This window comes from Chelonia mydas, chromosome 8 (assembly GCF_015237465.2).
Source record: "Chelonia mydas isolate rCheMyd1 chromosome 8, rCheMyd1.pri.v2, whole genome shotgun sequence".
Lineage (NCBI taxonomy): Eukaryota > Metazoa > Chordata > Testudines > Cheloniidae > Chelonia > Chelonia mydas.
The window spans coordinates 16,033,805-16,486,614 of record NC_057854.1 but is presented as its reverse complement, the minus strand read 5'-3'; the positions used below and the strand labels follow the sequence as shown (position 1 = coordinate 16,486,614).

General features: G+C 44.1%; 2 protein-coding genes and 2 long non-coding RNA genes across 12 annotated transcripts; 1 reads left to right on the top strand and 3 right to left on the bottom strand.

The window, feature by feature from the left end:
- Window positions 1-12,927: 12,927 nt before the first annotated feature.
- ARHGAP26 (Rho GTPase activating protein 26) lies at window positions 12,928-329,312 on the bottom strand. Of its 5 annotated transcripts, none has more exons than XR_006292680.1 (25): window positions 327,409-327,685; window positions 326,814-327,150; window positions 241,107-241,202; window positions 239,996-240,057; window positions 238,500-238,571; window positions 235,814-235,915; window positions 231,678-231,788; window positions 228,842-228,946; window positions 226,439-226,568; window positions 224,585-224,685; window positions 221,058-221,152; window positions 206,413-206,491; window positions 170,268-170,304; window positions 160,300-160,365; window positions 158,890-158,964; window positions 148,817-148,904; window positions 145,960-146,018; window positions 139,749-139,854; window positions 107,092-107,251; window positions 92,350-92,491; window positions 83,273-83,426; window positions 44,554-44,664; window positions 38,230-38,321; window positions 25,006-28,298; window positions 12,928-24,769 (listed from the first exon to the last, which is right to left on the bottom strand). XR_006292680.1 is itself a non-coding variant. In XM_043552848.1 (24 exons), the coding sequence occupies exons 1-23, from the start codon at window positions 326,965-326,967 to the stop codon at window positions 28,210-28,212; spliced, it is 2,286 nt and encodes a 761-aa protein (XP_043408783.1). In that variant the 5' UTR covers window positions 326,968-329,312; the 3' UTR covers window positions 26,881-27,197; window positions 28,173-28,209. The 5 variants fall into 5 exon arrangements, 1 of the variants encoding a protein (XP_043408783.1); XR_006292679.1 differs by having other exon boundaries at window positions 326,814-326,995; XR_006292682.1 differs by lacking the exons at window positions 326,814-327,150; window positions 327,409-327,685 and adding an exon at window positions 326,376-326,782.
- LOC119566902 lies at window positions 312,066-313,967 on the bottom strand. Its single transcript, XR_005226386.2, has 2 exons — window positions 313,588-313,967; window positions 312,066-313,104 (listed from the first exon to the last, which is right to left on the bottom strand). It is a non-coding gene; the product is annotated as an uncharacterized LOC119566902 (long non-coding RNA).
- Window positions 329,313-361,873: 32,561 nt separating the features above from the next.
- On the top strand, window positions 361,874-425,926 carry FGF1 (fibroblast growth factor 1). 5 transcript variants are annotated; one of them, XM_043552851.1, is made up of 6 exons: window positions 361,874-362,296; window positions 366,034-366,247; window positions 385,218-385,297; window positions 409,377-409,578; window positions 421,993-422,096; window positions 424,654-425,926. In XM_043552851.1, the coding sequence occupies exons 4-6, from the start codon at window positions 409,410-409,412 to the stop codon at window positions 424,846-424,848; spliced, it is 468 nt and encodes a 155-aa protein (XP_043408786.1). In that variant the 5' UTR covers window positions 361,874-362,296; window positions 366,034-366,247; window positions 385,218-385,297; window positions 409,377-409,409; the 3' UTR covers window positions 424,849-425,926. The 5 variants fall into 5 exon arrangements, with proteins under 5 accessions (XP_043408786.1, XP_043408785.1, XP_007063672.1 ...); XM_043552850.1 differs by lacking the exon at window positions 385,218-385,297 and adding an exon at window positions 398,670-398,768 and having other exon boundaries at window positions 361,899-362,296; XM_007063610.4 differs by lacking the exon at window positions 385,218-385,297 and having other exon boundaries at window positions 361,902-362,296.
- LOC122466823 lies at window positions 422,203-436,418 on the bottom strand. The gene is made up of 5 exons (XR_006292683.1): window positions 436,372-436,418; window positions 435,563-435,697; window positions 425,016-425,108; window positions 424,628-424,679; window positions 422,203-422,506 (listed from the first exon to the last, which is right to left on the bottom strand). It is a non-coding gene; the product is annotated as an uncharacterized LOC122466823 (long non-coding RNA).
- Between the last annotated feature and the right edge of the window lie 16,392 nt (window positions 436,419-452,810).

Sequence of the window (452,810 nt, the reverse complement as noted above, 5' to 3'; positions counted from 1 at the left end):
TTTCAGGTTTGGTGGTATTGCTTGCAAAAATGCAGTCCAGTTTCTCATAATGTGGGCAGATAGCAGGAGCATTGTCAGAGGTACTGTTATGCTCCTTTGTCATAGAATCATAGAAGATTAGGGTTGGAAGACATCTCAGGAGGTCATCTAGTCCAACACCCTGCTCAAAGCAGGACCAACGCCAACTAAATCATCCCAACCAGGGCTTTGTCAAGCCAGGCATTAAAAACCTCTAGGGATGGAGATTCCACCACCTCCGTAGGTAACTCATTCCAGTGCTTTACCACTCTCCTAGTGAAATAGCTTTTCCTAATATCCAACCTAGACCTCCCCCACTGCAACTTGAGACCATTGCTTCTTGTTCTGTTAACTGCTCCATCCTCTTTGGAAATCCCCTTCAGGTAGTTGAAAGCAGCTATCAAATCCCCCCTCACTCTTCTATTCTGCAGACTAAATAAGCCCAGTTCCCTCAGCCTCGCCTCGTAATACTCCAGATGTGGCCTCACCAGTGCTGAATAGAGGGAGATAATCACTTCCCTCGATCTGCAGGCAATGCTCATACTAATGCAGCCCAATATGCCATTAGCCTTCTTAGCAACAACACTGTTGACTCATATCCAGTTTCTCGTCCACTGTAGTCCGCAGGTCCTTTTCTGCAGAACTACCGCTTAGCCAGTCGGTCCCCAGTCTGTAGCGGTGCATGGGCTTCTTCCATCCTAAGTGCACTTTTCCTTGTTGCACCTCATCAGATTTCTTTTGGCCCAATCCTCCAATTTGTCTAGGTCACTCTGGCCTCTATCCCTACCCTCCAGCATATCTACCTCTCCCCCCAGCTTAGAGTCATCCACGAACTTGCTGAGGGTGCAATCCATTCCATCATCCAGATCATTAATGAAGACGTTGAACAAAACTAGCCCCAGGACTGACCCCTGGGGCACTCCACTTGATACCGGCTGCCAACTAGACATCGAGCTGTTGATCACAACCCGTTGAGCTGGACGATCTAGCCAGCTTTCTATCCACCTTATAGTCCATTCAACCAATCCATACTTTTTGTCTTCGGGGATGTTGGCAGGAGCTCCTTGGCATTAGTTCTGGGGGTGCCCCCCTCACCTTCATTTGCTCTGACAGTGTCATGTAGGTGTCTGCATTCTGGAGTTGCTTATCCAGATGAGACTAGACATGCACGTCTCCAAAGAAGGCAATCAAATCCAGGACTTCTGCAGGGGCCCATGCAGGAGGCACAGGGAAGACATGGCTCCTATAATAGATACGTAAACTCACTATCGCCTTGCCAAACTCCAATTTGAGTAATGTTTTTCTACTTTCCTAGAATTCCCCCTTGTTGTTTCCTGTCCCAGGTATGTGTAGTGTTACTGAGCAATGTTAAAGAACCACCACATTCCAGAGGTGCCTCAAGCAAATGTAATAAAGAGCTTCATGCAGCATCTTGGGTCCTTTTCTATGAAAGCTCCTACATGTGGCATACAGATCTTTAGACAAATCTTTCAGGTGCTTGGAGGATCTGAAAGTGCAGCCATATTCTAGACTGTATATTTTTCATGCAAGGTAACATTCTAAGACATATATTAATATGCATTGCTTACTTCCACTTAGGCATGACTATTGCTAGCTAAGGTAGCATTCAGTTTGGTGCATATGAAGGTTATTTTTAAAAAAATTACTAATCATTTCCCCTGACACAGGATTTAAAAAAATCCTTCCTATACAGTAACTGTCTTAAAGTAATTAAAAGTTAAATCTTTAACTTGATGGCAGGGGAGAATAAACTTAATTGACCTAAATTACTGTCATGTATGGTTGTATTTGTAAAAACACGCTATGGATTAGCATGCATAGATATTCCTATACAATGCATTATAGGTTTGGCATCGCTCCAGACCATAATTAAAGATGATTACTAAGCTTTCAACTTGAACCTATATGTTTGATTCCACTCTTCTGGCTTTCCCCTCCCCCACCATTCTGATTATAGGCTTCTGTTGATTCAAGAATAAACTAGGTGGAAAAATTTGAGGGGAAACTGCTGATGCAGCATTTAATACAGCCACTAATTGCATTGCTAATGCGATAGGACAGCCGTTATACTTTCTGCTTGATGTGGTACCGGCTGAAAAAGCAGCGTATTGTGTCCAATTCAGTGAAGTGGGCACCATTACTGAGATGGCTATAAGTGGAGCTGTGACAGAAATAGTATCTAACCAAGTGTGTGCAGGTTCCTTTCCCAACCTCCTGCAAAACAAACTCCATACACTGCGTACAGTTAAAAACTCAGGTCTTTCTGGGGGGCGATTACTTGTATTAGATAAAACTCATCTCAACTCTTCTCCCCAGGCATGCTAAATTCCAAGGGTTCCTACCTCAGCGATGCTCTGCCCACACCCTAGATCCTCTCTTGGTCTAGAAAGCCACTCCTATCTCCTTTGTCTGGGTGGGGTAACAAGCTACCTGCTGTACTTAACCCTTTCCCAGCAGGATAGACACCTGCTGACAAGGTGGGAGGTTTCAGGCAAACACCGCCAGCCTCTTATATTAACTTTGACTTAGTTTGAATGTTCAGAAAACAAATGAACAGATGGCTTTACAGTAAAACTCTTCTGAGGGCACAAGCTGGAATGTACACACCTGCGCTCTGTCACAATGTTTCCTCCTGAACAAATTCATACTACAGGACTTGGACACCATATGGGTCAAATGGTTCTGGCCACATTGATCGTTCTGAATGGTTGTGGTGGGAATGGTCACTTGTCAGCAATACATTGTGTTTGTAGAATCTCTGTTCACCCAATGGCCATTAGAGAAAGTCCCCTCTGGCAGAAAGGAAGATGGTTACATTTGTAGAGTACATCACCACAGCATGATTCAATAGACAGGTAACAGAATAGCTGCAGGCTACACTTGGTCCATTAAAACTGTAAAAATCCACAGAAAACAAGATTGATGCTAATTTTAATAATTTGGCAAAGCAAATGCCATTTTAATCATTTTAAAGCACTGGGAAGCTGAGATCCTGGTGGGAGCGCTTTGTTTTAAAACCTTATGGTTCAGTGTGACTGACCATTATTAAATCTCAATGGCTATTGACAAGCTAGATGTTTAGAGAAAGAGACCATTTCAGCTGTGACCAAGGAGTTAAGGCCTCAGGATCTTAGGTGAGGTCCTGCAGACCTACAAGATCTCTCACTAATTTTTTTCCAGACTAAGTCATTGATAGTTGAGCAATATCACTTTATCTGACATCACCAGGGGGATCAGCCAGCCCGCCCCAGGCCTCTCAGACCAATATACCATAACTGTAGCCCTCTAGGAAATCAGCTGTATCAGAACAGCCATCTTATTTTAAAGGTCACTTGCAAAGGGATATTTAAATTGGACTTGTGTGGGTTTTGTTTCTTTTAAGTTGTTGCAAGAAAGCCTGAGAAAGTTTTTTCTTGTGGTGGCTTTAAACTATCAGCAAGGTCAAGTTTTGGTCTTTCTGGGTTTTACGGCAGCATCTTTGGAAGGGGTCTCCATAAATGTATATCACGAGTTCCCGCATTTAAATGAAGGGATGTCTTTGTTAGAGATTCAACACCCCTTTCAAAAACATTGTAAAGTTATTTGCTGTGATGTTGTAGACATGTTTGTCCCAGGATATTAGTGACACAAGGTGCATGAATTTATTGGACCCACTTCTGGTGGCGGAAGAAATGAGCTTCCAAGCTACACAGAGCTCTTCTTTAGGTCTCTGTCATGGCGTTCTGGGGGGTGCACTCCAGACCAGTCAGGGACTGTATCACCACTTCCCCTGCAACCCTGGGTGCCTTACAAAGCTTTGCTGCTGTATCTCCCAGCCTGGGATGCTCCCAGTCAGCCTACAAGTATGCAGGTTGCTTCCTCAGTGTCTGTGTGCTAGACAGCCCTGGTTGAGCAGCTTTGACCCCAGCAGCCTATCTACAGCCCCACTCTGGCTTCCACCAGCCTTGGTTACAACCAGCAAGATGACCCCAATCTACTACCAGTCCCAAAATGGTAAACATAAACATCCTGTTCATTAAGTGTTGTTAAAGACAAAGAAAGTTCATTACCTTAACTTGTGTGTCTCTCTTTCACCTTCCATCACTTGAGAGGCCAAGGGATGGGCATAGCTGGAGTAGTGAACAACAGCACCCCATCCTTCTCTCTGCTCTTATAAGTGATGAATAGGGTTTGTAAAGGTGCCTAAGAAAGCAGCCCAACTCCCACTGAATCTCACTGCACTTCCCCAGAAGCCTGGAAGGCAGGCAGGCTCTTCCTGTTCCTGCTAGCCCTCATCCCCTGCCACCACTGCTGCCTATGGAAGGAACCAAGGGGCAGTCCTGAAATGTGCTGTCCTAGGCAGCTGCCCACCCTGCTATGCCTAGAGCAGCTGCTGGCGGCCCATAGCCAACATTTGGGCCCCTGTGACCTGCTCAAAACCCCTGCTTAGCTGCTGCCTAGCCACAAAGCTTCCCCCAGGAGGTGTGTGCAAAACTCCCAAAGTCCTGCAGCTACCACACAGCTAACAGCCCTTGCTCATACCTCATTTTGCTGGGCGGTGAGCCAGGCTTTGCAGCCGGCCTGCCCACACTAACTAGTGTGGCTACTGGGATGTACTCTTATCCTTGTCTTTTGTTCAAGGTCTGATCCAATCGCTGGGCTCTGAGAACACCTACTGGCCTGGGCCCTGCTGGTGCATGGGGGTGGGTAGGGAGACACCTTGTTTGAGATTGCAACTGGGGCTTAATGTTGTAACACCTCAGTCTCTGTGTGGTGCTAGCCCTGGGTGCCTAACTCCCCTAGGAAGGGTTGAAACTATCTCATGCACTGTGTTAGCAAGCTGTAACTCCATTTCCCTCCCCTGCCCCCCTCCTCCCCACACACCAGCCTCTGCCCTGCTTTAAAAGAGGCCGTAACCCATGGCCTTGCAGGGGAATGTTACCATTCTATTACAGCAGAGCTGAGCGAGAACACAATAGAAGAAGCTTTCCAGACCCTGGAGCAATGCAATGAAAATCAATGTGTTTTGTTACAGGCTGAGGTTCTGACTAATAAACAGTCCAATTCTAAAGAGCAGTGTGTGTTTACACAACAGTGGTGGGTGACCAGGGTCCCTGAGCCCCAAACTGCATGAAATGGTCTGTCTACTTAATGCTTTGTGGTCTTACCAATGTGATCTGGAGTAAGACACTACTGGCACACAGTTAAAAAGGATTTAGGTTTTGGGGTGGCGGGGGGGTTCTGTCGTCGTCTCAGACAGAGAAAACAAATTACTTGCTTTTAATAAGGAAAATTGTCTGTCCTGCTGTTGGAGGCCCTGAGCCTTAGGCGAGCTAAATGGGCATACGGTACTGTGCCATTCATATGCTTCTAATTAATTAACTTAATAGTGACATATTACATTAATTCAAAGATTATGGTAAACAGGCTGTTCAATTATTAAATCCTGTCATGCTGTGATTGGTTCAGTGCAAGGTAGCCAAGATGAGCAGGGGCCAGTGTGTGGGAGGTTATTAAATAGTTCATTGATAAAGCATTCCAGGCGCCAATGTGAAATAAATAAAAAAGGTGAATAAATGCAAGGCTATTTCTTGAGGCAGGGTAGTGACGCAAGAACAATGTAAGCGAACGTGATAAGGAATCTGGGAATCATGTTCTGTATAAAGCAAAGGAGGTGAAGGAGAAAATTCACTGCGCGGGGGGGGGGGGGGGGGGGGGCACTTAATAACACACACACGCGCGCGCGCGCACACACACACACACGAAATGCAATCACCCCCTCTACCTGCCACAGGTCTTTAAAGTTGTTCTACGGGATGGGCAGCGGCATCTGATGCTCAGTGGGTACAGTCTTTAGATAAAAGAAGCAGGCACCCACACCCACATCATTTTTCTCTAGCACTATTTCCATTTGTCACAGGACAGAAAGGGACTTAACTGGTGGGAAAGGGCCCCTCCCAATACACTATATATGGCCAGCATTTCCAACAGCAACTTTCTTTTCAGGTGCCTCATTTTGGGGTGGGCTGGGGCAATTTTAGCAGGGCCCCCCCCCCGCCCCCAGGGTGCGTGCTCAACACGTTTTGAAAAATCAGCTCTAGCCCCTTTAAAGTGTGTAACCTGAGCAAGACAAATAATTGAGGCCTGTTACCATTGCTTTCCAATTCGTTCTTTCGTATCGCAGTTGGCTAGCGTCATATATGGGCTAATACTATATTAAAAAAAAACAAACACGGTCAATTGTTACAGCACCTCACAGACAGGTGGCTTGCAGCCTTAGTCTGTAATACATTTTGGTGCTCTGTGCGCAGGTGCTTACATGCATGCAAGGGAGTTGGGTCGGGGTCACTCTTCAGGCTGGGACAGAGAGGTAGTCTTTTGGTGGTGTTTGTTATGACAGTCTTAACAATGGGGAGGGGGGAACAGGGATGCGGCATGGTCAGAGAGGAGTTGGGGGCAAAGCAGGGCTGGGCACTGCCACGTGACCAGCCCCCCCCCCCCCCCAACAAAAGTTCGTGGGCTGGGGGGGGGGCGGGGAGTGCGCCTCACAGTTTGGGGGAACTACTGCCCTAGGCTGTGGTAAGAGCTGCCCAGGCAGCTGTGGGGAGCCAGGGACCCACCATTTGCCTTGGGCGGGTGGGACGGGGTGGGGGGGGCGGGCGGCTGGGGTACCTGAGAGCAGCCCCAGCCTTTGTCCCTGCCACCACAAAGGCCACAGCAAGCCGGTTTAAACTAGCACAAAAAGCAGCAAAAGTCCCGAAGTAAAATACTCCCCCACCAAAAGCCCAAAACCCTCCTAAAAGCTAAAGCAACAGCAGACTTAAATGGCCTGGGCCCAGAGCAGCACTCTCGTCCCGCCTTCCCCCGCCCTTGTCTTCTAACATTACACCCAGGCCTGGGTAATGCGTCTATATGTATAAAAGTGGCTTGGGGCGGGCGTTAACGCTTTTGTGTGACGTGGGAGCGTTCCCATCACTCTCGGCCGTTATTTTATTATTTTCTCAATAAAGCTTTAAAATTTAGCCACCTGATGTGTTTTGTCATCGCCCCGCAAACAATCCTGCGGCGTCAGCCTAATCACCTGATGCAGCAGCAAATTAATAACAAAAAATCTGTCACCGGTGGAGGGTCCAGGGTTTCTCATAGTGGCCTGGGCTTCCTGGGTAGCTCTTACTAGGCCTAGCTTCTAACCAAGGGGGCAGAGCCTTTGTGGGGGAGGGGACAGGGGAACTGGAAGGGTGTGCCCCCCCCCCCCCACAATCATGCGGTGGAGGGTGCCCAAATGGTCTCTGTGCCCAAGGCTCCAATACATCTGAATCTGCCACGGCCAGTAGAGGTGCCAACTTTCTAAGCCCTGAAACCTGGACATCCCTTCCCCACCCCTGCCTCCGAGGCCCCGCCTCTTCTGCTGAGACGACCCCCCCCCCGCCCCCAGGTCACTCGGTTCCCCCATCCCCCGGAACTCACCGGCCACCTGCAGAGCTGGGTTGAGAGGCGCTGACACAGCGTCTGCTCAGTCGGGGCATGGCAAGGGTCAGGCCCCGAAGTGAGGGGGGTGGGGATGGGCCCCAGAGCAAGGGGCTTGGGGGGGTAGGGTGGCGAAAGCAGTGCACAGCAGAGAGAGAGAGAGAGAGAGTGTGTGTGTGTGTCAAGAGGCTGGGATGGGAAAATCGGGGCATAGCAGCGGGGGGGAGGGTCAGTCCCTGAAGCTGGCCTGCTGCTGCCAGGTTCCCTTTTCAACCGGCCGTTCTGGTCAGTAACCAGACACCCAGCAACACTATCTGGGATTGAGTCCTGCAGGGCCAAGGCATACCACCCCTGGCAGCACCAGCTCCTCCTTGTGTGAGGGGGGGAACTCTCCTGAGGAGGCCGCTGCCCCCTGGGAGGCTCAGGAGGGACAGTGATTGCTATTGCTAGCAGAGAGAGAGAGACACACAGCATCAGGGACTGGCGGTGCCAGGGGTGCAGGAGGGCACCCTAGCTATGAGGTCATTATCCCCAGATATTGTGGAGGCAGGGACTGGGGAAGGCATTACTCCAGATAGTGGGTGTCCCTAAGTTATGTGGGAACATTGGGGGCATCACCCCGGATGCGTGGGCAGGGACTGGTGGAGTGGGGGGCATCAACCTCAAGGGCCATGGTGGGGGAATCACACACACACCCCCGATGGGGCAGAGACTGGTAGGTGGGGCATCAGCTAAGAAGCGGGGGCAGGGATTGTTCGGGGCTATCACCCCTGAGATGAGGGGGCAGCAAGATTCTCCCCCAACAACAGGGGGATGGAGGAGGCTCTCCCAGCACTGCACCACCCCCCCATTCTGTACCACCTGCCCCCTGCCCTTCCCAGGGCAGGGGGTGGCCTGTCATGGGAGTTCCCGATGGAGAAGTGGTGGAGGGGTTCCCTACTGGGGTGCAGGCTCTGGGGGGTTCCCTATTGTGGCACACTGGGTGCCCGGTGGTCTGTCACTCCCATCCCAGGGTGGGGGGGCAGGATCTGGGGGGTTCCCTCTGGGGGCATGGGGTGGGGGTCAGCTCTCAGCATGCAGGGTGAGCTGTCAGTCCCTTCGTGGGGCAGTGGGGAGGTGTGGGATGTGTGTGCAGGGGTGGGGTCTGTCAGTCTCTTCCCGGGGTGAGGGTGTGAGCAGCTCCCTCCAGCAGTGCGGGGAGGTCTGTTGGTCTCTCACTGGGGCAGGACAGGGCTCCCACTAGAGTGTGGGGGGAACCCTGGTCGAGGTCTGTCAGTCCTTCCCCAGTGTGGGGGGGGGCAGGAGCCAGGGAGGCTCCCTTTGGGGTTCAGGGGTATCCGTGGAGATGCAGGAGTCCATCAATCACTAAAGCTGCAACTTAGACCTATGCCTATCAGGAGTAATTATGAACCCCCCCTTCCCCCTCCAACTATAGAAGTGAAACTATGCTGATGTTTTGAATCCAGGTCTCCCTGACATCTCAGTGCTCAATCCACTGGACTACTGAATATAAGGGTTTGTGCAGGGCCCATGCTGCTAGGCTATGCTGAGGCGTTCTCTCAGAAGTCCTGTCAGCTCAGGGTCCAAAGGTGAGATAGGCAGCGGAACACCTACTTTGAGATTCCTGTCAGGGCTCAGCTGTGTCACCAGCAGAAATTTGGGAACCAAGGAGACTTTACCTATGGGACCATAGGCATCTAGTAGGTTAAGGGGCAACTGCATGAGGATTCTGCAAATCTAAAATTTGGATTTGGATACCTACAGTGCAAGTTATGGAGCTAGCCCTTAACTTCTCCATGCTGCCACTTTCTTGCTGTGAGATATAGAGCAAGTCTTTCTGGCTCAGTTTCTCCATTTGTAAACTGGGCATTGTAGCCACCTTTGTAAAGCACTGTGGATGCAGTATCATTAGCCTTGTTTACTGAAGACAAGTGACACTGATTGCTCTGTAACAATTGTCCTGTCCAGTGCTCCAAATAAAAATACCATTAGGTTATCAACCTAGTATAGGTCATACCATGCTGGTGGGTAAAGAAGTAGCAACTATATGTTATAGCTTTGTGTTCAGAAAGGGGTTGCCCTCACTCTAGCAAAAGCATTAAGAAGCTCTTGCCAAATGCTCAACTTGACTTAGACATCTTTGGGCCCCATCTTGTCCTCTTTACTCAGCCAAAACTCCTCTTTAAACTGACCATAAGTATTGCCTGGGTAAAAAGAGGCCAAGGGAGCCCTTTAAAAAGTAGGATAGAAGGAAGCTCAAATCCACAACCCTTGTGGATCTCCAGGAATTGCCCAGTTACAGCAGCAAGACCCAGCTTTCAAGAGGCAGCAACATAACTGAGCCTTGGCTTCCCACTAGCTGACAGCAGTGATCTGATGCTATGTCCCACTTGCATTAGAATAAGGGTTGGTTGAACTATAGTTTTTGTACGTCCTTCACTGAATTACAAAACTAATAAGCTACAAGCCATGTGTGATGCCCACAATGGAACAGCTTAACCTGTCTCCATAAGCGGGGAGAATTCAGGCACAGCACAGCAATAGCCTTACTGGGGAAGGCACTCTCAAGTGACTGCTACATTATTAAGAGTTTTCTCTGCTTCAACACTGACCATTTTGTCCCTAAAATACCATCACTTTGAATAAATTATGAAAACAAGGAAAACATGATATTCATGTAGTGGCTTGAACTATGTTTCAGAACAGACAGCGATTTTCCAGCTTACATACCCTCTTCGTTATTAGGTCACTGCACTGAGGAACACAATTGCACTAAATGGTGGATTGCTAAAGCTTCAGATTAATGGGGGTTCTTTTTGCTGAAAGCCCCTTTGGTCTATAACAGCAGTTCTCAACCAGGGGCCCGGGGCCTTCTGGTGGGTCTGCGAGCAGGTTTCAGGGGGTCCTCCAAAATAAACCAGAGAGCAGGGCCAGTGTTTGACTCTCACTGAAGCCCAAGCCCTGCCATGCAGGGCTGAAGCCAAAGACCAATCAACTTAGTTTTATGGGGCCCCGAGCAATTGCCCTGCTTGCTACCCACAAACACCAGCCCTGGCTTTTCATCTACTGGATATGCAGAAAAACGGCTCTTGTGGCACAAGTGGGCTGTGGAACTTTACAGCATGTTGGGGGGTGTGAGACTCAGAAAGGAAAACGTTGAGAACCCCCGGTCAATAACACAAGAGGAGGGTGTTGCCAAAGTATTCAGAACTCGCCACCCAAGTATTTTATCTCACAAATATTTTTCCATCAAGAGAAGAGTAATTATTTGGTAATATTTTTTCTCTTTATTAATCCAGCTCTACAGATGGTCCAGTACTATTTGTCAAATTAATCATCAGGGCTACTTTTAATATTCACTAATTCTTCTCAGTTTTCCTCTAGCAACAGTTAGCAGGAAAGAGACCAGGAGAGTGGAGAGACTTGGCTTTCAGGCTTCAAGAAAGCTATTCTACTAAAAAAAAAAAAGCGACAGTGCCAAAATTATGACATCGCTTGGGACCAACAACATTCCATTGCTCTGAATTAAAAAAAAAAACAAAACAAAACTACAAACATCTGTAAATACTTTAAGGTGCAAGGTTAAAATCACATTCAGATCTCATCAGTCACATGTGACCCAGCACAAGTGATGGCTAAGATCCCACTAATCCACTTGTAAAACTCAGACATTACTGTTAAACCAATTGTTACTGTAGGTCTTGTTTTATAGACCTCAGCAGTACCAATGCACTTTTGCTGAGCTTATTTATGGAACTTGAAATTTATCTATACACCCATAGCTAAGCAGGAGTGAATGTTGCCTCGTGTTTACAAGAGGGAACTGGAATGTTACCACCCCCAAGCATTTTAAAAGTGGAAGAAAAAAAGAGGAGATGCCCAAGGAAACGTTTAAGGTAGCCAAAGGGGTAACGCGATCATATTAAGTAAAGAAAAACGGAGTCTGGTATCTAGAAAATTCTTGCTAACAGGGAGATCATTTAAATTATGGAACTATTCCAGTGGAAGGAAGGCCCAGTTCTTTAGAACTAGACTAGATATACCCTCTGGGAATAGAACAGAGGAAATAACATTTAATAGCTAGACACCGATTAGATTTCCTCATATGTCTTTTCCCCAACACTCCTGAGAATAATTCACATTCTGTCAATGATGGATCAGTCACAACAGACTGGTACTCTGTCACCATCATCTCAGAAGGGAAGGGACAGGGTGTGTACACATACACACACACACTTATTGGGTAATCCAAAACAAAACTAAATCTTTTCCATTCTCTGCCATCCATAATTCTACTTGATATATGAATAAACTTTATAAACACGCAGCTTGTAAATATTATATGAAATGTGCACACAGACTGATCTGGCTCTCACGATGCATATGGAGCTTCATAGCCCTACATAGAACGTGTCCCTTTAGTCTGAGTTAGCTCCAAGAGGTTCCAATGTCAAGGAGGTGGCCATACAAGGAAAAATAGCAATTAAAAATAAATACTGAGACATGGGCCAGTGTTGCAAACTCTCTCAAATTCATTTAAGTGTCATATTTGTTGTTTTTCCTAAAACTCCAGTTCCTGACTTACGTTAATCAAATGAAAAGTGGGTTTCTAGCTGTCATGATTGTAGAGGAAAGCTTGAAAATGTGAACTCGAAATGCTCAGAACACAGAAAGAAAGAAAAACCACCTCAACATTTTTATCTTTTACAATTTCATGATTTCTAAGCCTCTCATGACATTTTTAGAGGCCTGGCATGATTTTTGGGTGCTCGAGGTTGGCCATACGTCATATACCCAGCCGAGTAGGTTACATCTGGATTTGCACTCATGGTCAACTAAGGTAAATGATAACAGCTTCGCAGATGTTTTTTGCACATAGTTTAGCTAGGATGGCAATGGTCTATTCTCCATTTTTGCGTCCTGGTTTGTTTCTTTTGCAGCAGTTTGCAATGTGTTCCATGACGAAGTGCTTCTTCAGAGTGTCATGGTAGGGTGCCAGTGGTCTAAATGAAAGGGAAGAGATCTCCATGAAACCAGGGCTCCTCTCAATGCCTGTGTTGTTGGGTAGGCCCTTCCTACTGTTTTATTTGGGCCTTATGCCATAATCTTTACACAGACAAAACTCCTACTGATTTTACCAGTGCTATGGCTGAGGGATCAGGTCTCTTCTAAAATCGTGTTTGCACATAATGATGGGTTTGAAAATCACAAAATTCCCAATCTGATTATAGCTGTTGTGAGTAAAGTGTGTGCACAGAAACAGAGAACCAATTTTCATGTGCTTAAACTTGTTCATTTTGCCATGGCTGGATAAACCTCCTGCTGGTGCTGACTGCAGGACTGGGGTTTCAACTAACCGAAGCAAACAGAAGCCACATTTGTGGGTTTTTTTTGGTTTGTTTTTTTGTTTTAAAAAGACACAATCAAGAAGCGGCACACTGATTCCTGGGCCCAAAAATATTTATTATACATTTTGAAAAAAACAAAATTAATAAGCTCTAAAAAAGGCACATGTAAAATGATATTTACAAAATTTAACAGACTAGCAAATACAAGACAAACATATGAAGCACACTATTCTTCCCTTCCATGCCTATATATAGCGGATGTATATTTACTGTGTTGTGCAGTCAACTGCATGACCTAGCTCTACAAAAATGCTAGATTCCGCCAACAGAGTTATTTACTAGTTCAAGAAGTGCCCTTCGTTTTGAATTACTGTCAGAAGACCAGTATCGACAGCACTAGAATGAAAGCGTGAATGGATGGGTTACCGGAGGTAAAGTAAAAAGAGATAAATGCTTTTCATTATAAATCAAGCTTGGGCCCCCATCCTTGTACCACGTTTTTGTGGCTGCACTGGCCCAGTAAATATAAACTTCAAGTATGTTTCAAATACTCCAGTACAAGGCTTGTAGCTCTTGGGTAAATTAGCTGGAAGGAAGGATTACACAGCCTTCTGGTGCTATATTTGCTGGTGCTATATCATAACACTGGCTCACATCCACGACACATCCTGCATCAGGTATGCTGGATATGTGAACAAAATTAGACTAAGGGATTGCATGCTTGCCCAAGAACTATTCTTATTCTGGATAGAAATATCAACACACACATTAGAAAACGATGATCGTCCATGCTGTGAAACACAGATCCATAGCCACGCTAATTGATGTTGTTCGTGACACAGATTTGAGAAGCCTTTTTTATTTTGCCAGTTAGCTTCAATTTTTAAAATATGACAGGAAGCTCAAACGCTGTGTTGTCTGATCCCATCTGGAACTTATCTTCATTTACATAAGACTATACCAGATTTAAATTAAATCCCAACTTTCAAAAAATATATAGAGATATGTGTAAAGCTAAACTCATCCTTTGGTTAATACAAATCTTTATTTCAAATTGTATTTTAATATTTCTCATGAGCCTGCACAGGACACAGCCAGCCAAGAGTATAAATGAAGATTTATGAAGTTCACGTGTGGAGAGGGACATGAAGAGGGGAAGAACTGCAAGCCCTGGGTGCCACTTAAATGCCCTCCTCACCCAGCCTTTGGAGGAAACATCATTACAATCTTTAAGCACAAGTGGGAACCCAGAGGAACTCCAGATGATGACATACATAGTCACAACTTCTATTAGCCCCGCCTCCTGATTTAACAGTAGTACCCACTGGTTTAAAAAAACAAACAAACTCAAACCATCAAATGTGATACCACAGCAAGAAGTGATTACTATTGGACAATATCAAACACTAACAGAGAAGGATTATTTTATAACATTAATACACTTCTGTCCCACAAACTTTTTCTGGAGCTTGTGGTGTTTTCACTCAACCTGTCCAGCTTCTACCAAGAAGGTCCAACCCAAGCGAAACATCTGATCTCTAGGAATACAAACTAACTGGCTTGCAGTCATCAACTGCATGTTTTTTCCCTGTGTGTCCCCTTCATGAATTTTTGAATCTGACAAGATATACAGGTATTATATAACAACAGTATGAGCATAGTTTTTGGTGGTACAACAGAATGATTTCCCCCCCCGCCCACCACCCCGTTTTGAGTCTTTGGCCTGCTGTCAATGTGCAGAATGCCAGTAGAATTTAATCATAAAAGAAAACTAGCATTAAAATAGGGCAGAGCAAGTGGGAAAAGAAAGTCTGTGCATTTAAAACTCATGTGGCATAGAGCCCGTGACAAAGAAATGGACATTTTTGGCTTTGATCTAATATATTTTCCAGTTTAGTTTCTACGGGTATGTCTACACTGCAATAAAAAACTTGCGGCTGGCCTGCGTCAGCTAATTTGGGCTTGCGGGGCTCTGGCTAAAGGGCTTAACTGCAGAGCAGGCATTCAGGCTTGGGCTGTGGCCTGGGCTCTAGGACTCTGCGAGGTGGGAGCGTCTCAGAGCTAGGGCTGCAGCACGAGCATTTACACTGCAATTAAACAGCCGCTTACCCCAAATCCCCTGAGCCCAAGTCAGCTGGCATGGGCCAGCGAGGGGTGTCTAACTGCAGTGTAGACATACCCCAAATCATAGAACCTAGTTTATTGTGTCTTTTTTCTTGGCACCCCTCTCGGATGGTTGTTGGAGAGAGCTCATCAGGATATCTGATCATCTTTGCAATTTGCAAATATTTAGTTTTGAACAACAGAGTCTAGGGCAACATTCTCAGCTAATGTGATAGAAAGGAGGAGGGACTGTGATGAACAAAGTTACCAGCAAGAAGCAATTTCAGTGCAAAGGCCTGGACAGTAGGGTTGTGTCCAAGCTACATGGTATTATTTCTTTGTAATATCGTAATGCCTAGGTGCCCCAGTCACGGCCCAGGATCCCAGCTCATGTTAAGAACTTCCTAAAGTCTAGGGCGTATAGACTCACAATTTTGGATCAGGCCCATCTCTAACAGAGAGCAAACCTTTGCTAAAATAAAGTTGTTTCCGCTTTGTGTGAAGCAAGCAAACATAGGTCATGCGCAAATGCCTACATACTACAAAGAGAAACATACTGAGATTCATGTACCCAACACTGGCTAATTCTGGGAAGAAATGGTCACCCACAAAGTATCACTGATGAGACCAAACTAGTAACAGAGAATGCAACCGAATTCTGATCCTCTGAAATGCTTGTGAGGCTTGAGGTAAATGGACATAACTGAGGTGGCTAGAACCTGGTACTTCACTGGGGACTTGATCCTGCCATAGGCTGAGCACTCTAGCCTGATCCAGCAAAGCCGATAAGCACATGCTTAACTTTAAGCACATGAGCAGATCCATTGAAATTGTGTATTTGATTTGCAATAAGCTTAAACCCCTGGCATCCCCTTCACATTGATGATAAATGAAAATATATCACTGCACTGGCTTTTACTCTTTGAAACAGGTTGGATCCAGCCCACACACCAGCTGATTCCACTTATCTGCATTCTACCCTGAATCTCTTATCTTTCCTCTGGATCTAAGAGACAATTTAATTGGAGGGGATGTGGAGATCAGTGTGGCTGCTCCGATCGGAAACGCCAATCACAGGAAAGCTATTTTATGGAAAACCAGTGGACCTTAAGCAGAGAACAAATGTCCATCCTTTGCCTTTTCCTAGGAAGGGAAATATAATTAGAGCTCAGCAGCAGAGTCACAGGATGGGATTTTTTTCCCTATAGTGCGTCAGTGAGTTTTAGAGCACAGGGGCTATTTTCAAGCCACTTTTGTCTGTGGTTTAGAAGCGAGCATAAGCTTCATTAGTTGAAGGGAGGATTTATAATAGGTAATCACTAGGTCCTATTTTCTGAGCAATCAAACAGTTGTGCTAAATTACAAGCTGCTTGCTCCCTCTTGGCTTTCAAATAATCAGTTCATAGCCCATGGAGTAAAATAAAAAGGATGATTTTTTTTTAAAGGGGGGTTTCTATTCCTTAAATGATGAAATAAGATTCTAATTGGCACAAACCTACAAGCTATAATTGCTCTGAGTTTTTTGGTTCAGTACAGTAATTCAAGTGCCATGCACTTTCTAATCATAACTTGGCCCTTTAGGAATGGGTTTTCTTTTTGCATCTGAGAATGTGACTTTCCCCACTTTTGCAGCAAGCAGTTGGTTTAAATCGATACTCCATTGAACTGGGTGAGATTCAGCTCTACCGTGAGGGGAAATTGCCCAGAAATTTTTTTTAAAAAAGAGTGAGATTTCCTATCAGGACAGTGGTTCTGGACTGCATTACTGCACCCTGTACACACAGCGTCTCGACATCTTCAAACAGCAGAAAAAAACAGTGATCATTAATTATCCTCCTGTTGCCACCTGGTGCACTGAGGTTCTTCCAACTGTGCCTCATTTTCCTTATTTCTCCTTTATTTTCAGTTATCAAGCAGCATTTAAAGAGAGGCAGGCTAGCCGCTCAGACATGGGAACGGTTAATTTATTATCCTTGGAGCCCCACTCCCTCTGGCTGGTTGAATCTCTCTAAATCCTTGCCCTGCTCTGCAGAGAATCTGAGTGACTCCACAGCAGAGGATACATCATCTCCAGACTATTCCTATGTACTGTATAGTTCTTGGCGGTGCTGAGCTCTCCTTCTCTTCGAAAGAAATGAAAAAACAAAAGCCCACTCCATTTGCCGTAGGTCAAAAATCAATGAAACTAAACCGGACACATCTGCAATCCAAACCCAATGTGCTGACCAGGCTTTGCAAGTTGTTATTCTACAGTGACAAGTGAACCACAACTCTACTCCTGCCTGAAGGGACCCTCTTCCCACACTGCAGTGTGAACCCCTTGGCACAGTGATTTACAGAGAGATCACATTCCAACAAAGTGACTCCACGGCACCGTCCAATTAACACAGCGATAATACATGGATTACGCAAATCCGCATAATCTGAGCCTCCACGCTTGTCTAGGGGAAAAAAACAGATGGCTCGGGCATTGCTGTTCTCATCGTTTAACGCTGCACCCTTCAGGACCTGATCAATAAAGGATTTGAGGGATTCAGCTGGTCTGGAAAGGTCACAGCCTTAGGTTGCTTGGTGGTGGTTGGGGGATGGGGTTTATTTTGTTTTTGTCTGAGTAATTAACAGTGCAAATCAAATCAGACTGCCGTGCTGGCACAAGTGCAGCAGGGGTTGCATTACTCTGATTTTATAAAGTCCCTCCCAGTAAGACCCATATTCCCTTTATCAGACTTGTGTAAATATGACTAGGAACAGGTACGATAACAACAGTCCTAGTAGTGACTGTGGGTCCTAATAGGCGACTGAAATAACACAACTCATGCTTCCAAGGCCATCTGTGTGAAGAACATTAACAGCACCAGCTGTCCAACTATTTCTAACACTGGTCTCCCCTCCTCCTACCCCCATTGTGACTTTTCCCTTCAGAAATGGTAAGATTTCAGTTCAGATGTCCTACAATTTATAATTCCTGTCCCAAGGAGATTAAAGATTCAGGTGTTTGGCTATGTGTTTCTCTCTCTATGTGTGAACACATTACTCTGTGTGTGATGTGCCGTGTGTGCACAACTGTACTCCTCCACTACAAATATTTACATAATTTACTGCATTTTTAAAACATTTGGCAAGTGATTTTGAAGAAAAAAAGGGGGGGGGGGAGAGAATCTTCATAAAGTTGGACAAACCAAATACGTACCATGTCGAGAGCATGTTGCCAAACACTGTGACTCATTAGAAATGACCTGACAAATTCCCATGCAGGCGTCCTGAGATGGGACAATAAATTATTCAGCCCCAGTACTGTACATGCAGCATTCTCCATACAGCATCACCTAGCATGTCATATAGAAGTGGAGTGGTAAAGGGCTCAAGTTTGCAAAGTTGGGTGCATCTCCCCAGGTGGTCTGATTTTTCAGAGATTGAGCCCCCACAACTTCCACTTAAGTCAATGCAGTTGAAAATCAGGCCATTTATTTTCAAACCCAAATATAAGTTTAGGTGACTAATGTTAGACACTCAGGTTTGGAAAAGTTGGCCATTAGCTGCAAACAGCTATTAAAAACCTCCAAAGAATAAAACATCAGCATCTTATACCTTGATTCTCTCTGGAACAGGTAGCAAAAATGGTTCAGCCCTGTCTACGCTAGCAGGCGAAACACATTTAACTCATTATGAGCAAACCATATTTGCCACTTGTTGTCAACAGGTCAGGTGCAGACAACACACAAAGCTGTAATTGTGTTAGCAGTGGTTGACTAAAAAGCAATGAAGTTGTAGGTCACTTGGTAACTTGCTCCCTCTTCCTGGTCTTAATTACATTTTTGGCCATGTTAAGAAACCATTTTACAAAAGACTTTGTAACCTGGTGCCCTGATTGTGAAGTTTAAAAAGTTCAGTTAACACCCTCTTATTTTGCATTTTCACATTCTCTTTTTCATTTCCACTTCCATCTCATGCCAGGAGCAGAAGTGGAAATATTAGACTGCGGCAAAGTCAACGTCTATGTCATGTCCTGACGGGACGCAGTGAGTACTAGAAGTCTCATGACAATGTCTCTTCTTGTGAGATTCCACCTCCACAACATTCACATAATGTTTGGGAGCTTATTTGAACTGAATTATTTGATATTTATCCTTCTCTAACTATCCAGCTGCAGTTTGCACTGCAGCGTTGATAGCATCTCTCCCCTAGCTGGTTCCCAAGCAGAGAAAACATCAACAGTTAGCATTAGTGTCACAGTGTTGTACTTGTGTGCTGAGAAGAGGTTGTGAAATGAGAATGCATGAGCATCACAATGCTGAGCAAACTTCTTGTCTGTGGAAAAAAGATCAAGCAGCTAGTTGCTCTTGGGTAAAGAACACTTCCTTGTCCTAAGCAGAAACACAGGTTAGTCTCCATATGTCTGTCTTCTAGTTGCATTCACTGCCTTTCAGCTGTGCACAATGAATTAAAGTTGTCCCGGTCAGAGAATTCTTCTGTACTGTACATTTTATAATCAAAGTGCAATTCCAGCTGAGAATGATTTACTGTGCATGATCACACGAAAGGCCTTGGAATTGGGAGTCTTGTATTACTTCAATCACCAACCACAATTACATCCACATCCTGTGATAAGGAACAGAAACCGGGATTGATTCCTTGATTCCTGGGGCTTAATTCTTCCTGATCTAGGATTGATACAGGGTAGCACATACCATCTACTGGGAGAAATGAGTGGTTAGCAGTAACACCTCTTGACTAAGGAGTGGAAAGGAAATCCCATCAAGTTTTCCCTGAACACAGAGAAATGGGTCTTGAGGGATTTAAACACATGGAGATGGAAGGCTCTTGAAGACTGAAAAGCATAAAAAATCCCCATCAGGGGAAAGATAGGGTGGGGCTACAGGGTCACTTTTCTCAGAGAACTTTGGTACAGGGCAGTTGAGCCTTTATGCCTCCCCATCATGGCTTCATTTCTGCAGTTAGTCAGATTGTCAACAGCCTTTCAAACTGGAGGTTGTACTGGGCTACTTGGGGTTTACAGAGCCCTGTACCTCTGATTGGCTGTCCATGACTCTCAGACTCCAGGGTCTGCTTTGGAGGGGCTCAGAGTCTGCTTTGGAGTCAATAGCGCCAAATAAAAGTTGGGAGCAAGTGACATCCATCACAAACCCTCTGCATTTTCCCATGGCAAGAGGAGCACAATCAGTTTCCAGATTTCCAAGCAAAGGAATTTTAACAGCTGCCGTATGGCACTGGTATCCTAATGGGAACTTTTCCTAGAGATCTTCACATGAACAGAGAATCAGTCACTGTCCTACAATATAATAAGAGGCAAAGCTTGAGTGGAGTTGCTGAATCGCTGCAACACAGGGATGAGCTGGGGAAGAGAGGATAGTAGATAGATGGTAAAGTACGGTAATACCTTAGAGCACAATAAAGTATTGGAAATGTAAACTGGACTTCTTTAGACACTCCAATTAGCTGCATTTTATTTCTTTTAACCTTCTGTGTCATTCTTTTTATTTCTCAGCATTTTCTTCTTGCTTGAGTAAAACAATTATAAAGTCTTCATTTTTAATTGATCCCTTGTGGCAAAGTCCTATAGATTTTAATAGAGAATTAATGGAGAATGATAACCTTTAAGCCGACCAACAGAAGTCTATTGAAGGGATCTCGTTCTCTATTAAACAGTATAGGTTGTAAAAGTAATTTCTATGAAACCCTTTTGGTTTCATCCTTACTAAATTCTACAAGACTTTTAGTGTGGGAGGTGAAGTTCTGGGAAGAAAACTGCCAGAGCGTAAGCCCGGACCGACCCTGATCACATAAAAACTAAGGTTTTTAGAAGTGACAATCTAACACAGTGACTGTAAAGCAGGCACTGTGTCTGATACAAGTACAGTAGCTACTACTTAAGCCTGCTCTTGGCTTGAGATAGAGCTTTGAATGCTGTCACCTGTAATCTCCCTATTAAACATGAGGTTGCCATCGGCTGCACTGCAGAACGCAATGGGACAGTTTTGGCTTGCAGGCAACCTGTGACCTAGAAAGAAAGGACAAAAAAAGATCGTAGAAAAGGAAATCTTACCATACCTATGCTACTAGGTTTGTGTGGGTGGGGAGCATGCTGAGAAAACAGTAAATTAAGGATCACTGCAGAAGCACACTGGAGTACGTGTTTGATATGATTGGCTATCACACAACAACTGCAATGTTTGTGGTCAGCTTAACACAGAGATGTTCACGCCCTGATGTGACTGTCACCACTAATGTCTTCTGAATTTAAAATCTGACCATCCCAGAGTGGTGACAGGTGACAGCGTGGTGGGTACTGATTAGTGTAACTGTGCAGCACACAACAGAGCTGGCTACCTTTGAAAAGACAGCATCTTTTACATAATAGCTTCTTTTCTGGCAAAAATGAAAAAGGTTGTTTCAAGTGCAAGCTTCTAGTCCATCCTCTCCCCATGAAAGGAGCTTAGCAGCCTCCAAGCAGAACAGATATTTAATTCAAAATCATATTGCCACTTTACATGGCTTGTCACCCAAACCTACCAAAGAATGGAACATAATGAGCTTGCTAACGGGGATTACTCTAGAGCCACACACTGAGTGAATCTTTCAGAACTTCTGTACCAGGTTGTAAAGGTTAAAATAAAAGTTACACCCCAAGAACATACAGTTTTACAATTACTGCATCCTACAATACTAAAAAACTGAATCTGATGTTTAAATCAGCAATTTTTATGGGATATTTTCCATGAAGGTGCCATTTATAAGGACTTTATTAATATTTATTACTTTATACAGCACTTACTATAGGCTTGAAAATAATCTTCATTCATGTATTTAACATGCACCCACATTGATTTTAACACTCTCCATATCTCATTAAATGCTTTTAAACAGCTTTGCATAAGATCTGTTAAACACTGATAACTACAACATTATGGGGCATTCTTCTTAAGGTATTAAAGAATGTAGCTGTATATTGTAAATAGTTGGAATAAATATTAATAAAGTGTTTCAAAATGGCATTTTTATACTGAGCATTTTAGTTTCTCTTGATATCTCCCTCCCCCCTTTAATGGCTCAGCTACAGTAAGCTAGTGAAGGAAAACTGCTGTGATTAGTTATAATGGCTTACAAGGCTATTTAGGCCTTAAAACTCAGGCAAAGCTCCCACTGAGGAGGGAATATTATGTCTGACTAAAAAGAGTTGAATAGGAATCTCTGATACCTAAATATTTAGGCACAGATTCTGAAACCCTTACTCAGATTGAGTAGTGCCTTCCTCCAAAAATAGGACCAATAACTTTAATTGAGCTTTACACAGCTTGAGGCCTTACCGAATCTGGGCCTTACAGGAGTTAGGGATTAACTCTCTTACAGCCTGATCCAAAGCCCATTGAAATCAATGAAAAGACACCAACTGACTTTTATAGATCCAAAGACCAGGCCTCTAGCCTTACCTGTTTAGTTTAAACCAAGGTGATTTGAAGGTCTTCATTCCCAGGACTCTATTAAATACTTTATTTGTGCTATATTAGATGCTAAAGGTGAAATCCTGGCTGCAACTGACTTCAAAGGGGGCAAGATTTCACCCTAACACTTGTTACTGATGTTTTGTTTCAACAGATATTATGGCAATATGTATTTTTTGCCAAAATGCTAACACAAGTTTAAAATTAATAAATAAAGGATAGAATACATATAGCAGCAACTTTGAAAGTCGCTGCTTTCTGATTCTTTTGAATAACAGCTTTAACGTCTTTGTCATAGTAGTGCGGGTTAAATATCATTCCCCCCTCCCCTTTTTTAATTTAAAATTTTGAAATTTGACAAAAACAATCCAGCTTTATAGTTGCCCCAAAAGGGGGAGAAATTCACAACATTTTCAGAAAAAAAAATTCTGATTTTTTTAACCTTTAAATTTAACAAAGGCAACTTCCAACTTGATGCTTTAATTAACCTTAAGACATTTTGTAAAAACTTCAGCAATGTACTTTTGTTTGCAATGAAGGACAGGGTAACATTATTAGGAGCCTGGGACTTGGGCTCCTAAGTGCCCAAGTTACTTTTGAAAATAAGGCGTAGCCTACACTAAAGAGGTTTGCAGATAAAGCTACACAGATGAAACACTCCTAGTACACATGCAGCTTATATCAGTGTTTTTATTGATACAGCTTATACCAGTCCTGCAAGTGAAATAAGCTATACCGGCAAAAGCACTTTTATACTGGTATAACTGCGTCTGCATTGAGGCGTTTGCTGGCATAGCTATGTTGCAAAATTTACACCCCTAACAGACATCAATATGCAGGGAAAAGACTTTGGTGTGGACCTGGCTTTCTCACTGAAAGGCACTAGGTGCCCAAGTAAAAAGAGAACTGAGGCTATGTCTACACTTGCAGAGTTTTTTCGCTGACAGTTTTGTCAGTGATAGAAAAGCGCTAAAAGCAAAGTGCCGGTTTGTGTTCACATTGTTTTCCACAGGCGTCAGAGCGTGTTTCTATATGCAGCACTTGCATTGCAGATGAGAAAAGCGCACTGTGGTAGCTATCCCACTATGCACTGCTCCGGGACTCAAAGCAAATCGTGTGTGTGTGTGTGTGTGTGTGTGTGTGTGTGTGTTCCCGCTCTACATTGTGGCAATTAGACAGGTAAAAGCAATCGAGAGTCTTCACTGGCACATCAGCGCAAAAGCATTAGCACAAAAAGACTCTCGTTGGGGTGGTTTTATTTTTGCGCTGAAACTCAGCAGTTTCAGCGCAAAATCTGGATTTCCAGTGAAGACACTAGCGTGGTTTTTGCACAAAAACCTGACTTTTTGCACTAAAACTCACAAGCGTAGAATAGCCTTAGGCTACTACGTCACTTAAATGGTTTTGAAAATGTTACGTATAACAAATTATGCTTTATATTGCGGTGCAGTTTTCCTTTAAAAGCTAAAACAAAAAAAGGTTCCAGATATGAACCTCATTCTTGAACTGGTTCTGTGTGGGCAAACCCCTTCACCTGTACAGAGCCCCACTGATTCCAAGGGGCGTCAGATGGATGCAGGGACAGATATGATTGTAGGACTGGGGTCATGATATGGAAACCACAGATACACGCAAACAATCATATCAGGCCAACAAGTTAGGCTTCCTCTCCTTTCCATTGGGACCTCTGCAAACATATCAACATAGGCAATGCACCTATGAAATTAACATGACAATCCTGATTGATATTATAGGCATTCTGTAGGGGGTGAAGAAGATTTCATCTAAATAGCACAGATATCAATGATCACTTTGATACTACCCGTATCAAGCAGTAAAAAGCCAATGGGTCTGTTTGGTAGCTGTTGAATCCATTTGAGCAAGGAGGAGTATATTTTTTAAAATGATTGCCAAAGGTTCCAACTGCATGACTCCCATTCACTTAAATGAGGCTTCTGGGCAGGGTCATTAAAAAGAACTGATTACAAGAGCTACGCACACAGAACCAGCTTACTTTTTAAAGTAACTCATCATGGAAACAAATTACTTTCAGACAGGTTGTCTTGAGAAGCAAATGGGTTCCTTTTTGTGTTTTAAAGCTTTCAAATTTTTTCAGTTGAATTTAATGTTGGTGAAATATGCCAGCCTAGCTAATGCTGTTGGGCAGAGACCAAAGAAGCAGAAGCCCCATCTCTTCAGGTGAGGGAGGGGCCACAGAACCCAGACATCATCTGCGTAGAGGGGACAAAATTGAACAAACATGCCTGACAGTCATGGAGGATGAAACACTCTGTCTACCCACAGAACAGGTTCAGCATAGATAACAGTAGTGTACGTTATACCATCCTGCTTGCAGTGGGGAGTGTCCTTCACCTCTGACAGGTTTCAGAGTAACAGCCGTGTTAGTCTGTATTCGTAAAAAGAAAAGGAGTACTTGTGGCACCTTAGAGACTAACCAGTTTATTTGAGCATGAGCTTTCGTGAGCTACAGCTCACTTCATCGGATGCATAGCATATGCATCCGATGAAGTGAGCTGTAGCTCACGAAAGCTCATGCTCAAATAAACTGGTTAGTCTCTAAGGTGCCACAAGTACTCCTTTTCCTTCACCTCTGAGTTGAGCAATTAGTTCACTCTCCCTTGCCCATTCAAAATCTTTGGTTTTAATTTGTGGATGTCAACACAAAGGCCAATGAGGACGCATCGTAGTGGTGAATATTGCAACACAGACACCTGTCCACTGGGATATGGATGAAGACCAACCAAACAATTTCATACAGGATACCAAACAGAAATCAGCTGGTAATTTTTTTTAGCTGCTAACATGCAAGGATGGATTTAAATCAGCAACATATTGGTGAAAAAAACTCTCCTCTATCCCATTATGAATCCCCTCCCCACCCCCAGGCCATTTATCCTCTTAATTTGATTACTTTTCAAACCAGAAAATACTATAGGATGGGGTTAGTTATAGTCAGTTACTTTTCCTGACAATCTAACCAGTCCTGTCCAAAGAGGGTATGATCTTATCTATCAATTTATTCACAAGCAGTCACACTGTGTAGCTCACAAGTATGACACTAAAGTAACCCAGAATTGTATCAACGGCTTCTAAAAGTCAATCAGTGAATAGTAAGAGAGAGCTTTAGCTAAGTAACCCTTGCACCTGGCTTCTTTTTTTTTTTTTTTTTAATTTGGATATACTGGAAATCTGTCCCTTCCTCCTCTGTACAGGCCTGTCAATCACTTGTTTTTCATCCTTAACATTCCATTATCTTCCTTCAACAATTTCTAGCCTTTTAATGATTTTTTTGATGAAGGAAAGGCAAGCAAACTGCCACGAAGCTAAGATATACTTTCTCCCATCTCTGTCACATATAGATGTAAGCAAAGAAAGCCCTTAGTTTTGTTCCACTTTGCGGTTCTTCCGCCCCCGCTCCCCCCCAGCTCTCCTGCTGGTAATAGCTCACCTTTCCTGGTCACTCTTGTTACAGTCGGTATGGTAACACCCATTGTTTCATGTTCTCTGTGTATATAAAATCTCCCCACTATATTTTCCACTGAATGCATCCGATGAAGTGAGCTGTAGCTCATGAAAGCTTATGATCTAATAAATTTGTTAGTCTCTAAGGTATCACAAGTACTCCTTTTCTTTTTATGGATACAGACTAACACGGCTGCTACTCTGAAACCCACAAAGGTGTGTGTGCGTGCGCATTATCTCTCTCTCCCACACACATACGTGCCTACCTTTTATGTATAGTATATATTAGATTGTCTCCTTCCAACACCAAAGTCTAGGAAGTTTAATTAATGTAAATGAAATTAAAAAGTGAGCAAAAACTCAATCCAGCTGGCTGGCAGAGTCGGTGACAAAATGAAGGAAAAGGTCAACATGTTTAAAGGTTAGGTTGTGTGCTTGTGTGCTTTTCCCTGTAAATTGGTTTCAAATATCCATGGAACATGAAGCTCATAACAGCTCCGCTACAAATATCAAACAGAACTTTCCCTCATAATATTTCAAATTATCCTATTTACATATGATTTTTTCCAACAATAAAAAGTGAAACATACAGCAATTCAAGCACTCATGTTCTTAAAAAAAAATAATTAAAAAAGAAAATAAATCCCCCATCTCTGCGTGATAACGTGATGGGTAGACAAATAATTCTGCCTGCCAAGACGCCAGCTTTTCTCATGATTTTCTATTATAAAATGTTGTAGCACTTGACAAAATATCAGGAAAGTTTGACTTTTCTTTTTTTTTTTTAATATAATCTGAGCTGTGCTAAGGACTATGCAAAAAAAACTTTCTTGAGAACAATACAAGACTGGAGTGACTCTATCCCAAACCAGGTACTCAAGAGAGGAGGCTTCAAGACTTTCTAAGGGAAGAGCGGAGGGGTGAAATAAAAACCATTGGAAGGACTAACTGTTTGTTTTCCTTAGAATTTCAATTGGCTACATGAACAATAAATGCTTATATAGCTACAGAAGATTTACTTTGTATAATCAGTACTGCACGGACTTTGCATCACCAGACTATATGCTAGGCTGCAAGCAAAGACGCCATCTATAAAAGCAACTGCAGTGAATGGCAAATTTAACCAAAATTAACGGAAGAGTGGCCCGGTCATTCAATAAGCATGGATTCCTCGCTCTACAATGTGCACTGGTAAGTGATGATACGAATCAGCAAGTCACACAAAACAAGTGGTATTTATCATGAGCTGCATCTTGCCTTCCAGGAAGGAAATGCCGGCTGCACAGATCACAGACGTTTACCCAGCATAAATCTAAATCTAAAAAAAAAAAGTTATGAAAGGTTTGGTCCAAAATATTCTCTCCTCCATTGTGCTGATGCTCATCAGAGCGCTGAAAATTCACAGCTGATCCTGCACTCACCCCACAGAGATCATTCAACTTCTTTTGTTTTTGCTTTCACCATCAGAAAACAATGGCATTTTAAAAAATATAAAATACTAAGTAAGTAGGGCTATCACCAGCACCAGGGTATGGGAATAATCGGTGTGTTGCGTTTGTCGAGACTGGACTGAATCCTGTCAAGGATGGCTCAGAGCTGTGCAAACTGCTGCTGCAGAAATGGTTAGTGGTTTGATGTATGTAAACAGTACCTTAACCTCTCCCCTTCTCACAGCTATATGAGAGAGACACTGCTTTGCTGTTAGCCAATAAGAGATCAATTATGGCTGATTCAACAAAGAGGGGAGAATTTGTGAGCAAGAAATGGCAACAGCCTCCTCGCTCCCATGTAATCTCCTCCCTACAATGTGAAATGGTGGCTTAAGGTCCAAACTACGTACCCTGGATTTGTGTAAAATGGTACTCAGATAAGCAGTTCCACTAAAGTCTAGGTTGATGTTAGTGGGGCTACTCATTCAAATCAAGGGTTTGCAGAATAGGGCCCTGAAAGGGGTATTAACATTCCTTTTTAAGCTCCTGCACTTCGCCGTTTCTCCTTTCATTGATACAATGGCTCAACGAAAGGAACAAAGTTGAGTACGTGGGAGCAGTGGCTGTAGGAATCACACACCTTTACTAGAAGTTGGAAGAGTTGAATGACCTCCTCGGAGCCTCTGACCGCCCCTTCTGCAGTATATTTGCACACACCACAATAGATCACCGAAGGAGACATATACATTATCATTCATATAAACATTAATTTCAATAGGAATCGGAAAGTCCTTCACCCTGCATTTCACGGTGGCAAAGAGCAAATGATCTACAACACTCTAATCAGCAGTTGTCATGGATACCATGTAAAGCTCAGCAGTGTTGCTTCTGTGCCCAAAGTTATAGGAACTCCACGTAGTTTTCAGGGATTAGTCCTGTCTTCCCATTCAGGGTTCCTTCCAACCAGCCAGGCTCCTGAGATGGATGAACTGAGGAGAAACAGAAGGATATTAATATCAGCCTAACAAGGGACATTTTCTAGTGGAAAGGAAAGAAGAACATTTTCACCCACAACCAATTGCATTCATTTATGGCAAGTTTTGAATTTTCCTATACAGCAGCAAAGAGAAAGTAGTCTCCCTTCTCCTTGTTGTGGTTTGAAGCTCTCTGGGATAATGGTGACAATGAGCTATTCTCCTGCACTTGCATTAGAGATCAGTGCTGGAATCACTACACCTCTCCGCCACACAGGAGAAATGCAAATTTCTGCTGTAACTGTCAGGAACCTGGGGCCACCAACTTCAGATGCATTATCCCAGGGATTCACTTGTATCCTATTTTCAAAGTCTCTTATTCATTTTCCTCTGTCTCCAGAGCCTGGGGTGTAAAGCATCTGCTTAGCGGCCTGCCTTCTCCCCCTGCAGCTGATTGATCTAAAAACCCCACTCCATTTCCCCTGCTTTTCAGATCCTGGGGCTGCTTCTCCTTTTCCCATCCCTACATATTCCCAAATTCAAACTGCCGAGCACTAGAACCTCAGGTCTGAAATGCCTTCTTTCCCCAGTTTTTCCCGTTTAGATCCTTAGGTTTATAATTTCTCCCATTTCCCCTCTCACTGGATCCAGCTGTCTAAAATGGCTTCTCCTCTCCCTTCCCTCCCTGCAGACCTCACGGTATACACACCTGCTTTCCCCCTCTCTCTTTGGGCCCCAATGTCTAAAACCATTTCCCCTACTTTGTCCCTCTAGATCCTGTGGTCTAAAACTTCCACCTCTTCTCTCTCCCGTCCTATGCTGTGGTCTTAAAAACTCCTTCTTCCTCTTCTGTCCACTCAGATCCTGGGGTCTAGAACTCTTCCTGTGTCCACCCTTCCTAGCCTTGCCTTGGCTTGCTTTTTGTTGTGCATGTGTTTTTTTAACATGGCATGAAGAAATTATATCTCTGTTTGGGGAAACCATTGTGATGACGAGAGGATTAAATAAGCCTGGTCACAGGCCCTGGCCAACAGAAAGAAGGAAGGAAGAATTATGAAGGAGCTATTGCTGTCTGTGTACTGATAATATAAAAGCCACTTGAAGCAGAGAACTGGGCCTTGCTGTCTTTTTTTAAAGATTGTTTTAATTACATGAACTAATTTTCTAAAGAAGCTGAGAAATTAAAGCTCTTTCACACTCTGCTGTGTGCATTAACATGACTTCCTGGGCTTGGTTTAGAAAAGCACTCCCTCCTCCAAGTTCTGCACTGAATACAGACTCAGGGACAAAGAGCCAAGCACCCTGGTAAAGAACAAGTTTCCCAGTAATGATCAGGGGGTGTGGGTTTTTGGGGGGGTAGATGGCGGGGGAGAATATGTTTCGATATGACAATGGACTCAAAATACCCCCAACTCTTGAGCTAGGACTTATTTGAAGTTCAAATAATGTGGTTAGCCACATTGTCATATGATTCTGCACTTCCGGATCTGGGCCTCACTAGCCTCCATAAGAAAAAATACTAGCATTTTCTAGCAAGGAATCAAAACCCAGCAGTATCACTTCTGTAAAACGAGAGATTCTGAGCAGTTCCTGTAGGATGCTAGAATATTTTATCTTCATAGTCACATTACACTAGGATGTGGAACAAATTATTGAGAAAGTGCTTATTTTATCAACAAGGGTTAACCTGATGCAACCACAAAAGTATTCCATGCTCTGACATGGTAAATTATCAGATGGCGACAGCCAATCAACATTTCAGATTTATCTGAATTTCCTGGCTTTGATCTTTCCAGTAACTTGGTTTCTGGGGAGAATTCCAAAGAGAAAATGGGCCACCACAAAAGGAAGAAAAACTCCTGCCTACTCCCTCCTACCCAAACTCTGTTCCAAACCTTCCCCCTCAGTTCTGTTCTAGTTGCAGATAATCTTAATAATCTCTCCCTGAACGACATAAAGCTATCCTGCCTGCTTGAAATCTCAGTTCACTTAAACCCTTCCTAAATCTTCAAACAAAGCCCAGACACCTCTCCAATTACCCAAAGCCCTTCCAGTTGCCTATAAAGACTGCTCTTTGCCCACCAGTGCCCCCTGTGGTCTACGCTCAGCACTACTTTGAGGGACACCTTGTAGGGAGACATACTTACTGGGATGCAGGAGGAGGAGGGAAAAAAACCAGGTAGCTCAGCATCATTGTTTAACTGGGGTTTGAATGGGTCACTGAATCCTTCTCCTACAGTGTCTACTTGTCTTTAGGGCACGTAATGCTGTCACTTTAAGAGATGCCTGGACCCCTTGCAATTTTGTGTTAAAAGTAGGGCTGGCTAGCAATTAAAAAAATTAATCGCGTGCTTAATTGCACTGTTAAATAATAATAGAATATAACTTATTTAAATATTTTGGATGTTTTGTATATTTTCAAATATATTGATTTCAATTACAACACAGAATACAAAGTGTACAGTGCTCACTTTATATTTATTTTTGATTACAAGTATTTGCACTGTAAAAGACCCCAAAAGAAATAGTATTTTTCAATTCACCTAATACAAGTACTATCATGCATCTCTGTATCATGAAAGTTGAACTTACAAATGTAGAATTATGTACAAAAAAACTGCATTAAAAATAAAACAATGTAAAATTTTAGAGCCTGCAAGTCCACTCAGTCCTACCGCAGCCAATCGCTCAAACAAGTGTGTTTACATTTGCAGAAGATAACGCTGCCTGCTTCTTGTTTACAATGTCACCTGAAAGTGAGAACAGGCATTCTCATGGCACTGTTGTAGCCGGTGCCGCAAGATATTTACATGCCAGATGTGCTAAAGATTGATATGTCCCTTCATGCTTCAACCACCATTCCAGAGCATATTCATCTATGCTGATGGCAGGTTCTGCTCGATAACGATCCAAAGCAGAGTGGACTGACGCATGTTCGTTTTCATTATCTGAGTCAGATGCCTTGCAATATCGGCTTCAAAGGTGCCATGCAAATGCTTGTTCTCACTTTCTGGTGACATTGTAAATAAGAAGAGGGCAGCATTATCTCCTGTAAATGTAAATACACTTGTTTGTCCTAGCGATTGGCTGAACAAGGAGTAGGACTGAGAGGACTTGTAGGCTCTGAAGTTTTACTTAACTGCACTCAAAAACAAAACAATGTAACAAAAAAAATCTACATTTGTAAGTTGCACTTTCATGACAGAGATTTCACTACAGTACTTGTATGAGGTGAACTGAAAAATACTATTTCTTTTGTTTATCATTTTTACAGTGAAAATATTTGTAATAATAAATAACGTGCACTTTGATTTCAATTACAACACAGAATAAAATATATATGAAAATGTAGAAAAGCATCCAAAATATGTAATAAATTTCCATTGGTATTCTATTGTTTAACAGCGCGATTTAAAACTGCGATTAATCGCAATTCATTTTTTTAATCGCAATTCATTTTTTGAGTGAATCGCATGAGTTAACTGCGATTAGTCAACAGCCCGAGATAAAAGACAGTGTTTCGATAAAAATTCGACTGTCAGCTTCTCTGGATAGGAGCATTTTACAGCCTCCACAGCACTGCAGCAATGCCACCGCAGCGGCAGTGACTACATAGTTCCTGAAACTGGAATGATAGTTTTCTGTCAGATGGGAAAGAGTGATGTGGGTTTGAATATACTCCATACTCTTTCCTCTGCCTTTCCCACACTGCTTTGGAAAATGATTTGAAGTTACACCAGAGTTCAAGCAGAATCAGAATGGAAATTTTTTTGGAATCAGAAGAAACTCACTTTCCCATTGAAACAGTAAGCATTTTGCTTAAATATTAAACATCACAGTTCTTCTGATTATTAAACCAGCAGAACAATGAAGCCATGGACACAGAAGATCTGTGGTTCCATCCAGACATTTATTTTTCTAAACAAAATCACTGTTGCCTCTAACAGTATAAAAAAAGCCAAAAGATGGAAGTCATGCAACTCATTTAGGGACTTCAGTTAGGCAAGCCAATATGTGGCATGAGAATGTGCCTTTTGTATATAGCGTGCTTGTTCCTTGTTTATTATTAGACTCACATTAGCTGTCTATGGAAACTGATACCTATTGGAGATGGGAGTGACTCAAAAACTGTAAGTTCAAAACACACATCAAACTTTGGGAGAGTTCAGAGATGGATCAGGGCTTTGTAGCTTGGTTCCAGCTCTAGGGCATACATCTATATCTGTATGTAAATGTGTACATGCCACAAAGAACATTAAGAAGACCAAATGTCAGAGATAGTAAGCTGGCTTTAAGGGCCACTTTTAGTCTTATTCACACTAAAACTTTACCTGTGCTGTGTCCCATGTTGAAGCTCTCCCCCATTCATGTGCATTTATTTTCCCCTCATCTGGCTTCCCGTCTTTTTGTTTTTTTATATTGTCAGACGCTACAGCGAGCAGCTTGGGAAAAGAAATGTACTTGACCAGAGTCCCAGAAGGGCATAGCTTCACCATGGGATTCGTTGTAGGCTAATTTTTAGATGGAATAAAATTGACCATGCCCATTAAAGCTGATTAGATACCAGTTTACTATCTGTGGCACTAGGTCTTCTGTATTGATCGTGTGTCACAAATGGCATCCCTTTTCAGCAATGTGTCTATCTCCAGCAAGCACCTAGGAAACACTCATCCCTCCTTAGAAACTTTTGAAATTGTGACTGAGGGAGCATATATTGTATGTGAATAAGGGCTTCTCACTACCTGTGTTTGCAAATGGTTACACTGAGCAGAATCGGTCCAGCTGCTGTGTATGCGGTTTTTCCCCACAGCGAGGGTTTGCACAATCTTCAAATTCTAGGTCTCAGTAAATGGGCTCAAGATAATACTTTTATTGAAAGTCACATGGGTTCCAGGTACTACTCTTCTCTTCCTTTAAAAATGACTAACATTCCTGAAAGAGGCATTAATTTCTTTCCCAATGCTGTCTGATAAAGCATGACACATACAGTAGATGCTAGAGAGCATCTTAACAGCGTTTTCTCCCCACTACTGTATAAAATGAGAATACAAATAGAACACAACTTTTCCACATTCGCAGCATACAAATCACAGCATCTGGCAGCAGCAATTCAGATGGTTTTTAGGTTAATTTAAAGGGACATACGCTAAAAATATGGCCAACATTTTTAAACGTGTGCTTAAAATTAATCACCTACGGGTCAATTTACATAAGTGCTGAGTACCCACAACTCCTGTTGTAGACCACATGGTCTGTGGATGTTCAGCAGCCCTGGAAAACAGGCCCTAAGTCTCTTTAGAAAGAGACTTTAGAACTTAGAAAATCTAACTTTAGAAAATCAAGTTTGAATGTTACGTTTAATAAAACTATTGACCACATTTCCTAAACTGTGTTACTAATACTTGATAGATAATGGTTCTTAACCTCTCTTTCATAACACGACTCCCCCGCCTCTCCCTCCAGGACTTTCCTTCTGTCTAGCTGGGAAACCTCACATTTAGCACTATGATAAATGCACAGGGCTGCAAACCCCCTGATTCCTATTTGCAAGCCTCAGGGTGGGAACCCATGCTTTAGATTATTAAAATGTAAGAATTATTAAAATTCTTTCCATGCACATCTTGAAACATTTACCATAGACAGGAAGGACGGTCCAGTGGTTAGGGCCCTAGTCTAACACCCCAGAAACCCGGGTTCAATTCAGTGCTCCACCAGATATCCTGCGTGACCTTGGGGATAACTGAGGCACAGAAAGGCTAATATGAGTTCCTTACCTCACAGCTGCATTGTGAGGATAAATACAATAAAGATTCTAAGTGTTCTGAGAAATGCAGGGAAGCTTGCACTGCAACTGCTGCAAAAGACAAGTTAAATCCAAAGAAAAAACTGTCTACCTTCAAAAGATTATTTGAAAACATTGCTATTAATATTAGGTTTCCCAAAAACCTCATTATCACAAGAACTAAAACTGGGCCATCATCAACCAGATAGTGTCTATTTAATTTCCTTCCCAGTGACAATGTGTTTTATCTGTCAGAGTTATTAGGAAAACACTAAGTGATTAGGGAATTCTGTGTGTGATTTTTCTTGAATGATCCATCAATTTTTATCTAGCAAGCGCCGGATATTTAAATCAACCTTGTACCTGTTAAATTGCTGCCCTTTGTCAAAAGCTCAAAGAGGGGACTCTGCTAATTAACAAGAAGGGGACAAAAAGAGAACGTGGCAGCTGCTTCCAAAGTGACAACACACAAATATAAAGTCCAAGCCAGTCTGGGAAGTGGCAGAAAATCCTTTCCATATAAGGCAACTATATCCAAGAAAATATTGAAGAATTCCATTGAGCATAATATTTTTGTCCCTTTTTCTTGATGGATGAAACACACAATCTATGTTTCTTAGGAACAACTCCCAGAAACAAACTGATTTCAGTCTAGCTACCCCAAGTCTCATCAATGTGTAGAAGAAAAAGGACATGCATAATACAATTCAGAATAAGACACTCATTTCCCCCTTTTCATCTGATGCACGGACCATTATAGCAGTATCACAGTGCAGCTCTGGTACAATATGCAAAAGCTAATCTGTCTCTGTCACATTCACCTAGAAAGCTGCTCAGGAATCACTAGCTTTTGCTGCTTCTGCATCTGGGCCTTGATTACCTTGAACTTCCTTACAAAGGAGGTTTATTTAGGAGACCCAAGATGTGGAAAGGGGAACAAAAACGGCATCAGACATGGGACAATGCACTCATGCACAGACAAAGTATGACTAGGGTGACCATATTTCCCTATGTTGAACACGGGGCACCTGGTAAAACTGCTCATATTCAAGCGAGTTCAATGGCAGTCAGTCAGAACTATGCAGTACAAATGTTCACATTAACATCAGCTTGACTGAGCCCCTGTTAAAAAAAAATACTGCGTAGTTGGATTCTTTTTATTTACCTTCTTATCTTTAAGGCTTTAGGGTTCATACAGGGAGGGATGGCACACACACCCCTAGACCTCCCCACACATGGGGAGAGGTGACACACACACACTCCCATATATCTCTCTCACACAGGTGGGGTGACCGACCGACCTGACCCTCTCTGCCGGGCACTCTCTGCCCTCCATGCCTGGCTGGGCCCCTGGAACAGACCCGTGTCTTCTGGTACCTGGTGCCCCACTTTCCCAAGGCAACACTGGGGGGGCATGCAGCATCACATGCCCCGTCTCCCCAAACTTCTGCCAGGGTTCACACCAGAATGTGGCCAGCAGCAGGCTTTCAGCACTGTGTGGGAGGGAAGGGGTGGGAGCTGCTTCCAGGTGCAGGGGAGTGGGGTGGGAAGGGATGACCTGGCCTGTGTCTTTGCAGAGTTCATCTCTTCTTCTCCCCATCCCTCCGTGTCTGGAAGCAGCTTGTCCCTTCCTGCCCACACAGTGTCAAAAGGCAGCTAATACCTCCAGGCTGCTGCTGGCCACCGACATAACCCAGATGCCTCCTGTCCCCTGGCTACAGCGCTGGCAGGAAGGGGTTAAGCCCTAAGAATGCATTGTGCACCAGGGCCCAAGGAACCTGACTGCAGGGTAGGGTTGCCAACCCTCCCGGATTGGCCTGAGCCCCCTCCTACACCCAAACTGCCTCCTAGAGCCTGCACCACGAACCCCTTCCCGCACTACTGCCCCAGGTCAGAACCCTCTCCCGCACCCTAACTCCCTCCCAGAGCCTGCACCCCAACCCCCTGCCCCAGCCCTGAGCCCCCTCCCGCACTTCAAACCCATTGGCCCCAGCCTGGAGACCCCTCCTGCACTCCAAGCCCCTCATCCCCAGCCCCATCCCAGAGCCTGCACCCTCTCCCACACCCCAAACCCCTGCCCCAGCCCGGTGAAAGTGACTGAGGGTGGGAGAGAGTGAGCAATGGAGCGGGGGGGGGGGGGGGGGGAGGGATAGAGTGAGCGGGGGAAGGGCAGGGGCATGGCCTCAGGGAGGGGGTGGGGCAGCAGGCGGGTCAAGGGTTATTGGGTTTGTGTGATTAAAAAGTGGGCAACCCTACTGTAGGGGCTTCAGCAAACCCACCCAGCCAGAGAGGTGGCTCAGCAGGGAAGGGTGCCTAGGGGACGGAGCAGCCCCACGCTCCCTGGGGGTAGGGCCCATGGCGTGGGAGGGAGGTGAAGAGGTGCTAAGCCGCTGCCTTGGGGGCTGCTGTAGAGTCTGCAGATTCGCGGTGTGAACAGGCTGGAAATTGCTTTCCCCCCACCACTGCAGAGCTTAGCTGAGGGGCAGAGAGGCTTCCCCGTGCCAGCGCTGTGGGGGGCTTTGGCACATGCAGGGCTCGGCTCCTCGTGGCCAGAGCCCGGGCCAGAGTGTCTTGGGCTTTCCCAGGGAGCTGTCCCAGCCAGAGGCAGTGGGGGAAGGAACGAGCTGCTGGCCAGGCTGTTGGTGAGCTGAGTGCTCCAACCAGGGGCTGGTTCTCCGCACAGTGCTGGGAGTGGGACATGCTCTGCCGAGGGCGGCATAGCTGGTGGGGGGGCGGGGGGGGGAGAATGGGATATGGAGGAGCAGCAGGGCTGGGGGGGCAAAGGGGCGAAGCAGGGAGAGGACAGCCAGAGGGGAGCACATAAAGGGCCGATGGGTGGGCAGCAGAGGCGACACATAACTGGCCGCCGTCTGACGCCTGCCGGCACTCACCAGCCACTGCAGCTCATAGCCCACAGCCAGCCCTGGCTGGAAATGGGATGGGGGGGCGGAGCCCTGCTGGCCGAGAGCTGGTACGCAGCAGGGGCTGTGCTGACAGACCAGCCGGGGGACCGGCTGGCCCTGCGCACTGCATCTTTGCCCCTCTACCAGCCTCGCACACCCACCCACATTGTCGGCCACTGGACCCCCCCCCCCCCCCCCCCCCCCCCCCCCCCCCCCCCCCCCCCCCCCCCCCCCCCCCCCCCACTGCTGGTGGGAGGGCGGCTAGCAAGCAGGGATCCGGCTAGCAAGCAGGGATCCGGCCAGCAGCAGGACCTGCCAGTACTGATGTGGGGGGAGACAGAAAATACGGGACAACTTGTCCGTTTTTAAGAAGAAGTTGGGACACCTGCAGGAGGGCTTAAATATGGGACTGTCCCTTTAAAAAAGGGATGTCTGGTCACCCTAAGTAGAACATACTGAAATATGCTTAACTCCATTCCTCGGTGTATTGGCAAGTATTTTTTACCTGCATATACACAGGAAATAATATATCTATCAGCAGCTAGCAAGAACACATTGCATTAGAAGAGGAAAGCAACTCAAAAACAGTATTGGTTTTCAGATTGAGAGAGAACCCATTGCTTGGTTTTCGCCCATGTATCGTTGCAATGGGGTGAATGGTGCTCCCATGCTAAACATTACATTAAGTTTTTACTTATTAAAGATCAGAGGACACATTCCATGTTCCTAAACATAGCCGTGGGGATCGCTGCAACCCCTCCACTTAATTCTCACCTATACATGTATACAAGGTGATGATGCCAGCCTGTTCTCCACTGAAAGCATGATCACATCCTGTAATTTCCCTCCATTTTCAATGCATGTATTGACTATCTGGTACTAACCAAAGGCAATGGTGGTAGTTTGTTATAATGAAACCTGTATAATGGAAGATTATAAACTTCCAGCATTGTCCTTCTCGATGCTTCTCCTCTCCACTTGTACTTCCCCAACAATTCTCCTTCCCTCAAAAGGCTCAGGCCTGATGAGTGCTGAGCACTTCCTCTGAGGTGTGGAGCACCCTTAACTCCCACCCATACAAAATCAGCAGCAGTGGGTTTTCAGCACCTCTGAAAATCAAACCTCTTCCTCTCCTTAACATCATCTCTGTAAAACCTTTCTTCTTCTTTGTAGCGTTCAACGGTCTCTCTCTCCTGCTTCTCCCTCTGTGAAGCATTTTGTATTACGTTACACTGTCCACGCTTGGGAGTTGAAGACTCACCATTATCAAATACGATGCCTGCTGTGAAGGAGAGCTCCGAGTCATGTTCTGCTTTGCAAGCATACAAGGCTCTGGCTTTCCGGAATGGTGAGCTGTGAAAACAAAGAAAGAGAATGTATTCGACATAAACAAAGAAAATCTCTATTAAAAATATAACACAATTTCTGTCCCCACTCTCTTGGGGAAATTTTTGAGGAAGATGCCAAATAGCAGGGCTCAGGGTGAAAAGGTTACCCAGGGTCAGGGAAGAAAAAATTCAAAATATTTCCAATGAAGTCAAGCTCTCTCAGAGATATCACTTCCTCCAGAGTCCCATTTCACCATATTGGAAATTTCAGTGAGAGCAAAACTGAAGCATTGACGAACAGGGCATGTACAGAATTGCCCAACACACTGAGCAGCACTAAATCAGAGGTTACTGGAAGAGTTTCCTGTCCATTAAAGGGGAGAATTAAATAAGGCCAGAGTAAATTGGAAATATTTTGTGAGTCACTGAAAAGAAATGTCTAACTAAAAACCTAGTTCCTACTTGGGGCAGACAGGCAGGCAGCATTAGTAGTTACTTACTGACACTGTAAATCAGTCAGGGCAGTTTGTTTTTAACATTTACCCAAAAAATATTTTATAGTTCATTTCTAGCTGTATCTACAGTGTTCTACTTCCTGGAAACAACTCTGCACCCACAGATGAGCACTTCAGAAACAGAAAAATAAGTAGCTTTTATTAATAATTTGTTGCTCTTTTTCAGAACCCACCACCTGCGGGTCTCAAAACCCTTTACAAACATTAAACTTCAAAAACTTTCTCTGTATTACCTCCACTTTGCAGTGGGGTAAACTGTAATGTAATGTAAAGTCCATTTATTCATGTCTGAATACTGGTGACCTCATAACAGAATTTTCAGAAGCATTCTTAAATCATGGCTAACTTTGCACACTCAGCAGATGACCTTCCCATTACCTGCCGCACACCGTCTATTGATCTCCTCACTGGTCATTCCCTACTATGATGACCCACCACCATTCCATCCATAATAGCTTTCTCAAGGTTATTTTCATCTCTATGCCTGACGTGACCTAAGTACGTAAGTTAATTTCCAGACAACAGGTCTGCTTTTCTCCAACATTTAATCTTCTTTGCCATCCAGGAAGTACGTAAAAATCTTCACCAGGATGGCATCTCAGAGGCTTTAAATTTTCCTCTTATCAGCAGCACTTGTTTCTCAGAAGTCACATCCATAAGTTGCTATGGAAACAAATAAGCTTTTCACCAGTTGAATCTCCAGGGGAAACTGAGGCAGAAAGCATTTGCATTCAAAAGCCAACCAGCAATTCCCTAGTAAAGCAGGGAACAGAATGCAGGAGTGTCTGGCTCTTGCTTCAATCAGCAGACCACAACATAAACTGAGTTATCTCAGATTTCTAGTTAGGTGGGGAAGAGTTAGCCCACCCTTCCACTTCTGTCCTAAGGTCAAACAAGACTGATCAGTAGGAAACAGGACAAACTAGGATTTATTGTTGTATTTTAAGCAGACTAGAGTATATTTTATGTAGCGTATTTTGCAGTTTTGGAAATAAGGAAACTGGGAGATCCCTCCCATTTCAGTGAGACAATCATACAGGAAGCTGCATGCTGACATTGCCTCAGATGGAAAACCCACCAGAAAAATGGAAGCCTCCTTCCTGAATTGGGAGCCCTGGAAGGGAGAAAGCTTGTAACGTTGGTTTGGCTATATGCGTCAGCCTTGGAAATGGAATGTTTGTGACCTGTCCAGTTCCTTACTGGGACTCTCAGTCCAAGATATTTGGGCTGTGCCTCATACAGATACCAGAGGCAGCACAGACTTGCCAAGGAGACGTCAAGATTTTGGCTCTCAAGCCAATCAACTGCTTCCAAAGCAGTATGAAAACTCTGAACTGATATCAGTAGATTCAAACAACAATGCCTTATTGAACTGAGTTCAGTGCTCTTTTTATGAGCATTACTTTAAATGCCTACATCGCTTTGGCATTTAGACTTGAACTTCTTGTTATCCCCTGCCCCCCCCCGCCCCGCCTCCAATCCCCAGGGGATTTATTTACATTGCCTGAACAGATCAGGATGTATTCCTACCTCAGTTGATCATGGAAGCCACGAAGACCCAACCTGACTGCTCTTCTCTTTGGGAAGTTGATGCTCTGTGGCTTCCCTGACCTTGACAATGTTCTCGATACATATAGTGTAACCTGAAAGCCAGGGCTCTGTGGTCAGGATTTGGGGAGTCTGGACTGCGGAGGGAGTGTCCTTCATTTTTTTGGGCTTCCTCTTGCCACTGAAAGACTGAACCACTCCAAACAGAATTGTCACTTGCCTTTTCATTATGTTTCATCACATGTTGAAAATAGTTCCAGCTCCCTCAAAGGGAAAACTGAGGCAGGGTGCATAGTGCCATGGTGGGCCACAAGAGGGTGCTGTGTAAGCCAATCTGATACAGTCTTCAAGGTCACTTCCTGCAAGATTCCTAATTATGAGGCCCTGACATTTGTATCATCTAATAAATATGAGTCATTGTACTACTCCTGGCTATTATCACGATCAATGCCTTTATGAACACTCTGGGAACCCAGAACAGACTTAAGGGTAACTTTTCCTGTAGATAGTGGCAATTTCCATAGGTGAACTTGATTTGGACAATTAATTGACCTTTAAATATTCATGGTAAATAGGCCCAATGGCCTGTGATGGGATGTTAGATGGGGTAGGATCTGAGTTACTACAGAGAATTCTTCCCTGGGTATCTGGCTGGTGAATCTTGCCCATATGCTCAGGGTTCAGCTGATCGCCATATTTGGGATTGGGAAGTAATTTTCCTCCAGGTGGGCCTGACCCACCACTTTGTTTGTATCTGAAGTGTGGAGGGCGAGCGGTAGGGCATGGCCAAACCCTGGAGGCTCACGCACAAGTCTGAATAGTCTCCACTGTTTTGTCTTACTTTTACCAGCAGAGCAGTGGTTTGTAGCAAGGGGAAGAAAGTGTGTTAACCTGACATAAGTGATTGGAAAGCAAGATAAGTGGATAGTACGAAATCCTGAAAAATGCATAGGCAACCATGTAAACATAATCTCTCTCCATCAGTACCATTAGGACAGGACTTCTGATCTGTCATGCAAGGACTAATTGTAATCTGTAATCTAAACGTGGAATATTTGGAAGTTCAAATGCAGCTAATCTAATTCCTCACAGGGCAAACAGACTTTCTTTGAAACAACAAATCTTTTACATGAGCATTTTTTAAAAAATTAGGTCACTTTCCTTTCCAGGAGCTCGTTCATCAAAAAAAAGCCTTTTCTGTTAGTACCATTTTCATTCAATATAAATAGGAAACCAAAACAAGCTTACTAACATCCCAAAGAACCCCTTGCTCCTTCACCAAACAACAATAACAACAAATAAAGAACTGTAAGAAGTAGGGTTTATTTCTCTCATGAGGGTTCATAATCATCTCTCCCACCACAACATTCTGAGGTTTGCTTTGGGATTTTGAGTTTTTTCAAAAGCAAACCTTGGTTGAACCGGTCTGTTTTTTCCAGCTTCTGACTTGAAACAATCAGATGGCCCAAATTTGCTCAAATTGGTCATGGATTCACCCGGACGTTTTGCAAGCCTCTTCAGTAAACCTGGTGTGGCAAGGCACCTTCTTGGTCTCACCAGCCTCCGTTGCTTTTAGCCTTGGTAAGACGGGCTTGGGTAAAACAAACAGTCCCCCTTGGCTGCACAGGGACAGTCCGTTCCTTCTCTCCACCAGTCTTTTGGGCTTGTTTTTCTCCCTTATGGGAGGGAATGCAGCCTCCCCTCCTGGTGAGGCTTGCTGTCTCGCTGCCCCTAACCTACTGACAGCATGACTCCTTCTCTCTCTCTCCCTCTTCTCCCAACAGGGGAGGGTTTAAAAAGGTCTCAGGCAGCAGTTAGTTGGAATCAGCTGATCCTAATTGACCTCAGGTAACTCCCTCTCAGCAGATCCTAATTGATTCTCTGGCAATCCCTTCTCAGCTGAACCTGATTGACCTGTAGTTATCCCTCCTCAGTTGATAGGGGGGAGGAGGGCCTTTTAACCTTCTGGGACTGTTTTCTACCCCACCCTGGCAGCTGTCTGTCCTGAGTTTATCACACTGGTCAAATTCATAACAAAACCTCAGACCGGGAAAGTTTCATGTGGCTTTGTGATTTCATGGACACGCTTTGGCACAGCTCCAAAGATGACATGTTTCCAAGTTTTCCCATCCAGTCCAATTGGCTGTCAAGGGTGGGGAGTGGCACGGTTAGACAAACACAAACTAAAGGGGTTACATCTCTACCATTCAGGAGCCAAGTAGGACTCACTCAGCATGCAAAGCTTTATGGAGATCACAGAATTAAAACAAAGGAATTTTCTAGGCAACTGCCCTGAATTATTTAAGCTGTTGCTATTCTTGTAAATAAACTCCACTGCTTGGTCCCCTTTAGGCCTCCAACCACTTTTTTTTGTCCTCACAGCAACCTCAGTGCAAGATGCTACTATCAGGACTGTGCCATTTCTATTGCTGCTGTGCCCGTCAAGGAGATAAAAAAAGCTTAGATCCTTCTGATCACTCATTTTTAATTTCTGCCTCCAAGCATGGCATAGGGCCAGGAAAGCACTCAATGGAGGTTTCCCAATGTGCCCTTGTACAATTTATAGAACGAGGGAGTCGTCCTCTCAGAAGAGTTAGACAGGAGTTAAATGTGGCATTTGTAAGTTGTGGGCAAGGTAGTTTTCAATTTTGTCATATAAGGAGCAGGACCCAGGTTCTGCCTCTCTTCCTGCTGCTCTGCAACATTTATGCACTAATGAATACTAATTAAAGGACGGGAAAAAAGCAAAGATAATTCCACTTAGGCTGGTCTTAAAGGAATTAATATGTTTTTTATTGCATTTTTTATGATCCACTTGAAGAGAAGGGGCCTGTTCAGAGGGCAGCTTTCTGGAGGTCAGACTGAAAATCATCAGAGGATGGTTATTGCCACCTCTGGGTTATATACTGCAGCAGTGCAGTTGCCAGAGATGGGCTGGGGCGCTGCCTACTAATGAGTGTTAGATATTAAGGCATCAATGCTACCCTACAGTCCAGCACAGCAAAGCAGCTGGGAAGCCTGGTTAACCAAATCACCTTGAATAAACTAGTACAGGGAGAGTAGGCAGGGAAAAGGGGGTGTGGAACAGGTGACAGATCTGTAAAACAAACTGACTGCTTCTAGCTCCCATACCAATCATAAGGGGGACAAATATATCAATGATGTTGTATCCAATTTCATTTCTTTTACAAGGTGAATAGTCTTTGCATTCCCCCACATCCCATAATATGATACATATTCAGTACAAAGGTTTATGTTGAAGAGAGGCACATTCCTGCCATACAGTGCATGTTTCTTCAATGCAAGATAAACTAATCACAGCAGCCAGTTAGAATACTCCAAGTTCTCAGGGCTACAGGAGATAGCACGGCGCAAAACAAGAATACGCTAGGAAAATGAGTATTTTCGCAGTTGAGACCATGCAGTAGTTTCCAGGACTTAGATGCACCATGATGCTGGGCACTTTAGGAATAACCTAGGTAGAGCATTATATAATACCATATTCTTCCACCTCAAAGGGTAAGATTTTTAAACCTTCCTTTAGGGGGTGTCCCCAACTTCCAGGAGCAATTTATTTCATGTGACGTCTAACTACCTGAGATGCAGACACAATAAGACAGTATGTCTATATTACATAGTTCCATTCAGTAAAATTGCAGGTGTGAAAAGGGAGATTGGGCTGGGGAAAAAAAAAATCAAGGCCCATAGTATTTAACAATTCTTAGTTAAGCCGTGCAACACTCTTGTGAGGTTAGTACATTTCTTACCTGTTGTAGAAATGGTAAAATGAGGTTCAGGTAAGTTAAGGGACTTGGCAAAAGTCACACAGCAAGACAACTGTAGCAGTGGGAATAAGACTTAGGGGTCATGATTCCTAGTTGCCTGCTCTGATCACTGAGAAATTCTCCCCATGGTCTGCACCACTGTTGGGATGAGAGGAACACCTGATAGATAATTAACTGTTGTTAGGTCATCTCAAACCATTCCTCTTGGATCATGGGATGTTTGGACGTTTCCTCTCTTGCTGCATGAAGGCAGCTGAAGACCAATGAAAGCTGGTAACTAAAATAACAAGCTAGACACCAAAGCTGGACTGCACTGGGGGAACTTGAACAAGACACACAGAAAAAAATAAAAATAAAAATATAATTGCAGAAGCAGCAACAGAAAACCAGAACAAACTCTGCAACAGACCTGATGGGGGATGAGTCGCTGGACGTAGAGGAGGTGGGCATAGGACTTGATGGCGCAGAGAACATGGGCCAGGACGGTGAAAGGGGTGATGTTGGGCTTGGATTCTGAGGGCTGCAAGACAGAATCAGATAACTTATCAACACACAACCATCACAAACAAACAAAACAGAGAAAGACATTTCAACGACATCCAATGAGAGTAGGTGCCTGGGGAATATTCACAGCATGAAACAAAGCTACAAAATGGAACACTGAGACCTTGGGAAACAGTTTCAAGGCCAGATCTGCATTTCTTTAGACAAAAAGGGTTGGACCTTGCAATTAATCCCTGCTCTATTATTCTTTTGCTGGCAAGCTTGCTGCTTTGTTGTACAGAACGACTACATTCTAGGTTACAGAGGTCATCTCACTGCACACAGCGGCTTTCTTTCCCCAGCTACTTACCTGCTTTGTTTTATCTCCCCCATTGTTGAGAGATTGTTGATCATATTTCTGGACATTAATGATGTCTGTAACCAGCCTTTCATTCCTCTTTTTAATTTTGGTGGTTGAGGTGTGCAAGTATGAAAGGCTATTCTCTGGGCTGCAATCCACAGTGCCCGAAAACAATTTCCTGTTTATATTTTTAACTAAATGGGCCTTACGCCCTGGAAGCCTAGAAGAGTTCATTATCTGAAGGATGGCAGGGAAGTTCTTTCACTCTAGTAGCTGTCTGAAGAAAATTAATAAGGAAAAACCTCCAATAAATATGCCCCAAATCATGTAGCTTAGGTACCTACTATGAAAAAAGAAAGACCCTTCACTCCAACATGAACATGCCCACAACAGAACACATATTCCACATGCTCTCTGTGACTAACTCAGCTTGCTGACATGGACTCTTTCTCTGTTCTGAGAATGAATGAAAACCAAGTTTTAAGTATAACTTATTTTCTGAAATCAGCAAAAGGCTATTGAGGAAAGCATCAATGCCCTATCTAATGGGATTTCTGCCAGTGTAGGTAGAGGACCTATTACTCATAGTTGGCAGCTAAACACAACTGGTCTATAGCTGTCAAACTTATAAATGATCAGCAAGCCTCCGTTGGGACTCCAGCATGAACCAAGCTATCACGATGCAACTGGTTTCTGGGTGATGTAAATGGTTGATATGCATATAACAGAGTCTGCTCATTATTTTTGCAGTGCTTGCTTTGATTCTTTTCCTCTTCTACTGTAACTTTTCCATTGCTTTTTTAATTGGCTTGCTTTAAACTTCACTTTTTTCCCTCCTCTGTATAAGAGAAATCAACTCAGTTAGCTCTGGAATTTATTAGATACTTTATTAGATACAGTACTTTTCCTTGAAGTATTAGTGTTGTAACACAGAATAAAGTGGAAAAAATTAGTGCACTTTCCACAGTATGCATCCGATGAAGTGAGCTGTAGCTCACGAAAGCTCATGCTCAAATAAATTGGTTAGTCTCTAAGGTGCCACAAGTACTCCTTTTCTTTTTGCGAATACAGACTAACACGGCTGTTTCTCTGAAACCTGTCAGAATAAAGTGGAACCACCTTACAGCAAATTCTGAGATAGTGAAACTTCTCTTATAGAGAAGTGGAGTAAAATTCCCTTAACTGTGCCTTTCAGGGGATCTAAGTATAAATGTAACAACCGCACTAAAAGAATGTGCACCATCTGAAGTCTCAATAATCTTTTAGCCTTCCAGTGTGTTTGGTGTCTGAACCATATTGTCTGTCTAATTTAGATTGTAATCCATGTTTGGTACAACACTGAGAACGCTACTGGCCCTCAACAAGCAGTACACAAAAATGCCAAGGTGGGTTACTTTGTAAAGATTGGTTTTATGCTTCAGCCCCCTGTGAGGAATCAAGTTCCTTGTTCCATTGGTCCTTGATACGCAGTGCAGGCTGCAAGCTAGAGAGGGTGCAGCCACTGACCTATAGGCAGCCACCAGTACTGTAGACAAAGTACTTAAAGGGAAGTGGAGTAGAGGATTCAATGCTAAAATAACATGGCTGATGAGTCTTAAGAGATTAAATTTGTGTTTGAGGGAGAAAATGGCAAAATGGATCTGTCTCTTATGTTAAGAGACTCCCAGAGGTTGTTGCTAAGCCTGTTTCCCCCTACTTTGGATTGCTATACCAAGGTCCACTGGATGAAGTTGGTAAGTTGTTCTGTTCTTTTGCGAATGGCCCAAAGGAGCTGAAAATCAATCCCTTCTGAGCGGTTAAGAAAGAGGGGGCTGGACAACAGAGAAGAGTATGGCCAGGTCCTTCTCAAATGCCAGGCCATGTGTATACTGCATTCTAGGAAACAGCATGGGCACATGAAACATGTCTTCTGGCTCCTTCTAACCAAGGTTTCCTTACATTATTACATGAAGTGTGTTAGGGGCAACATCTGTGGTTTTTAAACATCACAATCAAAAGTTTTTTTTAAAAGAACAAAGACAAGGAAAAATCTTCTGAAAATAATAATCTTATGCTAGACTCCAGCTCATGGTTTCTGTTTCTTATCATAGGATTTGGACTGGCCCAAACTCTGGAATATTTTGTTAGAGTGAGAGAGAAAAGTCAATAGGATAGACAAGATGTTTATTCAGTTTCAGGTTATGTTTCAAATGCCAACCTCTTATCACAAACAAATCAGCAACTTCAGTGATAGGTTAAAGGATACTGTTGAGTAATTTTTGGTGCCTTTTCTTTCCTTTGTTTGAATTAATCTTTTAGTAGCTTGAAAATAAAATGTAACTCCCTGCAGATCATGCTCTTCCCCCTCCTGTGCAGCCTTCATTCCTTCCCCGAGTTCATGGACAAGCCAATATCCACTGTCAATGTTCTGAGGTTCTTACGGTTTGTTTCTCACACTTTTAACTCTGCCCCTCAGCATTCCACCCTCTGCTCTGCCTCCAACCACTTCACCTGGCTGCCTTGCTACCAGACATTCTGCAGCTTCAGAACAAGTTACAGGAAATCTTATATTCTATGAAAGGCCTTTTATTTACCAGTGAGTCTTTAGTAGTTACAATACCCAGTGAAGAGAGTTCATTGCAGGACCTGGGATATTTAGGAATATATAATTAAAAGCATTTCCCTCTATATGGTGTATTGGGCCTATACACTTTTTTTGAGATTAAACTCATTTTGAAACAATGTAATTCTCATTAATCTTAAAGACAGCTGCGTCACCACTATGTATTTCCACATTAGCCATTTAGTCCACTGCACTAATGACAATATAAAATATAATCAATAAGGTTCTCAGAAAAGAAAATTATTTCTATTTGGTTATTTTATTTTAAAAAACTTACAGTAAGGAGCACATCTCTCAAACTAACCTTTGTCTAGGAAGCTGTTACAGTAAGCCGTTTGGGCCAGGGACTGGCTTTACTGTGGGTCTTGGATAGCATAGAAAACACTGTTGGTGCCTATCAAACCGATCAATGAAAATAATAATTAATGAAGATATGCATTATATAAAATGGAAAAATGATCCCATTTCAATTGAATTACACAACTCTCTTCAAGTGGAGTTGCATCAGGGTTGATTTGGTCCAAGCTGACCAAGCTATTCTCTGCTCAGTCTTATAAGTAATTTTGTAAGAATCTTTACAGGAAACCTCTTCATGAAGTAGAGATTGTGTTTTTAGGATTGTAGACTGTGCCATATTATGTTCATGCCTACCAGCTCTGTGATCAACACACAAGTTAATGGCCTCCTCCCTATCAATATGCTTTTATTTATTTTTTCCTTTTAAAACCTACTCTAACATACTGCTTGAATATTGTCCAACTGTTCCAGTTATGCAGCCACAGAGCCTATGCTTTCCCTATGTCTCTTTGGCAAGCAAGGGTAGTTGAATAAACAAACACTATTCTGGGATCTCTTTGTATCTTGGAAAGCAGTTATTTTTGTATGGACTGATTTCCTTTCTTTCTCTTTCACAGGAATCTCAGAGGAGGCAGTGGGGCTTTTGAAAATACCAATTGCTGTCTGAATTCAACTGTACATTTTAACTGTATGTGCAAAAGTGACATTCCATCTGAAGTTATTTATTTATTTACCCTTGTGTAGCTTGCAGGCAGCACTTCTGGTTTTGTGCATAGTGGGAAATAAAACAGAAAAAAGAATTGCTAGGAACCCAAAATATCAAAACCCGGAAACAAAAATCTGACTCCAGTGGCTGAAATTAGAATCTCTAAATCGGGATATTAACTTTTCACAAATAGCTGCAGGAGAAGGAATTCCGTGAGTTGGCAGCCCAAAATATTCCACTGCTTTAGAGCTTTCTTTCATGTTCATTCCATGCCTTCTACTTGAGCAAACGTTGAAGAATGCGAATAGCAACAGTGACGTGCAACTGTGGAAATCCATGGAATAATAACAGTATATGCACTGGCAATGGTATTTTCGAAGGAGCATGAAGGATTTTGGCACCCACTGACTTTCAGTGAGCACTCTGTATCAAACTCCGATAAGCCCCTTTGAAAATTCCACACTGCAACCAAAAAGGTATGATTAGAAATGAATAAAATTGTAGCAGAAGGATTTTCATCCCAAATGTCCCTTCTTTATTCCCATGTCTGCTGTACATCTTATTATCTTCCCATCCTTGTGTTTAATTGCAGCCTTAACTTGTAAAAAGCCCTAGTTTTATTTCCAGATTTTGATCTCATTTCCAGTTGCTGCATCTAAAGTCTCTAACCGCTGCCCCCATCCATATCCTGTCTCTCTCTTCCTCCCCATACCCTGCCAGTCTACCTACTAGTCTCTCTGACATTTACGTGACACAGCTCAAACCTTGCAGCCATTTACGGGTCTAAATAATTATCCCCAGCATGGTTTCAAGACAAATTTCACCGCTTTATTCATTTGGCTCACAGGATAACATCAGTTCTTCTGAAAGAAGCTTTTCAAATGATTTTCTAGGGAACTCAGGATTCAAATAATTGTTTCCAGCATAAAAATAGCTTACATGTGAACGGGAACGGCCTATCAATAAATGGAAATCGCCCATCAATGAATCAGCTCTATAATATACTGAGTATCCCCATGCTGTGTTCTCTATCAATACTGGACTGTATATAAAAAAATCAATGTTATCACTATTCCATTCCTACAAAACAAAGCTGCTAAGCTTCAGGCTCTCTCAATGCAACAGCCAGAGGGTAGCTGTTGCACAATTTAGCTAATGCAAGGGTATTCAAACTTTGTCAACTGAGGGCCATGTTAGCAAATTTCTGAAGGACAAAGCTACTCTGCATAAATAAAATGAACCTCAGACCAGCTGCCCTAAAATATAATACAGAGATCTAGCCTATAGAGACTATGACTCCAGCATGCAATACTGCATCTTGATCAAGGTACACTCCACATCCATTAGGGTGGAAGCTTGCTTGCATTGCAATGCCATCATCTACTCAGGCTGCAGCTCCATGTTAAAAATGGCACTGCAAACTCCCTCAGGTTGTCACTGCTCAGTGGGCTGCACTTTGGTTATCCCGATCTACTGGTTTTCATTCATATGTATCAGTCATTTATGCAGGATACAAGAGTTTCTCAGTTAAAACAAAAAAATGCCTTTTAAAAAATTTACTTCATATGATACCTTAAAATGTAACAGAGGTAAAGCTAAATCCATCTCAAGGGGTTTCTACCACAAGTGTTATCTAGCAGCACAGTTATTCAACAGAAAAAGAAAGCACCCCTACGTGTCAAGAGTAGAGAAACCAGTAGCCCAAGGATTCTGTTATCATCTGCCAAACAAGTCCTACCGAAACGGCTTCTTCAACAGTAGCCCTTATTACATCTATATCTATACCCCCGTAAGTGTAGTCCATCTTCCCCTCCCTTTTATAACACAGCTAGCTCAGCCCTGTGTCGTCTTCACAGTCTTCAAGATGCTTTTCACGTTGGTTTGCCCTCTTATTTTTTCTGCTTGGCATATTTTCTCACATTCCCATATGATACAAGTTGAAAATGTTTCTCCGCTTTGCTAATCAGGCTTTAGCAATGCTGAGGAGTTTCATCAGCACTAAATGCATAGCAGTACAATGTGTATTTGAACGATAGAGAGACTAGGCCGAATCCTACTCCCAAATGCATAGCTGTACATACGGGAGTCATCCTCTGACGTAAACAAAAGAAAGAACATTTGATTTTTTTATTGGTCCATTCTATAGAAAATCACGTCTCATAATATTTACAGGTCATCTTGGAAGTCTGGAATGAATGTGCTACCATCACTAGCCTGCTAGCGCTTCCCAGTGTAGATGAGCGAAAACGCTGAGAGGCAGGATGGAAAAGTGATTCATTAGAGGGTGTATTTTCAAATGAATAAGCACTGTGGAATGGTCCAGGTGGGAGGAAGTGTTCTCTTGTCTCACAATTACATCTAGTAGCAGTGGTGACACAAGTTATCTATTATCTACACCACTGAACAACACTGTTCACCAACAAAACTCTGCTGTTACAGGATGGTATTAAGACTAAATGAGACCCAGACTCATCAAACCTTCAGCCCTCTCCTCATACCTGTGCAACATGCATACACATGCACTCAAAAGAGGTGCAGAGGGATACTCTTACTCCTGAAATCAGACCTCTCCTTATGGGCTCTGACCTCTCCCCACCCCCACCAGGTGGACTGATTATTCTGTCAGTTAAACTAGAGTAGAACTGGAGCGTGCTACGCTTAAGTCAATGGAGATATTCAGATGTAAGAGAGGAGAAACAGACCCCTGATTTCAGGGCTAACAGTTGTGTCTGGTTCCTTCACACCACCCAGCCTAGATCCTAAATATCCTGACTTATTCTACACATTTTCTTTGAAGCTGTATTTTCTTCTGTAGGAATAACTAGTGTCTCTGCTCTATGTCTGCCCAAAAGGCTTTCAGTGAGATTAAAAATCAAGCTAGTAGATTTTGTGTTGAACTAAATGCTTTCAAACCCCATTAAAGGTGTTAATTATTAATGGAATGGTTGTATATGCCAGTGGAAAACCACATTGCATTTTAAGGGGGAAGGGTTCGTAAATCAGGGGCAGCATCTTATTAGCATCTTCTTTCATTAGCGGTTTCTTCTAATGCACAAGGTAACTCTCCAAGGTTTAAGAAGCATTAATTATCAAAAGGTTTGCTCACGGCTAGGGAAAACTGGTATATCCCTCTGGGTACCTCTCCTTTTGGATGGGACATTTGCTCTGACACTCAATGCACTATCGTTTTATTTCATTCAGAAACAACTAGTTTTCCGGAGTAACTTTAAAAGTTAAATCGATCAGCAGCTAGGAGTCCTTGCAAAATCTCCATTATTACCCCATCGGTTGTGAAGGAAACTAAAATCCTCCTTGAATCTAAAGCTCTCATCTCATCATGATGGTCGTCTTCATGTGACCAAACTTTTCAGAGAAACACACTGTTCTGCACATACCCTCTACCCCGATATAACGCTGTCCTCGGGAGCCAAAAAATCTTGCTGCATTATAGGTGAAACCGCATTATATCGAACTTGCTTTGACCCACCAGAGTGTGCAGCCCCGCACCTCCGGAGTGTTGCTTTACCGCGTTATATCCAAATTCGTGTTATATTGGGTCACGTTATATCGGGGTAGAGGTGTACTAGGCTGGATACTCTGGTCCACTGAAGCCACTTTGCAACACAGAAGTGGTGGAAAATGGTCTTAACGTAGTGGGAGATGGCCAGTGGAGAATTCCTCCTTTGTAGAGAGACTCTCTGCTGGGGTAAAACTGGTAGAAGCAGTAAAACTGTCTCCAGTGCTCGCCATCCTCACCCTCAGGATAGTGACCAGGAGGGGAGAGCTCCATGAGATCCTCTACCTGTGTGTGGTCTCTCGAGGATGTCATGCCAGTAGTGTAAGACAGAACTGTTCCTTTGCAGCCCACACTTGCACTGGGGTCTCACGGCTCAGGATGAGGGAGCCACAAACAGCTCTCATTTGCCCTTTTATCGATTTATTTCATCCAACAAAGCTCAGAGGAGTGGAGAATCAGCCCAAAAGGTCTAAATTTTCAGAGGACCGGCCTCCCTTTTCTTGGCACAAATGAACAATGGGGGCAAAAATATACCTGTAAAGAAGGGAATCACAGCCTTGGAAGGAAGAATTCAAGTTTCATCAACAACTTGAAAACCAAAAGCTTTCTAGCCGCACACCAGAATGTGTCTGTTATTTTGGCTTTGGATCGAAAGTATTCCTTGGTAGTGGTGGAGGGGTTTCATTTTGGCGGGGGGGAGGAAAGAGGGACATTTATCCAACCAGTGATAATCAATTATCAGAATACCCCATTTCACTGAAGGGGAAAATCAGACAAAGATATTAAGGGTACACAGCAAGCTGTTGTCAGGTCTTGGACTAGAACTCAGAGATTCTAGCTCCAAGTCTTAGTCCATTAACAATCGGATCCACAGACCACTGAAATTAATTGGAGCCTTTCCATCAACTTCAATGGTCTTTGAATCAAGCCCTAAACCATCTAGCCTCTCTTATCATGTTATAATACTTCAAGAATGCTCTATGGGTAGAATTCATATTCCTGCAGGGGGCCCATGTAAGGTCTCAGGCTCACTCAAGACCTATGTTAAGAGCTTACGCCCCTAATATAGCCTATATATCACTCAACTGGGGTGAATTTCATCCTAATTTCTTTGTCCTGTGTATCAAGATTAAAATGTAATATTTTCACTTCCCTTTCGCCTGCAATTAGTTAACCACAATTCAGACTTTTTTTTAAAAAACCATGACTTTACATTTTTGACACTACTGGACACTGTATTTATCTTTTCACTTCTAATTGCAAACCATACGGTCCTCTTTAGAGTCTCACAGTCAATGCACAGTCATGTTGGGTTAGATCTATGATATTGCACAATAATTGTAGACGATGTGAAATAGGGCACAGTCCTATGAAAACAGACCTGAAAAATGCTTCAAATCACGTCAAATACAAAATTAAGGCCATAGATACATACACATATTTTTCCAGTTGCAAAACACACTAAATACAAGCTAGGGTGCTAGAGATTTAATCTCTGAAGTCTATGTACTCAGTATGAGCAATGTGACAACAGAATGTTATTTGGCTTGGTTATTTCATGAAGTGGGATATCAGAGGGCAAATTAATATAGGCTGGAGCATTCCCAATGCCTTTGTGCATTTCATTTAAGGAGTTTAAGCTCAGTCTTGACATTTGTCATTTTCTGAATCTATGTCTGTTTCTAAATTCTCATGAACTGTTCTGCACAAATCCTTAGCAACCAGTGCTTATTGGGGGAAAGGTGGGGAGAGAGAGGATCCATATTGATACTGAAAGGCTGATGCTACCGGAGAGCATACTGAACAAATTCATGGTTATTGAACCTTTAAAAGTGTTATGAATTGTTCTACTAAAAGCCTGTCAAATCACAACATGTAAAGTGGATGGAAAACAAAATTATACTGAAAATATTTTTTAAAAAGTGGGGGAGAGGCAGAAATCGCAGCTAAGAGAGCAAAGTACTTTACTTTTTTTGTTTGCTTTAATGTTTTTCCATTTCCATATGCAGTCAGCCATCTCCCTTCAGAACACTCATTTCTTATATAAGAAAACACACACACACACCCAGCTCCTTTTCATCCATCTTTAAACTAAAAGACGGGGGGGTACGGACGCTTGAGTAATGAGAAGACTGTACTTAAAAAAAAAAAAAAAAAAAAAAAGTGATCCTCCTACGGGCCTAGTCTGCAAAATTCTCAGGAACATGGTGAGACTCCCAGCAAGCATGTAGTCCACATCAGAAATAGCTGGCATTCTCATCACGCACAACTACTGCCACCAACAACATGTGGGTGCAGCTTCAGAGCCGTTAGCTGGGTAAGGAACTCGGAATACGAGAGCAGGTGACAGGGAAGGGAGCAAAGCCTTAAAAAGAAAAACCAAGCAATTGGCAGCGGGTCTTATGCTACCGATAATTTCATAGTTTAGCACGCCCTTGTCAACTGTGTCTGCACAGCAGCTTGTTCACAACCATAATGCAGCTGAACTGAAAGCATACAAGAGCAAATTAATTGGTGGTCAGGATCCATTACAATGACAAAAAGAACCAATGAGATTATATTACCTCCATTTTATGTTAAAGTGATGGTGTTACAGCACCAGCTAATTTATGACGTTAATTAAGCACAAGGATCTTCTTTCAGAGTAAGACAGGATGTCTTTGTGACTGAACAGTTCTATTTTTCCTCCTGCCCCTTTAGGGGAAATTGTCAGTGTTTTACTGAGAAATCAGATCCAGCTGAACAACAAGGCCGCCTGGCAAAGGACAATGGGAGGAGGAGGAGGAGGAAGGTTTTTAGAGGGCTGAATAGAAAAAGCGACAAAACTCTTCTTGAAGGTGGTCTCAATATGAATCCAGCGCATGCTCCCTATCATCTGTCAGCTCTTTAGCTCGTTCATGACTGGCAGTTGCCAATGGTGAGCAAATATGAAGGTTTTACATGTTACAGCATTTTCTGTGCCTATGTGGTACAGATGGAAACTGACACCTCCTTCAGAAAACAGGCACACACTACTCAAGAAAGGACTTAAACCAGGAGAAGTCCAGGCTAGACATTAGTTTTGAACAGCAAAGGAGGAACCAATGAACACGTGCACACAGAGCTATTCCATTTCTTAACACTTTGTTGGTGATGACGATGCATGGGAAACAGATTTGTTTAATTTACTAGCCTTTTGCTTCTAGGGATTCCCATTCAAACTCTGACTAAGGCCACTGTAGGAAGACACTGCTTATGAGAAGCTCAGATCCTGAATAAGCAGAAGTGCTGCAGGTGAAGACTGAGATGCATTCATATAGCTGGGCTGGGGGTGAAGGTTTTATGGTTGACAGGTGGCATAAAGATAAGCACAGGATGGGATCTGAGGTTCCTGCACAATCCAAGCCAGAAGGAGAGAGAGGAAAGGAAAAGGAAAATAAAACAGAAAACGTAGTCCAGCAGAGAAAGTAAGGTTAAGATCCATGCACATATTAATTCAAATAAACATTCATATGGATGACAAAAGCATACGTTGTTCCATAAATTTCCCTAGGGAAAGCTTTGTTATAGAATCCCTGCTTCCTAGTCCTACATCAATTTCCCCAAAATGCCCTTAACGTGTTTTCAATATGATTTTATTTAAAAGTAAACTTTCCATTAGCCAGAGTTTTGACAATATGTGCCTCAGTCAGTCTCTCTGAAGCAGGCACTGGTATGCAGTCATCTCCACCCTAATTACATGAATTAAGAAAGGAAGGGATGTGAGGTCTATACATTTTCTTCCTTAGGCTTTCACGGAAGCTGCCTTTTTAAGTGTATAGTCAAATTTAAGGCACTCCTTTTAATCATCACTAGAGCCAAGTTCTATGGTGTGTAATTTAGTTTGCATGGAGCACCCTGAAATGTTTCTAGAGTAGACCTTATAAATAGTATGGTGCTGTGTTGAGTAGATAGTACTGAAATGTCCAGAGAGAGGCGAAAATGTGAAAAGGCCTAGGCAGCAGAAGTAGACTTGGAAGTAATTGCAAAAATACTGAACACTGTCAGCATTATCCGTGCATCAGATTGGCTCCGGGCTCGCAGGCCTAACTAATATGGGCAGCAGTGTTTGAAGGGAGGCGTTCGTGGTCAACGCTCCGTTTATTCCCACTGTGAAAGGAAAAGGCGCTTCTGTTCATATTAACAAAAAGGGACTCAGCCTGACATGTCAGCCTTGGTATCACTAGGTAGATGTTCTGAGAATCTTCTGGCATATGACTTGTCGTTCACATGGAATTAGCTGCCGAACCACTCTCTCTCTCTCTCTGCCTGGCAAGAGGAGGGACGTTTCTTATTAGAACGCCTGATTTAGTGTTGAAATTTAATCTGGGGGGGGGGGGGGATTTTAAATCAAGTGTGAATTTTAAAAATGAAAGAAGGCTAAAGCTTTAATATGTTTTTGTGCCAAAATCAAGGGGATGGGAAAAGTCCACACAGCAGAAAAACAGATATACCACCCATGTGCCAGACTTTTCATTCTGTGGACCCAAAGGTCCAAACAAGCGGGTGCAAACTGCTGCACACACCGTCGCATGAAGCTGGCATCCTCTCCAGATACTGGGTACTTCTTTTTGACCTAACAGCCTTAAATATCTCTCTCCTGAAATGAAGGTTTGTAATTTCCCTTTGCCCTCCCAAAACAAGACCCTTGGTTTTGTGGCCTAAAAGTATCTCTCTTTTTCACATGTCTTAAAATACCGTACAGTAGCATAAAAAAGCAAGTGAAACACACCCAGGATTATTTAAACACGGCATAGGATAGGATTATGTAAAATACATATTGAAAAAAAACTTGTTGCCACCACTGTCTGAGCCTCAAAACTACATGTCTACAAAACCTACTAAGTGTGCTGCTTCTGTTTTTCAGGAAATGGATTTAAAGGTGTCTGCCAGCCCCTTGGATCATTAGCGTTTATGGGATTTGCTACCTGTGGGCACAACCTGGGATTCCTGAGTTAAAGTGGGTTTTTTAAAAAATAAACAGAAACACACACAGACACACACATTTATAATAAATAGCCTTTTCTGGAAAAAGAAAAAAAAGAATACTTCTAATATGTGTGTCATTTAGAATTATCTAAACAAGAGACTGGGCACATCTGGCTTTTCTTCTTAAGTAAGAAAACTCAGGCATTTCTGGGTCTGTTTGTAAGATATGCAGCATCATTCTTCCCTCTGAATCCAAAGCCAAGACCTGTCTTTCTTTACCTCTGCTCTAAATCATGAAATGCAGCTAAATCAGAAAGTTTTACACTGAAATCGATGGGTCTGTAACAATAGAATTAGACACATACTAAAGAAGCAGCCCCTATGTACTTATTTACTTATAAGGTCTAGAGGCTCAGTGTACGGGGTTTATTCTTCGTCTTTCTGTCTGGGAAACCCACATACAGCATCGCAAGACGTAATCAAATGAGGCCTTCCCTTGTCTGCTGTTCTAGGTAATCCTGAATTGACATGGTTTATAGGCAATGGATCTGAAACATACACATGATGGGTTCTCTACAGCCAATACATTATCTTGTTCTGACTATGAAAACTGACATTTCCTTTCCACTGTGGTTCATCCACTCCTACAGTTAGAATCAAGTGCCTCCCTTTATCAAAAGCAAAACTCCCCACTCCCACGTACAAATCAAAAAGAGAAGACATTCATTTTAAAATCACTAGTAATGTTTTGACATTTGCTGGCAATTCAAATAGTAAGAAGGAACAATGCATGTTCATAACTTAACACAGAATCATAGAATATCAGGGTTGGAAGGGACCTCAGGAGGTCATCTACTCCAACCCCCTGCTCAAAGCAGGACCAATCCCCCACTAAATCATCCCAGTCAGGGTTTTGTCAAGCCTGACCTTAAAAACCTCTAAGGAAGGAGATTCCACCACCTCCCTAGGTATCCACATAGCTAGAATGGATGCATCGAGTTGTAGACTTTTCCTTCCACAAATGCATGGCATCAGGAGATACCTGTACCCTCAGCTACAGAATACCCAGGTTCAATTCCTGCTCTGATAGAGACTTCCAGTGTGACCCTCAGGAAGTCACTTAGGGCGGGAGATACTCTCCCGCCGACATGGCGCGTTTGTTGGTGAAATTTATGTCGGTTCTTTACTGATTTTATATCCTTTCACACCCCTGACTGATAAAGGTTTTGCCAGAAAAAGTGCTAGTGTAGACAAAATCTAAGAGTGGCCGTCGCTAAGCAGGATGGCTTCTTGGCAAATGAGGAGTTTGAACCTTGGGAAGCCGGGCATGCCCTTCCAAGGAAGGCAAGCCTCCCTGGAGGGAAGGAGAGGAGCAAAACTAATCCTCTCATTAAGTCTAAATCTAACTAGCTATAATCTAACCAAGCCACCACTTGCTATAGAAGAATTACTACATCAATGTAATATTCTCTCCATGATAAAAAAGTCAGTCAAGTACACACAAAACTTTAAAAAAATAAATCAGGGATATCTTCCAACAGTGGGTTTGAAAATGATTCCCGCTGCTTGCTATTTCTTGAACACATAAAAGGTGATCAAACGATAGATACATCAAATGATACATCATTTTGCTCTTTGCTTGGGACTAGGTAATAGTTTGTGAATCTGGACTGTATCAGGGTCTTGTCTTTTTGAACAGAGAAACAGATTATGCTTTCCTCGGCCTCATGATCTGTAATAAGAGATATTATTGTCTCCTTTCAAATGAAAATTTAAGCTGAATATCAAGAAAAATCTGCTAAAATAGGTTTCCCAAGGATAGCGGTACTTGATATATATGAAACTTGACTAGACAAAGTTCTGGAGAATATACTGCAAAGAAACATCCCTGAATTGGCAGCGGCCAAGTCCCCATTTTAAAATATACATGCAGACAGCCATTATTATTCAGACTAATCCATGACTCCTCCACTAAATATTTTTTACAGCTAAACAAATTAGTTATCCTTTATAAGAGCTTCTTTCATTTCTTTTTAACTGCAAAGCCTTGTAGTTTGTATGCAATATTTTTTAAAAAAAATCCACATGATCTTACTATATAAAAGCTGTGTTCTCCTTAAAGAGGGTCCCCATTGTTTTGACCTGATACACAGATTTATTTATTTTTTTCATTTTAAAAACCTCATTTCTCCTCAGGGTTAAATCAGTCCAACCCATCCATCTAAAATGGGATAAAGGAGAATTCAGCACAAAGTCACCTTTGCACTTAGTTATGTTGCTTGGTAAATAGGGAAGGGATTCTTTAAAAATTGCTCTATTTTCTGTGGGTTTGTTTTAGCAATTCTTTCAAGATATGCTGCTGGGAAATGCAGGGAAATAAATAGGGACACAAAGACAATTAGTTGGCCTCATTTTGGCTCAGTCTAAAATGTTAACCCCTCTACAGATCCAGCTGGCAGTGCCCTATCTCCTTCAGAGACATCCTTCATCAAATGGGAGAAGTTGATAATTGACCCAAAATGTTCTTCCATCTGATTTGCCTGTGGCCAGTTAAAGTCCAGTAATGGCTTATCATGCCCCTCCTCCCCCCACCTGCTTATTCAACAATCTGCTCCAAGAGTGTATTTCAGTTCAGAGACATATCTGCTCACTTTAGTGACTAGGGACAAATTCTGACTTCCAACATGAGTATACAAAAGTTTTATGCACATACTGGAGAGTAGAATTTGGTTCTAAAATTATTTGTTTTTTGATAGCACTTTTAAAATCCTGTTAACCCTGTACAGCAGAGGTGGGGAACCTATGGCTCACGGGCCAGATCCAGCCTGCTGTTTCATTTAATCTGGCCTGCAGCAAGTCTCCATGCCAGACGCCAGAAGCCCCGAGCCTTGGTGCCGCTCTGCAGGGCTGGAGCTGCGAGCATAGGCTCGCCCCACTGCGGGGTGAAGCTGGGGTTGCCAGGCCGTTAAAAGTCTGGTCAGCTCTGCGCAGCTCCTAGAAGTGACTGGCATATCCCTGTGGCCCCTAGGAGCAGGGGCGATCAGGGAAGCTTCACGTGCTGCCCCCGCCCCCAATGCTGGCTACGCAGCTCTCGTTGGCCGGACACGGCGGCCACTTCTGGGAGCAGTGCAAAGCCAGGGCAGGCAGGGAGCCTGCCTTAGCCCCGCCAACTGGGAGCTGCCTGAGGTAAGCGCCGCACCCCAAACCTTCTTCCGCACCCGAATCCCCTTCCCCTAGCCCGCTCCTGCACTCAAAACCCCTTTGCTCCAGCCTGGAGCCCCCTCCTGCACCCCAAATGCCTCATTCCCAGCTTCACCCCAGAGCCCGTACCCCCAGCCAGAGCCCTCACCCCCTCCTGCACAACCTACCATCCCAGCCCAGAGCTGCCTCCTGCATCCCTCATTTCTGGCCCCACGCCGGAGCCTAGGGGAAGCCCTGAGCCTCCGTACACACACCCCTGCCAGGCTGGAGCCGCGAGCGCCTGATAGAAAAACGGTTCCCCACCCCTGCTGTACAGCCATCATAATTATATGAGAACAATCTGGAACTTATTTCTTCTCTTGCACTAACAGAAGGTTAATTGAATTCTAGCTGTATTACTGGTGATGATGCATGAGCTAGAAAGTACACAGCTTGATTCTGAGATCCCATGTTAAATCTGTGACACTAGCACATAGAAAATCCATTTACTTTTCTAAACCAAGCAATTTTGATCTGTAGGTCAGAAATATAAATATGGAATCTTATGTTGCTATTTTTAGAGTCATTATTTGGGGTACAGCAACAATTTAAGCAGCTGATCAGGTCAGTCTGATGCATGCATCCCAAATATAAATATACTTTGGGATGAACATAAAGATCATTGGTGGGAGCTAAACAGAGGATGACTCAGGTGGGGGAGGGTGAGAGGGAGAAGCTGAATCAGGTCTAGATATTGTTCTTAACTATTTATACTGTGGTAGCTCCCAGGATCCCCATGAAAACTGGGGCCACACGCTACCGGGTTTTGTACAAACATATAAAGAAGCAAGTTCTGTCCTGGACATTTTATAATCTGTGGTAAAATAAAATGGTCAGCCGCCTACCTAGATATGGCCCAAGTAGACTATTGTGCTCAAAGTCAAGAGCAAATCTCTCACATCCATAAGAGTTCCTGCTCTGAGTTGGCAACGTACAGCACTTGCTCTATAACTCTTCAGCAGCTGTATATTGTGAAAGAACCAGAACCTATACTGGGCAATTCACAGAACTGTAGTTCAGATCTAAGGATTCGCAGGCGTTATGACCCTGCTTGAATATCACAGCCCCAGTAGTCAGTTGGGTTCTATATCTTCTTATTTATAACACTCACTGGATGACTTGGCTTTCCCACTTCCGGCACAATGCAGAAGTGGTCAGTTGTGAAGGGTTTCTCTTTTTGAGAAGTCAGAAACATGGTATTACCTTGTAACTACAATAGTTAAATATTAACCTCAGTCACTCATATTTTGAAGGTCTGAAGGAACATAATGAAAAATGCAACACTAATGAGAACCCCTCGCCCCCCCGACAACATTTGTATTCTTCATAGTTCTGAAGTGAGGTTATTCATCTAAAATTACTGATGGAAGTAATAACTTTAACTGCAACGGTATACTTTCCTGGAGTGAAATTAAATACCAATAAGCAGCCTCATTTCAGACTCTCCTGCAGAATTATGCATGCAAAGGAAGTATTTGCTTTTCCAGTGTAAGTAAAGTATAGTAGGGATTGAAGTCCACTGATTAGGGCAAGGGGTTTAGAGTAAGGATTACTGGATTCTCTTCCAAGCTTTGCAGCAGACTAACTGGGCAAACCACCGAAGCCTCCCTGCCTCAGTTTGCCTAACTGTAGAACGGATATAATACCTCAAGGATCTTGTGACACTTAACTAATGCTTCCAAATCTTTGAGACCCTGGGATAAAAAGTGCTGCACAACCGCAAAGTATTATTATAATATTAGACAGATAATGCAGATGTGCTTCTGCATGAAGGGGATTGATACTGTGTGGACACCAACAGGCTCTGCTTTGATGGGGCTGCAGAGGTTTTCAAACCACATTAAAATCAGCCCCTAGCAGTGGCTGAAAGAAATATACTAGCACAATGATGTGATACATTGTCACAATGAAACAAGGGCAACAAACTCTTAAAGGTGACTCTACCACTATGTGGATAGTCCCAGATGATAAAGTTCATGACAGGCTGTTTTCTGGGCTAAAGGGCAGAGAGAGACAGGTGACTTGTTCTACCATTTTACAGAATTGCTAGAATACAACTAGATTTACATTTTATTCCCACAGTATATTTTTGTGGAAGACTGTATGTCCTGGTTTGTAAGGTGAAAACATCAACAGGACATCAACTTTTATCTTCCCATATTGACAGTGCTATCATCCTTCATGCATTGTGCTACTATCTTTCAGACCTCAGACCACAAATGGAAGAGGGTGCTTTTCCACTAACAGCAGAAAGAAGTTTTGACTGTATTTCGGTCACTTTCTTATGTGACTTTACAATATCGTTTGTGCTATCCATTCTATTTCTGAACTATATGCTGCACCAGCTGTTGAGTAAAGCTGAAATCCAGATCACAGGTAAAATTTTTAAATGAGGGTATGTCTACACGGCAAAGATAAACCTGCAGTGCCGAGTCTCAGAGCCCAGGTCAATTGACTTGGGCTTCCAGTGCTCAGGATGCAGAGCTAGTAGATTCCTAGTTCACTTCCTGGTTTTGATTTATCCTTTCGTTTAAATTAAACTGAATCAACTTGGGATCATGTGATCCAAAGTTATTCCATGACCAGCTCTTCTAGGATATCCCAGTGTAAGTAAAGTATAGTAGGGATTGAAGTTTGTGGGGATAGATAGCTCAGTGGTTTAAGCATTGGCCTGCTAAACCCAGGGTTGTGAGTTCAATCCTTGAGGGGGCCATTTAGGGAACTGGGGCAAAAATTGGGGTATGGTCCTGCTTTGAGCAAGGGGTTGGACTAGATGACCTCCTGAGGTCCCTTCCAACCCTGAGATTCTATGATCCCCACTACATACAAAAACCAAGTCTAAAAAACGGCATTATTCCTTGTTGGTTCACCGGCAATTTGATGAAGAAAACTGAGCCCTACCAGCATTAGTAACATTTATTCTCCAATCTCTATCCAGTAAGTTAAAGTCTCCCATTATGACACAATTTCCAACAGCATTTCTTTCTCTAAGCAACTACTATCCATATCGAAGTCCAACCCTGGGGAACTATAGCAGACCCTTAACACGATCCTAATTGAATCTCTTTTTACAATCTTTCCCCAAAGCAATTTTGACCCACATTCTATTTTCTATTTGTCCATATCACTTTTACTATCACTTTTTTGTTTTATTTTACTGTTTACTGCTTTATTGATGTACAATGCTAACCCCACCACTTTTACTTTTATTCCTCTCTCTCCAAGCATACCCTCCAACACCTGTATTCCAATCATGCCTGCTATCCCACAATGTTTCTCTATTTCCTATAATATCTGGTTTGACCTCCTGCACCACTAGTTCCAGTTCCTCTATTTATTGCCCAGACGCCTTGCATTATGTACAAACATTTCAGGTTTTTATTATTTTTTTGGGGGGGTGGAGGGGCTCACCTAGTTTTCTAGCACCAATATTAATGGTTTTGCAGGCCAAATTCTGCTATAATTTACACCCCTCTAACCTCATTTCCTGCAGTAGGATGCCATCTCTAACAGAAGGCAGAATGTGGCCCCTCAATAATTCTGTTGATGTGGAACACAGAAAAGAGTTCATGTCTTGCCTGATAATGCTGGCTCTAACAATTATTGCTACAGAAGAGCAGACTCTGAACAAGCACAGGGTGTAGATCTGTTGAATAGGGTGCGGTCGTTTTTACATAGTCACTTTTCAGAATGGAAAAAGTGACTTGCATTCTGGAAGGAACTTTGCTTAACTAGCAGTATTCAAAAATCTATTTGGATTTCCTGTAGGGGCTTTTGTTTTGCTTTTCTTATACTTATGTGCATTACATTTGCAAATTGTTACTTTAAAAAAAAAAAGTTTCTTCCAAAAAATATCTTCTCAACCTGCTTGGTAGATTTGTGACGGTGCAGTCACTTGTTTGTCATTAGGCTGTAATGTCACAACACAGGACGGTACACGACTTCACAACAGGATAACTTCATTGGAGAAACAGGGTTGCAATGGAAAAAGACAGTCTTCAAAAAATACATCTCTTGCAACAGCAGAAATTGAGTCTACAGGACAGTCACCTCCAGGCATAATTCCTCCTTTCAACTTAATATGCATGACAACTCCAAACAGGAATATGCTTCCAGGTTTGGCTTCCCTCCACTGATAGCCAGAAAATATTCTGCTAACCCCACAGAAGAAACAAGGATGAAGAACAGGAGGACAAAGTATGTCTTAATCTCCCAGAATACACTATGATGCTGGTTATGGGAAAACAAAAGTAACAATATTTTAAAATCCAGTTCCCCTTCCTCTTCAATCCTCTTAAATTGCTAATGGTTTCTATTTCCCAGCCACTATGTCCCAGCCAGAAGAAACAATCAGTTGACAGAGCCTATTCTGAGAATATTGTAGTGATGGCATCTTTAATTGTGGAGAAGGGCAGAGCAGAAAAGCCTGTGTGATTTGCTAATGGGGATGCTTTTGTGGAGAATTATTCTGGCCATGTCAACCAACAGAACATGAGGGTATCCCCTTCTTCAGATTAATGCAATTAAACTCTCATGACTATTATTTAACCCTTGATCTGCTGCTCTTTTCTACCTATTTCCACAGAGGAGAAAAAATGACCATATTTGGTCATTACAACAAATTATGACACATTATGACAAAGAACAATTTTCACATTTTCCCCCATGTGTCAGAATCCCAAGGGCAGAGAAGGAGGTGAATCTGGGGGGGAGGAGTGGTCACATCACCCTCACATTATGGGGTGAGACGGGGAATCCTACAGAAGGCTGTAGCCAACTTGCTTCTTATGGGACTCTGAGCTACTAAATATCTTACAGGAAATCTAAGAGGGGTCTGAATTATAGTGGGTGCCACAAATAGCAAGAGTGACTGCTCAGTGGATAACTAACGTCATGCATGATGCCACGGCAGGAACTGCGCATGTATCCAAGACAGCACTGAGAAGAAGTAAACAGAGCACATAGCTCAGATGACAACCTCCTTTGTACCTTTACTAGGGCTGCAACTGTCGTGGTACAAAGCTGTGGCCTTACACTATGGCAATGTGAAGGTCTTGTTAGGACTTCTCCCTACAACAGGGACAATGTGGGGAACTGTTTTAATGCCTTAGCCAGCATTATCAGCCAGGATTGGAGGCAGCCCAATCTGTTTTAGTCTACATTTATTTTAGGGCAGAACAGAGAAGATAAAGCTTTAGCATAATGAAAGGCCAACCTGGAATGGCTTCCGCATGTACTCACTCATCTCCACTTATTCTTCAATTCATTGTAAAGCTCAGTTAGTTAATGTGATTTTTTCACTCACATCCAATGGCTGGGATTTCCCCAACACCACTGTCAGCGAGAGACTGGCAAGAAAGGGTTATTAAAACAACCTCTCTATACTAAAACGGCAAGTCGTGCTCATTTTATTGGATTGTTTTTTTCCTGGAAGGGTGAGGATGTTAACAGGAGGGAGGGAGTGCAGTCGTTTTATGTGTGCACTCTGACTGTGAGGTTGCTAGGACAACTTCTAATTATTATTGAATTACCTGGGCAAAGTAACATAGATCCATTAAGTACAGGAGTTAAGGCTGCCTCTGGGTTTTCTTAGCCTACACTCTGCCTTAAATAATAAATAGCACTTTTTAGGGGGCCTGAACAGCTCAGGGGCTTGGCTATCAGATGCGAAGCCTGTCTCCTTCTGTGCCACTGGCATAGATCCAGCTTACACTGATTGACCAGAGTAATTAGCGTATGCTGGCTGTTCAAAGTCTTGCACAGTGTAAGCTGAATGGATCTTGGTCCGGTTCATAGTGGACGGGTGGGCACATCACAAAAAAAATACCCTTCAGCTGTCTCCCTTGTCATTACTGATGGAGAAATACTAAGCTACGATCTAAGGCCCAGAATTGGTCGCTTCAGTTTGAAGGTCATGAACATAGACAGGGTGCACAAGACTAGCGCAGAGGGAACTTCGACCCTTAGGGCTGCCAGTAAAAATTTTTTTCAAAAAATCAGTATTATGTGGGTTCTTTGTAAAGTGAAAATAAAAGGCGAATAAAAGGCATGTTCTTATTTAAGTTTGTGGGAGCGATGGTGCATATTTCATGCTTCAGTTACGGTGATTTTTCTTCTAGCATTCGGAGGTACTTCTTTAGCTCAGTAAGAGGTTTTAAGTGGCAGTGAGTGCTGGGGCTAGTTTGAGCAGAGTGGCCAACTATAGAAGCAGGCGGTAAACATTTGAGTGATGTGCAAAGGTGCTAAACCATAATTATATTTTACTTACACATACACACACACGTACGTGTTAAAAGAATATTAAGATTGCAAAGTCAGACACTCAAAAGTTAGGAAATATCTGAATTCAGGTTGCCTGTGCACCCTTAATTCAATTTGCATATGGATTATGATACAGTCTTTAATCACATGATTACATACTGTTTTTTCCAACAGCACCCAGGGCTCACTCAGTCCACAGACTGGACGGTGCTCACTTCCTGTTATAGTAATACAATAGCAGTTATTCACTATTTTGTTTTTTCCTCATTGTTCCATGTGTGACTCCACCCACGTGCCTTATTTACTGCACAATATTCAAACCCTGTTCTGAAGATAACCATTAATTTCCTCATGGACTTTTCCATGACACTCATCACTACAGGATCTGAGTGTTTCCCAAATATTAATTTATTTATTTCCACAACACCCCTGCAAGATGGGGGTGGGGGAGCATGATATCTCCATTTTGCAGATGGGTAAACTGAAGTACAGATAAATTAAGGTCAAAAATTGCCACTAATTTGGGGTACTTTGCATCATGTAGGACTTTATATGTTCAAAGCACAGCTCCAATTGATTTCAGTTACAGCTATGAGTGCTCAGCATTTCTGCAATTCAGACACCAGGGTTTCAGGTCAGGCTGCCAGAAAATGAGGAATACACAATTCACCATCACCTATGAAAAGTCTGGTTTAAGCAACTTGCCCAGCATCACATCGAAATTTTGTGGCAGAAGGAGGGACAGAATCCAATTCTCCATGGCAGAATTCAACTGCCTTAACCATGAGACCATCCTTCCTCTTCCCATAATCCCTGCCTCATTCATCCCTGCACAACTTCCAACTTTGCAACAGACGAAGCAGGGATACTACAGACAATAGTTTCCTTCGCTATACAAGCCTGATTCGTTCCAGAGCAGGTGCATCCTGGGCACTGAATGCAGTAGGGATCCTGGGGAAAAACATAATACATGATCATGCCATTACAGACTGTATCATAATTCATATGCACAAGTGGGCTGAATTAAGGTTGCATAGGCCTGTGGTTCTCAACCAGGGGTACACAGAGCTCTTCCAGGGGTACATCAACTTATCTAGATATTTGCCTAGTTTTACAACAGGCTACATAAAAAGCACTAGCAAGTCAGTACAAACTAAAATTTCATACAGACAATGACTTGCTCATACTGCTTTATATACTATACACTGAAATGTAAGTACAATATCTATATTCCAATTGATTTCTTTTCTACTTATATGGTAAAAATGAGAACGTAAGCAATTGTTCAGTCATACTGTGCTGTGACACTTTTGTATTTTTAGGTCTGATTTTGTAAGCAGGTAGTTTTTAAGTGAGGTGAAACTTGGGGGTACACAAGACAAATCAGATTCCTGAAAGGATTACAGTAGTCTGGAAAGGTTCAGAACCGCTGGCACAGGCAACCATAAATTTTGGCATTTCCTAACTTTTGGGTGCTTGGTTTTGCAAGCTTTATAATATTATTTTAATGTAGCTTTTCGTGTGCAGTTTCCTAAGGTTTTTAAAAAGCAGAAATTCCATTATATAGCATCATCCTGACACCCCAATGGTTCATCAGCAGGCTTGGAAACTTAGATCCACCTGAAAGACCTCTGCCACATGTGATACCAAAGTAATCACAATAGTAGGTTGTCATCATCTATGTGGACCTTCATTAGAGGGGGATGAGACATTTTGCCAGTGAAGTTCACAGATATTTGTGGACAGCAGAGGAATGGTGAGACTCAGGAATCTTGTGTTCCATTATAGGCTCTGGAGAAGAATGTGAACTAGTGAGCACAGGCTCTTCTACCCCCAGACATGACCCCTTCTGCTATATCCTCTCCAATCTGTCCCAGCCCTGACTGTTCCCTAGCCTGGCTCCTTGTCCCAGTCTCCTTACCTAGCTAGTCCCAGTGTCCACTCTTCAGGCTTCTCTCTCATCCAAGTCCCACTCTCCTTGCACAGTAAGTCCTAGTCTTGCCCTCTTTACTCCCAGTCTCCACCTCAGACTCTGTGCCTAGCCATTCCCAGTTCCATCCCTAAATCACCCAGCTCATTGTTCCCAGTCTCCTTGCCCAGCCAGTTCTTACCTTACCTCCTGGATCCTCATCTAATTTCAATCACTCCCCCCATGCTTACTGGATCCCAGTCTCCCCATCCCAATTCCTAGACCCCATAGCAGGCTCTGTTCCCCAATACCTCCCCTGCTTCCCTGCAGGTCGAGTTCTTGTCCCCCCTGCATGTGAATCAGGAGCTTTCTCCCTCATAGCAAGGGGGTCATTGAGAGCACAGAAGAGAGAGTCTCTCTGCTCTTAGTTCAGGGACCCAGTATGGCCCACAGCAGCCCAGAACTGCAATGGCAGGGAAGATACTGCTCAGCCCCAGGCTCGAGCATATCCAGAGCAGACAGAATATTCAGGTCATGTAGTTGCTAAAATCTAAGAAGTCCCTAAATTGAGCATGTGAGAATCATGATTTTTCAGAGGCTTACAACTGGGCCAACTTTGGGCAGATTTTTTACAGGAATAACAGAATAATTGTCTACAACTAGACTGGACAAAACTCTAGACAATGTGCTGTAGGGAGCAATCCTAACTAACTGGATGACCTACTGGTAATAGGTCTTTTCCAGCTCTTACATCTAGAGATGATGAAAATTCTAACCTTGATTTTCTGAATGGACAACACTGGGTCAGGTTCACAGCACCTTTGAAGTGGTCAGAAAAGCATCTGACAAAGTGCAGACCGCTGAGCTCTGTGTCCACAATTACAGCACAGCACAGTTTAAATCTACGTGTCCCTAAGTGACATCTGTCTGTTGCGACAGTTCGTGTTGCTGAACATAGCAATCCTTCCATTGCCTGACACGGTACAAATGCTACTATCTGTTCACAAGCATCTTATGGCTAAAACTAGCTGTGACGAGCAGCTGTTATAACTTTTGGGGGCTGTCCCAAAACAGCAGGGGAGATATATGCTGGGTTATCCCACAGATTAACAAAAAATATATTTTAAATGGCTGGAAGGGCTTTGGAGACCACGTGTTCTGATTCTTCCAACTGAGCTTCGTGTGTGCCAACAGCATAGCAGGAGAGCAAGGGAAAGTATGTGCCCATTGCTGATATGCTCTGAGGAGAAACACCAGGGAAGTCCAACTGTTTAGAGTGGAGTCCTTCTCCAATGCCTACTACCAATTTCAGTGTGGAATTACCTGAATAATATCACCCCTCAAAAAAGGATAGCCCACAAGAAGCTGGTCTAAAGTTAGCATGAAGATGACACTGTACCTTCACCCCTCAGAAAGCTGCAGTTCAGTGGTGCTGCTGTCAGGGAATTCACAATGGTGGTGCTCATCTTAGAATGTAAAGGTTGGATTAACATGGACTCAGTAAGGACACTGAAACCTCTGCAGCTTCCACATCTGTGGAAATGCACCCTGAGAACGGCTCCAAAATCCAAGGTGTGCCATACTTTTACCATTCCTAGTTTGGGATCAGGACAGAAATTCAGAAAAGAGTTGTCCTGGTTAGATGGAAGGGGAGGGATGGAGGGGAGAGGACAGGATCTGGCAAAAACTAAAGACAGATCCACAGCACCGTACTGTCACTATGTAAGGCCAAACATGGAGGACTACAGGAAAGCAGAGAGAGTGCTCTCATTGTTCTGGCTAGGGAAATCACCCAGCAAATATCTTCAGGGTTCAGAACCGGAAATATGAGTGGCAAGTTATACAGCCTTGAAGGGGAGCTAGTTACAATTCCCCAGAAGCATTGGAGAGCAGAAAAAGATGGGACTAGTGATACCAATGGAAAGGATGCCACCTTTTCCCTGCCTCTACAATCCACTGCACCCGTACACACAGAGATAGGAGCTAGGCCTTCAAAATCCACAGCTGGGATCCTGCCTCTCTATCAAGAGGTCTGCTCCACCCTATCAGAGATGGTCAATACTTTCGTGAGAGCCCTCTCATGAAGACAGCCACAAAATTTAAGATGCCGGCATGGGATGCCCTGCTGAATGTCATCTTGCCATAAACGAAGAGCATCTTGTACCTTGAAAGAGCATCAGCAGATGTGCCTAGCAAGCCTGTATAAGTCCGTCAAAGACAGCGAGGATCAGAACTCTATGATAAGTAATTTTATTTAGAACCTTCCAAATTACCAGGATGGGTCTCAGAAATTTTGTTAGCTGCCATCTTTCTCTACTGAGGTAGTGGAGGTTTCTCTCAATGGGAACAGGAAAGCACTACTGCAAAGACACAGCTAAGGATTTTTAAAAAACATTTATTTTTTGTGCTTTAGCTCTCTCTGGTCATGGCACAAAATGGCAGTTGGCATCAGAGTTACCCCCCCTGCATGTGCTTTGAGTGAGGCAGGAATTAAACTGGAGAAGCAGAGGGAATGGGGTTGGGGGCTCAGAGAGTGGGAAAATCCTGGCTGCTGATTGCTCATCATGTGGCTTGTCTGAGCAAGCAAGTGGAAGAAACCCAGCATCTGTGCTGGCATAGACTGAGCTGCACGACTTGAGGGATCAGAACTTTCCCTGGTATTGAACAGGCTGAGAAGATAGAACTGTGTGCTATTTATCCAAAACTCTGGAATTTCACATGCCAACCCTTTCATAGGGAAAATGTGGAAGCTCAGTGGGCACTATTTGCACTTCAAAATTCTTAAGAATCCAAAGCTGGGGATTTTGGCAAGGAAAACTCTAACACAAAATACGCAGTTTCTAGCTGAGCCAGTTCTCCAGATAAAAAGTATACAAGTCCTCAAGAAAACAATCCTGCTTAGAAAGAACTTAAAAATGGGAGAGGAGAAACTGAAGCCCCAGCCAGTCTGTCACATCCAGTATTTCTTAGTCATAGTTTATTTTAGACACTGTGGTATTAATTGTTCAGCTCTGCAGATGCACTCATATAGACTAGATCTTGACCCACTTTTACTGTAAAGCCCATGGGAAGATGCCCACTGATAAAGGTTAGGTAGAGAGACAGCGGGGATTGCTGATAATTACCCATTCATACAAAAATGCTATTACATGGCCCAGCTAGAGGAACTGTAACTGCATGATCTCACTACTGTTTTCCCTCATATTTCCTCCCCACTTCATTCCTATTGTTTCCATTACGTACTTGTGACTTGTCTTCAATTAGATTTTAAATGACTTCAGGGCAGGCACCAAGTCCTCATATACATTTGTACAGCACCTTACATAATAGGACTCTGTGCTCAGCCAGGGCTTTTGAGCACTACAATAAATATAGACTAATACCTTTCATAGACTGAACAGATTGAGAGGGTGAGAATAAGAGAACTTGGGAACAAGAAAAAGAAATAAAGAATCCAGAGAGTTCTGTTTCAGCCTTTCCTATGAAGTAGCTGGAAAACAGGCTGCACTGAGTTTACCTATGTTGCATACCTTCATCATAACAATTCATTTGTGTAGAATTTTTGTTTTTAAAACGTATGCATTACAGAAATATTGTACCGAGTGTTTAAAACAAAAAATGATTTCATGTATGCAAACAAATATTTCTGGTTTTAACATTCAAGCAGAGCTCGCAAGCAATTTAGTTTGGTAACTTCCATTTTTCAGTTGTAGTGTGTCTGTAGTAGGTACTTTTTTGTGTTTTTAAAAGGTCACTTTAACAAGGTACGGGTGAAGAAAACCTCAACGTTTAGAAAAATCCCTCTCTCCTTGGGGCTTCTGTAGCATCAGGCATTTGGCTTTAGTTTGTCTGCACCCCCTGCTGAGAATCTTCTGGCATAAGACAGAAACCTGCTGACTCACGATGCACAGCTACTGCTTGGAGTACTTTTTTCATAAAAAACACCCCAACCCTACTAAATAAATGCATTCACGTAATAAAAATTGGATTCTCCTCGCTTCCTGATTGGCAAGTTTGTATAGTAAGAGAAAGGAAAAACGGAAAACTAGTTACAACAGTGATAAATATGAAACGCACTTCATAAGAGTGGTTGCAACTGTAATCTTCTAATGTCACCTCCAATCCCTTAGCACAGCAGTTCCCAAACTTGTTCCGCCGCTTGTGCAGGGAAAGCCCCTGGCAGGCCGGGCCGGTTTGTTTACCTGCCGCGTCCGCAGGTTCGCAGCTCCCTCTGGCCGCGGTTCGCTGCTCCAGGCCAATGGGAGCTGCTGGAAGTGGCGTGGGCCGAGGGACGTACTGGCCGCCACTTCCAGCAGCTCCCATTGGCCTGGAGCAGCGAACCGTGGCCAGTGGGAGCTGTGATCGGCCGAACCTGGGAACGCGACAGGTAAACAAACCGGCCCGGCCCGCCAGGGGCTTTCCCGGCACAAACAGGGGAACAAGTTTGGGAACCACTTCCTTAGCACAATGCAGAAATCTGGGGTAAGCAGTGTGTGTATGCTAGAAGTATGGGAAAATACAGGGCATCAGAGCTATCCCTGGGCTTCAAATCACTGTGGAGCTGGACTGAAATATAGCTTTTAGAGTTGAGCCAGAAACACTTTTGTAAATAAAAGTCACAAAAAGGCTAAGATCCCAAATTATTTACAGAATATTTGGAGAGAGTTTTTTTTAAATTACAAATACATTTTAAAGCAACCCTTAAAGTATCAATCTCCCTTTTACCTACCATAACAAAATAAAAGATAATCAAGTAAATTCTGAAATCATTAATCTATTATTTTTTACTTTGGCAAAACTCCCATTGAATTCCACAGAAGTTTCATCATAACAAGAACCTCAGTATATTTGGCTCAGTAAGAACTTCTTGTTCATACAGCTGTTTTCATCATAGGATCTCAAAGTGCTTTACAGACATTAACTTACTATGCCTCAGATCAGTCCTATGTGGCAAGATGTCCTTTTACCCAAGACAGAAAGGTAGCTGACACTTTTGGAATGGGATGCAGCTGTTCAGACACCATCCTTTAATGGTGCACAGTAGGTTAGGGAAGGGAATGGAAAAACACCATATCCAATTGAAAACTGCAGGGGCAATTAGTGAGGTAGAATGTAATTATCCAAGTCAGAATTGGGGAGGCACATCAGGGTTAACACAACAGCTTTCATGAAAAATGTGGCATGAAATCTTAGATTACCACAAGTGAGGACGACTGTGGTTTTATGCCTTATTTGAGTACTTTACCTTGCAAGGCCTGTGTTCAAGGTTTCATATTTCCCCCTGCAAGAGTTAATGACATGACAGTTCAAAAGCAGGGCAGGGAGAGATGATGAATGGATGTGCCTTAGTTCTTGCAGGTGGGTTGGGAGAGTCTGAATTCAAGTCTTTGCAAGTATAGAAAAGAGGAATTTATTTTTAAGATTTTTTGTCAGAAACCCCAATTATCTGCATTTTTCTAAGTCTGCAAATGTATTCAGTTACTGATTTTGAGACAGCTGGGCCTGCTGCACAGCAGAAAGCTATACGCCAAAAGGGAGAATGGATGGAATTTTTCCAGAATCTGGCTCCCCTTCAAACTTGTGGAGCCACCACTCCACGATCAAAGCCATTGATGGACACTGTGGAACAGTCTTAGGGGGCATAGCCCATACGTGCACCCCAAGAACAGCAATGGGCCAATAAATGTCACTCATCCGTGCAGATTATTCTTGTGTTTCCAAGAGTGATTTGCCTGGAGGTTGAGGAATGGATAAGATAGGGACACACATTAACACTACTTTTGCAGAAAGTAAAAACTTTGCATTAGGGCTATTCCTATAATGGCCAGAATTTGGCTGTTGGAGTATTTCTGCTGGCTGCAGTGTACTTCCAAATTTAGCAGCTGTTACACTGGCCAAGCTGTGTGATGTTTATGTGGCAGTGTTGCAAAGGAAAGCCAGTAACTGAGAGTTCATACAACACTCACCAGTGTCACCAGGCAACATAACGTGCAGGGCTTTTAACCAGCGAACATTTGATTTAAAGTTTTTAGAAGCCTAACTGCAGGTCATTCCCAGATCAAACCTGCCAGCACATTTAACACAAGATGCAAAAGGGCAGGCAGAAAATTGAGAGAAAGGGCTTGAATTATATATAGAAAAGGAAAATGGCAACAATGGAGAAATCAAAGCTCCTATCATAGAATCTCAGGGTTGGAAGGGACTCCAGGAGGTCATCCAGTCCAACCCCCTGCTCAAAGCAGGACCAATTGCCAATTTTTGCCCCAGATCCCTGGATGGCCCCCTCAACTCACAACCCTGGGTTTAGCAGGCCAATACTCAAACCACTGAGCTATCCCTCCCCCCAATGTTGGTTTATATCATATGAAGAATATAAAACCAACAAGCTGTTTAATAACCATCAGGTTTATTAGTTCTTTAGCTTCCGTTCTAGTAATGATAGACTGCAGCCCAAACAAACATGAGACACTGGCCCAAGTAAGAGGTAATCTGTCTGAACTGGAACAGGCATGCAGAGCTGTTGCTGCTTGTAATGGGTAGAGGCTGTCTTATTGTGCTCGTTAGCTAGTGATTGTGAGGGACAGGGGATTAAATAGCTTGTCACCCCTCTAAACTGTCGTAGTTGAAAGCACAACCCCTGAATGGGATAAAGGGAAGAGGGATGGCAAATATAGTCTCTTTCAACCAGAAGATTAGCGCATAGGGTCTAGAACAATGCTGGAGCTCAAAGAGGAGAGAACTGTGTGGGTCTCCAGGGCTCCTGAGAGGATGCCAAGAATTAAAAGGCTAATTTCTCTGTAGGACAACAGAAATAAAGTTCAGGGCCACCCCACATAGCATGGTACAAGTGCCAGCATCTTACTGATAAAAGAACAGAAGAAGGAACCTTCAGACTTCCCTGATATTTCTCCATGAAACCTTAATAGCTTTCATCAAACTAAAGCTAAATTAGACTTTAGTAGCAGCCAAAATAGCAACAAAAATAGATACAAGTTTGATTTTAAATCAGGCCTTGTTTGTACTTCAAACTCAAACCGTTGTTTTAAGGCTGCAAATTGGCCACTGAAATGTAAAGGGCTGCTTGGTTTTGGCAGGTAATTAAAACCTTTGGTGAAGACCGCAGGTATGTCAACAAAAAATGACTTAAAACCTGTTTGTTAAAAGGGGAGAATAGAAGAGAGAGCTGTTGTATTTATAGGGTGCATTTTGTCATTTTGTGTTTGTGGGGAGAAGGCACTGGGTGTCAGAGAGGATACTATTTTTTGAGCAGGGGAATGATTTGGTCTGCTGGTTCTAAGGTACTGTGTGTTCACACCTATTTCTTAGCTGCAGTTATAGCCAATCCCAGCATAAGCAGAGGGCTGGCAGCCCCAGAGGAAGTACAGACTTCACTTTTTCCTTCTTTCAAACTTTTTGCTGTTTGTAAATCACTTAGGATCGACAACTTTACCTGTACCTGTTTTGCCCTCTTTTGTTCTGATCCTCATCTGTGTTCCTCGTCTGGCACAAAATAAACAACACTGGATTGGCTTGTTTCATTTGCTTCCTTCAGTAACATCAACACAATTCAAGGACAAATTCATTCGAAGTATAAGAAGCCCAGACATTTGAAAGTATGGAAATGCACAGCTAAGGCACTAAAACAATCAATTCTAACCCACCAGCTCTAGAAACAGGGACTGGTTGGTCAACTTGTATTCCTTCTACTGGATAGTGCCACATCAACAGAACAAAAACAGCGAAGGACCGTTCATTAATGATGGCTATTGTCTCTCTCTTTAATTTCCTAATAATTGACTGGTGGCTTTGCATTTTAAATGAGATATTTAGGCACCAGAAAATCAAAGTAGGCCAATTTTTAGCCCTAAACTACTTGAGTATCTCTCTTTAAAACCTATACATTGAATCAAATGGTCAAATTATTAACCTTAGCCACTACCAGGACTACCCCTTTGTGAGCAAGATTAACTTTTTCCAAGTGAGGTGACTATATAATCCTAGATCCTTATGACTGCACCTGTTGTGCAAGGAGTTTCTTGCTCCCAAGTAATTCCTGTGGGGTTTTTGTGTGTGCGTGTGTTTGTTTTAAAGAAGAGAGAGAGAGAGAGTCACTTCCTTCCTCCCCACGCTTGGAATGTTAAGACTCCTTGACTGCACATTTTGTGATTCAATTGACGTCATGGTTACATGTCACCATCCTGACTGAGATATCTGATGAACTGTTGGCCAAGGGGCAGGGTAGCTTTAATCATCTCTGAAGGACATCTGAAATATGGTAGCCCTGACACAGGGATAACAGGGAATGGAAAAAGAGGAATGGGAGCAGGGAGGAAGAAATAATCAGTGAGTTAGAACTGAAAGATGGGGCTCACAAGCCCTAAACAGAATTTAGCTGGATTCTTGAAGGCATGTAGAGTGGAAGGCTCACTGAAGTCTTCACTGTGACGTACACAGCACTTCTGGATTAGGTAAATTCTAAGGAATGTGGTGACTCTTGCACTACTAAAGCGAATACTGTGGATTGACCTCAGTTTCTGTAACTGTTCAAGGATTTACCGCAAAATCCGAATTATTCAGCATGTTAAAAAAGCAAAACACTGTTTTATAGCAAAATTACTTGTATATACCGCACACAGTAATAAGCGCAAACGATGCAATACTGGTGTTGTTCTGAATGTCTGACATTGGACAGTCATTCTGTTCCCAATAAAGTGCAACTCGTAAACAATGTCGTTCTGGACCTAGAAGGATGAATTTTGATACTACTCGCTCAATTTCTTCCCCACTGGCAACCAACAGCACACCTCCTTGTTCTCATAATTCTCATCATTAACAATCAACACTGGATTTCTGACTTGCACCAACAGAATGCTAACTGCAAAGGGGAAAACACTCCAGACCTGCCAAAAATAGCACACAAATTAGAGGGTTTCTTCTCTTTATAAGCTGTCAAGTTTATCTCACAATAGTTGAATGGGTTTCTTAGTGGCTCTTCTATCAGGAGAGGTAGCATTGCCCAGTGGCTGGGATGCCAGTCTAGTAAGCAGGAGTCCAGGGGTTTCATTCCCAACAGGAACTGTTCCTTACCATGTGTGAACCATGTGCACAGCGCAACCGGGCTCTGATCTCAGTTGGAGTCTCTAGACGCTACAGTAGTAAAAATAATAAAAACAAGAGAAGCACCATCTTTTCCTTAAAGCAGCCTAAACATGTTTTCCACCATACACACACTTCAGTGAGAAAAGCAAGGTATGCAAGCAGCTTGGATGGCAGTCTTGTTGGAACACTGTGTTATAAAAGGACACACTCAAAATAAACATTACTTCATTGAACAGCAAGCATGTCCCAAACAGACTAAAATAACAGTAATGATCAAGCTTGCTTTATACAGCACCAACATCATGTATGCAGAAAAAAAATGGAGATGTTTAAAAATCCATGTTCCTTCTGTACACTAAGCAAGCAAATGAGCCTTTCTGTACATGGTGTTCCTCCAACACATCCAAAAGAGTGAGCTGCTCCCGACAACCAAAAGCAAAGATTAAACAACATTAGCCAGCACTGGCTGGTAAAAAATATCAGCATACAGTAGAGAATGGGTTGGTAATTCAATTACTAGAATGCTGTCAACAGAAATTAGCAACATGATTTTTACATGGGATGGCAAATGAGGTTCAAAGCAAATGTTTAAAGACAAACTAATACACTTCAACAAACAGTAAGAACAGGAATACAGCCAAGAACTGGGAGAACAGAACTGGTTTGTGCAGAGCAGACTGAACCACGTAAGCTATGTTCACAAAAAACCCAAGGCACATACTGTGAAGTAAGCATTAGCATCAACCATCATCATCAAATAAACAGTCTACTGAGAACTGTTGCACCAACCAGACAGACACAGCTGACTGAGTTGCACTAGGTATCATGTAGTGGAGTTTCCAGATCTCACTCAATCCTGAAAGTCCATGAATCTCTGGGGTGGCCCCATTGGCAGTGGCAGGTAGGGTTAGGGCATGCACCTCTTCATGCATCAAGGGACAGTTTGGGAGCACGACATGCCAGGGTGTTTCTTTCTATCCCAGTGACATGGCCAAAGAGCATGCAATACCACTTTTGAATATAATGAACAATTGAAGGAAGGCCAGATCTCTGGGAGATTATGTTGTTTTGCACAAAGTCAAACCACATTATACTCAGGTTTTGGTGCTGACAGCATAAATGGAATGCCTCTAGCTGCTCCAAGCCTGCCTGTAAGAGGGCCCAGCTATCTTATCCATATAGCAATATAAGTAGTATCCAGATCTGATAGATCCCAAACTTTGTGTTAGTGCAAAGACGTTTCTGCATCCATAAGAGAGACTTGGACTTCATGCAGGAGGCAGTGAGACCTATTAGCCAAAGTTTGCTGTGACTGTGTGAACTCTGCTTGCAGCTTCATCAACACTCTCCACACTCTTTGTGTGAAATGTCACAGTACTTGACAACCAGACCCCACCCCAGCACTGGAGTTCTGGTGGCCCAGCTCTGGGGTGACAGACCTTGGCCTTCTGCCATGAGGTGTTCAACCCCATAGTGCGCGTAGCACCTTGGATATCTTGAAGGGCGGGGCTGAAATTATCTGACTTCTCCACAAGCAAGCGTGTAGTCTTGGCATAATCTTGGTTGGTGAACACTTCTTGACCAACCTTAAGTGTGACATTTGGAGGGCACGTCCTAATATCTAATCGATAGCTCGACAGAATATTACTGAGGCGAGAATGAATCACTGCTACACACCTAATATGTAGAAACACATCAAAAGCCATGTACTGATGCACACTCTTGCACTGGTACCGGTGTGAAGATTGTGCACCAGATGTAGCAGAACATCTGGAATGCCAACTCCTTTCAGTGAGAGACAAAGGACTGAATCAAAAGACACTCCGATGTTGATATATGCCACATGAAATGGGTAGTTAAATTCTTGGTGCTGCTGAAGCTGAAGGGTAAGGACAGGGTCTGTCGTCCACCACCCAACAGTAAAACCTGACAGCTGTGACAATTATGTCTTAAGGAGCGGCTGCATCCTTCCAACCAGAGCGTGAGAAAAAAACTTTCCAGGGACAGATAACAGTGGGGTTGGCTAGTAGCTGCCACACTCAGTGTGAGATCCTTTGCCCCTGTACAGGGACACTGTGATGCCATCTTTCCATTCTGCTAGTACTTTGCCCGATGCCCACACTTCTAAGAACAGCTGATGCAGGCTGATGCTCAAGCATGGGTGGAATACTATCAGGTCCAGCAGCACATCAATTCCATAATTTTTGGATGGGATTTTGTACTTCCTCAATTGATGAGGATCAGTGTTTGTCCCTGCATCTGCAGCTATGCAGTTTGCTAGGTCACATAGCTCTGGACAGTAGTTGGCAAGTGTGTGGTTCAGCACATCTTCATAATGTGTTTTCCATCTGTCCAGGACATCATTCGTTGATGAACAGGGAGAGCCATCTGGTTTCATGATGGGGATGTTAAAGATCAGTTCATGGCTGCCAGCTAGGTGTATGATGGCTCAGTAGGCAGGCAGCAGATTGTTGCGTTTTAGGCTGTCTTCGGCTTTGTCGGCCAGGGAGTTGGTGTAGATCTCAGGGTCATGTTTTGCCATGACCCGGAAAATGCCTTTCAGCTGTTTACATTCTTGGACATCTCCCTACTTGTGTGCTTCTGCATTTTTCACAAATATATCAAAGTCCTATTCAGAAAGCCAAGGTTTCTTGTGTGATGGTCTGAAGCGGATTGTTTCAGCGGCAGCATGTGATATAGCATTATGTATGCCACTCCAGGAGATCTCCATGTGATCCTCAACAGCCTGTGTGTACATCACAGTGTCAACAGGATCCTCATATAGATGCTGGATATTGTACTTTTGGTGGGCATCTGGCTTACAAGGTGTTGGAGATGTTGGAAGATGCAGTGAGAATTGAGTGACATCTAGTCTATGGTCTCAGTTTGCTGGTGTGTCTGCACTGCCAAATGAAACCCATTGAGATTTCATTATGGAGCGATTTCTGTTGAGGATATGGTCAATTTCTTTCATACCACATCCATTATTTGAAATCCAAGTCCAGCGACGATTGTTACGGAATCTAAACCAGGACCCCATAACAGACAAAAGCTCAGTGACACACCATGTCAAAAGCCAGGTGGCGGTGTCATTTGGTGAACCTGAACCAAAAGGACCTATCATGGTTTCATACCCAGTTCAATTGCAGCCAGTCACAGGACTAAAATTTCCAAGCAGTAGCAGTGTGTTATGGTAGAGTTGATTGGATTTTTGCTGCTGGTTGGTGGTAGAATGCATCCTTTTCTGCAGGTCTTCCATAGATGTGTAGGCCACAAGGACAGACAGATATTCATGATGATGTAGGAGCCCAGCATAGTAAAAGCATGGAGAAATGGGTTTCCAGGTGGTTAAAGTCTGTGCTGGAAGTTGTCTAATAATGAGTGTCACACCTTGAGTTTGGTGTGGACCACTGGAGAGGAGGATGGTGCTCCTTTCACAGTAACTTGATCACTCTGTGGCAGACATGCCTCGGTGACGCTGATGATTATGATCCTATAACGAGTGAGTTCTTTGACAAGAGCTGCCCTGCACCCAGTTCTGTTCAGTGTTGACATTTGCCATATGGTGACATGGAATGTGCCTCTGAGGGCTGTTTTGGACTTCAGGAAGTTGGGGTCATCAAGGCTGCACTTTGCCTAAGCGGGATTTGGGTCATACCTGTCCTATGCATGCAGAACACATCCCTCCTCCTGGAGCCAGTAATAGCTTAGGCTTTCACCCTGGTGCTGTTGTCGCGGTCTGTCATGGCCAGTTGCCCCTTCATTAGACTATAGCTCCTTGGGAGATGTAGAGGGGTTTTATTTTTGGGAGTACCATCCCCCTTCCAAGGAACTCTTCCATCAGATGCCATTGGTTCCTGAGGTTCCAAAAAAGTATTCAGAAATCATCATTCAGCAGGTAGAAACCAAAGAATCTCTTGGAAGAAAAATCCCTGGGAAACAAAATTCCCCACTCACCAGCACTTACAACCCAAGCTGGGGTTTTGTGTATAGTCTTTTGTGTATAGTCTATAAGTCTCACAGATAAAGTATTGGAGAAAAACTTTTCTTAGTGAAAGTAACCAATCACTAGCGTACACCCCTTAACCCCTGCAGATCACATATTGTGTAGGGTAGAAAAGACTTCAAGAACAGACAATCAGTTATACTAGGAATGCTTCAAGCTCCTGTAGACCAAATTGTTTACAAAGTCCTACCCAAGGTGTAAACACCAGGTATTCAAAACCCTATTTCATTAGTCCGATCCCTCATTCATGATATCTATGTTCTAATGAAAACAAGAATCAACAGAGTGAGGTAAAGCCTATTGACAGAAACCAGAAATTGGAGTTTCAAAAACATGTTCATGATAATGTGTGTGCACTTCATTTACACAGGGAATTACACAAATTGCAGTATGGACATATTTTTTGCCGATCCCAAATTCTACAAATGTGGGCCTAAATCTTTACACAGTATAACAACACAAATATAGAGACATTCCCACCCAGTTCAGAAAAACTACTCTCAGTACAGACAACAGCCTTGTTTTTCAAACCTCTACAGGTAATAGCTCTGCACTGCTGACATACTCATTCACTTCCCCAATTTACCGAATCCTAGGTTGTTAATCACAAGAGCAGATACAGCGGCTAAAGTAGGAAGCTTCATCTGGACTAGATGACCTGTCGAGGTCCCTTCCAGTCCTACTTTTCTGTGATTCTATGATTCCCTGCCAAGGGACCATAAAGCTTTTAGAGCAGAGTGGAAATTTGCACCCTTTGAAGTGTACAGCGAGAAAGGCATGGATGCGGTGAGGGAAGAGGGACTCTTCCTTAGACATTAGAAGGTCACAGCATGATGCCAATGCCATTCTTGTCACAGCAGCCTAGCTAGTGCGGCGTTCTTCTTAGTCATTCCAAAGAGATGTCTGTTGACATGATTTATTAAGTGCCATCTAGAAGCACATTGAGAAACACAGAAAAACTGGGAGAGACACTAAACTTCGCTTAGGCTTGTAAGAGTTCCACAGTGTCTGGTGGGGATCTGTTCAAACCTTCAGATCTGTGGGATGGGGAGGGTCTGTAAGAAAATATCGACAGACACAGCAAAGCCTCAAAAGGAAGGAAATTCCCCTCAGCAGCACATGCCACAGCTCAGCTGTGACTGATTCAGGAGACTTCACAATAACTCAGCCATCCCCTTGGAGTCATCATTAAAGCTGCTATTTTTTTGCCTTAAACTTTCCTGATAAGGGGAGTAATATCAGAAGCAAGGGCACACATTTGGTTGGAGACCAACTGTACTGACAGCAGTCTTAGATTTTAATGAAGTAGGAAGAAAACAATTCCATTAGTGCCATGCTCCACTGTTTTATTTACTTTTTTCTATGCTTCCCACAGCTTAACACCAGATGCTTCACAACAGTGCAAGCAATAATGTAAGGATCTATTTAAAAATGATCAAAATACCCTAGACATTCAAAATAATTAGAGCACAAAGTAGCCAACAAGTATAAAAAACAGTAACTAATTCTAAAATTAAAGAATTAAAGTGCAATGCATAGTTAAAAATGCAATGCACATAACTATGCTCCCTTTAAAAAAATAGAATGTTAAATTATATTCAGCAGATGGCTTTGACTCAGACTAAGACAGTGCCCTGATTGAAGATATGTAGGTTGGCTGGACAGAGACCCTATGACATACTAATTATCACTGTACTTACAGCGAGTTTGGCCGACGAGGTTTAATTACTTCTAGGTCAGGGTCACTCGAGTTCAGGTTGGGTTGGAGAGTGCTGTTGGAGTGGAGGAAGCTGTTGACATTTGAAGAGATGACCGATTCCAGGCTCGAGTTGATGATACTGTTCCTTGTCTCCTCTAAAAAACAACAACAAATATATATTAATATCATTAAGTAAAACCTATTAAGTTGCTAGAAAGCAAAGAACAGACTTTTGCAAGGTAGAACAGTTTCTATTAATAGCTTATGTCTTTATGTTGATCCCAGGGAAGTACACGGAGTATATAGAAGTTTCTTCACCTATACTATTCTTTAAAGCTGAAACAATATAAAACATGAGTTCCTCTTATTCTGATGATGCAAATACTTTTTAATTAAGGACATTTTTGGTAAGTAAAACATTCACCGGTTATCTCAGGCCACTAATATCATCTTACACTCAAAAATCCCAAAGCCCTATGCACACTTTAAATAAACATTCAAAATTATACACAGGGATCAATTTTCCCATGCCTGAAATTCAGCCACCACTAGGGTGGAACACTGCAAAGCAACAGTATAGAATAGAAAGTAAAGAACAGATTACCTAACTGAAATTATTTAGGGAAAATGCTACTACCTAAAATGGTACTAGATTAACAATTAGAGCTATTTCCCAAGTAGCTCCATAGTCAATAATGAGATGTTCACATAAACAAAGAAAATGTTAAGACATTTTTTGTCCATTTTCCGTCCGGCTGTATTAACATCTTTTCTTGGAATTAGTGCTATGGTTCAGCACCTCCATTTTATGTCTCATCTGAAAGAGCATCTCTAGCACTACACTATACTTTTCACCTCACCATCCTACACCAGAGAGGCACTGATTCTGTCCTGACTCAGGGGGAATAGTGCCACTGAATCACTAGCATCCCTTTTTGAAGCACCTAAATGTTTCTAAGGGCATATCTACCCTGCAATGAAAAACCCATGGTTGGGCCCATGCCAGCTGATTCAGGTTCATGCTAAGGGGTTGTTTAATTGCAGTAAAGACATTCAGGCTCGGGCTAATGACCGGCTCTAGGACCCTGCGAGGTGGAAGGGTCCCAGAGCTCGGGCTGCTTCTGCTGTCATGAAAGACAATGTAATCATGAAGAGAGGTGGTGTCCCTCGGATGGACTAAAAATCATAGAGAACACCTCTTTCACAGTTAATTTTCCAAAGCAGTGATTTTCCATTTGCATTGTACTAAAGGCTATCAACAAAGCTAATGAGAATTTATATGAATCACTTATTCCCAGTCTCTTCCAATCAGACATCTCTGCTGGATTCTCGGGAAAATCTTGTAATGTGCATCTATATTTTTGTACACAGAGGAACAAGGAACAGAACAGAAATCCAACATAAACAATATGAGTGGAACACCTCTGTAATATTAAAAGTTAATCTTGGATACACAACAGGAATAAATCCTGTGCAGTACTGTGAAATAACTTAGAAACAATGTTGTCACAACCATAATAGAGCATGGCATTGAGTAACCTCTTCATCACCACTTCAAAAGGATGAAGACTATATTAACAGAGGGTTCATGGACAAGGGCAAAAAGAAAACCGGGGTTACACATGCTAGAACTATGACTCAAGACTGTCAACAGCTTCTCTCAATCTGTCAGCTCAGAGACACACACACTTGGTTCATCTATGCTCCAGGTAATATTTTTACACTTTGTAACACTGGATTGGAACCTTTGTCATTGTGTCCAACCAGATGGGTTTATTTCCTGTTATTTTGTAATTCTGGTCTCCTATGCAAATAAATGTATATTTTATTTAACATAAATGGAATTGGATGGGGTGACATGTTTGAGTTAATTACATTAGGACCACCAGAGACACAAAAACCTGAGTTGGGGCTATTGTAATAATCAGAACACCCTTTCAAAGCACAGGATTGCCAAAGGTGTTCTAGAGTAGGCCAGCCTGGGTATGGGGAAAGCCAGATGTGTAGCCTTGCAACCAAACTGGGCTCACAAGAGATGGACCCAGATCAAGGTCTACATTTCTCCAAGGTTTATATTTGTTTGAATCCAGCGTTCCTCTCTCTCTGGATGTGTGCAAGTACTTTTAGAAAATTCAGATTAATTTGTGTTTAACAATATTTTGCAAGTGAATTTAATACTCATGAAAGAGACCTAGAAGCCCATGCTGGGCAAACTGTGTGGTTGGGCATCTCCTACACAGCCCTGAGAACACACTTCAATTCTGACCTGTAACCAAGACTGCACACGATGCTGAGCTCTGATTTTGTGATGTGGACCGTGGCAAGTTACTTAACCTCTCCATGTCCATGTTTACCCATCCGGAAAATGGGGATAGTACTTTGGTAAAGCACTGTGTGCACATACAGCACCTTTCACCAGAATATCTCAAGTATAATCATTGCCATGTTTTCACTTCTGCATTTCTTTTGGTCTCCAATTGTTGAATCATATTGCCTTTGTTTTTCAGTAGCAATTTTACCCTGCAGGCTTCAGTGGAGCTACTCTGGATTTACACTGGCATAACAGAGGAGAATGCGGTCCATATGACATTAATGCAAGACCCCTTAAGGATCTGACACTTAACAGATAGCAGGCCGGCAATGGTGCAGCTGCACTGGTGGGCGTAATGCCAACATCACTGCTAGCAGTAGGGGGTGCTCACGATAGGCAGATTTCAGAGTGATAAAATCCACCCTGTCTACACTAGCAGCAGCTGCACCATCGCTTGCTGTTGCTGGCTATAATACAAATACTATTTTTTCTAGCATAGATGGATGCTCTGTAGGAATTAAAAGATGAATGAAATATTATGCAGACAGTGTAGAGAAGAAGGGGGCGGTGTGATAAATTAGAGGGAGAAGTAGCACCAGGGCGGAGTGCACCAATCCTTAAGGGCTTTTTGTGGCTGTTCCTAAAATGTCTCTACTATGTTCTAATATTCTTCATCAGATCCATACAGTGCAGTCACTGTATATTCCCAGTGTCTGGACAAGTCTGGGTTTGGGATGAAAGTTAGTGAACTTAAACTGCATCTGGATAGGAATATGGTGATGGCGAAGAAGCAACGGGAGACGGAGGTGGTGACAGATGTCCTTTCATTTGAGTGGGTAAGCCTGTGAACTGTAACTTGGGTTCACAAGCTCAGGCTGATATTAAGAACATAAAAACAGCCATACTGGGTCAGACCAAAGGTCCATCTGCCCAGTATCCTGTCTTCTGACAGTGGCTAATGCCAGGTGCCCCAGAGGGAATGAACAGAACAGGTAATCATCAAGTGATCCATCCGCTGTCACCCATTCCCGGCTTTTGGCAAACAGAGGATATTAAATCATCAGCTACTACTTTATGTCTAGTAAGCAGCACTGCACAAGAATGTTTTTCTCCATCTTTACTAGACAAGGTGACTGACATTTCCTTTCAGATGTGGATGTCACTACAGTTAGCCATGCCTGGATTAGCTCCACACTGGAATACATTTTACTCTGCATGGGACTACCCTTGAAAACTACCAGCAAGCTTCAGCTAGAGCAAAATACCAGCCTGCTTAATGAATGGTGAAGCATATTACACATGCACTTCATAGATTGCATTGGCTTCATGTCAAGGTTTGATTTTGATCAATAAAAGCCCTCCATGGGTTGGGTCCTGCCTACCATAGACTCTCTCTCTCTTTCCAGCCTGGCATTATGATCACCTGGAATGTTCCAGGTAACAATTCCTAAACTTGTATGTCTGGGCAGGGAGTGCTCACCAGAGGATCTTCAATTCCTGAATTCTCTCCTTACCTCCTCCCCACCCCCTTGGTCTAACCATCTGTTGACTTGCAGAGCACACTGCACAACACATATTGTTTCCTCAAGCGTCCCTTGAATGGGCAGAATCTTAATCTTTTGTGAGGTGGAAAGTTTTTCAGTTTACTGGTGACATGGTCAATTTGGATTTATTTCTGTATGTGTTTAAATTTTTAACGTTCATGCTTCTGATAGGTGCACTATACACGCTGACAGCAAACATTATAGAGGGCTGAGGAATCCTTGCCCGGAGGACAAACAGCACTTTGTCATGTTTTCTTTTTGTCATGTTTCAAAGATTATTGGGTAGGTTTAAAACAGTGTCTGGTTTCATTCTTGTAAATACAGCATCATAAAACTAGTACAGTTATTAGAAAACTAGCCCTATCCATGTGAGGGTTGCATGTTATGCCTCTCAGAAAAGCAACTTCTGGAATACAGCCACTTTTTACAATGTTGCTGTATTATTAGTTATTATTATTATTGGCTTATATTAATGTAGAGCCTAGAGGCCTCAGCTGAGATTCGGACTCCTGTGCTCATCACAGCGCAAACACACAGGAAAAACAGTCCCTACGTCGAAGTGTCCACAGCCTAAAAAAACAGGACAGAGAAAGGCTGAAAAGGTTAACAAAGGCACAGAGAGGTTCATAGATGCCAAGGCCAGAAGACACCATTAGATCATCTCACCTGACCTCCTGGATATCACAGACCAATTAAAGCAAAGTGATGTGACTTGCCCAAGTTCACAGAACCGGTTATGACAGAACTGGGAATAGAACCCACATTTCCTGACTCCTAAACCAGTGACCTTTCCACTAAACCACACTGTCTTCCCAGGCTGCTGTAACTAACCAATTTAACACAAATCGGCAAGGACAAATGCCACAGGGATCCTGACACCCAACTGTTTTTTGCAGAAGCCACTGGCAACGCGGTTAGAGCATAGGACCATTGGCTACCATTGTGAGAAACCTCCGGTACATCTATCCACCTGTCATCCCCCCTGTTCTTTGCACTTCTGGAAACTAGGAGCCATTTTCTGTTCTTACCTACACTAAATTGAGACTAAATCTATTGTCATTTATGCAATTACGTAAGTGTCCTTATCTGTATTGTAAGAAAGAAGTGTCTGGGGTTGGAGAAGTAGACTGGTCAGTAGTTATAGGCAACTTAAAGCATCACTTTGGTATAGCTCAGAGAGATCTCAGCATAGCAGGAAGGAAATGAGGACGGATGAGACAAGAGAGTGCACAGTGACGAGTACGGTGGGAGCTTATACCGTCGCTTCATTTTCAGCGCCATTGGTTCCCAGTAAGGGTATGTCTAAATGTTGAACAGAGAGTGTGATTCCAGCTCGAGTAGACGCACTTGTGCTAGCTCTCATTGAGTGAGTGCACCAAAAAAAACAGAAGATAGCTGCAGCAGCAGGAGTGGCTAACTGCCCTGAGCACTTAGCTAACCTCTCCAAGGGACATGCTCTCAGGGTGATTAGCCCCCTGCCCCTTGTGCTGCCACGACTGCACTATTTTTAGCATGCCAGCTTGATGACAGCTCACATGAATATGTCTCCTCGAACGGGGAATCACACCCCCAGCTCAAAAGCATAGACACCCTACGAGAGGTAACGTAATGATCTGATGCAAGAGGTTTCTGAAATTCAGTCAGGCTTGCTGGGGAGAGAGGGGAAATTCTTTGTAATGAAAGGGGTCATCCACAGAAGAGAAGACAGAAGTGAGAAATTGGTGTGACTGTTCCATTCTGGTGGCATTAAGAGAGCATTGAACTGGGGATACATTAAGAAGAAAATTAGTCATATTTAAAGATTTAAAAACAGGTTGGCCAAAGTCACACCAGATTGTAGTATTATTTTATCTAGAGTATTTTTATTTTTTTAAAATGTAATCTCCCCCCAGCGCAGATCTGGAAAGGCCTGTATTTCATTAGATTCTGTACCTGGACCTAACTGAACTGATACCGATGGCAGGCAGTGAGGAGTCTAGATTTCTGAGTTAGTAGATCATCATCTCCACCATGCAGCGTGTTATTTTCAAGCACTTTCTGCCCGAGGCTAACCTGTGAAAATAAGGCCCTTGAACCTATCAAAACTGTGTCAACTGCCTGGATAATTTTAAAGGGGACTACCAGTATGTATTAAATTGAAATAATTCCCAGGCAAGGGAACTGAGGATGTTTCACCTGAGGAAGTTGCGAGAGAAGTTGTTTTTGGTGTTTTTTAATTCTTTCCCCCTTTTTAAAAGGCCAAAACTCTATTTTGAACACTTAAACAGTGTAAGTTAAGGTTTCTTCATTGTGATAGTTTAGGTGGCCAGATATCTCCAAAAATGAAACAATAAATAGCGTAGAACAAATTCATTTCTGTTATACAGAAAGCAGAAAAGTCACTTTATAAAGTGCCTGTCTGATTCAGCGGGCACTTGGAGAGCCACACCTGGAAAAGTTCTAGTTCTGGATTGCTGGATAATAAACTGTACAGTAGCTTAGTCATGGCATGCCCAGAGGTTATGATAACATGCCCTTGTGTTGAGCAGACTTTCCTTCTGTCTGCAGCACTCCTTGAACAGCCCATAACAGACAGCTAAGATTTTGTTCAGCTCCCCCAGATAATAAAGCTTCCATTAATAAATCAAATACACAAGTTTCCTTTTCAAGATCCTACATAAAATATCCTCCTGGCAATGGAAAAAAACCGAAATGCAGCCCACACGTAAGGGAGGTTTGAATCTTGTGTTTTCTGCAATCGTCTCCCTCATGTAAAAAAAAAAAAACAAAAAAACCCACTTCAGATTAAACTCTTCGGCCAGTCTCATTTCACGCTTTTTCTGTCCAATTGCAAATAATGCATCACCAAGTCTGATTTCACACTGCTTTAGCTAGAATCCCTTGCAATCTATGATAAAAAAGCATTGCAAACAAGGATTCAGTTGAGTCTTTCCTAAATGTCCAGCTTCTTCTGGTCATGCTTCTAGTAACTTTCTGCTTTTGAGGAATCAGTGCAAAGACTGTTGGATGAGAACTCGGCTGCAGGGTACTATGATACAGGTTATCCACAAACAGCATTCAAATGGTGATAGAAGTGCCTTATTATATCAAAGTAAAAGAACAAGATGCTAGAACATTCTCTATAAATGGCAGGAAATGGTAAGGAATGAAATGTGATAATAAAACAGGTTTCTCTTATTTTAAATCCACGTACTCTACATCTGGTTCAAATGCAGCCAAGGTCAGTAGCAAGCAAAGGTTCATAGATTTTAAAACCAGAAGATACCATTATACTAATCTAATCTGCATAACACAGGCCAAAGAGCTTCATCCTGTCACTCCTGAATTAAGCATAAGAGCTTGTGGCTGAATTAGAGCATATATTTTAGACAGACATCTGATTTTGATTTTAAATGTTTTGTGTGACAGAAAATTCACTTAGGGTGACCAGAGAGCAAGGTGAAAAATCGGGACGGGGGGAGGGGGGTAATAGGAGCCTATATAAGAAAAAGACCCAAAAATGGGGACTGTCCCTATAAAATTGGGACATCTGGTCACCCTAAATTCACTACATCCTTTAAGTTTTTCCATAGGTTAAACTGAGCTCAATGTCAAAAATGTGCATCTCATTTCCATTTTTAAGTTGCTTAGCTCTTCAATTTCCAGCCATTACCTCTTATTATGCCTTTATCTCTAGATTAAAGAGCCCTCTCCAATTAAAGATCTTACTTGTAGACCATGATCACCTTATCTCATCTTCTTTTTGATGAGCTAAATAGATTGAGTTCCTTAAGTATCTCAATATAATGCAGTATTCAAATCATTCTTGATGCTCTTCTCTGAACCATCTCCACTTTTTTCATCTGTTTTCAAGTGTGGACACTAAAAATGACAGGCTGTTCAGTGCTCTCAGCCCATTTTCCAACAGACAGTTGACCACATTAAAAAAAATCCACAGATGTTACCAGCATTAGCTGTGCTGATGCAAGTGTGAATTGAGTTGCCACGGTCTGATTGAGCCATGGAGGCAGAACCACCACACAGAGGGGAGGTAGAACCACCATACAGAGGTGATCCTTCCTAGTCTAAACTCTGACATTTTAGGTGAGCTGAACCTGTTCTGTGAACAGAGGACTAACATTTTTAACAGACACTTAAAAAAATGTGTGTGGCGGGGGGAGGTGTTCCTCAACCAACCCATCTTCACTTTGTTCATTGGGTCTTTAGAACCAGGGATGCTAATGCAATGCAACATGGCTGCTAACGCATTAGAAACCAGCAACATGCAGCTTCATTCCCAATAAAACAAACATTCTCCAAGCAGCTCTGTTCCTTTAAGGATTAAGGGCCAGATCCTTGGCCACTACTAAGGCAAAGCAGCCAGAAAGGTACCCAAATGTGGCATTTGAGGACTCTCTTGGCACAGGGGGAAACTCATGTAGTGTAAAGCCAACATAATTATGCTACTCTTTCTCTTCCACCTTGAGTACATGGGGGCGTGTCAGGTAAGGAGATTGGTGTACCTGGAACATCTTGGGTTCTGCTGCCCAGGGATCACAGAACTGTCCCTATGGGATCACTGGTGCCAGTGGAACAGCCCTTAGGACATTTGGCTTGTGGACAGGGACTTTCAGATCCTTAGACGAAAGAGTCAAATACTAAATAGTAGTGATAGTAATGGATTGATGGTCGAGGAGATTTTTAAACTGAAGTGGGATTCCTAGGAGGGATGTAAAACCTGATGGCTGAAATTTCTGTTTCTTTTCAAGGGAAAACGTCTATTGATGTCCAAAAGCATCTCTCTGAAGGCTGAACTGGGTGGTTGTCCTTGCTGCAGATGTTCTGCTCCGAGTTAACTAATATATCCCAAGCAGCCAATAGAAAATAGTATGGAGGGTCATGGAAGACATGAGTGTAAAACTAAATGAGATGGGGAAGGGATATCAATTTTCTACACTACTATTTTTATGCAGCCTAATGTCAAGTCCTTGGGGTAAGAGCTCGGGGGTTAGACAAGCTTTAGCTCTCTCTATTAATATGATGTTTTAGAAGCCTGGGGTCCCCTCATACTATAGGCTATGTATCACTCCTATTGAAGTTAATGAGCGAGCATCGTATCCTGTGGTGTGAGAACTGAGCCCCATCAGTCGTGATCAGAAACCTTCTGAGTAGATAACAGCATTGTAACACAACATTGTACAGCACTGTAACACAACTCACTGCATCTAGGATTGACATACTTACGGTTTTCATTGGCCTGTGCTGTGTGGAAGAGTGTTAATGGTCTCTCGCTGCAGGAAGGAGGCTTGGAATCAGTACTCTTCTTACGAGATAGTAACAGCAGCTGCGAGTTTGGTGGTAGTGTCTCTGGTACAGTGTTAAATATCTATAAATAAAAGGATGGGGGTTTGATGGGCTTGTTTTTCTTTTGTTTTTTTTAAAAGAAAGGTCAAGTGTTGCTATGAAACAGGGGATGGAGGGGAACTCAGTTATCAGCACAGAATCACAATAATGAAAGAAACAGCCTTTAACAGTGTCATGTTAAATTCCATCCCCACCCCAATTCCACCCCCTTTCCTCTACTCCTCACCAAAGCTTTTTTTTGCTAATTAGCAAAACACGAGTAATTCTCGTAGCCTCATGCCCTTCCCGCTTAGAAGGCCGGTTTACTCTTAGCAGCTAGCTGTGAAAGTTGACATATAGATATCTATTTAATTTTACTTTCTGTATATTTAAATCCGCATGCTCTGCAGCTGTTCCCCATAGCCTGGCAGTTCACAGGGTCTAGTGAAGCCAACCAGCTTGTGAATTTCTTTGTAACTCCCATGCACAGCTGTCTGAAAACTAAGTTATCACATTTTTCCTAAAGGGAATGGAATTTTTGAACGGGATGAGCTGAAACAGCAGCATTTTTGGAGCTATTGGTTTCTGCATGGGGGATCCCTCAAGGCTACTCTTTCAAGGGCTCCCCTAGCAAGAATGCATTAAACACACACTTCAGTGCCATTTTCTGCTCTAGCTCTTTGGGCCCCAACTCTTCAAAGGCTGCTCAACACTAGGACTGTAGAAAATGCTATTTCAAAAACACCTCACTCCCCACTCCTCCAGGAATGCAAGACACTCAGCCAGGACACAACTGTAATAGTGCTTTCAGATTTAGCCAAACCCCTGTACAAAAGCTAAAACATTCTGGCTGCCAACTAGTATGAATAGCTGCCAAAAACTCATTGCTTTATTGTTTTGTGACACAAAAACCCTCCATGCTAATTTTTAAAAATAAATGCAAAAAACACAGAATCCTTAATCAGCTATTTTAACGTCGCATCTCTCCTGAAGGTATCAAAAAGCAGGGTCAGTGGTAAATGTTAGTGCTTAGAGTCCTTTAAAAAGTGGCATTTGAATTACTCTAATTAGCTGGGAAGCCAGGAGTAAGTAGGCCTTGCTGAAGATCTGTCTTGGTCAATGTAAGTCTTGACCAATACTAATACTCTGGCTACACAAGTGCCAGGGTGATTGTTGCACTTTATGTCCATGAAAATTCAGGTGGCCTGATAATTCAACTCGACCTGCTGAAGTGTTGTACACTTCACTCTGAGGATGGCACATATCTGGCTCTTTAAAAACGCTGATCTCCATTTTCTACTCCAACTTTATCCAGGGGAAACCAACCAACAGCAGCTGACCTGCATGGATAATCAAGTCCTCTACATCACACAACTGACAGCACATCAACCAAATGCCCTGTCTCTAAATACTGCTCAAGCAGAGCTTGTATATACTAGGCCAGCGTTTCTCAAACAGGGGTCTGCGAGGGTACTCCGGGGGTCCGCGGGACTCGCTGACTCCTCCTCCCTCCCTTTCTCCCTCCCTCCCAGTGTCTCCTGCACACCAGGGAACAGCTGTTCAGTGGGGTGCAGGAGGCACTGGGAGGGAGTGGGAGGAGCGGGGAGAGAGCATGCTCAAGGGAGGAGTGGAAAGAGGCGTGGAAGAGGAAAGGAAGAGGCGAGAAGAGTTGTGGCCTTGGGGAAAGGGGTGGAGTGGGAGTGGGACCTGGGGCTGAGTGGGGGGTCCGTGAAAAAATTTAAATTAAAATGGGGTTGCTAAAGTTTGGGAACTGCTGTACTAGGCCAGTGTTTTTCAAACCGTGGGTCGTGGCACGTAAGGCGCTGAGTTGCCTTGCTCCGGTCAGCACCGCCGACCAGGACGTTAAAAGTCCCGTTGGTGGTGCTGCCCAGCTAAGGCAGGCTAGTGCCTACCTTTTCTGACGCCGCGCTGTGCCCCGGAAGCGGCCAGCAGCAGGTTCAGCTTCTAGGCAGGGGGGCCACGGGGCTCTGGGCGCTGCCCCTACCCCAAGCACCGGCTCCACACTCCCATTGGCCAGTCGTCGGTCAATGGGAACTGGGGGGGGAGGGCGCGATGGCTCCAGGCGAGAGTTGCACGCCTCCGCCTAGGACTCAGACCTGCTGCTGGCTGCTTCTGGGCCGCAGCCTGGGCCACAGTGCACCCCGGCTGCGCCACTGACTGGGAGCCGCTGGAGTCCCTGTCCCAATCCCCTGGCCCAGCCCTGAGCCCCCCTGAACCTGGAACCCCTTCCTGCACCCCAAACCCCTCATCCCCAGCCCTACCCCAGAGCCCGCACCCCCAGCCCAGAGCCCTGACCCCCTCCCACACCCCAACCCCCTGCCCTAGCCCTGAGCCCTCCCCCAAACCTAAAGCCTGTCCTGCCCCTCAAGCTCCTCATCCCCAGCCCCAGCCCAGAGCCGTGACCCCCTCCCGCACCCTAACCTGCTGCCCCAGCCCAGAGCCCCCTCCCACACCCCAAACCCCTCATCCCCAGCTCCGTTGGGTTGCGGGCATCAACAATTTTCTTCAACTGGGTCCCCAGAAAAAAAGGTTTGAAAACCACTGTACTTGGATACATACTGTGTAAAGGAACAGGAAGTGGCGATTACTCACATTGCAAAAATTCTTTTCAAAGTCAGGGCCAGTGATGAAGACCCTGATGAACAAAAAGCTCCCTGTGAGCGTAAGTAAGTTGCTGGACAGGCTGCAAGACAGAACGTGTATTCCTATCTGAATGCTCCTTTTCAAGAGCTACATACCTAACTCACACATTCATTCACACCGTTTTGCTTTGTGTATCAGCTGAAGAAGTGCCAAGCCGTAATTGCTCTCACAAGTAGCTTGGTCCATTTCACGTGCTACTCTTTCTCCCTAGGAGCGACCAACTACCAATGGTTGTCCTGGGTATCTGACACACATCCCTTTCTGCTTGTCACTAACTCATCTGGTACAGAACCCAAGTACTGGGGGTGGACCACCTAAGATTCAGACATATATGCTTTTCAGTCTAGGTTTCCTAAAGCCTCCCATTCAACAAGAAAAAATTACAACAACACTGGTATAACTTATCATAGCAAAAAGAAAGACTGACACTTCAAGTAGGATCCACCAAAGCTCCCACTTTATAGTATTCTAGGTCACCTGACCCAGGAGACAAGAGATGTGTTACAAGATGCTAGTCCCCAACTCTGCTCCATTAGGGATTTTTATCTCCTGAAATGGTGGGGCTAATGACTAGCCTTGCCCTACAGTAATTCCTTAATCAGAATAAATGTTTAACTTCCTTTCTTTTGCTCTTGCATTTAGATCTCCCATCGATACAACACTCTGCATGGGAGTTGTACTAAAAAAAAACCCAAACAGATAAAAAAGAAAAAAAACTACATTTACTAATTGTATTGTGTATCTACTAATTGTATTGTGTGTTATTGTTTCTCACAGAGAGTTGAAAATTAACTTCCGATAAAAACAAAACAAAACAAAACAGAAAAAACAGTCACATGCTTTAAAGCAAATATGTATGTAACTTCTGATCAAATAAGGCTTAACCGAGACAGTGTGGTTTTAATTTTGCTGGAACCCATTATAAACCAATTTAATTAAACCTATAAGTGTAGCATCCCATCCATGATAATCTTCCATAATTTTGCCTTGCAGTTAAAAATTTTAATTGATCCTAATGTTTGCACAATGGGTGATATCAGATAATCACTGAGTCTTGTGCTCATAAATTCAGTGATGCAATTTTGCAGAACTGGAGATCACTTTGCAGAAAAGAGGCTACAAGTTTTCAGATGCTATCAAAATATATATTGTTTCCTTTCCATCTAATTTTCAGGTGCTATATCAAAATATATATTGTTTCCTTTCCATCTAATCCACCCTTTGCAGATTGCTAAATACTTATTTACAGAGTGAAGGGTATCTGGTTTTGCAGCCTACACTCCATTCACTGAGGTGACTCCAGTCGTACAAGATTCAGAAAATACCCTCCCCAGTAATCTTTCTGCTATTTTATAAGCTTCTTTTATTAAACCAAACCTTTTTATTAACAGCGTTCTCCCCCCACTCCCCGTATTTTCCCTGGTGTACCAACTCCAAAAATTAAAAGTGTTCCTGGCCCTGCAAAAGCTCATATTTTAGCGGATTAAAACAGTCATTTTATAGACAATTTGCAGCCCTGGGTAACAGCAGGATAATAGCATGGTGAGCTGCTCTTAATGATCACAGCTGGATCATGGGGTTCTGTATGCTTTATTTACTCAGCACAGCAGAAGCAAGACAACCTTTATGTGGTGCTTCTGTTAAATGCTGGGTTTTTTTGAGCTCTGTGTTTTGTGCAAATCCAAACATACCAGTGTCGTCAACTGGCCACTGGACGACATTTTACCAACTTCCCAGTGAACATAGCAATGATTATACTTCCTCAGACTGCCCTTTCCAGGACCCAAAAAGAACAGTTGGGCCAGTCCTCCGAATATACCAACTTAACGTAGAAGGGATGTCCAGGGAAAAAGCAGATTACCTCTGGAGGACCCTCAAAGACCATCACGTTGACATTGTGGCCCTCCAAGAAACACACATGAAAGAAAAAGATAAAGCTGCCAGATATAACATCTATGGTAATACTGAAATCACTGCTGTCAACTATTCAAAACATGGGCTAGCAGTGTACATGCGAAATGGATTAGAGGATGTGGAAGTTTTGGAAGAATCATCGACCAGTGGGTGAGAGATCAACATGGTTAGAATTAGGGACATCATTATAGTAAAAATATACAAGCCACCAGCATCATGTGGCCTGATCCCATCTTATCTTCCCTTCCTCATCCGGCCATCTACATAGGTGACTTTAACAGCCATCACGAAGACTAGGGATACTGCTTAAATGACACAGCCGGGGAACAGATCACAGAATGGGCCTCTCTTGAAGACCTCCACCTGCTCTATGATCTGAAGCAATCTGGATCTTTTTGGTCTGTGAGGTGGACAATAAGAAAAGGAGTACTTGTGGCACCTTAGAGACTAACGAATTTATCTGAGCATAAGCTTTCATGAGCTATAGCTCACCTCACCGGATGGACAATGGATCACAACCCTGACCTGTGTTTTGTGACCCATAATTGGGCATGTGTCCCACTGGCCACAACAAGAACCATCTTGAGCCACTTCCCTCATAGCCAACATTGCCCAATCATCCTCCAGAATGGCCTGGACGTGCCTCTTATGCAGTCTGTGCCAAAGCCAAGTTGGAATTTCTGCACAGTTGATTAACCTACACTTCAGAAATAGAATCTCAGATCCCACGGCTCAAACCTGATACCTAGAAACTTCAGTTGTTTTACAAACATCCTAAAATTGACCACTAAGAAGTACCTCCTGTGTGGTCACCACAAGGCTTTCATCCCCTGCTGGACAAAAGAATCCGAGTCTCTCCTGAGGGAATAGGAAAAGAGCGGCAACCCAGATAAAGCCACTGCGCTGCTTGAGTCCTTGAATTCGGCGTGCCTGGAGAGGTGGAAAGAGACCACTGAAAGTCTTGATTTCACCCATTCGAGCCGTAAGGCATGGGCTCTTTTGTGGCAACTTGGAGGATCCCAGCCAGTAACACAATGCTCAGCAAAGGTGACAGCAATGCTGTTACTTCTCATCTTCTTTCTAACAGCAAGATGCCGACAGACAAGATTACATGTGAGGAGATCCAGTGGGAACTCCGCAGAAATCTTCAACAATGCCCGGAGGAATCCCCACTCTCTTCCCCATATTCTGTCAAGGAGATCAAATGTTGCACTGTTGGAAACCAAAAGCCAGAAAGCTGTAGGGGTTGATGTAATTCCTTCAGAGTTTCTCAAGAATCTGGGGAGATGGGAATGGCTGGCGGAGCTTTTTACTGCCGTACACAGAACCGGAGAAGTGCCAACAAGCTGGCGACAGGCAACAGTGATTGCTCTACTGAAGCCTGGGAAACTCCCAGAGGATGCAGCCAGCTACCTCTGAAGACCTCTATTCTGAAGATTGGAGAAGACAAGGAGGAGAGCTTTGCTAAGGCTGCTCTTTCAAATTCTAAGAGTATTGGGCCTGTTGAGATAAAATGGATGACAGAGGGGGAACCATCTGGCACAGTAGCATGGATATTCAAATCCACTATCTATGTCCCCTTTGAGCATCATGTAGCACTGAAGGTAGAAGTAGTTGCTTACAATGGACAAGAGAGAAATCAATAAATAGCTAAATTAAGAAAGTGCTGATGTCTGTTTCCAGTCTCCTCTTCAGGCCAAGAAGAAACAAAGGACTAGAAGGTAAATAAATACTTTACTTCAGATTTGACTTTGACATTTTTGAAATTGCTACAGACCTCTTTAACAAAAAATGTGGAGACACCCCTGCTGCTGGACTCAAAGAGGGGGACTCCATTTCCCAAAGCTGAGATTAATCCTTACGTAAAAATTTTTAAATGTAGCACTCACTCAAAACCCATTCTCCACGGAGTAAAACTGTGTTTTATTACTCACACATAAAGGCTCCAATTAACATAGAGAGAGGCAGCTGAACAGCTATGGGACTAGCTGCCAGGATTTGCAAATTATAATCATAGCTCTGCTGCTCTGTCTCTTTGGGTATATCTACCCTGCAATTGGGAGGTTTGATTGCAGCAGCATGTGTAGACATACCCAAGCTAGCTTTAATCTAGTATGAACAACTGTGAAGCTAGAGCAGCAGGCAGAATGTTACAGATCAAACATCTTTGATCCAGCTCAGAGAGGGAATGCAGTGACGGGGCCAATGGCCATTGAGAGAGCTCCCACTGCAAGGGATGATGGTCTGGTGAGCACCCCCACAGCAAGACTCTGTCATCTTTTTAAAGCTGTGCACTGCATAATACTCAGTGACTGAGTGTTACTTTTTTTTTTTTTTTAATATATACACCATTTTATTTCCGGATCTAGCTTTGATATAAGAGGTTATGAACATCCATCATCTGCATCATCTGCAACATCTACAACTTCTGTCATCTACTGGTACCACCAGCTGTGCTGCAACTAAACATATGTCAGACAGTAAATTACCTATATTAAAAAAAAAAAATAAAAGAAGACTTCAACATCCAGTAAAAACATGGCTGAGTTCATAATCAGGACCAACAAATGCCAGCAAGCCTCCACAGATTACAAGATTGCTCGGTTCATCATTTATGCAACAAATTCTCCTTTTCATCTTGTTCAGAACAAATAGTTCATTAACATAGTTCAATCGTTACAACCAGGCTACACTCCAAGCAGCAGAGCAAACACTGCTGGAAGGTTGCTGGATACAGTGTGAAAGAGACTGAACAGTCTGCAACAAACATTGGTGTGAAATTTGTTAATCCGAGTCTTGATGGGTGGACCAATGTACACAATGATCCAGGAACGTGTGTTTGTGTGACAACAGAAAATGGGGTTGTCTATCTGACAAAAACAACTGATCCATCAGGAACTGCCCATATCATAGAATACTTAAAAGAAGGAGCAGTAAAAGCTACAACAAACTGTGAACAAAAATTCAAGCATGTAGCTTTGTCACAGTTCTACATATGTAGCAAAGATGAGAAGATAAAAGAAGATAATGAAGAGAACCTGAAACATCACATGTGTGTGCAGTGCTCATCTGAGGCATCTTTCAGACAAAGATTTAAGTACAACTCCAGAAATAAAGGAAAATGTTGCTGAAATTGAAAAATACTTCTGTTAACAACCACTTTGCTTCAGCTTCACCAAAGAGATAAGGAGATCCAAACTAATTGCTCCCCTGATGCAAGATGGAATTCAGAGACTGATTGTTTTGAGCTATTTATTAAGAAATGGCCTATTCTGATAACAATTTGTGAAGAAAATTGTGATAAACAAGATGGAATTATCACAGCCAAAGTAGTCAACATTGGATTAAAGAGAAATATAGAAGATATAAGTTCCAGTATATTCAGCATTTCCATAGCCTTGGACAAATGGCAGAAAGATTGCTGCTGTATTGTTGATGCTGCTGAAATTTGGAAAGATCTTCAAGAGACATTGAAGAAAAATATCCAACAATGAAGTTAAACTGCAGGCAGAAAGAAGCTTCACCTCATTTTCATGTTTACACACTCAACCCAAAGCGGTAACGTAGATGCCTAACTGCCCAAGAAGATGCTGCTGCTATGACACAGGCATCTAATAATCACTCATCAATCATGCCAAGCATAACAAATGTCAGGGCTGGAGGTGAACCATTCAAATAGTGCGTGTTTGCTGATGATGTTTTAAAGAAAGTGAAACCACTCAACTGGTGCAAATCACTAGCTATGCACCTGAAACCAGAGTTTGTTGAAGTGCTAAACCAGCTTTTTCATAGCTGCAGGCACAGAAATAATATTTTCTTCATTTGGACTAATTCAGTCAAAATTGAGAAATCAGTCTGGAGCTGAAAAAAGCAGGAAAACTTGTCTCTCTCTTCCAGACTATGAATAAAAATGAGAGGGGGAGGGAGGATGAGATCTACTAGCTTTAGAAGTTTGAAGGACAGCCTACGTAACTTAGGAGACTGTCTCATTTTCAAGAAACTTAGCTGAATAGGAACTTAAGCTCTAGTCACTTTTTACTTAGGTATATTTTAATTTTTTTCCCAGGCTGATCTGAAAGAATCAGTTTAATTCACTACCTATAGTTAAATCCTCATTTTAATAGTCATTTAGTTGTAAATGTGCAGCTTATTTTAATATAATAAGTTTATGTATCCAAAACATTTAAGGTTGTCTGGTTTAATAAAAATAAATATAATATCCTGTTCTGTGGACTTTATTAAATCCCAGTTGCCATCCTCACGCAGTTTGACACAAATCATGAGCAAAAAGTTAATCATCTAGTAAATAAGCAATATAGCATTTACCATTTCCTAACATATAATGTACAATTAATAAGAACCTGAAAATATTAAGCTATATCCTGTCTTAAATAAATGTAAATATTACAGTGTACCCACCTAGATAGCAAAAAAAGATGTGCCAAATCTATGTAGTGTAGTTGCAGTCACGTCAGTATCAGGATATTGCAGAGACAAGGTGGGTGAGGTAATATCTTTTATTGGACCTGATATCTCTCTCACCAACAGAATTTGATCCAATAAAAGAAATTACCTTGCCCACTATGTCACTATAAAGACTCTAGGTCAGTGGTTCTCAACCTATTTACTATTGTGGGCTGCATATTCAGCTCTCTGTGTGTTATGTCGGCTGTATCCAAACAATATATATATGACCTGGATGGCCCTGAGGATGTTACATGGGCTATAGCTATGTGTTGATTGGGCTAGAAGCGGCCAGCAGGCCACAGGCTGAGAACCACTGCCATTGTAAATCAACATGTTTTAATGGTTATATCAATCAATGAGAATGCACCTTTCTTTAGAAAAGAACAAAAGTACAAATGGAAAAGTGGAAAAATTGATTATTTAAATCAGTGGTGCCCAACCCGATTACACAGGAGGGCCACATAAATCTAAGCACAACCTTGTGTGGGCCAAACAGATGCTACGTATTTTAATAAGATTTAAAGTCACCTGTATTGATTTATATTGTAAGGTCAGCTTGTTTTGTATGTATTGGGGTAGGTTGTTTCTGTGTACACTGTTGTCTATTTACACACTTGTGTAAACTAAAATGATGTAAACATGAAGACAAAATGCAAATGGATTGCCCGTTAGTATACTGTGCTGAAGCAGGCCGCGGGCCTTATGAAATGCTCTGGCGGGCTGTGTACGGCCCACAGTCTGTAAGTTGGGCACCCCTGATTTAAACTGAGGCTTTTCATTTGGTGATTTAAATCACTCCACATGTGAGTCCCCAGTGTAAATCAATGTAAAGCAACTGCAGTAAACATGCAATGCACTTGTATAGTGCTAGTCACCTAAGTAACTCCCTTGGGAAGGCTTTTATCAGCTCTCATCAATTAATATTAAGAAATATACTATAAGGTGACAACTTTAAAGAAGCAAACAACATGCCAAGGATACTAGGCTTTAAAAAGGTTTCAGAGTTGTAGCTGTGTTAGTCTGTATCAGCAAAAACAACGAGCAGTACTTGTGGCACCTTAGAGACTAACAAATTTATTTGGGCATAAGCTTTCGTGGGCTAAGACCCACTTCATCAGATGCATCTGGGTCTTAGCCCACGAAAGCTTATGCCCAATTAGGTTTTAAAAAGCTTTCCCCCAGTACTACTGTCTTCTTCCCCTAAAAGATAATTCGCAGTGAATCCATGCTAAATGGTGATACTGACCTGTAGTCATTTAGTATGCAACTTTCTTACATTAGTGGCACAAATGCAATTCATTTTTCAAAGTGTCAGTTCGAGGCTTAACACTTCGAAATCCTCCCACACAAGCATTTCCATTGACAGCTTTAGAGATCAGTTGTCATTAATTACATTGGGAAAGATCAATAGTACTAATGAAATGCAAACCTGCCAGATAACCCCCCCTCCCCACCCCGAAAAACCACCACCACCACTGCACATTATGATTCTAAAGCCTACAAATGGAGATAGTTTGACAGCTGAAAGATGTGCTGCGTGAGACGTCAAATTGTTACTGAACATTTAGGGCCCGGTGGAGTTATCCAGCCTATTAAACCTGCGTTTAAAAAGCAGAGAAAATAAATCATCAGCCTACAGGGCTCGGCTTCATGATCTGCCAACACTTCATGCAAAGAGACAGTTAGGACTATTCTTAGATATTGCCTTCCCTTTCCTCTTTCTCACCCACTTGAGGAACTGACCCCTTCAAATAGCTTTCAATGTGGTTACCAGTTACCATCATATCCTAACCATGTGCAGGAGAGGGAGTGGAGGAGGTGACACAGCAATAGTAAGAAAATGCCTTCTCAGTCCTCCTTCCCCTGCAAAAGAGTCAAAGGGCAGCAGCAAGAGGAAGCAAGGCTGAGCATTTCAGTGGTTGAAATTGTCAGAACGGAGCGAGACGCGGGTTTCCACTCAAGAAAGGCAATGGCTGGGGAGCTGGACGCCTCAGAACCTGGTGCCTTTGCTGGACCACTGAGGGGAAATGCAAGAATTCTGACTGAGATAATGAGGGATTTTTCTTTTTGTTGGGGGCAAGGCAAAAGAATGGACAGGAAAGTCCATTAGCAGTTAGATACTATGGTGAGGGGCACTCCACAAATACAGAGGATAGTTTGCAAATGGTGTCCTCTCGCTGTGAATTGGACCAGGCTGACCTATGAGCAACACCATCCTTTTTGCCAAATGACAGACGGCAAGCATCAGCAGCATTAGTTGCTGCTGGATGGACATAACTGACTCGCTTCTCAGACAGGCATGCTGTTGCCACAAATTGTCTTTAAATAGGTGATGGGAATCTGCTAATTTCACCATCCCTGAATACTAGGAGGCAAAAGGAAGCCTAACAGGCAACCAGAGATTAGAATTCCAGTCTAGAAGGATGCGAATCGGACATCTGAAAACTGTTGTTGATTCCTTAAAGAGTGCCAGCCGATGGAGCATTCAGCTCGCATAGTGAGAGACTTCGTTCAGACAGAATCAGTCAATTTCCTGAAGGGATTCAGGGGAGGGTTTAATTCTAGGTAATGCTGAACCTTGCACTGTGTGCCAGTGGCGGATGCTACTGAGCGATAGAGAGGCCTGTAGGGTTATTTACCTGCTATTCACACTGCTCGCTCCTCAGGTCAGGCAATTTCATAATTAAGCCATCTTTTCTATTCTGTTCCAAGTAAAAAGGAAAGGAAAATAAAATAGCTCCCCTGGGCTGAATAAATGCAAAGGTGCCACATGACAGCAATTTCTGTGAGAATAATCGGAGTTGCACTGTTTTCCCCGTTCCCTTCTCACCACATTGTTTCCACATTTAATGGAACATCATTAACAATCGCCCTGGCTTTCTGCATCTGTTTAGAGCAGGGGTGGGCAAACTTTTTGGCCCGAGGGCCACACCTGGGTGGGGAAATTGCTTGCAGGGCTGGGGCAGGGGGTTGAGGTGCGGGTGTGGTGTGCAGGAAGGGGCTCAGGGAAAGGGGCTGGGGTGTATGAGGGGGCCAATGGGAGCTCTGGGGGAGGTACCCATAGGCAAGAGCAGTGTGCGGAGCTCTCTGCTGCCCCACCCCCACGGGCCGCAGGGACGTGGCATGGCCACTTCCAGGAGCAGTGTTGAGCCCGCGGCAGCGGGAATCCCGTGGGTCAGATCCAAAGCCCTGAGGAGCTGAATCCAGCCCACGGGCTGTAGTTTGCCCACCCCTGGTAGTTTGCCCACCCCTGGTTTAAAGAGATAGGTGAAGGTCCTCTCTCTTAGTAATATGTTGTGAATGGCTGATGCGTCAGATGCGTGCGTTCACTTGTGCTAGAGCTTTGGAGTAAGAATAAACTGTGACGTCTTTCTAAAAAGAGTCTCGTCATTCTAAATTAGCATGGGTCTGTAGCAGCATCTATCTAGAAACATCCATGGTGATACAGCAATCTGTTTCATTTAAACTAAACAAGTTGAATACTCATTGGTAAATCTAAGTTCTGAGCTTCCTATTGATGGTGGCCCTCTCGCTAAGCAGTACAGACACTTGTTTGAAAGACACTGATTTTGTGCCCAAAACACTGAATTGGGAGCTAGGAACTTCTTCAATGAGAGTTGAAGGTACGGAGCATCTCATGTGATGGGACACCAATATCATGCACTTTGGCTTATTAGAATGTAGGAATCAAGAGTGGTAGCCATGTTAGTCTGTATCAACGAAAACAACAAGGAGTCCTTGTGGCACCTTAGAGACTAACAAATTTATTTGGGCATAAGCTTTCGTGGGCTAAAACCCACTTCATCAGATGCATGGAGTGAAAAATACAGTAAGCACTATAAATATTACAGCACATGAAAAGATGGGAGTTGACTTACCAAGTGGTGGTGGACGGGGGGGGTGGGGGGTGTCAGTGCTAACGAGGCCAATGCAATCAAGGTGGACGTGGCCTATTCTCAACAGTTGCCAAGAAGGTGTGAGTATCAGCAGAGGGAAAATTACTTTTTGTAGTGACCCAGCCACTCCCGTCTTTATTCAGTAGGAACTTTCTTTTTCAGACAATCAACTGATAGTTAATGGAATGGTGATATTCTGACCAGCCCACTAGTTTAGCCGTTTATTCTGAAGAAGGGCCACTTCCAGTGATTTCCTTTAATTACCCATATAATCCTACTAAGAGCTCTATCAAGCAATCTGGCCAAGGTCAAAGCATGCTAAAATGGCATACGCCACAGACAAAAGGTTGAGGAAGAGCACAGGAAAGTCTGGTCTCTTTTCTTCATTCCAGTAGTCCAGCAAACTAAGCAGCACTTCCCAAACCAAAACCAACCAAACAAAAAACCCAGAGAGAGAACCACTTGTTAAATGCATTTGAAAATTTACTTGTTTTAGAACTGCTGTTGGCAGTTTTAAGCCTCCTTTATGTGACAGCCATCTCACAATCTTTTGATGTATTTATCCACACAAATCCCTATGAAGTAGGGAAGAGCTATTATTCCCATTTTACAGATAGGGAACTGAGAGCCGCAGAGAGGCAAAGTGAATTGCCTGTGGTCACACAGGAAGTATGGGCAGAGCCGGGAATTGAACACAGGGGCTCCCAACTCCCAGACTAATGTCCTAATCACTGGACCTATTGAAACTAGCAAAATTCTTTGCCCAAATTAAAAGATAACACATGGGGACTTTTAAAAAGGGACTATGAAATGGGCTCAAGCCAAGATAACCAGAAAAATAAGTTACTAGAATTGTTGATTATGTGATTTCAGCCCAACTAAAGCTCAGTTTGGAAATACTATTCCATTTCCCACGTTTCCTCCTTGCTGTTATGGAATTCTTCAACTCTATTTACTTCTACCCCAAAAAATCATAACCCCATTTGGTATGTCTACACAGCAAAGAAAAATCCACACCAGCCGACTCAGGATCGTGGGGCTGTTTCATTGCTGTGTAGACTTCTGAGCTCGGGCTGGAGACCATGTTCTAGGACCTTGCAGGGTGGAAGAGGCCCAGAGCCTGGGCTCCAGCCCAAGCCCAGAAGTCTACACAGCAACGAAACAGCCTCGCAGTCTGAGTCCTGTGAGCCCAAGTTGGCTGGCACAGGCCAGCTATGGGTTTTTCTTTGCTGTGTAGATATATCCATTGACAACCAAGGTAGTTTTACCACTGATTTCAGTGTGGCCAGGATTTCACCCGAGTATTTAACTGGAAGTACGATTCCCTCATGGGAAATTTCAGTTTGAAATAATATGCTTCAGCATCTAAAAAGAGAACAGAATCCCAATGTTGTTGTTATTATTTATTATTTTTATTACTGTAGCTCATAGGAGCCCTAGTCATGAACCAGGGCCCCATTGTGCTAGGTGCTGTACAAACACACTCCTTCTGGATACAAGGTACCAAGGGCAGCTATGAACCAGATTAGTTTTGGATAATGGCAATTTTCCTTTAGCTAAGAGAAGAGATGTTTCCTTGCAATGTTGTGTACTGATCATCTAGAGAAGGTGGTTTATTGAAGAATTTGTGTTGGGGTTGTCACGGAGACAAATTCTTTATTATAAACTTTATTAAAATTCAGAAGTAAGGGGAAAACGTTACCTTTTCATGGTTTTCTATTAAAATCTCAACCACAATATTCTGAAACTTGATGTCCATAATCGCTGCAACAGTTTCTTCTTGAGGTCGAAGCAGCGTTGGTCCAAATACCACACCCAGATTAGCAACAGTCATTAGATTCTGTTTGTGATTATTAGCAACACTGTAAGGAAGGAGAAAGAGTAGGTAAAATTAACATCAGAATAATCCCTCCTTCATTTTTGGCACAAATTTTACAATTGTTTACATTCCTGAAACTCTGGATGAGCTCCTTCCAGGCTCAGCCATGTGGAAAAGAACAGACTTAACTGGAATGTTACCAGTGTAATTTCAGCCTCCGTAAATTGACTGATACCAGGGAAAACCCAAATAGTTTAATCCTTTTCTGGATGCTAAATCCTAAATGGCTGAATGTTCCAATCTACAGCCTACTCCCCAAAAAACAGTTTGAATCATAAATCTTTCAAATCCTCCTAAAAGCAAGTAGTTGGACCTTTGACATGTGCTATTCTCAACTAAACGAGCAACCTTCTATGTCCACATTTCAAGTCCTTCCGCCTGATTTAAGCTTTTGCCTCCACCCAAGGTCAACGCTATTCCAATGCAATCCAAACAATCTGAAAAGTAAAGATTTTGCTGTTGTCACCAGAGAGTGAGGGGAGAATATACACATGCATACACACAGTATTCTCCTCCAAATTGGAGAACCTGCTTAAATAGGGATGTTTCCCTGGGATTCAAATTAAGACCAATATTTGCTAATGATTGTTGCTTATGAGAGGCATCTCAGGTAATTTGTTGGTACCCAAACTTTGTTTCCTTCCCTCTCATGCTGGTTTGAGCTCTCCTCTTGCATCAGCTTTCAGAGCACCACTTCTTGCTCCTGCACAACTTGCTCCTGGCACACATACTAGGACCCCACATGTCTGGGTGTCTCACAACTGTCCATGCTCCGGGCAACGTTTCCACCAAACTCCAGGGGCCTGTCTAGTTACACGATGGGCTTGGCGGCTCCATGGAGAGCAGCACCGCCACTCGTAGGTGCTGGAACTAGGGGTGCTGCAGCACCCTCTGCCTTGAAGTGGTTCCCATCATATACAGGGTTTACTGTTTGGTTCAATGGCTCTCAGCACGCCCATTATAAAAATTGTTCCAGCATCCCTGCTATCACTTTAACAGCAAGGTGTTAATTAGAAATTTCTCTGAATAGAGAATAAAAGACCATTCCTTTTATAGTGATTAGGATGTATTATTTATGAAGCACCATTAGTCCAATTACCTAAATCTATACCTAGACAGAATCTATGGATCCAAGTATATTTATGATATAAAGTTATCTATGTATTACACACACACACACATAAATAAACAAACAAAATCCAAATTAACCCCCTCCCCCCCAATTATAAAGCCACTCGGCTACAACAATGTAACCTAAAAACAGTTCAGGGGTCAGGATTACCTGAAATGGCTAGTGATTCTAGATGCCTCCCTTTTAAAGTGTCCAATTTGTGACAGCATAGAGGGGTCTGATTTTTAGTGAATGTTCATCATTTTAGAGGGGGAAAATCAGGCACCCAAAATCACCCGTCGTTTTCGAAAGCGTTGGCCCTTTGTTCTTACAGCCATAACCACGCTGTACTGTTACTGTCTCTATTAAATTGTATGTTTAATTGCATAAGCTGTGATCTAAAACAGTTCTGTACATGCAGACAACATGGAAGTACACTCATACACTCACCCACTTGAGCCTGAGTAACAACAACTGTAACCAGGAACATGCATTCTGGAAAAGTATGGATAATAGCATCACAATGATTAATTCCCTAAAACATTCATTGGGAGCTCTAACTCACGTAGCAGGTAATCAGCCCATAAAGCTACCAATTGTCTGGCTGTTGGCATTGTCGGCATAAGAATGTAAAAACATACTTATATCTAACAAAAGACGATTATTAGCTAAAGTTGCACAATGATGAATCAGAAAGTGCTAGATGGAATACAAAAAGGCTATTAATTACCTTAGAATCTCTAATTATAGGTAAACAGCTAGGCGCTTTATACACACAGCTGCCATTTGCTGTTATCGGACACATTTTTCTACAGGGCTATGACTGCTTTTACCTACACTCTTTGTTAGGGTGACCAGATGTCCTGATTTTACAGGGACAGTCCCGATATTTGGGGCTTTTTCCTATATAGGCTCCTATTAACCCCCACCTCCTGTCCCGATTTTTCACACTTGCTGTCTGGTCACCCTATTCTTTGTTAAGGCTAGATCAAAATGATTCCACCTGATATTTCCCACAAATTCTGACGCTGTTGAATCATATGCTTGAATTGCTCAGATTAAGTTTTGTATGTGAAAAGCTACCATCTTATTACCCCACTGCTTAAGTATTCTTTATGGCCTGTTCTATCACCCTCTAGAGCTTCCTAATTTGAAGACTTCAGTCAGGGATATAGCTGAGTTTTAAACTAAGCTTTTATGTAACCATCCTTCCCCTTTCTCCTGTTCTCTCATCTCAGGAAGAAGACACAAGTCAGGATGGCTAGCACTAAGCAATTCTAGACTGCACAACAAGAGCTGTGAATTAGAGAGTGTGACCAACTCTATTCTTCGACAAGAAGAGTCATCCCTTTTTCTACCTTTCCAGGACACCCAGGCAGAAGAGAGGCCTCTGACAACGCTCTACACTGAAAACTTGAGTTAGGTGCCTTTGAAAATGTTACTCTAAGTGACTTAGGAGCCAAATCCTATTGAAAAAGTCACTTAGGTGCCTTTGAAAATTTTACCCTTGACTTCTCTTGGTATCAGGAAGCAATGATTATTTTAATCACAGTTCTGTGTGTCTGAGAAATTGCCTCTGTAAGTATAAATACTATAGTGCTGTGAGTTACCAAGGCTTTTGGACTGAAACCTGGAAAAGCTCAGGTTACTGAGATAATAAACTGCATTGTGATATATGGTGTCCCTTACCAACTAGCACCGACTGTGGAAAAGGGCAAGCACACACTACTGATTCAGCCACTAGGAGGCACTCTATCCACCACAAGGGGTTTATTAACCAAAGCCAACTAAAGGAGATTGACCCACCCAAGAGGATAATGGTTCATAAATAAAGTGGGTCTGTTTCAGACTAATGTGAACAAAATCAAAACAAAAAGTTTCTACCCACAGAAAAGGAAGAAAACACTACCTCAGAACTCAAAAGCAGAGAAATAAGAGATAAAAGATTATTACAGTTTGAACACAGCAATGCTTCAATTTGATAAGCAGATCACTTGCGTGCTCTCTCTGCCCCTATTCTCTTTCCTCTTTTCCAGTTTCAGGGAGATCTCCTTCCAAACGCCCCCCAAAATAAATTACTTCCTATATTTAAAAGGCACATTGGAACCAGGAAAGTGCCATGAAATCCCAGTACACTCGCTTCAGCTCTCCTTCCATTTCAGCCACAAGGCAAGAGTAAGACAGAATCATGTACTTTGCAATACAGACACTGGTATTCACAAGTGTGTAAACGTAGAAGGAGAATCAGCCAACATTCTCTGTGCCCTTTAGAAATCAACACGGTGTACAGCAAGGAGAACAAGGCAGTATTTATGGAATGAGATGCAGAAAGGAGACAAAGATTAAGTTCTGCTCAGAAATTTTTCACATGCCTCACTGGGCAATACAGATGGCTAAAGCATCAGAATTCACACTCACCTCTTCACTATAGGACTCCTGCCACTTGCCCCCTTGACACCAACACACCATGGACAGAGACATGAATTTCCTACAGACCTCATTCTCTCACACAGGATTGTTGTGGATACTATTCTCTCTCCCTATCGCCATCTCCTCTATCACAAGTGGAGCATGATTTATTCCTCTATCTTCCCTCTTCCACCGGTGCCTTTAACACCATTGTCTCCCCTCTCACAGCCTGAATGGTATTCTCTCCCCTCTTCCGCTATCTCCTCGCACACATGGAGCATAGTCCATATCACTAGCTTGCCTCATTGCTATTCTTTCTTGCTCAAACAGATGGGGAAGGGGAGTTCTGAACTGTGCACACAAACACCCTGTTCCTCCTGTTCAGCAAAGCACCTGACTGAATGCTGCATCACACACACTGTGTTAAGCAGCTTCACAGCACATGCTTGAATACACACAATCATCATGATGTGTCAAAATATTTCCAAGATTTTTAAAAGGAATTAAGTCAGATTCTATTTTTACCCAGTCCCCCATCAAGAGTTTCATGACTGCTAACCCTAACCATGACTGAATTAAAAAAAAAAAAAAAAAAAAAAAAAAAAAAAGGTAAGTTTATGGAGGATAGGTTCATCAATGGCTATTGCCACGATGGTCAGGGAGGCAACCGCATACTCTCAGTGTCCCTAGGCCTCTGACTGCCAGATGCTGGGCCGGGATGACACAGGATGGATCACTTGATGACTGCCCTGTTCTGTTCAGTGCCTTTGAAACATCTGGAATTGGTCACTGTTGGAAGACAGGATACTGGGCTAGATGGACCATTGGTCTGACCCAGTCTGGCCATTCTTATGTTCTCTGAATTTTCTAAGTTCCAGTAATGTTGTGTTTATAAATGTACAGACATCTGTGTTCACAGTACTCCTATTTGGATTTTGGAGCCACATACAGTAGCTATGACTCAACTATTTTGAGTCTGAACAGTTCTGAAAGCACTTGAAATGTTTCGTAGCATTTTTAATGATCCCTTAGTTTAGCAAAACTCGGTGCATTTATAAATGTCATATTGCTCAGTCTTACAAAATAAGCTCTGCTCATTTCTCATTACCATTATGTAATACATCAGTGTAATAAATTGCTCTCTCATTGCATTATTACTTCTAGATGACTTTACATGGTTATGTTAATTATTACAGACTGAATTATTAATGGCTTCACAAGCATTTGATCCTCCAGTATAAACTGTAGAACTGGCTTGCGTTGCAATATCTTTACTTGAAGTGACTTCACTAAATTTGCACATGTGTAAAGGCAGTGGTATTGACCAAAATTCCAATGCCACAGCCTGCAGAAATCTATTCATTATTAGATTCTTTCAAAGCTCAAAGTCTGAATTATAATTTTGTAACTGAGCAGCTTTTTTTCCTTTCTTGGATAAATTAGGATGCCATGTGAAGTGCTGATCCATAACATGGATACTCTTCCACAAGAAGAGAATTCTTTACAACTCCAGGTTACGGAAGCTATACTACAAATGTGTGATTCATCTTTTACATCCTTGAGTTCCACATACTTTATTTATATGCTCATTTACTATAAATTAGACCTCTTCATCATGTTCTGTACTAGAAAATAATACCTTAATCTCCAAAGAAGGGGCATTCTCATCCCAAGGTACATTTAATATTGATCTCGGTTACAAATGCTTTTATTTAGGCATTGTTAGCTCTGTCTCTGGGCATCCAGACCCGTTAGTGTCTCTGCTGGTATTCGCTGTATTTTTCTTTTAACCTGTTGTTCCCTTCTGGGCCAGTAAATTTTGAAAGCAAACGCACTTATATTCATTTACTTGGACAGGCTTTCAGTGCTTTCACATTCATGCTTTATCCCTAATGCTTGTGTAAGTTATTTTAAATATGAATAATGAGGGGAAAAAATTGGTAGATGGTGTAGAAATGCTCTAAACAGCCTACTAATTTGTGTCCCACTGGATGCTGGGGTACCAACTGACTGCTAGGCAACTGGACTTTTGTTCTTCCAATTTTAAAAGAATGTTAAACTTGCTAACGTACACCTTACAGGACCAGTAGGGGAAATGAAGGTTGGATGGTTCAGTGAAGTGATAATAGACAATGGAGCCTTAATCCTGTAGGTCAGTAATTCTGCTCCAACCCACATCAGTCGTGACCAAAATTCAGCCATGGGATGAAAATTCAGTGGGTTCTGTGAAATGAGCCGGTGGTCTGGGCCTACCGAATGGAAAACTAATGGGCAAACTTTGCATTCTGAGCACAGAGGGGGGAAAACCCGAAGGGGCTGAATGAATAAATTCCCCTGCACATCTAGAGGTGGTTCTCCCAGGTCAGGGTGGCGGTATGTTGGGATATTATGTGGAATTGTTGGTATCTGTGTCCTGCAGTTGGACAGAGGACTTAATTCTCCAGGGCTGTCAATCCAATTCCTTGCATTAGCTCTACATTCACTTTCAGAGAAGAGGGGGTGAGGGGAAAGTAAATCCATGTTTTGTGTTAAATTAGATTATGAATGGGTTGCCTGGATACTGTATACCACATGGCATGACCAGACGTAATTTAACACAGAGTAATGATTTGTCAGGCTTCTCTGCAGAGTAAGCACTCAGGAGTAGTAAATATTTATCTGCTATGCTGACTTGAAATCAGTATTAAATGAAGATGGGGAAACGCAATGGAGTTTGAGATCTGGCAAACTTTACAAGTTGTTTTGGCCCCATTTTTTAGTTCACAAAAACAAATTCTAGTTTTATAAACTTCCACTTCCCAGGCAACAGTTCAACACATTTATTTCCATGGACATTCAATTAAAAAACATGTTTGTTTCTCTACCTACAAAGAAACCTGTGTTAAGCAAAGAATGATGAAAACTCAGAGAGAGACACCAACTCTATGCTGCTTGTTGATCTCTGCAGGAATATTGCTAAGACCTGACATGTGACCAGATGTCTTGAGGCTAGGACAGCTTGTGGAGTGCACTAAATTTTAATGTCATGCATACAGTAGAATGCATTGAAAAATGTACTAGGCTAAGTATTCAGGGCCATGAGCTGGCAACAAGGGTATCATTTATTGTTGACAGACATGGTTGTACTGGTACATTATGTTATCTTAAGTTAATGCATTTTTCTGACTCACTCAGGTCACTGGTAAGCTAGATAACTTCCCCTATCCTCACCAAGTTGCTGGCAATTGATGTATTTCAAAAGGAAAGGAAATTATGGCTCAAAGGAATATCACACTGCTGCTCTGTGCAAAGGAGCGTCGACTGGTATTTTCCACTGTGGGGGGAAAAATTAACAAACATCTGTAGCTATCATCTCAGGTATTTTCCCTGATTGAGAGCAACAGCTCTAAGAAAGCATTTGTTTCCTCTCAGATATTTGTTGAGGTCTAATCTGTTTCTGCTTTGGCACTTGGGGCAATCCTGTTGAAAGCCCAGAACTTTTTATGAACGTCTTAGGTGTGATGGTTGCAGACCTACTCGTAGCAATGATATGGTGCTAACAGCAAGCATAGTATTGCTGGTGGTCAATATGTCCTTGGTGCCTACAATGTCGTTAACACTTTTTTCAATATCAAAAGTCAGCACAAGATCGTGATGTACAGGAGGAGGAGTAAAGTGAGATGATCCTAGACACAGGTGGTGTCCACCTCAGGCTGCTGTGTTTGTGGCGGTGTAGAGATTGCAAGAATTAACCTTCAAGATTAAAAGACAAAAAGCATGCAGCATGCATATGACATGTTTGGTGGCAGAAGCAGCTTGGGCTTTATCACAAGAAAATAACTTAACGGGTGAAGAACATGTAATAACAGGTGCAGGAACAATGCAACCAAAGCAAGACTTTCACTCCTTACAGTCCCCTCCACAGGTAAGCTCTTCCTAGTATGACAGGGAATGTGATCCAGAGCTCAGACAAAGGGCTGAAGATTTTCTTTTATTGTTATTTTCATCTCAATGGGAATATGCAGTCAATGTTCTGTCCCCGCAACACTGATGCGCTCCTTAGTTGTATCAATTTAATTTGGCTCTGACACACACACGGATTGAGAGAGGGCTGCTGCCGGATATCAAATTGGCGATATTTTCTGAATAAAATCTAATGAGTTCTCGGAACTGTTCCTGGGTGTATTCTAGTCATCTCTGCACATTATTGAGTTTAATTGGACTATGGCCAATGAGAAGTGTGTGGGTGGGGAGACCGAAGAGAGGGAAAGTGGCTGACTGGTGTTTCATTTGCTCCTTCCTTGTACAGAATACAAAAGTCCGTGAGCCTGAGGGGAATAAGAATCTTGAGCTTTTAAGAGCTATAAGATGTGTCACCTCGCAGACACCCAGAGGGATTACAATGATTGCTTATCTTGAAAGCCAAATAAGCACAGAATACTCCACGTCCAGCAAAGGCAACAAAAGTTTACAGTCTGAGGAGAAATCAAAGAGGAAAACGGTCACAGAAGGGGCAGTTGAGGGTGTATTTTCCCTTTGATCTGTGCACAAAACCTGGAGCGAACATACCTGCCACTCACAGGTGCAGGAGAGTGCAGAACAAGGAGGAAGCCGGATTAGTGGTGAGAAGAGACAAATGGCAGGGCTGCTGGAGGGAAACTGTAAAGCAGAGTCCATTATGTCACCATGACTACATTTCCCCCCCCGCCCCACTAGTCCTTAAATTTAAAAAATAATACTTGAGCACCTACAGTAATGGCCACACACGCTTCAGCAATATACGGCAATTGGTAGCCTGTTTTGGACTATTATTACTGGCATTTTTAAAAACATTTAAATAAGGGGTACAAGCAATGATGTCCGTGGGCTTCACATATAATCTGTGCGCCAGTCATGTACGTGTTCTAGGAATAGGAACTTATCATGCAGGCATGAATGAGTGGGAAAGGGACACTCAAGAAGTAGTTTAGGTTTTGTTGGAAACTAACTTGGCAAAGGAGGAGCTTAAATGACCGAAAGGGAAATGTTTTTGTGACTCCCCCCACCCCAAGACACAGAAAGCAGATTTTTTTAAAAAATTAAATTTTCCCTCCTGCAGCTTCAGAAACTGAGGGTGCCAGAAACAGAAATCTTTCAGGAAGTGCCCTCCTTATCTGAGTGAGCACAACCAAGTGCATATGCATTTGAAAGAGTCCAACAGTGAGGCCATGAGTTAACAGAATTTACATGCGTAGAACACAGCATCTGTGCTCCCAGGGATCGAAATCTATCAGCTGTGCACGTGGACCAAGTGCTCAAAAGGCACATTTGCACAGACACCCCTTTGAAAGGGCCCCAGATCTCTAGTACACTGACTATAAATCAATAGCGAACGTGACTAGTTAAGTTTCACTGTCCAAGCTGAGAGAAGAACAAAAAGCAAACAGCATAAATGATTAAACGCAATGTTTTAAAATTTTTCAGTCTTAATCTATTTTATCCTGTTTTCTTAGGCTCTGGCTATTTCCTGGGCCTTTTGGGTGGCTACTGGGGTGAACTGTGCCTGAGATAACAGAGTTTCTAGCTGCTGACGAGAAGAATAGCCTGGACTCACCTCAGTTCCCCACTGCTAGGAACCTTTGCTCATCCCACGGTCTAAATACACAGAATCAGTGGTGGCAAACTCGAGCTAGAAATCTGAAGGAACAAAGCACAATCCCAACCCAGAGAGCAGCAGATGTGAAATCAAGTCACAAGGACAGATAGACCCAGAGAGGCACACAAAGCCTCCAATGTCCAAAATATGAGGAAGTGAGAGACCGATATTTCCTTCAAGTATCAAGAAAAACAAGGAAATAGAGGGAAAGCTGTTCCTAACTGTAGGAGGGGCGGGGGGTGGGGGGAAGAGGGGGTTTGGAGGAATATATCAGAGTAAAGGACACCAATGACAGAAACCTACAGGATCAAACACCATGTGAAGCCCCATCCTGGGCAGATTGCCCTTAACTAGGGTGACCAGATGTCCCGTTTTTATAGGGACAGTCCTGTTTTGGGGGACTTTTTCTTATATAGGCACCTATTACCCCTCACCCCCAGTCCTGTTTTTTCACAGTTGCTATCTGGTCACCCTACTCCTAACTCTGACACAGATTACAGGCAAGCCAGATGCTTTTGTGCCTCTTTTTGATTACACACACTTTGGCAACACTTCTAAAATGTGTTGTACCGACAAAGTCTCACTGAACTGAAATGTACTTGTGGTGTAACCTTCTACCCAATACTGGTTAGAGCAGGGGAGATGTCACGTTGTTAGGTGGGAAGGACAGAGAGTGGGAGAAGCACCAGAGAAGGATGACAAGGGTGGCCCTCTAGATGAGGTTACGCATGACTTCCTTAGGATTTAAAGAGTAAAGGGAAAGTTAAGGGAAAGCACAAGATTTGGGGGGTAACAGGGAGCACCGTGGGGGATAGGATGCCCAGGAAGATATAGCCTCAAGTTACACTGACTGGAAAGATAACTCCTAGAGGGTGTCATAAATATAAAGGGAAGGGTAACCACCTCTCTGTATACAGTGCTATAACATCCCTCCTGGCCAGAGGCAAAGTCCTTTTACCTGTAAAGGGTTAAGAAGCTCAGGTAACCTGGCTGGCACCTGACCCAAAATGACCAATGAGGGGACAAGATACTTTCAAATCTGGAAGGGGGGGAAAAGGCTTTTGTCTGTCTGTGTGATACCTTTGCAGGGAACAGATCAAGAATGCAAGCCCTCCAACTCCTGTAAAGTTAGTAAGTTATCTGGCTAGAAAATGCGTTAGGTTTTCTTTGTTTTGGCTTGTGAAATTCGCTGTGCTGGAGGAAATGTATATTCCTGTTTTTGTGTCTTTTTGTAACTTTTTGCCTAGAAGGACTCTCTGTGTTTTGAATCTGTCTGCTTGTAAGAGTATCTTCCATTCTGATCTTACAGAGTTGTTCTCTTATCTTTTTGTGTTCTTCTAATAAAGTTCTGTTTTTTAAGAATCTGATTGGGCTTTTTGGGTCTTAAAAATCCAAGGCTGGTTTGCGCTCATCTTGTTTATTCTCAAGCCTCCCCAGGAAAGGGGGTGTAGGGCTTGGGGGGATATTTTGGGGAAAAAGGAACTCCAAGTGGTCCTTTCCCTGTTCTTTGTCTAAATCACTTGGTGGTGGCAGCATACTGTTCAAGGACAAGGCAAAATTTGTGCCTTGGGAAAGTTTTTAACCTAAGCTGGTCAAAATAAGCTTAGGGGGAAATCCTGACAGAGGGTCACTCCACTAGCCCAGGATGGAGAGAGCAAGCAGCAATGTGACCTATGTAGGAGGTGGCACAGAGTAGCTGGGAGTGAGGGGTAAGGCAAGGATCTGATCTCAAATTCCAACTAATAGTTTTATTTCCATCTGGGAAGCCAACAGAGATGGGTGAAAGAATCTTCACTTTAAGGCTGCACCTGCAGGTTGGCACTTCTAACCTGTGGCACTGCACTGCGAGACTGGTATTCATATGTAATGTTCCAGAAGTAAGGGTACTGCTGTCCTCTCTCCTAGAAGCATTATGAGAATTGATTCATATTAGTACTTGAGGAGATAGCCCCAGGGAAACCGTTAGTTTAATGCAATATAACTTCCCTGGTCTAAGGCTCTGTGGAACGTATCAGTGCGGGCATAATAGCTGCTCAGTTTCTCAGCATCTAACTCATTACTTTGCAAAGAATTTTGAGATGCTAGGCTTTATGGAGGGTTCTGTATAACACAAATGATATTCCATGTGCCACTGGGAGTTGCCTTCAGAGGCATCAAGAAAAATGTCTATACCCTGTCTACACTACAGCTTCCATACTGGACCTGGACCAGTACAGGAAAACACATCCACATTTCTCTAGCATAGATAGAACGTCATTGTCAATCAATAGATCTCACACTAATCAGGTTTTAACAGGCAGCACAAACAAACAGTAAGGGAGGGTGATTCTCATCCCCCCCCCATACACCCCAACTGACTTCTTTTCATACCAATTGCATCCAAACCATATTGTGGGTTCACAATTGAGTCACTGAGCCTTGAGAGTTACCATTACATTCTTGTCCCAAGAGAAGACCACTTCTATGAGCTAAGCAGATGTCTCATGTTCTCAGCAGTTTCCCCAAAGGGTATAGATCAAATGGGCAAGGAATTTGGAGAAGTTCACCAGCAGTGATACAAAAACTACTCTGGTCATAGTCCAGAACCCATCATCTGAAAACAGCATTATTGTTGTGTTTGAAATAAGAGATCCCACAATTATTGTGTCGAATAAAGTGAGTGTATTTGTATGACAGCGTTTATTACTTTGTCAGGAAGAATTTCCCCCCCAAGACTATTAGACTCACTTTTACAAACCCTGCCTTACTATTGAAACGTAAAACACCAAATTAATAGATGCTCAGGAAGGGCCACGAGAAGAAAGCTGGTGTGAAAAAATCTTGCAACAAAATAAAAAAATATTAGCCCTTATTGTCCTTGTTTAGCTTTTTATTCCTTTTGGCTGAAGGTGCAGGAGCGCAGCATTTATTTACAGCTTCAGTTCATTTCATTGATCTAGATTTTTTCTCTTTTTAAAAAATACCCAATAATAGTAATGATAGAATCCACCCATGGCTTCTTATGCTTACAGTTATTATTGCCAGCACTCCAGACTGCTGTATACTACTGGAAGCACACAATCAACCACACTACTAACACCTGTTGCCATAGCAGCAGTTTTCCCCCTCTTTGCACGGAGCATATGGCAAGCCACAACAAAAATGCACAGCTATTATGTTCTATGACCTCTGTTCTCCCCAATCCTCCCTCCCCAGAAAAGTCACCTTCTGTATAAAATACATGGAATATTGAAAACGGAATTAACGTTTTAATTGCACCACTCAAATAAGAAAAACCTACACACGGAACTGTGAAATGCAAAAATCTGAAGAGCAAGTATGTGTTAAAAACATCTACAGAGCTGCTGAATAACATGCTGAAACCTGACTGAAGGACAGAAAACAAATAAGAGTTAGGGATTACTTGCAATAAATGAGCTTTCAAAAAGCACACCCTGAGAACAGCCAGCACTAAACATAGTGTGAAGCTCCTAGGACTCTCCAGCCGCAATCTGTCTCGTGTCAGACATTAGTAATAACTCACAACTGAGAGCCAGCTCAGAAGCAACGAGAAAAAATTATTCTCTCACATTATCTTGTACGTTAATGCAAGTGAATGACCAAAGGACCTTAGTAACAAGAAATGATTTGGTGGCCTACACCAGTGGTTTTCAAACTTTTTTTCTGGAGACCCAGTTGAAAAAAACTGTTGATGCCCATGACCCAACAGAGCTGGAGAGGAAGGGTGTGGGAGGGGCAGAGGGTTGGGGTGCGGACTGCAGGGTGGGGCCAGGAATGAGGGGTTCAGGGTGTGGGAGGGGGCTCTGGGCTAGGGCAAGGGGTTGGGGTGCAGGAGCGGGTCAGGGCTCTGGCTGGGGTTGCAGGCTCTGGAGTGGGGCCATGGATGAGTGGTTTGGGGTGCAGGAGGGGGCTCCGGGTTTGGGGGTGGCTCAGGGCTGGGGCAGGGGATTGTGGCACAGGGTTACCTCAGGTGGCTCCCAGTCAGTGGCACGGGGGGTGCTAAGGCAGGCTTCCTGCCTGTCCTGGCACCGTGGATCATACTGTGCTCCGGAAGTGGCCAGCAGCAGGTCTGGCTCCTAGGCGGAGGCGCGCAAGCAGCTCTGTGCTGCTCTCGCCCGCAGGCACCACTGCCCCCCCCAGCTCCCATTGGCCGCTTCCCGGCCAATGGGAGTGCGGAGTCAGTGCCTGGGGCAGGGGCAGCACGTGGAGCCACATGGCCCCTTTTCCCCCTACTTAGGAGACAGACCTGCTGCTTGCTGCTTCTGGGGCGCAGTGCGGTGTCAGAACAGGTAGGAACTAGCCTGCATTAGGCTATGTCTACACTACCGCAGTAAATCGATCTATGCCACACAACTCCAGCTACGTGAATTGCCCCTAATTCTGAAATAGCATGGACAGAGAGAAATCAGCAAGGGTCTTTATCGCTTCTCAGTCATACCAAAAAATGTCAGAAGACCGGCTTGTCAACGTGGAGCATTTGTTCTCAGCTCGGGGCCTAGCTTAGAACAGCTCAGCAACTGAAGTAGGAAAGACATCCCTCTGCTCATAGAGTCAGAGTGTTTAGGGCCAGAAGGGACCATCAGATTATCTAGATTGACCTCCTGTATATCACAGGCCACTAACCACAACCCAGTCACCTCCATACCAACCCTAACAACTACTGTTAGACCAATAGCCCTCAAGAGACTAAACTATTGTGCATCACAGAGAAAAAACAGGCGGCTGGACTCAGGTGCACCAAAGACCAAGGCCCCTGCCATGGCAGGGAACTGATTAAGTGAGATATCCCCAGATATCCATACTCCATGCAAATCGAGAGAGCCTGCTACTTTCAGTTCACTAAAAAGGGGTGTGTGGAAGGGGGAATGGACCCCAAAAAGTGAAGGGAACAGCTGGCTCTAACTACTCCATGGTGCTATGGATGGTGGGAAAGGTAGTGAAGATTGCTACCATTACATAAGAACAGCCATACTGGGTTAGACCAATGGTCCCTCTAGTCCACTATCCTGTCTTCTGACAGTGGCAGTCCCAGACGAGTGATCCATCCCCGGTCGTCAAGCTTCTGGCACTCAGAGGTTTAGGGACACCCAGAGTATGGGGTTGCGTCCCTGACCATCCTGGCTAAAAGCCATTGATGGACCTATCCTCTGTGAACTTATCTGATTCCTTTTTGAACCCAGTTATACTTTTGGCCTTCACAACATACCCTGGCAACTAGTTCCACAGGTTGACTGTGCATCGTGTGAAGGAGTACTGCCTTTTATTTGTTTTAAACCTGCTGCCTATTAGTTGCATTGGGTGACCCCTGGTTCTTGTGTTATGTGAAGAGGTAAATAATATTCATCTTCTCCACACCATTCATGATTTTATAGACCTGGAGCATATGCCCCCTTAGCCGTCTCTTTTCTAAGATGAACATTCCCCGTCTTTTTAATCTTGCCTCATATAGAAGCTGTTCTATGCCTCTAATCATTTTTGTTGCCCTTCTCTGCACCATTTCTAGTTCTAATATATATATATATTTTTTTTCAGATGGGGCAACCAGAACTGCACACAGTATTCAAGGTGTGGGCTTACCATGGATTTATATAGTGCAATTATGATATTTTCTATCTTATTTCCTAATGGCTCCTAACACTGCTAGCTTTTTTGACTACTATTGCACATTGAGCAGATTTTTCAGAAAACTATCCACGAAGACTCTGAGATCTCTGAGTGGTAGCTAATTTAGATCCATTATTTTGTATGTATAGTTGGGATTACAGTTTTCCAAAGTCCATTATTTTGCATTTATCAACATTTAATTTAATCTGCCATTTTGTTGTCCAGTCACCCAGTTTTGTGAGATCTCTTTGTAACTCTTTGCAGTCAGCTTTGGACTTAACTATCTTAAGTAATTTTGCCACCTCATTGTTTACCTCCCTTTTCCAGATCATTTATGATTACACTGAACTGGTCCCTGTACAGATCCTTGGGGAACTCCGCTATTTACTTCTCTCCATTGTGAAAACTGACCATTTATTCCTACCCTTTGTTTCCTATCTTTTAAGCAGTTACTGACCCAGGAGAGGCCCTTCCCTCTTATCCAATGACTCGTTACTTTCCTTAAGAGCCTTTGGTGTAGGACCTTGTCCAAGGTTTTTTAAAAGTCAGAGTATACTGTATCATCTGGATCATCCCCAGTCCACGTTCTAATAGATTGGGGAGGCATGATTTCCATTTACAAAAGCCGTGTTGACTCTTCCCCAACAAATCATGTTCATCTACGTGTCTGATAAATTCTGTTCTTTACTATAGTTTCTACCAATTTGCCTGGTACTGAAGTTAGGATTCCCAGCCAAGATCGCCTCTGGTGCATTTAAAAAAAAACAAAAAACAAAAAACACAGCATTACATTAGCTACCAATCAGTCATCTGGTACAGAGGCTGATTTAAATTATAGGTTCCGTACCACAGATAATGTTCTTTAATTTCATATTTAGAGTTTCTTCAGAACCCTTAGGTCAATGCCATCTGGTCCTGGTGACTTATTGCTGTCTAATATAGTGGTCCCCAACCTTTCTGTGGGAATAGCATATTTCTATTCCCAGAAGACTGTGGCGGGCGCCAGACACCCCACCGCCGAAATGCCGCTGAGAAGTGGCAGCGGCAAGAAGTGCCGCTGCCAAAATACGGCAATGCTTCTCGGCCGCATTTTGGTGGGCGGTTCTTCAGCGGCCGCGCTCGGCAGTGGCATTTCAGTGGTGTGCTGTCCTGCGGGCACACACAACTGCCCTGGCAGGCACCATTGCACCCGCGGGCACCTTGTTGGGGACCCCTGGTCTAATACATACATTTGTTCCAAAACCTCCTCTAGGCCTGTGACAGAATGCACCCCTGTCCATACCCTGCACATTATTTTACATCTCACAGTGCATACTTTGTACTGAGATCACCTGAAAACTCATAATTTGCTGGTCATTATTGTCCTGATAAAATGTGTGCAGCAACGTTGTATGTGAAGTTATAAGATTCCACTGTATGGTGTTATTAACACATATTCCAAACTGAGGTTGGCAAACAGAACTGTCTTTAAAAAAAGGAATGTGTGGTCTGCTTAATTTGCATTTAAGCAGTAAACAGAGTAATCAAGCAAAGGAAACAAAGGACACTCAAACAGTTGAGGAAAAAGAAGCAGGGAACATCCTTCCATATAGACTCTTTGTCTCCTGAATCTCTGCTGGAAATGTTGTTCAAGAGGGGGAGTGACTATAAAAATGAGGGATGAACATCTCAAGCCCCACCCCCCCGCCGCATTCACAGCACCTGAAGGACAAAGGAAGCAGCGCTGGACTGCAGAAGGGGTCCTGACCTAGAGGATTTGGTCAGTAAGACTGCTGAAGGCATATGGTGAGAAACGTTGCTTGAATCTGACATAGTTTGTTAAGTGAGGCACCAGCAGCATTAAAACTTTATTTTCTTGTGATCATTTCTGACTTTTATGCCTCATTACTTGTACTCACTTAATATCTCTCTGGTTGTAGTTAATAAACTTGTTTATTGTTTTATCTAATCCAGTATGTTTAAATGGAAGTGTTTGGGAAACCCCATTTGGAGTGGCAAGTTGTGTGCATGTTATTTCTGTTAAAGAAGTAACAGACTTTATATAAACTTGTGTTGTCCAGGAGAGGTCTGGGCAATACAGGACATACATTTCTGGATGAAAATCAAAGACCGGGAGCATGTTGGCATCACCCTGCAGTATAACCAAGTAAGAGCCAAGGGGTGGCTCGCTGGCTGGCTGGCTGCAGCACACTCACAGACATAGCTGGGAGTGACTTGCATGCTGGAGGCTGTTTGAGAGCTGTCCAGGCCGGAGATTACAGCAGCAAAGCATTGTAAAAGGCACTCCATGTTAGAGGGGAGGGTGACACAGCTGCTCAGTCTGGATGGTACCTGTTAAGTCACAAGGTCTTTCCCACTTACTTGGTGAAATGACCAAGCCAATCCAGACCTCTCTCTCTGCTAACCATAGGGCTGGGGTAAAAGAGAGAAGCAGGAACAGTGATGGAAATGAGAAAGTGAGCAGGGGAGAGAGGAGGAAATGAGAGTGTGGAAAGGAGGAGGCGGAAGCAAGATGGGAAAGGGGGAAGAGAGCAAACCCAGGAGATAAATGGGTGCTGACATCAGAATATGGAAGGACAGAGACCATAATAGGAAAATGGGATAAAAAATAATGAGAGGAGAGGAGATTGATGCTCTGCCCTTCAGAAAATAATGACAGGAGAAGGAGCTTTATTTTCAAGGAAGGAGAAACCAGGAGGAGGCAGGAGATGCAAATAAATTGTACAGAAAGGAGGCTAAGAAACAAAATAGGAGACAATCAAAGAAATGGAAGTGGGAAGGACCAACACCTTTTGGAGTACATTTAATTGAGCATTTTACATTATTTTCCCCTCAGGAAGATCATCTCCTTTTAAAAAAAACCCCCAAAACTCTAAGCAGAATCTTCAGACAATACATTAAACAAAAGGGGATTTTTCTCCCTTGTCTGCAAGAAGGTAATGCAGCCTGGGAGGCAGTGTTTGAGGAGTGGAGTCAGCTGTGCAGAGGCCATGAGTGTAGCTAGTCTATCCTCGTCCACACACACACATCCCCAAAGCATGTTTAGGCTCCACAGAATAAAGACCTGTCCCACTCAATTGCTTCAGGGACTAAGGTGCTGGAACAAAAAAATTGTCAATCAAAACCTCAGGAGGTCTTTTGAGTGTATTCCTCTGTAGAGGACAATTCTGGGATTCTTCCAGAAAGTGCAAGTTCCCCTATGAATAGAAGTAGTATGGAGACTGAAGGTCAGTTGTCACAGGAAGAAAAAAAAAGCTATTCTAGCCTGCAGATGTGTGTTGTTTCTGCAAAAAAACCCAAGTCTTTGAATATAGCAATGCTGTAGGAGGTTAAAAGTTTATCTGTAAAATTGGAGCAAAACGTTGCTGGTTTACATATTACAGGAAACCAAATCATTAAAATACATTTTTATCAACTAGGGGAATTCCCCCCCCCCCATCAGAATTTCATATTTAACCCCTCTCCCCCTCCCTCCAGTAAAATAAAGGAAAGAAACAGGTTTGGTTTCTTCTTTATTTCACACAGTCTAGCCCAGGGATTCTGTGCAAATGGCAATCACACAAGGATTCCCTGTGCCAGATTCTTCTTGGAGCATTGAATCCATTGCCATTTGTTAGGCTATAAATAATTCATGAAGTTTGTTTGGTGTCAGGCTTTTATGACAGTTTTATCAGCCGAGTTTTTAAAAAGACACCTGATAGAAGACAGGATGTGGCTGGGGGAAAGGGAAAGAACTGCTAACATATCAGCATCGATGCTGCATATTTTATTGCCTCTGTACTCTCCTCCCACACTCCTTGCATATATAATTTTGTCAGCAAACTGCATGGGGTTATCAAAGTTTTATGGGTGTCATAAGCTAGACACCAAGCAAAAAAAAGCCATTTCCACAGAATGGCTTTCAAATGAGGAAGGTCTTCATGGTTCTGCTTCTCCTTTGCTCTGGACTAAACTTCAAACACTTTAACACCAATTAGCCATGTTTTGAAATGGCTTGTGGGCAGGTTTGCCATTGAAGCATTTCTCAATTCGGAAGACAAAATAAAATTCAAGTTAAATAAGTTAACACCCATCCTGAGTCTACTTAGGTGTGGGAGAGGTGACAGTCTTAAAATCCACTTCTACCCAAAGCCTCATAGTTAAACTTCCTAATTCATGAATTTAAAATGTAGCAAGCTTTCAAAAACTGGGCAGCTTCAACCCGTGCCGCTGGCCCTTACCCAGCAGACATTCTATGCAGATGCAGCTTTTGCCAGCAGTGTAGAATGGGGAAGAGAAGAGGTGAATGAATTATGCTTAAAATAAGAACTCTGGAACACGAGGCTCCCACATCGGGTTTTTCGGCAATGACAGAGGTGAGGAAGGATTCTCCTCACCCTATCTCTCACCTTCTTGAGCAAATATATACTAGGCAAAATAAGGAAATTTCTCCTCAGCATTCATGTCTTCTTGTTTTCCTCACTGATTTTCCTTCCTAAGTGCGGTGAGGGAAGACCTAACATGCATAATAGCAAGTCTCCAACATACTACTGCAAGACACCAGCAGGAGAGGGCTGGGTTGACTCCACTTAGATGGTTCTCTCATGCGAGGCGACTGCATGTTATTCCTATCTTATATGATCCAAATGAAAAAGTATGTGCAGGGAGGTTGGGGGCGAGACTTCTAAGCTCATAATTGATGTCCCTAGCCACGTGTCAGTGAAAAAGTCTGTTCAACTTTACATTTCAGATGAAGTCTGTGACCAGCTACTCATGGTTAGGGGTCTCCAAGCATCACCTCCGCAGAGCCTAATCTTGACTGTTTTGAGATTCAATCCACTCTGTCCCAAATCAAAATTCATATCAAAAGCTTCCTGAGAATAAATGTGTACAATAATCTCATTTATCAACTCTGCATGCAGTTAGAGCAAAGGACCTTTGAACGTATATATCTCTAGTGTTTTGAAAGAAAATCAAAGTAGACTTTGGAGAGTACAGTATCCTTGATTTGATTCTCACAAGTTTTCCATCTTCTCCATCACCACTCCAAGTGACTGGAGTCTCTATAACAAAGTTAAGGGAACTTCAGCCATACGTGTACTTCATTTGCCTGGAAAGCACCAGGCATATCTATAGTGTTGTGTAAAATGACAAATGAACAATAGGATCATAAGTACAAGACTGCACCAACAATTAATCCAATTTGACATGAATCAAGTAAAAACATGGAGAGATGAAGAGACTTATTCTCATGACAAGGAATTTGCATCTCAAAGCATTGACAAAAATCTTTAATCTCTACAGGACATACCCTCATCTGAACACCACTATGATAAGCCAATAGCAGGTTTCAAAGACCTTGACTACTGTGGGCCTGGAACTACTGAAATTAACAAATGTGCATTTTAGAAAAAGGCTTGAAAAGAGGGGAGATGTAATAGCTGTCAAGGATCTGAAGGATGCAAATGTTAAGGAGGGAGCAGAAGAAGATGTGAATAGGAGTAATTGGATAGGGCTGAGCAAAGGAAAGCATAGGACGACTATCAGGAAAAGTTTCCTAGCAATAGGATCTATAAGGTGATAGAACAGACTCCCCAGCAAACTGCTGGAAGCCCCCTCTTGACTTCTGGAGTATGGACTATCAGGTCTCCAATTTCTGAATTTTAGGCTCATTCTGGACTGATATACTGAGATCCAGGGGTGGGTATTGACATGATCTGTAGAAGCCTTTAAGGTGCCACTCCATGCCAAAGTCCAAAAAGAGTGCACAAACTGAGCATTATTATTTTCATGAAAATGAATAGTTTTAAGAACGAGAAAGTCAGCTATGTTCTACCTCTTAGTTATAATCCTAAAACCCAGTTACAGAAGTTCCCAAATCCCTTTCAATATAGCATTACTGAAGTGAAGAAAAAAAAACCCAACAAAGTAATTTATAGTCACAAAGAAGAAAACATTTTAAAGGTAAAAAATATAATCTGTCTCTTAAAATGCAAAGAGCAACAGGAAATAAACACAGTATCTGGCAGAATTTTAACATTGTCTAATCCAAGCCTGTTCTGTTATTAGACTACCCAACAGTCTCCAGGTCTTACCATGTATGCCATCTCTATTAGCTAGCACTTTCAAGTATTACTAAATATTTGTAAATTTTTTTTAAAAACGGAGCAATTCTGAAAGTGCTGGATTGACAGTCCACCCCTTTTATTGCTCACCTGCAGAACATCAGCAGCAGGTTTACGAACCAATGCATCCCAGACTCTGGCCTGCAGGAAACATCTCTTTGTGGGCAAGAAGATAATTTAGTCATTGCCCTTTCAATTCTTGGCCCTTCTAAGCCTGATAGGGATGCCAATATCTGTAGTACCAATCATGGAATAGATGCACTTGATGTGGACACTTTCCTATAGGAAGTGGATCGATACCTTCCAAACATTTTCACATAGGTAACCAAAACCAGATGCTACGACTTTCAGTGACTACTAGTTTGACCTGGTTTTGAAATACCACCACTCCCTGAGTTTCTGGGTTTCCCCAGCACTAACAATCTTCTCCTCTGCACCTTGTTTGCTAACTAAAACACCACACCCTGAGGTCCTAATTCAGCTTGAACCCCAATTTACCTACTCAAAGTTGCATCGTCTTCAGGTGGAGTTTGCCTGAGTAAGGGATAAGCCAGGATCTCAACATTTGGCTCCCAAGCAGTAGACTATTCTACTCCAAAATCTGATTTTAGACTCAAGGGTTACCACAGCACTCTGGGTAGTTTGTTTAGTTGTTTGCATGGGATCCAGGAATGTATTCCATATGTAACAACTGCCAGCAACATTACTCTGAATTTCTGTGGAAGTTCCACTGTACAAGAAACTAGAACCTCAATGAAATAGGCGAGAAGTAAAACATCCCATAGAGGGGCTAAAAGAAAAACCAAAAAAGCAAAGGGAGCTGAAATGTTGGAAACCAAAACGTGCAAATTCTGTTAATGTTTAAAATATGTGAGAGTTTAAACAAGCCTGGCAGCTGAAATGGTTCCCTATAAGAGGCACTGCAAGGGAAATAAATATGGACCTTGACGTTCTTTGTCTTTTTACAGCAGCTGCAGGTGGTTTCAGTTAAATACAATAATTAAATTAGCCACACAAAGTGGTCGCTCTAAGATTTCAAACTAATCTTCACAATGATCTCCTCAACCTCTGCCACTTCTTCAACTTTGAAACAAACCAAAGCCCTCACAAACCCAAACCTGATGGAAGAGGAGGAGCATGCTTGAAGGATTTCATGCCTCTCATAGGAATCTGTGAATGACAAGCTGCATGACAATATACAGCAAGCTTCAGTTAAGCAATTACTTTCATATCCATTCTACCTAGCACGCACAATGCCTTCACACTTCCAGATTTCTCCGCTTGGCCTCCATCTTCCAATTGCCTTCGTTCTTCATTGCAACTCAAGTCACAGAGAACTGGTTCTGCTGTTTTAGATTTGCCACTCAGAAGTAAGAAAGAAAGAAAGTAACTTGTTGTGAGTGCTAATAAACTCAAAACCTTAATATCAAAAGCATTATTATAACTCTTAATGGGCTTGTCTCCAATTAGCAAGTACCTCAAGGGGATGGTTTGAAAGAGTTTCTTGGAATGACAGGTTTTAAACCTAGGAAGGGAAACACAACCCTTTATCCCTCTGAGTAAATAAAATTATATTCCACAGCACTTACTAAATGGAGGCCTTTCAGATAAATTTTTAAATGCTTTAGTCCATGGGGGTGGGCATTCATGAGTCAATGCACATTTTGCAACGGTTCTATTTGGAGTCAACAATCTAAATTTCCCTACTCCGCTGTTCTTCACTGCTGCTATTTCCAACCCCAGAGATGGCTGTACTGCAAAAGTACTACACGTGTATATAATTTGCATTGACAGGCACAATATAGAAATCAATTATTATTTGTTCATTTAGATCAATTGCCTCTGATCATAATCACTGGTCTGAGATGTTATTTGTCAACTCCCTTGCTAGAAGAAGGATTTAGTTTAGGTTCGACTGTGGCTTGCTTCATGACCATAGCTTGGTAAATCAGGATGGTTTAGTACGAGTATCCTTCCTTTGAAGAACCAGCATTATTTTCTGATTAACGTAGTTTTTGATTGGCACTCTCTTGTCTGTTTTGAGGTCTCACTGAAGCAAATGCACTGGTGCATGTGACTGGAAATCAAGAGTTCTGAGTGCAAGTCCCAGCTCTGCCACTGACTCGATGTGCCACTGGGCAAGTCACTTCATCTCTGTGACTCCGTTTCCCTATCTGTTAAATGGGGATAACATTTACCTCAGAGGGATATTGTGAGGATTCATAAGTTAGTGTCTATAAAAGGTGTCAAAAAACCCGAGATAAAGGGACTAAATACATGCTAATCGTTACTTCTGCTTCTCTCTTTCCTCTTGGACTTTCCCTGCTGCCCCCCTTCAACCCACCAATTGGGAAGGCAAGGGGAAACAGACATTAGCTACAGAAAACTACTACTAACTTTATTTTGGATTCTTCTGCAATCTTCTTAAGCCCAAACTCTTTAATCTTTATGGGGTTCAGAGTGCTGCAGGATGACTACACTCTCCTGTTAGGCAGAGAAACCCTACCACCTTCTCTGCCATCCTATATGTTCTATCCCCTTTGTTGGCTCCATCTGCTCCAACTCCTACCCAAACTTGTCCGGCTGGTTTTCAAGACCAGAGTTATTAAATCTGGCACCTTCCACCATCATTAAAACTAATTAAAAATGTAATTAAGAAAAAAATAAACAGTAGAAAAAAATATGGCACGCTGGAACAAAGGTTCCAATTTCACACCAGCTCATAAATTCCTGGTAAAAGAAACGAGACTTACTACGTAGGGAATGGAGTATTTTTGTATACCGAGTTCTTTGTCTGCCAAATCAAGAGTATTTTTTTAAAAGCAAATCCTCCAACAGTTTTCTCCACAGTGAGCTCTTAACCTGGATAGCCCTAAAAATACCACAGACTGAAGTACTACTTGCTAATTCAACACACTGGATGTAAAAACTGGAACAGAGTTCCATAGGCAGGAAGAGAGATGTGGAAAGGAAAAGTGATAACAATAAAACTTACAAAAGTTACACTTCAAGCTCAAAAGCATGTCTCTTTCACCAACAGAAAAATAAAAAAAATATTACCTCACTCCACCTAGCATCTTACATATTTAAAGGTATCTTTTAGTTAGAAGATGGATTCTCTCTCTCTCACTCACTCACACACAAACACAGAGAGTGTGTGCACATGCACATTAAGAGTTCGAAAAGTGACTAGTAATTCTGGGTGCCACACTTTTTGGGTGCCAACTTAAGACCTCTGAAAGAGGCTTGATTTTCCAAAACCCTGAGCACTCACCCTTTGCAAATGAAGCCCCCTTAAGGTATCACACTGCACTCAAAATCACTATTTACTTTTGAAAGCCCTTGCCTGTATTTGTATTTTATATATGCACACATGCGCACACATACACATAAGGTGTATACTTTCTATATGCAGTTTTGTAACTAAACCAGACCACATCAAGTGTTCAGTTCCGCAATTGTTTTTGGATAGCTACCATGCGTTCCATTGTTAATTGCTCTCTGGATTCATTCTGGTATATTATCTCCTTGAATCAAGAGAATGAAGCCACTAATAATGTTATATTACTAGCTTGGGGAAGAAGAACAAAACTGAAAGTTGACATTAGCACTTATAACTACTCTGGTGCAGGGCTACCCAAAGGAAAAGCCCTGGCAGGCACAAAGGTTGGTGTGGCAACTTTCACCAAGTGCTTATAATCTCATTCCAAGGGCAGGTGTGCCTGCAGGTGCCCAGTGATCATCATGCAAATCGGACACAAATTTAATTGTTTTGAACTTTTACATGAAACTTCTCACACAAAAATACTGAACATTAAAGCTTGCTCAGTGTGGGAACCCCAGTGTGTTTCAAGAAATCAGAGATCTACTGTCAGCAATCAATAGGCACCTGTTTTAAAGGGCCTATACATTCAGCTGAGTCTGAAACAACATAGCAATACAGAAATTGCCAGACTGGGTCAATCCCCTGGTCCATCCAATCTAGTATCTTATCTCCAACACTGGCAAGCATTAGATGCTTCAGAGGAAGGTGCAAAAAACCCTGCAGTAGGCAGACTTGGGATAATCTGCCCTCAAAGAGACTTTCTTCCTAAATCCTGGTAGTTAAAGATTTGCTTAAACTCTGAAGCATAAGCTTCTATATGCCTTCAAAACATTTTTAAAGTATTTACTATAAAAATGCTGAATATTGTTATCCATGTAAAACTCCAAGCCCTTTTTTAATCTTGCTAACTACTTGCCCTTCAATGTTATACTGTGGTAATGAGGTCTACAGTCCAATTATGCATTGTGAGAAAAATTATTTCTTATTTTTAAATTCTTCACCTTTCAATTTCATTGCATTATCTCTTGTTCTTATATTAGGAGACAGGGCGAAAAGAAGTTCCTGATATGCCTGCTGACTACCATTTATATCAGCCAGGATGGGCACAGAACTAAACAACACTGAAGCAGTCTAATGAGCTTTTATTAACCTATGTTTGAACTACGATTACTTCTAATGGGGCGACTCTCTTCTTATTCCACAGTAAGAGTAAGCACCGACGAGATCATAAACTGAGATTTCTCCTAGGAGTTAATCATGAACTTGAGCAGGTCCAGATCTCAGTCCAGGGCTGTAATGTGTCTCAGTCCAAAGGATTAGGACATGAATATCTGGCAAAATTAAAATTTCCCACTGAAGTGGGAAAGAGACAACAGCAAAAGAAGGAGGAACTCTGTTTAATTTTTCCATGCAAAGTCCAGAGAGTTTGGTTTGTGGTCTTTTGTCCAGTTTTGGGGACATTTGGGGAGAGAACGTATGAGAGAAAGAAGCAACCAAAAGGCCCCAGAGACAAGTGGAAATTTCCAGACTGTCCTAGACAAGAATAAAAGGAGTACTTGTGGCACCTTAGAGACTAACCAATTTATTTGAGCATAAGCTTTGGTGAGCTACAGCTCACTTCATTGGATGCATTCGATGAAGTGAGCTGTAGCTCATGAAAGCTTATGCTCAAATAAATTGGTTAGTCTCTAAGGTGCCACAAGTACTCCTTTTCTTTTTGCGAATACAGACTAACACGGCTGTTACTCTAAAACTAGACAAGAATGGCTCTCTGGAAGCAGTGCATAAACTCAACAAATGAACAGTTACCAATCAGCAGCACAAACAGCAGCCAGTAGGATGAAATCAGAGCCAGCCAGGTCAAGAAGAAGCCGCCTGATTGCTTGCTGCACCTTTAGGGGAAAAAGCCTCCAAAGTAAAAACCCCTGCAACAGCTCATCTTCCTGAACGGGTGCCTCAGTGAGAGGATTTACTGATCTAGTCGCTTGCTGAAAGTGTAGACTTAAGTGCCATACTCAATACCAAGGGGGAACATGGCCTCTACCAGGATATTTAGGTCTGCCCAAAAGCAGGCCTGCAGCATTGTTCATTTCCCCTAAGTGCAAAAAGTATATATGCTACCCAGGTCAAAGATACGACTATGCAGCACAAACAATACAGCAAATGCTATATTATATTTGAGCACATGGCCCTGGAGGACTTTCTTGCCAATGACCGTTTAGTAAGAAAATGATTTAAAACCTTGATAAAAGTGTTTGGAATTAGTTTTAGTCTACTTCCAGTTCATATCCCATCCTCCTATCTTCTTTCATTCTAGCACAGCCCCACACTTACAGGTTAGCGAGCCATAATGTAAAAAGATCTCTGTGTAACCTCCACTCTTGGCTGACATCAGAGAGTTGCTGCCTTGCAGAACCAACGGAAACCAAGGCTGAGAACAATCTGTACTACAGGTAGTGATCACTACTATGTTGGTTAGAACATGAAAGCCAAAAATACACTACTGTAGCAAAAGCACAGGGAGCAAGTCTCCATTGGTCAAGCTGCAGCTGTGAATGATTAAAGAGAATTAATTCTACTAAATATACGTACATACACTTGAGACACGATACATTTAGTTGTTTTGAGCTTTCACAAGTAAAGGAAATAGATGCACAGCCCAGAGAAAATGGCAAGTATGTTGCCTCAGACTGACAGGAGATGTTTGCTGACAGAAAGACAAACAGCAATGGGTGATATGAGTCTCAAGGGGAAACACCATCAAAATCGCCTCAGGAGCCTTGGATGAAAAAGGTGCTATAGAACTCCAAAGTATTTATTAATGAGCATGGTTCTCGCAGCTACAACAACAAAAAATTCTCAGACATAAAAATAAATCAATGAGACTAAAAATTCTAATTCCTGAAATGTAAATGGATCAAAATCTTCCCAAAGTATCTACTCCTTATTTAAACACTGGGCGGGGGCGGAGGGGGGGGGGAGAATGGGGGAAGGAGTGAAATCTGGTTCCAGAGATTGAGACGTAGTGTAATCAGCACAGTTTCTTGGACACCTGGCAACAAAGGGCTTGACTACACTCTGCTTTGCACTGGTTTAACTAAACTGGTAGAAGAAAGAACTATTTGATTAAATCAGTGTGATCCTCTAGTGTTTATGCATTTATACTGATATCCAAGCGTTCAAACTAGGGCAAAAATCTCAGCGTAGACCAACCCTAAGGATAGGTGTTAGGGCCCAAGAGGGATTTAAGTGACAAAAAGGCTTAAAAATATACGAGAAAAAGCGAGTTGCTAGATGGCATTTGGTTTATGACCGGTTACCAGAGTGGAGGATAGCAGATTAACTGCTGCCTCTCTTCCCCCCCAGAAAGAAGAAAAATCCCAGAAGTTTTTTTCTACAAGGAGCTTTAACTCCATCTGATTTTATATGAAATGTTTTTAAACTCGTTCTGCTGTTTTGCAAAAAAAAAAAAAAAAAAAAAAATTATAAAATTTTTTCACAGATTTCAAAAAATTTTAATATAATTGCTTGTTTGTGTTTCTATGCATAACAGTCTTTGGCCCTTCCAAGTGGATAACTGTAACAGTATCAAAATTACAACCTTGTGTCAGATACCAAAATGGAAAAGCTGCAGGGGGGAAAGATCAATTTTATTTATCCTGACCCCACCCCAACCTCCTCAACACACACTCACGCCACTCATGAGACATTCCCGGGCTGTGTCTTGAACTAACAGGGCTCAGCCCTGGCACAATTCTAACACTGCAGTGACCTATTTTGTAACAGACATTTCCATACAACTGAAAGAAAAATGAGTTTCCAGCCAAACTGCCATGAAGAAACAAATGTCAAATGCCAGCACTAAAGTACTACACCATTTTTATTAGGAAAAATTAGTCACAATGTATCCACCAAACTCTAAACAGAGTGCAGGGATGGCAGAATCCTCCTGAAATATGCAATACTCTATTTAATTGAACGCTTTTTAAATTTCATTTTCTGCACCTGCTCTTCGCCTAGCATAATTCCTCCATAAACCCTGGAACCCTCTGAGGAAAGTGTTTGAGATGTAACAGATGGATTAAACAATAGAGAATCCTATAACTCAAATAGTAACAAGGTGTTCACAAGACCGTTTTTGGTTTTTAACCTTTTACTTATTAAAACGCTTTGGACTTCAGTTAAGCTTCTTTGCTCAGCTTTCATACCACCTTTGAAACAGAAACCCCAGGCACTTTGACAGGTCATCTGTGTCACTGTAACGACTATAGATGCCTCTGCTGAAACGCTAGGTGGTAAATTCCTGCTGACATAGACCAGAACAGCTGCAAACTTTGGGACAGTTCAAGTCAGCATGGGTTATCCCTGCCTCTTACAGAGATACTCCTAAGTAAATCACAACAAACATTACTATCCTCCTATAGTAACAGTAAATCAAAGCTAGATTCATCACAGAAACAGTGAGTGTGTGTCTGTGAAGGAGAAATACAGGTTTAAACTATTAATGGACCAAAGATTAACCTGATAGTATGTTCCAAGAAAACTGGGTCTGAAAGGCGAAAGGCAAGAGGGAAGAGGAAACAGTGTTTGGTTACTGTTGAAACAGTCCTAACTTAGGCTGCACATGTGCATTTTAAATGATTAGAATATAAAACTGCCTGGAAAAACGAACAAAAATATATGCAACAACATGAATAAAGTAAAACATACTAACCTAGCAGCTGAAATCAACCTAATTTTTTCTTTCTAGCCTTCTCATTCTCCCTTTCTCCTGTCTATGGTTTGCTCTCTTCTGTGCATTCCCCCACACCCACCCTTCCATCGCCTGCATCTTTCTTTTTCCACTTTCTTTTAAGTGGTCATATAGCCCAAAAGCAAAACCCACCTTCGCCCAGGGTTTGAAGAGTGTTTCTGTCCCTGTGTGCGTGTACAAAGCAGGTGGGGACTGAAAACAGTATTCTACTCTCAAGTACCACTTACCACACCCAGCCTCCCGCATTTAAGAGTCCAGCTCTAGGAGAACCACTCCTCTAGCTAAGGTAAGTGTTTTAGCATTTCCTAGGTAATGAGCTTCTTCACACGTACTAAGAGTTTAGAGATGCTTATGAGAGACTGATCTTTAATTTTTTAATTAATAATTGCCATGTCAAATGTATCAACTGTATTAGCAATTTTATTAATAATAGAACCCTGCTAGTCCACATTAATTGCTAAGAGTTCTATTGCAAATTAGCTAGAAAACAAACACAATGCATCTGATATAATATAGCTCAAGAGGAGCCCTGTTCATTTATTTGACCAATGCAGTTTACACATATTTAGAGACCTTTGTAATGCTCTAGCAAAAGATACTATTTAGTGTGTTTTGTGAAAGTAGCAAGTCTCAGTAACGTGAAGCCTCATTGCCACACTCTACTATTAAATCTTTGCTGAGAAACTGGGAGAGACACTGGTCCTCTGTGTGTGCAAATCATGCAGTGTATGCATTAGCAAAGTGCATTAACAATCCAGGGGATGATTTCTTCTACCCACTGGAAGGTGGTTTTTTTTTTTTAAAGAATCCTGTCTGCTCTGTATCTCCTAGCCCTAAAACACTGCCATCTTTCCCTTTCCATAAATCATCCTCAACATGCACACTTCCCCTTCTCTTCCCATGGCTCCCACACACACAATATCTGCCCCAACTATCCTCTGCAGATACTAAGTGAAGGATAAAGCTTAAAATCAACTGCACACCCATTTATCCCACTAAAGGTTGCCACTGGCACTACTTGTCCCCCTTGTCAACAGCCTCAGCAGTGAGGTCACAAATTGAACAGGCCGAAGGGACTGAACTATCCTCCTCTATCCCTAGAGATGGTGCCTCCAGGCCAGAGGGAAAGTGTCTTTTAGTACAGCAACATGAGCTTCACTAGACAAAGGGGCTACACATAGCAATGTGGGAGAAGAAATACTTTCATATGTAGAAAAAAGAAAAGGAGGACTTGTGGCACCTTAGAGATTAACACATTTATTTGAGCATAAGCTTTCATGAGCTACAGCTCACTTCATCGGATGCATTCAGTGAGCTGTAGCTCATGAAAGCTTATGCTCAAATAAATGTGTTAGTCTCTAAGGTGCCACAAGTCCTCCTTTTCTTTTTGCGGATACAGACTAACACAGCTGCTACTCTGAAACCTTTCATATGTCAGGATGACAGAAGGACTGTAATGAGTGCTGGCTATTTGATGAGAGCCTATAACCTGATTGCAAACTAGACACCACTACATTATGCTCGAATAAAGACTGGGAGTGGATGTGTCATTACACAAAGTAAAACTATTCCCCCCCCCCCCCCCCGCTCCCCTCAACTGTTTCTGACACGTTCTTGTCAACTGCTGGAAATGGCCCACCTTGATTATCACTACAAAAGGATTTTTTTCTCTCCTGCTGGTAATAGCTCACCTTACCTGATCATTCTCGTTACAGTGTGTATGGTAACACCCATTGTTTCATGTTCTCTGTGTATATAAAATCTCCCCACTGTATTTTCCACTGCATGCATCTGATGAAGTGAGGTGTAGCTCACGGAAGCTTATGCTCAAATAAATTGGTTAGTCTCTAAGGTGCCACAAGTACTCCTTTTCTTTTTGCAGATACAGACTAACACGGCTGCTACTCTGAAACCTATAACCTGATTGTGTCTCAGGAATTACTGACAGGGTGACCCCAACCACAATGGATACCTTCTTATTTATAAGCAAAACAATACAGCTATATATTAATATTAGCAAGCACATGCGGGCAATGCTCCCTAGAATTTAGTGAATGTCTTTGCAGGCCCTGTTAGCTCAATATTCCAATTCCAAAAAACAAAAACAAAAAAGAAGCAAAGCAGCCTTTAGTTATAGTGACTTTCTGCCTTTCCCTGGGAGGAGCTAGGTAATGGGAAAAACTGCTAACGGCGTTTTACCCTGAAAAATAAAGTCTGCCCCACACATATTATTTGTTTGTTCGTTTTTAAATCTCTTCTCCCTCTTAACAAAGCTCTGCTAAAACAGCACAAAGCCCACTGTGCTCTCCTGGCTCCTTCCCTCCCCCCCTCCGAATACCACAGTGACTAAATACGAGTTCTCCTTTAAATAAAACAACAACCACTAAAAAAATAATGCAAAGCACTGAAGCAGTCATGAGACTCCTTGTGCATATTTGGCTGGTGGAAGTAGCTGGAACTCCCTCTCCGTTGGCTTGGGCCTGTAAGCATCTGAGGTTTTGAAACTACGATCTAAACCAGCTTTTCTGCTTTTTAAACAGCCTTGCTCTGGTTCCACAGAACCGGCACAAAGGTCGTAAGAAAGCATCTGGTGTCTTTTTTTTTTTTTTGTAAGCACATTTCAAGTGTTTTTTATTTAATAGATAGCTTTATGCTTTCCCAAATTTTTATTTACAGCCCGCTTAACTAGGGTGACCAGATGTCCCGTTTTTATAGGGACAGTCCTGTTTTGGGAGACTTTTTCTTATACAGACGCCTATTACCCCGCACCCCCGTCCCGTTTTTTCCACAGTTGCTATCTGGTCACCCTACGCTTAACTCATTCCAATGTTTCCTCAAGTCCTTGCTAACCTTTCCTGTATACATGGTGAAGGAATGGCCAGGTATGATCTCCTAGCCCTGAAGCTGGCATGTGAACTGCTCAGTCACTCCGGCTGGTGTTTTCACTTCTTTAAACAATAACCAATGAGCTCTATGGCAATTATGAGGGCAGATTACCGGCCACCCCATCACTGAAATCAAAACTTTACCAAACCTTCTGCCCCAAAACGTTTCACGGTGACCGAAGCACTGGCAGTGTGATGAATCAGGCTGCACAGGGACAATATATATGATGTGGAGATGTAGTCCTCCATATCACTGTGATAACCCTGATCTTTTTATAATTTTGATTTGCTTTTAACCCGCATCACACTGGCCTCTCCATCGCAACCCCTCTACAGCCGTCACCTATTAACATGCCATTGGAAGCAATGGTACATTTCCATCAGCACAGCACGTGCATTCTATCTAAAACAACAACACAGCAGTGAAGTGGTTAATGTAGGACTGAAGCACCACAAATGCTGAGTGATCATATACAGCCATCAGAAAGCTAGGATTTCTTGCCTACTGCATCTCCTCCATGTCCTCCTTTGCATTAATGCTTCTTTCACACACAGGTTTTCAGTTACCGTGATGCAGTCAGATCTGACTCAAGACCGCACACAGATGCAAGAATTTTTTCCTAGGACTATTAACTTTTAGGGAATAAAGGAAGTATCTCAAAGCCATACACTTACTTTGCCAAGTGGTTCGTGAGCATCTGGAGCATCTGTCTGTTTTTTTCTGGGAGCCGATGAACAAGGTTGTGGATCTCGGAGATTCTGGACTCCTGATTCTCCAGCTCTACATTGGGTAACAAGGAGATTATTCCATCGGCTACCTGCTTTTTTTTTTTTTTTTTTTTTTTAAAACAGAAAAAACCACCCAGAGCAGGACAGAGATTCAATCAGAGATGTAGGTGTCTTGAATACACCTGGGCGGGAAATGGTTCACCCATCCCGTGAAGATTTTCAAGATTTCAGAGATCAGAATGGCCAATAGTCGAGCTACCAAGTCAGTCTCTGTCTCTCAATCCCTCCTGTTGGACCTGTTCCATTTTAGATAAATAATTAAATATTTGTTGCACCAGACAGACTGGGCACTCAACTGAGATGCAGGCGACTCAGGTTTAAGTCTATCCTGCGGGGAATATTTAATTATTTATACTAAGCAGAACAGCTCACACAGGAGAGACTGAAATTGGCAAAGGAAGGACTTGAACCTGGATCTTCCAAATTGTAATCACCAGGCTACTGGCTACTTGGGGGGGAGGGAAGGGGGAGAAGAAGGGGTGTCTGTCTTTGAAGTTTTGGTTATGACAATTGACATTTTCCCAAAAAAACAGTTGTTGAAAAATTCCTGACCAACTCTAGCATGAACCCCTGGTTTTGCATCGTCTCTCTATTCAGCTGCACTGTGGGTCCTCAAAATTCTAAGGTTTCTTTTTACCCATGTAGTCCCCCATGATGAAAAAAAGTTTCTAAAAAAAAGGGACACACAAACCAAAGGGGTGAACTAATGGACCGAGGATGCAGGTTGACAAAATGCCAAGCAAAGCCAAGGCACTTACAACCAGAGACCAGGCTGATTGTAATTCAAGTGGCTACCATTTGGCTTGTTTCAACAGAGAAAGCAGCTGAATGTGCTTGTATAATACATGTTCAATCTCCATAAGGGTATCTTTAGCCCGATAGCTAGAAAGGTTTTGACAACTGGTCATCCTTATTTCATTCACAAAAGTGGAAATATCTTAATATTTGCATTTCATTTATAGCATGAGGCCTTTGGTGAGAAAGTCATTGGAAGTCATCTTGTTAAAAGCCCTTCTTTGGATATTTCACCCTCCCTTTCCCTTCCAGGAAGGGCAGGTTCAAATGGAGTCATTTCAGCACATTAATATACCACATGAAAGACTAGCAACATCAGCAGCTACGTACCTGTTACTTGTTTTGAGATTCAAGGATGCTAAACTCTTTACAAACAATTAACTGACCCTCACAATGGCCCTGTGAGTTTAGAAGGCAACAGATAATCTCACAGAAATAAATCTGAAACATAGAGAATTTGAGTGATTTGCCCAAGGTCAGTGACAGAGTAAGAATAAGGGAACCGGAGTCCTGATTCCTAACCCAAACGCTAACCATTCAATATCTAAGAACAGCACTGAACACCTTCATATCTAATAAGGTCTGCAATTACCATAATTACCCACCCAACAGAGCCCCTGCCTCATACAGTGCACAAAATGGACAGTGCTCACTTAATGAGCAGCTATTCAATATTTTGATTTCTCCTCACTGTTCAATGTGTGGCCCTAGGCCTTGTTTACTGAGCACTATTCCCGCTCTGTACTGAAGACAGAATTGCTTATTTCTTCATAAAAAGAAAAGGAGTACTTGTGGCACCTTAGAGACTAACAAATTTATTTGAGCGTAAGTTTTTGTGAGCTACAGCTCACTTCATCGGATGCATTCAGTGGAAAATACAGTGGGGAGATTTATATACACAGAGGACATGAAACAATGGGTGTTATCATACACACTGTAAGGAGAGTGATCACAGAAGATGAGCTAATACCAGCAGGAGAGCCGGGGGAGGGGGGGGGGGACACCTTTTGCAGTGATAATCAAGGTGGGCCATTTCCAGCAGTTGACAAGAACGTCTGAGGAACTGGGGGGGATAAAGATGGGGAAATAGTTTTACTTTGTGTAGGACACCATCATAGGGCCAAATCACATCAGAGGCTCGTTCACCTGCACATCTACCAATGTGATATATGCCATCATGTGCCAGCAATGCCCCTCTGCCATGTACACTGGTCAAACTGGACAGTCTCTACGTAAAAGAATAAATGGACACAAATCAGACGTCAAGAATTATAACATTCATAAACCAGTCGGAGAACACTTCAATCTCTCTGATCGCTCGATTACAGACCTAAAAGTCGCAATATTACAACAAAAAAAACTTCAAAAACAGACTCCAACGAGAGACTGCTGAATTGGAATTAATTTGCAAACTGGATACAATTAACTTAGGCTTGAATAGAGACTGGGAGTGGATGGGTCATTACACAAAGTAAAACTATTTCCCCATGTTTATTCCCCCCGTTCCTCAGACATTCTTGTCAACTGCTGGAAATGGCCCACCTTGATTATCACTGCAAAAGGTTTTCTCCCCACCCCGCGCTCTCCTGCTGGTATTAGCTCATCTTAAGTGATCACTCTCCTTACAGTGTGTATGATAACACCCATTGTTTCATGTCCTCTGTATATATAAATCTCCCACTGTATTTTCCACTGAATGCATCCGATGAAGTGAGCTGTAGCTCACGAAAGTTTATGCTCAAATAAATTTGTTAGTCTCTAAGGTGCCACAAGTACTCCTTTTCTTTTTGCGAATACAGATTAACACGGCTGCTACTCTGAAACCTGTTATTTCTTCATAGACTTTTCTCTTCCTAGACTCATCACTTCATTTCTGAGTGCTTTGTAAATATTAGTGAATTTATTTTCACAACACTCCTCTGAGGAGGTGAGGGGGTGGAGCATGTATAGAACAGATGAATCTTTGGGGAGTTTAGAGGCTGAAATCTAAGAAGTCTCCACCAAGCATGTACGCGCTACAATTTTTGAAAGGCTTACAACTTGGCCAAATTTGGGCAGATTTTCATGGGGACGGCAAAAGCTACCCACTGACATCCCTTACCAAATTTCAAGTCCTCCTAAAACGTATGGTGGCACTAGAGCTTTGGAAAGAAAAGGTAACCAGAACTTTTTAACATGGGCAAAAAAAACCCCTTATTTTTCCCTTGCCTCATTCTCAGAAATGAGGCACCCAATTTAGCTGATATTTTCCCAAAAAAATCAGCCCGAGGTACACACTTCATGGAAAATTTATGCTCAAACAGTTAAGTGTGACAAAATTATAGGCAACTGAAAACAGAGTCTAAAAATGGGAAGTGACAGGCAATCTCAGTAGGTGGTTGTACCAACCCTTCCTATAACTGTAGTAGGAATTTGGAACGCATCTGTGTTCTATAACGAGACTTCAATGGCTAACATCCACTTGTCACTATCGCTGCTTAAATGAGTGGGGGATTCATTTCATGGGGCTGTATCTTCACTGCAATTAGAACCAAACTGCTACATAACAGCTGATCAGAACTATGAACCTCAATGGTAAAACAGAAGGACTGTTGAAAAGCAGTGCAAGAAAGGATGATAAAGACGGACTTCTGAAGACAGCACAGATTGAATTAGATTAATGGAGAAGCACTGCCTAATAAGTGCTACTGTCACCTGTAAGTCTGATCTACACACACATTTCGTACTGATAGCTACTTTGATTAGGGTGTGTGATGTTTTTACCTGAAGCAGTTATTGTGCTACAACCCCTAGTGGGAGCACAGTTGTACTGATACAAAGGTGCTATGTGGGAATAAGCTGTACTCATATAAGCACTTTTATACTGGTATAGCTGCATCTGCAGTAGGAGAATTGTACCACTTTAATTATACCAATTATACCAATATAATTAAAGTGGTACAACTTATGTTCATAAGGTCCTAGACATCAGTGTTATAAATAAGGTTAAGATTTTGTCATGGGGGTATTTTAGTAAAAGTCACGGACAGATCGCGGGCAGTGAACAAAAATTCACAGAATCCCACAACCTGTCCATGACTTTTACTAAAAATACCCCGGGGGGCAGAAAGGGGAGGAAAGACTAACAGTCGGAACCCGCTGGAGGCTGACCACTGGCCTCTGCTCCAGCTTTGCCACTCCCCCTGTGATGTTGAGCCAGCTCAGCTGCTGCTCCTGTGGCAGGAGATGACTGCTGGTCCCAGGGGCTACTCTGGCCCTGACGGCTGCTCCTGCTCCAGCCCCGGGGGCTGACCCGGTCCCAGGCTTTTGCTCCGGCAGCTGACCTCCAGCTCCAGCCGCTGCTCCTGCAATGGCAGATGCTGACTGCTGCCCCTGCTCCAGTGGCCCCTGCTCTGGCCCTGGGGGCTGATCTGGTGGCCCTGGGCCACTGCTCTGGCCTCACCACTGCTCCTGGGCTGAGGCTGACAGCTGCTCCAGCCCTGCCATTGATTAGGTTTGTTTTGGCTGAAGCTGAAGAAGTCACAGAGGTCTGTTTAAGTCATGGAGTCCGTGACCTCCGTGATAGAGTTAGATCTTTAGTTGTGGTCAGGAATGGTGTCCCTAGCCTCTGATTGCCAGAAGCTGGGAATGAGCAACAGGGAATGGATCACTTGATGATTATCTATTCTGTTCATTCCCTCTGGGGCACCTGGCACTGGCCACTGTCGGAAGACAGGATACTGGGCTAGATGGACCCTTGGTCTGACCCAGTAGGGCCATTCTTATGTTTAAGTAATAGCCAACATAGATTTGTCAAGAACAAATAATGCAAAATAAACCTAATTTTCTTCTTTGACAGAGTAACTGGCTTACTGGATGGGGGGAAGTTGTTGACATGATAGATCTTGATTTTAGTAAGGCTTTTGACACAGTCCCACATGACATTCTCATAAGCAAACTTGGGAAATGAAGTCTAGATGAAATTACTATACGATGGGTGCAAAACTTGTTGAAAGACCATACTTAAAGAGTATCAATGGTTTGCTGTCAAACAGGGTGGGAGTTGGCAGGGTATATGTAAGGGGACCTGCCAGGCTTTGTCCTGGGTCTGGTACTATTCAATATTTTCACTGATGACTTGGATAGTTTGGAGTGGAGAGCATGTTTATAAAATTTGCAGATGACACCAAGCTGGGAGAGGTTTCTAGTGCTTTGGAGGACAGGCTTAGAATTCAAAATGACCTTCACAAATTGGAGAATTTGTTGGAAATCAACAAAAAGAATTTCAATAAATACAGTGCAAAGCACTGCACTTAAGGAGAAGAAAAGCCAATGCACAAGTACAAAATGGGGATCTAGCTGGCTAGGTCTGCTGAAAAGGATCTGGGGGTTATAGCGGGTCACAGATTGAATATGAATCAACAATGTGATGCTGTTGCTAAAAAAAAGATATAATTCTGGGGTGCATTAACAGGAATATGTCATATTTAAGACATGGGAGGTAACTGTCCTGCTCTACTCGGCACTGGCGAGGCCTCAGCTGGAGAACTGTGTCCAGTTCTGGGTGCCACACTAGGAAAGATGCAGACAAATTGGAAAGAGAACAGAGGCTGGCCAAAAAAAAAACCGATAGAAGGTTTAGAAAACCAGACTTGTGAGGAAAGGTTAAAACTGAGCGGGAGCCTGATAACCATCTTTAAATATGTTACGGTCTGTTATAAAGAGGTTGGTGATCAACTGTTCTCTGTGTCTACTGAAGGTAGAACACGAAGTAATTGGTGTAATCTGCAGGAATGCAGATTTAGGTTAGATATTGGGAACATCTTTCCCAACTATCAGAATAGTTGAGCATTGGAACAGGCTTCCAAGGGAGGTTGTAGAGTTTTTAAAAACAGGTTAGACAAACACCTGTCAGGGTTGGTCTAGTTTTATTTGGCTCTGCCTCAGCCTAGGGGGCTGGACTAGATGATCTCGAGGTCCCTTCCACCCATACATAGCTATGTTTTCATGACATTAGGACTGAAAAATACAACTAATTAGAACTCCAATAACCCATCTGTTGTACCAATATGTTTTTCTCCCACTTCCCACCCAACAGCATCTAGACTCTGTTTTTGTGTGTGTGATTTTTTTGGTTTTTAAACAGTACACCCAACAACATGCCCCTTGCATCTCAATTCTGATTTTGTTTTACAGCATTAACTAAAGTCTATCTGGCATCAGGAGTTCAGTGGGAGAGTACTGGCATTGGGGTTTGCATTTGCTTGCACAGGAATTTTTCCTTTAGAAGGTTGTGACAAAACACACATGCACAAAAACTTACTTGCTGCTTTGATGAAGCTTCTTTGAAACTGGTACATCATGAGTGGTCCAGGGAGCATTCTGGAATAGGAATAGCAATACATACACATTTGAGGAATAAAATAATCACTGAAATGCAGCTTGGAGTCTGCTGTTCCCATAAACCCATTCTTAAATCATAAAGGGCACCACTAAGCAATACCAACTTTCCTAACTAGTTTCCTCTCATCAGGAAAAACATAAAATACAGAGGGGGCTTTGTTTTAGTCTTCCTTTCCTCTCTTTAACTGAATCAATTACCACTGCAGAATTACCAAGATATATAAAAGAAATAACACAGGCCAAACCTCCCGATATTCTCGAAACCTTGTATTATATATATAACGAAATACTACAGCAACTTGATGTTAAAATATGTCACAGAAAACAGCACTACAATTCTAATGATCATCATCTCCAATCCAACCATTTTTGTGTATGGAAAACTTAACATGTATTTTGAAGGAAAGCTTGTGTAAACTTTGGTGCTGATGAAACCGAGAGACCAAGAGCAGTGGCTAAGGCTATGCCTGGCACATTGTAGTACTGTGCTAATTCTCTCCGTACAGATTTTAAAATGGATCGCAATCCTGTCCTGCAGCTTCCCTGATATTTTAGTCATAGGGCTCCTCTCAGATTTGCCTATACACTTCAGTCCTGACCTGTGAAATGACCTACTATTCCAGTCCTGCGTCTCATATTCTCACTTTATTCCTGTGCTAACAGTTTAGAAACTCTCAGGAGCAAAGATTGCCATTCATGAAAAGTTATGTGTGGGCTTTGTGATCTTCCAGGCTGAGATCGACCAACCTAACGACATTTGTCACCCATGCTGGATTTTGTTTCAATCTCTTATGCTTTAAAAATACAGACATGGCAGGTAGAAGCATGTTCTGCATAACAGAATACATATTGCTACTTGCAAACTAATAGATATCCCTCTTTTTGGATTAGGAACCACCACTGCAGTCTGTGGACAGCTCATCCCATCTCTAAGGGTATGTCTACACTACCCATGTTACAGCACGGCCGCACCGTGACGTGGGCAGTGTAAACACACTATCACTGGGGGAGAGCTCTCCTGGCGATAAAAAAAAAAAAAAAAAAAGAACAACACACCCCGAACAAGCGGTGGGAGTGCGGCTCCCGGCAATAAAGCGCTGTCTAATAATGATAATAGCTTTTCAGCGCTAAAACTTTTGTCGCTCAGGGGGGTGTTTTTTCACAACCCTGAATGACAAAAGTTTTAGCGCTGAAAGTGGCAGTGTAGACACAGCCTAATGTTACCTGTCAATGCATAATGCAATGCAATAAAAATGAAGGTTAGGGATGAGAAGGGGGCCATAATTATAAGTTTGTAGTTTATTAATTACTGACAAATTCTTGCATATCTTTATTACTAAATAAATACCAGGAAGAAATTAATCTCAAGGAGGCACCAAAGGAAATAGTGTGATGTTGGCTCTAACATTCCTCTCCACAGTATCAGTTTTCTCTGGACTAGTGCTTCAGTAAATGATGTTACATGTCATACTTATACAATAATAGAAGATAACCCAGCTGTAACAAGGGCATCAGTTTTCATATGGTTGGACTGTACCCACATGTACAGTTCTATGCCTAGATATCAAAGAAAGCCTTATGAATTTTCATGGTCCTTTTGGAAATACAAACTAACACTGAACTTTCTGCCACTAAACCATCAGGACAACAGATTTGCTAGACAGCAGCATACTGGAATGCATTGTGTGTCTTCGCTTATAGGGAAAAGCCTGAATCAACAGACAAACGTAACAGTGAGGTACATAAGAAAAAGTGTTTATAAGTTATGGCTGTACCACATGAGTAGGGCTCTACCAAATTCATGGCCACGAAAAACGCATCACGGACTGTGAAATCTGGTCTCCCACTATGAAATCTGGTCTTTTGTGTGCTTTTACCCTATACTATACAGATTTCACAGGGGAGACCAGTGTTTCTCAAATTGGGTGGGGGGGGTCACAAGGTTGTTTTAGGGCAGGTCATGGTATTACCACCCTTACTTCTGCACTGCCTATAGAGCTGGGCGGCCGGAGAGCGGTGGCTGTTGGCCGGGCGCCCAGCTCTGAAGGCAGCACCCTGCCAGCAGCAGGGCAGAAGTAAGGGTGGCAATACCATTCCATGCCACCTTTAGGTCTCTGCTGCTGCCTTCAGAGCTGGGCAGCCAGAGAGAGTAGCTGCTGCTGACTGAGGGCCCGCCTCTGCAGGCAGCAGTGCTGAAGTAAAGGTGTCGATACCGTACCATGCCATCCTTACTTCTGCACTGCTGCTGGTGCTGGCTCTGCCTTCAGAGCTGGGTTCCCGGCCAGCAGCCGCCGCTCTCCAGCTGCCCAGCTCTGAAGGCAGCGCCGCCGCCGCCAGCAGCAGCAGCGCAGAAGTAAGGGTAGCAGTACCGCAAACCCACCTACAATAACCTTGTGACACCCCCCCCCCACACACATACACACACACAACTCCTTTTTGGGTCAGGACCCCTACAGTTACAACACCGTGAAATTACAGATTTAAATAGCTGACATCATGAAATTTATGATTTTTTAAATCCTATGACCATGAAATTGACCAAAATAGACCCTCCACCTTAGCATCTGTACAGTATTCAGTAAACTCCCAAAGTCCTGCCCAAGCATGCATGGGGTTCAGTGGAAAAGCCAAGGTGGATTCTTTAAGAACAGTCTCTTCCTTAGTTATTTTAAGCTCGTTCTCTTGACAGGAAGCTCGGGTAGTGGGCGAGGAGATCCCCAGGACATTACAGAACACACTTGTGGAGACATAGAACACAGGAGGCGTTTCTCCCCTACCTCAAGTAAGTTTTCAGTGCACTGGTGATAGTCTTTATCTCCCACTCAGCACAGATGTCCGTTTCTGTTTCAGAAGCTGTTTTGGGATCTAGGGAAGAAAGGCAGCAAAAGAATGAGTGGCTCAAAGAGAACACATTAAACAACACAGTCACCTCCAAAGCTGCTACTGTGGGGTTACTCTGAAGGAAGATCCCACTGCTCAGTTTCTCAATAGTCTCTCCAAATAACCAACACCAGCAAATACTTTGAGCCTGAGAGCTGTTCCTGCTGACATGGAAATGGATGAAGATGGTGACCACAGGCTGGACACTAGGACTCACTTGCATGTGTTCAAAAGCAAAAAGAAGAGGAGCTCATCACTCATGGCTGATGGGACCAATAGTTTTGTTTCAAGCGTGACAATAAGAAAGGGTTTCAAGACACTGCTGTGCTTAGGTACTGCAGCGATGGAAGTGGAACAGTGTCAGACAGAGGCAGACAGACTAGACACACACCGTTTGATTTAGACTTTGGGGCACAATTGCAGTATAAATAAATACATCAAAATAATAGAAGGACAATGCAGCAAGGCATGCCTAAATGACTGGCAAGTGACTTGGGCACACAGCAATACAAATAAGTGGTGGGGAACAGATAGTGACTGCTAGAAACCAGGGCCAGCTGTATCATACAATTAAAGCAGGCAAGTGCCCAGAGCAACCAAATAACAGGGGCAATAGGACATTCAGTAAGTGTGTGCATGAGACACTGCTGGCTGGAAAAGGCAGACATTTGCTTGCTTGCCCAGGGCAGAACCACCACTAGACCTAGCCCTGCTGGCAACTGAGGAAATTACACATGCGCTTTACCCGCTTTGTTCTGCAGCTGGAGTAAAAGGAGGAAACAAAGTTGGCGCACACAGCACTACATAGCAGGACACTGGCACAACAGCATGTCAGCAAATTATCCACTGTGTCACTTGACCTGGTAGACCCTAGGTTGCCACTCCAGAAACCTGCTGCCAGATGAGTGCTTTTGCCAGCCTGACATTTGCTGCTAGAAGGTGGAGGGAGAACTCAGGCCATAAAGTTCCCATTGGCTTGCAAAGGCAGGAACATCTGCAGGGACCCTGCTGGCAGAGTTCTACAGCAAGGAAGCTTATGCACCGTCAGCTTTCTCTATAGGCATACGGGTGATGGGGAAAGCAGCGTATTCTTGTTTACTCTATTTGTATCACAGTGAGGGGAGAAATACCAAACCCTATTTTTAAATGTTGTAGAGCAATGAGTCTGGGAAGGCGGCACAGGCTGGGCGGGTTATTGGCTTAGAAAAATCATATTTTGGTTTGTTTTTTCACCTCTGGCCTCTTGATGTCATTCTATTAGTTTTCTACATCCTCTTCTCAGCAGACTGTTCCTTGGCATCCTTAAAGATTTTTTTAAATGTCTGATTCATCCCTCCCCATCCCTGGAGTCACACGCAGAGATTTACAGAAACTTCTCAACTTCCACAACATGAGCAAGCCCTGGAGAGATGTCAACTATTACTGCAAATCTCTTCATTCTAGGGGCAATCCGGCTCAGACAGCAAGACAACAAAAGACAGAGCCTGGCTCTAAATGAGCAGAAATTGGCAAGTTTTACATGTGCAAGCCATTGCATGAGCCACATCTAGTAAACCAGCTATTTAGCCTTCGCCAGGCCGCCAACCAACCAAACGTTATGTAACATTACAGAGGAAAAAAAGACTCAAACAACAGTCAAGCTAGAAGGCTTTTTATAGCAATATTAGGCAAGTTTCTCAGAGCTTAAGCACTTCCATTTTAATGTACTTCATTTCCAGGCCAGCCCTGTCCAGAGACTCCCAAGCAAGCTTTGTTTTCAAAAAGGGCTGCCAATTTCTGCACCTCCCTGTAGATCTCTCTGGGATGCTGGGAGTTTGACTCTTCTGATCCTCAGAACCTACCTGGGAACAAATTAAACTCTTCTGGCAGTCTCTGAGTGCTGTGTGTTCATATTCATATCAGCAGTTTCCTTTCCCACACTGACCCTTGCCCTCCACATGGGCATGCATGCCTCTGCACTGTGCAGCTTTATCTCTGCCGTTCACCTTCTAATTCCTGAGGTTGCAGCCACCATCTTTGCCCAAGAAGGGTTGGTTTGGACTCAGGAGCTCATCCAGGCAGTCACTGGGCTCAACACTTAGCAGCCCAGAAAGTGAGACGCCTAAGCTAGGAGTGGCAGCCAATGTCTCCTGCTTGGCAGTGCAAAGCACTAACCACCAGCCCTGCCCCAGGGCTGTTTTTAACTTTATGAGTCCCAAATCCACACATTCCTTCACATGCCACCATGAAAGCACAGGAAGAGAGATGGTCCATTGCACCAGTTGGAGAGGGGAAGAAAACCGCTGCGCAAACTGTGGCCAGATCAGAGTGAACCAGCAGCTCACCTTTTATGTCAAAGTGCTCATTTTCCCAAGGCTTCTCCAGCTACGCCGTGGTGAGTGGCTACTCTCCAGCCCTTTCCTCTGGCCAAAGAGACGTACAAAAACATCTTCCTCCGGCTGGCATGGATACACACAGAGGGAACCCACTGAGGCTGTGGATGGCTGCCTTCCTCCAGCCCACAAAGACCAACTGTCCACTATTACCACCCTGCCAAAGGAATGCTCCTTCCCCACTGGCTCCTCCTAGGGCCGGTTGCAAAAAGCACTAACAGAGCCTGCTTCGTGGTTCTGCTACAGTCCAGCCAGGCCTCCAGTTAAGCATTCCCCCAATAAAAGGGAGCAAAACTTTAATTAGCAGTGAAATTGATGGTGTAGAGCCCAGTCATGCAAGATCCTGCTGAGTGCCCTCAACTCCTTATTCCATGGCTAGAGACGCTCAAGACCTCACCAGATCAGGCCCTGAACATGAAGGGAACATTTGGCAATGCTGTTATCCTTCTGGGTCCTCAGCATTCTGACTCTTCTGTTTCCACTGGTCCAACAACCTGCTCAGCCCACTTGTGGAGACTGCCAGGTTTGGCTCCCCCACCCCAGCAGGGCCCAGGAGGACTGTGGAAGCAGCTTGGCACACACAGAGAGAGGACAGGTAAATGAACAGCTGTAAATGGCTCTTCCGCACTCTCTGCTGATGATTTCAGGCAAGGCTCTCCCAGGCTCCGTGAGGTGGCCCAGTCATCCTCAACCCAAGACAGGCTGTTACACTTGGCATCATGAGGGCTCATATAAAAGGCCATCAGCGGAAACCCTCTTGGCTCCTCAGCAGTGTAAAAACACAGGGAGCAATTCAGTGCTGCACCTTGTAGAGGCACAATATAAACTTTGCAATTGGGTGGAAGGAGTTGGGGGGCTGGGGAGGTAAGTGGCTTAAAGTCATTTTGCACCCTCCTAATCCTGGGCTGTTTCAGGAGCTGAAATGGCCCCAAAGGAACTTAGGCACTCAACCCAATCTGCTGAGAACCTCTGTAGTATACAGCGCCTTCCCCACCCCCATCATCTGCAGACCCTGGCATACCCCCTACACTGGCATGTATGGGACATTCATTGTGCTGCCTTCACAATGTCTCTGCCAGAGGAATTCTCTGGCTGGCTCGAGGGCTTTTATGGCCTGAGAGCACAACAGCATATGGGGGCCAAAATGGGTTTTAAGCTCAATATGGTGCACCTATCTGGAGTGAAGGAGCCTGTTCATTTATTCTGTTTTTATTTTTAAACACCGCTTACTCCTCTCCTTCCCCTCATCTCCTCGGTGGGCCTCCCCTCCCTTTGTGTATTTCTTTTTTAAATTCCCTTTAAGAAAGAAATGAACAAACAAACAAACAAACAAACCAACCACATGCAGCTGTTCTGCACGGAGTGAATATGAGGCTTTGGCCAGCAAGATGTTTTCTTCCAAAACCCAAGATCTGAAACAACTGCAGAGGAAGTTGTGCTTTTAGAAACCTGGAGTCATGCTGCCTGTTCTCTGATCGCTGTAAGCCTCCAACTAGATCAGGGAGCGAGGTTTTTTTTTTTTGAAGTCACTGTTTGTAGTTAGACAATATTTAAGGCAGTATTTTATCAGTTTCTGTGGAAGCTCTGGTGAAACATCCTAATGCCATTACAGTAAAATAATGATTGAAAAAGGCAGGAACCAGTTTTTTCTTCCTGCAGACTTCTAGCATTTTGTACCCCAGTGCTACAGAGCTAAAGGATTGCTGAAATCAGTTACCATCAGGTGGCTGTTCAGTGACCTATGTGAAGTGAGTGGGCATTTTCAGTCCAGTTCCTAGCAGACAACTGTCCATGTTCCAAAGATCGTCATGACAACTGTCACTGACCATTAAAACCAAATGACACTAAAAACCACCATCACATTTGCATTAATTGGCACCACTGGTGGTAACCCAGGTAAACACTCATGTATGGAATCTGCATAACAAGCGAAGATCCTGGCTCCTCCAGGTAAGGATCGAAAAGCATTGTCTGGTCACCGTTTGAGAGGTAGAAAGGCATGAATAAGTTCCTTTTGCAGGCACAATTACATGCTTCGCATTGCTTTTGTGCTTGTTTGCATTCCATTTCTGAGTTCGTTTACTGTCTAATTTAACTCTCAATCTCAATTGGTAGGTGAATTTGACTATATTAATTTCCTATATTCAATGAAGAGTGATAAATAAAACCCTAGGCCTTGATTACAAGCTCGGGACACTGACTGAAAATAACCCAGATATGAATGAGAATAGAAAGTGAGCCTGATCAGACAATGGGAGTCTTTCCACTGATCTCACTGAAAACTGGAGCGGGTCCTTCTGATGCAATTGAAAAAGCGCTTGACTGCCGGCCTGCAGGAAACATAGAATTCCGAAGCATATGAGGACGACTAAAGCCAAATAGCACACTGCTGGGTGCAGCTGATTACCCTCGATCATTCCCTGGATTCAACTTATTATAAATGAGTGCAGAAAAAGTATGTTCCTGAATTTTAAAACAATAGGTAAAAACTGTGCAATTTTGAAAACAATTAAAAGTTTGTACTGAATAAGAGTTCGGATTTCCTTAAAGGCCATGGGTTTATTTTAAAGAAAAACACATCAAAAGGGGTAGTGAAAAAGATACACATTCAAAAAAAATTCTGTATTAATGACAAAAATCATGTGTGTGTCACACAGACACCACACAAACTAACATAATCCTTCCTAATCAGTTTCAGTGTGACTTGCCATCTGACTTGCGTTTTAAAAGGAGACCATTTTTATTGGTTAAAAATAACTTGATATGGTCAAAATGAGCAGAAGTTAAAGGCTTTTTTTATAACAGTGCCAACACACCAACTTAGAGAAGACTCAGCAAGATGTATGTTCAGACAAACACAGCAAAGATAAATGTGAACAATAATGGGAGGTAGAAGCATGAACATTTCTTCTTCTATGAACCCCTCATCGCAACAGAGATGGAAGAAGTCAACTTGTCCGCTCCCACCACCGTACCAGCCAGTGCAAGATCCTTTCCCATGCATATTTACTAGGGTTTTGTCCTGCCTCATCATAAACGTCCCACAACATGGAGCTTCCACTGCGTCCGAGCTGTTATGAATAAGCTTAACCAACAGACAGATTGATATTTTGATTTAAAGGATCATGTGGTGGTCGTATGAAGAAAAACAAGGCAGCCCCAAACACAACAGATTCCAAGATCAGCAGAAGTCAGGATGTGGGGTGTTTTTTTTTGATTTTTGTGTGGGTTTTTTTTGTAGACAATAGCACTGGTGACTGAGAGGAACTGTAGGCACCATCTCCAATCCTGAGCCTGCCCACCCAGGCATACTACCAACTAAACATCTCCCATGGCACAGTGAATCAAATTAGCTGGGGTCACAAACTTTCAGCTTGATGTTAAGTTAAATGACTAAGAATGATTAAACACTGGAAAACACAAGCACTCCGATGGAAATACAGCGAGATGCTTACATACAATGGCACAGTGGCTCCCCAGGGTCTGATTCTTCCAGATGGTGTCTGAAATGCCGATTAGCCTATCCAATGACATCTTCCCCAGAAGTACTGTAGCCAGTGTTGCAGAATGTCTTTAGTAAATTTCTGGGAGACGTTAAGGGGGAGGGGAACAGTACTAGCCACCGCTGCTGTTATTTCAATTCCTCACCACTTTCGCTGTGATAAATAGAGCTGCCTGGGATACAATCATGTTACCAGGTATTAATTCTAATAGCCACTTGGGTGACATTAAGATGGTTTCAAAAACAGCCATAAACACATTTCATCATAAAGGCCAATGGCTATAGGAAATCTCACTCACCACTGACTACACTGGCAAGGATCAGTAGGATCACTCAATATGTTATACTCCACCATGTATCTTAATAAGGAGCCTTTAAAGAACAGATTTGCATGCTGGTTCTCTTACTATACTGTGTTTGTGCTCGTGTCTTAACAGTACAATACTTCAAAAACAGCTGTGCTTGATAAATAAGTAATACTTTGGAGATTTTTAATGGCAGGGGCTGAAGAAAGATAAACGCTTTACAAATGTTGACGAATTAAGCCTCAAAAGAACCCTGATAGAGAGGTATTCACCATTTCACCAGTAGGGAAACTGAGGAGCAAATCATTTGCCTTTAATACACAAGTCCCAGAGCAAGAGCATGGCAGGTACTGTATTTGAGTCTAATGCAGCTACTGCCAATGCAAAGTGCTATCTGCAAATACCTCCAAGCTGAGGACACAGCAGCATAGCACCTTCTGTAGAAAAGTCACACCGAAAGCCTCCACAGTGTGTGCCATTTACACCAATCACAGCTCTCTGAAACCTGATCCACTTGCCATTTAATCTGTATGTGAATCACTAATGCTGACCACATTCATTTCTAAATATAAGGGAAACCTGAAGTTGTAAGCAAAATCTGGCTCCTTAGGTCATGAGGTTTTGATCTAAATAGTCAACATTTGAGCAGGATGTTGCTTTTACATTAAACGCATTAAGTCCAAAAAGACCGGGGGGAGGGGAGGAGAGGAGCAGAGCTCAGTTTGGCAGTGCCTTTACAGAGAGCTTGTGTCAGCCTGGAGGCTGGAACTCAGCAAAGATACTCCCCTTGGGTTCTGTTGTTAATATGAGGAGGTCAGGACATGCCCTTTTCCAGCCAGACAATAACAATATTGAAGATCAACAGGGATTAAAACAAATGACCTTGCAACCTACTTGGGTGACACCCCTAATCTTCTAGCCTGCCAGCGAGCTTAGGGCTCATTGCTATGCTTCAGACATCAGCAGCTAATGAAGACATGGCAGGCAAGACACAAACACTGACTATATCACCACATTGTGAGGCATGAAGCCAAAGACGGAGTGTCTTCAGCTACTAAGGAGATGATGCTTTTGGATGGTGGCCAAAACCCTTGATTCCTCTCAGCACTAAAGAACCCACAAAGGACCAAATCCAGCTATCTGTTACAGCCAGGGAACCTTATACTGAAACAGATATATTTGAGAGAGTGGAACCGAGGCCATGATTTGGCCCACTGTGTGGAGACAGTAATTCCAAATGCTTTGATAGTTCTTAATACATGCATTCTGGTTAAAAAACTAAACAAAAAAACAGAGGTCCTGGCATATCAGATCAGATTGTGCGGTAGGTGCACCCAAAGTAGAAGCTTATGTTTGCCAGTGGCCAGTTCCTAATGCTTTTTTGAGCCAGGCTGGCAAACATATGACCCATGAGATCGATCCAGCCCAGATGATATAGTTACAGGGCCCATACGGAGAATCTATGATAAACATTCGTTAAAACAATAGCCTTTATGGCTGCAGAGATAACCTTCCAAATGTGAACAGAGTGTGACTGATGCAGTGGTGTCTGCCTTAGTCTGCAGAGAGCCTGGAACAATGACTTGCAAGTGTGACCGCCTCTTTCCCCTGTTAGCCTCATTGGACTATCAACTTTAAAGCGCGATCATGAAATTTCAGTGTCAACATTAAACAAGTTAATCACTGATCACTTTAGTACACAGGGTTGGAAATTGGAGTTGCTGCAAGGAGGAAATGCAAAGGGGAAAAAACAGAGGCAGATCAAAGATTGAGAAGGGGGAGAGAAATCAAGAGAGGACAATAGGGTGGACAGAGCAGCAGTCCAAAGGGTAGAAAGCACAGTAGTCCCAAGGGGAGCAGATTTTCCAGCGAGTGATGAATGTGACACTAAGGCACTGAACAAATAACTAAATATTCAGTTACAGACATCTACTAATTAGAGACACCTCCTAATTCATATTGGCCTACCAGGCACTAAGCAGCATGAGATGGGGTTGGAAGGCTACCACGTTAACTGACTGTTTACAACTTTTCATAAGTGTTTTTTTTCATGCATGTCTAGGGTGATTGGAGCTCTGGATGGGTATTTTTCCCTATGGAGTTCTTAGAGCTAAAGCAATAAATGAAATTCTAAATGCAACTGAAACAGGGCTGAAAATCACATGCTTCAGCTTACAGCAGGTTACCTCTTTGGAAACCCATGTGGAAACGTCCTCCTGTCATGGCTTCATTTCAGATTCCAGAGCGGGAAAAAAAGCACCGAACTGCTCTCTTGTGTGAGCAGCTGTATCTGTTCTAAGTTCTGCTGCACTTTTGCGTTGATATATCAACCTGCCCATGCAACGCTTTGGCTGCTGTTGCACATTGCTACTGCCACATGAACAGGGCCAGCAAAAGGGGTAGGTAGCACAGGTGACTGCCTGAGACAGCAGATTTTCAATGCGTAGTGAAGTGAGGAATGCCCCTACCTTGATCCCGAAGAGTCACTCCCACACGCTGGCAGGGGCAGCAGCACTAAGTGTGGGTCAGCCATGGACTGCAGATACTGCTGCTGGTAGGATGTGAATGGGATTGAGGGACTTGCAACCCCTGAGTTTTGTGGCAGAGCACAGAGTGGAGAGACAATGCCCCCCACCTTGCTACATTAAATGAAATTTTGGGGCCCAGCTGGGTCTGCTTTGACCTCTGAGGTACTGAATCTCACTATTCAGTTGTGCTTGCTAGGAGGTCTTCAGTGTTCAAAACACCCAGGATTTGTAGCTCTCCATACTTCACAGAGAGAGCAATGGAATTGTGAAGGCAGAAGGCAGACTGCAATGCAGAGGGGCTTAGCACAAAGTTGAAACCGGGAAGGAGATGGTGACACATTATCAGGCTGTTCAGGATACACACAGAGAGGAATAGTAGCCTTGAACTTCCAACAGGAAAAATCTTTCTGAGGTGGGAGGGACGTCTGAAGGCCTGACTAGGACTCTGTCTCAAGTGGACATTCTCAAACACTGGGCTGAGCCTCGTTGGTCAGACACAGAGCCCTAACATGTCAGTCCTTTTTGCCCTTCCCTTTAGCATATTCATCTACAGGTAAAGAAGCTCTTCCAGGACGGAGTCTATTGAAAAATCAGATGAAATTATAGAACAGTCACTGCCCCCCATAATCCCACAGCAGCTAAGCCCACCACATACACTTGCTATCCCCGTCCAGTTAATTTACACTATTCGCTTCACACTCTGACCAACTGTTAGGATGGCTGTGTTGAAGTCTGACCGACAACAGGGTTCTTTTATGACCTGCTATGGGAGGAAGATAAAAGCAAGAAAGTGGGTGGGGGAGGGCTAAAATAACTCTGCTAGTAGTAAACATAGCTGGACAGGAAAATTAGATCTAAAGGGAGAGCAACTAGAACCATGAGCAACATGAAATAGAGACAAAACTATTAGAGACAAAAACAGAGGGAGCATGTGGCAGGTATAGGAATAAAAGCTAACATACGGTTCAACTATTTTTCTGAAGGTTACAGGCTGCATTTGGGAAGACTGCCAAGATTTGCAAAGCATATGAGTGAGGCACAAGCAACAGACCAGGTGAAATAAAAGCCCCTTTAAAGTGAATGCCCTACACAATTCCTAGTGTTCCAATCCCCACACTCTCCTGACCCCTCACAGAACATGTTAATGAGAATTCATTTCCCAAAGTGGAATTCCCACCCCAGGTTCTGGTATTTCGACGACAGCCTCCGTCATCAGGGCTGGTAATAAGCTGCTTCCCTTTAATGCAGATTTGAGACACTTACCCATTAAGATACTCAATAGCTTTTGAACTCTGGAGTTTACTCCAACAATTCGGTAGAGCCCTTGCTCATTGATCCCTGGAAAAATAAAGAGGTTACTTAATTAGGGGAATGTTAAAAGATTAACATTTCTTTCATTTCCTTGGCTTTGCTAATAGCTGAAGTAATTAAAACTTCCACCAGCTGCATGCAACACTCTCAGCCTGGCTGTTCTAGAAAGGGTTGAGATTTGGTTTTGACGTCTGGGTTTTTATGTATTTATTACGGAGTGTTGTCTCCTGATCAGCTCAGGAATCAGAAGATGGTGGTGCCCATTCTCCACACTAGTGGACAACAGAAAACAAGGAAGCACCAGAAACAAATATTTGATTGGCAACAGGCAAGTGGGTGGGTGCGCTGAGGAGTCTGATGTTGGTCAGGGACTGTGTCTTTCCATGTGTCAGCAGAGTGTGCAGCACAATGTGATTCTGATCCAAAGTAAGGCTTATGGTAGTACAGAAATAAATAATAAAGGACAACAACACAGATCTACTTTGCTGTTACAGACACTAGCCAAAGGACCTGACTAACTGGAGCTGAATGTTCCTCCAGTCTTACTGAAGGGAATGAGAGTTGAGGGCATTTTGACCTTTGCAGGTCTAAATAAATGTATTGGCTTTGTTTGCCTTTTTTTAAACCAGGGTTTTAATCACAGCCAGCATGTTATTTGAACAGAGTTTGTACCATGGACAGCAGGAAAATCTCAGTAACGCAAACTATTTTTCTTCATTTAGGGCGTTGCAAAACTTCACCAGCCTGCAGCTCTTCAGTAACCACCGCATACTCTATGTCCTTAGGATATGAGCCTCAGCAGCACTGCAGTATGGCAAATACTCAGTTCCTAACATCACCCAATGTTCTGAATTCCCTTACAGGTAGGAAGGAGAACAATGGGCTGGGACTCAGGAGACCTGGGTTCAAGTCTGGATCAGCTACAGATTTCCTGTGAGACCAATGGGCAAGTCACTTTCTCTTACCTGTGCCTACCCCACCTGTAAAATGGGGATTTCTCTACTTTACAGGGGTATTGAGAATAAAATTCATATTTGTTTGAGAGGTGCGCACATTAAATTATACCCAAAATTAGATTTCAAATTAAATTCCGCTCCTAATTTTAAAAATCTAGCCCAACATTTCTTTGTTTATCCTTCAGTTCCTGAGATCTGCTTAACACCTGTGTTCTCCAGTTATTCAAGCTAAAGTACATGGCCAGCTAGGACATCTGTGCCAGCCTATAATGAGGTATATCAAACATGAGACTCTGAGGGTTAATAAATCATTTCTGTGCACAAAAAGAGAAGGTAAGCACAGACAATGCTAAAAACAGATGCAAGACCTTCCCTAAAAACAAGGGCATCTGGTGAACTACTATACCTCTTGTTTCGACAGCATGTATGCATTTCCTGATAATGCTGAATCCAATATTATCCAACTGAGCAGCTGAAAAGAAAGAAAAAAACTGATAAAACACTTAGCCAGTGGGGATGATTTCACAATGAGCACTCCATTCATCCAACAGAATCATCTCCAAGATTGAAATAGATATTGTATTGTTTTTTAAAAAATAATCTGGGCTGGGGGATAAATTTGGTGTCCACAAAAGAGAAAGACTAAAGCACTAGCTTTCTTCAGGAACAATGCAGGCAAGTACATAACACTGCTCATACATCTCATTTCAAACCCCCATGCTGTTCCAATCCTGGGGCTACACACAGCTCTGCCAATGCACTTCACTCTCGACCTGCAGCACCCCCTCCAATTCTAGTACCAGTTCCTTGCACAGACGCAGGTTTGTGCTTGTCCACTGCATTCATCCAGGACCAGGATGCTATCTCCTGTATGGGACTTCTGGCTGGGAGGTCTGTCAGTCTCTCTCATTTGCCACAAGCCACATTATTTCAGATGACCAGTCTCTAAACATTCCATGAGTCCCCTACTTCGCCTCCTACATGAGCTATTTCCTTCCTACTCTCCATCCAGCTGAAACATGATCACTGTTGCTGGAGGGGTGACTTTACCTTGAGGGTTTCCTCCTGTGTCAGACTTCTGTCTGCCGAGATATGTAGGGGGATTGGTTCTTTTGACTGAATTTCATGTTTTGCTTATTTTATTTTTTAATTGTATGATGAGGTTGGTGCGTTTTGATTGATGCCCTATAAAATGTGCTAAATAAGCAACTGGTGAGAAGGAAGAAAGGTGACCAAGGGCAGACTGGAAGGTAACAACTGGAAGAGGTTGGAGGAGAAAAATAGGGGTGGGGATGAAGGGAGAATGGAAGGAGGATGTAAAATGGGAGGTGAAGGTATGCAGCAGTGAGTGTTACCCAGTGAAGAGAGACTGGAGGGATGGAGTCCTTTGGCAATGGAAGAAGGGAACACATGATGGGGGTATGTATCTGAATTGCTGGCTGAAACAACGAAGGGCTCAAAACTCTTTAAAGCAATGTTTTCCAAGCTGCACCCCATGGCCCACTGCGCAGTTGGTAGTGATCCAAGAAGCCACATGGTGCTGAGAGATTAGAGTACAAGGAGACTTGCCCAAGGAGGAGAAAACACCTATCACCTTAAAGACACTACATAATACTTCCCTAACACGGTAAGTAAGCATTGCGAGTTGACCTAGGGAGGAGAATGGTTCAAGCAAATCACAAAGAGGTGGAGATGTTGCCTCAAGACACAATCTATCGAGATGTGGCCCATGCTACAAAAAAAGTTTGAGAACCCGTGACATAAACCAGCAGGAGAGATCTTGCACTGTGATTGGTTGGTTCTCCTTCACCATCTAGGAGGGAACACAGCCAACTCTAGTCATGACTGACTCACACAGGATTCAAAAACTAACCTACTCCCCTGATGAACCACCTTGCATCCTAGGAGCATTATATTATTCAAGCAAACACCTTTGAGTCCCAGGCTGTAAAATGCCCAATTAAAAAGGTTTTTCCCTTGTGGCTCGCACACAATACAACAGATTTCCCTCCCTCCTTTGCAGACTTGCACAGTGGAAGTAGAGTCCTTTCTTCTGTTAGTGCTAATGAAATATTTATTCTGTGCAAATTAGGATGTCCTGAAGGAATCCAACTCTTGAGCCTGAGAAGAGGATCTAAAAATTTCATACTAATGGAATATAACACTCAATTAACTCGTGCTGTTGCAGTATTTCAAATTTAATTTAAACAAGTTACTAATACTTGTACCCAAATACCTGCCGGGATCCTGAGGGAATACTTATCCCTTAGTCAGCTCTCAATCAGTACATGGGGCACACTGCCTCCAGTCAGCTGTTTGTCAAGGAAAATTACTTCTCTTATTTGCAAAGATTTGAGAAATATGCAGAAACTTCCCTGAAAGTGCATTCAAGAGCGTGCAGAACTTTATGTACCACCTAAAAGTCCCATTACAGAGGAAGCATGATCTAGTGTTTACAGGAATGAGAAGAAGTCAGGAGAAATGGGATTTATTCCCAACTCTACACAGACTTTGGACAAGTCATTTAACCTCTCTGTGCCTCAGCTGTCCCATCTGTGAAATGAGCAATAGAGTACTTCCCAACAGTGCCTCACAGAAGCGTTGTGAAACCGAATTTATTAATATTTTTAAGTGCTTTATGGTCTTTGGATGCAGGAGCAGAGAAAAGTACTATTTTATTTCCTCCTACATAAATATAGGTGAACATCAAATTTCAAAGACACAAAAAGGTACTATTTCTGGGCTCCAAGAGGAAAGTTTCAGAGTCCAGGAATCATGGCAGCTTCACAACAGGAGCAGTGCAATATTTTTCCTTTACCCCTCCCCTGACATTTGGTAATCCAAAAGCACATCGAACACACAGCTGATTCACAACAATGGGACAGTTTGTTGGTTGTCCGTAGCTTGCAAGGTGCAGCCCCCTTACTAGTCAATTTTACCTGTCACCCCAAGTCATCTGTTCATTTGTTTTAAAAGTTCTGTGCTGATACCATTACTAAAATGACGAATGGCAAGAGAAACAGAGACCATATAACTTCTCTAAATTTATTTTTCTAGGAAAACCTGCTGAAATGCTGAGCCAACACACACACGTTAAAGAATGCTCATATTACAGGACATTCACAATGGCTATGAAGTTTTACATGTCTTGCTAACTGCCATGGGTCCTTTAACAGCCCTGCTATTCCCCAGGAACAGATACAACGGATTATCTGGGGCACTGTGTTTTAGTTTAGGGTTTCAGTAGAACAAATCAAAACAGAGCAAAGCTATTTAGGTCCACTTCCGACCTCTTCTGCCACACGACCCCACAAACCTTAGGCACTCAATATAGAATAAACCGGATATGGCAGGCCTACTACTACTTTGACAGTCTTTAACATAAGCAAATTATTTTAAAAAAACAGTTCCAGCAAAACCAGAGTGCCCGACTAGTGATTTGGAGTGCCTTGGATTTCAGGTGCCCAACACTGCAAAAGGGGCCTGATTTTCAGAAGGGCCTCCCAAAATTACTGGTCAAAATTTAGGTTGGAATGTTTTTTGCTGTCAGTATGGCCTACCCTGGATTCTCCCCAACCCCTCCAGGTGCTACTTTTCCCTGCTCCCCTGCAGCTTTAGTTAAGTTCCTTCCATGTTTGATATTGAGAACGTGAAGGTTACAAATGGGCATTCTCCCTCCCGCGCAGTTTATTCCAACTGCTGGAGATTCATCTTGAGCCCACTGCACCACTCAGTACTGACTGAGTTACAGCTAAAGGGATCATAGCAAGACCTTTTAACAGTGTTTGCCAAGACAGAGTGAGGAAGCAGGAGCAATCCTTCCATATGAAAGTGACAAAGTATAATCCTCCCCAAGCTGTTGAGTCAGCTCTTTATGCTCCTTGCTGAGCTCTGGATCAGGAAAGGTCAGGGATTTATTTGCAATCTTGGTATCCTTATGCTCTCCAGAAATATCTAATTAAATAAATATCCAGGCAGCCTTATTTATCCTTTAATTTGACTTTTAATGAGCACCATAAAAAGCTTGATTTCCACTCTCCCTCACAGAAGCTTCTTTTTATCTCTCTTGTTTACTCACTGACTTAGCTCAGAGATGACAGATCATAGCTGCATCTGGAACTACTAATGCCGTGATCCTTAACACCCACGCCATTCACCCTAGGCAGCTCCGTGATCTGCAGCACAAGGCTTCAGCTAGATTTTCCCCAAGTCAGCAGTCAATTCCCCCATTTAGAGTATGTTTGCTAACATCTGATGGTCTGGGAGTGGATGGAATGAGTGCATGTGACTGAGAGCTTGTCTACACTACCGGCTGGATTGAGGGGCAGGGATCGATCCAACAGGGCTCAATTTATCGTGTCTAGTATAGACGCAATTAATCGACTGCCAATCGCTCTATCATCGATTGTACTCCACCTCAACGAGAAGCGCAAGGGGAATCGATGGGAGAGTGTCTCCTGTCAACACGCCGCAGTGAAGACACTGTGGTAAGCAGATCTAAGTACGTCGACTTCAGCTACATTATTCATGTAGCTGAAGTTGCATAACTTAGATTGATCCCCCTCTGTAGCGTAGACCAGCCCTCAGTCTGTTGCATTTTGAGCTAGCACAGTGAGCTGCGGACAGGAGTTGGAGGCTAATGGCAGCAGAGAGAATGATCCCTCCCATCTGCCTTGAATACACATGGTGGCCAGCATGCCTCTCAATTCTCTGTAATAAGGGGTGTTCCTCATCCCCATCCTATATTCTCTCGCTCATATTGTTATTTATTTCCATTAGAAATGCAGAATTGCAAAGATGAAGATAACTGTCATTTACTAACAGAAACCGAGCTTCTGCTCTAATTATTCGTTAATTTTGAGCCTCTTATCTTGCGACTGGGCAGTGGCAGGTTGATAGGTACAGTATGTGGAACCAAATTTCAGGGGATGTGGCTTGCCTCGGTGTTTCCCTATGCCCCACTTCAGTGGATGGATGTGGGTCAAGCACACAAACGTACAACAGTATTATTGTAGAAGTATTTCAATGCACAATTGACCAGAGTATCAAACCAAGATAGTATTCACACTATAATCTGGCATAGAGATATTTTAATCAACATTTGACAAGCACCACCATTATTCCAGCTTTTTTGCTAACTACTTATCCTGTTTTATGCAACATCTTGAACTACTCTCGTTGGGCCCGTCTCATGTTGAATTTTTGCCATGTACATTATTTCTATTTAATCCCTTAATTCCATCGTTCGATGCTGACACTGCAACTACCTGAGAATAGGGGAAGGGGGAAAATCAGCCTCAGGCCTATCTTGCTGAATCCAGACTTACAAATGTCACACCACGCCAGCTACACAAGATCAAACAGATTCCTCTGCAGACATTATACAGCTTTGTGTTTTAGAGCAGAACAAAACAAAAACTATCTCAAATAGTTTACAGAATTAAACACCAACGGAGGGAGAGATAAATGAAGAAATGGAGACCAGGAAACACGAGATTCGTTTGTGTGATTTAAAAGATGAACTGATGAGATGCCAAGATGACAGGGAAGAGGAGCTGCAAAGCAGAAGGCTCTCGCATTGAACACATTCTCACGGAAACTGGATGTAGGACAGAGATCAGGCCAGTGTGGGATAAGTGAAGGGAGTGAGGTGGTTTGTAGAGAGCATAAGGTCTATGAAGAGTTTATAAAATTAAGGTGGACAATTTTGAACCAGATTCTGAAGTGAATGGGGAGCCAGTGGAGTCAGAGAAGGAGGATGCAGTCATTCATCTTCTTCCTGTACCAAGTCCAAATGCCCTAGAATATTCGTTTTCAGAGACTAGAGCAGGGCAGCAGAACAGGACAGGTCTTCTGGATTTTGCTAACCAAGGAATTAAAATACACTTAGTGTTAGAAGTTCATTGAAATTCATTCCTCCACCCCAGACATCATCCCTCTCTCAAGTCACTCCCTTTACTCTCTAAGCAGAGCAGGATAAATTACTTTATAGGATGCTGGCCCCTCTGGCCACTCACTAGCTTATAAAATCTGATGGCTCTGTAAACTAAGACAGCAGCCAAGAAGCAGACTTCAGTACAACATCCTGAGTCTCAGACCACTGCAACTAGGGCAATAAAATAGTCTTCTTGGCTCTGGGAGTCAGGACTTAGACACAGACTCCACAGGAGCAATCAATCACTGAATCAATTTTAACATCGTTGAGGGAAGTTCCATACCCAGGATCACATGGCAAATAACCTAGCCAATGACCTAGTCTCTGGTGCTCCCTGTCCCTAGAATCAATTTGAACAGAGCTGGTCATGTACAGTTCAATTCATACATGCTTTTTAAAGGGCACTAGACCACAGTTGTATCTTTGGACACATGAGCAGCTGCTTTAGTTTGGGTTACCATATGAAAAAAATTGGTTACCTACCTTTTGTAACTGTTGTTCTTTGAGATGTGTTGCTCACATCCATTCCATTCTAGGTATGCGCACACCCATGCACCCCGTCGTCGGAGACTTTTGCCTTAGCGGTATCTGTAGGGTCAGCTGTGGCACCCCCTTGAGTGCCGCACTCATGCGTCAGTATATTAGGTGCTGCTGACCCTACGCCCTCTCAGTTGTGTCTTGCTGGTAACTCTGACAGAGGGGCAGGAGGGCGGGTCACGGAATGGACATGAGCAACACATCTCGAAGAACAACAGTTACAAAAGGTAGGTAACCAGTTTTTCTTATTCGAGTGCTTGCTCATGTCAATTCCATTCTAGGTGACTCACAAGCAGTATCCTCGGAGGTGGGCTCGGAGTTCACAGTTTGGCAGCTAAAAGTACTAAGAAGGCTGTAAAAAACCACTAATGCTCTTGCGATCTACAAGACAAGGCGTTCCAACCAACTGTCACAGGCAGTAAGAAGGAACTGAGAGGGCATAGGGTTGGTGGCACTTAATATACCGATGCATGAGCGCCACACTCAAGGGGGCACCACCGCCGACCCTACGGATACTGCTAAGGCAAAAGTTTCTGACAACTGTGCATGTGAGCGCACACACACCTAGAATGGAATCGACATGAGCAAGCACACGAAAAAGAAGAATTGCCAGAGGCCGACTTAATATTTTATGTACACACCTTTCACCTGAGGATCTTGGTGCACTTTACAAACACTAAATGCAGTCTGTGAAGTAGGCAAGCAGCCTTCTCCTCATTTTGCAGATGTGGCATGGCAAAGGAGAAGCTACTGAAAGACAGGCACCTTTGCCCAGGCCTTCCCAACTGATTCAATCCTAGATTCTCAGTTGACTAGCGAAGCTGCAGGCAGCAGAGGAACGTGGTGTTTGATCTCCTCTCGAATGCGTCAACTTAAGCTTTGAAAAGCACCCAGACACTTGGTGAGAAGGGTCACTAAGGGTATGTCTACACTGCAATTGAAAACCCCTGGCTGGCCTACATCAGCTGACTCTGGCTCTTGTGGCTCAGGCTAAGATGCTGCTTAACTGTGGTGTAGACATTCAGGCTGGAACTGGAGCCTGAGCTCTGGGACCCTCTCCCCTTGCAGGGTCCCAGAACTCAGGCTCCAGCTGGTTCTGCAAATTCAACACTGCAATTAAACAGCCCCTTAGCCCAAGTCAGTTAACTTGGGCCAGCCCCGGGTGTTTAACTGCAGTATAGACACACCCTACGTGGACTTACTACTGCTGTAACTAGTGACTTTCCCAAAGCTACACAAAGTCCGTGGCTGGGAATAGAAGCCAAGAGGAAACAAAGAATCAGCTAACCCACTCTCTTCCCCTTGAGAGTAAAAGTACAGTGTCCCTACAATGCCACTAGTCCCTACCAGAGCCAGAATGGAGGTCTGGCTAGGACTTAGCCATACTGCCAACCAAATACTGGGTACCATATTTACTCACACTGTCACTGCACGAATGCACTCTGGGAGACATCTCAAGTACAAACGGTGCTATCAGACTAAGTTTTAATCTCTCTTCCCTTCAGCAGGGTCAGACACTGGTTTGTGTGGCACAGAGCCCCAAGCTGTAACCTACGTAGTCCCTCAAAGAATCAGTAAAACCTCGGTTTGTCACTGTGTCCCTAAGGAGCCAGCTGTTAGTTTGAGAGGAGGCACGTTAATATATTGCAGCTCCAACTGAGTGAATTTAGAGACTGGCTGGGACAATGCAAGCGACACTAATTGTACCACTCAGAAGCAAGGCTAAGACAAAGTTAGCAGCACTGCACAGCCCACCTAGGTATCGAATTACCTGTAATTGCACCGTCTTGTATCACTCACCACCTCTATAAAAAACAAAACTGACAGGGATGTAAATCTTGCCTTGGAGAGCGGGGAAAAGTTGTGGGGAGAGGAGCGGGGGAGTGGGGTTGAAATCATTTTCTATTTGTCAGCACCAGTGGCTGGCAAGGACAGAAAGGGAAGCCATGCTACCAGGCTGCTCAGTCCGCTGAATGTCAGACCTATCAGATGAAGGAGCTCAATGTCCAGAAGCAAGTCTGAAATTCCCCATTAGTGTGTATACCCTTTCTCAGATTCAGGAGGGGAAAACATTCTATTTATAAGCCACACCGGGATCCCACAGCAACAAAGGCCTATGATCTCATGGGGCTTTCATCTTAGCCACCAGCTGCCTAAAAATGGCAACAGGACTCTCATCCTCCTGCCCTCAACTCTCCAGCCCTCCCTTAGCTCATGCCCTTAATAAAGCTGCCAGTGATCTGTTCAAAGAGTTAGACACCAGCGGGAGCTAAGGAAACAGACGGTGTGTAAATAAACTTGCCTGTGATAAGTGGCCCAAATGAATATAGAGGATTCAGATTGCCCCTCAAGAGGGCTCCCCAGATTTATTGGGGCATTGTATATGGAGAGCCTAAGCCAGGCATTGCAGAGCCAGTGTAGGCTTTGCAAACTTAGTGTGCCTTAAACAAAGGGAATGATGGGGAATTAGAAAATGCAAGTGACCATGGAAAGCTTCCCAAGGACGCGTGACCTGAACTCTACCACTGCCAAGGTGCAGTGTGTTGTAAAAGTAATAATAAAAACTGCGATCATTTTGAAACCTGACCATTTACAAGAGGTCACAGGCCCAGGTTAAGGTTCTGACTGATCTTTGTTCTCTTCCCCCGACAATCGATCTGTGCCTTATTTCGCACAGCCATAAAATGGGAATATGAGCACTTTGAGCTCCTCTGAGGCAAAGTGTCATATAAAGACAAAGTATTACTCCTTCGCACAGCCCTCTGTGAACATGAAGCACTATGTCAGGGCTGGGTGTTCGTCATTTTGCTTTGCACAGAAGCACAATAAAAATACCAAATGTGATTAAAAACCACATGCAGCCAATAACTAGGGATGAATTCATGTCAGGAAAAGGGAGGCGGGGGAGTGGAGGAGCAAGAGCTGAGAGCAGCTGCAAAAAAAAATAAAAAAAATAAAAAGCATTTACAAACCTTCCCTCACTTAGTGTCTATGTCCTATCACAGTGAGAGGTGCTTCCAGGCAACTGTGAAGATAGGTTCCTGTCCCAGAGGGCTTACAATTAAAATATTTACTTGTTTAAAAAGAAAGAGTTGGTTTCAGTGTGCCCAGTAACATTAGGTGCTCTTAAGAGCTTTGAGTAGCTGCAATTTGGAGGATATCTAGCCCAAACCTATTGAAAACGGTCCAATTAAGCATTTTGAGACACAGGAGGTGAGAGGTGGAACAAGGTGGAACTGCTACTCCTAGGAGCAATGGGAGTACTCTTCTGAGTCCAGGAGGCACTGATTGTCTGGGCCAAGGGAGTTAACAAGTCTTTAAGATCCATCTTTTGGGCTCTTTTTCAGAGATCTGACTGGGCAGCGTCTTCCCAGTGTATCTGTTGGCACTGGCTTGCTCCATAAGACTTTCACACAACATAGTCCGAGTCCTCTTTTGGTAAAAAGAAGGCTGGACTACTGGGCCCTCCCATTGGTTGAGCTGGAGAGAAGGAAGGATTGGTGTGGTTTATTTTTTTATTTATTTATAAATATCAATAATATTAAACAAAATCATACTTGCTTTTTATAATCATCACTCTCATATATCAAGCTCTTAATTCCTCAGACTGCTTTACAAACTGATGCAGATCATCATCGTCCCCCCAATTTAATGGATGGGGAAATCTGAGCATCATGCTCCAGTGAGGATGAGACAAGAATCACGGTCTCACCTCCCAGTTTCTTTTGTCTCATTCAAAACTGTTCCATGATTACAGCCAAATATAAGCAACAGACATGGCCACATCAGTAATGACTGCATGCTGTGATGGTGTGCAGGGCAATTCCTATTCGCGGCACCTCCTCCTCACAATGCATAAGTTTTCCCAAGCAACAAGATCTTGCTCTTAAAAAAATACTTACTGCCTTCACTTTGATTGTCTTTGTTCAAGTTGTAGACCTGGAAAACAGAAGGGAAGTGTTTAACCTTTTAGTTATATAAAGATTCCACATGTAGTTACCTGAACAATTATTATGCATTATTTACAATACACAAATGCCTAGAGGCCCCAGCAAAGATCATAGCTCCTTGGTGCTGGGTACAGTACGAACACATAGTAGGAGACAGTCACCGCCCACAAGAGTTTACAACCTAAACAGACAAGACCACGAAAAGGAGAAAGCTAGAATTATCATCTCCAGTTTCCGGGGGGTTGGGCGGGGGGGGGGGGGGGGGGAAGGAGGGAACCAAGGCATAGTGAAATTAGGCAACCTATCCAAGGTCACACAAGGTCTGTGTCAGAGCCACACACATAGGTCTCGATCCCAGTCCAGTATTTTAACCACAAAACCTTCCCTTCCTCAACAATTCTGTCTTTAGTGACATGGCACCATTAAGTCCTGGTCACTTTCACGTCACCAAAGATGCATCCTGATGGGCACAAAAAGCTAAATCCTGTTAGCTTATCACACCTAAAATCCCTGTCAAGATGTAGGTTTCAGGGTAGCAGCCGTGTTAGTCTGTATCCGTAAAAAGAAAAGGAGTACTTGTGGCACCTCAGAGACTAACAAATTTATTAGAGCATAAGCTTTCGTGAGCTACAGCTCACTTCATCGGATGCATACAGTGGAAAATATGGTGGGGAGATTTTATATACACAGAGAACATGAAACAATGAGTGTTACCATACAGACTGTAACAAGAGTGATCAGGAAAGGTGAGCTAAGAGACAGAACATTCAAAAACCAGTCGGAGAACACTTCAAATTCTTGATGTCTGATTTGTGTCTATTTATTCTTTTACGTAGAGACTGTCCAGTTTGACCAATGTACATGGCAGAGGGGCATTGCTGGCATATGATGGCATATATCACATTGGTAAATGCGCAGGTGAACGAGCCTCTGACAGTGTGGCTGATGTGATTAGGCCCTATGATGGTGTCCCCTGAATAGATGTGGACGCAGAATAAATGGACACAAATCAGACGTCAAGAATTATAACATTCAAAAACCAGTCGGAGAACACTTCAATCTCTTTGGTCACTCGATTACAGACCTAAAAGTGGCAATTCTTCAACAAAAAATCTTCAAAAACAGACTCCAACGAGAGACTGCTGAATTGGAATTAATCTGCAAACTGGATACAATTAACTTAGGCTTGAATAAAGACTGGGAGTAGATGTGTCATTACACAAAGTAAAACTATTTCCCCTTGCTTATTTCCCCTCCTACTGTTCTTGTAAAGTGCTGGAAATGGCCCAACTTGATTATCACTACAAAAGGTCCCCGCCCCTCTCCTGCTGGTAGTAGCTCACCTTTCCTGATCACTCTTGTTACAGTCTGTATGGTAACACCCACTGTTTCATGTTCTCTGTGTACATAAAATCTCCCCACTGTATTTTCCACTGAATGCATCCGATGAAGTGAGTTGTAGCTCACGAAAGCTTATGCTCAAATAAATTTGTTAGTCTCTAAGGTGCCACAAGTCCTCCTTTTGTCAAGATGTAGTCTAGCATGTTTGAAGTTCTCTTGGTTGCTTCTTTTGTCTGTTAGGAGGGAGCTGACCGCCCAGTCAGCTAATATATCATGATGGAGGGGCTGCTGGGCCAAATTTAGTGAGTGGTTTTGTGACCTGGCAGAGGGGGCACCAGTGCCCACTCAGGGCCAAACCTGAGCAACACTGCAGCTCCGTGCGCCAGGTCGCAATAAGTGAAGTGCCGGGACAGGCGCTACCAAGGCAGGGTGAGTGCAGGGTAGGCTCCATCTCCAACCTCCCCCCTGCCCACCACCACCCCGAGACCTCCTCTCTGCTCCAGGCTGGGAAGAGGGTTGTTGTGCTGGGGGAAGAGAGTGCTACTATGGGTGGTCACTGCCCCCTCTGCAGGGCAAGGAGGAAGAGGTGGCAGAGAAGGATGCTGGCCTGTGATTTTGGACTGCGGGTGGGTTGCAAAAAAGGAAAAAAGCAAGCAGTTGGTGGGCTGCCTTACTAAAAAGTTTGGGAGCCACTTCAATAGTACACTTCACTCCTTATCATTCACATGAGGCAGACGGGCAACCCTGAGTGTGGCAGAGACCATTAGAACCAAAAAATGTACGTGCAGTCTTTGAACCAATGCTGCAAGCTGTGGGTAGAGCTTTCCTCTGGGTGGGAACTAAGTTGTGAAGCTTCTTCACAAGTGAGACAAGAAGCATGAGGAATTGGTTCAATCACATCCCCGAGCAGGTTGTCGTTCCAGTTCTAAGGAAGGAAAGTTTTCAGGGACCAGACTGGGGACACTGTTCCTTTTATGCTAGGATCCAAACAATTCTGACTATACATTTCCGAACAAATAGACTTCTCAATCTCTCCTTCTGCGCCATCTATTACCATAGTATTCCCCCCCCCCCCACCTGACAGAATACTGACACCAACTCATACCAATCCCATGATAAGAAATTTCCTTTAAAAATTACCCTGGCCTCCCCTGCTACTGGTGGATATGATAGATCATCTCAGCGGCAGGTGTCACATGCACTACGGTTGCCTTGGGCCAGGAGGCTGCTTACTTGCTCTCAGTGCTCTGATGTGTTTCCTCCACTGCAGTCAGGCTCCTGGGAACAGAGCTCTGAAGAAACCACAAGACCTGTAAACTAAACTACAGTCTCTCCTTCAAACTAACAGTAGAGTCTGGAGCAAGGCACATACATTATTAATCAAAGCAAGAATACACATCTTATTGTTCGGTAGCTCCTGTCCCTTTCTTTTCCCTCAGTTTCCTACCATTTCTTGATAAGCAGGTCTTAATTTGGACGGTAAACCCCTTGGAAGTAGTGATAGCAGGTCAAATCATTGCCCCATTGAAGTCAATGGCAAAACAGGCACTGACTTCAGTGGGGCCAGGATTGCACCTTTTGTCTTTTGTCCGTAAATCATCATGTGCATTTATTGCAACTATAAAAGCAATAAAGTTTCACACCTTATAGAAACAAAAGAAAGGAGGTTGGGGAGCATGCTTGGTCAAAGTCATCTGACAAGAAAACTAACCTGCACTCACAGTATCGCTCTCCCGTATGGCTTCTGGATCTTGAAAGGCTCCCCCTTAGAATAAGCACACCTTCAACACATAGCATTTGCCTGATCAATGAGCAAGAGGCTCCTAGGGGCACATGCAACCAGCTGTTCAGGAGATGTGGCATTAATCTAGGTTTGATTTGAATAAATGAGCCATGGAGAACAAGCTTTGTAATATAACGAACAAAGCGAGGAAGGCAGCCCAGCCTACCAAGGGCCGTACAAGTAAGTGGGTGAGCACGCAGGTGTGCAAAACAGTAAATTTGGTAAGTATGGAAGATACAAGTCCTTCAGAGGAAACCAATCTCTATTAATTCATTTTCTTGTCTTCTCTCCCCTCCCCCGCTAAAAGGCCAAAGGAAAAAGGAACCCTTTCATTCTTATAGAGAGGCACACGCTCTTGCTTCCTTGTTGATCTGGACACCAGCGTTGCGACCTGTGATGAGTTTTAGTAGAGAGAATCAGGACAAGGCAAACTGATCTACACTGAAACTTTATGTACTGAACCAATGACTGCAATTAAATACAGATAACCATCTTAAAAAAAAAATCACTTGTCTTCATGTCATATTGTCCTGTTGCAATATTTTTTATTTACACATAGTTAAGCCACTTAAATTGATGCATCTCTGGGGAATGTCAAAAGAATATCAAGTTATCATTCCTAGAATTCTTCTGCTGGTAACCCTTACCACCATTATAAGGGCCTTACTGAGAAATCACAGTAGCACTTCTAGGAATTATACTGATATGTAAATTAATGGAACAACATAAAATTGAGGGACCAGACTGGGGACACTGTTCCTTTTGTGCTAGGATCCAAGCAATTCTGACTATACATCTCCGAACAAATATACTTCTCAATCTCTCCCTCTGCGCCATCCATTACCATATCTAGGCACCACAAATTAACTGCAGTACATGATACTTGAAAACTAGAGGCTCCTTTGGCAAGAAGAAACTGTTTTAAACATGTACGCTGGGGGGTGACTTGACAGAAAAAACAGCTGCAGTAAGCAGAAGTATTGCCCTCCAGGGAGAACATGCACAGCAAAAAAAGTAAAATATGTGAAGACAAGCAGGAAAGTGAACAGAAAAATTAAGACTGATTGTGAAGTCTCTGACTTTCCCCAAAGCACTCCTCCCTCTATCTCCAAAGAATCCACTCTCTCAAGCATCTTTAGGGGAAGGACAAAGCAGAGCTGGAGGTTAACCCCTTGTTCACTGGGGCTCAAGCAGCAGTCTACACCTTGCCTTTGAATCCTATTCAGAGTTGAAATATACTCCATTTTAGTGCACAGCATCCACCGAGATACATCATGTGACACTGTTCTTCAGGAGCTTTTTTTTTTTTTTTTTTTTTTAAAGCTACCGATAAGTTCCCTTTCATCAAATTGACGGACTCATCCATGGTTCTAGTTTTCACACATATCCGTGGCTGTCCAAATACACATCTCACTGGATCCCATATAATTCAAGCTCCAGATGGAGTTTTGTTTGCCTGCATATATATTTTCTTTCCAAGTTTGGTCTTATAAGACAAGGGTGATTGAGATTGAAACTAGTTTTGAAAAGAAGGGCAGCAGATTTCAGAGACCCATTGGGTAGGTCTACACTCCGGCTGGGAGCGTGCCTCACAGACTCGAGCGAGCTCAGCTTGAGCTCTTGCGCTCAGGGTAGCTAGGCGGACCGCGCAGCGCTGACAGTGGCTCAGGCTAACTCGGACCCAGGGTGTAGGGTGAGTCCGAGCTTGGGTGGCTAAGCCTGAGCCTCTGCTGGTGCCACAACATCCTCACTGCTATATTTAGCACACTGGCTCGAGCTGAACTAGCACGAGTCTATCCCAGTGGGGAGGCTCACTCCCAGCTGCAGTGTACAAGTACCCATATAGTACATTGACGATACTAACAGCAAAGCATCTGTGCAGAGTAAAAAAGGGCATTTGTATTTCAGTTTGTCACGCAGCTATAAAATGATACGCGGCCAATCCTTCATCTCACTCACTGAGAAAAGAAATTCCTCTCAGTGTGTTAATCCTTTAGCCCAGTTCTCTAACAATCATGCTTTCTGCTGATTGCCATTATTGAAATATCCTTTAATTCTGCAAAAAGCCATTGGGCTTAAAGAGGAATTCCTTGTGGTTTGATTAAATTCCTCCAGTATTTTGGAATCAGAAGTTTTGGGCCACTTCACTGTTGCAAAACCCCAGGTTTCTATTCCTAAAAATCCCTGAACTCCACCACAGCAAAAGAGTCCTTTTCTCCAGGAAAAGGGTTTGGAATATACATGATTCCATTTCAGTTCAAATTCAGTATGAAAAATCCAGCACCATCCAAAGTATTAAGTGAAACGTTTAGCCTTCTCCCACGCAGCACAGGAACTTCTGCGGGAAGTGCCCAATATTTTTGAAGAAAGGTGCTTGCTAGGACAAGAGCCAGTTTTCCAAGTTTGGAGAGAGTTCTGTTAATGAATTATTTTTCAGAGGTCCAAACCCCAGGTTCTACTAGCGCCTTAAGGACTATCATCTGTCCCTCTGTCCGAAACGTCAGCGGAGTGCATCCAAAATTCTGCTGGCATGAAGTAGTAGAGGTCCCCTTTGGGATCTTGGAAGCTCTGGATAGTTGCACTCAAGCGCAGGGCATTAAATCTACCTGTGCAAGTGAAAGTTGGTTACTGGATGGATCTACTATACTTGCATGAAGACTCCAGCTGAGTTAGGTGGTAGTGCAAAGCAGATAGGTTTTAGGTTTGTTGGTCGGGTTTGTGTTAATGCAAGATACCACATCTTCTTCTTCTTCTTCTTTTCTTCTTCTTTTTTTTTAAAGCCAGATGTCATCTTGGCCTTTGATGTGCGAGTACCAAAATGTTACGTTCAATACATCACAGATGCTAATATATAAACTAAGTTGATCGTTTTGCTTAAGTGCTCCTAAGCTGGCCAAGGGCAAACCAGGGGCAGAAGTGCAAAAGATAAATGTGGCAGTTGTCCAGGAGACCAAACCAACACTGCAGCCAGGGCAAAACTAAGAGATGTTTGGATAAGTGGTGAAAGTTAGACTTGTGTAGATTTTGTTAGACCTATTTATAACCACTTGGTGATAATGTAAGGGAGTCTAAGCAAGTGTAACAAATACCTTCCATTTCATCAGCACTGAAATTAAATGAGATGTCCTATTTTAAATGTACACCTTCTAGCACCCTCTGAACAACTGCTTTTCTTGCTACACTCATTTCTCCTGAGCCCTTCAGCATGTGATTAATACCATTTTAAACACCCTGGTTTCATCTTTCCATTTGGCCTAAAGCTGCCAGTTAAGAGACTGGTTATCTGACAGTTTAAAGTTTAAAAGGTTGCAACAGTCTGCAATGCTTGTGAGCAACAACTGCCGTAGGCTGGACTTGCAGCTATCTGAAGTCTTAGCTCAGTAAGGCACTTCTGCATGTATTAAAGTGTTTGACTAAATCAGTGCACCTAGAGATTAAATGGTCAGATCTCTTGGTGGTCAACTATTGTGCCTGTTTGTGTTTGCGGATTTCATTATTGGTAGCCCCAAGCATCCAAAATCCATGAATCAGGACTGAAACACATAAGAACCATGAGACTGGCTTAAAAATCATGAGACTTTTTAAAAATAATAAATTTGGGGTTCTTTTTATTTGCCTTTTGGTTTCTGAGCCTGTGGCAGTAGTGGGGTTGCTCTGTAATAATTTATGAATATCAGATTGTGATGGGGTTATTGGGATGTTCACAGTGTGAAGAGGTCTGTTCAGCTTAACGGCAGGCTGCAGGAAAAGCAAAAGAAAGCAGAGCAATGGCTCACCTATATACCCACACATGAGGGACAACACAAAACCATTCACTCTGTGGGCTACCTCTGACCTTCTGCTGAGCTCATCACATGAGATTGCCAAGGGGTTCCATCCTCATGCATTGAGAGAATGAAGAACTTTGATCAGAAGTCTCTCTCTATAGGGAAGGGGGCAGCTGCTGAAGAGTTATGGAAAAACAGCCTGACACACACAGTGCATAGGTTACGGCGACTGGGGAAGGGAAGCCAGCTTGGGGTCTCTACCAAAGGATGGAGTGATTTTAGGTGAGATAGACATGTATAAAGAGCTTTTGTTGTTTTAAAATCCTTTTTTCTCTTATGTTATGCTTTATTCCTACTGTTAAGATTCAACAATACTTTGGTTTAAGAAGTAAACCATGTCTAGTCACGCTATTGGTCACAGACTCCCAAAGGGAAGAACTACAGGTAACAAACCCTGGAAAAAGCAGTCAATACACAAGGTGTATCCAGTATTCAGGGTCTGGTCTATGAGAGAGGGAGAATCACAGGATTCCACCCCACAAAAGTGAAAGGCATTAGGCCCGAAACCTGGGGGGGTGCGCACAGAGGGGACAGTGGTTCAGCTAACCCAGTAACGATGACAAATCTTTCAGATTATATTCAAGTCACATTTTCAAGCTTTTCTTGGCAAAAAGGAGGGATAGAAACTTGCTTTTCTTTTTTAATCTTTTTAAGTAGGGCTTCAAGGGAAAACACTGCGAAACACAAGATTTGCGATAAAGTCTTTAGAGTTGGTAACACTGGGTTTTGCACAACATCAAGGGCCAATTTCAAAAATCGTCCCCAAGACTCTAAATTTACAGTTTTACAAATTCAAAAAGATTTAGACCTGCTGGCTGTGTATTAGATGTACTGGTGTTGAAATGGATATTGAAATTGACCTAGTGAATTCTTTGAGATTCTCTCTCTTCGGTATACTAGCCTGAAATAAATAGGTTTGCATGTTAACAGGACAGAACAACTATACATATAACTTTTCAAGCATATTTCAAATACTTCTGCGTTACCTTCTCTGTTGGTAAAATACCCTGGCTAAATATGTGATAGCTCTAACTCAAAAAAGTTCTTCAAGGTAATCATTTCATGAAAAATAAAATAAAACAAATCAAAACACAGATAGGAATAAGAAAGAAACTACTAGCCATCTTTGTTTATACTCCTCACTTTCTACCACTGTCCACTTCCACAAGCTACAAAGTTTGGCAAAGAAAATATTTGCTTTTGGGCTAAGAATCTGTGCTCCATATCTCATCCTATGGAACAGGTTTAGTTGGTGAAGCTATAACTCTTGAACCAGAGATTAATGAATAACCTACAGGCAAATCACTAACATACAGCACTGCAGTCACAATGTCATAATGTCCTCCTTAATCATTCACATCTGATTGTATTTCAAGATCCAAGAGAGTCTTCACTAGGAATTTCAGAGCTGGTGTTAATAAATGGGTGGAAAACCACTGTACATTGGTTAATAGGCAAGTCCAAAATCCAGCTAATTGTAGTAGCTATTTTTCTCACCTTGATTTCCGGAAACTAACCTTTATCAAGACTATATACTTAGGCCAAAATTTTCAAACTCTGATGCCTTAAAGCTAGGGGCCCAAATCCATATTTTAGTAGCTAATTATCAGAGTCCCAGGCTGTCAGAAGCGCTGAGCAAACCATGCTCACATTCAATTTAATGGAATCTGCAGCTGCTAAGCTCCTCTGAAAATGTGATAATTTTTATTTAGATGACTAAATAAGAACTTTGGGACATCGTTTACAAATGAATCTTTTAAAATTTTTTTTTTTTATATTACAGATGTTACTGTAACAATTCCAAAGTTAAGTGCACATAAGGTAAACTTAAAATCCCTCTATTCCACATTTTAATTTGGAGACTAAATTCAATCATTAATTCAATACTTAACACAATGACTCTTGAGAGGACAATTGAATTTTCCATAGTATGTGTTTGGTAAAATATTTTGCTAACTTTTGTAGAGGAAACAATTTAAATATGCACACATTAATAAGCCAGGGAAATTCATACACTCACACTTCATCTTTGAGTTAAGGTAGGTAAACTGTTTATTGGTAGGATATGCACGTTAAAAAAAGCAACTTTCCACTACTTCCCTTCCATCACTCAATGGATCTGTACTTCCCCCCTCAATATGACCAATCAGCGAGCAGCCTACACTGACCATATATGTAATACCTTGAATGGTCCCTTACAATCTGTACTAACTACTTATGCTAAACAATCTGTTCCCCCTTACATTTTGCTATGACGCTAGTAGTATCTATCCCACACCTGAACAGGAGCTGTGTGTGGCTGGAAAATTTGTTTCTCTCACCAACAGAAGTTGGTCCAATAAACAATATTACCTCACCTACCTTGTCTCTCACATATATGTAAAATACACCAGCACACACAGGGATTTCAGTTCTGTAATTTCTACATAAAAATTAATACCAAACTTAGAACTACCATTAACTAAATAAATCTGAATTTTCCCAAGCACTGCAGAAAAATAGATCTTGCAGCCACCATTTGCAATCTGATATATACCTCACTCTCACGATGATTGAGCATAGAGCACAGAACCACTTACAATCTAATTTATGAAAAACACTTCAACCCTAAACATATGAACATGCAACCAAATAAATATGGTTGGAGTTCAACAGTGCCTGGAATTTGTGCAGGGTGAAGGTGACAACTTGTGGGCTGCAGGTGCTAAAAAGAGAAGTAGACAGAGGCTGAGAAGAGGAACTTGTGAAAGAAAGCATTCAGTGACTTAAGTGCTTATTTCCTTGTTTTATGGTTCATGCTGGTGGGTTATGAAGTCTAGCACCTTCCAGTCGGAGTTCACTAAATGTTTTTGTTATAACATTACTCTCACACACACACCTATATACATATCTATTTTGTATGCACCATTGTTTTTAGGGCTTGAAGGTTAGATGCCTGTCTGCACATACTAGAATGTATCAGAAAGTTTGAATGGGTCAAGTTTTGACACTCTTGATTGTGCCTAAATGGAGAAGAGATATAGAAGATAGGACACTATGTTCTGAGAGATGGGAAACAACAGTGATTTATGCAAACACCTATATGTGAATCTCAGGCAGACTTACTTAAAGATAAGGTGTGTGGAAAATCATCTTTGTGAGCACACTTGACACAGCTACAGAAGTTAGAAGAGATCCAGCACTTGGCTCACAACAATCTGAGAAGGAAAAGACCAATTCAATCCCCTGTAATGAAGGATTTTTTCTTGCAGTCAAGACCTACTCTTCTACCCAGACTTTCTGTTTAGACTACAGCATGCTGTCAAGGGGTCAGGCCCTGCCAGATTCTCTCAGCTTTCAAGAAGGAGCCTAGTGTTTTTAAAGCAGTGACCAATAGAAGGAAATGCTGCAACATTTTGCAATTTCCTTGTGATTCACGTTCAGAAATCCTCAAAACAATCATCAACGACTTCCTCAACTTTCAATTCAGGAGACCAACAGGCAAAAAATAAATATATAAATAGAAAGCATGACCTTCCCCAAAACAGGTAGTCTAGCTTGCATGTCAGCTATTTGTAGGCAGGTTACAAGGGGTGGACCAGAGGGAGTAAGCTGAAGTTTTACCTGAATGAGTTTGAGCCCTTTATGGAACAAATCAAACCTATATAATGACACATCTCCTGAACAGCTGGTTGCACGTGCCCCTAGGAGCCTCTTGCTCATTGATCAGGCATTTGCTATGCGTTGAAGGTGTGTTTATTCCAAGGGGGAGCCTTCCAAGACCCAGAAACCACATGGGAGAGCAATACTGTGAGTGCAGGTTAGTTTCCTTGTCAGATGACTTTGACCAAGCATGCTTCAGAGGGTGCGGAATCCACCATCTGCTGTAAAGCCTGTGTCATGCCTCTTCTATGCCATAGACAACGGCAGGTTGCTAAACCTTGATAGTGCCAATTCAAGAGGGATCTGCTTGGAAGAATGGGATGGCTGAAGCCTAAGGAAACCAGTCTGACCAATTCTGTCTACAGGGCTGGGGGTTGGAGTTGTGGAATTTACCCAGAAACAGAACAAAGATCAGCTGTTCCCACTGGGTCTTAAAAAACATAGAGCCTGAGAGTATATCCACAAATGTATTCCACTGACAAAGTTTGCTCTCCAACTACTGTTTGGAATGGGCTTTTCAGAGGACACTTTGCAGTACCCCAGGCCCTTCTAAGAACAGACTAATCCTGCCCTGCCAAGTTAAGTTAAAGCCCCGCACCCCGCAAATGTACAAAAACTTCCCCTGGTGACCTACAGAGAAGAAGGTTGGAACCGTAAAAAGCATATTAGACCAGCCTGTAAAAACTGTTAACATGAAAAGGATTTTAAAGAGAAGAAGATTCCACAGTGAATTATTGATCAGATTCTCTTTTTTAGAGATGATAGCACATTGCCTGTGTTTTCACAGGAGTTACCATCAAATACGCATTATTTCACGGCAACTCAGGAAACAATTTAATAGGAAGTTGGTAAAATCAGCTTTTTCAAGCTAGCTTTTAGCACAGAGGGGTGGCACATTTATGGTCTGTAAATAGCACAAGGAGGTGTTACTGATTCCGTTTAACTTAGTCCTGGTCTACAGGTAAAACTTTGGTCAACCTAGCTACGTCACTCAGGCTTATGAAAAATGCAAACCTCTGAGAGGCATAGTTACACCAATCTAGGCCCCCAGATAGACACCACTAGGTCGATAAAAGAATTCTTCCATTGACATAGCTACCACTTCTCAAGGGGATGGATTTATTATAGCAACAGAAAAACCCCTTTTGTTGCTGTAGCAAGTGTCTACAATATTGTGGCATAGCTGCAACTACACTGCTGTAGTGTTTATAGTGTAAACGTATCCTTATGATAAATTTATGTGCTTTCATAGCTTCCTGAGACAGACCAAGTGGAGGGCTGTCTGTGCATTTACGGGCAAGGCATTTACCATTCAATTTTCACATGGCTCTCTGGCTATAACTGAAGATTTTAGTCACCTCTACATTTCCCGATTTTGTTTTTCATTTCTCAACCTTGGAGGGTGGGCGGGGAATTTTATAAACGATGACGTGGCCTGTAGGTGGGCACACAACTGAAGGAAAGGAGAATCTCCTCGACCTTCCCCAACCCCACTTGCATAGCCCATGTGAAGAGCCAGTCAGAATTGTGGGCCCTGAACTCTAGAACAAGGGGCTGCTCCCCATATTCCTCTGGGAGCATCAGAGTGTCTCAAAGGGAGCAGGAGGGACAGGGCCATAGCTCTGCTTCCCTGTCCACGGGCCAGCAGAACTAACTGGCTATATAGGAAAAGAGGTGAGGAGAGAGACTCCCCACAGAGGGCTTTGACTGCAGATATGCAGCCTCTAGATGGCTAAGAGCTCCAGGAAATGTTCTGTGATTCCACACCATCCCCGATGCAGGACTGTGCCTAAACAGCACATTTGAGCACCTCTCTGCCTTCACTTAAGCATCCCAAAGCAGGACCATCCTTTACAACAAAAACCTCAAGGCTACTTCAAACCACAGCAGCCAGCTCAAAGGCCCATTAGAAAGAAAAGTTTGGAATTGCCAGGGCCCTACTTTAAAACCAGGCCTCAGCTTTTGCAGGCCCAATCTTTGATTCTGTGCCTACACTAACTGCCAAAAGGAAGACCCACAGATCCTGGGTGCAATTCATTTTGAGCACAGCCTAAACAAGCAGCCCCAATGGACACATTACATGTATTCCTCACCAGGCCATTCCAGAGTACCTAGTGCAACACATAGCTGCACCCCAAACAACAGCTGCTGCTTCTCACTCTTTAGGACATTGGTGGCTCTAGTACGTCCTCAGTGTCATCTTGCAGATTCTCAATGTGTATGGCTCACTAATCACTCCTGGACATCCCTTGCTTTCACCTCTGTCAGCACCAAATACCCAAAAGCAATTTACGGGTCTGATTTGTACAATGCGTAATGGCTATTACTGTTATTAGCAATGGACACATTTGTTGGACTCTAGTCTCAAAAGCAAGTTCCCCGAGGAAAAATTCCAGGTCTTGAATAACGCTGAATTGTTTTCTGCACCAGAATAGCTGCTCCAGCTGCCATGGAGTTGAGATCCTGACTTATCCCACTGTTGTGCCATGCCCATTAGAGAAGGCTACTACCGTATATAATACAGACCGGCAGAGGCAGAAAAGCTGCCATTATGCTAAATGACCACGTGTCCAACTGCAAGCCTGGTTATTGTGCTGCTGTTTGAGGAGTTGAGACTGTATGGAGATGAGAGAAGTCTAAATGTCCAGAAGAGATAACGAAAGGAGAACAGTTTCCACTCTGCCTATAGCAGCCTCAAAACCAAAAACTGCCAACCTCAGTGCTGGTCCCCTGTGTTCCAGAGTCCAAGAGTTGTCTGCAGCAGGCACACAGTCAAGCTTGGCAAGCTGTCACAGAGGGGTGGCCAGCTTAGAACACCGCCCAGCGGCAGAATGCCAGCAGAGCACGGAGGGGAAAAGCCTCATGTGGAAAATAGTGACTCGCCTTGACACCTGGCAGGCTCCCTCTTCTCAGCTCTGCTGTAATCTTGTCTGCAGGCCTGGTTTTCACACCACAAGCCAGATTTTGCTCTGTTGTGGCTAGAAATAGCCTACCAAGCTCTCAGAGCCAGGAGGATAACTAAAGGAGAGAGAACTTTAACCTTTTCAGCCCACATGATTCCAAACCCCTTTGAGGAAGGAATGCGCCTTGATTCTGAGGTACAAGATTCGACAAGTTTCATAATCCTGTTATTAACTTCTGGAGGACCATTCATTTGAGCCTTTAGGTCTAGTATCCCTGGCAACTCCCTATTTCCTTCCTTCCTTCCCTCCTGCCTACTGTACAACACAGAACTAGCATGCTGAAGTCCATGCATCTTCCCCTCTCCTCCCTCCTTCAAATGCAGATTTTAACCTCACAGTGATGTTTGCATTTGATAATCAAAGTGAAACATCTGGGGGCTTGAATCCTCAGTTTAGGTCTTGCTCTGCTGTGTGTCAGAGCTAAACTGAATGATGGCTCTCATTAAAAATTAGCCGGCATTTTATTACAAGTGCAGGCATTCCCAAGTGCATCCAAAGCTGAAGTTGGCTGGGCTACCTGCCAGCCATCTGGACTGCTTAGCTCAGCTCAGTTATATAACCCATTATGTTTTGTATCTAAAGAAAAAAAACTACTGGGGTCAAGCTGTCAACCTACCCTGTCTGAATGTCAAAGAGAAATCCAGCAGCAGGCAGCTGAAAGCAAGGGAAAGCAACAAGGTACAAACCATGTTAGACATACAGTAGCCTCCCTCCATAATAATTTAGCTAAAGGTCAACTGGTTTAGAAAAACAGATCTTTGGAGTATCTAATAAAGTGAAAGATTCACAGAGCAGTATTTTAAGTAAACTTCAATGGCACAACAGCGGAACATGCAGATACATGTGGAAAAGTCAAGTGATTAAAAGGGGGAACCTCTGCTCATTTAACAACTTCCCCTAGGTTTTCTAGCATGTATAAACAATAACGAAAACCACCACTTCTTCTCCAGCCCAGCCAAAACCCACACCCACCCACCCTACCTTTCACTGTCTTCAGACAGTCAGAGCAAGGATACTAAACTAAGGGTATGTCTACACCACGAAATTAGGTCAATTTTATAGAAGTTGATTTTTTGGAAGCGGCTTTATAGTCAATTGCGTGTGTCCCCACTAAGCACAGTAAGTCATCGCAGTACATCCACAGTACCGAGGCTAGCATCGACTTTCAGAGCGTTGCACTGTGGTAGCTATCCCACGGTTCCCGCAATCGCCGCTGCCCATTGGAATTCTGGGTTGAGCTCCCAATGCCTGATGGGGCAAAAACATTGTTGTGGGTGGTTTTGGGTACATGTCGTCAGTTGCCCGTCCCTCCCTCCCTCCGTGAAAGCAACAGCAGACAATCGTTTTGCGGATTTTTTCCTGGGTTAACCGCACAGATGCCATAGCACTGCAAGCTGGAGCTCTCTCAGTTCACCGTCACTGCTGCTGTTGTGGGCAAGTCTACTGTGGGGGCTGCTGTGATCCAAGTAGCCAATGCAATCATTGACGTTCTATTATCAAGGGTAGTGACTCTGGGAAACATGCAGGCCTTTTTAGATTTTAGATGCATCGTATTCCTGTCCTTTGTCGCTGGTGAAGAAGTCTTGCAGCCGTACATTCCACATGTAACAGCTCCAGTGCTTCTGCTCTTTTGCCTTGGCCACACAGCAGCAGCTCCTGGGTGCCTTTGCATCAATGGTGAACGGCTCCACCGCTTCCGCTGCAACTCTGCTATCCTGATCTGCTGCAACTCTGCAGCAGACGGTGCAGTAAGACTGCGAGCTGTCCTCATCAATGGTGTTTTGCTCGCTCCACCACTTCCACTGCAACTCTGCTATCCTGATCTCCTGAGAACTGGAGGCTTCTGCCTCAGGCTGCTCTCCCAGCCGGCAGCACCGTGCGGTCGCACCTATCCCTTGCTCCCATGGCTCATGAAGCCTGGACAGCAGTAAGGAACAGTTCAACTATAGGCTGAGCAAGTGCAGAATGGTGGTAAAATGTGCCGTTGGACATTTAAAAGCTCGCTGGCGCTGTTGGTCAGATCTCAGCACAGCCAACATTCCCATTGTTATTGCTGCTTGCTGTGTGCTCCATAATACCTGTGAGAGTAGGGGGAGGTGTTTATGGCAGGGTGGGAGGTGGAGGCAAATCGCCTGGCATCCGATTTTGAGCAGCCAGACACTGATTAGAAGAGCACAGCAAGGCGTGCTGCACATCACAGAGACTTTGAAAACCAGCTTCAGGACTGGCCACTCTACGGTGTGACAGTTGTGTGTGTTTCTCCTTGATGCAAACCCGCCCCCTTTGTTGATTTTAATTCCCTGTAAGCCAACCACCCTCCCCCCCTTCAAAATAAAGTAACTATTATTTTGAAACCATGCATTCTTTCTTTATTAATTAAAAAAAATTGAGATAACGGACAAGGTAGCCGCGGGTGATATTGGGTACATGTGACCATTCCCTCCCTCCCTCTGTGAAAGCAATGGCAGACAATAATTTCTCGCCCTTTTTCCTGGATTGCCCGTGCATACGCCATAGAACTGCAAGCGGGAGCCCGCTCTGATCACCACTGCAGTTGTGAGCATTGTAAACACCTCGCCTTTGCCTTTGGAGATTTTGGCATATATATTGGCATTACCTCTTTTGGAACAGAGTTCTGATAGCACGGATTCGTCTCCCCATACAGCGATCAGATCCAGTTCCTCCCGTTCAGTCCATGCTGGAGCTCTTTTGTTATTCTGGGACTGCATGGTCACCTGTGCTGATGAGCTCGTCAGGCTAGCCAAACAGGAAATGAAATTCAAAAGCTCCCAGGGCTTTTCCTGTGTACCTGATTAGTGCATCTGAGTTGAATGTGCTGTACAGAGCGGTCACAATGGAGCACTCTGGGATAGCTCCCGAGGACCAATACGGTTGCGTCCACATTACCCCAAATTCGACCTAGCGATGTCGATTTTAGCGCTAATCCCCTCGTCGGGGAGAAGAACAAAAATCAATTTTAAGAGTCCTTTAAGTCGACAAAAATAGCTTTGTCGTGTGGACAGGTGCAGGGTTAAATTGACCTAATGCTGCTAAATTTGACCTAAACTTGTAGTGTAGACCAGGGCGAAGCAATAAACTAGCTTAATTTTGAATTATGTTAGATCATCTTTATTTAAAAATGTCTTAGAGCAAACATCTCTCACATTCATTCTGCTGTAAAACATATTTAAGTGTGATAACTACTCCCAACCATTAAAGGTAGTGAGGTACTTCGATCGTGAGCTGTCTGGGGCTCTTTTTGTTCTGTGTTTGCACAGTACCTTGCACTATGGTCCATGACTGGGTAGGAGCTTAGTAATACAAATAATAAACAATAATTAGGCACCCAGCTCCCATTCCAAGTCAACAGGAATTGGGCATCTATCGCCCATTTGTGCCTTTGAAAGTCTCCCACTAAGAAAGTAAGCGGATGTTTGTTGGCTCCTCAAAAGTCCAAATGGGAAGGCTCATTATGTGCAAGGTAATAAGGCTTGTTGCCTACAAAGACCATCTCAATTACCCATGGTGACCCCCTAACCAGCATAGAGAGCCGTGGAGACCACCAAAAACCTACATCCAAGGTCTCATCTCTCTCAACATTGTTTTTAAAATAGGACAGTCTCCTCAAATTGTTGGAATGTTCCTCTCCTAATCTGCGACAGAATATTCCCCTCTCCCCACCCCTGACATGAACGCAGAGTTTCCTCCCCATGATTTTTTTTGGTGGGATGGGAGTGGGCGGGAGGGTTAATAGTCTACTTTGGAAAAAAATATTAATAATTTCTATAGCGGCATACGTATGCATGACACTTTAAAATTAAAATGTAACATTCCCCGCCCAAAACAGCTCACATATAAAAGTTAAGGCATGGCATGGCCAGGAATGGTAAACCCTGGACTGTTTGGAGCATGGAAGGGGGTAAATCATTGGTCAACCTAGCACTATCTATACCCGGGCTTAGGTTAGCATAACTAGATCTCTCGTGGGATGTGAATTTTTTACACCTCTACGTCATCCTAAGTTTTAGATGTAGGCCATGCCTAACAGGAAAGACGTGAAGGAGGAAAAGTTTAAGTCATGGTGGATCTGGTCAGGCAGGTAGATAGGCTGTGTAAAGAGAAGTGGTTTGATGAGAGTGGAAAAATGGAACAAGGGAGGTGGTTAGTTTCATGGGCTGGTTACACAGTGAAGCCCTCCCTTCATTTCCTTCTCCTATTCTAAATTAATAATAGATATTTTAGCTAAAACTCTTCCACTGAGCTGCCTCCTATGCAGTTGATTGGATCTAGTCCTTGAATAGTTAAACAGTTCTGCTATTTGTCCAAAGTGAAAAAAATCCAGGAACTAAGGAGAAAAGAAAACACATCCTCTCCCACCCTTCTTTTCTATTGGCTCATTTGTGTCTTCCCCGAGAGAGTAACCTCATAGCTGGTTTCAGAGTAGCAGCTGTGTTAGTCTAAGGTGCCACAAGTACTCATAGCTGGAGAAGCCCGGGGATAGATCCAGCAGAGAGGTGGGTGCCTGGATCCTAATCAAAGCTGAGCAACAGAATGACTCTATGACCTGGAGTTAAGACACTTATCCTGTCTCGGCCTCAGTTAGTCCATCTGGAAAAATACAATTTAAAGAAGGAATAGCAAAAACCAGTAGTTGCAGACAAAGTTTCCAAGGAAAATACTTTTTTAAAAGGCCATTTTCTTATCTTTAATTAATAAAAATTTTGCTAGCTTCCACCACTCAACTTACAACAGCTCTACACTGCCTCAACACTACTGGAAAATAGAAGCAGATACAGGCTTTCAAGAGATGATAGCCCACACAAAACCATTAAAGGTTTTGACATAGGCACATTTGAAATATAGTGAGCCAGTTAGGAGGTTCCCCTAGGGGAAATGTATTTGAATAGATTAATGCTAGGTGAGACAGTTATTTTCTTGAAATATTTGTAGGCATGTATCATGTTGGTATCTGGGTCCAGCAGGGCAGAAATAAAATCACAATGCATTCCATTGCTCACAACAGGCAATAGAAATAGTGCTCTCTCCCTCTCATAGCCAGACATAAAAATATTCTACCCAAAAGATGTGACTTGTACTATGTTCCGAAGGTCAGCAAACTAGAGCTCTGAGTGAATGCTGAAAATGCACTGCCTTCAGTCTTCAAGAACAAACGCACAGGGACTCCGTCTGCAAATGCACCTTAAGGGATCTCAGCTGTTGTAATGGGGCACAAGCAGACAGACAGTCTCTCAGGTAACCATTTCTCAACAGATCTATAACCCTGAAATGAACCCCGAAGCAAATGGAAAGCCAGTGCAGATCACAGAGCAGAGATGTAATATGTTCCAGCTTCCCTTGTAGTGTACATAGGCCCTGGATCTTTGCTGCACACTCCACTAATCCAACTTCAAGATGGCAAAAGGAAAGTAAAATATGGCAATGGATATATAAATGAAAAGCTGAAATCTCAGCTTGAAGCAAATGAAAAAGGGATAAGAGACACCATTCCAACCCGGAATTCCAGAGCAGCTATGGATACAGAAGGGCCAGACACAAGAGCATCCAGAAACTGCAAACCTCTCTGGCAAAGGGCAGAATTAAAGGTGTTTTTTTAAAATGACATCTGGAATCTAAAAGATGTTTCTCCCAGCTTTTAATAGATCTCATCTGGGACTGGAGTGTCTTGTTAAACAGGAAAAAAAAACTTGGTGCATGGAGCACAAGCAACTTGGAGATAATGGATTATATACAATTTATGAAACTATCAGAAACTGAAGCAGCACTTATCAGAGGGGTAGCCGTGTTAGTCTGGATCTGTAAAAGCAGCAAAGAGTCCCGTGGCACCTTATAGACTAACAGACGTATTGGACCATAAGCTTTCGTGGGTGAATACCCACTTCGTCGGATGCAGCACTTGTAAGAGACTCATTATTCTTCCAACACCTAGAGGCTCCAGTCAAGGACAGTGATGTACAGATAAAATGCTACCCTTAAGAGCTTGCAATCGAAATTTTACAAGTGGGTTTAAACAAAGGAAGGAGGGTGAAGGGAGAGGAAGGATGAAGGGAACAGAGGTAAGAACATGGAGATACACAGAATAGTCAGTGTGCAACATGGTGAGATTCCTGATTCAGGTTAGAAGTTTGGGTTGTGGTTTTTTGGGTTGATTTGTTTTTTACCCTCTTGAGGACACGACGGACACACAGAGAAATATTAACAAAGAGCTACACTAACAGGCTGAAGTGTCGCGGCAACAAGCAAAGTGGAAATTGGATAGCTGGGAGCGAGGTCTCCATCTTTTTGGTCAATCAAAGTAGAAATGTTGAAACTTGACCCATCTCCAGCCGAACATAGATGCTGCTTGCACTTGGTGTTGTGGTCAAGAGGCATTTCTGATCCTCTCAGGCTGTCAAGCTCGAAAGCCTGTCTCTCTCACCAACAGAGGTTGGTCCAATAAAAGATACCACCTCACCCACCCTGTCTCTCTAATATTTTAGAGATGTGATACAAAAAGAATTAGCAAGCTTTAGACCTAGCCTAGATGTGAGGGCCTAGAGAGAAGTCCAAGTTGAAGATGAAGCCCAGGTTACAGGCCTGAGGGACAGAGAGCTCTGTTTTGGCTATGCTGAGCCTGAGCTAGTGGTTAGACATCCACAAGGGGATTTCACAGACAGAAGTCAAGATCTGAGGTTGGGCAGAAGATGACAGGTCTAGAGCAGAGAGCTAGAGCTGTGACTCACTTGCATAGAGATGGTAACTGAATTTCTGTTTGCAGATGAGATAACCCAGAAAAAAAAGGTGTAGAGGGAGAAGAGAAGGGGATCCAGGACAAGACCTTGTGAATACTCTCCTCCCACCCAGAAAGCTGTAGAGGAGTGATGAGTAGGATCTGACAAAGGACACTCTGACGAAATGATCAGAGGTAGGAGAAGAACTAGGAGAGGACAGAGTCACAGAACCCAATGGAGGACAAGATTTCAAAAAGAGCGTGGTCAACTGCATCACAGGCATTGATGCATCAAGGGTGAGGCCGGAGCAGTGGTTCTCAGCTTTGCCTATGAAGAGTTCATTAGTGACTTTGGCAAGAGCAGCTTCCGTGGAGTGCAAGGGGTGGAAGCTGGACTGGAGAGGGTCTAGGACAGAAACAGAGAGAGGAATTCCTGATGATCGGGGACAGCACTAAATTCAATGAGTTTAGCGATGAAAAAGAGAAGGGACACCCCACACCACAATTCACACAGGAATTTAAGGATGCCATCAAATTCTTCCTGAACAACTCCAAGAGAAACTTTACTACCTCATCCCCCATAACTCCACCCCAGGGACCTTCTACATGCTTCCTAGGATAAACAAACAAGAGAACCCAGACAGACCCATCATATCTGGCCAATGCACTCCTACGAAGGAATAATCAGGACTCTCAGAAACACCATCCCCAGACCACTCACCACCACACTAACCTACCTTTTCTCTCTCACATTACATTTTGTTAGTTTTCTCTTGGAAGAGATTGGTTAGCTCTTGTGCACAGAGAGAAGTGGGAGCAGGAGATGGGAGGGCTTGAGAAGCGAAGTAAAAGTGTAGACGAGGCTGAAATTGCAAGCATGAGATGAAATTAAGTTGAAGAGGTAGAGTTGCTTATCTAGGAAGATGGCAGAACTGAAGGAGGAGAAAATGAATGTGTAGTGGAGAAAGTCAGCCAGGTCATTGGGCTTTCTACCAGCAATGTGCAAGCAGGAGTGGCAGAAGCAGACAGAGGGGGTGAGCTAGGGCAGACCTTGCGATGGGAAACAGGGGCAGAGAGAGTTAAGGGTGGAGGAGAATGAAGCAGCGAGAGAATTAACAACTAAATCAATGGAAGGGCAGAGAGGGAGGAAGGAGAGGGCTGAGAACAGACATGAATCCTCAGTGCTGATGGACTGGAAGGCACAGAAAGACCAAGATACTGGGTGGAGGGGAGAATGGATATGCTGAAAGAGACCAGGGGATGATGAGAGAGAGAGAGAGAGAGAGAGAGAGAGGGGTTGGACGAGAGCAGTACTTGGTAAGTCAAGTGAACAGCCATTTTGGCAGGCAGGACAATTCAACCAGGGCTGCAGGTCAAATGAAGAGGTGAGGGTGAGGAAACTTGCAGCAAAGGTGTCTGACTCATGTTCAATATGAAAGTTGGTGTCGCAGAGGATGAATGGGAGAGAGAGAGAGAAAGAGAGAGAGGAGTCAAAATCAGAGAGGAAGATGGATAGGTAGGAGCTATGTGGATGGCAGGGGACAGCAACAAGAGGGAGAAACAAGCCAGATACAGTGTTGCTCAAAACAGGAGAAAGAATGGGAAAGGCGTGTTGGAAGCAGCCTGAATGGGAGAGACACCCCAAACCCCTCCATGGTCTGGTCCAGGGATGGGAATGTCAAAGAGTGGGCTCTGTAAGAGCATGAGTGAGTGACTGTACAAACATGAGACAATAATAGACACACACACACTACAATCACATCTTGAAATACCTGGAGGATAGCAATGGTAACATAGCAGCAAGTTACAAAAGGACAATTTATCCTGCTATTAAACTTCAAAGCTTCTCATCTCATCCAGCTCTTCAGGGATTCATGAAACCACCTATGGCACAGCTTTCTGGGCTCTTTTTCAGAAGACTGCCAAACCCAACCTCTTCAACACCGACCCAACAGCTCTAGCTTCCTGCAAACATTCATCTCTCTGGAATCACATTAAAGTCAAGCTTGACTGTAAATCCATAATCAACACAAAATTATGTCTTAGATTTGCTGATGGAGCTGCCTCCAAAGATCTGCCTGATTTACTAAAGCTTATGGAGTAGTTAAATCTCCTTTCTCCTGCTGTTTGTGGTGGGTTGTTGGTGTTTTGTTTGGTTGGGGTTGTTGTGGAGCCCCCCATAGGGCTTTATGAAAATACGCTTATGAATGTCATAACTAGAATATGTTTTATGTTACATATACCATGTAACATATCTCTGTAAAGGTTACGATCTACTGAATCTATTAATCCTATTTGTATGCATGTATCATTTTTGTTTTCAAAGTTATGAATATTGGGTGTTCTGGCTTGATTTTTAAGTAGCCTTTGTAAAGCATTTGGTCAGCTTCTTGAGAAAGGAATATGCAAATTAAGAGCCCAATCAAGAAGCACTTAAGGGACAATGGATCTTGGAATGCTCCAGTCCACGTAAGAAGTCTACTTGAGGACGTTCAAGGTAGCATGTGACCCATGGCTGCTACCTGTAAGTTCTGAGTCATGCATGGACATGTGACTCACCCATGTGACTCCAAAACTCCATTTTGTAGCTGGATTCTATACAGGGGGAGGGAGGGGTGTCCACCCACAAGAGAAAAAGTCTATTTAAACCCCTGGGAGACCCCTCCATTTTGTCTTCAGCTGGCTAAGGAAATAGCCTCTCCACCCCCAAGGATACCTGAAAGAAACTGGAACAAAGGACAGTAACTACAGGGGGTGTGAGTGATTGCTGGACCCAGACTAGAAGGAGACTAGTCTGTAAAAGGAAGCTTACTGGGTGAGGTTTTTATCTGTATTTAGTTTTCTTAGACATACAGACTTGCATGTTTCATTTTATTTTGCTTGGTAATTCACTTTGTTCTGTTTGTTACTACTTGGAACCACTTAAATCCTACTTTCTGTATTATTAATTAGCCCAGAGTATATATTAATATCTGGGGGGGCAAACAGCTGTGCATATCACTCTATCAGTGTTATAGAGGGCGAACAATTTATGAGTTTACCCTGTATAAGCTTTATACAGGGTAAAACAGATTTATTTAGGGTTTGGACCCCATTGGGAGTTGAGCATCTGAGTGTAAAAGACAGGAACATTTCTTAAGCTGATTTCAGTTAAGTCTGCAGCTTTGGGGCACGTTGTTCAAACCCTGTGTCTGTGTTGGAGCAGACTGGCATGTCTGGCTCAACAAGACATGGTGCTGGAGTCCCAAGCTGGCAGGGAAAGCAGGGGCAGAAGTAGTCTTGGCACATCAGCTGGCAATCCCAAAGGGGTTTCCGTGATCCAACCCGTCACAGGGTTTGATTTTTAGCAAGACAGATTGCAGAGATGTTTAATGCCATGGAATCCAAAGATCAGCACTGTCACTGCATTCATTTTGAATAAAATTCTTGGACTGCGAAGCATGTGTCACCTTTGAACAAGGACTGAAGGGTTTTAGAGTTAGCCAATGTTACAACACCTCTCCAAGAGCGGACAGGTAAGTGGACCAAAAAGTCTGATTCACAGAAAAGCTATTCTATGCATTCGGGTATCAAGGAAAGCCAGCGGAAAGTTACAGAGGAGCAACGTACTGCCAAGTAGATGAGGAAAATGCCTGTAAATTCTTCCTCCACACCTCATCGTGGTCAAATTTAGATCAGCAGAGAGCTCTGCAAGGTTGCGTGAAGCACAGCAACCCACTACAAAGATGTCTGGTTCACTGTTCAGAGCTGTAGATACTGAAGAAGACCAGGGCCCTTAACAAGAGGTCTCTGTTCTGAGCCCAGGGTAACTCGAGAATGACCTATCAGTAGCAGCCAAAACATCTTTTATTTGTTTTTTCCCCCAACCAAAAGATATTTCTGCTTTTAATCCTGACGGTGGTGGTCTCAACATTTGCAGACACAAAGTAGCATTTCAGTCTTGCCCAGTATTTTTAGCTATTTATGGAGCAAATTTAATTGTGCTGAAAGGTACTAGATTGACAACTTTGGTAAATGATTAATCCTCTACTAATCCACACACCAGGTTCAGCCCAGGCATCTCATTGTACCTCAATCTTGACCTGGAGAGAGACCATCTCTTGGGGCAACATGGCAGTTCAGACTCACGAACCAATGCAGTCTTTGACCTCTCAAACAAGGCAGAGAATAAGGGGACCAATTTTCACGAAGTGATGAGTTGTCAATGAAGCCCTGGCCCAAGTTCATTTTGTACAGGACGTCAACCAGGCACCCAACAGCAATGACCAAACCCAAAATTTCAATTAAAAAAAACTAAAAAGTTTGTGTCTTCATCTACATTTTTCTCCAACATTTCAAAGTTTTTGTCAAAAACAAAAAACTGGAAACAAACCATTTTGGCCGCAAACCAAAAAACCTCATTGAATATGGAAATTTCTGTTTGAACTAAAAAGCCCTTTTTTCATTGGGAAAAATAAAAGTTGAATGAATAATTTTGACCAGCTCTAACAATTAATTACTTTTGATAACTATCAGTTTGGGATCAAATTTACAACCAGTGTTCTAGGAGTAAAATGTTGCTGATGATATCAAAATCCTAAGCAAGTAAATCCTCTACCTGGTCATTTGCTGTTACTATAATATTGTATCCTCAGTAGATACCATTGACCCTAGTCTCAGTCAAAGGGAGTTTTAATGCACTACTGGAAGGCACTCAGATGCGATGGTGATGAGCATGGCATAAGAACCTACATAGAATAGAATAAATGAGTGACAATTAAGGTGAATTAAAGTGATCCAACAAATTCACAACTTCCAGTTAGTTATGGTGTAATGTGAGGAGATTGGAAGTGTTTAGTTCGTATCCAACCATGGTGTGTTGGGGAGTTATGACTGAAGCCCTTCAAGTTAATTTATTTTTCTGAATGAGCCAAAACGATAGGAATGCAGAGGTTTAAAGCATTGGACTGAGTTCAAAAGACACATTAATTTCCACTGGGAAATTACTCTTTCACCATTTTGTGTAATTAGAAGAGGAAAATGAAAAACAATTTCAGAAAAGAATTCCCAGCAGCAAAATTTAGGGGAGGAGGGTAGCAGGCTACGTATTGGATGGGAACGCAAGGTTGAGTTTTGCTACAAAACACAGAAATGGTGTAACACTAAATTACTTTTCTAAAGCAGAAATACAAAGTCCGGCTCCATCACCACTGAACACCTGTCAGACAGAGGACTGTGGTCTAGAAGTCAGAATCAGGGATTAGAAGACAGGGCTCTTCACATGTATTCCCCAGTCTGCTGCAGATTCACTTTATAGAAACTTAGGCAAACCACTTAAAATCTTTTAGCCTCAATTTTCCTATTTGTTAAAAAGGGGGAAAAAATCTAGTCACATGGGGTGTCCCAAGGTATAATTGATGTTTGGAAAACATTTTTGAGATCCCTGGATGAAAAGGTCATTAGATGTAGTTGTACTATGAAATGGTCTTTTATGGGGATGCTCAGAGAAGGATTAGCTGAAGTTAACACACCTAAGCCTTCCTATACGAGTACTTATAACAAACTATATTACCAATACCACTGGGCAACTACAACCAGTGGGGCTGCAGGAGTTCCAAAAATCTTAGCACAGAAAAAGACCTTGGAGCCAGATGCATGCAGGAAAGGCTGGGGAAGTTCATACATTCACTGTCTTTATGTATCTGTTCTGTGAACTGAGACAGAAAATAAGTTTCCAGGGCTGTCCATTTGGCACAATTCACGAGTACTAAACACAGTTTACATTAAAAAAAGACCATAAACTTTAAACAGGCAGACACTGCTTTTCTTCCACAAAGTGGCATTTAACAGTCCTTCCAATGGGGACACTTCTTAAAATGTAGGATGAAGATAATATTTACAGCTGGCAGAGCGTTGCAAAAGGGGAATGGGGAAGTTAGCAAGGAAAGACTGATGCATTCTTATACTGGAGAGTCTCAGAGGCAGATACACATTAGAATGTCACAGCTCTAATTCAAACAAAATCATTCTGGGGAGCCATTGTGTCCCCATCAACTTTCTCACAAGCCAACATCCTGTTTCTAGGGCCCTACATTCACCTGAAGTCTCCACACATCCTGCCCCATTTTGTGGACTAGAAGTAAGGTCCCTGGTCATATGCGGCACATTAGACGTACATGTCAAGGACCGAGGAATTATAAAGCACTGCCCAGTCTAATCTAAGACAGCATCAGAGAGAGATCTCCAGCATGCTACCTCTACACCATACATCCCCCAACATCCTGCACCAAGAGGTCATGCCAAAGAGCTGTGTCTGGGCCTTCTACAGTACAAACTTGATCTCATTTCAAAGGCACTTCAGAAACGTGGGTGTATTTGTATTGTTTCTTTCACAAATCCAGAGAGAGGAGTTGAGATTTATTAATATGGTCACAGCAGATCACCATGGTAACATGCAATCCCAACAACAACTGAATCCAGTGTCACTGAGCTCTCTGCACTGCCTCTGAATAGAAGCTGAATGGACGGCTCCATGAAATGGGGCTGAAACGCAGCTTATTAACACTGGGTAAACTTTGCACTCTGAACATCCGTTCCCCCTCTGTGACGAAGTGGGACTGTTCTTAATGTTTCCTCTGAATACTGTAGGGGTGCCTCAGTTTCCCCTATGCATTTCTTAAGTCTCTAGGTGGTGGGATAAGGGGGTGTAATTGTTGCAGAGCAAAGGGTCAGTGTACATAGATGGCCGACACTCTGTCTCCTGGCAACTGATGGCCTGGGCCCTTCCCCACTGCAAGGTGATAGCCAAAGGGTTGGAGAACAAAGGACTCAGGTGGCCTCCTGACCCGGGAAAGGGACAAAGCTCAGAGGAGGAGGGGCTGGAGGATGAGTCAGTTTGGGCTGACTGGGGATGTGGAGTGAAGTGCAGATGTGGTTGTCTGGCTCGCTGCCTTCCAAAATGGACCCGGCTAAGGGGTCCTGTTCTCTGTACCTGCAAGCTCTGTTTTAGACCGTGTTCCTGTCATCTAATAAACCTCTGTTTTACTGGCTGGCTAAAAGTCACGTCTGACTGTGAAGTTGGGGTGCAGGACCCTCTGGCTTCCCCAGGACCCTGCCTGGGCGGACTCGCTGTGGGAAGCACACGGAGGGGCAGAGGATGCTGAATGCTCTGAGCTCAGACCCAGGAAGATGGAAGCTGTGTGAGCTTTTTGCCCTGAAGACAGGCTTAATCTGGGGCAGGGGGAGTGTCACAGAGTCCCCGGGCAATGCTCTAGAACTGCTCCCTACGAAGCCAGGCAGGACTCTTCACCAGAGTCCTGCCTGGCTTCGTAGGGAGCAGTTCCAGAGCATTGCCCAGGGACTCCGTGACAACCCCCTTACTCCAGACTAGAGCAAGTTCACATGCAAGAGGGAATGGTGTGAGGAAAAGGAAACAGAGAGAGGGAGAAGGAGGGGAAAATAGATAAATACTGAAAATGGGACGGGGGTTGTGGTTTAGACGATTTTCATCTCCATTCGGTTTACTTCAAAAATGCTACCTGGCTTGAAAAATGCCAGCAGCTCCTTTAACCTGACAGCAGGAGGGAAGAGACCAAAACAACGTTTTCGTCAGGAGTGGTGTGCTGCAGTTTGACTTTTTTTTTTTTTTTTTTTTTGGGTAGGGACGAGAGCGGGGACTTCTGGCATCCGTGCTGCAGACGATGGACTTGAACTGCTGCTGTTTGGAGGCAATGAGATTAGCTGGAACAGCAGGGAAGGGGGAAGACCAGAAGAGGTTTGAAGAGTTTAGGTGGTATGGCTTAAAGGGGCAGGGGCGGGAGCAAAACTAGCACAGTTGGGAAGAAGGAACAAAACTAAGTGGGTGGGGAGGAAGGGAAGAGGAAAAGGGACACGGCTGTGTACTCGGTTACTCTGTACTTGGCACCACTGCGAGCTTCTGGTTCTCTGCTGCCCCCCTGGAAGTCAGGACATTATTGCTGCACAGTGCTCAGAGAGAAAGTCAGAATTCTCCTTCAGCTGCTGCTGTCGTGCTGAAGGGGCTGAGGGAGGGGGCAACCACTCCTTGCTGCTCAACAATGTCTCCGCCTCATAAGTCCACTCCAAAAAAATAAAAACACTGCGCTGGAAGACCTGCCACATGCAAGCAGCTGGAGGGACTGAGACTGGCGCAGGGTGAAGTGAGGCACTCTTTCTCCCTTCCTTTCTCCACCCACCCCCCACACCTCCACCCCCTTCCCTCTCACAGCTGGGCACATTGCCTCCCACAGCATGCCAAGCCACTTCTGGCCTGGCTGGGGGGGAGATCCCAGCGATTAACTCTAGGGTATCCTGCATGGCCACTAGATTACCAGGTTTTGGCGCAGGGCACTTTTTCCACCCCACCTTTTATATAGCTGAGTTATAAGCCACTGAGAACAGGGGAATGGCAATAGGCCAGTTGCTCTGCTGGAGATCCCAGCTCTCCTTTACCTCCAGGCACAAGTGCAATGAGCCTGTTGGTCTCAGCTTGCCATCTAGTGGACAACTGCCTACATGGCAATTCACCACACCCAAATCTTTTCTTCCTCTCCATTTTGTGTTTTTCCTGGTGGAGAACCCCTCCCACAGCATTTCAGCCCCTGCCTCCTCTACTGGCCTTTCCTTCCAAACACTGTGAGAGCAACGTGGCATCCAGCTGCTGTAGTCTTAGAGGCAGAGCATCCTGTTGCATACTGTACGTAAGATTGGCAGACGTTTGTATAGTCTTTTGCTCTTCTGGTTCTGGAAAGAGCAAGCTCAAAAGGAACAGAGTTCTGTGCTAGGCAGGCTACTTACATTCCTGGGATTGTTAACCATCTTCTCCACCTATAGCCTAACCACATATGCAGGTAAATAAGAGTGTGTATGACCTTAACAATAAAAGCAGAGCTTTCTCTTAGGGCCAGAACAACAGCTGTATTAGCAGAGTGAGATGCTGTTTAACAGGGCTGTCAGAAGACAACACCAGTGCATGGCTTCGAGGGTTACAAAGGAGTCTGTAGGAGGAGCAGATATCACAAGCAGAATCACTTTGGAAAGACCAGAATGGATCTTATATACACTTTTAGTGGGTCCTTTGAAACAGAGTTCAGGAGGAAAATTATGCTACATGCTAAATATGAGTCTGCTTCTGTAGAGCTGCAGGTGGCTCAGCATCTCTGAAAAAATCAAGCCTTATGTGGTCCCTTTAAGGTGCCTAGTGCTCTCGGCTCCCACTGACTTCACGAAATTTGAGGGCTGTCAGCACCTTGCCGGATCTGGCCCTGGCAGAGACCACATGCTCACTAACAGACTGCAAGTTTTTCGTGCAGCTCAGCAGTTACAGAACTGAGGCTCCGGGTAGCTCTACACTGCAGTTGGAGGTGTGACTGCAGCTCAGGTACGCACAACTGTGCTAGCTTTAATCTAACTAGTGTGGCTAAAAATAGCAGCGAAGATGAAGCAACACAGATGTTGCAATGGGCTAGGAACTTGAGTAAATAGCCAGAGTTCCAGGTAGTCTGTTCAGCTAATGCTGAAGCCCTTGCCATCACACCTTCACTGCTACTTTTAGCCACACTAGCTAGATTAAAGGTAGCAGGGGGTGTCTACATGACCTGCAATCACCTCTGATTGCAGCATAGGCTTACGTGTGTGTGTGTGTGTGTGTGTGTGTGTGCGCGCGCACGTGTGCGTGTGCTTGCATGCATGCCCAGATCAAGCAATTTATCCATGCATTGAAGTGGCATGCTGAGGACTGTTGAAACTCTTTATGCCATTTGGCTATTGACAGTGGATTCACTATAATCTCAGAGCAGCAGGCTGTAGTTATTAAGGTCAGGTGCACGGAGCAACTTCAAAAAATAAAATTAACCCAAAATGGGAATCTAATAATCCCAGAAGATCAAACAAAAAGTTCAGTATGGATTAAATTTGAATGGATGGAATAGACTGTGGGCCTCCATTAGTTCAACCCTAACCACGACTGAGCTTTCTAAAGTTCTCAGCACTGACAAATGGGGCCGGATTTTCCACAAGAGCTCCGTGCCTGTTTAGGAACCCGAACAAAGCAACCAGAAGTGCTCAGAACACAGCAGATAATACAGTGGGGGAGGCTGCCCTTTGGAAAAATCGGGCCCTAACGTCTATTATTAATTCTCTCCACGAGTTATCCTGGTGAACTTTTGGAAGGTTGTCAGAATGGGACCGGAGAACCTTTTGATGTTAGTTTATCGCTAGTTTTCATTCATTGCATTATGGATTTATTAATTAATTAATAAAGAGTGCCCAAAAGCATGCTAGGGGTTTCTCAGAATGCAGACACCGTCTTTGCCCACCCAAGCTGGTAAACTATATTAAGGAATTAAACAGAAAGAAAAACAAAAGGGAAAAAATGGACAAGAAAGTCTTGTTTTTGTAACTTCATTTCAGTCCTGTTTTTGTAACTTCATTTAATTTCTTCTTCAACACTAGGAAGAACACAAAGCAAGGATTGGCACAGATTGCCTCAGCATAACCAAGGAGATGGCCTATTTCGGTTTACAGCAATGACAACCAGTTCCAAGAAGTGACTTCCACCCGAAATGATCAATATAAAAGTATCTCAGTGTTTTATTTGCTCTCCCACTCTTTTTTTTTTTTTGGAAGGGCAATTACCATTTACCTACTAAGACAGAGCTGCTCAGATCTTCCCGTACCATATTTTGTCCCCTAGAATTCCAGGATGTTACATTCCCCTTTTAACAACACAGTTTTGTAGCTATAAACTGGTCAAGGCCATGCAATGAGTTAATATAGCTCAGCCAGGATGTGACTTATGGACTAAGCTATTTTTTTGTTTGTTTTAAGAGACAAGGTGGGTGAAGCAATATCTTTTATTGGACCAACTTCTGATGGTGAGAGAGGCAAGCTTTCAAGTCACACAGAGCTCTTCTTCAGCTCTGGGAAAGGTGCTCTGAGCATCACAGCACAATGCTAAATAATATGTTCCACCTGGCATTTTGCTGTGACACTTGGAGTACCTTCCCCAGACCCGAAGAAGAGCTCTGCGTGGCTCAAAAGCTGGTCTCTCTCACCACCAGAAGTCGGTCCACTAAAATATATTACCTCAGCCACCTTGTCTCTCTAATATCCTGTGACCAACACAGCTACAACTACACTCATTTGTCTTGACAAATAGATTTTAACACCTCAAGTTCCAAACACTTCAGGAAAGTTGTACCACATTTCAGGATGTGTTTATATGAAGATGATCTTTAGGGCTCTGATCACTAGTGTTTTGGAAAGCAGTAACAAGGTAACACTGACCCTATGATCTCTCCTCTGGCTGGCATGCTCGGTGCAGACTTGGCAAGAAAAGCCCCAATCTTACTAAAATGCTTATCTTGTTCTGTTCTTTGCCACAAAGCAAACAGCCTAATTTATACCTCTTTTAATCCCACAACTTACCACAGTCACCTTTATGAGAACATAAACATTTTATCCTTGACTCAGTCTGCTATAAAGAAGAAGCATTAGCTCCCCCAATACATACATTTCAATATTTGACTTGGGGGGTGGGGAGACCAGTAAATTTTAATGCTGAAAAAATTAACAAAAAGCCAGTTTAAATGTTCTGTGTTGAGACTAAGACTGCCTTTGTTTCTAGCTCCATTGAATGATATAAATCAAAGGAAACTTGTGATTTTTAGTACAACTAATTACACTAGTGAAAGCTAATAGAAAGCTAAAGTCATATCTATCTGACTTGCTCTTAGCACTGAAGGTATGGTAAATCTTTTCAAATTTGTTAAAATATCTTGGCTAATAACTCACATTCCATATTTAGTCCTGGTTAAATAGTAGCACTGCATTGGTTTTTAGTTTTAAAGTAAGTGCAATTAAAAAAAATTCAACTGAATCCATTTTAATATTGTTACACACTGGGCTTCTAAATTTGTTCATGGAATTATATCCAACACTATCAATTTTTTTCAAGCAAGAAAAGAGACTGGAAGTGAGATCAGCTTCTTTTCTAGGACAGTAAAATAAAGTAAGAAAAAAAAAAGAATCACAATGCATAGTTCTGGGAGCCTAGGGGTTAAACTTACTTATTGTGCAAAGCAAACTTTGTAGGGTAAGCCTAACAACTGACATCCTGGTGTCAAGACAAAACCGCACAAAACAAATTTACAACCCAATTTCCTGTAACTTTAGAGACGGGGAGGAGGTGGATCAAGGACAAGGAATCTGCCTTATCCACCAACTTACAGAGCTTTCATCACTAATGCCTTATGACTGCAATTCTGCATGATGCTTCAGTAGGTGAGAGTGCCAGTGGGGTACATGGATGGCCAGTTCAAAGTGCTATAAACATCCATCAGTCGTTGCATCTCCAAAATGATAACCTGCATAGCTAGATGTACTAAACCAGTGTTTTTCAAACCGTGGGTCACAGTATGTAAGGCGCTGAGTCGCCTTGCTCTGGTCAGCACTGCCGACTGGGACGTTTAAAGTCCCGTCGGCAGTGCTGCCCAGCTAAGGCAGGCTAGTGCCTACCTTTTCTGACACCATGCTGCACCCCAGAAGCAGCCAGTAGCGGGTCCGGCTTCTAATTAGGGGGACCATGGGGCTCTGCGTGCTGTCCCTGCCCCGAGCACTGGCTCTACACTCCCATTGGCCAGTTTCCGGGGGAAGAGAGGTAGTGCCTGTGGGCGAGAGTTGCGCAGAGCCGCTTGCGCGCCTCCACCTAGGAGCCAGATCTGCTGCTGGCCACTTCCAGGACGCAGCGCGGTCCGGGGTGCCAGGACAGGTGGGAAGCCTGCCTCTGCACCCTGGCTGCGCCTCTGACCGGGAGCCGCCAGAGGTAAGTCCGCGCTCCAACTCTGGGCCGCAATCCCAGGCCGCAATCCCCTGCCCCAGCCCTGACACCCCCCTCCAGCCAGAGCCCCCTCTTACACACCAAACCCCCCATCCCTGGCCCCACCGCACAGCCTGCACCCCCAGCCGTGACCCCCCCCGCACGTCAACTCCCTGCCCCAGCCCTGAACCTCCTCCTACACCCTGAATCCCTCATTCCTGTCCCCACCCCACAGCCCTCACCCCCATACCCCAACCCTCTGCCCCAGCCCTGAGCCCCTCCACACACCCCAAACCCCTCATCTCCAGCTCCGTTGGGTCACAGGCATCAACAATTTTCTTCAGCTTGGTCCCCAGAAAAAAAGTTTGAAAAGCACTGTACTACACTAGCAAGCCACCTAAACAGATGGGCATTACAGGGAAGAAAATAAATGTGCAGTGGGCAGTATGAAGGACTGGTTTTGAACTAGTTCACATAAAACTAGGGCCCCCAACATGAAATCTGGGCTACTCGGTATAATTTATTATTTTATAGCACTTTTTGCATGTGTGGCACTTTACAAACAAGTAAAAGACAAGGTCACTGACCAGAGGGGTTTACAATCTGTGGCACCGATCCTGTAATCCTAACAGACTGACCCTACCATTTGTGCAAAACCTGATGCAGTCAACAGGACGAAACCTGGGTGAATGGATCTGTGTAAGCAACTGAAGGATCACAGGGCTTATATCATAGAATCATAGAAGGTTAGGGTTGGAAGGGACCTCAGAAGGTCATCTAGTCCAACCCCCTGCTTGAAGCAGGACCAATCCTCAATTTTTGCCCCTGATCCCTAAATGGCCCCCTCAAGGATTGAACTCACAACCCTGGGTTTAGCAGGCCAATGCTCAAACCACTGAGCTATCCCACAAACAACAAGGTACAGTGAAGCTATCCTCACAACAAAAAGGTACAGTGAAGTTGGGGTAGGGAGAGTAGAAGATTAGAAGGACAAGAGAAGGGCAATTTGTGATCATGTCATGTGTTTTACTGTACATGTCTTGTTCGCTCTTTTAATTGAGTGTGCTATTTTTATTATTGCCGTTAGGAGGAGGAAGCAATATTACCATCTCACTTCTGTAGCAGCCACTGCAGAAACCAGATGGGTTGTAATTTAAAAGCGAAAAGACAGCTCACATATGGGAGCCAGAGAACTTGATTTGAATTATATAGAAATACTTTCTTAATAGGATTGCTTCCAGCTAGACAAGAAGCAAAGGAAAGGACTGGCTATCATGTACCAAAAAAGGGGTCCCAAAAAGTCAGGGGGAAAAGGAAGGGATGGGATGTGCTGGGCTTTTAGCATTATAACATACACCCAGTTGGACTAACCCCATTTCTTTCTGGTGCCTGCCAACTTTCCCTCTGTGCATGAAGCCTTCCTCAGGAGACTGTTCCTGGAAATGAGGAGTCTGTAGCTACAATTAAGCACTACCCAGAACTCAGTTTTAGTGTCAGAGTTCCATGGGAAGGCAGGGGGGGAAAAATCAGTATTTCATATGTTTGAGTAACTGATCAAACATCACAGTTTCTCCAAGTCTTGAAGAGTTTACAGGAATCAGTGAGGAAATGCCGTATTTTAATAATAACCAGGACACACACACTTAAGGCTTTTGGTTTCTTGAACCATTGCAACCAGCCCAAGAGTCAGGTTTTGGCCTGACCAAAACTAGCCTTTGCTATGCAACCACCCCCTAAATTGTCACAACAGGTGTCCAGCCCGCTGCATACAGGCATGTTTCACCTTTGTTTACTCACCACTTCTCTACACACAGCCAGCATCAGATAAGCAACCAATACAGTCATTGCCCTAATGAATCAGACCCAAGGTCCATCTAAATCAATATCCTGTCTTTCACAGCAGCCAGCACCGGATGCTTTGGGACACCCACAGTGGGTAGATATGGTCTCATCCTGATCTGAAATAGACAGAGACTGACTTAAACCCTGAAGAATGAGGTCAAAAACTCTTCCAAAATGTATAGCTATTGATGACAACAACTCCAGATATTCTTGTTATCTACATAAATGTCCAATTCCTTTGCGAACCTTGCTAAATTCTAAGCCCCAGTGACTTCCTGTGGCAATGGAGACCCACAGTCTAATTATGCACTTCCTTTATCAATTTTGAACACAGTGTCTTTTAAATGGTGAACATTTTGAAATGTGAGGGTCACAACCTTAAAATATTGCCCAAGAGTTTAAAGAGCACCTGCAGTCATGCAATTCGAGCTTCATCTCAACCACTGCTTTAATCCTTAGGTAATAATTTTCTACTTCGGGCCTCAAGTCCGATTGGTATTTATATTACATAGGAACTAACCTTGACTGTTCATTACTGTGCTGTAACACATAGTGCTAGAATCAAAATTACAACAGAAAACCCATGCATTATCAATATTAAAAGTCCTCCACATTAACCAGCAGAAGTGGCGGACAAGGGAAACCTCCATCTTCTCCACTGCTTGTGAAACCCATTTGCTGTGCTCCTTTGGCAAAGCAGGAGTCAACACAATCACAAGATGTGAGCTACTGAAGGAGGAGGTGTAGCACTATGACTCTTACTGAAACACTGTAAAGTCCCCTGAGCACAGCAGGCCCCAGAAAACCCTACAAATCACACACTCTATATGTTCTTCCTTAGATCTTGTTGCTGTGCTTTCCTGCTACCACAACACAACAGCACGGGAGCTATTTGTGCTAGTTTAGCCTATGTTCCACAGGAGCAAAGGTAGCCAGAGCCTTTCAAGGCATTTAAGCACAGGAGATAGAGTATTACCTCAAATATTTAACCAGAGTATTAAAGGAGTCTCGTGCCAGAACCAGAGAGCTGCCCCACGGATACAGTGCCCATGGAGGTTGGCAAATTCAGCATGACACACTGCTTCACAGCAGACAACTGAGCCATGAAAAGAGCCTTTTGAGTTTTCTCAACCGGTATTCATTACTGTCCCTTCTTACCGGTTCCCGGCCATCCATAGCCTCCATCCAAAGCTTTCGGTCCTCTTCAGAAAGTGCTTGCATGGTGATCACACCAGGCCTGTGGAGAAGAAAGAAACACTGAAAGTGAAAAAAGAAAAAGAGGAATTAAAAAAAAAACAATCAATCTCATCAGGTGGACCAGACAGAAGGGAAAGATACATTTGACATAAGCTTCAAGAAGATCCCTTCTGTGCTCCAGACCTGGACTTTGAAACAAATTAAATTAAGCCTCAAGGCATCCACCCAATGTTTTACAGGAGAACTAATATAATACTGGAATAGGACATTTGACAACAAATTCTTCTCTCCCCTAGCCTGGTACAACTCTATTGACTTCAGTTCTACTGCACTGGTGTAACTGACAGCAGAGCATGGGCTGTGGAGTTTATTGAAGGTATCCAAAACACAAGAAGCAAGCAGGTTTCAATAATGAATCCAAGGATATTAAGGGTTCGCAATAACCTTGGCATGAATACCAGACAACAACTGCATAACAATAGCTTCACTGGAATGAAGCTTCAGTGAAACTTGCACCCTGAACTTGGAGGTCTGAACACCTCCACAAGTTTCCATAGCTGCAAATTGCTACTGATAGTCCAAATTTATACCCACCCACTCTAATGATACCCTAGGTTAAAAAAAATTGTTTTATATTATATGTGTGTCTATATATCAGTGGCTGTGATGGGTTAATTACTTATTTGAATTCATGGATTGCTGCCTGCTCTCCAGCATGGGAATCTCATTTTATTCAGTAAAGTCAACCAGTAGGTTCAATGGAGATTTATCCCTCTACTACACCCAAACACCACAGGGAAATGCTGATCACTTAAGAACTGTTACTCCTCCCCACGTTGGAGGAGGCAGAGATGAAAGTGAAAGAAGATTTTGTATACTGCTTAATATAAATCCTGATGAGATATGCTGGCACTGCAACCAGACGGGATCTGCCAGTAACTCATGTAAACAACTATCCACAAGGGCCTAGCCGGGCATTCCTCATTTATCCAGAAACTTTTCCATTCTGTACCCCAGTTGCCACTGTTTGCAAATACAAAAAAAAAAATCCAATATTTTAAGTACAACCCAAGTTAAACTTTTGTCACTCAGGTTCATACAATCTTTGAACAACATGAAAAGTAGAAAATTCAGACCTCTTATTGCTTTTACACTTGGGAATATACATATTTTCTATTCACTGTAGTGCAAAACGCCCTTTCCCCACACCCTATTTTCTCTTCTCATTCCTTACTCTTCTTTCCCTATTCACATTCACTTTAACAAGTACCTCTTTCCCCATTTAATCTGGCCACAACCATACCCCAAAGCTGAAGTATATCACAACAGCTCTATGCTGAGATTGATAAGACACCACTCAAAGCAATAGAAAAAGCAGCTTGAATGGTGCAAATATCGTTAAGAACCCTAAGGAGGAAAAACACCTCTGATATAGTGCTTAACACAGCATGTCAGTGTACAGAAGCCTTATGCCTTCCATAACTGGGATCCAGTTCTAAGCCACTTTCACAAAAGTTAGAGAGAATTTACATCCTGGGACATATAAGCACTGTAAATAATAGCTAGCTCTTCTGTAACACGTTTTTCCTGCAGATCTGAAATTACTTTACAAACAAGGGGCTCATTGATCTCATTTTAGGGATTGGGAAACACACACAGGTGAACTGAACTGCCCAATGCATATGTATTAACCCTCACCCTGGCACTAGCTAGCACCTACTGCAGCACAGAATGCTGTCCTGGGGAGAGAGATGGGCCAGGATAGGGCAGCCTGAGCTAGGAAGGGGGTTCAGAATCTACCCGAAGGAGCAGCTGGAAAAGCTCTTAGAGAAAGAGAAGAGTCAAGACGCTGAGCTAGCCGATGAACCGGAGGCTGGGTAGGAGTGAGGTGATAAAATAAAAGAACAGGAGAATAAAAGTAGGGGACTGGGAAGTGAGAAGGAGGAAAGGTTTCAGATCAGGAGAAGCAGAAAATTTAAAAAAAGAAGACAACGACCTGGGTAGGTGAGCAGGCACTATTAGAGAAGGGAAACAGAGGGAAATAAAATCTACAGATCTACCAGAGAAAGAGTATCAAGGGGAAAAAACCTGAAAGGAAATATAATTGGTGAAAAAGAGAATTGCTCAAAAAGCTGTGTTAGATGAAACAGAACCTGAAAAGGTAAACAAGAAGCCGAAAGTACATGAGCGGAGAGAATGACTGTTTAAATATCTACTGACAGGATACAGTTCAAAAGGTGCCTGATGGACCAGTGAGGGCCCAGTAGGTGAAGAAACCCCGCTTGTGAGTAAACTCAGTGAAAAGAGGTACAGGCACAGGAACATCAAATCTAAACATTGAGCACTTCAAGCCAAAGAGAAGCAAAGAAGCCAGGAGAAGGAAAGCTAATTATTCTCTGAAATGATACAGTATATTGTTAAGTAATCTCTTTTGTTGTGGTTAACAACAATGCATTTGGTACAAACTGCTCAGCGTGTACAAGCTCATAAAAGGTTAATGAGTTGGTAAGCTATAGTTTATTATTACAAGCAGTAAGCCTGGTAACGTTCTATATTATTTATACTCAAGGTACAATTTTGGGTTTTTTCCTTATAAAGTTCTAAAAATTTAAAATGATCCCTTTTGTCTTGGTTTGCCTCTGCCTCTCCTCAAAGGCAGCATAGCCTACTTTAGCAGGTCACTATACAGGGGGCAGGCTGGGAATAGAATCTGGTCTGTAGATACCCAGTTCAGTGCTCTATCCACTGGACCACACTGCCTTTGTAAAATCTTTTTTTTTTTTTTTTTTTTTTAAGACTACCTGTTCCCTTTGCAGGGTTGAAACATGGTTTGTTAACACCGTGCACAAAAAGCATGAGGACCCTCAACACGATTGACAACTTTTAGCATGCCCAAGAACTCGGATGAAATTCTGCATTAGAGGAAGCAACATATGAAGAGTGCTGCCAAGACCAGGGAGTGGCAACGGGATTTGTAGGAGTGTGTCATGAAGGTTTATTTAAACAGGATACAATATAATGATTTGGTTTTTAATTTGATCCTACAAATCCTAATTTATACTTCTGCAATCAGTGACTGCAAACTATCTGAGATGGCCCCAGTCACTGTCAACTTTGAAAGTCTGTATCAATATCCGAGTATAGTGAGTTCAGGTTTCCAAAAGAACATCAGTGAAGCCAAGTCACATGCTGCCTCATTGGGATTCAAAACAAGTAAACAGAGTCTAACTACTGTGCTGCTTTCATAAAGCCAAGTTATAGGGAACATGATGCCTCATTCTGAATTTGATGTTTGAGATAGTGTATAGGGTGCGGAGTTTTCCTCTTGACAAGTTATTTTCAGTCCTTTATTATTACAGCTCACTTTTCGTGACTGAAATGTACAGCTTCCCTGATAACAGGGAAAATACAACCACGCAATGGTAGGAGGCTCGGTGAGGAGATTGAATGCATTCGGAAAAGTGTGTCGGAACTCTCCTTGCAGGAATATTTGGGTGTCATCACTCACAAAAATCATTTAACCAGAGGACTTCTGACATTCATCTTTGTATACATGGCAAGTGCTCCAGCCCCAGAACTGCAGCAAAACTCAATATGAAGGATCACTGCTCTCTGTAGCAAAATACAGCTCGTGGGTCAAGAAAAGAACAAGCACACTGACATCACAGGCTTTATTCTGGCTGCTGTCAGAAGAGTGTTCAGGACATCACATGCCCTCCTTTTGGTATTACATCTCCAGTAACAGGTAAGGGCCGTGAGAACCTGAGTTTCCAACATGCCCTGCTCCGAGATGATTCAACAGGTGAATGAAAGCTGCATGACTGTAATGATGTCTATTTGACATCTGACAAGAGCAGAGCCTCTGCTAGCCAATAAAACGTTACTAAGAGACTCCATTTTAGACCGATTGATGTTTCTGATCCTTTTTCTGCAGCTCTGGGGCACCTATAAACAAGCAGCAGAGGACCAAGCCCAAACCCTGCAATCCACTCTCTCAAATATCATGTTGCCAATAGACAATTCACCAAGGACTATTACAGACACAAAGCCGGTCTCAGTTTACCCCGTAGAGGACAAAGGCTGCTCAGGCTTGCAACAAGTTTCGGCCCAAGTAATCCAGAAAGAATGTATGTTATCTTTGTTAATCCCCTCGGTGAGTCAGTCAGTACTCACAGGCTTAGTGCTTTGGAAGTTTCTCTATTTTCAGATGGAGAGGAAACCACTGAAGAAGCTTCGCTCCATTTGGAAAAGAAACACGTCTTTAAACCCTACCCCAGTACTGTCAAAGCAAGGAACAAAGCTCTGTACCTGGTAGACAAGAGAATTTAACAGTGGAATCAGTATCTAGTGGGTGGATAATTATTAACAGTATTTGCTGAGTGCAGACGATGAACCCTTTCCTAGAAACATCTTTCTGAACTGCGGAAGGTTGGTACCAACCTCTCCCTTGATGGACAGAGATCACAGCATGTGCTCTTTTTAAACCCATGTTTTTAAGTTAAAGGCAAACCGCTACTGGGGATGCTCACATCCTCATTAAGGATCACTACAAAAAAAAAAAAAAAAAGGACTTTTCTCAGTTAGATATGTGAGTGAGAGACAGAGAAAAACAAAATGTGACAATTTCAGTCTCTTACCCACGAAAACTATTAAAAAAAAAATAAGGAACTGAAATTGTTCATTCATGAAAAGACTGACTCCCGACTCCCAAGGAAATAAGGACTTGTTTACACTTGAGAGTTAATTTGGATATGCAAAAGGAGTACTTGTGGCACCTTAGAGACTAACCAATTTATTTGAGCATGAGCTTTCATGAGCTACAGCTCACTTCATCGGAAAAGCTCATGCTCAAATAAATTGGTTAGTCTCTAAGGTGCCACAAGTACTCCTTTTCTTTTTGCGAATACAGACTAACACGGCTGTTACTCTGAAATTTGGATATGGTGGAATATGAATTTAAAGCAAAACAGCTATTCCTGAATAACTGTGTAGACACTCTTGTTTCAGAAGAAGAATGCCTTGCTCCAAATTAACTTAATCCACTTCTGAGTAAGACACTCTTATTCTCGAACAATTAATCAGGACTAGCTATAGCTAGAACTATAGTTATTCAGGAACCCCTAATAAGGTCTTGTAAGGACAATACAGGTTTTTCATGCCCCACATTCTCTCATGCATGGGATAAGAAGTGATAAAAGATGTTTGCTCTGCCTTTAAGCGGATAACAAACCATTGGTGTTTACTTCAAAGTCAGACATTTTAACAATATGGGAGGGGCGAGAGGCTGTGAAACAATTAAAATGCCATTTATATTTTAAATGCATTTGCATTTTCCCCCACATAATTCATTTGCTGAAACATATATTGTGGTGCTTTAGTATACAGAACTGCCTTCCTGGTTGTGGTACATTTTAAAAGATCCCAGCACATTACCTCACTTATTGTTATTTGTACAGTGCCAGCAACACGCTGGGCATTTTACAGACAAGTCTGAAGACAGTCCCTCCGTAGAAGAGCTCACAATTGAAACAACATTCTAAGTACACACAGCTATGGACTCAGCGCCAGCCGGCTCAGTCAGTGAAGCCCCATGTAAAATGAACATTACGGCCAACAGTTTCCAAGAGTATACATTTAAGTTTAGATGCTCAGCCTGAGACACTGAGGGGAGCCTCACCCAGATTCCCTCTCTGCCGATCTTACTAAATATAAATTAATACAAATATATTAATACAAATTTATTAATAATTGATTAAAGAAACTTTAATGCATAAGTGTGATGGGGAATACACACCCCACACTGGAGAGGAAGGGGCTAACGAGCTGCTCTGCAACCAGGTGGCCCCACCCCAGCCCGCCTGAAAAACCTGCACAGGGGCGAGGTGGAACATGAAAAGGGGAGCAGAGTAGCTCAGTGGTCGGCAGGAAGTGGAGATGAGCGGACCCACACGCTGAGCTCCAGAGAAGGAGCACCACGGGCTCTGCCGATGACTGAGACCTGACCAAGCCCACAAAGAAGGGACCTGTGACTCTCTGAAGAACAGAGACCATCTTTGTGTTTTAGTTCTTATCTTTACCTGGTGGGAAGTGATCCATGGAGGCAGCTGCATAACACCCCAGGGTGCAGGATTTAGCTGCCTACCTATCACTGCGCTCTGGACTGGAGTCCAGTGGAGAGGATGGGCTTGGGCTCCCCTATCAGCCCCTAAAGAGAGACAACTACAGAGGCTTAGCCCTGACATGGGGAACCTAGCTGGGGGGTGGAAAGACCCTGAAGATAAAAGGGTCTAGGCCACAGGTTCTCAACCAAACATGGGGGCCCTGTGGCCTCTTTCACTCTTTATACATAACTTGGAAGGGACAGACTTGAATAATGAGCAGGCCAGAAGGCAGAGTCACAGGAAGGACAGACCACAGCAAGGCAGAGAAACAGTTAAGAAATGGGGAGGCTTGGAAGACAATCTGGTACAACCCTGCCTGACCACTAGGCTGCATCGCTGGTGAGCATTCCCTTTCACAATAAGGAATCCCAGTACAGGAGTATACATTTAATATCTATATTCATTTTGCTACATTAGGCATACAGACACAAAACTTGAAGTCAATATAAATTCTTATCACAAATTTTGTTTAAAATGAGCAAGATTTAAAAGATTAAATATCCAGGGAAAATATGAGGCACAAAATCAACGTTAATACCAAAAAAGTCAAAAGTTTAATTCAAAAGGTCGGGGGTGGGGGAGGTAGTGGGGAAGGTGCTTTTCTTCTTCCAGAAGAATAAAGAATAAAAGCAAGAGAAAAAGATAACAACTTTGACTCATGTAGCATCTTATCACGCCAAGACAATTTAAGTTGCTTTATAAGAGACATAAAACAGCTTAATACAATCTGCAAGGCTGAGCTAAGAAGCTGAACGTGTGGTGAAGGAGTCTGCAGTTCTGATTTAAGCAGTGACAAAGTGACCTTGCGTTTGCAGAATGACGTACCTCACACTGCTATGTCAGTCTCAGGAGCCATCCTCAGGTCAAACAGCACCTCTCTAACCAGCAGAGCCCAGACACAGGGCAAGTCCCCAAAATGAAGTATGCGAGGGGAAGGGGGAGAAAAAGCTGCAAATGAGGAGGGATTTAGTGCCTGAGTGCTTGAAGGGTCACTCCACTGACAACATAAGCAGAGGCCTCATCTACTGCCCTGCTAGAAACATTCCCCCATGATCACAACACATAACAGGAATCTTAAGGGTAGTTGTTAAATGCAGTCAATATGTTCTTTTACTCCGGGTGGAATTCTGCGCTGCTGCATGTGCGCAGAATTCATGTCCCTCACAGACTTCTTTGCTTCCCCGCAGAAAAATGACTTTCTGACAGGGAAGCAAAGGGAAACTGCAAGAGCAGTCATGCACCACTCCCTAGCAACGCAGGTACATAGTTTCAGGCACCCGGAGCAGCCGGTGGAGGAGTAAATCATGGGGCTGAGGACACCCCACCAGTGGCTCCTACCCAGAGCTGGGATCAGCTACTAGTCCCGGCTGGGCTGGAAGCAGGAGAGGATGGGACTTCCTCTTCTCCTACAAGGCGTGGCTGGGGCCTTGTCAGACCCATCCCCAGAAATCTCCCCCAGCTGCAGGAAGCTCAGCATCCTCCCCTGCTTTCTGCCCCCATCACTTCTCAACTATGGGGGGAGGGGTAACTATATAGGGAGCTGCTCCCGCATGAATAATTCAGATGCCCAAAACAGGCTCACTACACTCACAGCCACTCAGTCAGTAGAAATACAGATACTTAATGCTGTTTCAGCAATTAGTCAGCACATAAAGAAACAGCCCATGAGAAAGCACGTGGCTATATGGATGCCTGCATGCTTCAGGAGTGCTGAGGTACCAGCTGTTCCCAGGCCACCAATAAATGGGCTTTCTAGCAGAATGGTGCTATACTTCAACAACATTAACTGTCTTGATGAATGTAACATTCAGCTAATTAAGGGGCCAAACCTTGAATACCTCCAATTCCAGCCAATTGGAGTTAAAAGTGCTCAGCACCTGGCTCAAAGCTCTGACCCACATTACACCAAACACCTGGACAATTATCAAGCCAGCATCAGCCAAAGGCAATGCTCCTTCTCCTAAGGACTCGTTTTTAAAGACATATATGCTAGCCCGGCTTACAGCCTGGTTTATAAAACTGATTTAATGCAAAGACTACAATACGCATTAGCAAACACCAAGGTGTACTACACCACTGCACAGTGTAGCAGATCAGCAAAATAGGATTACGCCATTTGGGGGGCTCACTTCATTATGAGCCTACAAGATACATTTTGTTCAGAATGTTAAACTATGCTTTGTTTGCTTCCCACAGACAAAAATCAGAATTATTTGCACTATAGAGACATTTGAGACTTTGTTTTGCTCCCCCAAATATTCACTGTGTCTTCTTTGGGAACTCTGGAATCTTATTCCTTGCCAAAAAAACAGAAAAAGGAAAAACAGTACTCATTTGGGAGCTTTCGACCACAAATCATGCTCAAACATTCATTTTTAAAAGTGCTGATCCACCTTTACTGCTGGAAAGGAAAGGGAGAGAAAATTGACAGTAATTTTCATAGGGGTTATTTTCCAAAATACCACGCACCATTGCCACACGGGTGTTTCTACAATATATTGCAAATTATACCGGTTTCCCAAAATGCAATGCTTACAGCACTGCTATTTTCACACTGACCATATATTAGAACATGGGAAGAAAATACAAGACTGCCACCTAGAGATTGTGTTCCAGAATGTTAGACTTGAGATGCAGCTTAGTTCTGCTCTCCCAGTTAGTGATTTTAGCCTATCACTATAACTGTGGCCATACCATTACCTGTCTCTTAATATTTTAATACCAATAGAATTTTTAGAAGCACCGAGATTTCACTGCAATGGTGAGATATAAATACTTAAGGAGACTATGAATTTTCCTCTGTCTAAACACTTAGAATCATAGAATCATAGAATATCAGGGTTGGAAGGGACCTCAGGAGGTCATCTAGTCCAACCCCCTGCTCAAAGCAGGACCAATCCCCAATCAAATCATCCCAGCCAAGGCTTTGTCAAGCCTGACCTTAAAAACTTCCAAGGAAGGAGATTCTACCACCTCCCTAGGTAACGCATTCCAGTGTTTCACCACCCTCTTAGTGAAAAAGTTTTTCTTAATATGCAACCTAAACCTCCCCCACTGCAACTTGAGACCATTACTCCTTGTCCTGTCCTCTTCTACCACTGAGAATAGTCTAGAACCATCCTCTCTGGAACCACCTCTCAGGTAGTTGAAAGCAGCTATCAAATCCCCCCTCATTCTTCTCTTCTGCAGACTAAACAATCCCAGTTCCCTCAGCCTCTCCTCATAAGTCATGTGTTCCAGACCCCTAATCATTTTTGTTGCCCTTCGCTGGACTCTCTCCAATTTATCCACGTCCTTCTTGTAGTGTGGGGCCCAAAACTGGACACAGTACTCCAGATGAGGCCTCACCAATGTCGAATAGAGGGGAACGATTAACTTCTATGGCTGTTATCACTAATATCTGGGCAACTCTCAATCATTAATGGATTTTATCCTCACTGCAGCCCAGGGAGGTAAAGCAGCATTTCCGCATTCTACTGGTGGCAAAAGCAGCACAAAGAGATTAAGTGACTTGATCATGGTCACACAGGAAAGCCTGGGGCTGGCTGAATCAGGATTTGAACCCAGCCAGCTCTCCCAAGTCCCAAGGCAGTGCCCAATCCACTGCCATGCCATTCCCCCTTTCTTCCCTCATGCAAGATACACATAAGCCATTGAGTCATAACAAAATTAATTAGTAATTAAAAATACTTTGCCCAAGTAGCACTTTCTAACCAAGACTCTCAAAACACTTTGTAAACACTGCCTAAACAAGCCTCAGAGAAATTCTGAGAAGTAGACAGACTTTCTATTATCCCCAGTGCACAATTAGGTAAAGTGAGATACATATAAGTGAAGTGATTTGCCCAAGCCCATAAACAGAATTCTGGGCTACTAACTGAACCAATACATAAACACAGCTGGATGCAATCTGAATGCTTGTGGGTAGGAAAACCAGAGACCCTCACTCGGACTGGGCAAGAGAGATTTCACATAAGGAGGCCAGCTGTTTGGCTAAGTACAGGAGAAGCCCACTTCTGTGAACATCAGAAATGATGGCGTCCTCATGATAAGCGAGAGCACATTAAGAATTTAAATGTATTGAGAGTCAAACATCACACCGCCTTACATCACATTGTGTTCACTGCATTGTTTTGAATGGTTGCTCATTACAACTGCAATCTGTTGTGGCAGTATGTAAAAGAAATGTTTATGGCACAGATGCTAGAAGGCAATGATGCTACTCCACTGCTACTTGAGCAATCAGCTGGCAGAGGAAGATGCTGAGCAAGGCAGCTAGTACATATTCCCCTACACTCTGTTGGCCTGGGTCCTTTCCATCTACAGAGGGCTCCTGCAGCCATGCCATCACGCCAACTCAATTTTCTCCAAACCCTAAACTAATTTCAGAATTATACGCTTAATTTTGTTGCTCAGTGCACAAGCAAGTTATGACCAGAGCAAATTAGTCCATAGGAAGGCAGATTCTGAAGCTACAATAAAATCTCTTTTGATCGTCTCACTCCCCTCTCCAGCAACCACAAACATAGTAACATGATGTGATTGAAAACAGTCCTTTATTGACTCAGCCTAGAAAAAAACAGTCGCACAGGCCAATCGCTTCTCATTGGGTTTTGTGGTTCCCTACTAGAGAATGCTAATGAGACAGGAATTTCCATGCTTCATTTACCTAAAAAAAGAGGAGGGGTCAGCCTCCAACTGATGGACCGGGGGGATGAGGTGGACGAGGCTTTCTTCCGGTAACTCAGGGAAGTTCACAGATCTAGATCGCAGGCCCTGGTTCTTATGGGAGAATTCAGTCACCCTGCTATCCGCTGGGAGAGCAATATAGCGGTGCACAGACAATCCAGGAAGTTTTTGGAAAGTGTAGGGGACAATTTCCTGGTGCAAGCTGGAGGAACCAACTAGGGGAAGAGCTCTTCTTGACCTGCTGCTCACAAACCAGGAAGAATTAGAAGGGGAAGCAAAAGTGGAGGGGAACCTGGGAAGCAGTGACCATGAGATGGTCGAGTTCAGGATCCTGACACATGGAAGAAAGGAGAGCAGCAGAATACGGACCCTGGACTTCAGAAAAGCAAGACTTTGACAACCTCAGGGAACTGATGGGCAGGATTCCCTGGGAGAATAACATGAGGAGGAAAGGAGTCCAGGAGAGCTGGCTGTATTTTAAAGAATCCTTATTGAGGTTACAGGGACAAACCATCCCGATGTGTAGAAAGAACAGTAAATATGGCAGGCGACCAGCTTGGCTCAACAGTGAAATCCTTGCTGATCTTAAACACAAAAAAGAAGCTTACAAGAACTGGAAGACTGGACAAATGACAGGGAGGAGTATAAAAACCCTGCTCGGGCATGCAGGAGTGAAATCAGGAAGGTCAAATCACACCTGGAGTTGCAGCTAGCAAGAGATGTTAAGAGTAACAAGAAGGGTTTCTTCAGATATGTTAGCAACAAGAAGAAAGTCAAGGAAAGTGTGGGCCCCTTACTGAATGAGGGAGGCAACCTAGTGACAGAGGATGTGGAAAAAGCTAATGTACTCAATGCTTTTTTTGCCTCCGTCTTCACGAACAAGGTCAGCTCCCAGACTGCTGCACTGGGCAGCACAGCATGGGGAGGAGGTGACCAGCCCTCTGTGGAGAAAGAAGCGGTTCGGTACTATTTAGAAAAGCTGGACGAGCACAAGTCCAGGGGGCCGGATGCACTGCATTCGAGAGTGCTAAAGGAGTTGGCGGGTGTGATTGCAGAGCCATTGGCCATTATCTTTGAAAACTCATGGCGATCCGGGGAAGTCCCGGACGACTGGAAAAAGGCTAATGTAGTGCCCATCTTTAAAAAAGGGAAGGAGGATCCGGGGAACTACAGGCCAGTCAGCCTCACCTCAGTCCCTGGAAAAATCATGCAGCAGGTCCTCAAGGAATCAATTCTGAAGCACTTAGAGGAGAGGAAAGTGATCAGGAACAGTCAGCATGGATTCACCAAGGGCAAGTCATACCTGACTAATGTAATTGCCTTCTATGACGAGATAACTGGCTCTGTGGATGAGGGGAAAGCAGTGGACGTGTTGTTCCTTGACTTTCGCAAAGCTTTTGACACGGTCTCCCACACTATTCTTGCCAGCAAGTTAAAGAAGTATGGGCTGGATGAATGGACTATAAGGTGGATAGAAATCTGGCTAGATTGTCGGGCTCAATGGATAGTGATCAATGGCTCCTTGTCTAGTTGGCAGCCGGTATCAAGTGGAGTGCCCAAAGAGTCGGTCCTCCGGCCGGTTTCGTTCAATATCTTCATTAATGATCTGGAGGATGGTGTGGATTGCACCCTCAGCAAGTTTGCAGATGACACTAAACTGGGAAGAGAGGTAGATACGCTGGAGGGTAGGGATAGGATACAGAGGGCCCTAGACAAATTAGAGGATTGGGCCAAAAAATCTGATGAGGTTCAACAAGGACAAGTGCAGAGTCCTGCACTTAGGATGGAAGAACCCCATGCACCACTATAGACTAGGGACCGAATGGCTCGGCAGCAGTTCTGCAGAAAAGGACCTAGGGGTGACAGTGGACGAGAAGCTGGATATGAGTCAACAGTGTGCCATTGTTGCCAAGAAGGCCAATGGCATTTTGGGATGTATAAGTAGGGGCACTGCCAGCAGATCAAGGGACGTGATCGTTCCCCTCTATTTGACATTGGTGAGGCCTCATCTGGAGTACTGTGTCCAGTTTTGGGCCCCACACTACAAGAAGGATGTGGAAAAATTGGAAAGAGTCCAGCGGAGGGCAACAAAAATGATTAGGGGACTGGAACACATGACTTATGAGGAGAGGCTGAGGGAACTGGGATTGTTTAGTCTGCAGAAGAGAAGAATGAGGGGGGATTTGATAGCTGCTTTCAGCTACCTGAAAGGGGGTTCCAAAGAGGATGGATCTCGGCTGTTCTCAGTGGTAGCAGATGACAGAACAAGGAGTAATGGTCTCAAGTTGCAGTGGGGGAGGTTTAGGTTGCATATTAGGAAAAACTTTATCTCTAGGAGGGTGATGAAGCACTGGAATGCGTTCCCTAAGGAGGTGATGGAATCTCCTTCCTTAGAAGTTTTTAAAGTCAGGCTTGACAAAGCCCTGGCTGGGATGATTTAGTTGGGGACTGGTCCTGCTGTGAGCAGGGGGTTGGACTAGATGACCTCCTGAGGTCCCTTCCAACCCTGATATTCTATGATAAATCGTATCAGGCTACAGAAACCATCTCCTTCAGAAATCAGAAGACGAAACTTTAAAGAGTCATGCACTGGATGTGAGCGTGGGATTTCTACAGTCAGCCATCCACAGTGAATCTGCAACAGCCATTCTCCAGCACAAAAGCTGAAGTCATGTTATATACAAACACAAGACACGGGAAGGATGCGCAGTGTCTCCGCCATGTAAATGGACTTTTCTGACACACAGGCTGAATTTCTGTTCCATTGTGAAGGCTACTTAACATCCGACTCTGCAAAAGTGGACACCCACTAAAAGGAGTGAATGCTGCACCTTATACTGAATTAGTGCTTCATCTTGCAATGAGCCCCTACTGCAAAAACAGTAGGGAGGAGGGAGTTGAGGCAACTAACAGCTTCCATTTATGGAGTGTGTGACTAAGGGATAAGAGAAACTAACTGCTAAGATTGCACAAGATGCTCCTGAGGGAATTCTGCGCCACTGCACAAGGCAGAAGTTTGCAGAAATTAACGTTGTGCACACAATTTCCTTTCCCCCACAGAAATGGGCTGCAGTGCTGCTAGCCGCCACTGGACTCGGCAGAACCCAGCTTGCACATAGAAGACACCACGGGGGAGGGAGCTAGAGCAGTGGTTCTCAAACTTTAGTACTGGTGACCCCTTTCACATAGCAAGCCTGTGAGTGCGACCCCCTTTATACATTAAAAACACGTTTTAATATATTTAACATCATTATAAATGCTGGAGGCAAAGCGGGGTTTGGGTTTCCGTTGAGGGTATCTCGCCCCCCAGCTGGGCTTGGGGGCGGGGGGCAGAGAAACAGGAACTGGGTTGTCACAGGGGGTTCTTTAACTCTCTACTCCTGCGGGAATGTGTGTGTGTGTGTCTGTATGGTTACAGACATACTTGCTGACAGGTATTTTGAAATAAATTACCAAAATAATTGAAACTGGCATGATTATGTAGTGTTATTTTGACAAATAAAATTTGCAGAATTTTACAATATTGTGCAGAGAATTTTTAATATTTTGGTGCAGAATGCCCCCAGAGTAACAAGGATTCTCCAACAAGGCCAAGTAGGTCTGTGTGTACTGCACATATTGCTGCTCGTACAGCCATGTGTGCACAGACGTATATTCTTGAGTCCTTTGCTGGGCTTCAGTAAGTAAATCAAAGTCTGTGCGCTCTAAGGCTGTGCGCCGTCCACTGATGCGAGAAAAGAAGACTGCCCCACTCACCGATCCACTGCTTCCACATCGAAGCAAAACCTCTTCTCTATCGAGTCAGTTTTCCGGCGTATGCAGGATTTGAGTGTGACTGCTTCATCTTCTCCCTACAAGGATACAGGACTTCTAGATTAGGTTGAGAACAGAACTGTGTATATTACACACACTCAGCCTACTAGAATTATGATTAATATGTATTAACCCCAGAGGGGATGGCTTGTGGCTCTAAGCATAAGGTTTGAAATATCCACACTCCCTGGAAATACAGCATTTGAATCTTTGCCAAGTGACCAGTCCATGACTTATAGATACCTCTATAAGAGAAGCGGCACCAGCTGCCGGGAGAGAAGGAGAAGGAGAGAAGTGGCACCAGCAGCCAGGGGCTGCTGAGCAGCAGCTGCTCCAACTATCCCAGGACCACTGCTGGGGGAGGGGGGTGGGGCCAGCAGCACCATCTGCTGTGGGCCGCCCCAGGACCTTTGCTCAGGGGGTCCCCGGGGCCAGCCACACCGGCCGCTGCTCAGGGGGTCCCCGGGGCCAGCCACACCGGCCGCTACAGAAGTCACGGAGGTTGCGAAAAGTCACAGAATCTGTGACTTCTGCGACCTCCGTGACAGACACAGAGCCCTAGAGATAATACATTAAAACTATATATCAACTCACTGAACAAAATGCATGCGAATTGAGCACACATTTACCAGCACAGAAGAGGAAATGCAGTGGGGACATGATAAAGATCCTTTTTACCATAACACTGCCCAAGACATGTATGAGTAATTACGACAACAAACATAGCACAGGTTTTTCTTTAATGCAATGTGAATTTAGACAGTTGTTGAGTGATTCCGTCTGATGTGTGCTCTTGATGTCTCAGGTGAATTTTTAAAAAACAACACCGATGGTTCGATTTAAAAAACAAAAAAAATGAAAAAAAGTTTTGAGTTTGCAAACTTCCTGTGCTTTTCATGCCTTTTTCACACTTCACTGACCAGTCGTGCTGGACAATCACAACACTGATATTAACCATTCCAGAAAATGTATTAGGCACATAGAATAACATTGACACCAATAGCCTGTTCTAACGAACTATCCACATCAGGGGTGGGCAACTTTTTTGGGCCGAGGGCCACATCTGGGTGAGGAAATTGTATGCAGGATGGGGTCAGGCTGTGGGAGGGAGTACGGTGTGCAGGAACGGGCTCAGGGCAAGGGATTGGGGCAGAGGAGGGGTGCAGGGTGTGGCAGGGGGCTCAGGGCAGGGGGTTGGGGTGCAGGAGAGGTGTGGGGTGCAGGCAGGGAGTTGGGGGGCGGGGTGCAGGAGGAATTCGGGCTCTGGCCCGGCACCTCTTACCTAAAGCGGCTTTGGGGGTGGCAGCAGCGTGCACTGGGGCCAGGGAACCTGCCCTGGCCCCATGCCGCAGCCGGAACCGCGGACCGGGGGAGGGGGCCACAGGGCTCCACGCACTGCCCTTGCCACGCCTTCAGGTACCTCCCCCAAAGCTCCCATTGGCCGCAGTCCCCTGTTCCCGGCCAATGGGAGCTGCAGGGGGCGGTGCCTGGAGGCAAGGGCAATGCACAGAGCCCTCTGCCCCTACCCCCGCCCTGAGGCCCCAGGAATGTGGTGCCGGCCACTTGTGAGAGCGGCACGGGGCCTGTGGCACCACGGGGGACAATCCCGCGGGCCGGATCCAAAGCCCTGAAGGGCCGGATCTGGCCGACAGGCCATAGTTTGCCCACCCCTGCTCCACATTGACTGCAAAAATTTTGCCAAGAGGATCAACAGAGTTAGCTTGTGCCCCACTCCTAAACTCATTTCCTTGAAGTTAGTTGAATTTGCCCACTGCTGCCAGGGAAGTGGTATTCAAAGAATGCCATTTGGAGAGAAAGCAATTTTAAACTGATTAGTATTTGGCTCCAGCCATAGCCTGAGGTGGCTTCCCGAGAGGCTCAAAACAGGCTGACGATAAACAGAGCCTCCACAGCCTACAACAGAGATCCCTCTAAAAAAAGAAAAGGAGGACTTGTGGCACCTTAGAGACTAACAAATTTATCTGAGCACAAGCTTTTGTGAGCTACAGCTCACTTCATCGGAGATCCCTCTGCTGATCAAGAGAGGTCACATATCTCCCTTCTGCTGCTGCTGTCTGCTTCAGAAAGTTTTCTGGCGTGGGAAGACTTGAAAGGCCTCTAAAAACTACAGTATTTGTTATAGCAGAGTCACTGTGGGCTAGTCTACACTAGACAATCATACTAGTATAACTGTGTCAGTTAGGGGTGTGGTTTTCCACAGATGTACCCTGGTAAGTAAGCTCTAGTGCAATGCAGTTATACTGGTATAAAGGTACCTTATATTGGTACAGTTAAAGCAGGGAAAAAAGTCATCTGCTGTGGACAAGCACTAAATGAAGTGAGCATCCCCAAGCAAGGAGTCATGCTAAAGACCAGAAAGCAATGGAAGAGAGTCCATTCTACCTGGGATGGAGTGTATAGAAAGAGCCATGGGTGCTAGACAGCCCATATATTAATCTAAGGGGATATTTCTGCCATTACTGAAATGTAGGGGAGCTGAAGTATTGTGGTCAGGTCACCCTTAAAAAGGGGACTGATCTCTGTAGGTGCTTTGCTTGGTTAAAGAAATATAAATTCATACAGTGAAGAATGTATCTGGCACTGGCCACTGTCAGGAGACAGGATACTGAGCTAGATGGACCATTGGTCTGACCAAGTATGGCCATTGTTACATTCTTGTGTTCTTACACTACACCAAATTTAGGCCACTTTATTTCTGAGAGTGTCCACACAGGGGCTGTGCAGTTTAACTAATCCACTTTTAATTCTCTCCTTTAATTAACTCGGATTAACTTTCCTGAGCTTCCCCAAGTAGACAAGCCTTTAGGGTCTGCACATGTGGATTTATTCTTGAATAGCTCCATAAGTAGACAAGCTCTTACTCAGTTGCTGAATTAACATTGGCAGAGTAAACAATGTATTTCCCCACCATGATGGTTTACATAGCTTGTTAGTACCCACAGAGATGTGATCTACATCTCTTTCAATCAGCACCCTGAGGCTCTCTTTGCAATATCTGCATATTACTATTTTGAGCCACCCTTTCAGTGACTAATTAGCTAGTGATGTGGGTGTGTGCCAGAGAGAGTGGATGTTAACAACTCCTTAGAGTACTCACTGGAGGGGAAAGCTTCTGACTGAAAGGCAGCAGTGGCCTTTCCAACAAAGAGTTCTCTCCCAGGGAAAAGTTGGGGTGTCAGCCTCAAAAGATAAGAAAACATAGATGCCAACCCTTTACTGTGTCATTCTGCTAAAAAAGAGTTTCTAGCAGAGGTTAGTGGGGAGAGAAGAGACTTAGAAGACTGGATAGAACCCACCAATGAAATCCATCAGTTCTGGCAGTTTCAAGGGCTTGTCACTGACAGACACAAGGCACTCCCAACCCAACCTTTCTTGGGCCAAGAGCAAGACACACGCCATCTCTTCCCCAGAAAATGACGATTAGGGTGACTTGGCGTATTTCCACTCACCCCTTTTCCTCCAGACTTCTGGTCAAACGGTACCATAGTGATTCGTTTCGATTCCCTCTGATACGTGCAGTAATGCTTCACCCAGGAGGTCCCAAAGTGACCTACAATGGAATTTAAGTTTTGAGATTTCTAACAATTAACTAAGGTCTACAAAGCAGTTGTTACCAAAGCCACAATTAAACATCCTAAGACCAACTATACAGACTTTTGCATCTATAGTTCTCAAAAGCACCTTACAAAAGCGAGTAAAAGCACGATAATCCCCACTGCATGGAGGGAAAAGCAGAGATCCAGAGTTAAATCAATCACTGGCAGAGTCGGGAATAGAATCCAAGTCTCCAGACTCCGAGCCCAGTGTCCCATCCATTGGACCAAGCTGCTTCCTATGGGCAGACCTGGTAATTTGCTAAATTAGCTTTAGTTTCATATCCCATGATATAATCAGAGAATTAGCTACAGAAAAACTACAGAACACACCTGTTAGTATTTATCTTGCCCACCTTTAGTCATTCATGTACATTCTCCAAGCTTGACTCCATCCAATTTTGCAATGTACCAAGGAATGAGGCTTCAGCAGTTTCACTTGAGCAAATTACTCCTCAGTCTGCTATATTGGCTCTACCCACTATCATCGGCCTCCATGTCATTTCAGATTATTCCTAGAATGTAGCATTTACTCACTCTCCTTGCAAGGCAGAAGTGGGCATTTAGTGAGGTTCTCCTTTTATCCCACTGTACAGACTCCAGACCGTTTTTGCAGACAAGTTTCTCACTTTTAAGGAAGATACCCTACTAACTGCTTTCCCACTTTTGCCTGAGATCACCAATTACGGCGTTCTATCTACGTATTTATCTGCCCGCATCATCATAGCATCGGAGCACTTCACAATCCGTAACGTATTTACCCTCGCACACCTCCGTGAGGTAGGGCACTGCTGTTATCCCCATTTTACAGAGAGGAACTGAGACACAGAGAGGACAAGTGACTTGCCCAAGGCCACACAGGGAGTGGAGCAGAGAATTGAACCAGTCTCCTTAATCCCAGGCTAGAGATGAACGACTGGGCCACCCTTCTTCTTCATAGAAATTAAAGATAGAATTGACTCAGCAGATCATTTAGGAGTCTTTCCTGACCCTTGGATGAGGCTCCTAGTAGCTGGATTCTAGTCCCTCCCCCTACCACGGCAGGGTTGTTCAATGCAGTATCTTCTCTAGTGCCAAGACCTTTACTTCTATCCACCCAAGGTGATGAGACAATTTGCTAAGATGGGCTTCAAATTCCATGCCAGACTCAGCGAATTTCCAAGTTACACAGCCAGAGCAAAGTGCTGTAGGGATAGCCCCCACCTATTCTGGTTAGTACTAGACACAATTCATTTTTCAGGGACAGCAAAGAGAGTACGCCAAGGAGCTAAGAGGCTCAGCAGAAACAGACTACCCCTTTGGGTGCAAAAAACCCAAAGGCTGGTAAAAGGAGAACTGTGAGGCGTGAACCATGGAACCAGCTCGTATGCTGGTTGTCCTGTGGGATTCACCTACAGCACCACAATGCAGAGTCACCATGGGGGAAAGCTGAAGGAGCTGGAGATAATTTCCCAGAACTGGAGAACATGGGCCCACCCTGCCAACAGGGGGGATGCTCCTGCAGAAAGCTGCACAAGCGGCTACCCTAGGCCTGTAATTCAAACCCAACTCAAGAATTGACAGGATTTATTTCTTCCCCCTATCCCGCCACCTCTTGCCATTTCACATGGACCATGATGTTTTGCAGAGCCAGTGCTCCCACTCTGCACTTCAGTCTCCTCTGAGTGGCAGCAGAGAGCAGCTCAGTAACTTCAAGGCAACCGCACTTACGTTTCTCCTGGACATAGAGATAGCCTTCCATTGTGAAAGGGCTGATGTTCTTGTGCTCGTCGGGATTCTCCTTCATCTTCCTCATCAAGGACTCAACCTCCGACCGGGTCCCTTCAAAACGATTTCTTGTCTATGATTTTCGAAAAATATATTTTCCATTATCCACGTTTCCTCAGAGCTTTCAACAGACACAGCGCTACCTGTGTGCTATTGTTAAAGGAATTTACACAGAGACAACCAGGGAACAGTGGCTAACTTTATCTGGTGTATTTTCCATGCCACCCTGGTTCAGAAGTCCATCCCTATTCAGCAAAATACCGAAGCTCATATTTACACCCCACTGACTTCACCAGGACTTACGTCCTATTTAAAACACTTTGATGAATATGAGTGGATTTAAGCACATGCTTGGCTTACTTGGAGTCTCTGTTCCCTCATCTCATAATTTTTAATGCTGATAGTTATGGTTGTGGCTCGCAGCACTGCCAACTAATCAGGTTACCTAACACTTCCCATTATAACACCCTGTTTTCAGTTACTTGATCAAACTTTTACTGTTTGGGATGAAATTTTCTATGCCAGGTGTCTGCCTCAGGCTAAATGTTATTGGAAAATTTCAGCCAAAATGATTTGGTAATTTCTGAGAACAAGGCAAGGGGAAAAGTACATTTTACCCATGCTAAATTCTGACAACTTTGAAAAGTTATAGTGCCCTTTTGCTTTGGAGTAAGGACTGGTAATTTGGCAGGGGGTGGGGGGTGGCTTTTGTGTCAGCAATGTGCCTTTTGCCGTTCCTGTGGAGAATCACTCAGATCTTCCCAAGTTATAATCCTTATAAAAAAAACAAAAACAAACAAACAGTTTGCACATCAATAGAAACTTGCTAGAGCTTCAGCTTAATTCCCAAAAGATCCCATCCTCTGTGTGCAAGCTCTAGACAGGCTGAGCTGGTTTTTTCCTGCAATTGCAGCGGTGGCCTCTGTGGACTGTGCCAGGCCCAGGTCTGGGCACTGGAACAGAGAGCAGGCAGCCTGTCTCTGCTCTGCTCAGCCCCGGCAACATGGAGGAGGAAGCCGCCTGAACTGAATGCAGAAGGAACAAGAGTAAGACATAGGGATGTGGGGTGAGTAGATTGGATAAGGAGCCAGGGACAGGAGGGAAACTGGGAACCAGAGGAGCAGGGGAGACAGACATGACAAGGATCTAGGGCACAGGGGGAGAACTAGGACTGGCACAGGAAACCTGAGTTCTGACATTTCCCAACTTTGCAATCTTAATAAGGTTTTTACCATTGTGTGCGCACATGCGTGCAATATATACACATGCTGTAGTATTGTACAGAATCGGTCCAAAATACAACAGTGTTACTATGGCATTTTGGGCAGACAGAGAGGCAGGAGTTTAAACAGTTCTGGGGGATTTTTTTAGTGAAGGACTCTGTTGTCTCCTCTACTCCCAGTGCCCAACCCTGACTAGGAGGTTGGAAATCAAATCTGATCTCTTGCACAATACGACGGAGCACTGTGGCTGTGCAAGCGGGATCACCCAGCGCACCTCATTTTGACAGGTGCGCGAATGAATTCTATTCAATTTTGTAAACTAGCATTCAGGGGCCAAGACTGGTAAGTGGCAGAACACCAGGGGCCCCAGTTGCTGAAAGTGGAAGCACCACACAATGATAGGTAAGCCACAACAACAAACTGCTGTCCTTCATCAAATGGTTTCACAGGGCTGCATTTTTGACTTTTTTTTTTTTTTGGGGGGGGGGGGGGGGAGAGAGAAAAAAAAGCACTGTGGTATGTGGTGTTTTTTGGGAGTTTTCTGATGACGGTTTCAGAGAGAATTAAGCAAATTTGCATCCTTTGGAGAAAAACAGTAATCCTAATAAAAAAAGGCAAACAAGCAATGCACATTTGATCTCCCAAACACAGGCACAAGTCCACCTGTTGGATACTAACCACATGTCTGGCTGTCAGGGGAGGAGGCAGTGCAAGTTCTCTCATCTACAGAAATCCCAATGTCTGCCACTGACCAAAAAAAAAAAAAAAAAAAAAAAAAAAAAGGGGGGGGGTGGGAGGGGTCACAATTCTTAAGACAAGTCTTTGAAATACTTGCTAAAAGTGTGGTGCACTTAAAGACGGCTGTCTGCTTGCCAAGTCCTCCTGAGGATGTCTGGCTCTCTGCACTTGCCACACCCAGCAGAATAAATTGCTATTTGGGTTGTGCATTTAGTGTAGTGTCATCTACACACACAAAAAGAAAGCATTTGCTTTCATTTATGCCACAAAGCCTTCTGTTGAGTAGCACGCGGGAAAGCTAATTATATATAGGGAAAATGCTAATTCTCTGTGCAAGACAGTCACACACATTCCCACACAGACTTTCCCCTTTACATACACTTACATTTTGTATGCTGATTGTCAGCTCTGTCTTGAAGTCGCTGAAGTCCTTTGCGAGTTCATAGCCATGATGGTAGAATGTGAAGAGCCCTTGCAGGAATGCCAGCAGCTGCAAAGGACCATATTCATCAATAGAGATCACCACCTTTTTCAAACTGACTGATGCTGAAGATGTCATTGAATGGAACAATGTTTTAGAGGGGCAGATTTCTGAAGGCATAAATTGGAACTAGTAAATTAGTTAACAGTCAGTGAAAGTTGGGCACTTATTTCCTATAGGTGCCTTTGGAGAAAAAAAAATCTCCCACTACACTTTGATAGGTGCACGTACAGAATTGAATCATTTAAGAGTTCTTGTACGGTGAGGCAAAATAAGCAATGCAGATGAGGGAAGAAGAGAGTGAAGATCCAGATGAGACTGAGGGAAGTTCTAGGGGTGTAAACTCTATTTTCTCTCTTCAAGAGTGGATAGGGACAGGAGATCCTGGCTGGAAGGAGCACAAAGGCCATCAGGGGGTACAAGTCCCTGTTGAAGAAACATTCAAGACGACAGCAAAACGCAGCCTAAACCACCCTAACGCCAGTTGAGGTCCAAACTATAGTGACTGCATTCTATGACCCCCTGAAAGCCAGTGCACACATTCCTCCATTCTCCAGCTCTCCCTCTGTCACGCCATTATAACAAACAAAGGGAAGATACTATGAAACTGATTCCTGGAAATCAGAGAGAAATTCCTCCCTATTCCCCAGGATCCATTACACAGGCTACATTCATTGAACACAACAATGTTAATTAATATTGCCCCTGGACAATCAATACCTTCCGTAGTATTAACTTGTGTGTCCTACTTCCACAAGGAATTGGGCTTCATTTCCCAACTCTGCCTCAAAGCAGCTCATTTTCTCTTTCAGGAAATGGATTAACACGAGGACTGGTTGAACCAATTCAGCTTACAAACCAACCCCAACCTTCACAGCAACCTCTAAACCAAAGAGGGAGTTCGAAAAAACATGCGGTGATTTATTGTTCTTTCCTGTGAACCTCTGCACCTCTGGGCTGAATCCCAGACTGGGGGTGTGAGTGATTCAGTATTATGAAAAAAAACTTCTTTCCTTTTCTATCTAGGTACATACATGGCCCTCGTCACTGCAGCATCCAAGTGCCTCACAACCATTAGTGGATTTTATCTCAACATCCAGAAGAGGGTAATAAGTATTGCCCCATTTTACTGATGGAAAACTGAGGCACAAAAAAGTGCCAAAAGTCTTTGCTAAACTGGGAACTGAACCCTAGTCTCACTAGTCCCAGTTCAGCATCCAGTAGGCCATCACTCCTTTCCATGAGCTTTCCTGCCTTCACTGATAGCTGATAATATATCAACCAAAATACTAGCATTTTGGGGTTTTGCCCAGAACCAGTTCCACTGGGATCCCCAAACGATTAATTTTTTGACCACAGAGATGAGTATCTAACTAAACAACCCTTCTTTTTTAGGCTCAATTTACCCTGCTGTTTCAAGTCCAATGTCCACAAATCCAATGCTCACAGAAGACTCCTCTATGCTTCACTAACATGCCACGTTGTACGGGACAAAGCAGGAGTCTGTCTAATCAACTCCTGTAGAATATCAAGCTGAGCTTTTTTGATAACTAGGCCTTCCGCTCGTCTAGTAAAAATCCTGCATACAACCCCCTCCACATCCTTGAATAGTTCACCCATCACTTTATTGAGAAGTAGAGTCATGCCTTGTCAGAGTAAACCAGGCAATAAGCAGCTAGTGCTAAGGTCATACCTTCTTTTGGTTTATTCGTCTCTTAAAAGGACTGAAATAGGGTTTTATCAAATCCCTCAGAGGTGCTTCACCAGGCATAACACCTGAGCACATGCACAGATAAGACTCTTCTACTTAATTTTTATTCCTGTATCTTTTCTTTAATCTATTTTTTCTCTTCTTCTCTCTCTAAGACTCCATTAATCTCAGATGCTACTGTTATTACTGGCTTTTATTTTCCCTTTAACAGATAAACTTTTGAACCAGGTTTTCATTCGCCAGTTGACCACTGTCTAATAATGAGCCTCTCGTCCGTAAGACTTCACCCTGGTGGAAATGCTTGTAGAATCCATCAGAGTTTTGTGCACAGTGAACAAGACGCTAACAACTCCATCTCCACTAGCCTGTGCCCTTTCACGATTGGTACCCAAGCCTTTCTGTGAGCACAATGGGGAAAATGTCTTTGGGAAGGTTGGTCTCTACAAGCAGAGTCCAGGGTCTGGGTTGAAGTTAGCTGGGGGACTTACCCCCTTTTTGTTCCTGCTTAGAACTTATTTCAGGTACCTATCCTAAATTCTATCCCTTAAGGAAGAGGCCTTGCTGACTAAAACGTGTTTTCTTCTCTGCAGTGTCATTCCATTAGCTTGCAAATCCAGCTGGTCTCCACTGGTTTCTACAGACAACCAGTAGCTCAGACAACCTAATATTCTGTTCCTAAACTTAGCTGACAGCTGGAACCTGTTGACAATTTTCACCTGAAATTTCCAAGAGGGTCATCCCCACCCCTGCATTCTTCTCTTCTCTCTGTCTCTTGATAAGTGCCTTAAGGGTTAAAGTTCCAGCAACCTGAGGTGTCTAGTCACCCACTAGAACACACACGTCATACTTGGGGTACTGCAGTTGCTGTTTGTCAGATGGTTCTGGAACAGCAGAGATACCAGGCCTTCCATCCAAACAAAATAGAAACTGTTTCACAAAATCAGTGCTTCAGACAAACCTTCTATACTGTAAAGTAATTTAGTGGCCAACAACGTTCAGCAGGCAAAGAAACTTTGAATATTTACTTACAGGTTCCACGAATTCAAACATCTTCCTCTCCTGGACTTCTTGCACCTTGAAGACATACTCAAGGGAGACTTCATAAAAATGCTGTCGAACCAGGTCCACCTGGCTGTCTGCCTGTGAGCACCATGGGGATTAGAGAGGAAATACAGTATAACTACTGACTGAACATTTAGTTTCAAGATCACAAGACATCTGGGTCTAATGAGAACATGCCCATACAGAACGTAAATTTAGTACGAGATACCAAAGCAGGGTTAAGCAGATGGCAGGGAGATTACATACAAACCTAATTCGCATGAAGACACACTTTCTTCATCTGAAAATTATGTATTTAATTATTTTTGTGCTCTTATGTCTATGACAGCTGGGTGGACAACAGTAAAAGCAATAAATACATTAAGACTATGAAGTACAAAGTAGCTTTCCCAGCTCCTCTGCCCCAACCAGCAAATCCATGATAAGAAGAGTCCCTCAAGTAATATTCCATAGTCAAATAAATACTCAGATAGCCCAGTATACATCTTGCACTTCACCATGAAGCCCAGTGAGCTCTAGCTTTGATGAACCAGCAGAAGGAAAGCGCATTGTCCTTTGACAATGGTTTGACTACAAGGCCCAAGAAAGCATGACTGGCGACCATCCTTAGCCACCATGATGGTGCATCCGGACACATACGTATGTACCAGGATGGAACTACATCACTCTTATGTGAAACACCATCCTCTTTTTTAACATGCAGAGGAATTAAGGTGGCCTTCAGAGCTCTGCTCCTAGAAACCTGTTGACTCTCTTTCCTCTGTGACTGTGGATTCTGTTCTTTCCAATGATCAAAACTGGATATGGTCAGCTCCCAAACCAAGGGGACACCCAAATAAAAATAAAATGACTCAGTAACTTTGTAATCGATGTACTCCTTCTCTGTCCTACCTCATTTAAGGACTGCACAGCACTTAAAACCTCACAATCAGAACTTTGCGAAGTAGTTAAAGACTACTGCCCCCATTTTACAGATGGGGACCTGGAGGTCAGAGAGGCTATGGGCTGTTTTTCTAAGCACCACAGTCCCCACTGAAATCAAATGTAGGTGCTAGACACTGGGGGTGAAGGGGGATTCAGATGCTAAATTACTTGCCTGGGGTCCTCAGAAAGCCATTAGCAGAACTAGGAATCCAGGTCTTGCTTTACGAAGTATAAGGATTATTACGCTAAATAAATTCATTACAGCCCCTTTATTTACTCAATTGTTTCTTTTGCCTCTGCTGTGCCGGTGTGCCCTCCACTGCAATTACAAAACAACGGTTTTCAGAGAATTCTAGAAATGAATGGCAAGAAAGGCCAGTTAGATCATCTAGTCCATCCCCACTCAGTGCAGGGCTGTTTTCTATGGCCTTGTCTACACTAGGATAGCTGAGTCCACACTAGGGGTTGTATCAGTTTAATGACATCAATTAAAAATACCCACAGCCTTAACCAACATAGTTTACAGGTATAACTTTCCAGACTAATAGTACCTTGCACAGAGTTTGGCCACAGTAAGACCGCTGGGAAGTCAACACCAGGGTAATTTGAGAAGAGCAATCTACCCCAGGGGGACATACCAGACATTGTGCTCAATACAGAGCCTAACATGCGGCTGCTTTTACTTTTGCAGACCATTGTTGGTAATTACTTCCTTTTTAATAGGAACTTATCCCTATTAATCTGGGACTAAATCATGAAATGGGTTATTTCCACCATGACCAACCTGTAATATTTGTCATGTGTGTCCATAATGCAGATACCGAGGTATTTAGCAAAGCGAGCTCTGAACACCAGAAAACGTGACACAGTATATTGGACTTGCCAGCAATTTAATGGCAAATTAGACTTCCTGTGCTGTGTAAACTGTCCAACAGCCAGAGCTGTAGAGCAAAAGAGAATTCCCAGGTTCTCTCCCCCTTCCCTTTACTATAACCATTGTACATGAAGATATTTCACTCTCCCAGATGTATTGGCAGTAAGAGGAAGTTGGTACAAAGTGAAGGGTTTCCCTTTCCCACACATGAACTACTGTCTCTTAGTAGGTCGGGCCCTACAATGCAGCTACATAGTGCCAATAAGGCACAGTACACCCTCTTCTAAAGTTACCACCACACCACCAACTGCATACTTTTCAACATGCATCTGTCATTCCTCTGGCTGACTTCCCTTCTCTGGAATCCCAGTTCACAAGCTAAGAAAATAAGCTGCACTGCTTTTATATGCCATGAAGAACCAAAGCCAACATTTTCAAACATGGAGGCCTAGAGTTAGATGCCCCATTCCAATTTAAGGCACCTAAAGGGCCATGACTTTCAAAGAGGGTCTGCTTACATAACTCCTTCTGTATTTTTTAAATCAACGGGAGCTGTGGGTGCTGCATACCTGTGAAAATCAGGCTTTTTATTTGGGTGCCTAAACATGGAATGAGGTGCCTTACTTTTATGCAAGCAAGTCTGAAAGCACGGGCCTATGCTAACTAAGTATTCTCTTCTTTGCAATAGGCCCCCAAACCAAAGTTGAACATAAAAAAATCTCCACCAGATGGCACTGGTATTCAGGGCTGCTACCCTGATCTCCTCTACAGCTCTTTATTGCAGTTACGTTGGAGCAATACCAATACAGTATCCACTGACATTATTAGGCTTTTCCTTGGAGAAAGGTACCCTAATGCTCAAGGAACACTCATTTTAAATGGCATAACGCGTTCTATACCACTTTCCCTCCCCGTTCTAAAACGGAATCCTCCCACTCCAATAAGGCACAGCATTGAACATGGAGTACTTCGAACGCTTAAAGTAAAATGGTGATGAAGGAGCAACTAGATCACAGTATTTAGCAGCCTGATACCACAAACCACGACCACGACTGAGGCTCGAGGGCACTGCTGTATTACAAGTAATAAATAACAGACTATCCATGCTCTCCAGCAGGGGCAGATTAATCAGGACTTACAACTGGCTTGTGCAGTCCTGTGAATCAGGAGACAAATGTGGATAATTATGGGGATTTATGGGGGGATGGGTTTGATTGACTTTAGATTTTAGAAAGGCAAGTAATTATTATTTATTATTTGTATTCTCATATTGCCGAGCAGCCCCAGCCATGGAGTAGGACCCCATTGTGCTAGACGCTATACAAACAGAATAAAAAGACAGTCCCTGTCACAAAAAACTTACAAGCTTTGGCCAAGATCTCTTTCACAGAAGTCATTCTCTAAGGCCGATAAATGGATAATGCCCCGGGCAGATCAAAAAACAGACCTTAGGGCAACTCAGGGAGCACTGAAGTTCACAGGAGTGACTTTGGGTATGTCTACATTGAGGAGGAAAAAAAAAAGAAAAAAAGAGAGCCCTCCCCCTCCTGCACACGCAAACACACACGGTAGCAGAGAGCTTCAGAGACCAGGTCTACAGACTCAGGCTCATGCTACAGCACTAAAAATACTGGTGTAGACATTCCGGTTTGGGATAGAACTCAGGGTCTGAAGCCAGAGCTCCAGCTCCAGTCCCAGCCCAAGCCAGAACATCCACTCAGCTGTTTTTACAGCCATAGCACAAGCCCTGCAAGCCCGAGTCCGTAGACCTGGAATCTGAGGCTCTCCACTGTGGTGGAAGGGGGTGGGGGCATGTCGTTTTTTGGTTGGTTTGCAGTGTAGATGTACCCTTACCTAGTGTTTGGCAGAGTAAATTAATTAATAATTAGATAGCTTCCATCTGAATTAGAGGGTTTTATGCAGTTTTGAAACGTTAATGAATTAAGCTCACAACTTTTCCTGTTTATTAGGTATTAATGAGCCCATTTTATGGGCTAGGAAATTGAGGCACAAAGCAGGGAAGCAACTTAGCCAAGTTAATACAGGATGTCTGTGGCAGACCCAGGAGTAAGACTCTAGTCTCCTGATATCCTGTGCTTTTAACCACAAACTGTCTCTCCCCGCCTAGTCATTGTCTTTTTGGTGGTATCTTGGATTCATTTTACCACAACAGAGAGAAAAACCCATCATTCTCGGTCAGCATGAACATATCCATTTTACAGCCACACGGTGGGTTCTGCTAGTTGTAGATAGAGATCATGACTCAGGAGAATGCCAGAAGTTGAAAACAAGAGCTTGCTCTCACCTCTTGAAGTTGGGATTCTTTCTTCTTAGAAGACAAGTTTAAGTGCTTTTCCAAGACACCACAATACTTCTCCGTCTCCTTGTCGTACTTCTTCTTGGCATCCTACCAAAAAAACCCAAACACCACGAAACAAATGTCACATTAAACCATCAAGAGCAGGCACATGAAATTGGCTCCTTAGGGGCCCAACACCAAGAAATGATATTACTGGTGTTACCACAGCAGCTAGGAGTCCAAGTCATGGACCAAGACCCTACTGTGCTCGGCACTGTTCAAACACAGAACAAAGATTGTCCCTGCCCCAAACAGCTTACATTCTAAGTGCCAGACAAGAGATGACAGGTGCAAGGAAACAACATGAGACAATGCTGGTCAGCACAAGGGGCAGTGGTCTCAGCACACCAGCAGCCTCGCTGTGGTCAACTGAATGTGAACGAACCATTTCCAACAGGGAACGTAGTTCCAATGTAACACGGTCTCATCAAAGGAATTTTAACCAACATGTGTCTATGAAAACTAAGGGGGGAAATAATGGAGTGCTTCTAAAGAACCAAGAACAGTGGAGTTCACCATGCTACAATACTGAAAGAAAAGAACTGCCTAGGTGACTTATTTTCCCCCTCAGCAGCAAATATGCCAAAGCCAGTGCAGAAAGTCACAAACTGCACATTTCTTCTCTGTCCCCAGGAAGAAAAGTACGAAGTCAGTCAACAGCAGGAGCCAAATTCATCTCTGACGTAAGCGGGCGAAAAGGGATTTTTCTCTTTTACAAGATCTGAACTGGGCCCAGTGGTTTTAGTGGGATCTGCAATTTTGAAAAAGTCTGCTGAACTCAAACCTTAGAGGTGACACAAATGTACCTGGAAATTCAGCATGTTATTTCACACAAACAATGCATTCACTATGTGGCTCAGTAATAGAGAATGCACTGTAATCAAAGCTCTCTCCTACGAGCACTGTAAAATAACCAGAGCTACCACTGCAGGTGCCTCCTCATGGATGTTACTGACATTTATCAGCCACAGCCATTTTGTTGCAATACCCACCAGCGGACACCACCATCTCACACACATGGAGAAGGAAAAAAGCCCCACACTAATCTGAAACAGATTAAGAAAAAATTGGCATGAAATTCTAGAGCCCCTTCTAAATATTCTGGTAATGTAATGTTTTTAAATCTGTGCAGTGCCATGGGGCTACTCCAGTCACTGCTCTAAAAAGAGACCAATTGCTAATAATGTCCCATCAGGAACCAAGTCCAGCAGCCCCCATTGTTCTTGCCATCAGCACCAGAATTCACTCCTACCATACAGGAGGCAGCAGAATCTCCTCCCTCAGCACCGTAAGTGTTTCCCAAGGTCCTGACCACTTCCCCAGGTGCTGAGAGGATCCCAGAGGAATCTTCTGAAGTTAAGGAGCATTTACAATTCTGGTTAAATGCCAACACACACACTTTGGCTGAATATCCTAGCCCTTTATCTTTCCCTCTTTGGAATAAATACTCCACTTGCTACCCCCAACATAAAACAGCAATGCACACAAACTGGCAACCCATCATAATACAATGAGCCATATGCTTCAAAGGTCTATGGAGATTAACAAGGTCTGGATCTGCACAGGTAGTTTGCCTTCTTTGCATCCACAGCTGACACCCTGCTAAGGCACTGCTCTGAGGGACAGCACAACCATCTCCGTAATATCGGATACCTACAACAGTCCATTTCTGAAGGATCTTTTTCAGATACAGACTTCTCCCTAAAGCAGCATAGGAATTGCCATACTAGACCAAGCCACTGTGCCTTTCACAACAGGATTCTAATCTAGCTGAGGCCCCTCCATGCTGCCCCTACATGCTACTGAATACAGGTATTGAAGCTCATACACATTAGCTTATGTTTCCTGCAGGCAGAAACAGGTTGTTATAGTAACAGGAGAGCAGCAGACAGAAGACAAAGCTGCAATTTTAATTTCAGTGAAAAGACAGGAAAGAGGCAAAAACCATGGCTTGTGCTTCAATAGCAGCCATGACAGATACTGGTTCTGCAGTCATCTATTTGAGATTTGCCCTGTTTAGCAAAGCTCTTCTAAATTAAAAAACTGAATACGGTCCGGTTACACAGTAGGGATGGGGGAATCGACCTGGATAAAACTGAACCCGTTCCAGTTATACATATGGGATGTGGGGAATCGATCTGGAGAAAAAAAAAATCAGTTGAGAACTTCATCTAAGTAATGCAAACTTTGCTTGAGGTTTGAATTAATTAAAAAAAAAAAAAGTTTGCTTAACTTTGTGTTCACTTGGTCCTCGTCCTATGCCACCTGCTTTCACACAGGGTCAGACGTACCAAAGGACCATGATCAGGGCTAGAAGTTTGACCCCACTGCCAGAGCAGAGATGTTCAGATACGAATTTAAACAGAAGGCGTGAAACTTTTGGAAGCTCTTCCCTCCCATGGGTGACCTCCTCACATCCAGCAGATGGTACAGGTCTGCATGTACAAATCCCCTGGCTCCCTCAAACTGAGCTGGTCATCGCTGTGCACATTTCAATCAAATTTCATTTCGGGGGTGGGGGGAAACTAGGGAAAGTATTCACTACATTTTTACCCTTTTCAGGCCTTTCTAGCTGTGAGTGTGTGCAGAAATTGCAGTCAATTCACAGTGCATGGAAACACAGCTGACCTACCTTAGCAGCACCAATTTGCTCCTTGCGGAATTTCTCCAGTGGAGTGATCAGGACCTCACCAGCATTCTCAATCTGATGAGATAAAGGCACAGATTATCATCATCTCTCCAGCATTGTCTACTCACACTTGCTTGGTTATTAACTGCTTTGTATCTGTCCAATTTAGGGTTAAGATCTTCAGGGCAGCCATCTTCCCTTCCTATGCATTTATACAAGGCAGAATTCACATTTCAATGCAAAGTGGTTTAAACCTGTCCAATGTCTAAAACACAAAATGAAGAATCACTTTGTCTTTGATCAGAGGATCTCAAAATGCTTTGCAAACATTAACTCCCATGTAAGAGACAGGGTCATCACCCCGCTTCACAAATGGATAAACTGAGGCACATAGAGGGGGGCGGTAATTTTCCCATCATATGGAGAAAAGTCATTGCAGAGTCAAGTATATGGTCAGTAGCAAAGCCAGAGTCTACAAATTCCAAAGCCCTAATTCATCTACTGACCAACACAGGTGACCTCTTAAATTCTTCCAGAGAAAGCTGCCGAGCTCACACTCCCAGCCAACCTACATCTCCTGTTGTCTACGAATTCAGAAGCAAGCCTGTTAAGCCATTTGCCCTGGATGCTCCCCATTGTGCCAGTGCATAGCAGGGTACACCTTGCATGCACCAGCGTTACTCAGTTTAAAACACCAAATGTGAAAATGAAAGTAGTGAACGTTCTTTACAGCATAAAGCCAGCCAGGTGGAAAATCTGCAGATACAAGCGAGGACCCAATTTCCTTCCCAAAACAGAAAACCCACAGGTTATCGCACTGCTGGGAGGAAGGAAACACATTGTATCTTAACCTAAAGCAGCTTCTGCACTTGACGGCAGCAGAGACACCGCACTGAGAGTGAAAGCAAAAATGTACCAACAGCCTGAAAAGAATAATTTGGCCTGTGTTCTGTCAGTGTGGGGCCTGTTAGATTAAGTCACAGCTCATTGTGACTTGCTGCCCCCCGGCATACTGCCGAGACTCAGTCCCTAAGAATAAATATTCCCATTCTTTCAGGCATAAAACCCCGTAATCCTGGCTAGTTAGCTACACAGTGGCCCGTGGCCAAAACAGGCAAGAGGGACTCGCATAACTGCTTTGCACCCCACCCCTATAGAAGTCATGCAGCCAGCCCCTTCTCTCTCTAGTACATAGGTCAGGAGGAGTCATCACTGCATCCATAATAGAACCTAATACCCATTTGAAAGTTGCCAAGACCTGGTGAAGGGACTCTGGTCAGCCCATTTCATGCCACAAGCCCACATCTCAAAATCAGTTCAATGCACCCACCAGTTTCAATTCACCACAGACCTCAGGCCGAAGTACCTAAAGCCCCGCTTTACTCTCCAGCCTATGTGAGCAGACGATAGGCGTCTCCCAACACCATAGTGACCCTGAACTCCTTGCCAACCCTTCCCTTTATCAAAGGATCATACAGAAGAAGCCTCAAAGTCCATACCATGCGCATTCGCTCATCTTCGAGATTCCGGAGAACGGTGGCAAATTCTTGCAGGGATTTTGCTGAAAGAGACACACCAGCAGATTCAGTATATAAAATGGGCTGTAAAGTCTCTAACGTTAAAGAAGTTTGGGCTACACATTTCCAGCAGTTAGTTACTCCTAACACGAAATACCAGGCAGTCGAGCTAGATCATGCTGTTACATCCTTACTTTATTAGCAGGTTGGCTGTTCATTTATATCTGCTAATAAGAGCAAAGAATTGGCTTTTGAATTTTGTTGGAATATATTCACGAGTAGCTGCAAGCAGGTCTCTTCTGAACAAGTGCATGGAACTCCCTTGTGGCACAGCTATACTGTTAGTGGGATATGAAGCAGTATTTGCAGCCTTGCATGTACAAGTCTGCTCCAGGTTCGAATTCATTGCACTTTGTTGCAATTTATTTATTTTATGTCACCTGGAAAACCAATCAATTCAGATTTGTTTCTGTCCTTATATTTTAGTGACGTAGACACAAAGAGGAAATTCTGAACTGTGGACTTTTCCAGTGGTGCTGGAAAGCTGGTCTACCTGAGCAGAACCATGGTTGGGAGGAACAATATATATCAGCCTGGCTTTTCCCTAGTATATCTTCCCAAAAACAACCCATAGGCCCTTATGCTAGACATGTACAGCCATGGGCTGGCAAGTTTATTGTGCAATCCCCCACTCCCAGACCCTTGGGAGATGGACTGGATGACTCAATAGCTCTTTTTCATCTCTATTATTGACAGTTAACCATAAAAAAAACCAAAACACCGATTTGTAAGAAGTGCAGCCACAAAACTATACTCCCAGCCCCACAGAAAAAGAGATGTTGCATTAGTCTTGAAAGTGAGCTACCCAATGGGCAATTCTTTATCCTCTGCTGGGTCTGTCTCACAGGGGATCTAGGGCACCTCACCTAGGATGTGAGGTATGACCAGTACACTTGGTCATCTCATCTGGCTTCTGGGTCCATTGATACTTCACATGTATTTCTATCACATGTCTATGCACCTCGCTTTCTGATTAGCTTGATCCAGAAATATCAAGAGAGATCCCTTTAACAAATGTAGCCTTCCCACTTACCTATGCATATTTCATCATCCGTTTCTGCATCTCCTATACATCGGAATTTAAACTCATTTAGGGAATCTGCAAACTTCCGCTTTGCTGAAGACAGATCTGTTGAGAAGTGGGGAGAGAGAGAAAAGGGGAAAAAATGAAAAATCAGAGGTATTAAAAAGTATGCAATAGTCAGCCATGTCACCTCAGCACTGGATCCTGACAGATCTCCCCCAAGCTCAGCCTGCTTGCCTCGAGAGTACTTGATTGAGGTGCATACACCCTGCCAACCAAGAGAGATTCCAGGAGTGAAATCCTGGCCTCACTGATGACAGCGGGAGTTTTGTCATTGTCTTCCATGGGACCAGCATTTCACCCCACATGCTGAATGGAATTCTTCCCTCTGAGTAAGTGCTAAACCAATGTCCCTGCACTGTAGTATAGGAGACATGAGTTTAAATATCCTGACCTGTTATCCTCAAGGATCCCACCGAACTCTGCAGAAGAGTATGAATGGTAGCCCAGCTGTCCCAGCTGAAGTCTAAATGGGTAATGAATCACATTCTGCCTCTTTTCTGCCATTAACTGGTACACGGTGTTCCCGCGCACTGTTCATCAGCTGCCCAATTCACCCCAGGCGACAACAGCATTTCAGTGGTGGGTGATGCGATTCCACTAGATAGCTTGCTAACCCTCCACATGACCTGTGGTTCTTTTGGTTGAAAGGAGCTGTCTAGGAAGTTAATAATACACCTGTTTATTACTTTACAATTCACAGCTTCTGTTCCTGATCCAAACCCCATTAAGTTACCACATACCACCTTGCATGTGGCAGGCTGTTTTCCAAAGCCCTTAAGTGTCTCAGGAGCACAATGCCAGTTGGCTCTGGGTATGAACCGTGCTCCTGAGTCACGTAGAGGCTTTGGAAATCCCACCAGTCACCGGATCTAACTGTAAGATGATTTACTTTACTTCCTCACTCCTATTCCCCGACAGCTCCACCCAATTTCACAGAATTCAGTGACGTTTCTTTCTCTCTCAACAAAAAGACGTTTCTCAACACCACTTTTAAAAAACACGTAAGGCAGACAATACGGCAGCAAAAGAGGTGATCAATCCTTTCCAGTCAGTGAGTATAAATAGGAAGGAATAAGCCAACAAAACTCTCCTCAAACTTCAAGCGATAATTATCTTCAGTTTTTGGCTGAGGTGTTAGTCTTTATGTTATCTGAACTGACTATCCCCACTCGTAGCATCACCGGGGGCAAGCCATTGCATGAACACCTAGGCCCTGATTCCCGCAAACGTTTCAATGCAAGTGAAGTTACACCTTGCAGTGTATGCAGGCTCAGGCCACCTGAAGAGGGAAAAGAATTCTGTCACACACAATAAGCAAGATGATCGTCCTAGGAAAGTGAACACGTAATCCAGGCTCGGGAAAGGATCCAGCATCAGAAAAAAAGGCCAGTGAGCCAGCAAAACCTGCCAGTTATGACATGAATGGAAGGAAGGACAATCACTGCTTTGTGAAGGTCTTTTTACCTTCAGAAGGCAACAGAATGTCACTGTTCCATTCCATTTCAAGAAATGCATATTTGTGACTCACAGAGATCTCAAAACGGACCATTTGTGCTTCTTTTGAGGGGGGAGGAGCAAAGTGCAAAGGGACTTTTGGAAGCTGTTCTGGTCATCAGGACAATTACCCACAAGCACATGGCTCAGCTGCCGGGAAGGGACATGGGAACAAAACGTTTACATTTTTTAAAAGGATACTCCCAAGACAAGTGTCTGTTGCATAAAAGTCTCTTTACTTGTTACTAAAAATCACCCAGCTCTTTACTGTCTCATCCTTTATGTGGCTGCTTTGCTTTTTGTGCTGCCACTTATACAGCAAAGCTAGAATGGCTCGTGCTTTTGGACCTAAGTTACTTGGTCGCATCCCCTCAAGACCAAAAGAATGCATCTCAGAAATCGGTGCCTACTTCCTCCTGATTTCAAATAGGTTTATCCGCTGAAGGATACTCAATGTCAAGCACAAAGTAGCCTTTTCCCCTCATCACATGCAGCTTCCATTATCTACACACACCTTTCATCTCTTTATGTGCTGCTGCCACGCCATTCCCAGGCTCCACTTACTGGTCAAACTAGTTTCCCAGCCCCCTAAACATTGTGCCAGCAAAAAGTCCTGGCATCCCATTGCTTTTCTCTCTCCCCAATCCCCATAATTTACTTGGGACAATGGAGGAATCCAGCCTGCCCCTCGGAGTTCCAGGATCACTGCAGGAGGCTTTGGGGGGTGCACGTACAGTAGTTCATTTGTATTTTACAAAGCAGCCTTTTTGCTTCTCTGGGTTGTTTATTGGGGGTTTGGGGGATATTTTAAAAGGGGACTTTGGGGGAGGGCAGAGTGAAGGTGGTTTGTTCTTTTACTCTCTCAGAGTTTTGCTCCTGGACAATACAAAGCCCTCAGAAGAGCAGAGGGGCAGAGCATTCAGGGAGCACAAGGATGCAGCTGCAGCATTACATACCGTGGGCTGTATGGCCTCAAATCTTTCTTCAGGAATTGGGAAGCATAGTGTGTTGGGGTGAGGCCTCTTCAATTAACGCACTGCCAGGGAAGCATGGTCGTCAACCCACAAGTCCCTACCTAAGTTATCTGAAATGCTGCTTATATTAAGGGCCAATGTAGCGAACGGGTCAGGGGTGTTGCGTGCAGCTGCAGGCACATGTTGTTTTTCCAGAAAATCATTATTAAAAACCCCAATACTTGGAATGCTGAATTCTGGTTACGCTGAAGCCGACAGTATTGGTTTATGGGGGGTGGGCGTGGTCACATAAACCCCCAGCCCACAAAGTGTTTTGACTGATTTGCAAAAAAAAAAACAAACAAAAAAAAAAACCAAACCACCTTCTGTTTCAGCATCTGATATACAAGACAGGGAACTAAACTCTTGCTCGCTGCCTCAGGGAGGGTGGGCTTGTGAGGGTTCAGAGTTTAACTTGATCACTCAGGAGCTATGCCAACCTTTCTGTTTGTGTAGCTAATAATAAAGAAATTGACGTTAAGTACACAAGGAGCCATTTCCTGTTTCCAAGCTCAATGCTGACCTCCGGGGCTGCCGGTTTTGTTTGCAGCATATTTTGCTGTACTCGTCGTCCCTTTAAGCACACCATAGGCTTAATGACATCCTGACTATATTATGTGCTGCAGATTCCCCAGTCAAAACAGATTTACTACAACATCATTCACTCCCGCAGCTTTCTGGGCAGGATCCAAATGCCACATTCTGCCATGGAGAGGGGGAGCGGAGAGAAGCTGGTAAAAAAGCTGGCAATGAGCCAAGCACACACGGAGTCCAGCTCACACATTTCAGCCCATTTCAAACCAGTAGCATAAAATACGACTGAGAATAAACCAAGGTCAATCATATTAACATTTCAGCCGCATCCATTTCAGCATCAGTGTTTTGTACAAGAAACCTGGGAGCCAGGAAAATTGGGCTCTTTTCCTAGCTCTACTGTAGCAATATAGGATCCATTGTGGTGATGGGCAACTGTACCACTTCTCCTGAGGACATCACCGGGATCCATTTCATCTCCATGGCACCGTGTGTGGTGAGAACACACAGTCTCCATGGCCAGCCATACACTGGTGGCACCTGTGTTCTCGCTCTTTTCACGGTGGCACCTAATGATGTCACAATGATGCCCTGGGGTCTACAGGAAACCAGCACCTGGATGAAAAACAGCTGCTTCAAAACTAAACCTAGGCAACGCTGAAGTTATGCTGCTCGGATGGGAGGAAAGCATTTAAGCATTAGCATGGATACCATCATCCCCTTCCCACTGAAGGCATCTGAGGATCATTTTGGTCAATGAGGGACAGTCTAGTCCGGCTAGGGTGATCATATTTCCCAAAGAGACACTGCCCAGGGCTGGCCTGAGCCCCTCCCTCCAGTCGCTCACCTGCATGCCAGCCCCCACCTGGAGCTGGCCCCACCTGCTTGCCCCCCACTTCCCTCGCCTCCCTGGCCCCAGTCGCTCGCCCAAGCCCTGCCATCCCCCAGCTCAAGGCTGTCGCTGGTCACTTGAACCATGCCGGCCCCCCCACTCCACACTGTTCCTCTACAGGGCACCCCACGTTTTTGACAAAAGTGAGCATTTGTCCCATTTGCTCTTGCCAACTGAGCCAGCTGACAAGAGCAAATGGGACAAATGCTCACTTTTGCCAAAAAAGTCAGGACAGCAGGGACGGGGCTTAAAAAAGGGACTGTCCTGGCCAAAATGGGACATATGGTCACCCTAGGTCCAGCTCGACTCCCTACCCTAAGACATACGGAATATTGCTACATAAAACTAATTTACCAGGAAAATGCTTCAGCATTATAGAAAACCACAATACAGATTAGATAGCTGGGGAAGTGGGAGACAAAAATTCAAAAAGGGACTTGCCCAAGGTCTTCCAGCATGTCATCAGCACAGCCAACATTAGAGTTCAGGAGTTTCTGTGACTCCAAGCTCAGGATCATCCCTGAGTGTACTTCTGAATTCTGATGGGGTCGATACATTCACCTGTTACGTAGCAGCTGCACATGCTTGCCGTTCATAATCAAATTTCTGAACCCCAACTAGCTACATGAACTATTTTAGGTGCAGATGTGTGGACCATTATAGTGAGGCTGGCTTAAGATCTGCACTCGGCTGCTCATTTAAAACATTCTTTGTGGTATAAGCTAAGCAGAAGTGCTTCAGAGCAAAGTGACAGCCTTCAAAGACCACGCCTGTCTTTTGCTACACTTCAACAGTCTCCCACAGTGCATTATAAATAGACAGAGGACAGGAGAGAGATAATTTCCAGCACACAGAGATAAATGAAAATTGCTCACAGCTACTTGCTAAACCACACAATCAAATTACAAGGAATAAACCAGGCAGCTAAATTAAAGACAACCTGAATGTACCAAGGGCTCTGTGCAGATGAGGCTAGAAAGGGAGGAATAGGGATGGGACCATTTTGCACATCTCATCTATTACAAAAAATGATTTAAGAACCATCTCATGTAAATAAAGACAAATGGGTTTTCTGTTCTGCTTTCTGTGTCAATACTTAAAACAGCATTGGCACATTTAGGCCCCCAAAACACTGGTTTCCTAAAAACTAAACTTTTTAAAAACCTAAGATTAACAAGTGTTTCTGTCAGCATAATGACAGGTTTCAGAGTAACAGCCGTGTTAGTCTGTATTCGCAAAAAGAAAAGGAGTACTTGTGGCACCTTAGAGACTAACCAATTTATTTGAGCATGAGCTTTCGTGAGCTACAGCTCACCCAGATGAAGTGAGCTGTAGCTCACGAAAGCTCATGCTCAAATAAATTGGTTAGTCTCTAAGGTGCCACAAGTACTCCTTTTCTTTCTGTCAGCATAATTTTTTTAAAAAATGTAATGAAAGCAATTTGCTCAATGTACAGGTCCCTTTGCATTGTTTACAACCCAAACATTGCAGCATTGTGATAGCATATGAGAGCCAGAAAGTGAAATTTACTAGTCTCCACCCCAGAGTTGAAGATTAATAGAGAATGTAATCAGCAAACAGTGAAAAGAAAGATTTGATGTTTTAAAATGCTTTCCCTTTTAATAATTTATGGTGTTCTTAACAACAACTTGCATTGTTGAGCTATGGTAGTGGCCCTGAAATGAAAAGTAATAGAAGAGGTGGCTGAAAGGCAGAAGAAATCAATTTTTTTTTTTTTAAATCTCAAAAGGCATGAAGGCTTCATCTGTTCTGGCAGATACACAAGGATCCCTTAGCACTTACTATATGAATTGGCCAAGGACACGGAGACAAACCTCAAAACATTTGGAGGCCAAGTTGATTTTGGTCTCTCAGTGTCACGGAAGGAAACCGTGAAATAATGTGCGTGTCTGAGCCAAACTGAGCCAGGTTGCTCTTCACCGCATCTTGGTAACTATTACCTAGCTCTGTATATAAACTGACAGCTTGAATTCTCAGGGGCATGTCTGAATCACTGTCAATCTGTCTGATTCAGGCTTAGTCTGCACAAGTACACACACACCCTGCCCACCCTTTCCCAGCCACCTCTCATATATAGGGCCCTACCAGATTCACGGTCCATTTTGGTCAATTTCACGGTCATAGGATTTTTTTAAAATCGTAAACTGCATGATTTCAGCTATTTAAATTGAAATTTCACAGTATTGTAATTGTAGGGGTCCTGACCCAAAAAGGAGTTGGGGGGGGCACAAGGCTATTGTTGGGGGGAGGGGGTTTGCGGTACTGCTAACCTTACTTCTGTGCTGCTACTGACAACAGCTGCCTTCAGAGCTGGAGAGCAGCGGCTGCTGGCCGAGAGCCCAGCTCTGAAGGCAGAGCCAGGGCCAGCAGCAGTGCAGAAGTAAGCATGGCATGGTACAGTATCGACACCTTTACTTCAGCACTGCTGCCTGCAAAGCTGAGCCCTCAGTCAGCAGCCGCCACTCTCCTGCCGCCCAGCTCTGAAGGCAGCAGCAGAGACGTAAAGGTGGCATGGAATGGTATTGCCACCCTTAGTACTGCGCTGCTGCTGGCAGGGTGCTGCCTTCAGAGCTGGGCGCCTGGCCAACAGCCACCGCTCCCTGGATGCCCAGCTCCGAAGGCAGAGCAGAAGTAAGGATGGTAATACCGTGACCCCCCATAAAACAACCTCGTGACACCCCACCCCCAGTAACCTCTTTTGGGTAGGACCCTTAACTGGAGAAACTGGTCTTCCCTATGAAATACATTTATATAGGGTAAAAGCACACGAAAGACCAGATTTCACGGTCCATGACGTGTTTTTCATGGCCGTGAATTTGGTACGGCCCTACTCATACAATTTTACTTTGAGTTTTGCAGATGAACAAACTCAAAATCCCAGGGATGCTCAGTTGAAACTGCTGTGTTTTGTCTTGTATGGGGAGGCAGGGAGCAAAATCATGCATGAACACATAATTCCACATAAGCTTGACTCACACACAGTGTTTGCAAGCCTTAAAGAACCTGGCTAGATCTTAATTTTTAAGTAAACCTGAAATTAGGCAAACATTACAAGCAGAGCCGGAAAAGCTTTCGTACTAGATCTATCATCTATGAACTGCATACTAACCCAAGTTCTCAGCCACCATAAGGTGGTGTCCTGTGACATGGCAGATAAAGCATGAAAGGAATGTATTTGATAACCACTCAAATAGATGTTACAAAGACAAGAGGACACCAGTGGATTCACAAGGGAGGAATTTGTATGTTTCATTTTACATGGGTTTGATAGAAAAGATATCAATAAAAAAAATTTAGGAAGGAGAATAATGATACAGTCTGTTCAGGCACATTCAAGAATCCAGTTTTGTTAGTTTCCAGCAACCCTCATGAATAAATGTACCATACGTGCATCCTGCAAATTCTCTGCATTTAACCCCCTTGGGTACTGGATCCCCAAAATTCTGATGCATAACCAGAATAATGAAGCTTGTTTTGGAAGCAAAAATTCAAATACAGACAAATTGTTATATGGCACTTAAATAATATTTCAGTGCCCCAGGCATTTATATTTCTAACTGCCTGTCTAATGCAATTAAAAAAAAAAAAACAAATCAAATCAAGAATGAGGTAAAACAGCCAATATGGTCTCCTGCCACAAAATTCATTTGCTTAGTTTTGGTCAGTGTCTCGTACACTGGTAGAAAGAGAAAAAAGAAAAGGAGTACTTGTGGCACCTTAGAGACTAACCAATTTATTTGAGCATAAGCTTTCGTGAGCTACAGCTCACTTCATCGGATGAAGTGAGCTGTAGCTCACGAAAGCTTATGCTCAAATAAATTGGTAAGTCTCTAAGGTGCCACAAGTACTCCTTTTCTTTTTGCGAATACAGACTAACATGACTGTTACTCTGAAACCAAAAAAAGAGAATGAATAGTCAGACGTGCTCTCTCCGCCACCACCATTTCTGCTCCCTCTGTACGTCACTGAGCATTGTTACAATAATGGAACTAGGAAAGGGCAACGTTGGGGAAAGAGATCAGATGGTGCATAATTGGTTTTAACCAGCAAAATGCCAAGGAAAAATGCCTGTGGATAGGATCTGAAGTGAAGGAGAGAAGAAGGATTTACAGAGAGACGGGGAAACAGGTGAAAAATGTGACCAACTTCCAAGTAGGATGGGCAAAACTAAAAGAGAGAACAGATCATAGAGGGAGGGGCAGGGCAGGTGAATATGGCCTCCAAGGGCCTTCAGAATGATTTGAGTACCAGGAATAAGAAATGAGAGATTTGATATCTGACCTCTTCAGTAACTACAAGGAGACTGGATCTTTTGAAAACCTTGGTAAAATCTTGGGCATAACAATTGTCATATCAGAGGAGAGTAAGGATTCTCCTAGTCCAGTATCTCTGAGCTCCCAATATCAGATGCTGCAAAGGAAGGGGGAAAAAACACCACAGGAAAAGTTTCTTCCTAATCAGTCTTAGCAGTTTGTGATAGGATTACACTTTATAAAGGCACAAGCCAAATTAGTATAATTGTTGGAGTTATTTTTCATCTAACCCTCTTTAATATCATGTTAAGTTCTTGGCCTCAGTGATATCTTGTGGCAAGGAGTTCCACTGATAAAATTATGAATTGAGTTTTAAAAAAAACCCTCAGTTACCTCTTACGTGTGTTGCTTTTTCATTTCATCATGCTCTCCTCATTCTGATATTCTAAGAAAGGGTCAGGAAAAGATCCTAACTTCCCTTCTCCATACCACCCATTGTTTTACATAATTCCATCACATCCCCTCTCAATACTATCCTCCCCAAACTGTAAAGTCTTCACCTAAGATGCAGCCAAACAGATCCTGTTCTTTTGCATTGCAATTTCACAGTGGTGTTAGAATGATCATTCCAGGAAAGTTAACTTAACAGAAAGCAGGCTCAAGTACTATACATGGCAGGTCTGACCATGTAACCATGGCAACTCATAATCCAAATAAAATGCCCTTTTAAAAATGATGTATTGGCTCATTATTACAATATAGGGTTACAGGCTGAAAATTTATGGTAATAACTACAGTAGCACTTTCCTTTTGGAGAATGTCAACCTTCCTGGAAGGAGGTTTACAAATAAAAAGTCCTGCCAAAATATATGAAAAGAGAATCCAAAGGAAGCCAGGAGAGAAGCCTAGATGAGAGGAGCCGACATTAACGTAACCTAGCCATTTAAAAGGATCATACAGTCAGAGACACCTGGGCAAGTCAGCATTAGACTGTATATGTCTTAAGAGGGTAGTGCTATAAAGCACTTCTTTCCACATTATTTTCTACCCTTATTCTTCATTTTCACTGCCATTAGGGGCCGGGGGAGTGGGGAGGTCTAAGCCCAGCGGAATTTATGCACAAAGAAAGGCTGACTACAGACAGAGAACAGTTTTATATAAATGAGATTATAAATATTATATGGACTGCTCGTCAGAGTTTTGAAGGGGACTTTCCCATTCAAATATGAGCAAAAATTCAACTTCCAGATCATAAATGTGACCATAGAGAACATCCAGATTTTGCCCAGCTCTAAAAAGGAGTTACACTGCTCCTTTAAATGAAAAACTGAATCCAGTAGATGTTGACAGCCTGGGCCAGTGCTCTGCCTCTTATGCCGATCAAGAGGCACCTCATCCCGGGAGCTCGTGAAATCAAGTAGCATTGCCAAAGCAGATTTCAGATGAGGAACGGGGTTGGGAAGTGACATTCCAATCTGGCATTTGCCGTGTTGTTACTGTGACTGAGTCCAACAGAGAAAGGGCCCTCTCCATCTGAAAGCTCCCTTGGGACAGCTTCTTAGCCAAACAGGTTTTTACCTACTATAATCTTGGGTGAACCCCAGAAGGTGCATTCCCACCAGTGGAGTTCTAGGTCATTGTTTTGTGGGGTCTCCTTGCTTGTTCATTGTTTGGGGAGCAATTTCGCCCTCTATCAACAAGAGCCTCAAAGCATTTCCCTATGAGAGCTGGGCAGTGCATCATTCCTGCATAATACCCAGGAGCAGGAGACTCAGAAAGACCCTATAACAGAAGGAGGGCTTCAGATTTCAGCAAGCAACAAGTAACAATGCTCGAGACAATCATGGTCATACAGCTAGGCACAGCGCTGCATTAATTCCCAGCATTGGGATGAGTGAGGGCTGCCGATACAAACCCACAGACTCCAATCTCCTGTCACGCCATCCTACCTTTGACTCTTTGATGCCCACCCTACCCTCTGTGCATGCATGTGTGTGTCCTCACCACAGCCTGCTCATCTGGATGTCCCCTTTCATACTCTATCTCAAGCTCCTCTCTCTTTCTTCTTTCATGGTGCCCCCTGGCCTGAAACTCCCTTCCTGACTCCATCAACCATGTCTCCTTTTCAGTCCCTGCTTGAAACCCATTTCAGGGTTGCTTATGAACTACAGTTCTACCCACATCAAGTCACTGAACCTAGCCATCAAGGGACCAGCACTACCTTCTTAAGAGGCCATGCAATCTTCTTGTCCTTACCTCTGTCTCACCTATTTTTACACCCCTTCCATGGTTGCCTCCTGTTCTAATCTTAATTGTAAGATCTTCAGGGCAGAGAATCTGTCTCTTCTCCAATGTGCTGTGCACAACTATGGAGCTATGTAATTATAATAAAGACATTTTGCCTGCATACTGTTAGAATAAGCTTTGGGAGAGTGGTGTTTACCCACAGTACAGGAGTCCCATGGCAGAACATTAGAAATACCCATGTGTATTATGTAAGGTTTCACCTGGATTTACAGTGGCATATCAGAGCCTCAATTGCTTTAAGGCATAGCATTACACCAAGGATGAATCTGACCCTATGGGTATGGTGAGAGTAGCCCCTATATGGCCATAGGGTTGTGTGAAAAGCTCCCATCTTGCCTGAAACCAAGGAGTGGCATCTGAGGGGTTAAACGGACATGTCATCTGATGAAGTAGTCTAATCGCTGCTCATTTTCAGTGAATTTATCTGCCCCCCAGAGCAGAAAAAAATATCTGAGCTTCCCTCTAGAGACTGCTCTAAACTGAGACTGTTCGAACACTAAAATAAATAAAGCTAAGGACCAAAGAGACCATTTGCAGAGCCAATGGATTTATGGTTACAGCAGCAACTTCTCCCAACCTCAAGGTGTTTTACAACATAGGAGGGGAAAGAAGCAGCACGAATCTGTCAGAAAGGAGCCGGGTGCCAGATCTTGGGGAAGGATTTCATCAGCAACTCATGAGCTGGCAGGCACACCACTGCCTTTGGATGCCTCAGCGGTGTCGCCTCTTCGGAAATTCTTAACTCCGATTGCAGTGAGATCGAGACCCTGCTCTCTTGTAGGCTCAAAACTATCTGCTCATTTCTCGCTCTCACTTGGGATGCAAATTATTTACATTGGAGGGAGCAGGGGAGGACAGGTTCTAGACAACGGTATTTATACTAAGCTGCCCCCAGTATATGTTAAGCTTCCTGCTCTTTACTATTTATTTATAATAGGAGCCCCCGTCACGTACCAGAACCCCATCATACTAGGCACAGTGCAAACAGAAAAAAATCGATCCCGGGGCAAGTAGTTATATGGCGCTTTCATCATGAACAGTGGTTACATGGGTGCCGCAAGTGCTCTAATGCAGCAGTTTTTCTTGGGTCCTTCTGGTCAGGTCTTGTTTTGCCCCACTTCAGCTGAATGGAAACACTGAAACCCATCACAGTCTTGTGCTACTCTGAGAGTCACTGCCTCTGATCTTTTACAGTTCTTTAATTCTGCAAGCAGCCGGGACTGTGAGTGTTTCTACAAAATGACAGCTTTAAAGATCAACACAAAGCCAGCAACTGGACACAAAAGATGCCTCACACCCCAGCTTTCTTCCAGCAATAACAGAGAGAGAACAAACATATCAAGTGAGGTGCTACAGCTGTAACTAAGCACACTGAAACCTTAGCGCAGCAGTAGACTCTCAAAGCCTGGTAAAATTTCACTTGAGTTCTAATGACTTCAGCTGAACCTGATTCTTTCTCCCTTCATTCTGCCCCAGAAGGGAAGCACACGGAAAAGCTGGGAAGTAACTTTAAAAAAAAAAAAAATCCTCTCCATTTTGTTTCCCTGTCATCCCAATATTCTTATCCTCTTTTTATTCTATATGGCATGTGCATCTCGGAAGGGGTGGAGTAATGGAGGGAACAATACAGGTTGTACTTTTTTTCTTTTTTTAAATGGTTTCTCTTGTCTGCACTACCTGGGAGAGGGTGCAGAGCTGACACCCAGGATGTATCACGCCCTTTGATTCACGATGTCCAGAATGTACCCTGGGATAATTCCAATGACAGTTCTGGCTTTGGTCTATTCTCCCTGCTCATGAGGGGTAAAGAAGTCACATGCATACAACCAATTTGTTTCACAGAATGGGTACATTTGCGAGCAGTGGTAAAACATACAAAGATCATGTGGTTGCGGCATGTGGGTCTAATGGTACCACAACGAGCATTAAAATGCTGTTATGAGCAGGGTGCAAACCTGTAGAAACACAGAGCAAATGCTAATGCACTCCTCTTAAAAAGTTTCTCTTTAACCCATGCATTAAAGTTAGTCAGGTACAGTATTTCCCATGTAGATCAAATAATCCCTCCCCCTTTCTCCAGCAATATATAGACGTAGGAGAGGAAATTCAGCCTTAACTTTGCAGCTCTGGCTTCTCAGTTTGTCTCAGTCATAACGTTGTTTACAGAAAGTTAGTGTGCATTTAGGATTAGAACTAGATTCCAGGCTTCCCTTCCCTTCTCTGCACCTTACTCCTTGTAAGCCTTAGGTAAGCCACTTAACCGTGTGCTAGAGTGCATCCATCAGTACAATGGTGATATCATGACATACCTTCCAAAGACAGCAAGACAGACAATTAGAGTGTATGAAGCATTTTGTGGAAAGGATGAATTTCACCTCTTCCGTTTGCAAATTGCCCACAAACAGATTACAATCTGCTTGAACATATGGCCGGAATTCCTTCACATAAACACCTGATCGGTAGCATGTACGTGAACGCTCCATTGTAGCCTATTCTAGATTAAAAATTCTAGATGTTTTGATTGCGTACAGGTCACTTGGTAGCCCTGCTCCCCAGCTGTGGGAACTGAACACCTCCAGTCAGTTTTCCAACACAAACATTTTAATCCGAATCTGAAATTCGTGGTCCATGAATGCAAAGCTGAAAGCTAATCACTAGTTCCATGAACATTCCTTCCAGGAAATTCACCGGCTTGAATGTTCATGAACATGAACACAATAGGGGTATGAATGCAAGTGAAACAAATTAGCTTAAAGAGAGTCACGTATTTGCAGAATCCCATCCCCACCCTGTTTGCTCACAATCTCACTTGCAGGAGGAGTGGGCAAGTTGGAAGGCTCCACACATTGTGAATAGCAGCTAGCCAGAAACCCCCACATGAAAGGCTAGGAGAAGTGACTTCCCTTAGTGTATAATCAACATCCCAACCAGTTTAGTTGTTATTGTTTGTGCCTCTGAATAAACTCATTGCAGGGTTGTACTCACCCACTTCTAAGGTTGCCACCCAGCTGATTTTTACCTGGACAGTTCGGTTTTTGGCTTCTGTGTCTGGTGCCATGCAGGGTTGCCAGGTGCCTTGTTTTTGACCGGAAAGTCCAGTGCAAAGGGGGACCTGGCAACCCTAAATGACACTCTAACCAAAAGTCCAGTTACCGTGGTGTGGGGAGAGGTTCTGGATCATTAACCCACACCAGACCCTGCTCAGCTGGGGCCACCTACCTGCAGATAGGCTCCTTGAGATGATCCAGCAAGCAAGGGGGAGGGAGAGGAGCAACTGATGGGGTGGGGCCTTGGGGAAGAAGAAGAGCGGGGTGGGGGACCCTCAGGGGTCTAGTTACCAGCAATTAGGAAGGTAGCAACCCTATCCACTCCTCAGGGCGTGGTCCATTACTGTGCTTGCATTTTAAAAGTTCTCCTTTTCCCTCTACGGTAAGGAGCGCAAAACCAGGAACCAAGACATAAATTACATCATCTCCATTCAATAAGCTTATAGGAGGTTTATAAACAGCTACTTGTTGTCCCAAGAAGACAAGCTTCAACCATATGGTCGTGTACCTGAAGGCCACGTATGTGCATGCAGCTTACATTAGAGAAAAGTCTTCTTGCACGCAACTTTACAAGTGAATTACAAAACATGTCGTTAAGGTAATCATTAACTCACGGTGCTAAAGGGACCCATAATGTCTGTGTCTACATCCAAGCAGATATGCTGGCTGACAACCTGAAAGGGAAACTGTAAAATCTAGCCACGCAATAACCTACACGACATGCCAGTCCTTAGATTACATACCCAGATTATTTTGAAGTATTAAATCAGGCTGCCATGTCCCCCGTGCCAGGATACAGGCTGCATCAGCACTGCAAACAGCACACACCCAAATATTTCTCTACCGCTGAGAACTACGGCCCTTTCCAAAGCTTGTTAAAGCCAACGCTCCCTCCACCCCCGCCCCACTGCCACCAACAACAAAGCAATCTGGAATTACCTAAAGGGCCATGAAGAGATCATCCGTAAGGAAGGCGTTCATAACCCTCCTCCATTTGTGCACCATACCTCCAGAGATGGCTTTAATAAAATAAATGAAAAGCCCCACTTTTTAACCTGGGACACCATTGCTCTCTCTGGCCTAGCCATGTTCCAGAAGGAACTGCAGCAAGAGTCCATACCAGGCAGGTATCCCGCCCTAGAACGTAATTTAGAGATGGGAAAGAGACCTAATTAAGTCATTCTGCCCATCCCTGAGATACGTATGGAAGAATCCTGCACTATCCCACTGCTTTGTCTAATCCAGTTTCAGATGACTCAATCAATCGAACTTCCACCACTTCTCTTGGGAGATTATCTCATAGCCTAACATTTCACTGCAAAACTTTTCCTGATTATTAGCTTTCAGTTCTTTCCTAATTTCATCCCTTTGCTCCTAGTTATAACCCACCTCCTATCACCCTCTCCCCTTCAAATATTGGGAGCATCTGCAGGCACTACAATGGTGGTGGACCAGAGGGGTGTGGTTCAAATAAGCTCCTTTCTGGAGAACCACTGGCAGCTGGAGCGTATGGGGGGGGTGTCTAATGAAAAGCTGGCAGCCTGCGCAGATTTACAGCATGAAGTTTTTAAGCCAAATTGCAAACTAAAGACTCTGCATTCTAATGAATGAGCAATAAGAGATTATCCCCTACCAGCTAAATGCTTTTCCATTTGTCCTTCTTCCAAGACAGTTAGACAGCTGGTTTATAACCACAGGGCACAAGGCTAACAGCTATAGCAAACAGCTGTACAGCATCAAAATTAGGCATGAGAAGGTGTGACACATGGCCAGAAAGCGTTAAGCAGCCTGCAGGATAAATGACCCAAATTCAATCTTAGGGACATATTGGTACATAATGTTTGTGGTTTTGTGCGTTTCCATATATATTGTTAAAGGCTGACAATGTAATCAAACAGTTCCTGTCTATGCTGTATTCTGCTCATTCAGAGATCAAAAGGAGATCTTAACATTTAAATTAATTGTAAATATAGTGATATCTCTCTATCGATCTCTCTTTGAAACGTATAGCAAATCACCTGCCAACGGTGGAAAACCAGGCAATTGCCTTATGTTAATCCATGTAGCTAATTACCAAAGATGCTTAGGAAATAGGTCTATTTCAAAATCTCCATGATTGTCTACTGCTCCCCTAAGAACTCTGTGCTGTGAAGAGAAGGCCTGGAACTGTATAAAGGTCTCTTGGGCCCTGATCTCAGATCTACTTGATGCTTTATACATGGGAAGCTTGAGTCAAAAGACTGAGATCTCCAGCCCCATCTGGATCACCCTGGATATAAACATTGAACTGAATCTAAGCACTCTTTGCAACTCCAAAGCTCACCATCTCTACTATGAAACCGATCTCCGAACTGTACTCGTGTACTGCTCTTGTCTTTTCTTTAATAAATTTTAGTTTAGTTAATAAGAATTGGCTGTATGAGTGTATTTGCGTAAGATCTGAAATATTCATTAACCTGGGAGGTAAAGTGTCCGATTCTTTAGGATTGGCAGAACTTTCTTATATGATAAGATTTTCAGTAATCTTCATCATATTTGACTTGGGTGTCTGGGTGGAAGCCCAAAGCTGGGTTGCTATAAGGGAATTGTGTTTTGGCCTCTGTGCAACCAGTAAGATATTGTAGAAGCTATTTTGTGCCGGCTTGGTAAATTTAAGTATTGGAATATCCACCAGCTTTGGGGATTGTCTGCCCCATTCTTTGCCGTTTGCCCTAACTGAGTGTGGCCCCCTAGGACCCTGGTCACAGAAGAGTATATAAAAAACTCCTGCGGAGAAGATCTGCATATGATATAGCAGTAATCATTTCGTAACAAGGAAGTGAAAGGGCCCAGGGATGCTTTGCCTGTTGAAGCTTCATAAAAAGGGCTGAGGGACACTTACCAGAAGAGCTGTTCTTACGGAAGGCTGAAGGCATGTACAGCCCCAATGCTTCACTACAAGGAAAGAAGTGGTGCTGTACAAACCAAACATCCCATGCTGCTTTTTCCCCCCTTTCCAGTTGTCATAAATATAAAGGGAAGGGTAAACAACTTTACATCCCTCCTGGCCAGAGGAAAAACCCTTTCACCTGTAAAGGGTTAAGAAGCTAGGATAACCTCGCTGGCACCTGACCACAATGACCAATGAGGAGACAAGATACTTTCAAAGCTGGGGGGGGGGACAAAGGTTCTGTCTGTCTGTGTGATGCTTTTGCCGGGAACAGAACAGGAATGGAGTCTTAGAACTTAGTAAGTAATCTAGCTAGATATGCGTTAGATTATGTTTTGTTTAAATGGTTAATAAAATAAGCTGTGCTGAATGGAATGTATATTCCTGTTTTTGTGTCTTTTTGTAACTTAAGGTTTTGCCTCGAGGGATTCTCTATGTTTTGAATCTGATTACCTTGCAAGGTATTTACCATCCCGATTTTACAGAGGTGATTCTTTTACTTTTTCTTCAATTAAAATTCTTCTTTTAAGAACCTGATTGCTTTTTCATTGTTCTTAAGATCCAAGGGTTTGGGTCTGTGTTCACCTATGCAAACTGGTGAGGATTTTTATCAAGCCTTCCCTAGGAAAGGGGGTGTAGGGCTTGGGAGGATTTTGGGGGGAAATAAGTTTCCAAGCGGGCTCTTTCCCTGTTATGTATTTGTTAGATGCTTGGTGGTGGCAGCAATAAAGTCCAAGGGCAAAAGGTAAAATGGTTTGTACCTTGGGGAAGTTTTAACCTAAGCTGGTAAAAATAAGCTTAGGGGGTTTTTTCATGCAGGTCCCCACATCTATACCCTAGAGTTCAGAGTGGGGAAGGAACTTTGACACCAGTCTAATTAGGAACACTTTAATGCCAGGCAGTATGGAGACATTTGGAGACACACAACTTTTTCCCCAATGCTGAAAACAGGGGTTGAAAGCCTGCCTTAGCTTACAAGCTTTGGTGGTCCCTGCCTCCTGCCTCAGCCAGTCAGATCACAAACACACCATGCAAGTTGCACCTGTAGAAAGAAACTTCAGGATGGAAGGACAAGTGTGGCTGAGAGCCAGGAATTGAGGCACACTGGCAGCACTCTGGAGGGCAGAAGCCTGCTCTGCGCTGGCTCCAGTAAGCATCTTGGAGTGCCAAATCCAAACACTATTTTGTATTTAAAGCAGAACTAAAATGGGTTTCCTCACTTTAATACTCAAATCTAGTTTCTAAGTTTGAAATAAGCAACCACTATTGGTTGACAACTGAATTTTTCATTTATTTTTAATATTCATTGTTGACAGCTCTCATAACTTTATCACGAGTCTCGCAATAAACAGCTCGTTTTCTTAAACCTCCAACTTCTGGAGACATATGACCGTGAGAATCTCTCATTAAAAAAAAGAAAAGGGGGGGGGGGGGCTTCTTGCCTTCACAGTCGTGGAGAAATCTTGAAAAGGTGACAGAAAAGGCACATAAAAAATAAACAACTCAGCATTATTTTTAACTCATAATTTTGGGAGGTGGATTCATGTTTTCCAACACTGGGTTTGCAATATTGAACCTCTGCAATGCGAAAGTGCTTCCTTCCTGGAATTTTGCTCGGACACATTCAATATTGGGGCTGAGGGGTATGGAGGAAGTGGGAGTGATGACAGGGTTCCTCTAACTGAACTAACTTAGTCCTCACACACTCCCATCAGGCACCCCAATTCGGACAGCGGTCACTTTTGAACATTTAAAAATTAAATACAAAGAGAGCTATTCCCCTTAATCATCAAAGCTGTCTTGCTCTCTGACATGAAAAGCTAACTGCTTGGATCCATCCTCTACTTCCCTTTTACAATACTACAGGAGTAGCTGTCTCTGTAATAGTGTTGCAAGCTCCTTGCTTGACAACTAGGGCAGCAATTTCTCTCCCCCCTCCCACTTTGTCCTGCACCCTGCAGGTAATAAAGGAACATGTGTAACACTACAGCCCATATTCTTCATAGTGATATTATGATAAGATTATGACATAGTTGTGATGTATTTTATGCAAGATAAGTCATGTGAGGTGCCATTGGAAAAGCTATGATTTGCTGAATATGATTGTACTATTTGTATGCATGTATCGTTTTATCTGAAGTTATGAATATTGACTATGTATCTGTATTTCAAACGTAGTTACACCTGGGTAATGCCGACTAGACAAGCCATTTTCAGTCTAGATAGTGGGTGGGGAAGAGCCTATTCAGAGCAATGGGCCATTAGGAAAAACCAATAGGCTTTAGGAGAAGCTTATCTCCCACTTGGTGAGCCTTTCTGTGAAAGCTCCAAAGAGCCTGTGAGTGACAGCTGCTATGACTCTCTACAAGAATATGTGATGAGACCAAATGTCTCTAGACTCCACCTTGGGATGTCAGTGTTTTTCCACAGACCAGTCTGGGAATCAAGCTTTGGGAACAAAGGGTTCCCGCCCTATGAAAAACGCAGGGACTGACATCATCTGTGGTTCTTCACTCCCCACACAAGAGAAACAAAGACTGAACTGGGGGAAGTGCTGGCCCCAGGCTAAAGGGATTTTTAGCCTGTGAAACGAAACACCTGGGGATTCCAAGCTGTAAAACAAGTGCAGCTTGCCCCATAAGAATCTGCAGCCTGCTTGTATAATCTTTTAAGGTGAAAATCTGCTATTCATATCCAATTTATTTAGTATATTAAGCTTAGTTTGCATTTTTTATTTGCTGGATAATCTGCTTTGATCTGTTTGCTATCACTTATAATCACTTCAAATCTATCTTCTGTAATTAATAAACTTGTTTTTGCTTAATCTAAACCAGTGTGTGGGAATCATAACTCTGGAGCAAAAGGCTGTTGCATATTCCTCCCCACATTGGGAGGAGGCGAATTTTATGAACTTACACTGTACAGTTCCCTGTGCAGCACAAGATGGTATAATTTTGGGTTTATACTCCAGGCGGGGTGAGTGCCCAAGGAGCTGGGAGCAGCTTTCCCATGCAGGGGCTGGTCAGAGAGCCTGCTTGTAACTGGATCTGGGTGTGTTCCTATCTGTGTGAATGCTGGTGAAAGTGCAGGCTGGAGGGCTTTGTAGCTTGTCACAGAAGTACAGTGTGAGAGGGAGCCCAGGCTGGTGGGTCAGAGGGCTTGGTGGTACCCCAGTTCCAGGTGGCACCCTGCGTGGAACCCATCACAACATGGAAGTAACCGCAGGAGGGGCACAGTTGAAAGCTCAAACTGCCCAACCAAGAGCTTGAACCCTGTTTGCAGATGCAGCCTCTTATTCTGCTCAATCTCCTATAAAGTATTTGAAAGGGTTAATTTTAAGAGGTTCCGAGTAAACACAAGTCATTGTCTTTCTTCCATCAAGCAGAATGATCATGCTTTAGACAGGATTCACAGCAAGCGCCTGCCTTCTACTCCCAGCTCTGCCACAAATTACCTGGCTTAAGTTTACACTAGATTTTCTCCTTAACATTTCTAATCTTTGCTCATCTTGATGGGTGGTAGCAGCAGTGGGACCCCTAACGCAGGCAAGGCTCCAATACTTGCTGGCATCTTAGTGAAAAAACCCCAAACCTCTGGGCAACGCAGTTATACTGACATAACGCCCCTGTTAGACAGAGCTATGTTGACAGGAGGGCTTCTCCCATCAACATAGCTACCGCGTCTTAGGGAGGTGGATTAACTACATCAACAGGAGAAGCTCACCCGTCGGCATGGGAGCATCTTCACTGAAGTAGCACGGCCGCAGCATTTTAGGTGTAGACCTGTCCTAAAACTCGCATCAGCAGAGTCCTTTGGAAGGAGCTAGGAAAGCATGGAGCATGATTACTTTGTATGATTAAAGTTACTAACTATTCTTTCCCCTTAGAATCCGTTCATGTTTATTGTCTATGCATGAAACCAAACCCAAATCGGGTATCAACTCATGTAACTAGGCCATGTCTCCATGTCACACCAGCTCCCAAGCAATGATGGAATGTCCCAATGGCAAGGTCATCAGTGGCAAAACAAAGTCTCCAGGAAAATTGGAATTGTCTTCTCTCCCTCCCCTGTCCACTCTCTGCCCATGCAATCATAAGCCACATGTAACCCAGCAATTGAGATGGGACTGGGCAAGGAGGATGATTTTCTTGACCTTTCCAAGAAATTTAAATCTTTAAAGAGATTAGAGATTCCAGTGAAAACTTTAAAAAACTAAATTAGATCAGCTTTAGATGAGGGTTCCTGGCTGGGAGAGCAAAGCGACTGTGCTATATATAGAGGTGGGTAGGGGGTGAGGAGGAGGATCATTGCTATGCAACTGGGAAACAAATAACAGAAGCTTCAAAAACAGTGTCACTAAATGCAAAACGAAGGTTTTTAAAGTTTTAATTGCCTTAGAAGCGTGAGTGGTTTGGGATGCATCATCTCCACATGCAACTGCATGGGTTCAGCGCCCTTCCCAACTTCCATAGTAATCAAGGGGTGAAGCCTGGGGCCCGAGCAGACTACCAGAAATACATCCCTTGGGCCAAGACTAACTCATGTCGTAAAAATGATGGGAAGGGTAACCACCTGTCTGTATACAGTACTATGAAATCCCTCCTGGCCAGAAGCACAAAAACCTCTTACCTATAAAGGGTCTATGACGTTACTGACTTGAACTGGGACCATATAGAACATTGTTGCAACCAAGATCCTATAGTGGCACCAAATCTTGTATAAAGGGGGTCAAATGAGGTGTCTAAGACAAGGTTATGGTTTGCTGGTTATGATTATGCTATCTGTGTATGTGTATCATTTTTGTAGTTGAAGTTATGAACATGGACTCTGTACTGTCTGTAGTTCTAACTTGTGCTATGCTTCTGGGTGACACCCCAGACAAGTTGGTGTCAGCTCTGCCTAGCCTGCTTGATGGCCCATTAAGGACCATCAGCTATACAACTGACCCATTGAGAGAAGGCAGACACGCCTTGTGACTCAGCAAGGTATGCAGGGACATGCCTATGGACAGAACTCTGAGGTTTTTCCACACCATGTGATGGACAGCTTGTCTTTGGAACAAAGAAAGACCAACCACATGGCAAGAGAATATAAAAAGCTGCTGCAGCTCCTCCATCTTGTCTTCAATCCTGCTTCTTACCTCTGGAGGGACTTTGCTACACTGAAGCTTTGAACGAAGGACTGAATGACCCATCCCAGCTGTGGATGTACCCCAGAGACTTGATTTGAACCTGCAGTTTATTCTATCACTGCTGCAAGCCTGAACCAAGAACTTTGCCATTACTGTATGTAACTGATTCCAATTAACCAATTCTAGCTCTCATCTATATTTCTTTCCTTTTATGAATAAACCTTTAGATTCTAAAGGATTGGCAACAGCGTGATTTGTGGATAAGATCTGATTTGCATATTGACCTGGGTCTAGGGCTTGATCCTTTGGGATCGAGAGAACCTCTTTTCTTTTACTGGGGAACTGGTTTTCATAACCATTTATCCCCATAACGAGTGGCACTGGTGGAGACACTGGGAAACTGGAGTGTCTAAGGGAATTGCTTGGGTGACTTGTAGTTAGCCAGTGGGGTGAGACCAAAGTCTGCTCTGTTTGGCTGGTTTGGTTTGCCTTAGAGGTGGAAAAACCCCAGCCTTGGGCTGTAACTGCCCTGCTTTAAGCAATTTGTCCTGAACAGGCACTCTCAGTTGGGTCCTGCCAGAACCAGCATCGTTGCAGGGTTAAGAAGCTCAAGTAACCTGGCTAGCACCTGAGCAAAAGGACCAATAAGGGGACAAGATACTTTCAAATCTGGGGGCTGGGCTTTGTCTGTTCCCTGTGGCTTTTGCTGGAGACAGAACAAGAAAGCAAGCACTCAAACTCCTTAGTATTTAGCAAGGAAATGCATTAGATTATCTTTTGTTTTGTCTTGTGATTTTCTCTGTGCCGAGAGGAAGGTGTATTCCTGGTTTTTCTTTTTGTAACTTTAAGGTTTTGCCTAGAGAGAAATTCTCTGTGTTTTGAATCTAATTGCCCTATGAGATTATCTCCCATTCTGATTTCACAGAGGTGCTTCTTTTACCTTTTTTCTTTCTAATAAAGTTCTGGGGTTTTTTTTTTTTGGTTTTTTTTTTAAGAATCTGACTTTTTTAGTGTCCTAAAAAAACCCAAGGCTGGTCTGTGCTCATCTTGTTTATTCTCAAACCTCCCCAGGAAAGGGGGGTGTAGGGATTGGGGGCATATCTTGGGGAATAGGACTCCAAGTGGTCCTTTCCCCGATTCTTTGTTAAATCACTTGGTGGTGGCAGCGTTTACCTAATCCAAGGTACAAGGGAGAATTTGTGCCTTGGGGAAGTTTTAACCTAAGCTGGTAGAAATAAGCTTTCATGCAGGTCCCCACATCTGTACCCTAAAGTTCAGAGGGGGGAGGGAACCCTGACACATGGTAAGCAAGGGGTGAAGCCCGGGGCCCTAGCAGTCTATCAGAAATACATCCCTTGGGCCAAGACTAACTCATGTTGAGCGACTGCTCCAAGCCAACACAAGCAATTTCACACTGTAAAAACAAACAGCGCTTGGCATCAGAAAGTCTCTGTGGAAGCCCTGCAAAGAGCAGGCAGCGAAGCTCTTGGACTGGCATTGGGGAAGTCAGGAAAACGGGTTTTGGCTGCAGAACCAGAGGTTTTCCAGCCCCACTAAAGCCTGTACAGCGTTCTTCACTGGCGGAGATGTCAGAATTCCCCCTGTCCAGGTCCAGTCATGCTGGGCACAAGCTCATATACACTGGTTAAAGCTACCTGATTCAGAATGCCCCAGATTTTTCTGGCCAGGTTGATGGAGAGACAAAAATCAACTCTTCTGGCAATGCAGAGACATGCCTGGCTCTTCACCAGATGCCACTGTTGTTCTCAAAAATCAGGTCAGCCAGAAGAAAATTATGTCTGACAGTTTAAAGGAGCTAGGAACTCAAAAGCCTCCTAAAAGTTTCCTTTTCAGCTGGCTTGTTATTTAAAATTGTATTAGTTACAAAAAACCCAGGCTCAGCTGCCATGAAACAGGGCAGATTTTAAATCTTCCAATGAGCAGCTTCCCCTCAGCACCGGGCTGGAATCACAGAATCAGGGGCACAGCATCAGACAAGGCAGCTTCTATGTGTAGATTAAAAGGAGAAATAAAAATTACCACTGGAAATCCAACATGTGGGAGGAGGTGGTGGAGAAGGAAGGACCCAGTGCAAGATTCTGTTATTATTTCTGCTAAAAAGAAACCAAGGCACTGCTAATGATGCCAAACTGGCCAGTTACAGGCCTGTATGTACATTTGACTGCTTCCTGTAACCTAAGGGGGAAAAGCACCTAACACATACACACAGTATTTCTATCTTTCCTGTTACAAAGAGTTGCAGTTGGTTGCTCAATAAACTATATGTAATACCCAAGAGGACAACAGGAACTGAAAGCTTTTCAGCCTTTAAGCCTGCCTTCCCTTATACACAGAATGGAAGGAGGATGCGGAAACCAGTAGCAGCGAGGAGAGATTGAACAATAGGTCAGAGGGCAGAGCAGCACTGAAAGCTTCCACTGAGCTGAGCACTTTGGAGGCACCCATTAGCCAGGCTGGTCCACAACTGCTATTCATTAGAACCCAAGCCATATCTTTGCAGTGACTTTCAGAAGAGACCATGCAGTAAATGCAGTGCAAGAAGGATCTCCTTTCCAATGCCCGCCCCCCTTTGTTATCGGGCACTGGGTGGGGTCACAAGGGATGGGCACCACTCAGAGGTAACAACCCCCATCCATGGGAATGTGAACTGTGCTACAATTAACTGAGATTCTAGGCTATTTGGAGGACGATTTTTAAATATTCAAAGGAGTGAGTCACTTTTGTTTCCATTCAATCATTTTTATTTACTGAGATGGTTTAGAGGATAACTCTTGCTTCGATCAGCAAACAACAAAAACTACAATGGAAAATGCACATGACACAAGTTTGCTTTTTCTTTTGTTTCATTATAAAACTGTGCAGGTGGCAGCCTTGCTATGAGGAATTAGACATGCAAATCCCATTCCTGTGTTTTCAGGGAGATCTAGGAGACTAATCCGCATGCAGCTGTACTGAATCGGAGCTTCATTTCAAGTGTTTAGGGCAGTGGTCCCCAAACTGTGGGGCACGCTCCCCGAGGGTAACAAAGAGGAATGTTCATGGGGGCATGGCAGGGCCCAGACCAGCCCCCATGGGGGCAGGGAGAGAGTGCCACCCAGCCCCGTTCTGCCCCCAGCCACGGTTTGGGCCCTGGCCACAGCCCCATTCCCAACCACAGCCCCAACCCCGCTCCCAACCAAAGTTTGGGGGGGGGGGGGGAGGGAGGAGAGAGAAGAGGGGCTCCATTACATTTAATTGGGGGAGAGGGGGACAGAAAAGGTTTGGGGACCACTGGTCTATGGACATTTAGAAAGGAGGAGTCTAGCAGAGGTCAGAACTGCTGAAAGCCTTACAGAAATCCAAAAGGTGCTTTCTTCTTTTCAAAGACAAACCCTATTTGCTAGACAGACACACACACACACACACGTTCCATTTATTCAGTCAGCACAATAGCTAGTCACTATGAGACCAGTTCATCCCAATGAGACTAGCACGTGTAAATGGCCTTCCCCAAACCCATCAGAGCAGAAAGAAGGACAAATCCCTCAGCCTGCTGAGATTCTCACTGCTCACAAGCCAGAGCCAGGGACATCTGCAAGCATCTCTATCCTCTAGAGACTGCACTGTTTGTGAGCCAGCAGAAGTGCACCTGACCTCAGCATTCAGCTCATGTTCAGTAGTGGCAGGGAGGGCTGCTGGAAACACCGGCGAGGTGCCAGGGCAGGGATATGGCTGGCATCACCTATGGGAGGAAGCATGGGTGAGCGATTAGAGCACAGGACTCAGCAAGGAGTCGGGGGTTCTATTATCCTCTCTGCCACAAACTCATTCTATAATATATACTGTACTATGGTGAGGGATGCCCTAGAAATACTTAAGATAGATGAATACTTGGACAAATCGAACTCCAAAAGCACTGGTTTACCCAATTTACCATAATCCCTGCCTCTGAGGCATTGGGAAGAAACTATATAAATGCAGAAGCAGCCACTGAACAGGAACAGCACTGATAGAGCTTTCAAGGAAACTTTCCTAGGCTAATCTGATGAAAAAGATTTATAGCCATAATACACTTCAGTGCACTTTACACCCATTAACTAACCCCTGCATCACCCCTGTGAGGTAGGCCAGTATTATCCCATTTTACAGATGGAGAAAAAAAAAACAGAGACACAGAAGCTAAGTGAGCTGGACACGGTCATATGAACCAATGAGAGATTTGGGAATGGAACCTGGAACGCCCAGCTCCTGGTCTGCTGCTCTGACCTCCACAGACCATGCTTCACCAATGGAATAAACGGATACATTTTAAAAAAGGAAAGGGATCCCTATATAGTTACATACCCACGAACACATACATGTCAGCTTGTTTATTTTAAAAGATTACATTTGTATGTTTTAAAGGAGCTAAAATATGGAGCGAGGAAAGTTTCTGGACTCTGAGAAGGGGGCTGGAAGTAGAGGAATCCAATGCACAATGGACTGTTTGACCCTCCAAGTATTTATTATTGCCTGTTGTAAACTAACAAGTCTAAGCCTTACTGGCTCTGTCAAGGCTGATTATCTGGCTGTGTAAAACCCTTTAGAGACTTGCAAACAGCTCATACACACTACCAAAGCCCTCACTAAAATCCCCACTCAGCTGTTCCCCTTTTCATTCCTAGAGACTCACTACAAGACCCAAAAAACGTACAAACAGAGCAGCTGGGAAATCTAATGGGACAGGCTGCAATGTACTTCTCTGAACGTCTTAATAGTTATCATCTTGGCAAAGAGACGAGAACCCATCAACGGAAAATCATACACTTGCAAATAAAACCGGGTCCAATTTTCATCAGCCATCCCAAGACCTCCGCTCTACCAGTGCCCCCAATAATAGGCCTGTAGCCACTATAACCTTACAAAAACAAAACATTACAGTCCTGACTCAACACAACACTGCAACATCTGGAACACTGGAGTTGTTACTGCCGCTTCTTTCGTATTAAAAGGACAAATTTATCCAATGTAGACGGCAAGACCTAATGGGGTGACTGGCTTCTCCCTTTGCAAAAGAAGAAATCCCTGCTTCTTCTGAGGACATCACATAGCCTCAACTGGACCATAGTGCCAGACGAATGTCATGAAGTCATTCAAGGTCCAAGCTATTTACTAATGATACTTATACGGCCCCCCTCACTGTAGTATTTGAAGACCTCACAATCTTTACTGCATGTATCCTCAACCCTGCTGTGAGATAGGGAAGTGCTATTATTGCCATTTTACAGATGGAGAACCGAGGAACAAAGAGGTTAAGTGACATGCCCAAGGTCTCACACAAGAAGTCTGCCACATAGCAGGAGATTGAACACGGGTCTCCAAGTCCTAGGTGCATGCCCTAGCCATTGGCCCATCTTTCTCCAGATTATTATGTATTGTTTGTATTATCCTAGTGCTTTGGTGCCCCTGTCAGAGACCACGACCCCATTGTGCGAGGTGCTGTACAAACACAGAACAAGACAACTGTAATCCTCCTTCCTGAGTCATTACACTGGTCCATGTTGTGACAAGAAGTTGATATGGGGGTGGGTTGAGGGGGACAATGGATTAAGCCATTAACAAGGCGTGATGGTGGACAGGAAACTGCTAATGGAAACTGGACACACAGAACGCATCCACAAAGACTGGCTAGCTTTCTGTGGCAACTTAGGGAAGGTGAACTCTTTACCGCTACCTCTGAAGCCCAAGCCAGTGCTGGCTGAAGCCTGCACAATGGCCTGGATATCACCACCATGCACTGCACTGGCATAGGAGCCCTTTCGCAATCAATGAAATCCCCCATCAATTAAGAAGTAAAGTTATTACAGTCCTCTCTCTCTTCCCCCCCCCTCCATTTTATTGCTGTCCAAACACACTCAGGATTATCTCCCTTGGGATTAGTCACTCCTCTGCCCCAAATCCCATCAGAACAACCTTCCTAGCCACATACACATTCAAACATCCATCCCCACTCCCCTCTCCCATGCCTTCTCATGCTCCTAAGTGAATTGCAATGGCAGTTCAGAATCCTGTGCAGTGTCTGGGATGTATTATGCTTATTGTTGCCCCTGAAGAGGTGGACTGTAAGCCTGAGTGCCCACAGGGCTGGAGTTCTGGGACAGGGTGTGTTTAAGCTAGGGGGAAGTCTGAGGGGTCAGCACTGGTCCTAGGGTGGGCAGTTGGACCATGGGGGTTGCAGATCCCCTGCTTAGCACCAAGAGCCCCACTGAACACATCCTGGCCTATATCGAATGGTCTCTCCTGTTTGATTTCCCCCACATGCTCTCAACTACACTCTGCCTACAAGGCTGGAGAGGAGACGAAGAATTTTCCCTATGGAGGGCTCATCTACTGTTTCAGGGGATGACAGGGTATGGTCTTGCTGGTCTAGATAGGGCCATGCTGTAATAGTCATGTTACCAAGCCCTGCTGCACTGTACGGCTCTGTAAGGGCCAGAAAGAACATTAACCGCAACTGAAAGGAATCTCTTCTCCTTGGCCCTGAACTGGAGAGCAAAAAAAGCACCCAAGGAGCTGAGGAATCCTTGAAAGAAACACAGCTCTGTGCCCTGAAGAACGCTGAGGAAGTGGGGGTGAAAAAAGGGGAAGGACATTGTTCAGAAAACAGCAAGCTAAATGTGAACGTTTTACAAGTGTTTTCCATTAGATTTTTAAACACGAGTCACAATATTGGAACCAGCCCCTTCATGCCAAATGCAAATAATCTGAACCAAATGTGGATTAAGTACAGCTCTCCCCCATCAAAGGCTGCAAATGATTCCACAGGAGAGAAAGGTGAAGAAAGGAATTGAAAATCCCACTCTGTAACCTATATTAATAGCTACCTGATTCAGCGGCCATCCGAGACCCAAAACAGAGAGAAGGGAAGGTAGCAAACACGCCCACAGACAGGTAAGTAGAACAGGCCTTGTACTGAGGGGAAGGAGCAGGTACAGTGGTTCAAAGCTGCTGAGGGTGCTTATAGGTCCTGCTGCCTCCCCTCAACCCTGTGTGTGTCCATCTCCTCCACAGACAGATCTGCTGGGCTCCTAGCAACTTCGCTACAACAAAGGCATTGGCTAAGATGAACTAGGCTTTCAACATTTCGCTGCACTGGTGTTTTATTTCCCCTGCATTACCCCTGCCAGCTGAATCTCCACCAGCTCCAAAACAAGGAAGGATAGACTTTATTGATAGCTCTGTGCCAGAGACTTCAAGGCTCAGAGCTGGATTAGAGAACACTCTGCTGCATAATTCTCCACTGTCAGCGGTTGTCATCTAGGAATGATGGTCTTGTGATGGAAGTACTTTGAAACTAATAGACAAGAGATCTCAGTTCTATTCCTAGTTCTGCCACTGCATAGTAAGAATATGGACAAATCGCTTAATTTTACTTTGCCTCAGTTTCCCCATCTGCAAGAAAGGGATCATATTTTTTTACCTACTTCACGTGGGGGGGGGGGGGGGGCGGGCGGGCGGCGGGGAAGAGAGGGGTCTCTAAAGCTAGAATCATTTGTGTTCGCAAAATGTTTTGAGATCACCACACAGCAGGCATTACGTAAGTACCATCCAACCTCACCTGTCCAAGCTGATGGGCATGAACCAAACCTGAAGTTAAAGTAATCAGATATGATGCATCGAATATTCCCTGGACAAGGCTGTTCCATTCAGACTTCCGTAGCAGTCACTGAACTGTTTTAACATAACAGCACAGTTCATAGATCAAGAATCTGAATAGAAGGGGATTTTCCCTGGGAGGAAGAGTATTTTAAACACACTGGTCTTAAACATGAAGTTCAGACCTTTAAAGTGGTACCAACCATAGCTTCTTCTTAGAATTCTTAAGTTACAGGACACCTCTTGGCCTGAAGGATCCCTGAGCACTGCTTATAAATTAAACAAGCCACACACTGTTCACCACTGAATTAGACAATTCCCAAGTTATGTTCTTGAGCGGTATTTTGCTTAACACTTAAAACAAAAAGTGAGCAATGCTGTACCCATCTGAAACTGGATGGGGAGTTCCATACCCTGCATTTGGAAAGCTATAAAACAGAGGTATTTGATGAGGGGGGGGAAATGGATGGACATACCTTTTGTTCTATTGAAACATATTATTTTTATAGAGGTAGGAACTCCAGTCACAGACCAGGACTCAATGGTATGAGACATTGTACAAACAGAACAAAAAAACAAACAAACAAACAAAAAAGACAGCCTTAAACAGTTTAAAATTGAAGGAGAATTTGTTGGAGGGAGGGAGGGGGAGAGAGCGCGCGAGCAAGCAGGAAAGTGACATTTTGCTATGGGGCAGTGGGAGGAACTGTCCCTCCTAGATAAAAACAACACTATGGTCTTATAGTGCATGGCACGGTTCCACAAGAGGGTACCAGAGTCCTTCTGATGGGGTTTTGTGGAGAAAGCTATAAACAGGAGCAAGACAGATCCTTTGTTGATCACAATGCTGTGACAGTATTACCAAAGGGCATTCAGGTGTTTGCCTGCATATTTGTACCTCATCTTCCTTTTCCTGCTGATTCAAAGTCTGAAAAGCAAGTCGGAGCAAACAGCCTTAATTCTGTGGCAATTCTGTAGAGTGAATAGCTGAGGTGGTTGGCCTAGAAAGGATCCTGAGCATCAAAGAAGTAGATCAGAGGTGCTGGAGGGAGCAACGGGAAATAGCTGCTTAGGAGCTTTTCCTCTTCCCTGCATCACAACTGTTTTGTGAAAGCCTTAACTTTCCAGCAGTTTCCCTTGCTGAGCTCAAAGATGCAACTTGGAAATTCTCATGACGTCTTCCCTTTGTTCTCTTTGACCTGGCAACTCGAAAGGGAGACTGTAATCCTTGCCGTTCTCTTCTTTAAACCTCATTACTTAATTCCCAGGACTCAAGGGGGCGGGGGGGGGGGGGGGAGCAGAGGGATACATCATTAGGCACTTCAGCACATCTGAGCTATAAAGCATAGAGCGGGGCTTTCACAGGCCACGGTCAAGATGCGGGCCAGAATCTGAATTACTCCCCCAGCCCTTCTCTCTAGTTGTTAAGTCCATGTAATTCTTTCCTTTACAATTACAAAGCCCAGGCCGCTTTCAGAAAGAAATCTTCGCCACCAAATGGAGGCACTCTTGAGCAATCCTCAAGGGTCCCAACGTGAGGAGGCAGAAGTGTTGTTTATGGCAAGCGCTGGTAAACAGGGATTCTCACACAAACTGAGAGGAGCCAAAAAGAACAGCGAGCAGGCCAACAGGGGCCAACTTCCTGCTGGAGTGAACTGAGCTGCCTTACTTGGGTATAAACTCGAGGACTCGGGAGTAGGAGGAAAGCGACCCTAGTGTCCTCAAAACATACTGGAGGGCCCACAGCTTGGGTACAACCTGGTCCCATTGGCCTTAACTCAACCCTGTGACCAAACACACACCATTTTAAAAGGGGCTGAGAGTATTTCTCCTGTGGAAGCTGGCTGTCCAAATGCCTAACAGACAACTGGCGGCTGCTTCTTTTCTAGCCTGGATCTCTGCCACACACTCCCTCCCCCACTATGTAGCCACCCTCCCACCACCTTGTCTGGTCTTAGCGTCGGAGCTTTTCTAAGCAGCTGCTTTCTCCTGCTCCATCTCATTTTATGGCCCAGAGGTAATCTCTCCTGGGAAGGAGATTTTCCCCCACTCCCTTCCCTTCCTCCAGCTGGACTCCCAACTGCCAGGGCTAGTAGTACTTTAAGAGAAGCTTTCTTTGCTCTCCTTTACAGGCCTGTGCCCAGCTGGGCCCCCTACAGGGTTCCAGATTTTCATGCTGAGCTTCAGCAAAGCCCTTCTGCCACCCCTCCTCAAACTACACCTATAAGGAAGGTAGCTGCTCCCCCTACCTCTTGCTGCCCATTCAATTGAGCTAATGCTCACTGAAGTAGCTCTGGCTGGCTGATAAAAGCCCACGAAGCTAAGAAGGGCATCACAAATGGCTGTGCACGTCACTTGTAAGCAGCACCCCATTCACTCCTTTGAGTTTTGCCACCTACAGTATTAAGTTCTTTCCTACCTTGTGGTTGGGCCTCCGTTATTTGAGCTTATGCTCAAATAAATTTGTTAGTCTCTAAGGTGCCACAAGTCCTCCTTTTCTTTTTGTCAATACAGACTAACACGGCTGCTACTCTGAAACCGGTAATAGGGTTGCCACCTTCCTAACTGTTGGTAACTGGACCCTCGAGGTTCTGCCTCCACCCCATCTCTTCCAAGGTCCCGCCCCTGCCCTGCCCTGCCCTGCCTTCTTCCCCGCCCCTGTAGCTCACTCCTCTGTCCCTAACACTCCCTCTCTCCCCCCAGTCGCTCGCTGAATGCCAAGCCCAGCCTGGAGCTTTAGGATTCTGGCTTTACTTACAGACTAGTTCTCTGAGGGGGAGGGGAAGCAATTGCTTTATGTCTCGGCCAGTGGGGGGAAGATTAATCTGACTAGTAGCTATAGATCATACACTGTTATAATCAGACAACTAAACAGCTTGAAGTTACAGCCGTGCTTTTAAAATCAGCAATACACTGCCACAGAAGTCTCAGCAAGTGACTTCAATACCTAATATCCAGGGCATTTCAATTCATGATCAAAAAGCATAGGGGGAAAAAGGAGTTTGGGGGGGGAGGGGTGGTGTCTGTGGTCAAATGCACTGGAGCTTCCCCATGCAAAGCTATTCTTTAATGACTAGCTATGCACTGACCGCATGTTCAGAGCTACACAGTGCTCAAAAGACTACGGCTGTCCAGACACAGAGGAGCTTATGATCCAAGACAGAAAGTCAGGCTAGAGAAGACAGGAAGTTCTGAGGAATCCACAGCTGGGAAGGACTTAGTGGGTTTGACAAGCCATAGGAAGAATTTAGCTAAATGAAGCAGATTAACTGATGGAGTGTAAATATTCTGCTTTGCAGGAGTGAAGTCAGGGGAACTTTGACCCAATGAAGCAATTCATATAGGAATCTGGTATCCATAGCCCCGTGCCTAAATCAGTGTTTATAAACACAGATGAATCTACACTAATTGGCAATAATACAGGCAAGGGGCTCTCAGGGCTGGACCAGTAAAGTCAATGTTAAGGATTGAATCAGAGTCATTAAATACAGGGTCTGCTTTGGGGATTTAAAAATAAATCAAAACCCTTTCTTTGGACTCCCCAGCACAGCTAAAGCAAGAGGTTATTAGTTGTTTCAATGAACCCATGCTCATCTAGGTGAGAGTGAGTGTAGCTCAGAGATTAACCCCAAGATACTTTGATATATAATTAGCAACAAATTGTTTTATTTAATAACTCCTCATCCAGGCCTTCTGAGTGCATCGGGATTTTTAGTGCTGCAGTGAAACTATTGCCAAGAGCTGCCTTCTATTCATCATCTTGATAAAAATACCAAAAACAGAGAGAATGTCTCCAAAAATCTCCGATGGGAATTTCTCTCACTGCAGCACATATGCACATGCAGAATTGTTTTTTTTTTTTGTTTTTGTTTTTTTAAAGGCTGCATAGGGAATATACGTATGTAAAGGTGGAGGCTTAGCATTAAAACGTACCAAATGGAAAATAACAAACAGCATTCAGTTCGAAGAAACTCCATGGCACTTCATTAATACTGTTTATCATGGTAGACGGTGCAGTAAAAGACAAATACAGCAGCTCTCTTCTCCAAAGAGCTTAAAACTTTTTCTGTGTCTGCCTCTTAAGACAGGACATCCTGGGGAACCCAGGAGGTCAATAATTTCTTATTTCACTGGGGAAGGGAGGGGGGTTGGGAGAAGGATAGTCAGATTGCTTTTTGTTTGTGGGGTTTGGGGGGTTTTTTTGTTTGTTTGTTTTTTAAACATAGCCAGTCTTGAAGAGGGACTTGAATGAAGAAAGGAATGTTACTAAGCAAACTGTATGGGCAGGTATGTGCATGGGGGCACAGACACACTGAGTCAAGCAAGGCGAGAAGAGAAGAGAAATTGGGCTTCCAGGTTTGTGTCTTTGGTAGAGACAAGAAGCAAGGAGATAGATCCTAGATGTAGTACAGGCATAGGAAGAGCCAAGCAGGCTCTTAAAGGCAAAGAGAAGGAATTCCCAGACATGGAACAGGTATGCCTTAGTTTCCCTGTATATAGCCTGGGGAAGATTAGACAAGGTTGCAGAGTCAATCTGACACTCCAGTGCAAATTCTGAAAAGGCATGTAGTTTAGTACAACCTTTAGCTCGGTTGAACAGTAGGTCAAGTCCAATGGTTTGAGTTCAAAGGTCAAACCAGTGAGCTATTTGATGTGACCCTCATACATTAAGAGCACAGAATTGTAGATGGTAGGTTTTGTGGTCAGAATGGGTATTTTATTGTGCCAACATTTTATTTTAAGATAGACATTAGTAAATCTAAAGGAAGTTACACACAGCTGAACACCAATTCTGCATTGGCTAATCTGACAGGTCTTTTCCAACTCTACCTTTTATGAGCCTGCTTAAAAGTCTCTCCTGTGTCAGTTAAAAATATAATTTGAAGAGAGAACTAAGTTCTCCTTTGCCAGAACATGACTATTTATATTTTTAAAAGGTTTGGATACGTGTATTTATATTGGCTGCAGAATCTTTTTTAAAAAAATAAACAAGTGTCACAAATACGCATACCGGCCTAAAAACTGATGTAATCAAGGTCTGAAGTTGCATTTTAACAGTAAAAGTTTAAAAGGCCATATTTTACTGGGAAATAGAAACAGAATAGCCATGTGAGGTAATTGGCAGAAATGCAGAATGTTACTATAGAAACCTCTTCAACATATTGGCCTCACTTTTACAGTAGAATCACATTTATTCATACTGAAGATTTACTTACTTGATAATGCACAAAATTCAAACGGACAAAAACTACAGCAGAGATGCTACAGCACAACATGTTCTTTGGTCATTTGGCAAGTCTAGTTTATTCTTGTTTAGGAAGGGCATCTCATCTCTTAATAAGTGTTCTGTAATAGATTTTATAAACGCAATGAGAGAGCAACAAAGGAACTCACACTACAGCATCTGCTTTTACACACAAAGTGGAAGAACCTATCAATCTGTGCAGGTGAGAGGTTATGTGATGTGCAAATCAGAAGGGTTTCTAAAAATCCAGTTTCAATTTACTACCCCCAAGTTAAATCAAAGTAAAACAACAATTAAGCCACTTTAAGTGCCTCTACACAACAGATTTTCACCCCTAATACATCAATCTTGTTAAGCTAGTGCACTTTTCTAGTATGAAGGCCTAAGCTACAATGCATGACGGAAATACATCTATTCCCTTCTTGCCAGGACAAAAGGCCCTCTTAATCTCTTTACATTGTATAGAGACAAATATACTTAGTCTGACCCTGATTTTTTGCACTTGATGCATTTTTTTGCATTTTCAAGGGATTCTGCAAGATCATGGACAAAAGGGGACCTAACCTGTTTCGGATAGCAGGGAGTTGCAAACAAAGACCGCAGAGACAGAGAGTATAAGTAAAATATAAATCGAAGTTACTATTGGTCAAAGTCGTTTTTCCGTCTGCATGTCAAACCATGACAGCAAGGCTACAGTGCAGAGCTGGGGCAGGTAGACTGGAAAGAGGAGGAGTGGCAGGGGGCATCATGTAAAGGATGCATGAATGTTTATTTTCATCTTCTTGCCTTTGGAGCAGGTCAGTCAGGCAAAGACAGGAAAACGCCATGAGAAAAGGGTGACTGTCCTGCCTCTGTTGACACAGAGCCTGCCAATATTGGTATTTATTCTTTCGGACCAACAAGCTTTACCAGGGGAAACACTTCTGGGTGCCTACATTAATAGGCTTCAAAATACAAAATGGGTCAGGGGGCTGGGAAAGAAAAGAGGGGAGGGAGACAAGGTTAAGTGAGGAGTCAAAAAGGGATGCAAGGTCTTACACCTCTTGTAGTGGCTCTTACAGAGACCCAAGCATCTCTGTCTGCTACATAAAGTGGAGCCTCTACAGCCAGATGCCACCTATAGAGACATACTGACAGTCCCAAACACCACAAGCTGAGGAATGAGCCCTTGGGCAAAGGGAACAGAAAAAGAATCTGATGCTAATTGGGAGGAAGACACAATACAGATTTGTATTCAGATGACACGAACTTCTACAGAAACAGACACGAAATGAACACAGACACTCAGCATTAACTCTATAGAGCTCTCAAAACTGCCCCGGCTAAGGAGCCATATACTCCCGTCTGTCTCAAGCTCGGGAGTCCACATCCTGTCTATGTTCCTGTTCGTACTGGTCCTAGAGCTACTATATAGAAGTTGAACCTATAGTACTGAGGCCCAGTCCTCAAAAGGTACGGAATGCCCTAGACCAGTGGTTCTCAAACTAGGGGTACCGCTTGTTCAGGGAAAGCCCCTGGCAGGCCAGGCCGGTTTGTTTACCTGCTGCGTCCGCAGGTTCAGCTGATCGCGGCTCCCACTGGCTGCGGTTCGCGACTCCAGGCCAATGGGGGCTGCGGGAAGCGGCGCGGGCCGAGGAATGTGCTGGCCACCCTTCCCGCAGCCCCCATTGGCCTGGAGCGGCAAACCGCAGCCAGTGGGAGCCACGATCGGCCGAAACTGCAGACGCGGCAGGTAAACAAGCCGGCCCAGCCTGCCAAGGGCTTTCCCTGAACAAGCGGCGCCCCTAGTTTGAGAACCACTGCCCTAGACTCTCACTGAACTTACTTTCTTACCCTCTGTAGGACGGACAGACAGTGCAAGGGGACAATAAAATGCATGAGCAGGTTTAAGATTCCATAACATCTCCTGGGAGGGCAGTGGTGATATGTGTTAAGAAAAAGCCACAGAACTTCCTGAGAGTCATTGCATGACCCAAGCTGTGCACATGCAGAGCACGACCAGCTGGCAAGTTGCAAATAAATCTGGCACTCACCAGAAAGATAAGTGGGTCACACACTATACACCTGTGCTGAGAGAAGACACCTGCTTACAGCAAATGAGACTTTTGCCAACAAGAGCTTAGGAAGTCTGGTGTCCCTGGTACCAGTACATCTCTGCTAGCCTGTGTGCATCTCCATTCCCCTCTACAGGAGAGGATGTCAGCTTTTGGTGGAGTTTATATGCTACAGATAATGGATTCTCTTTCTCCCCCCTCAGCTTAGGTGGTAGGGGCTTGTGTTTCCGTGGAACAAGATGTCCCAAGTTCCATCAGATGTGATATCACATATGTGGCATCTCACTGTCAGCTAAATATGCAGATAGGGATTGGTTACATTACACACATTCATAAATTACAGAATTAATGGTCAGATTAAATATAGTTTATCGAGACCACAGTCCTATTGGGTTTGGTTATGAAGTTTCTATGTGGCTACAGCCGTTTCTACATGTAATTCTTGCAGTTTTACCAAGAGATCTTGCTCCTAGATCTGAATGAGGCCAGCTAGTCCATCACAAGCCCTGTCTGGTGTTGGGAGTTCATTTCCCTCTATCTTCACCTAAGAGCTCCAGCAGCACAAAGGAAATCAGTGTTCAGAAAGCCAAATAGCACTTATGAGGAGTTCCTTCCCCAAGAGTTCAGTTCATCTGGAGGGAAGATGGTGCATAAAGCTGAAAAGACTCACCAAGAACCCTCCACCCTCACAGAGAAAAGAGGAGAGGCAATCATTGCCCAGATAGTCTTTCTGAACCGTTGTCCAATACCTGCATTTGAGCAAGGACACAATGTCTCATGCTTAAAAAAAAAATCCAATCCATTTTTTTTTTTAAAACATTCTTGTTTAAGTATGGTGTCCTGAAAAGACATCTTAATTTCATTTAAACACAGCAGGGCTCTGCTAGGACGCAAGGACTGTCCCACCTGTAATGTACCCTCATTTATCCCCCTCACATCCCCAGAACACAATTTTTATTCCACAATTTGTTTCCTAAGGAAAGCTAAGCTCAGACACATTGGGTAAAGAGTAGGAATTGTGGTGAAAATGGAAGCTTCCCAAATCGACTGAGGCACAAGAAAAATGAAGTGAGCTGCCTGCCCAAGACAGCATGATGAGTTAGTGCTCAACTGGAATAAGAACCAGAACTTGCCTTGGTTCCTAGTCAATCTTTTGCTCTAGCCAGAGCATGTTGTACTGTGTTTTGGACAATGAATCATCAAATGCCTTATTTCACACACAAAGAGGATTAAATGTGACAAAATGTTTGCCAGAGGGACAGAAAATCTATTATAGGATGAATAGAACTATTGACTGGGTTCAAATAGCAGATCAGAACTGAGTAACCCACAAGACATGACTCATTTCCCTGACATTTTAAGAGACAAAATTCTATACTTCCCAAAAACAACAAACTTGTTAAGTCCTGGAGAGTGATCTCCTTGTGTGGCAAGAGCTGGGAACCAAGATTTCTGGGTTGTATTCCCAACTCTGACACCTTGGGCCCATACCTCCTCTGTGCACCACCCTCCATTTAACCATCCGCAACCTGCTGATATTGCCAATTATTTATTTCAGGAGTTGCTGCAAGGCCTTGGTATTTTTTGTAAACCCCTGTGAGATGTTTGGATGAAATGTGCTGTAGAGCCACAAAATGAACTCAGAAAAATTGTCAGATTCTTTATTGTTTGAGAAAAACTTCTGTAAAGAGAGGATGATTTCCTTTTGTTAGCAAATGAGCCTGTGCTCACAGAAACTTAATCTCCCATGCAGCAGCAGGTAGAAAAGAGGCTGCAGCTCAGCAGCAGACTCCACATTTAAAATAGATGTGCTCAAAACCTATGAGAGAAACACAAGCAGAAGCCAGAGATACATTTTTCATTGAGCTGAGAGTCATTTTGAAGCTCAGGGCTGCTTTCGCAGGAGACAGGTACAGAATAGAAGTTTATAAGAATGAAACGTGAACTGAAACAGACCACCCTCCCCATCCCCCACACACATGCATGTTAAGCTTATTTACTACAGTCTCTCTCCCCCCACCTTAGGGAGAGTCGGCAGCAATTCCACCAGAATGGGCAGGAAGAGGGAGAAGTGAAGATTCCTCTTCATTCTGCCTCTTGCCTTCTCTTCACTTTCTGACAAGACCCCAGTAAGCTGACTACTGAGAACAAGCAGGAGCAGTTTAGCTGCTGAAGGATGCTGTCTGTGAGGAAGGAAGGAAGGAAACCTTTTCTCAGGATTCAGGAATCACCTGCTTGGAACCAAAGCAGGGGCCATTTGCAATTAAGAGCTAATGAAAGCTAGCAACTCCTTGTTTGCAAGTGACATTGCACAATCAGTTACACCTGCAGGTAATTTACAGACCCAGAAATGAATGAATTGCTTCATTCTTCCATGTAGAGCTGTAAATGCCACAGCAAACTTGAAAAAGTCACCCCTGGCCCATTTTATGAGTTACTGAAATTAACTTTTGGTTAATTTATGGTTTTAGACTATTTAGTTTCAATCATGCAAGTGGCATACAGGCCAGATTTTCAGATTGCATTTACAATGGTGCACATATGTGCATGCACATGCAATCATGGTAACAGTGCATTCAAAGACCCAACTGTCTCAGCTGCACAGAAAGAAATATTAAGCTATGCATACAACTATGTTCACTGCATATACAAGTTAGGTATTTGCTATTGGCTAAACATTTTTGTGTGTGCAGCTCCGACAATTTGGTCTTTGGTCTATATTTTATTAAGTGCTCAGTATGGACAGGTACTAAATAAACCAATTTTAAAGCAAGCAAGCGGCATTTTCTCCTTTTGGCCCAGATTGTTCTCTCTTGTAAGTCTCCATTCACAAGGGACACAATTCTTTTCAGACATAAAAAGACCAAAGTAGGACAGTTCAACTTACTTGGCCTACAATTTAAATTACCCAGAGTTTTAAAAAACTTCCCATCTACAAGCATTCTCTCTACAAGCAAAAGTGAATTATGAGCTGGCTGCAAAAGGAAACAAAGAGGAACTTTTAAGTTAGTGATGGGTCTGTATCAAAGAGACTAAAGTCTTCATATTATTAGGTGGGGGTGGGGAGAGAGAGAAAGAGAAAACACAAAAAAGCAACTGATTTCCAAGTTTTGTGCTTTTATTTATTTTTATTTTATTTATTTATTTTTATTACTTAGGGGGATGGTTTCTTCTAGATTCAGCTGCCTTTCCCCATAGACCTCCAAAGCAAGGCGCTCCAGAGAAGGAAGGAAGGAAGGTGGAAGCTTAATCAGTCTTAATTTCTTTGGTCTTTCCTCAGTTTATAAACAATCAGAATGTGTAACAAAAGGTCCTGCTCTCTGCAGAAGACTATTCTCTTTGTTTGGAGGAGGGGCATATGCAGAGAGGACTCAGATGGAAGCTGGAGGTAAATCGAGCTGTGATTAACAGGAAACCCAAGTGCCATCCCTGGGGAATAAGACAAAAGCCTGATGCCAGGATGTAGCTTTAAAACTTCTTTAGCAGTGTTTGACAGATTCATAGATTTTTACGGCCAAAGGGGACTATTAAAGGACATCTAATCTGAACTCTTGCATAACACAGGCCATAGAGCTTTACCCAGAATCCATATGAAAAGACTGTGAAGCGAGTTACTTTTGGGCACTGTATGGTATCAGTTTAAGGCCTTGTCTACACTTGGGGAGGCACCTAGAGCACATGCCGCCCCAAGTGTAGACAAGGCCTTAAACTGATACTGTATACACCGCACTGAAAGGCTCTGGCAGGGGAAGGCAATGGGGAAGCAGCAGGACACAACGCTGCTAAACAAACATCAGTGTAGACATGGGAGGCACTAGTTGGGCATGAAGAAAGCCATGTAGGGTACATACCCTAAGGTTCTGGCCTGTCTCTACTCTACTAACCTAAGCAGTACCTTACTGTCTACATGGCTATTTATACCTGTGCTAGCTGGATGTGCAGTGTCTGTACTCGACACACCACTGTACAAGTAGACCCAATCTAAGTCACCAGTGGAGTGTTCTGCATAACAATTACTCAAACAAGTAAGGGAAAGACGACCTGACCCATTGCCAGGGCTAACTACCATACTATAAGCCTCCCTGAACAGTTAGCAATGGAGCACACCACATCTAGAGGTTAGAACAGAGAAGTAGGAGTCAGGCAACCCAGACTTCAATTCTTTGGGCCTGCCACTGACTAGTCATGCAACCCTTGTCATGTTACTCAACTTCTCCAGCCCCCCACTGCTTCCCCTGGCCACCCACCCACCCTGTTGCCCCAGCCCCTGCTGCCTCCCCCCAACCCTTATCCAGGGTTTAATTTGACCCCAGGCTTGCCAGGGTTGAGTAACTCTGCTGTGGAAAGTGATACTTGTATGTTTGTTAATATCACTTTTCACAACAGACTTACTAGCTAGCAATACATAAACTACAATGATTTGGAAGTGTATGTGTGCATATTTATTTGTTTTTCCTAAAGCTAATCAAGTATTTTAGGAAAAAATATGAGAGCAGCCACCAGCAAGAGTTGGTGACCGCACTCTGAGTCCACCAAAAATTTGTCCTGAGAACCCCTGCGGTATAATGCATCTGGTGATCCCACCTGAGTGGCTGAATATTGAGCCAAGGTACGGGAGAAATAGAGAACCACCATTTTAAAGTGGCTGAATGATCTGTGGGGGATGTGCTGGCCCAGGTTGAGACCCTGCTTCGGCATCAGTCGAGTCGTGGGACTTTTGACTGCTCCATCTTATCAGTTCAGTTCACCGTAAAGCCCTCTGGCCTTCCTGTTCAGCTTTCATTAGCACTTTCATATGCATTTTCTATTAAAAGAAAAAACAAAAACCATAAAAGCAGTTTACACAGCACAGATCTTATCACAAAGCGACTGAGACAGCTTTAGAATGCTGGCCGCTGTAAACATGTCTCTGTTAGTTCCCTTCTCAGAAGCACCATGGAGAAAAGAGTGAATGGCAAAGTTTTAGATGGAGCTGGCCCACAACATACACGTCTGTAAGGATTTTTGGCAAGCAAGCAAGATTTGTTTGGGGCATTTTGAAAGCTTTTGTACACGTAACTAAATGAACCAGGCTTTCATCAGTTATTCACCTATAATATTTTAACCCTCATTTTAACATAATCAGCGTCTCTCTTTCTCTCTCACACACACACAGAAATGCAGCTACCTCTAGGGTGGAATGCAGCAACCTCTGAAGAGCACACAGGAGGACACAACAAAAAGGTATCCAATTATAACTGCAGAGGGATTTTAGATAAAGCAGAATATAACCCAACTGGAATTCCTCGGGGGGGGAAGGGTTGGGAGAGGAAAGATGGTGGTGGAGGGGCAGATTTGGAAGGGGAAAAAGGAGGTTTGCCAGCTTCTTGCCATACTAACAACCTCACCTCCCTTGCCACAGTTTCACAGAGGCAGCCTGACCTTGAACCAATGGCTCAGTTCAAGTGGGTTTCTAGTTTGATGTGAGTATTTCCCACAGCCCTACGCTGGCTCCTACAGTTCAGGAAAGGAAAGGACCTAATTTGCAAAGAATCGCAAGCACTGCAAACTAACACTTCATCTTCCTTTTCTGGACACTCAATCGGGCCTTCAGCGTTGGCCTATTTATTCAGAGGCAGGTCACACAAAAGGCTGTTCTCGTCGCAGGTGCACAGAACTGGGAGGCAGCAATTCCCAAGCGCTAATCCAGGCTATGACAGCCTGCCTCTGCCGGTTTCCCCCCCTCTACAAAGAAGAGGAATAACACTGGTCCACCTGACACAGGGTGATGTCAAATAGTCTGCTATCAAGCTGCAACAACAAAAGCTTTAACTGCAGAGTCACCATCATCATCTCCACTGTTGCAGGGCTTCAAGTTCACATCTTTCCAAAGAGGCTATTAGAATTTCATATGGGTCTGCTCATTTGAGTGGAACAAGCATATGGTAGTCTCCATCCAGTCTAAATCAAATCCGATCCCACCAAACTTTTGTTTTCTACCCCTTCTCTGTGTGCTGTCTTTTCCCCAAAAGCCTCTCTAGTCACCTTTAAAAATCTAGGATTGCACGAGAAGAGAGTGTAAACACAACTTCCAGATTTCTCTGACTTTTGGGGTACACGTCTGAGAGCATTAACTAACAGCTTGAAGAAACTTGATACAGAATCTTAAGGGACACCAGATCTTGCCAAAACTGGCTGCCTACAGCTGTTCCCAAACTAGAAGTGGCACTGCTCTAATTTAGACTCCGAGAGGAATCTTCTCACATCCCTGGGTGTAATCTACTTCCCCCACATGCAGAGTTCCAGAAACTTGGCTTTATGAAGATGACGAGGTAGTGTATGGCTTGAAGCCAACACAGCTCACCATAAATGCTATTCCATCTTCCACACCACTTGTGCAGGATGCTGGGACCACGGGAGGTGTCAAGGCTGAATCCCCACTCTGCCACTCCAAGTGCAGAAGTGGGGGCCTCCCAAGGATTTTAAAAATTAATACTTGCCACGCCAGACTTGTGTTAAACTTCCAAGGTTACAACTGCCACCACGCAAATGCAAAAAAAACCCTTTGAACCCAGTAAGGAGCACTTGGGAACTCCTCCCTGAGGGGTATCATCAAGCCCTTTCACATACCCCTCCGGGGAAGAGCTGAGAAAGAAAATAAAGGAAATTAGCTGTGGCTATCAGCTAATCAAACAACATGCACAAACCTCTTAGGACACCAAAAATCCAATCCTGTTCTTAAAAAAAAGGTAAATTTTATTAAAAACAAAAGGGGAAAAAATACATCTGGAACTCAGGCTTTTTACTAGATCTTAAAAGAAACAATTACAAAAATTAAGCACCCAAAACAGCTTTCTTGGGGATTCAGCTTAAAGGTTACAAGCAAACAAAAGCATCTGGGATAAGCACAGAGGTGATCCACAAGCCAAAATAAAGAAAATAAACCTAATCGCATCTAGCTGAACATCCCTAATTTACTTACATAGAATCATAGAATCATAGAATATCAGGGTTGGAAGGGACCCCAGAAGGTCATCTAGTCCAACCCCCTGCTCAAAGCAGGACCAAGTCCCAGTTAAATCATCCCAGCCAGGGCTTTGTCAAGCCTGACCTTAAAAACCTCTAAGGAAGGAGATTCTACCACCTCCCTAGGTAACGCATTCCAGTGTTTCACCACCCTCTTAGTGAAAAAGTTTTTCCTAATATCCAATCTAAACCTCCCCCATTGCAACTTGAGACCATTACTCCTCGTTCTGTCATCTGCTACCATTGAGAACAGTCTAGAGCCATCCTCTTTGGAACCCCCTTTCAGGTAGTTGAAAGCAGCTATCAAATCCCCCCTCATTCTTCTCTTCTGCAGACTAAACAATCCCAGCTCCCTCAGCCTCTCCTCATAAGTCATGTGCTCTAGACCCCTAATCATTTTTGTTGCCCTTCGCTGGACTCTTTCCAATTTATCCACATCCTTCTTGTAGTGTGGGGCCCAAAACTGGACACAGTACTCCAGATGAGGCCTCACCAGTGTCGAATAGAGGGGAACGATCACGTCCCTCGATCTGCTCGCTATGCCCCTACTTATACATCCCAAAATGCCATTGGCCTTCTTGGCAACAAGGGCACACTGCTGACTCATATCCAGCTTCTCGTCCACTGTCACCCCTAGGTCCTTTTCCGCAGAACTGCTGCCTAGCCATTCGGTCCCTAGTCTGTAGCGGTGCATTGGATTCTTCCGTCCTAAGTGCAGGACCCTGCACTTATCCTTATTGAACCTCATCAGATTTCTTTTGGCCCAATCCTCCAATTTGTCTAGGTCCTTCTGTATCCTATCCCTCCCCTCCAGCGTATCTACCACTCCTCCCAGTTTAGTATCATCCGCAAATTTGCTGAGAGTGCAATCCACACCATCCTCCAGATCATTTATGAAGATATTGAACAAAACCGGCGCCAGGACCGACCCCTGGGGCACTCCACTTGACACCGGCTGCCAACTAGACATGGAGCCATTGATCACTACCCGCTGAGCCCGACAATCTAGCCAGCTTTCTACCCACCTTATAGTGCATTCATCCAGCCCATACTTCCTTAACTTGCTGACAAGAATGCTGTGGGAGACCGTGTCAAAAGCTTTGCTAAAGTCAAGAAACAATACATCCACTGCTTTCCCTTCATCCACAGAACCAGTAATCTCATCATAAAAGGCGATTAGATTAGTCAGGCATGACCTTCCCTTGGTGAATCCATGCTGACTGTTCCTGATCACTTTCCTCTCCTCTAAGTGCTTCAGGATTGATTCTTTGAGGACCTGCTCCATGATTTTTCCATATTTGGGGGGTTCCAAATAAGTAATTCTAGGCATGATCTGATGCATTTTCATACCTGGTTCAAGCCTTACACAGAACTGCTGCTCTGCCCCTGCAGCCCAGAAAACAGACAGACAAAGGGAAAGTTTCTTTCCCCATTTTAAAAAGTTTTTATTTTCCCATTGGCTCTTTTGGTCAGGTGCCCACTTTTTTTTCTCCCCCTTCCCTTTTACCTGGGGGACTTTTTAACCCTTTACAGGTAAAGCAAGTAAAGAACAGCTACCAAGAGGGACTTTACAGCTAACTGGCTGGCTGGGTATCCATCAAAGGGAGCTATCCCCCCAGCTTTATTTATCACAGGAGGTGTTTAAATCACAGATCCCATGACCCCACCCTGACACCAGTTTACTTAGAACTAGAACAGAAACCCCATCTTGAGTGTCCAAAGGGTGCAGAGTCCCCCATATATCAGCTACTGACTGATGTCCATGTAGCCAATATGGGGTCTAATCATCATGGAAAAGCTTGCATGGCCCTTGTGCATCTGGATGGATTTGCCCCACATGCTTGAATTCCCTTGCTTCCATGTTTCTATTCCTTGCAAGCATCCAAGGAAGGAATGCATTTACGCTCCCAGCATTCCAAATTCATTGCTAAAAAGGGCGAGGATCGTAGCTGGTGCAAATCTACCTATTTCCATTGAAGTCAATGGACCAATTTAACAGGTGAGGATCTGGCCTTGAGAGTCTAAAAGCCACCCCTGATGGTAGCAGATAAATGCACTGAACAAGGGCACCATGTTATGAATGAGACAGGTGTGAGGTCTGCTATGCCAGATGAAACTGTTCTGGCACCAACATCACAAGTAAATCCTCACCCCTGCATGGCCCCACACACCTTGGAGTCTGCCATACTGACAAATTTGTTTAGGACTACACTGTTTGTAACAGAAGATGGGGAACCACCCAGGTGGAGCCATACAGTGGAACATTCCATCAAGAGGCTAAACCCTCACATAAGTCTACCTACAAGTCAATAACCTACTGGCATTTATACAGCCCTAGCACCACCGTGTCCGACTGCTGACAATGATAAGGGCTCTCCAGTGTTGTGGGAGCGGCAGGAGAGGACACGAAATACCACCACTAATTGACCTCACAATACAACCTCCAGGTTTCCTCTTTGAGAGTATGTCTGTATTTACCCTCTCCCCGCCTCCACATTGCCCAAACAAATTCATCTATGATCCAAGCTAAACCACCACTGACCATCTCTGCACTGATGGAGAGAGTTTCCCCTCTTTGCTCTGCATTCACACAGAAAGCGTGGAATATTTTCCCTACTCATCAAAACAGGATTTTCACAAGTGACTCTTCCAGAACTAGATGCTACTGTGGCCTTTCCCATTTGGTTTATAAGAAGGGTTTATTTATGGAGAGGAACTGAAGTGTGTGATGAGCTGTATAACATCTTCATTTAGGTACATGGAGTGGGGAGAAAACAGAATGATTCAAGAAATTAAGAGCAGATGCGTAGAGATCTGCATTTCAATAGATTACAACGTTCTGACTATATTTATGACCCGAGGAGGAGAAGAATATAAAAATCACACACATGAAAACCACATACCATGCACTGGATGGGCCTCCGATTTCTTGAAAATGTTTAGCATATACAGCTGTCTACATCTGTAGAAACGTGCATCCCTGTCAAGCTTTCTGAAGGAAATAATCCCCGTTCCTATCAGGAGGGGGAGTAGTTTGTGGGAAGCTATGATAAGAGGCAGTGTTTGTTTCATGACGATAAATAGCAGTTAGAGATGGAAGCCATCTATTTAATCAGAGTCCTTCTCTCTGCAAGGCCAGGATGTAGTCCCCTCCATTGAGGATTTTAACTTACATCACATTGTCTCTTAACCCAGAAGGCAATCTATTCAGTGGCTTATGATGGCAAAAGCAAGGGAGAGGTATTAGTATATAGCTTTTCTACTATTCAGAAATTTGTTAGTCTCTAAGGTGCCACAAGTACTCCTTTTCTTTTTACTATTCAGAAAGTTATTGCGTTGCTACAGCACCTCGTAACAGAAGCGTTCAAAGCACTTCATAAATATTAAGTGTTGTAACCTGCCCTGCAGGCATGGAAAATTATCTTTATTTTACAGATGGAGAAACGGAAACAGAAAAAAAATGGGGGCAAAATGTGTCATAACTGCGTCTCCTGACATGGCCCACTTTGTAATCTGGGCAGGCTCTTTCAGAGACATCTTTGATCATTTGGCTTACAATGGTCCTGAACATGAGGGATGTTTTTTATACAGCGGAGACTTTCCCAGCAAAATAAAAAGGTTGCTCCGCGTCCCCACCCAACTGCCGTATCTGGCATTTTTCCCCGTGTTTATTTCTCTTCACGTCCCGGTATCATTTTAAAGCACAACTCCCCCCAGGCTCCTCATAACCTATAATCTTGTCAATAAGTAACTACTGATGTCTGACAGGAAGTTTGCTAGCAGCCAAACTCTGGCGCACTGTAGGTTGTGCACGGTGGAGATGAACGGTACAGTCATACAAAGAATTTGTCAGAGGCAGTAAAACGACAGGCACTGCAAATCAATGCAGGTGTTCATTTAATTCTGAGAGGATTTACCAGCATTGACATGAGCTAGTATCTTGGAGAAGGAATATATTCAGCATACTGCAAACCAGGGACACTAAGGAATTGTAACAGCAAGACAGGTAAGTGAGAGGTAAAACCTCAAGTAGTTGGGGGACTAGTTGACTTAGGTAGGGAATGATGAAACAAAGGCTACTGTTCTCACAGACTAGTTCCAAACTAGACAGAGCTAGGAATGAATGGAGACTGAACATCTGCTGGCTGTTTAGTCACTAACTAGTGTTACTGCTTCCAGCGTCTCACTCCTATTGGACAAACCACCATGTTACAGAAAACCATTGAAAACTGGTACTCCTGGTGCCAGCACCAGAGCGGTACAAGATGGTGTCAGCATGGGAGCTGAGCTATCTTGTCACACACAGAAGTAAGCCTGACTGGGCAGAGTCGAGGCACACTGAAGCAGCATGCATTGCTACCTCTGTTCTGTGGGTAGAGGACTCCACTCTGATACCAGGGTCAAGCTCAGTATTAAAGGTGCTTTTAGGAATGTAAGCCAGATTCACCAGCTTCTGTATTTCAGCACTGGCCTAACAGTCAGAGTCACTGCCAGGCACTGCTCTGTTCAAAGAAACTGACATGGCATCTCCTGCTCTCTAACGTGGTTCCAGGCCTACAAATGATCGGGTTCAGAGAAAATTTTTAACAGGAATGATGAGAATAAAAATCAGGAGTGTATATTTCAGGCTCGGCATAAATACTTTTCCTATTAAAGATGATGATAGAAGTACAATGCCAAAACTCAGAATTAAGGTTCCTCCACCCTTCCCAACACACATGTTAGACGTAAACAAACCAATAAACCTGTTCCTTGGTGTCTCAGAGTAGCAGCCGTGTTAGTCTGTATTCGCAAAAAGAAAAGGAGGACTTGTGGCACCTGAGAGACTAACAAATTTATTTGAGCATAAGCTTTCATGAGCTACAGCTCGCTTCATCCGATGCATTCAGTGGAAAATACAGTGGGGAGATTTATATACATAGAGAACATGAAACAATGGGTGTTACCATACACACTGTAACCAGAGTGATCACTTAAGGTGAGCTATTACCAGCAGGAGAGCGGGGGTAGGGCGGGACGACCTTTTGTAGGGATAATCAAGGTGGGCCATTTCCAGCAGTTGACAAGAACATCTGAGGAACAGTCGGGGGGGGGGGGGGGGGGGGGGGAATAAACATGGATACAATTAACTTAGGCTTGAATAGAGACGGGGAGTGGTTGAGTCATTACACAAAGTAAAACTATTTCCCCATGTTTTATTCCCCCCACCACCCCCCACTGTTCCTCAGACGTTCTTGTCAACTGCTGGAAATGGCCCCACCTTGATTATCACTACAAAAGGTGTCCCGTTCCCCCCGCCCCCCCCCCCCCCCCCCCCCCCCCCCCCCCCCCCCCCCGCGCTCTCCTGCTGGTGATCACTCTCCTTAGTGTGTATGGTAACACCCATTGTTTCATGTTCTCTATGTATATAAATCTCCCCACTGTATTTTCCACTGAATGCATCCGATGAAGTAAGCTGTAGCTCATGAGAGCTTATGCTCAAATAAATTTGTTAGTCTCTAAGGTGCCACAAGTACTCCTTTTCTTTCAGGTTTATTGGGTTAGCCTCAGGATCACATTTACTCAACTGTAAGCTTCAAATCATTCAAGATTTCTCAGGTTATCAAAGGCAGCAAGGAATTAAGCTATTGCTTTTCCTGCTGTAAAATCCTCTTTTGCTCCCAAGCTGTTCATTAGTAAAACCCCATTCGAGGAAGTGGGCACAAGGTCTGTGTGCCATGTAGAACACACAGCTCACTTGGGGCATGTACCAAAAAGCCCACTGAATCAATGGGAGATTTTCCCCTGCCTTCAGTTGCTTAAAATATGGCAAGGATGAAAGGAAGGCATTCCCTGTACGTATGTATTAGGAGCTAAATGCTATTGTATCCTATCATCAGGGCCTCCAATTAGTTTATAAAATTCTTCTAATCCCAAGAGTGATAGCAGCACAAGTACATGAGGACATTACCAACACCGGTGCTAATCTGACAAACGTGCCTGTCTGGACTTGCAGTCAGAACATCCTTTTGGTAACTCAGAGTCAGCATCTCATCTACCCAAGCCTTTCGTAGTATTTTCATAATAAAAAAAAAATGAGAAATCACCGTTCAGAGCTCTCAAGGAGTCCCTGACGCTAAAGTTACAAAAGTAACAATTAAATAGTAGCTTAGCCCTCCCGCCCCACTCCCTGTTGATAGCCAACAGAACTTGAACCCTCGACAAAACACGCAACTCCCCTTGTTCATACAGATTTAACCACAATCAAATCCTACCCTCAGTAGTAGCACTATAACCTTGAGCTATTAATAGGTTTGTTATAACAGACTCTGCCTGTCTCCAGTAGGTAGCCTTCCATTTGACCAATAAGAAAAAGAACTTATGGAAGTTGACCCAGAGACGTTCTTTGGTTTCTCTTCAGTTTGTATGTGTTTATTCATAAATGTTCAGTTGTAGAAAAGAATAAGTGAAAAGATTTTGCTCAATTATGTTCTGCTCTGGAAAATGTAATTGCTCTATGAAGATTTTTTTTAAGGTCCTGAAAGAGAAAGACAAGAAGTGACCCATATAAAATTATCCTAATACTTCTCTGATTGCAGACTAGAATCACAATTCATTGAAACAACATGCTCTTGTTGAGTCAGTTTATCAATGTGAAGGATGTTAATTCAAAAGAAATTCGCTTCTGAGTATCAGATAACATGTTAGTAAACAACGTACAGGACAAGGAGCCAAAGGTAATTATTACTCTAGAACACCCATCAGTTCCAGTACCAGGCAATTCACATTTTTGTTTCTTATGGAGTTTTTTTTAATTGTTTTTAAAAGTTGTTTTTCTAAAGCAGAAGCGTTCAAACCAGACACCATGTGCAGATGCCAAGACAGACATGGATTACTCAGATAATAACTATGCATTTGGATTAGTTTCTTATTAACACTAATCAGTTAATAGCTGGCCCAGCAGGGAGGCTGCTTCCATTCTTAAAGAAATATATAGGTTTTGATGCACAGGGATTTCACATTAAATGAAACAGACTTCTGGGGAGCCCTTAGCAGAGGTGCTCTATACTCTCAAAATAGAAACCCTGGCTCCTTTGCATCCCACATCTGTGATACCCAAGGACAGTACATGAACTAAAGAAATCTACCCACTATCAATTTAGAGTACCACCTGGGTTTCTGTATGTGGCAGGAGGCAGCAAGTTAAAAAGCATGTATATGACCAAGGTAAAAAGTGAAACAGTGTTTACAGGAGCCATTGCTCTGCCATAGAATCGTTTTCTCGGGTTTGATGTCAAAGTGGCAGCACTGTGAATAAAGACCCACAGACAACGTGATCGGGCATCATACAAAAACACCATATGTTGCTAAATGTCTTTGGTACAGTCAGGATTACATTCAGAGAGCGGATTTCCATTGATGCCTACCCTGATGCTTGACCCGGCCTCATCCAGGTAAAGTCAACAAGAAATGCACGCGAGTCATTTCAAAAAGTGCTAACCACAGTCACACAGCAACCCCCAGAATCTGCTAATACAGAGCCAAAATAGCCAACTCACGCTGTCATGCATTTCCCTATCATCCTCCCCTTCTCTACACACAGCCCAGTTCTCTCTGGAGCTCTCCAATAATATTATCCACGACATCAAGGAACTCTGCACATAGCTCAGTTCAGTCATAACTGCAAAACTTGAAAACCTCTATCTGCACTTCACTTCACCTCCAGCCCATGTCCATCTTCAGGATTCTGTTACCCCAGCAAGCCACACATCAATGCACGTTTATATACATATGTATGTTACGTGTCATCAAGGATGAAAAAATATTTCTAGGATGCTTCCCCTGTCCCAAATAAAGCAGATAAGGAAAGACATTATTCCATTTGCTAATGGCTACCACCAAAACAGATATGAAATGCAATTAAGGCAAGAGCCAGACACTGGGTATGCCACACAGGAAAGAAAAACCTGCAGCTGGCCTGTGCCAGCTGACTTGGGCTCGTGGGTCTCGGATTGTGGGGCTGTTTCATTGTTGCATAGACTTCTGGGCTTAGGCTGTAGCCTGAGCTCTGGAACACTCACCTTACAGAGTCCCAGACCTCGGGTACAGCCCAAGCCCAGAAGCCTACAAAGCAATGAAACAGCCCTGTAACCCGAGCCCAAGTCAGCTAGCACAGGCCAGCCACAGGTGTCTAGTTGCTGTGTAGACATAGCCAGTGAGGCTTGGTCTACGCTATAGACGTATGTTCGTATAATTATATTGTGCAGGGGGTTGGAAAATCCACATCCCTGAGTGACACAGCTATAGATCAACCTCACTCCAGGTACAGACGGTACTATGTTGACAGGACGGCTTCTCCCGTCAACAAAACTACGATCTCTCATTAACTACACCAACGGGAGAAGCTGCAGTGCTGTATGTGTAGACAAGCTCTGAGGTTCTTGAGCTTTTCTTTACAATACAAGCCAGAGATACACACCTTGTTATCATGAAAGCCTGGAGAATGGAGTGGGGAAGAAGGACAGCATCCCTACAGCTGTACTCCAGAATATTTCAGTACAACAGAAGCAATGTCATCATTGAATGCATCCGATGAAGTGAGCTGTAGCTCACGAAAGCTTATGCTCAATAAATTGGTTAGCCTGTAAGGTGCCACAAGTACTCCTTTTCTTTTTGCGAATGTCATCATTGATACAAGCATGCAGCTCCATAATACACATGGCTAGTAGACAGAAAGAGGGCAGTTCCCAGTCCCAAAGGCAGGACACTCAAGTCTAAATGAAGGAGCTGGGATGGAGATGAAGTGAGGGGAGAACAGAGGTTTTCAATTTTTAGCAAGTATGACTGATCTGAGCTATGCCCAGAGTTCCAATGTGCTGTGGATTACATTAGAAAGTAAGCAAGCGTGTGTGTGTGTGTGCGTGCGTGCACAATAGCATCACAGAGCAATCAGTTGGGGTCATTTTTATATAGACGATATTAAAGTAAAGGATTATAAAGTTTTTTAGCCAGCTAAAATATTATTCCAAATGCTCAGAGCCCACCTCCCACCCCCACAATATCCCATACTACAGGTTTAATACAACGGAAAATACCACGTGATAAAGTCAGACTGGAGACTAAACCTGAAATTAACTGTGTGGGCAATACACCAATAACCAGGCTTTAAGCATGGGATTTAGGAAGTCTAGTCAGCTGAAATGACAAATTGCCCTGGGAGGTCATCTTACTGGAGGGCTGAGCAGTGGAAGACCACTCTAACTACCACCTGTTCACAAGGAGATTGCTCCATTGCCATGGAAGTGGGGAGGAATACAATTCAAGTAGGATAACCCGCTCTTCAAGGCAGGGACTTTGTCTAGTGAAGTGCTCTCTGTGATCTGTATTCTCCCGATTAGGGTGCATAAAGGACCACGCTACAAGAGGATGTGTCTATTGAAAGTTAAGTACTGCTTTTTGTTATCCCTATCTGCTGAGATAGTGGGAAATACCAGCCCCCTTCAATAACTCAACAGTCCTTTGAAGTTTCCTAAATCATATCAGGGAACCTTCTACCTTCACCGAGTATTTCTGGTTTATTACTGTTTTTACAGCACTTTTATGAGGTAGACAGACACCCAAGGGTCAAGTGCAGTTCAGAAGAGAATCAGATTTTACTCTCTCACCCACAAATTAGAGTCTCACCCACAAATTAGAAGAAATCCCCCACCCCAAGGAGGGGAGACCTCAACCAATTACTTTAATTAAACAAAGAGAAAGCGTCTTCGCCAAACCTCAGAAGCTGGAAATCACATTGCAAACTGCTCAGGCTGCCCTCCCAAACTGATGATTCGGGACTGATGAACAGAGATGCCAGTGGCAGACACATGCTTCTGGTGACTGCTATCAGAGCAGTCGTGTTCCAATTGTCCCGATCCTAAATCCCCAGCATTAACTACCCGCATCCCTCAAAAAAGGCTGAATTCCCATCTCAACCTCCCATCTGTGCTGCCAAATCCAAGTACTGAAAAGCAGAGATTTTACATTTTCCAACCCGCCATGGCTCCCTGAAAAATAGGTAAAGGATCCAGTATTCCCCTAAAGGGATTAGTGTGGAAGTATTCTCACTGCCCAGCCAGCCCTCTCAGGATGTCCAAATGCCAGCATTTTCAAACGAGCAATCTGCAAGGCCAGGTGCCTGAAACAGCCCCACTCACTGCTGTCACACAGCAGCATTCAGTCCCCCTCCCTGACCTGAACCGGATTTGAAACCCACTCCCACCCCCAATCACGTAAGACATGAGACTCACGTGCTAACAGATAGCAACACTGAGCCCACTTGGCAGCGAAGATTCTAAAAACTTCCCAACTCATTTAATGCCACAAAAGAGCAGTAAGCAATTTTTTTTTTTTTTTTTTTAAATGAGCAGAGATAATTAACATCCCCTACAGAGGGGAATTTAAACAGAGGGGATGATTTATCTAGGTGTCCAACAGACAAAAAATCCTGTCGTCATTAGTGTTTACTAGCTGGAAAGGGGTGGGGGAGAGAGACATTTCAGATTATTGGAAAGTTTGAGATTCCTAATAAAATTCTGCCTTTAAGGCTGAAGGTTCCTCCCACCCACCCAGATTTAAAAGTGCTATAGCACCGCAGCTTTGCCTTTCCCCTTTGGGGGCTCAGCTAGAACTGTTTGCCGGTAATATTTCACCTCTAGGAAGGTGTTGGTCTTTTTACAGATTATACTAAACTTCTACAGGTAAGAAGGAGCATTTCTCTTTTTCTTCTCATTAAAACGGTGCCTCTAGATAGAGCACCTTAAATAAAACTGCAAAGCACTTGGCTGTAGTGAAAAAGAGGGTGACATAAAACTGACCGCAGAATAATTAACAAGAGCGACGTCCTGAAATACTGATCCTATATCCAGGCTACATGATGTACTTTCTTAAACTGTAATAAATGATTCCGCTACTTCAGATACCAATGGGCACATTTTAAAGGAGAAGAACGTTATTCTTTTCATATTTTTCTTCCATCCTAATTGTGAAAGAGAAATATCAAGGGGGGGTGGTGGTTTTGAGTGGAAAGGAGGGATGGGATGGAATAAGAGGTGTTATTTAACTCCCCTACCCTCAACCCATCAGTATTTTACCAAGCCAAACACTGTACAAAAGAGACTCCTATAAAACATGATCATGGGGTGTATTATGAAGTTACAATAGTGCTTGACCTGTTGATTGAGTCATTTTCCCCTTGCTTGGGCATAACAGTCTATCAAAGAGGACTTTGTATTACAGACTGGCTCTTTCAAGTATTATTTTATAGCTAGTTCAGCTGGGTAGAAGGACCTGTACTAGAAGTCACTGGGACATACTCCAATAACAACAGACAATGAGCCATTCTCTTACTTCCTTCTACTGAAGGAACTCTACACCACCAACAGAACCTAAACCAGTCAAACAAGTCTTTGGAACCGAACCTTTAAAGTCAATGCCACCTTAGACATTGCACTTTGGAAGGAGGAAGTGCAGTTGTTACAGATGCTCCAGATTGTTTGGAGGAGATTTGTCCCGGAGCAGAATTCCCCTCATCCAACTCCTTTTTTGGTTTTGTGTTTTCACATCAGCAAACGTGGAACTATTTGAAACTTGTTCTTGGGAACAGGTTCTTGGGAAACGTTCTTCCCCTTTTGACTCTGCTGAAGGGCACTACACATTTGCTGTTCTCCAATACGCTGTAGGGGCCTCCTGCCTACTACAAGCTTAGTCTGGGCAGGCAGGTGCTACTGCTTTGTCTGCTAGGTTACTTTTTTCATTTGAAAGAGAGCTTACTCATAAGCCTGAATTGGCACTCTTTATAGCAGAAGCCAGAGAGGCCTCTCCCTTACCTCTCCTCCATCCACCCACCCCCCCCAAACATTCACCTATTGTGGTCTCTTCCCCACCAGACTTGCATTACTTCCTCACATTAACCCTTCCTAGCCAAGCACCAAATGTAACATACCAAAACAACTAGCAAGGGAAAGACAGTTCAATTGGTGCCTTTCCCGTCCATCCCGATCCCTCCTTTAGAATGTATAAAGAAGGCTTGAAAGGTTTCTCCTCCACCACCAGCATCACCCACTGTCTAATCAAACATCCGTCAAACTTGAAAGCTGAGCAGTGGTGAGGGGAAGGAAGTTTTAGTCAGACTATAAAGCTATGGTTTTGTTAATACGTGCGTAACTCTGGAGAAGGAACATTACAAACTCCACAACCAGCCCCTTCAATTAAGTGGCCAGAGCTTACAATCCCCATCCTACAACACTCCAGCGGGGTGCTCCCAGCAGAACCAGGAAAGAACAGCCCAAACATCACTGACATATCTAAAATAAAACTCAAATGACCCTAGTAGAATGTGATTGTAACAATTGATCCCTAAGGAAGAGCATCTCCAACCCTTTCTCCAATAATCCTAGTTTTAGCTAAAGAGATAAAGCTCCTTCCTGATTGAGGAGCTTTGTCTGATCTGCTGTAGAACTGGTAAAAAAAAAAAAAAACAAACAAAAAACAAATATACAATCAAAAACACCATAAGGTCATTGCTGCAGGCATTTTCCAAAGACAACTGAATCCAATGAAACAAACCAAAAAGACACTGAGCAGAGATTTATTTTGAAACTCACCTGAGCTCATTTTGAATTCTAGGTGGGTACAAGGTCACACTCTACATAAAATATAAGTATCTGCCAAAGCTTCCTGAGAACAAAATCTCTCTGGCTCCCTCTACAGGTGAAATGGGAAAATTAAGGGTGCGTTCCCACCTGTCGCCAGATTTAATTTGCACATTTATCATGTACTCTCGTGTAATTTCAGAAAATATTTATGGATGTACTATTTGGAATTTCTTTCTGTTCTTATCAATATTGTTCAATTATGTAATTAGGTATCCATAAAAGCACATACAAATATATAGATAAATGAAAGATATACCAGAGAGTGAGTCAAGCACTCTAATCTTGTAGGCAGTGCACTCAGATTAGGTAGGTGAACAAAGTTGAAAGCACGGACTCTAACAGTGGCCTTATCTTGCTCCGAGTTCCTATTGCAGGAGTGAGTCCACGCAGAATCTTGGGCTCCATTGGGTATTTACTCTGTCATCATACTGGAGCCAACTGTAACAGACCTGTTTATGATGTGCACTGACTGGTGCTGGCAGGTATGGGCTGGGGTAGCTCAAAGCCAGGGGCAGACTGGCCCACTCAACTCTGGTTGACAGAGTGGACCACAGCAAATGACTCATGGTGCAGCCTGACTAAGGGAGGGATGAACCATGTTTCTGAAAGAGCTTTAGGGTTTTTTTAAAATAAGGCTTGAAGCAAGAGTTTCACAGGGCCCCCAACATGCCAGCCAAATACCAACTTGAAGTCTGCCAGATGGCACTTTCTTTTCTTTTTTTTTTTTTTTTTGGGGGGGGGGGGGCAGAGGGGGGTGTCTCAAATGAAACTTAGTGTCAGATGTTGTTTTATCCCCAGTAACTAGTTGTTTCAGGTGAGGTACTCACTGCTGTGTTTGCTGAGAGGGAAAGGATACAACCAGGGTTTTTAAACATACAAAGTTCCTGAAACCTCAGGTATGAATAAGATTTTAGGTGGGAGTTTGAACGAATTGTTGTGTCGGTTGTCTAAAGTGACTTCCCCCCACTCCCAGGTGTACTGTGTAGAAGTACATTGAACCCAGCCCTTTTCACTGCTGTTAGCACTTATCAGGAGAATCAGAATATATACCTCCCTTATACGCACCCTAGGAAACAGACCTAATAAAACCTTCCCCTCCAGGATAGTCTTCCCCAGGAAAAACCTGGCAGATGGAGTCTAGGTAGTAGGTCTAAAGGTTTTGCTAAGGCCCACATTTGATCCAGAGACCAGGATCCTTCTGCAGCACAGGAAGACACTTTGGGGAAAGTGGAAGGAAGCAGCAAGAAGAGGTTACAGAAAGGGCAGAAATTCCCTATCCACAGCAGGGAAGCTATAGGTTTCCTGATGCAGATAATATTTACAGTGTTCCAGCTGGAGTCTATTCCACAGCAGCAGCATATTCTGCAAATATCCGTGTACCACAGAGCAGGATAAGAAAGCAGCCCTGTAACCCAGTGGGATTTGGAGTACAAGAAATACTATCACCTTCAACATCCTCAAAAATAAATTCTGTAACAGCCCAGCTACTCTTCCTCTCAAGGAATAGATAGTTTGAGGAAACAGGAGACGTGGCTTGGGTCACCAGTTCCTCCACAGTAGTAGAGGGCGTGGAGAATCCTAGGAAAAACAGCAGAATCCCCCCTGCACTATTATAGCCATAAGAACACGCAGGGACCTTCTGAAGACCACATGCAATCCAACAAAAGAAGAGACCTATTATTTTCCCAAAGACCATGCCAAAAGCACCTGGAATCCCTGGTGCGCTCTCAAAATATCACAATTACACAAGTTGAAGAAAACGGTCTATTATTCTGCCTTTAGAGTCTCCACCCACAAAGAAACCCCAGAAGAGTCTCTGGTACAAATGGTAGCAATTCCCATAGCTAAGAAATGAGCTGCACAGAAATTGCAATCTCATTGCCTCCTTTGGCAACAGGTTAACGACCATCCACAAAGATTATTTCCATTAACTTTATGCTTATGTCTTCTCTGAATGACGTCTCACAGATGAAACACATCGTCTCCACATCCCCTAAGTGAATAGTCAGAAGCATGAAGTTATTGCGAGCGAATGTGTTTACTGCACTGGCCTTTCTGCAGAAAGACAAACGCCATTCACTCGTTTACCTGTGCAGTCTATCAATAATAAACTTGAAGGATATGTCTATACGGCAATTAAACACCCACGGCCAACCTCTGTCAGCCGACTCAAGCTGCTGGGGCTCAGGCTTCTGGGCTGAAAATAGCCATGTAGATATTTGGGCTCAGACTCGAGCCCAGGCTCTGAGACACTCCCTCTTGCAGGGTCCCAGAGCCCATGCTCCAACCTGAACCCAAAACATTCACACCACTATTTTACAGACCAGCAGCCCAGGCCAGCCAACACAGGTCAGCCGTGCGTGTTTATTTGCCATAGACACACATACCCTAGGTCAGGCCTTTTCTCATAGTTCATGACCTGGGTTCCTGAACTGCTTCAGCTGGTCAATCAATACCAGAAAATGCTCCCCTCAGTCAGTCATCACTCAAGCAGAAGACCAAGCACTTCTTATTAAGACGAGTAGAAAACCAGTGACATTTTCTACCGATAAACCAGGATTGCCGTAGATTAAAGCAAACTAGTTTTCTCAACTGGGATGAATGCAACACTGACTTATTCCACGGGGAAACCTATCTGTTCCTGCCAAGTGACAAAAACTCAAGGAGAAACCTGTTCCTCTGTTTTTTTCCTGTTAACTATAGGAAGTATATAAAGCTGTAGATGGTCTTCCTAACTCCTTCCCTCTCACCCGCACACGGGCCCAGAGATCTCATTACCACGAAGAGGCAGGAAGTGAGGGTCAAACCATGCAGTGTTGTTTTGCAATGCTTATTTTTTAAAACAACTGTTGCTAGGCGACCAATATTTGAGGATGGCATCATTCATGGAAGATAGGGTTTCTGCTAGAAACAGCAAAGGACAGATATTGTTTAAAAAGACACACCCAAGTTCATTTCACAGGCTAGGCTATGGGATGATGATCGTCAAGGAAGGGTGTCCCGAGGTTCCTCCTGCACTTCCCTCCTCAAGATAATGGAGCATGATTTACTGGAAGTCACTACAAGAGGCTGCACAAGCAAATGGACATGCTGATTGCAACAAGTGAAATATATTAGAACGGTGTTTTTCAAACTTCGGGTCGTGACCCAGTACTGAGTCGTGGCACGTCAGGCACTAGGTTGCTCTGATCAGCACCCCCAACCGGGATGTTAAAAGTCCCGTCGGCAGTTCTGCCCGGCTAAGGCAGGCTAGTGCCTACCTGTTTTGACACCGCGCTGCGCCCCAGAAGCAGCCAGCAGCGGGTCCAGTTTCTAGGCAGGGGGGCCACAGGGCTCCACGCGTAGCCCAAGCAGTGGCCGGGCCAATGGGAACGAGTGGAAGCTGCCGACGAGAGTCGCATGAAGTCGCTTGCACGTCACCGCCTAGGAGCCGGACCTGCTGCTGGCCGTTTCCGGGGCACAGCATGGTCCGCGGTGCCAGGACATGCGGGAAGCCTGCCTCTGCACCCCAGCTGCGCCACTGACCTGGAGCCATCGGAGGTAAGTCTGCGCCCCAATCCCATGCGCCAATCCCACGCCCCAGCCCTAACACCCCCCTGAACCTGGAACCCCTTCCTGCACCCCAAACCCCTCATCCCCAGCCCCACCCCAAAGCCTGGACCCCCAGCCCATAGCCCTGACCCCCTCTTGCACCCCAACCCCGTGCCCCAGCACAGAACCCCCTCCCACATCCTGAACCCCTTCATTCCCAGCGCCACCCCACAGCCCTCACCCCCGCAGCCCAACCCTCTGCCCCAGCCCTGGGCCCCTCCCACACCCCTCATCCCCAGCTCTGCTGGGTCATGGGCATCAACAATTTTCTTCAACTTGGTCCCCAGAAAAAAAAAGTTTGAAAATCACTGTACTAGACTCATGACACCCCCCAGGCTATCAAACACCAACAGCATGACCGTCCTGTAATGCTTCCATACACACGGTAACTGAGTAACAAAGAGCTCGTTACTGTAAGTCCTCTTATCCTTCCTTGCTTCATGGGTTGTTCTCACTCTTTTGGAGATGCGAAAAAAATTAGATTGTAAGTTCTTTGGCACAGGGACAGCATCTATGACATAGCCGACCGTTCTGAGCACTGTGCATTTTAAAATATTACTGTTACTTATTTTTAAATTCTATACAATTAAATTTCAAATCCCTCGTTTTACTTTCTAGATTTTTACAAATCTACTCATCACCTTGCTAAAGATAAACAGTCCACTTTTTTTCCTTAGGTTCTTTACACTCACACGGCCCCGTCAACAAAGACAGAACACTTGGCTTTTGAAAGAAATTTGTCAAGCTGGAAACATTTATGGAGAGGAAAGCTGAAAACCATGCACACTGGCAGCGGCCAGGCTAAAGTCACACATTCAATAACCCAGAGGGACGTTCCTTTATCTGCTCCCCACACGTGTGCATTGAAGCTGGTGCACAAAGTTCACTTCCCCCTTCAGCTAGAGGTATTCTGTGGAGAGCACTAAAATTAACAGAGGGCAGAAGTCAGCAAGAGGTATGATAAGCAGCTGCTTCAGGACACAAACAGCTCCCAGACTATTACAGGCTCTCCAAAAGCCTTGACAGGTTATAGGAGGAAGACAAATGTTCCCTCTTTAGGCCCAAATAAAGATTTGGGGTTCTGTTCTTAAAAAAAAAAAAAAAAAAATTAAAAACATTAAAATAAGCCACTAGACCACACCAAAGAGTTTGTGCATTCGCTGGCTGAACCATGACAGCCATTAACTTGTGACAAATGCCATGTGTCTCAATCGCAATTAAAGGCAGAGGAAACGGCATCTGCGGACTTTTTCTGATCGCTCGTATTTCACACTCACATTCCCGGTTCCATATGCAGCACAGCTTCACCCACCATTTAGCACACAGAAACCATATGGTTTGGAGGCTTGTGTATTTTGCATAAACTGGAAGGAGAAATTAGCTCAGCATTAAGACAGGATTGATTGATTGTGGTTGTTGCTTGGTATAAAAACCACAGTCCACATTCTCCCGCTACAATCTCACAACATAAGAACTCGCCTATTTTAGGTACTACCATAGTGGCAGTGCCTCCCAATCTTTAATGTATTTATCCTCACAACATCCCTGTGAGACAGGAGAGTGCTATTATCCCCATTTTACAGATGGGAAACTAGAGGGCAGGGTAAGTCACTAGCCCCAGGTCACGCAGGAATTCTGTGGCCCAGAAGAATATTGAACTCTGTTCTTCTGATCCCCAGGCAACACTGTGCACGCCCATCATAGGGCTGGCTGCACAAAAGTGATCCTTTAGGACCACGCTGCTCCTTTTTCATGCAAACAGTCCAGAAAGCAAGTGCAGCAATTGCTGTCTTACCAGTTCAATGCAAGAATAAAAGCCAAGAAAGTAGGCAAACAGATTCAGTTCTACTGGTAGCAGCTCTCACTGTGACATCTAGCTCACATGCACGCAGCATAAAGAGCGGCATGATTCATAACATAAAAAGAAGAGCTGAAGTGAACAAGCTGTGCAGATTTCAGTACAAGTTCCCCCTCATTCCCTCCTCCTTCCCACCCACAGTAGGTCATGCTAAATCTATTTGTCATGCTGCACATGAAACTTGTTCTGCTTATACTTTAAAATTAACAGGCCAAAAAAAAAATAAAGTAGCAATGAAAAAATCCAAAGAAGCATGTCCTCCTCCTGAATCAGCTATTTGATCCTGGGCAAATGATTCTGCTTTGTCTCAAATTCTCCATTTGCAAAATAATATTACTGTCTCTTTCCAGAGGGGAGAGGGGCAAGTATTAATGGATGCAAAGTGTTTAGAACACTTAAGCAATGCGACTTTGAAAGGTTACTTCTGTACAATGAATTTCAGACACATACAGAGCAGGTAGAGATAATTTGCCTTTTTACTAGTAGGATATTGCCAGTTTGAGCAAGAATATGTATTTTAATTTAAAGTTATGAGGAATAGCACTGGGGTCCAAGTGCTACAATGTAAGCAGTTTTCACCTCTAGCCACTGTACACACAAAATACAAACACAGAACTGTTTTTATAAATAATATGTACCTGCTTGCATGGATATATATGCATCCATCCACCCTTGAGGAAACCTTTCATGGTAGGAATCATGTTGTTCATACCTCTCAGACGCACGTACCCATCCTCCCACCCCCACAAACTGTACATTATTCATGTACATGTGCAGAGCTAGTCACAACTTTGGGACAGCATATGTTTCTGCCCAAACAAAATGCTACAATCCCTGCTGAAAGTGATCCCGGCTACTCGTCCTCCTTCTCTCCTACAAAACCTTGCATTTTACATATTTTAAGGCCGTGATAATCAGAGTTCTCATTAACATACTGAAATACTGTGAAACACCCTCTCACCTAGACCCTCCATTCTTCTATGGTCAGGCATGTGTCATAGCAAAAAGGAATCACAAGGCATGGCTACACTGGAAACTTCAAAGCGCTCCCGCGAGTGTGGTCGCGCGCGAATGCTGGGAAAGAGTTCTCCCAGTGCTCCTGGTAATCTACCTCCTCGAGGGGATTGGAGTGCGACTCCCAGCACTCGGAGCCTGTCTACACTAGCGCTTTAAAGCGCTCAGACTTGCTGCGCTCAGGGGGGTGATTTTTCACCCCCCTGAGCCAGCAAGTTAGAGCGCTATAAAATGTAAGTGTAGACAAGCCCATAGTCATATTAAAATGCCTTACTGGGGTCTCGGGAAGGCAGCGAGAGAGGGGATGCTGGACACTCCAAGGTTTAGGATATTGGATAAGAACTTTAATCGGCCTGCCCCAAACCTTGACTAGTTCTCAGTGGCTTGGGCTCCCTTTCAGCCCAATAGGAGAGAGGTAAACTGAACTCATGCCAGATCCAGCAAGCATGAATTCCAAAGAACATCTTTCCCCACCCTCAGAGAAACAACAAATATCACTATCAGCTCAATTCTCTGGCAATACAGGCCTTCCTAGAAAGTGCTGCACAAGATACCCATTCATAGCACTGCTGTGTAATTAGAGCCCAACCAAAACATATTAAACAAAGGAGTGGCTGCTGCAGCACAGCTAAGCTCACTCCATTGATTAGGCTGTATGCTTCCCACCACCCCCACCCCCGCCAGAAGAGAGGCGCTCAAAGCCCAGGATTTAATGATGTCTGAAAGTTATTGGTTTCAACTGACGGGGAAAGAAGTTAATGCAGCTCTTAATTAACTTCCCCACTCCTCTGAACAATGAAGACTCCCTCCATCCACAGCTTACTAAAAGAAACAGAAGAGCCATGTCAAGTGTCCCATCCAAGTACAGGCCAATGAGAGAAAGATACAGACTTCAGTATACAGAGAGCAAGGAAGAGCCATTTGGAATGATAGACAAAGATGATCACAGGAAGAGGAGCCAGAATACCCAGGTTTATCATGTATGTCACTCAGCAGACTCTAGAGCAGCCATAGATTGAGGATTTCTCTGCCAACGTTTTGATTGAGGTCTGTGAGGAGGCACCACCACCCGGGAATTTGGCACAGGAACATAGATCATTGGTCCATCTAGTGTTATCCTGGGTCCTGCAACGATCACCGCTGGATGTTTCAGAGGGAGGTGAAAGACTCCCATAATGCATCTGCACATGAGCTTGGGTTGGAGGATGCTTTACTGAGCTACATGGTTATTTATTTGTGCCCTTAATCGGAGAGAGGAAGGGAAGGACAGACAGACACTTGCATCTATAGTTGCTTTTCAAAAAGTGAAAAGAGTAAAATAAGTACTTTTTTTGCTACTATGCTGTACAACCCTGGTCAACAAGAACTTCATCGTAGCAGAAGGGATAGTATTCTGATCCTCCTTCTCCAGAAGTACACCACTTGAGCTGGAGAAGAACTTGTGAGCAGTCTGGGGCCTATGTCATAAGTAGGCAATTCAAATTCCATTCAGTAGAGGGCAGTAGTGTACATGGACGCCAGTTCATTACAAATATTTAGTGTCTCTGACTCCACCAAGGAAAGAGTGAATAATAGACCAAGTACCATTAAAATATCCAAGCCACACCACTATCCCCAACATCAAAAGGATCTTCCCAATCCATGTGGCTCCAATGCAGGGTTAAACCCATCTGCATTTATCCACAGCACACTGCCACAGATTAGAGAGGGATTGTGGAAGGATGGAGGAGATGAATGGAACACAAGGACCAGAGTACAGACTGGTGGAGAGCTTCCTACAGACAAAATAATCATCAAGTTCTGTTAATGGGCTCCCCCTATAATAATTTAAGGTGCAACAACTAAAATGAACTTCCAGTGCTTCACAGATCCTTCTACAAACAGGAGGTGCGTCGTTCCCTACTGGCTTTAATGAGGGGCCCAAGGCTAGATCTGGCTCTCTCTGTACAGTGAAATGTTGGCGTGAACACAGGAATTGAGCTGCAGGTTGGAAATAACACATTACAGGATTTTGCACTTAGCCAAAAAAAATTCATCCCAGTTTAAACCCAAGCTAAGTTTTTTTCCTTTATTAATAGCGTGTCTGGCATTTCAGTAAACTCAGATCCGGACCTGCAATAGCAAAGACTTCCCACCACTGGCTGTGGCATGTAGAGAGGTTCCATGGCTGCCCCAAAGGGAGTGGGGAAGCTTTTGGGGAGTTTATATCTAGTCTTACTTCCTGGATGGCTGCCTCAGCACATCAGAGAAGGGGGGGGGGGAGAAAAACAGTCCACATGGAATGGTAGAAAGAGAATCATGTACGAAAGGAATTACCTAAGGAAGCTGGGCATCTAACTCCCTCAGGCTCCTGCCTAAATGATTATACTAAAATAGACAGAGAGAGCATCTCTAACAGGAATAGTAGAAACATGGTGCATGTGGGTATTTATCCAGGCAGAGCAGTCTCATCCCCATCATACAAGTTATTTCCATGGTCTGTCTGACCTTCAAAGACATGCCACCTGCAGCTTCACCTCCATGGGTACTCCACAAAGACAGTGAAACAGCACCTTCTTGAAAGTATGGGCTGCAACCTTTGCATTCTATGTTTGTGTAACAAAGCTTGCACTTCCAAAGAAGAGAATAAAATAAGCAATGGTGTATGCAACAGAGTCACGTGAAAGAAGAAATCCACTCCATGGTTGCTCCTGTTGGGTCAGTGGGCAGGACAGTCTAGCTGTAGAATCTCGGTTAGCTATTATTATATAAGCCCCCTAGCTGTGGAATAATCTCTGCCCTGAATCTGCCCTAGAACCTTCCAAAAAGGAAGAGGAAGAGAGAAACATTCCTGGCACTGATGGTAATCAGATTTGAGACAGAGGAAGACTGCAGCATCATTTCCCCCACCAGATCAGTAGAATGCAAAGAGGAAGCTCACTAACAGAGATTGGAGGCAACTCATCTTAGAAACAAAGAAAAACAGAAACAACGTGTTTCACATCTTGAACAGTTATTGTGATTAGCTTGTGTGGGCAATGTAAACAACGTAAGCCAACAGTGCAGGAAGGAATAGCAATACCCCCCTACTGCCTCATTTTCATTGTCAATTAAAGATCTTCAGAGACAAATGGCGTGATCCCCAAGGGTTTCTTTTAAAAGAACTGTTAGAAAGACTTTGGCGTTTTTTTAAATTACGGCATTTGCACTGCAGATGCTGAAATGGAGAGAGAAGGTCTCTTTCTACTTTCCCCGTCTCCCTTTCTTTCAGAAGCAGCAGGAGGCTAAGCCAGCCATCAATTTTTGAAACAATATCCCTGTTCTAAATCAAAGGCAAAAGAGAAGTGACACAAAAAATCCAGGACCAGCCAACAGAATGTAGAAAATTACCATCACCTTCAACTCCATTTGGAATATGTGTGGTATGGAGGAACGACCAGAAAGTTGGGAGTCAGGAGGTCCCAAATTCTAATTGTGGCTCTGCAACTGATTCACTGCGTGGCCTTGAGAAAGTCACTTCAGCATTCTGTTTCAGTTTCCACTTTTGTAAAACGAGAATACTCATCGACCTCCCACAGGACTTAAGGATTTGAGGCTTAGTTGGTTGAAGCCTACAAAATGGTCTGAACATATACAATATTATTTATATAGCCTGAGGGTTCCTTTCAAGGTGTTAAAGAGATTTCAGCAGCCATTCCAGATTTCATTCACAGTGATGAAAAGCTAAAAATCCTTCATGAGCACCAAATTTGCTCTAAATATAACTGAACTTAGTTGACTTTGCAGGTAAACTGAAAAACAAAACAAAACAAAAAAAGTAAATCCAGTATCACACAGTGTAGATACCCACTCTGGCACAGAATTCTTTGGGCTCTCTGAAATTCAGTTGCCATATCTGGTGTAAGAAACTTCTTTAGGTAGGAGGTTAGCCTCTTAAGTTTAGTCTCTAGGAAGTGTGCTATGATTCTGTTTATATATATGCACCCTCGCCTGCAGGAACCACCCACGCACCCCCACACGCACCCCCTGCACTTCCCATTGGCTAGCAATGGGGAACTGCAGCCAATGGGAGCTTCGTGGGTGGTATCCGCAGGCAAGGGCAGCACCCGGCGGAGCCATCTGCCCCAGCCCACCCCCAGGAGCTGCTGCCTGACATACTGGCCACTTCTGGGAGCAGGGCGGGAGCCTGCCTTAGCCCTGCTGCGCACTGCTGCCACCCTGGAGCTGCTTGAGGTAAGTGGCGCCGAGAAAGAGTCCACACCCCAAACCCCTCCTGCACCCCAACCCCCTGCCTTGAACCCCCTACCACACCTCTCCTGCACCCCCAACCCCTTGCCCTGAGCCCCTTCCTGCACCCCACAGCCCCTCCCACACCCTCCTACACCACAACCCCCTGCCCCAGCCCTACATTCCATTTCCCCACCCAGACGTGGCCCTCAGGCCAAAAAGTTTGCCCACCCCTGTTCTACAGAATGCTAGTCCTCAGGGGTTACCTCCCTGGAATCTTGCCCCTTCTCAGAGCCCTTAACTCCAGTCTACCTGCAGGCCTTGTGCCTGAAGATTGGCTCTCGCTGGGGCCCACCTATGCCATCTTCCATCAGGGTCAGGGTATAAACTCCCTCCCGAAGCTCATCTGCATTCTACAATCCAGAGAAGGACAACAGAGATCTTTCCCTCCAGTCCACTTCTAATCTGGGTTTCCCCTCTTTACAGAAACCACCCTGTACTGCCCACAACTTGGACGCATCTTTAATTGGGCTTGGCCCACCCTCCAACTGCAACCAGGTGTGCCAATTGGCCTCTCATGCCCACATGAGCCATCTCATCCCCTGTGTAGGTAAACACCCTTTCACACCCTGCCTTAGGCTGCTCAACTCAGTTCCTTCAGACTTCCAAGGGCCAGAAGGAATAAAGATGATCAAAAACTCAGTAAGGTACCAGGGCCACATTACACACATACACTAAACAGATAACATGGGCATTCACATACACTCGTTAGTTTAGGCCTTGACAGCAGACCAGGTTTCCCAGCTATTCTCTAGTTCAGTGTTCTCTGAAGACTTAAGATCTGTTCTGCCATGAAAGCATCACGAGTCGTCTTTGTAACGTTATCATCCTAACACTGTGAACAGCCCACAAACACTGTGTTCAATTGATGCTTCCAGACATTCTGTACTTGCTGCACCAGGAAACAATCACATTCAGGTGGCCATGGTAACCCAGCATGGAACACAGGATTCTTCACGCTTTGGAAAGCACCCCGCTCTCTCTCTCTTCCCTTATCTCACATCGAGTGGCAGCACATCTTCTAGCCAGGAGTACAGACATCTAACCACCAATCTTTGCTCCTGAAAGAACAGAGGTAGTGATTTGAAAGTCAGATCCTTAATCTGTGCTTCTGTGAAGAGGTTATAGTGCTTACCTCCCCTCACGGAGAGGTAAGAAGGAAGAGACAATTTGAAAGTTAAAGATTTTTTTAAAAAACTAAGTCTTTTCAGATCTGCCCGCAAGTCTTCCCACTCCCACCTCCTGCCAACATTTGTGGTTTTATGTATCGTGGTATGAATAGCCACAACAGAAGAAGCTGTTGAGTGATTAGTGGGTTATACAGCAAAACTGGCTCTCTGCAAATGCAGTCAAATGTATAAGAATGTAAGTGAGAGGGAGGGGCTTGGATATTTTTCTCTCTATCACCACTTCCAGTTACAGGACTCTTAGGCAACACTTCCAATAGGCGGCAAACACGTTTTACTCTGAAGTGTTTGTAAATCCTTAGTTGTCAGCCATGCTATTAATAATACTGTCCTGCACTGCAGGAGAGCCATATGAGAGACTCTAACAAGAGCTGGATGCACCTGACTCTAGAAGTCTTGAGAAACAAAAGTGTTTCTTTGGACAAAGGGGGCTCTGCAGCTGAACACATATTATTTTAACTCTTTCCTCTAAAGTACTTGAGGTTTTCCATTAGTTTACATTTTATGCTTGGCTTCCTTCCATCTCCTGCCTTGAAATCAGGCAGGCTCTTTTGGTACCAGTGTCACTTGCTAGCGCCTGGCAGAGACATGGGTATATGACAGCCTGGAATATATTTCACCATTTGATTTTTACCAGAAAGCACCTGTGGTTTTAAAACTATCACTTTTTACTTGACCTGTTCAACTCCTTCACTACTCCCCAGAGCCTGGGTGCCTTCTCAAATTCCAGGAGGAAGGAAGATCAGTAAACAAACATTCAGCAGCTGAAAGAAAAGGAGGACTTGTGGCACCTTAGAGACTAACCAATTTATTTGAGCATGAGCTTTCGTGAGCTACAGCTCACTTCATCGGATGCATACTGTGGAAATCGCAGAAGACATTATATACACAGACACCATGAAACAATACCTCCTCCCACCCCACTCTCCTGCTGGTAATAGCTTATCTAAAGTGATCATCAAGTTGGGCCATTTCCAGCACAAATCCAGGTTCTCTCACCCTCTGCCCTCCCACAAACAAACTCACTCTCTTGCTGGTAATAGCCCATCCAAAGTGACCACTGTCTTCACAATGCGTATGATAATCAAGGTGGGCCATTTCCTGCAGAAATCCAGGTTCTCTCACCCCCTCACCCCCCTCCAAAAACCACACACACAAACTCACTCTCCTGCTGGTAATAGCCTATCCAAAGTGGGCTATTACCAGCAAGAGAGTGAGTTTGTTTGTGGGAGGGCGGAGGGTGAGAAAACCTGGATTTGTGCTGGAAATGGCCCAACTTGATGATCACTTTAGATAAGCTATTACCAGCAGGAGAGTGGGGTGGGAGGAGGTATTGTTTCATGGTGTCTGTGCATATAATGTCTTCTGCGATTTCCACAGTATGCATCCGATGAAGTGAGCTGTAGCTCACGAAAGCTCATGCTCAAATAAATTGGTTAGTCTCTAAGGTGCCACAAGTCCTCCTTTTCTTTTTGCGAATACAGACTAACACGGCTGTTACTCTGAATTCAGCAGCTAGTTTCAGCAATCTGTGGCTCACTCGCGTATTGCACAGATACCGCTTCATCTGGAGCTCTGGGGTTTTAGAGTCATTTCCACAGAATTTTCCATGCTCACCTCCACCTGCTGCACAGGTGATGGTGAGATGTCCAGACTGAAAACCTGTTTACTTTGGGGGGGTGGTTGCTGTTAGTGGTGTGTGTTGACAGGGGGCTACTTGGCGCAATCAGAGATGATGTGCAACTCTATAAACTAGCCCTGAAAAGACATTCAGCAGCAAAATCCCTTAATCAAAGGCTCCTCTTGGCTGGACCTCAGTTACCTCAGATTCTATTCAGAAAGAGAACCCTGCTTCAAGCTAAGTTAATTGAAAGGGGTTTTAGAGAGAAAGAATTCCTGATAGATGAGGTAGTATCTTTTATTGGACCAACTTCTGCTGGTGAGAGAGAAGTTTTCAAGCCATACAGGGCTCTTCTTCAGGTAAGATAAGATAAGAGTCATTCGTGGGCAGGAAAAAAAAAAAAAAAAACAACAACAACAACGTTATCATTCCCCATAAGACCCCAACAAACAGGGAGAGAAGCCTTGGTCAGTGTCAAAACACTAACTACCTGTTCTCACTTCACTTCCTGACTTAGGCCAGGTCTACACTATAAACATACATCAGTATAACTACGTTGTTCAGAGGTGTGAAAAATCCACCCCCCTGAGCGACGCAGTTACACCAACCTAGCCCACGGTGTAGACAGGCAAGCTTCTCCCATTGATATAGCTACCTCCTCTCGCAGAGGTAGATTAACCACGCCAATGGGAGAAGCTCTCCTGTTAACCTAATAGCATCTTCAGTGAAGCACTGCAGTTTCTTAAATGTAGTTCTTCCCTTAACCAACGGAATACTTTAAAATGGAATACTTTAAAAAGGCATAATACCACCAATTAAGGGGAAGGAAGGGAAATACTACAAACAAACTCTCAAAAAAATTAATTTTGTCAGTCAAATAATCATTGTCTATTATAGGGTGATCAGTAAGGCAACACTATATCTGATTTCTTGGAGGCAGGAGAATACGAAAAGAAATTAGGGGGGACGGGGACACCAAACGAAACAGATCACCACGTTTCATTTTACACAAATACTGTATAGTAATAAAGAAACCATATTCTTAGAGACTTGTCCGGTTGAAAGTTAGACATTTTCTTACTACTACTAACTGATTACTAAACCTGTGGAAAAATCACTCAACTTGAACAATGGAAAGAGACCAGCATATTTCACTTTAATTTCTAGCCAGTTTCACTTTGATTCTCATGCACTAGCTGTGATTAATGCTGCAACCCTGCAGGTGATTTTTTTAAGTCATGGACATCTTTGATTGGATAAAAGCTTAGCTGTGGTGGTGGGAGAGGAGCAATTTAAAAATGAACCTCAATCTTGTGATATTTGATCGGGGGGGGGGGTGGAGTGGGAGAGAAAAGAACGTAACACATAAGTCAAGCACTCCGCATTTAAGTAAGCATTAGCAAAAGAGTCGCAAAACGACAGGCTTCACTTCTTCTGAGCACAGCTGTGAAAGTGGATTTGTTTCAGGTGTGGAGTCATGTCTCTGCCTGAAGCAGCAGATAAGCAGTCTTCTGTTCAGGTATGCCTGCCCACCTATTGCCTTGGGAGGTCACTCACACTAGAAGGATCAGCTGCTATTTGGGTGGCATAGAAAAACAACTGAACTGCACGGGGGGGTGGGAGACAGCCCAAGATTAGTTAGGGGAAGAAAGCTGGTTAACTCCTGTAGCTGTACAGAACTGGTCAGGAGGTGAGGGACAGACCAAAAACGGGGAGGAGGCAGGAGGGAGAAAATCGTAAGATGCCTGTCTAAAAGGTCATTTAAAATAGTCACTGCTCTCAAGAGCCCAATCAGCTCGTTTCTAATCACAAGGGCCAGGAACTCTCGGAGTCTCACATCCTGCTTGCAGTTTACAGAAGAGACTCTGCAGAGGTTTCCAGGCCCCATTGGGAATGCTGAACCCGGAGTGAGTCCTGCACAGCACATTTGAGCAGGTCAGGCTAACTGCTCTCTTCTCATTATGGCCCATTCTTGGCATAGTTTTCTTCTCTGTCGAATGAAATATAAAAACAGACGTCCTTCATATGCACGATCACACCTCTCCTGCTACAACAGTGCCAACACTCCAGAGCTCCTGCTGACCCAGGGCAAGGTACCACAAGAATGTTACAAACAGGGCAGGCAGAATGAAAATAATCCTTGAATACCCAAGACACCTGCTTCCTGAAAAGCCTGAAAGAGAAAAGGAGACACATACAAGGCAAAGTAGTGGTCAAAACAGGGGTTCATTTCCCAGTGAGTATCTCAGTCCCCACAGTTCTAGGCCACTAAAGAGAAGTATTAAACCTCATACTGGGACAGACGGGTGCAAGAACAGCTGCTATCCTGATTTCAATTAACTGTATGTGCTTGTATGCAACAGGGTCAGGCCTACAGGCTGCCACCGGGCAACTCCACATACCTATGGGGATTTCAGCTGAAGAGCATCTGTTCCACACCAGCCCAAAGTTTACAAGCGCTCAAGCAGAGTGCCCTGCCAGAAGACTAATTAAAAGCATGCACTCTGTTTAAAGACTGGAAGGCAACTGGATTTCTTTAGACAGACCTCTAATGAAGCCTGTTGGGAGAGTGATCAGTACTATTGACCCAGAAGTTGTAGACAAGAGGGAGGAAGAGGTATGCCAATATCACAGATCTCATGCAGAGGGTACATACCTGCTCCCAGACCCATAACAAGAGCAAGACAAATGGAAACAAAGGATCTGTACTCTGGTTCAGCACCAGCATGGACTCAAGGTATGGTTTCCTACAAGTTCCTAGTGAAGGAGAAGAAAATATGGACAAGCCAACCAACATTATTGTGTCCTGGTTTCCCAGCAAGAACAACTTCAGCAGGACCAGCTATATAACCATATTGGCAGGCACCTTTTTACCTCTTTGGAAACCGCTTACCCCCTCACCCAAAGGGAAATGCGACAGCTACGATTCAGCGTAAGCAGCAACATATCCTCTATGGGGGGGGGGGGGGTGAGAAAACCTGGATTAGTGCTGGAAATGACCCACCTTGATTATCATGCGCATTATAAAGAGAGGTTTCAAAGAGGGATGGGCTATTACCAGCAGGAGTGAGTTTGTATGTGTGTGTGGGGGGGCGGGGAGGGGGGAAGGGTGAGAAAACCTGGATTTGTGCTGGAAATGGCTCTACTTGATGATCACTTTAGATAAGCTGTTACCAGCAGGAGAGTGGGGTGGGAGGAAGTTTTGTTTCATGGTCTCTGTGTGTATATAATGTCTTCTGCAGTTTCCACGATATGCTATGCATCCGATGAAGTGAGCTGTAGCTCACGAAAGCTCATGCTCAAATAAACTGGTTAGTCTCTAAGGTGCCACAAGTACTCCTTTTCTTTTTACGAATACAGACTAACACGGCTGTTACTCTGAAACATATCCTCTATTGGTTTCAACCCAGATGAATAGGAACTAGAAGATAATGTTTCCCTGCAGCCAGGAGCCACTGCAGCATCAAAGAGATTCAAGTGCTTGTCTTCACACAGTCCTGAGTTGAGGGCCCCGAGCCCAGCAAGGGATGTGCTTTGGTGGCTCCCACAATGGGAGAAAGCAAAAGGATATGATAGGCCCTGCGACATTTCCAGCCCAACAGGACTTCCAGGGCAGGCTTGCAGTCTCTCAGGATTTGGAACCATGATAACAGCCATGTGCTCAGAACCACTTCCTGTTTGCTAGTTTCCAGCAGTCAACCCATACCATCAGATCAGCCAGTGTTGGTTGGTTTTTTTCACCTTCCTTGCAGCAAAACCTAGGAGCTGGGTTTTAGGCAACCAAAGGGCTGGAACTCTCCCCATCCCAGGACACACAGTCTGCACTTAAATGAGTGTGTTTATTTGTCGCAACTTTTGGCAGGTGCTCAATGCAAGAACTTGGTGAGTTAGGCTCCAGTTCCAAAAAGATAACATAGTGGGCATCCCGAGGGCATCTCCTTACGAGATGAGGGCATTGTGTCTAAACCCCTGGGGAAAAATTCAAACTGGGGGGGGGGAGGGGAGGAGGAGTGCCCCGCCATTGCACTTGATGGCGGTCAAGGTCCCCTCTTGCCTCAACCCCCAAAAGGGGAAGGGAGGTTAGCAGGTGAGTAGAGGCACCCAGAGACCCTCCTAGTGTGATGACTGGCTCCCCCAATGGTGGAAGCCCCCAAGAATTGGCAAATGATCAATGGGTGTGAGTGACTGCATGGGGCTGTTCTCTGATGGGAACCTTGGAAGTAATTTAACTAATACAAGTTGCAGCCTAGTTAAAATCCATACCATGCGTCCTCACCTTCTTCCACGCAGTGAGCACACCATAGCCTGTCTGATTCTTGGAATCCATGCTTGTTAGTCACAGGAGAGAATGAGGCCTTGGCTACACAAGGAGTTTTGCCACTAAAATTCCACATTGCGCCTAGTGCGCCTGGGTCAGCTCCACTGGGGGAACAACAGCAGGAGCTCTGGCATGGCCAAGGCTCCAAGCCGCACTGGCATTTCAGAGTCGCTCTGAGCAGGATTAGGCAACATGGTGTTAAGTTTCCAAAAGCACCTCAGTGTCTCATCTTTTGAAAATGCTACCCATGGTGCTTAAGTCTGGGATTTTCAAGGAGTGTGAGGGCAGTTGGGGACCTAACCATTAGATTTCAGTAGATCTTGGGGGGCATGGATCAGCATTCACATCACACTCCCAGTCAGTACCCAGACCAAGCCGGGGAAGCTAATGATCCAACAAGCCAACCAAATTTGGTGATGAATCCCGGTCACATGCCACTTGAGGCATATTGCACATATGCTGAGAAGTGGGTCTTGGGCGCCTAATTCCCTTAGGCACCTTTGAAAATCCCAGTATAGAACTCCAACAGCGGCTGACTAGCTACTCTAGCACCCCACTATTCTTTCAGCAGCAGAAAATGGGAAGAGGGGAATAACCCAGTTTAGACCTAGTAAGAGAGGGAATAATAATGATGATAAAAGTTGAAATAAATGGGACAGCTCCCACAACGGGCAAAACAGAGAGGTAAGTGGGGTAAAGCGATTTACTATCCTCTTTGCACTGCACTAGACCTGGTAATTAACATGCCTCCTGCTGTTCTCACATTGATTTCCAGCCTCTCCTGAAGGGAAGTAGATTCATTTTCTCTTTTCAAGCAGGGGAAACTTAAAACTTACCTTTCTTCCAGGAAGGCAGTCGGAATTCAGTTTTATTCACTAGAATTCACCCTGCAGGACAGGAGGAGTTAAAATTCCAAGGCTAACTCTGGGCCACAGCAACAGGTTCAGAGTTGTTCCCAGCTATGTAGATTTATGCTTGATGCTTTAGGGCATGAACCTCAGGGCATGTCTTCACTAGCAATGTTAAAGCGCTGCCATGGCAGTGCTTTAAAAGTGGCTGTGGAGTCACAGCCCCAGCGCTGGGAGAGCGCTCTCCCCCAGCGCTGTAAAACAAAACAAAAACAAAAAACAACACACCACCCCCACGAGAGGAGTAGCTATCAGCACTGGGAACATGGCTGCCAGCGCTGGTGCACTGTCTACACTGCCACTTTGCAGCGCTAAAACTTGCATCGCTCGGGGAGGGGGAGTTTCACACCCCGAGCAAGAAAGCTGCAGTACTGTAAAGTGCCAGTATAAACAAGGCCTCAGTCTCCAAAGAACTCCACTCAAGCATCACCCCAGCTGAAACGAGACTAGGCGTGGAACTCAAGCCCCAATCGCAGAGGTGAAGACTAAAATTTCACAGCAGTTCACCTGCTAACAGCAGGTAACAATGCTGCTTGCAAAACAGCCATTGCGTCACTCACCAGTCTGTGGACACATATACACTATATATACCCTGCAGCAGCGTTTACCTGCTGACATTTAATGTGCTAGTGATCAAGGGAGCAGGCTAGCATGGTGGCCTAGAGATAGCACTCAGCACTACGAAAAAGGACACCCAGGCTGGGCTGTAAGCTCTACCGCAGCGAGAGTAAACCCCAAACTTCTGTAGTGTACCAAATTAGGCAAAAACCTGCATGTGGACAAGAAAGCATTAGACATAGCGTGCAATGATCAGGGAGCATCCAGTGAGCCAGAACAAAACACACAGTTAAGTCAGAAAGGAGCAAAAAACAGAAGTATGAAGAGTCTCTTGGATGCTGCTATAGCACCTAGCCCTTAGGTAAACATGCAAGAAGCTTGAGCGGTCAAAAATTGTATCCTGCTTTAAAAAAAAAAAAAAAAAGGCATCATGCTGTTACTGGGGGATCTGCTGCCATTTCACTAAGCTAAATACAAATGCAGCTCGAGAGCAGATGTGTTCACACACAGAGTCATTCTTCCCCTTTTGACCTGAAATATGTGGGGTAAAGCAGCTTCCTTTGCAAAAGACGAGGCTTCCTTATATTCTCCATGGCAGGGGGAGCCTTAGAAAGATCTGAGGGTTCCCAGTAGCTGTTCGGTACCTCTCCATGGGACTGGATTTTTTTATTATTATTATTATTATTTTTGAAGACAACTGTTTAGAAGGACTTGAGAGAGATTCATCTTGTCTCTCGAATATCCTGGGGCCAAGATGGCTACCACTACACTTCATAGAAGAAATCCCGTTTGGATTCTGGTTTATCACCTACTGCAGCCAATATGTGTAATACAATCACATTAAAAAAATCTGTTCTGAGTAATTCCCCAACACCCACCCCACCCCAACTCCTCCTACTGCACCTTAGTGTTGCAAGGGCATGAGATATGGGCTCAAACAAACATTGTGCACTTCAGTAGCGCCTTCCGTCTTAAAGTGCTTTATAAACCTCTATGAATCAAGCCTCAGCCTCTTTGGGCTGCAGCCCCACATTTACAGAGAAAAACCGAGGCAGACAGATATGATCTGACCTGACCTGCCCAAGGTCTCTCAAGAAGCCTCTGGCAGAGGTAGGACTAAAACCCACATCTCCTTGTTTCTAGTGTCGTGTTTCCCAGCTACATCTGCTCAAAGTTTCTGCACTTTTTCTCGGAGAACTAGCTCTAACCTGACAAATCCAGCAATTTCCCCTCCACCAAAATAAAAAATAAATTAGCCACTGTCTTAGAGCCAAAATTAAACTCTTCCTGCACCCTCCCCCCATGGAAGGTTGTAACACCAACATTTAAGGGAATACTAGGGAAGCGATCCTGGCCATGACCTGAGCTTCCTAATCCAGCCACCACGTTTCAGACTCAGCCAGAGAAGGCATAAAGGGGAACAGGGGATTGAAGATCACCACACAGCTCTGCTGTGTAACCTGCATCACCTCCACAAGAGCCCACCGTTTCCACCCTTTACAGTTCATTATTAACATCACTTTCGATCTTAGCATTTGCAAGACTTTCTGAATAATTTATGCACGGTGTCGCAGAGAGGGACATATTTTGATGAAAACCAGGCCACTGAACCTATCAGGAAGAAATAAATGGAGACAGTGGAAACAGAGTCAGATCCTCCCTTACTTAAAAAAAGGAAAGCCAAAATATAAGAAAATCCTCACTACAGAAATGGGCCCCACGCACTGCAGGATTTTTAATGAGCTTAGTCTTCCGCAAAAGCTACGTTTTTTTATTTTTAAGCCACATGCATTCAAATACTAGCGTCCTTCTGTGCTTTTAAACAACATGGTGAAAATAGTGCAACCCCAGGAAAGCTGATCACAGAATCCATAAGATAAATTTTTGTTTAAAAACAAAAACAATCTGGATTTATGGCAAGTGAGAAAACTTAATTATACCCATTTAAATAATCTTTCCTGATTAGATAGACAGATACAATGCTTAACACTGCTGATTTTAAGCAGCTGGATGTGTAACGAGACTTGCTGAGCAAACCTGGAGTAGAAAACAGTTCTTGCCAAGGGCTACCTTGTGGCCTATATACGAGTCATAAATTTGCAAGGAATATACCCCTCTGTACTTGGGGCTTAACCTTTTCAGTCATACAGGCCAATCAGTCACAACTGTTCAAGCAATGCTGGCAAAAATCTTCCACACTTCTAATCTCATTGGACTGCAGGTGAGGGGGGCAGAAATTAGGAGACTACAATAAAACACTGCATAGATACTCAACCCTGGTCATTTATCACCATCAAAAGAGCCAACCCTTCACACATATCTTGTGTCTAAACTGAAGTGAAGAAGATATGAAACAGCCAACAGAAAGGGAAAGAATGTAAAGATGATACTCTCAAGCAGATATTTAAATAGCTAGTTTTACTACATCACTTGCACTAAAAGATCTTGTACTTAACCCCCATATCCACTCCTTTTACTAGCTTAGTAGATTTTTCCCAAATTGATCAGGCTGGTTGCCGTTCTCATCCAGATTTGTTTCACAGCTCCTCACACACTCATTGCAGCAGCAGGTAACGGAAGGAAAAACAAAACCACCATAGACTCAGAGTTTTAAGGCCAGAAGGAACCACTCGATCATCTAGACTGACCTCCTGTATATTACTGGCCACCAACACCAGCATACTAAACCCAACAACAGAAATGAGACCCACAGGAGACTAGACTATTACGTGCCACCACACAGGCTTGGAGAGACATCATGATTGATGCTATGCAGAGACTTTTCTGTAGGCCTTACAACTGAGTGCTTAACAAGCCAAAAGGAAATTTACTACCTTAAGATATAAAAAGAAAAGGAGTACTTGTGGCACCTTAGAGACTAACCAATTTATTTGAGCATGAGCTTTCGTGAGCTACAGCTGAGCTGTAGCTCACGAAAGCTCATGCTCAAATAAATTGGTTAGTCTCTAAGGTGCCACAAGTACTCCTTTTCTTTTTGCGAATACAGACTAACACGGCTGTTACTCTGAAACCTAAGATATAAAAAACACAGTTAGGTCCTAATCATCCTCCTACTTCACTTTTCTTTGCAAATAAAGAGTGAGTTTGTTGATTATGAGAGTCAGACACTAACATCAATAGTTATATCCAGATACAGACTTTGGCAAGTTCTACCCCAGGCCACCCCAACGGTTCTGCCAGACACCTCAGGATTCCTCCACAATGATTTAGTGAACAGTTGTGGACAAAACAACTGAGTGGTCTCAGTGGGACCAATCCTGCAAGATGCAGGGCACCAGTTCTTTCTGACGTCATTGGGCTTTCCACATTGAAGAACAAAGAGGAGATGTTCAGAGGAAGAAGTTAAAAGGGCCAAATTCTGTTCTCTGTCACACCAGTGTAATTCCACTGGAATCAATGGATTTACTACAGATTTACATCAGTGTAACAGAGCAGGATCTAACTTACTTTAAGCCATTTTGACAGCCAATGTTTGGGACAGGCAGAGAAGAATACAAGCAAGGAAGAAAATACACATTCTGGAGTTGCTACCCTTTAAAGCTTTTTGCAAACAAGCCTGCTGCAATAGCTCCGATTAGTCTAGTCCTGCACCATGGTTGTGTGAAATGCATTTTTAATTGTGACCCAATTCAGAATCACCTTGCCTCTAGTGCACTAAACCTTTTGCCTCTAACCAGGGGTTCTGTGGTACACTTGATCTGTATTTGGAAGCATTCCAGTGAAAGTGTTTTACAGAAGGTGCTTTTGGGGAATTCATACATCTCAATATTCTGTCACTATGAGATGACGTTTCCCCCACGAACACCACCACCTCCTTCTGTTCTTCACTTTTCCTTCTAAAAACTTTCCCAACCCATTTAAAAAAATATAAAATAAAATAAACCTGAAATTCTATTCTTGAAAAGGTCCATACAGAGAAAAACAAACAGTCATTGCCTTAGCTAAACTGATGTTTCAGTACAAAAATATTCACCTAATATAAAGGGGTTGTTACTTTGCATGGCATTCACAAGACAAACAGGATTCACATGCACTCTCCAACAGGTCTGACTCTGTCACACTTCCTCATGGAAGAAGTTTTAGCGCTTGTCTACACTGGCACTTAACAGCGCTGCAACTTTCTCACTCAGAGGTGTGAAAAAACACCCCCCTGAGCGCAGCAAGTTTCAGTGCTGTAAAGCACCAGTGTAGACAGTGCACCGGCACTGGGAGCTGCGCCTCTCGTGGGGGTTTTTTTAAAAAAAAAAAAAAAAAGCGCGCTGGGAGAGCTCTCTCCCAGCGCTCAGCCGTGACTACACAAGCCACGTTAAAGCACTGCCTCGGCAGCACTTTAGCATTGCCAGTGTAGACTAGTCCTTAATTCTACCTTTAATGCAATTACACATGAGAAAGGGCCACAGAATCAGGGCCATTTTCTGAATGATATACACCTTTTAAAAGACATACAAATACAATTTAGGGGTAAATGCTCAGACTTTAACTCTCCTAGACTATTAGGAATAGAAAGTCATATCACTATTATTGGTTTTTCCATAGCACCTATAAGCTCTAATCATGGACCATTCTTCTAGGTTCCATACACACGGCACAAAAATCACCTTTAAGTGCCACAGTAAGTGTAAAACACTGCAGTCTCATTAATGCAAGCAGTAGAGTTTGACATTGTTATTAAAAAGCCAATATAAAAATGTCCTAAATAGAATGTCTAGGAAGTTACTTAGCATTACTGGATATTAGCAATCTCCAGACCAGTATCAGATGAACCAACACTTTTTTGCAGATTCGCAAGAAAACTTATAAAAAGGAACTCATTCATTGCAATAGGGTGGGGGTTTTTTTTGTTGTTTTGGGTTTGTTTGTGTGCGTGCGTGTGTGTTTAAAAAAAAACACACACACACACACTTAACAGACCCATCCCAAGACTGGAACCCTTATTTGCTGAAAATAGAGAATTAAAATGGTCACAGACAGACAGACATACAGAACAAAGAAATGCATCCTAACTGCATATTAAAACAAATCAGGAAGATATTAACAAACTCTCTCTTTTAACCACGATTTGAGGACTTCAATAGCTCAGACACAGGTGAGAGGTTTTTCGCAGGAGTGGGTGGGTGAGATTCTGTGGCCTGCGTTGTGCAGGACGTCGGACTAGATGATCATAATGGTCCCTTCTGACCTTAGTATCTATGAATCTATGATGTGTATTCACATGGGCTACATGTTTTAAGCTGATTACGCTGCTTTATACTCATATGTTCATTTAAGAAAACGCAAAGGAGATCTACACTGCAAAGAAAAACCCGTGGCACAGAGTCTCGGAGCTCAGGTCACTTGACTCGGGCTCGCAGGGCTCTGGCCGCAGGACTAAAAAAATTGCAGTGCAGACATTCCCAGGTTGGAGTCTGCGGTCCAAGACCCTCCTCCCTTGCCAGCTATCAGAGCCCAGTCTCCAGCCCAAGATGGTACATCTACAGTGCTATCGACCGGGGCTCTCAGATTCGCTGCTGGGGGTTTTTCTTTGCACTGTAGACATACGCACACAGAATGAGTCTGCTTTTAGAAGAGGAAGACAGTATGCGTGTTAACCAGCTCTCACATCCCTTATATCCCTCTTTTCACAGGAGATTACTTAACTTTCAGTTCATATTCCTCCGAACAAATCATTTCTTCCAAAACTTTTCACTGAACGTACATTAAGCTATTTTAAGAACTGCACCACAACTATGTTCATACCCTCTATGTATTATGGCTGAAGAGTATGGTCCATATTGTAATTTAGATTACTGGGGCAAAGAATGCATCTCTCAGGTACACCCAGGAGTAACAGAGATCAGAATACAGATCTACCTTCCTAGAACAACATAAAGAAAAAGAAATTCTACAGAACACAGTACTGTAAGCACTGATTGCATCATAGCAATTAGAGACAGAAAGGTTTCAGAGTAGCAACCCTGTTAGTCTGTATTCACAAAAAGAAAAAGGAGTACTAGTGGCACCTTAGAGACTAACCAATTTATTGAGCATAAGCTTTCGTGAGCTACAGCTCACTTCATCCGATGCATCGGATGAAGTGAGCTGTAGCTCACGAAAGCTTATGCTCAAATAAATTGGTTAGTCTAAGGTGCCACTAGTACTCCTTTTCTTTTTTAGAGACAGAAAGACACTTATTGAAGTACCCAATCTGTCCCTCTGAAAATACAGTATGTGACACCCTCCCTTCCTTCTCCTCCCCCAATAGAGTTCATTTCAGTTATTACACAGCACACTTGATTTTAGCCAAAAGGCCAACACAATAGTTCTATTACTCCTAAAGTTTTCACTTCAGTAACAGATCAAGCTGATCATTACTCAGGCAAGTTCAGAAGAGGATTGCTCAGAGAAGTCAGTTGTCTATGCTGTCAGAAAATAGCTTGTTGCGGTAATAAGCCAAGAGAAATTCAATGCAGTCCATTCTAACCCATTCCCTCTCACACAATATACCTGCTAGCGTGATGCTGTTAATAGCCGTTACTCATATGGGCCTGATTCAAGGCCCAGCAAAGTCAATGCAAAGACTCCCCTCGACTTTCCCACTGAAGTCACTTGGAGTTTTTGCCACCATCTTATTCAGGGCCAGGATTTCATCAAAGACGTTTATTGAAATGACGGTAGGAAAAAAAACTGAGTCATAAACCGTTCTTTCCTTCGAAGAAACCAATACACTTTCTTCCACCACAATTTATATAATGTTCCAAAGTCTTCCTATCACCAGGCAACGTTGTAACTCATCCTTGTCGCTGCTGGACCGGAATCATCCTAGCTGTCTTGGATATATGGAAAGTGACACAGATTTCAAGAATTAATAGCTAAGAACACACAAGGGCAACTGCAGCGTCTTACCACATACACAGGTGCCACTAAAGAAATGCAAGTCACATTAATTCAGGGTAGCATAAAAATATTTGTCATAAAGCCTGATCCTGGCAAGAAGACAGAAAGCATTCCTAGATCAGTCTTTCCTTAAAAAGGAATTCACTAGAACTAGACTTTGATTAATCCAGAGAAATTTCAAATGTATGTTCCACTATTGTACTGGAAAGAGATATGTTGGCTTCAAAAACACACCACTTGTAGATGGCTTACCCCCAAACAACATGCTGATACTCAGCAGGAAAAGGGTCTCTTATGATGCCACAGAATTAAACATGCTGCTGTAATACATCAGGTCTGCATACGAGCAAATTTGTGAATGCTTATTCTTTGACAACCAGTCACCCAAAGTGTAAAGAAGTTCAAAGGGGAATCCTGAAACACACAACCTCTGTGGTGAGATTACAAGTGTAAAGGACCTAAACACCTGTAGGCTCAGAATTTGACCTGAGGGGGAAAAGAGTACAAATAAAACCCAACAGCTGCACTCAGCATTTATGAGGAACCCTCCAATGACAAACCAGAATGCAGGAGCCCTGGATAGGAATGTCACCTGCCCTGATTTTCAGTGGGTAACCCTATCTGTGTTTTAGAATCCCAAAATAACTCGAGGCATACAAAATACCATGCTGTAGTGTCCAGATGTGAGAACATGGCAGCATCATGATGCTGTTGCAAATGAATTTGTTCTGCAGGAACCACAGCCATGGAGGATGGATGAGAAAGGTTTAGTCTCTCTCCTCCCAGCCTTTCCCTTTTGTTTAAAAATAAAATAATCAAATTTTAAAAATAAATCAAAAATGGAGTACATTTAGGTTACAAGATACTTTGACAATATGCTTTTAAGAGAGAGCACTAGAGACATTAGACAGAGGAAATATCCATAATTTAGGGCCTCTCTACAGTGAAAAGGAATCTGTATAGGGGAGATTACATTAAGAATATAGCACCTCCAAGACCATATTTAACATGATTTACTCCTACCCGGGTAGATAAAAATCTAACCATGTCACATCTATATTAATCAGGGCTGTAACATGATTCAATAACACAATTACACCCGTTGTGTCCCAACTACACAAGCAAATCTAAGCTTGAAATATATGATAGAGCAGGGTGGGGAAGCTAGGATATGTAAAACACTATCCCTACAATATTTATATTGTAACTGGGACACCCTGTGTTTTCAATGCTGGAGAAAGTTAATCTCGATTCTGTCCACTTACAAAATAAAAAATAAATGCTAGGATAAGTTAATAGTCTTAACCTACAACCTAATTTTACAAGAAATTGTATCCCTATTACAAAAATCACCACTTCAGTTTCCACAAATAGCTTTGGGCAGAGGAAGGAATAGGACCCAATGCTGGGACAGGCCAGTCTTTGGGGGTGAGGGATAGCTCAGTGGTTTGAGCATTGGCCTGCTAAACCCAGGGCTGTGAGTTCAATCCTTACGGGGGCCATTTAGGGATCTGGGGCAAAAATTGGGGATTGGTCCTGCTTTGAGCAGGGGGGTTGGACTAGATGACCTCCTGAAGTCCCTTCCAACCCTGATATTCTATGATAGGTCAAGTGTGAGATAAATCAGTAATTGTACAAAAACATGTGTATGAACAGCTGACTGCATAATGCAAGGCAGCAGGTGTTGTTACCAGTCTCTTTCAAGAGATGGATTTCATTACTGAATCCACACTTCACCATATAACAACACGTATTTTTTAAAAGTAATATTCATGCAGATTTAGAATTCAAAAGCAGGTGCCAACACTTTTCCTTATGGCAGGCAACAGATTCATCACTCAGCTTTTCAAACGTGTATTACAGGGTTTCCCTGTGTGTTTGCATGCCCTATGGAACTCTGAAACCTTTGCTAAGAATGCCTGCATTACCATTAATAAGAACTGCTCACAAATGTATTCCTCCTGAACCAATGGGAGAACAGACCTCAGACTAAAAACAGCTTAATTTAACACGATTAGCTACTTTCTAAGAGAAAACAGGAAAAGGACACACAGTAGTGTACAGCTCTTCCATTTTAGTTTAGAAACAATGACAACCAAAAGTAACACTAATGATCAGCTTTGAGAGAAGCTCTGTATCTAGTGAACTGTCTTTTACTGCAGTCATATACGTAAGCCACACTTCAAGTCATGAGGAGCAATGTTGCAGATAAGGTACAACATCCACACTGAGAGGAGTTAAACATTGCTAGTATTTATGAACCATGACCAAGTGGCATTTAGCCTAAAGATGTAGAGTCATGGGGATTTCGAAGCTATATTACAGATTCACTTTATCAGAGAGGAGTAGACTATACAATTCTACCACCACAAGGGTTGGATTTTTTTCTTTTTGAGGGACAGAATTTAGAACCAAAAAAGGGATATTCATCATTGTTTGTGCGTTTACTTTCCTGATTATTCAACTGGCAACATCTTCTGGAGAGGAGGCAATTGTCCTCCCATCCCCTCTCCCACTCTATTACAAGAAATTGAATAAAGAATTTCAAACAGAAGAGAGACAGCTCTGCTAAGAGCTAAAGCAGTAAGGAAAGACAAGTGCTGCTACCTTTTAAATAACTAGGTAAATAATGCACCTACAAAAACCATAACCCCTCCCCTTTCCGAGAAGCTGCTTTCACATGGCCTTTCCCAGTAGAAATATGCTAGGACTTTCAGAAGGAGAAGGGAAAAGTCATTAAAGACCAACCCATTTTTATTTACTTACCAAAAGGTGAAAGCCAGATAATTTACAGCTTGCCTGCAGGACTGCATTTTGGAAGACACCCCTAAGACATTCTCACTCGGAGTTCCTTATCTTCCCCCAACACCTGTGCACCACACCCCAACCAAGACTGCCCAGAGACACATCTGTTACTAATTAAGCTATAATACAACTGTTGAAAAACAATAAGGCATTAGCATGAAAGCGATCATACAAGATTAATACTTAGCTCCTATTTTTCCCCACAGCTTCCTGCTTCTACATCCAATACCCTTTCCAGATGCTCGTATCTGTCAGCCAGTGCCGCCCTGTTATTCCACCATGCAAAGGTAACCCGGGTGGCACTGGGTCAGATACATGCGATTCGGGATTCCTTATCAGGTTTAAGCCACCATCATTCCTTCTCCCTGCCCTTCAGGCTTCTGACATGCTGTCACTTACTCTTGAGTGCTGCAATGAGCGACTTCCCATCTTTGATCAGCTCCTTGATGAATTTGTTGGTCTTGTCCAGCTCAGCTTCATGAGATTTCAGCCTCTCTCGGAACTGGGGGCTGTCCAAGCAGCAGTCACTAAATTCCAAAGCAGGTAGTCCCATGGTTTCCTCACACACCCCTCCAACAACCCTTTAAAAAAATAAAACTTAAAGAAGGAATTCCCACGAGTGCAACCAAATAAAAAAAATACAAGTATATGTTCTTAGTCTATTTGAAAAGAAAACGAAACTTTATCCACAGACGAGCACGCCTCTCCTCCCAATTGGTCACAGATTTCCAGGCACCTTAGAGGGAGGGAGGGGAATCAATTAATTAAAAATAATAAGCAGGTCAGAGGAGTTAATGAGGCTCAGGGTCTGCACTGGGATCCGCCTCAGATGCCAGGGGGTGGGAACAGGAGCAGCAAAGAGGAGGGGGCTCGTGCTGCAGTAGCAGCAGTTGCCGCTGCCTGGGGATTGCTCATGGCGAGAACTTCCACACACGCTGCAAACCCAAGGGTGCCTCCGCCGCTGTCTCCCAGCCCATTCAATGCTGCTTGCTACCTAAAGTTCCCCAGGCTGGGCGAGAAGCAAGGAGCCCAGCGGCCTCACTCGGCAGCAGCTGCTGGTCAGCCCAGCCAGCCCTGATGGCATCCGGGACCAATCGGGACGCTTCCCTTCCCCGTTGGAACGTTGTGTATCATTTTTCCGAACGCGCTTCCCATCGGAACGTCCGGGTATCTTTTTTCTTCGAACGCGAGGCCTCCTCTTGCGCCGCCGGAGCCAATCGGCGCAAGAGCTGCTGGGGGCAGGCAGGGGAGAGGGAGGAGGGATGCCCCAGCGATGATAGAACAGGCGAGGGGGGCGTGGCCAGGCCTGTGTCAAGTCGCATGAAGGAGGAGAAGGAACCCCCACCGCCTCTTAAAGGAATACTGTTGCTACCGAGACCGCAGAAGGCATGGGGGAGGTGCTGGGACAAGAACAGGGGTTACTCAAGGACATTCCTCTGAAACCTGTTGCTACAACCTCATGCGGGACCAGAGGAGACCCAACAAGAACAGTGCAGGAATTTGGGGGGGTGGGCACTTCCTAGCCTCTGGTGGGATTCCTCTCCCTCTTAACACGACTAAACTTTCCCTGTCAGGAGAAGAGGACTTTCCTTGACAGTGCTGTACAAAAACTTTCTACACACCAACCCTGCATGGGCTTACATGGGGCACTGGAAGGCAGGAGACCTGGGGTCTGTTCCCACCTCTGCCAATAGGCTATTATGTGACCTTTGGCCAATCATTTCACTCCTCTCTGCCTCGATTTCCCCTCCCTTCGTGTGTCAGGGTTATCTATATTGCAAGGAGTGCTGGTTGGGATAGTTTCTGTTTGTTCCTGTGATATATTGCAGTGAAAATAATCTTTTTGAAAGTTTTGTTTAATTTTTTCTTCAAAGGTTTTTGAGGTTTTGCCAATAAAACTTCAACCCAAAAAGCGTGTTTGGTTTATTTTAAGCTGAAAACAGAAAAATGTTTTTTTCTTTGAATACTTGAAAAATTTTGTTGAAAACACATCAAAAGTAGAAATTTCTCTTCTGATGAAAAAATCATTTTTCGTCGAAAAATGTTTCAAACAATACATTTTGACTAGCTCTAATTGTAAACACTTCAGGGCATGAAATATCTATTACTATGTCTGGTACAATGGAGCCCCAAAGTACTAAAACATACACAGCCTGTGGATTATTAAATCCTGTTTTTCTTTGTATTTATTTAAAGATGGCAATGTGCTTGGGGCTGTATAATGCACACAGAGAAGCCCTTATCCAAAGAATGTATAGTCTAATAGTGACTCATGTAGAAGATTCAATGCACTGGGAAAGCCAGAGCTGAGGATGATTTGCTCAGCCCATTATACCAGGCCTATCTCTGTAATACAGCATACAATTTTTTTGTTCTGATTCTGCAGCTGTGATGACAATACTCATATTTTTTAAACATGGCTGCCACATACATGATCCCTTACAATATGACACTTTAACATTTAAATCCAAGCAGTGGTGGTACTAAGCATAAGCAGACTTCAGTTGATCAGGGCTCCAAGCAGCTCAAAGGGGCCCCAATTTAGTATTACCCCCAAAATACTGTTCATCTTATTTAATGTGGACTTTTTAACAAGTGTATTAGTATATATAGTGTTGGTATGTTTTTTGGTTTGTGGAAATAATGCAATTAGTAACTTTACCTGGAGGTAGGAGGGAGCCAAAATATTCCTACTTAGGGCCCCCAGTAGGCTAGCATTGCCTCTGATCCAAGACTGTAGTAAACTGTTGTACTTTTTTAGTAAGTGTAATTTTCAAGAAAAACGTGTAATTTAGTGGGTCAGCTGTGGCTGGAAGCAAGTCATGTAACCATTCTATGCTTTGGTTATTTCAGCAATCAGATGGAGATGATAGTACTTCTCAGAGGCATTGTGATGCTTAAATCATTAAAATTCATCTACAAAGGGGAAAAAATGAGCTTGTGTGCTTTTTTATTTCTTTATTCTATAAAGAAGGCCCAAAAGGTTTGTGGTTCTGGTTAAAGGGCTTGGTTTTGTTTATTTCTTTTGGGTTTTTTACCTCAGAAATTCAGATCCTGTATATCCTAGAAGACTTCATAGCCCGGGGGCTCCATACAGGGAGACCCTTATGTCTAAATCCAAACCACGCTGGCCTTTTGCATTGCCATATCATGATAAAAACTCATATCTAATTTTTTGTCCACTCACAACCCTAGGTCTCTTTCAGCATTGCTGCTTTCCAATTACGCATCTGGGTTTGTGATTATTTCCCAGATTCATTAGCAGGAGATGAGAAATAAGACTTTAATCTTTGAAGACTTTGTCATGAAGGGTGGGTTAGCATGATTTAACAGATTAGCTCCACAGAGAGAGACTCTGTGGAGGTACCATGACATGCTAGCAGCCTTACTCTGTCTTTCCAGGCTGAAAGTGTAGGTGCACTATATCCGCTCTAAATGTGTTGCACTCAGCTAGGTGTATAGGGTCAGGGATGTGTAACTATACCGCACAAATTCAGGTACTTTCATTTTTAGATGAATATGTTTAATTTGGATGGGACAATATTAAATGAATGAATTTGATAAACCATGTCAATAGGAGTAGCTGTGTATACTTCTGGAACACCCTATGAATTCAGAACAAGCACTGCCGCTGCCCATTCTCCTACCTCTCTATTCAAAACTGCCAGACACAAATTCCAACCCACAAAGCAATTACTATTGTTAATTCCTTTGGCTTCAACTAGTATGAGATGCATGGGGGCTAATTATCAGTATTAAAAAAGGAAACCGCATCAGTGGTGGGTTGGCGGCCCTATGGCGTTTTCTCTTTTACTTCTTTCAGCAAATGACTCAGTCATGTTCAGGCTGAATTCATCCCAACTTCAGCCTGCTGCATTTAAAGGGATACAAACATACTTTTTATTCTACCAGAGCAACTGAGAAGAATGGTGCCTGAGTAAAGCTTCTTCAAAGAAATCTGTGAAACCAACACAATGAATATTAAATACTAAATAATCCAGTACAATACAGCTTTAAACAGAGTTTTGTGAACACCAGAATGAAACATCTCTTGTTTTCACTGAGATTTAATTTCTAGCCAGTCCATAACACACAACACAAAATATAAGCAAGTGAATATACATAAACCCAAATGGTCTGGAGCTGAGCTACCTTTTAGAGAGTGCCTTTCTCCCTATGCACCATCACAATGGCTGTGATCAGCTGTGAGCCCTGTTGACAATCCCTGGATGAGCACTCTCAGCAATCAGTATTGAGCTCTGGAATTCCCTTTCTTGTGAGCTGGTACAGACTAACACGGCTACCACTCTGACACCTGAAATCGTTTCCTGTCAGAGCTCTGTCAGGCTCAGGAGAAGGAGAGATTTCTAATTCTGGCTGTGTCACTGCCTTCCCACGTATCCTTGAGTAGCCACACCGCCACCTTTGTTTCCCTCTCAGATGAAATGGGAGTAACAATAATTATTTGAGCATAAGCTTTCGTGAGCTACAACTTACTTCGTCGGATGCTTATGCTCAAATAAATTTGTTAGTCTCTAAGGTGCCACAAGTACTCCTTTTCTTTTTACGAATACAGACTAACACGGCTGCTACGGCTGCTATTCTGAAACCAATAATTATTTGCCTACCTCAGGCATAATGTAAAGTTTAATTAGCTAATGTTTACATAGCCTTTGTTCACTACTATAAAGTGCTAAGTATTATTATTTCTCACTTTAAAATTGTCTACCATTGATGTTTGGTTTTGTCTACAATGGGCCAAAATGCCCCAGCATTTTTTATTGGTTTTGTACACTTAAAATGTTATTGTTTTAGTTTAATGTTAACACGTTGATGAGACCAACACTTGTCAAATGGCTAACACAGGAGAACCTATAACTAGTTGGACACTCGCAGTAAATGTAACTGGGGCTGAAAGCTGAATTCTGTACAAATAATTTGGACTGGCACTTTGGGGACAAGTATACCTAGTGAATATTTCCTGATGTTTATCATCAGAGGGATATTGGGAGTCATAAATTTTAGGGGAACAAATGCCAGATGAGGCATTTTGTGAATAAACTTAATATTTTTACCAGTTCTGTTTTATACGGGGAGATGGGTTTTAAATGATATAAAATCTGAAATATGCAATATGAATGGTAACAGGGGAGACAACAGAGTCTAATATTATTGCCTTTGAAAGCAGAGAAAACCTTATTTATTTTCCCTTCCTGTTGCTCTACCAAATTGCATTATGCAACCTGCTTTTCAAGCAAAAATCAGAGGATGTCTCACAACCACAAACAGTAAAAGAATGCAAAATGTAAATTTTGCTGTAATTTTATGATGGGGACAGAAATAAGACTATGCAAACTCATTGTCCTATGTGACCAGTGACAGGATTGGAAATCACTCCTCTTAGCAGTCAAATCACAGCGCTTCCTCAGTGGTTCTGTACTTTTCTTTTTTCCTGCCTACTTCTGACATGAGCATCAGAATAAACTCAGATTTGAGTTCTCAGAGTGCTGTGTCTGTTGGCAGAGACAGGAGTGCAGGAACTGGAGAGGAATAATAGCGACTGATGCATTCCAAACAAGCTTTGTTGGGATCATGCATCCAAACTGTCTGTAGCAGACTGCCATGTAGCAAAAAGAAACCAAAGCTTCTAAATTTACTCCCTAGACCTTTGCCGACTGCTTGTGCCCCTAGGTATACTTGCATGGGTTTGTGATGCTCCAGCAACCTTTCCACCTACTATAGCATCAAGTCACATTAATTTGACACGTTTTGGGTCCTGATCCTGCTCCCACAGAAGCCAATAAAGCATTCCCATGGACTTCAAGGGATGCAGGATTGAGCCCTTCATTAGGACAAAATGAGTATTCTCATGCACTTCTCCAAGGCATTTACAGGCTATTACTGAGTCACACAGATAGACATGAGGGGTGAAGGGGCAGATGTGTGTATACACACATGTGTGTGTGTGTGTGTACATGGATGCATATACAATTATTACCGATTGTCAGAAGATATTGAATGCTGTTATATCTCTTCAAAATGTCTTGCACCAACAAATTCAGACACAGCAGGCAACATGGCAGTTGTACAGTCAGCTAGCGTTCTCTGATCTCACAATGTAGTCTCCATTGTCAATGATCATAAAAAATAGGGTTGTGGAGAGGGATGTAACTTAGGAGTTAACACCACACAGTAATTTGGTCTTGAAGCTTTGATGGTGGGGTTGGCTGCCTTGTAACCTTTTTTAAACTCCAAGAAGCTGTCAGGGGCATTTAGATTTCAGAAACCTGGAGCTGAGTGAGATATTTCTTGGAATGACACCCACTGAGCAATGTGTTCATTTGTTCACATCCCGTTTTTTATGTGACCATATATTGCACTCCCTGTCTCTCTCTCTTAAGGAATGTGTTTTTTTTATTAAGCTGGGCACAGATGAGTCACTGTGAAAACTGTAAAATGTGCTCCAAATGATATATTAAGCCATAGCAATGAATCTGTTACGAGCCAAAGAGAATGGCTATTGCACTGATAATCATTGTGCTGGTACTTTGCTGTCTGCAGTCTATCTCCCAATTAACTGTTCAGTGACAATGGATTCTGAACTCCAAAGGAATCACTGTGATGTACTGTATTTGTCAGGACAGTCACCTCTCAAGCCTCCACTTTTTTGTCCAGTGCAACCAGGTCATACTTGACATATGCTATCAAACCTCACCGATCCCTTTCCTTGTGGCTACACCAAACAACTTTGGAGACATCTTCTGCATTAGGGTAGAAAAATGTTTCTTAGATTAGATGTTGATGAGCTTTTGCTTTCACATTCAGGTGGGACAGCTCTTGGCAATGGGCTATAAGCACCACTGCCCTGATCTTTCTTTTGTCTTAGAGTTACTTTTTTAGGCAGCCGGGTATGTGTCTTCCCATCCTCTCCCAGGACAATTCCCCTCTTTTACTCTTTACCAGGGGAAGAGTCTTCAGCATATTTCTCTTTCTTTTCCTCTTCCATCCCCTCATCCTCACCCAGTTAATCAATCTCAGTTTACAGGTCAAGGCCCTGATCCTACAAGCTGATTGGCAGGGGCAGCTTGGAGCACCTTGAAGGCAGTCATCGTCTGAGAACTACACTACTGAAGCAAATGGTGCTCTCCACTGGTGTAGGGTTCAACCCAGGTGGAGGAACTTGCGAGAATCAGGTCTCTAGAATACAAATTATTCTTGGGATTCAGGATCTAGACTGTCTCCAGGAATGCTGCTAGTGACACCAACACCAGGCACAGTAGCACTGTGCGGAGGTATATCAAAATGCCATGAATATGCCTGTGGGCCTCAGCATGGGAGCCTCATATGCCTCATACCACAGGTACACTTCATACCTCCATGCATCTGAAGAAGTGGGGGGTTTTACCCACGAAAGCTTATGCCCAAATAAATCCATTAGTCTTGAAGGTGGCACCGGACTCCACGTTGTTTCTGTGGCTACAGACTAACACAGCTACCCCTCTGATACCTCATACCACAGATCTTTTTATTCGTTTTGATGGGGGGACACTTTTTTCTTTTTTTATGAAGGCAGCGGCGGGGGATACTGTCAATGAGCCTGCAGCGTCACCCCTGTCAGAAGAAATGTGTTGCATATCAAGTTGCTTCTCACTTCCCCTAGTTACTGTTTGTGCCTTGGACAAGTCTGTCGTTGCCCTGCCCACGGTGTAATACTACAGCTATTCCTGTTGCTGTCATCAGCATCCGTCTCTTTTCTTTCTTTCACTGATTGGCCACTGTCTGTTACTACTTATACCCAGCTGCGTACTCACATATCTTTATACATAGCTGATTACTGCTTTGCTTTGAAAATGTGCTCTCTCTGCCCCTCTCTCTTAGGCCCAAATTGAACACGTTACGGTATTTACGGTACGTTGCAGCTGTGCTTTGGGGTTCTCCCCTTTAGTTAGAGTGAAGAACTGTGAGAAAGGAGAATCCTGGGATGAGCCAAGTACTTACTCTGTGACCCCTGGACAAGTCGCTTGACTGTCATGTGACTCTTTCAAACTCAGCTGGAAAAATTGGGAACATGGCAGGAATATGAGTGAAAACATGGGATCTGAGCCAAGCTACCCTGGGAATAATATATCACAGTTTCCTTTCATCTCACTGGCAGATATCAAATAAAATAAACTGAAATCAGTCTCCAAAACCAAGTAAGAGAGTTTATGGAGCAAAACACAGGGTTGCTTACTGTTGCTCAGAGACCTTGTATGACAGGTATACTGCCCCTTCAGTTTTCACCCATTGCATCGGGTTTGGTTGCTCTGATTCCCTATTTATAAAAAAAAACTCGACATTATCCCAGGTCTGGGAGTAATCCCCACCCACTCTCCAGTGCTCCCCCCAGTGGATGCAAAAGCGGCATTAATGGACCACAGAGAGAGCCACATCCAGCCGTTAGCTGGAGGGAAAGTTGGCCTCCTTTTTGTTCTGTGTTTGTCAAGCACCTACCACAGTGGGGACGTACTCCATGACTGCAGCTCCTGGGCCAGGTGTGGGCAAACTACGGCCCGCGAGATGCTCCTGCCCGGCCCCTGAGCTCCTGGCCAGGGAGGCTTGCCCCCCCGGCCCCTCCCCCGCAGCCTCAGCTCACTGCACGGCCGGCGCAATGCTCTGGGCGGGGGGGCTGCGAGCTCTTGCCGGGCCGCGCAGCTGCAGAGCCACGGCCTGACCCGGTGCTCTGTGCTGCGCGGTGGTGTGGTTGGCTCCAGCCGGGCGGCACGGCTGCCTGTCCTTGTGCTCTGGGCGGCGCGGCTGGAACGCAGCCAGCCACCGGTGCTCCAGGCAGTGCGGTAAGGGGGCAGGGAGCAGGGCGGGGGGTTGGATAGAGGGCAGGAGTTTGGGGTGGTGATCAGGGGGACGGGGTGTGGATAGGGGTTGGGGTGGTCAGAGGGCGGGGAACAGGGGGGTTGAATGGGGGCAGGGGTCCTGGGGGGCAGTCAGGAAGGAGAAGGGGGTTTGCACAGGGTGGCACAGGGCAGTTGGGGCAGGGGGTCTGGGGGCGGTCAGGGGACAGGGAGCAGGGGAGGTGGATGGAGCAGGGGTCCCAGGAGGGCCATCAGGGACAGGGAACAGGGGGGGTTGAATGGGGCAGGAGTCCTGGGGAGGGCCATCAGGGAGCGAGAAGCAAGTGGGGTCGGATGGGGGCGGGAGCCAGGCCACGCCTGGCTGTTTGGGGAGTCACAGACTCCCCTAACCGTAGGGTGACCAGATGTCCCAATTTTATAGGGACAGTCCTGATATTCGGGGCTTTTTCTTATATAGGCACCTATTACCCCCCACCCCCGTCCTGATTTTTCACACTTGCTATCTGGTCACCCTACCTAACCGGCCCTCCATACAATTTTGGAAACCCGATGTGGCCCTCAGGCCAAAAAGTTTGCCCGCTCCTTTCCTAGGCCTACTGTAATACAAATAATAATAATGAGGGAAGGATGAAGGAAGTAAGGGAGATGCTGAGCCAAAGAGGCTCAGAAGAAATCCACCCATTCCTTGCCCCTTCCACCAATCCCTCAATAGAAAAAGATGTTCTACTAACATGGAAAATCCCACTGCACTATAGGTGAAAGGGGAGGGATTGTGCTTCTACTCATGCCAGGCCTGATCTTCCAAGGTGCTGAGTGCCCTTAACTCCCCCCTGACTTTAATGGGAGTTAAAGCTATTCACCTTTTTCTGGCTGTCAAACATTTTGCATGTCGCTTTTTAGTAGTTTGCACAGTAGCTCGAATGGTACATGCGTTCCAGTGTACCCTCTGCCTATATTAGTTAAGGTAGTTCCCTGTGCTCAGGAAACCCTTCTGTTAACACTTCGTTGTTCCTTACAAGTCAATTTAATGTTCCTTTTTCAGGTTAGCACCTATCTGGTTTCACGGAGCTGCAACAATAACTGTTAGCTAACCTCAGCCTCCCTTCAGATCACTGCTAATGACCTTCAGCTTTAGTTTGTCTTTCTGTATTTGGGTTACAGCTCAGCTCTCCTGGCCCCTCTCTGCTTTCTTGGAGTTCAGATGAAGGAGAGGGCTTTTTGGGTTTACTTTGTGTTTTTTCACATTATGAGTGCTGCCAGTGCAGAAATTCTAATCCTTGGCCCAGCTCCACCGGACTCAAAATAGACATCTGCAGCTATTTAGTTTGAATAGAATTGATTTACTAACCCAATCGTAGCTGTCTGCAGCTGGGCCTATGGTATCTGTGTTTGTTCATGCTATAAAACAATCCCCCTAGTTAGCTGGAAAATAATAGAGGATGAGGCTGAGACACAGCAAACTCGTTTTCCACTTGTGCTTTGAAACCAAGATTAGAACCCACCTCTGCTGCAGGGAGTACTTCCACGGCATGCGGTACATGCTAATACAAGGGCACGACAAATAATACATTTAGCACCTGTCTGGCTAACCATAGCCCCCTTGCTGTTCATTGGCACGTCCTGACCCCTGAAAGAAGAGGTTGTAACCCAGGTACATGAGTCAGCACTGCACATATGTTGATGCCTAATGCTGCACCGAAGGGTTAATGCGGCCTTTAGGAAACAAACGTTTTGTGTTTGTCTGGCTTTAGTTGCCCTGCTTGGTGTAAGTCTTCTAGAAAGTGACTGGTTTAAAACATACCATTTTGGGGCTCCAACTACCATGTTTTAATAAACTCTTACTACTTTATTAAGACTTACTTATTATCATCATCAAGCCCAGACCCAAGGAAGAGCTCTGTGTAGCTCAAAAGCTTGTCTCTCGCACCAACAGAACTTGGTCCAATAAGAGATATTACCTCACCCATCTTGTCTCCTAATATCCTGGGACCAACACAGCTACAACACCACTGCATATTTTATCAATGTCAAATTCTGCTCCACAAACTGAACCTTCCGTCTACTACAGTCCCCTGTCTGCCAGACTTTCTTCCTCTAGTACAGCACACCAACCCGCAAAATGAGCTGAAGTCAGGTCCAAGGGTAAGGATTCACACTGGTCCTCTGTGACCTCCACTGTGCTGTGCTCTCAGTGTCTTTCACACTGACATCAGCATTCCGCCTAGCTTCTACTCTGGTTTTTTTGGCCTTGGGCAAACAATTTAAAGTCGGTATGCTTTAGTTTCTTCATCTGTAAAATAGGGGTGATGATATTAATAAAGGACCATGTGCTCTTTCTACTGATGTACCATGGAAGGGTAAAATATTTTTTTCACTTTCATTTTTAATGGTTAATCTGCCCATTGTTAATGGTTAATCTAGATCTTCCCAGAGACTGGACAAAAAAATCATTTAAGAAGTGATGCTCCATTCACAAGGTTCCAGAGGCTTAATTACTCCATAACACAAGTCAGTGTTTGATTTAAGTGACAATGACTCTGTCTATTCTCATGTTAAAACACCATTCAAACCATAAAAGTTACACAAACAAACACACACATGTATAGCTAAGACACAACTAGCAGTACACTATTATTTGATTGCTTATAACGTGGCTTAGGTGGTGTTACAAGCCAGGGAGACAATGGCTGCGTGGCCATAAGCACCCGAGCAATGTACAATTGCCCTGAAATGCAAAGGCTACTGTAAGAAGTTATTCACTCAGAAATCTAGCATGCCCAGAGGCTTTAAGTACATTTAACAATACAATGTACCTGGGCCTATGCACACAGAGATTTCACAGCTTACATATTTATGTGTGCGCACATATAATTCCATCTTTTGGGCAAAGAAAGTACTAAATCTGAAGGCTTCTGTCTCAGGGTATCAGGCCATCAGGGGAAGGAAAGGGTGCATCATCTCCTTCTGGTGACGGTGGCGCCTCACCTTCGGGTTGCGAGGTGTAGCAACCAGAGCCAACGGAGCCACACTTGTCCTCTGGCCAGTGAAGTCTAGCAACCAGAGTCTACAGGGCTGCCTTTGTCCTCCGGGCAGCAAGGCTTAGTGGCCAGCACAGAAAGGAATAGGGGACCCAGTCTCACCAAGTCCCAACCCAGGGCCCTGTGGACCCAGCAGTCCTGGTTTCAGGTTCAGGCTCCCCTCTCAACATGTTCTCTGGGTCACTTCCTACCCTTGCCTCCAGATCCTGCAGTTCTTCTGGAGTTAGCAGCCCTCCATCTCCCTTGTCGAGTTGGGTCCTTCCATGGATTCAGCACATTCAGCCTCCACAGGCAGCATGCATCCATTCTCCTCCTCAGTCCACCCAGACTGAGCTAAGCCGCCTCCTTTTATAAACTGCTTCCAACTGGAGCATGCCCAGCAAGGGCCTGGGGCCATAGCCTCCTGGGCTCAAATTGCATGGTTAACCCTTGCTGGGCCAGTGCAGGGTTGATACACCCCGTCACAGCTTCCCATCATTGTCTCAAAGCTTACTTAGTGATGGTGCTGATTGTAACACATGCCATGCGCGATAGTGATTTTCCTCCTGGTGTTATGATACTTGCTACTGGCCTGAAGCTTTTGACCTTTCTTCTCCCTATCTCCCATCTCTGTAGGATTTCTGTGGAGCAGAATGATGATTATTTAATAAATATCCAGCTTCAAATAAACCATTTCAAGACAACAAAAGGAAAGGACCATTCTCCTTTTACCTGCCTCCACAAACAAAATGGCACCAGCACCACACGCCTCAGAGGGGAGGTTCTTGCAAACTCAGAAAAAATAAAATAAAAAAGCATGACGGAAGAGGAGAGGCGCTTGTATTTTGTATCTGGTTGTTTGTATGAAACAGCAAGGAAGACATAAGATGCACATTCTGCAGTTAATGGAGTGTGACCCGTGAGTTAGCTGAGGTGGTCTGTCCCTTAATCAGCTCCGTAGCTCTGGCTCCCTCATGGCCCCGACGGAAACTTGAAGATTCCCGCCCCACCCCAGTTTTCTCTTGCCCCTTAGTGCGTCCTGAACCAGAACAATGGGGCTTTCCTAAATACAACTTCTTAACCCCTTCCATGTAGAAACATTTGTCACCACATGCAAATAGCCCCACATATGGCTCTTATGGCCCCTTGTCACATATGACAAGAGTTCATAGGAGCCTGCCATACCTGTATACACCAGTGATCCTGCTAGTCCAGTATCCTGCCTCTGGCAGTGGCCTATAGCGCTGCTTCAGAGGAAAGCGTTAAACCTGTGGAATGTTTCCAATTGCACAATACTCTAACACTGGTGGGGGGAATCTCCTTCTGATCCACCTACAGATTCATAGATATTAAGGTCAGAAGGGACCATTATGATCATCTAGTCTGACCTCTCGCACAATGCAGGCCACTGAATCTCACCCACCCACTCCTGCGATAAACCTCTCACCTATGTCTGAGCTATTGAAGTCCTCAAATCATGGTTTAAAGACTTCAAGGTGCAGAGAATCCTCCAGCAAGTGACCCAGGCCCCATGCTACAGAGGAAGGCCTGAAGGATAAGGAGTGATCAATAATCATGTATGAAAAGGTGCTGTTGAGATGCAAAGGCGACTCTAGTTTCACATGGAAAGATGGAGACTCTGTCCTTAGCATTATCTGCTCAGCAGCCTCTGGGCAGGTATGACACAGGAGGAAGTGGAGAGCATTCAGGGGGATTAGACACTGGGGAACCTGTCTCCATTAACAGCCAAATGCATGAAGAATGGATCAGAAATGGGTTCTCAGTTGCATGTGAAAGTGAAATTAAACTATGGACAGCCTTGGTGGAATTCTCTAGAGGAGGAGGAAGCCTAAGTGGAAGAGTATCCAGTGAGTGAAATAAGAGACTACTAAACCTTCAGAAATGTCCAGGGAAGGAGTGCCTAAACAATATGGGTAATTATAGATAAGGCAAAGTTTCATTCAAGCCAATAGCTGTCATTAGCCATATGCCAAAGGGGCAAGTCCATCTCTTGCGGCTCTTACTTTCCTCAGGACGACAAGAAAGGTCATCCAAAGGCCAGCTAAACAACTTGTATTGATCTCCTCCAGAAATACTGAATGTCAGCTGATTAGTGTGGTTCTGTGGGGACTTCAGTCTTAAAATGATGGAAGAACACTGCAACACATCATTACATGGGAGAAAGGGGTTGGAGAGAAACAACAGAAGAAAAAAGAGTGGGAGTCTGGGAGACTGAATAGAGAGATGAAGAGCCAGGGATAGAAATATCTTCATCACCATCTCACAGATGGTTTTGTTTGACAGTTATCTTGGACATGTAATAGTAATAGTGGTAATAGGGGTAACAGGAACAGATAACCTCTGTCCGACACATTCTGGTATAGATTACACCTTTCTTATACACAATGTGATTGTGGCTGTACCAAAGATGGGACACAGAGCTTGTGCTGCACACTTCCTTTGGCAAGCTGTAACATAAGCTCATGCCAGGAGACCACAGTATTATGCCCTAAATAACTTGCTTGGAAGGGACACCCTTAAGATGGATTAAACCCACAGAGAGAAGCTTCTGAAATCATTGTCTAATGTGGCCAGGCATCTGATACATCTAAAACTGTGGCCTTGAAAACCAGACTTATGCTAGGCAACGAATACTGTGGCAAACTGATATTGCCAGCCTCTCCGCTGCTTGTGCAAAGCTTTCAAAAACTTCATGGCTTGGAGGAGACCCACAGCCCTGTGTTCCTTGGCAGTCCTTTCCTTCCCTAAGGGCTATTTCAGCTTTTTTGAGGCTGCACACACAAGAAATATGCTTGGGCCTAAAGTCTCTGAAAGGCATCAGGTTCTAATAATCAATGGTATACCGAGCAGTAGCTAGTTGATTGATTGATTGTGTATGTTTTTGTAACAGCGCAATTTTGCTATTCAATGTTTATCATGTAAGAACCATAGACTCAGGAACATAATGTCTGTTCCATGCCTTGTAATCAAGGGCATGTAGCTAGTGGACAGAGGAAAGGAGTTGTGACTCAGAACTAGTGGCTTCTCTTCTCACTTCTGATTCTGACTTATTCTGTAATCTTGGATAAATCAATTACGCCTAAATTTTCAAGCATCCACAAATTTTGGGGAGACAATTCAAGATACCTCGGGCCTGGTTTGAAGAGCAGCTTGCCACTCACAACTCTAATTCAAGGCCCGAGGTATGTCAGATTAGGCACCAAAAATGTGAGGCACTCAAATTTAAGAAATGAGGCCTGACAATCTCCGTGCTTAACTGTATACACTTTGCATTCGGATCAGGCTCCGGAGAGCAATCCCAGAACTGTCCGTTGGAGGCTCATGCTGAGCTGGCTTTAGAAGAAACTCAAAACCTCAGCCAGATTAAAATGAGGTAGGCTCTATTTTTTACATTATAACAAGACAATTAAGAGGAGAGGAATGTTCTCCAATATCCTCATAACTGGAAAAAAATTACAAACCACCATGAAATTGTTTTAAAAATTTGTTTCCAGGCATTAGAACGAGAAGTTCCCAAGCTAAGCTTTAGTTTCCTGGAGGATTTCCAAAGATGTCCACAGTGCAAAAGTCCGGATGCCACATATAAGATGAATGTCAACACTGAGCCTAGAACATACATACACATTCAGTTCCTCCCAGTTCTGCTCAGTCATCATCTCAGAAACATGGACCTTGCTTCTCCACCTTGTCCTGCTCATTGTCATAGGCCTTGGAACACTGATCCAGATTTTCCTTTCCCTAAACAGTCATTGGCAACATTCATCCCTCAAGCTCATACCTGATTCTCCTCTCACTTATATCAGTTTTACACCAGTGTAACTTGATTGGCTTCCAGACAGTTCCTCCTGGTTTTCATAAGTGCATCAGGCCCACTGTCTTTCTCTGAAAAATCGTGCAGAAAAAGTTAGCAATGCCTGAAAATCCTGTGGAAATCCCCACTATAGCACATTGACTCTGCCCTGAGAGATTTACAAACTCATGCTGTATAGTAGGCAAAAACATATCCCTGTCTCCAAACACCCCGGAACGTTGAGATGAGATTCAGAAACTGGATCTGGAGCCAAATCCTGTGGCTTGAGCCAGCAAATTAATTTATCTTCTCCCCTCTTAAGAATTGCACATAATATTTGGGTTTGGACTATAGATCCCAAATTTCAGCCCTAAATCCCAATTTGCAAACCCAGAACTACATGAATTGGATCACTGACTTTTGTTCCCTTTGCCAATAGTAGCTTTGGAGCATCCTTTTTAGTTCAGGGAGCTAAGTCACTTCAATTTCACTCTTCACAGTAAATCCAGAGATCCAACATGCCTATTCAGTTTCTTCCTGCATTACAAAAAAAAGAAAAGTTAAACAAGACTTCCCAAAATGGAGGATGGATTTTTTTGTGCCTAGCAATTTTGGTGCCCACTGAGCTGGTTGTGAAGTGAGCCATGGTACATCTCGGAAGTGGGGATCACTGGAGAGACAACAAAAAAGACCAAGAGGCATTACAGCCAGTGTGACTTCTAGGAAGAGAGAACATAAGAATGGCCATACTCGGTCAGACCAAGGGTCCATCTAGCCCAGCATCCTGTCTTCCAACAGTGATCAGTGCGAGATGCTTCAGAGGAAGTGAACAGAACAGGGCAATGTATTGACTGATCCAGACTGTCGTCTGCTTTCAGCTTCCAGCAGTCAGAGGTTTAAAGACACCCAGGTTGTCCCTGACCATCTTGGCTAATAGCCATCCACTATCCTGGATGAACTTATCTAATTCTTTTTTGAACCCCATTATACTCTTGGCCTTTACAACATCCCCTGAGTTCCACAGGTTAACTGTATGTTTTGTGATGAAGAACTTCCTTACATTTGTTTGAAACCCATCAGGTTTGAAACTCATTGGGTGACCCTTGCTTCACATGTTATGTGAAGAGGTACATTCACTTCCTTATTCACTTTCTCCACACCATTCATGATTTTATAGATCTCTGTCAGACCTCCCTTAAGTCGACTCTTTTCCAAGATGAACAGTCCCAGTCTTCTTAATCTCTCCTCATATGGAAACTGTTCCACACTCCTTATCATTTGTGTTGCCCTTCTCTGTACTTTTTCCAGTTTTATACTATCTTTTTTGAGATGGGGTGACCAGAACAACATGCTGTATTCAAAGGCATACCATGAGTTATATAGTGGTATGATGATATTTTTGGTCTTATTATTTATCCCTTTCCTAATGGTTCTTAACGTTGTTAGCTTTTTTGACTACCACTGCACACTGAGCAGATGATTTCAGAGAACTATCCACAATGACTCCAAGATCTCTTTCTTGAGTAGTAACAGCTAATTTAGACCCCATCACTTTGTATGGGCCAGAAAATGGATTTGGTTTTTGTTTTCTTAAGCTAAGACCCAAACTGATGAGCAGTTCAGCAGGAAAGGTGCCAGCTCCATGTTCCTCCAATAAACTAACAAACAAAAAAAGGGATCAATTGTTTAAAACAAAAGATGTTTTGTCCTGCTAAAAGGGACGGCCCCTTCTGAGCTGTCTCCACACCCTGAAAGGATTAGAAGCATTTAGCTTCACTTCTTTGTATCAATAAAACCATTTGACAACAGGCCTCCTGCTGTGCAGTAATAGAGAACAAGCTGAAAGCTTGACATTGAGAGGGGTGGGGAGTGGGAAAATAGCAGGGTGTCTAGTCAGGTGCAGAGGACTTACCTGAACAGGACGGGTAGCTTTTCAATGAGACACTGCACCTACATAGGTGGACAATTTATGAAGACAAATTAGCACAAGAGGTCAAACCTCACACCTGGCAAAGAAGGAGCAGTCTTTAAACAGAAACCACTGAGATGCCTATATGCACAGCAGCTGAACCAAAGGACAGTGCACTGAAAAAAGGAAAAATTGACATATGCTTTTTTTTTTAAAGAAAGAAAGAAATGGAGCTAGTATTTGCAGGATCTCTATCCACCTTAGAGAAGGAATACACAGGTGTTCAATGAGTGCACCTGTGACAGGAAGCTGGAGGGAACAATGCAATGCAAACAGGAGAATAGGAGAGTCTGTGTAGCCTGTCGAAAGGACAAAACATGTCAGATGTGTACCTGCTATAGATATATGGGACAGTGTCAGAGCTGGCTCAGAGCATCTGAAATCTTCATGGAAACTGGGCATGAATAACTGCACTGAGTACAAGCTCAGGGATAACACTGTGTAATAGTGATCAGTGGGAAGTAGGGGATGGAGAAGATAATAATATCGACTATAGGATCATATTGACCAAGCTGGAGAATAAATCTTAATGGAGAAGCATTAATAAAATATTACTTGGCACTTTTAGGAGTCTTTTTGCAGATCTCACACCACTATATAAAGGTGGGTAAGCAATATTACCCCCATTTCACAGATGGGGAAATTGAGTCACAGTTGGATTTCAGTTTGGGTCAAGCAAAATGAAGTGGACTAGCCCAAGATCAATAAGCAAGTCAGTGGAAAAGACTGGAATAGGATTTGGACTCTTGACTCCCAGAGAGCTGCCGTATAGCATATAGACCATGCCATTTAAAAAAAGCCTAATTCCAGTGTTAAAAGAGTTTAAAGTGTTTTAAGGGTGATGGCAAGTTCACCCTTTTTGCAGCAGGGAAAATAGGACCCTAGTGATAACTCCCAGCAAAGCAGAGGAAGATATGGATTAGTGAGACACAGAAAGGAATTCCCTTACATGTACATTCATCATGCATGTGCTTGGTTTTATTTTGTATTTTGCTTTCCTTGCGAGCATCGCTACTGTTGGAGGCAGAATACTGGATCGCCTCATTAATGATCAGAGCCAATATTTCAAACTCTTTTCTCTTAAATAAGAATCACAGACATTGTGGCAGTTACTTGACATCAGTACAGGCCACACTGTACTCATATTCCATGTGTGGAAAATTCTTTGACATCAATAGGAATTTTGTGCTAAGGTCAAAGGTACTACATGGTCCTAAACAGCTCATTTCCCCCTTTTATTCTATTGGGATGGATCCATTGGCAACAAAGCAAAAGAACCAAGATTTTCAGTAATAAAACTAATATCTTTACCTTGCAAACACACTTGACAAGCAGCTTCATTATGCATTGTGAAGAACAATAGGGAAATTTAGCTGTGTATGAGGCGTATAGCTATCGAGATAATGAGAACACATAGCTATCCCTTTCATCTAGATTCTTCTTCTATTCTGTCCTTTCAAGGTTATCCCATAAAATGTCTCTGTGTGCTATAGTAGATATCAGCAAATTCAGGCAATAGGGACTGTGTACAGTAAGTAGATCTGCCATCTTAGATTAACCTTTTAACAGCAAACTCATTATATCATGCTGACATTTAGGGCAACATTTGCAAAGGACACGCATGTTAAGCATGCAGTAAGATGCAAATAATAGAAATATTTTCATCCATCAGAACAATTAAATGACTTGTGCAGCTGAAGAGCTTGACCCCCAGGTAAAAAATATAAAGCATCCTGCAACCACCTCCCTCCATGTCAGGGAATGATGTTAGGGGATTCACTGAGCATCAGTCTCCATCACATCAGGGGTGGCTTCTCTGCATGTAAGTCAGTAAGGAAGGAATTTTAAAGAGGTCAGGAGCTGGTTACTGAGCTCTGCCTGGCTGACAGCTCCGTTTTCCCAGAGGCCTAGCCAGCATCTGTGATCTACTGCCGACAGAATGGCTGGATCAGAACCTAGAGAAGGTGTTTTCTGCCTGTGTGGTTGTGTTCCTAACTGAGCACACACAGATCTTCAAAAAGTTCGCGGAAAGCGACTGGCTTCCAGCAGCTCCCCTGTCACCTCTGTCTTACTCATTAAAATCCACATGCCCCATTTTTTTACTATGTCAGTGGCTTCCAAAAGCTCCTTTTCCCCCTTCAGTGAAACACACAGTGGTCTCTAGAAATAAAAAGAACAGCAGCAGCAAAGGACGATTTCACTGTGACTGAGACAGAGAGGCTAATTTCCTTAAAGATAGTATCATTCTTTAATCAAAATTACTTTAGAACGCCTCACATGGTACTCAGAATTTAGTGTCAAATCTCCACCTGTAAAAGTTTTGCTCTTCTGAAAAGAGTTTTAAGAACAGAACATAAGAATGGCCCTACTTGGTCAGACCAAAGGTCCATCTAGCCCAGTATCTTGTCTTCTGACAGTGGCCAGTGGCAGGTGCCCCAGAGGGAATGAATAGAACAGGGAATCATCAAGTGATCCATCCTCTGTCGCTCATTCCCAGCTTCTGGCAAACAGAGGCTAGGGATAGCATTCCTGCCCATCCTGGCTAACAGCCATTGATGGACCTATCCTCCATGAATTTATCTAGTTCTTTTTTGAACCCTGTTATGGGTCTTGGCCTTCACAACATCCTCTGGCAAGGAGTTCCACAGGTTGACTGTGCGTTGTGTGAAGAAATGCTTCCTTTTATTTGTTTTAAACTTGCTACCTATTAATTTCATTTGGTGACCCTTAGTTCTTGTGTTATGAGAAGCAATAAACAACACTTCCTTATCTACTTTCTCTATACCAGTCATGATTTTATAGACCTCAATCATATCTCCCCTTAGCCGTCTCTTTTCCAAGCTGAAAAGTCCCAGTCTTATTAATCTCTCCTCGTACAGAAGCCATTCCATATCCCTAATAATTTTTGTTGCCCTTTTCTGAACCTTTTCCAGTTCCAATATATCTTTTTTGAGATGGGGGGACCACATCTACACAGAGAATTCAAGATGTGGGGGTACCAGGGATTTATATAAAGGCAACATGATATTTTCTGTCCTATTATCTATCCCTTTCTTAATTATTCCCAGCATTCTGTTCGCTTTTTTGACTGCCGCTGCACATTGAGTGGATGTTTTCAGAGAACTATCCACAATGACTCCAAGATCTATTTCTTGAGTGGTAACAGCTAATTTAGACCCCATCATTTTAGATGTATAGTTGGGATTATGCTTTCCAATGTGCATTACTTCGCATTTTCAACATTGAATTTCATCTGCCATTTTGTTGCCCAGTCACCCAGTTTTGAGAGATCCTTTTGTAGCTCTTTGCAGTCTGCCTGGGTCTTAACTATCTTTAGTAATTTTGTAACTGCAAATTTTGCCACCTCACTGTTTACCCCCTTTTCCAGATCATTTATGAATATGTTGAATAGGACTGGTCCCAGAACAGACCCTTGGGGGACACCACTATTTATATCTCTCCATTCTGAAAACTGACCATTTATGACCATTTAAACAGCCGTCTGTCCATATGCCCCATTTGCAGGGTAAAAAATGTGTTCTTTTACCTCCCTTATTTTTTTTTCCAGTTCAAAAACTTTTGAGATCTCTGGCATTTAGGCAGACAGATTTGGCAGCCTATTCATGTTCACTTGGACAGCAAGATATAATCTGAATTTGGGACTCTTGCAATAAGAATGTTACTTATTATATAACTAAACATTTGTTACTAATGGATGGGATTGACGTGAGCTGTATTTATTACAAAGCTGTTTGTTAGTACGATTTACATTCTTTTCCATTGTTTTCATTTTTGTGTACTTCATCTGTTTTTTGCTCACTGGTATTCCTTACAGTTGTATTGGAGTTTTTCTGTGGTTGCATTTCTCATGTGGTTAAAAAATGTAATGCAAAGATCACTTGAAAGAATAAAAACAAAGAACATTTTCAAAATGATTTTGAGATTTAATCCTCCAGTAATTTAATTTGTAGGAAGCAGGGAGTGAAGCATTGAAAAGAGAACATTTTTGAATAAATCAGGATTACTTACCCATGCAAATATAGTGATCCAATTTACGCATGCCATCATTATAATTTATTATAATAGCATCACAACTCTATCAAATGGACTGTGATGGCTAATTTTGACTGATCCTGGATGTTATCTGGATTTAATAGGTGTTTTCCATTTCTGTTCAGTGGTTCTAGGATTTATTGTTATTTACATAGGAAGTGTCTAGTGGTTAAAGCACAGAATTATGAATCCAGTGCTATTATTGGCTTTCACACCAACTTCCTGTGCGATATTGGCCCAGTAATTTAACCAGTTTGGCCTTGGTCATGCTCCCACTGATGACAGGAACAAGCCCTCTGGGTATTAATTTCCTCATCTGTAAAATGGACATATTTCAGAGTAGCAGCCGTGTTAATCTGTATTCGCAAAAAGAACAGGAGTACTTGTGGCACTTTAGAGACTAACAAATTTATTTGAGCATAAGCTTTCGTGAACTACAGCTCACTTCATCGGATGCATTCAGTGGAAAATACAGTGCGGAGATTTATATACATAGAGAACATGAAACAATGGGTGTTACCATACACACTGTAACAGGAGTGATCATTTAAGGTGAGCTATTACCAGCAGGAGGGGGTCGGGGACGGTGGGGGAACCTTTTGTAGTGATAATCAAGGTGGGCCATTTCCAGCAGTTTACAAAGAATGTCTGAGGAACAGTGGGGATTGATGGGGGGAAATAAGCATGGGGAAATAGTTTTACTTTGTGTAATGACCCATCCACTCCCAGTCTCTATTCAAGCCTAAATTAACTGTATCCAGTTTGCAAATTAATTCCAATTCAGCAGTCTCTCGTTGGAGTCTGTTTTTGAAGTATTTTTGTTGAAGAATTGCAATTTTTAGGTCTGTAATCGAATGACCAGAGAGATTGAAGTGTTCTCCGACTGGTTTTTGAATGTTATAATTCTTGACATCTGATATGTGTCCATTTATTCTTTTACGTAGATACTGTCCAGTTTGACCAATGTACATGGCAGAGGGGCATTGCTGGCACATGATGGCATATATCACATTGGTAGATGTGCAGGTGAACGAGCCTCTGACAGTGTGGCTGATGTGATTAGGCCCTATGATGGTGTCCCCTGAATAGATATGTGGACACAGTTGGCAACGGGCTGTGTTGCAAGGATAGGTTCCTGGGTTAGTGGTTCTGTTGTGTGGTGTGTGGTTGCTGGTGAGTATTTGCTTCAGGTTGTCTGTAAGCAAGGACTGGCCTGTCTCCTAAGATCTGTGAGAGTGATGAGTCGTCCTTCAGGATAGGTTGTAGATCCTTGATGATGCATTGGAGAGGTTTTAGTTGGGAGCTGAAGGTGATGGCTAGTGGCCTTCTGTTATTTTCTTTGTTGGGCCTGTCCTGTAGTAGGTGACTTCTGGGTACTCTTCTGGCTCTGTCAGTCTGTTTCTTCACTTCAGCAGGTGGGTATTGTAGTTGTAAAAATGCTTGATAGAGATCTTGTAGGTGTTTGTCTCTGTCTGAGGAGTTGGAGCAAATGCGGTTGGATCGTAGAGCTTGGCTGTAGACAATGGATCGTGTGGTGTGGTCTGGATGAAAGCTGGAGGCATTTAGGTAGGAATAGCGGTCAGTAGGTTTCCGGTATAGGGTGGTGTTTATGTGACCATCGCTTATTAGCACTGTAGTGTCCAGGAAGGGGATCTCTTGTGTGGACTGGTCCAGGCTGAGGTTGATGGTGGGATGGAAATTGTTGAAATCATGGTGGAATTCCTCCAGGGCTTCTTTTCCCTGGGTCCAGATGATGAAGATGTCATCAATGTAGCGCAAGCAGAGTAGGGGCATCAGGGGACGAGAGCTGAGGAAGAGTTGTTCTAAGTCAGCCATAAAAATGTTGGCATACTGTGGGGCCATGTGGGTACCCATAGCAGTGCCGCTGATCTGAAGGTATACATTGTCCCCAAACGTGAAATAGTTATGGGTGAGGACAAAATCACAAAGTTCAGCCACCAGGTTTGCCGTGACATTATCAGGGATACTGTCCCTGACGGCTTGTAGTCCACCTTTGTGTGGAATGTTGGTGTAGAGGGCTTCTACATCCATAGTGGCCAGGATGGTGTTTTCTGGAAGATCACCAATGGACTGTAGTTTCCTCAGGAAGTCAGTGGCGTCTCGAAGATAGCTAGGAGTGCTGGTAGCATAGGGCCTGAGGAGGGAGTCTACATAGCCAGACAATCCTGCTGTCAGGGTGCCAATGCCTGAGATGATGGGGCGTCCAGGATTTCCAGGTTTATGGATCTTGGGTAGCAGATAGAATACCCCAGGTCGGGGTTCCAGGGGTGTGTCTGTGCGGATTTGTTCTTGTGCTTTTTCAGGGAGTTTCTTGAGCAAATGCTGTAGTTTCTTTTGGTAACCCTCAGTGGGATCAGAGGGTAATGGCTTGTAGAAAGTGGTGTTGGAGAGCTGCCTAGCAGCCTCTTGTTCATATTCTGACCTATTCATGACGACAACAGCACCTCCTTTATCAGCCTTTTTGATTATGATGTCAGAGTTGTTTCTGAGGCTGTGGATGGCATTGTGTTCCGCACGGCTGAGGTTATGGGGCAAGTGATGCTGCTTTTCCACAATTTCAGCCCGTGCGCGTCGGCGGAAGCACTCTGTGTAGAAGTCCAGTCTGTTGTTTCAACCTTCAGGAGGAGTCCACCCAGAATCCTTCTTTTCGTAGTCTTGGTAAGAAGGTCTCTGTGGATTAGTATGTTGTTCAGAGGTGTGTTGGAAATATTCCTTGAGTCAGAGACATCGAAAATAGGATTCTAGGTCACCACAGAACTGTATCATGTTCGTGGGGGTGGAGGGGCAGAAGGAGAGGCCCCGAGATAGGACAGATTCTTCTGCTGGGCTAAGAGTACAGTTGGATAGATTAGCAATATTGCTGGGTGGGTTAAGGGAACCAATGTTGTGGCCCCTTGTGGCATGTAGTAGTTTAGATAGTTTAGTGTCCTTTTGCTTTTGTACAGAAGCAAAGTGTGTGTTGTAAATGGCTTGTCTAGTTTTTGTAAAGTCCAGCCATAAGGAAGTTTGTGTGGAAGGTTGGTTTTTTATGAGAGTATCCAGTTTTGAGAGCTCATTCTTAATCTTTCCCTGTTTGCTGTAGAGGATGTTGATCAGGTGGTTCCGCAGTTTCTTTGAGAGCGTGTGGCACAAGCTGTCAGCATAGTCTGTGTGGTATGTAGACTGTAATGGATTTTTTACCTTCAGTCCTTTTGGTACGATGTCCATCTGTTTGCATTTGGAAAGGAAGATGATGTCTGTCTGTATCTGTACGAGTTTTTTCATGAAGTTGATAGATTTCCACTCCATATTTAGCACACTGGGATGCTCCAAGGCCTCATTTGTTGACATTTGTAAAACACTTTTACCAGTGCTAGGATGATCTTTTTGTGAAAGGGGCTTTGAAGCACAAAGTATTAAGCATGGTCAATGTGTGTGGTGCTGTTGACACTTAACAGAAGATGTGGTATATGTGTCAAGATAGTTACAACTGAAGTCAGACCTGGACAGTACAGTTCTGCTGCCCGCAGTGCTTTGGTTAAAGATCAGATGAAGATTCAGGAGTTAGACAGTGAGCTGTCTGGAGCAGGGATTGTCATTTTGTTCAGTAGTTGTACAGCACCTAGCACAATGGGGTCCTGGTCCATGACCGGATCCTGATAACACAAATAATAAATAAGTACAGATATCATTGGGGGTTATTGTTGAATTACATCACAAATTTTGTTAAAAATACACCCACATGTATAAATGGATGACCACTACGAGTCCCACCCATTAGCTTCTGTGCTCCCTCCAGGTATTAGCTCTTTGAACTAAATGCTGACTGTATACATGGCATTTGTGGGACAGTCAGAAGGTGCTGGAGAAGGAGGTGCCAGCTACTCTTATTACACTTAGCACCACAATGGCCTTTGATTTGTACATGTAGCACCGGGGAATCTTCGAATGTTTTATCCTTCACCTTTTTTCCTTTTTTTTCCTGCAATTTAATCACATTTTCTCATGTGCTTGGTGTTTTCCAGGGAGAGTCTTAAACCTTGAATCCCTCGTGTGGACCTTGTTCACGGAATTCTGTGACCTCACAGCAGTTTACAAAGTTTGTAAGTTTACAAAGAGGATGGCCAAAATGCTCCCACCCTCATCTTTAACATGGACCTCTGCTTAGATCAGGATGGAACATTTCACACTGGGGTTTGCAGTCTCTGTCTGAATCAGGATCTGCTCCTAAGTGCTAAGCACCCTCCCTATATGACCAAATTGGGAGATGCAGTTGCCCTGCACCTCTCAGAGTTAGACCCCAATCTGTTCCAATGTAAGTTTATTGGGAACAGATCCTAATGAATAGCCATCACAGCCCCCCACCAGGGCACAGTCTGGGTGCACTCTCCTTGTGGCAATCATCAGGACGTCACCATCAATGAAACAAAACACCCACGGTGACTTGAACTGTGTGGCAAAGCCAGTCTGGACAAAGGGAGATAATGAAATTCTGCTGCTGTGGAAGAGAGGTTTGCAGAAGCCGAGAAGGGCGCTTTACAACATGCCTGAGACAAAGGCAAGCTGCAATTTTCTGGGTTAACTGACTGGATGCCAGTGGAAGGGAAGAGACAGAGTTTTCTTTGTTCAAATGCCTTATGCCTCTGTTCCAGGAGAATGGCTTGTAACCAGCTTTGCATTGTGTGAACAGGCCTGGCTGACACTATTTGCACAAATGGCTCAGTTGAGTGAAGACAAAATAAGGAATTCCTTGAGATTTTGGACAGTGAGGTATCCACTAGAACAGCCACCAGACACTGAAGGCTGCAATTTTGTTTCTCTCTTGGGGATCAGGTCAGAAAATGCAGTTGTGTGATGTAGTCCTTTCAGGCTGCACTGACCTTAGATGCCGAACATTAGATGCCAAACTCTCTCTCTTCACCCTCTGTCCCCAGACTAGGAAAGCTACTCTTCCTTTCAATGCCAGAAAATAAGCCAGTAAGTCCCAGAGAAACAAGCAGGTGATACAAAGAAAGCAGATACCGAGTTTCTGGAGAATTGTACTGAAAGACACAGGAGTGGCAGTAAAGTCAAAAGTTGAACCAGTGTCATTCACAAAACCACAGAGATATAAATGGACATGAGTAATCCGTTTTCACCGCAGGGGATTATTTCAGCAGAAGCAAAAATGTTTCTATGATGTCTTTAATTCCATCTAAACCACTGGATTTAAACATTCACCTGCAATATTTGCATGCAAACATCACATCGGGCTAGTGCATGAGATCCTGAAAGTGAAACCTGCTAAAACCAAAATAAATGAAATAGGTCATTGTCATTGTCCAAGATTGCAAAAAATAAAATAAAATAAAGGTCAACAGTCTAAATGTGTGAGAAGTGAGTTTTTAATTAAAAGTTACCTTTCAAATCTAATAAAATAAATTTTGTAAAAAATTAATCTTTCTGATTAAAAGCTTTCAGACAAATAGGTTTGCGTTGAAGATCAGTCCACTGGTTAACCCATCAGCCTGTACTGATACCTTGAATTATTAATGGTTATCTTTGTACACTGAAGAGAGTACTAACCAATTTGTGCTGCTCCTTGAAGTTTCTTAGTGCTGGTTCATAATTTGTTAATGCTGAGCGCCTAGTTCTATGCTCTAATCATTCTACAGTCCCCTCACTCTTCATACGATGTTGTAACATAATTAGTGGGGAGGTAAGGCCAGGTAGTGAAGAAAAACAGTAATTTCTAAACTAGCCAATATGGCATACCATGTGAAGTGTAAATGCATTCTCCAAGGGCAGTGCTCTCTAGGCCAAAAGTCTGTTCTTAATATGACAACAACACTCTGTAAGTTTACAAAGAGGAGAGGCAGCTCCTGATATGATACTCAAATAAGCAGGAATCTTATAAGCTGATTCAATTCCAGTTCTGGATTTTTCCTCTGACGGGATGAACAATCATGCTGAACAGAATGGCTGCCGTATGATATTAACAATTGTCCAGCAGATACAGAATGCAAAGCAACAAAGACATCGTCATATATGAATTAAGTCAGCAATTGAACCGCAGTCTCTGGTAATCGGAGGGCAAGTGCACTAACCTGTTAGATCATAGAGTTTCACCTTTCTTAACTTATTCTAGCTCCTTTCTAACAAATAAGATGCTGTATATTATAATATGCAATTCTTTTACCTATGCCACTGAAAGATGCTTGACTAACAATTTGAAGTCCTCCTGCGGGACAGATACAGTACAAGCAGAAAAACTTCTACTACATTGCACATTATGCCTCAACTCTAACCTAATCATATACATGCAATACTTTGCCTTTCAGCTGTGATTGCCAATAAGGGTGCCAGTTGTTGATAACTATAGTAACCTGGCTGCTAGGAACAGGACTGGAGAATCATCTCACATTGGTCTCCTAACACCCGTCAGGTGATAATTACCATGGGTCACTAGAGGATTCAAAGAACAGAACCCTACTAGTTACATAGGACACAAAGCCTTAAAGATTCCTGAGCCCTTTCACACTGCGCAATGCAGAAGAAAGCCAAGACTACCTGTCAACAAGTTTGGTGTGAGCAAATGGTCACAATGCAGCCCTGGACATTTGGCTCCCTGATAATTCAGTAACCTTGGTGTGATTGTGGTGAATGCTCTGGCACAGGTTTAAAGTGTGTGCATATGGCAAAGAAGGGAGTCATCTGCTAACTGTTAGTACAAGTGACACTGTCGTTCCTGTTCAGATGCCAGCATGTAATGGATTATAAAATGTATAATCTAATCACAGAACAATGAAAAAAGACAAATAGAATTACCCTGATCTGGTTTGTAGAATAAGTGCTTTGCTTAGAAATCATGAGGAACTAGGTCATCTTAATGAGAAACAGCATTGTTTCCTGTCACTTTCCCCACATATCCTTAGTACCTTTCCAGGGAAGGCCCAACTCTGCTCTTCTTTAACCGCTCCAAACCAGGAGAGAATGAGGATCTATCCCAATGGAATCACTCCCCATTTATATTAGTGTAAATGAGAGCAGAATCTGACCCACACATGTGACAATGAATCATAGAATCACAGAATCATAGAATATCAGGGTTGGAAGGGACCTCAGGAGGTCATCTAGTCCAACCCCCTGCTCAAAGCAGGACCAATCCCCAATCAAATCATCCCAGCCAGGGCTTTGTCAAGCCTGACCTTAAAAACTTCCAAGGAAGGAGATTCCACCACCTCCCTAGGTAACGCATTCCAGTGTTTCACCACCCTCCTCGTGAAAAAGTTTTTCCTAATATCCAACCTAAACCTCCCCCACTGCAACTTGAGACCATGACTCCTTGTCCTGTCCTCTTCTACCACTGATAATAGTCTAGAACCATCCTCTCTGGTTCAGATCAAAGATTCTGCATACCCTGCAAAAGTGTCTGAGGATTCCTCTTAGAGGGTCTCTAGTGGTTAGAGCAGAAAAGTAGAAGGAAAGAGTCCCGTGCACACCTACCTACCCTCAAGCTTCTGGGGAATTTCTCAGGCTGTCTTTCAGTGTCAGGACTTGGAGCGGCAGCACAGCTGTGGATACTGCAGGAACACTGCTGCTATCTCTGCAACTGGAAAGTGACACTGAATGTGATAGGGGAAAAGAGAAAGAGAGAGAAAGGAGTCCTATCCAGAGAAGCTGCAGCTCTTAAGCACCTCAGCTGTCTGGATTCACATGATATAAGAGTATATTATTTGTCTAATTAGTAAAAAAGAAGATAAAATTACATTTCTTTGATGCCAATCATTTCCCCCATAGAGCAAAAAGAAGCCAGGGTATGGGAATGGGGACAGGTGTCAGGTGAGGGGACATAGGATTTTCCGTTTCTCCTGCAGGCTGGTAGTAGTGGGTGTCTTTGCAACTGACTCATTGCATGACCATGGACACATCAAGTCACCAATCTGTGCCTCAGTTTCCCCCTCTGTAAAAAGGACACTTACCAGAGGTACCAAAGGGGGTTGCATTGACTGAGGCTTCAGAGGGGTGTTGAAGTTTCATTAATCAGTGTTTACAAAGTGCAGCAAGGCCCTCAGCTGTAGCGCACTGCGGATGTGCCAGCTATTCTTATTGCAGCAAATAGGCTCTTGAGCACTGTGACGAAAGCAAACCTGAAAAAGCAGATGGAGCTCTTTCACCAGCGTGAACTCAACAGAAAAATATCAACATCAGATGTGCCGTTTAAAGGAAGACATTGACTTCTAGTTATTTCTGGAAGTGCTTCCACTTGTCTGGGAGGCAGTAGCTGTGCACAGAGCTCTCCCTTGTGGTAAAAGCTATGACTAGCCAGATAGAAGCTTTTAGACCCAGAATGTGATCATCTTTGTAAATTCCAAGGCCAGAAGGGCTGAGTGTGATCACGTTGTCTGACCTCCTATGTAGCACAGGCCCGTAGAACATCCCCAAATTAATTCCTAGAACATAGCTTTGAGAAAAACATCCAATCTGGATTTAAAATTTGCTAGAGACGGAGAATCCACCGTGACTCTTGATAAATTGTCCCAATGGTTAATTACCCTCACGGTTAAAACTTTACACCTTGTTTCCAGTCTGAATTTGTCTAGTTTCAGCTTCCAGACACTGGATTATGTTATGCCTTTCTCTACTAGAAGGAAGAGCTCATCATCAAATATTTGTTCCCTGTGTAGGTACTTATCAACTGTAATCAAGTCAGCCCCTTAACTTTCCTTTAAGGTGCCACAAGTACTCCTTTTCTTTTTGCGGATACAGACTAACATGGCTGCTACTCTGAAACCTGTCACTATGGGTATATCTACACAGGGATAAAAGACCTGCAGCACAGCTATGGGTGGCCAGTGTCAGCTGACTCGGGCTCGTAGGGCTTAGGCTGAGGGGCTGGAAAATTAGTGTGCAGACTTCTGGGCTCATTCTGGAGCCCGGGCTCTAATATCCTCCCCCTTGTGGGGTCCTAGAGCTGGGACTCCAGCCCAAGCCCAAATACCTAGAGCAATTTTCCAGCCCCACAGCCTGAGCCCTGTAAGCCCAAGGTAGCTGACCCAGGTCAGCTGCGCGTCTTTAATTGCTTTGTAGACGTACCCTATCAGGCATGTTTTGTCATCCTTTAGCCATTCTTGTAGCTGTTCTCTGATACCATAAGATCTGTTTTATACAAAGCCAGTAACACATGGCAAACTTTTCTATATGTGCTTTAAAATCATCATTTTACATGCTGTCTTTGCACTACAAGATATAACCCATCTCTCAGCCCAAAATTAGACTCAGAAATTGGGCATTGTCACTATTTATTACACGATCTGATAGTATATTAAACTGAGGTTTTAGGAAATCATAGTCACATTAGGAAAATGTTTAATAGATTTCCCTGCTACATTTAAAAGTCAGAGGGTTGCACATGTGCACGGACAGGCTAGTTCAATGGGGCTCTAATCTCAGTTGGCGACAATGAAATACAAATAAAATAATAATAATAATAAGCCCTGCCAGGCAAAAGGTTACTTTCTGAACAGAGGTGGTGATATTTTAACCCCATTCACAGCTGCTATATATGCACCGCAGGGTTTAAACAGACAGTCCAGTCAAGTAGATTAAATGCTATGCTGGACAAGTGCATTTCCCTGCTGTTATGTAAGGAGTTGGTTAGCCTGCATCTTGAATTCTTTACTGGAGATAGAGTGGGACAGTGATTGCAGGAAAATACTTGGATATCTGGGTTCTTTTTTCATTTTTGTAAATTACTTGCTGGATCATTTAGGCCCAAATGTTCAAGAGGGTCCGCTTGGGGGCCTCAAGTTTCAGGCACTCTGCATGACACACCTATAGGCTGATTTTCAGAGTTGTTGAGGATTCACAGTTTCAACTAAAGGCAATGGGCCCTGCAGTTGGTTGGCACCTCCAAAATCCTGGCTGTCACCCTCTCAAGTGGGGCTCTCAAAATAAGTGGACTTTCCTGAAAACTTGGGTTTTACCATTTCTGTACCATTTGTGAACTGGGGAGAATATTAACTTACAGGGGTGTTGTGAGAAATAATGAATATGTATTACAGAGCTGGATCTGAACCCCAGACTTGGATCCAAACACCCTTGAACTTGAGGGAAGTTCACATTCAGCTGCAGAATTCATGGCGGGTCTGTGTACACATAGTGATCTCCATGGAAACCCATGTCTAATTTGTAGAGCTCTCTAAGATCCTCCAGTGGCAAGGACAATATAAGTGTAAAGCAGTAGCAGTAATAATAATGAATAACAATAAGAATAACAATAAGAATTTATTACCAAACCTAATAATTTCTGATCTTTGTGTGAAACTGAGCTGCTTGGTCTCAAAAAATCCTTCTCTTGCTCACACGGGGGCTGGAACAATTTATACAGTGGGGGTGCTGAGTGGCATTGAACCAAACTGTAAGCCCTGTATATGATGGAAAGCACTTCAAGCCTGGGGGTGCAGCAACACCCCCTGTATTCCCAGTTCCAGCACCTATGCTTGCCCAGTTTCATTTCTACAGGCTGATATCTTCATACATGCAAAAAGTGTTCAGACCATTATTGTGAATTGCACTGGGTTTGATCTTAAGCAGTGCTGAGCATTTACATTCCCACAGAACGCACAGGAGCGGTGAGTGTCCTGCAACGATCAGTATCAGGCCCTAAGTGCACCAAAACACTGTGGGCAGATGCCTTGCACAGATCCTGACAGCAAAACTTCTCGGATAGGCTTATTTCAATTTCCTGGCGGCCAAAACAGAGTTGTCTGTCTCATTGTCTTTCCTTGGCTGACACTGTGTTTCTGGGACACATAATATGGCTGTTTAGGGCAGAGACAGCAATGCCTCGGCTTTCTGCAGTAGGGAGACAGCGAACATTTTAAACACACACATGCACGCACGCACGCTCAGGTGATATGGCATGAAAGGAAGGTCTAAACTGAGCCTGGATTTTCTCCTTGGAAATGCCTCCAGTGCAAATTGTGTATTGACCAAGGAAGCTGGATTCCTCAGCCAAATGTTTTCTTGGACTTCTTTGAGCTGCACAGTGATAGAGCCCTTCACTGGAGATTCAGAGGGAATCAGCTATGTTGAGCTCTTCCCTGTGTAGTTTTAGCTGGGGGGTGGTTGGGGGGGAGATGCTCCCTGAAGATGACAGCACTAGGATTCGGAAACAGTTCCTACATTTCCACCAGCCTTTCTACTGGACTCTGCAGCCATTGACATGATACTCCATCAAAGCCAGAGCCATTACAATAACTATCCAACCCCTGCAGCTTGTTGAGACTGGCTTTTCATCTGGTCTTTCTATTAATTCTGGCTGTGCACTTTACACTGTAGTCATTTTTGGGCTGGGACCATGTCCTCCTCTGTGCTCTGCGAAGCCTAAGCACACACCGGTGATTCATTAATAATGGCCCCATCCTGTGAGACCCTCCACTGCCATGGTGGTCAATGCTCAGAATAATGTGAGAGCCTGAGGCACTCACACCTGGGCATAAGAATTGCCCAGAAACCTGGAAGGAGTTGGGGGGAGGCTCACAGGCAGGAGGGAGAGAGGTGTTTGGAAGGTATATCCCAGGCCCTCAGTGTGCAGCATGACTCTCTTTTGTTTAGATGGGAGTTGTACCCACTGTCTGAATGCCACAGCTTCCTTGGGAGTGATCGGTCACCGGTGCTACTCACAAGACGCTAGATAGAGAAGTTCAGACCTAGAACCAGGTGTGGATGTTCCAGGGGAGAATGGACACGGAGGTTGGGCGCAGGCTCTTCTCTAGAGAGAACGGTCCCAGATTCCCCCACATCAGCTGCATTTCAAAGAGACCAGCTGGGTGATCTCAAAACAGGAGAACCCCTGCCCCTTCCAATCCCTCATGCTACAGATCTGCCCAAGTCCTTGCATGTGGAAGGGATTCAAGAGAGCAGGCCACTGTTGCCTTCCCAGCCAGCCAGCTCAGAGCACCAGCCACTCATCCCCTCCCAACCCATCCAATGAAGCACCAATGTCAGGAACTCTGCCCCCTCCCTTTTCCTGCAGATGTCATGAACTCCAGCAGCTCCTTCCCCAATGTCATTCCTGTGGCCTCCCCAGCAGCTCTGCTCCCTACAGAAACTCTGTCCTTTTACAGGGTGCTCTGCCCCCTCCCTGGACACCCACCCTGCTTCCAATTCCACTCCTGTCCTTCCTGTAGCAGCTGCACACCAGATACTGAGAGCCTTCATCCCACAAGCCTGTCTGCTGCCCCTCGTCCTTCCTCCCCACCACCCCACTCACTGTCCCCAGAGCCTCTTACAGGGACTCTCTGCTCCCTCCTCTCCCCTCCTCCCCGCAGTCACTGCCCCTCTGGGGGGAATGTGTGTGCATGAGCGATGGGTGGGGAGAGCATGTGTTTATGGCGGGTACAGGTGACAAGCTGTGACTTTTCCTCCTCTACTCTCTCCGCTGGAATTACTGCTATTATTAGAGTGAGTGTGTGTGTGTGTGTGTGTGTGTGTGTGTGTGTGTGTAGAGAGAGGGAGCAGGAACGTGATGGATAGGGGGAGTGGGGGTGTGCAGAACAGGAGGAGGGAAGCCTGAATTCCCTTAAAATCTTCTAGAATGTGGGATGTTGAACATGGGCCCGACCCCCACTTCACATTATTCGCTTTCCCACAGCTCCCCAACTCACCCTCAGCTGTTAATGGGCCTGCCTGTGCAAGAGAGAAGCAATTCCACAAACACTGATGCCTTTCACAAACACCCTCTTGTTCAAAACCTCCAACACCTGCCAGAGGTCTGCCAGCTCCCTGCTCTCTGAGCTCCCTGCTCTCTGAACAGCTTTGCCTCCTACCCCTCGTATTTCAGGCAGAAAACAGGTAGGATCACAGAGCAAAGCAGTGCAGCTTGTTAGACTGCAGGTGCCAGTGTTTGACAAGTTGTTGACCATTAGTCCTTTCTCCCTTCCTCCCAAGGAATGGCCTGTCAGATATTTGCCTTTGGCTTCTGCACAGCATTCCTGTCAGCAGGAAGCTCAGCCCATGTGGAGTGTATATGACCCTGGGAAGTCCTGAGCGCCCACAACACCTACTGAGATCACCTATTGAGTACTTTGCAGGATCAAGTCCAGCAGCCACCCATTCTTAAGGCTGCCGTAATATGCCTAGCACATTTTTATGCGCCCCCTCCTTCCAGCCACTTCCCAGCACATGTGGATTTCCTTGTGTGAAACCAATTTGTTAGTCTCTAAGGTGCCACAAGTACTCCTCCGTTCTTTTTGCCAGTTTCACAAACACTCTCGTACCATTTACAAGAACTCAAGCAATCCTGCTTCCTACTGAGGCATAGTATATAGAGAATACAAAACGAAACTGGTTTATAGTGAACTGGCAAATAAGGAAACTGCATGTGGAGGGAGAGCAAGCCCCTGTGAGTTCACGGCGATGTACAAATTGCAGTTCCACTCATCACAAACCATCTCTGACCACAGTGCAGCTGTTTGGGGAGAAAAATGGCTTTGCTGCAAGAGGGTTACACCAGACAATGGGAAAGAATCAGTGAGAACACCACACCTAACTGAGAAGCTTTTAAGCCCATCATCATGACAGCTGTTCAAAGCTCCCTGGAGTCCTCCAAGCACATCGGGGAGGCAGACTGGATGAAATCCATGTCCTTTCACCTGGGCTCATGTCCAGCCCCAAAATAGCTCTTGTGTCAAGTCCAGAAAAAAGATCACATGAGAAGGGAAAAAAGTAAAGCAAATTATTTCCCTTATTTTCTTAGTTTGTCCTACGTGGGTGCCAGTATAGAGACCTGAGCTTCCAGGGGCTTCACTACCTCAGGGTCCCACCTCAACCTGCTCAATAATGGATGCCAGATTTTGACTGGGACCCGACAGCGATCTGGATTTGTTAGTGAGCTTGGTGATACTATTTTCACTTGGAGCCCTTTTTTGTGAGCTTTTCTGTATGTCTCTCCTTTCAGGATCCTCTTGGCCTTCAGTGAAGAAGACCGATCTGGGAAAGGGCTCCCCTGTTCCAACACAACACCTAACCGCCCTATAGGCAGGTCAACAGCATCGCCTCCTTTAGGGAAACTCTCTTCCTTAGCTGTTGGAAGGAACTCCCTTCCTCCCACAGCTCCAGCCCTGTCGCTCCTACTTTTCAGCAGTGTGTGCTGACCAGAGCAGAAACCAGCCCGAGAGCGCCTGAGCCTGAGAACCAAGGTGAGTGTTACAGCACCTCAGTCCTCTCAGGGGGCTTCTGAACTCTTGGGTTCCCTACAGGGCATCCTGCCTTGGCACAACAGTGGGGAAGCTTCCCAGCGGCTTTGATGTTTGCTTCCCCCTCTCAGATGATCTGCAGTGTGTTTTTTGAACTCCCACTGAAGCTTACAGGCTGGGCTGGCTGCGTATTGCAGGGGGAACAATCAGGGTTTTTCTTGATCTCTGGGCTTCAAGTCCTGAGTCACATTTGCTCCGCTGCAGCAGAAAACTAGGATTTCTAAGGGGGCCGGGGTTGGAGAAGGGGGATTTCTCCATTTCATTTTTGTTTCCAGTTTGTAGCCGACTGAATTACACTTGCTGAGCAATTTGACCATTATAGCTCCAAGGAGAATATGAAGCCAAGCCCTATTATGTGCGGGACGCTGTATGTGTCATTTTAAACAGCTCTGCAGGAAACCTGTGTTAGGTGAAATGGTTTTTGTTATTGTTTCTTCCTGGTTTTTTTTGGGGGTGGGGGTGAGAGAGAGCTAGGGGGGTGGCTGAACCACATACTCCCTGTGTTTGTGTGAGAAAGAGAAAGCAGGCAGTCACACCCACTGCTTCCTGGAGGGAGAAAGTGGCTCTTTAGTTAAGTGTTTACTGTATTTCCAAAGAGCCCAATAAAAAAGTACAGTATTTATGGGGTGCAGAGAAGCGTACATATGGCTGAGCATGTCAGGAGAAGGGTTTATTACTGATTCCTAGGGCAGGAGTTAGCCACAGGAAGAGGGTTGGGAAGGGTAAAATAGTCCTGCACTACAGTGAGAGTTTTGCAATGTGTCAGAATAGAGGAGGCTGAGGGGAGTGACGCTAAACGTAAATTCTTTATGCACATGCACATATAGATGTGTGCAAACACACCCATGCTTTATGTATCTTGTGGTACAGACAGATAGTAAGAAGGCAGTATAGAACGGGAGCTTACTAATAGCTTAGGACAAGTTATTTCTGACCCTACTGACTGTCTGCCATTGATTGACTGTACACAGGCTGCTCACTGTGCTCAGAACTCCATGCTGGTGAATATTCATCTGTCCTACACTGGTGCATGCTGTTGCTGTTTGCTGTTAAATGGCTGCTATATTCCACTCCAGAGGTAGCTGTACTTCAGGAGTAGAGGAAATGATGCCTGAATACAGTGTACAGAGTTAATAATATCTGCAAAACAATTTAGGATGAATAGTGCTGTACTACATTATTATTGCAGGGCAGATCCAGAAGTTCTCACGCAGTCAAATCTCCCATTGTGGTCAAGGGGTATGGTAAGAACAGAGTAAAAGTTAAGAAGGGACTCCAGGATTTGGCAACACTCCTATGTGAATGAATCGGTTTCTTGTGTTAACCTGAGTAACTTCCTATGCTCTACTACTGATAACATCTGTAAGATGAAGCTGAGAGCTGGAGAGATGAACAGATGCCAGGACAGGGAAAGAAGGTTGGTACCATCAACATTCAGTGCTAACACATTTTGAAACAGCATTTAATTAAAACATGTTAGCTAACACTTTTGTTAGTCTACAGAAAGGCATCAGTGTATTTCCAGCTAGGACTGGATTTCCAAATACTTAGGCCATGATCACACAAGGAATAAAGGTATATTTTAACCATGTGTTGGCTAACACCTGTTAACTAACACACACTGAAATCCTCATGTAGACAAAGCAAGGTGTAATTTTAACATGTGTTAATTGGTCAAAACCCCTTGACCAGCTAACCTGTTAAAACTACAGTTTGCCTTGGCTATAGTAGGATTTAAACATGTTGGCACACACATTTTCCCTAGAGGAGGTGAAGCCATAGAGAACAGCAGCTTTCATGGAATTTCCACTGGGTCCAGACATGCTATTGTTTGCCTGAGGAAGCTTATCCCCTTGGGACGTCCAGCCAAATTTGTCAGGCTAAAGAGCTTTAGAAAATACAGGGGAGCCTCAGCACTTCTGGATACTTCACCAAGCTTCAAACTCTCTTGAGGCCAACCTATCCCTAATCTATCCCTAACCTGTCCCGGTAGTATCACGGGAATGCCTCCATCACAACAGCACCTTCTTGCATAGACTCCCTTCCCATTCTATGTCAGCTGAGCTGCTTGAAAACAAAGAGAAAACCCCACATTAAACACGGCACCACTGGGGAGTTCCTACCATCTGCAGTCGTGCTTCTCAATCGGACATTGCTTCAGTTCCCGACATCCCAGTGAGGCAGAGTGGCCTCCCTCTGGACCCGAGAGGGAGGAACCATTTCATTCCCTGTGGTGGGTGCAGCTAACTCGGCCCAACCCCCTCGCAGGAAGTGCAGGGGCAGGGCAGGAAGTATAAGAGTAGGGCCCTGCAGCTCAGTGGTGAGCAGATCTGGGAAGGAGGCAGATGTCCCTACTAGACAGTTGAGCCCTTTGTGAGGTCCACAACCGGCTGCAGAACAGATCAGAGTCCTACTGGCCCGGGAGATGGAAGGACCTGGGGAAATACCGAAGGAAGCACCACCTGACTGTGAGCCAGAGCCTGGTGGTGGTGGCGGCGTGATGCCAGGAGAGTCAGATAGGAAGTAGCCCAGGGAAACCAGATGTTGGTCCGGTTGTGTTGCCAGGACGTGAGGCAGCAATCTTACGTGTTCCCATTGACCCACTGTGAGTGTCCTGGGCTGGGACCTGGTGGAGTAGGCTGGGCCTTGGTCCCCCTACCCCTGTTGCTTCCCCACTCCTGGAGCTGGCTACATATTCACCTAGGCCAGAAGGCCTGCACCTGACTGTTGTTGCTTGTCCCAGCCAGGAAGTTGAGGGCTATAGACTGATTGCTTGCTGTGCCCTGCCCAGAGGGTTATTGTTGCTTGCCCAGCCATGAGGCTGTGGGTCAAAGACTGTGCAATTACTCAGGAGGCCTAAACCCTAGATGTTTGGTGAGTACTCCAAACAGGGGCTGGAGCTATGAACCGAAGGGCCATGTGCTGGGACCTGTGGTGGAGATTGGATTGTGGAGCGGGCAGGTCCGTGACCACAAATCAGACCACCTCGACAACATCCGGCCTTCCTCTGGACCCGAGAGGGAGGAACCATTACACACTCGAAAGTGCCTGCGTAGATGTGTGCATGGAAATAAATGAATCTGGCATTTGATAAAGGTTAGAACCTTGCCCTTGCTAAACAGCCAATAAAAGAACCAAACATCAAGGCATGAGGCAAAGAGCTGGGAAGAAAAAAAGAAATACTAAAAAATAGGTTTTTCCTTCAGCAGTTTTTCTGATCCCACTTCACCACAATCTACTGTTTCCTAGGCAATGGAAGCCTCAAAATAAACAGAAGCCTGTTAGGCTGTGTCCTGTAGTCCATTCAGTTTAACCATCTGCCCAGAAGAAAACCTTTCTAACATGATTTACATAAGTCCTGCTGCAGTGCTGGCTGACTGCTGGCAGCTCCGCATGCAGATCAAACAGGTCACTTGCTCCCCTTTACTTGTCCTCTTGTCTGTCAGGTGATCGTCTCACATTTATTTTTAAGCTCTGTCATCTTGTGGTATGGTGTGTGTGTGTATGTGTGTGTTACCGCCTATCAATACACAAGGCCCTGAGGCCGAAAGCAGCTGAAGCGTTAGAATAACCCAGCTGCCTCCAGTTCATACAGAGCTTTTTAGTTTCCCTGCTAGTACCCCCTTTGGAATGATTTAAACAACCTGATGTGCATGTTGCGGCTTGTCGCCTCTCCGCAGAGCTGCAGGAGCAAGGGGACAGGGAAATCCCCAGCATCCAGGGAGAACTGCCGCAGCGGCAGAGTGGAACTGCACAAGCGTCGAGCAGAGGTGAAACCTGAAGCACTGCTGACACTCCTCCTTTCCAGTGCGACAGCAGCGGCGTTCCCTGCCTGACGCAAACACAAGTCCCAGAGCTGCCAGCCACCCCTCTCTCAGGAGCACTGTGCTGCAGGTAAGCTACCACCATCCCCTGGGAGAATCATAGACAAGGGTGAGGATGCAGAGTGATGTGTGTGGAGGGGAGAGATGGAGGAGAAAGGTTGCAGTAGATGATGCTGTGATTCCTGTAAGTGCTGCAGGCTCTCAGGAATAACGACATCTGAAAATCTCCAGTGCTCCGTCTTCATTTATAAATGGCAGAGGCTGTGGTCCCCCAGCATACTCCTCCTCATACTTCACATTTTTATAGCACGCATTCCATCGCAAAGCCTGACTACGGCCGGGAAGCATGTAGCCACCTCTGGAGGGAAGAAGCAGACAGCACGCTGTACAGGACTGGGGCTGGGGGTATTCTGGCCAAGTATGGATCAGTAAACCACCCCAGTGCTTACAAAAAGCATCCTGGGACCTTTAAAGGCCACTCAGAATAGACAGGACCGTGATCTTGACTGAACGCCACACAAGCAGTAAATGGCACAGAAGGCAATTTATCTAGCCCAGGAGGAGGGAAATTGATCCGGTCAGGACTACGAGTAGTTCCTGTGAGTCAGCCTGTTTCAGCACTGATGCTTATACCAGGAAGTCATCATCTCCGATAACAAGGGCCAGGCTGAAGCGTCAGAGTGAGATTCTCAAAAGGGCCTATGTGAGTTAGGACCACAAGCCTTCTTGAAAATCACTGGCACTTGTGCTCCTTACTCACGTGAGCACTTTTGAAAATCACAGCTGAGTTTGTAGTGGAGTGGAGCCACCTGCCCCAGCTGGGCAAAATGCTTCCTGGAGCTCTCACGGGCACAAGGGGGCAGGCCCTTTTCACCCCTTTTACACAGGGGCAGCATGGGTTTTCCTTATGGCTGGTGTAATAAATGATTCTGTCAGGGGCACCGTTTCAGATTTTTTTGGGGGGGAGAGAGCAACTTTAACCATGATTCCAGGGGCTACTTAGGCTACTCTAGGTTTTTTTGCTGATAATAACTTAGAAATTAGTTGACAGGAGCACTGTATCTCATTCTTATGTAAAGAAAGAAAACGATATACACAAACAGCAATTAAAGGTATATTTTAGGATTACTTGTAAGTGTACAACAGAAAAACCATATCTGAAAAGTGGAATTTTTCCAACCTCCATCCGTGTGTGTGTCAATGAGGGACTGTTTCAACTCAAGAACTGGCACCGTGAGCTAATAAATTTCCCACTGAGGTGAAGAACACCATGAGGTGGTGGATTATGGAATTTGTAGGATCAGGCTGGGAAAAATCAGCAAGATGAACATTTACATGATTGCCAGATTTCTACTGCATTACTAGCTCAAAGTCACTTAATAACTAGCACAAAAATAGCCCTATTTATTGAAACAACGTTGTTGTTTTTAACAACGTATCGGGCTATACCTTTAAAAAAAATCACCATCTATTCTAGAGTATAATTAAATGATGGATGTTAGTAGCATGGATCTATGATGAACAAATTTTGGTAGCCAAATCTTACAAATTGTTCAGATTGGCTTGGGTTTATGTTCACAGAAAGGTTTATACAAATAGTTATGATAAATACAAAGGATTAAGTTGGAAGGAGGTTCCTAGTGTGTTACTGTAAGGATTGGTGAGAGTAAATATCACCTCAATGAAATTCATAGATGGCACTCAGGTTTGTGAGACTCTGCCACACTCTCAGAAATGTTAAAGAATTAGAACAACAGGAGATAAGAATATTTACCAGCTGGAAGAGAAGGAGCTATAGCAGACAGCTGCTTGAGGGCAGCAGTTGAGGGCCAGCAGCTCCTCAAAATGTATCTGGGAAAAAAGTCCTAGAAAAGTGCAATCCCACTCTTGGGAGATTTGGTGAAATCTAGGCATTCACAGAGGAATCCATGTTTCTGCATCACAGCCTATGGACCTGACCTGACCCCCTGTAGGCAAAGGAAAGACTCCCACAGACAAGTGAGACTAAATAGTAGAATAACTGACCACACTGGGGTACTGCCATTCATTACAAAATTAGAGAGTTAGAAAAAAGTTGTGAACATTTTAAGTGTATTTTAAACAATATTTTTGGTGGCAGCAGCTCATGGTTGTTTCTTCACCGCAGCGAAAGATTACAGGTGGTCATCCATTCTGCAGCACTGCTCTTGCAGCCTGAAACTTCCAAAGCTGGGCTGGCTGTGAGGATAATTATCCCCTGAATGTGCCTCAGGCAGCAGCCCCCTGCCCTGGCTGAGCAGCCCCCGTCTCTACTTGTGTCACAAACGGTTGCTCCTGCCTTTTTAACATGTCAGCTTGTGAAGGTGAGGGGCAGATCACGTTGCAATCTGCAGCAAACATCTTCAGACCTTCCTGCCACCACTCCTTCCACGTGTTTGTTTAAGGAATGAAAAAATGCTGCAGAGACTCCCAGTTCGCTGTTGGCTCTGCCAGATACTCCTCCGCATTCTTGTTTACTGAGCAAAGAATAAGTCAGTCAGGGGCCGGGGGAGAGGTGCGAGTGGCTCCCAGCAGGTGGTACAAAACTTGGGCTGGCAGGGGGCAGGAGCCCCCTTAAATGGCACCCCTGGACTCGGCCCCCATCCATTCATTTCTGAGCAGCTGATGTCCTTGGGCATGCTACCAGACAGTAGTTGCTATACTCCAGAGCGCGCAGGGGCTGGATCTGTGGCCAACTCCTACAAAGTGGGTGTGGGCTGAGGGAGGGTCACTTGTGCAGCTGTGCAGGGGCCAGCCACAATTAATAGCATTAATTAATTAATTGTTTAATAATTAACACTGAGAAGGATTTTCCAATGTCAGGTCCTGAGTTCCGGGAGGGAGGCAGGAGGACATGAGTAAGAGTCTGGGGTGGGAGCAGAAAGGCCATGGAATACGAGGTCAAGAGAAGAACATGGGCAAACTCACAGCGTAACACAGAAGAGACCACAGGGCTGGGCAAAAGAGAACAGTGGAAATGGGACAGAGAAAGGCGGAGCAGGGAGGAGATACTACTCATCAAGGGAAGGGGAGATGAGAAGCAAGAGAATGAAAATAGTGAAGTGAGAGGAAAATAAAGTGGAGACAGATTGAATGAGACAGAGCTGGCGGGGTCGGGGGGGGGGATGGAAGAAAGGAAAAGAGAGAGACTAGTTTATGGTGAGTGAGTTTGACAGTTTCTCTCTGCACTTCCCTGGCAGAGACCCTGTCTCTGCATATTTTGTGATGAGATGGGGTGGCTATTTGGCACACGGAGGTTGTTGATGAATATTGCAGGCTGCTCTGGATTCAGTAGTTAAGTAAATAGGGGAAAGGACAAAGAAAATAACAAGCTTCACCAGAATGCACACTTAGTGAGGACTTAGCTGCTGCAAAAAGGTCCCTTGAAACACTTTTCCCCCAGTGTTAGTAACTCCACTCCAGTCTAAGGAGCTGGGTTCTATTTCTCCCGCAGCAGAAAGGGGCTGATGGTGGCAAAAACATTCCTCCCTCCCCCATTCTTTTGTTGCTAAAATCCATTACATTTGGGCTGCAGGGCCCCCTAAAAATGATCTTTTTGGCCCTTCCCAAACTCCTAAGCCAGTCCAGACCAAGCTGCAGCAGCACAATGAGACAAAGCAAAAAAATGGTTTAGCCAATCCTGCTTCATCAGTGCAACCCTGGGTAGCCTGGAAGTCTAATAACCCTTGGAAGGGTCACCTATGAGGAGTACACAGAATCTACGGACAAGCAAAGGTATAAATTTTAATTGCTTTCAAAGGGTAAGACTCTATTTGGTGATGATAAGGCAGCACAGTGCTTAACGATTTTCCCTGTAATATTGGGTTAGTTCTTCTTCCTCCAGCCACATAAATATGATTCAGCCGTTCAGAATACAGACTGAATACGTGGCGTGGATTAAACCTAAATCGACTTTGGATCCACCAAACTCTCCAGCCAAACATATAAACTTTGGAGTCTCCTGGACAGATTTTTGTTCCCAGCCTCACCCCTGCCCCTGGGATAGATTCTCCCTCCCATCCTCTCTAAATGGACTCTGGCCTGCCTCCCACTCCTGAGCCCTTGCTCTTCCTCACAAATGAAGGAGTTCAGCAAACAGCTGGCTGCATCTTCTTCCATTTCTTTATTCCGTATCAGTAAGGCCACAATTTAGTCATGGGTATTTTTAGTAAAAGTCATGGACAGGTTACACGGCCCGTGACCTGTCCATGACTTATACTATAAATACCCATAATTAAATCTTGGGATGGCCGCTTCTGTGGGGGGCGCGCCCCGGGGGGGAGCTGGAGCCAGTGGCACCAACTGTCGGGGGCTGCTGGAGCGGCCACTGTTGGGTGGTCACTGGGGCGAGCTGCCCAGGGCCACCCGAGCAGCGGCTGGTGCGGCTGGCCCCAGGACTGCTCCAGCAGCTGCCCATGCAGCTGGCTGCAGGACTGCCCAAGCAGCTGGCTGCAGAGCCGCTCCAGCAGTGGCTGGTGTGGCTGTCCCCGGGGCCACCTGAGCAGCTGTCCTCATTATATGTCACATTCTGTCCTTATGTTAACATTAACCGTGTTTTTAATGGTCTAACCAAGTCTTTATCCAGTGCCCACACCATGATATCTGAGTACCCTTGAAATTGCAGCCTCTTGTACTATAGGGATTCAAACCCACTGCTACCCTGTCGTTAGCCTTTGATATTTCCTATTTATGATTTCACTCCCATGATGGGAAGCTGGTGTCCCCAAAATAACGAGAGAGCAAATCAGTCAGCACTGGGCCACTAGTCCCAGGACCACTGAGAAGAGCTGGGAGGGATAAACAGAACGTGCCTCTGAATGCAACGTTTTAAAAGGATTAGGTCAACCATTGCTAATACTATTTGTCTGTGTGAAACAGTGTGTGTTTAATTGGAACCTCCAGCATTCAGACTCAGGCTGTCTCTGCTTTATTTGAGTTTGGCACTGAATGCCCTGGGGTAAAATTGCCTTTCCGGTAATGCACATGGCAGAGTCTGTGCTGTTCTCTTGTTAAACCAACTGCTGTGTCTAGCTTTGTGCTGAAATCACATAGCTGGGCTACCCTGGCTGATCCCCACATTCCTCCCACCCACACCCGATTGCTCCTGGGTTATTAGTGTGTGCTACGTGAGCTACCTCTAAAGCGTCATTCCTGCGGCGCTGCAATAGACTCCCTCGCACTGGATGCACAACTAAGCAGAGTGAACGGTGTAGATGAAACACGTGGTGGTACTGGGGCTGAGGGATAGCTCAGGGGAGTGCTATTGGGGCATGGAGCTGGTCACCTTTAGAGTACGTGTTCCAGGGCAATTGTTACCCTGATGGCTATTTGCTTTCATCATCTATCAAATGTGGTGGGCTCTGTCAAGTCCATAGTGGATAAGCATCTGTACCACAATTGGTCCCTTGGTAGAATGGCTAACAACCGAATGGATCTGGAATGGAAACTATCCTTCTTTTTTTGGGGGGGGGCGGGGGCTGTCAGTCTCTAATTAAGATTGTCAGCTCTTTGTGGAAGGAACTGTCTCTCCTTATGTGTTTGTTCACTACCTAGCACTACGGGGCCCCAAGCGCAGTTGTGGCCTCTAGGTGCCACCCTAATACAAATAATAACTTCCCCAAAGTTTGTGGGTGTTCAGACCTGCTGGTTGGGGTCAGACCTCTCTCTAATCTCCACCCTTCCTCACAGCCTCGCTTGCTTTGCAACCCCCACCCCCTCCAGAAAGAGGCACATCTTTTTTTTCAGTGTGAGTTTCTGTGGAATTCTGTAATTGTGTGTGGTGATTAGAAGAAAAATATTAAAATAACATCAAAGACCCCAAAGCAGTCACCATTCGGTGGGAGGATGCAACGTTTGAATAGCACATAGCAGTTCAGAAACAATTGAGACTCTTAGCCAGCTGAATCTTCAGGGGTTAGTATGTAATTACCCAAATTACCTAAATTTGGCATTTCATCAAGGTACTACTGAGCCTAACACCCCCACCCTTATGAAAAGTGCTCTGAGACCTGTTATTACCACAAGTGGTCAGGACCTAAGGTTTATGTCTCATTTAGAAGTGACTCTGGGCAGTTAGCACATCTGGTATGAAGGCTTTCCTACAACTCTTTCCAACACCCACAAACGCTCGAGATGGATAGCATGCTATAGTGATGCCAGACTCAGGAGAAAACCGCTCTCCTGTGATAGTCTCGTTTCCTGCTAAATGGAAATAATACCATAATATCAGTTCCTATAACACACATATTCCCATGAATTTGTTTTATATAAACTATTTCCTCCTCTTGATTCATTCACACTTCATACAGCAGCTGTATTGAAATTCAGGGATATCACTGCAAATGCATCTCACACTGAAAGTTTTCCTGAAGTTCTTTCACTAGGTGGAGAGCCAGGCTTGTGCCATTCCTTAAGGCAAACTGAAAGACCTGAGTGCAGAGTTCTGAGTTTCTTCTGCAACAGTTGATGTCATCGCTGACACCTAAAACTGAGGGAGGAGTTGCACAAGGTGTTAGTGACGGCGACTCCTATTATTGGCAAACATGACACCATCAACTTGTGGCTTGGCCAGTCCGGTGGGCATGGGAGGATCTGGGTCTCAACAGTTTAGGTTTTAAAAGGGATTGTGCATACAAGTTATACCCCACCCATCTATTCTGTTAATGAAAAAGGAACTTAATTCACTTTTTAAAAGAGAAGTTTTCAGTTCATCTTTAAGCTCTGGTGTAATGGTTCGAGTGTTGTGGAAGATGCCCCTTCACCTTCCTATTACAGTAAGATCAACATCCTGTGTTTGTTTACGAGGCCCATGTTTCAAGGACACAAGGGTAGCATGACTTCCACTGGTGGCCCACATTTTGAATGTATCTGGGGTGATTTACTTTAGCTCAAAAGGGACTCCTAATAAATAATTTCACATTGCCAATTTTCAACTAGAGCCTGGTTTACCGTCTCGGAGGGATTATGCAGAGCACTAGAAATATGACTTTAGAAGCTGGCTCTCCTCATGTATTTTAAATGTTTCACTGGATGTGGCATGTACGGCTAGAGTAATGGGGTACAGTGGAACCTGTACAAGAGGTCACCTACCCTGATTAGGCAACTTCCTGTCTTCAGAGACCACTCCACAGCCCCCCTAAATGGACTGAGTACAACTCTGCTCTACCTTTATTAGCCGCCCACCGCTACTAAACAACTTATTTGTTTTGCAGCAGTGGTCAGGTGTGGGGTCTTATTGTGCTGTACAAACACAAAGGAAACCAACCCCCCTCAAAGGGCTTACAGTCTCATTTATGTTATCCCATGGGAAAGCAAGTATCATAAAATTACACCCACTGCATATAGTAACATTTCCCAACATAAGCCATGCATGAATCTAAACCAGGGAGGGGCAGAGCTCCTATGGTTTGGTGTGGGATAAGTAAGCACCTGACTGTGCATCCCAATTGTCCAAATGGCTGGAGGGTCAGATCCTAACAAGGTGTCAGTCGGTAAAACTCCATTTAACCCCTGAGAAGACAATGTCACTGGAAGCAGAATAGGCTTTGTGGCAAGATTTCTACTGCCTCCAGTCAGGCTGGACGTAGCCCAAAAAAAGAGCCTTATGTGGACTCTTCAGCCCATTATGGATGAAACCCACAAGTGCAGAAGCCTCAAGAAAAAGAAAAATAACCTTTACTAAATTTTAGTGGAAATGTTTCAAACCTCCAAAAAAACCCACAATACTTTGTGTTGTGAGGGCTGGGTGCTGGTTTCCGTTTGGTCCAATGAGTCTTATTTTATCAAAACCAGTCAATTGCTGTGTAATATAACTATTAAGTATTAAGCATCTTCAAGTATGTTGGGCTGGGGAGTCCTAGCATGTTTGGCCAAATTCAGGCATATATATGCTGAAGAATAAAAATTACTCAGGGGGAGAATTGAGAACCCTCCAGGCACACGAAAGTGAGTAATACTGTGTGCCTTCCAGCCTGGATAGAGAGATCAAAGGGGAGGATGGGTGCAGCCCTGCAATGAGTTTTACTATGCAAGTTAAAAATAAAAATATCACAGAAAGGCAGAGGCATGAATAGTTTGTTTCTACCAGATTCCATACAGATGTAAATGGCACACAGTGAATCCCCTCTGTCAGTCTGCAGGCGCAGAATACCCAGCCAGCAGGGGAGTGAGACTGGAAACTGGACAAACATACAGCTGATAATTTTTAAGATATTAAACTAAAAATCAGTTATTGCTTTCTGGTTAAAAAGTTGACTTTTGAGTTTTTTTAATTATTCCTCTAAAGATAGGCTTATTTATGACGTACATTTGTTTTTGCAGTTGAAGATTGTGATGTTTCTTTAAAAATGCTTTTTCATGCCTCTTCCTGCATATTTTTCCTTGTGCAAATAATACAGGCTTCTTGAGAAAGGGATAAAAGTAGTTTGGTTGAATCTCTATGTGACGGGTTAGACCCCCCGCCCTTTGAGGGTGCCACCTGATGTATTGGGATTTCACGGAGTCTGCCGGCTCCACTACCCTGGGCTGCCTCTCCCTGTTTTGCTGAATTAGGCTCTCTGGCCTCCGGCAGCGCGCGCGCGCGCTCGCACACACACACACACACACACACACACACAGGTAGGGACGCACCAGCTGTAGAATCACACAGAGTCTGCAAACAGCTGTCTATGAGAAGACTCAGCTAGGAAATCGCCCAGTGCTCAAGTGCAGCTTCCCCCGGAAAGTGCATCCAAAATAATATTGTCTTGCGCTGTAGAGAAATCTATACAATGTAAGCTCATAAATTCGCCCCCTTCCTCAATGTGGAGGAAGATATGCACAACTTCTTGCCCCCCCCCCCGTTAGAAATTGCACAAACTGGGTTTAATAATAAAAAAACCAAGTTTGCTAATTATAAAGGACAGATTATAAGGGATAGGAAACAGAACAAAGCAGATTACCAAGCAAATAAAACAAAATACGCATACTAAGCTTAAGATCTTAAAGAGACTGGTTTCAAGAAGCAATTTCTCACCCTAAATGTTGTTTTAGGCAAGTTGCAGAGTTTCTATAGCTTAAAGTTCCAGTTATTTCTCTTTACAGACTAGACTCCTGTCTTGGTCTGGACTCAGCCCTTGCCTTTCCCACCACTCAGTTCCTTTGTCTCTTCAGGTACTTTCAGCAGTCTTTCTTCTTGGGCAGGAAGGCAATGGAGAAGAGTCTTGTTTGCCTTACTCCCCAGCCTTAAATAAGATTTACATAAGGTGGGAATCTTTTGGTTCCCAGTCTTGATCTCCACCTTAGATGGTGTTTACTACCAGGTGACAGGACCACCTGACCTAGTAGTGTCACAGCTACATACCAGGATGCCTTTCAGGAATGAGAGAGATTAGTATCTTCAAAGTCTTTTTTCTTCCTAATGTCCCATCAAGGCTGATGGCCTGCTGTCTGGGAGGGTGTTTCCCAAGTATAGACCTAGTTGTAATTATTACAGAGTCAATATTCCTAACTTTAGATACAGAAATGGTACATGCATACAAATGGGATAATCACATTCAGTAAATTATAACCATTCCAATGATACCCTACAAGACTCATCTTGCATAAAATATATCTCAGTTTGCCATCTCCATATCATAAGCATATTTCCATAATGAATATGGGGTGTAACGTCACATTCTGCATCTAAAGAAGAACCCAGTCCAACTCCCACTGAGTTCAGTGAGACCTGGATTCAGCCCAAAGTGTGTCAATCCCTATGTGAGATAGGCAAAGTGACACATCTTCTGAAATGACTCAAAAAATTTCTTTAGAAGGGACTGTATTTCCCTCTTATAATGAGCCCCCTCTTACAGCAGAGGGATGGAATTCCCCGAGTCTACATTTCCCACTCAGCATGATGCATTAATTTAAATACAGATACATTCTATTCTTTAGCCCAGGCAAAATTTAAAACCACCAGTTCTGATGATTTCTCCTACCACAGATCACCAGCAGTACAGGGGTCACGGTGGTTCGTATACCACAGTAAACATATCGCCCACACACTTATTTTGGGAAAGAACATTCATCAGCTTGTGGCATCATGGTCCAGTCTGTAGAACTGACGAAGTGGGAGTTCACCCACGAAAGCTCATGCTCCAGTACGTCTGTTAGTCTATAAGGTGCCGCGGGTCTCTTTGCCGCTTTCATTAGAACGGAAGGCTGGGAGTGAGGAGAGCGTCGTTGTGTTCCCAGGTCTGCCACTGCCTCACTGTGTGACGCATTGGACACATCACGTAACCTTTCTGTGTCTCCATTTTCCCATCCATAAAACAAAGATAATCCCCACATTTACGATTGTGGGAGTATAAAATGTTATACTTGATTATATATTTTTATTCAATGACCTGGGTGCCAAAGAGTAATCAAACCTTTCTGAATGAGTGTTTGTAATCTGCTTGTAGTCTGTGTCAAGTATTCTAAGTGAGCTACATTTGCATAAGAGGAGAGAAATACAAGTAAATCCCTCATGATTATAATCACTATAGAATTTGTGACCTTACCTTAGTCAAACACGTTCTCCTGATTACTATTTAGAGCTCTCATTTCTACATAAATTGCATCAGAGGTGTCAAGTTTGAAAAGTTACATTTGCAGCTCAAGGTGCTTCAGGTCAGAATTAAGGTGTATTGGCAGAGCTCTGTGTGTGAGTTTACACAGCACCTGTCAGCACTGAGATCCTGAGTCTGGCTACCAGCCATTGCTTTTCGTCCTCCTTTTTCATGAGCATTAGAACTCATTCACAGACGTTAGCAGAAACAAAAATATTAGTAAAGCAAAAATGGTGTGAAATGAGTGTCTGTGACTGGCCAGCCCTGGAATCTGAAGTCTTCACAGAACATGTACAGCACAGGAAATGACATTCCAAACATTGCCCCACGGACATGACACAGCCCTGACCTGGGTGGGCCCCCTGCCCCCTCCCGTAGAGCTGAGAAGGAAGTGTTATTATCTCCATTGGTGAAATGGGGAACTAAAGGCAAAGAGTTTAAATGACAAGTCCAAGGTCACATAAGAAGTCTGGCAGAGCTGGAAATTCAGCCCCAATCTCCTGGGTCCAGGCCAAAGCCTCAGACGCAAGATTATCCTTACAAGTTCATCTCTGGATCAGAACTCTGTCACTCAGGACACACTGTCACCGGAGATAAGCCTAAGAACAGATGTCTGATGGGGTGTGTGTGTGTTTAGGTTTGAGAGACAGAGAGAAACTCAGAGCCCTGAGAGACCACTATTAACATGTAGCATTTATACTATACTTTACATCATCTGAAAGCTGTGCAAACGTCGCAGTAACCCTGACTAGCTGTAAGTTTATTTGAAGTTTTCAAACAAGAAGAGTTCATTAAGGAAGCATAAGCAAATTAAATTGGGTACACAGAGGATGAAGAACATTCCTCAGACTAAAACAGTCTGTCTGCAAGCTCTGTGCCACGTAGCCATCCTCCTATCAGAGTGAGGTGGGGCCTTTGACTGGCTGGTTGTCTAGAGAAGGGATGTCTAGAGACACTTGGCATTATCCAATCATGTCATAAGGCAAAAAGCAAACCCCCAGTCCAGGGAACCCAAACACACTCATATTAGCCTTTCCCTAACTGAGAATATATTTTCCAAAGAATGGACAGAGAAGTCCACTTCTGTGGACCTTGCACATTACTGCAAAGTGGAATGACTTTGAAGTCAATGGATCTATAAGCCATACTGTATATTGTACCAGGGTCCAGTGATTAATTAATGAGGACATTTTTGTAAGGGTAAATTTTTGAAAGTGCATGTAAGTTATTATGGTTAGAATTTGGGATGAAAGTCTGGGGCTGTATTTATTTTATACAAACTTGAATATCCACCCATGGTAGACATCTGTCTGCATAGAAGTGCATGTGTGTTTTTTTTTTTAAACCAGCACAGAACTAGGAGACAGGAATGGGTGCACTGTAATCACACCTCTGCAATCACAGCTCTGCCACTGACTTTCTGTGGGGCATTGGGCAAGACCACTAACCTTGCCTCAGTGTCTCCATCTGTTAAATGGGGAAGATACCTGTTAGATAGAGTACTTCACAATAGTGTTAGTTAATATTGTTGACCTTACTTCCAAAACCAGTGTGTCTATTCTAATGCAGGTGTCACATCTTTCAGTGGTAGCAGATGCCAGGGCTGTGCAGGTCAGCTTCCCAGTGGAAGAGAAATCTGGAATCTGGCTATATTTAAAAGTGTAATTTGCTTTATTTATACATATACACCAGTCCTGAAATGAGATGCTCAAACAGCATGCAGGCAATCCCTTCTTTCAGGAATCTCAGCCCAGCAGCAATGCCTAGTTCCCAGGGAACAACTCTGCCTCAAAAACTGACTAATCAGAGACCACAGCAGAGAAAAATTCTCCCGCAGTGCACACAGCAACCTATACCCAGAACCTTGTGTAATCAAGAAACGAGCACCACAACCAGTATTTCTTCCAAGCTAAAAACTTGCTCACATGCTAAGACAAACAACTTGTGAAACTCTGTAACAGCATCATCTGGTGATGCCTCAGTTTCTCCATCTATTAAATGAGGAAGATAACTATTAGGTACAGTACCTCATAGTAGTGTTGTGCACCATAGTTAATTAATATTTATAAAGCCCTTTGAAGATGCAAATAGCTATACGCAGTTAGTGTTAAGTATTATTATTTTATCACTGTGTATCAGCTTTACAGAAGCTTGCAGTCCAGTTTGAGAGTCTGGCCTATGTCCTTTTGGTTTAACAAGGTGGCAAAACACATTTTTCTAAGTCTTATCTAATAAAAAAAAGTAATATTTGAAACCCCCTTGCCCTCCTGTTTGCTTTCTCCATCTAGATTAAACAAAACCTGATGCTTCTCTGAGTATAGTGTGTTATCCAAGCTCCCCCTCAATCTGTGCCCTGCCTTTCTTGGCTCCAGACACGACTGTTTTTGTAAAGAGTGGGTGGGATGATTCCAAGTCTGCTCCAGGCCTCCTGAAGAGCCTTCAGCAGAAACAGGACAGAGCTGGGAAGAAGAGCATGAAGAATAGCATGAAGGCTGGAGAAATGGTGACTGGGGTCATTGCATGGCAAGACCAACACAACAGTCCAGACTGCTCACTGTATATGTGAACGAGGCATCCGCTCAAAGAAATTAGTGGTTGGTAACTGCAGAAGAAGTAAAAGGAACGCCTTCTTCATGCAGCAAATCTGTGGAACTCACTGTCTGCTGGAAGTCACTTAGGCCTGGTCTACACTTGGGGGGGGGGGGGCGGGGATTGATCTAAATTATGCAACTTTAGCTACGTGAATAATGTAGCTGAAGTCGACTTACTTAGATCTACTTACCACGGTGTCTTCACTGCGGTAAGTCGATTGTTGACACTCCCCCGTCAACTCTGCCTGCGCCTCTCACTCCGGTGGAGTACCGGAGTCGACGGGAGAGCGCTCGGTGGTCGATTTATCACGTCTTCACTAGACGTGATAAATCGACCCCTGCTGGATCGACCGCTCCAGAGATAAGTGTAGACTGTGGATGGGTTTAAGATAGGGTGAGTAACTTCAGGTCACTAGCAAGTGTCATTATTGCTTCCTTTCAATTTAAACATCATGCAAGATGCTTATCCCAATCTCTATGCTTCTAGACATCCATTATAATTACAATTTAGACCACTAAAAGCAGAAAATCGGCAGCAAGTTCTCTCTCCTCCTCCCTCACACCATAAAAGATGGAGTCAGCAAGAAACAAGGGAATTACCATGTTAATTTTTCCAGGCGAAGCTCATGGTAATGAAATCTCATGCTTCAGTGCATAAGATGATTGTCACAAGGGTCAGGGAGGGATTGGCACAATTGGTCAGGCACATTGTGGAGGTGGAGAGAGGGAGAAACTGGTGAAAGTTTGACAGCTGTCATCTTGGGAATCAGGGACCTACAGGCTAAAAACATGAGGCTGACAGAGTTAAAGAGTCAGGCTCTGTAGCTGGGGACTGTAATAGACTCACATCCTCTATGGATCAGGTATAGAGGGGGACGTATAACATGCCCTTGAGCACTGAGTTATAAAGGTGGGTACCATGTAGTTTCATCAGAAAAACAGACAGCTCTCTTTAAGAGACATAAACCTTAAAAAAATATTGCTGAGGAAATTAACACAAGAACAGCCCAAATCAAGGAAAGAAATGATCAGCTCTAAAAAAGGAGGAAGTGGAGTTTGCAGTAGAGAGAGATCTGGTCTGCAGAAATTTGGATCTGACCTTCTCCAAGGACTGGGAGTATTTGGATCCTGAGATTTCATTTAGTACCACCTTTAGTTTGTAGCTTCGGGTATATGCTGCTGCGTGACCTGATCCAGCAAGCATCCAAGACAAAAGAGGCAGGCAGTCGAACAAACACCCAGTAGATTTTAGAGCTTCGGTTCAGCTGTTTACCTGGGCTGTGTAGGGTAGAGAGCAAGAGGACGCTGGTTTTTTTTAAAAAATTGGCAGTTTATAGCTCTGCCCTTCCTGTATGCCACCGAGCCGGTTAGGTGGCTGTTTTATTTAACTTGCCATTTCCACCCTCTTGGAATAAGGACGCTTGTGATGAGATGGCTGGCCAGTACAGTCAACAGATATGCCACCAGCTCTTATTCTAAACATGAGTAATTTGAGTTTAATGGCTAATCCTCATGACAAAGATTAGAAAAGAAGCAAAAAAGGTAATTGGCACTAGCTGGAGGTCAAATACGACTGGTACGGGGTACAGTACTAGCTGAACACAATCTTGTCAGAACTATGAGCCAGCCTCAGTCTCAACACTGGCACCACTTGTTTGAGGGCAGCGGAGTGAAACTGGAGGTGAATTTGGCTCCATTGGACTATCTTCCTAAACTTGGTTCCCCCCTCAACCTTCCATCCAAAGATTAGCAATTTGCCTGCAACAGCCTAGTGACTTGGAGCATGAATGACTCTGGAAATTCTTTTGCTTAAAAATAAAGAGTCTAGTTTGTGCCTGCCTTTCCTTAATTTAGACTTGTTCTTTCCTTCCGAGGATAGAAATCTGAGAGTCATCCTTGACCTTGGACTCTTTTCTTCCCACATCTCCTTGGTCAGTAAATCTGACTGTCCCACCTCCAGATTAACATTGCCAGAATCCACCCTCATACTGATCTTGCTTTTGCTGAAACCCTTATTCAGGCCTTCAGTGCTTCCTGGCCTGACTATTACAATTCCCTCTTCTAAGTCACTACTCTCTAAACTGCAGGTGCACCAGGATGCTGTGGCCAAACTGCTTCCTTGCCACGGAAGTGAAACCATCATACTCCTCTGCTAGAAACCATTGCTGCCTTTCTAGATATCTCTGACCCAGCTCAAAACTGACCTCATGGTTTACAAAACTATCCAAGACCTCTCCACATCCTTCCTCTCTGACCTCATACATCAACCTACTCCTTCATGCACTTATTCCTCACTTTGTCTTCTCTGCCCCTCCCTTTGACTTGGTGAGCGTGGGAGTCACTCATCTGCCTGATCCATCCATCTGGAAATGTCTCCCTCCAACCAAGTGCTGACTCACTTCATCTCTTAAAATCTTACCATAAATCCTTCCCTTTCTCTTTAGCATACAATTGATGTGCTCTCACTCTCTCTGAAGTGTACTGTGTATTAAGGATGCTATATAAAATTTAAAGGTTTTTGGACCAAATTTACATCTGGCCAGCTGTACTACATGATTTGGCATTATTCACACTCCACTGGTTAGCATTTCCAGCAGATTGGGGCTGGCCCGACTCAGCCTCACAAAGCTATAAGCAGGGGGAGGTCTGATTCCCCCTTACTTCCTTGCGTGCACTCCTTAGACCTGGGGGCCAAGTAAGTAGGGACAAGCAGGCGTTGTGAAGCCACTATTCCCTGAGCAGGTGGGCTTGGCTCTGACCCTCATGCATGGGCCATTGCTGCTGAATCATCACAGCTGGCTATCCATCTAAACCAGGGGTGGGCAAACTTTTTGGCCCGAGGGCCACATCTGGGTGGGGAAATTGCATGCAGGGCCATGAATGTTGGGCTGGGGAAGGGGGTTGGGGTGTGGGAGGGGGTGCGCTGTGCAGGAAAGGGCTCAGGGCAAGGGGTTGGGGCAGAGGAGGGGTGCAGGCTGTACAAGGGGGCTCAGGGAAGGGAGTTGGGGTGCAGGGGGGATGCACAGTGCGGGAGGGGGCTCAGGACAGTGGTGCAGGGAGGGGTGTGGGAGGGGGCTCAGGGCAGGGGTTTGGGGTGCAGGAGGGGTTCAGGGTATGGACTCCAGCCTGGCACCACTTACCTAGAGTGGTTCCAGGGTGGCAGCGGCACGCACCGGGGCCAGGGCAGGTTCCCTGCCTGCCTGCCCTGGCCCCGGCCCTTCGCCGCTCCGGGAAGCAGCCAGAACCATGTCCTTGGGGAAGGGAGGGCAGAGAGCTCTGCATGCTGCCCTTGCCTGTGGGTACCTCCCCCGAAGCTCCCATTGGCCACGGTTCCCCATTCCTGGCCAATGGGAGCTTTGGGGTAGGTACACACAGGTGAGGGCAGCTTGCAGAGCCCTCTGCCCCCCCTTCCCCAGGGGCCGCAGGGACGTGGTGCCGGCCGCTTCTGAGAGCGGCGCAGCGCCCACGGCGCCACGGGGGTGGCAATCCTGCGGGCCAGATCCAAAGCCCCGAGAGGCTGTATCTGGCCCGCAGGCTGTAGGTTGCCCACCCCTGCTCTAAACTGAATGGGGTGAGGAGAGGGGTAGTAACTCGCTGTTGGCAAAGGCCACCAGCAGTCTTCTACACCACAGAGCAAGGTGATAGCAGTATATAAGGGGGGCTTGTCTGAAGCACATTTCCTTCTCCACACTGATGATGGTTGGCACTGCTACACATCATCACTTAAAGGGTGCATCAGCACTACCTAGCCCTTAATCTTGACAAGACATACTCACAAAATCTTAAGAGCCAAACCACAGGCTGTTCCTTCAGGAGTTTTTGTTCTCTGCTGCTTCAGAGGAAGGTTACCCCCCACACCATGGCAATGAGTGAATATAACTGCAATTTCTAGAGATCAGGAAACTATCCACTCCTTTTAAGCCCAGCTACAGCATTCAACTCATTTACACCCTCTGTTCTGCTCAATAGTAGCGTGCCCCACAGATCCCTGGCATGCTCTGAGAAGGATTTCCTTGTATCTTTACCACGCATGCCTGAGTAGAAAGTGGTCTGAGTTGCTGTGTTATCAGATTCTAGAATTCAGTGGCTACAATATATTATATACCAGCTGATTCACTATGTTAAGAGGAGACCAGCTAAGTTTCTCAGCTCAGTATGTCCCATGAAAAGTTGTTGAGGCCCCAGTCATTAGATAGGTAGACAAAGAACAGCAGTCTGAGAGGCACCAGTTTGTAAGGCAGTCTTCCAACTAAACTCACCATCACTTGTTTATAATTAGCCTGGGGGCAGGCCTTGAATGATATGCTGGCCACATTCTGCCATTTGTTTTCTTGGCTCCGAAAACGAAGGCGAGAGTATTTAGTTATTAGTCCATTCTCTTCACCCATAGGTTCATAGCCCACATTCTCCATGGGTACGAAAGGGGAGATCTTCATTCCGACATACACATAACTAATACACCATTCCAAACAGACCAGTCTGTGTCTCAAGGAAAGATCGAATCCAGCTTTCTGCATACTGCTTATGTCGGATACAATTTATAATCCATAAAGCCCCCTGAAGGTGATGCCCATTTCTGGAGATCAATGCAAACTGGTTTGTTTAGCATTCTGCACATCTGGCCCCCGCAAATACCAGCTGGGAAAGCCACCTCTTATTGGAAATACCCCACTACCTGAAAAAGCTTGGGGTAGATGTTTTGCTGATAAATACCGGGGCTTTTGGTTCCTTTTTAAAAACATGTAACCGAGTATCTTAAAAACGTGTAACTTGAGTGTCATCTGTGGTTGTGTTTAGCATCCTGACGTGTGCCCTTTATATGAGTCCCTCCACTCCAGCCTATCCCTCATCCCAGTATACCAGCACAAATAAGCAAGGACTTTACATTATTTATACATGGGTGATATTCAGCCCTAGGTACAGCATAAGTCTATGCACCACTTCAGTCTCACTTAAACCTTGTTTTTGAGGATTTACTTAGGATGTAAATGGTGTATTGGCCTTATGTGGGCCCTCTGCACAGCGGAGAATTTCATCCATATATAAAACTGGACATTCTGAATGAACTGTCATAAACGAACAGTGGATTACAGTGGACAAGAAGCTGGATAACAGTCAACAGTGTGCCCTTGTTGCCAAGAAGGCTAATGGCATATTGGGCTGCATTAGTGGGAGAATTGCCAGCAGATTGAGGGAAGTGATTATTCTCTTCTATTAGGCACTGGTGAGGCCAGTATTGCGTCCAGTTTTGGGGCCCCCATTACAAAAAGGATGTGGACAAATTGGAGAGAGTCCAGTGGAGGGCAACGAAAATTATTAGGGGGCTGGGGCACATGACTTATGAGGAGAGGCTGCGGGAACTGGGCTTATTTAGTCTGCAGAATAGAAAAGTGAGGGGGGGATTTGATAGCAGCCTTCAACTACCTGAAGGGGGGTTCCAAAGAGGATGGAGCTAGGCTGTCCTCAGTGGTGGCAGACGGCAGAACAAAGAGCAATGGTCTCAAGTTGCAGTGGGGGAGGTCTAGGTTGGATATTAGGAAACCCTATTTCAATAGGAGAGTGGTGAAGCATTGGAATGCTTTACCTAAGGAGGTGGTGGAATCTCCATCCCTAGAGGTTTTTAAGGCCCAGCTGGGATGATTTAGTTGGGTTTGGTCCTGCTTTGAGCAGGGGGTTGGACTAGACGACCAACCTAATCTTCTATGATTCTATGAACTAGCCTATCAGGAACTGCAGACTGTGTCATTTGTCAGTCAAAAGGTAATTTCCCCTAGATTTACCGCTTGTCTGGCACATTTCATCCAGAGAACTCAATAAGCTTTACTAAAGGGAATTAATCATCACTGTCCCCATTTTACAGATGGAGAAGCTGAGGCACAGACAGGTTAAGTGACTTGCTCAAGGCCACAGAAAGGAAAAACCAAGTACAGGATCGAACAGGTACCTTATTTGTTTGCAAGGAGGTATTGGATTTGAACTGACTCATCAGTAAAACTGGCTGAATAATGGGAAAAACTATTCACAACTAATAAAACAACTGTGAACTTTCACAAAGGAATTATTCACAAGGAATTATTAGACTAACTCTAGTCATAGGTATGAACAATCTCAGTATGGGTCATATACTATACAGGCTGGAGACAGACAAAACTGGTGTAAGTTAAACTTTTGTGAAGCTCTTGAGCTGTTTTGGGGGACCACGAATCTACCTGTGTTTATGACACTTGTTTTTCCTGTAGTTTAAACCTATGTTTATCTTTTAAAAGATGATTCCTCCTTCTCCATAGCACCGATCCCCTCTCCCAGATAGATTGTAAGCTCATCAGGACAAAGAACGTGTCCTACCTATGATTGTAATGCACTTATATTTATACACAACTTTAACTATTTTTCATTAGGCTCTTTCCCCTCTCTGATCCTTTTTTCACAATACAGTTAGAGTTTGTGTCAGCTTTCAGAATCACGATACTGGAAAGAATTCAACATTAAGCAAAAGCAGTGTCCCCATCCCTGATACACACCAATGAGTGTCACTTTGGAGAATTTCTGAATATCCAAGGACACACTTAATTTGTGGCACTCATTTAATTCTAAAATGGAAGCTTATTTTCCTGGAACACACTCTTTACTCAGATGGGTAGCTATAACAGTGAGTTGGCATGTGCACAAGTGTTTGCATCGAGCTAGACATCCACAAAAAACTCCGAACCAGTAGAAATGATTGCTGAAAGGATGCAGATACTGGAGAAATATGAATTTAGAAGCTAACGATTAATTCAGTGGCACTTTGCAATGAACTTTGTGAACCCTAGTGATTGAGTGTGGGTGTGTATCATTCTCATTTGCACTTTTTACAAGCAAAACTCCCACAATTATATATTCACTTTTGATAGCACATTTACTGTATCTTAGTAGTAGAAGAAAATTCTCTGGCACTGAAGTGGCTTTTCCTCCCTGCCTTCACATGGACCTTAAACATTGTTACAGGATGAAGGGCTGGGTGGATCCTTATCAAAAGTTAGCTATGTACTAGCACTGTTATACCATTAATGCCCTATTTCTCAGGTACGGTTATCCTGCAGTGCCTGCAAATTTAGCTAGGAGCGCCCTCTTCTGGGGTTTTATTCAACTGCTACCATGGCCACACCAATAAAATTGCTGAATATCATCAGGAGTTCTCTCCTATTCTAACTTTAATTTTTCTTATTTCAAACATAATATAGTCTATCAGCCAACCCTCTCTCCTTCTAGGTTATTTTTAAATTTTGTATTACACTTTCAAGCTCTCTGGAGGGATTGCGTATTTACAGATCTTTCCCCAGTGATAGGTAGTGTTATATTTGTTTAGGTTTTTTGTTTGGAGCGTTTAATGTCCGAAACTAATTGGGGAGGGGAGGAGATAAATCCTAATTTTCAGAACACTGGGGATTTCTTTTTCACTGCTGTTTTTCCCTTTCGGCTCCCCACTTTACTGCTGACTGTCAGAAGCAACCGTAAACTGTCAGCTTGAGCAGAAGTGCTAGAAATACTAGGGGTGCCAGTATGTGGTTTGGATCAAGCTCTTCCCTTCCTACCTGGCTCTGTGAATAGATGATGTTCATGTCCTAAAACTGCCACCATTTTCAAGGTAAAAGATGTATTTACCAGGATGTGAAGGCTGTTGCCAAATGCCATTTTGAAATCTCTCACTCAATTGCCAGTGAAAGCTCATAGCAATAAATAAACACTGCTTAGAGCTCCGCGGAGAAAAAGCAAGTCTCTTAACAAACATTAGTTTAGTTTCCCAATAGAACAGTAGGTAATAGCAACACTTTGCACCTACATGAAGCCCTAAATGGCTTGTGAGCTGCCTGTTTAAGAGAACCACCCTCCCCCACCTCTGCTATACAGCAGGAGCCCTCTGGCTTTAGTGGGGGGCGACTGGCAGGGCATCTTCCATGAGTGGCCTTGAATTTTAGAACTTGCCCCGGGTGAGTTGGACATGAATGGCCTGAACTGGCTGACCTTCAGACCATGTTGCAAAACTTCTCTCTTTTGTCCTGCTCTTGGGAAGTGGGGTGGGGTTAGGGACTGATCTTCCATTGTCCTAGTTATTTTCATCATGACTGTATTGTGAGGTGAAGCCACTGGATTTAGTTTAATAATGTGGCTTGACGTTTATATTTTTGTGTGAATGTGTGGTTCTAATATTATGCTTAGGTAAATGAGAGCCTATGAGAAGTGTTTTTTAAATGGGAAATCAACTGAAATAAATATAAGGCCATTACCTGAAGAACACAACCTATGTTATAAACATTTAACTAAGTCTCAAAACCCTGTCGAGCCAGGCATTCTTATACCCCTTTCTATAATACAGTCTAAGGCATAGAGTTGTTAATTCATATCACATGCCTAAGGTCACACAGCAAGGGCTACAATTGTGACATGCAGTTCTTTGCTGTGTCACTAGGCCACATTGCCACCCAGGGCTCTTTCTCACCTACAAGGTTATAAGCAACAGCATTGTCTAAAGGGTATGTCTACACTACAGAATTAGGTCGAATTTATAGAAGCTGGTTTTGTAGAAAGCGTTTTTATGCAGTTGATTGTGTGTGTCCCCACACAAATACTCTCAGTGCATGTAGTCAGCGGAGTTTGTCCACAGTACTGAGGCAACCGTTGACTTCCAGCGCGTTGCACTGTGGGTAGCTATCCCACAGTTCCCGCAGTCTCCACCGCCCATTTGAATTCTGGGTAGAAATCCCAGTGCCTGATGGGGCTAAAACATTGTCGCGGGTGGTTCTGGGTACATATCGTCAGGCCCCCCTTCCCTCCCTCCTTCCGTGAAAGCAAGGGCAGACAATCGTTTTGTGCCTTTTTTCTCGAGTTACCTGTACAGACACCATACCACGGCTAGCATGGAGCCCGCTCAGCTAACCGTCACCGTACGTCTCCTGCGTACTGGCAGACGCGGTACTGCATTGCTACACAGCAGCAGTTTATTGCCTTTTGGCAGCAGACAGTGCAGTATGACTGGTAGCCGTCGTCGACGTAGTCCTGGGTGCTCTTTTTAATCACCCTCGATGAGGTCAGGGGCACCTGGGCAAACATGGGAGTGACTCAGCCAGGTCATTTCCCTTTTAAGTTTCGTCTCATGGCGATTCAGTCCCACCAGCAGTGCACTGTCTTTTAATCAGCAGCCAGCAGAAGACGATGGCCAGCAGTCATACTGCACCGTCTTCTGCCGAGCACCCAGGAGATGACGATGGCTAGTGGTACTGCACAGTCTGCTGCCAGCAAGATGTATAAAAATAGATGAAGTGGATCAAAACAAGAAATAGACCAGATTTGTTTTGTATTCATTTTCTTCTCCCTCCCTCCGTGAAATCAACAGCCTGCTAAACCCAGTTTTGAGTTCTATCCTTGAGGTTTTGAGTTCTATCCTTGAGGGGGCCATTCTGTTTCTCACAAAGCCACCCCCTTTGTTGATTTTAATTCCTTGTAAGCCAACCCTGTAAGCCATGTTGTCAGTCGCCCCTCCCTCCGTCAGAGCAATGACAGACAATCGTTCTGCACCTTTTTTCTGGGCAGACGCCACACCACGGCAAGCATGGAGCCCACTCAGGTCATTTTGGCAATTAGGAGCACATTAAACACTACATGCATTATCCAGCAGTATATGCAGCACCAGAACCTGGCAAAGCGATACCGGGTGAGTAGGCAACGTCAGCGCGGTGACGAGAGTGATGAGGACATGGACACAGACTTCTCTCAAAGCACGGGCCCCGGCAATGTGGGCATCATGGTGCTAATGGGGCAGGTTCATGTTGTGGAACACTGATTCTGGGCTCGGGAAACAAGCACAGACTGGTGGGACTGCATAGTGTTGCAGGTCTGGGACGATTCCCAGTGGCTGCGAAACTTTTGCATGCGTAGGGGCACTTTCATGGAACTTTGTGACTTGCTTTCCCCTGCCCTGAGGCGCAAGAATACCAAGATGAGAGCAGCCCTCACAGTTGAGAAGTGAGTGGCAATAGCCCTGTGGAAGCTTGCAACACCAGACAGCTACCAGTCAGTCAGGAATCAATTTGGAGTGGGAAAATCTACTCTGGTGGCTGCTGTGATGCAAGTAGCCAACATAATCAAAGATCTGCTGATATCAAGGGTAGTGACCCTGGGAAATGTGCAGGTCATAGTGGATGGCTTTTCTGCAATGGGATTCCCTAACTGTGGTGGGGCCATAGACGGAACCCATATCCCTATCTTGACACTGGAGCACCAAGCCAGCGAGTACATAAACCGCAAGGGGTACTTTTCAATAGTGCTGCAAGCACTGGTGGATCACAAGGGACGTTTCACCAACATCAACGTGGGATGGCTGGGAAAAGTACATGACGCTCGCATCTTCAGGAACTCTGGTCTGTTTCAAAAGCTGCAGGAAGGGACTTTATTCCCAGACCAGAAAATAACGGTTGGGGATGTTGAAATGCCTATAGTTAAACTTGGGGACCCAGCCTACCCCTTAATGCCATGGCTCATGAAGCCATACACAGGCAGCCTGGACAGTAGTCAGGAACTGTTCGGCTACAGGCTGAGCAAGTGCAGAATGGTGGTAGAATGTGCATTTGGACGTTTAAAAGTGCGCTGGCGCAGTTTATTGTCTCGGTTAGACCTCAGCGAAACCAATATTCCCACTGTTATTACTGCTTGCTGTGCGCTCCACAATATCTGTGAGAGTAAGGGGGAGACGTTTATGGTGGGGTGGGAGGTTGAGGTAAATCGCCTGGCTGCTGGTTACACACAGCCAGACACCAGGGCGGTTAGAAGAGCACAGGAGGGCGCGGTGCGCGTCAGAGAAGCTTTGAAAACCAGTTTCATGACTGGCCAGGCTGCGGTGTGAAAGTTCTGTTTGTTTCTCCTTGATAAAGCCCCCCCCCCTTGGTTCACTCTACTTCCCTGTAAGCTAACCACCCTCCCCTCCTCCCTTTGATCACCGCTTGCAGAGGCAACAAAGTCATTGTTGCTTCACATTCATGCATTCTTTATTCATTCATGACACAAATAGGGGGATAACTACCAAGGTAGCCAGGAGGGGTGGTGGAGGAGAGAAGCACCAGGAGGGGTGGTGGAAGAGGGAAGGACAAGACCACACAGCACTTTAAAAGTTTAAAACTTTAAAACTTATTGAATGCCAGCCTTCTGTTGCTTGGGCAATCCTCTGGGGTGGAGTGGCTGGGTGGCCGGAGGACCCCCACCTCATTCTTGGGTGTCTGGGTGAGGAGGCTTTGGAACTTGGGGAGGAGGGCAGTTGGTTACACAGGGGCTGTAGCGGCGGTCTGTGCTCCTGCTGCCTTTCCTGCAGCTCAACCATACGCTGGAGCATATTAGTTTGATCCTCCAGCAGCCTCAGCATTGAATCCTGCCTCCTCTCATCATGCTGCTGCCACCTTTCAGCTTCAGCCCTCTCTTCAGCCTGCCATTTACTCTCTTCAGCCCGCCATCTCTCCTCCCGGTCATTTTGTGCTTTCCTGCACTCTGACATTGTCTGCCTCCACGCATTTGTCTGTGCTCTGCGAGTTTTCTGGTAGGCTTGCCTCAGCTTCTTAAGTTTCATGGGGCACTGCTTTTGGTTCCTGTTATGGCCTCTGTCCTTCACGCCCTGGGAGATTTTGACAAATGTTTTGGGATTTCGAAAACTGGAACGTAGTTCTGATAGCACGGATTCCTCTCCCCATACAGCGATCAGATCCCGTACCTCTCATTTGGTCCATGCTGGAGCTCTTTTGTGATTCTGGGACTCCATCATGGTCATCTCTGCTGATGAGCTCTGCATGGTCACCTGCAGCTTGCCACGCTGGCCAAACAGGAAATTGAAATTCAAAAGTTCACGGACCTTTTCCTGTCTACCTGGCCAGTGCATCTGAGTTGAGAGTGCTGTCCAGAGAGGTCACAATGGAGCACTCTGGGATAGCTCCCAGAGGCCAATACCGTCTAATTGTGTCCACAGTACCCCAAATTCGACCCGGCAAGGCCGATTTCAGTGCTAATCCCCTTGTCAGGGGTGGAGTAAGGAAATCGATTTTAAGAACCCTTTAAGTCGAAAAAAAGGGCTTCGGCGTGTGGAAGGATGCAGGGTTAAATCGATTTAACGCTGCTAAATTCGACCTCAACTCCTAGTGTAGACCAAGGCTAACTAGAGCACCTTTCTCACTTGCTCTTTCTCTTACAATCTCACTCATTGTCCAGGGCATATGCACTGGTTTCTCTTTAATATAACTTGAGTGATTTGGGACTAGAGCTGTATGTGTTTATAGTTACGGAATCAGCTTTCCATTTACATTAAGAAAGCTGAAACTTTCTCTGTTTTAAATCAGGATCGAAGAGGTGGGTCTGAAATATAAAGCGCCTGAGCATTTTTTGAGTAGGGCTCTGTATAAAAATATTTGCGTATTAGGACTGTAATTCCTCAAGTGTTCAAAACTGGATACTGCTCATTTACTACTTGCTTTTTGTGAGGCTTTGTTTTATTTGGTTAGAGGGTTGAGAAGGGGTCATTCAGCCTTTTGAAAAATACCATCCTCTTCTGCTTTGGTATGAAAATTGAGACTACACAAATGAAAATAGCACCAGTGTTTCAAACGGGGCACTGTTTTGCTTGGAGTCAGTGCAAGAGCAGCTGCATGATTCTGTCTGTTTGCGTGCAGCCTGTGGTTTATATGACCTTTTTCGCTAACGTTGTCACATGAAGGCTCGACACAGCATGTACCTCTTTAGAACTTCAGATCCCCTTCTTGGTGCGTTCATGTCTGGGGCAGAGAAGATCCAAAACTTTCACCAAGGTTTGATGGGTTCCTACCCAGTGTTCAATTTATGTCCCTCTCTAAACTGGGAGGAGGAGGGTAAACCAACATCTGAGTGCATCTATACCCCAGAGCTGGAGGCCTTCCCAGTTAGTATTCAGCCAGGAACCTGCATAACCGACTGGATTTTATCAGCATAGCAGAAAGTACTTACATTTCAATCATTATTTTTTACCTAGAGAGACACTGGGTGACTTTCATGCCTGTTCAAATGACCAACACAAGGGCCATATATCACTTAGGCAGTATTTTGAGGGCTTACGTAGTGCTTAGGGCTTGTGCTAATCTTCTACACAGGGGTGAGCGTCACCCTTTGGAAGGGTAATTTCCATTTCCATCTTGTGAAACCTGAGATTGATAGGAATGTCTCCGCGAATAATAATAAATTCAAGTGAAAACTATGCTTGTTTGGCTTTAAATCTCTACTACAGCATTTACAACCAAAATTTTACAGCCTTGGGCTTCAGAACCTTAAACTGGCCAGAAACAAAAGTGAAATTTACCAGTCTATTTTCACTGTCCTGGCTGAGAGAAATGCAAAAAGGAAATAATCAATTAGCATTAATCACAAAAAAGACATTTGATTTTTTAAACTCTTTAAATTTTAATTATGTACAGTGCTGAAAATAGATGCATAGAGTTTTAGGATAGGAGACACCATTAAATCATCTAGTCTGAACTCCTGTGTATCACAGGCTATTAAATTTCACCCAGTTGCCCTTGCATTAAGCCCATTGTGTTTGAGCACTTGTGTTTGGCTAAAGCATCTCTTCCAAAAAGGCATCCAGTCTTGATTTGAAGACATCAAGAGACAGAGAAGCCACCATTTCCCTTAGTAGTTTGTTCCAATGGTCACTTACCCTCACTGTTAAAAAGTTGTGCCTAATTTCTAATTTGAATGTGTCTTGCTTTAGCTTCCAGCCACTGGTTCTTTTTATGCCTTTCTCCACTGGACTAGAGAGCCCGTTAGTAACAGGCGTGGAGAACTAGGAAACTTCTGATTTATTTTTATGAAAAAAAAAGTGACTGTTTCCCTTCCTCACTTGTATTGTTACTTGCTGAATATGAAGAGGTTAATTTCTTTCTGGAAGCAGGACAAGTATTTCAGTGACTGTCGGGGGGATGTCACATAAGCATGTATGACCAAGGATTGTCAACTTGAGAATTGAATAATAGGATTATGGACTATTTAAAGACCATTTTTACCAGCTTGTAAGTGTTATATGTATGGGCTCAGGGGGGCTGGTGGTGAAAAGCAGAAATTAAAATCATTGGGGGAGGGGGAGGGAACTAATGCAAATCCCTAGGCAAATAAACAAGCAGAGAGAAGGGTAACCCCTTCTTCCTCCCTGGAGGAAAGTGCATAGACTGGTTTTACCAGCTTTGGAGAAGTCTGGCAAAGGACTGAAAAACTGTATAAAGTGTCCGGTCTGATACAGGAGGGAGTCATGGTCACCCAATCCAAGAATTCCTCCCAACCCAGAAGGGGGTGAAGAACACCAGGAAGAGCAGAGCTGATGGGTCGGGGGCAAGCTTGGGGGGATAGAACTGATGGGAGTGAAGAGGGACTGGGCAGATGGGGCGGCAAGAGATAGGCAGAACTGATGCAGGAGAAGAACTGCTATGAGAACTGGGGGGCAGGATTGTTTTAGGGGTTGGGGGACACAGAATTAATTTGCTGGGCAGAAGACAGGTAGATGGGTGAGAGCTCCTGCAGCCAGAACTACAAGTCACCTTATTCAATAAGGAGCGTGGGAGTCCACACACACACCTCTCTCTCTCTCTCTCTGCTAGAAGACAGACCGAAAAGACACAATGTCATCTTTTTAATAAAATCTCATGGTTTTATGAGCCAGTCAAATGGTTTTTGATCTCAAGGTTGGCAACACTGTTCAGAATAGATAATACTGTGCTTTATGAAGGCTGGCAGGTCACTACTTAATTCTTGCCTTGGCCCTCGGAGAGAACAGGACAGCAGGTGTTGAACTAAACTCAGGCTTGCTAAGGTGATAATGAATTGCAGGAGAAATTGCAGCATAAATCTCCAGTCTAGAGGGAGAGGAATGCAGGTTCCTGCCTTAAGAAAGGGGACAGCTAGAGGCTTCAGACCTGAGTGGGGTGCCCTCAAAGAGGCCACAACAGAGCCAGAGGTGCAGTTACCTCTGGAACTCTTATTGCTGCTATATTATCCCTGTGAAGGTACTTATACACTGTAGTCCCTCACTGGATAGCATTTTCTTCAACTGTCGAATCATATCTCAAATAAGGAATTTTTTTTCAGAGTTCTTATCTGACTGTTGGTTCAAGCAACTACAAAATAAAACAGCAATTACATTGTGCAGTTATTAGATACTAAATAAAGAAATAAGATACTGAGCAAGAGAATATGGGGCAGAATTCTGCCAGACAGTGTTTCCTAGAATTTAACATGACAAGGTACACAGTCCCTTATACAAGCCCCTCAGCACTAGTACAGTTAACGCCCTATGGATTTCCAGGGTTGTAAATCAATATTGAGCTTGTAGCCAACCCAGAAACAATGGAGTCCTATCTGGAACAACTCCACCTGATACTACACTTGGGGAAGCTTCATTGTTGAGTGATGATATATTTAGTGATGGTGAACCACAAGTTTAGGACATATGGATTATCTTGGATTAGAAACCAAAAATTTACATTCCAACACTCCTGAACTATGGGGCAGGGGAGTTGTTTAAAATCTGGATCCAAACTCAGATCCAGATTTTGCAGCCTGTGCTAAGTTTGGATGCTTTTCTGAACTCCAGCTGTGGGAGTATTCACAGTTACACCCAACACCACATGAAAATTCCCCATGTTCATTGTTCACTATGAAATCAAGACTTGGAATGTGTCAGGGAGCAGATCTGCTGAGGCTCCAGAACCTTTTGTGTAAACCTGGGACTGGCCGATGGTTCAGCATTGCCATCAGGAGTGAGGTGTGGTTTCATGGAGTTTTGATGGGGAAACCAGGTGAAACTTGGCCATTTTGACTGAGATTTGCTTGGAGATTTGGGGTTCGTAGCTAGGTGAGATTTCAGTGAGGGTTTTGAGTGCCCCAGGAATGCCAGATCAGGGCCTTTGCGAAGTAGCGATAGCAAAATCTTTGCGCTGGATTCTTTCATTTCGCTTCTACCCCCATTGTATTGGACAGAACCTATCAGTGAACCAACCACAAACAACTGAGCATTTATATCTTCATCACCAAATACACAGGGACCGAGACAGAGGAAAAGGGAGAGAAAGTCCCTGGAGAAAGGTGCTATAAACAGAACCTTAAAATACAACTGTTCAAAGTCTCCTCCTGGCCTTGAGATGAGCTGTGAGCGCCTGTTTGCCTGTTTCTGGGAAGACCAAGCAGAAGGAAGTGGCTAAGTGGTGTGCAAGTACATACGTGGGAGCAGCCACACCTGCAGTGAGACACTAAACAAACCTGGGCTGTATTGCTTTTGTGGTCTGACATTTAGCCCTGTGTCCTGCAAGGGAATTGGAGTGGGAGTAGAAGGGGGAAAACGGTGACATTTGAGAATATGGTGAGTGTTTCGCCCCATTTAACCTTCCTGCCTGGAGACCTGCTCGGGATGAGGGAGTCAGGAAGAAGAACGGCCCTTTGCATCTCTATAGAGCCACCGCTTCTAGGATCCCAAAGTGCTTTGCAAATAGAGTGACCCCATGAGGGATCAGCAAAAATCATTTCCTTGCCTGCTGTTAAAATGGGGCTTACTTGCGCTCTGCATCTGAGGATACTTTGAGTCAGGCAGTATCATTAAGTCAGAGGTTGCCTCATAAAGGTTATGTCCTTGTACAGTTCTCCTTGTATTAATTCATTAATGCCATTCTAGAGCCCATAACCATTGTTCCTGCACCGCATAGTGCCGACATTGAGACACATTTCCCATGTCTAGGGAAATAATATCCCATGACCCCACAGAGCACAACAGCTTTTAAGAAGGTCATATATTAAATCAGTGTCGGCTCTGGGATTGGAACCTAGGGTTTCTGATTGCCAGTTGCATGCTTTAGCCACTAGACCAGGGGCGGCCAAACTGCAGCTTGTGAGTCTCATGCGGCACTTACAGTTAACAGTACGGCTTGCAGAGCCCCCCCCCCCAATTCTCTACCTACCAGACTGGGGCAGGGGGAGCTCGGGGCTTCTACCATGCAGCAGGGTGGTGGGGCAAAGGGTTTCAGCCCTGCAGGGAAGGGGGTGTCTTCGGACTTCAGCAGGAGCGGGGCTGAAGCCCTGAGCCCCAGCAGGCCCACCCGTCTCTCGAATTTCTGAAGATTATCGTTTGTGGTTCGGAGGGTCAGTAAGTTTGGCCACCCCTGCACTAGACCATACTGCTGCATGGACATAAGACCTATGTATCCTTAACGATCTGCCTCGTGCATTAGGGATGCACACTGAGTACCCAATCAGCATGGCTTACTGTGTTTGTCAGGCAAGAGTGGGCCCAGGGGTTATTTATATAGCGGGGTTTATACAGAGAGAGAGGTTATTTTTTAGCTTTAAAACTCCCTAAAACATTATTTTTTCCTCCCAAGCCCTGTGAGATCAGAATCATGCCTGTTTTACAGATGGTGAAACTGGATGCAAAAGAGCTAAGTGTGCAACACCCTATAACACCAAAAACTGTCCAGAGCCCAGAGCACAATTAGCTACTCTGCATCAGCAAACTGATACATATGGCCCACCGCTCAAGGGCAGTAACAAACCACTCACTGTACACAGCCCAGCACTCATTAGCAACCCCACGATAACAAAACATATGCTAGCAGGGAATAAAGAGATTTCAGTTCTAAGCTTTAAAGGGCTTATTATAAACAACAGGAATAAAAACCTCTATTTTAAGATGACTGATGATGGTACCTCAAGCCTTTTAATGCTGTTTGGGATCCTAAGGGCTGTGGGTTGGGGGTATGTCAGAAGGGGGAAGACTCATTTTGTTGTGGTAGGTCCCTGCCTATAGTTTGGTGTTTTCTCTTGTCCATAATGAGTAATGACACTTTCCATTTTAAACCAAGAGGCTAGAGCATCAATTGATGTGGGTTTCAGGCAGAAAGCTGGATACACGATTACTCAGAAAACAGGCAGAGTAAGCCAACGCTATTTCCCCCCGGCTCAATAAACCATAAGTTATTTTTCTTCTGGAGCCTAAAGATAATGTAAACCCAAACTATTGGCCTTTAGTAATTTCCAGGCACAACTGCTACAAAGAGCAATTGGGCTCTTAGTTGTCCATGGAGAAGTCTGGCTGAAATTTGTATGGTATCACCTCATCAGACATGCTGAAAAGGCCCTGAAGCAAGGCATTCACGCGTGATGTGCTTTCCTCTTGATTCCCAAATAGCCTCAGACACTAACAAGGAATCCCTCCTGTCTAACTGTTCAGAGGAGACAGGTAGTGCCAGAAACAGAACTGGGAAAGGTACTGTCTTTGTTAGGAGATATTACACTTTAGCAGACTGCTCCTCAGTCAGGGTCTCCACTGGCTTTACTGACTCACTTGCCACCATGTAGGAAAATATCTTTCATTCTGCTTATGGGCTGCATTGGGCGGGATCAATTGGTTTCAAAGGAAAGGACAGTGGAGATTACTGTTTTATATAGTTCACAATGTGGAACCTGATACACAGCTAGTGCTAGGGACTGGGGATAAAGGGTCTGTGATGGAATGATACAGTATTCCTTTTCTTCTAAAGGGAAGGGTAAACCACATAGTGGTTTGCAAAGAGAAGGAATCCACAACTTGCACTCAGTTCTGTCTGTTACAATAACAGAGACAGTAGCATTAACCAAGACCAATTGCCTTTGGATTGCGGGAGATAATTTCCATGGGCAACCAAGGCACTGCCTCCCTAGCTGGCAACTGACAGTCCCCATTCTCTCTGAAGTCCATATGGTAATCAGGCACCTCCATTAATAGATAGATCCAAAGCCAGAACCCTGGATCTCAACACTGCTGACCATGCAATTGTTCAGGCCAATCTTTAGTTACTACAAAAGGGCCATTCCCTGCAAGGTGCTAGGCACATCTCGGGGCACTCAGCATCTTGCCAAATAGGACATACTATTCTTTGTTCAATAAATACTATTAATTATTGATTTTAAAAAACTTTCTTTTTTCTTTCTTCTTGGAGAAAGGGGGGCAGGGAAGCAGCCACCAAGTGCTCCTTGGAAGGACTGTGAGGAATAATGAAACCACACCCCAAGACATAGAGGTGTCCCCTTTAAGGCTGTAGATTCAATGTATCTTACACTACATTCCTGACTGGCAAAACAGAGCTTATGCTCTGCTGTGTCCAGTGTATTCTTTCCACACAATAGGCCCCAGAAATCTGGTTTGTGTTGGGAGTCAGCAGTTAAAGCCCTCACATGAGACAATGGGATTTGCTTAGGCAGCTAGAGTTACTTGTATGTGTGTCTGTCTGTTTTTTGGTTTGAACCCAAACAGGCCACATGGAAAAAGGCCCCCTGGCAACGTTCATCCTTCCAGAGTGGAGTAAAGTTCTGGAGCTGGAATTGCCTTTAGATCAATAATCACAGCCAAGGGGTGAGTGTGTGTATGTTGTGGGGAGGCTGGCGAGAGGGGGCCAAGCAGGCAAACATGCCTTTGAAATGCAGTTTTTAAATTACTGGAGCTCTTCATACATCATCATTCCCATGGGCCTTTCCACTGAAATGGTGATTAACCCTTAACCCCTGCAATTCCACACTTGCACACTCAGGGCCAGATTCACAGTTTCTCCTTTGCTGTGCTGGGTGCAGGAAAGAGGGGAAAGGGGCAAAAGTGGTGTTGGGATAGCATAAAGGGGCTGCAGCATTGGCAGAAGTCTTAGATTTTCACAGTACACTGACAGCATCTTATAGAATCCAGGCTTGTGACTGGACTGCAGGGCCTACAGGTAGCACTAGGAGCTGTTAAGGAATGAATGGCAACATTCTTGGGGGGCTCTCTAGACTAGAACATGTTTTCCAACAATGCAAGTGTGGACTGAGGATGTTGCCTTAGCCCTCACAACTATTCCTGAAATAAGTTCTGGGTTTCCTGCTCTTCTGAGTATCCTGTTCTTAACGTCTGGCAGGGTCCCACCTCATCTGCTGAGCCACTCAGCCTTCATGATTATGAGCTATACATGTATTGTACATGCGCTTGGTGGGGGCTTGCCAAGAAATGTACTTTGGGCTGCTCGACCCCTTCAGTATTTGGCCATTGTGGGTTACCATCCCTTGGCCTTGCTCTTTATCTGTCTTCATTTTGACACATCTGGGCTTCTGTCATGAGGCGCTCCTCATGGAGAAGATAATTGCTGCTATTTACATGAAATCAAGAAATAAATTCAGTGACACAATTACAGTCCTGCCCGTTTCACTTAAATCTAATAAGGTCTCATTAGAATTATTATGTTCAATAAGATTACAGAGTTTTGGGGGAAGGCGTAACCTCAGAGATTACTTGCAAAAATTAACATAATTTCAGTTGCACTTTTTATTAAGATAAAAAGGGTTAATAAATGATTGATACATGCTTTATTAAATGGTTAATCAATTGTTATAGATTGTTAGATTGCAACAGGTTAATAGATTACTATAAACCAGGGTTGTAAACAATCTGTAACGCCTTCTCATGATGTGCTTCTAACGATCTCTAACTCATGCTACTCATGTCTATAATATGCTCATAACATCTATTAATCATTTATTAACCCTTTTAATAATAAAACCGTAATATAAAGTCTGACCATAATTTCAGACTGGAAGGACCAGATTTTCGAAAGGTATTTAGGTGTTGCTCCATTCAGCATTGGAATGCCTAGTGTTCCCGTTGGCATAGGTAATCTACTTCCTCAAGAGGCAGTAGCTAGGTCAATGGAAGAATTCTTCCATCAACCTAGTGCTGTCTACACTGGGAATTAGGTCAGTATAGCTACGTCTCTCAGGGTGTGAAAAAAATCCATATCCCTAAGACTTTGTCTATACTGGAACTTCATCGGCAAAACTTTTGTCATTCAGGGGTGTGAAAAAACCACACACCCCCCCGAACGACAAAAGTTTTACTGACAAAAAGCACCGGTGTGAACAGCGCTTTGTCAGCAGGAGCACTCTGCTGATGACAAAGCGGCTGCCGCTCGTTGGGGGTGGGAGTTTTGTGTCGGCGGGAGAGCACTCTCCTGTCGACAAACTGCAGCTACACTGCGCGCCTTTTAGCAGCACGGCTGTAGCCGCACAGCGGTGTCGCTAAAAGGTGCGTAGGGTAGACAAAGCCTAAGACACATAGCTATACAGATGTAAGTTTCTAAGGTAGACCAGGCCCAACTAACCGATTGACTTTCAGTAGGACTTAGATGTTGCAGTTCTGGGTGGGGCAACACCTAACCACCAGTAAAGAATGTGGGCCTAAGTTTTTGGTGGCAGGGACTGTCTCTGTTTATCCACACCACCCAGCAAAATGGAGCCCCAATCTGGGCTGGAACCTCTGGATGCTACAGTAAGATAAATATTTAGGTACTAATAAAGAGCTCAATCCTCAATTATTCCAAAGAAGGCTCAAAGCCACCTTCCTGCCTCACTCAATCCTGAAGCAAGCTGGGGGCAGAACCAGCCCCTGGCACAAGTTAAGATGACTTGAGTTAACACTGGTTGGAGCAGTACCCTAGGGACTGTTCTGCTGGTCCAGGGCTACTGGGGGTATATCTACACACCGAGTGACAGCGAGTCTCAGGGCTTCAGGCAGCAGACTTGCCTTCATGCCATGGTGCTAAAAATAGCTCTGTAGACTCTGTGGCTTGGGCTGCAGCTCAGGCTCTGAAGCCCAGGGAGGGGGATGGGCTCCAGAGCCCAAGTTCCAGTCCAAGCCACAATGTCTACGTAGCTATTTTTAGCACCGTAGTGTGAGCCCGAGTCTGTCGACGGGGCTGCCACTCACTGTGTAGACGTACCCTTGGAACACAGCCTGATTTGGCTTTGCCCCCTCACATCCCAGGAATGCCTCCACACCATTGGGGGAATTCCCTTAGGTCAATCCCCTTTGAGCAGCAGAAAGGGACTTACTCTAGGGAAAGGATCTAGTGAATAATAATAGGAATAATTAGAGCTTGACTAATGCTTCCGGACAAGGAAGGAAATAGCTGACAATGATAAGAATTGCCACCAGATGTCACCATTTCAGGCAGCTTTATAGAGTTTTCAAAGGACAAGCAAAACCAAGGTAGCAACAAACTAAACAAAAGCTAAATTAAATAAACACAGATTTAGTTTGTTTACTAAAGGTCCCATCTTTCTGCTACCTTAGACACTGAGTAATTTTGTTAGTAATGTGGGTTACAGCAAACACATCAAGGAGAGGCAGAAAGATAACCTGCCCGTGTTCAGGTTTATATTTCCCATGCAAACATGAGGGAAAAACAATTATTCAAAGAAAATATAAGCAGTGGGAGGAGGGAATTGCCTCACTGCCTATGCAGCAGACCTAGAAATCTGGTTTTAAAAGAATAAGGATCTCAGCTTTTTGGTTTCTATAGTAGGCTTCTATATAGGAAGGCTTTACTGCCTTCCAATTTTTAGTTATCTTTGACTCAAAAGTTGCTGGGCATTGTCAGTGAACAAGAGGGCTGGTCATACTCTTAATTCCAATCTTTCAAAAAATAAGAATTCTCAAGAGTGTGGGGATAGATGAATTCTGAACCTGCTAATATACAGCATTGTTTTATTATGTTCCTTCTTAAAAAGACAGTCAGAGGGTGTCTTTTTAATGCAAAGGTGCATCAAAAGGTGGGATATGGCCCAGAATGTTTAATGCTCCGATTAAAGAAAATTACATGCAAGAACACAAGAGACATATGTATGGGTAGAATATAACAGTAATGGCTGTTGACTGCCCCATAATATTGGAGTAGTATAAAGCAACTAATGAACTTGGAAACTCCTTGGTAAAACCTAGTCCATCCTCTACGTAGATTGTCATTATTTTTCCTAGGTGAGAAACAATCAAAGGAAAGGACTCCTAGAATTTGTGATGCAGAAAATTTCTAACTAGTGGGGGGAATTTTTTCCAGCATACTTCGACTCCTTGGATCTTTTTTCTCACCATGACCAATTCCCCATTGCAGAGGTGACATTCAATTCCACATTAGTAAGCAAACAGCATTTCAGGAATCTATCAGGACAGACAATGGATGGACTGGAGCCAGAGTCCTAAATGCTTTTAAAATATTTTACTTGACGTAACTGCTTCCCATTTTCGAGTGATAGATAAACATCCTAGGAAGTTCCTGGTTAATCCTTCGGCATGGAGTGAAAAGTGGGAAGGGGGTTGGAGTACTTAGGTAGAGGTATGATTTGATTATGCTAGACAGCATAGTAATGCCAAAGGGGCTTCAGCACATCGCTGTAAATATTCTGCAATTTATTTGTTTTAATAAGAAGAGTAGCAATTCTCTCAGGGTCTGATTCAAAGTCCATTGAAATCAATAAGAGTCTTTCCATTGACTTCAATGAGCTTTGGACTAGGCCCCTGATCATGTTATTGTTAGTCCTCCACAGAGAAGTGTCCCAAAAAAGAAAGGCTGATTTTAGATGACCTCTTTTTCACTGGGGACAATGGAATTTTTATTAACAGGCTGCTGCTATGAACAGAAGTTTTAGGAGGCTGTTCTCCTTGCCCTATGCACAGAAGTCCAATTAATGCCAACAGGAATTTCAAGTGCTTATAAAGAGACTGGTCAGAAAACAAAGAGGCTCTCTTGGCCCATTATTGGATCGCAGTGCAGCATGTCGAGTATTAACTCTAATGCTGCATTTCAGCAGGTCAGGAAATCAGGCAGCATCCCTTCTGCCACAGCAGGAGTCAGGTTGCCTTCAGATAACGAGAATTTATTTCTATGAGGGGGTTGTAATGTTTCTGACAACAGGCGATGGTTTTGTTTTCATGTGTGAATGTATCCTATAATCAGTAGCTCTGCACCATCAGGGAACAAACTTTACTACTGTACACAGCAGCTTCTAAACAGAACTGTTTCACAACTGGCAACACAGCATCCCTCATGATCTGACTGACTATACATTCAGTTGTTAAACAGAAGATTAGACTATTGGTAACAAAGTAGCAGCCGTGTTAGTCTGTATTCGCAAAAAGAAAAGGAGTACTTGTGGCACCTTAGAGACTAACAAATTTATTTGAGCATAAGCTTTCGTGAGCTACAGCTTATGCTCAAATAAATTTGTTAGTCTCTAAGGTGCCACAGGTACTCCTGTTCTTTTTACTATTGGTAACATCTAGTGACCCTCATACTACCAACATTTGTTTCCCAACAGGACCAAAATTATGAATAAAACCAATCCTTCTCTTCAAGCAAATCTAAAATACAGGTGCAAACTCCAATTTCACAGACAGTGACACAGTGAACATGGTACACATATTTATGAGAACAAAGTTACTGGATTCTTCTCTGATTTTTTTATGCAACATTTTCTGTGAGCACTGCAACGTGTGGAGCTAATAGATTTTTAAAACATAATTCTATAGTAAGTCTGTTTACCAAAAAACAGAACATACAAATGTATATATTGAGAGATTAGTTGCATGCAATATTTACAAAGGAATAGGCCTCAATATTATTACACAATATTGCATACACATCACATAGCTAGAATAAGTTTTAGCAGGTTACTGAGTTGATAAGTAGTCACTGACCTGTGATGCGAAAGGTATGCCCATTTCTTTAAAAACTTGTTAAAATTATGCTTTTCATGGGTTACTAGCATTCTATATCTATTCTATTCTATTCTTGTGCACAATGAGATTGCAGAGCAACCACATCCCATCTTCAGCTCTGCGGATTTGCATTGTACTTCTAAACAGAGACTAGTGAAATGCAGAAGAAACCAGATGTCCAACGGTCTCATAAATCAAGCGTCTCAGATCTCAGTGGGGAAGTAAGGGGGTGTAGATAAGATTCTGCTCTACTGATGGTTAAGTTAATTCACTTTATGATGGTATTTGAACGTCACACCGTTGGATGGCCAAGACCAACCAGATAGAGCTATGCAGTTCGCTTTCAACCATGAAGGTTTTTACACACTCATCTTCTAAACCACTCTACATGATACCCAGGATGTCAAGCTAGCCACTGACTTCTTCATATGAATTCACAGACTCAGGGATTTTAAGGCTGGAAAGGACTGTGATGATAATCTTGTCTGACCTCGTGATCAACATAGGCCATGGGAATGTCACCAACTGATTTCTGCCTCAAGAATATAACTTCTCATTGAGCTAGAGCATATTTTTTAGACAGACATCCAATCTTCATTTATGGGCTTCAAGAGAAGGAGAATCCACCACATCCATAAGTAAGTTACTTACTTTCACTTAATTGTAGCACATGGAGTCCACAAAAAACAAGAAGGGAAATCAAATCTAGAGAGGGAAGAGAGGATAACTACAAATAGTAGGTCTCTGGCATCTAGACACTAGCCCAAATTAATTAGAAATGCCTAAATATTCAGATTCAGAATTACTGCCCTAATCCAACTTCTGGTGTAGATTTGTCAGCAATTGTGTGCCTCCTCCTTATAGAATCTTTTCCTTTTGGACTATTTCATTCTCCCTGTGGGGCACCAAGTAACTGCAGGAGAGAGATGTCTCTCAGCTTAGCATCTTGGATACAGTTTTCTATTCCACTCCAAGTGATTTAATCATTAAGAGGTTAGGCCTTTACCCAGCAAAATAAGGCCTTTTATGTTGTCTTTGGTTTGAGTCCACTCTCACTCTTTCATTCCCATAAAACTTAACATATTCTTGCCAAACTTATAATAGTAGGGCCATGAGTGGTACTGTGTGTAGAATACCAACTACATGGTCATAAAAGTATGAGAACAGCATTAGTGGCTAGAAAAGAGAGACAATGAGAGTGGAAAATAGTATTCATTCAACTTTTCTTGTGGAGTCAAAGGCAGCTGGCAAGCAAGAGCGTGTTCTAAAAATAGAGTAAATCCTTAAAGGAATAACGTGAAATTAAAGAAACAATTCAAGGCAGCCGCTCTGTTAAAGCTATCCATAGATGCACTTGAATCTCCAGACAATCAAGTACATAAGGGAAACAAAGTAGTCTGTGACTCACTTATTTTGGCTACTGCAACAGTTTTCTGGGATCCTGTTTTGAAACTCTGGCCTTGGGATGTTCGTTTCTCATTTCTAGCAATCTGTCGTAAACTTTGCAAACTCCTAAGTTCCTTTTACCCTGGTACAAGGGTTCAAGACCAGCTTCAGTTCTAATAAGTGAAATGATTTTACAGGTCTTAGATTCATTCCCAGTGAAAAAAATAGCAGACAGCACTAAAGCCCTATATATAATTTGGAATGACTGATTTTGTTCAGAGAAAGCCTCAGAGGAAGCTGGTACTACAGGCTGAAATACTTTAGTTTTATCAATAGAGTGAGGGTGATCGCTCTGTAGAAAGTTGAGGTTTGGGAGCAGACAGTGTGGGAAGTCTCTAATTTATGCTGTCTGACTATTGTGTTAATAAAAACTTAAATGTTATAGTGGAACTGGAAAAGGTTCAGAGAATGGCAACAAAGATGATCAAGGGTATAGAATGGCTTCCACGCATGGAAATTAGGGCTGTTCATCTTAGAAAAGAGACTACAGGGCGGGGAAGGGGTATGATAGGTGTCTTTAAAATCATGAATGGTTTGGGGGAAAAGTGTTATTTACCCTTTCCCAGATTACAAAAACCAGGGATCACCCAATAAAATTAATGAGCAGCAGGTTTAATACAAAGTAGAGGATGTACTTTTTCTACAATGTGATGGTCAGGGATGCAACCCCATCCTCGGGGTAACCCTAAACCTCTGATGGCTAGAAGCCGAGAGATGAAGATGGGGGAGGACCTCTACAAAATGCCCTGTTCTGTGACACTGCCCCTAACCACTGTTGGAAGACAAGATACTGGGCTAGATGGACCCAGTCGGGCCATTCATATGTTCTTAGGCTCTTAGATACCAGAGAGTTAGCCTCAGAGCAATACCAAGAAAAGCTGGGCTTATCCTTAACTGTCTTAATGCTTCTTTAATGAAGCCAATGCATGGGGCTGGACAAGCATCCAGTGCTATCCCATGTTACAGATATATCATCTTCAAAGTGGCAAATTCCAGAAAGAATGATTGCACTTCAAAGAATGCCACCATGCATTCATACAGCACAACTGCTACAAAAAATGTGAACCAGGAATCATCTCTGCTGAAACTGGAACCTGTGAAGTCCTGCTTCCAAAACACTAGAAGTCCAAATATGCCATTTCCAAATATGCAGTTGCACTCATTCATTAAAGAAACAATGGCAGAACTGGACCTATGGGTGGTTTCAAAATTAGGGAGAACGAAACAGCCTCCAATGTGGTTTTAGAAATTTTTGTCTGATAAAGGAATGCTTCCCAGGCTTTGTTCCAGAGAATGTAACTTATAAAACAAGTTCGAATCTATCCTGAAGGAACAGGGAAAGGTTTAAAATAATATGCTGCTGAGGCTCTGTGTAACATTCAGGGTTTTTTTTGAGTACTAGTGATTCAGTACCAGAGCAAAATTTCATGAAGGGAGAGACAATGTTGTGAACTGATGATCGCCAGAAAGAATTTCAGGCTTGGCGAACACAGAACTTATCAGTCTTGTCCTCTTTTTTCTTCCAGTGTTTTCCTCTCCTGGGAAAACATTTTTCCCTAACAAAGACCGCAAAAGGCCACATTTAAGAAAGAAAGAAAATGAAAAAAGGCCTGAAATTAGTGTGTCTACCCGAGCTGGTTGAAATGTTTTGTTCAAGACATTTTTTCGATTAAATAACAAGGCTTTTCATCCAAACAGAAATTTCCACAGGAAATGTCCTTTTTGGACAATTTGTCATGTTTTTCTACAAAAACAACCTCCCCCACTCCAACTTTTTGATTTTGGGAAACCAAAAATTGGGTCCAAAAAATATTTTTTCTGAGGTAGCAGTCTCCCTTTTGTAAATGCGATGTAATTCAGTTGCATCTGCAGATTTGAGTACTTGCAACCTGCAGTCAGGCATTCAGAAGTCAAGTACTCAGATTTGCACTTGCAATTTATTTCTAATTTAGGGGGCGTTCTAGGTGCTTAGCTTCTCTCAGGTCAGGCTGTAAGTGCCATGAGACAGTGGCATGCACACTACTAGGTACAGCATAGCTCTATCTCTGTAATGCATTAGCAGCAGAATCAAAGCTAAACAGATGAAGTTTATAATATAGTTATGGGAAAACAATACAAATAAACGCTCTACATTATATATATGTTTGAATTACAGTGCGCTCTGTCTTCTTTGTGTCTATCAATTCACTTGTCTGTAAGCAATTAATATATAGAACATGGTATGTAAGACACAGGTTGCCTGAGATTTTAAACAATCATTTTCTAGACCAGAAAACTTCAGATAAGTAGGGATAACCTTGGAATAGCATGTAAACTATTGGTTTCTTATCCAGATCAATCCAGAGAACCTTTTGAAGTTGGCCCATCACTAACGCTAATATATTTGTGTCTGCAAATCAAGCTGCCACTGAGTTTGCTGTTTGCTCTGGAAGAATTTAATACTAGGAAAATTAGAGCCAGATGAGCCTGTGCCTCACTATAAATTCAGATTTCAGAGTAGCAGCCGTGTTAGTCTGTATTCGCAAAAAGAAAAGGAGAACTTGTGGCACCTTAGAGACTAACAAATTTATTTGAGCATAAGCTTTCATGAGCTACAGTCACTTCATCCGATGAAGTGAGCTGTAGCTCATGAAAGCTTATGCTCAAATAAATTTGTTAGTCTCTAAGGTGCCACAAGTACTCCTTTTCTTTTTACTATAAATTCAGCTAATCTAAAGCCCTGGCTTGCAGAATTATGGCTCTTGTCAGCATCTCCATTGTAAAGAGTGTTGTGGTATCTGATTCTTGTGTGGTTCGAATGCCTTTGTTTTTGAACATTAAATTTGGCTAAAATGGGGGTCAGTGCGTCCTGCCAGGTACCTTTAAGAACAAAAAGAATGTGAGACACTGATGTTTGAATGTAGCACGATTGTATTTCTCAAAGCCCTTTTCCACAAGTGTTTCTTCGGACGTGGATTACAGAGTGTAATCCTTGAACACATGAATTCCCAGGCATTTTTATTCAGAACTTCTTATGAAAAGGTGCCAGATTGTCAGCCTTGAGGACCAAAGTCCTCTATCCATGGAACAGGTACAGCCCTGGGAATGGCAGGGCAAGTGCTCTGCATGGGCCTTCCAGGACCCCTCATCCCCACTGGGAAAAGCCACCATTACAGATTAGAGGGTAGTTCTTTCTCTCCAGACCCAATGAGTGCCAGATCCTGAGCTGGGGTAAAGCTGCATCTATTTACACCAGCTGAGGACTTGGCCCTCAGTCTTCAACATTTTTGCTGAGCCTTGATACCAAGGGTGCCTACTGCTACGATAATGTGATGAAGTCACTTGGCCAGTGAACACTAGACTCACCCAACCACCTCATATTAGATACTATGGATCACCAAGCAGGTATACCTGCTGGCCCTGCCGACCTGAGCTATCTCCAAACTGGTGCCCAAGAAGTGGAAAGGCTTCAACGCCCATTTGCGATCCCCTGAGGTACCCAATTCCTCTTCTGTTAACCCACCGTGTGCTGTGTTATTGCAGTGGTACGAAGTAGTAGGTATTACGAAGTACACAATCTGTGTTGCAAAATCTGGTCAGAATAGCTTAGGGGCCAAGTGAGAGTCGTTAACTCTGAGCTTCCCACCTCTTGTGGGTTTCAATCAGACACTGCATGGTTTTTTGAACAGTTTTTTGAGCATTTAATTTTAGTTCACATGTCAAGAGAGAGGAATGATAAATGTAAAAAGAAACGAGTCCCTATGATTCTGGCTACAGCCAACAGGGACCAAAAGCCCCCTCCCACTTTGGGACTATCAACATTTAAAGGAGCCCCACCTTTTGTAGTACGTCACTGCCTCATCCATTGTGCGAATCACCTGCAGAGGCCGTGGTAAAACAATTGTCAGTGACTCCTCTAGGTGTGTCTAGGGTCCTTCCCTGCCCCTTTAAAAGTGTGGGTACAAGAAGTGTGCTGCACATTTCGCTGCCATTACTGCTATAAGCCCGTTGAATTTCTTACAGTCTTGAAGACGTGCCACAGGGAGAGGCGCAGAGATGGCCGAAGGCGAAATAACAACGTTCACCGCCCTGACCGAAAAATTCAATCTTCCAGTGGGGAACTACAAGAAGCCCAAACTCCTGTACTGCAGCAACGGAGGCCACTTCTTGAGGATACTTCCAGATGGCAAAGTAGATGGGACAAGGGACCGAAGCGACCAGCACAGTAAGCAAATCAGAAATGTGTTCAGGACACAGCTCTTACTTGGCTTATATGACTAGTGCTGCCTTTACCTTACTGCCCCTTTTTCTCTGGGAGGTTAGCATTACACATCAGCTGCTTTTCCAGCCAAGAAGGGATAGGTAGAGTATTTATGCTCTATGCCAGGTTCTCTCACCTACCATGGCAACAAACCATCCAGAGGTTCAGCATGTGAAACAAGGCCTACTATATGTACACTCTACAGAGGTTCAGGATGTACAGTACCTCACATTTGTCAAAATATTAAATATGAAATTAGTCATTAAAAAAATAAACCAGAAAGACTGACCACAGCAGGAGAGACTGAAATTCTAACTGAAGCACAGTTATCAGTTTACACAGTTAGTTGGCACTAGAAGAAAGGGGTTTAGGAGGATGTCCACATACTACATTGCAAACTCAGCCGTCAAACATGGTATCTGCATTTACCTCAGTGTAGAAGATTCAGCTTGGTAGTAGGGTTGTTATGATGTTACAGCTGTGCCTTTTTTGCAGCTTAAGTCATGCTCTGGAATAAGTGTTAAGGCCCAGATTCCTAAGAGTGTGTCATGTGTTCTATCTGAATACTTTGCACAGGATTTGCCATTGGTTAACTTTTCTTTTCCCTTACATAGCAAAGTGCAGTACATTCCTGAGGGACGTGCGGGTTTAACAGTGGAAAGACTCGGCTCAGAAAAAGTTATTCTGTGATTTATCATTTTAAAAATGCATTCATATTGCACTTATTTTCTCAAAACAAGGATGGTTAATTCTATGCTGAGTTGGTTATGTGTTTTATGTGCTTATTTGTGCCCCTGTAGCATAAAGGACACACAGTACTGTTGTGACTACCAACTGGTGTAACAAATATTAGAAGAGAGACTTAACCAGTTATCAGTAGAGGCCTGGAAATCTGTGGCTATCCATGGATGTGGATATCCGCAGACCATGTTTGCAGATGGATGTGGGTCCAAATTTCGTATCCACACAGGGCTCTAGTTATCAGAGTCCCCATCTGTGGCTGGATTCTCTCTCTCCCCCACCATAACTGGCATATTATTAGGGTCAAGACAGGACTCAGAATCACTGCAGTCCACAGACATCTCCAGCAGATGAGTCAGAAGGGGACCTGTTCTGGGCCAAGCCGGCCACAGCGGAGATAAACTTCTGATACAGAAGTCACCGTTTGTCTTACAATTTCCATATTCCAATGCAAAAATGCATCTTCAGACATAAGGAGTATTTTCATACATTTGAACCTGCCCTAGAAGGACATCCCAGTGAGCTGACACGCTCTTTTAGTTTGCTCACAAATAGCTCTGTCCTAGAGTTGATTCAGCAAGAATCCTCCTTCCCCCGAGTCACTACTAGAGGTGGGCCTCAGCTGCACTATTCAGAGCTGAACTTCTCCAAAGTTTCAGTTTGTTCGGATACAGTTTCTCATCAGGCCAGCTCCAGTCTGTAATGAAGCAACATCGCAGCATGGTATTAGGGGATGTGGTGCTGCTAGGAGTGCCAGGTTTTGAAAGATCCCATGACACATTAGCACGAGTACCCGTATTTGGCTAATTACGGTCTGCTTATCCAAGTTCCCCTGCTGTTTCAACTAGACGCAGAACTATTCTTCACTTCCAGGCTTAACTACTACATAGCATTGCTGGGCACTGTCATACAGCTGGTGCATTTCACCCCAGTGGCAGATGCATTTCAGTTGTGGATGAAGGAACCCCTGGCTATAGATTGAATAGGAGTTGATGTTTGTAAATTGTTTTGGGATCCTTTAGCATGAAGGCACAATAAATGATTATTACAGAAACTTTTTTCTGGATGCTTTTTTATGATTATTTAAAGCAGACTTTTTTTTGCCCACAGTTCTTTTAAAAAAGAATGACATATTGCAGTTTTTTTGCTCTCATTTCTTTACTGGGGAAAGAATCACAGAACTGTTTTAACAGTGCACCCAGCCATGCAAAGATTACAACGGCTGTGCATGTTCAGTCACACCTAGCAAGAGTTAAACAGGGGCTTTTGATGCATTCTTGACACTGATCTGATTTCCTTCACACTGGCAGATAGTTCTGGGCTTACATATGCCTTGGCTATGGATGTTTGGACACTTCCAAGCCTGTGTAAAATTACTATTTTCTTTATGAATCACATACAGCATATATGCCGTGTGACTCCTCTAGTTTCCACCCATCTTGCCACGTAAGTTTCTCTTTCCCAACCTCTTCCCATTGCAAGTGCTCAACTCCTGAATCTCCACACTGACATGCCTAGAGCCCTGACCAGGGGTATTCTATTTGCTACTCAAGATCCATAAACCTGGAAATCCTGGATGCCCTATCATCTCAGGCATTGGCAACCTAACAACAGGACTGTCTGGCTATGTGGACTCTCTCCTCAGGCTCTACGCTGCCAGCACTCCCAGCTATCTTCAAGACGCCACTGACTTCCTGAGGAAACTACAATCCATTGGCGATCTTCCAGAAAACACCATCCTGGCCACTATGGATGTAGAAGCCCTTTACACCAACATTCCACACAAAGATGGACTACAAGCCGTCAAGAACACTATCCCCGATAATGTCACGGCAAACCTGGTGGCTGAACTTTGTGACTTTGTCCTCACCCATAACTATTTCACATTTGGGGACAATGTATACCTTCAAGTCAGCGGCACTGCTATGGGTACCCGCAGGGCCCCACAGTATGCCAACATTTTTATGGCTGACTTAGAACAATGCTTCCTTACCTCTCGTCCCCTAACGCCCCTACTCTACCTGCGCTACACTGATGACATCTTCATCATCTGGACCATGGAAAAGAAGCCCTTGAGGAATTCCACCATGATTTCAACAATTTCCATCCCACCATCAACCTCAGCCTGGATCAATCCACACAAGAGGTCCATTTCCTGGACACTACTGTGCTAATAAGCGATGGTCACATAAACACCACCCTATACTGGAAACCTGCTGACAGCTATACTTACCTACATGCCTCCAGCTTCCATCCAGGACACACCACACGATCCATTGTCTACAGCCAAGCTCTAAGTTACAACCACATTTGCTCCAATCCCTCAGACAGAGACAAGATCTCTATCAAGCATTCTTAAAACCACCTGCTGAAGTGAAAAAACAGATTGAGAGAGCCAGAAGAGTACCCAGAAGTCACCTACTATAGGACAGGCCCAACAAAGAAAATAACAGAACGCCACTAGCTGTCACCTTCAGCCCCCAACTAAAACCTCTCCAGCTCATCATCAAAGATCTACAACCTATCCTGAAAGACGATCCTTCACTCTCACAGATCTTGGGAGACAGACCAGTCCTCACTTACAGACAGCCCCCCAACCTGAAGCAAATACTCACCAGCAACCACACACCACATAACAAAAACACTAACCCAGGAACCTATCCTTGCAACAAAGCCTGTTGCCAACTCTGTCCACATATCTATTAAAGTGACACCATCATAGGACCTAATCACATCAGCCACGTCATCAGGGGTCGTTCACCTGCACATCTACCAATGTGATATATGCCATCATGTGCCAACAATGACCCTCTGCCAGGTACATTGGCCAAACCGGACAGTCTCTACGCAAAAGAATAAATGGACACAAATCAGACATCGGGAATCATAACATTCAAAAACCAGTCGGAGAACACTTCAACCTCTCTGGTATTTGCTCCAGGGTGATAAACAGTTCCTGGCTGTTGGGGAGAATGGTTTCTCCGCTTGCCTGTTGTGCGCTATCCTCGTCATCCTCCTCCTCATGATCTTCCTCGTCCCCAAAATCCTCATCGCTGTTGTGGGAGACTCCGCCCTTGCAGGTGGCCACAGACAGGGGTCGGGTAGTGGTAGAGGCACCCCCTAGAATTGCATGCAGCTCATCATAGAAGCGGCATGTCTGGGGCTCTGACCCGGAGTGGCCGTTTGCCTCTTTAGTTTTTTTGGTAGGCTTGCCTGAGCTCCTTAATTTTCACACGGAACTGCTGTGGGTCTCTGTTATAGCCTCTGTCCATCATGCCCTTGGAGATTTCTTCAAATATATTGGCATTTTGTCTTTTGGAACGCAGTTCTGATACCAATGATTCGTCTCCCCATACAGCGATCAGATCCAGTACCTCCCGTTCGGTCCATGCTGGAGCTGTTTTGCGATTCTGGGACTGCATGGTCACCTGTGCTGATGAGCTCTGCATGGTCACCTGGGCTGATGAGCTCCTCACGCTGGCCAAAAAGGAAATGAAATTCAAAAGTTCCCGGTGACTTTCCTGTGTACTTGGCCAGTGGATCTGAGTTGAAAGTGCAGTCCAAAGCGGTCACAATGGAGCACTCTGGGATAGCTCCCCATAGGCCAATACCATCAAATTGCGTCCACACTACCCCAAATTCGACCCGACGATGTCGATTTCAGCACTAATCCCTTCGTCGGGGACGAGTACAGAAATCGATTTTAAGAGCCCTTTAAGTCGACAAAAATGGCTTCGTTGTGTGGACGGGTGCAGGGTTAAATTGATCTAACGCTGCTAAATTCGACCTAAACTCGTAGGGTAGACCAGGGCTCAGTAATAGACTTAAAGGTGGCAATTTTGCAACAGAAAAGCCTCAAAAATAGATTCCAACTGCTGAACTGGAATTAATTTGCAAACTAGATACCATTAACTTGGGCTTGAATAGAGACTGGGAGTGGCTGGGTCATTACACAAATTGAATCTATTTCCCCATGTTAAGTATCCTCATCCCTTCTTGTCAACTTTCTGAAATGGGCCATCTTGATTATCACTACAAAAGTTTTTTTTCCCTCCTGCTGATAATAGCTCATCTTAATTAATTAGCCTCTTAGAGTTGGTATGGCAACTTCCACCTTTTCATGTTCTCTGTATGTATATCTATCTTCTTACTATATGTTCCATTCTATGCATCTGATGAAGTAGGCTGTAGCTCAGGAAAGCTTATGCTCAAATAAATTGGTTAGTCTCTAAGGTGCCACAAGTCCTCCTGTTCTTTATGCACTTCACAGTGTGTTGGTCTCGGACAACAGACCTTTAAAAAAAACCCAAAACAAACCCAAAGTGCCGCCTACTCTGTGTAAGGAACTAATGGTCTCATACAAAGATTAGTAAGTAAGAATAGGAGCTTCCCAGCACTCTTGGCTAGGAATATTCTCTCCCCACACTACTAGCACTGGTTGCTGCTACCTTTCATCCCAGGCGTGGCTGCGTTTCAGAGGTCTAAACATTTTTGAAGTGCATTTTGGAGTTCTTCAGGATAAAAACTTTTGTACAGCTGTAAGGCATTATTGTTCATGCTTTAAATTCTCATGTTTCACTTCTTCCATGTTCAAACCACATACTACTGTTATTATTGCTTTGTAAAGTGCTCTGGGATACCAAGCGTTATATGAAAAAACAAATTCTATGCTTCTCTGGCTAGAAGGGATGGATGTTTGGCTTCTTCAGTAGCTGACCATATTAGTCAATGGGGATCCCTCAAAGCATTTTCCCTTGCATCTATAAGGAACCCAGACTGTTCTGGATGAACAAGACCCCAAGGCCAGATCTGTGGATCTGACAAAGCTGTGCTTGATCCAGGACCCAAGAAGAACCACCTCCCTCCTTTCAGCTACCTTATTGCTTCCTCAGACTGGGGACCTAAAGTCTGCTCCGGGTTCCACTGGCAATAGCAAGTCTTTTGGGACCATACCACCAGCTGGAGATTGTTGGGGTGCAAAGCAATCCTGACATGCCTCCTCTGCCAGGAAGAGTGAGTAGATGGTGTAGAGCTGGTTATGCAGCTTTATGCCACCTGAGGTTCTCTTACAACAGAATAATCCCCAGTTGCTACCTTAAGAGAGCTTTCTGGCTGCTTTTCATGGACTGAGCAGTGCAAAGCAGCCAGATCAGGAGGGAGGGGATGGTGGAGGATTTGGTCCCAAAACTCCAGGGGATTCCTCAGCCCGTAGCCCTTAACAGCTCACTGTTGAACTAATCTGGAGCTCTACAGAATGACTGGTTCTGTTAAAGAGCATTCTGACATACTATAGAAAATAGCCGTGCCAGGGAAAAGAGGTGGACTTACATTCCAAGGAATCTGTTTGGAAGTTCTAAGCTATTCCGGTTATTATGCTTTCAAAATGCTTGGGAGGGTTTTTTTAAATAAATGCCAGACAGGAACTGGATGGGGAGATGGAGGCAGGGATGGGAAAAAGAATGAGTACAGCAAGCCTCTGTCTTAAGGTGGTCCAGGGTTTATGAATTGTAATGCTATGCTTTTCTTCATCAGACCACACCGTCTCAATGCACTGATTTCAAAGCAGGAACCTTTTCTGTTGCATGTGTAAACTCTGCTACTGAATATTTACCGGAATATAGCTGGACTACACACTGCAGCTGTATCTGGCTAACGGGTGGTGTTGGGAGAAGCCAGATGGTCTTTACAAATTCTAAGAAAAGCACTTGAAATAAAAACTTAGCGCTTTATTTTTTCCGTGAAAGCCAGTTTGGGGCAGAGGTTTAATTATAAATGCCATTCACACACACACACACACACACACACACACACACGCAAACAGCCTCACAGCAGATTGAACGAGGATGACCTCACTTTGAGTAAACATAGCAAGGGACGGGAAGTCTCTAACCTAGAATAAACTGGGCATGTAACCTTTCTCAAACCCCGCTCAGAAGAGGAGGTGGGAAAACAAACATGGGGGATTCTTTGGAAGGCAGGTTCATGCTCACAATATGCACAAGTCAAAGAGCTGAAAGTGCTGCATGCACTGAAACAGACTTCTCTGTCATTTTGGCACTGAGATACTATAGCTGGGATTGCGTGTGGGTGGCAGTGCGGCCCCCTGTGTACCCTTACACACACAGCAAGGTTTGAGTCTCACAGCAAACATCAAGTCACGCCCTTTGCCAAGGGGGGGATTAGGAATATACATTTTTTAAGCCTATAAACTGCTATACATTCCTTTAATATTAAGTGTCTGATCTAAGCCAACAAAGACAGAGAGGTTCTGGGCCCAGTGGCCAAATAAATTGACCTCACAAGTCTTCATAGGCACATGTGTGTAGCAATACAAGCTTATGATCTACAAGCAATCACGCCTCAAGCGCTGGTTTATTTTGGGACTCAGCCAGTCATTTCTGAACACTTGTATCTTCAAGTGAAGACTGCAGACCCAAGCCAGTTCACCCAACTGAACCCATGTTAAAGTTAGACATGCAGGGCTGGGAAGGGTGGGAAACACCTGGAACCAGACAAACAAATTTCAACCAAACTTTCATAAATTGGGTGAATCACTCGGTGCTTGAGAACCTTGTCAATCAGAAATCCTGCAAAGCCTGGGGCCAGGCAGGACCGGGAAGGTGGACAGTGCTGCTCGCGACCAGCGTTGTCTTTCCACCTTGTTTTATGTATTTTTACAATGCTAGATTTAGCGAAGGTGGCAGTGATAAAACCTGCAGAACAGATAGGGCATGGTCAGCGGCAGTGCAGGCTTCCCCCAGCATGCCTCACCCTTGAGCTGGGGACCACTTTTCCAGGTGAGAGCAGTTCATCCTCTAGGCTCATTCAGCCTTTAGTCTGTCTGCTGAAGCTGCCAACAAGAGCATCAATGCATTCCAACAGCAGTGGTGATTTTGTGAAACGGATATTTACCCACTACGAACTAGCATGTGGCAATCAACTAATTACCTAGAGGCCACCACATAGCGGCGACTTTAGAGTGCCAGACTCAGTCACCGCAAAATCAGGAACAGTTCTGGGAAATCTGTTACCTTCCCAGACCTTTGCCAGCTCCAGGCACCAAGAACGTGTATCCCTTCCTTTGATCCCTTCCTCCAGCAAGGAATCAGAGCAGGTTGCGCTAGAAGGAAATGGCCAGCTAATGTGGTGAGCTCTCCACCATGGTTCACTCATGACAGGCTGCTTACTCCCCTTTGCATGTCGCCAGTGCTGCTTGCTGAAGGATGTAGGTTTGCAAACCTCTGCCAGAAAGGAACTGAGTGTCAATGAGCTACTAAACTTGGACATCCTGATGAAAAATATTTATAGAGGAAACTCCTTAAAGGGATACATGCCAGTGGAATAACCCTGGGTACAGAGAACATTTCTGTGCACTGAAAGTTATGTGCTAAGCAGGTTCCATGCCTCTATTTTATACATACTTAAGTGGGATGAGAATTTGCCTAATAAAACACACCCTCAATGTGTAGGCAGGCTGGTGACCTCACCTGGCCCCTTTGGATGTTATTCATATGGCTGGTAGAAAGCACCGACTGACAGGGAGCAGCCAAGAACCCACTGAAGTGAATCGACTTGTTTCTCTTGAATGTTATGCTACCAGCAAAATAATTCACTCTGCTCAGAAGCAATAAGGTCATCCCCAATGCCACGCTAAAAACAATGAGCCTCTGGTCACAAGAAAGCAAAGGGGAAGAGACGATCTGCAATTTATCAAGGCTTTCCTGCTGATAGAGCTAGTGGAGCATGTGTTTGTATTTGCAAATGCTCGCTCTTGCATAAATCACAAACGATTTGGAATTTGGGGATTGTTCTCATCACTATCCAAAACTTTGGATGCTTATCTGAGTGCAAACTTGGGTAGGAGATCTGCTGAGAATAATCCTTCTGGCACTGCATCCAGTTCTAATTAGTAATGCCATCTGCAGCATCTTTCTTGCAATATTCAGGCAATTCTGATTCTGGAGATCGGACAAGGAAAGAAAACTTTGCAGACCATTTTGGACTCGTAAACGTGAAGTTCATGCTCAGTTCCAAAAATGGACAAAGGTTTGGGGCCGATTCTTAATTATTCTCTATTTTACCTAGTTCCTGGTGGGGAGGGTTGAGAGGAATCCGTGCATGGGCTCTTGCCCGCTTTTCCTTCCCAAACTACTTCTCTCTTCTTTTTCCCATTCAGCCATGTTGCTGCCTGCTACCAGCCTAGAAATTTTACACCCAGCCAGAGAGGACTTTGTTACTGCATTGTGGGTGGATGCTCTCTCTCACTCTTGGCTGATTATTTTAGTTATGTAGCAGCCACTCTTCCTGTTTCATAGAATCATAGAATCATAGAATATCAGGGTTGGAAGACATCTCAGGAGGTCATCTAGTCCAACCCCCTGCTCAAAGCAGGACCAATCCCCAATCAAATCATCCCAGCCAAGGCTTTGTCAAGCCTGACCTTAAAAACGTCCAAGGAAGGAGATTCTACCACCTCCCTAGGTAACGCATTCCAGTGTTTCACCACCCTCTTAGTGAAAAAGTTTTTCCTAATATCCAACCTAAACCTCCCCCACTGCAACTTGAGACCATGACTCCTTGTCCTGTCCTCTTCTACCACTGAGAATAGTCTAGAACCATCCTCTCTGGAACCACCTCTCAGGTAGTTGAAAGCAGCTATCAAATCCCCCCTCATTCTTCTCTTCTGCAGACTAAACAATCCCAGTTCCCTCAGCCTCTCCTCATAAGTCATGTGTTCCAGACCCCTAATCATTTTTGTTGCTCTTCGCTGGACTCTCTCCAATTTATCCACGTCCTTCTTGTAGTGTGGGACCCAAAACTGGACACAGTAATCCAGATGAGGCCTCACCAATGTCGAATAGAGGGGAACGATCACGTCCCTTGATCTACTCGCTATGCCCCTACTTATACATCCCAAAATGCCATTGGCCTTCTTGGCAACAAGGGCACACTGCTGACTCATATCCAGCTTCTCATCCACTGTAACCCCTAGGTCCTTTTCCGCAGAACTGCTGCCTAGCCATTCAGTCCCTAGTCTGTAGCTGTGCATTGGGTTCTTCCGTCCTAAGTGCAGGACCCTGCACTTATCCTTATTGAACCGCATCAGGTTTCTTTTGGCCCAATCCTCCAATTTGTCTAGGTCCCTCTGTATCCTATCCCTGCCCTCCAGCGTATCCACCACTCCTCCCAGTTTAGTATCATCCGCAAATTTGCTGAGAGTGCAATCCACACCATCCTCCAGATCATTTATGAAGATATTGAACAAAACCGGCGCCAGGACCGACCCCTGGGGCACTCCACTTGACACCGGCTGCCAACTAGACATGGAGACATGGAGAGTTTCCCTCTCTCCTTCCTAGTTTACTCCCTTTACCGGGTTCTGGGAATGCAGCATTGAGCAGAACATAAGCAGATTGGTGGTGTTCCAGCTCAAGGACGGGCTGAATGCAAAATCCCAATTTGAACAGAGCAAACAAAGGAGTCATAAATTACAGCAAATCTGCTCCCATCCAGTTTGCTAATCAAACATTATTTACTGAACAGTAAGTGCCAGATTAAAGGATCTGAGCCACAGTGGCAAAGGTTTCACAGGGACAAGGGCTTCTGTCATTTCAAGAGACGACATTATTTTTTTTCTTGCCAAAATGAGGCTAAAATAAAATAAGGAAGGAATCAGAAGTAAGAATCCCACACGTGTCCCCCAGAGGCCCTGGATTCCCCCAGGTCACGGACACTATTTTATAATGTGTCTTTCCAGGGCAGAAGAAAGCTGTTTGGAGGCCAAGAAATTTGATGCTTCATGATCCTGATTTTGTAAGACTCTTCACATGATGAACACAATAGTTATTTGCCTGTTTTAAAGTGATGTTTCAATTATTCACACTAGAGCTGGCTAGAATATTTCTGCCTAGTTGTCCATCACAGTAGCATTTAAGTCTTCTGTCTGAATGGAAAGAGTTTTCAAGAATGTGCCCTAAAGCTTGTTATCTATTGGATCCTCCTCCCTAGTGGAAATATATTTTTGAAAGATATGAGCATTGGGTTTTTAATCATTTTTGCCTAGACCATCACAGAGTGAACTAAGAAGAAAAGTAACCAGCAGGAAAGAGTGACCACACAGCTCAAATTGGAAGTTTAAAAAAAAATGCAATTTTATGGAAGAGGACATCAAGTGTGGTATAGACACCAGGGCCTGCTCGCTGGTCCAGCACACCTCAGGCGATGCAAGAGGAATACACAGAGCTTCCCCCCCGTCAAAGTCACCAGTTCAAATCCAGTCTAGGTTCGTAGTGACTGAAAGTCAAAGTCTGGTGGTCTGTGTTGAAGTGATTCAGGGTCTCAGTCCAGTTCCTAATGGACAACTCTCCATGTCACATTCACCGCCAACTGGTGCCCTAGTAGCAGTCTCAGTTGACAGGTCAGAGATTTAATACGTTATACCAGGGTTTCTCAAACTGGGACCCCTGAAGGTGCTCCAGGGGGTCCACAAGTCATGTCCAGGGCCACCGGCCCTGCTGATCAACTCCTTCCCCTCCCTCCCAGTGCCTCCTGCATGCCGCAGAACAGCTGTTTGGTGACATGCAGGAGGGAGCCGGGGGGGGGGGGGTGCTCAGGGGAGGAGGTGGAAAGAGGCAGGGAAGGGGGGGGGACTTGAGGGAAAGGGTGGAGTAAAGATGGGACCTGAGCAGAGGGCTGGGGGGGCTGCAAAAAATTTTAAATCAAAATGGGTGTCCTCTGGCTGCTAATGTTTGAGAACCACTGCATTATACTATCCAGATCTTTCTTCAGTTGCCAATTGTTTTCTCTCTCTGTTTACATGATGGTGGGGCAGCTACCCAGATTATAGTAGTATAAAAATGTGATCACTTGGCATGCCTCCAAAAGTAGATATTTTCTAGGATGGAGACTGACCTTTCCTACTTATTTAGTACCCCTCGTGGCTGGGAGAATAACTACACTTAGACATTAATAAACATATACTCAAAACATTATATGAATAAGAAACTTTTAAATAAAAAAAGACCTGGGGCTGAACTCTGCTCTCAGTTATATGTACATGAAACTGGAGTAACTCCATTGTCATTGGATTATTACTATTATTATTAGTGTTACATTAGCCCCAATAAGCTCCAACCAAGATCAAGGCTCTGCTGTGCTCTGTGCTGCAGAGGCACATGGTAAGAGACAGGGCTTTCCCCAAAGAGCTAGCACTCTTAATGGACAAGGAACAAAGGATGGGAGAAAAGATTATTACTACACCTATTTTACTGGTGGGGAGCTGAGGGGCAGAAAGCACTACGTGACTTGCCAAGGTCATAGAGCAGGTCTGTTAGGTAGAACTAGAACCCAGATCTCCTGAATCCATATCCAGTGCTTTAAAAAAAAAAAGTCTACCTCTGATGTAAATAAAAGAAAATTTGGCCCTTCGTTCCTAAAACATGGGGATGGGGATCGGACAAGGAGGAGTTTACTGTTTCAGCGCTATACTGTCTCCCTTACAAACAGTCTCACCCTTATGAACAGGGACTTTGGATCAGCATACAATTCTTTCCCATTGCTAACCTTCCTAGAAGCATTGCCATATCTGTGACAATTTTTTTTTTGCTTTTATTTTTGTTGTTTTATTTTTACTTTCAGTTCAGCTGCAGCTAAGTGCGGAAAGCGTGGGTGAGGTATATATAAAGAGCACCGAGTCTGGACAGTTTTTGGCTATGGATCCCAATGGACTTTTATATGGATCAGTAAGTATGAGGTTGATGTGGTACCAGACATGGAGAGTTTTGAGGTTGGCAGAAATCTTGTAGCTCTGAGTAATGTAACCCACAAGCAACATTTAGTCTCTGTTTGTTATTTTTGCAGCTGGGTCACCACTCTTTACCCAACTTTATTTTTGGAATAAATAAATAAAAGCTTGTAAAGGTGCCCCAAAATATTTAACATATTATAGTTCATAGTTGGAAGCAGTAGCAGCATCATTATAGTGTCATTTCAGCTGCCAGTTTTCAGAGAGAGACTCTATTAGGAACTCTTGACCAAAACATCTCTCTTGCCCATAGACTGCAGAGAAATTTCAGCTGCTTTTCACCGGGTGGCCACCGTCCTGTTTTGTAAACGCCTTTTTTTCAGGACGCATCACATCAGACTCTTCATTCTATGATGCAAATGTGACATTGTAGCTTAAAACTTCTCAACGTCCTTGCTAGGTGAATTTAGTGCTTTGAAAAGGTACTGATTTGAGGTGAAGTTTTCTGTTCTCAGATTAAGTAAACCACAGGTAGCAGCATAGCTCCCAGCCACCTGCTTGCCCATTTGTCTCAGCTGTGATCTGCAGGGATCTGTACGAGGGAGAAGGTAGCAGTGTCTCCAAGCCCATTCAAACCTTGGCCTTTCCGGTCATTCTCCCAATAAGGACACTTAGTGCCCCATGTGATGTCTGTTAACAACTGACCTGAGATCACCCTAATTTTGGTATGACATACAATTGCTGATTTCTCTGTTAAGCATGTGCATCTGTCACTGGGGCCCTGCTCCACCTCACCTTCTTACCCCAGAAACTGAACAGAGTCCTCCAGGTGTGCTATCAGTGAAGCTGTATTTCAAGTCCCCTTCACCAGTATCACCAGGGTCCCCCATGCTCCCACCTATTTACAGTGTTTACCCAGCTTTAGGCCCTCTCTGCAGGACCTGAGAGGAGCAGAGGTCTTCTGAGTCTGAGCACTCTCTGTAACTAGGCCCCAGCTAGCCCTGTTCCTCCCTTCTCCCCTCTCTCTTTTCTCCCCTGGCACTTCCTTCCAGTGCCTCTGATCATTCCTGGGCTGATGGCCAATTGAGTTCATTAATCCTAATCATTTTTTCCTGGGGCACTAATTAGCTTCTAAGGCCTCATCTACACTATAGCCTTAGGTCGACATACGGCAGCTTACATGGAACTCATCATATCAGGGTACACACTACAGCCTTGCTCTCACCAATGTAACTGCCCTACTACACAGACATAACAACTCCACCTCCAAGAGAGGCATAGCGCTTATGTCAGTGCAGTTACAGTGACACAGTGTCCCTGCAGCCACTGCGTTACTTATCTCTATTGGCCGTCATTCTTGTCAAATTCACAGCTTGAGCTGTGAAATTGACAAGAAAGCCAGCTCCTGGCTCCCCAGCCTGGCTGCTGGCTGGTCTCCACTGGAAGCCCAGCTGCCACCCAGGCTCCTGGCTCAGGCTGACCCCTGGACTCCCCACAAGGAGTCCTGCTGCCTGTGGGGTCCCAGCTCCCTGCTCTGATCCGGGCTGCCATCCAAGCTCCCAGCAATCCACCAGGAGCATGGCAGCTGATTGGACTCCAGGCGTGAATCTCTCTGGCTGGAGCCCAGCTGCCCTCCCCGGGCTCCCCTCTGGGAATGGGGCAGCTATACCAGGCTCCAGGCATGGATCTCCCCGCTGGGAGCCCAGCTGCCCTCCCCACGATCTTGGATCCCTGCTCCACACTGGAAACATGGCTGCTAACACAGGGCATGTCTACACTTAAGATGCCCTAAGTGATGATAGTGCAGGCTCCCTGGTGCACAACTGTAATCCCAGCTACTTGGGAGGCTGAAGCCAGCGGATTGCTTGAACTCAGGAGTTCTGGGCTGCAGTGGGCAATGCCATTTGGGTGTGCGCGCTAAGTTCTGCATCAGTATAGTGATCCCTGGGAAGCCTGGGGTCACCAGGTTGCCTAAGGAGGGGTGAACCAGCCCAGGTCGGAAAAGGAGAAGGTCAAAACTCCCCTGCATTCTGTCACAGTGTCTCAGAGCTGGTGAGTGTTCAAGAAAGCAGCTTACAGATATAATTCCACAGTGGTAGCTAGCTACTTGGCAGCTGCAGAAAGAGTGGACCAATTGCACTGATTTCAATAGAACTGCACTACGGATTAACTGGGCCCAGGATGTGTAGGTGCTCAGGAGGTGGTGTGGGGTTCTTTGACAAAGGAACTGATTGCAGACAGGGTAGTGTCACAGCTCACTTGTAGCTGATTGAAATGCAGGTGCCATGAACAAGTTACTGTAGAGAAGTTAGCTAAGCCAAGGAAGCCTACTTAGCACGAGCTTCCACCAATTTTAGGAAAGTGCCTGTTTTAAATGAACATTGTATTAACAGAAGGGAGTCAGATTAAAAAAATACAGTGGTCTTAAAGGGGGGTTTGGGTAGAGCCTCATGGCAAACCACGCCTCCCCAAGTCTAACTGAATCTAGATCACTGCATTTAGGATTATGCTTATGCCATTCGCTCTCACCGTGGATACTTGGAACTCTTTTTCAGCTGTTACCGAGTGAGGAATGCTTGTTCTTGGAAAGAATGGAAGAAAATCATTACAACACGTACACGTCTAAGAAGCACGCAGATAAGAACTGGTTCGTTGGCTTAAAGAAGAATGGAAACTGCAAACTGGGACCGCGGACTCACTATGGCCAAAAGGCCATCCTTTTCCTTCCACTGCCAGTGTCAGCTGATTAAGAGAAGTACCCAGGGTGCCATAAAATGACCCTGAGTCGTAAGCACCAACTACTATTCTTCTCTCTCTCTTTCACTGGGCAGTGTGACAAAGAGCTTAATTTTAGATCCAGGAATTTTAAATCTAAACGCTTTAAAAATAAAATAGAGCTATTTAATTGTGCACTAACCAAGTTTAACGTGGAGGAGAGGAAAATACTTGTAGAGCAATGGGCAAGTTGTCTCTCCAATGCATTCTTGTTGACGGGTCTCCATGGTCCGACCTGCACAATAGAAAGCATGTGTGAGGCACATTTGAGGCAAAATGTGTGCACTGAAAAATGCAAAATGACTCCATAGAATATGCATAAACTTGTGTTTCAAAGGGAGCTCCCAGGAAAGTTACTGCCCTAAATGCATGGCTTACTAGAACACTAAATCAAGAAGTTATTACCAGGGGAATACACACACCTAGAGAGAGGTGCATGATCTATATTCCCATAAAAGTGAAACTCCCCTGGAATACATAGGTATTTTAAAGCAATCTAGACAGTATCTAATATACACGTCAAAAAATTTAAAACTGCATCAGTATTCAATTTATCAACTGAAAGCATAGCCAAGAATTCTGCACATATCCTAATTGTGTGCAACTGAACTAACCACGACCCATACTCTTGAAAACTAGACATCTAAGCCAGTCATACACTACTAATATTGCTATATTTCTTGTTAATATCCTTCATATGTAATTTGTATTTATTTATTAAGTGACTGTGTATACATTATAAAGAGTTCAAGAATATGAATTATAGGCAGTCAAAGCCAATTAATGTTATCTCAAGAAGGATGCAGATGGGATAAAGAGGGGTATGATTTTGACAAGAAAGTCTGGGAGAAAGGTCATGGGGGAAAGGGAAGTGGAACTATATTACTGTAAAATAATTTACCATTTTTATTTTGCCCCCAAAGTGAATTTTCCATTTGAAAGCGTAGTTCCATTCTGAATAATAGAATTGTGACACTGTAAAAATGGCACCATGGGACTTCAGTGAGTTCCATATCACCGTATGTGCTGAGTTTACTAATAAAGAGTTATTTTCTACCTGACAGCCCTGAAAACTCAGCCTGTGAGTTGACAGTCAAACTGGGTTCTTCCTTTTTCATGTATTATCACTTAGAATGAAAGCTCTGCTGGTCACATTCTCCCTTCATTGACACTTGTGTAAACTCATTGACTTGGTTTGCACAGCTGTAACTTGACTGGAACATAATACACATCACCATTTATAAAAGCACAGGAAGAAACAGAATCCAGTTCACTTTTCTAAACTAAAAAGAAAAGGATTACTTGTGGCACCTTAGAGACTAACCAATTAAGCTTATGCTCAAATAAATTGGTTAGTCTCTAAGGTGCCACAAGTACTCCTTTTCTTTTTGCGAATACAGACTAACACAGCTGTTACTCTGAAATTTTTCTAAACTAGAAAATTACTTCAGTCGGGGTGTGAAAAATCTACACTTCTGAGCGTTGTAATTAAATGATCTAAGTCCCTGTGTCACAGAACGGCCTCCATCTCTTGAGGAGGTGGATTACCTACGCTGATGGGAGAACCCTGTGCTGCTGTAGAATTTTAAGTGTAGATAAGCCCCTCGTCTCTGCCATTGCTATGGCTAGTATCGCTACTGTATTTCTGTGATTCAATCTTGCTCCCATTGAATTCCATGCAAGCAGGTTCAGGGATATGGTGCATCAGTGAGTTACTTTGCTAGGAGTCTAGCTTAAGGACTGTGCGCATGAATCAACCCCCTTCCTTCTTGTTGGGGAATATCAGCATCACTGTGCTCTGCACTGTAGCTTCCCTCTGAGCAGAGCTGTCATTGAGAGTTAATGAGAGATCAACACACAGAGCCCCTAGAGAATTGGTACCTACACTGGGGAATAAGTTAAATAAATAGAAAGATTTGTTCTAATTTTGCAAAATAGCCTGTAATTCCAAAAATTCAGGAAGGCTGAGATTCACTATAGTCCGGACAGAGCATAGACTAAGGTGATTTTCACGCTAAGTGTCTTCTCTCCTTTGTCCTGCGTGACATTCTGGGTAGTAAACACATCTACGTGGCCCATAACCACGTAGATTCCCATCCACTTTTCAGCACACTTCCCTTCCCTTCTTAACACTCACAACTGTAAAGACTTCAGCTCTATTTAATCAATTTTAAAGGATACACTGGGTGCCTAATTTTTTTTAATGGTTAAAATAGTTTATTTAATGACTCTAGGTCACTAGGGACAAATGCTCCTGGTAGAGTAAAAGGTTGGGAAAATAGTGTTTATTTTCATTGTTTATATTTCAAAACATTACAAATTGTGGAACTATATGTTCACTAATTGCATTAAGACAACTTATCTAACATTTGGAAGAGAAACCTCTGACAAATTTGAAAAAGATTTGGTCTAACTTTGTAGAAACCTTTGATTAATTCCTAGCTAATGGAAAGCCAAGATGTTGCACTCCTTTCCCTTCTTTGCCCCCCTTCCTTCCCCTCCTCTCCCATTCTTTTACCTTTCTGTTCTTCTACCTTCCCCCCCACTTCCTGTTATCCTCTTATTTTGGGGTGGGGGAATTTTCTAATAAAAGACTGCTCATCTTCTCTCCTCCAGTCTACAATTGCAAAAATTATTATTATTAATATTTAGTGGATTTCTAAAACTGCAAAATAGATTTTGTGGTTTGCATACAAAACTTCTGAATTGCTATAACAGGCTAACTTCCTGATGATACATGAATCATAGGACTGGAAGGGACCTTGAGAGGTCTTCTAGTCCAGTCCCCTGCACTCAAGGCAGAACATCTCTGCATCTGATTCCTGGCTCTGTCAGTGTGTTCAGCTACTGCCAGGTAGACTGTAGTAGAACCAGAGTACACAAATTCATTTTTGTTTAAATGTACTGTACCTCCTGAAAACATCAAGACAAGGCCTGCAGTGTCCGCTAATTAGATATTATAATCTATTTTTTCCGCTTTACTTTTGCCAAGAGACACCACTATCCTTCCCAGAAATGGGCGTTACCTCCAAGGTTCCAGCCATTACTTGAATGTTTTCAATGACACACTTTGTTCCTGAACAAACATGACTATGGGATGTTCTGCTACTGAGGAACCATCTGTTCCAAAACCAGCAGTGCAAGTTTATGATTCTTTTAGTCTGATTTGTTACTAATCATGTTAAATTAATGTAATAATGAAATTGACACAAGTACGTTCCATAGATTGCAGTTGTGGAATTAGGAGTGGGGGAGAAAGGGAGGGGAATGCACTGAAACAAGAATATACATTTTTTCCCCCACAGTATTTATGAAAGTTTTCAGACCTCACTTATCCGTGTATCGCTTTCACTTACTACAATGCTCATAATTATAAACTACCCCAGTATAGAGCTATTATCCTTTGCCTCCCCAATCCATTATCTATTCCCCCTTCATAATGTCCCTCTTTAAAGTACATCTCATGGGGTGAGATATTTTCCTGCATACACAGGATCAAGATCAAGATTAGCAATCAAGAGCCTAGAACCAGAAGTCTTTGGCTCCTTTCACAGAATGGCCTACAGAGAGAGCCTTATGTTGTCCCTTACACATGTGGCAAAAATACCTTCAATCAGGCCTTCAGGTCCTTGCTCACGCACAAGATCATGTACAAAAATATCTCCAAAATGGCATCTCTTGCACTTACTACAATTGCACATGCAACTACAGTATCTAGGTATGCATGTGACCTGCTAGAAGGGTAACAGATCATTTGCTTACAGGAGGACCACAACTCTCCACAGTAAACTCGCATGCAATTTTTATGTAAAAGGTACTGAAAATTTGGCCTTTCAGGTTTAGCAACCCAAATTGTCATGGTCTGATTCATCAGAAGACAGGGAGAAGTTACTTAGCTAAAACCTTTTATGCCCGCTGTTTGGATTAATCAAGAGCTTGATTTGATTTTCAGAGGGGCAGGGAACCTGCAACAACTCCGTAAATGAGGCCATTAGTATCCTGGGCTGTGAATCAGGACGGGTGTTTGGTATCTATATTAAAAGTAAGCCTAAGATACTGATGCTGCTTTTTTCAATGGGTGCTGAACAAGAAGACCATGTCCAATTATGAATGTCACATATACAGTTGAAGAGTGTGGCACACAACAGTGTTACAGGACAGTGTAGTAGCACCACATATCTTCATCAATGACAATATGAGCTAAGGTGTAAATATCTGCAATTTGCATTGAAGGTGGGTACAGATGAAGAAGGAGAGTTAAGGTTTTTGGGGGCAGGAGGCCACAATTGTCCATTTCCAGACTTTACAACTTTTTCTTTTAAGTTTCACTGTGATTGAAAATGTCATGCCTTCCCCATTTTTTTTTGAAACTTAAAAATTTATTTTCAAGTTTTCTTCCTTTATCAATCAGTATGTTCTTATAATTAACCCCAGCTTGATAAAGTTTTTTCATTGAATATACATATGCATATGTGTACTTATGTGTGGGTGTACTTATTATTTCGCATATGCAATCTGGTCAAGCCAAGCCACAGCATTCTTATCAATGATGTTCAAGGCATGAAGACCTCCAGGAAGTTGAGTCATTTTTCAGTCCTCAACAATGCGTGTCATGGGTTGTAGCTGCCCACAATGCCATAGTGGACTGTCTCTAAAACGCCACCGAAATTCCACTGCAGCACAAATTCCATGTCTGGTACGAAACTGGTTCAGAGGCTCCACGGCCTTCGCGCTAATTCAAATCCGGGTTGACGATGAGTGGGGACCGAGACAAGATAATTATATGTCACACTTAAGGTGGGCGTACTTATCTACAGTGATTCGATTATCTAGGTTTAATGTTGTCTACCTCAAAAAACTAAAGCAGTCACATGTGGAATGCATTCACGTATCTGCTGAAAAAGTAGCACCAACATCTGATGCTTCAACATAACATAGCATCTGCACTGCAAAATATTATTAATAATACCTATAATTCAGAGGAAGTGGATGATAGCATCACTGTTGGGAACATAGGACTGTGAAATTTCTCCTACACAATGCAAATCAAAGCAGAAATCTCAGTTTAATGACATGAAGAACCACAGCTTTAGTATGTGCACTAAGATGGCCACGTTAGAATTTATTATGGGGAAAAAATAGGATAAACTTTCCTACCCTGCCCCAAAATCTTTTATATTTTCCCAAGAAAGCTCAACCCTGATGCAAGATTTGATTTTAAAGGAGAAGACCTAGGAGATCCTCATGATCATTTCGTAACCATTCTTAGAGCTGAGTTGATTAATATTCCTATATCTCAAAGATCCTCTTCAGTGCCACATGGTAGAGTACCAAAACCCAGGAACTTCCACATCTTCTCTGTAACCACTTCATCACACAATGCCCTCAAATCCAAGGTTCGTATTTTGCACATGCAGCATCCATGAGAAGTAACTAGTCAGAACTCTACTGACCCATTTTTCTTGGCTGCTTAGAGTTCTCTCTCTCTCCACAACCACCAAAACACATTTGAAAATTCCTTAGTATTTACTGAGGTAATGCAGGGAAGAATGTCCGAAAAGTTCAGGCCTGACAACATCAGGTCTCTGTCTTCTGAATCAGCAATGTTCCTGCACAGACTCCTTTTCTTCAAATAGGTTAGATTGTGCAATCCCGGTCCCTGGGGATGAGTAAGGGCTCCACAACCTGGCCCTCTGCGTCCATTGCTGATCAATTAGAAAAGACTGAGTGACAGCTACACAAAATGCTAATGACATGAAAAATATGGGGTGATTGATAAGATGCAAATCTGCTATTGGAACGTCTATGAACTTCTAGGAATGACCAGCTAGAATTGACACACACAATTAAAGCACTTGCTCAGACTTGCCAAACAATACAAATGCTAAATATTGAATTCCATGTTTCTGGTGCATTCTCAAGGCCTTTAATGTGAGAAATACATTCAGTTGTGAGGTTCAGGTTGTGTTGGTTTAATATTTCAACCCACTTGGGCTACTCTTGGAGACATTATTTTTCATTCCCCTCTGCAGGAGAACTGTTTCTTGCTGCAGGCAAACCCTCCAAAAGAAGAAAGCTGCCAAACAATCTGAATGTGGGAAGTATAAATAAAGACGAATCTTTCCTCTGTATCTATGTCTCATTAATGTTGAAATATGTAGCAATAATTAGCCACTAATTGCTGCACTTTTGAATTGCTGTACTAATTGCTGCACTCCTAAACTTCTGCACTTCCTGAGTCTGAAGGCTTCTTCCAAGTTTTGATAGCAACATTATTAATTTCCCTCTAAGTCAAATGTAGTGACTTGTTCAGAAGAACGCCTTAGACATGACAGGAGATTGTGCCCATAAAAGCTTCAGAGGCACTGCCAGCTACAGTGCTTTACAATGGAGACAAGAGACCAATGTTAATTAAGCTACTGTTTGTACCTATATGGATAATAAAAATCTTTGTCCATATCCAGTGATGAGCTGCCAAAATCTTAACGGGTTCCCTCCTCACCCCACGAGAGGATCGTTGCTCACCCCCGCCCCCTGGGACTCCTGCCCCATCCAACCCCACCGCGTTCCTTGATGCCCCTGCCCCATCCACCCCCTCCCCTGTCCCCTGACTGCCCCCAGAACCGGGCAGGAGGGTCTCGTGGGCCACCGTAGTGGGTGCCCACCCCTAAGAGCCAAAGGCACCTGCCGGGGGGGCAAGTTGGGGAGTCCCGGTGGTGCTTACCTGGGGCAGCTCCCAGGAAGCATCCGGCAGGTCCCTCTGGCTCCTAGGGGCGGGGGAGCATAGCTAGGGGGGGAGCAGGGGGAGTGGCCGCTCCTCCACTGATCACATCAAAAGTGGCGCCTTAGGTGCCGACTCCCTGGGTGCTCCGGGGCTGGAGCACTCACGGGGAAAATTTGGTGGGTGCAGAGCCCCCACCGGCAGCTCCCCGCCCTGCGCCCGGCCCCAGATCACCTCACCTCAGCTCCACCTCCTCCGCTGAACGCGCTGCCCCACTCTGCTTCTCCGCCCCCTCCCCGGCTTCCCGCGAATCAGCTGTTTGGTGGGAAACTGGGGAGGGCTGAGAAGCAGGCGGCGGCTTCCCGCTCAGGCCGAGGGAGGCGGAGGTGAGCTGGGGCGGGGAGCAGTTCCCCTGTGCGCCTCCCCCCACCCGGGTTACCTGCTGCGGCGCGGGCGGCCCTCCTCACGCCCCACTGCCCCAGCTTACCTCCGCCTCCCTTGGCCTGAGCGGGAAGCCACGGCCTGCTTCTCAGCCCTCCCCAGTTTCCCACCAAACAGCTGATTCGCGGGAAGCCGGGGAGGGGGCGGAGAAGCAGGGCGGGGCAGCACTTTCAGGGGAGGAGGCAGAGCGGAGGTGAGCTGGGGCCAGGGGCGGGACGGGGAGCCTCAAGGCCCCCGCTCAGCCCCAGGCCCCACCCCCACTTCCCCTGCCCCTCCTCTTTCCACCTCCTCCCCACTCCTTCTGCTCCCTGCCAGCACCTCCTGCACGCCACGGAACAGCTGTTCTGCAGCATGCAGGCGGCACTGGGAAGGAAGGGGAGGAGTTGATCAGCGCGGCCAGACCCCAGGGGTCCACGGACCCCAGTTTGAGAAACCCTGTCTTAAGACATTGACTAAAAGAGCCACGTGCAGTGCCCTGAAGAACCAGCCACATGGGATTCCAGAGCTATGGGGCACTAGCTCCTAGCTAGAAAATAAGTTACTTACTGGCCATTTAAATACAGACCCCATTGATCTTTTTAATTTACAAAAGAGGAAAAAGCATGTCTATTGGATACAGTGAACATCAACTTTATAGTAATTACTTCCCCTGATCCCACTGCTTCTGGAATGTTCTGTCTGATGTGGGGGAACCATATGTAAGTCATGTCAAAGAGTCATTTCTCCTCCTGAATTGCTTCTAGAAGGCCCTCTGTGTCTCTTGCATACCAAAGTTTCATACTGATCCATCTGGTCTAGCATCCGGTCTCTGATGGTGGCCAGTTCCAGCCACTTTAAAGGAAGCTGCAAGAAACCCCACACTAGGCAGTTATAGGATAATCTTCCCTTAGGGAAAGTTTGCTCCTGACCCCCGATTAGCCAGTGGTTGGCTTCTGTCTTGAAGCAAGAGGGTTAGATCCCCACATACTTTTGGGGTTTGAAGGGGTATTGTTTGTTTTTTTAATATTTACTATTAAAACTCTAGACATCTCCATCTGTAAAATGCAACTCATTGTAGTTGTCCATCGGCATACAGTTCCCATCTGTAAAATGGGAACAATAACACTCCCTTTCTCCCACTCTGTCTGCCTGGCCTATTTAGACAGTAAGCTCTTCAAGGCATGCTCTTTTATTATGTGTATGTACAGTGCCTAGCACAAGGTGGCCCCAATTTGTGATGGAATACAAATGGCAATTTCCAGCTTCCATGCATAATCCCCAATGGCCCAACACATACAATAGCTTTATTGTTCAGGTCATCTTCTGTATTTTAATTCTGAGCACCTATAATCTACTCACTCTTGGCAATCTTTTCCAAAAAAACAAAAACAATGGTTTTTTTTTGTTTTTAACTAAATAAGAGAGAATAAAATAGAATATGATGGCTCAGTACCATCCTGCTAAGGGTAGACTTCACACCTGAGCCGGTAAAGGTACTTCAACCTCAGAGTTTATTCACTTGGGAACAAAGCCTATTCCAGTGCCACTGTTCTGTGACTGCTTAATAACACCTGGGATTTAAACAAATACCTGGTGGCAGCCAATTTCACAAAGGCCAAAATCTGTGCACTGTCCAATTAACACAGAAAATTTGTGGGAAATCCTGTATTCAAACCAATAGGCTGCAGGAAAAAAGCTCCCAGCTGTGTCTTATTTCTTAGGTAATGCACACTGTTCTGGCAGTTAGTCCTTGGGAAACACTAGGATGTTAGTTATAGCAGCAGACACATGGATTGGAGCTGGGACAAGACGGGGTGATGTGGATAGTGAATGGCAGAAGCATTAACAAGTGTCTTGTTAATTTTTCCCCTCACAGGGCTGGGCTGTCACTCAGCGAGAATATGAATGTATGTACGTACAGGTGATCAGGATTTCTACTTTAACAGGAAAGCTAGAAACTGTAATACTAGGCTTCGTTCTGCTGTCTTCCAACACCTCTTTAACCCCAGGGCATTCCTTTCTTTAGACATCTGAAGCCCAAAAATTACCACCTCAGATTATGCTTGACACCAAACTGGGGGAAAATGTCAACACTTTGCCTGAAAAATAATCCTCAGTAATTGCTCCAGATGAATGAACAAGCAAGGATGACATTAGTAGCTGAAGTTACAAACAGTTCAAAGAGTTTTGCCCTCGGGGCAAGAGGCAATTACTGAGCCCCAGACTTGGGCTTTCTCTGCCTGATTTAAGGGAGGAACCCGTACATCTAAGAGAGGAGGTTTATTCCACATCACTGGGGGGAGGGTTATTTCATATTATGCAGTCATTCTCGGCTTCTCCCCACAAAATTCCTATAAAATGGGGCACTATGAGGGGGGTGGGGCATGAAGCGGCACCTTGTGTCATACCTGTTAGTAGTCCAACATGAAACCCAGCTCTGGTTACTGGCTGGGTGACAGTTAAAGATGCCCTGGTGTCCTGGTTGACGACCTCTCTCTCAGAACAGACCATGATATCCCAGACTGTATGCCTGCTGTAGGAGTTCATAATGATTGCTACATTTACCTATGCATGGGCCCCACTACCTAACTCATTACTATGTAAAAATGCCACAGAACACCTGGGGTACAGAAGGAACTAGCAAGGACCAGATTTCAGCCAAAATGTTTTTGATGACAAACTGTATACCAGTTCCCATCAATCTGTGTGATTTAAAACTTCCAAGTTCCTAACTCTTTTGAAACACATTATGAAAAAAGAAAGAAATCCAAGGCTAGAATATTGCCTGAGCGTAAGGGGAAAACCAGGAACTGATTCCTAAGGAGATCTCTAGATCCTCAGCCAGCCTCAGAACTACCTGTGAAAGGTATCTGGGTTGTATAAGGAGACCTAATGTGTTTTGCAGGGTGTAATATTAGTCTTAGGGGCTATCTTATTTCTTTACATCCAACTTTCACAGTGATGAAGAACGACACCCCCGGCACCCCATTGATCACTGGGGTCAACTATTCACCACACTGACAATTCCTTTTTAAGGTTTCTTCCATGCAGTATAAGGGACATGGACCGTGGAGATGCCCCCAGCCCCCCATACCAAGGCTTCAGTTTGCTCACATTCACATAGAGAGACACACACTTCCCAGGAAAGCATAAAGGCGCATTAACAGTTGTATTTTATCTCTGCTTCTGCCTCCCAGCAGTACCCCGGCCTCCCAAACCAGTTTATTTCCCCATTCATTGTCTGCTGCCCACCTGAAGCAGCACATAATGATTCCCAGAAGGCTTTGCTGCTCTCAGTTACAAGCCGGGGATGCACTTGTACCTTCTGGAGCATATCAGAACCACTGCAGGCAGATAAGGAGCTCAGTGGGCACATACAGGAGAGGCCTGGACTTGAAGAGGCCTGGGGATATGAGGAAAGTTGATTTGGAGGCAGGGTGGGAGGGGACTAAAAGTAAAGTAGCAAACTATCCCCAGACCTGGCTCACTTTGATGAGCTGGTTGCAGGGGGTAATTTAGTCTCTTTGGATTCTCATTCACTATATTACCTGAGGAAGGTGCTGAGTGTTACTGGGAAAGTTTTTACTGTGGAAGAGTTTTGGGTGCTCTGGGCTCACTCACTCATGCGTTTCAGTCCTTAGTGTTTCCACTCTTATCCACTTCCTTGAGCTGTCCACTGCTCCCTAGCAGGAAATTTTACATATTTTCAGTGCATTGTGTTCAAGTGATTTAGCACAACTGGGAGCTTCTGCTTAGCCCTACAGCTGATAGAGGGATTCAGGTAAGGATTGGGGGTATGGGGAGAAACTACTACAACTCAGCCCTTATCGAGACAAGTCTAATCCTCTCTATTTTCAGGCCCACCAAATTCACCATACGGTCATAGCCAGAAAAGGGAAGAACAGTCCAAAGATTCCAGGTGACAGGGTGCTCTACCACTCACTGCTAGGATGGCACCTCCTCCTAGTCACTTTAGGGAATAGCTCATGAAGTCAACACCCCTTCCCACAGTTTCACACTGTCTCTCCATCTCTCTCGCTTCATGAGCTGCAGCCTCCTCTTTGTGACGTGGCTCTCCGGCCAGGTCACTATTCACATTTTCCCCTTGTGGGATACCAAAGTCTTCCCATTCACTGCTGCATAGCGCCCCTCCCTAGGTAGTTGGCAGGGGAACCCAGGACCCCACTCCGTTCCAGGTTCTGGCTCAGGGACCCTCTAGCAAGCAGTCAAGGTCTGTTTCCTCCTGAACCTTACTGCCTTTCCCTGTGCCCCTGCCTTTCCCTCCGGCACTCCCCCCTCTCTCTCTGGGTCTGCCAGTTTCATCACTCCCTCCTCCCATGAAACAACTGCAGGCTACCTGCCTCTGCAGAGTGTAATCCCTTCTCTCAGGGAGTGACTACAGCCTTCCAAGCAGTCCCCTCCTCCTTCCAATATCCTGTCTTTATAGTCCCATCCCAGCTCTTCCCCCCTCAGCTGGACTCCCTCACTCAGTCCAGGGATTACTTAACCACCTGATTCCCCTCTGCTGTGGCCTGTTGTGTTAATTAGCCCCCTTCTCAGTCTACATTAACCCTTTCGGGGCAAGTGTGGGATGAACACCCCATCACATTAAAACTACATTCAGCAGAAGCTCCGTTAACTGGCTCTAAAAATCTTACACAGAGAGATCTTAACATACAACAATTTCAAACAATGAGCCATCAGTCAAGATGACCATAGAACTGGCAGAGGGCTGTCAGTCTTATTAGCTCACTAGTCTGGTTGGCCCACGGTTCTTCTTTGGAGATTTAAAAATCCGCTGACAGTTCCTGTTAAATGTTTATCCTGCTCCTGGAAGAAGGGCCTGAAAAGTCATGCACACTATGGCACTGTAGGGGCTGAAACTATTTTTAAAAATAGCGTACTTTACATGACACAAACTTTTTGCAGTGCTGCCACTTTTTAGGAAAGAATGTCAATCTGGGTCTAGTGACTCCCATGTGCTCCCCACCTAGAATGTGAACATGCCCATGAATGGTAAAATACTGGTTAGGCTTTAGGACTCAGGACTACATTTCACCAGCAGGTGCATAACATGCTGATAATGAGAATCTGTTTAACTGTATAGGCCACTGGTCCCTCACGCAGAGATAAGCTTCCTTGAAAAAGTAATGTGCACCCTCTTGTAAAGGGTATATTCTCATCTAACTCTCCATGCTTAATCCCCTGTGGCCGCCTCCCTTTCCACCTTGTAGCTCTCAGAGTATACTGACACTGCAGTCATGGAGTGTGACCAAAGCTAGTGTTAACCTAGCTAGCAGGGTGCCCATATCAGTGAAGCCTAGCTGCACAAATACTTTCCCAGGGTCCAGACAGGCTTGTACCCCCTGTGCGGAAGTCTGTGTTGCTGGGGCTTCTATCAGTACCTGAGCTAGCTAGATTAAAATTAGCCTGCGTATATCTACAAGCGCTGCAACCACTCCCCCCGCCACCATGACTGCAGTGTAGACAAACTATCGGTGCTTTGGCCCCTTATGCAGGAAGGATAAGGTTGGGTGAGGATAAGACAAGGGTTTTTTACTCATATATGGTAGAGCCTTTAGAAAATGCATCAAAGTATTGCCTTTATTAAACTCACTGTAACCTGGGCAATCTGAACTCTCTAAAGTGCAAGTAATCCTACAGCAAAGGACCTCAGCTTTTAACAGCCAAAGGGTTGCAGGGAGCTCAGGCAATCCCCTGCCTTCAAGCTACAATATAAGGCAAAAAAGAGTGCTCACCCCATCCCAGCTCATGGGAACAGGTTTTCTCGGCTGATTTTTGCCATTCCTGCTTCAGGTCAGGACCCAGAATCTTTGAGAACAGCCTCAAGCACAGTATTTCAGCAGTTACAGTATCAGGCATTGTGGTCCCGCAGCGAGGGCTCTGCATTGGAACGTCAAGTGAGGTTTATTCCCAGCTCTGCCACTGGCTCACTCTATGACCTCGGACAACTCACCTCTCTGCTGCTCGGTTTCCCTATCTGTGCAATGGGGAGAACAGTTCTTGCCTACGCTGGAGATCTGTAGATGAGAAGCATCAAGTACAAATATGACTATTATTAGTTGGAAGCTGGAACAGACAAAGAGCTTGGAAGAACAGTTCAGAGCCTGAAAAAAGATGAGTTCCAGGAAGAGGGGAAAGTTTTGGGGAGAATCATATTTTTCCCTCTCTCTGGGAAGCATATAAGTAACAAGACAAAAGGCACATGTTGGGAGGAGAGCGAGGAAGAGTTTGCCTGTGGAGAGCAGATCAGCTAGAAGTGAGGCTCTGAACCTCCTTTATTTGACCATCTACCTTTCATAAGTAGTTTGCAGCAAAATAACAATTTACTCTGAAACCTTCCCCCCTCGGAGGCTTAGGGGCCATGTAGCCCACCCTGAGCGCTAGCACTTGAAACCAATTCAAAGTGATTTCGGAAGTCACTCCTGCCTGAGGGGGCAGGGGCAGGAAGGGAGCTATTAAGTGCAGGGGGGGAGGAAGCAGGGGGAGCAGGGGGATTGCTTCCTTTGGAATGAGAGCATTTGGAGGCAAGGCAGGAACGTGAGCAGGATGCTGCTGTCATAAAACAAGCTGACAAGTGTGTGTCAGTCGCACAGGGGATGGAAGTGACATAGCATGGGCTGTTCTCCCTGCCCCCACAGATCAGCTTGAGGCTCCAGTGAGCCAGAGGCAGAAACAGCCTTCTTTCCAATTATTCTTTTTTATTTTTACCCTGGGGCTGGAAAACGCCTGATTCTGCATATGGCAGAGGGGAATGAACATCTTCCACGGCTTTTGCGAGAGCTTCCTGACAGCAAGGAGGGGAGGATTAAGATTATCCGGGGACTAGATCTATCACAAAAACTTTTCCACTTCCACCCCTCCTCTCCCACCTGCCTTGCCACCACCCAGCTGCCAAGTGGGAGTCAAGGGCCTCCCAGCTGTTGCTGATTCTAACTTTCCTGCTAGCCAGGCTGGACTATGGGGCTGCAGAGGGCAGCAGGGATTGAGGGTGCATCTCCTCCTCCCCAGTTCTTGCACTGACTGAGTGGCCAGGCAGCAGTGTGCACCAGACCACTTGCCAGCCTAGTCTCTGCCCTGTGTCCATGGGGCCAGGCGCCCAAGGATTCTGCCTTAGCCTACTCTTGACTTCAAGGGTCTGAGCAAGTCAGAATTGAAAAGGGATATCAGACTTCAAGGGCCAACTTTTCCAATCTTGACTCCTACATCGTGTCTGCTAGTCAAGCAACAAGAGCAGAGTCCCTGCAAAATGCACAGTCCTCTTCCTCCCCCAGCAACTCCATGTCCCATGAGCTGCTTTTGCAAGTGAAATTTATCAGACAGTGTTTGAAAACATAGCCCCTTACTGTATGTAGTTTGTAATACAACCTGACCCCCTGAGGCAGCTTGAATGCCATGTCAGTTAACACCTGAGGTGCCCTCCACCAGGGGATTGGATCCTGCCCTTCAGAGGGAAGCACTGCATAAACTAATCTGCTTTCTCTGTCTCTAGTCTCTGTAAGGAGTATACAGAGAAACGTGAGCATTCAGGATTTTGGTGGTGCCATACATTTACTGCCCGACCCGGTGGGCAGTGTGGAGGGTAATGCAGGCAGAGCATATAAGGGTGGCATCATACAGGTCTCCTCATCATGCTATCGCTGCGTAGTCATTACACCATCTCTTCAGAGGGGGCAGCGTTTGCTCCCTTCTCCCTATGGACAGTCAGCTCCTCTTAACTCAGCTGAGCACAAAGACTGTGACTCTTGGTATCCCCGCAGATGATGCATGCAGTGAACAGAGTGGCCTCCAAATTGTTCCCCCCCCCCCCCCCATTTTGTGCTCTTGCATGAGTGCAGGGCATCAAATGAGCCCTACGGCTCAAATTCAGTGCTCCCCCCGACCACGCTGCTCTTCTGTGCATTATTCAAACGCAGAGCTCCCAAAACACTGTATTCTCCATTCGTTACATGCAACATCCAGTAACACTAAGGCCATGTACTGCACATGTGAACATTAGGAGGTGAACAGATGGCTCATAAGGCTGAGCAACTTGCCTTTCTAGATGCCACAGAGGAGTAGCTCAGTCACTTTTTCCACAGTGAGACAAGAGGTGAAATTCATCCTCACACAACTTCATTTACTTCAGTAGAGTGGCACTAGGGATAAATTTGGTCCAACTCATCTTCACCAGGGAAAATTTCATCATCAGGCTGAAGGACAAACAATCCAAATGGACACCGATTACTTCCCTGTTACGGCTCTTTAGCCTGGCAGTGGTGAAGAGGACGCAGCTGAAGTAGGGTCTGCAGGATTTACACATCTCCCTATTTCTGTTTTATATTCAGCTTTCAAGCAGGCAGTGGCAAAATGGGGGATGCCTTTGACATTCATAGAAGGTTAGGGTTGGAAGGGACCTCAGGAGGTCATCTAGTCCAACCCCCTGCTTGAAGCGGGACCAATCCCCAATTTTTGCCCCAGATCCCTAAATGGCCCCCTCAAAGATTGAGCTTGCAACCCTGGGTTTAGCAGGCCAATGCTCAAACCACTGAGCTATCCCTCCCCCTTCCTCCAACTCGTGTATTCCAATAGAAGGATACACTGGCTGACCAAGCTAACTACTTGGAACTTTGTTCAGGCTGGGGTATGGCTTGTCAGACACCTATTTTCGGTTTGTTGTACACACAATCCACCCCCCTCAAAAGTAGGTCATTATTATATACAAGTGGATTTTTTTCCCTGTCTGTAAAAGATCAATGTTAATAAGTAATCAGAAAATCCAGAAGGGGGCAGTGCTGAGGCAGAGCTGCAGTCTGGGAGAAGCAGCTTATTTTTGGTATTGTGTTTACCTTTCTCAATAAGAAAGAGGCCTCTGGACTTAGCCCAGAAGAGGGTGCTACCTACCTCCAAGATGCAACAGCACAACCAAGTTTATACTGTAAGCTTTAACACCTGCATTGAGGTTGCTGGCTTCCTTCTCCACACCCTCTCTCTTTGTCAGAGTTTCAAAAGGAAACACTTCCCACCCCCATGCAAACAGGAAATCCACTAGGCAAATCTGATCAAAGGAAGCCAAACAGCCAAACACACGCTCCAGTCCGATTTGGATAGCAAGAAGCAGGCAAACTGGACTGGAAAGGGAAACCACATATCCGTGCATTCCGCTTTGCTGTAGCCCCATCAGTAAGGTCCGACGCCAGCAGGCAGAAACCAAAAGAGGAGGCCATGTGTCTGCATCCGAATTGCAAATGGAATAAGAAAGGGCGCTTGAAGGAAAACTGGAAATAGAGAATAAAATATGAAGGACTGTTTTAGCCATAAAGCCTTCATGGGGAGAGATCAATAGGGTGTATGGAGGAAGGGGCAATGGGAAGGTGAGTATCACTTTGCACCGAAAGGGAGACAATAAGGAATAGTTCAGGGGAAAGGAAATGAGAGGAGTCAATGCAATGGTGCAGTCTCGTAAGCATTCTGTAGAGGAGTTTGGCGTTTTGCTGAACCTACACATTCATCCAGCCTTTCCCCACGGGCTGATCACAACCCACTAGCTTGGGGTATACTTCATTTAATATGCTGCTTCTGTTACCAGCTGTTTAGGGATCTTTAGTGACACGCACACACATTTTCCAGGTACCCACCTGAGGCATAGCAAAACCGCCCTCCCCTTTCAGCTGTGGGTTGGGGACACTGGCTTTTATGATGATTCTCTGCTGATTCTTCTCAACACCATGAATCCCTGGCTACTGCTCTCCTGGCCCACAAACTTAATGCCATCAACACCATGACAAAAGCCCACATTGGTACTTATTGGAGGCAGCAGGCAATCCTGCCCAAAAGCCCACCCCTAAGCAAAAAGATCTATCCAGAGTGACTGTCAGACATCTGGAAGGGAGAGTGAAGAACAGAAAGACAAAAGGCAAGGTGTGCCTGTAAAGGGCGGTGTCGGAGGAGGGGGAGAAGGTGCTAAACATCTGGCAAGAATGGATCTGAACATGGGAAAAATTCTCCCCACAGATCGTGAAGGCCTTTTTCTCCCCTTCTCTTTTAGCTCTAGAAAACTGCCTACCTCCAGGAGATAGGGCCCAAAAAAACCAAAACAACTGAGGCAAGGGAGCCCAAAATAAGTCAGTTATTTAATTCTGGGAGCCAGTGGAAACCGAAGCAAAAGGAAGGTTTGGGTTTGTGTTGTTTTTCTGTGGTCGGCATTTCGGAAATCCTGCTGGAGAACACACACACACGGAGAGACCATAGGGATCACAGTTGGTGGGACTGAGCTGGGGAACAGTAGGTCAATTCTAACAGCACAGTAGTTTGTGGTCACTAAACCAGGTTACCAAGACATCTGGCTGCTGAGCATTTCCTGCAAGGATCACAATATGTTCTGTTGCTGAAAATGAATGAAAATCCCTTTATGACAGGCTATAATTCTTAAAGCAAGGGACATGGGAGCCAGGACTCCCTACAGGTTTTGCTACTAACCTACTGGGTGGCTTTTGGGCAAGTCACTTAGGGCCCAAATCAACAGGAGTGAGGTGCCTTAATAGCTTCAAGGATCTGGGCCTTGAGGCCTGATTTTTAATGGTGCTTGATCTCCACAGCTCTCACTGACTGTAATGGGAGCTGGGGGTGCTAGGTACCTATGAGGCTCCAAGAAGCAGGTGGCTTTATTTTCAGTTTCCCCACCTGCCCACTGGAGCCAACACTGTTTAATAACCTCACAAGTGTGTTTTGAGGCTGAGTTGCATTTTTAGAAGCACGTCGGGCTCCTTTTGACGAAAGGTGCTGAGCACGTTCAAATGATCATTGATTGTTAATCATTATTGTGGTGCAAAAAAGAGGGCTGGGGGTTGGGGAGGGGGAGCTGTTTGGGGGAAGTATGGGGGGGCACGATGCCATTCATTCAAAAACACCATTCATTTTTCAGGAGCCCATCTATATTGGGGGTGTTCTGAGTTCTATATCCAGAATGAATACATCCTTCTAGGAATCAACGAGGGTCTCTCTGAGAAGAATCCCCACCCTCGCCCCCATGTCCAGAGCTCATCACCTTTCTCTTGCTACCCATAGTTCTGGTTCTGATTCATCAGTGGGAGCCACTGGGAGCTGTTGCTGGTCAGTCCCTCTGAGTCAGACTCCTCCCAAGCCTGGCTTTCCAGGGCCCATTCCACTTCCATCATCGCCTTTTATGATGAGATTACTGGTTCTGTGGATGAAGGGAAAGCAGTGGATGTATTGTTTCTTGACTTTAGCAAAGCTTTTGACACGGTCTCCCACAGTATTCTTGTCAGCAAGTTAAGGAAGTATGGGCTGGATGAATGCACTATAAGGTGGGTAGAAAGCTGGCTAGATTGTTGGGCTCAACGGGTAGTGATCAATGGCTCCATGTCTAGTTGGCAGCCGGTGTCAAGTGGAGTGCCCCAGGGGTCGGTCCTGGGGCCAGTTTTGTTCAATATCTTCATAAATGATCTGGAGGATGGTGTGGATTGCACTCTCAGCAAATTTGCGGATGATACTAAACTGGGAGGAGTGGTAGATATGCTGGAGGGGAGAGATAGGATACAGAAGGACCTAGACAAATTGGAGGATTGGGCCAAAAGAAATCTGATGAGGTTCAATAAGGATAAGTGCAGGGTCCTACACTTAGGATGGAAGAATCCAATGCACCGCTACAGACTAGGGACCGAATGGCTAGGCAGCAGTTCTGCGGAAAAGGACCTAGGGGTGACAGTGGACGAGAAGCTGGATATGAGTCAGCAGTGTGCCCTTGTTGCCAAGAAGGCCAATGGCATTTGGGGATGTATAAGTAGGGGCATAGCGAGCAGATCGAGGGACGTGATCGTTCCCCTCTATTCGACACTGGTGAGGCCTCATCTGGAGTACTGTGTCCAGTTTTGGGCCCCACACTACAAGAAGGATGTGGATAAATTGGAGAGAGTCCAGCGAAGGGCAACAAAAATGATTAGGGGTCTAGAGCACATGACTTATGAGGAGAGGCTGAGGGAGCTGGGATTGTTTAGTCTGCGGAAGAGAAGAATGAGGGGGGATTTGATAGCTGCTTTCAACTACCTGAAAGGGGGTTCCAAAGAGGATGGCTCTAGACTGTTCTCAATGGTAGCAGATGACAGAACGAGGAGTAATGGTCTCAAGTTGCAATGGGAGAGGTTTAGATTGGATATTAGGAAAAACTTTTTCACTAAGAGGGTGGTGAAACACTGGAATGCGTTACCTAGGGAGGTGGTAGAATCTCCTTCCTTAGAGGTTTTTAAGGTCAGGCTTGACAAAGCCCTGGCTGGGATGATTTAACTGGGAATTGGTCCTGCTTCGAGCAGGGGGTTGGACTAGATGACCTTCTGGGGTCCCTTCCAACCCTGATATTCTATGATTCTGTGATTCTATGATCACACTGCTGCTCGACCTCCCGGGAGCATTCGACATGTAGCTTCCCTCTATTGTTAAAGGCACTAATCAGGCTTTCCAGTTACCTTAAAGGACGCCCTAAAAAAGCTACTTGGGCCCAAGATAATTCTTCTGCTGGTAATGAGTTCGTAGACCTCTTTCTTGCACTGCGTCTCAGAAGCCAATTCTTTTCTAAAATGTTTAAATTCAAAATGTAACCTGCCAGTGGTCAAAAATCCAGCGGGTCAGGGATTTGGTCATGAATGGGACAGTGGCTAAAGGCAGGTTTACTACAGAGATTCTACTTCCCCACCCAGCTCTATCAATGTACCTCAGCCAGATCAACAGCTGAGATTATCAGTCATGCCAAACCCTGAGCAGTTTTGTGATCTGTGTACACCGGAATGAGTTTAAGAACAGCCAATCCGTGACCCAGGATTTGAAGGCAGGACTCCTGATACAAGAGGCCAGTGCACTAGACAACTGTATGACCCAGCTTTTGGGCTAAATTCAGAGATGATGTGAGTTACATGTCAGCAGGAGGAGGGTGTGAGGGAATTTAATTTATATGCTATGGGACAGGATCAGGAGGGTGTCAAAGGCTGTAGGTGGAAGTAGCCCACCTCCCATGGGCAAATAAGTTAGGACTTCCTTAGACAACCCCACCCCATCTTTAGACACACACGTGCACCACAATCGCACAATGCCTCTGATGTTTAAATGGGCAGTGATGCAGAGACTGGGCATTCCATATACGAACTCCCTCTGAATGGAGCTGACAAAAATAGAATATTAAACTAAGTATCCCAAAGACAGCAAAGGTTTTGTTTCTTTGCTCGCTCTAGAAGTTTGTCTAAACCATACTATTTCTAAGCACATGTAAAAAGAAAAGGAGGACTTGTGGCACCTTAGAGACTAACCAATTTATTTGAGCATGAGCTTTCGTGAGCTACAGCTCACTTCATCGGATGCATACTGTGGAAATCGCACAAGACATTTTATACACAGACACCATGAAACAATGCCTCCTCCCACCCCACTCTCCTGCTGGTAATAGCTTATCTAAAGTGATCATCAAGTTGGGCCATTTCCAGCACAAATGGAACTTGATGATCACTTTAGATAAGCTATTACCAGCAGGAGAGTGGGGTGGGAGGAGGCATTGTTTCATGGTGTCTGTGTATAAAATGTCTTGTGCGATTTCCACAGTATGCATCCGATGAAGTGAGCTGTAGCTCACGAAAGCTCATGCTCAAATAAATTGGTTAGTCTCTAAGGTGCCACAAGTCCTCCTTTTCTTTTTGCGAATACAGACTAACACGGCTGTTACTCCTAAGCACATGTACACATTTGTTCTGGCTAGCGAGGATATCTTTGGCAATTTCACCAGCCCCTTAGTGTTCAGATGTTCATCCCAGTTTCTGGCTTTAAGTCCCAAAAGAGGAAGGAAGGAGGAGTCTGCTAATAGCCATTACACTCCTCCAAAGACACTCAGTGCTCAAAATCAGGAAGCTAAGACTTAAAAATCACTATAATCCCAGTGGAAAGAGATGGTCTCCTGTAATGGGTTTACCTGCTTAATGTTCCATGACCACTTCTGGCTCTCACTGCTTTCCTTTCTTTGCTAACTCTGTTTGTGGCAGGAAATTCTGCTTCCTACGTTAGGTGTATTGTGTGCAACAATATATACAAGTATATTTGTCACACTGAATTCCCAGACTTTACATGGTGGAATTTCCAGGATATGAATCTTCTGTCATTCATGCCCTCCTTCTCCAGGGGTCCTACTTAGGATTGCATGCATTTGTTACCCAAGGAGCAGAATACCCTCCTTTTCCTCCCCATCTATCTTCCCTCCTCCCTCCCCAAGGTCCCTGTGTTGTCATGTCAGCGTAAAACAATGTAGTGAATCCTGTTTCCTGCAGGAACACTCAGACAGCTTCTTCCTACTACTCTTCAAGGGCCTGATCCAAAGCCTGCTGATGTCAGTGGCCTCCCATTGCCTTCAATGGACTTTGAATCAGGATGTGAGTGAACAAGTTGCATCAGGATAATAGGGACTCAGGATGAATGCTGAATAAGGTTAGGGAAAGCTTGTGACTCTATACTCTATATAAGTGATTTACTTGCAGAAACTTTACATTCCAGGAACAAGAAACTTTGATTTCTCCACTCCCCAAGGAGAAAGGAAATACAACATCCACTGATCCCAAACCAAACCAAGAAAACCTCCAAAATTTGACTCAGAAATAAAACTGGATGTTAGAGTCAAAGAAAATTAGCAAACACTGGACGAATGCAGGAAAAGTAGCTCTGTTAAATCACTCTCAGCCAGAACACTGCTCTCAGCCAGGACTTTGGCTCCCAGTGGAAGCTGTCAGGATTCTGCACCACTTTTCTTCCAGGTTTGGCTTCGGAAGCAGTACTCCCACACCACAGCGTTTTATATTTCAGATGTATCCTTGGCCTCTCGGGAATCCCAGCAATAGGCTTCTCCTCCAAGCTGCCCTTCCTAAGCCCCCTTGAATCTCATTTATCCTGCAGCTGATTTTCTTTTTCCTTGAGATGCTAAACACTTTCTGTGGAGCCATCTGGATGTTATTACAAAAACGTCTTGGGTCCATTGAGGCTGCTGGCAGCAGACTCCTTCCTTGCTTCCTCTGTCCTGAACGTCTGAGGCTGAGAAGTTGACTTTCAGAAGGAGTTTGGAACATAAGCTTATAAAAAGAAACAGTCAATATTTTTCAGGTGTTGAGAGGCCTGATGGGTTGTGTTCCAGCCCCAAGGACTTCCCATTCCAAGCTCCCATCTGCTGTGCTGGGCCTGTGCTCCCTCAGGGCATGTCTACATGGCAGCTGAGAGCAACCCACCCAGCCCAGGTAGACAGAGTCGTACTAGCACGGCTTGAGCTAGCGCATTAAAAATAGCAGTGTGGATGTTGAGCTGTCAAGCCAACCCGACTCCGAGGCTTGAGAGCCTGAGCTCCAGCCTAACCTGCAACGTCCACACTTCTATTTTTAATGCCCTGGCTTGAGCCCCGCTAGCAGGAGTCTGTGTACTCAAGCTGGGAGGCTTGCTCCCAGCCGCAGTGTAGACATAACCAAAGGGGCTCAGGAAAGGCCCTGTGCATGAATGTAAATCCCAGTCAGGTGGCAAACAGGCCCTCTGCACTCATGTGAATGTTACCACTAGAGGAGAACTATTCATCATCCTTGATGGGCAGCTGAGCTACAGCATCACCCCCATTCGTTGTTGTTAATAAATAATAATACTACTTTGCCCTTCTTTGCCCCCCCCCTTCCTCTGGGGAGCCCAGAGTTTTACCATTCTGAGGCTTACCCATTACTAAGACCCCCATGAAGTAGGGAACTATTTCATTTTATTTATTGCAGTTCACTGAAAAGCGCCCAGCCAGTGTATTATTAACCACGGTGTGCCTCAGTTTCCCCAGTTCTGAAAAGGGGATAACGCTCTTGCCCAATGTCACACGGTGAAAGGATGGCAAAGACACAAATAGTCTCAGCCCTGTGCCTCACACACAAGCCCATATTTCCTCTCCTAATATAGCCTGATACAGGCCACTGAGCTCTTCATGGATGCTTCCTTCTGCACAAGAGCTGTTCCACAGTCAAGTAAGTCGACATTTACCTTCATCTGCACTTCTTATCTCAGGAAAAAGACACCGCTGTTAACTGCAGCACACAGGATGAGAGCTTCGGTAGGTTGAGGTGAAATCTGTCTCCCCACAGCCTGAGGCACCACAGTGTTGTGGCTTTATAACAGGGGTGGGCAACATCAGGGTATGGAAATTGTACGGTGCGCCATGAATGCTCACGAAATTGAGGGTAGGGTGCGGAAGGGGGTGAGGGCTCTGGCTGGGGGTGCAGGCTCTGGGGTGGGGCCAGAAATGAGGAGTTCAGGGTGCGGGAGGAGGCTCCGGGTTGGGGTATGGGGGGGAAGTGAGGGTTCGGGGGGGGGGGCTGGGGATGAGGGGTTTGGGGTGCAGGGGGCTCCAGGCTGGGATGGGGATCAGGGCTGGAACCGGGGTTGGGCACAGGGGGTGGGGGGGCTCAGGATGGTACTTACTGCAAGCAGCTCCGGCAAGCATGTCGCTCCTCGCGGCCAATGGGATCTGCTGGGGCGGCGCCTGCAGTCGGGACAGTTTGCAGAGCTGCCTGGCCACGCCTCCGCTGGAGGTGGGTCATGCTGGCTGCTCCCTGGGAGCCACGCAGAGCGGGGCAAACCCCTGACCCCGCTCCCTGGTGGGAGCTGAGGGACACATTAAATGGTCTGATGGGCCGGATGTGGCCCGCGGGCCATAGTTTGCCCATCCCTGCTTTATAACAACACATCCCAAAGCTTCAGCCTGCAGCTTGCAATGACTGCAGCTGCCTATCTACCAAAGTCTGGCCATTGCCTGCTCTAGATCCACTCAGGACATGAGCCAGCAAAACCCTTTACGCCTGCAAGGAATTCTCTTCAAGTCAATGGGACTACTCTCATGCTTACGAGCATTGCTGGACCAGGTTCTCTTGATTTCACAGCCTCCATTCCTTCCCCTCCTCTCTCAAAGGATGGAAAACAGCTCTGACCACAGGATGATCTCGATGAGCTCGACCTCTCAGCACATACAAGAGCGAGAAGGAGGGTCTGTCTACACTAGAAATGCTACAGCAGCTGTAGTGCAGACACTTAGGGCTTGGCTACACTTAAGAGTTACAGCGCATTACAGGAGCCCCGGGTGCACTAGCTCACTACCCGTCCACACTGGCAAGGCACGTAGAGCACACTGACTCCGCGGCCGGTCCGTCCTGGTACTCCACCTTGGCAAGTGGAATAGCGTTTGATGTGCCCCCGCTGGAGCACCGCGGTGCCAGTGTGGACGCCCTGGTCTGTTAGTGTGCTCTGATCGGCCTCCAGAAGTGTCCCACAATGCCTGTTCTAGCCACTCTGGTCATCACTTTGAACTCTACTGCCCTGCCCTCAGGTGACCAACCGTCAGACCCGCCCTTTAAATTCTCTGGGAATTTTGAAAATCCCCTTCCTGTTTGCTCAGCCAGGCGTGGAGTGCTCGCAGCGAATCTTTCCAGGTGATTGTGCCTCCACGCGCCAGGCGATCCCCAGTATGGAGCAATGGCGAGGTGCTGGACCTCATCAGTGTTTGGGGGGAGGAAGCTGTCAAGTCCCAGCTGCGCTCCAGCCATAGGAATTATGATACCTTTGGGCAGATATCAAGGGACATGATGGAAAGGCGCCATGACCGGGATGCACTGCAGTGCAGGGTTAAAGTGAAGGAGCAGCGGAATGCCTGCTGCAAAGGCCGCAAGGCAAATGGCTGCTCCGGTGCTGCCCCTGCGACCTGCCGTTTCTTCAAAGAGCTGGACGCGACACTCGGGGCTGACCCCACCTCCACTCCAAGTACCACCATGGACACTTCAGAGCCCAGTTCAACAAGGCGGGAGGAGGAGGAGGAGCAGCAAAGCAGGAGCGAGGGTGCTGAGGCAGAGGAAGACACCCCGGCATCCCTAGATGCATTCAGTCAGGAGCTGTTCTCAAGCCAGGAGAAAGGTAGCCAGTCGCGGTGGCCAGTGCTTGTGAAGGACTAACACCAGAGAAGCTTTTATTTTGGGAAGGAAGTTATTTGGTGCAGGCTCTTGGGGCAAGGAGGGTCAGGGCTGCATGCATGCCTAGATGTGGAATAGGGCTCTCACATCGCGGTAATCGGGCTCAGTGATTTCTTCAAAGGTCTCATCCAGAACTTGGGCAATGCGTTTGCACAGGTTTCTTGGGAGAACCACTGTGATCCTTGTCCCAGAAAAGCGAACTTGTCCATGCCACTGTGCCGTGAGGGGTAGGGGGACCATTGCTGCACACAAGCAAGCTGCATATGAGCCAGGGCGGAATCCGCATTGCAGTAGAAGACCCTCCCTTGCTTCCCAGGTCACCCTCAGCAGCAAGTTATCTTCCAGGATGAACTCCTGTGGAAAATGTGGGGACAGTGTTCAGTATAGGGGCCCCCTGCCACTGTTGGCTCTCCCCAAGGCACAGAAACCCAGAGGACAGTACAGCCGTGAAACAATCAGTCACGCTTGACCCTGTGCTTACTCACCATTTTGGGGCTCCCGTGGGTTGTGTGTGCTCGCTTTGGGACGGGCAAATTATGCTATTGTGTAGACTGTGCTTGCCCTTAAGTATGGGGGAATCATTGCTCTGTATGGTGTTAACAATGCTGCCTCTGTTAAGTGTTGCATTTTGCCTTTACAGATGCAACCTTGAGATCTCAGCCATCCGTGTTATCACTGGCCGAAAGACTCCAAAGAATCAGAAAGAGGCCACGTAGAAGCAAGGAAGACATGTTGCATGAAGTAATGCAGCATTCAAGGAATGAAAATTAAAAAGTAGAGGAGTGGCGGGACAGTGAAAGGAGGATCCACCAGCAGAATGAGGAGCGCTGACACAAAAGCGCGATGCTCCGGCAGCAAAGCACGGATCGGCTGATAAGCATTATGGAGCGCCAAGCGGACTCGATCCAGGCGCTCGTAGCCATGCAGGAGGAGCACTACCGCGCCCGCCCCCGCCCCGCAGCCCTTGTCCCAAAACTCTTTCCCTTGTGTCCCCATGTCACCTCCAACCCACTTTCCCCAACATCCGGGTTCTTACCACCACCAGCTGCCTCCAACACCTGTAGCTTCACCACCCAGCCCTGACAACTACGACCCTTACCCACTGCGCTCATCACCATGCAGTAGGGCCATCCTGAAGTGCAGCACTCATGGCACAGCACTCCAGACAGGAAGGCTGAGTATGATAACGGGACATATGCAAATCTGTGATTGTACCATTCCCCACCCCACCCCACCCCCTTGCCCTTTCTGTTTCCCAGGCAGTTGTGTTTCTTCTCAATAAATGAATTTTCTTTTCAATAAATGGATTTTTTGGCTTTGAAAACATTCTTTAGTATTGCATAAAGTAAAAGATACCTTAGCCCAGGGAAGAAACAGGCACTGCAAGTCAGCGTGCCAAACACAGATTCCTACTAACATTGGAACCATTGCACTTCACTCCCGTGCAGGGCACCAGACATTACTGGTGGCTTTCAGCCTCAAATTGCTCCCTCAAGGCATCCCTAATCCTTGCAGCCCCGCGCTGGGCCCCTCTAATAGCCCTGCCCTCTGGCTGTTCAAATTCAGCCTCCAGGTGTTGAACCTCCGAGTTCCATGCCTGAGTGGATCGTTCACCCTTCCCTTCACAAATGTTATGGAGGGTACAGCATGCGGATATAACCGCAGGGATGCTGTCATCGGCCAGGTCCAGCCAAAAGCACACTCCACAGTCATTCTGCACTGGCTCACCCTGTTGTTGAACCGCTCCTTGCTGCTGTCAAGGCTCCCTGTGTAGGATTTCATGAGCCACGGCATTAAGGGGTAGGCGGGGTCTCCAAAGATCACAATGGGCATTTCGACTTCCCCTACGGTGATCTTCTGGTCTGGGAAAAAAGTCCCGGCTTGCAGCTTCCTGAAGAGGCCAGTGTTCCGAAAGATGCCTGCGTCATGCACCTTTCCAGGCCAGCCTGCGTTAATGTCAATGAAACACCCACGGTGATCCACAAGCGCCTGGAGAAACATAGAGAAATACCCCTTCCGATTAACGTACTTGGAGGCCAGGTGGGCTGGTGCCAGAATTGGAATATGTGTGCCATCTATTGCTCCTCCGCAGTTAGGGAAACCCATTTGTGCAAAGCCATCCACAATGTCATGCACGTTACCTGGAGTCACGGTTCTTCTGAGCAGGATGCGATTAACAGCCCTGCAAACTTGCATCAACACGATTCCAACGGTCGACTTCCTCACTCCAAACTGATTAGCAACCGATCGGTAGCTGTCTGGAGTTGCCAGCTTCCAGATTGCAATAGCGACCCGCTTCTCCACCGTCAGGGAAGCTCTCAATCTCGTAACCTTGCATCAGAGGGTGGGGGCAACCTCCTCACATAGTCCCATGAAAGTGGCTTTTCTCTTCCAAAAGTTCTGCTTGTCATTCCAGACTTGCATGACGATGTGATCCCACCACTCAGGGCTTGTTTCCCGAGCCCAAAAGCGGCATTCCTCGGTGGTGGGCATGTCCGTGAATGCCACAAGCAAACTCGTGTCATATGCGTTACTCGAGTCGATATCGTCGGAGCCCTCACCGTCACTTTGGATCATAAGGAATAACTCGACTGCCAAACGCGACTTGCTGGCGAGACTCCTCAGCAGACTCCTCAGCAGTTTGGCCTCCATTCCCGCAGACCGAAAGGGAAGACAGAGCGCGCAGTACAAAAAACGTTGAAAGATGGAGCCAAATGTGGATGGAAGCACAGGGATTGCTGGGATGCAAACCAATGCATCACGGGGCATGGGGACA

Bases quoted from the DNA above. Each gene is read 5' to 3' on its own strand.
- ARHGAP26 (XM_043552848.1), bottom strand. From the start codon at position 326,967: ATGGGACTACCTGCTTTGGAATTTAGTGACTGCTGCTTGGACAGCCCC. The intron at 107,252-139,748 runs GTAAGTGTATGG...CCTTCCTTACAG, and splicing joins CTCACGAACCACTTGGCAAA to TGTTGCTAATAATCACAAAC. The intron at 28,299-38,229 runs GTGAGTCTTCAA...GTTTCTCCTCAG, and splicing joins AGGCATCGTATTTGATAATG to TTCATCCATCTCAGGAGCCT.
- FGF1 (XM_043552851.1), top strand. From the start codon at position 409,410: ATGGCCGAAGGCGAAATAACAACGTTCACCGCCCTGACCGAAAAATTC. The intron at 409,579-421,992 runs GTAAGCAAATCA...TTTTACTTTCAG, and splicing joins GGACCGAAGCGACCAGCACA to TTCAGCTGCAGCTAAGTGCG. The intron at 422,097-424,653 runs GTAAGTATGAGG...ACTCTTTTTCAG, and splicing joins ATGGACTTTTATATGGATCA to CTGTTACCGAGTGAGGAATG.